At 41.6% G+C, this 528,553-nt stretch overlaps 12 protein-coding genes, 22 long non-coding RNA genes, 1 other non-coding gene and 1 pseudogene across 41 annotated transcripts in view; 16 read left to right on the forward strand and 20 right to left on the reverse strand.

The window, feature by feature from the left end:
* Positions 1–3,907: 3,907 nt before the first annotated feature.
* On the reverse strand, positions 3,908–5,684 carry LOC109195612 (uncharacterized). The gene is made up of 2 exons (XR_002057165.2): positions 5,396–5,684; positions 3,908–5,032 (listed from the first exon to the last, which is right to left on the reverse strand). It is a non-coding gene; the product is annotated as an uncharacterized LOC109195612 (long non-coding RNA).
* Positions 5,685–11,309: 5,625 nt separating this feature from the next.
* LOC109195609 (uncharacterized) lies at positions 11,310–13,249 on the reverse strand. The gene is made up of 3 exons (XR_002057161.2): positions 12,655–13,249; positions 11,987–12,367; positions 11,310–11,434 (listed from the first exon to the last, which is right to left on the reverse strand). It is a non-coding gene; the product is annotated as an uncharacterized LOC109195609 (long non-coding RNA).
* A 27,932-nt stretch (positions 13,250–41,181) lies between these two features.
* LOC112844472 (uncharacterized) lies at positions 41,182–42,391 on the reverse strand. Its single transcript, XR_003217201.1, has 2 exons — positions 41,851–42,391; positions 41,182–41,487 (listed from the first exon to the last, which is right to left on the reverse strand). It is a non-coding gene; the product is annotated as an uncharacterized LOC112844472 (long non-coding RNA).
* Positions 42,392–60,085: 17,694 nt separating this feature from the next.
* Positions 60,086–61,923, forward strand: LOC102079314 (nuclear factor 7, ovary). The gene is made up of 2 exons (XM_019347813.2): positions 60,086–60,308; positions 60,410–61,923. Exon 2 carries the CDS (start codon positions 60,427–60,429, stop codon positions 61,825–61,827), a length of 1,401 nt encoding a protein of 466 aa, XP_019203358.1. The 5' UTR covers positions 60,086–60,308; positions 60,410–60,426; the 3' UTR covers positions 61,828–61,923.
* Positions 61,924–72,004: 10,081 nt separating this feature from the next.
* Positions 72,005–447,006, forward strand: LOC109195581 (uncharacterized). The gene is made up of 7 exons (XM_019347822.2): positions 72,005–72,242; positions 73,615–73,965; positions 76,664–76,988; positions 147,755–147,763; positions 287,197–287,294; positions 444,265–444,591; positions 446,417–447,006. Exons 1-7 carry the CDS (start codon positions 72,206–72,208, stop codon positions 446,593–446,595), a joined length of 1,326 nt encoding a protein of 441 aa, XP_019203367.1. The 5' UTR covers positions 72,005–72,205; the 3' UTR covers positions 446,596–447,006.
* LOC100697125 (uncharacterized) lies at positions 96,943–98,245 on the reverse strand. Its single transcript, XR_003217193.1, has 2 exons — positions 97,954–98,245; positions 96,943–97,590 (listed from the first exon to the last, which is right to left on the reverse strand). It is a non-coding gene; the product is annotated as an uncharacterized LOC100697125 (long non-coding RNA).
* On the reverse strand, positions 124,887–130,116 carry LOC112844457 (uncharacterized). Its single transcript, XR_003217182.1, has 2 exons — positions 129,584–130,116; positions 124,887–126,015 (listed from the first exon to the last, which is right to left on the reverse strand). It is a non-coding gene; the product is annotated as an uncharacterized LOC112844457 (long non-coding RNA).
* LOC109195570 (uncharacterized) lies at positions 131,059–149,415 on the reverse strand. 2 transcript variants are annotated; one of them, XR_003217180.1, is made up of 4 exons: positions 149,355–149,415; positions 148,144–148,255; positions 147,236–147,393; positions 131,059–131,189 (listed from the first exon to the last, which is right to left on the reverse strand). It is a non-coding gene; the product is annotated as an uncharacterized LOC109195570 (transcript). The 2 variants fall into 2 exon arrangements; XR_003217181.1 differs by lacking the exon at positions 149,355–149,415 and adding an exon at positions 148,341–148,751.
* Positions 139,476–144,557, forward strand: LOC112844458 (uncharacterized). Its single transcript, XR_003217184.1, has 2 exons — positions 139,476–140,119; positions 143,928–144,557. It is a non-coding gene; the product is annotated as an uncharacterized LOC112844458 (long non-coding RNA).
* LOC112844470 (uncharacterized) lies at positions 149,678–150,499 on the forward strand. Its single transcript, XR_003217199.1, has 2 exons — positions 149,678–150,055; positions 150,196–150,499. It is a non-coding gene; the product is annotated as an uncharacterized LOC112844470 (long non-coding RNA).
* LOC109195578 (nuclear factor 7, brain-like) lies at positions 150,851–152,649 on the forward strand. The gene is made up of 2 exons (XM_019347821.2): positions 150,851–151,043; positions 151,145–152,649. Exon 2 carries the CDS (start codon positions 151,162–151,164, stop codon positions 152,551–152,553), a length of 1,392 nt encoding a protein of 463 aa, XP_019203366.1. The 5' UTR covers positions 150,851–151,043; positions 151,145–151,161; the 3' UTR covers positions 152,554–152,649.
* On the reverse strand, positions 178,205–179,318 carry LOC112844462 (uncharacterized). Its single transcript, XR_003217189.1, has 2 exons — positions 179,270–179,318; positions 178,205–178,907 (listed from the first exon to the last, which is right to left on the reverse strand). It is a non-coding gene; the product is annotated as an uncharacterized LOC112844462 (long non-coding RNA).
* Positions 181,285–194,499, reverse strand: LOC112844469 (uncharacterized). The gene is made up of 3 exons (XR_003217198.1): positions 194,402–194,499; positions 182,533–182,644; positions 181,285–181,577 (listed from the first exon to the last, which is right to left on the reverse strand). It is a non-coding gene; the product is annotated as an uncharacterized LOC112844469 (long non-coding RNA).
* Positions 184,155–188,512, reverse strand: LOC109194315 (uncharacterized). Its single transcript, XM_013276408.3, has 8 exons — positions 188,256–188,512; positions 187,075–187,199; positions 186,442–186,798; positions 186,133–186,352; positions 185,590–185,813; positions 185,267–185,414; positions 185,055–185,164; positions 184,155–184,824 (listed from the first exon to the last, which is right to left on the reverse strand). Exons 1-8 carry the CDS (start codon positions 188,293–188,295, stop codon positions 184,516–184,518), a joined length of 1,533 nt encoding a protein of 510 aa, XP_013131862.2. The 5' UTR covers positions 188,296–188,512; the 3' UTR covers positions 184,155–184,515.
* On the forward strand, positions 186,283–193,347 carry LOC109195546 (uncharacterized). 2 transcript variants are annotated; one of them, XM_025904163.1, is made up of 5 exons: positions 186,283–186,368; positions 188,865–188,894; positions 189,779–190,151; positions 190,244–190,324; positions 190,873–193,347. In XM_025904163.1, the coding sequence occupies exons 2-5, from the start codon at positions 188,875–188,877 to the stop codon at positions 193,018–193,020; spliced, it is 2,622 nt and encodes an 873-aa protein (XP_025759948.1). In that variant the 5' UTR covers positions 186,283–186,368; positions 188,865–188,874; the 3' UTR covers positions 193,021–193,347. The 2 variants fall into 2 exon arrangements, with proteins under 2 accessions (XP_025759948.1, XP_019203281.1); XM_019347736.2 differs by lacking the exon at positions 186,283–186,368 and having other exon boundaries at positions 188,596–188,894.
* On the reverse strand, positions 205,597–219,251 carry LOC109195580 (gastrula zinc finger protein XlCGF57.1-like; annotated as a pseudogene).
* LOC112844452 (zinc finger protein 708-like) lies at positions 237,617–239,133 on the reverse strand. The gene is given in 2 exon segments (XM_025904170.1): positions 237,617–237,819; positions 237,821–239,133. Coding segments are annotated over 2 exon segments (1,257 nt in total). The 5' UTR covers positions 239,012–239,133; the 3' UTR covers positions 237,617–237,753.
* LOC109195602 (uncharacterized) lies at positions 274,511–276,022 on the reverse strand. The gene is made up of 2 exons (XR_002057152.2): positions 275,977–276,022; positions 274,511–275,122 (listed from the first exon to the last, which is right to left on the reverse strand). It is a non-coding gene; the product is annotated as an uncharacterized LOC109195602 (long non-coding RNA).
* On the forward strand, positions 283,501–287,066 carry LOC112844453 (V-set domain-containing T-cell activation inhibitor 1-like). The gene is made up of 4 exons (XM_025904176.1): positions 283,501–283,701; positions 284,018–284,058; positions 286,124–286,474; positions 286,783–287,066. The coding sequence occupies exons 2-4, from the start codon at positions 284,028–284,030 to the stop codon at positions 287,007–287,009; spliced, it is 609 nt and encodes a 202-aa protein (XP_025759961.1). The 5' UTR covers positions 283,501–283,701; positions 284,018–284,027; the 3' UTR covers positions 287,010–287,066.
* Positions 294,861–296,682, reverse strand: LOC109195615 (uncharacterized). The gene is made up of 2 exons (XR_002057169.2): positions 296,352–296,682; positions 294,861–295,988 (listed from the first exon to the last, which is right to left on the reverse strand). It is a non-coding gene; the product is annotated as an uncharacterized LOC109195615 (long non-coding RNA).
* On the forward strand, positions 312,644–321,210 carry LOC106097592 (retrovirus-related Pol polyprotein from transposon 412). 3 transcript variants are annotated; one of them, XM_025904162.1, is made up of 2 exons: positions 312,644–313,031; positions 313,256–321,210. In XM_025904162.1, the coding sequence occupies exon 2, from the start codon at positions 316,260–316,262 to the stop codon at positions 319,998–320,000; it is 3,741 nt and encodes a 1,246-aa protein (XP_025759947.1). In that variant the 5' UTR covers positions 312,644–313,031; positions 313,256–316,259; the 3' UTR covers positions 320,001–321,210. The 3 variants fall into 3 exon arrangements, with proteins under 3 accessions (XP_025759947.1, XP_019203270.1, XP_019203271.1); XM_019347725.2 differs by having other exon boundaries at positions 313,274–321,210; XM_019347726.2 differs by having other exon boundaries at positions 313,277–321,210.
* LOC112844471 (uncharacterized) lies at positions 327,616–328,144 on the forward strand. Its single transcript, XR_003217200.1, has 2 exons — positions 327,616–327,700; positions 327,841–328,144. It is a non-coding gene; the product is annotated as an uncharacterized LOC112844471 (long non-coding RNA).
* On the forward strand, positions 336,423–340,246 carry LOC109195613 (uncharacterized). Its single transcript, XR_002057167.2, has 6 exons — positions 336,423–336,563; positions 336,660–336,703; positions 336,845–336,874; positions 338,253–338,297; positions 339,903–339,947; positions 340,124–340,246. It is a non-coding gene; the product is annotated as an uncharacterized LOC109195613 (long non-coding RNA).
* LOC109195606 (uncharacterized) lies at positions 337,019–337,854 on the reverse strand. The gene is made up of 3 exons (XR_002057156.2): positions 337,759–337,854; positions 337,598–337,687; positions 337,019–337,519 (listed from the first exon to the last, which is right to left on the reverse strand). It is a non-coding gene; the product is annotated as an uncharacterized LOC109195606 (long non-coding RNA).
* LOC109195614 (uncharacterized) lies at positions 340,256–341,140 on the forward strand. 2 transcript variants are annotated; one of them, XR_003217186.1, is made up of 3 exons: positions 340,256–340,390; positions 340,576–340,647; positions 341,001–341,140. It is a non-coding gene; the product is annotated as an uncharacterized LOC109195614 (long non-coding RNA). The 2 variants fall into 2 exon arrangements; XR_002057168.2 differs by having other exon boundaries at positions 340,267–340,390; positions 340,573–340,647.
* Positions 341,907–344,048, forward strand: LOC109195577 (nuclear factor 7, ovary-like). Its single transcript, XM_019347820.2, has 2 exons — positions 341,907–342,442; positions 342,544–344,048. Exon 2 carries the CDS (start codon positions 342,561–342,563, stop codon positions 343,950–343,952), a length of 1,392 nt encoding a protein of 463 aa, XP_019203365.1. The 5' UTR covers positions 341,907–342,442; positions 342,544–342,560; the 3' UTR covers positions 343,953–344,048.
* LOC109195601 (uncharacterized) lies at positions 344,090–347,103 on the forward strand. Its single transcript, XR_002057151.2, has 3 exons — positions 344,090–346,098; positions 346,174–346,262; positions 346,342–347,103. It is a non-coding gene; the product is annotated as an uncharacterized LOC109195601 (long non-coding RNA).
* On the forward strand, positions 380,690–382,701 carry LOC112844461 (uncharacterized). Its single transcript, XR_003217188.1, has 2 exons — positions 380,690–380,742; positions 382,491–382,701. It is a non-coding gene; the product is annotated as an uncharacterized LOC112844461 (long non-coding RNA).
* LOC109195618 (uncharacterized) lies at positions 383,355–384,659 on the forward strand. The gene is made up of 2 exons (XR_002057172.2): positions 383,355–383,592; positions 383,956–384,659. It is a non-coding gene; the product is annotated as an uncharacterized LOC109195618 (long non-coding RNA).
* Positions 427,822–438,938, reverse strand: LOC109195586 (gastrula zinc finger protein XlCGF8.2DB). Of its 2 annotated transcripts, none has more exons than XM_025904173.1 (3): positions 438,893–438,938; positions 428,756–429,941; positions 427,822–428,389 (listed from the first exon to the last, which is right to left on the reverse strand). In XM_025904173.1, exon 2 carries the CDS (start codon positions 429,813–429,815, stop codon positions 428,757–428,759), a length of 1,059 nt encoding a protein of 352 aa, XP_025759958.1. In that variant the 5' UTR covers positions 429,816–429,941; positions 438,893–438,938; the 3' UTR covers positions 427,822–428,389; position 428,756. The 2 variants fall into 2 exon arrangements, with proteins under 2 accessions (XP_025759958.1, XP_019203381.1); XM_019347836.2 differs by having other exon boundaries at positions 427,822–428,392.
* Positions 439,027–441,234, reverse strand: LOC112844460 (uncharacterized). Its single transcript, XR_003217187.1, has 2 exons — positions 441,055–441,234; positions 439,027–440,330 (listed from the first exon to the last, which is right to left on the reverse strand). It is a non-coding gene; the product is annotated as an uncharacterized LOC112844460 (long non-coding RNA).
* Positions 447,007–456,785: 9,779 nt separating the features above from the next.
* On the reverse strand, positions 456,786–458,271 carry LOC109195598 (uncharacterized). Its single transcript, XR_002057147.2, has 2 exons — positions 457,999–458,271; positions 456,786–457,641 (listed from the first exon to the last, which is right to left on the reverse strand). It is a non-coding gene; the product is annotated as an uncharacterized LOC109195598 (long non-coding RNA).
* A 531-nt stretch (positions 458,272–458,802) lies between these two features.
* LOC109195610 (uncharacterized) lies at positions 458,803–462,015 on the reverse strand. Its single transcript, XR_002057162.2, has 3 exons — positions 461,581–462,015; positions 460,255–460,626; positions 458,803–459,017 (listed from the first exon to the last, which is right to left on the reverse strand). It is a non-coding gene; the product is annotated as an uncharacterized LOC109195610 (long non-coding RNA).
* A 22,786-nt stretch (positions 462,016–484,801) lies between these two features.
* LOC109195434 (gastrula zinc finger protein XlCGF57.1-like) lies at positions 484,802–496,262 on the reverse strand. The gene is made up of 4 exons (XM_025904183.1): positions 496,222–496,262; positions 495,689–495,731; positions 485,886–487,155; positions 484,802–485,520 (listed from the first exon to the last, which is right to left on the reverse strand). The coding sequence occupies exons 1-3, from the start codon at positions 496,260–496,262 to the stop codon at positions 485,887–485,889; spliced, it is 1,353 nt and encodes a 450-aa protein (XP_025759968.1). The 3' UTR covers positions 484,802–485,520; position 485,886.
* A 16,833-nt stretch (positions 496,263–513,095) lies between these two features.
* On the forward strand, positions 513,096–525,340 carry LOC109195604 (uncharacterized). Its single transcript, XR_003217183.1, has 3 exons — positions 513,096–513,423; positions 513,489–515,605; positions 524,302–525,340. It is a non-coding gene; the product is annotated as an uncharacterized LOC109195604 (long non-coding RNA).
* A 1,559-nt stretch (positions 525,341–526,899) lies between these two features.
* Positions 526,900–528,553, reverse strand: part of LOC109195617 (gastrula zinc finger protein XlCGF8.2DB-like) — a 2,479-nt gene continuing 825 nt past the window's right edge. The window contains exons 2-3 of the mRNA XM_025904171.1: positions 527,512–528,503; positions 526,900–527,148 (exon numbers count right to left, since the gene is read on the reverse strand). Of these exons, the coding sequence (XP_025759956.1) occupies positions 527,513–528,503 (991 nt within the window). The 3' untranslated portion in view covers positions 526,900–527,148; position 527,512. The remainder of the gene's footprint in view (positions 527,149–527,511; positions 528,504–528,553) is intronic.

The raw sequence follows: 528,553 nt of genomic DNA on the forward strand, positions 1-528,553 counted from the left end.
TCCCTTGCTTGCTTGTTACACATAAGTCTGCCGTTGTTTACAGCGCTGATGGCCACTGTTTTTTTTCCTTTTTCATACTTCTGACATGAAAGTCTCATTTCTGCCGTTCAGTACTGAACAAATTTAAGCTTTTTAAAATTATGCAAAGCTGCAAAAAGCTTAGCTGTGTCTCTAATCAAACCTTTCTAACTTTGCTCTGCTTCACGTCAGCAGCATCAGGTCATGTTCATGTGTTCATTAATGGTTTTCTTTCATTTTTGTTCTACTGTACAATATTTTTAAGGTTATATGCTATAAAATCCCAGGCAAGGAAAATCTGCTTCAAGTTTTTCTGTGTTTTATCCTCAGTTACTTTGACACAAAGCCATCTGCAGTGATGCTTACAACTCTGATCAAGTCTCATAATTGTCAGCTTTCTTTTTATAGACATGAAAATATGGATATGTACTTATACGTGATCAGAATCATAATATTTCTGGCTGTTTGAGGCAAAATTTCTCCGATTCAAATCGAATCATGGATTGAATTGATGGATTCAGTGACGATACCCAGCCCTACTATGAAGTGTTCAGCAGTCTGATGGCCTGATGGAAAAATCTATCTCTCAGTCTGCTTGTTCAGGACTGAATGCTGCAGAACCTCCTGCCTGATGCACGTTGTTTGAACAGCTTATGGCTGGGGTGACTGGTGTTGGGTCTAAACTCAGACCCCGCTGTATCCAGGACTTATTCCTGCGAAAGAAAAACAGCGTTCGATCGATTACTTGCGCAAGGAGGCCTCATCTGTGTTCACACACACACTATGTGCGTGCGTGTGTGTGTGTGCGACCTCGTGCTGGGCAGGAAGCTTACATCAAAAAGACCTTCACAAGGATGTTGCCCGTAATAAAAGACTACAGCCCCCCCACCCAGAACCTCGAGAATCTTGGGAGGGGGACAGTGAAATTCCTTTTGTAGAGATGGTAAGCATAAAAATGACAAACATTTCACAATTCACTCTAACATTCCCTCTTGTTTTGTGATTTTTATGCTCCAAATTATTCCTGTGTAGTATATTCTTAGCCATGCGTGCTTTCCTTGATTAGATAAAGGTTACTCTGACTCACTGCTCCACCTTGTGGCTGAAATTGCTATTACATAGAAGTGCAGCTAAGTACAAGGTCCAACTTCAATTTCTTTTTTTTAATTTGTTCGTCTTTTGATAATTAAACTCTAATTACTTATGTCTGTAGTTGTAGATGGTTGGTGGTTATTAAACACAAGAAGTACTGCACTGACTTGAACATCCTGTCAGTCTTTTAAATATAAGATTACATTTTGCTCCTCTATAAGTTGTGATATAAAGTTGCAGAAATCTCTGTTATATTCAAGGATTACTAACAAATACTACTATTTCCCCCGTGAACAAAAAGATTAAATGTCACTGGGATAAAACTTTAGAGTACTAAGATTCCTCACATCATGTTCACCAGGGAGGACAAAGGATAACTGTTTGCTGAGATGAGCACTATATGCAGTCCGCCTTTGTTTTTGCATCTTTGTTCACTTTGAAATAGTTCCACACGGCTCACTTGTCTCGCCTTCTCCCAGCTCCGAGCTGCAGCCGGAGCCTGGGGGCGGGCACTCGGCACCTGTGATTAACCCCTTACATGCCGCTCAAACATAGACAGGTCTCAGACTTTTAACGAGTACGAGTACTTTAGAAAATGTGGTATCGAGGCCGATACCAGATACCGGTATCGATATCGGTGCATCCAAGGTGGTGACGTCAACAAAAAACACATTTCCTGTTTGTATACATTTTTTACAAATAAGATATTATGGGAGAAGGAGGGAGGAGTGTGCATAACACAGGATGAATGGACTCAAATATGGAAAGAACAATGGAAATGCACTCCCTCACAAAGATGGAGGGAATTTGGATGGAAAATTTTGATTAGGTTCTTTATCACCTCTTACCAAAAGATTTATTATGATGGGAATCCCCCGTATGCTGGAGAAAATATGGACACAGGTGACTACACCTCTGATATTTGCAGGCAGAATTTTAAAGCTTGGGTGAAATGGGGTCTATGTAGTTCTTAAGCATGCATGCAAATGTTCATTAGTCAGCTGTGAGCGAGTCTTTCCCATTCATCTTTAAATGCCAGATTTTCACTTCAGAAAGCACACAGCCCCACTCCACTGTTGGCCAACGCCCTCAACGACTTTTACTGCCGGTTTGATGAGACATCAAGCAGCTTTCACAACTCAATAGAGAATTCCCCAACAATAGAGACACTTTGGTCACTTATGGTTTTTTGTTTCTTATAGAGCGCTTTTCTACTCTCCCGGAGTACTCAGTGCGCTCTATACAACACGCCACACTCACCCAGTCACACCCATTCTCACAAGCAATACCTCTATACTGAGTGCTTTCTAACTCCACTCACACACATTCATGCTCCGATGGATGCATCGGAGAGCAACTTGGGGTTAGTATCTTGCCCAAGGATACTTGGCATGCAGACTGGAGGAGCCTGGGATCGAACCTCCAACCTTGCGATCAGTAGGTGACCTGCTCTACCTCCTGAGCTACAGCCACCCCATCCCCCCACCTTCCCCACTCCCCCCACAACAGATGCTATGAAAGACTTCACCCACAGGAGCAACCTCCTCACTTCAAACCTATGAGGATTTCACACAACCTTCTCCCACTACAACCCTTCATATTGATGAAGCAGATGTGAGGAAGCACTTTAACCCTTTAGAAATACTAAAGAACCAATTCAATTCAATTCAATTGTATCTATATAGCGCCAAATCACAAGAAAAGTAGCCTCAAGGCGCTTTATATTGTACAGTAGATACAGAGAAAAACCCAACAATCATATGACCCCCTATGAGCAAGCACTTGGCGACAGTGAGAAGGAAAAACTCCCTTTTAACAGGAAGAAACCTCCGGCAGAACCAGGCTCAGGGAGGGGCGGGGCCATCTGCTGCGACTGGTTGGGATGAGCGAAGGAAGACAGGATAAAGACATGCAGTGGAAGAGAGACAGAGATTAATAACAGATATGATTCGATGCAGAGAGGTCTATTAACACATAGTGAGTGAGAAAGGTGACTGGAAAGGAAAAACTCCTCGTGTGTCATAGTGGTCTGATCAGACAATATATTTACCCTTCTGTGCCATTTCATGTTTAGGTCAGTTATGTTTGTTTAGGTCAGTTATATTTCTTTGTGCAGTCATTTGGTTTGTTAAGTTTGCAGTTCTTTGCCTGAGTTCAGTTTTGTTTCTTTGACATTTTTTATGAGCTTAACATTAATTACTTTTGTAAATATAATATTTGGGTTAAATGAATGAAAACTCTGTTTTTCTAATAATTCTTGTGACTCCTTCTGCTTTTTCAACTTGGTTCATCACACAGCCCTAAATATTTGTTTAATGTCCTGGTCAAATATTACTCCAAGGTGTTACTGGAGGCCAAGGTAATGCCATCCAGAGCAAGTATCTGGTTAGATACCATATTTCTAGGTATTTTAGGGCCAAGTATAATCAGCAGCATACAGTTAGTTGTCACCCAGGTCTTTATATCAAGCTCTGCTGTGTTCAAGCTATTAATTGGCGCAGGAGAGCCAAAACACACATCAAACATTAAAGTTCAGTTATGCCAGCTTTAACCTTGGGATGCCTCAGCTTCTCTTTTATATCCCCCACACTCAACTCTCTGCATCAGGAAGCTCCTGCCACTGGTCACCCTGGGAGTTTCGTCCTTCTACACCCTAACAGTTAGCAGATAACGTAGTGAAGCATCGCCAAGCAGTTTTCACAAGGTCATGCTGATACAAAATTTGACTCTGACTTTAAACACTGGTCACTTCAGGTGTTGCTCTGATATACAGGAAATGACATCACGGCTCAAACTCTTTGTCAGTAAACCATTTCTTTATTTAACATATAAAATTTTGGTTTAATTGTTGCAGGATTTCATTACACAAACAAGCTGAAATAAACCTGCAGAACACATGGATCAATGCATTCAATAAAAATATAACAGGAAACAGATTTCTTAATCAAACTGCTGGAACAAAGCGAACCACTCAACACAAACACTACAGTAGAACAGTTTAGAAAGCTTAAAATGTACGAGAGGCACATTTTCATTCAGAGCTGCCTCATCAGATCTTTACAGAAGACTCCACCTGAACTCTGTGGAGCCTGATCTCAAGGGTTTAAGTCTGACGCTGAAACCAGAAGAGGATCTTTCTGTCTCTGCAGATTCACTGTGATCCAGAGATGGCAATGATTTCAGTCCTGCATCACGCTGATGTTTGCACAGAGAAGATAATTTAGTAAATGTTTTTGAACATTGGTAACAGTAAACTTCATAATCATTATGCAAATTTTTACTCTGTGAATGGTACTCATGGCCATTGACCAGTGGTTGTTGATCAATGCTCATAAGAATTTGCATATTAATGATGAAGAAATTGACCTCACAGCCCATTGTTCATTCACTGGGCCGGTTTCAGTTGTTATCCAAATGTACCGTTTACAAGATTAACGTAAAAGCAGGAATCAAGACGTAACAGTTTATTTGTAACATGGAATCGTTTCTGAGTGGAGTATGAACTGAGATTACTCAAACTCTTTCACAGATGAAGTTCTCTTTCATGTGTCTGCGTTCATGCTTAGTATGATCACGATTGTGAAAAGGTTTTGTCACAGTGTCTGCACTTGTATGGTTTCTCTCATGTGTGGACTCGTTTATGCCTTTCAAGCTGACGTGCACTGATGAAGGATGACCCACACTGATCGCAGACATGCTTTTTAACGCCACTGTGAAGGAGTTCATATTGTTTGAAGTCCTTTGAAGTGGTGAAGCCTCTCCCGCATTCTTTACAGTAGTTCATTTTGTCTCCAGTGTGTCTACGTTGATGTATTTTCAGAGTCCTTCAATGACTTAAAGTTTTTCCAGAAAGGTCACAACAAAAGTCTTTCCCACAGCGATGACAGGGTTGAGAACTTGATCCATCTGTGTCGCTCTGCTTCTAAACAAAAACACAAAGACAGTGTAAGTCAGTCCTTCAACATTTTTATCCTGAACGTCACCTGAAATAAAGAGCATCTCTGCCAAAGTCCAATTACATTTTACTGTTTACATTATCACACTCAGCTCAATTTAATGTGCTATAAAGATTATAAGAGTAAAAACATTAAAGTAATACTAGTTTAATGCTACAATAACAATAACACAATTCTCAAACACTATCCCTAAAAACCTGTGATTAGTGTCTGAATAATCATTCAGAGCTGCCTTTCCATGCACTCGAATTGCTAACATGCTAACACACTTTGATGAGCAGAGTTGTTTCAAACAGTCGGGCTGACAAGATAAAAATATAAATACATACCTCACAGTAACTGCACTTGTAGAGTCTTTCTGGTGTGGATCTGTTGGTGTGCTCTCAGGTAACGTTGAGATTTAAAAGTCTTCTCACACAGGTCACATTTATAAGGTCGTTCTTCAGTTTGGGAAACATGTGACGTCGTAACTCTGTGTTTGTGGTAAACTGTTTACCACACTGATCACAGCTGTACACATCATGTCCGGTGTGAATGCGTAGGTGTGTATTTCGGCTCCCTATCCGGCTGAAAGTTTTTCCACAAATGTCACAGCTGTACGCCTTAATTCCAGAGTGGGTAACTAGATGACTCTGTAAGCTGGTACTGTGAGTAAAAGCTCTGCCACACTGATCACAGGTGTACGCTTTAACTCCACTGTGGATGAGTTGATGTGATTTTAAGTGTGAAATGCGCGTAAAAGACTTTCCACACTCGTCACAGCTGAATGGTCTCTCTCCAGTGTGGATTAGTTGGTGTCTTTTTAAGCTTCCAGACTCGGTGAAAGACTTTCCACAGTCTCCACAGCTGAACGGTCTCTCTCCAGTGTGGATGAGTTTGTGTGTTTTTAAGCTTCCACAGTGGGTAAAAGACTTTCCACATTCGTCACAGCTGAATGGTCTCTCTCCAGTGTGGATTAGTTGGTGTGTTTTTAAGCTTCCACAGTGGGTAAAAGACTTTCCACAGTCTCCACAGCTGAACAGTCTCTCTCCAGTGTGGATGAGTTGGTGTGTTTTTAAGTTTCCAGAGAGGGTAAAAGACTTTCCACAGTCTCCACAGCTGAACGGTCTCTCTCCGGTGTGGATGAGTTGGTGTGTTTTTAAGTGTCCAAACTGCGTAAAAGACTTTCCACACTCGTCACAGCTGAACGGTCTCTCTCCAGTGTGGATTAGTTGGTGTGTTTTTAAGCTTCCAGACCTGGTAAAAGACTTTCCACAGTCTCCACAGCTGAACGGTCTCTCTCCGGTGTGGATGACCTGATGCATTTTTAGGGAAGCTTTCACAGTGAAATCTTTCCCAAACTCGTCACGGTTGTATTTTTTTCTTCCACTTCTTTCTTGAACAAAATTGTCGGCCTCCTGAGAGCGCGGACTTCTTGGTCCTGCAGTGACAGAGATACAAACAGAGGCAGTGATTTGTGGGAAATACATTATTCTAACCGGCCTTTTATTAATGGTATTTTGTGAGCTTTTATTAAATAAGTATTTATACTTATTTTCATACACACATTGCAAATGTGCTCATGAGAGTTGGCATTCAGTCTTTTGAGGATCAATGCAAACACGCTTACAGACACAGATAAATATTAGACTTGTTTCTAGGGCAAAGATTAGAGACATTTGGCTCTGCCTGTACGCCTGCTCAGTGAGATTAGCACAGAATGTACTCTGGATGTTTCAGAGACGTGTACGAGGAGAAAAAACAGCAGGAAACACAGAGTGTGAGACGGTGAGGACGGTTTTTAAGTGTTATAGAAATCAAGTAACTGACGCATATCATGATATCTGCTTACGTATTGTGAGGCTGGACTTTAATATACAAAAGTATTGTGATGTGTGCTTCCTAGTTGAGATCTCTGTAAGTGACGCTGCAGTAACTGCACCATCATATATATATGTATGTATGTATGTATGTATGTATGTATGTATGTATGTATGTATGTATGTATGTATGTGTAGCCGGTCTGGCCTTAAACTCTGAGGGCCGCTAGCTCTCTGCGTTGTGTTGTGCGAATGACCAGAGGAGTCAGCTCTCACTTTGCCAGCTGGGCGGATTTATTCTCTCTGAACTGTCTGTTTAAAATAAAAATAGAACAGTACAGCGACTTCACTTTACTGGACTTCTGCATAAACACCTCTCCTCAGCGGGACCTCTAGGCGACTGAGGTGCAACATCACAACAAATCCAATTAACAAATAATACTGCTAAAATGTATTTATAATCATATGTAACAAATGAAAATGCACTGCATCGTGACCATATAGTGACAATTACCTCAACAACAAAATTATAGTTTAGGGAGACTTCATTTACCAGTGGCAATTTTACTTTTTTTTTTTTTGTTACATATATCTAACAGTAAGTTGAAACAGTGAACATGAATCACAAACAAAAGATATAACCAGTACACATGACACAAAAATAAAAGAGGGAGCTCACATACCTGTTTATAATAAAAATAAAACAGTACAGCGACTTCACTTTACTGGACTTCTGCATGAACACCTTTAAGGGAGAGAGAAGGATAGCGGACCACATGAGAAGTCACCTGCATGCTTATATGCTCTCATCTGAAAATGGCTAACTAGCATGTTACAATAAAGTGCTGTACTCGACAGAGAAACAATAATTCACACTGAAACATCTAACAGAACTGTGAGACAAAATGTACAAAGGGAGCAAGCAGTGTTTGAATTACTTTTAGTTACTTTAACTGTGTTTATTCACTCTGTAACTGAGAACACTAGCGTACGCTCACCTCTCCTCAGCGGGACCTCTAGGCGACTGAGGAAAATAGCGCGCAGCTACAGGAAGTGACTTCGTGGGAAGTCAAAGGTCACACAAACAAAATAAAAGCTCCCAAAATATAAATACAGAAAATAAACTGTCAAGAGATTTATTCTAAAACACTTCTTCAGTTGAGAATCAGGGAGGAGAAACACACTGCAGTTAGTTACTTGCAAGCAAGGGCAGCAACAGAACTCGCACAGAGGTGCGGGCTCTGAGACTCGCGCCGTGCCATTGCCCTGTTCTTTATTTATACATCAGTGGGTGTTTGTTCTTTACATTGGAATTTGGATGTTTAGGGGTGTGTGTGTGTGTGTGTGTGTGTGTGTGTGTGTGTGTGTGTGTGTGTGTGTGTGTGTGTGTGTGTGTGTCCATAACCGACTTCCTAACCTGCTGGCCTGGAAGTCCAGCAGTTCATCTAAACAAAATGCACTTAAGAGTAAAACATATGGAACTCCAAAGTGTTCAAAATTAAATAAATAAATAGGTCATAATGAAATAAATATCTATGTGAATAAATAAGACACAGATATGTAATGTGAGAATGATATTGTGAAATAATGGAACACATTTTGAAAAAATTGCTCATTATTGTGGAATAAATTGCATTCTGCTATATAAATTTACTTATTATTGTGAAATATTATTTCATGGTCATTATTTTTCACAATAACAGAGATTATTGCTGAGGCATTTTATTTATTTCCAGCCGTTTTTATTCCAAAATGTCCTTTTTTCAAAGTCAGTCTTTATTTCAAAATCCCGTTTTTCCCGATCGTCTATTTATTTCATAATGCGACTTTTCAGCAGAATGACTTTGTCTGTCAATCAAGAGAGACAGGGCGGAGCCAGTTGTGTGATTGGTTGCTCCTTTACTCAGACACAAGTAATAGCACATGAAGTGTCGATTTAGGTTTAATGGTGCAATGCGTCTCCTATGCAGCCGGCGGGAGTATGCAGCTCAAAATAAAGTTAAGGCACCGACAAATGCAAAACACTGGGCGCGAATAACGTTACAGGTTTATCAGTTCTTGTGAAGGACATGGCTGCAGGAGACAAGTCCGTTTCTGAGTTACTCAGAGAACTTGCTAACCGCTTAGATTGTACGTCTTCACCTCAGTTTGAGAGAGTATTGCAGCAGTGTACTGGAGATGAAGCGGTCCCTGGTCCAAGTTCTCATCAACCGCACAGTGTTAACGTTAGCAAATGCTAAAGCTATCACAGCTAGCTCCACTCCACGAAACGCTGTTCAGGGTAAGTAACGATATGTTATTACTGCTCAGTTAGTCTGTCTCCCAAAAATTAGCTTTTTAATCAGTTCAGTCACATATTTTTTTAATACTGTTTTTATCATAGCAAAGAATTCCATAAATTAGGGTAAGAGAAAATAATTGTCTTCTGGGTTAATGTCTGTATTACTATTTACATTGTTGTAGGTAATAGTTATTCATGACTGTTTTAAAGTGGCTTATCTTCTCTGCTAATATGGAAGACAAGTAATCTATGTGAAAGAAAAGAAAGCAATTTTAGTTCAACGTAGTGATTTTGTAAGTGGGTATAATTTGAAAATGCTTTTACTAGTACGGTGGATGTTCTTTAAATATTTAACATTTAAAGTGTGTGTCACTTTACGGAAGCCAACTTCAGTTTTGGTTTGGTCTCACCGTTGTAGTTCATAACACGAACAAGTCGTCAAGTCAAGCAGCTGAGGAAAGGGCTTAAGGAGACAATGGTACGGCCGCTTCTGACAGAAAGATCAGACGACATTCCTCTTTTCTTACCAAGGGAATCAGAGACTGCTCCCTGTTGTGAGGTAAGGTCAGGTCACATCTTTTAACATCTGAATAGTAAAGGTATTTGGTTAATTTATGAAGGATGCACATTAATTGTTGACACAAAACACCAATATACTATTTTGTATGCTTGGGTTAGTTGAACAGCTGGGTTACATTTAATAAAAATACACCTAATGTTGCTGATGCTCTTAAGACTACAAGATAAGTAAAGCTATAAAATGACTGTGGCCTGCCACAGAAGATGAAGATGAGGAAGAAGAGGAATGCTCTTGAGGATAAATGCAGAGTGGCAGGCTACCTTCGGTCCTTCATTGAAAATGGTAAGTCTGCTGCGATAGGTATTTTGCTATTGGTTTTCTCTGATTATACTTTGGTAAATTACATACAGTCCAGTGATCTTGGGTCATTAACAAAGTACACTATAGTATAATTTTGTTTTGTTATTTGCTCCATCCTGCCTCCATGCAATACATAAAAAAACAGAGTGGTGGCATTATCAGTTGCACTATAATTGTATGTAGACTACTTTTAGCTTTGTTAACATAAAAATATCTATAACAGCTACAACAGCAATTTCAGTGGGGCAAAAATGTTTGGTGCCCTGTATGTAAGTGGTCATCTTTTATGGTATTTCTCCATAAAAGATTCAAAATAATGAATATAGGATGTCATTATAGTTTAAAACAATCTTCTGTTGCAGCATCTTGTGCACAACGAAAAGCCCTCATCAAGTTTTGGACAGGATGGGAAGTCTTGCCGAGAGAAATGACTGTGGAAGTGGTCAACAGCAGTCTTCCACCTGTTTTGAAGTACTACGTCTTCCTGCACACTACTGTACCTATGAGTCATTTGTAATGGACATTCAGGTGTGTCTCAACTCTACTGACTCAGATTTTGGTCTGGTTTAGGATTGATTCTATAACCACATGGTAAGATTAGACCATTTCTTCTTTCTTGCATCACATTACTGTATTCAGTGTTCAAAGAAATGGACAATCTAGTGAGTTCTAGTTCCTTTTAATACACTTGACAGTGAAAAATGCACAGTACAGGTGAGCATTTATGGCTTTTTTTAATATAAACTGACAGAGTTCAGATATCAAAATCAGTTGTTCACTGTATATTATAAATTACACAGTATGTTTTGTTTATACTCGCTACTGGTACAAAACAATTTTGTAGAAAAAATTATTTGAATTAAGATGTTACACTACTGTACTGTCTGCATTGTATTAAATCTGCTCAGAGTTGACATGTACTGTACATCCAACCAAGAAATGAATATCATTAAAGTGACAGCTGTATAAAACAAATCCTGCTTTATAGCCACTCACTGTTTTTTTTTTTTTTAATGAAATTGGTTATGCTGTTTTGAGTCAGTATTAGCTACAAAGCCATAGATGTAGAAATTAAAAAAAAAAATCCTCCTGACATGGAAACTGATTAAATGTGATAGTGTCTTTCTACAAGTGATTTTGAAGTATGGTTATGCAAGAAATATGGTGTGAACATATTGCACCTGTTTACTTTGAAGAGTTAAGGTGTGTTATCAAACATAAGTTTGAGTGACTGAACAGTTTCACAGTAGGCATCCAAAGCTTGACTGAGTGAAACGTTGTTGTTTGGTAGCACAGCAGGGTCTCGTTCATTCAGTGCACGTGGGAGCTGAATCTCAGGAATGGTGATCTCATTTGATGGGCGGTGATTATGTGGTCCTGTCCAGTCCACACCATAATCCTCATCAACCTGAAAGAGCATGCACATGTGTTAAATCTAAACTGAAGAAGTGTTTCCTGCAGCTGTTCCTAGATGGACTTATTGAGTCTGCCAGGGCCTATGTGAGTTTCTTAGGCATTGGCTACACTTGTGTCCAGTTTTACTAAACAGGTGGCGTGTGAGAGGCCCAAGGAGAAAGGAGAGGTTCCTGACGCGAAGGCGCTGTGGCTGAAGGTCATTAAACGCAAGTGGAAGGAGCCCCGGTGGACCGGCCCATACGAGGTGACGGCCCGGTGCACAAGGGAGAGGATTTATTCTGCCCCTTACTACCAACTAATTATTCATTCACCCATTCTAGGTCAGGATTGGTTCTCTTCAGGTATAACAAATTTAACTTTGTTTAAAGTATTGCCATCTATACCTGACAGATGGGATAAAAGGAGAGAATGGCTTGGGAGACATTTCCACTTACAGGAAAAAAAATTTTGGTACACCAACTTGCACAGTAGAAATAAACTCATCTCCACTACAGATAGCAGAGTTTTACATACAAGAACAAATATGGATCAAATAGTCATGTACCTGTGACAAATCTTGTCCCTCCTTTCTGTGCAGCAACCAGAGGTGCAGGGGTGAATGGTTGTTTGCTTTTCTGAGTCCGTGCTGATTCCATGCTTCCTGGAATGACTGAAGATGATGTTGAATGTGATGCAAAAAGCATCTGTGCAGAGCAAACAAGTGAATTTTTTCACCAGGGTTGAGCAGTCCTTGAATCTCCAGCTGGGTGAAGATGTTTTCATATACATCCCTCCACAGGCGCTCAATGCTGATTTCCATCTATATGCCAAAGGTGATTTGCTGCTGGTACACTGTACTGAAAACGCCTTGCAGTCTTAATAGATAACCGTTGCATCTTGACCCCTTCTGGATTGACTCGTCTCATTGAATCCATCAGTCGAAATCCTGATTAACAAACAGATCATGTCTTAGGACTAACAACTACAAAAAGACTGTATTGTAAACACTAATGCATATGGGACAGATCATCATTGTGTCAGGTAAGTATCCAGGTGCTGTACAGATTTAGTGAGGAGAGAGAATTGTTTACAAACAGGAACATAACTGCATAACAGTGATGAGAACATGCTAGTCATTTTTGATGGAAACATTAAAATATCAGATCAAGGCCACACTGACATGCTTTCCAAGCTGGAAACTGGTGTTTGGATATTTTAACAATATCAGCTTACTTTGAATGTATATGCCTCTGGATCGTAGATGTCCCATCATCATTCTGCAGTCGGCATTTGGGTGATGACGCTGAATGTCCAGCACTTTTGAATCCAAATCCACATCTCCAATAGAAGAATTCCTATCAGATTTTCTGCACATAAAACATTTTTTTCATATAACAGCAAATCTCAACAAAGTTTTCCAATTAATACTGAAAGAACCAAGGATGTAAATGTATTCTTGTTTTAGCTTTACTGAAGACACCAGAGAAAGTATGATATTTAAAACGCTGCTGAAATAGACAAACCCATTTCAATAAACTCGCTATTTAACATCAACTTTGTTATGCGTTATCAGAGAACAATCAACTGCAAACAGCAATGAAACATTCAACTATGTACTATTTAAAGCACTAATGACCCTGTTGTCTAACAAGATGTGGTAAGTAAGTAGACTGTGGAAAGCTGCTGGGTCTACTCTCCGTATAAAAGGTTCCTACAGGTTCCACTGCCCCCAGTCTCTGAGTTAACACACTCTAACAGCTAACACTACGCCGGCTAAACGTGTCTCAACGCCGAGATGGCGCCGATAGCTTTAGCCGTAGCTGCCCCACTTGGTTTAGACAGTAAAAAAAAAAAAACTAAGCGATAATATTTCATTGTCAAACGTCATAATCAAGGTCAACATCTAAACAATGCTGTGTACAGAATCACACAGGTGTTCAATTAGCATAAACTTACCTTCCGCCGTCATTTTCCTCCTAATTGTGCTCGAAGACACAGAAAACATATCGGCAATTACCCCGATGGTTATCCCGGACAGCACTAAAGTCCTGAGTGCTGCAGCCGAGATTTCAAGACGTGGACGACCAATATTTGAAGACTGTTCTTCCTCGGCGTATTCCAAACGAACACGGTGCTGAATTGATCTTAAACCTTCGACAATGTTGTCATCGATGCAAACATCTTCAAGAGCAATTATCATCCCAAGCATTTCAGAAACGTCATCTAAACGACTCAAAACAGTATCTACTGGTAAATGATCCCTCTCTATCTGATTTGCTGAAATGAGCAGAACTGACTGAAGTTCACACCAATCCGCCATCCTCCGTGACTTTTGACCTAGCACGCTGTTGCTAGCTGTAGCAGCCGTCCGCCGAGCAGGTATCCAGGAAAACTAGTTGATGGTAAACGATAAGCCAATAGGCGCAAAGGTCCAACCCACTTACATTGATTGACAGACAAAGTCATTCTGCTGAAAAGTCGCATTATGACATAAATAGACGATCGGGAAAAACGGGATTTTGAAATAAAGACTGACTTTGAAAAAAGGACATTTTGGAATAAAAACGGCTGGAAATAAATAAAATGCCTCAGGAATAATCTCTGTTATTGTGAAAAATAATGACCATGAAATAATATTTCACAATAATAAGTAAATTTATATAGCAGAATACAATATATTTCACAATAATGAGCATTTTTTTCAAAATGTGTTCCATTATTTCACAATATCATTCTCACATTACATATCTGTGTCTTATTTATTCACATAGTTATTTATTTCATCATGACCTATTTATTTATTTAATTTTGAACACTTTGGAGTTCCATAAAAACAGACATAGATACGTTTTATCCTGCCATAAAACAGTAAAAGAAGGTACGACCTCTCCCATGCTCCCAGGATGTGGGTGTGAAAACCAGAACACTCTGGAATCACACAAGCTTCCTAGGATGAGACATTCTTCCAGGATACTATTGTTAAGATTCAATATTGGAGAAAGGAGTACGGAGGGCTCTCAAACAAATAACAACTCTGGTCCACGAGGTATGATCAAAGCGAAGATTTATTGGTTACATGCATGGAGTTCAACACTGAGCAGATTCAGCATTGAACTCCTGACAATACTCAGAACAAAGGCTTTATAGGGGTGAAATGGTACAGCCCCCCTTTCCTGTTGCCAGGCAGATTCAGTAAAACATATGTCAATCCAAAACCACAACCATTCAGTTAACTTTTGACACAGTTGTGGTTACAGCAAAAACACATCTCAACTTCTAACCTACTACAATGATTCTACTCCTATGCTCGTGTATGGGTGTATGTGTGAGTGTGTGTGTGTGCTCTGTGTATGGTGTCATGACCCCTTCTGCACCTCACACCCACAGAAGGCCCGCACGTACACAGCTGAAACGATATGTGTAATTTCTAGACTAAATGTCACACTCAAATGATGCTTCTAAAAATATGAACTAGACTACTTAACTCTTAAAACTTAACTCTAAAGAATATAGGTAATAAAGAATAATCAAATAACTGAAAAATATGACATGTAAGCAGGTGTGTTGCAATTCCTTTCAGAGCTCCGTCATCCTCACCATGTATTGGCTGATCATAACGTCTGCCAAGAGTTCCTGACCTTTCACTTGACCAGGAGCCACAGCTCTTTTAATAAGCACAAATGCAATCATGTATAAAGAGATTAAAATCCTTTTCCTTACGAATGGGTCTTTCCCAGACTGCCAATATGTTTGCTCATCTAAATGCACTATCCCTACTTGGAGATTATGTGATTAATACCATGGTAATATGAACAATAGCAGTAAAATAATTTCTTTAATTCTACACTATCAACTACATACTTCTAAACACAAATGATTACATGCAGCATTCTACCATAAGTAAACCTATATAATTAAAAGATAATACTGACATTATAGTTAACATTCTATTAACATAAACATATACAAACAAACACATATACATAACCAATACTGACAAAGCAAAGTAACACTGTTTTGCAATCCCTCGTTTTGCAGTGTTGAAGGGAGCCATATCTTTGGTCAGGTGATAAGTGATAGCCTCAGTAATTTCTTTGTGCCTGCCGGAGTTCGACGGGTATGGGGAAGCGCTGTATAAGGTTCCCGTTATTGATGTTTGGGTGGTTGACCAGGACGGATTTTCTTCTGTCACTTTCTCATCATCTCTCACGTGCTCTCCGTTGGTTTTTCCCTGCCATTTTTAGCAGCCAGGTGGCTTCTGTATCACGTGGTATAAGGCTCCGCCCTTGTCATTTGTTGAGCAGGAAGAGTGAGCGCTTGTTTTCGTGCAGATTATGTCCCGGATCAAAATGCGGTACAATCGTCGTCGTCTTTTTTTTTTTTCTTCTTTTTTTTAAAATTGTTGTCATTTGGAAATGAGATCGCGATTTTCTAACGATTAATCGTGCAGCCCTACTTACAGTGATCACGCGGTTGCTGTAGCAGAAGCCTACATTCAACGGCTGCAGCCCTCCTGCTGCCAGCTGTACACATCAACACCAAAAACAACAAAAGCACAAGCAGCGCACAGGTTTTAAGCCGGCGAGGCATCATTGTAGAGGCAGTGAAGGTGAGCCCATCTCACCTGCAGCGGCATCGCAGACCACGAGCCACCACAATAATAAAACATTTTTTATTTAATTATAAATAAATTCTTTCTCCTAATTATGTCCTGGGTTTTAACTAATTAATAATACCAAAGGAAACATCACAAAAAACACTTAAGGTCATGAAAATTAATTGCGATTTAGTAATTCACTGAGGCATCCACCCTATTTATTGAAAAGTATCGTATCTGTATTGGTATCGGATCGATACTGGCCCGAATTTACTTGGTATCGGATCGATACCAAAATATGCAGTATCGCCCACCACTACCATCAAGCGGTGCGGCTTCGTAGCTGAGCAAAGTCGTACTGAAACATTTGACAGATTTTTGAGCACCGTGTACATAAAATTGTTTCGAGGTCAGTAAACACAACCAGAGTTACATAAAGCACGCGGGATTATAAGGGGCGCTGTCGATTTTCAGAAAAATCAAAGGATTGATTTGAAGTGCGCAGTATTTTCCAAAAACCCGGTAATAACGACGGCCCGCTAGCATGCTCTACCAAAAATAGTGCTTTGTTGTGTATCTGACGGACGAAAGCCAAACCAGTTCCACACCACTGAAGTTGCAGCATTTTTACAAACCAATTCTGGTTCATCCGTTTCATTTAACGACCCGCCATGTGCGTATGTAAACATATGCACTGCGCATGCGCGTTTTACCCATATTCTATCGCAATATTTCATTTTCCTATCGTTGCCTAAAATTACAGGTATTACCGTGATCGGTATGATACAGCCCAGCCCTACACGTGTCAATATTTATGTCTCCAGATTGTTTGTATAGTGAGCAGGGGCGGAGCGGGGGGGTGGCTTACTGGGCTTAAGCCCGGGTTGTTTTTCCAGAAGCCCGGAGTCTTTTGGAGTGCAATTTTTTCATAGTTAGATGCCTGGCTGCCAACTGTATAAAACAAAAAACTACACACAATATTCGAAGCACATAGTGCACACTTTGGGAATTTACGACTGTGCGTAAATCCCCCCTAATATTGGTATGATCCGAGCTCAGGCACTAAGCGACTGAGCGAGAGGGCGGGGCAGCTGCTGCCTGTGAGTGCGCTGTTGGGGAAACGGAGCCAGGCAGACAGAGGAGAACTGAAGTCTGACCAGGTACCAAAGCAAATCATTCATACTGTACAAATAATGTAAATATGACGGTGTATCACGAAAGACTGATATCAAACTGATCACTTGACCCATATTACGTTACTTGCTCTTCAAGTGAATCAACAAATGGCGAAATGAAAAGCCGAACAACAACAATGCTGTTTCTTTAGAGAGTCTTAGCTTACATGTGTGTTTATTTCATATTTTCAGTTGTTACCCTTCACGGCTAAATAAATCGGTTTCAGTAATGTACTGATATGCAAGAATGGACATAAGGAGCTTCTTTCAAAGAAAAAACTCTGGTAGATGTTATTTTATATATTATGCTTAGTATGTTGTTCAGTATATTTCTATGCAAAACAAGAGGAATTTCAATACACAGCAGTATATTCACAGTTTAAACCAGATATTTACATACACTTTATGAAAAACACAAGAACATTTTTTTTACTGTACAACATCAATTTAGAGTAAACTTGTTTTGTTTTGGATAAATAAATATTGAAATATCTTTTGAATTAGTTAAATGACAGAATAAAGAGAGACAGAGTTGTTTATTTTTTATCCCTTTCATCAAATGTAGGAGTACATGTACACTAAGTTTATTGTTAATTAATAAGAAAACTCCAGACGATTCCATTCTGAGCTGAAGAAGCTTCTGATTGGTTAGTAGAGTCCATGTGAGTAAATTGGTGGCACACCTGTGGATGCATATAAGGCAAAACACAGAGCCTGTTTGTTTGACATGGGGAAAATCAAGAGATGTCAACCAAAACACCAGGAAAAGAATTGTGGAGCTCCTTAAGTGTGGCTCAATTTTGAATACAATTTGGTGCCATTTACAATTAAGAAATACAAATAGTTTCTCTCTTTACTCTTAAAGTTAACAAATATGTTTTTTTTATATTTATCAATCTAAAAAAAATAAACATTTAGTCTGATTTGATGTTACACTTAAAAACGTGTTTGTGTTTTTATCTGAAGAGAATGTAAATATCTGGTTTCCACTGTATATTTGATGATTGTCAGCACAAAGAGGGAGAGAGAGGAACAGAGAGGGAGATGGAGAATGAGGACAGAACAGAGATGGAACAAGAGAAGGTGAGACACACATGTTAGTCAAATGGTTGTTTAACAAAAGTATCACCGTATCATAGGTACTCATGTATCTCGTACCTAGTGTTTCTTTTTAGGTTTGTTATTTTTCAAGTTATACATTTATTAAGTTATGCAGTGTTGGTTGCACAACAAGGCTAAATAATTATATAAACTTTTCTGAATCTAAATAGTGGACTTTGGTAGAATTAAAAAATAAGTGTAGTGCAGGTCTATGATGATTTTTAGTGCTACAATCATCTAGTTCTGATTCTGGTTCTGTCTTGGTTTAGTCCTAAGTAGTCCTGATTTTGAACTGTTGTAGTCCTGTTTTAATTCTGGATCAAAAACTAGTTTAAGGTGTCCTGCATATGTGATATATATTTTTCCCTATATGAAGTCATTCTTCTTTGAACAAAACTCAAAACAGAGCCAATTAATCTTTCAGTCATTTCTAGCCCCCCCCCCCCCCCCCTCAAAAAAAAAAAAAAAAAAAAAGAATTCCACATGCATACTACCCGTTAGGGCTAAGCCCCGGGTGTTTCAAATGTCTGGCTCCACCTCTGATAGTGAGCCATTAAGACTGTACTCTTGGTACAGTTTTTATTTTTGCTGCTTTTGTCTTACACTGTCAAATAAACACAGATTTGCAGCGTTTGTATGTGTGTGCAAAAGCAAATGTGCCAGGCCTCAAAGACAATGGGTGGTTTGCACAACAAAAGCAGGATGTGAATCGAGCATATGACCTGTACAAATCTCAGCAGGGGTGATTAACACCTCGGGACTTGCACCAGAAAATAAAAAAGTCAGTAATTCTAGTAGGTGTTGGTTTCAAGGGATTTCTGCAAATGTGCGCAGGGTTAGTAAATCTAGTGTTGAAGTTAGCTCGGTGCTTACCTTTAGATGAGCCCACAAACCGAGAGAAACTCTGTGATGAAGCTGGAACTCTTTCCAAACAGGAAACAGGTCAGGGAGCAGAGACCCACGTGGTTCACGCTGATCTCAGCTACGATCCAGGAGACAAGGGTGTGCAGATCGATGCAGATATCGATCCAAGCGTTGGTAGTGGTATATGATCGATACTTTAGTTTGTTTCTCTCCTGGAGGTTCACTATTTACTGGCTGTGGATGAAAAAGCAGCTCTGTCTGTGTGAACACCTCTTCTTATGCGGCAGACGCACTTTGCTCCGCCCCCTTCTTCCTGCCCTGCTGGGATTTGTTACTGTGCCGTCACGTGACTCAGATGCGCTCAGAAGACGCGTTTGGACTGCAGAGAGAGAGAAAGAGGAGCAACATGTGGAGATATTTTATGACTGTAAATGAAAATGCTGGAGAACAGCTGGAAGGCTGTCAAGCCACAGGGGACCACAACAAGCTGTAGAGTTCAGCTTATTTTTCACACCTCAGTTAAATGCTTTGACTGAAGTCTCACTGCACACACTCAAACTTAGTGTTTGTGTACACCTTGGTCATTATAACCTGACACTGATCAGTGCTGCTCTGACGACCACACTCACATCCATGTAATCATTTAACTGGGATGATCTGGATTTACTGCACAATGCTGAATGTGTCCTTACAGTACAGGGAATAACTCTCTCTGTGTTCCTGTAGAGAAACTCTGGGTTTGTGTGCTGACGAGCATCACTCACAGTATGATACAAAGGCTCACTCATACCTTTCCACACATGTGACAAATTCAAAAAGATGCTGAAACCTTTAGAACATCATAAACTACACATTGTTGTACTCTTTTAGGATGGAACAGCTTTCAGATTTATTTACTCTTAAAGGATAAAAGATGTTTTTAAGAATTTTGCATTCAAGAGGAGAATGTTTAAATAAGTCATGTAAATGAGAATTTCAAAGTTGGTGGCTGCAGTATATACAAATTGGTGTATCTCAAAAATAAAACTATGAAGACACTCAAAATTAATTTGGAAACTGTTTTATGAAACTTTTTTACATTTACAATTTTCAGGGATGAACCTCTGAAATTACTTTAACTAGAAATTTGTGTAAAAATACCACTATTGCAATTTATGTAGTTACTGATGACTTAATGCATACATATGATTAAAATTTGGGATATAATGGTTGTATTGATGTATAGCAACTTAAAATACTCCCAGAAATGGCACTTGTTAAAATCTCCCAATTCTTTTAATCTTTGGGCTGAAGGAAGGACAATGCTCTGTGTATAAATGCTCAATCAACAATACTTTATTTTCATACAATTCAACACTTAAGAGCATAAGAACCATCATGATGGGGAGACCTGCCTGCAGAGGGTCACAGCAAGTCTCAAAATGGTGACGGGTTACTCAGCCTCTTATAGCCTCTAGTGGCCCCCACCCAGTCATAAAAGCCTAAACATTCACATTCTTTCTCTCTTACGGCGCCTAACTTATGACCTCGGCTCCCTGTCTTTCTGCTCTCTGTAAAGGTGGGGGTATGGAATGTGGTCCGTCTCTCCTATCCTAGACACAAGGTCTCCTGCACACAACATTTCTTTTTATGATTCAGCAGTAAAACATGTCAAGAAACAGTGTAACACATTCACAGCAGATCAAGGGTACAGAGTGATGCACACTTATCTAATGAACTACAAAATGATGATGTTCTTTTAACCCAAAAGTATAATGGGAACTAGACTACGTACACAGCACACAATCTAAACTAAAGGATAATATATGTCCTACAGCTGTTAACATAATTCAACTACCTTGACTACAGGCATAAAATAACATATGTTTTACTAATAATCTCACAATTGCCCCTTTGATCTCTTTTCTCAAAGAGATCACTTACAACATACACTCCAGGGTCGCAAGGTCCACGTTCTTCTTGGTCCTGAGGCCCTCTGTCCCCCTTTAACGGGTCGACCATATGTAGGATGACCTCTGTGATTAGCAGTTCAGATGCAAGAAAAACTATGATTACAACAACAAAATACAGATGACACTCCCATTACTCCCCAATTCTCCCACAGCTTTATTTTGGTGCTCCAGTTTCCCACCCCCATTTTGGTGCCACCTTATACCTTTCAAATGTACTTAGACTAGAACCTCTGACTAAGGAGCTTTTAACCTTTATTTTATTGCTGCAGCTACCAGTATCTTCCAGTCGGGTGATTCTCAGCTTCTTTCTTCGACCTCCGGGGTTAGACCACCCTTTAGTCGTTGCACAGATCAGGGGATTACTCTGCCCCAATTTCAAACAAAGATCTGCGTATTTTGGGGTCACCGCTGTGTCCCCCTTTTTGCCAAGAACCTCTCGAACCCCGTTGGTCTGGTGTTCCTAGATTTTCGCCAACCCCTTCCTGGTTATTGCTGTATTTATGGGATCCATCTTCTCAAGGAGCCCAAACGCCATGACACTTGACCCCAGTTGCTGTCTCGGCAGTCCCTACGTCTGTCTCTGCTGTGAAAAATCCTCATATCTCCGTGACTTCGTCTGGTGTCTGTTCCTTTGTCTGTAAGAGACAGAAAACCAAAACACCTCTCTCCCTAGCCTTGATAATCTAATGTTGTTATCCGTTGTTCTTCTAGTGATTCAAATTTGGTTTAAAATATCATGCTCAGGACTCTCTGACCATAAGCTTATGTTTTACCATACCTAAATTATTAAACACACAAATAAAGTCATAAAATGTTCATAAAACCATTGTTTGATGTTCAGACTCAAAAAAAGAGAAAAGGTTAGTAACATCATATCTCTATTTTGAATGTGACAAGTCTACCATTCCCCTGTTATTCATAAATATTGTTAAAGTTTTGGTGATTTTTCTCTATAAAATGTAATTAACTTTTTACAGTGGCCTGCTATGGTTAATAGTAACATATTCCAGTCATAAGTGATCTCAAAAGTTTTCCCCACTGTAGCATTTGGCATTCCCAATAATATAAAATGATACCTTAATCAAAACACAGCTAACAAAGCACAGTTTTCTTAATGCAAACATCAGTAACTCAAAATTAGCAACCAAAGGGTTAAATCTGCAGCCCTACACTCTCACGTGAAGTTACCGTCTCCTCCTCCAGTCTCTCTTATCCTCCTGCTCCTGCAAAAACAAAACAAAACAAAGCAAAGCATCCACCCTCTCTTGCCGGCTGGGTGAATTGTTTTTTGGCATTTACTAATCCTAACGTCTGTGCAGTCTTTATCTCAGTATCAAGTCCATCCATCACAGTCCAGTCACATGCATTCATTCACACACATTCATATTGGATGTTGCTGATAATGGAGTCTCATGCGCGACCTATTCGAGCATCCATCACCAGCAAGATGACGTCATCATTTTAAAAGGAAAACAATTCCTTGTTTTTTGGACTGGATTGACTCGCTGCAATCCTTTTAGACTCAGGACTTACCACGCAATCAGTGTCCCATATAAGTGAATTTCTCCCAAGCCAATTACAATCATGGAGAAGCACACTCTGCGACTGTTTACAGTAATAATATTTTATAGCGCTTTAAATTTCAATCTTTCAGGCCTGGTTTAAAGAGCTGATTGTTAAATCATGAACTCACCAAATATCACCACCGGTGGATCACACCTCTCAGATGTTCTTATCTCAGTGCACTGTAACGAAAACGAAGACAGACATAACCAACAAAATACTAATAAAATAACACAAACTAGGGCCCATTGCAGACATGTCCAAGCATAAAACCATCTCTCTCTCTCTTAGAGAAAGAACACAAGCCAAAGCTCACTGATAAAATCAAGCTAGCGCTAAGCAAAACCCAAAAATCAACCAGAAACTCACAGGAAAGTTTTACTTCCTGCCGGGACAACATTGTGTAGGAATGAGAACCTCAGGTACCACAGCACCTTTGTTCCTCCTTGAATTAAATCTCAATCACAGAAAATGCCGTACTCCGACCTAAAACTTACACTATTAATTCATCATTTTCACTCTGTGCCACTGTTCCTCACCAGGCTGTGTGAAGCACAATAAACAATTCAGTCAAGGCCTTGAGCCATAAACAGACATCACGCACAGACATTGTTTTCATAACCAAACCGTTTTAGACCTTATTCCTTAACTCTACATAAATGCTCTTTGGGTGACATAAAACACATTCTAAGTAATCAATGGCTCCTCATAAAAATTATATATTTGGATGTTTGTGTGCAGCATTTTGCATATCAGCATAAGCAAAGCATTCTTCATTGCATCCGCATGTGTGTGTGTGTGGATCACTTCTCAGTGAATTAAATCAGCATTTCGATTTGTGTGTGTGTGTGTGTGTGTGTGTGTGTGTGTGTGTGTGTATCACTTCTCAATGAATCAGCATTTCGATGTGTGTGTGTGTGTCATTTCTCACTCAATCAACGAGTGCACATCTGTTCATGTGTGTGTTTCTCTTCATTCTGAGTCAGTGTATGTAGACGTGTGTGTTTGTGTGTGTGTTCATCACTTTCCTGTTCTGATGTCTTGGGTAAACCACAGCCTGAAGCGTGCCCTGGGGTCCTGCCCTCCTCCTTTTCAGTCCGCTTGCCACCATTGCTGCTGCTGTTCTAAGTTCAGTCCGTCCTGGTTCTGACCCCAATTGGGGCAGTCCTTTCTCCAGTCCATGCTCACCGTAGGTGAAACCTGCATCTTCTTCTGTGTTTTTGTCCATTCTGAGGTGCCTTCTGACCTCAGTTGCTCCTTCGGTCTCGGTCACGCCCTTTTTGCTGCTGTGTTGGTCCATCACTGTCCTGCACAGTGTGAATGCAGAGTTATCAAGGTCAGCATTCTTTTGTTCGGCCTTACTTTTCATTCGGGCTTGGCGGGCGTCTCGTCACAGCTCTGTCAGCTGAAGCTGTCGGAGAATTTTCCCCCGTGTAGTGAAACGGGCCTTAGGTTTAGTGCTCTCCGTCTCTGCTGCATGAGATCGCATTCCTGCAGCACTGCTGACATTTTCAGGTTGTTGTTGTGGGTCCAGCTGTTGCAGCATTTGGTCAGGGTCACGTAGAGGGGAGAGCAGGAGTCCAGGTCAGCCTCGGCTTCCAGGGCCGGCAAAGCAGCCTGTAATTAAACATAAAGAGAAAAAACAAAAAAACAAAACAAACCAAAAACAAACAGAAGTGTACGAACAGGAAAATGATGTTGTGTTGGCTGTGTTACAAAGAGAGGGGAGAAACACCGGGCCAGGCCCTGTGTCAGCCTTCTCTCCCCCTTTTTTTTAATTTTTTTCTCTTCCTCACGATATAATCAACTCATAACCCACCAAGTTGACAGGACAACATGCACATGTTCAAAGTCTGAAGATCATGTTTGAACTCACAAAAGAGAATTTTCTTTCTGTCAGTAATCACTTGTGTTGTTCAGAAAACATCTCACAATTTGACTCTTAACCACTAAATTTGTTATTTCATCACTAGTTGGTCATACCAGTCTCTTTATTTTCTCTTTCCTTGAAGTTAAATTGTTGTCCTGCAACCCAGAGGGTTTATTTGTTAGTAATGGATAAACTTTATCATTAAAAAACAACAGGTGTATGTTAATTTTTGCTGCTTTAACCTTGCTGGAAAATCTTCACGTGTTCATGAGTGTAAGCTGTTTCTTCATTGCGTGAGTGTGCATTTGTAGGCAGGTTAATTTTAACTTTTTCTCAAACTAGGCGTTACCTTAAAAGGAGCCTTTCTCTCACATTTCTCTGCTTGTGTGTGTTTTTGTTTCACCTTTTGTTGTGATGCTCCGGACGCCTTCCCAACCTCCACAAGTCCGTTGGCCCCAAAATTCAACCCAATTTTATGTGCTCTTAAAACCTCCATTTCTCCTCTAATTCTCTCCTCGCTGCTGTCTTTTCCACAGCTGCTGATTCTTGCTGGGTGTGGTTCCCACTACTATAATTTTGCTTCGGCCGCTGTGCTTGTGGGGGGCAGTTGGTCCAGGTCCGTAGCTTCCTGTATTAACACACTAAGAGATTTATTTAATATCATTGTCATCACTGTTAAACAGATAAGCAGGCAACACGCCCACCTTGACAGCGTAAACTGCACGCCAGTCTCCCAACACACTCCTCTCTCTGCTTCTCAATAATTCTCCACTACACACCTCTTACTCTCTCTTTTTTCTTTAATTTTTTATTACACCACAGAGTAATACACCCAATTATGCCCGTCTATCTCTATGTGGCTCCAAATTGCCCTCTTTGTTTAATTTCACACTCGTCAGGGGACAGGCACACAACAATTTCAACCACTGAAGCGAGGACTTCAACCTTTCTTATCTTTCACCTATGATAGAACTCAACCTTAGATGTCAAAGCATTTTCTTGTTCTATTCCAGAATAAATGTAAACCCGTGATTACACAGCGGTTTCAGTGTTATTCTGTTATCGTTTGAGGGCCCTCAGCTCTCAGGTGATAAGCCTGGACCTCCAGACGCCGCTGGTCCGTACGCCGCGTCCAACGTACGGTGGGGGAGCCAACCCCAGGGCAAAATTAATTTCCACAGGTACACTAGGCGTCAACCTTTGATCTTAAAGCATTTTCTTCGCACTAATGTCCTCCTATTCACACATCAACCATCACTGTCACTGTGTTCATACTTCACACACAGAAACACACACAGAGCGCGTCTCACCAACAGAAACACACACACACAGCGCGTTTCACCAGCAGTAAGACACACAGAGAGCGCCTTTCACCAGCGGAAACATGCACAGAAACCTCTGAGCTCAATTTTAGAACTAGTTCTAGTTCTAGCCAGGTACCCCTTTCACTGCACTTATGGCCGCATCACCGGAGCATCATAAACCAGAGATTATGACCGCAATCCTGGCGCACAACCGCACAATAAATCAGCGTCTGCTTTACCTTTTTTTCATACTAATTTTATGGCCGCATCCCTCGAGGCACAACCGCACCATAAACCACCTTCAAACCTCTATCCAATGTGCTGAAACCAGCTACCACTCATACTGCACTTATGGCCGCATCATAAACCAAAACCTACGGCCGCGTTACTGACGCTCAACCGCACAGTAAGCCAGCATCTGCTTTACCTTAATTTTATACTAATTTTATGGCCGCATCAACGGGGTCTCAACTGCACCATAAACCAGCTTCAAACCTCTATTCAATGTACTGAACTTATGGCCGCATCTCCGATTCTAATATCTTATTGCTACAGAAGCCAGTCTTAGACAAAGTTAAATGTGGAAGGTAGTTAGTTGTTAGTATCTTGCGCCGAAAACCAGACACCGACAAATTTAATGTGAAAATTCGTGCAACTCAGCGAACAGATTAATTTGGAAAGCCCAATATGCACATTTGGTATTTATAATACAACATAATACAATAATACAACTCAAAATGGTGACGGGTCACTTAGCCTTTTATAGCCTCTAGTAGCCCCCACCTAGTCGTAAAAGCCTAAACATTCACATTCTTTCTCTCTCCCGGCGCCTAAGTTATGACCTCGGCTCCTTGTTTTTCTGCTCTCTGTAAAGGTGGGGGTATGGAATGTGGTCCGTCTCTCCTTTCCTAGACACAAGGTCTCCTGCACACAACATTCTCTTCATGTTTCAACAGTATGAAATGTCAAGAAACAGTGTAACACATTCAACAGTGTCGAGTAATACAGGTCAATCCAATAGATCTAATGATTTTCACACTCTTTTAAGTCAGAAGTATAATGCAAACTAAAACTACATACAGAGCACACAATCTAGACTAAAGGATATTATATGATCTACAGCAGTACTTACTTTTGACAGTTCACTCTTCAGCAGCTCCCGTCTGCCGTTTTTTGCCGTCGTCGCGTGGCGGTGACGTATTCGCACTTGAAATGCGTACTTCAAGCGTGCATACCCTGAATTGGGACACAGCCACACATTCACACAGTGGTGATGGCAAGCTACATTGTAGCCACAGCCACCCTGGGGCGCACTGACAGAGGCGAGGCTGCCGGACACTGGCGCCGCCGGGCCCTCTGACCACCACCAGTAGTCAACGGGTGAAGTGTCTTGCCCAAGAACACAATGACCGAGACTGTCCGAGTCGGGGCTTGAACCGGCAACCTTCCGATTACAAGGCGAACTCCCAACTCTTGAGCCACGATCGCCCCCGTATAAGCAGAAATCATATCGATCCAGAGGCACACTTATCAATTCAAGTAGACACAAACCTCAAGCTTATCAAATTTATTATCATGTAATTTATTAACCAACTGGATGAAAGATCAACCAAACATATTTGCAGAAAGTAACAAGGAATGAATATTGGGTAACAGTACTGAACATGTGTGAGTGTGTTTGGATGTTAGTGTGCACGTGTGTGGGAGTTTTCTGTGAAAACAAACTTGTGGCTGTGGGTGCTGTCTGTTGATTGAATGTGAAATGCTTTGTATTAACCTCCTAAGACCCGAACTCTTCCACGACATGCATTTTTAATTTCTCTTTGATATTTGGGCATATTGGGGACTGACGAATGCAAAAACAAAGAATTTCCAGATTTTTTTGTATACCTTATTTTTTTTTTAAGAAAAATGAGAGCCACAAATGAGGATATTCATTTGAAATTTTGATAGAACAGTAGCAGTATAATGTCCTCGTAAGTGGATATCAGCCCCATGTAGAGCAAAATTGAGTATTTTGGTCAAAATAACCAAAAATCTGATGTCCACATATGTGGACGGCAGGTCCTAGGAGGTTAAAGCACTCACAGGTCACAATTTGTTTTGCTGTGCACTGGCAGCTGACGTCCCTGTATGTCAGTTCTCCTTGGGAAATGAGAACTGCCTGATGTGTCCTCAGTGGATGGAACTGATGGCCCATCTTTAGCCATCTCCTGAACTGCTTTCTCAACTGCTTCAAACAACTTGATTGCCATTTCTGCCTTTTCAGAGTAAAAGAGACTTTATTAATCCCAGAGGGAATCTGAGTTGTCATAGCAGCTAATATACAACAAACATCAAGCACTCATATAAAATTGTGCCACACAGTAAACAGTTCTGCAGCATCTGAAATTTCCCGTTGCTGACAAGACAGTTGGTGCTATTTCTGTGCTGTCCTCTTGAGGGTTCATCCCACACCATCCAGTGGACCCTTCTGTGGCTCGCCGTTTCATGTCCCAGCAGTGAATACTAGTTTGAACAGTTCAGTAGAAAACATAAAACAATTCCCTCTCTGTCTCTATTGAAAGCATCACTGCAAAAGTGGATTGTGAATGTTCCCTCTGCATGTAATTGAGCACTGGTGACAAGTGCTGCCAGATTGCTGGTGGGCCCTTAAGTCTTGATGGGGACACTGTGCAGAAGGACGTTGGATGGGAGGATGTATGTATATAAAGCACATCTGTGTGCTGGTGTGATGTTCTGAAGTGGACTGCTTGTATCTCTGTGCTATATTTTCAGAGCTCATTTTCAGAGGTCAACATGAATCAAGTCTTCATGTGCTTTCAAGCCTCGTCTCTTTTTTGATTGTTACTTTGGATGTTTTGCCACTGGGGTCATTCTTGTGCTCCTAATCCACTACTGCCTGCTGGAGATAAGTCACTTGACTCTCTGCATTGTACTGGATGGAGACTGGGAAGAGAGATCCTTGCACTCAGAACATTCTCCGTACATGCAGTTTGTTTTCTGTGTGATGGCTTTCACAAGATCATCCAGATCGACAGTCATCACTTTCAAGTGGTGAAGCTTCTGCACAACAACCCAGATTTTCATGCATTTTGCACATATATGTGTCCCAATAAGTCTCGAGGGGTAACAAGGTGCAGTTCAGTTTCTTTTCTTTCCTTGATATTATGGTGTGTCTTTCTCCACCTTTGCATTGACTTCATATCAGTATTTATTTATATCATGAAACTGAACATAAATCTCAACAACTCGAGTAATTTCAACTGTACAACTTAAAAATCAGGTAAATAGAGTAAAATCCACAAATATTCACATTAATAAATCATTTAATCCATTGACTCTACTCACTCCTGTAACTGGTACTCAGTCTACTCTTTATATGAGTAACAGGACTGAAAGTAATAGCAGTGAGTTTTTAGCATACAGTTTGCAATATAGCCACATGGTATCCTTGCTAGTATGAGGACAGTGAGCGCAATCTAATGATTTTCCCCAACATTTTATTTTTAAAATAATCAAATAACAACTCAGATATAATTAAGGTATATCTTAAGGCTGTATGTTGATATTCAGCCATAGTTAAAATATCAAATAAATGAGAAAACGTACTTTTGGTCTTTGCATGGCTTTTAAAAGATTCACCTTATGCAACTTCCTGTTGTGCATGTGACTTCTGCAATGTTCCACATTTTTTACACGGGATAATATGTTAGGGTAACAGGACTGGGTGAAAATGCACACTGTGAACCCGCGGTTTGATTCACACAGAGCGACTGTGTTTGTGAAAGTATGAGGGCTGGTGTGACAAAACCCACGACCCGACACTACGTGACATTACTAATGTGTGGGGGCGGAGCCAAGTTGCCATAAAGCGCGCGTTACATTCCAGTACTTTATTTTAGGAGAGTTCCCAACTGAGGGAGGCACGTGACCCTGTGTTGCAGGTTAACTGTTAGATTTGTTTGCAGACTCCACTCTGTGTGTTCATCGTGTGTGGATCCGCAGATTGGTCGTTTTCACGAGCGGTCTTCTCAGTCTGTCAGCGTGTCTGCGGTTTGACATGATTAATGACCTCGGCAAAAAGAAAGTCTCCAGCTCTGTAAATCCACACACTATCAATATTATCTTTAGACGGCAGAAAACACAGTCTGAGGGGGCTGTAGTGACGTGCTAAGAAACTAACTCAACTAATTAGAAACTAACTAATTAGAAATACACTTAATCAGCAGTGGTGATGTTTTATATTCCCCATAAGATCTGGGGACCTTGGAAAGGTGTAACGAAGGGCCAGAGAGGAGAGTGGCTGTTAGTGAATCATCCAGCAGGTCGGTGTTGAAGTGTTGAGTTTTAGATGAATCTGATTTTGTCTTTCAGATCAGGGAAGGAATACAGAAGTCAGGAGGTGGAAAAAAGCAAAAAGGCAAAATCCAAGCAGAGTTCAGTTAAAAGCTGTGGGGCACAAAGATTACAGGGCAGCAAACAGAGGCTTTGAGACATGTTGTAGACAAAGGTGGGTTGATTGCACACGGGCCTGTTATGTTGTAAACTGTTGGGCTGGGAAAAGGAGAGACTTGTGGTTAAATCACACCTTAATATTGCATAAAAGAGTGATGATCACATCATGTGAACATCTCAAATAAAACCTAATACAGGTACTGTTTCATGTCCACTTTAAACACAGTGACTGCAGGTCCTCCTACATGTGGTATGACTGTAGTTTATTGGCACGTTGTCAGTGCAGATATTTTCACTGCTGCTTATTCTCTGGCTTATGCTAGTTTTGCCCCACTCAGGAAATAAGGGACTAGTTTTTGAGGATTGATTCATAACTCCAGGAGAGAAACAAAGACTTCAATGATGCTGTTCTAGGCTGTCAGTGCTGTGACAGGTCTATGGGAGAGTGCAGCCTGTCCACCCATTTTAAATTTCATTTCAAGTCAATTTTATTTATATATCAAATCACAACAGCAGTCACCTCAAGGCGCTTTATATTGTACAGTAGATCGTACAATAATAGATACAGAGAAAAACCCAACAATCATATGACCCCCTATGAGCAAGCACTTTGGCAACAGTGGGAAGGAAAAACTCCCTTTTAGCAGGAAGAAACCTCCGTCAGAACCAGGCTCAGGGAGGGGCGGGGCCATCTGCTGCGACCAGTTGGGGTGAGAGAAGGAAAACAGGATAAAGACATGTTGTGGAAGAGAGACAGAGATTAATAACAGATATGATTCGATGCAGAGAGGTCTGTTAACACATAGTGAGTGAGAAAGGTGACTGGAAAGGAAAAACTCAATGCATCATGGGAATCCCCGGCAGCCTACGTCTATTGCAGCATAACTAAGGGAGGATTCAGGGTCACCTGGTCCAGCCCTAACTATATGCTTTAGCAAAAAGGAAAGTTTTAAGCCTAATCTTGAAAGTAGAGATAGTGTCTGTCTCCTGAATCCAAACTGGAAGCTGGTTCCACAGAAGAGGGGCCTGAAAACTGAAGGCTTTCCCTCCCATTCTACTTTTAAATACTCTAGGAACAACAAGTAGGCCTGCAGAGCGAGAGCGAAGTGCTCTAATAGGGTGATATGGCACTACAAGGTCATTAAGATAAGATGGGGCCTGATTATTTAAGACCTTGTATGTGAGGAGCAGGATTTTGAATTCAATTCTGGATTTAACAGGAAGCCAATGAAGGGAAGCCAAAACAGGAGAAATATGCTCTCTCTTTCTAGTCCCTGTCAGTACTCTTGCTGCAGCATTTTGGATTAACTGAAGACTTTTCAGGGAGTTTTTAGGACATCCTGATAATAATGAATTACAGTAGTCCAGCCTGGAAGTAATAAATGCATGAACTAGTTTTTCAGCATCACTCTAAGACAGGATATTTCTAATTTTAGAGATGTTGCGCAAATGGAAGAAAGCAGTCTTACATATTTGTTTAATATGTGCGTTGAAGGACATGTCCTGGTCAAAAATGACTCCAAGGTTCCTCACAGCATTACTGGAGGCCAAGGTAAAGTAATGTTATCAGGGTGTTTTGTTCGGCTCCAGCCTTGAGATCACAGCTGGCGCCGAAGTGGTAGCCGCATGAAGTGATGGCGGTTTTCACTTTAGTGCAAACAACTCGTGTGAATTTCAAAGATGTTCTAGCATTCCCGTTGGACAGCTGTTAGCCCCTCCACGATGTCATCCATCCATACCGAGATGTTATCCAGTGTGCTCATAGAGCATGAGTGTTCACGACAGCCGTGAGCCTCTCTGAGATGTTGTCAGATGTTGTCGGTCTCAGTACTCACAGCAGCCACAAGCTTCTCCAAGATGTCATCCGTGCTGGGTAGAATGAACCCATTCTGAGAAGCCACAGCTCGCTCCATTGTTCCAATCAACATAGTGGGCAGCCTTGTGGGGGTTTGAACAGCCGTTTCCGCTTTCTTTATTCTTCGATAAGCCAGGGCTAAGCCAGTGCCGATCAGCAAGAACCCTGTAATCATGGTTCCGAAAAGGTGTCTTCAGTGTCTTACAGTCAGGCTCACCCGAGCCCAGGCTTCTCATTGAGAAGAGGGTGTCAATTGCATTCAGGGGCCAGTTGATCAAATCCATAATTCGTCTTTTAGGTTTTAGAGAACAGACTGTGAGAGAGTGTTCCAGGGAAAAAGTGAGAAAATACACGAGACTAGACAAGGACACAAGACGCTAAGCAGGGAAGATAAGGGAAGGGGGAGGAGAAAAGTGTGACTGCCTTCACCAAGAGAAAAAAAATAAAATAAAATTTGGAAGCTTTCACTTAAATAAATGAGGGGAAAGTCATACCTTAATGTTCAGTGGTGACGACAACATAAAAACTGTTTGTGTTAAATCAATATTTAAAACTGATTAAAAAAACCAAACAAAAAAAAAAAAGCTTAAATCTTATGGATGTATCTAAAATTTTATTGTGATAATGTCATGAAACGCTGTGTGGCAGGCAGGAGATGGGGACTCAAGGTGCAGGACTCACAGACTCAAGGGATGAACTTAAACCACAGCTTTATTTGCTGGTAACAGAAAACGAGCATACAAAGTAAACTAAACTAAACTGGGGAATAACACACTAAACTTACAGGGAGACACCAGGAGATCCACACAGCATGAGGGACGACGCGACACTGGCTGTGTCCCAATTCAGGGTATGCACGCTTGAAGTACGCACACTACGCACGGTGCGTACTACAAGTACGGGAAGTGCGGAAGTGAGAGGCTTGTGAAATGGGACGGTCTACCCCTTGTCGCGCTGTTCAGGTTGCCTAGCAACCATGATACTAACTGCGAGAAACGTGTCATACAGCTTTGTGTGACAGAAATGAAGGAGAAAAAAATGTTCTGGTGTTCATTCATTTTTGTCATGACATCACTTTGATTAGTTGAGACCACAGGACTGTAAAACATGATTGTTGGGCTTCATTCCTGTACTGAACAGTCATTTCAAGATTAGTTAGTAAATAACAATTAGCTAACGTTGTTCATCTGACTAAAGTCATCTCACTGTGGTACTGTAAATATAATATGGCCAATATTATATGTATTGTCAGATTATTATGGTATACACACACGTATATATATTTTACAGGATATATTACAGCAGTGAGCTTGAACTCTGGGTCAAAGATTAAAGTTGCAGTTATTTTTATTTCCTATCACCTTAAATCTTCACTCAAAGACAAGTATCTTTGACAGTGTATATATAGATGTATTATACATAATAGACAAATATTGTTCATTTAATATGTTGGCATTACTAAATTTGGCTCAATGCTTACATATATGTGTAAAAAGGAAAATGTACGAGCTGTGATAACTGTTTCTGATAGAATGAAGATCAGACTGATATATGAAATATTCCTTTATTGGGTGAGAAAAACAGACCATGTCATAACTGCTTTAAGTCATACAGAATAGATATCAGAGCCTTAAACAGGCTGACTTCTGCTAAATGGGTCAAACTGGGCAGAAAGTATACAAACACATAACATCCTTATAGAATATGATGTAACACTATAGATCAACTTACCTCAGAATATATAAAGCATATAAACAATTACAGCAATATGGTGCAACAAACACAGCAGTGCTACTAATCCAAAATACTCAAAGCTTCATAGAACTGAAACAAACATTTATTTTTAGCTCCATTCTGCTGCTGATACATACTTTAGGTTTCTGAATATTAAACTTGTTGCTGCCTTTCATAGTGTGTAACTTGAAGGCCCTGAGTACTTTCTCCCACACTGAAAACACTGGGATGATAACATTATTTGAACATTACCTAATAAGACTGATTCAGAACAGACAATTAGTTATGTTAAACTTTCCTAGCAGTCCTTCACAAACAGGGAACAGTCTGTCTATTCTCTCCATCTGTCAGCTGCTGCTGGCTCTTTCTCCTCCTCTTCCTCACACACTGCTGAGTTTGTCCTGGTGGATCATCAGGGGTGCAAAGCCTCACAGATGATGTGCAGCAGTGGGTCCCTCAGTCTGTCCTCACTCTGGACACTTGCAGTTGTCACACATGGAAATCAAATGTGTGATAAGCTGCAGGATTCAAACACAAGTGTAACTTATAAATACATGTTCATACTTTTATTCCACAATCAGAGAGAAAGAAACAGAGAGAGAGTGCAGGACAGACAGACAGGTGACAGTCTCAGGTGTACACACTGCTACAAAACAGCACAAGAGAAGGAGGATTTAGTGTTCACTCTTCGGCCGCTCCCTTCTGCCGTATTTTGCAGCAAAATTATCCACACCCACCGCTGCGCTACGAATTGTGGGATATATGAGACCACGAAGCGCGCACCGGACCACGCTTGATATTTGGGGAAATCGACGGCGCATTTGGAGTATGCATTTGAAGTACACTTTGAATTGGGACAGCCGTCGTCGCGTGGCGGTGAAGTATTCGCACTTGAAATGCGTACTTCAAGCGTGCATACCCTGAATTGGGACACAGCCACTGACTCAAAGAAACACAGGGTTTAAATACACTGGGAAGTAACGAGGGGAATGAGACACAGAAGGAGGGCACAGCTGGGAGAAATCAGGACTGACGAGACAGCAAAGCAGGACACATAAACATAAGACACGGACCTTCAAAGTAAAACAGGAAGTATGACACAGAGACGCAAACTTGACACGGTGGAGACAGCAACTAAGAAACAGAGACATAACCAGTAAGGCAAAGGACTCTACGAACCAAAAGACAGAGGGAAACTCAACATGCAGACACAGACTTACAGAGGGGACACAGAGAGACATGAAGGGCAAGGGCTCAAAACTAGAAACCATAGAATTCACACAAGTACAATAATACAAAAATCAAAGAACTAAACACGGTGGGTCAGGAGACCCAGGGCCCTGACAGATAATGAGGAAACATGACCACCAACACACAGTATTCCCCTGCAGGTTTATATTCAGCTTTCTTGGAATGCCATGTCTCCTCATTATCTAACGTGTCAGTTTAAAGGGACTCAACTCTGCCTGTGTCAGCATTTCTTTCAGCTCTTCTTTCACAAATTCCTCCATCAGTGAATCAGCTCTCACACACATAAAGTTTCACAGGTTAGAGAAAATGATCCAAATACTGTCATAAAACAACACTGACATGAAGGGCTCATCAATCAGGTACATGAATGAAATTCAACATATAGATAATATAGGAAGAAAACCCAGTTAGATACTTTTCACCTTAAGGTTGTTCAGTGTTTAAACAGCTGGAGCTGAAACATGAACTAAATGTTAAATAAAACTAAAATAAGTACAAAACACTGTGAACATCCTTTGATTCATTAGAACTACGACTGACCGTCACTTACAAATGAAACAGATGATGAAAGCTTATTTTTTCTTACAGTCTATATGTGAATGAAGTTTGATTAATGGTCATCATCATAAAGTTCACAGAGCTCTGAGAGATGCACGGATTGTTTCCATGGCAACCAAAGGTGACGTCACTTCCAAAGGTTCCAAAAGTGAAAAGCAGAATAAACACCAACTATTTAATGCACCACACATCACAGCTAGCTACATCCAACTTTTTCATCCAGACTAAAAAAGTACACACAGATAAAAAACTAAATACAACAACAAAAACAACATGACAGAAATATTAAATGAACGAAGAAAAATTGAAAAATATTACAAAATTAGCTACATTTACAATTCATAATGTCAGGATATCACACATACTTACTAGTGTCTTAAAGAAATATCCACACGCCACAACCAAGAGGGGGGTCGTACCCCGTACATATGGATTATATTATGCTGTGTAGAGATAGTCTCGATATGCTAGAGAACTTTAATATTTAATGTGCTAAACGAGGCCTGGTAAGTCTGACATGCAGCTCTATGGTTTGTTGCACCTTCTTTGAGGATTGCATGGTCTGAATTTGGGGAAAGTGGCAGCCGTCATTTCTTGTGAATAATTTCTCACTGTAAGTAACTAATGTGTATTTATATAGTGCTTTTGTTTTTCTGCCACTGTAAATAAGAATGCGCTCTTTCCTTGATTAGATAAAGGTTACTCTGACTCACTGCTCCACCTTGTGGCTGAAATTGCTATTACATAGAAGTGCAGCTAAGCCCCAGGTCCAACTTCAATTTTTATTTTAATTTGTTCGTCTTTTGATAATTAAACTCTAATTACTTATGTCTGTAGTTGTAGATGGTTGGTGGTTATTAAACACAAGAAGTACTGCACTGACTTGAACATCCTGTCAGTGTTTTAAATATAAGATTACATTTTGCTGCTCTATAAGTTGTAATATAAAGTTGCAGAAATCTCTGTTATATTCAAGGATTACTAACAAATACTACTATTTCCCCGGTGAACAAAAAGATTAAAATGTAACTGGGATAACACTTTAGAGTACTAAGATTCCTCACATCATGTTCACCAGGGAGGACAAAGGATAATTGTTTGCTGAGCTGAGCACTATATGCAGTCCGCCTTTGTTTTCGCGTCTCCGTTCACTTTGAAATAGTTCCACATGGCTCACTTGTTTCACCTGGCCTTCTCCCAGCTCCGAGCTGCAGCCGGGGCCTGGGGGCGGGCACTTGGCGCCTGTGATTAACCCCTTACATGCCGCTCAAACATAGACAGGTCTCAGACCGTGGTATTGGTCCCCGGTATCGGGGGACTTTTAACGAGTACTTTAGAAAATGTGGTATCGAGGCCGATACCAGATACCGGTATCGATATCGGTGCATCCCTAGTGGTGACGTCAACAAAAAACACATTTCCTGTTTGTATACATTTTTTACAAATAAGATATTATGGGAGAAGGAGGGAGGAGTGTGCATAACACAGGATGAATGGACTCAAATATGGAAAGAACAATGGAAATGCACTAGCTCATAAAGATGGAGGGAATTTGGATGGAAAACTTTGATTAGGTTCTTTATCACCTCTTACCAAAAGATTTATTATGATGGGAATCCCCCGTATGCTGGAGAAAATATGGACACAGATGACTACACCTCTGATATTTGCAGGCAAAATTTTAAACCTTGGGTGAAATGGGGTCAATGCAGTTCTTAAGCATGCATGCAAATGTTCATTAGTCAGCTGTGAGCGAGTCTTTCCCATTCATCTTTAAATGCCAGATTTTCACTTCAGGAAGCACACAGCCCCACTCCACTGTTGGCCAACGCCCTCAACGACTTTTACTGCCGGTTTGATGAGACATCAAGCAGCTTTCACAACTCAATAGAGAATTCCCCAACAATAGAGACACTTTGGTCACTCATGGTAATGGTAAATGGACTGATTCTTATATAGCGCTTTTCTACTCTCCCGGAGTACTCAAAGCGCTCTATACAACACGCCACATTCACCCAGTCACACCCATTCTCACAAGCAATACCTCTATACTGAGTGCTTTCTAACTACACTCACACACATTCATACTCCGATGGATGCATCAGAGAGCAACTTGGGGTTAGTATCTTGCCCAAGGATACTTGGCATGCAGACTGGAGGAGCCTGGGATCGAACCTCCAACCTTCTGATCAGTAGGTGACCTGCTCTACCTCCTGAGCTACAGCCACCCCCAGCTACAGCCACCCCCAGCTACAGCCACCCCATCCCCCCACCTTCCCCACTCCCCCCACAACAGAGCAATTAATGCTATGAAAGACTTCACCCACAGGAGCAACCTCCTCACTTCACACCTATGAGGATTTCACACCACCTTCTCCCACTACAACCCTTCATATTCATGAAGCAGATGTGAGGACGCAGTTTAACCCTTTAGAAATACTAAGAACCAATTCAATTCAATTCAATTCAATTCAATTGTATCTATATGGTGCCAAATCACAAGAAAAGTAGCCTCAAGGCGCTTTATATTGTACAGTAGATACAGAGAAAATCCCAACAATCATATGACCCCCTATGAGGAAGCACTTTGGCAACAGTGGGAAGGAAAAACTCCCTTTTAACAGGAAGAAACCTCCGGCAGAACCAGGCTCAGGGAGGGGCGGGGCCATCTGCTGCGACCGGTTGGGGTGAGAGAAGGAAAACAGGATAAAGACATGCTGTGGAAGAGAGACAGAGATTAATAACAGATATGATTCAATGCAGAGAGGTCTGTTAACACATAGTGAGTGAGAAAGGTGACTGGAAAGGAAAAACTCCTCGTGTGTCATAGTGGTCTGTAGGGATGGGTATCGAAAACCAGTTCTTGTTGAGAACCGGTTCCCACTGTTTCAATTCCTTGGAATCGTTTGCCATTTTTGCAAACAATTCCCTTATCGATTTCAGTCGCCCTGAATGACGTCACCACGTTGCGGCACGTCGGAGCGTACCTGGCAGGAAACACGGCGCCTAAGCGGCTCAAACGCTCAAAAGTTTGTTTATACTTTACCAGAACGGATGACAACAGGGCAACTTGCAATACTTGCAAAGTAGATATTTCATTTAAAGGAGGAAACACTACGAATATGCAAAAGCATTTGCTCACAAAACACGCGATAACCTTAAATGAATGTTGTGTTTTTAATTCTGCTCCGGACTCGTGAATCTCAACCCAGCAGCAGCGGTAACGTTTGCACGTCCTCTCCCGTTAATGCGGCAGGTAAATAATCAACTAACAGTGCATATTATGTTGGCGCGATCTGCTTTATTACAAAACCTGCCATTACTGTGCATTTAGGTGACCGTGATGAGAGAGACAGACAGAGTCTGGCTGGCGCTCGCTGGCAGTTGTCGCTGCAGTCCACCGGTAGCGTCTCTTTTCAGGCCCGAATGTCACCGAGCAGTGACTAAGTTTGTGGTCAAAGCCTTGCAGCCATTTTCCACAGCAGATGGTAAGTGAATGTGTTTAATTGTAGGCAGGGACATTACTGGATATTCTTGTGTAATTGCTACAGAATAATTTATGTTATACTTTGTTATTGCTACAGAAGAATATTTATTTTATTATTTTACATTTACAATTTTCCCCGGGGACCCTGTGACACCCCATTGAAGAGCCATAGACTGGATCTCTTAAGATCTCACTGTTGGGTTTATAAGGCCATGTTACTCCTAAATTTCTATCTTGTTCAAAGAGAAGATATAAAACAAAATTCTAAGCTAATCGACCTTAGTGTTCTCCTTTTTAAAAATAAGAATCGATAAGAGAATCGATAAAGAATCGAATCGTTAAACAGAATCGAAAATGGAATCGGAATCGTTAAAATCTTATCAATACCCATCCCTAGTGGTCTGATCAGACAATATATTTACCCTTCTGTGCCATTTCATGTTTAGGTCAGTTATGTTTGTTTAGGTCAGTTATATTTCTTTGTGCAGTCATTTGGTTTGTTAAGTTTGCAGTTCTTTGCCTGAGTTCAGTTTTGTTTCTTTGACATTTTTTATGAGCTTAACATTAATTACTTTTATAAATATAATATTTGGATTAAATGAATGAAAACTTTGTTTTTCTAATAATTCCTGTGACTCCTGCTTTTTCAACTTGGTTCATCACACAGCCCTAAATATTTGTTTAATGTCCTGGTCAAATATTACTCCAAGGTGTTACTGGAGGCCAAGGTAATGCCATCCAGAGCAAGTATCTGGTTAGATACCATATTTCTAGGTATTTTTGGGCCAAGTATAATCAGCAGCATAAAGTTAGTTGTCACCCAGGTCTTTATATCAAGCTCTGCTGTGTTCAAGCTATTAATTACTGCGCGCAGGAGAGCCAAAACACACATCAAACATTAGAGTTCAGTTATGCCAGCTTTAACCTTGGGATGCCTCAGCTTCTCTTTTATATCCCCCACACTCAACTCTCTGCATCAGGAAGCTCCTGCCACTGGTCACCCTGGGAGTTTCGTCCTTCTACACCCTAACAGTTAGCAGATAACGCAGTGAAGCATCGCCAAGCAGTTTTCACAAGGTCATGCTGACACAAAATTTGACTCTGACTTTAAACACTGGTCACTTCAGGTGTTGCTCTGATATACAGGAAATGACATCACGGCTCAAACTCTTTGTCAGTAAACCATTTCTTTATTTAACGTATAAAATTTTGGTTTAATTGTTGCAGGATTTCATTACACAAACAAGCTGGAAAAAAACTGCAGAACACATGGATCAATGGATTCAATAAAAATATAACAGGAAACAGATTTCTTAATCAAACTGCTGGAACAAAGCGAACCACTCAACACAAACACTACAGTAGAACAGTTTAGAAAGCTTAAAATGTAACAAGAGGCACATTTTCATTCATAGCTGCCTCATCAGATCTTTACAGAAGACTCCACCTGAACTCTGTGGAGCCTGATCTCAAGGGTTTAAGTCTGACCCTGAAACCAGAAGAGGATCTTTCTGTCTCTGCAGATTCACTGTGATCCAGAGATGGCAATGATTTCAGTCCTGCATCACGCTGATGTTTGCACAGAGAAGATAATTTAGTAAATGTTTTTGAACATTGGTAACAGTAAACTTCATAATCATTATGCAAATTGTTACTCTGTGAATGGTACTCATGGCCATTGACCAGTGGTTGTTGAGCAATGCTCATAAGAATTTGCATATTAATGATGAAGAAATTGACCTCACAGCCCATTGTTCATTCATTGGCCGGTTTCAGTCGTTATGCAAATGTACTGTTTACAAGATTAACGTAAAAGCAGGAATCAAGACGGAACAGTTTATTTGTAACATGGAATCGTTTGTGAGTGGAGTATGAACTGAGATTACTCAAACTCTTTCACAGATGAAGTTCTCTTTCATGTGTCTGCGTTCATGCTTAGTATGATCACATGATTGTGAAAAGGTTTTGTCACAGTGTCTGCACTTGTATGGTTTCTCTCATGTGTGGACTCGTTTATGCTTTTCAAGCTGACGTGCACTGATGAAGGATGACCCACACTGATCGCAGACATGCTTTTTAACGCCACTGTGAAGGAGTTCATATTGTTTGAAGTCCTTTGAAGTGGTGAAGCCTCTCCCACATTCTTTACAGTAGTTCATTTTGTCTCCAGTGTGTCTACGTTGATGTATTTTCAGAGTCCTTCAATGACTTAAAGTTTTTCCACAAAGGTCACAACAAAAGTCTTTCCCACAGCGATGACAGGGTTGAGAACTTGATCCATCTGTGTGGCTCTGCTTCTAAACAAAAACACAAAGACAGTGTAAGTCAGTCCTTCAACATTTTTATCCTGAACGTCACCTGAAATAAAGAGCATCTCTGCCAAAGTCCAATTACATTTTACTGTTCACATTATCACACTCAGCTCAATTTAATGTGCTATAAAAACGATAAGAGTAAAAACATTAAAGTAATACTAGTTTAATGCTACAATAACAATAACACAATTCTCAAACACTATCCCTAAAAACCTGTGATTAGAGTCTGAATAATCAGTCAGAGCTGCCTTTCCATGCAGTAGAATTGCTAACATGCTAACACACTTTGATGAGCAGAGTTGTTTCAAACAGTCGGGCTGACAAGATAAAAATATAAATACATACCTCACAGTAACTGCACTTGTGGAGTCTTTCTGGTGTGGATCTGTTGGTGTGCTTTCAGGTAACGTGGAGATTTAAAAGTCTTCTCACACAGGTCACATTTATAAGGTCGTTCCTCAGTGTGGGTAAACATGTGATGTCGCAACTCTGTGTTTGTAGTAAACTGTTTACCACACTGATCACAGCTGTACACATCATGTCTGGTGTGAATGCGTAGGTGTGTATTTCGGCTCCCTATCCGGCTGAAAGTTTTTCCACAAATGTCACAGCTGTACGCCTTAATTCCAGAGTGGGTAACTAGATGACTCTGTAAGCTGTGACTGTGAGTAAAAGCTCTGCCACACTGATCACAGGTGTACGCTTTAACTCCACTGTGGAGGAGTTTGTGTCTTTTTAAGTTTGAAATGTGCGTAAATGACTTTCCACACTCGTCACAGCTGAACGGTCTCTCTCCAGTGTGGATGAGTTGGTGTGCTTTTAAGTTTCCAGACTGCGTAAAAGACTTTCCACAGTCTCCACAGCTGAACAGTCTCTCTCCAGTGTGGATGAGTTGGTGTCTTTTTAATGTTCGAGACTGGGTAAAAGACTTTCCACAGTCATCACAGCTGAACGGTCTCTCTCCAGTGTGGATTAGTTGGTGTGTTTTTAAGCTTCCAGAGTGGGTAAAAGACTTTCCACACTCGTCACAGCTGAACGGTCTCTCTCCAGTGTGGATTAGTTGGTGTGCTTTTAAGTTTCCAGACTGCGTAAAAGACTTTCCACAGTCTCCACAGCTGAACGGTCTCTCTCTGGTGTGGATTAGTTGGTGTGTTTTTAAGTTTTCAGACTTGGTAAAAGACTTTCCACAGTCTCCACAGCTGAACGGTCTCTCTCTGGTGTGGATTAGTTGGTGTGTTTTTAAGTTTCCAGAGTGGGCAAAAGACTTTCCACACTCATCACAGCTGAACAGTCTCTCTCCAGTGTGGATGAGTTGGTGTCTTTTTAAGCTTCCAGAGTGGGTAAAAGACTTTCCACACTCATCACAGCTGAACGGTCTCTCTCCACTGTGGATGAGTTTGTGTGTTTTTAATTTTCCAGACTCGGCAAAAGACTTTCCACACTCATCACAGCTGAACGGTCTCTCTCCACTGTGGATGAGTTTGTGTGATTTTAAGTTTGAAATGTGCGTAAAAGACTTTCCACACTCGTCACAGCTGAACGGTCTCTCTCCACTGTGGATGAGTTTGTGTGTTTTTAAGTGTCCAGACTGCGTAAAAGACTTTCCACAGTCTCCACAGCTGAACGGTCTCTCTCCAGTGTGGATGAGTTTGTGTGTTTTTAAGTGTCCAGACTCGGTAAAAGACATTCCACAGTCTCCACAGCTGAACGGTCTCTCTCCAGTGTGGATTAGTTGGTGTGTTTTTAAGTGTCCAGACCTGGTAAAAGACTTTCCACACTCGTCACAGCTGAACGGTCTCTCTCCACTGTGGATTAGTTGGTGTGTTTTTAAGCTTCCAGACCTGGTAAAAGACTTTCCACAGTCTCCACAGCTGAATGGTCTCTCTCTGGTGTGGATGACCTGATGCATTTTTAGGGAAGCTTTCACAGTAAAATCTTTCCCAAACTCGGCACGGTTGTATTTTTTTCTTCCACTTCTTTCTTCAACAAAATTGGCGGCCTCCTGAGAGCGCTGACTTCTCGATCCACGTTGGTCCTGCAGTGACAGAGATGCAAACAGAGGCAGTGATTTGTGGGAAATACATTATTCTAACCAGCCTTTTATTAGTGGTATTTTGTGAGCTTTTATTAAATAAGTATTTATACTTATTTTCATACACACATTGCAAATGTGCTCATGAGAGTTGGCATTCAGTCTTTTGAGGGTCAATGCAAACACGCTTACAGACACAGATAAATATTAGACTTGTTTCTAGGGCAAAGATTAGAGACATTTGGCTGTGCCTGTACGCCTGCTCAGTGAGATTAGCACAGAATGTACTCTGGATGTTTCAGAGACGTGTACGAGGAGAAAAAAACAGCAGGAAACACAGAGTGTGAGACGATGAGGACGGTTTTTAAGTGTTATAGAAGTCAAGTAACTGACGGATATTATGATATCTGCTTACGTATTGTGAGGCTGGACTTTAATATACAAAAGTTGAGATCTCTGTGAGTGACGCTGCAGAGATATATATATATATATATATATATATATATATATATATATATATATATATATATATATATATATATATATATATATATACACAGGCAGCTGGGCAGACGGCCAGCATGCCGCCCTCAGGCGTGGCAGGACCCCCACGAACCCCGACCTTCGTCTCCAGCTCTGCAGGTCCCGCTGGCGCGCCAGCCTCCGGCTCACCCCGAGCCGCGCGCTGTCCACCCTTACAGTTAGGGCTGCACGATTTTGCATAAAATGAGAATGACGGTGCAATCATCATAGTGTGTTCTTTTTTCTTTTTTTTTTTAAAATCGTTGTCATTTGGAAATGAAATCGCGATTTTCTAACGATTAATCGTGCAGCCCTATTTACAGTGATCACGCGGTTGCTGTAACAGTAGCCTACATTCAACGGCTGCAGCCCTCCTGCTGCCAGCTGTACACATCAACACCAAAAACAACAAAAGCACAAGCAGCGCACAGGTTTTAAGCCAGCGAGGCATCATTGTAGAGGCAGTGAAGGTGAGTCCATCTCACCTGCAGCGGCATCGCAGACCACGAGCCGCCACAATAATAAAACATTTTTTATTTAATTATAAATAAATTCTTTCTCCTAATTATGTCCTGGGTAACTAATTAATAATACCAAAGGAAACATCACAAAAAACACTTAAGGTCATGAAAATTAATTGCGATTTAGTAATTCACTGAGGCATCCACCCTATTTATTGAAAAGTATCGTATCGGTATTGGTATCGGCGATACTGGCCCGAATTTACTTGGTATCCGATCGATACCAAAATATGCAGTATCGCACACCACTACCATCAAGCGGTGCGACTTCGTAGCTGAGCAAAGTCGTACTGAAACATTTGACAGATTTTCGAGCACCGTGTACATAAAATTGTTTCGAGGTCAGTAAACACAACCAGAGTTACATAAGGCAAGCGGGATTATAAGGAGCACTGACGATTTTCAGAAAAATCAAAGGATTGATTTTAAGTGCGCAGGATTTTCCAAAAACACGGTAATAACGACGGCCCGCTAGCATGCTCTACCAAAAATAGTGCTTTGTTATGTATCTGACGGACGAAAGTCAAACTAGTTCCACACCACTGAAGTTGCAGCATTTCTACAAACCAATTCTGGTTCATCCGTTTCATTTAACGACCCACTTTCTCTTCTCGCCGCCATGTGCTTATGTAAACATATGCACTGAGCATGCGCGTTTTACCCATATTCTATCGCAATATTTCATTTTCCTATCGTTGCCCAAAATTACACCGGTATTACCGTGAACGGTATGATATAGCCCAGCCCTACACGTGTCAATATTTATGTCTCCAGATTGTTTGTATAGTGAGCCATTAAGACTGTACTGTTGGTACAGTTTTTATTTTTGCTGCTTTTGTCTTACACGGTCAAATAAACACAGATTTGCAGCGTTTGTATGTGTGTGCAAAAGCAAATGTGCCAGGCCTCAAAGACAATGGGTGGTTTGCACAACAAAAGCAGGATGTGAATCGAGCATATGACCTGTACAAATCTCAGCAGGGGTGATTAACACCTCGGGACTTGCACCAGAAAATAAAAAAGTCAGTAATTCTAGTAGGTGTTGGTTTAAAGGGATTTCTGCAAATTTGCGCAGGGTTAGTAAATCTAGTGTTAAAGTTAGCTCGGTACTTACCTTTAGATGAGCCCACAAACCGAGAGAAACTCCGTGATGAAGCTGGAACTCTTTCCAAACACAGGAAACAGGTCAGGCAGCAGAGACCCACGTGGTTCACGCTGATCTCAGCTACGATCCAGGAGACAAGGGTGTGCAGATCGATGCAGATATCGATCCAAACGTTGGTAGTGGTATATGATCGATACTTTAGTTTGTTTCTCTCCTGGAGGTTCACTATTTACTCGCTGTGGATGAAAAAGCAGCTCTGTCTGTGTGAGCACCTCTTCTTATGCGGCAGACGCACTTTGCTCCGCCCCCTTCTTTCTGCCCTGCTGGGATTTGTTACTGTGCCGTCACGTGACTCAGATGCGCTCAGAAGACGCATTTGGACTGCAGAGAGAGAGAAAGAGGAGCAACATGTGGAGATATTTTATGACTGTAAATGAAAATGCTGGAGAACAGCTGGAAGGCTGTCAAGCCACAGGGGACCACAACAAGCTGTAGAGTTCAGCTTATTTTTTCACACCTCAGTTAAATGCTTTGACTGAAGTCTCACTGCACACACTCAAACTTAGTGTTTGTGTACACCTTGGTCATTATAACCTGACACTGATCAGTGCTTCTCTGACGACCACACTCACATCCATGTAATCATTTAACTGGGATGATCTGGATTTACTGCACAATGCTGAATGTGTCCTTACAGTACAGGGAATAACTCTCTCTGTGTTCCTGTAGAGAAACTCTGGGTTTGTGTGCTGACGAGCATCACTCACAGTATGATACAAAGGCTCACTCATACCTTTCCACACATGTGACAAATTCAAAAAGATGCTGAAACCTTTAGAACATCACAAACTACACATTGTTGTACTCTTTTAGGATGGAACAGCTTTCAGATTTATTTACTCTTAAAGGATAAAAGATGTTTTTAAGCATTTTGCATTCAAGAGGAGAATGTTTAAATAAGTCATGTAAAGGAGAATTTCAAAGTTGGTGGCTGCAGTATATACAAATTGGTGTATCTCAAAAATAAAACTATGAAGACACTCAAAATTAATTTGGAAACTGTTTTATGCAACTTTTTTTACATTTACAATTTTGAGGGATGAACCTCTGAAATTACTTTAACTAGAAATTTGTGTAAAAATACCACTATTGCAATTTATGTAGTTACTGATGACTTAATGCATACATATTATGGGCAGAAATCTGTGCCATCAGAAACTGAATTTGAATAAGTTAAATTTGAATTTGAATTGCTCAGATTGAATCTGAATTGTAACTCGAATAAATCCTTTTGAAAACTGAATTTGAATTAGTCTAATTTGAAATTGAATTTATGGTTTGAAAATGATCATCACTAAATTGAAAATGAATTTTATATATTGAAAATGAATTCATTTACTTTGAAACTGCATTTTATCCTTTAAAAATTCAGCTCTCGAATAATTTCAGTTTCACTCTCACCATTCAGTTTCAGTGCTACAATTCAGTTTTTTGGAACTTACATCCGGTTCCGGTTCAAGAGTAAACGAGCGCAGATTAATAGAACTACGTTTTACTAGCGGACCGAAAGTGTTACTGACGGGAATCTACAGCGTCTTGAGCTGAATTAAGACTTAAGAAGTCATTCGTCATGTCGAATGACCAGCGGATAAACTCTCAGGTTGGTAATAAATGTATTACATGTATAAGAACAAGCGTCATGTTAACAAATGATATCCGTACAGTAACCTTTATGCTTATTGTAGCTGTTAGCTAAAAACGCTAATTTAGCCTAGTTTGCCCTGGATTTAGCTTTGACAAACAAATATGATCGACTGTTTCTAGTAGAATTCCAAAGTTGTCATCTTGGACCCTGTCAGAGCCCTGTATGCTTGCAGAGACCCCTACAGTAGGGAAACATGCAAAACGGTGTCCAAACCTTTGTATTTTAGCTTTATTTATGTCTTACACAGCATCCCAACTCTTTAGCTAACTTAATAACTAGCTAAAGTGAATAGTTAGTCTAATTCATTAGTGCAGCATTACTGGATCACCTCCGTTTGAAGTGATATAATATGATATACAACTATCACTGAAACAGCAAACTTTGTAAATAAACAACACTTCTCATTCTCTAAACGTTTTGCCACAGCTGTAGATTACACTATCAGTGCTTTATCACTCTTGACAATAATTACATTTCTAAATTCTCTTTGTGCATTTACAGGTAAAGAATATCTAATCTAGGCAGCACGGTGGTTAGCACTGTTGCCGCACAGCAAGAAGGTCCTGAGTTCAATTCCAACATCAGACCGGGGTCTTTCTGTGTGGAGTTTGCATGTTCTCCCCGTGTTTGCGTGGGTTCCCTCCGGGTACTCGGGCTTCCTCCCACTGTTCAAAGACATGCAGCTTGTGGGGATAGGTTAATTGGATAATCCAAATTGTCACTAGGTGTGAATGAATGTGAGTGTAAATGGTTGTCTGTCTCTGTGTGTTGGCCCTGTGACAGACTGGCGACCTGTCCAGGGTGTACCCCGCCTCTCGCCCTATGACAACTGGGATAGGCTCCAGCGACCCTGAAAAGGATAAGCAGATGGATGGATGGAGAATATCTAATATTTTATCTAAATGACTGCTTTGTCTTTGAAAAGGTGAAGAGCCTGAGGCCGGTGACAGTCCAGTTCTACTCCAAGTACATCCTTACGGTGGCTCACAGGACAAGGCTACATTCCTGTCCTGCCAGAAGAGAAGAGAAACTTCAGAGTCTTCATGCAGTTCAACCACACCTGTCATATTCCATATGACAGGGGTCTGAAACTCCAGTCCTCGAGGGCCGGTGTCATGCAACTTTTCCATGTGTTCCTGGTGCAACACACCTGAATACAATTAGTAGGTCATTAGCAAGAGTATAGAACTTGACTGCATGCTGAGGTGGCAACCCCTAACCCTACCTACTCAAGTAAATTTATGTATTTGGAAACATATACTTCTAAAATACTTTTATTGCACCATGTTCATTCACTCATGAGCTGCTGTAACGTGAATCAAATGGCTGAATTGCCAACTCAGCATGCATTCAAGTTCTATACTCTTGCTAATGACCTACTAGGTGTGTTGCAACAGGGACACATGGAAAAGTTGCAGGACAGCGGCCCTCGAGGACTGGAGTTTGAGACCCCTGCCGTATGGTGTTCATGCAGTTTTCTACCCCACAGTTACAGCATGTCTGACTGCCTGTTCAGCATATGCAAAAATATATGAGTTTAAGCATGTGATGACAAAGGCCTTCCATTATGGTGTTTGTCATCACATGTCACAGACATCTGGATGATAATTTAGAATAAACAAAAAACTTGTTACTTCATCTTTTATCTTTATTATTATTATTATTATTGTTTTTATTTTACATTTTTCATTGTTAGGCATTAGGTTTATTTATAGTAGTCCTTTCCAACTTCTTTCCCTCTTCCATGTTACTGTGTCAGCATCTGTTTGGGGTTGGGAGTGGAACAGAAAGTAAGGAAATCCAAAGTGCCATTAAAACCAGCAGAGGTTCTTATATTTCAGAAGAAGGGATTAATTCAAAAGAAATGACCTCAATGCCATATTTTATTTAGGAACCCTAGAGAGCACTTTGCAAAATAACACATTCTTATAATTTCACCCTCAGATGAGCCAAGCTACGACTGTCAGGGAAGGTGATGTAGGTACAGAGCATGTGAGAGTGGTTAAGTTGATGTCTCTTGTCTAGATGAAGGCACAAGAGGGATCAATGGCACGGCGTAGAGATTCAGTATCTTCAGTCTTCAGTGGACACTCCATTTCTGGCACAAAACACCTGTAAAAGATGGTCGATTTAGGAGGTGACCCGACAACTTCAGCCTGTCAAACATAGCAATGGAGCAGTATGTTTAAAAAAAAAACACCTAATTAAGCATGCACTCAGTACCCTAAGAATTATTATGATAGTTAAACACAGTGATAGTCACATATCATATCACTTCAAACGGAGGTGATCCAGTAATGCTGCACTAATGAATTAGACTAACTATTCACTTTAGCTAAAGTTATTAAGTTAGCTAAAGAGTTGGGATGCTGTGTAAGACATAAATAAAGCTAAAATACAAAGGTTTGGACACTGTTTTGCATGTTTCCCTACTGTAGGGGTCTCTGCAAGCATACAGGGCTCTGACAGGGTCCAAGATGACAACTTTGGAATTCTACTAGAAACAGTCGATCATATTTGTTTGTCAAAGCTAAATCCAGGGCAAACTAGGCTAAATTAGCGTTTTTAGCTAACAGCTACAATAAGCATAAAAGTTACTGTACGGATATCATTTGTTAACATGACGCTTGTTCTTATACATGTAATACATTTATTACCAACCTGAGAGTTTATCCGCTGGTCATTCGACATGACGAATGACTTCTGAAGTCTTAATTCAGCTCAAGACGCTGTAGATTCCGTCAGTAACACTTTCAGTCCGCTAGTAAAACGTAGTTCTATTAATCTGCGCTAGTTTACTCTTGAACCGGAACCGGATGTAAGTTCCAAAAAACTGAATTTTGGAACTGAAATTGAATTGTAGCACTGAAATTGAATGGTGAAAGTGAAACTGAAATTATTGGAGAGCTGAATTTTTAAAGGATAAAATGCAGTTTCAAAGCAAATGAATTCATTTTCAATATATAAAATTCAATTTCAATTTAGTGATGATCATTTTCAGACCATAAATTCAATTTCAAATTAGACTAATTCAAATTCAGTTTTCAAAAGGATTTATTCGAGTTACAATTCAGATTCAATCTGAGCAATTCAAATTCAAATTTAACTTATTCAATTTCAGTTTCTGATGGCACAGATTTCTGCCCATAACATATGATTAAAATTTGGGATATAATGGTTGTATTGATGTATAGCAACTTAAAATACTCCCAGAAATGGCACTACAACATGTAAAAATATAAAGATAAGCTCAGGCGGACTGGGTTCTTTAGTAGGTCTAAAGGGTCAAACTGCGTCCTCACATCTGCTTCATGAATATGAAGGGTTGTAGTGGGAGAAGGTGATGTGAAATCCTCATAGCTGTGGAGTGAGGAGGGGGCTCCTGTGGGTGAAGTCTTTGATGGTGGTGATGGCTCTGTGCTGGTGGGAGTGGGGAGGTGGGGGGATGATGGACCAAAGTATCTCTATTGTTGGGGAAGGTGGAGGTGTCAAGGCTGCTTGATGTCTCATCAAACCAGCAGTAAAAGTCGTTGAGGGTGTTGGCCAACAGCAGGTCGTCAGTGGAGTGGGGCTGTGTGCTTATATCCTTACTCTCATTTCCCTTAGCGTATCTGTAACATGCAAGTTCTGTCGGTGCTGTGCTACTGGAAACTGAATTTCCATCACACTATATGTTGTGATGATCTCAGTTCAGTCATGGTGTGTTCTGCAATCCTGCTGAATTGTGTTCCAGTCCCATCGACTGTGTATGAGCGTACAAACAGGCGTGTGGCGGGGATGAATCGGAATGTCTTGAGCCTCAGCATCACAAAACCAGGATGACCATAAATGTTTCTTGTCCTGTTGGATGATGATAAGACTGTGACATGGGATGCCACCTTTGGTCTTGTGATGAAGCAAAGCTCAGGAAGAAGTGTGATTAAATGGTAGCCACATGTGTGCTGCTGAGAAGGATGTACAGGTGTACCTGCTGCCAAATCCAAGCCTCCTCAGGTTAGTTGTAGTTGCAGAACGCTATAGGACTGAGACAGCTGAGGCATCAAATGTTTGATTAAATGGATGAAAAAGGCATTTCTTCCATATAATTATCACTTTTTAAAATCTTTAGCAACTTCAAGTTTGTCAGTGTGCTGAGGTCACAGAAACAAGAAAAGAAGTTTGACACTTCAGAGCACATGTGTCAAACTCAAGGCCTGCGGGCCACATCTGGCCCGGCGGACATTTATATCTGGCCCGCGAGATCATTTTATATAGATTTATTATTATTGTTATGCATGGCCCGGCAATATGAGGCGGTAATAACACACAAACTACAGATCCCATAATGCAGCGCTGCAGCCTCCTTGCTGAACGCTAGGCTAACTGGGAACATTCCTGTGTCAATCAAGTCCAACGTGTGTTAGCTAGCACTAGTGATGGTGAGATGAAGCCTCATGATGAACTGAAGCTTTCCACCCAATTGGTCGACTCATGGTTCGAAGCATTGTGATGATTCATTTGCTCTACTGCGCCATCAAGTGGACAATTCAAGTGGCTCTGTGATTATAATGATGTGTAAACCTCTAAACTGAATAAATAAATTGTTTTCATGGTTATTTATCCCGAATATTGCCTCAGTATGAGTGATACAAAAGTGAAGGTGGAAACTATCAGGACAGAGTTTTGGTATGATTGTGTAACTGTTAGCCTCAGACAGTCAGTCAATAGAATAATTCAGATCATCGATCAGTATATTTGCATATTTTTATAACTATAAAAAGAAAGCTGACACTTTCGAGACTTTATCTAATGTGTAAGCATCACAGCAGATGCCTTTGTGTCAACATAGCTGAGGCTAAAACAGAAAAACGATTTTATAAAAATATTCAGCAGTAGATCAAATACGAAAGAAAACCATTAATCAACAAATGAACATTACCTGATGCTGCTGAATTGAAGCAGAGCAAATTACAGAGGTTTTATTAGAGACACACCTTAGCGTTTTGCAACTTTGCATAATGTTAAAAAGTTTAAATTTGTTTTGTAGCCTATTGAACGGCAGAAATTAGGTTTTCTTTTCAGAAGTATGTAAAAGGGAAAAAACAGCGGCTGACAGCGCTGTAAACAACGGTAGTCTTTTGCGTAACAAACAAGCGATTGTTTGTTACGCAAAAACTTAAGGAAGGAGGTACATACAAAAGGCTGCTTTTTGTTGATGGGAGCAGTGCAGAAGACGTAGCGTGACCTCAGGTTAAGCGGTATGTGCTGAATCATGACCGCCAGAAACTTAAAGTCGTCAATGTTGCAGACAAAATACAAACCATCCACATGAGAGAGGCTGACAAATATGTCAACAAGGTTGGATAGCGTTGCATCGGGCAGATGGTAAGCAAACATCTCTATCTGCTCTGCAGTTGGATGGAGTCCTGCAGTCTCTATAGGATCGACAGAGTGACTGAGTATTTCTTTGAGGACGGGGAGATCGTCTCTGTGCATGGTTGTAACTTCTCCCTCTTTAATAAAGTTGATTTTAGAGTGTTTATGGATAAATAGAGTTATTGTTGTATTATGTATTGATTACACCATAGAGTTTATGTTGCCAGTAAAGAGTAGTAGAGGTTTAAATATAATTATGTTCATCTTACCTACCTACTGAATGGAATAGTCCAGAGGAGAAATTGTTTGGTTTAGTGGACTATTTAAACAGAAGAATTCAGGTGTTTGAGAGGAAAGGTTCAGGTCAGTGTAGCTGTGTGCAGTTTGACCTTAATTTCTGTTGATTTAAGTTCAGTTATGTTTATTTGAACGGAGTTAATTTGGAGTTGAGTTTCTTATTTGTTTCTTTGTAAGTATTGTTTGGGTCACACAATGGTGAATAAATCACGTGCTACACTGGACAGCATCAGTCTCCTGCACTTCTTTGACCGCTTAAGTCAAGTCCTACCACAAGGCGCCACCATGCGGCAATGAACTGCATTACAACACGCCACTGCTGAGTAAGTGTATTTGTAATGTTTTATCATCGTAAGTTTAATCAATAAACAAGTTCAGGGCGCTGAGAGTTTAGTTTGGAGATAAGAGCTGTTTGAGCAGTGCAGCTCCCTCAGACAATACATATGCCAGTGAAAGTAAAAACCAGTTAACCTGGAAGACAGGACACTGCTGTTCCCGTGAAACCGAAAGTAAACAGTATAGCTGGTGTTACTCCCTCCACTGTGTTTTATCCACGGCTCCAAATATGAGATATAAATCCCCAAATATTAAGACAACAATGAGAAGTATTTGGATTTAACGGGTTGCTGTTTCTTGCAGGAGATTGAAGATGCTGCTGTTGCTCCTGCTCCTCACGAGCGGTAAGAAACTCTTACTATGTTATATACTATATGTAAACAATGTTTATCTTGCACTCAGACCGAAGTTTGATCATTATCGCACAGGTAGATACACGCAGTGTGTGAAATTACCGATGTAATGATGGCTTTAATGTAGGAGAGCGAGTCCTGTCTCATTCACGTATGGTGGGGGGGCATGTCCTGATTTAACACAGCCTGAGGATCACTGGAGAGACCCCAAACTTCCTCAGTTGTCAGAGATGATATTTGTGTGTATGTGTGTGTATGTGTGTGTGTGTGTGTGTCTGACTTGTGTCTCCTCTGCAGGGAGAGTTCAGGTCCAGGATCAAACAGGGGACATCAGGAACAGAAGCAGCTCCATTGATCCGACTCCTCTGATGGCTGATCAATCAGTTTGATCTGTGTGTTCTTTGATTATTGATCAGTGATGTCAGAGTGGAGTCAGTGTGATGTTGTTGTTGTGTGTTTGAGACTTTTAGTGTCCATGAAGGTCTCTGCTGCCGTAGATCCTCTGAACTGTGACAGAGGTCTCACTCTGGAGGAAACTCTCAGCACTTTCCAGCAGCTCCTCCATCATGGAGGACGTTCCCTCACTGTAACAGGTGGAGGAGAGAGGAGAGGAAGCACAGGTGGATCCTCTGAGGAAGAGGAGCGTTCCTACAAACCACATGATCACATGACCAGAATGGTATAAGTACAAAGTCAGATTAATGGGTTTGCAGGTGTCCTTAAAGTCAGAGTTCTCAGATACAGGAAACTGTTATTTTTTTATGTCACCATGGTTGCAGAATGAAACAGAACATTTATGTCATTTTTTTGTTTTGTTTACATGTTTGAAGTAAAGCAATAAATCAATAACACATCATTGTAGTATTAAAGGATCTCTCCACATGTTTCTCTTTAAAGGTCAGTCTCACACAAAGCAGACCAGTGATTTTACTTTACCTCCATGTGACGTGTTGTTTGTATGTCTTTTGACTTCATACTGGTCATACTGGGTCTTGTGCCATTTTTGAGTTTTGGATTTTTATTTATTCATTTCTGCTTTTGTTTAGTTTTATAATGTTATTTTGTAATGTTGTTCTTTGTTTCTATTATATTGAGTTCATTAGTTTGAATGGGGATTTGGTGATTCCCCACTGCAACAATTCGTAGATTTAAGTAACATCAGCCTTTCTCAATGGATAATGGCTCTCTTACAGCAAATATGTTTCAGTGTTAATAGTATAAGTTAAATATCTGAATGGGATGCAGACCTGATGTGGCCTGAATCTGTCATCTTCAACTCTTCTGCATCCTGCTGTGCAGGTGGAATCTGGTACAGACCCGGTTTGCTGATCAGTTCTGGGTTTGGTGTTTCTGCTATCTGGGTAGATCCACTCAGACCGATATAGATGAAATATTATAAATAAAAACAATGTGAGGATCAGGCTTTGCATTTTAGACACTGTACCTTTTAGACAGCTGTTCAAAAACAAACACAGTTAAAGGTTTCAAAGTTATTCATGCCAGAGATCAGAGTAATACTCAGAGTTTGATCTCTGGTACAGACAGCTGGCTGTTCCTGTGTGTGAGTGTATTTGTATTTATTTATTCTGTTTTATTTGTCCTAGTTTATTTCCTCGCATCCATCTTTCCCCCTTGCTTGCTTCCTCTCCTCAGGCCTGTGTGTGCCTTCATAGTAAACATGAAGATGTCTGCACTGCGCCACGCTGGTTTGCAGAAAATAATGAAAATAAAAGAAGCAAACAACTGCACTTACTGTGATTTTCATCCAGTTATCTGATACAAATTATAAACGGTGAATCTGCAACAAATCTATTATGGATGACATGTATATAAAGTTATAAAACGCAGCATGTTTTTACCAATAAAATTCTATGTTTCAGATCAATTTCAGTCGAATTGTCATGGTTATAAATCTTTCTACTTTTTTGCATTTTCAAATGCAGGACATAAATAACCCTACAATAACTCTGACAGTCACTACGCTGTTTAATAATAATTCAGATCTGTTTATTACTACAATCCTGAAAGACTGCTTTACAGACTGATGTGCACACATGTTCAGAAAGAGACACACTGGATGAGTCTGTGGACACGCGACACTTCCTTTAGTCACTCCAGCTTAGCTGTTTTATATTTGTATTTGACATTTTGGGACATTTATAATCTTTAATGTGCTGCTTTCTCCTTCAGTCACAGTGTGGCTGTGAAACAACGCTTGAGTGGATATGAACAAAACTGTTATCAAATACACTGTATTCTATTTCACACACACACACACACACACACACACACACACACACACACACACACACACACACAAGAACAGCTGAGCAAACACCTGTCTGGCACATTGGGGGCTGCCTCTGCACACACAGCAGTGCGGACGGTCTCTTCTGGCCTCTCCGCGGTGGATTTAACGGGACGTTCGGCCGGTTTTCTGCGTGTTTACAGGAGGATGAAGCAGTTTCTGCTGTTCCTGCTCCTCATGAACACACTGACTCTGAGCGCTGTTTGAACGCATATTGTGAATCCGCGGTTTGATTCGCACAGAGCGACTGTGTTTGTGAAAGTGTTAGGGCGGGTGTGAGAAAGCCCACGACCGACACTACATGACATTACTAACGTGTGGGGGCGGAGCCAAGTTGCCATAAAGCGCGTGGTGCGTTCCAGTACTTTATTTTAGGAGAGTTCCCAACTGAGGGAGGCACGTGACCCTGTGCTGCAGGTTAACTGTTAGATTTGTTTACAGACTCCACTCTGTGTGTTCATCGTGTGTGGATCCACAGATTGGTCGTTTTCACGAGCGGTCTTCTCAGTCTGTCAGCGTGTCTGCGGTTTGACATGATTAATGACCTCGGCAAAAAGAAAGTCTCCAGCTCTGTAAATCCACACACTATCAATATTATCTTTAGACGGCAGAAAACACAGTCTGAGGGGGCTGTAGTGACGTGCTAAGAAACTAACTCAACTAATTAGAAACTAATTAGAAATACACTTAATCAGCAGTGGTGATGTTTTATATTCCCCATAAGATCTGGGGACCTTGGAAAGGTGTAACGAAGGGCCAGAGAAGAGAGTGGCTGTTAGTGAATCATCCAGCAGGTCGGTGTTGAAGTGTTGAGTTTTAGATGAATCTGATTTTGTCTTTCAGATCAGGGAAGGAATACAGAAGTCAGGAGGTGGAAAAAAGCAAAAAGGCAAAATCCAAGCAGAGTTCAGTTAAAAACTGTGGGGCACAAAGATTACAGGGCAGCAAACAGAGGCTTTGAGACATGTTGTAGACAAAGGTGGGTTGATTGCACACGGGCCTGTTATGTTGTAAACTGTTGGGCTGGGAAAAGGAGAGACTTGTGGTTAAATCACACCTTAATATTGCATAAAAGAGTGATGATCGCATCATGTGAACATCTCAAATAAAACCTAATACAGGTCCTGTTTCATGTCCACTTTAAACACAGTGACTGCAGGTCCTCCTACATGTGGTATGACTGTAGTTTATTGGCACGTTGTCAGTGCAGATATTTTCACTGCTGCTTATTCTCTGGCTTATGCTAGTTTTGCCCCACTCAGGAAATAAGGGACTAGTTTTTGAGGATTGATTCATAACTCCGGGAGAGAAACAAAGACTTCAATGATGCTGTTCTAGGCTGTCAGTGCTGTGACAGGTCTATGGGAGAGTGCAGCCTGTCCACCCATTTTAAATTTCATTTCAATTCAATTCAATTTTATTTATATATCAAATCACAACAGCAGTCACCTCAAGGCGCTTTATATTGTACAGTAGATCGTACAATAATAGATACAGAGAAAAACCCAACAATCATATGACCCCCTATGAGCAAGCACTTTGGCAACAGTGGGAAGGAAAAACTCCCTTTTAACAGGAAGAAACCTCCGGCAGAACCAGGCTCAGGGAGGGGCGGGGCCATCTGCTGCGACCGGTTGGGGTGAGAGAAGGAAAACAGGATAAAGACATGCTGTGGAAGAGAGACAGAGATTAATAACAGATATGATTCAATGCAGAGAGGTCTATTAACACATAGTGAGTGAGAAAGGTGACTGGAAAGGAAAAACTCAATGCATCATGGGAATCTCACTGAGGTCTAGCAGGACAAGCACAGAGATGAGTCCACTGTCAGAGGCCATAAGAAGATCATTTGTAACCTTCACTAAAGCTGTTTCTGTGCTGTGATGAGCTCTGAAACCTGACTGAAACTCTTCAAATAAGCCATTCCTCTGCAGATGATCTGTTAGCTGTTTGACAACTACTCTTTCAAGGATTTTTGATATGAAAGGAAGGTTGGAGATTGGCCTATAATTAGCTAAGACAGCTGGGTCTAGAGATGGCTTTTTAAGTAAAGGTTTAACTACAGCCAGCTTGAAGGCCTGTGGTACATAGCCGATTATTAGAGATAGGTTGATCATATTTAAGATCGAAGCATTAATTAATGGCAGGACTTCTTTGAGCAGTTTTGTAGGAATGGGGTCTAAAAGACACGTTGATGGTTTGGAGGAATTAATTATTGAAGTTAACTCAGAAAGATCAATTGGAGAAAAAGAGTCTAACTTAACATCAATGGTACTAAAAGTAGCTGTAGATAATATTACATCTGTGGGATGATTATTGGTAATTTTTTCTGTGATGATTAAAATTTTATTTGTGAAGAAGTTCATGAAGTCATTGCTAGTTAATGTTAAAGGGATTGTTGGCTCAGTAGAGCTCTGACTTTTTGTCAGCCTGGCTACAGTGCTGAAGAGAAACCTGGGGTTGTTCTTATTTTCTTCAATCAGTGACGAATAGTAAGATGTTCTGGCTTTTGTCCTGTTTACCAGCCTGGACACATCATGTCGTTCTCACCTCCAGGTTATACAAAATGCTGCAGCCAGACGACTAACATGTTCTAACAAGCGAGCTCACATTACTGCTATTTAATCTTCTTTATATTGGCTCCCAATAAATTTCAGGATTTGTTTCAAAATTCTTGTTTTAACACACAGAACACTAAATGATCACGTCCTAGATTATTTATCTCAACTTCTTACAAAATATATGCTGCTCGTTGTCTCCGTTCACGGACTCATGATGTGTTAGTTGTTCCCTGTACACGACTAAAGACTAAGTGTGACAGAGCCTTTCAGTCTGTGGCACCAAGGCTGTGGAACAGTCTGCCTCCACAACTACGTTTAGTCCACTCTGTGGATTCTTTAAAAAAGCTGTTCAAATGTTTCTGTTTTACAGGCTTTCTAATGACAAACATTTTATTGAATTATTATTTATTTATTTTAAAACTACCTGTTTATTTTACTGTCTTATTGAATCTTTATTTCCACTTAATGTTCATGTTTATTTGAGCCTTTTGTGTGAAGCGCTTTGTGACCGCTGTGAAAAGAGCTTAATAAATAAACTTTAATTACTCATCTCTGAAAATCAATCAATCAATAATCAATCAGTGAGTTTGTGCGTTTGAGTTTGTGTTTCAAAGATGGAGGCCACGCTGCTCTCAGAGGACTGTGTGTGGTTGTGGTAAACGTGTGAGCTGCTGCTGCTTCTTCCTCACATGTTTGATATGTTTCATATTTCCAGCTGATGCTGATCACACTAACCTTAACATCACAGACCATCCTTTGGTTCTTCTTCTGTTCCTCTTAAACTTCCTGTGTGGTGCCTTTCAAATTAAAAGCCCTCCCTGACTGTAAAGACTGGACTGTGCTGCAGCTGGTGGAAACAGTGTGTAGGTGTGTTGTGTTTGATGGAGGACTGAAGGGTGTGTCCAGCTGAGCTCTCTGTGTGCTCATAACTCAGTGTCATGCAGTGACTTTTACACAACCAGATCAGATGAACCAACTCACACTAAAACATGCATTTTGCTGCACTCTTTACACTTATTTCTTTTCTTTCTGCTCTTTTATATATTTTGTAAAACCACAAAAAATATTTTATATCAGCAGCAATTTTTCTCAAACTGCTGCATCACAGCTTTCATGCTCTGACCTGCATGTGAAATGAGATAAAAGCTCTTTATTAGTAACTTTTACAACTTCTGGCAGGTTAATGTCTGAACTTTGGAGTGAAACACAACCTTAGTTACAAGAAATAACACCACTGTCTGTAACAAAGTGAATCCACCTTAACACCACCTGTGTGTGTGTGACTGCATTACACTCCCACTGCTGGGAACCTGAACAAGAACCAGAACAAAGTCTAAAATAGAAGCTGACAAACAGCTGCACCACCGAGTGACACTTTATTTTATAAACTTCATAAAAGGTTTCATGTTGTGACCTGTGGAGGTGAAAAGACAAAAAAACTGTTTTACAGTTTTTGAGCTACAGGCAGGATTGAAACACACCTTAGTTAAAAGTCAAACAGCAACATTTGTCTCCTCCCCTCACGTCACTCAAATGCGACAAACCAGGAAACAGGAAGTTCTTCGTCCTCAGTAAAGAGAGACGCACAGACGATCAGACTGAGTTCAGACCAAACTAGCAGCTTCCTCTGAGTGAGTCCAGCTACAGGAGAGAAAAGTGGAAACTCCAACACTGCTGCTTCAAGCTGCTGACGCTCCACACACTGAATGTGAGTTTGAGCAAAAACACGACTCAAAGGAAGTTTCAGTGAAGGTCGTAGAGGAGGGAGGGGAGCCAGGACTGACTGTACTTCCTGTCTGCTGTTTTCAGCTTCACTCACAGACTCAATGGCTTCCAGATCAGAGGAGGATCTCTGCTGTCCGGTCTGTCAGGAGGTCTTCAGAGATCCTGTTCTTCTGTCATGTAGCCACAGCTTCTGTAAAGACTGTCTGAAGAGATGGTGGAGAGAGAGACCAACACACGAGTGTCCAGTTTGTAAGAGAAGATCTTCAAAGGATGATCCACCTTTAAATCTGGCTTTAAAGAACCTGTGTGAGTCGTTCTTACAGGAGAGAGATCAGAGAGCTTCAGAGACTCTCTGCAGTCTGCACTCTGAGAAACTCAAACTCTTCTGTCTGGACCATCAGCAGCCAGTGTGTGTCGTCTGCAGAGACTCAGAAAAACACACCAATCACAGATTCAGACCCATCGATGAAGCTGCACAACAACACAAGAAGGAACTTCAGGAAACTCTGGAGCCCTTAAAGAAGAAGTTAAAGGTTTGTGAAGAAGTTCAAGTGAAGTTTGATCAAACAGCAGAACACATTAAGATCCAGGCCCGACACACAGAGAGGCAGATTAAGGAGCAGTTTAAGAAGCTTCACCAGTTTCTAGCAGAGGAAGAGGAGGCCAGGCTGGCTGCACTGAGGGAGGAAGAGGAGCAGAAGAGTGGGATGATGAAGGAGAAGATGGAGGCTCTGAGCAGAGAGATAGCAGCTCTTTCAGACACAGTCAGAGCCACAGAGGAGGAGCTGAGAGCTGAAGACGTCTCATTCCTGCACAACTACAAGGCTGCAGTGGAAAGAGTCCAGCGCTGCCCCCTGCTGGATGATCCACAGCTGCCCTCAGGAGCTCTGATAGACCAGGCCAAACACCTGGGCAACCTGACCTTCAACATCTGGAACAACATGAAGGACATGGTCTCCTACACTCCTCTCATTCTGGACCCAAACACTGCTCATCCAAAACTCATCCTGTCTGAAGATCTGACCAGTGTGAGTTATGGAGGAGAGAGGCAGCAGCTTCCTGATAATCCAGAGAGGATTGATCGTTACTTCTCTGTCCTGGGCTCTGAGGGCTTTAACTCAGGGACTCACAGCTGGGATGTTGATGTTGGAGACAGTACATATTTCGACTGCTGGGAACTGGGTGTGTTTGCAGAGTCTGTGCAGAGGAAGGGAATCATGCTGTCTGAATTATGGAGAATAAGTTTCTCTCAAGGTAAATACTCAGCATGGTCGCCATCAGCTCCTCTCACTGCTCTCTCAGTCCAGAAGAAGCTCCAGAGGATCAGAGTGAATCTGGACTGGAACAGAGGAAAGCTGTCGTTCTCTGATCCTGATACTAACACACACATACACACCTTCACACACACTTTCACTCACAGGATGTTTCCATACATTAACACTTATGGTAAAGTGAAGGTGTGTCCGTTGAAGGTGTCAGTGTCAGTGGAGCAGATGAGTTGAGGATGATGATATTTCTAATGTTGTTTCCTGTCAGTGAATTGAAGCTGTTAAACTGCAGCTGTCCTCCTGCTGCCTCGTTGTTCCAAAGCTCTTTGTTTCTCTTTTAGTTCTCACTGTTTCTTTCTGTTTCTGCTGTCCACCTTTTCACATGGAAAATCATTTCACTGTTTCTCACTGAATGACTCCCCAAACTAGATTTGAAATTCTATCAAGTTTCTAATCATTACAAGTGATTCATGTTTCTATTTGATGTGTGTAAATGGAGATGATTTAGTTTGCTGGGATATGGACTGACATGTGTTGAATGGGAGGAGCAGTTTGTTGTTGTCTTCTTGTCTGTTTATGACAACAATAAATATATTGTTGAAACAATGATTCATGTTTAACTCCATATATGAAATGTTTCTGATCTTTGAATTCTGTTTGATTAAAGACTTTCTTCATGACACAAATGAGATTTCAGTGTATTAATAGAACTAAATAAGCTCAGAGTTGAAAGGCTGGAGTATTATGTACGTGCTTCACTGTCAGTATCTTCAGGGGGATTCAAAGGGAAACATCAAACTGCTGTAATGAGATAAACTAGTTGGGCTGAACACACCTATCTGTAGTTTGTCTCCATCCAGGATCATCAGAATATAATGAACATGTGTGAAGAACCAAAAAATGCTGCTCCCCTCTCAGCATGATGAGCTCCAGCCTTTGTTAACAGGACAACAGGAAACATGAGACAACTTTCAGAGACAGTAACCAACTGTGGCCACAAGATGGCAGCAGCTGATCTGAGATCCTTTATTGGACACAACGACTCTGTGACGTCATCAGAGAGACGGCCTTCACTTTGATAGATCTGATGTCATGTCTGCACTGCGATGATGAAAGCTGATAAACACATTGTTATTGATCCATGAAATCACCTCTGTCCTCTCAAGTGTAGCTGTTTACAGAGCTAAAGAAGTCCTTCATCATCAAAACAGAAAAACATGTATTTTCTGTATTAAGTGACGTCATCCTCACTCTAACCTCTTACATACATTCTGTTCAGTTTTCCTGCTGTAAGAAATAAACTGTGTGCAAATATAAATGCAGGGAAACATCCATTAATCACAGGTGAGCCGTTTGTTTCTGACTCACATTAAATGAGGCTTCAGGTGTAAATACCTCAGAAGTGTTTCTGAGTTCAGTAGAACCAGAGCCAGTCAACCATCATGGCATCCACAGAACTACACAATGCAACAGAAAGGCCTTCATCATCTGCTGAAGCACCTCTGAACCACGACGCTCTCCCTGCATCTAAAAGCTGTTAGTCAGGATGAGATGCTGCTGTGATCGCTCACAGTTTACCTGTGAGATCTTTGTAAATATTGTCTTTGTTTCTGAAGGAAACACCTTTAGTCTGTTTTTATTTGGAGTGCAGATCTGGGCGTCCATCACTTTAACCTGCACACGTTTAGTTATTGAGTGTAGTTGATGTTTGGGAGCATTTTATAAGTGACAGTTCATGAACGGTGCAGGAACAGAGGACGCCTGACCATCCTACCTGTGTCAGTAAGAAAACTTTCATCACAACTTCACAACTTAACACAACTGAAACCTGAATTCTGTGTTGCATAGTTTACTAACAGTGTGTGCTAACACTGAAGTTAGCAGTTTGTTTCCTCAGAGCTGCTGGGACAAACCACAGTGAGCGGCTACAGAGTTTTTGTCACGGCTGGGGAGCAGTCGTGTGGAGTATTGAAAAAAAAGGATCCAAAATGCAGGTACTGGCTGGGGTGCGAGTGAGTGTTTATTTACAGCGGTGATAAGGTGACAAAAAACAGGAAGAGCAGAGCGGGGAGTAAACAAACCTAAACTGGGAAAAACTAAAGAACAAAACTTAAACCAGACACTCACAGGAGGAGGAGCAAAATGCACAAAGAGAGATGGCAGAGAGACGCAGAATGAATACCGGGTAACACAGACTCATGCAGACTGACATGGAATTAAACAGACGACACGACAGAGAGCACAGGAAAGCACAGGGCTTAAATACACAGGGAGTAATCAGGGAATGGGCCACAGGAGGGAGATACAGCTGGGAGAAATTAGGCTAACGAGACAGGGGAGTGGTAAAACTGCACACACTGACATGAGACATGAACTTTCAGAATAAAACAGGAAACTAACAGACAGAACCAGACAGGACACTGAACTTGACAGGCGGACTTATAAGTAGACACAATAACACCATGGACAGACAGAGGGAACACAGAGAAGTGGGAGCAGGCAGGCAAAGAACAGAAACCTAACAAATGGCAAAATCACAACAGAATACATACTCGGAATGAACAAAAGCATAAGGAAACACAAAACACTGAGTCCTCAGACTCAGGACCACGACAGTTTTAGTTAAGGTGGTTCTAATATGTGACCTGTTGAATTATTTACAGGGATTTATTTTTCATTTAAAGCATCATTTGTGAAGTTTTTATGAAGTTTAGTTCTTTTATGTTCTTTGTGTAACGTTTAGATTTTCTTCTCTTGTGTTTTAACTCTTCAGGTTTCCTGTAACAGAGATGTAAACCACCGTTTTCTGATGGTGCTGCACTGTGACATAAACACTGTCACTATCATTAAATAATTAATTAAATGTGTCAATAATTACTTAATTACATGTGTCATAACTATTTAATTAATTAATTAATTCCTATTTTAATTAATTATTGCCACATTTAATGAATTATTTAGTGGTGTATTTAACTAATTCATTATGGCACTCCTGGTGTTCCATACTTTTTTGTAATTCCTCGAGAAGGTAAAAGCCCCGCAGATGTACCAGTCATGCAAGTTCTCGCCTATTTTCTGAAGTAGCCAGCAACAGCGGACCCTTAGGCCTATCTTGGCCAGTTACACCGGAGCTCCCCAACTATGTGCCCCACCCTCATTGTTTTAAACTTGCACAGCGAGGTGATGCCCTGCAGGTGTATCGCCCCCCAGATTTATCGGCACCCCATCTACTGTTTTGGAAGCACCCGGTCCTATATGAAGCGTTCCTCGCCATTTCGCGTCAGGACCAGCACCGGTGCAGACCATTTTCTACCCACACAGAGCGTTTCTGACCAGCCGGCGTTGCTTATGCATAAGAGAAAAGCAACAATACAACGCGGTTCTCTGCTCCAAGACATCCGCGGTCCTTTCACACAGTAAGGATGTGTGTTATAGCCAGCGCTTCATAAATGTCTGTCTGGCAGCGCAGATTATTCAAACTGTTTTTAAAACGTGACTCATTTGTTGTCCAAAAAACATTTCATCTAAATTTGCTAAGTTACTGATTTAAAAATATATGTTTTCGAATTTTTAGCTGGATGTCAAACATATGATAGACTAATGAGCATATTTATATAGCAAAATTCACAGTGGTATAACCATGTTAAATAAAAGATGCCCAACTGTGCACCAATGCACTCTAATACAAGCCTTTAAACTGTATGCTGATAAGTGCATGAAGTATACCTTTACCTCTATAGCTGAAAAGAGTCTGCATCCATAATTTGTGGATGTATTGATTTGTTTTTAATGTGGCACTTTTTTTTTCACGAACTGCAGATGATGAAATCCTCTTTATTTGAGAAAGTGTCCCTAAGCTACTGCGGCTCATACTTACTGAGTTCCCTAGGTACTTCTTTACTATGTCAGTAAACGTTTTGAACAAGAAAGGTGTTGTAGATTTAAAGACACATCTTAACTGAAGCAAAGGCAAAAAATTGAATGAATTTTATGTGACTGTTCATATTAAATCCATCAAAGAGTGAAAATCTAAAAGCTGCTGCAATCCTTTGTATTAATGATCTCTCTCCCTCTGTGTGTGTGTGTGTGTGTGTGTGTGCCCGCACGCGTGAGTGCGTGCGTGCGTGTTTGCAGAAGGAGGGTCAAGACAGGAGCTTTTTTTTTTATGCATTTCCAATCAGCTTTTTTTTTTGCAAGAAGTGTAGCTCATCCAATAAATGTATTCTGCTACATCTGCTAATGAGAGAACATGTTTTTCATCATAAAGACTGTGATATGAAGCATTGTTAAAGTGTCACCTCAGTAATGCTGCTGGGAGAAACAAGTGTTGACTCATTTTTTTTTTAAATACATGACTTAAAACACTAAAATCTAATTTCAAATGTTTATTTCAAGTTTAAAGAATATAACAGCTGTTAAGATGATGAGTTTTGCTTCTCACTGTCCATGTTATGTTGTAGTATCCATTATCATGTATGCTACTTTGCTCTGTGGACTGTAAAATGTTTCATTGTATTTATGAAATAAACCAGACTTTCAATGTCTGAATCTTTTACCGTTTTTCTGCTTTTGTTCACCCAAAGTTGACAAACCCACAGACATCCAGAGTTAACTCACTAAAATGTGGAGCAATCTCAGTGTATTTAGCTGCTTTTAAACACAATCAGCTGACTGAGAGAAATGCCTGTTGTCATACACTTTGGTCATTATGAATGTTGAAGGAGATTTGTTTCATAGACACCAGAAGTAATACACCTGCACTCTTTTGCCCCCCCACACCTAACTCCCACACCCCTCACCCCTCCCTTTTCCCCCTGTGCGTCCATGTGAGTGACAGGAGCTCTGAAAGGAATGGCAACACACCTGCTTACATGACAAACGCCTAGAGTGATTTTTATCTTTTATTACTTATATCCTTTAGAGCTAAGATTTAAGTTTTATCATTTATCACTTATATCCTTTGAAGTAAGTTTTAAGTTTCATTTATGTTCAGTTTGAGTAAGTTTCTTTCATGGTTTGAGTATCATCATTTGAGTGTGACATTTAGCCTAGAAATCACACATAGTTCAGCTGTGTATGTGCGCAGGCCTTATGTCTGGCTAAGACGAGAGGTGTGAGGTGAGCTGGGGTGCAGACGAGGTCATGACACATACTTAGCCTACACAGCAGGCACCCACATACACGCACACTCACACACACACCGACACACCATAATAGATCTATTTTGGTAGCTAAGAAGTGAAGATGTGTTTTTGCTGCAATTGCAAATTGTGCCGGCATATTGTCAGATGGTTACAGGAAGTGCACCTGATCTTCGGGGAGATAAGGAGGCGCTCATGGTGCGACACCGGGATGGAGATGAGACGTAATGGTCTTAAAACTATGTTAAAGTTAGCAGGAACATTTTGTGGTTTAGATTGACGTAAGCTGTATTTTGTCTGTTTTTGCAAAAGAGGGGGCTTTGTTGTCTTACCCATATAAAACCTTTGTCTAATTATTGTAAGTTCAGTTCGATTGCTGACTTTGCCCAGCTTCGGACTCCACGCGTGTAATCAATAAATCTTTGCTTTGATCACATCTTCTGGACCAGAGTTGTTATTTGCTGGTGTGCCCTCCGTACTCCTTTTCTCCAACTTTTGAACCTTGACAGCGTCCATGTGAGTGCACGTACGCGTGCGTGATGCCCTGTAGTAGGTACTTTTGCTCGTGCACGTGAGTTCAGGGGTCATATGAGTTCACATGTGTTTAATAGTGTTTTATTTAATGAAACCATTATGTGTTTTAATTAAACTGTTTTTAAAGGATTGTATAGGTCTCAGCACTCTGTTATTTAGACATAGATGATTTAATTTAGCTAGTTTAGGGGTATTTTACTTTTAGTTTAACTAGTAGTTAGGAGCATTTTGCTTTTCTTTAGTGCTTCGAACAGTCACAGGAGCAAATAGTTTTAAACAGAGCAAAACAAACAACAGGTATTCCTTTAGTAATAAACTTTTCTTGTGATACTTCTAACACTACATATTCTTAACTAGCCACACTAACACTGTATCGACTAACTATCTAGTAGCCACACTCTGCAACAGTAAGACTTGATGACTGTGCTGAGGTTTGGGGCAATAATTACAAATGTTCGCTATCATCAATCTTTATATTACAAAAAAGGGCCATAAGGATAATCCATAAAACTGGTTACAGAGATCATACAAATCCACTGTTCTTAAAATCAAAAATTCTAAAATTCACAGATCTGGTTCATTTTCTTACTGCACAAATTATATATAAAGCAATAAATAACCTGCTTCCTGACAATATTCTAAAAATGTTTTCTAAAAGGGAATGGGGATACAATTTGAGGGGGGAATTAAATTTAAAACATCCTCGTATCCGTACAACATCAAAAAGTTTTTGCATCTCTGTGTGTGGAGTGAAGCTGTGGAACAGACTAAGTAAAGATATGAAGCAATGTCCGAGCATGGCGCAGTTTAAAAAGCGGTTTAAGGATATGGTTTTTTACAGGGTACAGGGAAGAGGTAGAGATTTGATAGGGTGTTCTTGTCTAATATTTTCATGTGTGTGCGGGTGCACGGGTATATTGGTATGGGTATATATATATATTTGTAGGTTGTGTATCCTTGAGGTGTTAATGGGGTTATTGAAAATGTGTATATGTGCGTATGTGTATATACGTATGTATGGATAGATAGAAACATATATGTATATATTAAAAAAAAAAAAAAAAAAATACACATGACATATAATGTAATTGCAAGGAGGTATTTCTGTAGTCTATTGATACTAGATAGTGGAAAAGGGGTGGGATTAAATAAGCTTATGCTTCTTCCTGCTCCTTTTTGAACATGAAAGTTATTTGGAGTTGTGGTTGCTCGTTTTCCTTTTGTATTGCTTTGTTCATTTGTCTCTTTTAATTCTATTTTGTTGTACTTTTTCAACATGTTCAAAATAAAGATTCAGTCAATCAATCAATCAATGATTAGACAGAGGGGTTACAGGTAGGGCCCCAACAGGCAGCAAAACAAGTCATAAAACAATAAAAGAGGCCTCCTTATCAAGAGCATCCCAGCACCCACACATCCCAACTGTAGTTCCAGAGTTTCCACCTTTTTCTTTACAAACTGCTCCTTTATCTGACAATTACACCTCCTACTGACTAACCGAACCTCCATAGTTTTTCCACCTTTTTCTTCACAACCTGCTCTTTATCTCTGCATCTCAGAGGCCAACTGAAACCAAATCCACCTATATAAAAACACCCCATCAGACACGCAGTATTTCCCTCAGCACTTCACAACTGCTGCAAGGTATATCGTTTTAACTTTTTATTTTTCCCAGACACAGCGGTGTGAGGTAGTTAGGGCCATGTAGAAAACATTGTTTGTTGGAACAAATCAGCAGAGAGGTAGAAACATCGCTGTTCATGAGAGTTTAATTTAATCAATCCTCATTTTACGGATCTAAGTGGCTCCTCATCACTAGCCAATTCACCATTTTATTTAAATATCTGAATTTTCGGAATGATGATCCAAGCGGGACACAGACGCTGTATGTTGATAAGTTCATGAAGCGTACCTCTACCTCTACAGCTGAAAACAGTTTGTATCCAAACTTTGAGGATCTGCTGAATTGTTTTAATGACACTTTTTGACCAACTGCAGATGAAGAATTCCTCTTTATTGGAGAAACTGTCCCTAAGCTTCTGTTGCTCATACTTACAGAGTTCCCTAGTTACCTCCTTACTATGTCAGTAAACTATTTGAACAATAAAAGGTGTGGTAGATTTAAAGAAGCATCCTAATTGAAGCAAAGGCAAAAAATTGAATTAATTTTATGTGACTGTTCATATTAAAGCCAACAACAAGTGAAAATCCAAAAGCTGCTGCAATCCTTTGTATTAATGATCTCTCTCTCTCTCTCTGTGTGTGTGTGTGTGTGTCTGACTGTCTTGTGTCTCCTCTGCAGGGAGAGTTCAGGTCCAGGATCAAACAGGGGACATCAGGAACAGAAGCAGCTCCATTGATCCGACTCCTCTGATGGCTGATCAATCAGTTTGATCTGTGTGTTCTTTGATTATTGATCAGTGATGTCAGAGTGGAGTCAGTGTGATGTTGTTGTTGTGTGTTTGAGACTTTTAGTGTCCATGAAGGTCTCTGCTGCCGTAGATCCTCTGAACTGTGACAGAGGTCTTACTCTGAAGGAAACTCTCAGCACTTTCCAGCAGCTCCTCCATCATGGAGGACGTTCCCTCACTGTAACAGGTGGAGGAGAGAGGAGAGGAAGCACAGGTGGATCCTCTGAGGAAGAGGAGCGTTCCTACAAACCACATGATCACATGACCAGAGAGGCGTGGCCTTCAGTGGTCGTAATAAAGGAACAGTCCACATGTTCCACTTTGAAGGCTCATCTCCAACAAAGCAGACCTGTGATCACTTTAACTCAGTATGATGGATTGTTTGTATTTGTCTTTGTTTCTCTGGCTTTTCTTGTGTGTCTGTGTGTCTTTGTTGGATAGAGTCATGTGACCTGCCCAGGGACTACACATGGAAATGAGCAGTTTAGCTCAAATCTGGCAGGTTTCCATCTTCTATCGTTTTATATTGATTTTTATTGATATGAGCCGTCCTGTTAAATAAGTGAAAATAAAAACAGCTTTTAATCTGATCCAGTTTTGTTCTTCTTTAGTGTTTACATCTCTAAACACTCACAGCTTTTCATTATCCCTTTTTTTTAGGAACTTTATTGAAGAAACAGTGAGTATACAACATACAAACATATGAAGTATACAAGAGAACAGAACATGAACACACAAAATTAGGGTTAAAAAATGATTATATAAATACAATAACTCACACACATGTATTGTTTTGAGAGCTTTTTTGTTGGTGGAGTCTGATATTGATTTTATGTACAATTCCAAATCCTTAAGAAAATGACAGAAATGTTTTTAAAGTGTTTTATTAGTAAACTTCTGGATAAAAATTTAGCTAAAAGTATTAACAAATTTATTATGAATAACATCATTCTTCTTGGGGAACTTAAAGAAACAAAATAAAACATTTTCCCATCTTACAGAAAACTCCCTTAAAATATGGACAATAACAAACCAGCAAAATTCCTTTCAGAATCTCTGTGTAGAAGAACAGTACCAAAAAAGATGCTTCTCATCATCCTGTTTCACTGAATAAAACAGGTGTGATGTCACTTCCTTTGGGTGGAGTCAGCTGCTGGTCACCTCGAAACATAAACACACACACCTCAAATCGCAGCTTGTTTTTTTCTTTACAAAGAAACCGTCTCTTTCATTTTACAGTTGCAGGTTTTTTTTAAATAGAGCTAATCTCAACATTGTCATCACACATTCAGCTCTTTATTACTGTTATTTAAAGCAAGACTGAAACGTACATAAATGCTTCAGACCATTTGGCTTTAATTTGGAGTTCATCACTTCCTGTTTTTCCTCTGCTGGATTCTTTGCTCTGAACTCAGAGATAACAGCATTCACAACTCCTTTACTCCATTTTTTATGTCTTTATTTGAACTTTACTGATGTGTTTCATCTTGACTGTATTTTTATTTTCCACTGTATAATGAAAACAGAATTGTACAAACAAAGAATCTAATCACAGACTCTTTGTACATCATTTCTACATTTTTGCATCCACAGAGTTTGAACAAAACAGATTTGAAAGTGTTGAAAATGTATTATTTCAGTCTGTTATTGTGATTAATAATCTTCATAACTTATTTTCAGATGTAGTCTGAACCAGTTTCAGTTTGTGTAAAATAGATGGATCTTTATGAATGGACCTCAGAGCCGCTCTCAGTGTCTGATGTGGACTGCACACAAAGTTTCAGGTTACATGGACAGTTGAGCTGAGTCCTGTATTCATCCTCGTCCTCTGCTTCTGTTATTATTCATCCGGTCTGGCTGCAGACCTTAGGTTTAGTACTGCAAAGGATAAACATCCTAAAGGTCGAAGTTCGGTTCATTTTATTGATAAAGAGATAAGAGTGTGTTTTACAAGAGAATGTGACATGTCATAAAAGTTAGTGGCAGCAGCTGAAATCACAGTGTTAGTGCTATAAAACACTCTTATACAGTAAAAAAATAATAATAATTGAACGTATTTCTTTTGTGTTATCATGAGTGATAGTATTTATTGTATGTATGTGTTGTATGGACTCTAACTGTAAACTCAGTGAAGGGAAAATATTTTAGCTCAAACACCAAAATTCATAAAGTGTAAAGTTAAGTTTTTCCTCCACACGATTCAGATTTTATTGCTGGTTTCATCATAAAGTTGGATCTGACTTCAGTGTAAATGACCTTTGTCTGATGTGTCTTATTTCATGAGCCTGTTTCTCCTGCTTTTCCTCAATTTCCTCACAGTCTGCCCTGATCTGATCGAGGTTGAAGTTTCTGTTGGAATGATCTGGACTTGGAGCAACAGACCTCCTCCCTCACTGAAGTGTGAAACTTTGTGTGGTTTAGCCGAGCAGTGTGAGAGTGTCAGTAGATGATCAGCAGAGGAAAGTGAAGCTGCTGTGAGCTGATGTCCTGAAGGGCTTTTAAAGAGTCTCTGAGTTTGACAGGAACATGAAGATGTTTGTGGTGTTTGTGATCCTCCTGCACGGTAAGTACACCTCCCTCTCTCTGCTCTCATCATCATCTCTCTCTCTTTAATGTGTTGAAGTGCAGCAGGAGGAGATTTCCATCAAACACTGGATTCTGATTCAGATCAAACTAACAATCCAAAGCAGCAACTTTCAAATCACTGGATTCTTCTTGGTGGCTTTCAGATGAGCTCATGTTACAACTGGTTTTCCAGTCAAAGCACACAGATCAGAATACACAGCACTTGGACTCTCTCACACTCTCACACTCTTGTTGTTAGGTGTGTTTCATTCAGCCTGAACTGTATATTTAAACTGTTCAGATTTGTCACATATTAGCCTGCGATATAACCATGTCTAATCATCCCTGTAAAAAGAACTGTTGGCCCATTCTCCTGTACAACATTGCTTCAGTTCATTGAGGTTTTGTCATTTCTGCAAAGCTCTCTCGCAGTTCCACCGCAGCATTTCAGTTGGGTTAAGGTCTGGACTTTGACTGACCCATTGCAAAATCTTGATTCTTTTCTCCTTCAGAGATTCAGACGCTGGTGCGCTTCCCTCCAAAGGACATTGTTCCAGAAGTCATGTGACCTGTCCTGCCATGTTTAGAAAAGAAGCTTTGTCCTCGCACACCCTCGTAGACTTCTGGAAACTGTGTTTATTTGTAAGACAATTTAAGTGTCAGTTGTTTGATTTGCTTGTGTTTGTATTTGTGCCAGGACCACCTGTAAATTTCACTAATAATGTATTGTGCATGAATTGCACATCAGCTTTAAGGGTTTCTGTACAGCAGCTGTTACAGTTGAACTGTTTGATCATTACTTTTGACCTTTTCAGCTGTTTAATTATACATTTCTGATTCAACAGGATACTTATTTTTGTATTTTTTTCCCTTGCACGGTTGTCACAGCTCAGTGTGAACGTTGAACGTCGCTTCACTCAGACATTTACATCAAAAACTGTTTGAACAAACCAGGAGAGAGAGAAACAGAATCTTTTCATACTGAATGTTTATTCTCTGCTCAACAGTTTGTGGATCAGGAGAAGCAGGATTAGGATCTTCCTAGATTAGTTTTCATGAACCCTTAAAAAAAGATGACTGCTGTAGAAAGTCCTGTTCATTTTTATGGTTGGTCATATGCTGCCATCGTTACACCAACACTGCATGAAAAGTCTGGACCCTTTCAAAGGTCCCTCAGAGAATGCAGCACTTTCTGTTTAAAATAATGGTCAGAGAGTCATTTCTGTGATTTCACTCTGATTACATTTAGATTTCATGGATAGACTGAGCGTAGAAGTTGCAGATAAGGTGACCTGCATTCCAGCACGTGGATGCTGAGACAAACTCAAAGCAGGCTGTTAATTTGTCTTTCTGCTTGTGTGTCCTTACAGTTTCCCAGCATGCCCTGGCTGTGGTGGTGGAGGTGTATGAGGAGGCAAAGTCTGTTCTGCTACCCTGTCAGTACTCTGGTATTATTCCTGAGAACAATCCCACAGTGATGTGGAGTCGCAGTGATCTCAGTCCCACATCTGTCCACCTGCGACGAGAAGAAGGTGATGATCTCAAAAAGCAGAACCTCCGCTACAGCGGGCGCACATCAATGAGGCCTGATGCTCTGGAGACTTCAGACTTCAGCCTCACTCTGACAAACCCAGAACTGACTGACAGCGGCGTCTACACCTGCTCCATCAGTGATGGGAAAGAAGAAACAGGACAGAGAAATGTACAGCTAAAGGTCAAAGGTCAGCAATTAACTGCAACTGATTATTTAAAAAACAATTGCTTACCATATTTATGAGAAAATAAAGGGATTTAATACAGTTATTATTAAAAAAAAGAATTTCACACTGTACTGAATGAATGAGCTTTTCTGGTTTAAGTTATTTTTCACTCATTAAAAGGTATAAAATATCAACTGCACAAAAATATACCACTATAATGCATCAAGTTACTTTCTCATATTATTTGTGGTTTGGACACTGAATTGATTTAGACTTTGCTTTGTTTTGGTGGGGTTGTTGTTTTTGGTTGTTATTGTTTCTTTTTCAAACCCCTGATAATAACCTACACTCCTAGAGGGAGCTAAAAGCATTTACGTTGCACACCGTGCATCCATCCTTGGAAAGCACAGCTGGTTGGTTATTATCATGGTTATGGTCTGTTTATACTGTTGGTGAACTGCTTTCCATCAAACACCAGGGTTTGGTACTGGAAGACCTCCAACTGAACCAAAATACATATGCTTTTATTAACTCTGAATAATTATCGGCAGATTTAACCACAAAAACAGGGGGCAAAAATATTTTGTGTATGAACTGTCATTTCTTCTTTTCACCTCGAGATGGTCCAGGACTCCCAGGCTCAGGCGACCGAGGACCCTCAGGATCGGGTGTAGACAGATCGATACCCTCATTTGGTCATGCTGTCTCCTCTGACAAGCAGGGCTTGCAGGCAGAGACTTGGGCAGGGCAAGACCAAATAAAAGTTTTTGTGTTGACCAGGGCAAAAGCTGACACCAGGGACCCCGCATCAGCAGACAAAATCTGTTACTAGCTGGGACCTAGATGCACCTGATTCCCAGGTTACACAGGTTTCTCAGGGATCTCTGATTGCTCCCTCTGGGGCTACGCAGGGCTCATATCATGTTTCTGTTCCTCACCCTGAGCACCTGCTGATGTTAGCACAGGCAGGGCCCTACCTGTAGCCTTAGGCTGGCTATCAAAGAAGCTGGTGAATTGGTGCAGGGGTGGGGAAGGAGACAGAGGGCAGCCTGGCTATTGGTCTGGTGAGAGGGTGGCTGGCCACAGGTTAAGCCAGCCCACCCTCTTTACCAGAGAATAAAGTGGAGATGGGGCACAGTTGTAAGGATGTGGAGCCAGAGATGACAGGTGAGGTGTGTCTAGATGGTGGGTGGAAGCTGGGATTACAGTCTCTGGAGCTGGGTTTCCATAATAATCCCGTCATGGCAGAAAGTTTCACATATAAAACAATGATGCACACTTCAAACTTCAGACCTGAAGTTTTTCAGAAATCTTGAAAAATATTTTTGTGGCCCCCACATGTTCACCCCTATGGAAAAATTCTGGAGCTTCCCCTGTCCTTAGCGCCTGCCTCTAAGATCTGTTACAAACAAACTGCATGTTATATAATTGGCTCTCAAACCTGGTCAGCAATTCATCAAAATATCAAAATAATTCCAAATAACTTCAGTACCAGTAAAGTTAAATGGTACTAGTCTTACAGAGTAAGCTGGTGAGTAACATATTTCCAAGAAGTACAGTAACCTAAGCAGAAAGTTAGCGGCCATCCAGGTCTTTATGTCTTTTAGACATTCCTGCAGTTTTTCTAATTGGTGTGTGTTACCTGGCTTCATAGAGTTGGGTGTCATCTGCATAGCAGTGAAAATGTATGCTATGTCTTCTGATGAAACTGTCTAAGGGAAGCATGTATTAACAGAATTGGTCCTAGCACTGAACCCTGTGAAACTTTGCATGAACAAATTAGAGACTATTAGATATGATTCAAATATGATTAATAAATGGTAGGAGGTCCTTGAGCACTCTTGCAGAAATTGGGTCTTAAGACACATTGATGGTTTTGAGGAAGTAATTACTGAAGTTAACTCAGAAAGATATATTGGAGGAAAAGAGTCTAAATAAATATCTCCCCCTGACTCTAGTTCTTCTGATCTGGAGGAGCTTAGTGCCTTGTTCAGCTCCTTCTTCCAAACCATCTTGGAGTGTCGCAGAGCTGAATGGAGGTGGAAAAAGGACACGCTGCAGGGGTCGCTTCAAATCTTGTAAAATTGTTGGCGTCTTTATTAGAATACTGTTTAAGAGAACACCTATCAAACATTATTGCATGCAACTGTCATAACCCATGCCTGATGTTCAAAACTATATACTCTGTTTCTAATGCCTCACAGTTTGTCTGTTTCAAAACCTCCCCTGATATGTGTAATGCAGTTTCGATTGATGAGGTTGCCACCACAAAGGCTCCCAGTTGATCTTGTGTTTTTCCCCCAACTGCCTCAGCCAGTTGTTCAGCTGTTTTGAACCAGTTTAAGCAAGTGACTCTGGCATTCATACAGGATGTGGTTCATCAAATTAAGCCCTCAGGTTTCCCTCAAGATGCTGCTGCTCCTTGATTTTAATAAACAGGTTTTTCCTAGCATAGGTCTGTTACTGTTGGCCATCATGAATAGCAGTTTGTCTTTTGGTGTGGTTCCTGCAAACTTTAAACATTCATCAGTGCAACCTTTATTTAAGAAACCTGATATTGATCAAATTATGTTTGCTAATTTTATGCCTGTCACTAAGCTGCCTGTCCTTTCAACATTTGTAGAAACAATTGTTTGTACTCATTTGAAGTCTTATTTGGAAAAGCATGATAGCCTGGATGTTTTGCAATTCAGATAGTTTTGTTTTATTGTCCACTCAGACCAGCAGGTGGAGATAAGAGTGGAGGAAGGCTCAGACTCTGTCATCCTGCCCTGCCAAACAAGACCTGACTTACCTGGTGACACCTCAGTGGAGTGGGCTCGCTCTGATCGAGAACTAATGATGGTCCATGTGTATCCAAACAGAAGTGAGAACCTTAAGAAACAGGACGACCTTTACTGTGGTCGCACAAAGATGAATGAAGACCTGCTGAGAACTGGAGACCTCAGTCTGACCCTGAAATACCCCACACAGAGAGACAGTGGAGGATACATCTGCACCATCTACAGGGACAAAAACATCCTGAGACAGAAAGTAGTGCTGCAGGTCAAAGGTCAATGATGCATAAATAAGTCAAAGGCCTTAGGTGTAGATGCAGGTCAGAGATCAAAGGTTATGTTGTTATTTTTTTTCTTATGTTTCTCAACAGAACCATTTCCATCTTGGGCCACAGCTCTCATGGTTCTCCTGGTTCTTCTTATTTTTGGAGGTCTTTTATTTAATTTCCGATACTATTTTAAGTCAGGTGAGTGTCTCCTACTACACTACCCATAATGCCGATGGTTAGCAGGTGTCCTTGGTGGCTCCTTGACTGTGGCTCACACAAACTTGTTCCAGAAGCTGAAAGAGTTGAGAGTTACATGAGACACATGAGATCTTCATGGTCTCTGTGCTGATGTGTGTGAGACATGGCCGACTGTGGAGGCTCAGTCTGTCTGTTCTTCTGCTCTTCATCCAACATGTCTGCAGCACTTTACAGGACGCTGCAGACTAGTTACCAAAGAACGAGTCAGGAACACATCAGGAACAAACTGAGACACAATCTGACTGAGACTAGAAGACAAGGAGGGGACAGGGAGGTCATGTGACCATCACAGCTGCTGCTCATGTCTGTACAGTTAATGTTGTGCTTTGTTGTTTTCTCAGTTTATAAGGTGGAGGTGGAATCATGGGTGGAGTCTGTCCAGCTGCCCTGCAAAACTTTAGTTAACTTCCTCAAAGACCCTAAAGTGGAGTGGAAGGACAGAATGAACAGGAAAGTCCATGTTTACCAGAACGATTCTGAGCACCATGATGAACAGGACCAGATTTACAACAACCGAACAAAAATGAAGAGAAACTTACTGAAACCTGGAGACTTCAGTCTGACTCTAAAGTACCCCACAGATGGAGACACAAATACCTACACCTGCACTGTCTACAGCAAGAAGGGAAAGGAATCTATTAAGAAAGAAGTGGAGCTAAGAGTCAGAGGTAAGAGGTCAAAGGTCATTGTGTACAGGTTTTTTCTTTTTCTTTTTTTCATATGATATCCAATTGTGATAGTTGAGTTCAAGGAATGGAGATGTATGGTATATACCTTACCTTACTTGCTTCAACCCAAAATCTCAATTTGAATCAGTCAAATGAGGCAGATAGTGTTTATTGTGTAAATAGATGGGTTTAGAATTTAGCAACAATTTTCTGTAAGTTAAGCTCTGCTTCTAAAAGAAATATTTTCATAAAATACTGACAGATGATCATTTGCCACACATTATTTCAGGGTTTAACAGTCTTGGTCCTAAATCCTTGTACTGGATAACTGGTGACCAAACAACCTTTTTCTATCTGTGCTGGGCAGGCTGAAGGACAAGTGAGTGACGTGTGAAAGAGGTGACTGACATGGGTTAGTGACACGGGGGTTCATAATGTTCACAATGGTATTTTATTAGTTGTTGGTTTAACCATGGATGAGGCGATGGCTGTTATTTTCTTTTCAATCACGTTACATGTTCATTGCTGGATTTATGGAAAAACATCAACTAATACTGCATGTCCATAATTATTAAAATGGATATAAATAAAGAATACTTACACTATAATGTTATTTAGAAGTGTAATGCAAAAAAATGGATTTTTATGCTTATTATGAATTTTACTGGAATACAAATACAAATACTTTCCCCCCTCAACAGATACAAATACTGGCTGCTTTGCACATCGCTACTCAGTATATACCGTGTGAGTAGAGCACTTGTTTGCCCTCCTGAGTCACTTGACTGTTTGCCAGAATTGCTTTGAGGCAAACCAGAAGTCTTTTTCAATTGCCTCACTGAGCTCTTCCCTAGGGATGGGTATCGTTTAGGTTTTATCCGATACCAGTACCAAACCGGTACTTTTGAAACGGTCCCGGTGCTTAAACGGTGCTCGAACCGGTGCTTAAAGAATGGGGAACACAAACTTTGTCCAAAAACCTCTCATGTTTAGCTGTTTTTTTGTAAAAAGATAACAATGTTAGCCTTTTCTGCAGCTATAGGGCATATATGGTCTCACTCTTGGCTGGAAGCAGTGCTTAAACAATGAAAAAAACACAAACTTTGTCCAAAAATCTCACATGTTTAGCTGTTTCCCACTTTTTCGTTGGTCATTTTAGCCTTTTTGGCCAGGGTGAAGGGAGCATCTGCCATCAAACAAGAAGACAGCAGCATGTAACTACGACGGTGTTTGCTAGTTCACCTTACATGCATTAATGTAATAACGTGGTTAGCCTACTCAACGTAAATTACACACAAACAACATTAAGCTACTCACACAGGGAAGAGCAGCTGCTGCTGACATCATCATCCGTCATCATTTCTGCTACACTTGCAGGGCTAGGGGCCAGGACTCTGCCCTTCGGGATTTTGGGGGATGTTGCTAACTCCGGGTCCGATAACAGTACGGTGCATTTCTTGGCTATAAAAAAAAACGCTATGCGTCACCAGGTGTTTCATCAGATTCGAGGTGTTACCTCCTTTGACAGTATCACAGTATCAGCTTAAAGCACTTGTTGCAGGCTGCTGAGTTTGCATCTTTTGCTGCGAAGTACAGCCAGACTTTTGACCGCTTCGCCTCGGGCATTTTTAATCTGTAGCTCTGCTCTAAAAGAATGTACGTACCTGTGCCCGCCTACTATCCTCGGAAACGTAAAATGATTGGCTAGAATCTGAAGTGTATGACATCTCAGGAAAATAAAGCACCGAAATGTGCGTTGCTTTTTGGTCTGGTTACTACCGTTTATGTCAGAACCGAACAGAATAATGGCACCGGATACCCCATCTCTACTCTTCCCACACCTGAGTTTTTACCTCAGCCACAAGAGGCCACATTAAGCTTGGCCTGCCAGTACCTATTAACTGCCTCCCTATGCTAACCAAGGACTCCTGATAGGACTCCTAATCATGGACTCATTCTAATCACTAATCATGGCTGCACAGGAACAAGCTCTGAGCACAAGATCGATAGAAGCGAGGGGTCTATCACACCAGGCAAGACCCCAGGTGCAGGCTGTGTAAAGATCTCCCAGAGACAATACAGCACATAACAGCAGGGTGTAAGATGCTAACAGGGAGGGCTTACATGGGACGCCATAACCAAGCTGCCGGCATAGTGTACAGGAACATCTGTGCAAAGTATGGCCCGAAATCCCAAGGTCAAAATGGGAGACTCCCCATATGGTGGTTGAGAATGAAGCTTAGATTCGGTGGGACTTGTAGATAAACATGAGCAAACTGGTGATGGCTAACCAACTGGACATAATAGTGGTGGACAAGCAGAGCAAGACGGCCGTAGTGACAGACATAGTTATATCGAGAGGCAGCAACATCAGGAAGAAGGAACACGAGAAGCTGGACTCCTCCTTTAGCTGGATCCTTGTCAGACGATTTCAGTGGTCCTTCTAGACCACGGAGAAGGAGAGGGAGAAGAGGAGGTATTCAAGTAAAGCTCAGGATGTATTGGCGGCGTGGTTTGGCTGGTAAGCGACGTCGAGCGTGCGTTGTCTCCGGTGTCCAGAAAAGCTCCATGGAGGGGGACTTGTTTTCCACGGCCTGTTTGGATACGCTGGGCCCGGCTCTTTGAGACCTTGCCACCTTAGGAGCGTTTATCCAGACTCTTCTGCGGGCTGGCTTTTTCTTCCCTCGGTGAGTGGATTCTACGAGCGTGACGGCTCGAACCCTGTGTATTTACGACCCTTAACTCGAGCCTCTGCAAATAATGAGGCTTCTAGCTCACTGAATATGGCGCTTTTTAACGCTCGATCTCTCTCTAATAAATCATTCTTGTTGAATGATGTTATATTATCTAAAAAACTCGATTTCTTATTCCTGACTGAGACCTGGCAGCGGGATGTAGACTATTCGTCACTTATTGAACTCTGCCCGGATGGCTATACTTATTACCCAGCCTCGGTTGTCTGGTCGGGGTGGTGGGCTTGCCGTGGCTTTCCAGGATCGTTTCTCCTGCCGCTCCGTGAAAACTGGACTTTTTCGCTCGTTTGAGCTGCAGATGCTTAAAATCGGTAATAAGGATCCTTTCTACTGTGCTGTGGTGTATCGTCCACCTGGATATAACAGGTTATTTTTATCGGAGCTCAGCGACTTCTTATCCGCTACTATGAAGCTGTCTAGGGTGCTTATAGTTGGGGACTTTATCATACATGTTGATGATGACTCCGACCCTTTCGCCAGAGACTTTATGAGCATTATAGATTCTTTTCATTTGACTCAGCATGTGTCCGGTCCTACACACAGCAAAGGTCACACTCTGGACCTTGTTTTTTCTTTCGGTTTGAATATTGATTTTATTTGCTCTGAGGACATTTTTATTTCTGATCACTATGTTATTGTTTTTAACTTGTCTTTTAATGAGCCTTTATCCCCTGTCAGACGGATGGTTAGCTCTCGCATCTTAAACTCCTCCTGTTAAGAGATGTATTCTAAAACACTTCTTCAGTTGAGAATCAGAGAGGAGAAACACACACTGCAGTTAGTTACTTGCAAGCAAGGGCAGCCACAGAACTCGCACAGGAGTGCGGGCTCTGAAACTCGCGTCGTGTCACCGCCCTGGTCTTTATTTATACATCAGTGGGTGTTTGTTCTTTACATTGGAATGTGGATGTTTAGGTGTGTGTATGTGTGTGTATGTGAACCCATAAAATGACTTCCTAAACCTGCTGGCCTGGAAGTCCAGCAGTTCATCTAAACAAAATGCACTTAGAGTAAAACAGATATAGCTACGTTAATCCTACCATAAAACAATAAGACAAGGTATGTCCTTTCCCATGCTCCCAGGATGTGGGTGTGGATATCAGAACACTCTGGAATGCACACAACGTTGTTACAGACTTCCTAGGATGGGACATTCTTTCAATATGCCAACAACTATATACTTCTAAACACAAATGATTACATGCAGCATTCTACCATATGCAAACTTATATTATTAAAAGGTTATACTGACATTATATTTGACATTCTATTAACACCTCCACAGTGGAGAAATTTGTGGATGCTTTTAACTTACAGCTATCTCCTGATTTCTCAACCAGTCTTTTTAATAATTATTGACTTTCTATTTTAGATGAAATCTGTCAGTTTAAGACGAGGAGTGTTTCTGCCTCTAAATCTCCTCCTTGGCTAAATGACAGTATTCGTTGTCTTAAACGTGATTGTCGCAAAGCGGAGCGCAGGTGGAGGAAAACTCATCTAAATGTTCACCTCCTCTATCTTAAGGACCTTTTAGCTTCTTTTAATAATGCGATCAGAGATGCGAGGGCTGCCCATTTCTCACACTTGGTTACAAAGAGCAAAGGCAATCCTAAGGTGCTATTCAACACCATTAGTGACATTGTTACTCCTGCTCTGCCTGCGGCCCCTATTTTTTCTAACGAGGACTGTGAAAATTTTCTCTCTTTTCTGCTGGCAAAAATTCATAACGTGAGAATGAGTTTTACATACTCAGCACCTGTTATCTCAATCTCTACCCCATCCCGGCCCATTGTCTTGGATACTTTCTCTCCGGTTTCACTACCTGAGCTAGTGAAATTAGTGAATTCAGTAAAAGCATCTTCCTGTTCACTTGACATTATACCTGCATCATTATTCAAAAATGTCTTCCAGTCTATTGGCCCATGTGTGCTCACCTTAATCAACTCTTCACTGGCATCTGGTATAGTTCCGGTTTATTTTAAAAACGCTGCTATTCTCCCACTTTTAAAAAAACCTCAACTAGACCCCTCTCTTTGGAGCAGCTACAGACCGATCTCTAAATTTATGTCCATTTTTATTTTTCAATACCGAACTATCATAAAACACATAATTACATATAGAAATAATAATCTTTTTCTATTTCTTTTTTATAGCATACACAAAACATAAATGAGATAAATACCTATATACATGAATACCCCCCGCTCTCTCCCAATAATGAAAAGATAAATATTTTACAGAGAAAATGAATTACCCCCCCCCAAAAAAGAGGAAAAAAAAAAAAAAAACCCAACATAAAATAAGGTCTTAACATTAATCAATATTAATATAAATCTTAACCAACAATAGTAACAATATTTGTGTTAGTGATTACTTGCTCTTCGTCGAAACCAATTAATAATGCTGGGATATCTTTTTAAATAGAGTATTTTTATAAGGTAAAACAACCACTGCCAGGAATAGCAGAAAAATTTGTACATCGTCCTATGGTGGATTACAGAGAGATATCTCGTGCTGGTACCTTTTCTAAGTATTTAAGTAATGGTTTCCAGTAAGTAAAAAATCTATCAGATGAGCCTCTGATGGAGAATTTTATCTTCTCCAATTTTAAGAGTCCTAAGATATCCTGTAGCCAGACTTTAATTAATGGTGGGTGAGATGATTTCCACAACAACAAAATTCTTTTTCTAGCAATGAGAGAAGCAAAGGCAATAATGTTATTTTGAATAGCTGTAGTTTGAAGGTTGTTTGGTGGTTTGCCGAATATAGCAATATGTGGAGTCGGAGTCAATTTTATACTCAATATATCCGAGATTATTTTGAAGAATTGATGCCAAAATTCAGATAGCCTAGGGCACGCCCAGAACATATGGGTAAGATTGCAAGGTATTTGTGAGCATCTGTTACACTTATCATCAAATTTATCTGGGTATAATTTTGACAGTTTTTCTTTACTGTAGTGTAATCTGTGGAAAACTTTAAATTGTATTAATGAAAGTCTGGCACAGCTAGAAGATGAGTTAATGGCCCTTACCGCTCCCTTCCAGAACAACTCAGAAAAACTTATATGAAGTTCTGACTCCCATTTCATCTTGGTCCTGTATAAAAGAGATTCACTAGGTGAAAAAGTTAGTTTATAAAGGTAAGAAATATGACCCTTTACCAAAGTTTTGGCTCTGAGAACCAAATCTATTCCACTGGAAGTTGGGATTTGTGGGAATAAGGTTGAACATTTCTTTGCAAAGTTTCGCAACTGGAAGTACCGAAACAAATCTAGACCGATCTCTAAATTACCGTTAATTGCTAAGCTTCTAGAAAAGGTTGTGGCTAAGCAACTTATGGCAGCTCTAGATAAACATGACATTTACGATAAGTTTCAGTCCGGTTTTCGTCAATTTCATTCCACGGAGACAGCTCTTCTTAGGGTCTCAAGTGATATCTTGATGGATAATGATGCAGGAAAATGTTCTGTTCTACTCATGTTGGACCTCACATCAGCTTTCGACACAGTTGACCATCACATCCTCATTGAAAGGCTGAAAAAATGGGTTGGTGTATCTGGAACTGCATTAGAGTGGTTCTCCTCTTATCTCCATCACCGATCCTTTTCTGTGGCAGTCTCCGATTTTAGGTCATCCTCTACCTCCCTTACTTATGGTGTCCCTCAAGGGTCAGTTTTGGGGCCTTTATTGTTTTTAATCTATCTTCTCCCCCTCCAGCATATAATGGGCTCTTTTAAGGATATTTCTTATCATTGTTATGCTGATGATATTCAGTTGTACATTTCTTTTATGCCCGAGGATTTATCTAAGCTTCAGCATCTGAATGATTGCTTAGATTTGATCAAACGTTGGATGGCTGCAAATTTCCTCCAACTCAACGAGGGGAAAACCGAAGTCCTCGTATGCGCCCCTGATAGATTTCTATCGCAGATAGTGAAAGCCCTTGGTCCTCTCTCACTCTATGTTAAATCCTCTGTCAGGAATTTAGGTGTCACCTTTGACTCCAGTTTCACATTGGATGGGCATGTGAAATCTCTGGTTCGGTCTTGTTTTTATCATTTAAGAAATGTGGCTAGGCTAAGCCCGATTTTATCTCGATCTGAACTGGAGATTGCTATACATGCATTTATCTCGTCACGCTTGGATTATTGTAATTCGCTGTTTATGTGTCTTAGCAAAGGTTCTCTGGATCGTCTGCAGGTTGTGCAAAACGCTGCAGCTAGGCTTTTGACAAAATCCTCCAAGTACTCACATGTGACACCGTTGTTATCTCAGTTACACTGGCTTCCTGTTAAATTTAGAGTCGATTTTAAGATCCTGGTCTTGACCTACAGAGCTGTGCACGGACTGGCACCTGCCTACATCTTTGATCTGCTACAGCCCGATGTCCCTACCAGGTCTTTGAGGTCATCTGATCTGGGCTTACTTGTTATAAAAAATACTAAGAGGAGGACTAAGGGTGATAGAGCTTTTGCCACTGTGGCCCCTAGACTGTGGAACTCTCTCCCCCAGGCATTAAGAACTGTCGACTCAGTAGCTGTTTTTAAAAAACAACTCAAAACTCACCTTTTTAAAACTGCTTTTGGTTAACTTTTTGCCTCTTTTGTTTAGTCTTTTTAAATCTTTTTATGACTTGTAATTTTATGTGCAGCACTTTGTGATTCTGTCTTGAAAGGTGCTATATAAATAAAAATTTATTTATTTATTTATTTAAATACCAAGGGCTGAGAGAAGAGCCTGAGAAAACAGAAGTTATTGAACTGACTTCTTTTTAAGACATTAGCTGGTCTGCAACAGGTTATGTTCAAAGCTTGAGGGTAAAATTAGTTGTCACAATGTTGAAGTGTCTTCATAGGATACCCCTCAGGTACCAAGTTCAGAGTTTCCTCCAGTGAGCGTCTTGCTTCTGTGACAATAACACGGAGCTAAGATACAGTCAGCTGTGCTGCTGATTGGACACCAAAGACGACACTGTCTTTGTTCAGTGGACATATTTCAGAATGGAATCAGTCAAACATGTTTTGACTGGAAACATTTCACTTCATCCAGTCAAAGAAAATGTTCTCAGGGTTGCTGCTGCTGTCTGTACAGCTCATGTTGTGCTTTGTTTTCCTCTCAGTTCCCCAGGTGGAGGTGGATTCAGGAGTGGAATTGTCCAGCTGCCCTACAAAAGTTCCTCAAAGACACTAAAGTGGTGTGGAGGGACAGTTCAGACAGGAAGGTTCATGTGTGTCAGAACATCTCTGAGCCTGAAGATCAGGACCCTGTTTACAGACACCGAACGGAAATGAATGAAAACTTCCTGCAAACCGGAGACCTCAGTCTGAACCTGAAACCCCCACAGATGGAGATAACAACACCTACACCTGCACCGTCTACAGCAAGGAGGGAAAAACCCTGATAAAGAAACAAGTGGAGCTGAAAGTCAAAGGTCAGAACATGATTAGTTTTCACCTGTATTTCATGTGATACCCAGTTGTGACCTCTTTTACACTAAATCCTGTCCAAACAGCCTCTAAAGTTCCTCAGTGAGCTGGAAACAGTGAAACTTACTGAAAAAGAGCATCACACTGATTCTGATATGAATCTGCTGAATGAGGCAGAAAACACTTGAATCGATCTGAATAATAGTAACTGAAAATGAAATGCAGGGAGGTGTATAAACACTCGCTTCATGGGACACCCCTCAGCTCTGTGTCAGAGTGGACTCAAATGTTTTCAGTGCAAATATTTCACTTCATCCGGTCAAAGAAAATGTGCTCAGTGTTCATGCTGCTGTTTTTACAGCGCACATTGTGCTTTGTTTCCCTCTCAGTCCCCATTGTGGAGGTGGAGCAGTCGGGGGTGGAGTCTGTCCAACTCCCCCTCCAAATTAAAGTTAACCGGCCTAACGACTCGAAAGTGGAGTTGGTGGACAGTTCATACAGGATGCTCTACGTGTATCGGAACAACTCTGACCAACCTGAAGAACAGGACCGCCGATACAGAAACCGAACAGAGATGAATGAAGACCTGCTGATAACTGGAGACCTCAGTCTGACCCTGTGTGTGTGTGTGTGTGTGTGTGTGTGTGTGTGTTTGTGTAATCCAAGTTTCATGGGATCTGCTTGAACTTCATTTTCATATTATATAAAGCAGTGGTTCCCTGGTGGTGAGTAGGAATGGGTATTATTTAGGTTTTATCCGATACCAGTACCAAACCGGTACTTTTGAAATGGTGCTTAAAGAATGGAGAACACAAACTTTTTCAAAAACCTCTCATGTTGGCTGTTTTTGTTTTTGTTTTTGTTTTTTGTTGTTGTAAAAAGATAACAATGTTAGCCTTTTCTGCTGCTACAGGATGTGAGTGAAGTTGCCCCCCCCCACTCCCACCTTCTTCAAATTCAACAAAAGTGGTATCAAACGTTTGTGCTGCAAAAAATTTCGTTTGTGCTGCTATCATTTTAAAGATATTAATAAAAATTTCTAGAGGTTATCAGAGGTCAACCAGCCCCCCCACATTAATTAAATCAAACAAAATTGGTGTCAATCAACTGTGCTACGTTTGTGCTGCTAAAATTGTCGTTTGTGCTGCTTCTGTTTTAAAGATATTAATGAAAAGGTAAAGGTCAAAAGCACTCAGACAGAAACTGGTTCACCCAAAAGACAAAACTCCTAAACACAAACTGAACAACGTGGTGTATGCTGTACAGTGCAGCGAGGAATGCCCAGACCTCTACATCGGAGAAACCAAACAGCCACTTCACAAGCGCATGGCACAACATAGAAGAGCCACCTCCACGGGACAAGACTCAGCAGTTCATCGGCATCTAAAGGACAAAGGTCACTCTTTTGAGGATTCCAACGTTCATATTTTGGACAGAGAGGACAGATGGTTTGAAAGAGGAGGGAAAGAAGCCATCTATGTCCACTGTGAGCGACCATCTTTGAACAGAGGCAGTGGTTTATGACACCAACTGTCTGCCATCTATAATCCAGTTTTGAGATCCCTCCCCAGACGCCTTAACGCCCCCTCACATCCTGGGCCATCTGACCTCAGGAAATCACATGATAGGATGGGGCCACAATGAGCTCACCCGAAACTCTGGCTGATTAGGACCCACACCCGCTTTCACACCTTGGCACATGTGATTAGGTAGAGGATCATCAGGGGGTCCTTTGTCCCTCTTTGGGGGGGGGGCTCCCACTAGGTTTGAATCTGGGACTCTCCACCACTGATCCTTAGAACTGAAGAAGCTTCTCGGATGAGAGGTGAAACGTCTTCAAGCAACTCAAGAAGTCCAGACGCTTTTCTTTCCAAGATCCTTAGTCTACGATGACCTGGATGACTGAGAACCTTCACAGACGTAAAGGTCAAAAGGTCAACCAGCCCCCCCACATTACCCAAATCAAACAAAATTGATGTCAAACGTTTGTGCTGCAAAAAAGTTTGTTTGTGCTGCTATCATTTTAAAGATATTTGCAAAAATTTCTAGAGGTCAACAGAGGTCAGCCAGCCCCCCCACATTAATGGAATCCCAAAAGGAAAAATCCAAAAGGAAATCCCTAAATGTTGATTCTGTTCATCTGGACATTTTCAGTTGGAGAAACGTTTCGTCACTCATCCAAGTGACTTCTTCAGTCTCAGCTGACTGCAGGTTTCCCCAATCTTATAAACAGTACATTTGCATAGTGAAGGAAACCAGCCCACTGAAGGAACAATGTCCTGGGGGTTTAGTTCCATGATTGTTAGTATGCAAATTCTTATGACCATTGATCAATGACAACTAATCAAAGTCTACTGATCAATGGCCATGAGTACCATTCACAGAAAGTGGGGAATGGCTACAATCACAGCATTGTAGGATGGCAAAAGATGTACCCTTGGGCCCCCCTTCTCGACTCAGAGATGGTCAGCATCCTGACAGCCCGATGGACGAAGCTGTCTCTCAGTCTCTCTCTCAGCTAGCTACGTCCAACTTTTTCATCCAGACTAAAAAAGTACACACAGATAAAAAACTAAATACAACAACAAAAACAACATGACAAAAAGATTAAATGTAGGAAGAAAAATTGAAAGATATTACAAAATTAGCTACATTTACAATTCATAATGTCAGGATATCACACATACTTACTAGTGTCTTAAAGAAATATCCACATGCCACAACCAAGAGGGGGGTCGTACCCCATACATATGGATTATATTATGCTGTGTAGAGATAGTCTCGATATGCTAGAGAACTTTAATATTTAATGTGCTAAACGAGGCCTGGTAAGTCTGACATGCAGCTCTATGGTTTGTTGCACCTTCTTTGAGGATTGCATGGTCTGAATTTGGGGAAAGTGGCAGCCGTCATTTCTTGTGAATAATTTCTCACTGTAAGTAACTAATGTGTATTTATATAGTGCTTTTGTTTTTCTGCCACTGTAAATAAGAATGCGCTCTTTCCTTGATTAGATAAAGGTTACTCTGACTCACTGCTCCACCTTGTGGCTGAAATTGCTATTACATAGAAGTGCAGCTAAGCCCCAGGTCCAACTTCAAATTTTTTTATTTAATTTATTTGTCTTTTGATAATTAAACTCTAATTACTTATGTCTGTAGTTGTAGATGGTTGGTGGTTATTAAACACAAGAAGTACTGCACTGACTTGAACATCCTGTCAGTGTTTTAAATATAAGATTACATTTTGCTGCTCTATAAGTTGTAATATAAAGTTGCAGAAATCTCTGTTATATTCAAGGATTACTAACAAATACTACTATTTCCCCGGTGAACAAAAAGATTAAAATGTAACTGGGATAACACTTTAGAGCAGGGGTAGGCAACCTTTCTGATGGCGAGTGCCATTTAAAATTTCCTCAGACGTCAGTGTGCCATATGATTGCATTAGCAATAAATTTAATAACGCTCTATATTAACAGTTACACACTATATAGAACCACTTTATAGAATTATATTTGTTCGCAGATGTTGGCAGCTATCAGCAAATAGTTATCAGCTGTTTTGAAACAAAAAAAGACACTTTTTATCCATAACAGCAAATGGACTGTACAACATACAAAAAATACAAATGCTATTTATGGTCTCCTCACAAGAATGATAAGAAAAATAAACTAAGCCAATATTGCATGTCTGTTAATACAGAGACACACATGTTAATGTGATCTCTGGTCTCCCACTCAGAGACACAGGTCTCTGAGTGTCCAGCATTCAGACGGCTACCTGAGGACACTCATGTGAGAGAAAATCTGCTCACACAGATATGTAGAGCCAAATACTGTCAATAAGGCCTCTGCAATGTTCTGAAGACAGTTAAACTTGTCAGGTAGTGATGTCCAGCAGGTGAAAATGCAAGCTCCATGAACACGCACAGCTGTGGATTCCAGCTGCTTCGATGTCGCATTAACTGGCATTAACTCAGCCAGTTAATGCGAGACAAATCCAGCTGCTCATTAAAGATTTGTGGTTTGATCAGAAAATAAAACATTGGTCCACCTGAAAGTCCCAAAAACGCTTTGTGTCTCGAGTCTACTGATGTATCCGTGTATCTCCGTGGTGCTGATGCTGTGCTGAGCGGACAGCTCCTGAAGCTTTTGAAGTGTCGGAATGTGGAAAGCTAACAACGTCCCTCTTACCAGTAGGCTAAGTTATTTTTAGCCAATTACAAGTTGAATCTGGTACTTGGGGTTGTTAGTTAAGATACCGTCATTAAGAAGAGGCACAACTAATGTGTCTATGCGAGCTGATTTGCGATGTGCGCCACTGGCGCGGCCATTTATTTTTTGATGCACCTTCTCAGATTAATTCACTGCGTGTCGTGCCCAGGGCTGGACTGGGACAAAAAAACAGCCCGGGCATTTTGACTAGAGACCGGCCCACCAGGTATTAAAGCCATAAAGCCTTTGAATGAAAACAAATGCTGTTGTGACAGTGATGTACAGTCTTGTTGGTATATGTATGATTTCTATTCATTTTACATCAGATAAAAACTTTGGTTGTAAGCTTCAGGTAATTATTTAATAACAGCAAGACATAAGAAAGTATTTCTTTGTGCCCCACTTTCCCCGTTAATGCCCTAACTGCCCCCCTGGCAAAACTTTGCTAGACCTGCCCCTGCACAGTTACCAGCTGTCAGCTACATAGAAAAGGATCCTGGTGTTATTCCTTCAACTCATCCATGTGACCTAAAAGGTAAACCTGTTTCTCCATCACCTGTTCAGCTCTGATGATTCAGTAAGGACATCTCCTGGTTTCATCTTCATGTTTCCCTCTCACCAGATAACCAAACCGACATCATGACCAGCAGCTTTACAGCTGTGGCTCCAGCAAACATCAGCTGATACTAGAAATTAATATTAAATAATTCTAACAGCAGCTGATCAAACGTGCTGCTGTTGTTTAGTGCGACATCCGGCAGTTTCCTCTTTCTGGCGCAAAGTGGGCGATAAACAAACAAGAGAGAAAAGCCGATCAGCTGATCATTGATCAGTTTCATGATTAACGTAGCAACAGGAGAGGGAGGGGGAGAGAATGAGACAAGAAGAGGCAGCTGTGCAGCAAAGACAAAGAATAACTCCAGCTTTTTGTCTTTTTCATTGTAGCTGAAGTCCGGGACAAACTGCGTTCCCTCTCAGCTCAACACGAAACGCGTAATAATTTCTCTGAATGCGGGAGGATTCAGTCTTTTTACAGGACGGTTGGCAACTCTACTAACTAACCTTATGAATAAAATAAAGTTCAACATCAGAACCATCATAGCACCCACCCAGCTGTATAGAAACTCTGTCATGCTAGCTAGTACGCAGTACGAGTTATTGTTACTGACTGTAAAAAGTCAGCACAACGAAAATAAACTCCACCTAAACTTGGTTTATATCTGACCCAGATAGACTGCAGGTCATAACTTCTTACCTGAAGTTCAGTTCACCTGACGCTCGGACCGGCGGCCGCCTCCACCACTTGTTAATTTTACTGAATCTGTGGAAGCTCCGCGATGCCACCACCAAACAACTGAGTTATTTTTACACACCGGCCAGCATCTGGCCAATCCACCACCTTTCATTGTTTATACCGTTACCGTCACGCGTGCCTAGGGTTGCCGACCCCTGCTTTAGAGTACTAAGATTCCTCACATCATGTTCACCAGGGAGGACAAAGGATAACTGTTTGCTGAGCTGAGCACTATATGCAGTCCGCCTTTCTTTTCGCGTCTTTGTTCACTTTGAAATAGTTCCACACGGCTCACTTGTTTCGCCTTCTCCCAGCTCCGAGCTGCAGCCGGGGCCTGGGGGCGGGCACTCGGCGCCTGTGATTAACCCCTTACATGCCGCTCAAACATAGACAGGTCTCAGACGGTCCCCGGTATCGGGGAACTTTTAACGAGTACGAGTACTTTAGAAAATGTGGTATCGAGGCCGATACCAGATACCGGTATCGATATCGGTGCATCCCTAGTGGTGACGTCAACAAAAAACACATTTCCTGTTTGTATACATTTTTTACAAATAAGATATTATGGGAGAAGGAGGGAGGAGTGTGCATAACACAGGATGAATGGACTCAAATATGGAAAGAACAATGGAAATGCACTACCTCACAAAGATGGAGGGAATTTGGATGGAAAATTTTGATTAGGTTCTTTATCACCTCTTACCAAAAGATTTATTATGATGGGAATCCCCCGTATGCTAGAGAAAATATGGACACAGATGACTACACCTCTGATATTTGCTGGCAGAATATTAAACCTTGGGTGAAATGGGGTCAATGCAGTTCTTAAGCATGCATGCAAATGTTCATTAGTCAGCTGTGAGCGAGTCTTTCCCATTCATCTTTAAATGCCAGATTTTCACTTCAGGAAGCACACAGCCCCACTCCACTGTTGGCCAACGCCCTCAACGACTTTTACTGCCGGTTTGATGAGACATCAAGCAGCTTTCACAACTCAATAGAGAATTCCCCAACAATAGAGACACTTTGGTCAAGCAGATGTGAGGAAGCCGTTTAACCCTTTAGAATTACTAAAGAACCAATTCAATTCAATTCAATAGGGCTTTGGAGCATGATGTCACGGGGGTTGGCGTGGAAAGGATTTTGGCCTGATCCGCCATGTTGGGGGTCTAAGCACAAGGGACGAAGGAGCGAAAGCACAGCCATGGTTCGTACTTGCTGTGTGGTCGGCTGCAATGTTCGATCTTACAGTCGGCACGGGAATAAGCTTGGGTTGTCTTTTTATGCTTTCCCAACCTGGAAGCAACATCAAGGAGCTCAGGTATCGGATGTTACGTCTAGCCTGGATAGCCGCTGTGAGACGAGCTGATATCCAGCTCTCTTCCATCTCCTAATATCTCTTGGTGCTCCAGACAGTTTCATTCCGGTAAGTTCTAAATATGTTCATATCACTCTTTATAGCCTATTAGTTTTATTTTCGATGCGCTCTGAGCTTATAGCAAATTAGAACAAACATCCTGAGTGATTTTGCAAAACCACCTTCTATTTATAGAGTTGCTAATTATTTGGCATTATTGCAGCAAACCAGCCTATGAAATGGATGAAACACATCACGACTGGGTTCCAGCGCTACACAAGGGACCTGCTTCAAACATACCACCATGCCAATCAGATTACTTCTTCCATGTGAGGGTGAAGAGGTGACCCTTCTGGATAAGATGGTGAAGGTTTGCTGCGTTTGGTGAACAGTGTGGTAGTAAAACCAGGGAAAATGAAACTTGCTCCTGTTAAATATTCTTAAGTCTTTTGCTGTATAAATAGTGGAAATTTATTCTTTCAAAAGATACAGTAAATAATGTTAGTAGTGTGTGATATCATGTAAGCACTGTCATGATTTTATGTAAACATTTTGTCATTTATAAACTATAAATGACATGGATTCTACATTGTAACTGATGTGATGTTCTATATAGTGGTTTTAATAAAAAAAAAAAAGAAGCAAAAATTAGTTTGTTTCTTTATTCAATTTTTGAACAGTGGTACTCAGTCAGTACATATTCAGTAAATGCAAATTATTTACATGGCAGTGCACTTCAGGCATAAATCTAGACCCCTATATAAAACATTATGGCATTATAGCAGTGATCAAGAGCCTTTTTTGGGGCAGATGAGGAGAAGTATATCTTATGGCCAACCTCTGACTGTATCTTGGTCAAATGTATTTTTAGTGACACAAGATACAAATATGGAAGCAAGATGTATAATTAGAATTATTTATAATAAATATGAATAAATCAGTGCAATTTCTTTAACCATAAAGAATAACTAAATCCTTCAGGACAATGTCTCATCAATGCACTGAACTCACTATGTTATCCACCTAACAGCCTCCACATGTTCTCACTGTAATTTCCCCTCATGAATGAATTTATGCTGCACTAATCTGAATGTTTGCAGGGAAATCAAACGCATTTCACACGCAGTACTCGAGCTGACTTACCTTTGTTTGAATGACGACTTGTACGCGCTGATTCCACAGACAAGATTTGAAAATATGTCAGGCTACGTCAATAGCGGTTGGTCTACAGGGTTTCTACTCCACGGCTAGGGCTGCTCAATTAATTGAATTTTAATCACCGTTACGATCTGGGCTTTCAACGATCATTAAAAATGACTGAGCCGATTATTAGCCCCGCCCTCGTGCTTTACTGTCGCGCTGCTCCGTGTGGCAAATCGAGCGCACCTCTCTGCATTTCGAACACGTGTCACAACAATTAAGAGCAGCGGTCCCCAACCTTTTTTGCGCCACTGACCGGTTTATGCCCGACAATATTTTCATGGACCGGCCTTTAAGGTGTTGCGGATAAATACAACAAAATAAAACTAGTACCGGTACCGAAAAAAAGAAGATTTATTCATAACACACGTGAAAAGACCAAGGGAAACAGAGTAAACGATAAAAACGATAACAAAATAACGCTGAAAACCGACAAAAACCCTGAAAAGTATCCATTTCACACCTGAGCCTCAACTCTCGCGGTCCGGTACCAAATGACTCACGAACCGGTACTGGTTCGAGGCCCGGGGGTTGGGGACCGAGGGAAGCTCGGAAAGCTAAGCAGAAGTTATTTGGAGAGGAGAGTGACTGCTGTTGGTTGAAAAGAGAGGTAAAAAAAAACTTCAGTGGTGTGGAAACATTATTGGTTCGCGGAGTCAGACGTGGATCAAGTAGACATAGTGTGTAAACTTTGCTAGAGTGTCGTAGCTGCACCACAGAGCAACACTGCAAAGTTCACTAAACATAGATGTTTACATTTTTCATTTATTTTTTATATTGCAAACATTTGCACTGTTATCAGTATTTGCACACTATTTTATATTATTTTTTGACAATCTCTAAAGCCATTATTCAATACATTGTTATTGTTAAATAAATATCGTCAAATAATCGAGATCTCAATTTCAGTGAAAATAATCGTGATTATCATTTTTGGCATAATCGAGCAGCCCTATCCACAGCCGTATTTTATACGGGTCCACATTTCCAATGCACGCTATTTTCTGCAAGTACCGCTGCTTCGCTTCTGGACGCAATCGGTTTCTATACAGTCCATTCTCTTTTGAGCTGCTTTTAAGCATCTTGTAATCGTCGTTCTAACACAGTGTCTGTTTTGATTCGTAGACCCCGAACATGGCACCGCACTAGCACAATGCATTGCGGCGTGACGTCAACTCCAAAGCCCTATTGTATCTATATAGCGCCAAATCACAAGAAAAGTAGCCTCAAGGTGCTTTATATTGTACAGTAGATACAGAGAAAAGCCCAACAATCATATGACCCCCTATGAGCAAGCACTTTGGCGACAGTTCGAAGGAAAAACTCCCTTTTAACAGGAAGAAACCTCCGGGAGAACCAGGCTCAGGGAGGGGCAGGGCCATCTGCTGCGACCGGTTGGGGTGAGAGAAGGAAAACAGGATGAAAGACATGCTGTGGAAGAGAGACAGAGATTAATAACAGATACGATTCAATGCAGAGAGGTCTATTAACACATAGTGAGTGAGAAAGGTGACTGGAAAGGAAAAACTCCTCGTGTGTCATAGTGGTCTGATCAGACAATATATTTACCCTTCTGTGCCATTTCATGTTTAGGTCAGTTATATTTCTTTGTGCAGTCATTTGGTTTGTTAAGTTTGCAGTTCTTTGCCTGAGTTCAGTTTTGTTTCTTTGACATTTTTTATGAGCTTAACATTAATTACTTTTGTAAATATAATATTTGGGTTAAATGAATGAAAACTTTGTTTTTCTAATAATTCTTGTGACTCCTTCTGCTTTTTCAACTTGGTTCATCACACAGCCCTAAATATTTGTTTAATGTCCTGGTCAAATATTACTCCAAGGTGTTACTGGAGGCCAAGGTAATGCCATCCAGAGCAAGTATCTGGTTAGATACCATATTTCTAGGTATTTTAGGGCCAAGTATAATCAGCAGCATAAAGTTAGTTGTCACCCAGGTCTTTATATCAAGCTCTGCTGTGTTCAAGCTATTAATTACTGCGCGCAGGAGAGCCAAAACACACATCAAACATTAAAGTGCAGTTATGCCAGCTTTAACCTTGGGATGCCTCAGCTTCTCTTTTATATCCCCCACACTCAACTCTCTGCATCAGGAAGCTCCTGCCACTGGTCACCCTGGGAGTTTCGTCCTTCTACACCCTAACAGTTAGCAGATAACATAGTGAAGCATCGCCAAGCAGTTTTTACAAGGTCATGCTGACACAACATTTGACTCTGACTTTAAACACTGGTCACTTCAGGTGTTGCTCTGATATACAGGAAATGACATCACGGCTCAAACTCTTTGTCAGTAAACCATTTCTTTATTTAACATATAAAATTTTGGTTTAATTGTTGCAGGATTTCATTACACAAACAAGCTGAAAAAAAAACTGCAGAACACATGGATCAATGCATTCGATAAAAATATAACAGGAAACAGATTTCTTAATCAAACTGCTGGAACAAAGCGAACCACTCAACACGAACACTACAGTAGAACAGTTTAGAAAGCTTAAAACGCAATAAGAGGCACATTTTCATTCATAGCTCATCAGATCTTTACAGAAGACTCCACCTGAACTCTGTGGAGCCTGATCTCAAGGGTTTAAGTCTGATCCTGAAACCAGAAGAGGATCTTTCTGTCTCTGCAGATTCACTGTGATCCAGAGATGGCAATGATTTCAGTCCTGCATCACGCTGATGTTTGCACAGAGAAGATAATTTGGTAAATGTTTTTGAACATTGGTAACAGTAAACTTCATAATCATTATGCAAATATTTACTCTGTGAATGGTACTCATGGCCATTGACCAGTGGTTGTTGATCAATGCTCATAAGAATTTGCATATTAATGATGAAGAAATTGACCTCACAGCCCATTGTTCATTCATTGGGCCGGTTTCAGTCGTTATCCAAATGTACTGTTTACAAGATTAAAGTAAAAGCAGGAATCAAGACGTAACAGTTTATTTGTAACATGGAATCGTTTCTGAGTGGAGTATGAACTGAGATTACTCAAACTCTTTCACAGATGAAGTTCTCTTTCATGTGTCTGCGTTCATGCTTAGTACGATCACATGATTGTGAAAAGGTTTTGTCACAGTGTCTGCACTTGTATGGTTTCTCTCATGTGTGGACTCGTTTACGCTTTTCAAGCTGACGTGCACTGATGAAGGATGACCCACACTGATCGCAGACATGCTTTTTAACGCCACTGTGAAGGAGTTCATATTGTTTGAAGTCCTTTGAAGTGGTGAAGCCTCTCCCGCATTCTTTACAGTAGTTCATTTTGTCTCCAGTGTGTCTACGTTGATGTATTTTCAGAGTCCTTCAATGACCTAAAGTTTTTCCACAAAGGTCACAACAAAAGTCTTTCCCACAGCGATGACAGGGTTGAGAACTTGATCCATCTGTGTCGCTCTGCTTCTAAACAAAAACACAAAGACAGTGTAAGTCAGTCCTTCAACATTTTTATCCTGAACGTCACCTGAAATAAAGAGCGTCTCTGCCAAAGTCCAATTACATTTTACTGTTTACATTATCACACTCAGCTCAATTTAATGTGCTATAAAAACGATAAGAGTAAAAACATTAAAGTAATACTAGTTTAATGCTACAATAACAATAACACAATTCTCAAACACTATCCCTAAAAACCTGTGATTAGAGTCTGAATAATCAGTCAGAGCTGCCTTTCCATGCAGTAGAATTGCTAACATGCTAACACACTTTGATGAGTAGAGTTGTTTCAAACAGTCGGGCTGACAAGATAAAAATATAAATACATACCTCACAGTAACTGCACTTGTAGAGTCTTTCTGGTGTGGATCTGTTGGTGTGCTTTCAGGTAATGTGGAGATTTAAAAGTCTTCTCACACAGGTCACATTTATAAGGTCGTTCCTCAGTGTGGGTAAACATGTGACGTCGTAACTCTGTGTTTGTAGTAAACTGTTTACCACACTGATCACAGCTGTACACATCATGTCTGGTGTGAATGCGTAGGTGTGTATTTCGGCTCCCTATCCGGCTGAAAGTTTTTCCACAAATGTCACAGCTGTACGCCTTAATTCCAGAGTGGGTAACTAGATGACTCTGTAAGCTGGTACTGTGAGTAAAAGCTCTGCCACACTGATCACAGGTGTACGCTTTAACTCCACTGTGGATGAGTTGATGTGATTTTAAGTGTGAAATGTGCGTAAAAGACTTTCCACACTCGTCACAGCTGAACGGTCTCTCTCCAGTGTAGATGAGTTTGTGTGTTTTTAAGTTTCCAGACTGCGTAAAAGACTTTCCACACTCGTCACAACTGAACGGTCTCTCTCCAGTGTGGATTAGTTGGTGTGTTTTTAAGTGTCCAGAGTGGGTAAAAGACTCTCCACAGTCTCCACAGCTGAATGGTCTCTCTCCACTGTGGATGAGTTGGTGTCTTTTTAAGTGTCCAGACCTGGTAAAAGACTTTCCACACTCGTCACAGCTCAAAGGTCTCTCTCCACTGTGGGTGAGTTGGTGTCTTTTTAAGCTTTCAGACCTGGTGAAAGACTTTCCACAGTCTCCACAGCTGAACGGTCTCTCTCCACTGTGGATCAGTTGGTGTGTTTTTAAGTGTCCAGACTGGGTAAAAGACTTTCCACACTCTCCACAGCTGAACAGTCTCTCTCCAGTGTGGATGAGTTGGTGTGTTTTTAAGCTTCCAGACGTGGTAAAAGACTCTCCACACTCGCCACAGCTGAACGGTCTCTCTCCAGTGTGAAGAAGTTGGTGTGTTTTTAAGCTTCCAGACCTGGTAAAAGACTTTCCACACTCGTCACAGCTGAACGGTCTCTCTCCAGTGTGGATTAGTTGGTGTGTTTTTAAGCTTCCAGACCTGGTAAAAGACTCTCCACAGTCTCCACAGCTGAATGGTCTCTCTCCAGTGTGGATGACCTGATGCATTTTTAGGGAAGCTTTCACAGTGAAATCTTTCCCAAACTCGTGACGGTTGTATTTTTTTCTTCCACTTGTTCTTCTTCAACAAAATTGTCGGCCTCCTGAGAGCGCTGACTTCTCGATCCACGTTGGTCCTGTAGTGACAGAAATACAAACAGAGGCAGTGATTTGTGGGAAATACATTATTCTAACCCGCCTTTTAATAGTGGTATTTTGTGAGCTTTTATTAAATAAGTATTTATACTTATTTTTATACACACATTGCAAATGTGGTCATGAGAGTTGGCATTCAGTCTTTTGAGTGTCAATGCAAACTCGCCTACGGACACAGATAAATATTAGACTTGTTTCTAGGGCAAAGATTAGAGACATTTGGCTGTGCCTGTACGCCTGCTTTTCCAAAAACACGGTAATAATGACGGCCCGCTAGCATGACCTACTAACGACCCACTTTCTCTTCTCGCCGCCATGTGCTTATGTAAACATATGCACTGCGCATACGTGTTTTACCCATATTCTATCGCAATATTTCATTTTCCTATTGTTGCCTAAAAAATTACACCCGTATTACCGTGAATGGTATGATATAGCCCAGCCCTACACGTGTCAATATTCATGTCTCCAGACTGTGGCGTGTCCAGCGTGCCACCCCGAAGCCAAAACAATAAAATCCAATGAAATATCAAATTTACGATTATGTTTTCACAGTGAAGCTCAGATATCCGCGTGTAAGTGAATGCAGCATCGGCTTCTGCGCTATGAGCATAGAGAAAAGAAAGGTAGGAGAGCATGCATGAAAGACAGCATCACAGAAAACAGTTTTTCGGCAAAAGAGTAACAGTTTAACATAGCTGGACTGGCCATCGAGCATGGCGGAGCTTCCTCGGCGGCTAGTAGGTGGATGAGGGAAGGGTAGGCAGGAGGAGGAGAGAACCGAGGCGGCCGCCGGTCCGAGCGTCAGGTGAACTGAACTTCAGGTAAGAAGTTATGACCTGCGGTCTATCTGGGTCAGATATAAACCAAGTTTAGGTGGAGTTTATTTTCGTTGTGCTGACTTTTTACAGTCAGTTACAATAACTCGTACTGCGTACTAGCTAGCATGACGGAGTTTCTATACAGCTGGGTGGGTGCTATGATGTAACTGATGTTGAACTTTATTTTATTCATAAGGTTAGTTTGTAGAGTTGCCAACGGCTCCTTAAAAAATGGAATGGTCCCTCATTCAGAGAAAATATTACAGGTTTTGTATTGAGCTGAGAAGAGACGCAGTTTGTCCCGAACTTAAGTTAGAATGAAAAAGACACAAAGCTGGAGTTATTCTGTGTCTTTGCTGCACAGCTGCCTCTTCTTCTCTCATTCTCTCTCCTCCCTTTCCTGTTGCTACTTCAATCATGAAACTGATCAATGATCAGCTGATCAGCTTTTCTCTCGTGTTTGTTTATCGCCCACTTTGCGCCAGAAAGAGGAAACCAGCGGATGTCGCGCTAAACAACAGCAGCACGTTTAAGCTTGATCAGCTGTTGTTAGAATTTATTTAATATTAATTTCTAGTATCAGCTGATGTTTGCTGGAGCCACAGCTGTAAAAGCTGCTGGTCATGATATCGGTTTGGATATGTGGTGAGAGGGAAACATGAAGATGAAACCAGGAGATGTCCTTACTGAATCATCAGAGCTGAACTGGTGATGGAGAAACAGGTTTACCTTTTAGGTGACATGGATGAGTTGAAGGGAAGTTACGAACTGTTTCTGAGAAACAAATAACACCAGGATCCTTTTCTATGTAGCTGACAGCTGGTAACTGTGCAGGGGCGGATCTAGCAAAGTTATGCCAGGGGGCCAGGTAGGGCATTAACAGGGAAAGGGGGGCACAAAGAAATACTTTTCTTACTTATTCTCATTTAAAATATCTAGCTTTTATTAAATAATTATCTGAATCTTGCAAACAGTTTTTATCTGACGTAAAATTGATAGAAATCATACATATACCAACAAGACAGTGTACATCACTGTCACTACAGCGTTTCTTTTCATTCAAAGGCTTTATGGCTTTAATACCTGGTGGGCTGGTCTGTAGTCAAAATGCCCAATTTGTTTTCTCCCAGTCCAGCCCTGCAGGCTAATACTGGCAGTGTCACCATGCCAGCTGACTGTATTTCATCATCAGCCATTGTTGTTCTTTATACATCAATATTACCAAAGTTTACCAAAAGGCAGCATAGAAAGTATTTACTTGCTTTCAAGTTTCATTCAAACGTTAGTCTGTTCATTTGTTTCCCCACTTTTTCCCTGTTTCAAAATCAAACATCAGTTTGTAAGAAGATTATCTTGTTTTTTTAATAGGCAGATAAAGTTTTGCATTGGCTAATTTGCCAATTGTATGTTAAAAAATGTTTGTATTTTAATATTCAAAAATGTTTTGGCCAAAACATATGTGCCCCATATGTCAGTAAAAAATACTATGCAAATATTGCTGTCCTTGAATGCTGGATAAACACTGACGAAGCACTGATTGTATCTCTTGTACTTCATGAACGCAGTATCTAAAAACTTTGCACCGTAGTGGTTAAAACCTCATTCTAATAAGAGTCAAAAGCAAATTCAGTTATTAGGTTTACAGGGTTATTGAATGATGGTTAACTGTTGGTAGAACTTTTTTTTAACATTATCTGCCAGTTACATCTGCCACCCTTCTCCAAATCAGTGCCCCTACCTGGCCCCCCCAACAAAAATTTTCTAGACACGCCACTGTCTCCAGATTGTTAGTGAGCCATTAAGACTGTACTCTTGGTACAGTTTTTATTTTTGCTGCTTTTGTCTTACACTGTCAAACAAACACAGATTTGCAGCGTTTGTATGTGTGTGCAAAAGCAAATGTGCCAGGCCTCAAAGACAATGGGTGGTTTGCACAACAAAAGCAGGATGTGAATCGAGCATAAGATAAGATAAGATAAGATAAGATAACCTTTATTAGTCCCACACGTGGGAAATTTGTTTTGTCACAGCAGGAAGTGGACAGTGCAAAAGTTATGAAGGACAATTAGAATAAAATAAAAAAGAATAAATACAGTACACAACTGTACAGAATAGAATAAAAATAGAATAATATATACAGTAGAATAAATAGAGTAAAATATACAATAGGATAAAAATAGAATACAAATGTTATATACAACAGAGTGAAAAATACAACGGTTGCCAGAAAGATTATTGCACATTGTGTTATTGCACATTTGTGGATGTGTGTGATTGATCAGTTAAATGCTTTATTGTAGAGTCTGACAGCAGTGGGGAGGAAAGACCTGCGAAATCTCTCCGTCCCACACCGTGGGTGCCGCAGTCTCCCACTGAAGGAGCTGCTCAGTGCTGTCACAGTCTCATGCATGGGGTGGGAGATGTTGTCCAACAGGGATGACAGCTTAGCCACAATTCTCCTGTCACTCACCACCTCCACTGGGTCCAGAGGGCATCCTAGAACAGAGCTGGCCCTGCGGATCAGCCTGTTCAGTCTCTTCCTGTCCCCAGCAGTGATGCTGCCTCCCCAGCAGACCACACCATAAAAGATGGCTGAGGCCACCACAGAGTCATAGAAGGTCTTCAGGAGTGGGCCCTCCACTCCAAACGACCTGAGTCTCCGCAGCAGGTACAGCCTGCTCTGCCCTTTCCTGTAGAGGGCGTCTGAGTTATGAGTCCAGTCCAGTTTGTTGTTCAGATGAACACCAAGGTACCTGTAGCTGTCCACAGTCTCAATGTCCATACCTTGGATGTTCAGTGGTTGCAGTGGAGGATGTTTGTGCCTGCGGAAGTCTACCACCAGCTCCTTGGTTTTACTGGCATTGATCTGGAGGTAGTTCAGCTGGCACCAGTCCACAAAGTCCTGAGTCAGTCCTCTGTACTCCTTGTCATCCCCATCAATGATGAGGCCGACTATTGCAGAGTCATCAGAGAACTTCTGCAGGAAGCACTGGGTGGAGTTGTGGGAGAAGTCTGCAGTGTAGATGGTGAAGAGGAACGGAGCCAGAACCGTTCCCTGTGGGGCCCCCGTACTGCAGACGACCCTGTCCGACACACAGCCCTGAGTCCTCACATACTGCGGTCGGTCGGTGAGGTAGTCCAAAATCCAGGTAGTGAGGTGATGGTCCACTCCTGAGTTCTCCAGCTTGTCCTTCAGAACCGACGGAAGAATGGTGTTAAAGGCACTGGAGAAATCAAAGAACATGATTCTCACAGTGCTCCCAGCGGTCTCCAGGTGAGCGAGGGAACGGTGCATGAGGTGAATGACGGCATCATCCGCTCCAATGCCAGGCTGGTAGGCAAACTGAAGTGGGTCCAGTGATGAGCTCACAAGGCGCCGAAGCTGAGCCAGGACCAGCCGCTCCAGGGTCTTCATCAGGTGGGATGTCAGAGCCACCGGCCTGTAGCTGTTGAGGTCCTTGGGGCGTGAAGTCTTTGGCACTGGAACAACACAGGAGGTTTTCCAGAGCTGTGGGACTCTTCCCAGCCTCAGGCTCAGGTTGAAGAGGTGCTCCATCACACCACACAGTTGGTCCGCGCAGGACCTGACGACCCTCGAGCTGATGCCATCTGGACCCGCTGCCTTCTTGCCATTAATCCTCCTCAGTTCCCTCCTAACCTGGGTGGATGAGAGAGACAGGCTGGAGCCTTGTGTTGGTTGTGTATTGGATGCTGTTGTTGGGGGTGGGGAGGAGTGAGCAGGGTGAATAGAGGAGGTGTGAAGTGTCTGAGGTGTCAGAGGTGGAACAGCAGCAGTGGGGGAGGGTGAGTCTGCAGCCGATGTTGGAGACTGCCTCATGGCTGAATCAAATCTGTTGAAGAAATGATTCAGTTCATTTGCCCACCTTACATCCCTCCCAGGCAGAGAGTTCTGATGTTTGTGGCCTGAGATGGTTCTGAGGCCTCTCCAGACTTCACCGACGTTATTTTGCTGAAGCTGGTTCTCCATCTTCTGCCTGTAGCTGTCCTTCCCATTCCTTATCAGTCCCCTCAGCTCTCTCTGCACCCTTTTCAACTCCTCTTTGTCTTTGGATTTGAAGGCCCTCCTCTTCTGCTTGAGGACGGCTTTAATTTCTGGGGTAATCCAAGGTTTGTTATTGGAGAAACACCGTACAGTCCTGGTAGGTACGGTGTTATCCACACAGAAATTAATATAGTCCGTAATGCATGTAGTAAGGCTGTCGATGTCCTCTCCGTGGTCGTCACAGATCACCTCCCACACAGTCGACTCAAAACAATCCTTAAGAGCCTCCTCGCTCTCCTGCGACCATCTCTGCACTGTGCGGGTGACTGGTGGCTCCCTGCGCACTAAGGGCTCATACACAGGGACAAGGTGCACCAGGTTGTGATCAGATCTGCCCAGGGGAGGGAGAGGTGCTGAACTGTATGCCTCTTCAGCATTGGCATACAGTAAGTCCAGTGTTTTATTGTGTCTGGTTGGGCAGGTCACATACTGGGTGAAGGTGGGCAGTGTGGAGTCCAGTGAGGCATGATTGAAGTCCCCTGATATTATGAGGAGGGCTCTCGGAGATTGTGTTTGCAGTCTGCTGACCACTGAGTGGAGAGTGTCACAGGCTGCATCCGCGTTGGCCGAGGGGGGACGTACGCTGTTATCGCGATAACATGCGAGAATTCCCGGGGCAGGTAGTATGGACGCATGCTAACAGCTAACAGCTCAATGTCTCTGCTGCAGAGTTGTTCTTTCACAGTGATGTGCCCAGGGTTACACCATCTGTCATTCACAAACACTGCCAGTCCCCCTCCTTTCCTCTTACCGCTCTCTCTCGTCCTGTCCGCTCGCAGCAGCTGGAATCCCGGTAGTGTCACACTCGTGTCCGGAGTTAGCGGTGTTAGCCACGACTCCGTTAGCATCATGATGCTACATTGCCGGTACTCCCTCTGTGACCAGGTTAGCGACGTTAGCTCATCCATTTTATTGGGCAAAGATCTGACATTTCCAATAATTACAGAAGGAAGAGATGGTCGATAACGTCTCCTTCTCGGGCGACGGCGCTCCTTCCCAGCACGACACCCCCGTCTTTTCCTCCTCAGCTCGCTGGGAATGTCGGGTCTGTCCGCCGGCAGTACTGCAGCGGGACGCAGCGCTAACAGCTGATCCTTACTGTAAACAAAGGATCCCTGCTCTGGGTCCCCAGACACGGGTGAAAAAAGTAGAAAAAAACTAAGAAAAACGACCAGAACTAGCACAAAACGGTAGTGCATGGTTGCAGAGTCTAATTACTAATACGTTAGTTATAGAAAAATTATGAGAAGAAAAGATAAGAAAGAAAGAAACTCAGAATGAGCAGAGCTGCTGTAACAGGCTGCCGCACACGGGGGGCGCCGGAAGAGACCCATATGACCTGTATAAATCTCAGCAGGGGTGATTAACACCTCGGGACTTGCACCAGAAAATAAAAAAGTCAGTAATTCTAGTAGGTGTTGGTTTCAAGTGATTTCTGCAAATTTGCACAGGGTTAGTAAATCTAGTGTTGAAGTTAGCTCGGTGCTTACCTTTAGATGAGCCCACAAACCGAGAGAAACTCCGTGATGAAGCTGGAACTCTTTCCAAACAGGAAACAGGTCAGGGAGCAGAGACCCACGTGGTTCACGCTGATCTCAGCTACGATCCAGGAGACAAGGGTGTGCAGATCGATGCAGATATCGATCCAAACGTTGGTAGTGGTATATGATCGATACTTTAGTTTGTTTCTCTCCTGGAGGTTCACTATTTACTCGCTGTGGATGAAAAAGCAGCTCTGTCTGTGTGAACACCTCTTCTTATGCGGCAGACGCACTTTGCTCCGCCCCCTTCTTCCTGCCCTGCTGGGATTTGTTCCTGTGCCGTCACGTGACTCAGATGCGCTCAGAAGACGCATTTGGACTGCAGAGAGAGAGAAAGAGGAGCAACATGTGGAGATATTTTATGACTGTAAATGAAAATGCTGGAGAACAGCTGGAAGGCTGTCAAGCCACAGGGGACCACAACAAGCTGTAGAGTTCAGCTTATTTTTCACACCTCAGTTAAATGCTTTGACTGAAGTCTCACTGCACACACTCAAACTTAGTGTTTGTGTACACCTTGGTCATTATAACCCGACACTGATCAGTGCTGCTCTGACGACCACACTCACATCCATGTAATCATTTAACTGGGATGATCTGGATTTACTGCACAATGCTGAATGTGTCCTTACAGTACAGGGAATAACTCTCTCTGTGTTCCTGTAGAGAAACTCTGGGTTTGTGTGCTGACGAGCATCACTCACAGTATGATACAAAGGCTCACTCATACCTTTCCACACATGTGACAAATTCAAAAAGATGCTGAAACCTTTAGAACATCATAAACTACACATTGTTGTACTCTTTTAGGATGGAACAGCTTTCAGATTTATTTACTCTTAAAGGATAAAAGATGTTTTTAAGAATTTTGCATTCAAGAGGAGAATGTTTAAATAAGTCATGTAAATGAGAATTTCAAAGTTGGTGGCTGCAGTATATACAAATTGGTGTATCTCAAAAATAAAACTATGAAGACACTCAAAATTAATTTGGAAACTGTTTTATGCAACTTTTTTACATTTATAATTTTCAGGGATGAACCTCTGAAATTACTTTAACTAGAAATTTGTGTAAAAATACCACTATTGCAATTTATGTAGTTGCTGATGACTTAATGCATACATATGATTAAAATTTGGGATATAATGGTTGTATTGATGTATAGCAACTTAAAATACTCCCAGAAATGGCACTACAACATGTAAAAATATAAAGATAAGCTCAGGCGGACTGGGTTCTTTAGTAGGTCTAAAGGGTCAAACTGCGTCCTCACATCATGAATATGAAGGGTTGTAGTGGGAGAAGGTGGTGTGAAATCCTCATAGCTGTGGAGTGAGGAGGGGGCTCCTGTGGGTGAAGTCTTTGATGGTGGTGATGGCTCTGTGCTGGTGGGAGTGGGAGGTGGGGGGATGATGGACCAAAGTGTCTCTATTGTTGGGGAAGGTGGAGGTGTCAAGGCTGCTTGATGTCTGATCAAACCAGCAGTAAGAGTCGTTGAGGGTGTTGGCCAACAGCAGGTCGTCAGTGGAGTGGGGCTGTGTGCTTATATCCTTACTCTCATTTCCCTTAGCGCATCTGTAACATGCAACTTCTGTCGGTGCTGTGCTACTGGAAACTGAATTTCCATCACACTATATGTTGTGATGATCTCAGTTCAGTCATGGTGTGTTCTGCAATCCTGCTGAATTGTGTTCCAGTCCCATCGACTGTGTATGAGCGTACAAACAGGCGTATGGCGGGGATGAATCGGAATGTCTTGAGCCTCAGCATCACATCATCACAGTGGGTGTCACAGTAATACTCTGGCAATTCAGAGTCTGGCGAGTCTGAGAGGTCCCATGCTTGCATGTCTCCCTCTGAAAAATGAGAACAATAACAAGATAGTAGTAGCCCCTGTCTCACTCTTAGTTCAACATTCCGAAATCCCGAATAAAATAATCTCATCAACCCGGGAAAGAAACCCCAGTAGATGCGTAAAAACTAGTTCAATTAAAACTAGTGGTTTGATTAAATGAAACGCTTGTGAACAAGCTGACATTACCCATTCAGAAGAAATTCCCACTTGTGCCGTTTTTAAAATAAAATGCCTGCATCGCTGCAAGCTGAGATATTGTCAGAATTATAAAATTAGTGTGATTAAAACACTATTACCAACACTTTTGACTAGATGTAAATAAGAAGCATCCCCTCTTTGTTAAGGTGCACTGTGAAGCAAAACGGCTTCCACTCCGCCCGCAAAACAAAGAATTGCTTTTAAGAACACGTATGTCTGCATAACTGATGTTGAGATACACCAAAGTGATAAAAATAGTTTGGGACTCTGACCAGCAACATCCAGCAAGACCCAGACAGCGTTTTCTATCTCCCAGCTGGAGTTTTTTGTTTGTCTGTGACTGCAGAGTCAGATCTTTGTTGAGCCTCACACTTGCAGAGGTGAGTCAGTTTGCAGAGATCCCTCCCACCCTGGCTTTCATGTGCTAAATTTCTTATGTGAAACAGTAATATTTCACTGACTGCTGCTTATACCACAGGTTAATACACTCTACTGATCCCTGATGGGAGAATCATCACCTCTGCCAGCAAAGAAGCCTGGTGGATGTTTGTTTACAGTCTGATGATGCGACATCATGCTCTGCATCTTCAAAGTTTGTGTCTTGATCATCATTCATACACAGTTATGTAAAGTATGCTCATATCTAGTAGAGCAGGGCAATATGGCCCAAAATATTTATCACGATATATATTTCAAAATATATATCGGTTACCGAGGGAGAGTTTCTGAAAAGCTGCATGATGAAGGTGTGCGACGTCTTGTGTCCAGACAAAACGCAGATTTTGGCAAATGTGAGCCTGAAAAGAAACGTATGTCAAAGTGTAACCGCCATGAAACTGCCCTGGGACAAAATTGTTGGGCTTACAAGAAATCGAACGTCAGTGTTGTGTGGTGAAAAAAAGTGGACTTGTTGGCAGGATGCAAGTACAGATGCAGGAAATGAGTTAGGGGGCAATTTAACCCCCCCGCCCAAAATGGAAACATGTCATGATTTCTGTAAGGAGTAAATATTTAAACAAGACATTCTTCAGGTGAAATAAAGACACTCAAGACAGTTTAGATGGTAACAACGTGCACACGTTGGGTGAGCGCTGCTGTCTCAGGCTCACCACCAGCGTATGTGGCAGTTCTTTATTTATAGCGTTTCAGAGTGTGTGTGTGTGTGAAGTTTATGATCTCTCTGTGTGTGTGTGTGTGTGTGTGTGTGAAGTTTATGATCTCTCTGTGTGTGTGTGTGTGAAGTTTATGATCTCTCTGTGTGTGTGTGTGTGTAGTTTATGATCTCTCTGTGTGTGTGTGTGTGTAGTTTATGATCTCTCTGTGTGTGTGTGTGTGTAGTTTATGATCTCTCTGTGTGTGTGTGTGTGTAGTTTATGATCTCTCTGTGTGTGTGTGTGTGTAGTTTATGATCTCTCTGTGTGTGTGTGTGTGTAGTTTATGATCTCTCTGTGTGTGTGTGTGTGTGTGTGTGTGTAGTTTATGATCTCTCTGTGTGTGTGTGTGTGTGTGTGTGTGTGTGTAGTTTATGATCTCTCTGTGTGTGTGTGTGTGTGTGTGTGTGTGTGTGTGTGTGTGTGTGTGTGTGTGTGTAGTTTATGATCTCTCTGGGTGTGTGTGTGTGTGTGTGTGTGTAGTTTATGATCTCTCTGGGTGTGTGTGTGTGTGTGTGTGTGTGTGTGTGTAGTTTATGATCTCTCTGGGTGTGTGTGTGTGTGTGTGTGTGTGTGTGTGTGTGTGTGTGTGTGTGTGTGTGTGTGTGTGTGTGTGTGTGTGTGTGTGTGTGTGTGTGTGATTCTGAAGAATGGGCCCCTCTTTGTATTTGGGAGTGTATAGATAAGAACGTCCTGCTCTCCCCTTCCTGGGAGTGAAACGGCTCGTAGAGAACCAGGTGCAGAGGAAATATACTGGGTGAATCATATCTGAGAACACTATGCTTTTGTCTTTCATTTAAGCTTCACTTCAGCGAAACAGTAAAACCATAAAATACGATTAAATGGAAAGAATAAATGGGTAAACAACTATTAACACTAAAATTAAAGATAAACTTTCAATAACGTACAAATGGCAGTGGGAATAATACTTGAAACATTTGAAAATCTCTTAACATATCCCTCCTGTTGTTAATTTGTTTTTACACATTTTAACTTTTATCAGCATACAGTCTCTGGACAGTGCATTTTTAACTGTTGCTTCATTATTAACAGGAGTGTCTTTTTTCTTTCAGTTACAGGTTGTTTCTTCATCTTCGTCGTCGGTGTTTGAGTCAGTGTCGGCGTGCTCCAGCAGTGTCATAATTTCTTTTTGGCCGACAGGGTCCGGTGTAATAGCTGTGGCTATCAGTCTGTTGATCATGGATCTTATGCAGGGAATACAACAGCCACATAGGGTCAATATGGCTGCAAAAACAGCTATTGACACTAGGATTGATGACACTAGGCTGCGGTACTTTCCAAACATGTCCATCCAGCTGTCCCACATGGAAGTGTCCACTCCAGAATGTTCTTTCATTCAGGGTCTTCAGTCTTTCCAGGGCTCTGGTCAGACTGCCGTCAGCTGCAGTGTTGTTAGGTATGAAGGTGCAGCATTGTTCTCCACTTCTTTGTTTCTCGTTGCGCTGCGCGTTCTTCTGGGCATAGGCTGCAGCTTAAAAATGGTTCCCCTTTCAGGACACGTCACATTTGGAGCCTGCCGGTAAATCCTCGGGCAGTGTGGGTCACATGGGTTGCTGGTGCAGGCCGTGTTCATGCCTACCAGGGCCAGTGATAAGAATACTTTGAACACGAGCATGGAACACATCGTTGTGACAGTGGTCAGTTGGCATCCTCTTGTCCAGCATCGACGTCGTCTGTGCGGTTTCTCACCCTCAGGGGCATCCTGGTTTGCATTTAGTATTTCCATCTCCATCAGGTCTCCCTCTGTGAGCGTTTCTCCTCTTCTCGACCGTGGACACACCCTTGGCCTCCAATGAGTAGACACCCAGCAAGAGGAGCGAGTGTCTCAGTGTTGCCACTGATAGCCCTTCTCCCCACCGAGTGAACACCAGAGGTTAGAGCGGTCTGCAGTCTAGACTTTACTGCTCACTTTTCTATTCGGGAGATTGTGGTTCTTGGATTGGTTCAACCCTTTTTCAACCTGCAAGAAACTGGAAGAGAATCACTCGGCAGTTGATTGTTCAAAACTATTTCTCTGTTTTCCAGCAACTTTGTCATCCACTCTGCTAGAGTTGTTTCTCTTATTGACTTGTTTGAAATTTAATGTATAGAAGTGTCTTTAACTAGTGTTTTTAACTAATTAGACTCCCTCCTGTTGACGCATGAACAACTTCATGTGTCACAAGAGCTACTGTTTTTGTATAAAGACTTCGGTTGTAACGGTTTCCCATCACAGATGATCAGATCATCCTGTAGAATTGCTCCGCACCTCAACCATTTCTTTCGCTCTAGTAATGGCACAAATGTGTGGTTCATTTCTCAAGATATCCAGTGGAATTTGCATAGAGGTGTTGTCACCATAAGTGCGTCTACTGTTTGTACTGCTACTGATTTTGCTGCTTGGTCTGCAAAATTGTCGCCCTCTGTCATGCCATATTTTCAAAATGGCGTACTGCAGATCAAATTCATCATTGATAAGTCAAACCAACGAAAAGACAAAACTAGAAGTCAAAAAAAATAAAATATTCTTTCGTTAACAGAAATAAAAATAAAAACAAAAGTAAAACTATCTAAAACTGCAATGAGTGGTCACAAAATTAACTGATTTTGTAGCAAAAATGTGTTTAGTTTTAAAATCTTAAGTCAAAACTAAAGAAAAATAAAACTAATGAAAATTGCAAAACTATTAAAACAGTTAGAGTAAACATATTGGCTGTCTCTGTGTCTCTCTGTCTGTCTGCGTCTTGACACAGTCAGCTCCTTTGTATGGGCATGTAGTTCCTGTTACACGTTTTCCTGTTACAGACACATTTCCCGTTTCTCCAGAGTAATCGAACTCTTTGTTGAATTTAACTGTTCTCATCTAGTCTGCACTTCCACCTAAATGTAAGTAGAAAGGTTATATCCAAGTTACTGAATGCTATTTTTATAGATGCAGTAAGGAGAACAGAGCACATTCCACAGGAGCTTCACTCCCATCTCTGGTGGAGGCAGAAAAATAGGGAGCCAAGGTCATAACTCAGGCTCATTAAGAGTCAGAAAGAATGTGAATGCTTAGTCTTGTGGCTATCGCGCATTGTATATAGCTTCTTTTCTTTGTTTAGTAGCTTTCTGCCTTCACCTAAGGGTGTACCCTAAGTATGTGACTCAGGTCTCCATAATCGGAGTTTATTTAAAGATAAATAAGATGATCCATTCATTGCTCGCAGATCATGCACTAGACGTATGTTGCAGTATTTAGCTTTCTTCAACACTTAAACAAAATATCACTTCTTATCCATTACCATTCTCTCGTATTAAAAAAACAAACAAAAACAAACTAAGTTTAACTTTTCTGCTTTGTCACTTAAAACAAAGCATCGCTCTCAACCCAGCTCTCAGCTGGCTCCGAAATTATCATCATCAAGCATGAAGTTGCATGAAGAGAGCTGTTTCAGAAGTCACAGCATGGGGCACTTTGATGATTAAAGTGTGTCCTAAAACAATGTCAGCTGACCTTTTACTGCCTCTGCTGCAGCTACACCGGCCTGCACACAACAGAGTCTAATTTGCAGAAGTAAAATGCAAGCAGACGTTGTTTTTCTCCAAATGCCTGTGTTAAAACAGCTTTCATGCAACCTGCACTTCCATCTACATGCAAGTAGAAAGGCTATTTCCAAGTTACTGAATGCTTCTTCTTCCTTTTTTCTCTGTAGATACAGCACTACATATTTTCTTAAGGCATTTTGGACAATTTCTATTTCGTTTTAAAATAATTCATATATCTCATACATGTTGCATATGTCAAACTTCTAAGTTGGGAAAAACTTTGCATTGCTTACAGCTCGTAGCTCACAGCTCTAAAACTAGGCATCAGTAAATCATGTGCCTAATCATTTCGTGTCACTGTGATCCTCAAGTATGATCACAGATTTGTTTTTCAAACCAACAAAACAAACAAACAAAAACAAGTTGCTGATGGCATGAACGCTTTACACACATGAGACAGGATGCAAAAAGCTGCTGTTAAAAACAGATCAGGGGTGTGAGGGTGAAAACTGGGTTCACAGACAGCTGCATGTTCGAGCTTTAATATCATGCAGCTTCTGCTCTGAAAAACAAAAGAAATTAATACAAAATAAAAGTGTGTATCTTGCTCATTAGCTTGGTAGTATAGGTTTGCTCTTCATCTTAACAAAATCTCATCTAGGATGACAGGTTTACAAGCGGGTCAAGTGTCCCTATGCACTTAATTAGTTTACATATTTTCTTCATCTCATATGTCATTATACTGAATTTGAGCAAACCTCAAGCTTGATGCAGATTACTTTTAACAATTATCCACCTCACATCACAACTGACTGAGGTGCCTCTTCATATTTAATATTATTTCATTATTAATGTTATTATCTTTTTATATAACAGCAATAGTATATTACAATATTTTATTTGTGTCCACCAAGGGCTGAGGGTGAGCTACAGTCTCACCCTTTCCCAAGCTGGAGACATTTTCCTTGGCTGAACAATGACACAGCCTTAATATGCCGTATGCATCTCTCTATTTCATTTAATATGTGTTTGTGTGAGTTATCTGGTTTCATGCATTCTATCCATTCTAGGCACGGTCGTCCTGCCAACTATATTTCATTGTTAATACCAGTTTACAGGTTGTTATCCTTCTATTATCAATTTAAATACATTAGATAGGCTCTATTTTAATTTAACCTTTTGTTTATTCCACTTCATTCCTCTTTCCATGCTTTAAAATATTACAACTCTTGTGTATGTTTTGATTTCTTTTTAGCTTCCTTTTCAGTATTTATTTCTGCTTGGAGGGTTTCTTATAATTTAGTTAATGCATTTTCCCTCCCACGTGGGACATTTAGGTTTTTTTAGGATTTCTCCATCTGTTTGCGCTTATTTGTCCTGCACCGGGGCATTTCTTTTCTAACCATAGTTCATCTGCAGTCAATTCAGGCTTTGCGGGTTTATTTCCCATTTTTTGGGCTTAGAGTTATCAATAATATTTTATTGTAAATTGCTTATAATTTATTTTGATTTATTGTATTTGGAAACACCTTGTTTTGCTTTTATGTATTAATACTGCCAACATACACTCTGTGTGACCTTCGCTGATATTAGAGTCGGGGGAGGTTATTAAGGCAGCCTTCTACCCTGGTCTAGACCCAGGGCGGCCTTAATTTTATGCGTTGAAGCGCAACCTTTGACCCCTTCTCACCAGTACATCGGTCAACACAGGAAACAGTAAGAGTGGTGCAGAAACCTGTTGTTTTTACTCAAAAGGTCACTCACTCCTCAACAACACATAAACTTCATACGCGGTACTATAATCCTATTTTAATTGACACGTTCTTTATTTTCATTCACTCGTAAGAGTGAGATCCCTTTATTTTCATTCACTCGTGAGAGTGAGATCCCTTTATTTTCATTCACTCGTGAGAGTGAGATCCCTGACTTCCAACCTTTTAAACTGCGGAGTGACCCCACACAGGACCGTCAAACTCCGTCTTACAGGCGAGCCCTTTCACTCATAAGAGTGAGATCCCTGACCTCCAGTCCTTAAAGGACGAGTCTTTTAAGAACCGTGTCAATCTAAAAACCGATTTTAGCCGCAATGTGTTGTTGAGTGTTTATATTCACCTGCTTCGGATGAAAATGCCGGTCAGAGAGAATCCTCCTCCCTCCCTGGGATCGTGGACCTCTTGCTAAAAACGCTGGCCAACGGCGAATTCACGTAGTTGGTCTTTACTGTTTCACTAGAAACAGGCTGTCGCGACAGACTTTGCAGCGTGGGTTCACGAATCCAGGAAACGACGAGGTCACTCTGTTGGCTCGAAGGACCAAATAAATGTAAGGAGTAAATATTTAAACAAGACATTCTTCAGGTGAAATAAAGACACTCAAGACAGTTTAGATGGTAACAACGTGCGCACGCTGGGTGAGCGCTGCTGTCTCAGGCTCACAACCAGCGTATGTGGCAGTTCTTTATTTATAGCGTTTCAGAGTATGTGTGTGTGTGTAGTTTATGATCTCAGAGTGAGTGTGTGTGTGTGTGTGTGTGTGTGTGTGTGTGTGTGTGTGTGTGTGTGTGTGTGTGTGTGTGTGTGTGTGTGTGTGTGTGTGTGTGTGTGTGTGTGTGATTCTGAAGAATGGGCCCCTCTTTGTATTTGGGAGTGTATAGATAAGAACGTCCTGCTCTCCCCTTCCTGGGAGTGAAACGGCTCGTAGAGAACCAGGTACAGAGGAAATATACTGGGTAAATCATATTTGAGAACACTATGCTTTTGTCTTTCATTTAAGCTTCACTTCAGCAAAACAGTAAAACCATAAAATACGATTAAATGGAAAGAATAAATGGGTAAACAACTATTAACACTAAAATTAAAGATAAACTTTCAATAACGTACAAATGGCAGTGGGAATAATACTTGAAACATTTGAAAATCTCTTAACAATTTCATGTTAACTTGCTCTACTGGTTCATCTTCTTTTCCTCTTCCCAGCTACACATCATTCTGCCTCTTTATCGTTTCTGTTCTCCATTTAGACCGAGATAACGTCAGACTGTATATGATTGTGGTGTCGCGAAAATGAGATAACCGGGGACGGTTACTAAAGTAGTGACAACGCCACCTGGGGGAGGGCGCTACAACCCCAGGAAAGATTTCTCTAGCCAATGAGAAGATTGCACTGGCTACCAAAGCCCACAGACTCGTTATTTAAAGGCAGAGGTGAGACAAAGAAAGTTTATAATTCAAAAGTTTATTTAGAGGAACTATTAAAACATAACTAAAAGATTAAAAAGGCACCTAGGGTAGCAGGGGTAAGAGAGTAAAATAATTAAAACACTTTATTACCGAACAATGATTAAAACGACATACTCCCTACCACAATGCTACACTAAAACAAGCACAATATGTTAAAAGAGGCAACTAGATAAAATGGTGGAGACCGGCCACTTGAGGAGGCAACCTACAGGGAGGAGTGCCCAAGGGTGCCACCAATTACTCACCCGTGTGATTTCACAGCAAACCTCACTCACACTAAACTCTAAATGGTGCAATCTGCCTATGCCCGGTGTGTACACTCGCATGCATCAGGGAGGGGATTCCACCTCACGTGCCTAGCCTCTAAACAAGCGGCCGCACCTCCACTAAAGCAATAAAAGAAAAGATAAAACGTTAAACAATCAATAAAAGATCTACATAAAACCACATCCCAAATCACTATACGTTATAAAAGTAGTGCATAACAAACAAAACAGCATCTGGCAAGACAGCAGCAGTCTAATGCACACCTGCAACAAGAGAGGGAAACAGTAGTCAGAGTCCACCCTACTATGCCACAGTATGATAAACAAAAGTCGCACTTACCACTCTCTAAGGGCAACTGAGTAGCTTTCCTTAAGAGATATGTGGAGCTCAACTGCCTAGTGCTGCAGCCACCTTAGATTGCCAAGACCGCCAAATGCCTTCTCTCAGTAGTGAAGCGCAGCTGTTTCTTATAGCCAGGTAATTGTCGGCTGAAAGGTGTGGATGTCAGTGGTGCGTTTAGGGACATCATGTAACATCCTAACCCAAAATCTACTTCACTACATTATGTATATATATATTATGTATTATGTATGTACTGTATATTATTATGTATATCAAAAAGCCCTGAAGAACATCACACCAGGTATCCTGCAGTGTGGAAAACTTGTTTTCTGACGATGTTTGCTACCCTACAATCCGTCCTGCTCTGTAGTAAAATCAGTGATATTTGACCGTCCTGTTGCTCCCATTGAAATGTATACAGCCTATTTAAAATCTAAAACTTATAATTGTCCATAGCTACTTTTGTTACCACTGTCCTGTTTGAAATGGATACTAACTAGGTAACTGACTGAATGCCCATTAACCTTATAACTCCTGGTGTCCGTGTGTGTGTGTGTGTGTGTTTGTGTGTGTTTGTGTGTGTGTGTACAGAGAGAGTCAGGTTCATAATGGATGTTAGGAAGTTGATTTTTTTTTTTCTAAAGGAGCCACATTCAGGTAAAAGTGTAAAAGTGTAAAATCAAATGATCCGTCAATCAAGAATAATGTTGGATCAGTGTTTCAATATTTATATCTTTTATTAGATGTTCATGTGGTTTGGTTATTTGCCTTTTGGTTGAAAGTAGACTGAGACAGGACTTTGTTAGTGATCTTAATAATATTTTTTTCATATTAATGTCATTTTTCATCTAATTGAATACAATTTATTTGTGTATGATTGTCAGTCCAAAGAGGGAGAGAGGAAAGAGGGTAACGTGGGGAGAAAGTTAAAGGTCAGGAAGAACCAGGTAAGAAAACAGAAGGGGAATAGTGACAGGCAACAGAAACTGTTAAACTGACAAAGAGAAAAAAAATGATTTTACTCGTACAGTCTGGAAGTTTTTCTCTCCCTGTGTTAAAGCTGCTTTACAGAATCTGCAAAACAAACTGGGTTGAAACATTTTTGACGCTCAACATTCCAACATAACATTATCATTGATCAATTAATAATCAATGGTAATGGGGAGATTAAAATTAATAATATATATACGTATGTGGTTCAGCCACAACTCTACTAAAACCTCAGCCAGTAATAGGTCGGCCAACTTTTGGACCGTCCAGTTGTGTGTATGACTGCCGCAGTACCTACATCGCATTTGCTCACTATCAGAAAGCCAAACGGAGCCCTGGTGGAGTGATAAGATAAGATAAGATAAGATAAGATAAGATAAGATAAAACTTTATTAATCCCTCGGGTGGGTTCCTCTGGGAAATTCGGTTTCCAAAAGCACAGCATCGACAGAAATTACAGAGCGTGAGCAGAATATTATATATACACACATATAAATACAGAGACATATATAAATAAATTATACGAAGGGGATAAATAGAATAAATAGGAATAAAAAATAAAAATAAAATACAAGTGAAAATACAAGCGAATTGCACATTTCAAGTATTGAAGTCAGGAGTGAGGAGCTGTGAAGAGAAGCAGATGCTCTGTTTATATTCTAAAAATGTTTTAAGCTTGTTTCAAAGATTCTGTACTGCAGCTTTAAATGTTTTCTAAATGCACACATACACTTATCAGTGTTTCTCAAACTTTTTACAGTGTGAGAAAATGTCAAGCTCTCAAGTACCACGATGAAAGCATGAAACTCATAAATCTGACAACACAAAATTAGTCTTATTGAATTAGTAAAATTAGTGTCTGCAATAAAGATTTTTTCATACATTGTATACATTCTACCACAGGCAAAGGTGCCTCCATTTTTATAGTTTTTATTCATATTTTGTAATAATTTATTCTGTTTTGGGATCATTTTTTAATGTATTTGTATTATATTATACATTCACATTAAAAGTGAATCTCTGTCCATAAATTGCACTCAGTTTACTTTTTACTCACTATGAGCATCATACATCATTTTCCCCAGTAATTAAGGTTAGCATATGTATTTTTTTATTCCAATCCATTCTTCTTTTGCAGCATTTAAATAACCTTTATTAGATTTGATGGTTTTGTTACAGACTTTTCAAAAAAGTGTTTTGTTTTTCTTTCATACATGTGGGATTAAATTTGTGTTAAATGAAGTGATGGCGGTTTTCACTTTAGTGCAAACAGCTCATGTGACTTTCAAAGATGTTCTAGCATTCCTGTTGGACAGCTGTTAGCCTCTCCACGATGTCATCCATCCATACCGAGATGTTATCCAGTGTGCTCATAGAGCATGAGTGTTCACAACAGCCGTGAGCCTCTCTGAGATGTTGTCAGATGTTGTCGGTCTCAGTACTCACAGCAGCCACAAGCTTCTCCAAGATGTCATCCGTGCTGCGTAGAATGAACCCATTCTGAGAAGCCACAGCTCGCTCCATTGTTCCAATCAACATAGCGGGCAGCCTTGTGGGGATTTGAACAGCCGTTTCCGCTTTCTTTATTCTTTAATAAGCCAGGGCTAAGCCAGTGCCGATCAGCAAGAAGCCTGTAATCATGGTTCCGAAAAGGTGTCTTCAATGTCTTACAGTCAGGCTCACCCGAGCCCAGGCTTCTCATTGAGAAGAGGGTGTCAATTGCATTCAGGGGCCAGTTGATCAAATCCATAATTCGTCTTTTAGGTTTTAGAGAACAGACTGTGAGAGAGTGTTCCAGGGAAAAAGTGAGAAAATACACGAGACTAGACAAGGACACAAGATGCTAAGCAGGGAAGATAAGGGAAGGGGGAGGAGAAAAGTGTGACTGCCTTCGCCAAGAGAAAAAAAAAAACCATTTGGAAGCTTTCACTTAAATAAATGAGGGAAAAGTCATACCTTAATGTTCAGTGGTGACGACAACATAAAAACTGTTTTTATTAAATCAATATTTAAAACTGATTAAAAAAAAACAAACCAAAAAAAGCTTAAATCTTATGGATGTATCTAAAATTCTATTGTGATAATGAGGAAACATGACCACCAACACACAGTATTCCCCTGCAGGTTTATATTCAGCTTTCTTGGAATGCCATGTCTCCTCATTATCTAACGTGTCAGTTTAAAGGGACTCAACTCTGCCTGTGTCAGCATTTCTTTCAGCTCTTCTTTCACAAATTCCTCCATCAGTGAATCAGCTCTCACACACATAAAGTTTCACAGGTTAGAGAAAATGATCCAAATACTGTCATAAAACAACACTGACATGAAGGGCTCATCAATCAGGTACATGAATGAAATTCAACATAGATAATATAGGAAGAAAACCCAGTTAGATACTTTTCACCTTAAGGTTGTTCAGTGTTTAAACAGCTGGAGCTGAAACATGAACTAAATGTTAAATAAAACTAAAATAAGTACAAAACACTGTGAACATCCTTTGATTCATTAGAACTACGACTGACTGTCACTTACAAATGAAACAGATGATGAAAGCTTATTTTTTCTTATAGTCTATATGTGAATGAAGTTTGATTAATGGTCATCATCATAAAGTTCACAGAGCTCTGAGAGATGCGCGGATTGTTTCCATGGCAACCAAAGGTGACGTCACTTCCAAAAGTCCCAAAAGTGAAAAGTAGAATAAACACCAACTATTTAATGCACCACACATCACAGCTAGCTACATCCAACTTTTTCATCCAGATTAAAAAAGTACACACAGATAAAAAACTAAATACAACAACAAAAACAACATGACAGAAATATTAAATGAAGGAAGAAAAATTGAAAAATATTACAAAATTAACTACAAACCAGATTCCAAAAAAGTTGGGACACTAAACAAATTGTGAATAAAAACTGAATGCAATGATGTGGAGATGGCAAATTTCAATATTCCATTCAGAATAGAACGTAGGTGACAGATCAAAAGTTTAATCCGAGAAAATGTATAATTTTAAAGGAAAAATATGTTGATTCAAAATTTCACCGTGTCAACAAATCCCCAAAAAGTTGGGACAAGTAGCAATAAGAGGCTGGAAAAAGTAAATTTGTGCATAACGAAGAGCTGGAAGACCCATTAACACCAATTAGGTTAATTGGCAACATGATTGGGTATAAAAAGAGCTTCTCAGAGTGGCAGTGTCTCTCAGAAGCCAAGATGGGTAGAGTATCACCAATTTCCACAATGTTGCGCAGAAAGATAGTGGAGCAATATCAGAAAGGTGTTACCCAGCGAAAAATTGCAAAGACTTTGCAGTTATCATCATCAACTGTGCATAACATCATCCGAAGATTCAGAGAATCTGGAACAATCTCTGTGCATAAGGGTCAAGGGTGTAAACCCATACTGGACGCCCGTGATCTCCGGGCCCTTAAACGACACTGCACCACAAACAGGAATGCTACTGTAAAGGAAATCACAGAATGGGCTCAGGGCTACTTCCAGAAACCATTGTCAGTGAACACAATCCACCGTGCCATCGGCCGTTGCCAGCTGAAACTCTACAGTGCAAAGAAGAAGCCATTTCTAAGCAAGATCCACAAGCTCAGGCGTTTTCACTGGGCCAGGGATCATGTCAAATGGAGTGTGGCAAAATGGAAGACTGTTCTGTGGTCAGACGAGTCACAATTCAAAGTTCTTTTTGGAAATGTGGGACGCTATGTCATCCGGACCAAAGAGGAAAAAGACAACACAAGTTGTTATCAACGCTCAGTTCAGAAGCCTGCGTCTCTGATGGTATGGGGTTGCATGAGTGTGTGTGGCATTTGCAGCTTGCATGTCTGGAAAGGCACCATCAATGCAGAAAAATATATTCAGGTTCTAGAACAACATATGCTCCCATCCAGACGTCATCTCTTCCAGGGAAGACCCTGCATTTTCCAACAAGATAATGCCAGACCACATTCTGCATCAATCACAACATCATGGCTGCGTAGGAGAAGGACCTGGGTACTGAAATGGCCAGTCTGCAGTCCAGATCTTTCCCCTATAGAGAACATTTGGCGCATCATGAAGAGGAAGGTGCGACAAAGAAGGCCCAAGACGATTGAACAGTTAGAGGCCTGTATTAGACACGAATGGGAGAGCATTCCTATTGTTAAACTTGAGAAACTGGACTCCTCGGTCCCCAGACGTCTGTTGAGTGTTGTAAGAAGAAGAGGAGATGCCACACAGTGGTGAAAATGGCCTTGTCCCAACTTTTTGGGGATTTGTTGACACCATGACATTTTGAATCACCATATTTTTCCCTTCAGATGATAAATTTTCTCAGTTTCAACTTTTGTTTTGTGATTTATGTTCTATTCTGAATAAAATGTTGACATTTGCCATCTCCACATCATTTTATTCAGTTTTTATTCACAATTTGTTTAGTGTCCCAACTTTTTAGGAATCCGGTTTGTACATTTACAATTCATAATGTCAGGATATCGCACATACTTACTAGTGTCTTAAAGAAATATCCACACGCCACAACCAAGAGGGGGGTCGTACCCCGTACATATGGATTATATTATGCTGTGTAAAGATAATCTCGATATGCTAGAGAACTTTAATATTTAATGTGCTAAACAAGGCCTGGTAAGTCTGACATGCATCTCTATGGTTTGTTGCACCTTCTTTGAGGATTGCATGGTCTGAATTTGGGGAAAGTGGCAGCCGTCATTTCTTGTGAATAATTTCTCACTGTAAGTAACTAATGTGTATTTATATAGTGCTTTTGTTTTTCTGTCACTGTAAATAAGAATGCACTCTTTCCTTGATTAGATAAAGGTTACTCTGACTCACTGCTCCACCTTGTGGCTGAAATTGCTATTACATAGAAGTGCAGCTAAGCCCCAGGTCCAACTTCAATTTTTTTTTTAATTTGTTCGTCTTTTGATAATTAAACTCTAATTACTTATGTCTGTAGTTGTAGATGGTTGGTGGTTATTAAACACAAGAAGTACTGCACTGACTTGAAGATCCTGTCAGTGTTTAAAATATAAGATTACATTTTGCTGCTCTATAAGTTGTAATATAAAGTTGCAGAAATCTCTGTTATATTCAAGGATTACTAACAAATACTACTATTTCCCTGGTGAACAAAAAGATTAAAATGTAACTGGGATAACACTTTAGAGTACTAAGATTCCTCACATCATGTTCACCAGGGAGGACAAAGGATAACTGTTTGCTGAGCTGAGCACTATATGCAGTCCGCCTTTGTTTTCACGTCTTCGTTTACTTTGAAATAGTTCCACACGGCTCACTTGTCTCGCCTTCTCCCAGCTCCGAGCTGCAGCCGGGGCCTGGGGGCGGGCACTCGGCGCCTGTGATTAACCCCTTACATGGCGCTCAAACATAGACAGGTCTCAGACCGTGGTATCGGTCCCCGGTATCGGGGGACTTTTAACGAGTATTTTAGAAAATGTGGTATCGATGCCGATACCTGATACCGGTATCGATATCGGTGCATCCCTAGTGGTGACGTCAACAAAAAACACATTTCCTGTTTGTATACATTTTTTACAAATAAGATATTATGGGAGAAGGAGGGAGGAGTGTGCATAACACAGGATGAATGGACTCAAATATGGAAAGAACAATGGAAATGCACTACCTCACAAAGATGGAGGGAATTTGGATGGAAAATTTTGATTAGGTTCTTTATCACCTCTTACCAAAAGATTTATTATGATGGGAATCCCCCGTATGCTGGAGAAAATATGGACACAGATGACTACACCTCTGATATTTGCAGGCAGAATTTTAAAGCTTGGGTGAAATGGGGTCAATGCAGTTCTTAAGCATGCATGCAAATATTCATTAGTCAGCTGTGAGCGAGTCTTTCCCATTCATCTTTAAATGCCAGATTTTTACTACAGGAAGCACACAGCCCCACTCCACTGTTGGCCAACGCCCTCAACGACTTTTACTGCCGGTTTGATGAGACATCAAGCAGCTTTCACAACTCAATAGAGAATTCCCCAACAATAGAGACACTTTGGTCACTCATGGTAATGGTAAATGGTCTGATTCTTATATAGTGCTTTTCTACTCTCCCGGAGTATCAAAGCACTCTATACAACACGCCACATTCACCCAGTCACACCCATTCTCACAAGCAATACCTCTATACTGAGTGCTTTCTAACTACACTCACACACATTCATACTCTGATGGATGCATCGGAGAGCAACTTGGGGTTAGTATCTTGCCCAAGGATACTTGGCATGCAGACTGGAGGAGCCTGGGATCGAACCTCCAACCTTGCGATCAGTAGGTGACCTGCTCTACCTCCTGAGCTACAGCAACCCCATCCCCCCACCTTCCCCACTCCCCCCACAACAGATGCTATGAAAGACTTCACCCACAGGAGCAACCTCCTCACTTCAAACCTATGAGGATTTCACACCACCTTCTCCCACTACAACCCTTCATATTGAAGATGAAGCAGATGTGAGGAAGCAGTTTAACCCTTTAGAGATACTAAAGAACAAATTCAATTCAATTCAATTGTATCTATATAGCGCCAAATCACAAGAAAAATAGCCTCAAGGTGCTTTATATTGTACAGTAGATACAGAGAAAAACCCAATAATCATATGACCCCCTATGAGCAAGCACTTTGGCGACAGTGAGAAGGAAAAACTCCCTTTTAACAGGAAGAAACCTCCGGCAGAACCAGGCTCAGGGAGGGGCGGGGCCATCTGCTGCGACCGGTTGGGGTGAGAGAAGGAAAACAGGATAAAGACATGCTGTGGAAGAGAGACAGAGGTTAATAACAGATATGATTCAAACACATGGTGAGTGAGAAAGGCGACTGGAAAGGAAAAACTCCTTGTGTGTCATAGTGGTCTGATCAGACAATATATTTACCCTTCTGTGCCATTTCATGTTTAGGTCAGTTATGTTTGTTTAGGTCAGTTATATTTCTTTGTGCACTCATTTGGTTTGTTAAGTTTGCAGTTCTTTGCCTGAGTTCAGTTTTGTTTCTTTGACATTTTTTATGAGCTTAACATTAATTACTTTTGTAAATATAATATTTGGGTTAAATGAATGAAAACTTTGTTTTTCTAATAATTCTTGTGACTCCTTCTGCTTTTTCAACTTGGTTCATCACACAGCCCTAAATATTTGTTTAATGTCCTGGTCAAATATTACTCCAAGGTGTTACTGGAGGCCAAGGTAATGCCATCCAGAGCAAGTATCTGGTTAGATACCATATTTCTAGGTATTTTAGGGCCAAGTATAATCAGCAGCATAAAGTTAGTTGTCACCCAGGTCTTTATATCAAGCTCTGCTGTGTTCAAGCTATTAATTGCTGTGTGCAGGAGAGCCAAAACACACATCAAACATTAGAGTTCAGTTATGCCAGCTTTAACCTTGGGATGCCTCAGCTTCTCTTTTATATCCCCCACACTCAACTCTCTGCATCAGGAAGCTCCTGCCACTGGTCACCCTGGGAGTTTCGTCCTTCTACACCCTAACAGTTAGCAGATAACGTAGTGAAGCATCGCTGACACAAAATTTGACTGACTTTAAACACTGGTCACTTCAGGTGTTGCTCTGATATACAGGAAATGACATCACGGCTCAAACTCTTTGTCAGTAAACCATTTCTTTATTTAACATATAAAATTTTGGTTTAATTGTTGCAGGATTTCATTACACAAACAAGCTGAAAAAAAACCTGCAGAACACATGGATCAATGCATTCAATAAAAATATAACAGGAAACAGATTTCTTAATCAAACTGCTGGAACAAAGCGAACCGCTCAACACAAACACTACAGTAGAACAGTTTAGAAAGCTTACAATGTAACAAGAGGCACATTTTCATTCATAGCTGCCTCATCAGATCTTTACAGAAGACTCCACCTGAACTCTGTGGAGCCTGATCTCAAGGGTTTAAGTCTGACCCTGAAACCAGAAGAGGATCTTTCTGTCTCTGCAGATTCACTGTGATCCAGAGATGGCAATGATTTCAGTCCTGCATCACGCTGATGTTTGCACAGAGAAGATAATTTAGTAAATGTTTTTGAACACTGGTAATAGTAAACTTCATAATCATTATGCAAATTGTTACTCTGTGAATGGTACTCATGGCCATTGACCAGTGGTTGTTGATCAATGCTCATAAGAATTTGCATATTAATGATGAAGAAATTGACCTCACAGCCCATTGTTCATTCATTGGGCCGGTTTCAGTCGTTATGCAAATGTACTGTTTACAAGATTAACGTAAAAGCAGGAATCAAGACGTAACAGTTTATTTGTAACATGGAATCGTTTCTGAGTGGAGTATGAACTGAGATTACTCAAACTCTTTCACAGATGAAGTTCTCTTTCATGTGTCTGCGTTCATGCTTAGTATGATCACATGATTGTGAAAAGGTTTTGTCACAGTGTCTGCACTTGTATGGTTTCGCTCATGTGTGGACTCGTTTATGCTTTTCAAGCTGACGTGCACTGATGAAGGATGACCCACACTGATCGCAGACATGCTTTTTAACGCCACTGTGAAGGAGTTCATATTGTTTGAAGTCCTTTGAAGTGGTGAAGCCTCTCCCGCATTCTTTACAGTAGTTCATTTTGTCTCCAGTGTGTCTACGTTGATGTATTTTCAGAGTCCTTCAATGACTTAAAGTCTTTCCACAAAGGTCACAACAAAAGTCTTTCCCACAGCGATGACAGGGTTGAGAACTTGATCCATCTGTGTCGCTCTGCTTCTAAACAAAAACACAAAGACAGTGTAAGTCAGTCCTTAACATTTTTATCCTGAACATCACCTGAAATAAAGAGCATCTCTGCCAAAGTCCAATTACATTTTACTGTTTACATTATCACACTCAGCTCAATTTAATGTGCTATAAAAACGATAAGAGTAAAACCATTAAAGTAATACTAGTTTAATGCTACAATAACAATAACACAATTCTCAAACACTATCCCTAAAAACCTGTGATTAGAGTCTGAGTAATCTTTCAGAATAGAATAGCCTTTATTGTCATTGTACAGGGTACAACGAAATTGGAGTGCCACTCCCTTGGTGCAAAATGCAATAATAAATATAATAAATAAAAAATAGTAAGATATAAAAGGTACAATAAAACAAACATAAGTACTCAAACAAAAGTAAGTATGATATTTACAGGATAGCAGCATTAATATAATGACAGTATGACAGTATGAATAGCAGCATAATATAATGACAGTGACAGTATGGTATGGCTAAGCAGGTTCAATTGTTTTTGTGCTTATTTGCAATGGTGATAGCTCTGGGAAAGAAGCTATCCCTGAATCTGTTTGTTCTGGTTTTATGTGACCTGTACCGTCTGCCTGACGGTAATAGTTCAAACAGTTGATTGCTGGGGTGAGAATGGTCCTTGATGATATTGCCAGCTCTGCTGAGGTACCGAGAGTTTGCAATGACCTCCAGGCTGTGCAGAGAGCAGCCAGTGATCTTCTGGGCTGTGTTGATGACCCTCTGCAGTGCTTTCCTGTCTGCAGCTGAGCACCCTGCATACCATGTTGTTATGCCGTACGTTAGGATGCTCTCTATGGTGGCTCTGTAGAATGTCACCAGCAGCCTCTCCTCCAGGTTGTTCCTCCTGAGCACTCTCAGAAAGTGGAGACGCTGCTGGGCCTTTTTTACCACCGCCGTGGTATTTGCAGTCCAGGAGAGATCATCAGAGATCTGCACGCCCAGAAACCTCATGGAGTGTACCCTCTCCACACAGTTCCCGTGAATGTAAAGTGGGGCCGGGTCTGCTCTTCCCTTCCTAAAGTCCAAGATGAGTTCTTTAGTTTTTGTGGTGTTCAGTTGGAGGTTGTTAACTGAACACCACTCAGTCAGTCTGTTGACCTCATCTCTGTAGTCCGACTCATCCCCCCTTGAGATGAGTCCAACCACAGTGGTGTCATCCGCAAACTTTATGATGGTGTTTGAGAGATGGGTAGGGGAGCAGTCGGATGTGTAGAGCGTAAACAGGAGGGGACTCAGAACACATCCTTGTGGAGACCCGGTGCTGAGTGTGATGGTGCTGGACAGGTGGGGGCCGAGTCTGACAGACTGAGGTCTGTTTGTCAGGAAGTCCTTGATCCAGAGGCAGATGGGGGTGGAGAGTCCCAGGTGAGACAGTTTCTGGACCAGGATCTCCGGGATGATATGATTGAATGCTGAGCTGAAGTCCAGAAAGAGCATTCTTACATAGCTTCCTCTGTGCTCCAGGTGACTCAGCGCAGTGTGGAGCGCTATGGTGATAGCGTCCTCGGTGGATCGATTAGTCCTGTAGGCAAATTGGTGGGGGTCCAAAGTGGGAGGCAGACTGGCCCTGATGTGCTGACAGATCAGTCTCTCAAAGCACTTCATCACTACAGGCGTAAGTGCAACAGGCCTGTAGTCATTTGGGCTGTCCACAGCTGTCTTCTTGGCGATGGGGATGATGGTGGAGGTTTTGAGGCAGGGCGGGACGGTGTTTAATGACAAGGAAAGGTTGAAGATTTTAGTGAAGACTCTGGTCAGTTCGTCAGCACATGCTCTGAGAACCTTTCCATGTATTCCATCAGGACCTGCCGCCTTCCTGGGATTCACTGACCTTAGAACACACCTCACTTGATGTTCCCTAAGTGTTAGTGTGCCGGTGCTGGGGGCGGGTGGAAGTGGTGTGACAGCTGAGGGCCTGGTCGTCTCAAAGCGGGCGAAGAAACGATTTAGATCCTCAGCCAGCGAGGCATCAGTCCTAGCTGTTGCCTGGTTATTGCTTCTGTAGTTGGTAATGTGATTGATCCCCTGCCACATTTTTCTGGGGTCGTTGTCAGCAAAGTGATCTTCAATCCTCCTTCTATAGGCAGCCTTAGCTTTCCTGATGCCTCTACTCAGGTCTGCCCTGGCCGCCCTGTACGCAGCCCTGTTCCCTGACTTGAAGGCAGTGTTGCGGCTTTTTAGGAGGGATTGCACTTCGCTGTTCATCCAGGGTTTTTGGTTTGGAAACACCCTGACCCTTTTGTTGACGGTGACATTATCAACACAGTTCCTGATGTAGGAGAGTACAGTGTCCGTGTACTCCTGGAGGTTGTGGCTGGAGAATAAATCCCATACAGTAGATGAGAAGCAGTCCTGCAGTTGAGAGAGGGCTCCTTCAGGACAGGTTTTTATTGTCTTTGTCTGGGGCTTTGTTTTTCTCAGCAGGGGAGTGTAGGTGGGGGTGAGGGACATGCAGAGGTGGTCAGATCCAGCCAGGTGGGGGAGGGGTGTCGCTCTGAAAGCATGCCTGATGTTTGAATAGACACGGTCCAAAGTGTGTTCACCTCTCGTAGCAAAGTCCACAAACTGGACAAATTTAGGAAGCACAGTCTTTAGGCACGCTTTGTTAAAGTCGCCGGCGACAATAAAAACCCCATCGGGGTGGGCAAGCTGTTGTTTGTTGATGGTGTTAAGCAAGAGGCTGAGAGCCGTGCCAACGTTAGCATCCGGCGGTATGTAAACAGCTATCACAATCACTACAGTAAACTCCCTCGGGATATAAAAAGGTCTGCACGAGACTGCCAGAACTTCCAAATCAGGAGAACAGTGTGTGTGAATGATCCTGCTGTTACAACACCACTCGTTATGCACGTAAACACATAGCCCCCCTCCTCTGCTTTTACCTGAGTTGCTGGTTCTGTCGTGCCTGTGTAGTGTGCGGCCTGCTAACTCGACTGCAGCGTCGGGAATCAGCGGGTGAAGCCACGACTCCGTAATAAGAGTAATGCTGCAGTTGCGTGCAAAGCTCGTGGTGGCTATCTGTAGCTCCAATTCGTCCAATTTGTGGGTGATGGATCTGGCGTTCGATACGAAAAGGCTCGGAAGTGCTGGCCGGTGTGGTTGTTTGCGTAGCCTAGCATCTGAGCCCGACCGGCATCCCCTCTTCTGCTTTCTCTCCCTCCGTCGCCTCCTACGCTTGCTGGGCGGGCAGACCATCCACGGTGACCCTGGCGGTCTCGCTATCTCTTCCAGGATGTTGTGTGTTCGCTGATAATCGCCAGAAACAGACAAACTATATTTGAAACCTAGGTCAATTAGGTTCTGGCGACTGTAAGAGATGGCGGCGTTGCAAACATTTAAAAATACACACAGTAAAAGTAAAAACGAGCACCAAACTGGAGAGCTAAGAGCCGCTGCACCCGTGCGCGCCGCCATCTTTTTCCTTCAGAGCTGCCTTTCCATGCAGTAGAATTGCTAACATGCTAACACACTTTGATGAGCAGAGTTGTTTCAAACAGTCGGGCTGACAAGATAAAAATATAAATACATACCTCACAGTAACTGCACTTGTAGAGTCTTTCTGGTGTGGATCTGTTGGTGTCGTCTCAGGTAACGTGGAGATTTAAAAGTCTTCTCACACAGGTCACATTTATAAGGTCGTTCCTCAGTGTGGGTAAACATGTGATGTCGTAACTCTGTGTTTGTGGTAAACTGTTTACCACACTGATCACAGCTGTACACATCATGTCTGGTGTGAATGCGTAGGTGTGTATTTCGGCTCCCTATCTGGCTGAAAGTTTTTCCACAGACGTCACAGCTGTACGCCTTAATTCCAGAGTGGGTAACTAGATGACTCTGTAAGCTGTAACTGTGAGTAAAAGCTCTGCCACACTGATCACAGGTGTACGCTTTAACTCCACTGTGGATGAGTTGATGTGATTTTAAGTTTGAAATGTGCGTAAAAGACTTTCCACACTCGTCACAGCTGAACGGTCTCTCTCCACTGTGGATGAGTTGGTGTGTTTTTAAGCTTCCAGAGTGGATAAAAGATTTTCCACACTCATCACAGCTGAACGGTCTCTCTCCACTGTGGATGAGTTGGTGTGTTTTTAAGCTTCCAGAGTGGATAAAAGACTTTCCACACTCGTCACAGCTGAACGGTCTCTCTCCAGTGTGGATGAGTTTGTGTGTTTTTAATGTTCCAGACTGGGTAAAAGACTTTCCACAGTCTCCACAGCTGAACGGTCTCTTTCCACTGTGGATGAGTTGGTGTGTTTTTAAGCTTCCAGACTGGGTAAAAGACTTTCCACACTCGTCACAGCTGAACGGTCTCTCTCCAGTGTGGATTAGTTGGTGTTTTTTTAAGCTTCCAGACTCATTAAAAGACTCTCCACAGTCTCCACAGCTGAACGGTCTCTCTCCAGTGTGGATGAGTTTGTGTATTTTTAAGTGTCCAGACTGCGTAAAACACTTTCCACACTCGTCACAGCTGAACGGTCTCCCTCCAGTGTGGATGAGTTTGTGTGTTTTTAATGTTCCAGACTGCGTAAAAGACTCTCCACAGTCTCCACAGCTGAATGGTCTCTCTCCAGTGTGGATTAGTTGGTGTGTTTTTAAGTGTCCAGACCTGGTAAAAGACTTTCCACAGTCTCCACAACTGAATGGTCTCTCTCCACTGTGGATGAGTTGGTGTATTTTTAAGCTTCCAGACTCAGTAAAAGACTTTCCACACTCGTCACAGCTGAACGGTCTCTCTCCAGTGTGGATGAGTTGGTGTATTTTTAAGCTTCCAGAGTGGATAAAAGACTTTCCACACTCATCACAGCTGAATGGTCTCTTTCCACTGTGGATGAGTTGGTGTGTTTTTAAGCTTCCAGACTGGGTAAAAGACTTTCCACACTCATCACAGCTGAACGGTCTCTCTCCAGTGTGGATTAGTTGGTGTCTTTTTAAGTGTCCAGACCTGGTAAAAGACTTTCCACAGTCTCCACAGCTGAACGGTCTCTCTCCGGTGTGGATGACCTGATGCATTTTTAGGGAAGCTTTCACAGTAAAATCTTTCCCAAACTCGTCACGGTTGTATTTTTTTCTTCCACTTCTTTCTTCAACAAAATTGTCGGCCTCCTGAGAGCGCTGACTTCTCGATCCACGTTGGTCCTGCAGTGACAGAGATACAAACAGAGGCAGTGATTTGTGGGAAATACATTATTCTAACCGGCCTTTTATTAGTGGTATTTTGTGAGCTTTTATTAAATAAGTATTTATACTTATTTTCATACACACATTGCAAATGTGCTCATGAGAGTTGGCATTCAGTCTTTTGAGTGTCAATGCAAACTTGCTTACAGACACAGATAAATATTAGTCTTGTTTCTAGGGCAAAGATTAGAGACATTTTGCTGTGCCTGTACGCCTGCTCAGTGAGATTAGCACAGAATGTACTCTGGATGTTTCATAGACATGTACGAGGAGAAAAAACAGCAGGAAACACACAGAGTGTGAGACGGTGAGGACGGTTTTTAAGTGTTATAGAAGTCAAGAAACTGACGCATATTATGATATCTGCTTACGTATTGTGAGGCTGGACTTTAATATACAAAAGTAGTGTGATGTGTGCTTCCTAGTTGAGATCTCTGTAAGTGACGCTGCAGTAACTGCACCGTCATATATGTATGTATGTATGTGACAGTGTGAAATGCAGTCGTATACACATACATATATACACTAGGGCTGCCACAAACGATTATTTTGATAGTCGACTAGTCACCGATTATTTTTGTGATTAGTCGACTAATCAGATCATGCATCCATTGGACGTAAAACGTACAGCTTATTGCACCAGCATGCATCTGCTCTTAACTATCATTAGCTTACAGCTTTAAGTGTTTAAGGTATGTGCTAACTAAAAATAAAGACAAGATGATAGTTTATTAAATTTTAATGAAATCTGCAGATTGTTTCGGTGGAGTTTAATAAACTCAGCCGTCTGCTCCTTGCTATCTAAAATATAACAGGACACCGAAGTATGTTCTCAAGCATCTCACACTTCTGATAATCAGTTGTTTGCTTGACGTTTATTCAGCTGTGTAAAACTATAACTTTGATCTCAGCCAAACCGATTACCCAGGAACAAATAAAATACTAAAAAAAGCCAAACAATAACATTTTTCAGTTATCTAAGTGACTTATACATCATGTTTAACCTGAGTAGTGAAAGACGGCGGTGGGTTTGAAAACGATTTGCCCGGAGTCTGGTGTTCTCACCGGCTCTAGTGAGCCTAGAACCCCGGCTAGCTATCGAGCTGGTGGGTAACAGACATCTCTGAAAACGTCTGAGCGCTTTTGAAAATATGTGGTGTCTTGATAAACTGAGCAGATATTTGAAGTTTACACAGCTACATTCTCGCCTGAAAAAAACTTGTTAGACGTTTATTTTGTGACCCAGAAAGAATAATAAGAGTAATATTAAAACTAACTAGCTGCCGCCATTGCTGGAAACTGAGCTAGGCCGCGCTATGAATTCTGGGACACAGCTTCTTCTTCTTTTGCCTTTAACGGCAGCTGGCATCCTTGTACATGAAGTGCTGCCATCTTCTGTTTCAGTCCGTTATTACACTCTCAAATCCTACTTATTCCTGCGTCTTTTGTGATCTTACAAAGCTTCAAACGACGCGTCGACTATTAAATTAGTCGTCGACGATTTTGATAGTCGACGTAATCGTGACTAGTCGACTAATCGTGGCAGCCCTAATATACACACCACTGAAGTTGCAGCTGTTAGGGTTCAATGTTGAGAGAGGAATCCATAAATAACCACAGATCCGGTCCAGTGTGCAATTAGACGACATTTTAATGAACACATGTGTGAGTCCAACAACCCAATCAGTATTGAACTGCTTTACCATATTCAAACAACGGTTTTATAGGGTTAAGATAGTACAGCCCCCTTTTCTGTTGCTAGGCAGATTTAAACAAAGCATACGTCACTCCAAAAACCACAATGACTCTTAACATAGTCTAAAACAGAACATCTTCTTCGGGTCAACGGCAGGTGCTTCCTGTCAGCCCGCCTTCGCTGTCGCTTATCTCCTGGGACATCTGGTGCACTTCCTGTAACAGACTACCACGTACGCCTCGACTTTGCAGTTATAAACTCTTACCTAAATGAGTCTATCTGTGTGTGCACGTGCGGGGGCGCGTGCGTGCTGTGTACTGCGTACGTGTCGTGACCTCTCCTGCACCCTAGCTCACCTCACACCTCTGTCATAGCCAGACCTAAGGCCTGAGCTTATACACAGCTGAACTATGAGTGACTTTTGGCCTAAATGTCACACTCAAATGATGATACTCAAACCATGAAACTCAAACCATGAAGGAAACTTACTTAAACTGAACATAAATGAACCTTAAAACTTACTTAAAAGGATATAAGTGCTGAATGATACAAACTTAACTCTTAGCTCTAAAGGATATGAGGATATAAGGATATAACTCCAGGCATATGTCATGTAAGCAGTTGTGTTGCAATTCCTTTCAGAGCTCCTGTTCTCCTCACCTTGTATTGGCTGATCATAACGCCTGCCAAGAGTTTCTGACCTTCACTTGACCAGGAGCCACAGCTCTTTAATAAGCTCAAATGCAATCATGTATAAAAGATTAAAATCATTTTCATAACACAGGTTTTCCTTCTCAGATCTGCCAATATGTTTGCTCCTCCTAATATAGTAATCAACGATACATGCATAATAACACCCTGCTCTTAACTTGCAGTTAAACTCTGGTTTCAGTTTCACTTCTGCAAAAGCATGCAACTTCAAAAGCCTATAACTTCCTGTCAGCCTGCAACTCAGTCTCTCACCCACTGAAGACTTCAGTATAAGAATATAAAAACACCCAAAAGCCCCAAAACTATAGACCCAACTCAACAATCTGAAGTGAAAATAAAATAATAAATCAAAATGACAAAACATAATACTTCCTCCTCCACACTTCCTCTCTTGACCTCTGGATAACATCCAGAGGTCACCAAAACAAATAAAAGCATGACCGAAACTAATAATTCACGGAGTAGATCCTAGTCTAAGACTAGATTCACCTTAACTGTGATGGATAAAAACCTTCTCCCTACTATGCTCTAACTTACTCTGTTCCTCAAGTGCTCTCTTTATTCAAACTTGATTCAACCTAATATTACACAAAACATGAACCTAATTGCGTATTCGTATTCGTAACATTACTCAGCCTTTGTAAAATTCTCAAAGCACTGCTTGCACGTCTCTGCAGGCTTCCTGTTGGTTCCTTATCTGATTATCAGCATCCTATGCACATAACTGTCGCTGCTGCTGCAGGTGCCTCTCATCTAAAGTCCCCTATTAAAAGCTGAACTCTAACTGTATTTTAAAAACTCACATTTCCTGTGTTTAACCTGTTTTAATATATCATTTTATTTCATTTTGCTGCTCTTAATGTAATGATTCATTCTAATTTATACTTTATCAGACTTAACCAAAATATATAAGCTTTCTCCCTTTGCTTCTGTTTTAAACAAAAACTTAGTCACTTCAACAGGCATTTGTTATTCTGTAACTGCATTTTATATAAGAGGACTAATTTAGAGCTGCATGTGTTATCTCAATATTTTACATGTCACACAGTTTAGTTACAACCGAAACTCCTATTCAGTTCCTCTTTTCTGTCACTTGTTATTGGGCCAACTCAAATTCAGTTAGAAGCTAAAGGAATTTCAGGCCTTTGGCCTCAAAACACTTCTAACATCCTCATCAAAAGCTCTCCTCTACCCTAGAAATAAATCTATTTACTATCTGTTTCTAAAGCCTACATTATAACAGCTTATCCTAAAAATCAAAAAGAAAAAATCTTCACAACAAGAAAATCTTCCCTATTTTCCCCAAAGCATATCCTTTATTCCCACAGTTTCCCTTTAAGTTTGGTGTACAACATCTTATTAACACCAGCAATTTATCTTCTAAACCTAATTCAGTTCATTTTAATCCTTTCTTTAGAATTAACAATCTCTGCCCCAGTTTTACCATATTTAAATTATCAAACAACCCCAATCGTTATAAAATCATACTAAAACCCATTTCAAATTAAACAAATTAAATCTTAAACCCCTCTCTTTTTTGACACATCTCATGTGGCAAAAAACTCAAAATGCTCCACCCAAGCTTAACAAATTAAAAGGGAAAAAAGGTTAGTCATATCATATCATTTCTCAGAACACTTCCGCCATCCTCCTCTCCGGTATTTTGCTCCAGCCCTGAAAACCTGTGTTTAAGGAGCAAAATTAATTTAATCATCCTGTCAAATCTTCTCAAACTCCTGCTCCATCGAACTCTGGATCCTTGGAATTTCCTGAAAACAAAACCTGTACTTTACATTTCATACTCTCCCTCTATGACCCAGTCTATGTCATAACAAAAAATAAACTTAAACAGAACAGTTATTAATCATGTGTTACCTCAGTTAATGGTAACTTGAATTTCATCAAACAATGTTTCCCTTTTAGCCTTTAGCATTCTCCCAACAATATAATGTAATCCCATAATCTAACCCCAGTAAAAAAGAAATTTTCTCAAAGCAAACATCAGCATCCCAAAATCAGCATCCCCAGATTTAAGTCTCCCACTTGTCCTGCTTATGGCAAAAGCAAAACAAAGCATCCCCTTTCTTTTCCTCACCTGGTAAATTTGTCCACATTTATTCATCCCCACCTTAGTCCAGTCACTCACATTCACTCACATGCATTCACACATGATATTTTTTGCTGATCTGCAGCCTTCTGCGCACGTCATCAGATGCTCCACATCAGCAAAATGAGCTCAATCATTCGTTTTATTTCGTTTTCCTTTTTAGGAAAATCGTTCTCTATACTTTTGACTGGATTGACTCGCTGCAATCCTTTTTTAGACAGAGACTTGCCGCCAATCAGTCTCTGATTGTAATCAGTTATAATCTGTAAAGCCCACCTGATCTTCGTACTTGGTAATTTTGTCAGCGCCGTCAGTTCACTCTCTTCCAGGCCTGCTTAGAACAAAAATGAAAAAAGAGAGCTGATTATTAGCTCATCAAAGTACAAAACAAAATCACCTGACAGGTTTTTCCTGAGTGCACTTACTACAAAATTTCTCCGGGCCCCTCTCAGACATATCCATGTCTTAATCAAACTCCCTCTCTTGAAATAAAACAACAGCCTCCAAAATCAGAAACAATCTCAAAGTTCACCCATTCAACACACCGAAAACCTCGTCAAAAGATCAAAGACCGTTTGCACAATGTCTCCCTTCCTCACTTTACCATGTTTCCATTCAGCATAAAATATAAACCGATTTCAACAACGTATCATCCCTAAATTATAAATTTCCTGTCCAAATCTGCGCCTCTGAACAGACCTGACCACCGTAATCAATTATCGTGTTACTTTACCCTTATATATTTCGCCAAATAATCTTCAACAGCCACCGCTCTCTCTTGAACTGAAAGCCTCCGAGACACAGACACAGGAAGTGTCTTTGTCACTCACTCACTCCAGCTAATTTGCATAGACTCACAGCTCAACAGCCAACTTGACAAGAGAAATACATGTTTAAACCTTATCACATTATTGAATTATTTTCATTTTCTTTCTATACTAATCACCTACTTTTATCAATCAGTACGAGAGCACTCCTAAGGCACTCTTTTAAAACTGCTTTAATACTTTTCTTGTGTTTTTTCCATCTTTTTTAAATCTTTCCATCAATTTTATTAACCATTCACACCATTCTCTCACTCATACAAGCAGCAAGCAGATCTTCATTGCATATGCTTATGTTCTTAGCCAGGTTTATTCAATGTCTCTATGCATTAAACTTCATGAGCTTGTCTTTGTAGAGTTAATGCATTTTCTGTTTGTGTGTGTTATTTATGCATCTATGGCTTCGCAGTCTTTCAAACTCCTTCCCAATTCTCCAGTTAAGCAGTCAGTTTTTTCTTTCCCCGAATTACTAACCCTCTATTTTAATTTCCCACCTTAAATAAAGCACTCCTGGTCTTGAGCCAGGTGTTAGGGCTTGCTTTTCAGGTTCCTGGACACATCATGCTGTGAACAATTCAACCAGAAACTTGCCTTAACTTATCCATTGATGTTAACCTCTAACTTTCTTCCGACTGCTGGATCTGGAGAGTTGGTCCGGGTCTGCTTTTGCTCCTGAAAATAACAAACTAAGACATTTTCATTATTATCACGAGTGGTCAAACGACCCACTTTTCTCTTTCTCTGGTCAGAAATATCAATTATGTCATGTATGTCAGCGTGTTCTTCCTTGCGTTAGGCGGTCATGTTAATACAGTGTAAGCTGCTTCTTCCTTGAATTAATTCATTGAGTTCTTCGTTGCATTTCTATGTATTCATGTTAATGTTCACTACGTGTAAGCTGTTTCTTCATTGCATCCTATATATTCATATTTAATTTATACATTTCTCCACTGAGCTTTAGATTCAAACTATCTCACTTCTGATTCATTTCAAAAATAATCTCACATGTAACAATTTGTATGTGTGTTTTCTATTCATTAAGGTAATGACAATTATTTTCTTTCATTATTCTTACCTTTTCTAATGTTTACCTCTTTGTTATGCTGTGGTGGACATCCCTAAACAATTCATGAGTTCAGGCTTCAATTTTCAATCCAATTATATCCTATATTCTCGCAGTCAAACTCGTCCAGCTTCATCTCTCACTGGTCCTCTCTGCACAATGTCTTGTTCGGGCTTCAAAGCTCCAACAAACACAGTCTGTTTCTTCTCTGTTTTGATCTTTCCGTATTCTTCTTCGAAGTTAAGTTCCCGTCGGGCTTCTCAGTCTTCTCCTCCAAAATTACTTCAAGCATGGCAAATATGACACTCAATGTCCAGTGCTCTTCCACAATTCTTTATCCCACTGTTCAACTGCCCAGCCTGTATTTTCACAGTACATGTTGCATTAGTCTTACATGCTGCTGCTGGTCATCAGTCGTCATCAGTGTTAATGGATCAGGGGCACTGTCGTTTGCCTGCTGTATTCAAGTCCACGATGTTCTGTCGGTCTTCATCAGGCGATTGACTGGCCTTTAAGCTTCTTCTCAGGGTCAAGGACAAAGTGAGAGATCAAGCTGCACAATTTCGAGCCAAAGCCTGGCTTATTTTCTCCCAATTCTATTAATCTATTGTTCTACTAAGGTTCAATGTTGAGAGAAGTCCACCTGTATTGGCACACTAAAGCATATAATTAGTATCATATTCATTTCTTCTTCTTAACGGCTTCATTTGCTTCATGTGCCTAGAAGTAACTCATCTGTCTCTCTGTGTTCTTTCTTTACACACTCAGTTCCTTTTATGGGCATGCAAAGTTGGTGGTTTTGGCATTGGTGGGGATGGGTGTTTCAACCACCGAACCCCACCCTGTTTCTTTTTTTTTCCTTTTCGTCTTTGCTTCTTGATAAAAAAAAGGAGAAATATACTTGCCTACATATGCTATTCTACATGCTATCAAACCATTTAAAATTACAATTCATAGTTTTATATGTGAATTATATAGTGTTAAATTACTATTAAACAAATGACTAAGTATTTTAGACTTTAGTTTATTTCAGCCATATTCCATATAAATCAGGTATCATACAAAAATAAAAATAGCTTCAAATACAGTCAAGACAATAAATAAATATGACTTTAAGGACTTAAATGTGGGATGGAGCGATTTCGCAGGTCTTTCCTCCCCACTGCTGTCAGACTCCACAACAAAGACTTTTGCAGCTGATCAAACACACAATGTGCAATAAGATGTTGTAAGTGGTATTTTTACTCAGTTGTATATAACATTTGTATTCTATTTTTATTCTAATGTATATTTTATTCTACTATTTTATTCTATTCTGTACAGTTGTGTACAGTATATTATTCTTATTGTACTCTAATTTTTGCTATATAACTTTGCACTGTCCCCTTTCTGCTGTGACAAAACGAAAGGTGATCTTATCTTATCTTGACATGATTACTTCAGTTATAGTACACCAACTTCTCTTATACATTAGCACTAAGGGAACACTAAATGAACTGGTGGTTTTTGTCCATAAAACACATCTAAGATGACCACAAAATTATTATTCTGTGCTTGATGTGCCTCACCTTTGGCCCTGGCTTTTCCCCTCTGACTGCACTAGGACATATTGCCTCTTGATAAAAAAAACACATTGATTCGTGCCATTTAAAAAGTGAGACATGTCAATTCAGATTCTTTGTCAAATCTACACTAATCAATCAATTTACATCAGCAGCCTAACAATTGTAGTGCAAACTGCACTACAAGGTGGAATATTTGCAAAATGATGACTACCTCATGATATTTTGTCTCAAAAATTAACCCGATGAATATGTCAGTGCCACTAGGATGAAATTATTGTGTCACCAACATTTTAACGTATAATTTTAACAGCCTCTTTAAACTAATATCCTGGCTTGTTCGAGGCTGCTGTTTTTTCTGACAGTTTCAATCAAAATTAGAAATGCTACTCTGAGCAGAGGTGGGTAGTAACGAGCTACATTTACTCCGTTACATTTACTTGAGTAAGTTTTTGAAAAAAATTTACTTTTTAAGTACCTTTTTTGCACGATACTTTTTACTTTTACTTGAGTACATTTATAAAGAAGAAACGGTACTTTTACTCCGCTACATTTGCAAAATTCGACTCGTTACTTTAAAAAAAATTAGTTTAACACATTAGATAACGTGCCGTCAGTGGAGTTTCCGGTAACTTTTTTTTACCAATGAGACGTGGCCATACAGTCACATGACCAGTTTGAACCCGTGGCGGGCAGAGCGGCCCAAGCTTTTCACAGTAGCGGACACACGGAAAGAAGAAATATGATGGCAGAGTCTACGCTAGAGCTGAAGAGGATGAACACCTTTGGCCTCATATACAAAGAATGTTTCGCTTAAAAGCAGCACAAAAGAACAGCTATGTCTGCAGTGTCGGTGTCTTCAGTGAGAGCCAAAACAAACCAACTTCTCAGCGTTAAACAAATCAGCTCGTAACCTGATGAAACGGTAAGTTTTCTCTAAATATCTTTTTAGCTGTGGTTAGCTGGATGTCAGTCTTATTTTACAGCAGCTGTGTCGAGCTCGAGCTGCGAGTCATATTTCCGGCGCTACGTTGTAGTGAGATACGTTTGTGGGTGTTTTGTGCAGCTTCAGCTGTCTTTTTAACTGCTCGCTGGTTAGCTAGCGTGAGCTATAAGCTAACAGCTAGCCTGGTTAATGACGCTAGAGTTCCACGCACATGCAAACAGCTCGTCTCTACTGCTTTAACTGTTAAACAGAAGGCAATACTGCGGCTGACAGGGTTTATTATGTGAAACAGCAGCTTGTTTAGTTTAAACAGTCTGCATTAAGCTGGGCAAACACTGTGCGAGTTTTTTCAGTCGCGTTATTCCGCTCCTGCTCAAACTGTACAATTAAATCGCAGAGGTTAGAAGTTCATAGGTCACGATGCAGGTCTCACACTATACGGCCTGATGCTCTGATGCGGCCTGAGTGCTCAAACTGTGCGCCCATAACATGAAGCTTATCATACAAAATCTGTCCCTCGCTCTCCCTCTCTCTCTTTCACTCACACAGACACACACACCATCAACTTTGCTAAATTACTAATGAAAAACATTGACTAGGCAGCTGTGATTGAGCAGCAATGTCCATCCAACTCTTTTCATGGTTGTTGTAGTCGTGATAATTTTGTGAGGCCACATTGAAAAGCCTCGGATACAGAAGCATAGAGCTGCCACCAGGGCAAAAGAAAAATAGAGCTATGTCACGTTATAACATGAAAAGTATGTTTTTCTAACAATATACTGTTCATGTTTGAACAATATAATATCACGTTATTACAATATACATAATTATCACGTTCATAGAATATAAATATTATATTGTTCAAACGTGAAAGGTATATTGTTAGAACAATAAACTGTTTACGTTATAACGTGATATACTGTAGCTCTATTTTTCTTTTGCCTGGGTGTATGAGGGGCCGTACAAGCCAAAATTCATTCTTTCACTCTCACACACATACATTCTTCTCTCACACACATATTTTCACTCTCACATACATATATTTTCATTCTTTCACTCTCACACACATACATTCTTCTTTCACATACATATATTTTCACTCTCACACACATACATTTTCACTCTCACACACATACATTTTCATTTATGCATTCCTACATTTTGCTCTCATTTACATGCATTCAATATGCATTTAATCTCACAAATAATATATGTATGTAAGCAGAGAATGCATACATGTCAGAAGAAAATATATGTATGTGAATGAAAGAGTATAGTGGAAACGGAAGGAGTTTAATGGAAACGGAAGGCTGGGTGTCTGTACCGCTGTGATTGGCTGAGAAGCACGCGCGGGTCACTTTCAAGTGTCTGACAGTATGGAGGGGGGAGAAGAAACTCGAGTTCTTCAGCAAGCTATCGGGGTGTTAAGAAATATTTTATCATCTCCTGAAACGGTCACATCGTTGTCCTCGTCACTTGATCGAGATGGGACGGGCTCAACTTTTTTTTTTACGTGCGCTCAGAATAGTGGCACAAAAATAACGCCATAGTTACCCACCAGCTGACCGGGTGGTCACTCGGGTTAAACATAATATATAAAGCTCAACTGACAAAAAATCACCGACTACACCACCAGGTATTATAGGAAAAACCATAAAGCCTTTGAACTAAAACAAACGCTGTTGTGACAGTGATGTACACTGTCTTGTTGGTATATATGCATGATTTGTATCACCTTCGTGTTTCCAAACCGATACCATGAGCAGCAGTTTTTACAGCTCTGGCTCCAGCAAACATCAGCTGATACTAGAAATTAATTTTAAATAAATTCTAACAGCTTATCAAGCTTGAACGTGCTGCTGTTGTTTAGCGCGACATCCGCTGGTTTCCTCCTTCTGGCGCAAAGTGGGAGATAAACAAACAAGAAAGACGATCAGCTGATCATTGATCGGTTTCATGATTGAAGTAGCAACAGGAGAGAGAGGGAGGGAGGGGGAGAGAATGAGGGGAGAAGAGGCAGCTGTGCAACGTAAAGACAGAATAACTCCAGCTTTGTCTTTTTTCATTCTAGCTGAAGTACGGGACTAATCGCGTTGTTTTTCCTCTCAATACGGATGTATTGTAATTGGTCCAGCCCAGAGTTGATCATGACCAATTGGCTAATCCACCACCTTTCATTGTTTATACCATTACAAAAACAAACAAACATAAGAATGAAAAATCACCATCTGTTATATTGTGGTTTTGTGGCACAATATAACAGCGTACACAAAGAGTTGAGCGCGCACGGGCAGAAATGTTGAGAGCGTGAGCGCAAATACAAAAACTGAGCGAGAGGGGCTGCTATTGTGTGTGTGTATGGATAATAGCAAACACTGAAATACATTTTTTGCACGCGGCAATGAATTTTGTTCGCTCAAATTCAGCTTTTCTTCGCTCAAAATAAATTTCTCCTCTCCGAAAATGTTAGAGCACTTATGGAAATATGTGATGTCTTGATGAATCAAGCAGATATTTGAAGTTTACACAGCACCATTCTCGCATGAAAATATCTTAAAAGTTTATTTTGTGACCTATGGCGTTATTTTTGTGCCACAAAACCAGCCAATCACAGACTTGGATGCAAAAATATCTGATTGGCTGTTCTGGTCTCCAATCAGCTCGAAATGACGAAATGCAATATCCCAGAATCCATTTCGTCCAAAACTCAAACGAGGCAGTGGCAGAGAAGCACAGAGTGGCGGAGTTTGAAATACTCTTTCTGGGTTACTGTGGCGTTATTTTTGTGCCACTATTCTGAGCGCACGTAAAAAAAAAAGTTGAGCCCGTCCCATCTCGATCAAGTGACGAGGACAACGATGTGACCGTTTCAGGAGATGATAAAATATTTCTTAACACCCCGATAGCTTGCTGAAGAACTCGAGTTTCTTCTCCCCCCTCCATGCTGTCAGACACTTGAAAATGACCCACGCGTGCTTCTCAGCCAATCACAGCGGTACAGACACCCAGCCTTCCGTTTCCATTAAACTCCTTCCGTTTCCACTATACTCTTTCATTCACATACATATATTTTCTTCTGACATGTATGCATTCTCTGCTTACATACATATATTATTTGTGAGATTAAATGCATATTGAATGCATGTAAATGAGAGCAAAATGTAGGAATGCATAAATGAAAATGTATGTATGTGAGAGTGAAAATATATGTGTGTGAGAGAAGAATGTATGTGTGTGAGAGTGAAAATATATGTGTGTGAGAGAAGAATGTATGTGTGTGAGAGTGAAAGAATGAATTTTGGCTTGTACGGCCCCTCATATGGGTGGCAGCTCTACGCTTACGTACTCACTCGTACTTGGATGAGCTTGCCTCATCCTACAAGTTGTGCCTCCATCTCTTGTTTCCAGACCACACGCTGCACTGCCGTGCCGCTCCACCTTTTCTTTCGTTTCTGTGTTTGTGCTGCAGTGTGAGAGGCGACAGGATTTCAAACTGGTTTGATTATCATGCGACCATACGATTGATGATTGGGAGCTGGTCGTGAGGTGTTAACTGCTTTTCGTTACCCCATGTATACTACACGATACACACACGATTAAGGCAAAACACGGCCGATCCCCAAAACGGTTGCACGACTGAAAAGTAGTCTCAAAATGGGCCAAAAATCGCACAGTGTATGGGCAGCTTTTGGAGGCTAGCTTCAAACAAACATCTGCAGCTTGGCAGTGTATACAGCACTATGATGACCAGACCTAATTCTTTTGAAAACCTTACATCTTTCCACAGGTCTCCACTTCATCAGACATCACCTAGACCCAGAGCTGGGTGAGGCCAGCACAAACAGCGGCCTATTCGATGAAGATGATGGATCCATGGGGTCAGGAAAGCCAGTAGCAGAGGAACTGGAGAGATACCTTTCATGTCCATTCACTGGAGGTGTGGAGCTATTGCATGGCTTTCCTCACATCAAGAAGCTGTCGATCAAAGTCAATACAGCTCTTCCTGCATCCGTGAGAGACTTTTTAGTCATGCAGGACTCCTGTTCACTGCCAAACGGTCACAGCTTCACAGCAAGAACCTTGAGAGCCAACTGCTGCTGAAGCTGAAGCACCATTTCACTGACTGAAGAAACAATTTATGGTAAAGTGAGCCATACACATATGTACATCCACATAGTGGAAATTTGTATTTGTCTTTTATAATTAGTTTTACTCTGATTTCAGTGTTCATTTGTGAGTGTAGTTTTTACATTTTTACATATTACATTGTGTTAATCCACTGTCTATACTTCAGGGTATTTTAGTATACAAAATAAGTTTTGTTTGAATGTCTATTCTTGTGGAATTTTAGCACAGATGTTTTGTTTTTTTTTTTATTCCTGCTGTCCGCCTTGGGAATAAACTTTTCCTGATTATACCTGTTGCATCTCTGTGTCATTTGTTTCTGATTTACTAGGTTTTGCTTGAATAAGCTTTACGTTGTGAAAAACTGAAATCTTGAAATTAGAATTGTTGTGCCTTATTTTGTGGATCTTTTTACATATATTCCTTTTGAAAATACTAAAATTTGTATATTTATTTATTTTTGATTGTCTGATAGCATTTATTTATAAAATAAATCTGACATTTCAAACCGTTACTCGCTACTTACTCGGTACTTGAGTAGCCTTTTCACCAAGTACTTTTTTACTCTTACTCGAGTAACTTTTTTGATGACTACTTTTTACTTTTACTTGAGTAATAATTTTTTTAAGTAATGATACTCTTGAGTACAATTTTTGGATACTCGACCCACCTCTGACTCTGAGACTTGGAGAACTAATAGAGCTGCCTGTTGTGCAGTTAGTTTCCAAAACACGTTATTCATGGTTGCATACAATTTTAGACTGATGTGGGCCAAAGCCTAGCATAGCTTGTAACGTTATTATGACGCACACATTTTATGAGTGAGCTTGGCTTTAAGTGACTTACAGGTTTATTTGAAAAATACTTTCTTATATGCAGGTTCTTCCTCTTTGCTACCGTCCTCTCAGCGCAGGTTTGCCGCTGCTGAAACTAAACAGAGCTCCCTGAAAGGCTCAGCCAATCACATTGGCCATATTTGTCACATGAGGTCAGACTCCAGTACAGAACGTAATTTAACTCTTTCTGCACCGTTGGGTGACTGAGACGCTGACGGATCTTTTTTTTTTTCTTTCTATCTTTTTTTTTTTTTTTTTTTTTTTACAAGAAGCGATCAAATTATTGGTGGGGACAAATGAATAATCGCTGGATATAGAGATTGACAGACCACGTGACTTTCGCGCATTGCATGCCGGTATCCCGTGGCAAAATAATCAAAGCACCGCATCAAATGCAAGCATTTGCAGCACCGCAAAACGTGCATTTGCCGGTTTCAATGCCTTCTTGCTTTTTCTTTGACCCCAAAAAGGGGAATGTACAAAACGAAGGAGAACAATGCCAGACCGTACAAAGACAGAGTCGACGAAAAGGCAAAGAAAAGATACGAGGAAAAAATCAAAGGAGTGAAGGGGTTAGACCCTTACGAGCACACAGAGTGGACAAAAAACGTTAGCGTCCTGCCCACTTTCACCACGCTCAGATTTATAATTATACGGTTCTTGGAGTGAGTGCATACACTCATGAAGTTTAGTAGCCCAGGTACAGTTTACTGACGGATGGGTGCAGGACCTTGAAATGCACCGTGTAGAACGAAAGACCATCGTACATATCTTAAGTTTACCAGTCTCACAAATCGTCTTCATAAATACACATTCGTTAACCGTTTATTAATATGACTTTTGAGCTGAACAGTAATTCATTAGTGGAAATAATTTCTGGTACGCATCACAGAAATGTAGCAGTGACAATAATATTGTATGATGTAACCATACTGGGCTATTAGTGATACAAAAAAACTGTTTTATCCTGTGAATAAAAGTATATGTTTTTGTCAGTGTACCATGGTAATAACAGAAGCGAAACTCAATATTCTGTCTGGACAATTCACTATTTATTCAAAGCTGAATATTTACTGTCCAGGCCATCCGTTGCCTCTTCGTGACTTCGGAGACATGGCTTGGACAATTTCTCTTCCACGCTGGAATCTGATAAAAACCATTTGCTTTACCCGTCGTCTTCACGCGGCTGTCGTTTGCCCGGCTTGTGCAGTTAATAATACAACAGCTTCTTGGCATTTTTTGTTTCTTTTTATCGCTGTGTAACTGATTTCAATTGAAAGCCTGCTTGCGCTATTACCTCTTGCCACGGATACCCACAATGCTTTGCGGTTTTACCCCTCAATGACGTCACATTTTAAATCTCTAATAGGGCTTTGGAGTTGACGTCACTGGAGGTGGGCCACGCCCCCTTTCCGCCATGACAGTAGGCTAGACACAGGATACAGCTTCAGCTATGGTTCGTACGTGTTGTGTTATCAGTTGCAACGTTTGATCACACGATCGTGAAGGCAAGAAGCTGGATAATGGGCTCTCTTTTCATCGTTTTTCAACCTGGAGGCAACGTGAGGGATGCCATGTATCCGATATTACTAAACAAAGACGTCAGGCTTGCATTGCAGCGGTGAGACGAGCGGATCGAGTTCTGTGCAATACCCAGCTTTTTGTTGGTTTGGTCTCCGCATTTTCTTTCCGGTGAGTTCTAAATTAATTCATATCACTATTAAAATGCTTTTAGTGTTATTTTCAATGTGCTGAGGTCATAGATAATGAGATAAAACATGCCAATGTGTGATGCTGCAGAACCACGTCATGTCATCATGTCAACTGAGTAGCTTATGATTTAGCATTATTGCAGGCAAACCAGCATATGAAATGGATGTAACAAATCCAGACTGGGCACCAACACTGCTCATGGGCCTCTAAAAACATACTAAATTGCTCTCATTGTACACTAATCCGCACATAACTTCCAGATGAATCACACACCTGTCATGTGCACTAATTTTATCTTACAGGCTTTTATTATGCAGCTGCAGAGTGAATGAATGAATAATGAATTCAACTAGACACTCAAAAGACGTCCTTAAACGCTCTTTAAGTGGCAGAACAAATGAACAAACAGTTAATCGCTTACTTGAGATGAAATCTGCTCAGCTACTTTGAAAACAGCTTCTAACTGGTTCCTCCTTTAACAGGATGACTGCTCAGGGGTAAGGCCACGATGCAGTCCAGCAACCTTTATGGTTCTGCTTTGATTCACCAGGAACTATTAGGGAAACCTTTCAGCGCCTCCTGTGAAAGACACAGGGATAAACACAAACATTTATTAACATGTTCCACAGTCTTCCAGTTCGATTTTATTATCCTGTGGACAACAACGTACAGAGATGCAGGTTTATGTTAACTTTTGTAAGGTTTCTTTACTGAACACATCCAGCTGCAGCTCCACTGTGATCCTGAACTGGATAAGCACTTAAGAAAATGTGTCAATAAATGGACAAACATCAGCTTACTATATTTATCCAAACAGACGGGACCAATAATGCTTCACTGAGTTAGAGACTTTAACAGTCTCTTCTATGTAAGAATGTCTCGTGCTGACAGACCTGCAAACTTGACAACAAAGGTTTTTCAGACTACATGTACCTGTCCTCTATGTCAGCTCACACATTTACATTCATGTCACACTTATTTCTCCTTACCCATTTTTATCATTATTACTTACATTTTGATTGGATACCTTGAGTTTGTAAATGATCAGATTACATAATTGGGATACAATTCAATATAATTCATGTATCCAATTCAAGGTCGTGGGAGGATGAAGCCTATCCCAGCTGATACAGGACAAAGACAGGCTGCCAGCTATCGCAGGGCAAAGACAATACGTGTAACAGAAAATCCACTTAAATGTTTGATATTCTTAATAATAATCATAATTATGACTATTATTTGAAATATTATTTAAAGGTTTCTTTATAAATACATTTCGATTTTTTTATAACCCCTAGAATATAAACCTGAGCCGTTTCAGATTCTGACCTCTGACCTCAGTGACCAGGCTGTGTCCTCACTGCAGCTCCCTCTTGGAAGTACGTCTGCTTCTTGTCTTCCCCCAGTGATGACCGCCTGCCCTTAATATCATGTACTGTACCTGAGGAACAAAAAAGGACAAACACTTGCCTTCATTTAAGAAGTACATTCATACAGAGATAATCTATGGAAACACACTAGTTCACCCTTTGGGAGGAATCAGTTCCTGTGAAACATTTCTGTAAATGAACATCATGTGGAGAATGAAATGAGTTCTTCAGGTGACTCAGCAGATCCACACTGACAAATGAAACTTCTGTGGAAGAAGAATCAGGATTTTTTTTATTTCCAATCCAGTTAAACTATTAAGGATTAAGCAACAGTGCTCATCTTTGCTCTTCTGAAATCTGTGTTAAACAACAACAAACATAAATTAGTAACAAAAATACAGCTGAGTAGAGGCTTTACAAATCACCAGCAGCCATAAATTAATTAATTAATAAATAAATGTAAATTTTAATCGTCAAATGTTTCTGAGCCGTCTTCAACCTGCTTTTAACACAGAAAAGTCCCACAGTCAATGCAGCCTGACTCAATCTGATTCCAGATGTTCAACACACACAGAGACACAGAGGGAGTCTGGCAGTCTTTGCATGATGTCCACGTCACTGTAAGCTTCTAGCTGACTCTCAGGTGTGACAGGTGTGCCAGCAGGAAAGAGTAATAATAACCTGCATCCTGAGGTTTGTCATGCAGGATTAAAGGAGCCAGGCTTTGTTCACACAGCTAGGATTGTATTTACACTGACCCTGGGTCAGTATAAGTATCATACAGTTTAAACTAAGCACTGAAACTTGCACATATTTATTACAGATGCATTGAAGCTAATCGTGATATTTACTGTCAATCTGTGGCTGCGATTAATCACTTTACTGGAAACTTTATTAACTAGTAACTTCATCAGTCATGACAGAAGCTAATATTTCTGTCCCAACATCCTTTAAACAGTAACAGCTTTACTACAATATAAGCTAACGTTTACACCGTAACTTTAAGCTAGCACCATAAAGACGGTAAAACACGTAATAATATCTACAAATGCATCTTAAAGCTGTTATATTAGCACTCGGTGTATTACTAACATAACCACATTAACATTATTGACACTCGCTGACTTTTAATAGTCATTTTATAAATGCCGTCCGTTTAAATGGTCTTACCTGTAACACTGCTGTATCCACCGGATCCCAGCCAGAGTGGATTCTGGAGTCTTCCACGCTCCTGTCAGTGATCCTCCATCTGGATGGATGATAACAACCTTCTGAACAATCTAGCAGGTGGATGGCCCACATCTATGGGACTGATTTCTGCTAATAACGCCCATTGTATGGACTGATAACAGCCGAAGCGGATGAATAAAGTCACCCGGTCGCTAGCTGTGCCATTACCCAGCATACACCTCTCCCTCCATAAATGCAATAAACGATACAAAAGTAATGGCCTATAATTAATTTATCTGCTGTATCTGCTGTTTCTCAGGTAGTTGTTTACATTATGTAATATATTGTGTTCAGTACACGTCACTACAATGTGATTTTGGAAATGTATAAATATACGAACAACAGGCTCTTCCGCGGAAATCTCTTGTCGTCAATAAGCAACGATTAGGGATCAGTATAGTATTCAATAGGAGGACCCTGCACGTCGATAAGTGAAGCAGAGGGAGCCTGACCATGCGTCACACATTTGACGAGTTGGGAGTGAGAACGTGTTGGCTGATCACACTAACCTTAACATCACAGACCATCCTTTGGTTCTTCTTCTGTTCCTCTGAAACTTCCTGTGTGGTGCCTTTCAAATTAAAAGCCCTCCCTGACTGTAAAGACTGGACTGTGCTGCAGCTGGTGGAAACAGTGTGTAGGTGTGTTGTGTTTGATGGAGGACTGAAGTGTGTGTCCAGCTGAGCTCTCTGTGTGCTCATATATACAGATGCTGATAAACACATGTTTGTATTTGGACCCTGTTACTGATCAGGACCTGCTGTGTGTTTCCTGTCCACAGGTCTACAAAGAGTCGCACTTCCTGCTGTGGTTCAGATGTTCAGCGTGTTGCTTTGTTTCTCACATGTTGGCTCCACGGTCTCTGCTGCTGTGGGCTGATGTCATGCAGCAATACAGCTGCTGAACATCTGGCCTTGTTTTGCTCCATCAGCAGATATTTGACTTTTAGATCACATGATATTTGCATGCAACCTTCAAACACGTGTGGAGAATTCATTATTTCTTTGAGAGATTTTTTAGTAAATAACAGAAAAAAGAAAGTAAGAGAAAAGCAAAACTTTAATTCTATAAAAGAGTAAAAATTCCACACACATGTAACTCACCACTGTGTGAACATCACAGGGGAGAAATCGTTTCTCTGAGTCAGAGATGAGTGTCAGTAACACAAAAGTCAAACTCAGTGTCATGCAGTGACTTTTACACAACCAGATCAGATGAACCAACTCACACTAAAACATGCATTTTGCTGCACTATTTACACTTATTTCTTTTCTTTCTGCTCTTTTATATATTTTGTAAAACCACAAAAAATATTTTATATCAGCAGCAATTTTTCTCAAACTGCTGCATCACAGCTTTCATGCTCTGACCTGCATGTGAAATGAGATATGCTGTCATACTCACTCATTTATAACAGGAAGTGGAAAGAAGCTCGATCTCTCACGTCACTCAAATGCGACAAACCAGGAAACAGGAAGTTCTTCGTCCTCAGTAAAGAGAGACGCACAGACGATCAGACTGAGTTCAGACCAAACTAGCAGCTTCCTCTAAGTGAGTCCAGCTGCACTAGAGAAAAATGGAAAACTCCAACACTGCTGCTTCAAGCTGCTGACGCTCCACACACTGAATGTGAGTTTGAGCAAAAACACGACTCAAAGGAAGTTTCAGTGAAGGTCGTAGAGGAGGGAGGGGAGCCAGGACTGACTGTACTGCCTGTCTGCTGTTTTCAGCTTCACTCACAGACTCAATGGCTTCCAGATCAGAGGAGGATCTCTGCTGTCCGGTCTGTCAGGAGGTCTTCAGAGATCCTGTTATTCTGTCATGTAGCCACAGCTTCTGCAAAGACTGTCTGAAGAGATGGTGGAGAGAGAGACCAACACACGAGTGTCCAGTTTGTAAGAGAAGATCTTCAAGGAATGAACCACCTTTAAACCGAGCTTTAAAGAACCTGTGTGAGTCGTTCTTACAGGAGAGAGATCAGAGAGCTTCAGAGGCTCTCTGCAGTCTGCACTCTGAGAAACTCAAACTCTTCTGTCTGGACCATCAGCAGCCAGTGTGTCTCGTCTGCTGTGCCTCAGAAAAACACACCAATCACAGATTCAGACCCATCGATGAAGCTGCACGACAACACAAGAAGGAACTTCAGGAAACTCTGGAGCCCTTAAAGAAGAAGTTAAAGGTTTGTGAAGAAGTTCAAGTGAAGTTTGATCAAACAGCAGAACACATTAAGGTCCAGGCCCGACACACAGAGAGGCAGATTAAGGAGCAGTTTAAGAAGCTTCACCAGTTTCTAGCAGAGGAAGAGGAGGCCAGGATGGCTGCACTGAGGGAGGAAGAGGAGCAGAAGAGTGGGATGATGAAGGAGAAGATGGAGGCTCTGAGCAGAGAGATAGCACCTCTTTCAGACACAGTCAGAGCCACAGAGGAGGAGCTGAGAGCTGAAGACGTCTCATTCCTGCACAACTACAAGGCTGCAGTGGAAAGAGTCCAGCGCTGCCCCCTGCTGGATGATCCACAGCTGCCCTCAGGAGCTCTGATAGACCAGGCCAAACACCTGGGCAACCTGACCTTCAACATCTGGAACAACATGAAGGACATGGTCTCCTACACTCCTCTCATCCTGGACCCAAATACTGCTCATCCAAAACTCATCCTGTCTGAAGATCTGACCAGTGTGAGACGAGGAGGAGAGAGGCAGCAGCTTCCTGATAATCCAGAGAGATTTGATTATTATAAATCTGTCCTGGGCTCTGAGGGCTTTAACTCAGGGACTCACAGCTGGGATGTCGAGATTGAAGAGAGTACATGTTGGAGACTGGGTATGTTTGTAGAGTCTTTGCAGAGGAAGGGATACAAACTGTCTGGATTTTGGACTATAGGGTTAGAGAAAGGTAAATATTTAGCATGGTCACCATCAGCTCCTCTCACTGATCTCTCAGTAGAGAAGAAGCTCCAGAGGATCAGAGTGAATCTGGACTGGAACAGAGGAAAGCTGTCGTTCTCTGATCCTGATACTAACACACACATACACACCTTCACACACACTTTCACTCACAGGATGTTTCCATACATTCGCAGTAATGGTAAAGCAAAGGTGTGTCCGTTGAAGGTGTCAGTGTCAGTGGAGCAGATGAGTTGAGGATGATGATGTTTCTAATGTTGTTTCCTGTCAGTGAATTGAAGCTGTTAAACTGCAGCTGTCCTCCTGCTGCCTCGTTGTTCCAAAGCTCTTTGTTTCTCTTTTAGTTCTCACTGTTTCTTTCTGTTTCTGCTGTCCACCTTTTCACATGGAAAATCATTTCACTGTTTCTCACTGAATGACTCCCCAAACTAGATTTGAAATTCTATCAAGTTTCTAATCATTACAAGTGATTCATGTTTCTATTTGATGTGTGTAAATGGAGATGATTTAGTTTGCTGGGATATGGACTGACATGTGTTGAATGGGAGGAGCAGTTTGTTGTTGTCTTCTTGTCTGTTTATGACAACAATAAATATATTGTTGAAACAATGATTCATGTTTAACTCCATATATGAAATGTTTCTGATCTTTGAATTCTGTTTGATTAAAGACTTTCTTCATGACACAAATGAGATTTCAGTGTATTAATAGAACTAAATAAGCTCAGAGTTGAAAGGCTGCAGTATTATGTACGTGCTTCACTGTCAGTATCTTCAGGGGGATTCAAAGGGAAACATCAAACTGCTGTAATGAGATAAACTAGTTGGGCTGAACACACTTATCTGTAGTTTGTCTCCATCCAGGATCATCAGAATATAATGAACATGTGTGAAGAGCCAAAAAATGCTGCTCCCCTCTCAGCATGATGAGCTCCAGCCTTTGTTAACAGGACAACAGGAAACATGAGACAACTTTCAGAGACAGTAACCAACTGTGGCCACAAGATGGCAGCAGCTGATCTGAGATCCTTTATTGGACAGAACGACTCTGTGACGTCATCAGAGAGACGGCCTTCACTTTGATAGATCTGACGTCATGTCTGCACTGCGATGATGAAAGCTGATAAACACATTGTTATTGATCCATGAAATCACCTCTGTCCTCTCAAGTGTAGCTGTTTACAGAGCTAAAGAAGTCCTTCATCATCAAAACAGAAAAACCTGGATTTTCTGTATTAAGTGACGTCATCCTCACTCTAACCTCTTACATACATTCTGTTCAGTTTTCCTGCTGTAAGAAATAAACTGTGTGGAAATATAAATGCAGGGAAACATCCATTAAGCACAGGTGAGCCGTTTGTTTCTGATTCACATTAAATGAGGCTTCAGGTGTAAATACCTCAGAAGTGTTTCTGAGTTCAGTAGAACCAGACCCAGTCAACCATCATGGCATCCACAGCACTACACAATGCAACAGAAAGGCCTTCATCATCTGCTGAAGCACCTCTGAACCACGACGGTCTCCCTGCATCTAAAAGCTGTTAGTCAGGATGGGATGCTGCTGTGATCGCTCACAGTTTACCTGTGAGATCTTTGTAAATATTGTCTTTGTTTCTGAAGGAAACACCTTTAGTCTGTTTTTATTTGGAGTGCAGATCTGGGCGTCCATCACTTTAACCTGCACACGTTTAGTTATTGAGTGTAGTTGATGTTTGGCAGCATTTTATAAGTGACAGTTCATGAACGGTGCAGGAACAGAGGACGCCTGACCATCCTACCTGTGTCAGTAAGAAAACTTTCATCACAACTTCACAACTTAACACAACTGAAACCTGAATTCTGTGTTGCATAGTTTACTAACAGTGTGTGCTAACACTGAAGTTAGCAGTTTGTTTCCTAAGAGCTGCTGGGACAAACCACAGTGAGCGGCTACAGAGTTTTAGTTAAGGTGGTTCTAATATGTGACCTGTTGAATTATTTACAGGGATTTATTTTTCATTTAAAGCATCATTTGTGAAGTTTTTATGAAGTTTAGTTCTTTTATGTTCTTTGTGTAACGTTTAGATTTTCTTCTCTTGTGTTTTAACTCTTCAGGTTTCCTGTAACAGAGATGTAAACCACCGTTTTCTGATGGTGCTGCACTGTGACATAAACACTGCCACTTTATTAGGTACACCTTGCTGACTGCAGGTTATAACCCCTGCTGGAAACATCCCCACAGATTCTGATCCTTATTGCCATGACAGCACCACACAGCTGCTCCAGATGCTGCAGGATGCTGGTCAGGGCTCTAAAAGTGAAACTTTTATTTATAAAAGTTTCACTTTTAGGACGATTATAATGATAAGTGGGCTAACTACTTTTTACATACAGGTCAGTGACGTATCCGGCTAAAGTAGTTAAGGTGTCGGACTAAATAGGATAGCTGTAATTGGGTCTATGCGAAATATTGGCATCAGTGTGTATTTAGGCTGTGTTTTGTGTTGTTGGGCTTGTTTTGTTTTTTTTTGTTTTTTTTTTTGATGGAAATACACATTGATTATCAATTTGTTGTGTTGTTGTAACTGGGAATATCCATCCTGTTATCTTCTTCTTTTGTTCTTTTTTTTTTAAATTAAAATCTAATAAAGTTTGGGTCATAAAAAAATAAAAACAGAAATGATGCTACTTGTATTCCATCATTTTAACATTGAGTCAAACCCACAACATGTATCTGACTTGAGTTTCTCTTTGTGTTTCCTCAGTTTCCCAGCATGCTCTGGCTGTGGTGGTGGAGGTGAATGAGGGGGAAAGGTCTGTCCTGCTGCTCTGTCTGTACTCAAGTTTTATACCTGACAACTCCACAGTGATGTGGACTCGCAGTGATATCGATCCCAAATTTGTACATCAACGAGGAGGAGGAGACGATGTTAGAGGACAAAACCAGCGTTACAGCAGGTGCACATCAATGAATCGCCATTTAAATCAACTGTATTGATTCAAGGAAACATCTAAAACCTGCAGGACACCGGCCACCGAGGCCTGGAGTTGGACACCCCTGTCCAAAGACAAAGTCAGTACTACAGACAAGGGTCAGAGGTCAAATAAAAAAAAAACAATCTTAAATTGTTGTGAAAGACTTTATGAAGTCAGCAGCTTTTTAGACCTAACCTCAGTGGAAACAACAAAACATGAACAGCAAAGCAGCTCCTACTGTTACAACCTTTGGAGTACATGAGGTCCCTTTCTCTATGGTCCTTCAGCTGCTGTGCAGAGATGTGGGCTCAGCCACACTTATATGAATATATTTACATAATATATTCATCACTAACTGATGTTTTAAACATTGGGAGATCTTTTTAAAGTGTGTCAGAATCAATGTTTTATGCTAATCAGAGATTTTAACGATCTGATCATGAAAACATTCATTATAATATTTCAGTAGTTTGTAATTGTAGCATCCTTTTATAAAATAATCCATTCAATTTGCATTAAAAATAAAAGGAGCGAAAAATATTATTATTGTATATGATCACTGGTTACCAGAGTCAGAGGTCATGGATGTAGATGTAGTCATTCAGGTCCAGTTACCATCAGAATGACTGCAGCATCTTATACACTTTATGTTGTGGTTTCTTGTCCTCTCAGACCAGCAGGTGGAGGTGAAGGTGGAGGAAGGCTCAGAGTCTGTCATCCTGCCCTGCAAAACAACACCTGACCTGCCTGAAGACACCACAGTGGAGTGGACTCGCTCTGACCTCAGACTCATCACAGTCCATGAGTTTTCTAACAGAAATGATGAGCTTATAACTCAGGACGACCTTTACACAGACCGAACAGAGATGAACAAAGACCTGCTGAGAACTGGAGACCTCAGTCTGACCCTGAAACAGCCCACAGAGAGAGACACAGGAGGATACATCTGCACCATCTACAGGGACAAAGATATCCTGAGACAGAAAGTAGCGCTGCAGGTCAAAGGTCAGTGTAATAAATGCAGGTCAGAGGTCAATGTTGTAAACAGAGGTCAGAGATCAGAAGCCATATTTTTTGTTTTTCCACAGAACCATTTCCATCTTGGGCAAAAACTCTGCTGGTTCTCATGATTCTTCTTGTGGTTTCTGGAGGTCTTTTATGTCATTTCTGGCACTGTTTCATGTCAGGTGAGTCTCTCCTACTACACTACCCATAATACCACTGGTTAGCAGGAGTCATCTGGTGGCTCGTTGACTGTTCAGAGCAGACACATGAGATCTTCATGGTCTCTGTGCTGATGTGTGTGAGACATGGGCGACTGTGGAGGCTCAGTCTGTCTGTTCTTCTGCTCTTCATCCAACATGTCTGCAGCACTTTACAGGACGCTGCAGACTAGTTACCAAAGAACGAGTCAGGAACACATCAGGAACAAACTGAGACACAATCTGACTGAGACTAGAAGACAAGGAGGGGACAGGGAGGTCATGTGACCATCACAGCTGCTGCTGATGTCTGTACAGTTTATATTCTTTTATGATTTGTTGTCCTCAGATTACCAAAAGGTGGAGGTGGATTCAGGGGTGGAGTCTGTCCAGCTGCCCTGCAAAACTGTAGTTAACTTCCTCAAAGACCCTAAAGTGGAGTGGACGGACAGAATGAACAGGAAAGTCCATGTTTACCAGAACGATTCTGAGCACCATGATGAACAGGACCAGATTTACAACAACCGAACAAAAATGAAGAGAAACTTACTGAAACCTGGAGACTTCAGTCTGACTCTAAAGTACCCCACAGATGGAGACACAAATACCTACACCTGCACTGTCTACAGCAAGAAGGGAAAGGAATCTATTAAGAAAGAAGTGGAACTAAGAGTCAGAGGTAAGAGGTCAAAGGTCATTGTGTACAGGTTTTTTCTTTTTCTTTTTTTCATATGATATCCAATTGTGATAGTTGAGTTCGAGGAATGGAGATGTATGGTATATACCTTACCTTACTTGCTTCAACCCAAAATCTCAATATGAATCAGTCAAATGAGGCAGATAGTGTTTATTGTGTAAATAGATGGGTTTATTGCTCAATTTTAGAAGTTAGCAACAATTTTCTGTAAGTTAAGCTCTGCTTCTAAAAGAAATATTTTCATAAAATACTGACAGATGATCATTTGCCACACATTATTTCAGGGTTTAACAGTCTTGGTCCTAAATCCTTGTACTGGATAACTGGTGACCAAACAACCTTTTTCTATCTGTGCTGGGCAGGCTGAAGGACGAGTGAGTGAGGTGTGAAAGAGGTGACTGACATGGGTTAGTGACACGGGGGTTCATAATGTTCACAATGGTATTTTATTAGTTGTTGGTTTAACCATGGATGAGGCGATGGCTGTTATTTTCTTTTCAATCACGTTACATGTTCATTGCTGGATTTATGGAAAAACATCAACTAATACTGCATGTCCATAATTATTAAAATGGATATAAATAAAGAATACTTACACTATAATGTTATTTAGAAGTGTAATGCAAAAAAATGGATTTTTACGCCTATTATGAATTTTACTGGAATACAAATACAAATACTTTCCCCCCTCAACAGATACAAATACTGGCTGCTTTGCACATCGCTACTCAGTATATACCGTGTGAGTAGAGCACTTGTTTGCCCTCCTGAGTCACTTGACTGTTTGCCAGAATTGCTTTTAGGCAGAGCAGAAGTCTTTTTCAATTGCCTCACTGAGCTCTTCCCTAGGGATGGGTATCGTTTAGGTTTTATCCCATACCAGTACCAAACCGGTACTTTTGAAACGGTCCCGGTGCTTAAACGGTGCTCGAACCGGTGCTTAAAGAATGGGGAACACAAACTTTGTCCAAAAACCTCTCATGTTTAGCTGTTTTTTTATAAAAAGATAACAATGTTAGCCTTTTCTGCAGCTATAGGGCATATATGGTCTCACTCTTGGCTGGAAGCAGTGCTTAAACAATGGAAAAAACACAAACTTTGTCCAAAAACCTCTCATGTTTAACTGTTTTCCACTTTTTCTTTGGTCATTTTAGCCTTTTTGGCCAGGGTGAAGGGAGTATCTGCCATCAAACAAGAAGACAGCCGCATGTAACTACGACGGTGTTTGCTAGTTCACCTTACATGCATTAATGTAATAACGTGGTTAGCCTACTCAACGTAAATTACACACGAACAACATTAAGCTACTCACGCAGAGAAGAACGGCTGCTGCTGCCATCATCATCCGTCATCATTTCTGCTACGCTGGCAGGGCTAGGGGCCAGGACTCTCCTCTTCAGGTTTTTGGGGGATGTTGCTAACTCCGGGTCCGATAACAGGCACCACACCCGTAGTAGGTACGGTGCATTCCTTGGCTTTAAAAAAAAACCCGCTATGCGTCGCCAGGTGTTTCATCAGATTTGAGGTGTTACCTCCTTTGACAGTATCACAGTATCAGCTTAAAGCACTTGTTGCAGGCTGCTGAGTTTGCATCTTTTGCTGTGAAGTACAGCCAGACTTTTGACCGCTTCGCCTTGGGCATTTTTAATCTGTAGCTCTGCTCTAAAAGAACGTACGTACCTGGGCCCGCCTACTATCCTCGGAAACATAAAATGATTGGCTAGAATCTGAAGTGTATGACATCTCAGGAAAATAAAGCACCGAAATGTGCGCTGCTTTTCGGTCTGGTTACTACCGTTTATGTCAGAACCGAACAGAATAATGGCACCGGATACCAGTACTCATCCCTACTCTTCCCACACCTGAGTTTTTACCTCAGCCACAAGAGGCCACATTAAGCTTGGCCTGCCAGTACCTATTAACTGCTTCCCTATGCTAACCAAGGACTCCTGATAGGACTCCTAATCATGGACTCATTCTAATCACTAATCATGGCAGCACAGGAACAAGCTCTGAGCACAAGATCGATAGAAGCGAGGGGTCTATCACACCAGGCAAGACCCCAGGTGCAGGCTGTGTAAAGATCTCCCAGAGACAATCCAGCACATAACAGCAGGGTGTAAGATGCTAACAGGGAGGGCATACATGGGACGCCATAACCAAGCTGCCGGCATAGTGTACAGGAACATCTGTGCAAAGTATGGCCTGAAATCCCAAGGTCAAAATGAGAGACTCCCCATATGGTGGTTGAGAATGAAGCTTAGATTCGCTGGGACTTGTAGATAAACATGAGCAAACTGGTGATGGCTAACCAACTGGACATAATAGTGGTGGACAAGCAGAGCAAGACGGCCGTAGTGACAGACATAGTCATATCGAGAGGCAGCAACATCAGGAAGAAGGAACACGAGAAGCTGGACAAATACCAAGGGCTGAGAGAAGAGCCTGAGAAAACAGAAGTTATTGAACTGACTTCTTTTTAAGACATTAGCTGGTCTGCAACAGGTTATGTTCAAAGCTTGAGGGTAAAATTAGTTGTCACAATGTTGAAGTGTCTTCATAGGATACCCCTCAGGTACCAAGTTCAGAGTTTCCTCCAGTGACCGTCTTGCTTCTGTGACAATAACACGAAGCTAAGACACAGTCAGCTGTGCTGCTGATTGGACACCAAAGACGACACTGTCTTTGTTCAGTGAACATATTTCAGACTGGAATCAGTCAAACATGTTTTGACTGCAAACATTTCACTTCATCTAGTCAAAAAAATGTTCTCAGAGTTGCTGCTGCTGTCTGAACAGCTCATGTTGTGCTTTGTTTTCCTCCCAGTTCCTCAGGTGGAGGTGGATTCAGGAGTGGAGTCTGTCTGGCTGCCCTACAAAACTTTAGTTAACTTCCTCAAAGACACTAAAGTGGTGTGGAGGGACAGTTCAGACAGGAAGGTTCATGTGTGTCAGAACATCTCTGAGCCTGAAGATCAGGGGTCCGTTCTTCGTACCTCGCTTACTACATCCAAGATCAAATCATCGCGCTAACCTTGAGCTCGCTAATCCGGTTCTCCGAACACACCTGTTGTTGACGATTAGTACAGCTGGATGAAGTAATGTGAGATCACTGGGTGGCTGAAAAGGGGCTACGCATCGATAGTAGAAACATTGATCGGCAACCCTGTGATTGGTCGGCGAAAATGTCGAAGGAGCGCGCTCAGTATTTTTCGGCAGCAGAGCAAGAACTCTTGATTGAGGGATTTCAGGAGTTTCAGAGTTTAATTAAAACGCAGGGGAACACTGCAAAGGCTGCAAAAGCAAGGAGAGAGGGCTGGCAGAAAGTTGCTGACAAATTAAACTCGTAAGTGATCCATGATATTACATTATATCATGTGATATTATTTTATTCCACATTATATTATATTACATCATATCCTCTTTCACATTAGAGCCACAACAGGACCCACTAGAACATGGGAAAAAGTAAAAGTGAAATATAAGAATATTCCACAGAATGGTAATATTTATCACTTATATTGCTTTTAGTCTATGACAAGAGACCCTGGAATAATCTGTTTGTTTGTTTATAACAGCAACCAAGAAAAGGGCAGAGCAAATAAAGACAGGTGGTGGTCCTGCACCCCCTCGTCACACCCCTTTTTGTACTGTGACATTTATTGACATTGTGGGTTTTTTGTGTGTAGTTTGACATAACACTCCATCACTTTTACCTGTTCCCATGCAAGGGGTGACTGAAGCATGCACAGTAAGTCGGGAGTAAGTATATACAGTACAGTAAGTATATATATATATATATATAGAGAGAGAGAGAGAGAGAGAGAGAGCGAGAGAGAGAGAGAGTAAATAATACCCTCACGGGAGAATCGATATCTCTCTATGAGCACACCGTCGCGCCGAGCTAAAGGATCCTGTCTATCCCGCAATATACGCTAAATTCTGTAAACTCTCCTTATCAATCTTGCACCTTCCTTGCTCGCGTACAAACGGACAGGACATGGCTGCGACAGACTTCCCAAATCCACCTTCGCTTTTTTAGCCGTGGTCTGTCATCTTGATTGCACGTAGTAATTTACTATTACTACTCTAAAATATGAATTACATCTGACATCTACTACATGTAATAGAATGATTAATGGTACATTTCCCTTTTTTTCGGAAATGACCTGTATGTATCTGTATGAAATCAATAAAAGAATCAAATGCTGCATTATCTTTAGTTACATTGGTAATATTTATTTATGGTAAAACAGTGGCGAAATATCGCTCTTGCTTTCATATAACTGCAGCGGACATACCTGAGTGGCCGCGATCTAATCCTGTTTACATAAAGTAAACCTGCAGGTTTACGCTTACGGATCTGTTGCTATGACAGCAAGTCCCAGATGAGCTTCGGAGAACCGAACGATCCAAGATCACGCGAAATCGTCAACATTCAAATCCGGCTAACTTACTTAGCGAGGTACGAAGAACGGGCCCCTGGTTTCATCTTCATGTTTCCCTCTCACCAGATAACCAAACCGATATCATGACCAGCAGCTTTACAGCTGTGGCTCCAGCAAACATCAGCTGATACTAGAAATTAATATTAAATAAATTCTAACAACAGCTGATCAAGCTTAAACGTGCTGCTGTTGTTTAACGCGACATCCGCTGGTTTCCTCTTTCTGGCGCAAAGTGGGCGATAAACAAACAAGAGAGAAAAGCCGATCAGCTGATCATTGATCAGTTTCATGATTGAAGTAGAAACAGGAGAGGAGAGAATGAGAGAAGAGGCAGCTGTGCAGCTTCAGCTTTGTGTCTTTTTCATTGTAGCTGAAGTCCGGGACAAACTGTGTTCCTTTTCACCTCAGTACGAAACGCGAAATATTTTCTCTGAATACCAGACGATTCTGTTTTTTAGGGGACGGTTGGAAACTCTAATAATTAACCTTATGAACAAAATAAAGTTCAACATCAGTAACATAGCACCCACCCAGCTGTATAGAAACTCCGTCATGCTAGCTAGCACGCAGTACGAAAATGTCAGCATACCGAAAATAAACTCCACCTAAACTTGGTTTATATCTGACCCAGACAGACTGCAGGTCATAACTTCTTACCTGAAGTTCAGTTCACCTGACACGCGGACCGGCGGCCGCTTCGGGTCTCTCCTCTTGCCTCCCTTTTCCTTCATCCACCTGCTGGCCTCCACCACTTGCTAATGTTATTGAATCTGTGGAAGCTCCGCGATATCCACCACACGAAGTAACGAGTAACGAGCCTATCTAAATCCTAGTAACGAGTAACGCGTTCCTGCTTTTGGCATAATAACTAGTTACCGTGCTCGTTACCACAATAATAACGTAGTTACTGTAACGCGTTACTTAATAACGCGTTAGTCCCAACACTGGTTATAAACAAACAAACAGATTATTTCAGGGTCTCTTTTCAAGAGACTAAAAGCAATATAAGTGATAAATATTACCATTCTGTAGAATATTCTTATATTTCACTTTTACTTGTTCCCATGTTCTAGTGGGTCCTGTTGTGGCTCTAATGTGAAAGAGGATATAATGTAATATAATATAATAAATTACTTACGAGTTTAATTTGTCAGCAACTTTCTGCCAGCCCTCTCTCCTTGCTTTTGCAGCCTTTGCAGTGTTCCCATGCGTTTTAATTAAACTCTGAAACTCCTGATATCCCTCAATCAAGAGTTCTTGGTCTGCTGCCGTAAAATACTGAGCGCGCTCCTTCGACATCTTCGCCGACCAATCACAGGGTTGCGGATCAATGTTTCTACTATCGATGCGTAGCCCCTTTTAAGCCACCCAGTGATCTCAGATTACTTCATCCAGCTATACTAATCGTCAACAACAGGTGTGTTCGGAGAACCGGATTAGCGAGCTCAAAGTTAGCGCGATGATTTGATCTTGGATGTGTCATTTGATCTTGGATGTAGTAAGCGAGGTACGAAGAACGGGCCCCAGGAGATGTCCTTACTGAATCATCAGAGCTGAACAGGTGATGGAGAAACAGGTTTACCTTTTAGGTGACATGAATGAGTTGAAGGGAAGTTATGAACTGTTTCTGAGAGACAAATAACACCAGGATCCTTTTCTACGTAGCTGACAGCTGGTAACTGTGCAGGGGCGGGTCTAGCAAAGTGTTGCCAGGGGGCCAGGTAGGGCATTAACAGGGAAAGGGGGGCACAAAGAAATACTTTTCTTTATTATTCTCATTTAAAATGTCTCGCTTTTAAAAAAATAATTATCTGAGTCTTACAACAAACGATTGATAGATTGATACATATATACCATCAGAACAGTGTACATCACTGTCACAACAGTGTTTGTTTTCATTCAAAGGCTTTATGATTTTTCCTATAATGGTGGGCCGGTCTCTAGGCAAAATGCCCGGGATGATTTTTTTGTCCCAGTCCAGCTCTGTATGCAGCTCATCTGCAGTCTGGTGTTACCTACATCTTCCTATTCAGAAGGCAGAATTTCCAAGTTCTGAGTACAATCAAAAGCAACACGACTGCAGTTTTTGTGTTGGATGTAAAAAGCAGGCTAGAATCATGGCGGCAGTCAATGACGGTCCAGGCGTGGGATTTCTCTCGTGGAAATGTGCACATTATTTTTCCTTTCTATTGGTAGGTGGCACAGTGCACTTGTGGCAAGTAAGCAAGCTAGAAGACTGGCAGTCTGGCTGGGTATCCAGTTACAGAAGCAACACATTAACAAGAGAATTCTGAGTAAAACCAAAGTTACTTTCCCTAGTAACTAGTTACTTTGAAAGTAACGAGTAACTTGAAGTAACTGAGTTACTTTTTTAGAGAAGTAACTAGTAATGTAACTAAGTTACTAATTTAAAGTAACTTACCCAACACTGTTTATAACAGCAACCAAGAAAAGGGCAGAGCAAATAAAGACAGGTGGTGGTCCTGCACCCCCTCGTCACACCCCGGCTTTTCGTACTGGGACATTTATTGACATTGTGGGTTTTTTTGTGTGTAGTTTTACATAACACTCCATCATTTTTACCTGTTCCCATGCAAGGGGTGACTGAAGCATGCACAGTAAGTTGGGAGATATATATATATATATATATATATATATATATATATGTATATCAGAGAGAGAGAGAGAGAGATGGTTAAGTAAATAATACCCTCACGGGAGAATCGATATCTCTCTATGAGCACACTGTCGCGCTGAGCTAAAGGATCCTGTCTATCCCGCAATATACGCTGAATTCTGAAAACTCTCCTACAAACGGACAGGACATGGCTGCGACAGACTTCCCAAATCCACCTTCGCTTTTATAGCCGTGGTCTCTCATCTTGATTACACGAAGTAATTTACTATTTGTGATGGCATGCCACACATGGTAAGTTCCACATCTCACCACCAGTTAATTCACCTTAATTTAATTTACAGTCACTACTTTAAAATATTCTACTTATTGTTCAATATTGTTTCTTTATTAAATGTATTTAGTTTTCCATCACACCTTCCAATGTTTATATGGCGTGCACACATATTAACCTTGCAAGGTCAAAGTTCTGTTTTATGTTATATTAATACATCTTTCTGTGTTTGAGTTACCTGGGGTTTGGCTTCTCCTCCTGTCTGGCAAAAGGTGTGGCAAAGGGCTGGGAGAGCTGAAGTACCACTGACAGCCTAATTGGATAGAACCACATGCTTCATTGCCTGGGGGGTGTTTCATGTTTGTTTAATTGTTTTGTATTAGTTGGTTATATGGCAGCCATTTTGTTTTCCCCCGTGTGTGTCATTTGGTTTAGCTAAACCAGTATTTAAGTTCCCCCCGTGTGTCATTTCAGCAGGTCAGTTTACCTTATGTTTGTTTGAGGTTTTGTTAATTATTATCTTGAGTTTAGTCTATTGAGTTGACCTCTTTTATTGGTCTGCCTGTTTAAGTTTTGGCTTTGTTAAATATATTTTCATATTTTTGGGTCAATAAAACCTAGTGATGGGTAGATGAGGCCTCGTGAAGCGTTTCAGCACATTCCCCAAACTGTATCGATACTGTGTCGACACAGTTTTGCTGTTTTGCTCCATACTGACACCTGCTGGACCTTAAATATCATTGCAGGCAACTTACTTGAGACTCCCAACAGACACGGATTCAATGACCTAGTCATACTTGTATACACTGTAAGGTATTGCACTTTCCATGGAATCATTTTATATCTTTTACATTGCAAATATTGTAGACATCTTTAAATATATTGTGAATGACCTTAAGCGAAAATTAAAATGAAAGTATTGTGAGTGTAATATTACCCATTTAAATGTAATAGTTTATTATAAATTTCTATTCAGAAAAATACGTTTATCTAATGTTTTTGCATTCAGTCTATTGCGTTGTTTTTTTTTACACCATTTCCCCAGCTTTGGAAAAAACACGCTCACAGGCACAGATGAAGCTGGGGTACAAAAACTGTAAAGCCAGGTGAAAAAGATTCTGATAAGATGTCTTCCTATTCCCCCAGTACGTTAAAGAATTCTCTGATCTTGGAATGTTTCTCTCCGACACTCTCCACAATAGTAAGGGGTTGGCAGTCCTTTATAATAAAATTCAGGACTGCCTGGTCCAGAACAATCTTCCTAGATGCTTGATTTCAAAATAATAAAACACATATTAATAAAAAAAATGTTGATAAAGCTGTTCAGTGTCAATATAGGCCGACCTGTGTTCATTCTCGGTGTGTTTGTCTCCTCATTTTCATGTTTGGCTCCTGAATGCCTAAACACTGAGGAGGTGCTTTTGTTTGTGTAAGAAGGTCCGCAGAACAGATGCGACATTTAACCTGCATAAAATGAAATAAATAATTTACACTGCAAGTCACATTGCTGTTTTTCCTATTCTTATAGATTACACTGAAAGAAAGAAAAACAAACAGTTACCTTATTTGCAGTTTAAAGATCAAAATGATCCCACACAGCAGAAACATTTATTTTTCTTTGGGGCTCCATTTTGTTATGGATGGATATATATATATATATATTGGCATGCAGAGGAATCTCAACAAAGAAGCTCAGAGAGAGATTGCAGTTCTACCCCAAACTGATAAGTAGGTAGGGGGAGCTGTTTATTAAACACTTCCCTGTACCACACTGTGCTTCAGAGGGTCAATAACCACAAGCCTGAACTCACTCATGGTACTACATTCTTTCATCAAATAACTGTCATTGAAATCACTACAGCATAAACACAACATTCAATGCAACAGCCAAAAGCAACGTAAACATAAACAAGAACATGAAAACAGCAGCACATGTCCCAAGGCATGATGGGAGAGAACCAGCCACTCCCCCAACACGCCACAATATATTTACCTTTGTGAGAGTAATTTTGTGTTTTTCCGTTGGCAGATGCGGATGCGGTACCTTTTAAACACAGTTTGGCGAGTTGGCAATGAGCGATACAGCAGCTGTATCGATCACGTGACTTTTTCTTAAAGCGACGCACGCACCGATACAGGCATCGCTCTGTGAGCTTGGTACATGTGTCGGTGCGTCAGTGTTGCTGGACCCATCACTAATAAAACCCCTTTTTTGAATTAAACCACCTGTGTCCTTTATGCTTTACTGCTTGGTCCCTGACAATTGGTGGCAGCAGTGGGATCATCCAGTATTGGACACAGGTCTTCTTTTTTTTTTCCTTTCTTCTGTTTTCCCCATGAGGAAGAAGAATGCATCGTGGTGGTAAGAATGAAAAGAAAAAGGGATCTGCTCAGCAAACCTGCGAAGAGGAGGAAAATGGAGCATCGGGAGTCACTGAAGTTGTGGAGAGAGTGGAAAAGGAGCCTACTTTGTCTGATCTAGTCAATATGCTACATGCTCACATAGGACAACAGGACGTCCGGGATGCAAAACAGAGTGAGTTAAATGCACGACAAGAACAGCGATTTAAAGCCCTTCAACATCAATTTAGACTTCTGAAGTCAGAAATCCACGTCAGACCATCACCATCAGATTCTGCAGAAGCTCGCGCTGAATCATTAGAGTCTGATATTCATCCTTCTTCCTCTGCTCAGCAGGCCCAGGCTGAACCAGTTATGACTAATTCCAATCCAGCCATTTTACCAGCATTTCAGTTTCCCCTACAAATAGAGGGCAGATTGGAAAGATTAACTGAAGCTGATGATATTGAACATTTCCTGATCACATTTGAACGTATGGCTGCAGCTTATCGATGGCAGAAATCAGATTGGGTTTTTCGTTTGATACCCTTGCTTACTGGTAAAGCTAGAGGTGCCTACGTTCACATGGACATTGATGATTCATTAGACTATGATAAAGTGAAATCAGCTATTCTGTCAAAATATGACATTAACCCTGAAACATATAGGCAACGATTCAGATCCCTGGATGTTCAACCAGATGAAAGCCCTCGTGAGCTATATGCGAGACTAAAGGAGCTTTATGGAAAATGGATCCAGCCAAAGGGTAAAACTATTCATGACACTGGTGAAACTATAATCTTGGAGCTTCAGGTTTGGATCAGAGAACACAACCCTGGTTCAGCAATGGAAGCGGCTCGGTTAGCTGACGTTTTTGTTGCTGCCAGAAAGAAGGGGCAAGCTTGGAGCCATAATGCATGGAAGGCGTCGAGGGACACCCGGAAGATACCTCAGCAAAACCATCTGGATTCAGCAAATACAAGCACCAGTAAGACCCCTCAGTCTATCACTAGACCACCAAAGGCCTCCAGTAAGAAGATCATTTGTTATCTTTGTGGATTAGAGGGCCATACGAAACCTATGTGCCCAAGAAATTCTGCTAAAATGGTGCAGATGTGCTTTGCCCCCCATTCCAATGTTGATCCTGAGCAGGAGAGTGACAAATCCATCAAAATGAGTCAGATTGAAGTGAATGGGGTTCTACTCAATGCCCTTCTTGACTCTGGCAGTTCTCGGTCTCTTATTCACTCAGATTTTGCACCACCTAATATTGTTCGCACCAGTGATACAATTCCAATCTGTTGTGTCCATGGAGATGAAAAAAGATACCCGACAGTAGTGATGGGTCCTGCAAAACTGACGCACCGACACATGTATCAAGCTCACCTAGCGATGCCTGTGTCGGTGCGTGCGTCACTTTAAGAAAAAGTCACGTGATCGATACAGCTGCTGTATCGCTCATTGTCAACGCGCCAAACTGTGTTTAAAAGGTACCGCATCCGTATCTGCCAACGGAATGAGTCGCCACCAAAAATTCCCCCACAAAATTACTCTGGCAAAGAAAAAAAATTACACATCTCTCCATAACAAAATGGAGCCCGAAAGAAAAAGAAACGTTTCTGCTGTGTGGGATCATTTTGATCTTTTAACTGCAAATAAGGTAATAGTTTGCTTCACTGTAATCTATCAGAATAGGAAAAACAGCAATTTGACTTGAAGTGTAAATTATTTATTTCATTTTATGCAGGATAAATGTTGCATCTGTTCTGCGGAGCTTTCTTACAAACAAAAGCAAATCCTCAGTGTTACAGTCCTGAATTTTATTATAAAGGACTGCCAACCCCTTAGTATTGTGGAGCGTGTCAGAGAGAAAAATTCCAAGATCAGAGGATCCTTTAACGTACTGGGGGAATAGGAAGACATTTTATCCGAACCTTTTCCACCTGGCTTAACAGTTTGTGTACCCCAGCTTCATCTGTGCCTGTGAGTTTTCCAAAGCTGGGGAAAAGGTGTAAAAAACAAACAAACAAACAAAACGCAATAGACTGAATGCAAAAAGATTGGATAAACTTATTTCTCTGAATAGAAATTTATAATAAACTCTGAGTCGAATGGGTAATATTACATTCACAATACTTTCTTTTTAATTTTCACTTAATGTCATTCACACTATATTTTAAAGATGTAAATGGCCTGTATTTGTATAGCACTTTAGTAGTCCCTAAGGACCCCAAAGCGCTTTACACATCCAGTCATCCACCCATTCACACACTGGTGATGTCTACAATATTTGCAATATAAAAGATATAAAATGATTCCATTGAAAGTACAATACCTTACAGTGTATAAGTATGACTAGGTCATTGAATTGTTGTGAAATGTTGTGAGTCTCAAGTAAGTTGCCAGCAATGATATTTAAGGTCCAGCAGGTGTCAGTATGGAGCAAAACAGCAAAACTGTGTCGAAACAGTGCCGATACAGTTTGGGGAATGTGCTGAAACGCTTCACGAGGCCTCATCTACCCATCACTACCCGACAGCTGACATCTACATTAAAGTTCAGGACCAGATGTATCTGCTGAATGTGGGTGTTGTGAACAGTTTGCCTTACTCTGCTGTGTTAGGGCGTGACCTTCCTGTGCTTTTTGATTTGTTGGAGTCTGAGCAGACTGAGGAGTGTAATGTAGCCGTTACCAGAGCTCAGGCTAAGAAAGTGAGTACCCACTCTGAGACCCTGAGTGCCCTGCCTTTTTTAATGAGGAGTTTGAAACAACTGTGGTGAAGCCAAGGAAGACCCGCAGACAAAGAAGGCAGGAGAAATTCAAATTTTCACCTGTGGAGACACTAACAGACGCTGAGCCAACATCGTCACCCTTAGGGTTTAATATTCCAATTGAAATTGCTGAACTCCAAAAAACTGATCAATCTTTAATATCTCTTTTCCAGAAGGCCAAAGAAAAGGAACCTGGAGTGGAACAGGTTCTCAACAGTGAGTACATCTTGCAAAATGACATTCTCTATCGTCAGCAGGGGTTGGTGCTGCAACTGGTGGCTCCCCAGAAGGTGAAAAACGCCATTCTCACCTTGGGGCATTCTGTTCCCTGGGCTGGCCACCTTGGTAAACACAAGACCACAGCTCGCATCAAACATAATTTCTACTGGCCCGGTCTTAGCAAAGATGTGGCTCAGTTTTGTAAAAGTTGCCCACAGTGTCAGATAACATCTGTTAAAATCCCCCATAGAGCTCCACTCCAACCTCTCCCTGTCATCGGCACTCCTTTTGAGCGTCTTGGAATGGATATTGTAGGGCCTGTTGAGAGGAGCAAAGCAGGAAATCGTTACATGCTTGTTGTAACAGATTATGCCACAAAATATCCTGAGGTGTTCCCTTTAAAATCTATAAAGGCCAAGCCCATTGCATTTTGTTTAGTGCAGTTCTTTGCAAGAGTTGGGTTTCCACGAGAAATACTAACTGATCAAGGCACTAACTTCATGTCCACTTTGTTAAAACAAGTTTATCAGTTGTTGGGTATCCAGAGCCTGAGAACTTCACCATACCACCCTCAAACTGATGGGCTGACAGAACGCTTTAACCAGACATTGAAACAGATGCTCAGAAAGTTTGTCAACGACAGTGGTAACGATTGGGATCAATGGCTGCCATATCTACTGTTTGCTTATAGAGAAGTCCCCCAAGCCTCCACAGGTTTCTCCCCTTTTGAGCTGTTGTATGGTTATGAGGTTCGTGGCCCTCTAACTCTGTTAAAGGAGATCTGGGAGGGAGACAAGGCAGAGGAGAGACCCAAGAACATTTTGTCTTATGTCATTCAGATGAGAGAACGGTTGGAGAAAATGAGCGAACTTGCTCAATCACATATGGTGGAGGCCCAGCAGCAGCAGAAGTCTTGGTATGATAGATCTGCTCGTCAGCGTTCGTTTGAGCCAGGACAAAAGGTGCTCGTGCTCCTCCCCAGTGACAATAACAAATTGTTGGCAAAGTGGCAGGGGCCATTTGAAGTTATGAGGAAACTGGGACCCACCACATATGAGGTGTCCACCCCAGGGCAGTTGCGCTCCAGCAAGGTCTTGCATATAAACCTTCTGAAGGAGTGGGTGGAGCGTATTGAACACAAGGCGGATGCAGTGCTCATACGGCGAGTGCCTGAAGAAGATGAAGCAGATGAGCAATATCTACCACCTGCTGGCTCTCTAGATTATGATCTCAGCCATCTCCCAGAGGACAAGCAGCAGCAGGTGAGAGAAATGTGTAAATCAGCAGTCTTTCAAGAGAATCCAGGGAGAACTGACATTGTCGAACATGATATTGTGGTACGAGAAGGTGCCTCTGTGAGACGATTAAGTTACAGGATCCCAGAACGTCTGCTGCCTTCATTGAAGAAGGAAATCGATTTGATGCTATCCCTAGGGATCATTGAAAGATCTAAGAGCGAGTGGTGCAACCCTGTGGTCTTGGTACCCAAAAAGGATGAGAGTATGAGGTTCTGTATTGATTTCAGGTACCTGAACTCCATATCCATGTTTGACTCCTACCCGACACCAAGAATTGATGATCTACTTGAACGTCTGGGAAAAGCAAGGTACCTGACCACAATAGATTTGTGTAAGGGTTACTGGCAGGTCCCACTTACTCAACGGTCCAGAGAGTTCACAGCATTCAGAACACCATGGGGGCTTTTCCAATTCACAGTTTTGCCATTTGGATTACATGGAGCTCCAGCCACTTTCCAACGGCTAATGGATCAAGTATAACATGACTGCTCTGACTTTGCTGCTGCTTACTTGGATGATATTGTTATCCACAGCAACACCTGGGAGGAGCATGTGGAACACCTGCGAACTGTTCTGGAACACCTGCACTCAGCTGGGTTCACGGTGAATCCGTCAAAGTGTGTTTTCGCTGCTGCTGAGACAGAATACCTGGGCCATGTCATCGGCAAGGGGGTTATCAGGCCACAGGTCAGCAAAATCGAGGCCATGGAATCATCCCCCCTGCCCCAAACAAGGAAGCAGCTGAGATCCTTTTTGGGCATGGCAGGTTTCTACCGTCGTTTCATCCCTCAGTTCTCCAACAGAGCAGCTCTGCTCACAGACCTGACGGGATCACACTCCCCCAATTACATCCAGTGGACAGAGGAGGCAGTGGCAGCATTTCATGACATCCAACAGTCACTAAGTAAGCAACCGGTTTTGTACAGTCCCAACTTTGATGAACCGTTCATATTACAGACGGATGCTTCAGATCGGGGCCTGGGAGCTGTTCTCCTTCAGGGAACCATGGAAGGCCGCCATCCAGTGGCATACATCAGCCGGAAACTGTTTCCACGGGAAGTTCAGTATTCCACAGTAGAGAAGGAGACCTTAGCGATCAAGTGGGCCCTGGACTCCTTCCGCTACTATCTACTGGGAAGAGACTTCACTTTGGAAACTGATCATAAAGCACTCCAGTGGCTTGAGCAGATGAAGGACACAAATGGGCGAATAACCCGCTGGTACCTGGCCTTACAGCCGTTCCGATTCACTGTCCACCATGTACCAGGCAAGGAGAACCTTACTGCTGACTATCTCTCTCGCTGTTCCAGCGAGAGCTCTGAAGAGGGGAGGTGTGTGATGGCATGCCACACATGGTAAGTTCCACACCTCACCACCAGTTAATTCACCTTAATTTAATTTACAGTCACTACTTTAAAATATTCTACTTATTGTTCAATATTGTTTCTTTATTAAATGTATTTAGTTTTCCATCACACCTTCCAATGTTTATATGGCGTGCACACATATTAACCTTGCAAGGTCAAAGTTCTGTTTTATGTTATATTAATACATCTTTCTTTCTCCGAGTTACCTGGGGTTTGGCTTCTCCTCCTGTCTGGCAAAAGGTGTGGCAAAGGGCTGGGAGAGCTGAAGTACCACTGACAGCCTAATTGGATAGAACCACATGCTTCATTGCCTGGGGGGTGTTTCATGTTTGTTTAATTGTTTTGTATTAGTTGGTTATATGGCAGCCATTTTGTTTTCCCCCGTGTGTGTCATTTGGTTGAGCTAAACCAGTATTTAAGTTCCCCCCGTGTGTCATTTCAGCAGGTCAGTTTACCTTATGTTTGTTTGAGGTTTTGTTAATTATTATCTTGAGTTTAGTCTATTGAGTTGACCTCTTTTATTGGTCTGCCTGTTTAAGTTTTGGCTTTGTTAAATATATTTTCATATTTTTGAATCAATAAACCCCTTTTTTTTAATTAAACCACCTGTGTCCTTTATGCTTTACTGCTTGGTCCCTGACACTATTACTACTCTAAAATATGAATTACATCTGAAATAATCAAATACATGAAATAGAATGAATAATAGTACATTTCCCTTTTTTAGGAAATGACCTGTATGTATCTATATGAAATCAATAAATGAATCAAATACTGCATTATCTTTAGTTACATTGATAATATTTATTTATGGAAAAACAGTGGAGAAATGTCGCTGTTGCTTTCTTATAAATGAAGCGGACATACCTGAGTGGCCGCGATCTAATCCTGTTTACGTAAAGTAAACCTGCTCCCAAGCAGGTTTACGCTTATGGATCTGTTGCTATGACAGCAAGTCCCGGATGAGCTTCGGAGAACCGAACGATCCAAGATCACGCGAAATCGTCAACAATCAAATCCAGCTAACTTACTTAGCGAGGTACGAAGAATGGACCCCAGGACCCTGTTTACAGAGACCGAACGAAGATGAATGAAAACTTCCTGCAAACCGGAGACCTCAGTCTGAACCTGAAATACCCCACAGATGGAGATAACAACACCTACACCTGCACCGTCTACAGCAAGGAGGGAAAAACCCTGATGAAGAAACAAGTGGAGCTGAAAGTCAAAGGTCAGAACATAATTAGTTTTCACCTGTATTTCATGTGATACCCAGTTGTGACCTTTTTTACACTAAATCCTGTCCATGCAGCCTCTAAACCAGCAGAGTTCCTCAGTGAGCTGGAAACAGTGAAACTTACTGAAAAATAGCATCACACTGATTCTGATATGAATCAGCTGAATGAGGCAGAATACACTTGAATCGATCTGAATAATAGTAACTGACAATTAAATGCAGGGAGGTGTATAAACACTCGCTTCATAGGACACCCCTCAGCTCTGTGTCAGAGTGGACTCAAATGTTTTCAGTGCAAATATTTCACTTCATCCGGTCAAAGAAAATGTGCTCAGTGTTCGTGCTGCTGTTTTTACAGCGCACATTGTGCTTTGTTTCCCTCTCAGTCCCCATTGTGGAGGTGGAGCAGTCGGGGGTGGAGTCTGTCCAACTCCCCCTCCAAATTAAAGTTAACCGGCTGAACGACTCGAAAGTGGAGTGGGTGGACAGTTCATACAGGATGCTCTACGTGTACCGGAACAACTCTGACCAACCTGAAGAACAGGACCGCCGATACAGAAACCGAACAGAGATGAATGAAGACCTGCTGATAACTGGAGACCTCAGTCTGACTCTGAAACACCCCACAGACTGGGACAGAGGGCCCTACACCTGCACCGTCTACAGCGGGGAGGGAAACATCCTGATGAGGAAACAAGTGGACCTGAAAGTTGCAGGTCAGTGCTGCAGTGTGCGTGTGTGTGTGTGTGTGTGTGTGTGTGTGTGTAATCCAAGTTTCATGGGATCTGCTTGAACTTCATTTTCATATTATATAAAGCAGTGGTTCCCTGGTGGTGAGTAGGGATGGGTATCATTTAGGTTTTATCTGATACCAGTACCAAACTGGTACTTTTGAAACGGTGCCGGTGGTTAAATGGTGCTTAAAGAATGGAGAACACAAACTTTTTCAAAAACCTCTCATGTTAGCTGTTTTTTTTTTTGTTTTTTTTGTAAAAAGATAACAATGTTAGCCTTTTCTGCTGCTACAGGATGTGAGTGAAGTTGCACCAACCCCCCCCCCCACCTTCTTCAAATCCAACAAAAGTGGTATCAAACGTTTGTGCTACGTTTATGCTGCAAAAATTTTGTTTGTGTCGCTATCATTTTAAAGATATCAATAGAAATTTCTAGAGGTCATCAGAGGTCAACCAGCCCCCCCACATTAATGGAATCCCAAAAGGAAAAATCCAAAAGGAAATCCCAAAAGGTTGATTCTGTTCATCTGGACATTTTCAGTTGGAGAAACGTTTCGTCACTCATCCAAGTGACTTCTTCAGTCTCAGCTGACTGCAGGTTTCCCCAAACCTTATAAACACAACATTTGCATAGTGAAGGAAACCAGCCCACTGAAGGAACAATGTGCTGTGAGGTCAGTTCCATGATTGTTAGTATGCAAATTCTTATGACCATTGATCAATGACAACTAATCAAAGTCTACTGATCAATGGCCATGAGTACCATTCACAGAAAGTGGGGAATGGCTACAATCACAGCATTGTAGGATGGCAAAAGACGTACCCTTGGGCCCCCCTTCTCGATTCAGAGATGGTCAGCATCCTGACAGCCCGATGGACGAAGCTGTCTCTCAGTCTCTCTCTCAGCTAGCTACATCCAACTTTTTCATCCAGACTAAAAAAGAACACACAGATAAAAAACTAAATACAACAACAAAAACAACATGACATAAATATTAAATGAAGGAAGAAAAATTGAAAAATATTACAGTCTGACATGCAGCTCTATGGTTTGTTGCACCTTCTTTGAGGATTGCATGGTCTGAATTTGGGGAAAGTGGCAGCCGTCATTTCTTGTGAATAATTTCTCACTGTAAGTAACTAATGTGTATTTATATAGTGCTTTTGTTTTTCTGCCACTGTAAATAAGAATGCGCTCTTTCCTTGATTAGATAAAGGTTACTCTGACTCACTGCTCCACCTTGTGGCTGAAATTGCTATTACATAGAAGTGCAGCTAAGCCCCAGGTCCAACTTCAATTTTTTTTTTAAATTTGTTCGTCTTTTGATAATTAAACTCTAATTACTTATGTCTGTAGTTGTAGATGGTTGGTGGTTATTAAACACAAGAAGTACTGCACTGACTTGAACATCCTGTCAGTCTTTTAAATATAAGATTACATTTTGCTGCTCTATAAGTTGTGATATAAAGTTGCAGAAATCTCTGTTATATTCAAGGATTACTAACAAATACTACTATTTCCCTGGTGAACAAAAAGATTAAAATGTAACTGGGATAAAACTTTAGAGTACTAAGATTCCTCACATCATGTTCACCAGGGAGGACAAAGGATAACTGTTTGCTGAGCTGAGGCCTATATGCAGTCCACCTTTGTTTTTGCATCTTCGTTCACTTTGAAATAGTTCCACACGGCTCACTTGTCTCGCCTTCTTCCAGCTCCGAGCTGCAGCTGGGGCCTGGGGGCGGGCACTCGGCGCCTGTGATTAACCCCTTACATGCCGCTCAAACATAGACAGGTCTCAGACCGTGGTATTGGTCCCCAGTATCGGGGAACTTTTAACGAGAACTTTAGAAAATGTGGTATCGAGGCCGATACCAGATACCGGTATGGATATCGGTGCATCCCTAGTGGTGACGTCAACAAAAAACACATTTCCTGTTTGCATACATTTTTTACAAATAAGATATTATGGGAGAAGGAGGGAGGAGTGTGCATAACACAGGATGAATGGACTCAAATATGGAAAGAACAATGGAAATGCACTACCTCACAAAGATGGAGGGAATTTGGATGGAAAATTTTGATTAGGTTCTTTATCACCTCTTACCAAAAGATTTATTATGATGGGAATCCCCCGTATGCTGGAGAAAATATGGACACAGATGACTACACCTCTGATATTTGCAGGCAGAATTTTAAACCTTGGGTGAAATGGGGTCAATGCAGTTCTTAAGCATGCATGCAAATGTTCATTAGTCAGCTGTGAGCGAGTCTTTCCCATTCATCTTTAAATGCCAGATTTTCACTTCAGGAAGCACACAGCCCCACTCCACTGTTGGCCAACGCCCTCAACGACTTTTACTGCCGGTTTGATGAGACATCAAGCAGCTTTCACAACTCAATAGAGAATTCCCCAACAATAGAGACACTTTGGTCACTCATGGTAATGGTAAATGGACTGATTCTTATATAGCGCTTTTCTACTCTCCCGGAGTATCAAAGCGCTCTATACAACACACAAACTCCTCCTCAGACAATATATTTACCCTTCTGTGCCATTTCATGTTTAGGTCAGTTATGTTTGTTTAGGTCAGTTATATTTCTTTGTGCAGTCATTTGGTTTGTTAAGTTTGCAGTTCTTTGCCTGAGTTCAGTTTTGTTTCTTTGACATTTTTTATGAGCTTAACATTAATTACTTTTGTAAATATAATATTTGGGTTAAATGAATGAAAACTTTGTTTTTCTAATAATTCTTGTGACTGCTTTTTCAACTTGGTTCATCACACAGCCCTAAATATTTGTTTAATGTCCTGGTCAAATATTACTCCAAGGTGTTACTGGAGGCCAAGGTAATGCCATCCAGAGCAAGTATCTGGTTAGATACCATATTTCTAGGTATTTAAGGGCCAAGTATAATCAGCAGCATAAAGTTAGTTGTCACCCAGGTCTTTATATCAAGCTCTGCTGTGTTCAAGCTATTAATTACTGCACGCAGGAGAGCCAAAACACACATCAAACATTCAGTTATGCCAGCTTTAACCTTGGGATGCCTCAGCTTCTCTTTTATATCCCCCACACTCAACTCTCTGCATCAGGAAGCTCCTGCCACTGGTCACCCTGGGAGTTTCGTCCTTCTACACCCTAACAGTTAGCAGATAACGTAGTGAAGCATCGCCAAGCAGTTTTCACAAGGTCATGCTGACACAAAATTTGACTCTGACTTTAAACATTGGTCACTTCAGGTGTTGCTCTGATATACAGGAAATGACATCACGGCTCAAACTCTCTGTCAGTAAACCATTTCTTTATTTAACATATAAAATTTTGGTATAATTGTTGCAGGATTTCATTACACAAACAAGCTGAAAAAAAAAACTGCAGAACACATGGATCAATGCATTCAATAAAAATATAACAGGAAACAGATTTCTTAATCAAACTGCTGGAACAAAGCGAACCACTCAACACAAACACTACAGTAGAGCAGTTTAGAAAGCTTAAAATGTAACAAGAGGCACATTTTCATTCATAGCTGCCTCATCAGATCTTTACAGAAGACTCCACCTGAACTCTGTGGAGCCTGATCTCAAGGGTTTAAGTCTGACCCTGAAACCAGAAGAGGATCTTTCTGTCTCTGCAGATTCACTGTGATCCAGAGATGGCAATGATTTCAGTCCTGCATCACGCTGATGTTTGCACAGAGAAGATAACTTAGTAAATGTTTTTGAACATTGGTAACAGTAAACTTCATAATCATTATGCAAATTTTTACTCTGTGAATGGTACTCATGGCCATTGACCAGTGGTTGTTGATCAATGCTCATAAGAATTTGCATATTAATGATGAAGAAATTGACCTCAAGCCCATTGTTCATTCATTGGGCCGGTTTCAGTGGTTATGCAAATGTACTGTTTACAAGATTAACGTAAAAGCAGGAATCAAGACGTAACAGTTTATTTGTAACATGGAATCGTTTCTGAGTGGAGTATGAACTGAGATTACTCAAAATCTTTCACAGATGAAGTTCTCTTTCATGTGTCTGCGTTCATGCTTAGTATGATCACATGATTGTGAAAAGGTTTTGTGACAGTGTCTGCACTTGTATGGTTTCTCTCATGTGTGGACTCGTTTATGCTTTTCAAGCTGACGTGCACTGATGAAGGATGACCCACACTGATCGCAGACATGCTTTTTAACGCCACTGTGAAGGAGTTCATATTGTTTGAAGTCCTTTGAAGTGGTGAAGCCTCTCCCGCATTCTTTACAGTAGTTCATTTTGTCTCCAGTGTGTCTACGTTGATGTATTTTCAGAGTCCTTCAATGACTTAAAGTTTTTCCACAAAGGTCACAACAAAAGTCTTTCCCACAGCGATGATAGGGTTGAGAACTTGATCCATCTGTGTCGCTCTGCTTCTAAACAAAAACACAAAGACAGTGTAAGTCAGTCCTTCAACATTTTTATCCTGAACGTCACCTGAAATAAAGAGCATCTCTGCCAAAGTCCAAGTACATTTTACTGTTTACATTATCACACTCAGCTCAATTTAATGTGCTATAAAAACGACAAGAGTAAAAACATTAAAGTAATACTAGTTTAATGCTACAATAACAATAACACAATTCTCAAACACTATCCCTAAAACCTGTGATTAGAGTCTGAATAATCATTCAGAGCTGCCTTTCCATGCAGTAGAATTGCTAACATGCTAACACAATTTGATGAGCAGAGTTGTTTCAAACAGTCGGGCTGACAAGATAAAAATATAAATACATACCTCACAGTAACTGCACTTGTAGAGTCTTTCTGGTGTGGATCTGTTGGTGCGTTTTCAGGTAATGTGGAGATTTAAAAGACTTCTCACACAGGTCACATTTATAAGGTCGTTCCTCAGTGTGGGTAAACATGTGACGTCGTAACTGTGTGTTTGTGGTAAACTGTTTACCACACTGATCACAGCTGTACACATCATGTCTGGTGTGAATGCGTAGGTGAATGTTTCGGCTCCCTATCAGGCTGAAAGTTTTTCCACAAATGTCACAGCTGTACGCCTTAATTCCAGAGTGGGTAACTAGATGATTCTGTAAGCTGTAACTGTGAGTAAAAGCTCTGCCACACTGATCACAGGTGTACGCTTTAACTCCACTGTGGATGAGTTGATGTGATTTTAAGTGTGAAATGCGCGTAAAAGACTTTCCGCACTCGTCACAGCTGAACGGTCTCTCTCCAGTGTGGATGAGTTTGTGTGTTTTTAAGCTTCCAGACTGCGTAAAAGACCTTCCACACTCGTCACAGCTGAATGGTCTCTCTCCACTGTGGATGAGTTTGTGTGTTTTTAAGCTTCCAGTGTCGGTAAAAGACTTTCCACAGTCTCCACAGCTGAATGGTCTCTCTCCACTGTGGATGAGTTTGTGTGTTTTTAAGCTTCCAGAGTGGGCAAAAGACTTTCCACACTCGTCACAGGTGAATGGTCTCTCTCCAGTGTGGATTAGTTGGTGTCTTTTTAAGTTTCCAAAGAGGGTAAAAGACTTTCCACAGTCTCCACAGCTGAACGGTCTCTCTCCACTGTGGATGAGTTGGTGTGTTTTTAAGTTTCCAGAGTGGGTAAAAGACGTTCCACACTCGTCACAGCTGAACGGTCTCTCTCCAGTGTGGATGAGTTGGTGTGTTTTTAAGCTTCCAGAGTCGGTAAAAGACTTTCCACACTCGTCACAGCTGAACGGTCTCTCTCCAGTGTGGATGAGTTGGTGTCTTTTTAAGCTTCCAGAGTGGGTAAAAGACTTTCCACACTCATCACAGCTGAACGGTCTCTCTCCACTGTGGATGAGTTTGTGTGTTTTTAATCTTCCAGACTGGGTAAAGGACTTTCCACAGTCTCCACAGCTGAACAGTCTCTCTCCACTGTGGATGAGTTTGTGTGTTTTTAAGTTTCCAGACGTGGTAAAAGACTTTCCACAGTCTCTACAGCTGAACGGTCTCTCTCCACTGTGGATGAGTTTGTGTGTTTTTAAGCTTCCAGACTGCGTAAAAGACTTTCCACACTCGTCACAGCTGAATGGTCTCTCTCCAGTGTGGATGAGTTTGTGTGTTTTTAAGCTTCCAGACTCGGTAAAAGACTTTCCACAGTCTCCACAGCTGAACGGTCTCTCTCCGGTGTGGATGACCTGATGCATTTTTAGGGAAGCTTTCACAGTAAAATCTTTCCCAAACTCGTCACGGTTGTATTTTTTTCTTCCACTTCTTTCTTCAACGAAATTGTCGGCCTCCTGAGAGCGCTGACTTCTCGATCCACGTTGGTCCTGCAGTGACATAAATACAAACAGAGGCAGTGATTTGTGGGAAATACATTACACGGGTCAGTATTTATGTCTCCAGATTGTTTGTATAGTGAGCCATTAAGACTGTACTCTTGGTACAGTTTTTATTTTTGCTGCTTTTGTCTTACACTGTCAAACAAACACAGATTTGCAGCGTTTGTATGTGTGTGCAAAAGCAAATGTGCCAGGCCTCAAAGACAATGGGTGGTTTGCACAACAAAAGGAGGATGTGAATCGAGCATATGACCTGTACAAATCTCAGCAGGGGTGATTAACACCTCGAAACTTGCACCAGAAAATAAAAAAGTCAGTAATTCTAGTAGGTGTTGGGTTCAAGGGATTTCTGCAAATTTGCGCAGGGTTAGTAAATCTAGTGTTGAAGTTAGCTCGGTGCTTACCTTTAGATGAGCCCACAAACCGAGAGAAACTCCGTGATGAAGCTGGAACTCTTTCCAAACAGGAAACAGGTCAGGGAGCAGAGACCCACGTGGTTCACGCTGATCTCAGCTACGATCCAGGAGACAAGGGTGTGCAGATCGATGCAGATATCGATCCAAACGTTGGTAGTGGTATATGATCAATACTTTAGTTTGTTTCTCTCCTGGAGGTTCACTATTTACTCGCTGTGGATGAAAAAGCAGCTCTGTCTGTGTGAACACCTCTTCTTATGCGGCAGACGCACTTTGCTCCGCCCCCTTCTTCCTGCCCTGCTGGGATTTGTTACTGTGCCGTCACGTGACTCAGATGCGCTCAGAAGACGCATTTGGACTGCAGAGAGAGAGAAAGTGGAGCAACATGTGGAGATATTTTATGACTGTAAATGAAAATGCTGGAGAACAGCTGGAAGGCTGTCAAGCCACAGGGGACCACAACAAGCTGTAGAGTTCAGCTTATTTTTCACACCTCAGTTAAATGCTTTGACTGAAGTCTCACTGCACACACTCAAACTTAGTGTTTGTGTACACCTTGGTCATTATAACCTGACACTGATCAGTGCTGCTCTGACGACCACACTCACATCCATGTAATCATTTAACTGGGATGATCTGGATTTACTGCACAATGCTGAATGTGTCCTTACAGTACAGGGAATAACTCTCTCTGTGTTCCTGTAGAGAAACTCTGGGTTTGTGTGCTGACGAGCATCACTCACAGTATGATACAAAGGCTCACTCATACCTTTCCACACATGTGACAAATTCAAAAAGATGCTGAAACCTTTAGAACATCATAAACTACACATTGTTGTACTCTTTTAGGATGGAACAGCTTTCAGATTTATTTACTCTTAAAGGATAAAAGATGTTTTTAAGAATTTTGCATTCAAGAGGAGAATGTTTAAATAAGTCATGTAAATGAGAATTTCAAAGTTGGTGGCTGCAGTATATACAAATTGGTGTATCTCAAAAATAAAACTATGAAGACACTCAAAATTAATTTGGAAACTGTTTTATGCAACTTTTTTTACATTTACAATTTTGAGGGATGAACCTCTGAAATTACTTTAACTAGAAATTTGTGTAAAAATACCACTATTGCAATTTATGTAGTTACTGATGACTTGATGCATACATATGATTAAAATTTGGGATATAATGGTTGTATTGATGTATAGCAACTTAAAATACTCCCAGAAATGGCACTACAACATGTAAAAATATAAAGATAAGCTCAGGCGGACTGGGTTCTTTAGTAGGTCTAAAGGGTTAACCTGCGTCCTCACATCATGAATATGAAGGGTTGTAGTGGGAGAAGGTGGTGTGAAATCCTCATAGCTGTGGAGTGAGGAGGGGGCTCCTGTGGGTGAAGTCTTTGATGGTGGTGATGGCTCTGTGCTGGTGGGAGTGGGGAGGTGGGGGGATGATTGACCAAAGTGTCTCTATTGTTGGGGAAGGTGGAGGTGTCAAGGCTGCTTGATGTCTCATTAAACCAGCAGTAAGAGTCGTTGAGGGTGTTGGCCAACAGCAGGTCGTCAGTGGAGTGGGGCTGTGTGCTTATATCCTTACTCTCATTTCCCTTAGCGTATCTGTAACATGCAACTTCTGTCGGTGCTGTGCTACTGGAAACTGAATTTCCATCACACTATATGTTGTGATGGTCTCAGTTCAGTCATGGTGTGTTCTGCAATCCTGCTGAATTGTGTTCCAGTCCCATCGACTGTGTATGAGCGTACAAACAGGCGTATGGCGGGGATGAATCGGAATGTCTTGAGCCTCAGCATCACATCATCATAGTGGGTGTCACAGTAATACTCGGGCAATTCGGAGTCTGGCGAGTCTGAGAGGTCCCATGCTTGCATGTCTCCCTCTGAAAAATGAGAACAATAACAAGATGTTATAGTTTGTTGCATAGATACTCACACACACACATCTAACCTACCATTTGGTTTATTTAGTTGTCAGACGGCCTTATGATTTTAGGTTTGCACAGGGTAGAATGCATGCCAGTCTTCGGACAAGTCGCAAAATCATCAAAAACAAGGCGTTTTCTAATACCCTCGTACGCAGTGTTGAGCCTATCCCTCTTGATGGTGTCGTCAATCTGGCTAAACAGACGCAGCGTAGCTCTCCAGTCGCACCACTGTATAAAAAATATGTCCTTAAACCATGTAGTGCGCTCTTCTATGTTATTCTATAGTCTATGAATGTTATTTGTGACCATCTGTTGTGTTAAAACTAGTAGCCCCTGTCTCACTCTTAGTTCAACATTCCGAAATCCTGATTTTTTAAATAAAATGATCTCATCAACCTGTGAAAGAAACCCCAGTAGATGCGTAAAAACTACACTGCAAAAACAGCTATACTTGAAACAAGCCAAATATTCTTAAATCTGACAAAATTTTCTTGTTTTGAGCAAAAAAATCTGCCAATGGGGTAAGCAAAAGTTGCTTGACTAGAATTCTTAAAACTAGCAAATTAACCTAACTGCCATATGCCTTTTAACTAGACAAAATTGTCTAAAATGTATGCTTAATTCAAGAAAATGTGACTTATTATAAGTAAAAGACACTTTGATATTTAGAAAATCTGTACCTAAAATGAGTATTATGCTTTCTTGAACAAGCTGTTTTCAAGAATTATTTGCTTACATTAAGATTCTACACCTTAATTTAGATTTTTCACATAAAAAAAACACCTTACTATAGGACAAATTTTCTTAAAACTGAATTGTTTCTTTCTTGATTGAGCTAACTATAAGAATTATGTTTCGAGTCTGAGAACAATAATCAGCCAAAATTCCTGAGAATAAGACACCATCTCTTCAAAAAGCTACTAAAAATAAGGGAATTTATCTTAAATTAAGACAGCAAAAGCACTCTTAGTTTTTGCGCTTTATTGACACTGCAATGGGTCAGTAACTCACTGAGGTCTGTTCCAGGAGAATCATGTCTAAAATTATACATTTCAGCAGGGTACTGTGTAACATGGCCAATACAAGAAGTGCATATTCCAGATACTCTTAACATGAATAATAACAGTATAACATGGCTGGTATCAAAAATAAATTTTGCTGAAGCTTAAAACAATCACTATTGCAAATCCTATATTACATAACATTTTAGAAGAACAAGTTTAACGACCACACAAACAAACATGTGTTTTACATTTGAACAACTTTTCTAGAGAAAAGAAAAAAAGAAAAACAATCTCACTGACTAACACTGAGTCTGATAAACAAGGCAGATGGAGTCTGTCATCTGAGAGACTCACTCAATGAATGACTTCCACTCACCAAGAGCCTTCCTGTAAGAGGGGGTTGAATCTCGGTCATGGATGGAGTCTTTGAGTATTTCAGTTTGCAAGACAGACAGCAGTGTGGAAATGCACTTTGGATATGTGAGGTGGAGGGCATAGTAATATGCCATCAGATAGAGCAGTCCCTCATTAAGATCCTTCCGGTCAAAAGTGCTCACCGGTGTGGTTCCAACAGCTATCATGCAGTTGCCTTCAGAGACAAGCAGAACTGGACAAGCCAGGGGTCGCTGACGCAGGTAGCCTTCAGGGTCTTCTGAAGTCTACATGACAGAAAAAAAGAGGATTAGAACAAGACCGTAAGAAACACAATTTTTGAGTTGCATCACAGTTTAAAATAGATAACTTTTTTGTAGGTTTTCTTAACATCAACATGTTATGGGGATCTGAACTTTAAGAATATTTGACTGACTCCACAGTAAAATATATAAAATGAAAACATGAGTAACTGCAAAATTCAACAATATATACACATAGACTATTGCAGCCTTACCTTTAGGAGATGGAAAAAAGCCTCACTACAGATGCCCAGCTTCTTAGGTGGTACTGTGCTGGAAGGGAAAAGCATGGGAAGGGCTCTGAACACAGCTGCTGCATGTTCCACTGGTTTGAAAAAAGAAAAATAAGACAGGGCAACACCATTAAGCATTGCAAATAATGTAATCTGCAAAGCATAAATGTAGACACAAGATACTGTAGCATTACCTCCATCCAAAGTTTTTGGCGGCTTCATAACTTTCTTCATGACACCATAAAACTGCACCTTCGAGTAGAAGATTTCCCATCTATCCTTCATCTCAGAAATGTATTTCAAGTTGGATGGTTGAATAATTCTCCGCAGCTCATCAAGGACCTGAAAAATACAGACAGAAACCCAACTGAGATAGATCTGTCTAGCTCTGTATCTGGTCTTGACAATAAGTGATAACAATTTAAACATGAGGGTCAGTATTTAAGAAATTTGAAAATCATATCAAAATGTCCCCAAAGGAATAACAGGATGGCTAAAAGAAATAAGTGCTGCTTACATGATCCAGTTCTCTGAAACAAGGATACGCCTCTAGTATCTTCACTGCTCTGTCTTGCTCCTTTATAGCATCAGAGTTAATGAATTGTCTTCTAGACTCAAACTCCAGGTTCAGCAGTTGGGTAACAGCAGCTTTGTTCGGTTTTTTGGTCTTGTACATTTCTTGAAGTGTCTTGTAGTGTCTTGCCTGGGTTTTGTGGCTGTCAAAGAAGTCAGCTGAACCAGCTAAACACACAGAGCAGAGGTGTGTAAATCATTTATTGCCACAGTAAGGCTTTATATATCTGTTATTGGTGCAAAACAATAAAACAAAAATAACAAAATATATCTGTAGATTAGATCAACAAAAGAACTAACCACCTATCTTATAATTGTTCATTCATCCTGTCAAGCTGTCACTATTAAATGGAACGCAAAGATTCCAAGAAAAACAGTGAAGTAGTTGCGTTCCATTGTTAGCAGAATTTTTAAGAAAAAAAAAAGTATCGTCCAAACCACATTTACACTCAGGGTGTAATAAGAGGGTGCATTATATTATACTTACATTCTTCATCACTGCCATCCTGGTGGTGCACTGGGGTGCCCATCGATCTAACTGGTGATTTATCTAGAATAAGAGTTGATGCACTGGACTCCCCACTGCTGTCACTTTTTGCAATGCTTTCATTCCCATCCTTTCTTGGCTTCTTCGCAGGTGGTTTTTTGCCCTTCCTTGGACTTTTGACATTGGAGAGTCTCTTCATTAGCTTTTTAGCAACATGCTCCTAACAGATACAAACGGTAAAAAATTAAAAGATGATAAGATACATCACTCATGATTAACACAGAGTGGTACTGAGCAAATGCTACTTACCCACTCACCACACGTTTCTTTAAGCATTGGGTAGTACTCCATTAATCGCTTTGCCATGGCATCAACCTCATGTTTTCTGGGGTATCTGGAGTCCTCAGCTGCTCTTGCTATGGAAATCATGTTTGTCATGGTGTTTCTTACGAGTCGACAAAAGAGTTCCTTTGACAAAGGTTCAGCACACTCTGTCCCCAGCCGCTTCTTTTCAAAGTAGGAACGTCGAGCTTGCTCAAGTTCACTGTCTGTGAAGACTATGTACTCTGGATTGGACATAGTCACAAACTTAGAAGTGCTGGGTTCCTCTCTGGAGAAGTCACCATCTCCAGTAGTTGTTAGCGTTTTTTCAGCAGCAGTCTTGTTCTAAAATACAGTGTACATAGGGCTAATTTCACATAAAATTGCACAAGAACTTTAGGTCTCTAAACATGAAAGAAAGTACAACAAAATATCAGTAAAGTGTTGAACAATAAAAAATATGTATATTTAATAAATGTGTAGGCCACTTGATTTAAACCAAAACTAAAAGAAGATTCTACTGTCTATCTGTTAAGTGAGTATTGGTGGAATTACTTGAAACTGCATAAAACAAGCTGGTGTGCTCACAGTTTTGTCACACAGCGATAGGACTGAACTTACTTCTTCACATTTGTGCACTGCAAGCCATAGAGCCCGACGCCTGAGGAAATGTTCAGGACCAGGAAACAGATCTTTGATGTCATCTCGTGACAGTGATGAGAGCAGGTCTTCTCCAACATTTGCTTCTGCAATAGGAGTTTCCAATTATCACTACATTGCATTATCCTCATGTGCAAGCCAGCTGACAGCTTTGCTTGGGTAACACACAGGATACACAAGAAACATAATTTAATATTTACCATTTAAAAACAATACTCTATTCCATTATATTCCCTCCTGACTGCTCCACAGGTTCTAAATTACCTTCCTCCCATTGACTGGAAAAAGTATTATATTTCTGATACATCAATTATATAAGTGTATACATATAAATGTCTCTTTTTTTAACTTCCTGTGCTAAAGTATATAAAGAAATAACTTTACTAATGGAAATTTGAAACTCCCACAATTTCTGTAAAACTGGCATTAAATTATGGCACTTTGCACACTTGTTGAATAAATTCACAGACGTATGTCCACACCTACCCGGGTATTTTTGAAAAAGCTGATTTTTGTATGCGTTTGCACCTTTCGTCCACACGTAAACTGCGTTTTCGGTCACTGAAAATGGAAATTTCTAAAAACGCCTGCCAGGGTGGATATTTTCAAAAACGGAGAAAGGTGCGCGCCTTTTTTGACGTCACACTGTGCACCGCGTTATTGTTTCGGTGAAATGAATTTCTACAATACTGTTACTGTTAATTGTACTCTCTGCAGTGTTTAAATGCTTACATATACACACACAGTTACTGTCCCTCCACACATACATAGGACTGGGTTCTGCTTCTATGCCCCATCTTTGTTTACTATTTTCCACTGAGGGTTCTAGACTTCTGATTGGCCAACATTTCTACACGGTTGGGAATATATCGCCCCCTGTTGCTTTGGCATGTTCTTGGCAGCGTTTTCCTTCATTTCCGCATTTACTTGTGGACGGGATTATTTTTTTAAACGAAAACGGAAAATCTCAGTTTTCAAAAATACCCATGTATGTAGTGTAATAGCACTAGCATATTTAAATATGCTAATGCAACTAAGCTAACCGCACAAGCTAAGCTAACAACCGAGTATAGCCTGCCATGCTAGCGACTTAACATGCAACATAGAACACAAAACATATAAAAAACAAAACAGTCACATACCTTTCAGGGTGGCAATTGTTATTTCGTCCAGTTTCTCCATAGCGTGCCTTAATTTCTTCACACTGTACCACTGTATCCCGGACCCAAAAATATTACTAATCCTGCAATCCAAATTTGAGGCGCGAAGCTAGAGGCGCGAAGCTGGACTGTACCAACTCAGGAGTATGGGGCTGTGTACAGAAATGGTTTAGTTCGCTCTTTTACATCTATAAAATTCTATATATTTAAAGATTTGACTATTTGGTTAGATTATATTCAGTAAATACTGACATGTCGGTAGTATTACTTACTACAGCTGTTATAAGGCAGTGAATTAGGATAGCCATTCGTACCCCTTAATGGAATAATCCTGGTCATCTTGGCATTATGGGAAAAACGGTTCACAGATCAGTGAAACAAAATGATTTGGCGCTGTGTTATCTGCTTCGTTTTTGTGGGTCTGACCCTCAAATCCTTACTGAGTCATATTAATTCTGCACATAGCCATAGTCCAGATTTCCGTGTAGTTTGTGGCATAGATGGATGTGTCAAAGAATATCGTGTTTACAATTCATTTTGGTATCACATTCGTCGAACACACTCTGACCACCTTGGCAATGGACGATGCAGTGGATCGACTATGACACAAAAATCTGTAAGGTGAGACTGACTATATACTTTGATATCTTTGTAAAAAATCATATAAAGTATTCATGTTAGATTCCTACTTGTTTTTACAGCTTAACAGTAGATATGTTAATGCTAATTCCTTATGATCCTGAACAATGCTATCTATTTATAACGACTTTCTGAGTCTTTAATTTCTCCTAATAGAGAAAACAGCATTTTTTATTTTTTTTTAAACTTTTGTTTTAAATAAACCGATGGGCATGGTCCAGAGTCTCCTTGGTTGTTTGTGTTTATTAATATTCATTGTTTCAGTTAGTGTCCTGGTTATTTGTTAATTATTTCCAGTGTTTAGGTGTTCTCCGTGCCTCCCTTGTCTTGAGTCAAGTGTCCCTGGTTTGATGTTCATGTTTATTCCTGTTTTACTTTGATAGTCCCATGCCCTGCATCAGTGTATTCTGTTGCCCTTCCCCCTGGTCTCTTCTCATCTGATTAGTGTCAGCTGTGTTTCGTACCTGTCTGCCAATTCCTCGTTTCCCTGTGTGTGTGTATATTTAGTGTGTGCTTCCCTCTGTTCTTTGTCGGATCGTCTGCATTTTCTCCTCTGTCATCTGTGTTCCCCCCCTCAGGTTTTCACGTCTCATGCTCCTTGCTCCAGATTGTAAGGTTTTTGCAACATTTTCCAAGTTTAGCTATCCAGGTTTAGGTTTTTGAGGATTTTTAAAGCTTTTAAACGACAGTTAAGCTGCCAAATATCAGTCAGCATTAAATTAGTAACAATTTATTAAACTCAGTCTGAAAACATACATATTTTAGCGTAAATTATCAAATGCAGAATAGAATTATTTAGAAATTATCAGTGTAGCTTGTAATTAATATCTTTAACTAGTCAATTAATCAATTAATCTCAATTGCAGTTCTAGAAGGGAACCCTCATCAGCGGTGAACAGAGGTCTGAGTAACATGTGGGCCTACAGGACTGATCCAGTGGTCGAAAACCAGCCAACAAGCCAGCCAACAATGGATGTGGCTGTAGACACCAGATTGAACTCAGGAGAAGATGCAGTGATTGAGCAAAACGCAATACAGCATGATCCGGACAGTGTGTGCCCGGAACATTTTGGCACTTTTGACAGTAATATGACATTGTACTCTGGCTTCGATGATGGCGCCCATATCTCGCAAAGGCCCCTTGTTCCATCCCAGACCAACAATGATACCTCGACTCCAAACATTTCAGCAGCTTGTCCAAGCGGGTTCGCAGATGGAGTAGCATCATGCCAATCTATGGTGAGTCTATCACTACTGAACAATAACAACTTCTTTTGATAAAACATTTTACCAGTTTATTACACTCCTATATTTATTTCTCTTTTCTGAAGGATGACTCCTGCCACGATGTTCTTACCAGACAAGCAACAGCTCTTGTATTGACTGCAAGAGAGAAACATCGGCTTTCACAGGTTTCTGCTCATACAAAATTAGAATGATTATTTTAACATGTGGCTCTATTTTTTTCATCATTTATTATTAACAATTTTCCCTGTAACAGCCTTTAATTCATTATGATTATCCTAATAGTAACTATGGAAAACCGAGCATCACTTGTATGTGCCTCCAACTTTCCAGTTTACCTAAGGCAGTCATAGTCTCCAGCCATCCATCCATTTGCCTCCGCCTATCCTTTTCAGGGTTGCTCCCATCCCAAGCCTTCCTCCACCACCTAACTCTTAGTCTCAGTTTAAAAAGGAAAATTGTAATCTTAATTAAACTAAAAATTTGAGTTTTGCAAGAAATCCGAGAAGGAATTTAAAGATTGTTTGGGGTTTTTTTCAGTTTCAGTGAGGAAAAAAATCTATAAGAAACAGTCAAATAATTCTATGCAGTTTTTTGGTTCCAGAGCTACGTACGTTATTAGTCCTTACATTATAAGTTGTCTATTCGCTAAAAATAAATCTCTTTTAATAGCAAACAACTAAGATGTCGTTTGTTCTTTCTGTCTGTTTTTCAGAGTGGTGTGAATGATGTCGTTGCAGCATTACAACAGTATCAGGCATCGTTGGTCAATAATCTGAGAAGTCAGGTAGAAAAGGTTTTCCAGCAGCATCATGGAAGTGGACTTGAAAAAGATGTTTTGGCAGTGTTCGACCAGATTGAGGATCCATTTGCCTCTGTTTCAACAACATACAGGCAGGATGGTGTGATAAAGAGAAATTTCAATTTTGTGGAATCCGAGGAGGTTTGTGTTGGGTATACTGCTGTCATGGTAAAAAAAGGGAAAAAAAGATTCCTCAGTACTGTGCCCAAATGTTTTCATTATGTTCCGCTTGTCAGAAGTTTGGAGCAGTTATTCTCCCATCCAAGAGTTTTGGCATTGATAGATGAGCAGAAAAATTACAGAAATGATTATTTATACGATATCATAGATGGAGAACTCATGAAGTCTCACCGTTTATTTTCTGCACACCCTTCTGCCTTACAGATTATACTTTACTCAGATGAAATTGAAATTTGTAACCCACTTGGGTCTCATGCCTCCAAAAATAAGTTGGTAATGTTCTATTATACTTTGGGAAACATTAATCCTAAATATCGATCAAAACTAGCTGCCATTCGTCTACTTGCCATTGCAAAAAAGAGTGCGCTTTCTGAATGTGGTGTAGATGGAATCTTGCAAAGGCTGCATGAGGACTTAGTGAAGCTATTTAATGGAGTTAAAATTCAAACTGGAAATGGTGAACGTGAAATATTTGGAGCATTAGTTTCATTATGTGGAGACACTTTGGCGCAACATGAGCTTTGCGGGTTTAAAGAGGGTGTTGGGTTTGCTCATAGTAAATGCAGGCAGTGTGAATGTTCATTTGAGGACATGCAAATTTATTTTGATGAGGATAACTTTGAGGAACGGACATTTGAACGACATGTCCAGCAATGTAGCGAAATTGAGAAGGCCAACACAGAGTATCTAAGAAGCAGCTTAAAAACAACATATGGAATAAACAGAAGAAGCAAACTTATTAATTTCCCAGCATTCAACTTGATCCAACAAACACCCCAAGACATGATGCATGTAATTTTTGAAGGGATTGCTCCATTAGAAATAAAGTGTGTGTTGAAACACTTAGTGCTTATGGGAGAGCTAGACTTAGATCTCTTCAATGCTGCATTGACTGGTTTCCCATACTCTCCAGTTGATATTAGAGATAAACCAAGTGTTATTACCTACAGTACATTAGCTTCCAGTGACAATAAGTTGAAGCAGTCCTCGGGGCAAATGATTGTGCTTTTGAAAATTTTGCCATTTCTGATTGATGCAGCCAAAGGTACTGAACACTACGCATTCATTCTTGAACTCATTGAGATAGTTCAGATTTTACTTGCTCCTGTCATCAGTCTGCAGACAATTAACAAGTTGAAAATCCTCATTGAACAGCACTTGAAGCACATGAAACCCCTTTTCCCAGATAACAACATCACACCAAAACAACATTATTTGATTCACACACCAAGCCAAATTAAACGTTTGGGACCAATGGTCCGTCATATGTGCATGAGATTTGAATCGAAACATTGCTTTTTCAAACAATGGGCATCAAAAATAAATTTTAAAAATGTTTGCAAATCTTTAATAAAGCATAATCAAATGTATGAATGTTGTCAGAATGTGGATAGTTTTGATCACCCCATTTTTTCCAATGAATGCACATTAGGACCAACCTCAGAAGTAAGCAACATGTCATACTTAAAAGAAAAAATGAGGGCCTTCCTTGGAAATGATGAAGTAAACCATGCAGTGACTGTTAAATGGCTTAATCTAAATGGTAACAAATACATAAGGGATAGGTCATTAATTGTTTGTGCTGTTTGTTCTAGTGATTTACCTATATTTGGGCTTGTGAAAAATATCTATGTGATCAATTCATCATTGTACTGTTTTGAATTCCAGCAGCACAATACCATTTGTTATGACAGAGATTACATGTCATATAAGATAGAGATTCCAAACATGGCACAAGCAACGGAACTGATATCTGCTGATAATCTTATAGATTTCACTCCATATTACAGTTTCACACACAAAGATATGACATATGCAGTCGTGAAATATTACCTGTGTGATGTAATTGGACTACACATGAGTTCAACAGATGTTTTATAAAAGGTACACTGCTTTACATGCATGAACTGTATTATCAGGTTATTGCTTTGGACAGTTTTGTTGTTGAGTTTTCTATCAAATCTGACAGTTGAATGTGATTGTAGCATTGCCATAGTGAAGATATGTGTACTGATACTTGTCTGATGCTGATCTATTAATCTGTTTGACCTGGCCTAAAGTGAATGAGTTATGTTGTTTCTGTTTTTCAAATGGGCCTGTATTTCATGTTTATCATTGGCTTTTAGTTCCAGCTTTTGTGCATGTTGTGTCAAACTTGACAGCAGTTTTATTACACTTTAGTGTCAATAAATACATTTCTTAAACTGAGCAGCTGTTTAAGTGGCCTTACTCTTGAAATGAGAAAAATAATCTTGTTTTTATTCTGGAATTCAACCGAACCGTTTTCATACCTTGTAACTGGTAAATAAAGCTCAAGATGAGCTGAAATATCCTTTTAAGGAAAAGTTAGACATATTTTCCTAGAATAAGATTTATTTTCTTGTGCAAAACTTGCTTGTTAAGAATATATTTTCTTTTTAGACAAAAAATAAGAAAAAATGTCCATAAACAAGGGTTTTTTTACTTTCTTGAAAATCATTTTTTGCAGTGTAGTTAAATTAAAACTAGTGGTTTGATTAAATGAAACACTTGTGAACAAGCTGACATTACCCATTCAGAAGAAATTCCCACTTGTGCCGTTTTTAAAATAAAATGCATGCATCGCTGCAAGCTGAGATATTGTCAGAATTATAAATTTAGTGTGATTAAAACACTATTACCAACACTTTTGACTAGATGTAAATAAAAAGCATCCCCTCTTTGTTAAGGTGCACTGTGAAGCAAAACGGCTTCCACTCCGCCCGCAAAACAAAGAATTGCTTTTAAGAACACGTATGTCTGCATAACTGAATGTTGAGATACACCAAAGTGATAAAAATAGTTTGGGACTCTGACCAGCAACATCCAGCAAGACCCAGACAGCGTTTTCTATCTCCCAGCTGGAGTTTTTTGTTTGTCTGTGACTGCAGAGTCAGATCTTTGTTGAGCCTCACACTTGCAGAGGTAAGTCAGTTTGCAGAGATCCCTCCCACCCTGGCTTTCATGTGCTAGATTTCTTATCTGAAACAGTAATATTTCACTGACTGCTGCTTATACCACAGGTTAATACACTCTACTGATCCCTGATGGGAGAATCATCAAGAAGCCTGGTGGATGTTTGTTTACAGTCTGATGATGCGACATCATGCTCTGCATCTTCAAAGTTTGTCTCTTGATCATCATTCATACACAGTTATGTAAAGTATGCTCATATCTAGTAGAGCAGGGCAATATGGCCCAAAATATTTATCACGATATATATTTGAAAATATATATCGGTTACCGAGGGAGAGTTTCTGAAAAGCTGCATGATGAAGGTGTGCGACGTCTTGTGTCCAGACAAAACGCAGATTTTGGCAAATGTGAGCCTGAGGAGAAACGAATGTCAAAGTGTAACCGCCATGAAACTGCCCTGGGACAAACTTGTTGGGCTTACAAGAAATCGAACATCAGTGTTGTGTGGTGAAAAAAGTGGACTTGTTGGCAGGATGCAAGTACAGGTGCAGGAAATGAGTTAGGGGGCGATTTTAGCCCATTTTGGGGGTGCTTCAGCCCCAAAATGAATCAAAGTGCCCCCAAAGATTTCTTACTTTTTTGACAATACTTGCTGTTTGTGTGACACACTAGTAAAAAAATAAAAAGCATTCAGTACTTGGTTGAGACGTAACATTTTAACAACAAAAGTATAGACCCCCCCCTCCCAAAATGCATGAAATTGCAGCTCGCCTCTCCCTGCTGGAGCGATGGTGGTTGAGACGCAGCGGAGCTGAGGTGGAAGTGCCTGGCATAAAACAGGACATATTAGCTGCATTTAACCTTCAGTTACTCTTTATATAGTTGGTAGGAGTCAGACCATGTTTGTTTTTAGCTGAAAAACATTACACCAGGTAACCTGCAGTGTGGAAAACTTGTTTTCCGACGATGTTTGCTACCCTACAATCCGTCCTGCTCTGTAGTAAAATCAGTGATATTTGACTGTCCTGTTGCTCCCATTGAAATGTATACAGCCTACTTAAAATCTAAAACTTATAATTGTCCGTAGCTACTTTTGTTACCACTGTCCTGTTTGAAATGGATACTAACTAGCTAACTGACTGAATGCCTATTAACCTTATAACTCCTGGTGTGTGTGTGTGTGTGTGTGTGTGTGTGTGTGCGTGTGTGTGTGTGTGTGTGTGTGTGTGTGTGTACAGAGAGACAGTCAGGTTCATAATGGATGTTAGGAAGTTCATGTTTTTTTTTAAAAAAAGAGCCACATTCAGGTAAAACTAAAATCAAATGATCCATCAATCAAAAATAATGTTGGATCAGTGTTTCAATATTTATATCTTTTATTAGATGTTCATGTGGTTTGGTTATTTGCCTTTTGGTTGAAAGTACACTGAGAGAGGACTTTTCGTTAGTGATCTTAATAATATTTTTTTCATATTAATGTCATTTTTAATCTAATTGAATACAATCTATTTGTGTATGATTGTCAGTCCAAAGAGGGAGAGAGGAAAGAGGGGAACGTGGGGAGAAAGTTAAAGGTCAGGAAGAACCAGGTAAGAAAACAGAAGGGGAATAGTGACAGGCAAAACAGAAACTATGAAACTGACAAAGAGAAAAAAAATGATTTTACTCACGCAATCTGGAAGTTTTTCTCTCCCTGTGTTAAAGCTGCTTTACAGGATCTGCAAAACAAACTGGGTTGAAACATTTTTGATGCTCAACATTCCAACATAACATTATCATTGATCAATTAATAATCAATGATAATGGGGAGATTAAAATTAATAATATATATGTATGTGGTTCAGCCACAACTCTACTAAAACCTCAGCCAGTAATAGGTAGGCCAACTTTTGGGCCGTCCAGTTGTCTGTATGACTGCCGCAGTACGTACATCACATTTGCTCACTATCAGAAAGAGCCAAACGGAGCGTGGAGTGATAAGATAAGATAAGATAAAATAAAATAAAACTTTATTAATCCCTCAGGTGGGTTCCTCTGGGAAATTCGGTTTCGAAAAGCACAGCACTGACAGAAATTACAGAGCGTGAGCAGAATATTATATATACACACATATAAATACAGAGACATATATAAATAAATTATACGAAGGGGATAAATAGAATAAATAGGAATAAAAAATAAAAATAAAATACAAGTGAAAATACAAGCGAATTGCACATTTCAAGTATTGAAGTCAGGAGTGAGAGTGAGGAGCTGTGAAGAGAAGCAGATGCTCTGTTTATATTCTAAAAATGTTTTAAGCTTGTTTCAAAGATTCTGTACAGCAGCTTTAAATGTTTTCTAAAAGCACACATACACGTATCAGTGTTTCTCAAACTTTTTACAGTGTGAGAAAATGTCAAGCTCTCAAGTACCACGATGAAAGCATGAAACTCATAAATCTGACAACACAAAATTAGTCTTATTGAATTAGTAAAATTAGTGTCTGCAGTAAAGATTTTTTCATACATTGTATACATTCTACCACAGGCAAAGGTGCCTCCATTTTTATAGTTTTTATTCATATTTTGTAATATTTATTCTGTTTTGGCATATTTCTTATATATCTGTATCATATTATACATTCACATTAAAAGTGAATCTCTGTCCATAAATTGCACTCAGTTTACTTTTTACTCACTATGAGCATCATTCATTATCAGTGTTGGGTAAGTTACTTTAAATTAGTAACTTAGTTACATTACTAGTTACTTCTCTAAAAAAGTAACTCAGTTACTTCAAGTTACTCGTTACTTTCAAAGTAACTAGTTACTAGGGAAAGTAACTTTGGTTTTACTCAGAATTCTCTTGTTAATGTGTTGCTTCCGTAACTGGATACCCAGCAAGATTGCCAGTCTTCTAGCTTGCTTACTTGCCACAAGTGCACTGTGCCACCTACCAACAGAAAGGAAAAAATAATGTGCACATTTCCACGAGAGAAATCCCACGCCTGGACCGTCGTTGACCGCCGCCATGATTCCAGCCTGCTTTTTTACATCCAACACAAAAACTGCAGTCGTGGTGCTTTTGATTGTACTCAGAACTTGGAAATTCTGCCTTCTGAATAGGAAGATGTAGGTAACACCAGACTGCAGATGAGCTGCATACAGAGCTGGACTGGGACAAAAAAATCGTCCCGGGCATTTTGACTAGAGACCGGCCCACCATTATAGGAAAAATCATAAAGCCTTTGAATGAAAATAAACACTGTTGTGACAGTGATGTACACTGTTCTGATGGTATATATGTATCAATCTATCAATCGTTTGTTGTAAGACTCAGATAATTATTTTTTTTAAAAACGAGACATTTTAAATGAGAATAATAAAGAAAACTATTTCCTTGTCCCCCCCTTTCCCTGTTAATGCCCTACCTGGCCCCCTGGCATCACTTTGCTAGATCCGCCCCTGCACAGTTACCAGCTGTCAGCTACGTAGAAAAGGATCCTGGTGTTATTTGTGCTCAGAAACAGTTCATAACTTCCCTTCAACTCATTCATGTCACCTAAAAGATAAACCTGTTTCTACATCACCTGTTCAACTCTGATGATTCAGTAAGGACATCTCCTGGTTTCATCTGCATGTTTCCCTCTCACCAGATAACCAAACCGATATCATGACCAGCAGCTTTACAGCTGTGGCTCCAGCAAACATCAGCTGATACTAGAAATTAATATTAAATAAATTCTAACAACAGCTGATCAAGCTTAAACGTGCTGCTGTTGTTTAACGCGACATCCGCTGGTTTCCTCTTTCTGGCGCAAAGTGGGCGATAAATAAACAAGAGAGAAAAGCCGATCAGCTGATCATTGATCAGTTTCGTGATTGAAGTAGAAACAGGAGAGGAGAGAAGAAGAGGCAGCTGTGCAGCTTCAGCTTTGTGTCTTTTTCATTGTAGCTGAAGTCCGGGACAAACTGTTCCTTTTCACCTCAGTACGAAACGCGTAATATTTTCTCTGAATACCAGACGATTCTGTTTTTTACGGGACGGTTGGCAACTCTAATAATTAACCGTATGAACCAAATAAAGTTCAACATCAGTAACATAGCACCCACCCAGCTGTATAGAAACTCCGTCATGCTAGCTAGCACGCAGTACGAAAATGTCAGCATACCGAAAATAAACTCCACCTAAACTTGGTTTATATCTGACTCAGACAGACTGCAGGTCATAACTTCTTACCTGAAGTTCAGTTCACCTGACACGCGGACCGGCGGCCGCTTCGGGTCTCTCCTCTTGCCTCCCTTTTCCTTCATCCACCTGCTGGCTTCCACCACTTGCTAATGTTATTGAATCTGTGGAAGCTCCGCGATATCCACCACACGAAGTAACGAGTAACGAGCCTATCTAAATCCCAGTAACGAGTAACGCGTTCCTGGTTTTGGCATAATAACTAGTTACCGTGCTCGTTACCACAATAATAACGTAGTTACTGTAACGCGTTACTTAATAACGCGTTAGTCCCAACACTGTTCATTATCCTCCCGCAGTAATTAAGGTTAGCATATGTATTTTTTTATTCCAATCCATTCTTCTTTTGCAGCATTTAAATAACCTTTATCAGATTTGATGGTTTTGTTACAAACTTTTCAAAAAAGTGTTTTGTTTTTCCTTCACACATGTGGAATTAAATTTGTGTTAAAATGTACAAAACACTGATGTCATGTTTTGTGATGAGGACCCAGGCACAGAGAGACTTGATGAATTTAAGAATCTTATGATTTAATAAAGAAATTGGTAAAATTTTGATGACTGATAACAGAGACGAAGACAACAGAGGACGAGGACAGGGAGGAACAGGGGTTTAAATGCACCAAGGAGACAGTCATAGAGAACTCAGGACAACTGGAGACATTTAAGGATGCAGGGACTGACAGAGCCAGGGAAGAAGTCTCATCGTGATGTGTAATGTTTATCTTGCCTGGCTGGGCAGCTGTCTGGGTGCCAATGAAGGGAAGCCAAAACAGGAGAAACACGCTCTCTCTTTCTAGTCCCTGTCAGGACTCTTGCTGCAGCATTTTGGATCAGCTGAAGGCTTTTCAGTGAGTTTTTAGGACATCCTGATAATAATGAATTACAGTAGTCCAGCCTGGAAGTAATAAATGCATCCTTCACTGCGCACATTAACGCCGTGGATAAAAACATCAAGTTCACCAGGGAAGACACAAAGGACAACTGTTTGGCTTTCCTGGACTGCGCCGTGCACATTGAAGAGAATGGCAACCTCAACATTGAAGTTTACCGGAAGCCCACACACACGGACCAGTACCTCCTCTTTGACTCCCATCACCCTCTGGAACATAAACTTGGAGTAATTAGGACCCTACACCACCGGGCAGAACATGTTCCCTCTAAGCCTGAAGGAAAAAAGAAGGAACACACACATGTAAAGGAAGCACTTAAAACATGTGGTTATCCTAACTGGGCGTTCATAAAGTCAGCAAAGATGCACAGAAAAGACGATCAGACACCAGCGAGGGAGGATAAGAAGGACAGACGCAACAACATTGTCATCCCCTATGTAGCCGGTGTATCAGAGAAACTCAGGAGAGTTTTCTCCAAACACGACATCCCAGTGTACTTCAGACCCAGCAACACACTCAGACACAAACTGGTTCACCCGAAAGACAAAACTCCTAAACACAAACTGAGCAACGTGGTGTATGCTGTACAGTGCAGCGAGGAATGCCCAGACCTCTACATCGGAGAGACCAAACAGCCACTTCACAAGCGCATGGCACAACATAGAAGAGCCACCTCCACGGGACAAGACTCAGCAGTCCACCTGCATCTAAAGGATAAAGGTCACTCCTTCGAGGATGCCAACGTTCACATTTTGGACAGAGAGGACAGATGGTTTGAAAGAGGAGTGAAAGAGGCCATCTATGTCCACTGTGAGCGACCATCTTTGAACAGAGGCGGTGGTTTACGACACCAACTGTCTGCCATCTATAATCCAGTTTTGAGTTCCCTCCCCAGACGCCTTAACGCCCACTCACATCCTGGGCCATCTGACCTCAGGAAATCACATGATAGGGTGGGGCCAGGTTTCACAATGAGCTCACCCGAAACTCTGGCTGATTAGGACCCACACCCGCTTTCACACCTTGGCTCATGTGATTAGGTAGAGGATCATCAGGGGGTCCTTTGTCCCTCTTTGGGGGGGAAACTCCCACTAGGTTTAAATCTGGGACTCTCCACCACTGATTCTTAGAACTGAAGAAGCTTCTCGGATGAGAGGTGAAACGTCTTCAAGCAACTCAAGAAGTCCAGACGCTTTTCTTTCCAAGCTCCTTAATCTACGATGACCTGGATGACTGAGAACCTTCACAGACAAATGCATGAACTAGTTTTTCAGCGTCACTCTGAGACAGGATATTTCTAATTTTAGAGATGTTGCACAAATGGAAGAAAGCAGTCTTACATGTTTGTTTAATATGTGCGTTGAAGGAAATATCCTGGTCAAAAATGACTCCAAGGTTCCTCACAGTGTTACTGGAGGCCAAGGTAAGGTAATGTTATCAGGGTGTTTTGTTCAGCTCCAGCCTTGAGATCACAGCTGGCGCCGAAGTGGTAGCCGCATGAAGTGATGGCGGTTTTCACTTTAGTGCAAACAACTCATGTGAATTTCAAAGATGTTCTAGCATTCCTGTTGCACAGCTGTTAGCCTCTCCACGATGTCATCCATCCATACCGAGATGTTTCCAGTGTGCTCATAGAGCATGAGTGTTCACGACAGCCATGAGCCTCTCTGAGATGTTGTCAGATGTTGTCAGTCTCAGTATTCACAGCAGCCACAAGCTTCTCCAAGATGTCATCCGTGCTGCGTAGAATGAATCCATTCTGAGAAGCCACAGCTCGCTCCATTGTTCCAATCAACATAGTGGGCAGCCTTGTGGGGATTTGAACAGCCGTTTCTGCTTTCTTTATTCTTCGATAAACCAGGGCTAAGCCAGTGCCAATCAGCAAGAACCCTGTAATCATGGTTCCAAAAAGGTGTCTTCAATGTCTTACAGTCAGGCTCACCCGAGTCCAGGCTTCTCATTGAGAAGAGGGTGTCAATTGCATTCAGGGGCCAGTTGATCAAATCCATAATTCGTCTTTTAGGTTTTAGAGAACAGACTGTGAGAGAGTGTTCCAGGGAAAAAGTGAGAAAATACACGAGACTAGACAAGGATACAAGACGCTAAGCAGGGAAGATAAGGGAAGGGGGAGGAGGAAAGTGTGACTGCCTTCGCCAAGAGAAAAAAAAAATAAATACAATTTGGAAGCTTTCACTTAAATAAATGAGGGGAAAGTCATACCTTAATGTTCAGTGGTGACGACAACATAAAAACTGTTTGTGTTAAATCAATATTTAAAACTGATTAAAACAAACAAACAAAAAAAAGCTTAAATCTTATGGATGTATCTAAAATTTTATTGTGATAATGAGGAAACATGACTACCAACACACAGTATTCCCCTGCAGGTTTATATTCAGCTTTCTTGGAATGCCATGTCTCCTCATTATCTAACGTGTCAGTTTAAAGGGACTCAACTCTGCCTGTGTCAGCATTTCTTTCAGCTCTTCTTTCACAAATTCCTCCATCAGTGAATCACTTTTTTTTTTTTTAACCTGTCCCGTTAGGTTCTTTTGCCATCAGAATTATTGTCTAAAGGCGAAGAAAGATGCCCAACGGATTTACTTTACCAAATTGACCATCCCAGCCTTGCCGTAATGGTCCATTTGATTCACCTTTTATTGTTTATTTTATTTTCACTTGCTGAATACGGGACAGACTTGACTGGGGGAAAGAAAGGAGAGAAAGAAAGAGGGAAAGAAAAACAGCTGAGAAGAGGGACGGGGAAAAAAGGGCAAAAAACAAAAACCAACAGAATAAGCAGACAAAAAATACATATATCGATCACCTGGATCACCTGTTGAGAAAGAAAAAAGAAAGCAAGCAGAAGAAAACGAGAGTAATAGAATAAACAACATCACAATGATATATGGGAATATGACAGTAAATACTACATATTAAACATTATTGTGCAGCACGTAAGATCGACAGCGCACAGTGTGCTTTGAAGTAGGAGCCAAAAAGGGTGTAGTTTGTGTGTGTGATCACTCGTGTGTACACCTGTGAGCATGAACGCGCTTGTTTTTAAAAGGGTCCTTCATGTAATGATCTGCTAGAGGGTGTGGGGGGCCACTGCCCCGACCTCCAGGGCATGAAGCAGGTATGGAGGAGATAAAACAACACTGACATGAAGGGCTCATCAATCAGGTACATGAATGAAATTCAACATATAGATAATATAGGAAGAAAACCCAGTTAGATACTTTTCACCTTAAGGTTGTTCAGTGTTTAAACAGCTGGAGCTGAAACATGAACTAAATGTTAAATAAAACTAAAATAAGTACAAAACACTGTGAACATCCTTTGATTCATTAGAACTACGACTGACCGTCACTTACAAATGAAACAGATGATGAAAGCTTATTTTTTCTTATAGTCTATATGTGAATGAAGTTTGATTAATGGTCATCATCATAAAGTTCACAGAGCTCTGAGAGATGCACGGATTGTTTCCATGGCAACCAAAGGTGACGTCACTTCCAAAGGTTCCAAAAGTGAAAAGTAGAATAAACACCAACTATTTAATGCACCACACATCACAGCTAGCTACATCCAACTTTTTCATCCAGACTAAAAAAGTACACACAGATAAAAAACTAAATACAACAACAAAAACAACATGACAGAAATATTAAATGAAGGAAGAAAAATTGAAAAATATTACAAAATTAGCTACATTTACAATTCATAATGTCAGGATATCACACATACTTACTAGTGTCTTAAAGAAATATCCACACGCCACAACCAAGAGGGGGGTCGTACCCCGTACATATGGATTATATTATGCTGTGTAGAGATAGTCTCGATATGCTAGAGAACTTTAATATTTAATGTGCTAAACAAGGCCTGGTAAGTCTGACATGCAGCTCTATGGTTTGTTGCACCTTCTTTGAGGATTGCATGGTCTGAATTTGGGGAAAGTGGCAGCCGTCATTTCTTGTGAATAATTTCTCACTGTAAGTAACTAATGTGTATTTATATAGTGCTTTTGTTTTTCTGCCACTGTAAATAAGAATGCGTTCTTTCCTTGATTAGATAAAGGTTACTCTGACTCACTGCTCCACCTTGTGGCTGAAATTGCTATTACATAGAAGTGCAGCTAAGCCCCAGGTCCAACTTCAATTGTTTTTTTTAATTTGTTCGTCTTTTGATAATTAAACTCTAATTACTTATGTCTGTAGTTGTAGATGGTTGGTGGTTATTAAACACAAGAAGTACTGCACTGACTTGAACATCCTGTCAGTGTTTTAAATATAAGATTACATTTTGCTGCTCTATAAGTTGTAATATAAAGTTGCAGAAATCTCTGTTATATTCAAGGATTACTAACAAATACTACTATATCCCCGGTGAACAAAAAGATTAAAATGTAACTGGGATAACACTTTAGAGTACTAAGATTCCTCACATCGTGTTCACCAGGGAGGACAAAGGATAACTGTTTGCTGAGCTGAGCACTATATGCAGTCCGCCTTTGTTTTCGCGTCTCCGTTCACTTTGAAATAGTTCCACACGGCTCACTTGTTTCGCCTCCTCCCAGCTCCGAGCTGCAGCCGGGGCCTGGGGGCGGGCACTCGGCGCCTGTGATTAACCCCTTACATGCCGCTCAAACATAGACAGGTCTCAGACCGTGGTATCGGTCCCCGGTATCGGGGAACTTTTAACGAGTACGAGTACTTTAGAAAATGTGGTATCGAGGCCGATACCAGATACCGGTATTGATATCGGTGCATCCCTAGTGGTGACGTCAACAAAAAACACATTTCCTGTTTGTATACATTTTTTACAAATAAGATATTATGGGAGAAGGAGGGAGGAGTGTGCATAACACAGGATGAATGGACTCAAATATGGAAAGAACAATGGAAATGCACTACCTCACAAAGATGGAGGGAATTTGGATGGAAAATTTTGATTAGGTTCTTTATCACCTCTTACCAAAAGATTTATTATGATGGGAATCCCCCGTATGCTGGAGAAAATATGGACACAGATGACTACACCTCTGATATTTGCAGGCAGAATTTTAAAGCTTGGGTGAAATGGGGTCAATGCAGTTCTTAAGCATGCATGCAAATGTTCATTAGTCAGCTGTGAGCGAGTCTTTCCCATTCATCTTTAAATGCCAGCTTTTCACTTCAGGAAGCACACAGCCTCACTCCACTGTTGGCCAACGCCCTCAACGACGTTTACTGCCGGTTTGATGAGACATCAAGCAGCTTTCACAACTCAATAGAGAATTCCTCAACAATAGAGGCACTTTGGTCACTCATGGTAATGGTAAATGGACTAATTCTTATATAGTACTTTTCTACTCTCCCGGAGTACTCAAAGCACTCTATACAACATACAAACTCCTCGTGTGTCATAGTGGTCTGATCAGACAATATATTTACCCTTCTGTGCCATTTCATGTTTAGGTCAGTTATGTTTGTTTAGGTCAGTTATATTTCTTTGTGCAGTCATTTGGTTTGTTAAGTTTGCAGTTCTTTGCCTGAGTTCAGTTTTGTTTCTTTGACATTTTTTATGAGCTTAACATTAATTACTTTTATAAATATAATATTTGGGTTAAATGAATGAAACCTCTGTTTTTCTAATAATTCTTGTGACTCCTTCTGCTTTTTCAACTTTGTTCATCACACAGCCCTAAATATTTGTTTAATGTCCTGGTCAAATATTACTCCAAGGTGTTACTGGAGGCCAAGGTAATGCCATCCAGAGCAAGTATCTGGTTAGATACCATATTTCTAGGTATTTTAGGGCCAAGTATAATCAGCAGTATAAAGTTAGTTGTCACCCAGGTCTTTATATCAAGCTCTGCTGTGTTCAAGCTATTAATTACTGCGCGCAGGAGAGCCAAAACACACATCAAACATTCAGTTATGCCAGCTTTAACCTTGGGATGCCTCAGCTTCTCTTTTATATCCCCCACACTCAACTCTCTGCATCAGGAAGCTCCTGCCACTGGTCACCCTGGGAGTTTCGTCCTTCTACACCCTAACAGTTAGCAGATAACGTAGTGAAGCATCGCTGACACAAAATTTGACTGACTTTAAACACTGGTCACTTCAGGTGTTGCTCTGATATACAGGAAATGACATCACGGCTCAAACTCTTTGTCAGTAAACCATTTCTTTATTTAACATATAAAATTTTGGTATAATTGTTGCAGGATTTCATTACACAAACAAGCTGAAAAAAAAACTGCAGAACACATGGATCAATGCATTCAATAAAAATATAACAGGAAACAGATTTCTTAATCAAACTGCTGGAACAAAGCGAACCACTCAACACAAACACTACAGTAGAACAGTTTAGAAAGCTTAAAATGTAACAAGAGGCACATTTTCATTCATAGCTGCCTCATCAGATCTTTACAGAAGACTCCACCTGAACTCTGTGGAGCCTGATCTCAAGGGTTTAAGTCTGACCCTGAAACCAGAAGAGGATCTTTCTGTCTCTGCAGATTCACTGTGATCCAGAGATGGCAATGATTTCAGTCCTGCATCACGCTGATGTTTGCACAGAGAAGATAATTTAGTAAATGTTTTTGAACATTGGTAACAGTAAACTTCATAATCATTATGCAAATTTTTACTCTGTGAATGGTACTCATGGCCATTGACCAGAGGTTGTTGATCAATGCTCATAAGAATTTGCATATTAATGATGAAGAAATTGACCTCACAGCCCATTGTTCATTCATTGAGCCGGTTTCAGTCGTTATGCAAATGTACTGTTTACAAGATTAACGTAAAAGCGGGAATCAAGACGTAACAGTTTATTTGTAACATGCAATCGTTTCTGAGTGGAGTATGAACTGAGATTACTCAAACTCTTTCACAAATAAGATAAGATAACCTTTATTAGTTATAAACCTTTATTAGTTTGTTATCTAATTACTAATACGTTACTTATAAAAAATTACGAGAAGAAAAAGATAAGAAAGAAAGAAACTCAGAACGAGCAGAGCTGCTGTAACAGGCTGCCGCACATGGGGGGCGCCGTGATGAAGTTCTCTTTCATGTGTCTGCGTTCATGCTTAGTATGATCACATGATTGTGAAAAGGTTTTGTGACAGTGTCTGCACTTGTATGGTTTCTCTCATGTGTGGACTCGTTTATGCTTTTCAAGCTGACGTGCACTGATGAAGGATGACCCACACTGATCGCAGACATGCTTTTTAACGCCACTGTGAAGGAGTTCATATTGTTTGAAGTCCTTTGAAGTGGTGAAGCCTCTCCCGCATTCTTTACAGTAGTTCATTTTGTCTCCAGTGTGTCTACGTTGATGTATTTTCAGAGTCCTTCAATGACTTAAAGTTTTTCCACAAAGGTCACAACAAAAGTCTTTCCCACAGCGATGACAGGGTTGAGAACTTGATCCATCTGTGTCGCTCTGCTTCTAAACAAAAACACAAAGACAGTGTAAGTCAGTCCTTAACATTTTTATCCTGAACGTCACCTGAAATAAAGAGCATCTCTGCCAAAGTCCAATTACATTTAACTGTTTACATTATCACACTCAGCTCAATTTAATGTGCTATAAAAACGATAAGAGTAAAAACATTAAAGTAATACTAGTTTAATGCTACAATAACAATAAGACAATTCTCAAACACTATCCCTAAAAACCTGTGATTAGAGTCTGAATAATCATTCAGAGCTGCCTTTCCATGCAGTAGAATTGCTAACATGCTAACACACTTTGATGAGCAGAGTTGTTTCAAACAGTCGGGCTGACAAGATAAAAATATAAATACATACCTCACAGTAACTGCACTTGTAGAGTCTTTCTGGTGTGGATCTGTTGGTGTGCTTTCAGGTAACGTGGAAGTTTAAAAATCTTCTCACACAGGTCACATTTATAAGGTCGTTCCTCAGTGTGGGTAAACATGTGACGTCGTAACTGTTTGTTTGTGGTAAACTGTTTACCACACTGATCACAGCTGTACGCCTTAATTCCAGAGTGGGTAACTAGATGACTCTGTAAGCTGTTACTGTGAGTAAAAGCTCTGCAACACTGATCACAGGTGTACGCTTTAACTCCACTGTGGATGAGTTGATGTGATTTTAAGTGTGAAATGTGCGTAAAAGACTTTCCACACTCGTCACAGCTGAATGGTCTCTCTCCAGTGTGGATGAGTTGGTGTCTTTTTAAGCTTCCAGACTCAGTAAAAGACTTTCCACAGTCTCCACAGCTGAACGGTCTCTCTCCAGTGTGAATGAGTTGGTGTGTTTTTAAGTTTCCAGAGTGGGTAAAAGACTTTCCACACTTGTCACAGCTGAACGGTCTCTCTCCAGTGTGGATGAGTTGGTGTGTTTTTAAGTTTCCAGAGAGGGTAAAAGACTTTCCACAGTCTCCACAGCTGAACGGTCTCTCTCCAGTGTGGATGAGTTGGTGTGTTTTTAAGCTTCCAGAGTGGGTAAAAGACTTTCCACAGTCTCCACAGCTGAACGGTCTCTCTCCAGTGTGGATGAGTTGGTGTGTTTTTAATCTTCCAGAGTGGGTAAAAGACTTTCCACACTTATCACAGCTGAACGGTCTCTCTCCACTGTGGATGAGTTTGTGTGTTTTTAAGTGTGAAATGTGCGTAAAAGACTTTCCACACTCGTCACAGCTGAACGGTCTCTCTCCACTGTGGATCAGTTGGTGTGTTTTTAAGTTTCCAGAGTGGGTAAAAGACTTTCCACACTCATCACAGCTGAAGGGTCTCTCTCCAGTGTGGATTAGTTGGTGTGTTTTTAAGCTTCCAGACTCGGTAAAAGACTTCCCGCAGTCTCCACAGCTGAACGGTCTCTCTCCAGTGTGGATTAGTTGGTGTCTTTTTAAGCTTCCAGACTGGGTAAAAGACTTTCCACACTCGTCACAGCTGAATGGTCTCTCTCCAGTGTGGATTAGTTGGTGTGTTTTTAAGTGTCCAGACCTGGTAAAAGACTTTCCACAGTCTCCACAGCTGAATGGTCTCTCTCCGGTGTGGATGACCTGATGCATTTTTTGGGAAGCTTTCACAGTAAAATCTTTCCCAAACTCGTCACGGTTGTATTTTTTTCTTCCACTTCTTTCTTCAACAAAATTGTCGGCCTCCTGAGAGCGCTGACTTCTCGATCCACGTTGGTCCTGCAGTGACAGAGATACAAACAAAGGCAGTGATTTGTGGGGAATACATTATTCTAACCGGCCTTTTATTAGTGGTATTTTGTGAGCTTTTATTAAATAAGTATTTATACTTATTTTCATACACACATTGCAAATGTGCTCATGAGAGTTGGCATTCAGTCTTTTGAGTGTCAATGCAAACACGCTTACAGACACAGATAAATATTAGACTTGTTTCTAGGGCAAAGATTAGAGACATTTGGCTGTGCCTGTACGCCTGCTCAGTGAGATTAGCACAGAATGTACTCTGGATGTTTCAGAGATGTGTACGAGGAGAAAAAACAGCAAATAAAAGGATCGGGACAGTGTGAAATGCAGTCGTGAAACAAACTGAACCTTCAAACTCCCTCCATTAACACTAGTTTTAAACCCGAGGCTGGTAGTGATGTGAAGTTCACAAGTTTCCTCTAAGAGTCGATTCTTTGTAGTGAACGAGAAAAACTGGCTTCTGTCACAAGAAGTTAAATAACCTCCCCTACCCCACCCATATATATATATAAAAAAAAAAAAAAACACCCAGCACGCCCCTGCGGGCGGTTTATCCTTCAAGCTCGGGTCCTCTACCAGAGGCCTGGGAGCTTGAGGGTCCTGCGCAGTATCTTAGCTGTTCCCAGGACTGCGCTCTTCTGGACAGAGATCTCCGATGTTGTTCCCGGGATCTGCTGGAGCCACTCGCCTAGCTTGGGAGTCACCGCACCTAGTGCTCCGATTACCACGGGGACCACCGTTACCTTCACCCTCCACATCCTCTCGAGCTCTTCTCTGAGCCCTTGGTATTTCTCCAGCTTCTCGTGTTCCTTCTTCCTGATATTGCTGTCATTCGGAACCGCTACATCGATCACTACAGCCGTCTTCTTCTGTTTGTCTACCACCACTATGTCCGGTTGGTTAGCCACCACCATTTTGTCCGTCTGCATCTGGAAGTCCCACAGGATCTTAGCTCGGTCATTCTCCATCACCCTTGGGGGCATCTCCCATTTTGACCTCGGGACTTCCAGGTTATACTCGGCACAGATGTTCCTGTACACTATGCCGGCCACTTGGTTATGGCGTTCCATGTATGCCTTGCCTGCTAGCATCTTGCACCCTGCTGTTATGTGCTGGATTGTCTCTGGGGCATCTTTACACAGCCTGCACCTGGGGTCTTGCCTGGTGTGATAGACCCCAGCCTCTATGGATCTTGTACTCAGAGCTTGTTCTTGTGCTGCCATGATTAGTGCCTCTGTGCTGTCTTTCAGTCCAGCTTTGTCCAGCCACTGGTAGGATTTCTGGATATCAGCCACCTCCTCTATCTGCCGGTGGTACATACCGTGCAGGGGCCTGTCCTTCCATGATGGTTCCTCGCCTTCCTCCTCTTTCTTGGGTTTCTGCTGCCTGAGGTATTCACTGAGCACGCTGTCAGTTGGGGCCATCTTCGTGATGTATTCGTGGATGTTTCTTGTCTCATCCTGGACTGTGGTGCTGACACTCACCAGTCCCCGGCCCCCTTCCTTCCGCTTAGCGTACAGCCTCAGGGTGCTGGACTTGGGGTGAAACCCTCCATGCATGGTAAGGAGCTTTCTTGTCTTTATGTCAGTGGCTTCTATCTCCTCCTTTGGCCAGCCTATTACCCCAGCAGGGTACCTGATCACGGGCAGGGCGTAGGTGTTGATGGCCCGGATCTTGTTCTTACCGTTCAGCTGACTCCTCAGGACTTGCCTGACCCTCTGCAGGTACTTGGTGGTTGCAGCTTTCCTAGCGGCCTCTTCATGGTTCCCATTCGCTTGCGGGATCCCCAGGTACTTGTAACTGTCCTCTATGTCTGCAATGTTGCCTTCTGGTAGTTCAATCCCCTCAGTTCTGACTACCTTCCCTCTCTTTGTTACCATCCGACTACACTTCTCCAGTCCAAATGACATTCCAATGTCATTGCTGTATATCCTGGTAGTGTGTATCAGTGAATCGATGTCTCGTTCACTCTTGGCATACAGCTTGATGTCATCCATGTACAGGAGGTGGCTGACAACCGCTCCGTTCCGTAGTCGGTATCCGTAGCCAGTCTTGTTAATGATCTCACTGAGGGGGTTCAGGCCTATGCAGAACAGCAGTGGGGACAGAGCATCTCCTTGGTAGATCCCGCACTTGATGGTGACTTGTGCTATGGGCTTGGAGTTGGCCTCTAGTGTTGTGTGCCACATCCTCATTGAGTTCCTGATGAAGCCTCTTAGGGTCCTGTTGATCTTGTACAATTCTAGGCATTCCAGTATCCAGCTGTGGGGCATTGAGTCATAGGCCTTCTTGTAATCAATCCAGGCTGTGCACAGGTTGGTCAGTCTGGTCTTGCAGTCTCGGCTGACTGTTCTGTCTACCAGTAGCTGGTGTTTTGCGCCTCTGGTATTCTTGCCAATCCCTTTCTGTGCCCCGCTCATGTATTGACCCATGTGCCTGTTCATCTTAGCCGATATGATGCCTGACAGGAGCTTCCATGTAGTACTGAGGCAGGTTATTGGTCGGTAGTTGGATGGGACCGGTCCCTTCTTGGGATCCTTGGGGATCAGGACCGTCCGACCTTCGGTTAGCCACTCCGGGTGTCTCTCGTTAACTAGCAGCTGGTTCATTTGTGCTGCCAGACGCTCGTGGAGTACAGTCAGCTTCTTCAGCCAGTAGGCGTGAACCATGTCGGGGCCTGGTGCTGTCCAATTCTTCATACTGGAGACCCTTTCTTGGATGTGGAGTACAGGTTACTGGACCCTGTTCAGGAAGGTTGCTATGGTCTGCCCTCAGATCCACTAGCCACTGAGCATTGCCGTTATGGGTTGTGTCTTTCTCCCATATGCTCTTCCAGTATTGCTCCGTCTGTTCTGTTATTATTGTTCCCTTGCCACTGAGAGTACACCTTTGCTGGTTCTGTGGAGAACAGCTGGTTTAGTCTCCTGCCTTCTATCTCTCTGGTGTACCTCCTCAAGCGGCTGGCCAAGGCTGTGAGTCTTTGCTTGGCAGTTTCCAAGGCCTCAGGTATGGACAGCTTGCTGTATTTACTTGCGTAGTAGCATTCCAACAACGCCCTGTTTTCATCTCTTGCCCACCGATGCCTTCTTGTTCCAGTAGCCCACTTGTCGTCAGGGTGCCCTGGTTCCTCAACACCTGACGCGGACCTTGTTGATCCGGGCGACGTCCGAGCCGGCATGCCTTCATATTTATCTGTCTCGCTCATGTCTGCGGTAGGCTCACATAGCATAGGGGGTCTAGCCTTAGGACCCTTACTGGATACAGACGCCCAGGCATATATATATGTGTATGTATATATATATATATATATATATATATATAATATATATATATATATATATATATATATATATATATATATATATATATATATATATATATATATATAGAGAGAGAGAGAGAGAGATAGATATAGATATATACACACACACACACACACACACACACACACATATATATACACACACACACACACACACACACATACATATATATTAGGGCTGCACAATTTTGCATAAAATGAGAATCACGATTTTTTTGCTTAGAATTGAGATCACGATTCTCTCACGATTTTCTTTTCCAATATAAATATTTATTGCACTTATTAACTGCTAGGGCTGCACGATTAATCGTTAGAAAATCGCGATCTCGTTTCATACTTATGTGCGATCAAATGACCTCGATTTAAAAAAAAAAAAAAAAAAAAAAAAGATGACGACGATTGTACCGCATTTTGATCCGAGACATAATCTGCATGAAAACAAGCGCTCACTCTTCCTGCTCAACAAATGACAAGGGCAGAGCCTTATACCACATGATACAGAAGCTGTGCCGTGATGCTTAAATTGGCAGGGAAAAAACAACGAAGATGTCAGGGATGACGATAAAGTGACAGGAGAATAAGCCATCCTGGTCAACCACCCAAACATCAATAACGGGAACCTTATACAGCGCTTCCCTATCGGGTTGTTCAGTCTGACGTCACTGGCCGTGTCTGGGCCTAAACTCCGCTGCAGGTCCATATATCAAACGATCACTGTGGCATTACTGAGAGTTAAAACACTGTCTAAAGTCTTTCATCTTTAATAAAATGATCAGTGTTCTGCTCTATCAGGTGTAACAATTGAGTTTAACATCCAGGCATCCATGAAAATGGAATTTATGACATTTAACGGTGTTAGAAGTTAGCAGGAAGTTAGTTCGCTAGCTTCTATCTAAATACAATATAGCATGTCCTGACTGCGGGGTTTTGGAAACAAATTCAAACGTACAGCTCTGCTATCACTTCCAACATAAATGAAGACAGAAAACTAAACAGCAGTGACGTTTGTAGGGTTACTGAAGTTTGGCTAGCTGGTATATAATGATGTGCTACGTGACCGCTAGCGACATAGCTATGTTAGCATAATATAAACAAGCTAACTTTTTTTCCGCTTGATAAAAGTTAACGTGAGTGTTCTCGGTGGTCAGGAACAAATGTAATCGCATGGCAGGATGCTGTAAAAGGACTAAACTTCAGCCAGGAGAACAAGTGAGATAATCCATCCACAATACGAGGTTAGTCATTCATATACTGCTGCATGGGCTGTGCTGTAGTTACATCGTAAGGTTTTAAAAACTGAGCTTAAATAAATGATTAGCGGTAATAAAAGCCGAGGGAGGTCAACAGTGATCACTGACTGTTGTATGAGCTTTTTGAGATTAAATAGAAGAAAATACAAAACATTAAACATGTTAACAACACAAAAGCCATATTAAACGCAGACTACTTTAGGCCCGGAAGTAGGATTCGTCACGTCATCACTGAACAACCGGATACAAGTCGAACTCCCGCAGGCACAAAGAAATTACGGAGGCTATTACTCATCACCTGACTAAAGATATATCAACACTGTGCAAAACGAGGGATTTAGGAAAATGATCAACACCCTAGACCAGGGGTCTGCAACCTTTTACACCCAAAGAGCCATTTGGACCCGGTTTCCACGCAAAAGAAAACACTGGGAGCCGCAAATACTTTTTGACATCTAAAATGAAGATAACACTGTATATATTGTTTTTTACCTTTGTGCTTTGTGTGAACAACTAAAGTAAGTAAGTAAAGTTTATTTATTAAGCGCTTTTCACAGACAGGCAGTCACAAAGCGCTGTACACAAATATTAAAATAAACAATACAATCAATAGACATTATACACAATGTAAAAGATCAAATGTAAATAATGTAAAGAATATAAAATGCATAGATCAACAAAAGGCTTGTTTGAACAGAAAGGTTTTTAACTGCTTTTTAAAAGAATCCACAGAGCAAGTAAGGTGTGTTGCTTATGAAATCCATGAAGTGCTACAGAGAAAATTAAATTTTATTTATGCAATTAACGCATTTTGAACTCTTAAAGAAATATAACTAAAGGAAAGACACCCAGCTGAACTAAAATGATCCATGTAGCAAAGAGCTCAAATTTAAATAAACTCTTTGCCACCAAGAAGTTCAGGCAATTTTGTTGGATGAAGCAACAACTGCCGCGATAGACCGAGTTCGATGGCGTTCTCTTGTCGCCCGATGCGCCGATCGGCGCAGGAGGATCTAAGTCTAAGTAAGTGTACCAAACAAAAACTGTTGTGAGCGGCCACCCTCACAACAGTTTTTTTTTTTTCCAATTAAAAAGTAATTGAAAAAAAAGCACTATGCCGCTAAAAAAATAGATATTTGCAAAATTCTGCCTAAATATGTATTTTACCTGGTTAATGTGTGTGGCGGGGCGTGGTCTGCAGTGCTGCTGCATGGGAATCGGACGCACCTGAGGGGCACCCGCAATCACGCCTCGCCGCCTTAAAGTCTGTGCTCTCTCTGCTGTTGTTGGTATATGTCGGGCTGTGAGCTGAAAAGCTACAGACGGCTGTATGCCTACAGCAACCCTGTGTGAAAAGTGGTCAATAAAGAGATGCTGAAAAGCGTGTCCATGTAAACATCGTCGGGTCTGTTTACAATGAGACTTCTGGTCCCAAACCTCGGCGCACAGCATCTGCAAATCGGGGCTTTCATCTTTACGCAGGACTGTAAGCTGTCATCTGTGAGGCGTGAGCGGTGTTTGTTTTTAACATAGTTCACGGTGGAGAACAGCTGCCGACATAATGTGGATCCGAAGATCCATAATTGGCCTGCATGGGGTCGAAAGTCTCGATAAATGCACGGCGTTTCAGCGGGTATACCGGCTTCCGCAAGTGTGACGCTTATTGTGAGCGATGAAATAATAAAATATAATTGTATTTTTATATTTCAAAATCACAATAATCTTACAATTTAGAACTACAAGTTAAAAAAGCACTAACATAAATAAAATACATTTCAGCTAAATACTTCTAATTTATTTTCCCAAACCACCCGGAGCCGCGGTATAAGGACAAAAGAGCCGCATGCGGCTCCGGAGCCGCGGGTTGCCGACCCCTGCCCTAGACAAACGCTACACAGTGCCGTCCCACAACTATTTTTCTATTGTTGCACTACCTGCTCTATACACGCAGTGTCGAGCATCGGTGGAGAATTTCAAGCAGTACAATATTTTGCGGCAACCTCAAAATGTGAGGCATTTATTGTTTTTATGTTTATTTATTGTTTTTATGTTCAGTTTCAACTGTTACGAAGTTGATGTGCAGTTAATAAGTGCAATAAATATTTATATTGGAAAAGAAAATCGTGAGAGAATCGTGATCTCAAGTCTAAGCAAAAAAAACGTGATTCTCATTTTATGCAAAATTGTGCAGCCCTAATATATATATCCCGACTGGAAAAATCGCTAGCCCTGGGACGTCAGGCTAGCGATTTTGCGAGCCCTGGAAAAGAAACAGGGCAGGGTTCAGTGGTTGAATCATCCGTCCCCACCAATGCCAAAACCAAATCTACGCCCTTGGTTCCTCCACCTCCAAAGAAATGTCAGATGGGGTCCGAACCACAAAAGAAGCACGTATTCTAGGAAAAGTGGTTGCAGGAGGTGAGCTGGCTTCAAACAAATGATGAACGCACAGAGATTTGGTGCAGAATGTGCCGTGAAAATCCCACTCTAGCGGACAAAAACAGTGCCTTTTGTATGGACGCAAACGCGCGTTGCAACTTCTTATCTGGTGCGCGTCTTTTATTTTGACAGCGAATGCGCACATGCAGACCACTTATGTGCACTCCTGTAAATAACATAATGTTCTGCCGGGTGTGTTGTTGGTTTCCCTCGATTTCTCAGTCGACAAGTGCCTTTGTTACTGGGACCAGTAATTTTAAGAAAGGCCCCCATTAGAACCCATGAGAAATGCAAGAAATGGATTATTGCTCAGTCTGCAAATAACATACTAAAAATCAACCCGAAAAATCTGTTTAGAGCAGCCTACTATGTTGCAAAGAGTGAACTACCACTGGCAAAATTTAGCAGTCTTTGCAAACTTCAAAAAGCAAATGGCCTAGATCTTGGTTCCACTTGCCTCTTACCTGTGATGTCAGTGGAAATTTCAAATTCAGGATCTGACACAGACTGATTCCTGTTGTACAGTTCTTAAAGTTCATAGAAATTTCTGTTCAATTACAACCAAGTATTTGAGTTGATGATTGTAATTTTTATACAATATTGTAATTTGTGTTTCAACAATTTTTTGATTAATGTTTTGTTTCCGTTACAATATCATACATTAAAGTATAATATTGTAACGGAAACAAAACAGGAAACAAAACATAAAAAAATTGCTCCCTTTTTTATTCGGGCTACTTAAATTTATTTTGGGCTACCAAAAACTGAAGAGTCCCTGCCCGAAGGGCTACCAGGGATTTTGAAATTTTGCGAGCCCTGTTTTCTTTTTCCTTTTTGTCTTTGCTTCTTGATAAAAGGGGACAAATATACTTGCCTACATATGCTATTCTACATGCTTCAAATCAAATCAAATCAAATCAAATCACCTTTATTGTCACATCACATGTGCAGGTACACTGGTACAGTACATGCGAGTGAAATTCTTGTGTGCAAGCTTCACAAGCAACAGAGTTGTGCAAAATACAATAACGTGCAACAAGCAAAATATAAAAATGGTTAATCTAAAAGTAATAAATATATGTACCATATATAAAGGTATATACATTACTGAATGTGTGTACTAAATATGTTTTTCTACGTGTGTGTGTGTGTGTGTGTGTGTGTGAGTGTGTATATACATGTTTTACAAATGAAATAGAGTAAACAATAAAATAAGATATATAAAATATAAAATATACAGAGGTAGGTATGTGCAAAACAGTGGCATTAATGTACAGTATGGAGTGCATAATGTTGAATGCTTTTAAACCATTTAAAATTACAGTTCAATATCCAGCGATTCAATAATCGATGATCTCGATTATTTGATGATATTTATTTAACAATAACAATGTATTAAATAATGGCTTTAAAGATTGTCAAAAATAGTATAAAATAGTGTGCAAATACTGAGAACAGTGCAAATGTTTGCAATATAAAGAATAAAATGTAAACATCTATGTTTAGTGAACTTTGCCATGTTGTTTCCATGTTTCCACACCACTGAAGAGTTTTTTTTTTTACCTCTCTTTTCAACCAACGGCAGTCACTCTCCTCTCCAAATAACTTCTGCTTAGCTTTCCGGGCTTCCCTCTGTTAGCTCCTCTTAATTGTTGTGCCGCGTGTTCGTAACGCAGAGAGGTGCGCTCGATTTGCCACACGGAGCAGCACGAGAGTAAAGCACGAGGGAGGTGCTAATAATCGGCTCAGTCATTTTTAATGATCGTTGAAAGCCCAGATCGTAATTTAGATTAAAATTCGATTAATTGAGCAGCCCTAGTCACATATTGACAGTGGTTCACCGATGCCAATGACATATTTACCCAGCTACATTTCCGAAAGAATGCAAAAGCATTGACATATATTTTTCCTTCCTATGATAGCCCGACGGGCAGGGCAGGGATAGATTCTGGTAGCTCGACTGGAAAAATCGCTAGCCCCGGGACGTCGGGCTAGCGATTTTGTGAACCCTGTGTTGGGTTCAAGGGCGTCGATTTGGCATGGACGGAGGGGACATGTCCCCACCAATATCCAGCGATTATTGAATTGTCCCCACCAATAATTTGATCACTTCTTGTAAAAAAAAAAAAAAAAAAAACCCGATAGAAAGAAAAAAAAGATCTGTCAGCGTCTCAGTCACCCAGCGGTGCAGAAAGAGTTAAATTACGTTCTCTACTGGAGTCCGACCTCATGTGACAAATATGGCCAATGTGATTGGCTGTGCCTTTCAACGCGCTCTGTTTGGTTTCAGCAGCGGCAAACCTGCGTTGCGAGGAGGAGAGGAGGACGGTAGCAAAGAGGAAGAACGTGCATATAAGAAAGTATTTTTCAAAGAAACCTGTAAGTCAATTAAAGCCAAGTTCACTCATGAAATGTGTCCGTCATAATAACGTTACAGGCTATGCTAGGCTTTTGCCCACATCAGTCTAAAATTGTGTTTAACCATGAATTACGGCTTTTGGACACTAACTGCACAACAAGCAGCACTATTAGTTCTCCCAGTCTCAGAGCAACATTTCTAATTTTGATTGAAACTGTCAGAAAAAACGGCAGCCTCGAGCAAGCCAGGATATTAGTTTAAAGAGGCTGTTAAAATTATACGTTAAAATGTTGGTGACACAATAATTTCATCCTAGTGGCACTGACATATTCATAGGGTTAATTTTTGAGACAAAATATCATGAGGTAGTCATGATTTTGCAAATATTCCACCTTGTAGTGCAGTTTGCACTACAATTGTTTGGCTGCTGATGTAAATTGATTGATTAGTGTAGATTTGACAAAGAATCTGAATTGACATGTCTCACTTTTTAAATGGCACGAATCAATGTGTTATTTTATCAAGAGGCATATGTCCTAGTGCAGTCAGAGGGGAAAAGCCAGGGCCAAAGGTGAGGCACATCAAGCACAGAATAATAATTTTGTGGTCATCTTAGATGAGTTTTATGGACAAAAACCACCAGTTCATTTAGTGTTCCCTTAGTGCTAATGTATAAGAGAAGTTGATGTACTATAACTGAAGTAATCGTGTTAAGATAAGATAAGATTACCTTTCGTTTTGTCACAGCAGAAAGGGGACAGTGCAAAGTTATATAGCAAAAATTAGAATACAATAAGAATAATATACTGTACACAACTGTACAGAATAGAATAAAATAGTAGAATAAAATAGAATAAAATATACATTAGGATAAAAATAGAATACAAATGTTATATACAGCTGAGTAAAAATACCACTTACAACATCTTATTGCACGTGTGTGTGTTTGATCAGCTGCAAAAGTCTTTGTTGTGGAGTCTGACAGCAGTGGGGAGGAAAGACCTGCGAAATCGCTCCATCCCACATTTAAGTCCTTAAAGTCATATTCTTTTATTGTCTTGACTGTATTTGAAGCTATTTTTATTTTTGTATGATACCTGATTTATATGGAATATGGCTGAAGTAAACTAAAGTCTAAAATACTTAGTCAGTCATTTGTTTAATAGTAATTTAACATTATATAATTCACATATAAAACTATGAATTGTAATTTTAAATGGTTTAATAGCATGTAGAATAGCATATGTAGGCAAGTATATTTCTTCTTTTTTATCAAGAAGCAAAGACGAAAAGGAAAAAAAAAAAGGAACAGGGCGGGGTTCGGTGGTTGAAACACCCGTCCCCACCAATGCCAAAACCAAGTCTACGCCCTTGGTTGGGTTCAAGGGATTTCTGCAAATGTGCGCAGGGTTAGTAAATCTAGTGTTGAAGTTAGCTCGGTGCTTACCTTTAGATGAGCCCACAAACCGAGAGAAACTCCGTGATGAAGCTGGAACTCTTTCCAAACACAGGAAACAGGTCAGGGAGCAGAGACCCACGTGGTTCACGCTGATCTCAGCTACGATCCAGGAGACAAGGGTGTGCAGATCGATGCAGATATCGATCCAAACGTTGGTAGTGGTATATGATCGATACTTTAGTTTGTTTCTCTCCTGGAGGTTCACTATTTACTCGCTGTGGATGAAACAGCAGCTTTGTCTGTGTGAACACCTCTTCTTATGCGGCAGACGCACTTTGCTCCGCCCCCTTCTTCCTGCCCTGCTGGGATTTGTTACTGTGCCGTCACGTGACTCAGATGCGCTCAGAAGACGCATTTGGACTGCAGAGAGAGAGAAAGAGGAGCAACATGTGGAGATATTTTATGACTGTAAATGAAAATGCTGGAGAACAGCTGGAAGGCTGTCAAGCCACAGGGGACCACAACAAGCTGTAGAGTTCAGCTTATTTTTCACTCCTCAGTTAAATGCTTTGACTGAAGTCTCACTGCACACACTCAAACTTAGTGTTTGTGAACACCTTGGTCATTATAACCTGACACTGATCAGTGCTGCTCTGACGACCACACTCACATCCATGTAATCATTTAACTGGGATGATCTGGATTTACTGCACAATGCTGAATGTGTCCTTACAGTACAGGGAATAACTCTCTCTGTGTTCCTGTAGAGAAACTCTGGGTTTGTGTGCTGACGAGCATCACTCACAGTATGATACAAAGGCTCACTCATACCTTTCCACACATGTGACAAATTCAAAAAGATGCTGAAACCTTTAGAACATCATAAACTACACATTGTTGTACTCTTTTAGGATGGAACAGCTTTCAGATTTATTTACTCTTAAAGGATAAAAGATGTTTTTAAGAATTTTGCATTCAAGAGGAGAATGTTTAAATAAGTCATGTAAATGAGAATTTCAAAGTTGGTGGCTGCAGTATATACAAATTGGTGTATCTCAAAAATAAAACTATGAAGACACTCAAAATTAATTTGGAAACTGTTTTATGCAACTTTTTTACATTTGCAATTTTGAGGGATGAACCTCTGAAATTACTTTAACTAGAAATTTGTGTAAAAATACCACTATTGCAATTTATGTAGTTACTGATGACTTAGTGCATACATATGATTAAAATTTGGGATATAATGGTTGTATTGATGTATAGCAACTTAAAATACTCCCAGAAATGGCACTTGTTAAAATCTCCCAATTCTTTTAATCTTTGGGCTGAAGGAAGGACAATACTTGGTGTATAAATGCTCAATCAACAATACTTTATTTCCATACAATTCAACACTTAACAGCATAAGAACCATCATGATGGGGAGACCTGCCTGCAGAGGGTCACAGCAAGTCTCAAAATGGTGACGGGTTACTCAGCTTCTTATAGCCTCTAGTAGCCCCCACCCAGTCATAAAAAGCCTAAACATTCACATTCTTTCTCTCACACGGCGCCTAAGTTATGACCTCGGCTCCCTGTCTTTCTGCTCTCTGTAAAGGTGGGGGTATGGAATGTGGTCCGTCTCTCCTATCCTAGACACAAGGTCTCCTGCACACAACATTTCTTTTTATGATTCAGGAGTAAAACATGTCAAGAAGACAGTGTAACACATTCACAGCAGATCAAGGGTACAGAGTGATGCACACTTATCTAATGAACTACAAAATGATTATGTTCTTTTAACCCAAAAGTATAATGGGAACTAGACTACGTACACAGCACACAATCTAGATTAAAGGATATTATATGATCTACAGCTGTTAACATAATTCAACTACCTTGACTACAGGCATAAAATAACATATGTTTTACTAATAATCTCACAATTCCCCCTTTGATGTCTTTTCTCAAAGAGATCACTTACAACATACACTCCAGGGTCGCAAGGTCCACGTTCTCCTTGGTCCTGAGGCCCTCTGTCCCCCTTTAACGGGTCGACCATATATAGGATGACCTCTGTGATTAGCAGTTCAGATGCAAGTAAAACTATGATTACAACAACAAAATACAGATGACACTCCCATTACTCCCCAATTCTCCCACAGCTTTATTTTGGTGCTCCAGTTTCCCACCCCCATTTTGGTGCCACCTTATACCTTTCAAATGTACTCAGACTAGAACCTCTGTCTAAGTATGGAACGCCAGGACTGCCATAATGAAATAATTAAATACACCATTAAATAATTAATTAAATGTGGCAATAATTAATTAATTATTTGAATTAATTAATTAAATAAATAGTTATGACACATGTAATTAATTAATTATTGACACATTTAATTAATTATTTATGTATTTCACATTTTAATTAATTATTGGCACATTTAATTAATTATTTAATGATATATTTATTTATTTCATTTTGGCAGTCCTGGCGCCTGGCTCTCCTCATGAATTAATTTTATCTGTCAGCCTCACCCATCAAACTCACGGGGCGGGGTTAAAGCTGCCCATGCAGCTTCTCTAACATTTGATTGGTTGCCGTGCAATGTAAGTCAAAACTGGTCGATCCTAGATAATCGATTGCTTCTGTAGACTTGAGGCAGCCAGGTATCCCAGAATGCATTTCAAATCACAGGCAGCAATGGTGGTGGTGTAGTTTTAAAATACCCCGTTTTTCTGTCACCAACTACACGCAAATGTCGCGCCGTAATCTTCACATGTCTGGTCAGGTTGTCAACATAGAACATGTTTGCAAAAGTGCTCAGATGTTTTCAGAGATTTCACTGCTCTGCTAACAGTCAGCTGACAGAGTGCACCGAGGGGGTTACGTCAACTGGTTTGTTTACATATTCCACATGTTGCATTCGCAGATTCTCATTTTCACTGAACGATCGTCTCTGGTCTTGTGTCTCTGTGCTTCTGTAACATAAAGAACGAGCTGACATGTTTCTCAGGACACCAGCGATCAGCTCAGCAGGCCCTCAGTTTACCTGCATGCGTCCTCCTCCTCACCTGTCAGCTGTTTAACACCTGCTGCTAATTAAAGAAACACCCCCACGTTACCTGGTGATAGTCACAGTTTAACTGGGCAGCCGGTGCTTGATATAACGCAATGTCAGCGTATTTTTCTGCACAAGATAAGTAAATGTAGTATTTTTCCCGAGCGCAGAGCTGCTGGAGCTTGTTTCCTTACAGAGCACTATAGGCGAACCCACTTTATCAGCGGCTGATGTCCAATCACCGCACACAGCTTTGAAACCTCACCTGAGTTTTTGCTCTCAGTGGTTAAATGCTGGACTTAATTCACTCAGGTTTTGTCTGTCGGGTCACGTTTACTTCGCTGTTTTATTTACAACTGAGCAAATCGGTTTGGCTCAAATTAAAGTTATGTTTCATGACTGCAGAGTTTTACAGACGTTTAATGGTTCACTGGCACATGTGTTAGACTGAACTATTCGCTTTTCTTTATCTGGTGTGTTTTGGATTTAACAGTGAATTTTGAGATTAAACTGACTTTTAAAATGTTTTTATACAAAGAGGAAAGAGAAGGCGCATTTCCACCGAGAGGAGCAGAGTTTGCAACAGCATGTTCATTATGAAGACTGCAACCTGGACAGAAATATTATATCATCTGTTTTTAATAGTTATTCAACTGTATTCTAAGCACCAGCTATCTGCTAGAATTTTTAGAGTTTACTTAACTAAAAATAAATGAGGTTAACATATAATTTGTGTGATTTCTCTTTCTCTCTCTTTTTTTTTTTTTTTGCTTTTTCGGTCATGTTATGTTTAACTGTCAAAGGCTTGTTACAAACTATGAAACACATCGTGAAGACTTCTGGATGTTAGAAGAAAACTAATACTGCTCATGAATGAGACTAAAGGCAGGAAGGTGTCCTTTAAAACTAAACATGTTAATAGGACCTCCCTATTTAAATCATACTTTATGATATAGCACGTGTATTTCAGTAATAGCCTACTGATTTCAGCAGCTCACATGGGCGTTATCTGTGATACTTCTTAACTATAATTCATCCAAGTTAACTTCAGTTAACCATTCAGACGGTTCTTTTGCAATAAAAAACATAAACACCCATGCTGCCTAATGTTTACATTATAGCTGCTTATGCAGTAACCATGGTAACCACGGACTCTGAGCGGCTGGATCGACGGAGGTCAGACAAAAATTTTACATGTGTGATCTTAAAACAGGACACAGCCACTATACGTGCTGGCCTCATATCAAATGTGAACGCAGACTGAGTCTGTTTGATGTTTGCTTTATATCTAATCTTCCTCTCAAACATTTAAACAGCAGCGAGTCTGCAGCTGAGGGAACACAAATTCAAATTGTCGGAACAGGTTCGATCGTGGATTCATTTGGTAATTTATTAAATGTATAACTGTTATTCTAATCTGCTGCTGAGTCTCTTACACTGATGAAAATGCAGATAAAACAGATCACGAACACCTGTTCAACCAATCACTTTCATTCCACTTTGATCTGCGACAAACTGACGGTTCATCTCTGTTACAGTGTTGTGTTAGACTGCTATATTTTTGTGTTCTTTATGCTGTAGATTTCCACGTCTCTGGAATAGTTGGCAGTAATAAGGATGCTTTTCTGTAAAATCATATTGATATGACCCGTGACATATTCGTAGATGACAGTTAGATAGTCAGCTGGGAAACTCTGGGTTAACTCAGAGATCTGAAGATATCGTGGATATGCTGACCTCGCTCCGTGGTGTACAGGTCACCCTCATGATTAATATTCACGATAAAAATATTAGCCGAACATCATGAAGTCTGTATGTGTTTCATAGTGTCGAACAACCTTTGTATAGTTAAAGCCAGCAGTTACTACATGACGGAAACACCAACGTTATCTCTTTTATGCGTTTATACGCAGGTCATGCAGATTACTGAACAAAAACCCAAAGATCAGCTGTTAATCGAATTTATTTGCTCTCTCTCCTCCTTAAACATGTTTTTAATGTTAGTTATAATTCAGAATTTGCGACTGAAACATGTAGGACACATAAGAACATCAGGAAATAAAATCCTGATAAACATAACCTCAGTAAAAGAAGTCGGTGTCAGTGGGGGTTATTACAGCTGTGTACCGAGGCCTGCGCTTTGTCGGTGGTAACAACAGCTCGATTGCTTGCGAGGCGAGTGGGTCTATCCCACGCTTTGCCGTGAGACTGGGCAGACATCTTCGAAATCATCGAAGCACTTTTGCAAAGAGGCTGTATCTTGACAAATCGGCCACACATATGAAGATTAAACCACTACATTCTCGGCTAAAAAAATATTAAAACGGTATTTGGTGACACACAAACAGGGTTTTTCAAAGTTCAGTTCTGCCGGTTGTTGGGTGCTAAAAACAATGGCCACCAGGCCAAAGCAATGGTTTTGAGTCGATCAGCGTTAACCCCGCCCCCTGAGTTTGATGGGTGAAGCTGACAGATAAAATTATTTCATGGTGAGAGCCAGGCGCCAGGACTGCCAAAATGAAATAAATAAATATATCATTAAATAATTAATTAAATGTGTCAATAATTAATTAATTAAATGTGTCATAACTATTTATTTAATTAATTAATTCCAATTTTCATTAATTATTGCCACATTTAATTAATTATTTAATGGTGTATTTAATTATTTCATTATGGCAGTCCTGGCGTTCCATATCTAAGGAGCTTTTAACCTTTATTTTATTGCTGCAGCTACCAGTATCTTCCAGTCGGGTGATTCTCAGCTTCTTTCTTCGACCTCTGGGGTTAGACCACCCTTTAGTCGTTGCACAGATCAGGGGATTATTCTGCCCCGATTTCAAAGAAAGATCTGTGTATTTTGGAGTCACCGCCGTGTCCCCCTTTTTGCCAAGAGCCTCTCGAACCCCGTTGGTCTGGTGTTCCTAGATTTTCGCCAACCCCTTCCTGGTTATTGCTGTATTTATGGGATCCATCTTCTCGAGGAGCCCAAACGCCATGACACTTGACCCCAGTTGCTGTCTCGGCAGTCCCTACGTCTGTCTCTGCTGTGAAAAATCCTCATATCTCCGTGTCCTCGTCTGGTGTCTGTTCCTTTCTCTGGAAGAGACAGAAAACCAAAACACCTCTCTCCCTAGCCTTGATAATCTAATGTTGTTATCCGTTGTTCTTCTAGTGATTCAAATTTGGTTTAAAATATCATGCTCAGGACTCTCTGACCAAGGAACTTATTCTAATCATAATCTATGTGTGTGTAAAAGAAATCCAAAATTAATGAACCATTTCTATGTCTAACATACCATAAGCTTAAGTTTTACCATACCTAAATTATTAAACACACAAATAAAGTCATAAAATGTTCATAAAACCATTGTTTGATGTTCAGACTCAACTTCCCCCTTTTTGACACACTCCCATGTGTCAATTCATCGGAGCTAGAAAATTAAAAGGAAAGGTTAGTGACATCATATCTCTATTTTGAATGTGACAAGTCTACCATTCCCCTGTTATTCATAAATATTGTTAAAGTTTTGGTGATTTTCCTCTATAAAATGTAATTAACTTTTTACAGTGGCCTGCTATGGTTAATAGTAACATATTCCAGTCATAAGTGATCTCAAAAGTTTTCTCCACTGTAGCATTTGGCATTCCCAATAATATAACATGATACCTTGATCAAAACACATCTAATAAAGCACAGTTTTCTTAATGCAAACATCAGTAACTCAAAATTAGCAACCAAAGGGTTAAATCTGCAGCCCTACACTTTCATGTGAAGTTACTGTCTCCTCCTCCAGCCTCTCTTATCCTCCTGCTCCTGCAAAAACAAAACAAAACAAAGCGAAGCATCCACCCTTCTCTTGCCGGCTGAGTGAATTGTTTGTCGGCATTTACTAATCCTAACGTCCGTGCAGTCTTTGTCTCAGTATAGTCAGTCCATCACAGTCCAGTCACATGCATTCATTCACTCACATTCATACTGAATATTGCTGATAATGGAGTCTCACGCGCGACCTATTCAAGCATCCATCACCAGCAAGATGACGTCATCATTTTAAAGGAAAACAATTCCTTGTTTTTTGGACTGGATTGACTCGCTGCAATCCTTTTAGACTCAGGACTTACCACGCAATCAGTGTCCCATATAAGTGAATTTCTCCCAAGCCAATTACAATCATGGAGAAGCACACTCTGCGACTGTTCACAGTAATAATATTTTATAGCGCTTTAAATTTCAATCTTTCAGGCCTGGTTTAAAGAGCTGATTGTTAAATCATGAACTCACAAAATATCACCACCAGTGGATCACACCTCTCAGATGTTCTTATCTCAGTGCACTGTAACAAAAACAAAGACAGACATAACCAACGAAATACTAATAAAATAACTCATACTAGGGCCCATTGCAGACATGTCCAAGCATAAAACCATCTCTCTCTCTCTTAGAGAAAGAACACAAGCCAAAGCTCACTGATAAAATCAAGCTAGCGCTAAGCAAAACCCAAAAATCAACCAGAAATTCACAGGAAAGTTTTGCTTCCTGCCGGGACAATATTGTGTAGGAATGAGAACCTCAGGTACCGCAGCACCTTTGTTCCTCCTTGAATTAAATCTCAATCACAGAAAATGTGGTACTCTGACCTAAAACTTACACTATTAATTCATCATTTTCACTCTGTGCCTCTGTTGCTCACCAGGCTGTGTGAAGCACAGCAAAGAATTCAGTCAAGGCCTTGAGCCATAAACAGACATCACGCACAGACATTGTTTTCATAACCAAACTGTTTTAGACCTTATTCCTTAACTCTACATAAATGCTCTTTGGGTGACATAAAACACATTCTAAGTAATCAATGGCTCCTCATAAAAATTATATATTTGGATGTTTGTGTGCAGCGTTTTGCATATCAGCATAAGCAAAGCATTCTTCATTGCATCAGCATGTGTGTGTGTGTCACTCTTCATTGCACAAGCGTGTGCATGTGTATGTGTGTGGATCACTTCTCAATGAATCAGCATTTCGATGTGTGTGTGTGTGTGTGTGTGTGTCATTTCTCACTGAATCAATAAGTGTATATGTGTTCATGTGTGTGTTTCTCTTCATTCTGAGTCAGTGTATGTAGACGTGTGTGTTTGTGTGTGTGTTCATCACTTTCCTGTTCTGGTGTTCTGGGTAAACCACAGCCTGAAGCGTGCCCTGGGGTCCTGCCCTCCTCCTTTTCAGTCCGCTTGCCACCATTACTGCTGCTGTTCAAAGTTCAGTCCGTCCTGGTTCTGACCCCAATTGGGGCAGTCCTTTCTCCAGTCCATGCTCACTGCAGGTGAAACCTGCATCTTCTTCTGTGTTTTTGTCCATTCTGAGGTGCCTTCTGACCTCAGTTGCTCCTTCGGTCTCGGTCACGCCCTTTTCGCTGCCGTGTTGGTCCATCACTGTCCTGCACAGTGTGAATGCAGAGTTATCAAGATCAGCATTCTTTTGTTTGGCCTTACTTTTCATTCGGGCTTGGCGGGCGTCTCGTCACAGCTCTGTCAGCTGAAGCTGTCGGAGAATTTTCCCCCGTGTAGTGAAACGGGCCTTAGGTTTAGTGCTCTCCGTCTCTGCTGCATGAGATCGCATTCCTGCAGCACTGTTGACATTTTTCAGGTTGTTGTTGTGGGTCCAGCCGTTGCAGCATTTGGTCAGGGTCACGTAGAGGGGAGAGCAGGAGTCCAGGTCAGCCTCGGCTTCCAGGGCCGGCAAAGCAGCCTGTAATTAAACATAAAGAGAAAAAACAAAAAAACAAAACAAAACAAAAACAAACAGAAGTGTACAAACAGGAAAATGATGTTGTGTTGGCTGTGTTACAACGAGAGGGGAGAAACACCGGGCCAGGCCCTGTGTCAGCCTTCTCTCCCCCTTTTTTTTTTTTTTCTCTTCCTCATGATATAATCAACTCATAACCCACCAAGTTGACAGGACAACATGCACATGTTCAAAGTCTTAAGATCATGTTTGAACTCACAAAAGAGAATTTTCTTTCCATCAGTAATCACTTGTGTTGTTCAGAAAACATCTCACAGTTTGACTCTTAACCACTAAATTTGTTATTTCATCACTAGTTGGTCATACCAGTCTCTTTATTTTCTCTTTCCTTGAAGTTAAATTGTTGTCCTGCAACCCAGAGGGTTTATTTGTTAGTAATGGATAAACTTTATCATTAAAAAACAACAGGTGTATGTTAATTTTTGCTGCTTTAACCTTGCTGGAAAATCTTCAGGTGTTCATGAGTGTAAGCTGTTTCTTCATTGCGTGTGTGTGCATTTGTAGGCAGGCAGGTCATTTTTTAACTTTTTCTCAAACTAGGCGTTACCTTAAAAGGAGCCTTTCTCTCACATTTCTCTGCTTGTGTGTGTTTTTGTTTCACCTTTTGTTGTGATGCTCCGGACGCCTTCCCAACCTCCACAAGTCCGTTGGCCCCAAACTTCAACCCAATTTCATGTGCTCTTAAAACCTCCATTTCTCCTCTAATTCTCTCCTCGCTGCTGTCTGTTTCACAGCTGCTGATTCGTGCTGGGTGTGGTTCCCATTACTATAATTTTGCTTCGGCCGCTGTGCTTGTGGGGGCAGTTGGTCCAGGTCCGTAGCTTCCTGTATTAACACACTAAGAGATTTATTTAATATCATTTTCATCACTGTTAAACAGATAAGCAGGCAACACGCCCACCTTGACAGCGCAAACTGCACGCCAGTCTCCCAACACACTCCTCTCTCTGCTTCTCAATAATTCTCCACTACACACCTCTTACTCTCTCTCTTTTTTCTTTAATTTTTTATTACACCACAGAGTAATACACCCAATTATGCCCGTCTATCTCTATGTGGCTCCAAATTCCCTCTTTATTTAATTTCACACTCGTCAGGGGACAGGCACACAACAATTTCAACCACTGAAGCGAGGACTTCAACCTTTCTTATCTTTCACCTATGATAGAACTCAACCTTAGATGTCAAAGCATTTTCTTGTTCTATTCCAGAATAAATGTGAACCCGTGATTACACAGCGGTTTCAGTGTTATTCTGTTATCGTTTGAGGGCCCTCAGCTCTCAGGTGATAAGCCTGGACCTCCAGACGCCGCTGGTCCGTACGCCGTGTCCAACGTACGGTGGGGGAGCCAACCCCAGGGCAAAATTAATTTCCACAGGTACACTAGGCGTCAACCTTTGATCTTAAAGCATTTTCTTCGCACTAATGTCCTCCTATTCACACATCAACCGTCACTGTCACTGTGTTCATGCTTCACACACAGAAACACACCCAGAGCGCGTTTCACCAGCAGTAAGACACACAGAGAGCGCCTTTCACCAGCGGAAACATGCACAGAAACCTCTGAGCTCAATTTAGAACTATTTCTAAAGCACAACCGCACCGTAAGCCAGATACCCCTTTCACTGCACTTATGGCCGCATCACCGGAGCATCATAAACCAGACATTATGACCGCAATCCTGGCGCACAACCGGACCGTAAATCAGCGTCTGCTTTACCTTTTTTTCATACTAATTTTATGGCCGCATCCCTTGAGGCACAACCGCACCATAAACCAGCTTCAAACCTCTATTCAATGTGCTGAAACCAGGTACCACTCATACTGCACTTATGGCCGCATCACCAGAACACGGCTGCATCATAAACCAAAACCTACGGCCGCGTTACTGGCGCTCAACCGCACCGTAAGCCAGCATCTGCTTTACCTTAAGTTTATACTAATTTTATGGCCGCATCAACCGCACCATAAACCAGCTTCAAACCTCTATTCAATGTGCTGAACTTACGGCCGCATCTCCGAAAGAGATTCTAATATCTTATTGCTACAGAAGCCAGTCTTAGACAAAGTTAAATGTGGAAGGTAACGTGGGCTGCAACTAGACTCAACGTAGTATATTATTAGTATCTTGCTAGAAGCAGTTCATCTGACACACTGGAATTCAGCCTCAACTTATGTTGTTAGTATCTTGCGCCGAAAACCAGACATCGACAAATTTAATGTGAAAATTCGTGCAACTCAGCGAACAGATTAATTTGGAAAGCCCAATATGCACATTTGGCATTTTTAATACAACATAATACAATAATACAACTCAAAATGGTGACGGGTCACTTAGTCTTTTATAGCCTCTAGTAGCCCCCACCTAGTCGTAAAAGCCTAAACATTCACATTCTTTCTCTCTCCCGGCACCTAAGTTATGACCTCGGCTCCTTGTTTTTCTGCTCTCTGTAAAGGTGGGGGTATGGAATGTGCTCTGTCTCTCCTTTCCTAGACACAAGGTCTCCTGCACACAACATTCTCTTCATGTTTCAACAGTATGAAATGTCAAGAAACAGTGTAACACATTCAACAGTGTCGAGTAATACAGGTCAATCCAATAGATCTAATGATTTTCACACTCTTTTAGGTCAGAAGTATAATGCAAACTAAAACTACATACAGAGCACACAATCTAGACTAAAGGATATTATATGATCTACAGCAGTTAACATAATTCAACTACTTTAACTACAGATACTCTTGAGCCACGATCGCCCCATATAAGCAGAAATCATATCGATCCAGAGGCACACTTATTAATTCAAGTAGACACAAACCTCAAGCTTATCAAATTTATTATCATGTAATTTATTAACCAACTGGATGAAAGATCAACCAAACATATTTGCAGACAGTAACAAGGAATGAATATTGGGTAACAGTACTGAACATGTCCTGAGTGTGTTTGGATGTTAGTGTGCACGTGTGTGGGAGTTTTCTGTGAAAACAAACTTGTGTGACCTTTTTGCCACAGTTTCTGTGGCTGTGGGTGCTGTCTGTTGATTGAATGTTAAATGCTTTGTATTAACCTCCTAAGACCCGAACTCTTCCACGACATGCATTTTTAATTTCTCTTTGATATTTGGGCATATTGGGGCCTGACGAATGCAAAAACAAAGAATTTCCAGATTTTTTTGTATACCTTTTTTTGTTTTTTTGAAGAAAAATGAGAGCCACAAATGAGGATATTCATTTGAAATTTTGACAGAACAGTAGCAGTATAATGTCCTCGTAAGTGGATATCAGCCCCATGTAGAGCAAAATTGAGTATTTTGGTCAAAATAACCAAAAATGTGATGTCCACATGTGGACGGCAGGTCCTAGGAGGTTAAAGCACTCACAGGTCAGAATTTGTTTTGCTGTGCACTGGCAGCTGACGTCCCTGTATGTCAGTTCTTGGGAAATGAGACCTGCCTGATGTGTCCTCAGTGGATGGAACTGATGGCCCATCTTTAACCATCTCCTGAACTGCTTTCTCAACTGCTTCAAACAACTTGATTGCCATTTCTGCCTTTTCAGAATCAAAGAGACTTTATTAATCCCAGAGGGAATCTGAGTTGTCATAGCAGCTAATATACAACAAACATCAAGCACTCATATAAAATTGAGCCACACAGTAAACAGATCTGCAGCATCTGAAATTTCCCGTTGCTGACAAGACAGTTGGTGCTATTTCTGTGCTGTCCTCTTGAGGGTTCATCCCACACCATCCAGTGGACCCTTCTGTGGCTCGCCGTTTCATGTCCCAGCAGTGAATACTAGTTTGAACAGTTCAGTAGAAAACATAAAACAATTCCCTCTCTGTCTCTATTGAAAGCATCACTGCAAAAGTGGATTGTGAATGTGCCCTCTGCATGTAATTGAGCACTGGTGACAAGTGCTGCCAGATTGCTGGTGGGCCCTTAAGTCTTGATGGGGACACTGTGCAGAAGGACGTTGGATGGGAGGATGTATGTATATAAAGCACATCTGTGTGCTGGTGTGATGTTCTGAAGTGGACTGCTTGTATCTCTGTGCTATATTTTCAGAGCTCATTTTCAGAGGTCAACATGAATCAAGTCTTCATGTGCTTTCAAGCCTCGTCTCTTTTTTGATTGTTACTTTGGATGTTTTGCCACTGGGGTCATTCTTGTGCTCCTAATCCACTACTGCCTGCTGGAGATAAGTCACTTGGCTCTCTGCATTGTACTGGATGGAGACTGGGAAGAGAGATCCTTGCACTCAGAACATTCTCCGTACATGCAGTTTGTTTTCTGTGTGATGGCTTTCACAAGATCATCCAGATCGACAGTCATCACTTTCAAGTGGTGAAGCTTCTGCACAACAACCCAGATTCTCATGCATTTTGCACATATATGTGTCCCAATAAGTCTCGAGGGGTAACAAGGTGCAGTTCAGTTTCTTTTCTTTCCTTGATATTATGCTGTGTCTTTCTCCACCTTTGCATTGACTTCATATCAGTATTTATTTATATCACGAAACTGAACATAAATCTCAACAATTCAAGTAATTTCAACTGTACAACTTAAAAATCAGGTAAACAGAGTAAAATCAACAAATATTCTCATTAATAAATCATTTAATCCATTGACTCTACTCACTCCTGTAACTGGTACTCAGTCTACTCCTTATATGTGTAACAGGACTGAAAGTAATAGGAGTGAGTTTTTAGCATACAGTTTGCAATATAGCCACATGGCATCCTTGCTAGTATGAGGACAGTGAGCACAATCTAATGATTTTCCCCAACATTTGATTTTTAAAATAATCAAATAACAACTAAGCTATAATTAAGGTAATGGGGCTGTATGTTGATATTCAGCCATAGTTAAAATATCAAATAAATGAGAAAACGTACTTTTGGTCTTTGCATGGCTTTTAAAAGATTCACCTTATGCAACTTCCTGTTGTGCATGTGACTTCTGCAATGTTCCACATTTTTTACACGGGATAATATGTTAGGGTAACAGGACTGGGTGAAAACCCAGGGACATGACTAAAGTGTATATTTAACAAAATTATTATAGGTTTCTATGGAAATATTCAAGATTCAAGACTCAAAGATTTATGCAATGCATAGAGCGGAAATGCAGTCACCACAAAATGCACAAAACCTCAACATTTCTTTAGGATTGTATTCAATATGTTTCATTTTAAGATGTAATGAGGACAGGTGACAAATACTGTTTTTTTTCAGTATTCAAGGCAGTTCTTATATTATTCCTTCACAACATATATCTTAAATTTTCAATCAGATCAATATGTGTGACATTTTGCTTAATAAGAAAATGTGTTTTACAGTTAATCTTCATCAGAATTTATAAATATAATTTCCAGGGGATGAAAATGGCACCCATTCGGTGGAATGACTCATTTAACATTTCAAAGTTTGGCACATTTAATTTAACGGGACGTTCAGCCGGTTTTCTGCGTGTTTACAGGAGGATGACGCTGTTTCTGCTGTTCCTGCTCCTCATGAACACACTGACTCTGAGCGCTGTTTGAATGCACACTGTGAACCTGCGGTTTGATTCACACAGAGCGACTGTGTTTGTGAAAGTATGAGGGCTGGTGTGACAAAACCCACGACCGACACTACGTGACATTACTAACGTGTGGGGGCGGAGCCAAGTTGCCATAAAGCGCGCGGTGCGTTCCAGTACTTTATTTTAGGAGAGTTCCCAACTGAGGGAGGCACGTGACCCTGTGTTGCAGGTTAACAGTTAGATTTGTTTACAGACTCCACTCTGTGTGTTCATCGTGTGTGGATCCGCAGATTGGTCGTTTTCACGAGCGGTCTTCTCAGTCTGTCAGCGTGTCTGCGGTTTGACATGATTAATGACCTCGGCAAAAAGAAAGTCTCCAGCTCTGTAAATCCACACACTATCAATATTATCTTTAGACGGCAGAAAACACAGTCTGAGGGGGCTGTAGTGACGTGCTAAGAAACTAACTCAACTAATTATAAACTAACTAATTAGAAATACACTTAATAGGCAGTGGTGATGTTTTATATTCCCCATAAGATCTGGGGACCTTGGAAAGGTGTAACGAAGGGCCAGAGAAGAGAGTGGCTGTTAGTGAATCATCCAGCAGGTCGGTGTTGAAGTGTTGAGTTTTAGATGAATCTGATTTTGTCTTTCAGATCAGGGAAGGAATACAGAAGTCAGGAGGTGGAAAAAAAGCAAAAAGGCAAAATCCAAGCAGAGTTCAGTTAAAAGCTGTGGGGCACAAAGATTACAGGGCAGCAAACAGAGGCTTTGAGACATGTTGTAGACAAAGGTGGGTTGATTGCACACGGGCCTGTTATGTTGTAAACTGTTGGGCTGGGAAAAGGAGAGACTTGTGGTTAAATCACACCTTAATATTGCATAAAACAGTGATGATCACATCATGTGAACATCTCAAATAAAACCTAATACAGGTACTGTTTCATGTCCACTTTAAACACAGTGACTGCAGGTCCTCCTACATGTGGTATGACTGTAGTTTATTGGCACGTTGTCAGTGCAGATATTTTCACTGCTGCTTATTCTCTGGCTTATGCTAGTTTTGCCCCACTCAGGAAATAAGGGACTAGTTTTTGAGGATTGATTCATAACTCCGGGAGAGAAACAAAGACTTCAATGATGCTGTTCTAGGCTGTCAGTGCTGTGACAGGTCTATGGGAGAGTGCAGCCTGTCCACCCATTTTAAATTTCATTTCAATTCAATTTTATTTATATATCAAATCACAACAGCAGTCACCTCAAGGCGCTTTATATTGTACAGTAGATACAGAGAAAAGCCCAACATGAGCAAGCACTTTGGCGACAGTTCGAAGGAAAAACTCCCTTTTAACAGGAAGAAACCTCCGGCAGAACCAGGCTCAGGGAGGGGCGGGGCCATCTGCTGCAACCGGTTGGGGTGAGAGAAGGAAAACAGGATAAAGACATGCAGTGGAAGAGAGACAGAGATTAATAACAGATATGATTCGATGCAGAGAGGTCTGTTAACACATAGTGAGTGAGAAAGGTGACTGGAAAGGAAAAACTCCTCGTGTGTCATAGTGGTCTGATCAGACAATATATTTACCCTTCTGTGCCATTTCATGTTTAGGTCAGTTATGTTTGTTTAGGTCAGTTATATTTCTTTGTGCAGTCATTTGGTTTGTTAAGTTTGCAGTTCTTTGCCTGAGTTCAGTTTTGTTTCGTTGACATTTTTTATGAGCTTAACATTAATTACTTTTATAAATATAATGTTTGGGTTAAATGAATGAAAACTTTGTTTTTCTAATAATTCTTGTGACTCCTTCTGCTTTTTCAACTTGGTTCATCACACAGCCCTAAATATTTGTTTAATGTCCTGGTCAAATATTACTCCAAGGTGTTACTGGAGGCCAAGGTAATGCCATCCAGAGCAAGTATCTGGTTAGATACCATATTTCTAGGTATTTTAGGGCCAAGTATAATCAGCAGCATAAAGTTAGTTGTCACCCAGGTCTTTATATCAAGCTCTGCTGTGTTCAAGCTATTAATTACTGCGCGCAGGAGAGCCAAAACACACATCAAACATTAAAGTTCAGTTATGCCAGCTTTAACCTTGGGATGCCTCAGCTTCTCTTTTATATCCCCCACACTCAACTCTCTGCATCAGGAAGCTCCTGCCACTGGTCACCCTGGGAGTTTCGTCCTTCTACACCCTAACAGTTAGCAGATAACGTAGTGAAGCATCGCCAAGCAGTTTTCACAAGGTCATGCTGACACAACATTTGACTCTGACTTTAAACACTGGTCACTTCAGGTGTTGCTCTGATATACAGGAAATGACATCACGGCTCAAACTCTTTGTCAGTAAACCATTTCTTTATTTAACAAATAAAATTTTGGTTTAATTGCTGCAGGATTTCATTACACAAACAAGCTGAAAAAAAACCTGCAGAACACATGGATCAATGCATTCAATAAAAATATAACAGGAAACAGATTTCTTAATCAAACTGCTGGAACAAAGCGAACCACTCAACACAAACACTACAGTAGAACAGTTTAGAAAGCTTAAAATGTAACAAGAGGCACATTTTCATTCATAGCTGCCTCATCAGATCTTTACAGAAGACTCCACCTGAACTCTGTGGAGCCTGATCTCAAGGGTTTAAGTCTGACCCTGAAACCAGAAGAGGATCTTTCTGTCTCTGCAGATTCACTGTGATCCAGAGATGGCAATGATTTCAGTCCTGCATCACGCTGATGTTTGCACAGAGAAGATAATTTAGTAAATGTTTTTGAACATTGGTAACAGTAAACTTCATAATCATTATGCAAAGTTTTACTCTGTGAATGGTACTCATGGCCATTGACCAGTGGTTGTTGATCAATGCTCATAAGAATTTGCATATTAATGATGAAGAAATTGACCTCACAGCCCATTGTTCATTCATTGGGCCGGTTTCAGTCGTTATGCAAATGTACTGGTTACAAGATTAAAGTAAAAGCGGGAATCAAGACGTAACAGTTTATTTGTAACATGGAATCGTTTCTGAGTGGAGTATGAACTGAGATTACTCAAACTCTTTCACAGATGAAGTTCTCTTTCATGTGTCTGCGTTCATGCTTAGTATGATCACATGATTGTGAAAAGGTTTTGTCACAGTGTCTGCACTTGTATGGTTTCTCTCATGTGTGGACTCGTTTATGCTTTTCAAGCTGACGTGCACTGATGAAGGATGACCCACACTGATCGCAGACATGCTTTTTAACGCCACTGTGAAGGAGTTCATATTGTTTGAAGTCCTTCGAAGTGGTGAAGCCTCTCCCGCATTCTTTACAGTAGTTCATTTTGTCTCCAGTGTGTCTACGTTGATGTATTTTCAGAGTCCTTCAATGACTTAAAGTCTTTCCACAAAGGTCACAACAAAAGTCTTTCCCACAGCGATGACAGGGTTGAGAACTTGATCCATCTGTGTCGCTCTGCTTCTAAACAAAAACACAAAGACAGTGTAAGTCAGTCCTTAACATTTTTATCCTGAACGTCACCTGAAATAAAGAGCGTCTCTGCCAAAGTCCAATTACATTTAACTGTTTACATTATCACACTCAGCTCAATTTAATGTGCTATAAAAACGATAAGAGTAAAAACATTAAAGTGATACTAGTTTAATGCTACAATAACAATAACACAATTCTCAAACACTATCCCTAAAAACCTGTGATTAGAGTCTGAATAATCATTCAGAGCTGCCTTTCCATGCAGTAGAATTGCTAACATGCTAACACACTTTGATGAGCAGAGTTGTTTCAAACAGTCGGGCTGACAAGATAAAAATATAAATACATACCTCACAGTAACTGCACTTGTAGAGTCTTTCTGGTGTGGATCTGTTGGTGTGCTTTCAGGTAATGTGGAGATTTAAAAGACTTCTCACACAGGTCACATTTATAAGGTCGTTCCTCAGTGTGGGTAAACATGTGACGTCGTAACTCTGTGTTTGTAGTAAACTGTTTACCACACTGATCACAGCTGTACACATCATGTCTGGTGTGAATGCGTAGGTGTGTATTTCGGTTCCCTATCCGGCTGAAAGTTTTTCCACAAATGTCACAGCTGTACGCCTTAATTCCAGAGTGGGTAACTAGATGATTCTGTAAGCTGTAACTGTGAGTAAAAGCTCTGCCACACTGATCACAGGTGTACGCTTTAACTCCACTGTGGATGAGTTGATGTGATTTTAAGTGTGAAATGCTCGTAAAAGACTTTCCACAGTCTCCACAGCTGAACGGTCTCTCTCCAGTGTGGATTAGTTGGTGTCTTTTTAAGCTTCCAGACTCGGTAAAAGACTTTCCACAGTCTCCACAGCTGAACGGTCTCTCTCCAGTGTGGATGAGTTTGTGTGTTTTTAAGCTTCCAGAGTGGGCAAAAGACTTTCCACACTCGTCACAGCTGAACGGTCTCTCTCCAGTGTGGATGCGTTTGTGTGTTTTTAAGCTTCCAGACTCGGTAAAAGACTTTCCACAGTCTCCACAGCTGAACGGTCTCTCTCCAGTGTGGATGAGTTTGTGTGTTTTTAAGCTTCCAGAGTGGATAAAAGACTTTCCACACTCGTCACAGCTGAACGGTCTCTCTCCACTGTGGATGAGTTGATGTGATTTTAAGTGTGAAATGCGCGTAAAAGACTTTCCACAGTCTCCACAGCTGAACGGTCTCTCTCCAGTGTGGATTAGTTGGTGTCTTTTTAAGCTTCCAGACTCGGTAAAAGACTTTCCACAGTCTCCACAGCTGAACGGTCTCTCTCCAGTGTGGATGAGTTTGTGTGTTTTTAAGCTTCCAGAGTGGATAAAAGACTTTCCACACTCGTCACAGCTGAACGGTCTCTCTCCACTGTGGATGAGTTTGTGTGTTTTTAACTTTCCAGACCTGGTAAAAGACTTTCCACACTCGTCACAGCTGAACGGTCTCTCTCCACTGTGGATGAGTTTGTGTGTTTTTAACTTTCCAGACCTGGTAAAAGACTTTCCACACTCGTCACAGCTGAACGGTCTCTCTCCACTGTGGATGAGTTTGTGTGTTTTTAACTTTCCAGACCTGGTAAAAGACTTTCCACACTCGTCACAGCTGAACGGTCTCTCTCCACTGTGGATGAGTTTGTGTGTTTTTAAGTTTCCAGACCTGGTAAAAGACTTTCCACACTCGTCACAGCTGAACGGCCTCTCTCCACTGTGGATCAGTTGGTGTGTTTTTAAGTGTCCAGACGTGGTAAAAGACTTTCCACAGTCTCCACAGCTGAACGGTCTCTCTCCACTGTGGATCAGTTGGTGTGTTTTTAAGTGTCCAGACCTGGTAAAAGACTCTCCACAGTCTCCACAGCTGAACGGTCTCTCTCCACTGTGGATCAGTTGGTGTCTTTTTAAGCTTGCAGACCTGGTAAAAGACTCTCCACAGTCTCCACAGCTGAATGGTCTCTCTCCGGTGTGGATAACTTGATGCATTTTTAGGGAAGCTTTCACAGTAAAATCTTTCCCAAACTCGTCACGGTTGTATTTTTTTCTTCCACTTCTTTCTTCAACAAAATTGTCGGCCTCCTGAGAGCGCTGACTTCTCGATCCACGTTGGTCCTGCAGTGACAGAGATACAAACAAAGGCAGTGATTTGTGGGAAATACATTATTCTAACCGGCCTTTTATTAGTGGTATTTTGTGAGCTTTTATTAAATAAGTATTTATACTTATTTTCATACACACATTGCAAATGTGCTCATGAGAGTTGGCATTCAGTCCTTTGAGGATCAATGCAAACACGCTTACAGACACAGATAAATATTAGACTTGTTTCTAGGGCAAAGATTAGAGACATTTAATAATAAAAATAATGCATTGGATTTATATAGCGCTTTTCAAGGCACCCAAAGCGCTTTACAATGACATTATTCATTCACGCTCACATTCACACACTGGTGGCGGCAAGCTACGGTTGTAGCCACCGCTGCCCTGGGGCAGACTGACAGAAGCGAGGCTGCCATATCGCGCCATCGGCCCCTCTGGCCAACACCAGTAGGCGGTATAGGCGGTAGGGTAAAGTGTCTTGCCCAAGGACACAACGACCAGGACAGAGAGGCCGGGGATCGAACCGGCGACCTTCCGGTTACAGGTGCCCTTCCCAACCCCCTGAGCCACGGCCGTCCCGTTTGGCTGTGCCTGTACGCCTGCTCAGTGAGATGAGCACAGAATGTACTCTGGATGTTTCAGAGACGTGGACGAGGAGAAAAAACAGCAGGAAACACATAGAGTGTGAGACGGTGAGGACGGTTTTTAAGTGTTATAGCAGTCAAGTAACTGACGCATATTATGATATCTGCTTACGTATTGTGAGGCTGGACTGTAATATACAAAAGTTGAGATCTCTGTGAGTGACGCTGCAGATATACACACACATACATATATATATACACAGTGGCTTGCAAAAGTATTCGGCCCCCTTGAACTTTTCCACATTTTGTCACATTACAGCCACAAACATGAATCAATTTTATTGGAATTCCAGGTGAAAGACCGATACAAAGTGGTGTACACATGAGAGGTGGAACGGAAATCATACATGATTCCAAACATTTTTTACAAATAAATAACTGAAAAGTGGGGTGTGCGTAATTATTCAGCCCCCTGAGTCAATACTTTGCAGAACCACCTTTTGCTGCAATTCCAGCTGCCAGTCTTTTAGGGTATGTCTCTACCAGCTTTGCACATCTAGAGACTGAAATCCTTGCCCATGCTTCTTTGCAAAACAGCTCCAGCTCAGTCAGATTAGATGGACAGCATTTGTGAACAGCAGTTTTCAGATCTTGCCACAGATTCTCGATTGGATTTAGATCTGGACTTTGACTGGGCCATTCTAACACATGGATATGTTTTGTTTTTAACCATTCCATTGTTGCCCTGGCTTTAGGTTTAGGGTCGTTGTCCTGCTGGAAGGTGAACCTCCGCCCCAGTCTCAAGTCTTTTGCAGACTCCAAGAGGTTTTCTTCCAAGAGTGCCCTGTATTTGGCTCTATCCATCTTCCCATCAACTCTGACCAGCTTCCCTGTCCCTGCTGAAGAGAAGCACCCCCAGAGCATGATGCTGCCACCACCATATTTGACAGTGGGGACGGTGTGTTCAGAGTGATGTGCAGTGTTAGTTTTCTGCCACACATAGCGTTTTGCATTTTGACCAAAAAGTTCCATTTTGGTCTCATCTGACCAGAGCACCTTCTTCCACATGTTTGCTGTGTCCCCCACATGGCTTGTGGCAAACTGCAAACGGGACTTCTTATGGTTTTCTGTTAACAATGGCTTTCTTCTTGCCACTCTTCCATAAAGGCCAACTTTGTGCAGTGCACGACTAATAGTTGTCCTATGGACAGATTCCCCCACCTGAGCTGTAGATCTCTGCAGCTCGTCCAGAGTCACCATGGGCCTCTTGGCTGCATTTCTGATCAGCGCTCTCCTTGTTCGGCCTGTGAGTTTAGGTGGACGGCCTTGTCTTGGTAGGTTTACAGTTGTGCCATACTCCTTCCATTTCTGAATGTTCGCTTGAACAGTGCTCCGTGGGATGTTCAAGGCTTGGGAAATCTTTTTGTAGCCTAAGCCTGCTTTAAATTTCTCAATAACTTTATCCCTGACCTGTCTGGTGTGTTCTTTGGACTTCATGGTGTTGTTGCTCCCAACATTCTCTTAGGCAACCTCTGAGGCCGTCACAGAGCAGTTGTGGAGCTGTTTTGCAAAGAAGAATGGGCAAGGATTTCAGTCTGTAGATGTGCAAAGCTGGTAGAGACATACCCTAAAAGACTGGCAGCTGGAATTGCAGCAAAAGGTGGTTCTACAAAGTATTGACTCAGGGGGCTGAATAATTATGCACACCCCACTTTTTAGTTATTTATTTGTTAAAAATGTTTGGAATCATGTATGATTTTCGTTCCACTTCTCACATGTACACCACTTTGTATTGGTCTTTCACCTGGAATTCCAATAAAATTGATTCATTTTTGTGGCTGTAATGTGACAAAATGTGGAAAAGTTCAAGGCGGGCGAATACTTTCGCAAGCCACTGTATATATATACACACACACACACACACATATATATATATATATATATATATATATATATATATATATATATATATATACACACACACACATACATACACACAGGCAGCTGGGCAGACGGCCAGCATGCCGCCCTCAGGCATGGCAGGACCCCCACACACCCCGACCTTCGTGTCCAGCTCTGCAGGTCCCGCTGGCGCGCCAGCCTCCGGCTCACCCCGAGCCGCGTGCTGTCCACCCTTACAGTTAGGGCTACACGATTTTGCATAAAATGAGAATCACGTTTTTTTGCTTAGAATTGAGATCACGATTCTCTCACGATTTTCTTTTCCAATATAAATATTTATAGCACTTATTAACTACACATCAACTTCGTAACAGTTGAGACTGAACATAAAAACAATAAATGCCTCACATTTTGTCGTTGCCGCAAAATGTTGTACTGCTTGAAATTCCGTCTCCACCGTTGCTCGACACTACGTGTATAGAGCAGGTAGTGCAACAATAGAAAAATAGTTGCGGGACGGCACTGTGTAGCATCTGTCTAGGGTGTTGATCATTTTCCTAAATCCCTCGTTTTGCACAGTGTTGATGGGAGCCATATCTTTGGTCAGGTGATAAGTAATACCCTCCGTTCGACGGGTATGGGGAAGCGCTGTATAAGGTTCCCGTTATTGATGTTTGGGTGGATATTTTCCAGTCACTTTCTCGTCATCCCTGAGGTGCTCTCCGTTGGTTTTTCCCTGCCAATATTAGCAGCCAGCGTCTGTATCACGTGGTATAAGGCTACGCCCTTGTCATTTGTTGAGCAGGAAGAGTGAGCGCTTGTTTTCATGCAGATTAAGTCCCGGATCAAAATGCGGTGCAATCGTCATCGTCTTTTCTTTTTTTTTTTTTTAAATCGTTGTCATTTGGAAATGAGATCGCGATTTCCTAACGATTAATCGTGCAGCCCTACTTACAGTGATCACGCGGTTGCTGTAACAGTAGCCTACATTCAACGGCTGCAGCCCTCCTGCTGCCAGCTGTACACATCAACACCAAAAACAACAAAAGCACAAGCAGCACAGGTTTTAAGCCAGCGAGGCATCATTGTAGAGGCAGTGAAGGTGAGCCCATCTCACCTGCAGCGGCATCGCAGACCAGGAGCCACCACAATAATAAAACATTCTTTATTTAATTATAAATAAATTCTTTCTCCTAATTATGTCCTGGGTTTTAACTAATTAATAACACCAAAGGAAACATCACAAAAAACACTTAAGGTCATGAAAATTAATTGCGATTTAGTAATTCACTGAGGCATCCACCCTATTTATTGAAAAGTATCGTATCTGTATTGGTATCGGATCGATACTGGCCCGAATTTACTTGGTATCGGATCGATACCAAAATATGCAGTATCGCCCACCACTACCATCAAGCGGTGCGGCTTCGTAGCTGAGCAAAGTCGTACTGAAACATTTGACAGATTTTTGAGCACCGTGTACATAAAATTGTTTCGAGGTCAGTAAACACAACCAGAGTTACATAAAGCACGCGGGATTATAAGGGGCGCTGTCGATTTTCAGAAAAATCAAAGGATTGATTTGAAGTGCGCAGTATTTTCCAAAAACACGGTAATAACGACGGCCCGCTAGCATGCTCTACCAAAAACAGTGCTTTGTTGTGCATCTGACGGAGGAAAGCCAAACTAGTTCCACACCACTGAAGTTGCAGCATTTCTACAAACCAGTTCTGGTTCATCCGTTTCATTTAACGACCCACTTTCTCTTCTCGCCGCCATGTGCTTATGTAAACATATGCACTGCGCATGCGCGTTTTACCCATATTCTATCGCAATATTTCATTTTCCTATCGTTGCCTAAAATTACACCAGTATTACCGTGATCGGTATGATACAGCCCAGCCCTACACGGGTCAATATTTATGTCTCCAGATTGTTTGTATAGTGAGCCATTAAGACTGTACTCTTGGTACAGTTTTTATTTTTGCTCCTTTTGTCTTACACTGTCAAACAAACACAGATTTGCAGCGTTTGTATGTGTGTGCAAAAGCAAATGTGCCAGGCCTCAAAGACAATGGGTGGTTTGCACAACAAAAGCAGGATGTGAATCGAGCATATGACCTGTACAAATCTCAGCAGGGGTGATTAACACCTCGGGACTTGCACCAGAAAATAAAAAAGTCAGTAATTCTAGTAGGTGTTGGGTTCAAGGGATTTCTGCAAATGTGCGCAGGGTTAGTAAATCTAGTGTTGAAGTTAGCTCGGTGCTTACCTTTAGATGAGCCCACAAACCGAGAGAAACTCCGTGATGAAGCTGGAACTCTTTCCAAACAGGAAACAGGTCAGGGAGCAGAGACCCACGTGGTTCACGCTGATCTCAGCTACGATCCAGGAGACAAGGGTGTGCAGATCGATGCAGATATCGATCCAAACGTTGGTAGTGGTATATGATCGATACTTTAGTTTGTTTCTCTCCTGGAGGTTCACTATTTACTCGCTGTGGATGAAACAGCAGCTCTGTCCGTGTGAACACCTCTTCTTATGCGGCAGATGCACTTTGCTCCGCCCCCTTCTTCCTGCCCTGCTGGGATTTGTTACTGTGCCGTCACGTGACTCAGATGCGCTCAGAAGACACATTTAGACTGCAGAGAGAGAGAAAGAGGAGCAACATGTGGAGATATTTTATGAATGTAAATGAAAATGCTGGAGAACAGCTGGAAGGCTGTCAAGCCACAGGGGACCACAACAAGCTGTAGAGTTCATCTTATTTTTCACACCTCAGTTAAATGCTTTGACTGAAGTCTCACTGCACACACTCAAACTTAGTGTTTGTGTACACCTTGGTCATTATAACCTGACGCTGATCAGTGCTGCTCTGACGACCACACTCACATCCATGTAATCATTTATCTGGGATGATCTGGATTTACTGCACAATGCTGAATGTGTCCTTACAGTGCAGGGAATAACTCTCTCTGTGTTCCTGTAGAGAAACTCTGGGTTTGTGTGCTGACGAGCATCACTCACAGTATGATACAAAGGCTCACTCATACCTTTCCACACATGTGACAAATTCAAAAAGATGCTGAAACCTTTAGAACATCATAAACTACACATTGTTGTACTCTTTTAGGATGGAACAGCTTTCAGATTTATTTACTCTTAAAGCATAAAAGATGTTTTTAAGAATTTTGCATTCAAGAGGAGAATGTTTAAATAAGTCATGTAAATGAGAATTTCAAAGTTGGTGGCTGCAGTATATACAAATTGGTGTATCTCAAAAATAAAACTATGAAGACACTCAAAATTAATTTGGAAACTGTTTTATGCAACTTTTTTACATTTACAATTTTGAGGGATGAACCTCTGAAATTACTTTAACTAGAAATTTGTGTAAAAATACCACTATTGCAATTTATGTAGTTACTGATGACTTAGTGCATACATATGATTAAAATTTGGGATATAATGGTTGTATTGATGTATAGCAACTTAAAATACTCCCAGAAATGGCACTACAACATGTAAAAATATAAAGATAAGCTCAGGCGGACTGGGTTCTTTAGTAGGTCTAAAGGATCAAACTGCATCCTCACATCTGCTTCATGAATATGAAGGGTTGTAGTGGGAGAAGGTGGTGTGAAATCCTCATAGCTGTGGAGTGAGGAGGGGGCTCCTGTGGGTGAAGCCTTTGATGGTGGTGATGGCTCTGTGCTGGTGGGAGTGGGGAGGTGGGGGGATGATGGACCAAAGTGTCTCTATTGTTGGGGAAGGTGGAGGTGTCAAGGCTGCTTGATGTCTGATCAAACCAGCAGTAAAAGTCGTTGAGGGTGTTGGCCAACAGCAGGTCGTCAGTGGAGTGGGGCTGTGTGCTTATATCCTTACTCTCATTTCCCTTAGCGTATCTGTAACATGCAACTTCTGTCGGTGCTGTGCTACTGGAAACTGAATTTCCATCACACTATATGTTGTGATGATCTCAGTTCAGTCATGGTGTGTTCTGCAATCCTGCTGAATTGTGTTCCAGTCCCATCGACTGTGTATGAGCGCACAAACAGGCGTGTGGCGGGGATGAATCGGAATGTCTTGAGCCTCAGCATCACAAAACCAGGATGACCATAAATGTTTCTTGTCCTGTTGGATGATGATAAGACTGTGACATGGGATGCCACCTTTGGTCTTGTGATGAAGCAAAGCTCAGGAAGAAGTGTGATTAAATGGTACCCACATGTGTGCTGCTGAGAAGGATGTAGAGGTGTACCTGCTGCCAAATCCAAGCCTCCTCAGGTTAGTTGTAGTTGCAGAACGCTGTAGGACTGAGACAGCTGAGGCATCAAATGTTTGATTAAACGGATGAAAAAGGCATTTCTTCCATATAATTATCACTTTTTAAAATCTTTAGCAACTTCAAGTTTGTCAGTGTGCTGAGGTCACAGAAACAAGAAAAGAAGTTTGACACTTCAGAGCACATGTGTCAAACTCAAGGCCTGCGGGCCACATCTGGCCCGGCGGACATTTATATCTGGCCCGCGAAATCATTTTATATAGATTTATTATTATTGTTATGCATGGCCCAGCAATATGAGGCAATAATAACACACAAACTACAGATCCCATAATGCAGCGCTGCAGCCTCCTTGCTGAACGCTAGGCTAACTGGGAACATTCCCGCGTCAATCAAGTCCAACGTGTGTTAGCTAGCACCTCACAATGGCAAAGAGAAAAGTTGATTCTGAAAACAGAGCCTTTCAGCACCGGTGGGAGACTGATTGTTTACAAACATTGCTGGTAAACCCGTGTGTCTTATTAGTGGAGCTAATGTGGCTGTAATTAAAGAATTTAATTTAAGACAAAACTATGAGACAAAACGTCAGGATAAGCTGAAAACCTGAATGCAGAGCAGAAACTACAGAAAGTAGAAGAGCTAAAGAAGAATCTGACATTTCAGCAGACTTTTGTCACCAGAGCAAAATCACAAAGTGAAGCTGTTGTCATTTACTTTCTCCCACACTGAAAACACTGGAATGATAACATTATTTGAACATTACCTAATAAGACTGATTCAGGACAGACAATTAGTTATGTTAAACTTTTCTAGCAGTCCTTCACAAACAGGGAACAGTCTGTCTATTCTCTCCATCTGTCAGCTGCTGCTGGCTCTTCCTCCTCCTCTTCCTCACACACTGCTGAGTTTGTCCTGGTGGATCATCAGGGGTGCAAAGCCTCACAGATGATGTGCAGCAGTGGGTCCCTCAGTCTGTCCTCACTCTGGACACTTGCAGTCGTCACACATGGAAATCAAATGTGTGATAAGCTGCAGGATTCAAACACAAGTGTAACTTATAAATACATGTTCATACTTTTATTCCACAATCAGAGAGAAAGAAACAGAGAGAGAGTGCAGGACAGACAGACAGGTGACAGTCTCAGGTGTACACACTGCTACAAAACAGCACAAGAGAAGGAGGATTTAGTGTTTGTGTTATTACGAGTGCTAAACAAGAAGCAGGTGCAATATGTTCACACCCTATTTCTTTCATAACTATCCTTCAAAATCACTTGTAGAAAGACACTATCACATTTAATCAGTTTCTATGTCAGGAGGATTTTTTTTTATGTTTCTACATCTATGGCTTTGTAGCTAATACTGACTCAAAACAGCATAACCAATTTCATTTTCAACAAAACAAAACTGAGTGGCTATAAAACAGGATTTGTTTTACACGGCTGTCACTTTAATGATGTTCATTTCTTGGATGTGCAGTACATATCAACTCTGAGTAAATTTAATAAAATGCACACAGAACAGTAGTGTAACATCTTAATGCAAATAATTTTTCCTACAAAATTTTTTTGTACCAGTAGCGAATATAAACTAAACATACTGTGTAATTTATAATGTACAGTGAACAACTGGTTTTTTTCTGAACTTTTTGTCAGTTTATTTATTTATTTTTTTTAAAAAAAGCCATAAATGCTCACCTGTACTATTTTTTTTATCTTATCTTACCAAGTGGTTATGGAATCAATCCTAAACCAGACCAAAACTTGAGTCAGTAGAGTTGAGACACACCTCAATGTCCATCAGAAATGACTCATAGGTACAGTAGTGTGCAGGAAGACGTAGAACTTCAAAACAGGTGGAAGACCACAGTCATTTCTCTTGGAAAGACTTCTCATCCTGTCCAAAACTTGCTGCAATGGAATATTGTTTTGAGCTATAATGACATCCTATGTTCATTATTTTGAATCTTTTATGGAGAAATACCATAAAAGATGAACAATTACATAAAGAGCACAAGACATTTTTGCCCCACTCAAATTGCTGTTGTAGCTGTTATAGATATTTTTATGGTAACAAAGCTAAAAGTAGTTACATACAATTATAATACAACTGAAAATGCCACCACTCTGTTTTTTTTATGTGTTGCATGGAGGAAGTATGGAGTGTAGAATTATAGGGATTATTTTATATAACCATCATCTTTGTCATTGCATTAATTATCATTTCATCCAAGCATTTATTGAAGTTGCTGGCATTATGTTATAATTTATATTATAGGGGTTATCCTAATCAAATATTAACATGTTTATTACAGGTGCAGTTATAACTACTTTAAAATGATTGAGTTAAATATATATGTATCATAACTCATATGCTGAGTATATTGTTACAGTAAAATAGTAGCTGAGCAAAGGCCTGAATGTATTCAGCTTCTTGTGGTATTTGAGTTTGCTTAGTTACAGGTGACGGAAGGATGTCCAGTCCATGGTGACCTCAAAGGCCTTAGGTCATCACCATATTCGGAAGAGTATGCCACAAGGAGGAACCTCTATGTTGCATTTAATTCTTAAAATACATGAATGTTCTGTACATGCAAATTATGTGCTTGTAAACGCAAGAAGGGGCGTTACAATACCCTGATGTTATAAAAGCAATCTAGAGTGTATTTTGGGCAGAGATGTACAACTGCTTTGCAGTTTGCACCTCTCCACGCTGCGTGCATTCATTAAAATCAATTGTTTGAACGGCCTTTTCTGGACTATCATTGTTTTACTCTCGTCCTCAATTTCGAACCCGTAACATTTGGTGCATTGGCCGAGGTTGAGGGAGAAAAGGTGGAGGTTGAGACTGAGAGGGTCCAAGGTGCTCAAACAGGCAGACACGAGTCAGTGGTCGAAGTGAGTGGACATAAGCCGGCTTATTCAAAGGTAAGGCACTACCTGTTGAATTATTTCCAAACAGTGCTGAATTGGTTCTGACAAAATTGAAAGTCTACTCACTGAAAATTACTGGTAAAGGTCTGTTTTGGTTTTGGTGAAAATCTCATGAGAAGTTGAAGTTGAAGTAATGATAAGAAAAAGAGTAAAAGTGAGTTAGAGTCTCACTAAAGGTACCGGGTTAAAGTCCCAAAGGAATAAGAATAAAGAGAATTTAGAATAATAGGTAATTGGTGAAGTTTGTGACATTAAAGTCTCAATTGAATATAAAGCCGGGCTTGGACACCGATATGGTGGGTTTATGATTTTTTGGTGTCTTCAAAAGTAATTAAATTGTATAGAACGGAACTGTGGACAGTTCTAAGAAGTGCATTTCTCGGAGGTGACGCTCCAAATTTCCTGAGGACGCTCGGGATCTTCCTTGGATAGGGATAGTTCGATTGGCAATCGTGGACAACTGAGGACGGTCCAAAATAGGCCACTGACTGGGTCAGTTTACCGTCCGGGACGGTGGTTTGCACTTTTTTGGTCAGTAGAAACCGGGTTTCGGGCGTCTAATTTTTAACTTAAAACTTCGGGGAAGCCTGGGATGTGAAATGTCCCCAAAACAGAGCTTTTCGGCAGGGGTTGAGTTGGTTGACGCTTTTAAATTGTGTAGGGTCTTAGATATTTGACCACGGCCCGGGGCCGAGACTGGTTAAATTGATCACAAAAAACTCAGGGAGTTTGTCCCTTGGAGGGTTAATTTAAAAATTGTCTAAATTGTGTAGGTTTTGGAATGAGAGGCCTAAAATCTGTGCAGTTGTAATCATAGGACGTCTGTGTAAATATATTAAGAGACTTGTCCGAGTCTGTGAGTCAGGCTGGTATTATTTTTAGATTGTGTGTGTGTGTGTGAGAATGCAAATAAGGCAGCTGAGAGGTCCATAGAGTATGAGGAAGTTTATAGAGACTGCTAGACATTGCTGATGCATGTACTTAAGATGCTGGTTTTGTTTATTACAATATGTAAGTAAAGTTTTATTTCTTGCCATGACTGTATGACTTTTTGCGGGGTTTTGAGATAGGATACATAAACTGTTGATACTTAAGACCGTTACCTGGGTTCTGAGAACTGAAATTGAATTTGAGATAATTTAATTAATAAAGATGTCTGTAAGCGATGTGTGTTTTGGGGTGTCGAAGTAAGATGTTTTAGGATTTTTAGATGGGTTTTGTTTCAGTTTGAGATAATATATACAGTTACATTTTCTGTGTGTGTGTTGTTGAGTGACAACATGCGCAGTTTAAATTGGGCGCTGTTCCTTCCTCTTTTTAGTTTCAAAACACAAAGGCTGTTAGATTAAAAATTACTGTGAGTAACGGTTTGACTTTTGACTAGGGAAATATGATGCTTACTTTTGGGTCTATGAAGATATCATAACATTTTGGTGGAGATGCCAGGGTAAAAATAGTGAGCTCAGACAAGGGAGTCTGAGAAAAAACACCGTGAGATGAGTAAGGTGTTTAACTGACTCAGGATTTCAGAGAATCGAGTCAGCGGCGATCTTGAGTTTTAATGGTAAGTTGATTGTAAGAGAAAAATCATTGTTTACCATGTTGAAGTAATTCTGATGATATTACTAGAGGTGTTGTGACACAAGTGAAGAACAAGTTGTAAATGGGGACTCACAATTATGTTGATATGGATAAAGGACAGAAACAGTTTCTGAATTTTGAGGAGAATTTTGAAGCACTGAGGTTGAATTTTCTGTGTGCTTGGTGCCCTGTGTGGACCTATGTTAGAGTTATAAGTCCAAAGGTTAAAGCAAAAGCGCAAAGTTATGCAGTAGAAATCAGAAAACACTGGAATGCCATAAAATAAAATAGAACAGAATGATGTATACAATAGAATAAAATAAGAATACCAAGATTATATAAAACTCTTTCTCTTGTAAGAGGACAGATGCAGTTACTGAGGGTTGTCTACTTCCCCTTCCTGATTGTAAACAAGCATGTTTGATAGAGATCTGCGCGCTTGATAAAACTCCCTCTAAAACTCCCTGTAAGACTGTTAGGAAAGCGTGTATGGGGTGATTATAAGTGTATGAATGTTGTACTGGATTTTAATGATTCTGTGTGAGTTGTACAAAGTAATATAAGTAATAATAAGTCTGGGTAGGTACAATAGGACAATGAGTGAAAAAGTGGAAGTCTGAGAGAAAAGGCAGTGTGTGTGAGACGATTATGAAAGGATTGTGTGAATGAAGTAAAAAAAAAAAAAACAACAAAAAACTGACAAATGCAAAAATTAGTATACTGAAAAGTGTGTGAGAAGAGGGTGTATTGTTTTTAGACCAAGACTTAGTAAAACTAAAGAGGGTTTGTAGACTGTAAATATGAAAAACAAGTGTTTGATTAATCTGTAGAAACAGGAAAGAGAAATAGGAAATACTGTGCTGCTGTGTGAGTGATTGATGATGTCAGGGGAGCACCCAGAGAAATAGGCAGACGAGTTAAATTCTAAGAAGATGAAGCGAATGCATGTTTTAAGTAAAGTAATAAAGTAATAAAATTATATTAATTACAGGTTTTAGAAAAGGGACAGACTGAGAGAAATAAATACATGAACTAATAATTACATTAATGAATTGAAAATGCACGTACACTAACTGTTACATGTGAAATTATTGTTGGAAAGTTTAATACACACATGAAATAAAGAAAGCAGTTTACACTCCTTTAATTTCCAGAACCAGTGTGTCCCCTAGACCTGATAACACCCTTGCCCAGTTGGCCCCCGTCTAAGGCAGCATGGAAGGCTGGACAGCCCATGACGGGTAAGATCCCACCTCGAAACCCTGGGACAACCTAAGGCAAGGCGCAGTCACGATTGCTTGAACCTAAGTCCCGGAGTGACCTTGGAGTCACTGGAGGAGACGGGACTTCAAGGGTACAGCCGCTGGGCACAGGCGAAGGGGAAATGCCACTAACAATGACCAGTGATGAGCCAGAGAGAGAAAACACACCTTGTCAAAAGGAGTTTGAAACACTGCAAAAGAAACATTTACAAGATCACAAGGATCACAAAGAAACATTGATAAAATTACACATACAAACAGAAAATGCACTAACCTTATAAAGATAAGCTCATGAAGATTAATGCGATTAAAACCTGGCTAAGAATACAAACATATGTAATTAAATAAGGTTGCTAATTTCAGGAGTGTTAAAATGGTGTGGATGTTGAATAAAATACACTTGGATAAAGTAACGTTGAGGAAAAACTCAAAAGAAGTTAGATGACAAGGAAATCAGTTATACGAAAAAGCGATTAAAGTAGTTTAAAAAGAGTGACTTAGCAGTGCTTTTGCACTGAGTGATCAAAACAAGTGATTAGTATAGAAAGAAAATGAAAATAATTGAATAATGGCATGGGCTTTAAAAAGTATTTCTCTTGCCAAGTTAAATTGTTGAGATATGGCTGAGTATGCAAAAAGTTCGAAAACTCGTGTGAATGTGGACAGAGGAGCTTGCTGTGTGTGTGATTGAGGCCTTAAAGGAGGGGTAGATTGTTCAGAGGTGCAAATTTGATTAAGAGGTTTATAAATTAGTGTTGACACATTGTTATAAGGTGTTAGGCTGAATCTGAGTATGGTAAAGTGCTTAATGGGGGTTATGGTTGTGTACGAAACGGTGTAGCTTTTGGCGAGGTTTGTAGTGTGTTGAATGGGTGAAATTTAAGATTGTTGAAGATTTTTGAGGTTGTTGTTTTATTTTTAAAGAGGGAGTTTTAATAAACATGGACATGTTTAAGGGGGGTTTGTAACAGTGCACTTATAAAGAAAAACCTGTCAGGTGATTTTGTTTTGTACTTTGATGAGCTAATACTCAGCTCTCTTTTTTCTCATTTTTGTTCTAAGCAGGCCTGCAAAAGAGTGGATAACAGCGCTGAAAATTCTCGGTGACCTTCTCCAGATTACAATAGGCAGAGGAGAAGGCTAACTCTCTGTCTAAAAGGATTGCCGCGAGCCAATCCAGTCCAAAAAGCAGAAAGAACTATTTTCTTAAAAACAAAGTAAAACAAATAAATGAGTTGATGTTGCTGAGAGTGAAGACTGAATATTTGCGAGATAGTCTCCACTGTCAGCAATACCTGATGGTAATGCATGTGAGTGAATGTGTGTAAATGGATGGTGACTGGACGGACGAGGCAGACCATAGGTTGGACCGACTGGACACTGACAAAAGACTGGACTAAGGTTGGACACATGACTGATAATTGTTCTGTTTTAACTTTTGTTTTATAACACAGGTTGGATCATAAGTGGATAAACTGAGTATAAAAGGTGATGTTCTGGTTAACACAGGCTTTTGTTTATAGGACGTTTCAAGGATGCAGGCTGTGGATGGAGCCAAGAAAGGATTTGACATGATGATTAATTTGATTCCTTAAACACAGGTTTAAGCTCCGGAGCATTTATACATAATATGATAGGACTAAACTTTTCTTTTAATTGCCTAACCTGAGTGAAGGACTTTGAGTTTGTAACACATGAGATGTGTCACAAAAAGGGGGGTGTTAATATATGCGATTAGCTACATGAAATGTGCTCTTTTAGGGTTACTAAGCAAATGTCTACGTAACCTTTGCCTAATAACCTTTGTGATGATAAACTTGTTTACCGACTTGCTTTCTTGTAGAACATACAGACTTAGAAAAGGGGAACCTCAGCTCTGAGTTCTGAGAATAACTCTGGTATTTTTGTAAGTAGACAGGAAACACGTCGAGACCGCCGTATAGGGCAAATGTGTTAGAGCTTGTAATTAAATGTGGGCTTGAAAAGAGGAAGCAAATTTGGTACAGGACGTGCTTGAGATGATCAGATGAGAGAAGGGGAAGGTCAGGAATAGTTTAAACTAAGATTGAGAAATTAAATTGGGTGAAAGGGGGGTGTAGCAAGTAGATTCAGGGCAGCTCACAGCCTGGCGTAAACGCAAGGTGCCGTCACACAGCTTAAGTTATTTGTTTGATTTATTTTATGACAAAATAATAAGGAAACATTGAAAACATACAACCCGTTGAGGAGACAGATAGGGTTGGGGAATTGAAAGGGTTGGTTTGCTTAGCATAATAAGATAAGATAAGATAAGATAAGATGGCCTTTATTAGTCCCACAGGTGGGAAATTTGTTTTGTTACAGCAAAAGTGCAAAGTTATGTAGCAGAAATTAGAAAACACTGGAATGCAATAAAATACAATAAAATAAAATAAAATACTATATACAATAGAATAAAATAGAATAGAATAATATATACAATAGAATAAAATAGAAATACAAATACTATATACAACTGAGTAGGAAAATACAAAAACACAACTTCGTCAGAAGAAGAATTGCACGTATAGCAGTCTTATTGCACATGTGTGGGTTTGTGTGTTTGATCAGCTGCAAAAGTCTTTATTGTAGAGTCTGACAGCAGTGGGGAGGAAAGACCTGCGAAATCTCTCCGTCCCACACCGTGGGTGCCGCAGTCTCCCACTGAAGGAGCTGCTCAGTGCTGTCAGAGTCTCCTGCATGGGGTGGGAGATGTTGTCCAACAGGGATGACAGCTTAGCCACCATTCTCCTGTCACTCACCACCTCCACTGGGTCCAGAGGGCATCCTAGAACAGAGCTGGCCCTTCGGATCAGCCTGTTCAGTCTCTTCCTGTCCCCAGCAGAGATGCTGCCCCCCCAGCAGACCACACCATAAAAGATGGCTGAGGCCACCACAGAGTCATAGAAGGTCTTCAGGAGTGGGCCCTCCACTCCAAACGACCTGAGTCTCCGAAGCAGGTACAGCCTGCTCTGCCCTTTCCTGTAGAGGGCGTCTGAGTTATGAGTCCAGTCCAGTTTGTTGTTCAGATGAACACCAAGGTACCTGTAGCTGTCCACAGCCTCGATGTCCATACCTTGGATGTTCAGTGGTTGCAGTGGAGGATGTTTGTGCCTGCGGAAGTCTACCACCAGCTCCTTGGTTTTACTGGCGTTGATCTGGAGGTAGTTCAGCTGGCACCAGTCCACAAAGTCCTGAGTCAGTCCTCTGTACTCCTTGTCGTCCCCATCAGTGATCAGGCCGACTATTGCAGAGTCATCAGAGAACTTCTGCAGGAAGCACTGGGTGGAGTTGTGGGAGAAGTCTGCAGTGTAGATGGTGAAGAGGAACGGAGCCAGAACCGTTCCCTGTGGGGCCCCCGTACTGCAGACGACCCTGTCCGACACACAGCCCTGAGTCCTCACATACTGTGGTCGGTCGGTGAGGTAGTCCAAAATCCAGGTAGTGAGGTGATGGTCCACTCCAGAGTTCTCCAGCTTGTCCTTCAGAACCGAGGGAAGAATGGTGTTGAAGGCACTGGAGAAATCAAAGAACATGATTCTCACAGTGCTCCCAGCGGTCTCCAGGTGAGCGAGGGAACGATGTAGGAGGTGAATGATGGCATCATCCGCTCCAATGCCAGGCTGATAGGCAAACTGAAGTGGGTCCAGTGATGAGCTCACAAGGCGCCGAAGCTGAGCCAGGACCAGCCGCTCCAGGGTCTTCATCAGGTGGGATGTCAGAGCCACCGGCCTGTAGCTGTTGAGGTCCTTGGGGCGTGAAGTCTTTGGCACTGGAACAACACAGGAGGTTTTCCAGAGCTGTGGGACTCTTCCCAGCCTCAGGCTCAGGTTGAAGAGGTGCTCCATCACACCACACAGTTGGTCCGCGCAGGACCTGACGACCCTCGAGCTGATGCCATCTGGACCCGCTGCCTTCTTGGCTTTAATCCTCCTCAGTTCCCTCCTAACCTGGGTGGTTGAGAGAGACAGGCTGGAGCCTTGTGTTGAGTGTGTATTGGATGCTGTTGTTGGGGGTGGGGAGGAGTGAGCAGGGTGAATAGAGGAGGTGTGAAGTGTCTGAGGTGTCAGAGGTGGAACAGCAGCAGTGGGGGTGGGTGAGTCTGCAGCCGATGTTGGAGACTGCCTCATGGCTGAATCAAATCTGTTGAAGAAATGATTCAGTTCATTTGCCCACCTCACATCCCTCCCAGGCAGAGAGTTCTGATGTTTGTGGCCTGAGATGGTTCTGAGGCCTCTCCAGACTTCACCAACATTGTTTTGCTGAAGCTGGTTCTCCATCTTCTGCCTGTAGCTGTCCTTCCCATTCCTTATCAGTCCCCTAAGCTCTCTCTGCACCCTTTTCAACTCCTCTTTGTCTCTGGATTTGAAGGCCCTCCTCTTCTGCTTGAGGACAGCTTTATAATGCACTACAAAGTATACAAAGTTTATATAACATGATGCAAACACACGAATCAGAGACACGTAATGAGAAAACTGATTAGAATGTTCCTTACAACTACATGTTTATTGTATGCAATGATATTAACTATGGCTGTGTTGTTTATTGTCTATATTTTGCAGGGCACTCCGAACCACTTGTCTGAACACGGAGGCCAGTCCAGCACTTCCTGAGACTGTAGTTGCTAAAACAGGATCGGTAAAAAAGACAAAAGCGCGAGGGGTCAGGTAAAGGTGATGAGAGTCTCAGCAGGAATAAGGGCATAGGGTTGAATTATGGTAAAGGGTCTACCAGCTCATTCACATTTGATTTGTGTGACGTCATTAAGTGTACAGGAGCTAGTAGTAGCTGGAGAGCGTATGATGTACGGGTCTGCAATCACCCCATGATATGCTTAGGGTAAATTTAGTTGATGAAAAGTCTAAGCCGCTCGCAGAAAGCTTAATCACCATTCTGACTGATCAGATGGTAACTTCGGGAACAGTAGCTCAAAAGGAACAGGAACCAAAAGGGAGAGTACTTCTGACAACAGATTACTTTAGACTGAAGCTTAAAGAGTTGATAAAGCGCGCCACGGGTTTCAAGGACAGTAACCTCTGGCTTGATTGGGTGGCTCAAGATGTTAGAGAACAACATGTATCTGACGGTGTTGCCTGTGCTTCAGCTAGGCCACGGTTGTTTACAGAGCCCGCACCATTGCATTAGAGGATGAGTGGGGCTATGATTGTATGTTACAGTTAACTAGAAGTGGAGTGACTACTGGCAACTGTACTTTGTTGTCCAGACTTTTCCCTGCCATTTCAAAGCAGACAGCAGTGGGACCATTTATGCTAAAATAAGATAATTACATGTTTCAAGTTTTCTACAGATAATGAAAAGTACAAGGTGGGAGAGATCGACCCAACTAGGTGTGCTGTCACACTCACAGGACGAACCACCAACAATGTAAGCGACCCTACCACGGTAATTGGAACATGGGCAAGAAGTGGGCTCTACTAATACTGTGGGGAAGATATTCGTGTTCCTATGGGAAGCGTAGGGACATGTGCGATGGTGCGATTGGGAGCTCCGATCATGCTTATTGGAAACCAGGTAAAGGCTATTCCACAACATAACACGTGAACTTTAGCTGCCATACGTAAGAGATACATTTTGGCCAAAAGAGGGACCCAGACTACCCATGCATATGATCCTCGTTTGAACTCGCCGACCTGGATAGACTCCATAGGAGTGCCCAGGGGAGTTCCTAATGAGTGCAAGCTGGTAAGTCAGGTAGTTGCAGGATTGGAGAGTATATTTCTTTGGGTAACGCCTAAGAAAAATGTTGGCCGCATTATGTTCATTACAACCTGCTGAGACTCTCTAACCAAACCAGGGACGCCATGATGGGGTTCGCAGAACAATTTGGTCCGAGTTCACTGACGGGAGAGCAAAATCGAATTATCTAAAACTATGCATGAGCACTCAGGTATCGAAAATCTGCTGGCGTCCTGGATGACATCTGTGTTTGGACAATGGAAAGGTGTGGCTAAGTAAACTTGGCAAGTGTCAGTGATGTTTTATGATTGCATTAAGAACATGTTTTACAGCATTGTTTACCAGTAATATTGTTTACAGGGTTCATAGTGCATTGAATAGGTTTGTCATCACATTCATTCTATTCACAGGTTTAGTTCATTTTATACACATTGCATAACTGTGCTAGTTTAGAGTTGATGTTCTATCCAAGAGGGTTTTAAGCTTCACTGGTGAGAGTGTCCAGGTGATACATGTTGAGGGAAGATGAGAACATAGTAGGTTAATTGCATGCATGCTTACAATACACATAAATCTAGTAGCAGGCCTGAGCGAAGGCCCAAGTGTCTTCTACTTCTTATTTGAGACCTGCGCCAATTCAGTTTACTTAGTGATTGATGACGAGGGTCCATTCCACTAGATTTCCACTAGAGAGGGACCCAGGAAAGGAGCAGAGACCACTTAAGCATGAAGTGTTTTCAAGTGGGAGCTGGCGTTTTATTACTGGACCACCTAGATGACGTGAGGTTATTGTCTGGTTTGCTGAGTCAGGGGGCGCCAAGAGAGGGTCAGAGCGAAGGTAGTGGACCTGGGAATGGTGTAGTGACGTCTTTGGAAGACGTCAAAAGGGGGAATTGTAGAATTATAGGGATTATTTTATATAACCATCATCTTTGTCATTGCATTAATTATCATTTCATCCAAGCATTTATTGAAGTTGCTGGCATTATGTTATAATTTATATTATAGGGGTTATCCTAATCAAATATTAACATGTTTATTACAGGTGCAGTTATAACTACTTTAAAATGATTGAGTTAAATATATATGTATCATAACTCATATGCTGAGTATATTGTTACAGTAAAATAGTAGCTGAGCAAAGGCCTGAATGTATTCAGCTTCTTGTGGTATTTGAGTTTGCTTAGTTACAGGTGACGGAAGGATGTCCAGTCCATGGTGACCTCAAAGGCCTTAGGTCATCACCATATTCGGAAGAGTATGCCACAAGGAGGAACCTCTATGTTGCATTTAATTCTTAAAATACATGAATGTTCTGTACATGCAAATTATGTGCTTGTAAACGCAAGAAGGGGCGTTACAATACCCTGATGTTATAAAAGCAATCTAGAGTGTATTTTGGGCAGAGATGTACAACTGCTTTGCAGTTTGCACCTCTCCACGCTGCGTGCATTCATTAAAATCAATTGTTTGAACGGCCTTTTCTGGACTATCATTGTTTTACTCTCGTCCTCAATTTCGAACCCGTAACATTTGGAGCAAATAACAAAACAAAATTATACTATAGTGTACTTTGTTAGTAAACTGAGATCACTGGACTGTATGTAATTTACCAAAGTATAATCAGAGTAAACCAATAGCAAAATACGTATAGCAGCAGATTTACTATTTTCAATGAAGGACCGAAGGTAACCTGCCACTCTTCATCTTCTGTGGCAGGTCACACTATCCTTTCTAGAATAGATTGCATAAAATAGTTCACGTTGGTTAATTTTTTCTCTTAAATGCTACAAGATAAAATAAGCTTAACTTGTCATTTTTATAGCTTTACTTATCTTGTAGTCTTAAGAGCGTCAGCAACATTAGGTGTATTTTTATTAAATGTAACCCAGCTGTTCGCATACAAAATAGTATATTGATATTATAATAATAATAATGCATTGGATTTATATAGCGCTTTTCAAGGCACCCAAAGCGCTTTACAATGACATTATTCATTCACGCTCACATTCACACACTGGTGGAGGCAAGCTACTGTTGTAGCCACAGCTGCCCTGGGCAGACTGACAGAAGCGAGGCTGCCATATCGCGCCATCAGCCCCTCTGGCCAACACCAGTAGGCGGTAGGGTAAAGTGTCTTGCCCAAGGACACAACGACCAGGACAGAGAGGCCGGGGATCGAACCGGCGGCCTTCCGGTTACAGGTGCCCTTCCCAACCCCCTGAGCCACGGTCGCCCCTAATATACCTTTATTAGTCCCACAAGGGGAAATTTCATAAGGCTGCCGACCAATTGCACGCAATGGCGGCGCCATCTTACCCTCCGACCATACATAGATTACACAAAACATCACATGGGGAAGACAGGTCAGAGAGGTATAACAATGGAAAATGCATCACATGAGGAAAGATAAGGAGAAAAAATAACTCCCCCCAGACTGAGCTCCAACAGGGAGATCAGTTTGAGAACAGAAAAAAACACCTCAGCACATAGCACATGAAAAAACTCTTAATACACCAAAGAAACACATGACAAGCAACAAGGGTGGGTAAAGGGTGAGAGACAGCCGATTTAGACAGTACATCCGGGCCTGCAGCCTATGCGCTGGTCTCCATGATCCACCGTCAGCATCGGAAGGGAATACGCGTCGAAGGCGTTTGGAAAGAGAGGGGGGATGAGTGTGTGCATATCAGTGTATATGTATGTGTGTGCGTGTCCAGAGTTCAGCTGAGACAGTGTCCTTCGCCCTGCTAGGCTAAGTAAACAGTCTCCCAGCCAACCCAGGTGGCCTTGCATGGAATGGGAAGAACAGTCACAACACAGTCGTTATCAGGGTATTTTTGTTCAGCTCCAGTCTTGCGACCGCAGCTGGCACCAAGAGGGTATCTGCATGAAGTGATGGTGCTTTTTACTTTAGTGCGAACAACTCATATGATTTTCAAAGCTGTTCTACAGTCCAACACTGGTCTCTCAACCTCCCGTTGGAGAGCCGCGAGCTTCGCCATACTTGCGTTCTGTGATGTTGTCATTCTTGTGCTCAAGGAGCCGATTCTGAGAACTCACAACAGTGTGCCTCCCCGAGATGTCTTCCAATTTGCGCTCAGAGATGTTATTCCGAGCTAGCCCTTCCGAGATGTAATCCAGTTTGCACTCAGAGATCTTATTCTGAGTATTCACAGCAGCCGTAAGCTTCTCCAAGGTATTATCCGTGCTGCACTCAATGAGCCCATTTTGAGAAACTCACGTCTCTTCCCATCGTTTCAATCCCAGCGGGCAGCCTTGTGGAGGTTTGAACAGCTGGTTCCGCTTCCTTTAATCTTCGATAAGTCAGGGCCAAGCCAGCTCCGATCAGCCAGAACCCTGTTATCATGGTTCCGAATAGGTAGATATCTTCAGCACTCAGGCTCACCCAAGCCCAAACTTCTCGTTGAGAAAGGGGTGTCAATTGCATTCAGGGACCAGTTGATCCAATCCATAATTCCTCTTTTAGGTTTTAGAGAACAGACTGTGAGAGAGTGTTCCAGGGAAAAGTAATACAAAAAAAACCACGAGACTAGACAAGGACACAAGAGGCTAAGCAGGGAAGATAAGGGAGAGGAGGAGAGGAGAAAAGTGCGACCGCCTTCGTCAAGAGCAAGAGCAGATATATTGATGTTTTGTGTCAACAATTAATGTGCATCCTTCATAAATTAACCAAATACCTTTACTGTTCAGATGTTATAAAATGTGACCTGACCTTACAACAGGGAGCAGTCTCTGATTCTCTTGGTAAGAAAAGAGGAATGATGTCTGATCTTTCTGTCAGAAGCGGCCATACCATAGTCTCCTTAAGCCCTTTCCTCAGCTGCTTGACTTGACGGCTTGTTCGTGTTATGACCTACAACGGTGAGACCAAACCAAAACTGAAGTTGGAGTCCGTAAATTGAGACACACTTTAAATGTTAAATACTTAAAGAACATCCACTGTACTGGTAAAAGCATTTTAAATGGCCTCCAAAGAGATTTTTTTAAATTGTATATGAAAAATGTACTTATTCACATCCGAAGGTTTGATGTGCTTTTCAAAATGTAAATTTATTGGGGAGAGTGAGTCTGTACTCACAGCGTGGAATAGCAGACATTCATACAGCCACTTTCTATTGGTTTGTGTGACACCTGGCAGGTCCCAAGCCAGGGCTAGCTCAAGAACATTTCTTTGTTCCACTTCTGTTAATTCAGTAGTGCCATCAAGCTAGGACAGAGAAAAAAAAAGTTAGTAGTCAGTAGTAGGTACTGATGGCTATCCAAGCATGTCTCTAAATTCAATATTTAGTGAAATAGTAGTTCTTTAAAATAATGGTACAAAAATGCAAACCAGCTGAATAGTGCTGTGGATGTCAATATCATGGCAATCCTCAATCTGAACCGTAGCTGTTTCAGGTGAGCCACCAAAAAGGACATGGATGATTGCAGGACTTATACCAGACACACACGGTCCACCATGAATGAATGAATGTCCCATTATTCTTCCTAAGATCAAACATAATAAATTCACTTAGCCTAACATTGCACGGGGGTAAAAACAAACAGTTTTGTAACTGTATTCAATCTATTTTTCATCTTTATGGTTACAGTTAGGATAATGTAACACAAGTAATGCTGTTTCCTTTAGTGCTGCACATGTATTATTTTAAATTACTCCTCCTCTTATTTCTGTACATGACTTTCTTACCTGCCACCAAAAACATGTCCCTCTCAAGCAAGGTCTGAGAAGTGGATGGAGTCAAGTGTTCTGGCTCACCGTCAAACAGTCTTGTAAGATCTGTGTTCCCTGAAAAGAGTACAGCTAGGTTATGGTGAGTATGAGAAATCCAGGCAGTAATTTTAACACAATTAACTCATTTACATAACAAACACATTTTCTTTACACACATGCTGTGATAAAAATATTTTGACAGTTCTGCAATTGCATTTGTCAACATGTGAGCAGCAGAAACAAATTGTAAACACAAAATGACATCTCCTTCTAAACCTTTTCTAACAATTGCTTACATACACATTCAGAACCATTATTACTCATATGCAGTCATGTTTCTAACCAGCTGACAGCTAAAGTGATTTGACACATAGTTGAGTTTAGCTAGCCATTTGAACTAGTTTATTAATACATGCAAATAACATATTCTGACCGTAGTCATTACTCACGTCTTCCAAATCAATACTTTTCTGCCTTATATAGATCAAAGCTTGTCCAATTCCACTCAATGGACTGCGGAGATATCGCACTGTATATCCAGTGTCTGGGATTGGGATTGTGCACAGGTTACGACTTCGTGTTGTACCCGAGATTCTCAGCAGTTCAAACCCTCCTGTGTCTTTTAGCTGAGGGAAGGTATCCTCAATCTTTGCCTTGACCACTTCTGGGTCATCATCCCTTCCTGTAAAACACATTACTTACTGTACATTACTACAAAAATGGTACATATAAGAGTAAAAAAGTAGTTAAACTAAATCTTGAAATATTAACAAATGACATGTAGCATCACCTTGGAATGAAATCCGTTTCTCTCCAAGTCCAGCTGCTGCTAGGTCAAATTTGACTGCTTTAGCTGGCACTGTGTCTGACATATGGTCATGTAAACAGAAGAAGGTGTGTGTGTGTAAATGGAGCGGCAGATTGCGGGGTCAGAGATGAAAGTGGTGCTGAGGAAGGCCTCACTCTGTAAGGGGCAAACAGTCTTGTGACTTCAGCTTTAAAAAGGGAAAAACAATATTTAAAAAAATTCTAAAAGCTTAGATTAATTGCTATTTAATTTGCAAGCATTTTACCCGCTTACAAAATCACTACATTGAACTAAACTTGCTTTCTTTTCGTTCACATAGATTACTTGACTTCTGTATTAGCAGAGAAGATAAGACACTTTAAAACGTCATGATTAACTATTACCTACAACAATGTAAATAGTGATACAGACATTAACCCAGAAGACGATTATCTTCTCTTACCTAATTTATTGATTTCTTTGCTATGATAAAAACAGTATAAAATATGTGATTGAACTGATTAAAAAGCTAATTTTGGCAGACAGACTAACCAAGCAGTAATAACATATCGTTACTTACCCTGAACAGCGTTTTGTGGAGTGGAGCTAGCTGTGATAGCATTTGCTAACGTTAAAACTGTGCTGTTTTGATGAGAACTTGGACCAGGGACCGCTTCATCTCAGTACGCTGCTGCAACACTCTCTCAGACTGAGGTGAAGACATACAATCTAAGCGGTTAGCAACATCTCTGAGTAACTCAGAAACGGACTTGTCTCCTGCAGCCATGCCCTTCACAAGCATTGATACACCTGTAACGTTCTTCGCGCCCAGTGTTTTACACTTGTCGGTGCCTTAACTTTATTTCGAGCTGCACACTGCCGCCGTCTGCGTAGGAGACGCACTGCACCATTACACCTAAATCGACACTTCACGTGCTATTACTTATGTCTGAGGAAAGGAGCAACCAATCACACAACTGGCTCCCTCCTGTCTTTCTTGATTGACAGACAAAGTCATTCTGCTGAAAAGTCGCATTATGAAATAAATAGGCCATTGGGAAAAAACGCGATTTTGAAATAAAGACTGACTTTGAAAAAAGGACATTTTGGATTGAAAACGACTGGAAATAAATAAAATGCCTCAGGAATAATCTCTGTTACTGTGAAAAATAATGACCATGAAATAATATTTCACAATAATAAGTAAATTTATGTAGCAGAATGCAATATATTTCACAATAACAAGCTTTTTTTCAAAATGTGTTCCATTATTTCACAATATCATTCTCACATTACATATCTGTGTCTTATTTATTCACATAGTTATTTATTTCATCATGTCCTATTTATTTATTTATTTAATTTTGAACACTTTGGAGTTCCATAAAATCCAAGCAGAGTTCAGTTAAAAGCTGTGGGGCACAAAGATTACAGGGCAGCAAACAGAGGCTTTGAGACATGTTGTAGACAAAGGTGGGTTGATTGCACACGGGCCTGTTATGTTGTAAACTGTTGGGCTGGGAAAAGGAGAGACTTGTGGTTAAATCACACCTTAATATTGCATAAAACAGTGATGATCACATCATGTGAACATCTCAAATAAAACCTAATACAGGTACTGTTTCATGTCCACTTTAAACACAGTGACTGCAGGTCCTCCTACATGTGGTATGACTGTAGTTTATTGGCACGTTGTCAGTGCAGATATTCTCACTGCTGCTTATTCTCTGGCTTATGCTAGTTTTGCCCCACTCAGGAAATAAGGGACTAGTTTTTGAGGATTGATTCATAACTCCGGGAGAGAAACAAAGACTTCAATGATGCTGTTCTAGGCTGTCAGTGCTGTGACAGGTCTATGGGAGAGTGCAGCCTGTCCACCCATTTTAAATTTCATTTCAATTCAATTCAATTTTATTTATTTATCAAATCACAACAGCAGTCACCTCAAGGCGCTTTATATTGTACAGTAGATCGTACAATAATAGACCATAACCAACTCAATTTATCTTAGCTTATGTACTTGCTACACAAAGTTTTTTTTTTTTTATTTACTCAGTGACAGGTGTGATTGAAAACGTAGCGAACTACAATACTTTTTAAAAAATATACTTAAGTAAAAGTAAAATTACAGACTTGAAAAATGACTTTAAAAAGTACAAATACACAAAAAAAACTACTCAATTACAGTAACGCAAGTAAATGTAATTCGTTACTTTCCACCTCTGTCCAGCTGATGCTGATCACACTAACCTTAACATCACAGACCATCCTTTGGTTCTTCTTCTGTTCCTCTTACACTTCCTGTGTGGTGCCTTTCAAATTAAAAGCCCTCCCTGACTGTAAAGACTGGACTGTGCTGCAGCTGGTGGAAACAGTGTGTAGGTGTGTTGTGTTTGATGGAGGACTGAAGTGTGTGTCCAGCTGAGCTCTCTGTGTGCTCGGAAATTGGCGGGTCATTCCCCTCATCCCCAGACTCTGTTCCTTCTCGGAAGACGTGTCAGTGGGATTAAGGAGGTCCTCGAAGTATTCCTTCCACCGTCTGACAATTTTCTCAGTCGACGTCAGTAGCGCTCCGCCAGCACTATACACAGTGCAGGTAGAGCACCGCTTTCACCTCCTGAGACGCCTGACGGTTTGCCAGAATCTCTTCGAGGCAGTCCGAAAGTCTTTTTCCATGGCCTCTCCGAACTCCTCCCACACCTGAGTTTTTGCTTCAGCCACTGCCCGAGCCGCATTCCGCTTGGCCTGTCGATACCTGTCGGCTGCCTCCGGAGTCCCACAGGCTAACCAAGCCCGATAGGACTTCTTCAGCTTGGTGGCTCCCTTCACCTCTGGTGTCCACCATTTGGTTCGGGGATTACCACCACGGCAGGCACCAACCACCTTGCGGCCGCAGCTCAATGCAGCAGCTTCGGCGATGGAAACGCTGAACATGGTCCATTCGGACTCAATGTCCCCAGTCTCCCTCGGAATGCTGTTGAAGCTCTGCCGGAGGTGTGAGTTGAAGATCTCTCAGACTGGGGCCTCTGCTAGACGTTCCCAGCACACCCTCACTACGCGTTTAGGTGCACCGGGTCTGTCCAGCGTCCTCCCCCGCCACCTGATCCAACTCACCACCAGGTGGTGATCAGTTGACAGCTCAGCCCCTCTCTTTACCCGATTGTCCAGAACATATGGTCGCAGGTCTGGTGATACGATTACAAAATCGATCATCGACCTGCGGCCTAGAGCGTCCTGGTGCCACGTGCACTTATGGACACTCTTATGTTCGAACAAGGTGTTCGTTATGGCCAAACTGTGATTTGCACAGAAGTCCAATAACAAAACACCGCTCGGATTCAGATCAGGGAGGCCGTTCCTCCCAATCACGCCCCTCCAGGTCTCGCTGTTGTTACCCACGTGAGCATTGAAGTCTCCCAGCAGGACAACAGAGTCTCCCGGTGGGGCACCTTCCAGCACCCCCCCGAGGGACTCTAAGAAGGCTGGGTACTCTGAACTGCCACTCGGCGCATAAGCGCAGATGACAGTCAGGACCCTTTCCCTGACCCTAAGGCGCAGGGAGCAAACACTCTCATCCACCGGGAAAAACCCCAACGTACCGGCAGCAAGCCGAGGGGATATTAGAATACCCACCCCAGCCCGCCGCCTCTCACCAGGGGCAACTCCAGACTGAGACAGAGTCCAGCCCCTCTCTAGGAGACTGGTTCCAGAGCCCAAGCCATGCGTAGAGGTGAGCCCGACTATATCTAGCCGGTACCTCTCAACCTCACGCACTAACTCAGGCTCCTTCCCCACCAGAGAGGTGACATTCCATGTCCCTATTGCCAGTCTTGGCAGCCGGGGATCAGTCCGCCAGGGCCTCTGCTCCTGGCCGCCGCCCAGCACACAATGCACCCGACCCCTATGGCGCCTCCTGCGGGTGGTGGGCCTGCGGGAGGATGGGCCCATGTCTCCTCTTCGGGCTGTGCCCGGCCGGGCCCCATGGACTAAGGCCCGGCCACCAGACTCTCGCCCTCGGGCACCCTCCCCGGGCCTGGCTCCAGGGCGGGGCCCCGGTAACCCTATCCCGGCAGGGTAAACTGTTCCCTCGATGTTTTCTTCATTATTGTCTTCTGAATCGCTCTTTGTCTGGTCCCTCACCCAGGACCAATTTGCCATGGGAGACCCTACCAGGGGGCAAAAGCCCCCAGACAACATAGCCCCTGGGATCCCTGGGACACACAAACCCCTCCACCACGATAAGGTAGCGATTCACGGAGAGGTCCATCCAGGATCATCAGAATATAATGAACATGTGTGACGAGCCAAAAAATGCTGCTCCCCTCTCAGCATGATGAGCTCCAGCCTTTGTTAACAGGACAACAGGAAACATGAGACAACTTTCAGAGACAGTAACCAACTGTGGCCACAAGATGGCAGCAGCTGATCTGAGATCCTTTATTGGACAGAACGACTCTGCTCTGTGACGTCATCAGAGAGACGGCCTTCACTTTGATAGATCTGACGTCATGTCTGCACTGCGATGATGAAAGCTGATAAACACATTGTTATTGATCCATGAAATCACCTCTGTCCTCTCAAGTGTAGCTGTTTACAGAGCTAAAGAAGTCCTTCATCATCAAAACAGACAAACATGGATTTTCTGTATTAAGTGACGTCATCCTCACTCTAACCTCTTACATACATTCTGTTCAGTTTTCCTGCTGTAAGAAATAAACTGTGTGCAAATATAAATGCAGGGAAACATCCATTAATCACAGGTGAGCCGTTTGTTTCTGACTCACATTAAATGAGGCTTCAGGTGTAAATACCTCAGAAGTGTTTCTGAGTTCAGTAGAACCAGACCCAGTCAACCATCATGGCCTCCACAGCACTACACAATGCAACAGAAAGGCCTTCATCATCTGCTGAAGCACCTCTGAACCACGACGCTCTCCCTGCATCTAAAAGCTGTTAGTCAGGATGAGATGCTGCTGTGATCGCTCACAGTTTACCTGTGAGATCTTTGTAAATATTGTCTTTGTTTCTGAAGGAAACACCTTTAGTCTGTTTTTATTTGGAGTGCAGATCTGGGCGTCCATCACTTTAACCTGCACACGTTTAGTTATTGAGTGTAGTTGATGTTTGGCAGCATTTTATAAGTGACAGTTCATGAACGGTGCAGGAACAGAGGACGCCTGACCATCCTACCTGTGTCAGTAAGAAAACTTTCATCACAACTTCACAACTTAACACAACTGAAACCTGAATTCTGTGTTGCATAGTTTACTAACAGTGTGACAGCAACAGGTCTGTGCTAGACAGACCTGTTGCTGTCCACATGTTTTTCATATTGTTTTTATTTTCATCTAAAAGTTTACTGTAGTAATTTCTTTTGCTGCTTCTTATAATTATTATCAGTTTATTCTTTTACTTCTTGTAGGTTTGTTCAGCTTCTATTGTTCTTTTCTTTAAAACATCTTGAATATAGATGTTCAACACGTTCTCACTCCTAACTCGTCAAATGTGCGACGCATGGTCAGGCTCCCTCTGCTTCACTTATTGACGCGCCGGGTACCCCCTCGCATCGACAATTGACGTGCAGGGTCCTCTTAGGCTGCGTTCACACTGCAGGTCTTAATGCTCCCATTTTTTGATCAAATACGATTTTTTTGTCTGACAGCAAACGCGCTCTAGTGTGAACGCTCAAAGCGCCCGCATGCTCAAAAGAAGACGTCACACACAACGCGCTCTGTTTAGACCCAGACCAAACAGTATTGTTTGACTGATGGCCGTTAATATAGAGACTCGTTTCGGACTTTACATTTCCCAATTTTGCTTTAAGTTAAAAAGTTATTTTGTTATTTACATTTGGCCTAATAATGATCCTTATTGCTTCAAAGGATAGTTGCAGATTTCTGTCAGAATCTGCAGATTATACAGTACAAATAAAATGTTCACGTTTCTCCAACGTTGTCTTCCCAACAGTTTCACTGGATGGCCAGGAAGCATTCATGATGTCTCCTCAGGCGCTTCTCCGGCGCTGATAATTGGCGTCTGTCTTGTGTCAGTGATGTAAAAGACGGATTTAATGCCACATGACCATCAAACAGCAGTCGCTTTCTAAAATATCAGATATGTATCGGATTCAGTATCACATACGAAAGTGACCCAGATCGGATTTGAAAATATCGGATTTGTGCCGTTCACACTGTCACACCATGATCGGATATGGGTCACATAGGGTCAGAAAAGTCAGACTGATGCGCTTTCGCCTGCAGTGTGAACGCAGACCGATTGAACTGTTGAATACTATAGAGATCCCTAAATGTTGTTTACTGATGACAAGAGATTGCTGTGGAAGAGTCTGTTGTCTGTATATTTCTATATTTCCAAAATGACACAGTAGTGACCAGAGGTGGGTAGTAACGAGTTACATTTACTCCGTTACATTTACTTGAGTACTTTTTGAACAAGTGCCAAGGTCGGTCTCCTCAGCAGAATTACTTTCCCTTCGTCAGAGCAGCGCTGGGCTCTTTAAATCACAGACAAACAGGATCCCACATTCTTGATTTTTAGTTCACAAACACTTGTTGTAATGACTAACTACTCCTGACATTTTGGAGATGTTAGCTCTTTATACAGTAAAGTTACAGCGGGATACAAATAATATCAGGCTGATCCTGCCACGATTTGTTCCCCTGATCAAATCATGGACAAACAGGATCCCACAGCTGTTTATGTTTTTGAACCCATTTTGCACAGAGAGGCATTTTTTAAAATGTATTGATAGCAATGTTGGATATTATTACACAGGAAAAAACAACTACAGTAAAATAATCACACGTGACGCCTCTGCCTTTGTAAATGGAGGGACAGTAACTGCGTGTAAAACCTGCAGACAGTCAGATGAACAGTATTTTGTCTCTATCTGCCATTCTGCACTTCATCTCATGTAAACAATAACGTGGCGCACAGCGTGACGTGAAAAAAGCACATACCTTTGACGTTGCGTGACGAACTCTGTATTCCTCGTCCACACGTAAACGCAAAAAATTAGTTTTAAAAATCTCAGTTTTTGGTGAATCGAAACGCCGTTTACGTGTGGACGAAACAGCTGCGTTTTCACAAATACCCGTGTAGGTGTGGACGCAGCATAAAAGAGTTAGTAGTTTATTTTATTACTACCTGCAGATTACTTGTATTTGCTTAATTGTTTACTAAATGTTTGAGGTGTGAAATAAACCGCAATGGAGCAAAACATGGGTGTGTGTGGTTGGAGGGTGTGTTTGTGCGCACAAGGGGGGTGGGCAAATTTTTCTTGTAAAACAAAGGGGACCCAGCAAAAAAAGTTTGGGAACCACTGGTTTAAACGATGTTAGCACAGAAATATTAGCTTCTGTCATGACTGATGAAGTTACTAGTTAATAAAGTTTGCAGTAAAGTGATTAATCGCAGCCACAGATTGACTGTAAATATCTCGATTAGCTTCAATGCATCTGTAATAAATATGTGCAAGTTTCAGTGCTTCGTTTAAACTGTATGATACTTATACTGACCAGGGTCAGTGTAAATACAATCCTAGCTGTGTGAACAAAGCCTGGCTCCTTTAATCCTGCAGGACAAACCTCAGGATGCAGGTTATTAGAAGCTTACAGTGACGTGGACATCATGCATCATGCAAAGACTGCCAGACTCTGTAATACTGTAAATGATCAGTGACTCAGGTTAACACTAAACTTTAAACAGTCCCTCTGTGTCTCTGTGTGTGCTGAACATTTAGGATTGAGTCAGGCTGCATCAGCTGAAGCTGTTATTTGTATATATCAGTATTTTTTTAATTCAGGTGTGGGGAGTAGTAATAAGGGGGCATTAGTCCAAGATGGCGGCCAACCAAACCGGTTTGACCAGTTTCGTGCGTGTGCGCATGCGCGTTCAGGTGTGGAAACACACAGGGCGTCAGAGGGGTTATATGAGTTTATGTGTTTTTAACTGGGTTTTAATTTAAACAAACCATAGGGTTTTTAATTAAACTATTTTTATCACTTCGGTGTATCTCAACATTCAGTTATGCAGACATTTGTGTTCTTAAAAGCAATTCTTTGTTTTGCGGGCGGAGTGGAAGCCGTTTTGGTTCACAGTGCACCTTAACAAAGAGGGGATGCTTTTTATTTACATCTAGTCAAAAGTGTTGGTAATAGTGTTTTAATCACACTAATTTTATAATTCTGACAATATCTCAGCTTGCAGCGATGCATGCATTTTATTTTAAAAACGGCACAAGTGGGAATTTCTTCTGAATGGGTAATGTCAGCTTGTTCACAAGCGTTTCATTTAATCAAACCACTAGTTTTAATTTAACGAGTTTTTACGCATCTACTGGGGTTTCTTTCACGGGTTGATGAGATTATTTTATTTAAAAATCGGGATTTTGGAATGTTGAACCAGGGGCGGAGAGGGGGGTTTGAAAGAGGAGTGAAAGAGGCCATCTATGTCCACTGTGAGCGACCATCTTTGAACAGAGGCGGTGGTTTACGACACCAACTGTCTGCCATCTATAATCCAGTTTTGAGTTCCCTCCCCAGACGCCTTAACGCCCACTCACATCCTGGGCCATCTGACCTCAGGAATTCACATGACAAGGTGGGGCCAGGTTTCACAATGAGCTCACCCGAAACCCTGGCTGATTAGGTCCCACACCCGCTTTCACACCTTGGCGCATGTGATTAGAGGATCACCAGGGGGTCCTTTGTCCCTCCTTGGGGGGATACTCCAAGTTTAAATCTGGGACTCTCGGCCATTTGACCTTAGAACTGAAGAAGCTTCTCGGATGAGAGGTGAAACGTCTTCAAGCAACTTAAAGAAGTCCAGACGCTTTTCTTTGCAAACTCCTTTGACTAAAGAACCAATTCAATTCAATTCAATTCAATTGTATCTATATGGCGCCAAATCACAAGAAAAGTAGCCTCAAGGCGCTTTATATTGTACAGTAGATACAGAGAAACCCCAACAATCATATGACTCCCTATGAGCAAGCACTTTGGCGACAGTTCGAAGGAAAAACTCCCTTTTAACAGGAAGAAACCTCCGGCAGAACCAGGCTCAGGGAGGGGCGGGGCCATCTGCTGCGACCGGTTGGGGTGAAAGAAGAAAAACAGGATAAAGACATGCTGTGGAAGAGAGACAGAGATTAATAACAGATATGATTCAAACACATGGTGAGTGAGAAAGGTGACTGGAAAGGAAAACTCCTCGTGTGTCATAGTGGTCTGATCAGACAATATATTTACCCTTCTGTGCCATTTCATGTTTAGGTCAGTTATGTTTGTTTAGGTCAGTTATATTTCTTTGTGCAGTCATTTGGTTTGTTAAGTTTGCAGTTCTTTGCCTGAGTTCAGTTTTGTTTCTTTGACATTTTTTATGAGCTTAACATTAATTACTTTTGTAAATATAATATTTGGGTTAAATGAATGAAAACTTTGTTTTTCTAATAATTCTTGTGACTCCTTCTGCTTTTTCAACTTGGTTCATCACACAGCCCTAAATATTTGTTTAATGTCCTGGTCAAATATTACTCCAAGGTGTTACTGGAGGCCAAGGTAATGCCATCCAGAGCAAGTATCTGGTTAGATACCATATTTCTAGGTATTTAAGGGCCAAGTATAATCAGCAGCATACAGTTATTTGTCACCCAGGTCTTTATATCAAGCTCTGCTGTGTTCAAGCTATTAATTACTGCGCGCAGGAGAGCCAAAACACACATCAAACATTAAAGTTCAGTTATGCCAGCTTTAACCTTGGGATGCCTCAGCTTCTCTTTTATATCCCCCACACTCAACTCTCTGCATCAGGAAGCTCCTGCCAATGGTCACCCTGGGAGTTTCGTCCTTCTACACCCTAACAGTTAGCAGATAACGTAGTGAAGCATCGCCAAGCAGTTTTCACAAGGTCATGCTGACACAAAATTTGACTGACTTTAAACACTGGTCACTTCAGGTGTTGCTCTGATATACAGGAAATGACATCACGGCTCAAACTCTTTGTCAGTAAACCATTTCTTTATTTAACATATAAAATTTTGGTTTAATTGTTGCAGGATTTCATTACACAAACAAGCTGGAAAAAAACCTGCAGAACACATGGATCAATGCATTCAATAAAAATATAACAGGAAACAGATTTCTTAATCAAACTGCTGGAACAAAGTGATCCACTCAACACAAACACTACAGTAGAACAGTTTAGAAAGCTTACAATGTAACAAGAGGCACATTTTCATTCATAGCTGCCTCATCAGATCTTTACAGAAGACTCCACCTGAACTCTGTGGAGCCTGATCTCAAGGCTTTAAGTCTGACCCTGAAACCAGAAGAGGATCTTTCTGTCTCTGCAGATTCACTGTGATCCAGAGATGGCAATGATTTCAGTCCTGCATCACGCTGATGTTTGCTGAGGGGTCTGAAAAATGCTTTTGCCATGATGTAATCTGTAATTTCCACAAAGTATGCTGATCAGTGTAATTTTCAATGATTGAACTGTAGTAGAGACGAGCAAACATATTGGTAGATCTGAGAAGAGAGAACTTTTGTTATGAAAATGATTTTAATCTTTTACACATGATTGCATTTGAGCTTATTAAAGAGCTGTGGCTCCTGGTCAAGTGAAGGTCAGAAACTCTTGGCAGGCGTTAAGGATCAGCCAATACACGGTGAGGAGGACAGGAGCTCTGAAAGGAATGGCAACACACCTGCTTACATACGCCTGGAGTGATTTTTTATCTTTTATTACTTATATTCTTTAGAGTTAAGATTTAAGTTTTTATCATTTATACCTTATATCTTTTGAGTAAGTTTTAAGTTTCAGTTCAGTTTGAGTAAGTTTCCTTCATGGTTCGAGTGTGACATTTACCCTAGAAATCACACAGAGTTCAGCTGTGTAGGTGCACAGGCCTGATGTCTGGCTAAGACGAGCAGTGTGAGGAGCAGAGGTGCAGACGGGGTCATGACACATACATAGCCTACACAGCAGGCACCCACACATACACACACACTCACATACACACACACACACACACCATAACAGATCTATTTTGGTAGGTAAGAAGTGAAGATGTGTTTTGCTGCAAATGCAAATTATGCCGGCAGATTGTCAGATGCTTACAGGAAGTATACCTGATCTACGGGAAGATAAGGAAGCGTACGTGGGGCGACACCGGGAGGGAGATGAGACGTGATGTTCTGTAAACTATGTTAAAGTTAGCAGGAACATTTTGTGGTTTAAGTGATGTAAGCTGTACTTTGTCTATTTTTGCAAAAGAGGGGGGCTTTGTTATTGTACCCATATAAAACCTTTGTCTAATCATCGTGAGTTCAGTTCGATTGCTGACTTTGCCCAGCTTCGGACTCCACGCGTGTTATCAATAAATCTTTGTTTTGATCACATCTTCCGGACCAGAGTTGTTATTTGCTTGTGAGCCCTCCGTACTCCTTTTCTCCAACTTTTGAACCTTAACATTGCACAGAGAAGATAATTTAGTAAATGTTTTGAACATTGGTAACAGTAAACTTCATAATCATTATGCAAATTTTTACTCTGTGAATGGTACTCATGTCCATTGACCAGTGGTTGTTGATCAATGCTCATAAGAATTTGCATATTAATGATGAAGAAATTGACCTCACAGCCCATTGTTCATTCATTGGGCCGGTTTCAGTCGTTATGCAAATGTACTGTTTACAAGATTAACGTAAAAGCAGGAATCAAGATGTAACAGTTTATTTGTAACATGGAATCGTTTCTGAGTGGAGTATGAACTGAGATTACTCAAACTCTTTCACAGATGAAGTTCTCTTTCATGTGTCTGCGTTCATGCTTAGTATGATCACATGATTGTGAAAAGGTTTTGTCACAGTGTCTGCACTTGTATGGTTTCTCTCATGTGTGGACTCGTTTATGCTTTTCAAGCTGACGTGCACTGATGAAGGATGACCCACACTGATCGCAGACATGCTTTTTAACGCCACTGTGAAGGAGTTCATATTGTTTGAAGTCCTTTGAAGTGGTGAAGCCTCTCCCGCATTCTTTACAGTAGTTCATTTTGTCTCCAGTGTGTCTACGTTGATGTATTTTCAGAGTCCTTCAATGACTTAAAGTTTTTCCACAAAGGTCACAACAAAAGTCTTTCCCACAGCGATGACAGGGTTGAGAACTTGATCCATCTGTGTCGCTCTGCTTCTAAACAAAAACACAAAGACAGTGTAAGTCAGTCCTTCAACATTTTTATCCTGAACGTCACCTGAAATAAAGAGCATCTCTGTTAATAGACCTCTCTGCATCGAATCATATCTGTTATTAATTTCTGTCTCTCTTCCACAGCATGTCTTTCATCCTGTTTTCCTTCTTCACCCCAACCGGTCGCAGCAGATGGCCGCCCCTCCCTGAGCCTGGTTCTGCCGGAGGTTTCTTCCTGTTAAAAGGGAGTTTTTCCTTCGAACTGTCGCCAAAGTGCTTGCTCATAGGGGGTCATATGATATGATTGTTGGGGTTTTCTCTGTATTTATTATTGTGCGATCTATTGTACAATATAAAGCGCCTTGAGGCGACTTTTGTTGTGATTTGGCGCTATATAAATAAAATTGAATTGAATTGAATTGAATCTGCCAAAGTCCAATTACATTTTACTGTTTACATTATCACACTCAGCTCAATTTAATGTGCTATAAAAAGGATAAGAGTAAAAACATTAAAGTAATACTAGTTTAATGCTACAATAACAGTAAAATGGTAAATGGTAAATGGCCTGTATTTATATAGCGCTTTACATATCCAGACATCCACCCATTCACACACACAATTCACACACTGGTGATGGCAAGCTACATAGTAGCCACAGCCACCCTGGGGCGCACTGACAGAGGCGAGGCCCCCCACAATTCTCAAACACTATCCCTAAAAACCTGTGATTAGAGTCTGAATAATCAGTCAGAGCTGCCTTTCCATGCAGTAGAATTGCTAACATGCTAACACACTTTGATGAGCAGAGATGTTTCAAACAGTCGGGCTGACAAGATAAAAATATAAATACATACCTCACAGTAACTGCACTTGTAGAGTCTTTCTGGTGTGGATCTGTTGGTGTCGTCTCAGGTAACGTGGAGATTTAAAAGTCTTCTCACAAAGGTCACATTTATAAGGTCGTTCCTCAGTGTGGGTAAACATGTGACGTCGTAACTCTGTGTTTGTAGTAAACTGTTTACCACACTGATCACAGCTGTACACATCATGTCCGGTGTGAATGCGTAGGTGTGTATTTCGGCTCCCTATCCGGCTGAAAGTTTTTCCACAGACGTCACAGCTGTACGCCTTAATTCCAGAGTGGGTAACTAGATGACTCTGTAAGCTGTTACTGTGAGTAAAAGCTCTGCCACACTGATCACAGGTGTACGCTTTAACTCCACTGTGGAGGAGTTTGTGTGTTTTTAAGTGTGAAATGTGCGTAAAAGACTTTCCACACTCGTCACAGCTGAATGGTCTCTCTCCACTGTGGATGAGTTGGTGTGCTTTTAAGTTTCCAGACGTGGTAAAAGACTTTCCACAGTCTCCACAGCTGAACGGTCTCTCTCCAGTGTGGATGAGTTGGTGTGATTTTAATGTTCGAGAGTGGGTAAAAGACTTTCCACAGTCTCCACAGCTGAACGGTCTCTCTCCAGTGTGGATTGGTTGGTGTCTTTTTAAGCTTCCAGAGTGGGTAAAAGACTTTCCACACTCGTCACAGCTGAATGGTCTCTCTCCAGTGTGGATCAGTTGGTGTGTTTTTAAGTATCCAGACTGCGTAAAAGACTTTCCACAGTCTCCACAGCTGAACGGTCTCTCTCCAGTGTGGATTAGTTGGTGTGTTTTTAAGTTTCCAGAGAGGGTAAAAGACTTTCCACAGTCTCCACAGCTGAACGGTCTCTCTCCAGTGTGGATGAGTTTGTGTGTTTTTAAGTTTCCAGAGTGGGTAAAAGACTTTCCACACTCGTCACAGCTGAACGGTCTCTCTCCAGTGTGGATGAGTTGGTGTCTTTTTAAGCTTCCAGAGTGGGTAAAAGACTTTCCACACTCGTCACAGCTGAACGGTCTCTCTCCACTGTGGATGAGTTTGTGTGTTTTTAATGTTCCAGACTCGGTAAAAGACTTTCCACAGTCTCTACAGCTGAACGGTCTCTCTCCAGTGTGGATGAGTTTGTGATTTTTTAAGTGTCCAGACGTGGTAAAAGACTTTCCACAGTCTCCACAGCTGAACGGTCTCTCTCCACTGTGGATGAGTTTGTGTGTTTTTAAGTGTCCAGCCTGCGTAAAAGAATTTCCACACTCGTCACAGCTGAACGGTCTCTCTCCAGTGTGGATTAGTTGGTGTGTTTTTAAGCTTCCAGACCTGGTAAAAGACTCTCCACAGTTTCCACAGCTGAACGGTCTCTCTCCGGTGTGGATGACCTGATGCATTTTTAGGGAAGCTTTCACAGTAAAATCTTTCCCAAACTCGTCACGGTTGTATTTTTTTCTTCCACTTCTTTCGTCAACAAAATTGTCGGCCTCCTGAGAGCGCGGACTTCTCGATCCACGTTGGTCCTGCAGTGACAGAGATACAAACAGAGGCAGTGATTTGTGGGAAATACATTATTCTAACCGGCCTTTTATTAGTGGTATTTTGTGAGCTTTTATTAAATAAGTATTTATACTTATTTTCATACACACATTGCAAATGTGCTCATGAGAGTTGGCATTCAGTCTTTTGAGGGTCAATGCAAACACGTTTACAGACACAGATAAATATTAGACTTGTTTCTAGGGCAAAGATTAGAGACATTTGGCTGTGCCTGTACGCCTGCTCAGTGAGATTAGCACAGAATGTACTCTGGATGTTTCAGAGACGTGTACGAGGAGAAAAAACAGCAGGAAACACAGAGTGTGAGACGGTGAGGACGGTTTTTAAGTGTTATAGAAGTCAAGTAACTGACGCATATTATGATATCTGCTTACGTATTGTGAGGCTGGACTTGAATATACAAAAGTAGTGTGATGTGTGCTTCCTAGTTGAGATCTCTGTAAGTGAGTGATGCTGCAGACCTCTCCTGCGTACATGTAATCAATAAATCATTGTTTGACTGGACTTCTCTCGAGTGTTGGTTGTTTTTTCTCGAACTCAAATAAAAGGATCGGGACAGGGTGAAATGCAGTCGTGAAACAAACTGAACATTCAAACTCCCTCCATTAACACTAGTTTTAAACCCGAGGCTGGTAGTGATGTGAAGTTCACAAGTTTGCTCTAAGAGTCGATTCTTTGTAGTGAATGAGGTTATTTAGCTTCTTTTGTCACAAGAAGCTAAATAACCTCCCCTACCCCACCCGCTTCTATCTATCTATATACACATACATATATACACATATATATGTGACGCCCACAAGTGTATGGTCACAATTATAATTTTTTTGTGAATTGTTTTTGATGTAAATGACCTGATTTTATGGTGGTATTGCACTTTTCATTTAGAGTTATGGACAATGTAATTGCGTGGCATTGCCACAAGGGGGAGATAGCGCTGAGTGCGATAGGCTGTTGCAACGCTTCTGTGCCTCAGACGAGGAAGAGCCTGCAGACCGAACGCAACTCATGTCTCCTGTCTTTGCTTTTCTGTTAAAAAAACAGTTTCAAAACAGTCCCATCGAAGGCCTGTAACACATACATATATATATATAAGGGCTGCCACAAACGATTATTTTGATAGTCGACTAGTCACCGATTATTTTCGCGATTAGTCGACTAATCAGATCATGCAGCCACGTACAACATACAGCTTATTGCACCAGCATGCATCTGCTCTTAAATAACTATCATTAGCTTACAGCTTTGAGTGTTTAAGGTATGTGCTAACTAAAATTAAAGACAAGATGATAGTTTATTAAATTTTAATGACATTTGTAGTTTGTTTGGTGGAGTTTAAAAAACTCAGCCGTCTGCTCCTTGCTATCTAAAATATAACAGGACACCGGAGTATATTCTCAAGCATCTCACACTTCTGATAATCAGTTGTCTGTTTGACGTTTATTCAGCTGTGTAAAAACTATAACTTTAATCTCAGCCAACCCGATTTACTCAGGAGCAAATAAAATACTAAAAAAAGCCGAACAATATCATTTTTAAGTTATCTAAGTGACTAATATATCATGTTTAACCTGAGTAGCGAAAGACGGCGGTGGGTTTGAAAACTATTTCCCGGGAGTCCGGTGTTCTTAGCGGCTCTAGTGAGCCGTCAGCCCCAGCTAGCTATCGAGCTGGTGGGTAACAGACGTCTCCGAAAACGTCGGACCACTTTTGAAAATATGTGATGTCTTGATAAACTGAGCAGATATTTGAGGTTTACACAGCTACATTCTCGCCTGAAAATATGTTAAACGTTTATTTTGTGACCCAGAAAGAATAATAAGAGTGATATTAAAACTAACTAGCTGCCACCATTGTTGACAACTGAGCTTGGCCGCGCTATGAATTCTGGGACACAGCTTCTTCTTCTTCGGGGTTTAACGGCAGCTGGCATCCTTGTACATGCAGTGCTGCCATCTTCTGTTTCAGTCCGTTATTACACTCTTAAATCCTACTACTTATTCCTGCGTCTTTTGGGATCTTACAAAGCTTCAAACGACGCGTCGACTATTAAATTAGTCGTCGACGATTTTAATAGTCGACGTAATCGTGACTAGTCGACTAATCGTGGCAGCCCTAATATATATACATACTAATTATGTCCTGGGTTTTAACTAATTAATAATACCAAAGGAAACATCACAAAAAACACTTAAGGTCATGAAAATTAATTGCGATTTAGTAATTCACCGAGGCATCCACCTTATTTATTGAAAAGTATCGGTATTGGTATCGGCGATACTGGCCCGAATTTACTTGGTATCGGATCGATACCAAAATATGCAGTATCGCACACCACTACCATCAAGCGGTGCGGCTTCATAGCTGAGCAAAGTCGTACTGAAACATTTGACAGATTTTCGAGCACCGTGTACATAAAATCGTTTCGAGGTCAGTAAACACAACCAGAGTTACATAAGGCACGCGGGATTATAAGGGGCGCTGTTGATTTTCAGAAAAATCAAAGGATTGATTTTAAGTGCGCAGTATTTTCCAAAAACACGGTAATAACGACGGCCCGCTAGCATGCTCTACCAAAAATAGTGCTTTGTTGTGTATCTGACGGACGAAAGTCAAACTAGTTCCACACCACTGAAGTTGCAGCATTTTTACAAACCAGTTCTGGTTCATCCGTTTCATTTAACGGCCCGCCATGTGCTTATGTAAACATATGCACTGCGCATGCGTGTTTTACCCATATTCTATCCAATATTTCATTTTCCTATCGTTGCCCAAAATTACACCGGTATTACCGTGAACGGTATGATATAGCCCAGCCCTACACGTGTCAGTATTTATGTCTCCAGATTGTTTGTATAGTGAGCCATTAAGACTGTACTCTTGGTACAGTTTTTATTTTTGCTGCTTTTGTCTTACACTGTCAAACAAACACAGATTTGCAGCGTTTGTATGTGTGTGCCAAAGCAAATGTGCCAGGCCTCAAAGACAATGGGTGGTTTGCACAACAAAAGGAGGATGTGAATCGAGTATATGACCTGTACAAATCTCAGCAGGGGTGATTAACACCTCGGGACTTGCACCAGAAAATAAAAAAGTCAGCAATTCTAGTAGGTGTTGGTTTCAAGGGATTTCTGCAAATTTGCGCAGGGTTAGTAAATCTAGTGTTGAAGTTAGCTCGGTGCTTACCTTTAGATGAGCCCACAAACCGAGAGAAACTCCGTGATGAAGCTGGAACTCTTTCCAAACACAGGAAACAGGTCAGGGAGCAGAGACCCACGTGGTTCACACTGATCTCAGCTACGATCCAGGAGACAAGGGTGTGCAGATCGATGCAGATATCGATCCAAACGTTGGTAGTGGTATATGATCGATACTTTAGTTTGTTTCTCTCCTGGAGGTTCACTATTTACTCGCTGTGGATGAAAAAGCAGCTCTGTCTGTGTGAACACCTCTTCTTATGCGGCAGACGCACTTTGCTCCGCCCCCTTCTTCCTGCCCTGCTGGGATTTGTTACTGTGCCGTCACGTGACTCAGATGCGCTCAGAAGACGCATTTGGACTGCAGAGAGAGAGAAAGAGGAGCAACATGTGGAGATATTTTATGACTGTAAATGAAAATGCTGGAGAACAGCTGCAAGGCTGTCAAGCCACAGGGGACCACAACAAGCTGTAGAGTTCAGCTTATTTTTCACACCTCAGTTAAATGCTTTGACTGAAGTCTCACTGCACACACTCAAACTTAGTGTTTGTGTACACCTTGGTCATTATAACCTGACACTGATCAGTGCTGCTCTGACGACCACACTCACATCCATGTAATCATTTAACTGGGATGATCTGGATTTACTGCACAATGCTGAATGTGTCCTTACAGTACAGGGAATAACTCTCTCTGTGTTCCTGTAGAGAAACTCTGGGTTTGTGTGCTGACGAGCATCACTCACAGTATGATACAAAGGCTCACTCATACCTTTCCACACATGTGACAAATTCAAAAAGATGCTGAAACCTTTAGAACATCATAAACTACACATTGTTGTACTCTTTTAGGATGGAACAGCTTTCAGATTTATTTACTCTTAAAGGATAAAAGATGTTTTTAAGAATTTTGCATTCAAGAGGAGAATGTTTAAATAAGTCATGTAAATGAGAATTTCAAAGTTGGTGGCTGCAGTATATACAAATTGGTGTATCTCAAAAATAAAACTATGAAGACACTCAAAATTAATTTGGAAACTGTTTTATGCAACTTTTTTACATTTACAATTTTGAGGGATGAACCTCTGAAATTACTTTAGAAATTTGTGTAAAAATACCACTATTGGAATTTATGTAGTTACTGATGACTTAATGCATACATATGATTAAAATTAGGGATATAATGGTTGTATTGATGTATAGCAACTTAAAATACTCCCAGAAATGGCACTACAACATGTAAAAATATAAAGATAAGCTCAGGCGGACTGGGTTCTTTAGTAGGTCTAAAGGGTTAAACTGCGTCCTCACATCATGAATATGAAGGGTTGTAGTGGGAGAAGGTGGTGTGAAATCCTCATAGCTGTGGAGTGAGGAGGGGGCTCCTGTGGGTGAAGTCTTTGATGGTGGTGATGGCTCTGTGCTGGTGGGAGTGGGGAGGTGGGGGATGATGGACCAAAGTGTCTCTATTGTTGGGGAAGGTGGAGGTGTCAAGGCTGCTTGATGGCTCATCAAACCAGCAGTAAAAGTCGTTGAGGGTGTTGGCCAACAGCAGGTCGTCAGTGGAGTGGGGCTGTGTGCTTATATCCTTACTCTCATTTCCCTTAGCGTATCTGTAACATGCAACTTCTGTCGGTGCTGTGCTACTGGAAACTGAATTTCCATCACACTATATGTTGTGATGATCTCAGTTCAGTCATGGTGTGTTCTGCAATCCTGCTGAATTGTGTTCCAGTCCCATCGACTGTGTATGAGCGTACAAACAGGCGTGTGGCGGGGATGAATCGGAATGTCTTGAGCCTCAGCATCACAAAACCAGGATGACCATAAATGTTTCTTGTCCTGTTGGATGATGATAAGACTGTGACATGGGATGCCACCTTTGGTCTAGTGATGAAGCAAAGCTCAGGAAGAAGTGTGATTAAATGGTACCCACATGTGTGCTGCTGAGAAGGATGTACAGGTGTACCTGCTGCCAAATCCAAGCCTCCTCAGGTTAGTTGTAGTTGCAGAACGCTATAGGACTGAGACAGCTGAGGCATCAAATGTTTGATTAAATGGATGAAAAAGGCGTTTCTTCCATATAATTATCACTTCTTAAAATCTTTAGCAACTTCAAGTTTGTCAGTGTGCTGAGGTCACAGAAACAAGAAAAGAAGTTTGATACTTCAGAGCACATGTGTCAAACTCAAGGCCTGCGGGCCACATCTGGCCCGGAGGACATTTATATCTGACCCGCGAGATCATTTTATATAGATTTATTATTATTGTTATGCATGGCCCGGCAATATGAGGCAATAATAACACACAAACTACAGATCCCATAATGCAGCGCTGCAGCCTCCTTACTGAACGCTAGGCTAACTGGGAACATTCCCGCGTCAATCAAGTCCAACGTGTGTTAGCTGGCACCTCACAATGGCAAAGAGAAAAGTTGATTCTGAAAACAGAGCCTTTCAGCACCGGTGGGAGACTGATTGTTTACAAACATTGCTGGTAAACCCGTGTGTCTTATTAGTGGAGCTAATGTGGCTGTAATTAAAGAATTTAATTTAAGACAAAACTATGAGACAAAACGTCAGGATAAGCTGAAAAACCTGAATGCAGAGCAGAAACTACAGAAAGTAGAAGAGCTAAAGAAGAATCTGAATTTTCAGCAGACTTTTGTCACCAGAGCAAAATCACAAAGTGAAGCTGTTGTGAAAGCAAGTTTTATTGTAGCAGAGGAGAAAGCCAAATCTGCCCGGCCATTTACCGAGGGAGAGTTTCTGAAAAGCTGCATGATGAAGGTGTGCGACGTCTTGTGTCCAGAATTTAAATATCAAAAATAAAAGTGCCAGCTCTACCACACACGAGAGCACACTAGTCCGCGTACACAACGAAGAAGAATAAAAAAAGAGGGTGACCTGCAGTCATGACACAACAGGCGCCACCATGCGGCGATGAACTGCATTACAACACGCCACTGCTGAGTAAGTGTATTTGTAATGTTTTATCATCGTAAGTTTAATCAATAAACAAGTTCAGGGCGCTGAGAGTTTAGTTTGGAGATAAGAGCTGTTTGAGCAGTGCAGCTCCCTCAGACAATACATATGCCAGTGAAAGTAAAAACCAGTTAACCTGGAAGACAGGACACTGCTGTTCCCGTGAAACCGAAAGTAAACAGTATAGCTGGTGTTTCTCCCTCCACTGTGTTTTATTCACGGCTCCAAATATGAAATATAAATCCCCAAATATTAAGACAACAATGAGAAGTATTTGGATTTAACGGGTTGCTGTTTCTTGCAGGAGATTGAAGATGCTGCTGTTGCTCCTGCTCCTCACGAGCGGTAAGAAACTCTTACTATGTTATATACTATATGTAAACAATGTTTATCTTGCACTCAGACCGAAGTTTGATCATTATCGCACAGGTAGATACACGCAGTGTGTGAAATTACCGATGTAATGATGGCTTTAATGTAGGAGAGCGAGGGGTGGTGTGAGAAAGTCTGGAGCGACTTTGTGTTGAAAGTTTGAGCTTTGAGAGGCTAACTAGCCGTGCTAAGCTAGCTCGGTGACAGGTCATGGCTGCAGATAAAAGGCTTTATTGACAGGTGCGATAATCCTTTATATCACAACAACATCATTCTCAGACAGGTGACAGGAACATGCATTGAAGTGGCCACCTATATCTGCTATTGTTGCCAAAGTGTGTCAATGTTAACTGAAGCTGCGAGTCCCAGTTCTGCCCTGGTCCTCCTCCATTAGGACATGCCTAGAAAAAGCTCCGTTTGGAGGCATCCTTGTAAGATGCATGAACCAGCTCAGCTGGCATCTTTTGATACGGCAGGACTCTAAGCCTAAATCATAATATAAGATGAGTAACAGTATGGTGGAGATTAGGTAAGGCTGCACTTTTTGCAGCGATCTTTAGAAAACTATTTTTGTATCAGTAATATGTTTTCTTTTTGTCTGTTAATAATCATGTTGAACTGCACATGATTATTTGCAGCTAGCAGGTTGTTAATGCTATCCACCAAGTCTAAAAACAGCATGTTAATACTTGGAGATCCTGAAGGCTGCTCCAAAAATGATGACATTATATTTTAAATATTTGTTCAATTCAAATGATCTTTTCCTCTCAAAGAAATCTACTACATGTGTAATTTTTGTGTCACGTGTAATTTCCATTGCAAACATTAATCACAGTTAAATTAAGAGGGGATGGCAATAAAAACTCCAGTGATACCATCAAGTACACTGCAATTTCAGTTGTGGAACGATCGCACTGCGTTCTCCGGGAGTCCGGACTCCCGTGTGAAGTCTGGACAAGTGACGACTGGAGTACGGACTCGCATACATGAGTACTGAGAAACAGCCTGACAGTCTGCAGTCTATGAACTAACATCAACTAACTCCAACTAACAATGTTAGCTCTGTAGCAAGCAGCCTTAATGAATAGTAATAGAAATCACACAGCAATAGTACATCAAAGATACTGAAGTTTTGGCCGTCCCATTCTTCTTATGAAGTGGTGTCGGAGTTTCCAAGTGAGGAATGATTTCCTGCCCGTGCACTGCTGGCTCTGGGTTCATTGTGTAACTGACATCACCAGCAGGACGCTTGCATTAGAGCCTTTATTATGTGTTTTGTTTTGGTTTCTGGTAATCAGAATCAGAGAAACTTTATTAAACCCTGATGGAATTTGAGTAAAAAAACCAAAAATAAATAAAGTGGGCCATGAGTCATGCTCGAAACAGCGATATGCATGCAACATGTGATATATGTGTACATGCTCATCCAACTGAGCTAAACCTGCGCCCGAACTTGTTTAATCACCAACATTGGAGAAGGCATAGAGTGGGGACAACCTAAGTAGCCTATAATATATAAAACAGGAAAAGACCGCCGTGCATTTATTTCAACAAAGTAACTGTAATCTGATTACCACCTATGTAAACGTTAACTGTAACGGAATAGAGTTTCTCATATTGTGTATTTTAAATATGTCAGTACATGTATTCCATTACTCCCCAACACTGACTACATCTCTGCATGTTGGAACGTTTTTAGTTGATCATTTAAAGCTATTTCTGCTCCTAGTGGTCCATTTGTGCAGCTGGGACCTAACCCAAACGTTTCCTTAGGAGTGTTTTGGGAGAATGTGTTCATCCATTCAGGACAGAAAAGGACACTTGGATAATCTGTGCTGAGGAGCATTAAACTGTTCTTGATACATCGAGAGCTCCTTCAGACACAGCAGCCTTTTCACTCTATTTAAATATGTAAAGATTAAAATGTTGTCATTTCTTTGTAAAATGTTCCCTAAAGATAATGTTACTTGTAATCTATTATTTCAACACTAAATCAAACCCAAACATTCCTTTGATTTCTGTTGTTGTGTCTTCACAGTTTCCCAGCATGCTCTGGCTGTGGTGGTGGAGGTATATGAGGGGGAGACTTCTGTCCTCTTGCACTATGTTTACAAAGGTTCGATACCTGAGGACAATCCCACAGTGATGTGGACTCGCAGTGACCTCAATCCCAAATCTGTCCACCTACAAGGAAAAGGAGGAGACGATCTTAAAGGGCAAAACCAGCGCTACAGTGGGCGCACATCAATGAGTCGTTATGCATTAAACACAAAAGACTTCAGCCTCACTCTGAGGAAACCCAAACTGACTGACAGCGGTATTTACACCTGCTCCATCAGTGCTGGAGGAGAAGAACAGAGACTGAGTGACATCCAGCTGCAGGTCAAAGGTCAAACCTGCTGCATGAAAGAGTAAAAGTCAGTACAGTAGATGAAGCTCAAATAGTCTCAAAAGCAACAAGAAAGCCAAGTTTTTCTGAATAGTTCTGAAAGTCTTGATTAACCTAACAGAAAGATTTCCAATGGACTGAACCTTAAAATGAAACAACAAACATGAGCAGGAAAGTAAACTAAAATAAGATCTTACTGATACAGCCTCTGTGGTATATGGCATTGCATTCTTTTAGGTGTGCAGAGTTGTCTTCTCTTCTCAGGGAGACAAATGTCAGTAGACTTTTTTGGTTTCTTGTCCTTTCAGATCATCACGTGGAGGTGAAGGTGGAGGAAGGCTCAGAGTCTGTCACCCTGCACTGCAAAACAACACCTGACCTGCCTGAGAACACCAGAGTGGAGTGGACTCGCTCTGACCATGAACTCTTGATAGTTCAGGAGTATTCAAACAAAGGTGGCAAACTTATGAAACAGGACAAGTTTTACAGAGACCGAACAGAAATGAATGAAGACCTGCTGAAAACTTCAGCCTGACCCTGAAACAGCCCACAGAGAGAGACACAGGAGGATACATCTGCACCATCTACAGGGACAAAGACATCCTGAGACAGAAAGTAGTGCTGCACTATGTCAGAGGTCAGAGCTGGTGGACAGTGGCTCAGATTAACTTCAGAATTCAAAGGTCATAATTTATTTATGCATTTATTTTTTGTTTCTCCACAGAAAAACTTCCACTTTGGGCCACAGCTGTCGTAGTTCTTCTTGTTCTTGTGTTTTTTGGGGGTCTCATATATAGTTTTCAACACTATTTCATGTCAGGTGAGTCTCTTGTATGGAACGCCAGGACTGCCATAATGAATTAAATACACCATTAAATAATTAATTAAATGTGGCAACAATTAATTAAAATTGGAATTAATTAGTTAAATAAATAGTTATGACACATGTAATTAAATTATTGACACATTTAATTAAATATTTAATGATATATTTATTTCATTTTGGCAGTCCTGGCTCTCATCATGAATTAATTTTATCTGTCAGACTCACCCATCAAACTCAGGGGGCTTGTGACCTGCTGATAAAAGATGAACGACAGTCAGAAATATACTGAAACTCTAACAAAGGCAGAGGTTAAGAGTAATTCAGGCTTTTCCTTGCATGTTATGTAGCTGATACCTGCTGTCTTGTGTGGTCTCCTGGTTGTCTGGGCTGTTGTCAGCTGCATGAGTGTTACTGCCTGCTACACAGATTTCCTCAGACGGACGTGATCTGACATCACATCTGTTAGTCTGACGTCTGTCCACAGTCGAAGACTCTATGACTGAAGCAAAAATGTCTTTAAACGCCGCCAGAGAGCGTTTGACAGTCTTAGGAGTGATCAGTGACTTTGCTGTCAGAGGCACTGGAGCTCCTCCTAGAGGTTTTAATGAAACTGCCGTGTTGCCATTTTTGGGAAGAGCGAGTCTGGGAGATTTGCTCTGTTTAGACTGTTTCTTCCTTTCTTTTTTAGGTTCAGGCCTCTTGAAGCTGCTGAGGCTTTGAGGACATGTTCTCCAAATCTTCAGCTACGTTGTTGACATGCCACCATCCGCCCAGGGCTCTCCTTCTCCATTTTGCTGAATCTGCTTCCGTGAGCCGCTCCTTAAGTCGACTTTGCGACACGGGCACTTTTGGTGTGACTGATAGTTTTCCAATAGGATCGTGCTGATATCAGTCTGACTCTGAAAAACCCCACACAGGGAAACATTGGGAGAGACACATGTTACGTCTGGAGAAAGGGAGACATGATCAGATCGAAAACAGTGATGTTAAAAGTAACAGTTTCTCAGGTGCCATTGTCTAGATATTGAACTTTGGTTTTATTATATTAATTTCCTCTTTATGATAGAATGAACTTTAATGTCCCCTTGTTTAACCTTCACCCAGGAGTACCCGAAGCTAGCGTGCAGCTAGCAGGCTGCACTCTGCTGGGACAGGACAAAGGACAAAGGCATTATGTTGTTGTTTTCTGAATCTTTGGTTTTTATTTAGCCTTTTCTCTATTTTGTTCAATGAGTCTTAGCTGCACACTGCCTTTGAAACACATGTTCAACAAGAAGCCACAGAAACCTTTATCACATTAAAGTCTCATTGTTTCTGTACCGATTTTCATGTATTCTCATGTGTTTGGCTCCCAGAGTGTCGATTCCTCCTTCTGTCTCATCTTCCTCTGTTCTCTGTTACCTGGTCTTTCAGAGTACTGTTAGGGTGATATTCTGCCAAGTGTGAAGTTGATGAGCTTCACAGTTACAACAGGTTAACATTTCTGAATAACATGATGAAAGTACAAGCATGAACATTTTAAACATGTTTTTATATTTATTTATATTTCAACAATATGTTTGAATGTTTTAATCCAGCAGTTTAAGGTCGGGCTCAGACTAAAGTCTGTGCTAAGACGACACCATTGCAAAATGTTCGTTTTGTTTTTCAGAGGTGGGCTTTCTGCATCATTACCCTGTTGCATAATCTGAATGAGCTAAAGGGCATGAACTGATAGCTTCATATTCTCCTTCAGGATTATCAGATAGGGAGCAGAATTCATGTTCATCAAGTGAGACAAATTGTCCAGAAGCAGCAAAGCAGCCCAGACCATCACACTACAACCGCCATGTTTGACTGTTGGTGTGATGTTCTTCTTATGAAATGCTGTTATTTTCAGTGCAGATGTAAGGGGACTAAGACTTTCCAGAAAGATGAGCCTTTTGTCTCGCCAGTGCACAATTATTTTCCCAGAAGACTTGGGGATCATTGAGATCATTTTGGCAAATGTGAGATGAGCCTTCGTGATCCTTTTGGTCAGCAGCAGTTCTCGTCTTGGGATTCTCCCGGTGTTTGAGGATGAAGCAGGGTTCCTACAACTTCAGCAAAGTTAGATTTAAGACTTTTTTTGTCACTCAATATTTAACAATAACAAAAAAAACTTAAATTAAGAGTTAAATTGATTAAGAGTTATAGACTAAACAGGGGTTAGAGGTCAACATGTTGAAATTTGCGTGTGATCAGTGATGAGGGGTTTCTGTATTACCCCTGACATGCTATTTATTTTACAGTCAGCAGACTTCAAGTCTGAAAGACTTTCTTCAAAACATACAACATGCCTCATACACACTTACACTGCTGCTTTTATCCATGATGATTCTGGCTCACAGACAGGAAAAGAGAAAATCATGTCTTTGAATGTTTGAGACATTTTAATAACAATTAGTCTTATTCTGAATTTTTATGGATCTGATCTGAAGTCTGAGGTGTTTCTTTGGATGATGTTAAAGACGGAGTACTGTCTCCTCGGTAACCTGGACCTCTGAAGGTTTGATAGTTTTTTTCTTACTAACATTAAAAAATGAAGAAACCCGAAGGTTTAATTTAGCGATTCAGAGTCAGTATTTTGAAATCTTAAAATGTAAATTATGAACCTGCAAATCACCAAAATCGGTTCACTTCTATTACATCATCTCTGGTCAGGTCCTGTCAGGTTACAGCTAAAAATCTAATACAAGACCTGGTCTGAATCAAAATCAGTACCTTCCTCCTGATTTATGTGCTTATTTATGTATATATGTATGTATTTATGTATTCTAGTCTTTCCCCCTGTCCTCTGCCCTTCTGCCCTCTCCTCCAGGCTGTCCTCAGGCCTGTAAGATGCTGCTGTCATGTTGTCGGTCAGGTTCTTTCTGAAAGAAGCAAACATGAAGATCAGAACTAAACACACAGACAACACACTGGTGAAACTGGAGCTAAAGAAAGACCAAGAATTCAAAATAATGAAACATTGAAAACTCACAGCAAACAGAACTTGGAGTAATCCAGTAAGACTGGAACTCTACATGCTGAGATAGCAAACAAATCAAGAACTAAAACACAGATCACAAAGTAGAAATCAACATTATCAATAAAGACAGAAATCAGAGATTCAACTATATCACGAGGCTTCAGATGCACTTTTAGAATATTGTTGAAGAAAAAAATGCTTACAATTATTTGAAGTATTACTATACTTGTGCTGTTTTCTTCATCCTGCAAAGCTGTTCATGTTCAACATGACTGATGAACAGATCCACACAGTCATTCAGTTTGTTTGGAGGAAGCAGCTCATCTGAGGTCATGTGATTATCAGCAGGTTTCAGTGGAGCTGATTTAACTCTTTGGTCCAACAGAGCAGCTCAGACAGAACTGTAGAGATGAGCTGTGTTGATCCTGAGGACTTAGTGATGTGTAGAAATAATGAAACCTTGATGTGTGACAGTTTCTGAGGCTCCAGGTTGAAGATGTGTTTTAAATCCGGTGCTTTGTTGAGTCATATTGTCCTACAAAGAAACCGATCCTGACAGAAGACAGGATCTGTGATCAGAACTCCTTGAACTCTCTAATGTTTCATTTTAGGTCCACAAACACTTTCAGCAGTAAGTAGATCCACACTGACAGGAGACATGACTGTGAAGCAGCACCATCAGACTCTGATCGTCTCCAACATCTTTAAAAACTGCTTTGACTTTTTAGATCTCTGTCCTGTTACCTCCTGCTGTGGTCTGCTTCTCTCATTCAGCTTTCTCTATAACTCTGCTGCAAACTGCTGCTGCTGCCATCTGTTTAGCTCACGGTGTGTTTGTGTCCTCTCAGTCTGTCAGGTGGAGGTGGAGGAGGGGCGGAGTCTGTCCAGCTGCCCTTCAAAACCACAGAAAACCTGCCTGAAGATGTTAGAGTGAAGTGGAGGGACAGATACAACAGGAAGCTTCACGTGTATCAGAACGGCTGGAGGCCTGAAGAACAGCACCAGGTTTACAGAGACCGAACGAAGATGGATGAAGACCTGCTGAAAACTGGAGACCTCAGTCTGACCCTGAAACAGCCCACAGTGAGTGACAGTGGGAGATACAACTGTGTAGTTGACAGCAGGAATATCTACAGATACAAAACGGTGCTGCTTAAAGTCAAAGGTTTGTTTATTTGTTTGTTTCTATCTGACTGTCTTGTGATTTGAGTTTGACTTGTTAGAATGATTTTGTTGGATTATGTTTCAACAGCAAGCAAACTAAATCTAGTTTCAACCAGTCTGGGCATCAACAAGTGGGAAAATGAGATTTATGAAACTGACTTAGTAGCCTTGATACTGTTTTATTGGTGATACTTTAACGCAACGTTTCCATAAATTTAATTTGCCACTACTCTCACTTCTAAACTCATCATCATACACAGACACTAATAACTGGAGCTCCAGGTACCACAATTTACATTAGCAACAGCTTAATCTTTAAGTACCTTCTATCCATTTCTTCCTCTTAACCGGGGCAGCAGCCTAAGCAAAGAAGCCCAGTCCTCCCTCTCCCTCCCCAGCCACCTCTTCCAGCTTGACTGGGGAGCACCAAGACGTTCCCCGGGGCCTCCTTCCAGTGGATATATGCCCAAAACACCTCACCCAGGTTAAAGCTCATTTCCACCACTCGTATCTGCAGTCTTGTTCTTTCAGTCACTATCCAAAGCTCACGACCACAGGTGAGTGTAGGGACATAAACTGACCGGTTATTTGAGAGCTTCACTTACATTCAGCCACATTCCAGTGTGAGTCAGTGATGCTCTTTGATTCTGACAGTCTGGAACAATGAGGCTGTACATTTTCTTCTCACATGTAATTCTGATGTGAATAAAATATCACTTCAGTGATTCAGTTTTTAGAGGCGCTTTGACTAGAAATGAAACTTCATTGTCTGACTGTCTTGTGTCTCCTCTGCAGGGAGAGTTCAGGTCCAGGATCAAACAGGGGACATCAGGAACAGAAGCAGCTCCATTGATCCGACTCCTCTGATGGCTGATCAATCAGTTTGATCTGTGTGTTCTTTGATTATTGATCAGTGATGTCAGAGTGGAGTCAGTGTGATGTTGTTGTTGTGTGTTTGAGACTTTTAGTGTCCATGAAGGTCTCTGCTGCCGTAGATCCTCTGAACTGTGACAGAGGTCTCACTCTGGAGGAAACTCTCAGCACTTTCCAGCAGCTCCTCCATCATGGAGGACGTTCCCTCACTGTAACAGGTGGAGGAGAGAGGAGAGGAAGCACAGGTGGATCCTCTGAGGAAGAGGAGCATTCGTACAAACCACATGATCACATGACCAGAATGGTATAGCTACAAAGTCAGATTCCTCACATCATGTTCACCAGGGAGGACAAAGGATAACTGTTTGCTGAGCTGAGCACTATATGCAGTCCGCTGTGGTGGCAGATTTCTTTTCTCATGTATTAATCACATATTTAATCATATAACATTAGTTATAGTTATATCACTTTCTCACTTTACTATAGTAAGAGCACTCCTGTTACTAGTTTACATGCATGTGTAATGTTAACACAGTGAGGCCGTTGTAATGGGAGACATTATACAGATAGTGAGACTCCTGCTTATCAGGGATGTAAATCCTTAGGTGAAGGCTTAGCAGAAAACAAGGTCATAATTCTCTCTGTAAGGGAGAAGGTATAGCCCCCCGTGAGAGGGGCCAACATGTGAGAGTTTGAGGAATGTTCTTTGTCTGTGTCTCTGTATATAAGATGTAAGGGCGGTGGCCACAATTCAGAGATGATCCTGGTGTTTCACTGGGATACTCTCTCCACATTGCAATGTGTTCATTAAACCCACTTCAAATCAAGCTCACTGGGTGTGTTGCAGGTTATTGTTAAAATTTCCACAACACCGCCTTTGTTTTTGCGTCTTCGTTTACTTTGAAATAGTTCCACACGGCTCACTTGTTTCGCCTCGCCTTCTCCCAGCTCCGGCCTGGGGGTGGGCACTCGGCGCCTGTGATTAACCCCTTACATGCCTCTCAAACAGACAGGTCTCAGACCGTGGTTTCGGTCCCCAGTGTCGGTGGACTTGAGTACGAGTACTTTAGAAAATGTGGTATCGAGGCCGATACCAGATACCGGTATCGATATCGGTGCATCCCTAGTGGTGACGTCAACAAAAAACACATTTCCTGTTTGCATACATTTTTTACAAATAAGATATTATGGGAGAAGGAGGGAGGAGTGTGCATAACACAGGATGAATGGACTCAAATATGGAAAGAACAATGGAAATGCACTACCTCACAAAGATGGAGGGAATTTGGATGGAAAATTTTGATTAGGTTCTTTATCACCTCTTACCAAAAGATTTATTATGATGGGAATCCCCCGTATGCTGGAGAAAATATGGACACAGATGACTACACCTCTGATATTTGCAGGCAGAATTTTAAACCTTGGATGAAATGGGGTCAATGCAGTTCTTAAGCATGCATGCAAATGTTCATTAGTCAGCTGTGAGCGAGTCTTTCCCATTCATCTTTAAATGCCAGATTTTCACTTCAGGAAGCACACAGCCCCACTCCACTGTTGGCCAACGCCCTCAACGACTTTTACTGCCGGTTTGATGAGACATCAAGCAGCTTTCACAACTCAATAGAGAATTCCCCAACAATAGAGACACTTTGGTCACTCATGGTAATGGTAAATGGACTAATTCTTATATAGTACTTTTCTACTCTCCCGGAGTACTCAAAGCACTCTATACAACATACAAACTCCTCGTGTGTCATAGTGGTCTGATCAGACAATATATTTACCCTTCTGTGCCATTTCATGTTTAGGTCAGTTATGTTTGTTTAGGTCAGTTATATTTCTTTGTGCAGTCATTTGGTTTGTTAAGTTTGCAGTTCTTTGCCTGAGTTCAGTTTTGTTTCTTTGACATTTTTATGAGCTTAACATTAATTACTTTTATAAATATAATATTTGGGTTAAATGAATGAAAACTCTGTTTTTCTAATAATTCTTGTGACTCCTTCTGCTTTTTCAACTTGGTTCATCACACAGCCCTAAATATTTGTTTAATGTCCTGGTCAAATATTACTCCAAGGTGTTACTGGAAGCCAAGGTAATGCCATCCAGAGCAAGTATCTGGTTAGATACCATATTTCTAGGTATTTTAGGGCCAAGTATAATCAGCAGCATAAAATTAGTTGTCACCCAGGTCTTTATATCAAGCTCTGCTGTGTTCAAGCTATTAATTACTGCGCGCAGGAGAGCCAAAACACACATCAAACATTAAAGTTCAGTTATGCCAGCTTTAACCTTGGGATGCCTCAGCTTCTCTTTTATATCCCCCACACTCAACTCTCTGCATCAGGAAGCTCCTGCCACTGGTCACCCTGGGAGTTTCGTCCTTCTACACCCTAACAGTTAGCAGATAACGTAGTGAAGCATCGCCAAGCAGTTTTTACAAGGTCATGCTGACACAACATTTGACTCTGACTTTAAACACTGGTCACTTCAGGTGTTGCTCTGATATACAGGAAATGACATCATGGCTCAAACTCTTTGTCAGTAAACCATTTCTTTATTTAACATATAAAATTTTGGTTTAATTGTTGCAGGATTTCATTACACAAACAAGCTGAAAAAAACCTGCAGAACACATGGATCAATGCATTCAATAAAAATATAACAGGAAACAGATTTCTTAATCAAACTGCTGGAACAAAGCGAACCACTCAACACAAACACTACAGTAGAACAGTTTAGAAAGCTTAAAATGTAACAAGAGGCACATTTTCATTCATAGCTGCCTCATCAGATCTTTACAGAAGACTCCACCTGAACTCTGTGGAGCCTGATCTCAAGGGTTTAAGTCAGACCCTGAAACCAGAAGAGGACCTTTCTGTCTCTGCAGATTCACTGTGATCCAGAGATGGCAATGATTTCAGTCCTGCATCACGCTGATGTTTGCACAGAGAAGATAACTTAGTAAATGTTTTTGAACATCGGTAACAGTAAACTTCATAATCATTATGCAAATATTTACTCTGCGAATGGTACTCATGGCCATTGACCAGTGGTTGTTGATCAATGCTCATAAGAATTTGCATATTAATGATGAAGAAATTGACCTCACAGCCCATTGTTCATTCATTGGGCCGGTTTCAGTCGTTATGCAAATGTACTTTTTACAAGATTAACGTAAAAGTAGGAATCAAGACGTAACAGTTTATTTGTAACATGGAATCGTTTCTGAGTGGAGTATGAACTGAGATTACTCAAACTCTTTCACAGATGAAGTTCTCTTTCATGTGTCTGCGTTCATGCTTAGTATGATCACATGATTGTGAAAAGGTTTTGTCACAGTGTCTGCACTTGTATGGTTTCTCTCATGTGTGGACTCGCTTATGCTTTTCAAGCTGACATGCACTGATGAAGGATGACCCACACTGATCGCAGACATGCTTTTTAACGCCACTGTGAAGGAGTTCATATTGTTTGAAGTCCTTTGAAGTGGTGAAGCCTCTCCCGCATTCTTTACAGTAGTTCATTTTGTCTCCAGTGTGTCTACGTTGATGTATTTTCAGAGTCCTTCAATGACTTAAAGTCTTTCCACAAAGGTCACAACAAAAGTCTTTCCCACAGCGATGACAGGGTTGAGAACTTGATCCATCTGTGTCGCTCTGCTTCTAAACAAAAACACAAAGACAGTGTAAGTCAGTCCTTCAACATTTTTATCCTGAACGTCACCTGAAATAAAGAGCGTCTCTGCCAAAGTCCAATTACATTTTACTGTTTACATTATCACACTCAGCTCAATTTAATGTGCTATAAAAACAATAAGAGTAAAAACATTAAAGTAATACTAGTTTAATGCTACAATAACAATAACACAATTCTCAAACAGTATCCCTAAAAACCTGTGATTAGAGTCTGAATAATCAGTCAGAGCTGCCTTTCCATGCAGTAGAATTGCTAACATGCTAACACACTTTGATGAGCAGAGTTGTTTCAAACAGTCAGGCTGACAAGATAAAAATATAAATACATACCTCACAGTAACTGCACTTGTAGAGTCTTTCTGGTGTGGATCTGTTGGTGTGCTTTCAGGCAACGTGGAGATTTAAAAGTCTTCTCACACAGGTCACATTTATAAGGTCGTTCCTCAGTGTGGGCAAACATGTGATGTCGTAACTCTGCGTTTGTAGTAAACTGTTTACCACACTGATCACAGCTGTACACATCATGTCTGGTGTGAATGCGTAGGTGAATGTTTCGGCTCCCTATCCGGCTGAAAGTTTTTCCACAAATGTCACAGCTGTACGCCTTAATTCCAGAGTGGGTAACTAGATGACTCTGTAAGCTGTGATTGTGAGTAAAAGCTCTGCCACACTGATCACAGCTGTACGCTTTAACTCCACTGTGGATGAGTTGGTGTGTTTTTAAGCTTCCAGACTGCGTAAAAGACTTTCCACAGTCTCCACAGCTGAACGGTCTCTCTCCAGTGTGGATTAGTTGGTGTCTTTTTAAGCTTCCAGAATTGGTAAAAGACTTTCCACAGTCTCCACAGCTGAACGGTCTCTCTCCACTGTGGACGAGTTGGTGTGTTTTTAAGTTTCCAGACCTGGTAAAAGACTTTCCACAGTCTCCACAACTGAACGGTCTCTCTCCACTGTGGACGAGTTGGTGTGATTTTAAGTTTCCAGACGTGGTAAAAGACTTTCCACACTCATCACAGCTGAACGGTCTCTCTCCAGTGTGGATTAGTTGGTGTCTTTTTAAGTATCCAAACCTGGTAAAAGACTTTCCACAGTCTCCACAGCTGAATGGTCTCTCTCCGGTGTGGATGACCTGATGCATTTTTAGGGAAGCTTTCACAGTAAAATCTTTCCCAAACTCGTCACGGTTGTATTTTTTTCTTCCACTTCTTTCTTCAACAAAATTGTCGGCCTCCTGAGAGCGCTGACTTCTCGATCGACGTTGGTCCTGCAGTGACAGAGATACAAACAGAGGCAGTGATTTGTGGGACATACATTATTCTAACCGGCCTTCTATTAGTGGTATTGTATATGTGAGCTTTTATTAAATAAGTATTTATACTTATTTTCATACACACATTGCAAATGTGCTCATGAGAGTTGGCATTCAGTCTTCAATGCAAACACGCTTACAGACACAGATAAATATTAGACTTGTTTCTAGGGCAAAGATTAGAGACATTTGGCTGTGCCTGTACGCAGAGACGTGTACGAGGAGAAAAACCAGCAGGAAACACAGAGTGTGAGACGGTGAGGACGGCTTTTAAGTGTTATAGGAGTCAAGTCACTGACGCATATTATGATATCTGCTGAAGTATTGTGAGGCTGGACTTTAATATACAAAAGTTGAGATCTCTGTGAGTGACGCTGCAGATATATATATATATATATATATGTATATGTATATGTAGAGAGAGAGAGAGAGAGATATGTATATATATAGAGATATATCTATCTATAGATAGATATATCTATATATATCTATATGTATATATATATATATATATCTATATCTATATATATATATATATATATATATAATTTTATTATAAAATTATATAATTATATTATAAATAAATTCTTTCTCCTAATTATGTCCTGGGTTTTAACTAATTAATAACACCAAAGGAAACATCACAAAAAACACTTAAGGTCATGAAAATTAATTGCGATTCAGTAATTCACTGAGGCATCCACCCTATTTATTGAAAAGTATCGTATCTGTATTGGTATCATATCTGATACCAAAATATGCAGTATCGCACACCACTACCATCAAGCGGTGCGGCTTCGTAGCTGAGCAAAGTCGTACTGAAACATTTGACAGATTTTCGAGCACCGTGTACATAAAATCGTTTCGAAGTCAGTAAACACAACCAGAGTTACATAAAGCACGCGGGATTATAAGGAGCACTATCGATTTTCAGAAAAATCAAAGGATTGATTTTAAGTGCGCAGTATTTTCCAAAAACACGGTAATAACGACGGCCCGCTAGCATGCGCTACCAAAAATAGTGCTTTGTTGTGTATCTGACGGACGAAAGTCAAACCAGTTCCACACCACTGAAGTTGCAGCATTTTTACAAACCAGTTCAGGTTCATCCGTTTCATTTAACGGCCCGCCATGTGCTTATGTAAACATATGCACTGCGCATGCGCGTTTTACCCATATTCTATCCAATATTTCATTTTCCTATCGTTGCCTAAAATTACACCGGTATTACCGTGATCGGTATGATACAGCCCAGCCCTACACGTGTCAGTATTTATGTCTCCAGATTGTTTGTATAGTGAGCCATTAAGACTGTACTCTTGGTACAGTTTTTATTTTTGCTGCTTTTGTCTTACACTGTCAAACAAACACAGATTTGCAGCGTTTGTATGTGTGTGCAAAAGCAAATGTGCCAGGCCTCAAAGACAATGGGTGGTTTGCACAACAAAAGCAGGATGTGAATCGAGCATATGACCTGTACAAATCTCAGCAGGGGTGATTAACACCTCGGGACTTGCACCAGAAAATAAAAAAGTCAGTAATTCTAGTAGGTGTTGGGTTCAAGGGATTTCTGCAAATGTGCGCAGGGTTAGTAAATCTAGTGTTGAAGTTAGCTCGGTGCTTACCTTTAGATGAGCCCACAAACCGAGAGAAACTCCGTGATGAAGCTGGAACTTTTTCCAAACACAGGAAACAGGTCAGGGAGCAGAGACCCACGTGGTTCACGCTGATCTCAGCTACAATCCAGGAGACAAGGGTTCGCAGATCGATGCAGATATCGATCCAAACGTTGGTAGTGGTATATGATCGATACTTTAGTTTGTTTCTCTCCTGGAGGTTCACTATTTACTCGCTGTGGATGAAAAAGCAGCTCTGTCTGTGTGAACACCTCTTCTTATGCGGCAGACGCACTTTGCTCCGCCCCCTTCTTCCTGCCCTGCTGGGATTTGTTACTGTGCCGTCACGTGACTCAGATGCGCTCAGAAGAGCATTTGGACTGCAGAGAGAGAGAAAGAGGAGCAACATGTGGAGATATTTTATGACTGTAAATGAAAATGCTGGAGAACAGCTGGAAGGCTGTCAAGCCACAGGGGACCACAACAAGCTGTAGAGTTCAGCTTATTTTTCACACCTCAGTTAAATGCTTTGACTGAAGTCTCACTGCACACACTCAAACTTAGTGTTTGTGTACACCTTGGTCATTATAACCTGACACTGATCAGTGCTGCTCTGACGACCACACTCACATCCATGTAATCATTTAACTGGGATGATCTGGATTTACTGCACAATGCTGAATGTGTCCTTACAGTACAGGGAATAACTCTCTCTGTGTTCCTGTAGAGAAACTCTGGGTTTGTGTGCTGACGAGCATCACTCACAGTATGATACAAAGGCTCACTCATACCTTTCCACACATGGGACAAATTCAAAAAGATGCTGAAACCTTTAGAACATCATAAACTACACATTGTTGTACTCTTTTAGGATGGAACAGCTTTCAGATTTATTTACTCTTAAAGGATAAAAGATGTTTTTAAGAATTTTGCATTCAAGAGGAGAATATTTAAATAAGTCATGTAAATGAGAATTTCAAAGTTGGTGGCTGCAGTATATACAAATTGGTGTATCTCAAAAATAAAATTATGAAGACACTCAAAATTAATTTGGAAACTGTTTTATGCAACTTTTGTACATTTACAATTTTGAGGGATGAACCTCTGAAATTACTTTAACTAGAAATTTGTGTAAAAATACCACTATTGCAATTTATGTAGTTACTGATGACTTGATGCATACATATGATTAAAATTTGGGATATAATGGTTGTATTGATGTATAGCAACTTAAAATACTCCCAGAAATGGCACTACAACATGTAAAAATATAAAGATAAGCTCAGGCGGACTGGGTTCTTTAGTAGGTCTAAAGGGTTAACCTGCGTCCTCACATCATGAATATGAAGGGTTGTAGTGGGAGAAGGTGGTGTGAAATCCTCATAGCTGTGGAGTGAGGAGGGGGCTCCTGTGGGTGAAGTCTTTGATGGTGGTGATGGCTCTGTGCTGGTGGGAGTGGGGAGGTGGGGGGATGATGGACCAAAGTGTCTCTATTGTTGGGGAAGGTGGAGGTGTCAAGGCTGCTTGATGTCTCATCAAACCAGCAGTAAGAGTCGTTGAGGGTGTTGGCCAACAGCAGGTCGTCAGTGGAGTGGGGCTGTGTGCTTATATCCTTACTCTCATTTCCCTTAGCGCATCTGTAACATGCAAGTTCTGTCGGTGCTGTGCTACAGGAAACTGAATTTCCATCACACTATATGTTGTGATGATCTCAGTTCAGTCATGGTGTGTTCTGCAATCCTGCTGAATTGTGTTCCAGTCCCATCGACTGTGTATGAGCGTACAAACAAGCGTGTGGCGGGGATGAATCGGAATGTCTTGAGCCTCAGCATCACATCATCATAGTGGGTGTCAAAGTAATACTCGGGCAATTCGGAGTCTGGCGAGTCTGAGAGGTCCCATGCTTGCATGTCTCCCTCTGAAAAATGAGAACAATAACAAGATAGTAGTAGCCCCTGTCTCACTCTTAGTTCAACATTCCGAAATCCCGAATAAAATAATCTCATCAACCCGTGAAAGAAACCCCAGTAGATGCGTAAAAACTAGTTAAATTAAAACTAGTGGTTTGATTAAATGAAACGCTTGTGAACAAGCTGACATTACCCATTCAGAAGAAATTCCCACTTGTGCCGTTTTTAAAATAAAATGCATGCATCGCTGCAAGCTGAGATATTGTCAGAATTTTAAAATTAGTGTGATTAAAACACTATTACCAACACTTTTGACTAGATGTAAATAAAAAGCATCCCCTCTTTGTTAAGATGCACTGTGAAGCAAAACAGCTTCCACTCCGCCCGCAAAACAAAGAATTGCTTTTAAGAACACGTATGTCTGCATAACTGAATGTTGAGATACACCAAAGTGATGAAAATAGTTTGGGACTCTGACCAGCAACATCCAGCAAGACCCAGACAGCGTTTTCTATCTCCCAGCTGGAGTTTTTTGTTTGTCTGTGACTGCAGAGTCAGATCTTTGTTGAGCCTCACACTTGCAGAGGTGAGTCAGTTTGCAGAGATCCCTCCCACCCTGGCTTTCATGTGCTAGATTTCTTATGTGAAACAGTAATATTTCACTGACTGCTGCTTATACCACAGGTTAATACACTCTACTGATCCCTGATGGGAGAATCATCACCTCTGCCAGCAAAGAAGCCTGGTGGATGTTTGTTTACAGTCTGATGATGCGACATCATGCTCTGCATCTTCAAAGTTTGTCTCTTGATCATCATTCATACACAGTTATGTAAAGTATGCTCATATCTAGCAGAGCAGGGCAATATGGCCCAAAATATTTATCACGATATATATTTGAAAATTTGCGATAACGATATAAATGACACTCGACAAAATACTTTACAACTCCACAACTTTATTAGAGTAAAAACCCATCAATGTATTTTCACTTAAACAAGCAGCTGTTTTTTATGTGCATTAAAGTTATATAAAACTGTAACAGTGCAAATGCAAACTCCTCATTGACAGTTTAACCAAAAGGCATTTCCAGTGGAAATTGGCCGACATATCCTCAGCATAACCATGTATAATATCCACAAAACTTAAAATGAGGTTAAACACACACAATGCAGTAATATTACGTTGAAGCACCGTATCACTGCGAGGCTCCCGACTACGGTAGCCGTAATGCTCCAACAGTCCATCAAGCAGTGCGGCTGCATAGCTCAGCAAAGTCATACTAAAACATTTGTGACAGATTTTTGAGCGCCGTGTGCCACCTAAAATCTGTTCGGAAAGGCAGGTTATCCATATTTGGTATTTTCATTTTTTTTAAATCATTGCCTAACATTATAACGGTATGATATGTCCCAGCCCTAGTATAACTGGGCCAACCTGGTAGTCTTCATTTATGGAGGCTGTTTGAGTCTGAATGTTGGATGTTGTGTATCTCATGTTCTCTGGGTTTGTTGTCCTCAGTCTCTTTGCAGGATCAGAAAACTTTCACGGTTCTGGGTCAGTTTGATAAAGTATTTTGAGTTGTTATGTTTTGGTGTGTTTTTGCATTATGGATTGTTTTCTTATTTTCTTGTAGTGCTTGTGCTGATGACGATGTTGATGATGAAGATAATGATTAGAGTTCCACGTTTCTGTTCATTCATGTTTCAGGATTTGTGTCTCATGTTCAGCATTGAGTTTCATGTGTTATATTCTGCCTCTCAGTGTCAAGTCTGCGTCTTTGTGTGATGGTTTCTTGTTTCCTGTTTTATTGTGAAGGTCTGTGTCTCATGTGAGTGTGTTCAGTTTACCTCCCCAGTTCATGTTGAACTGCACATGATTATTTGCAGCTAGCAGGTTGTTAATGCTATCCACCAAGTCTAAAAAGAGCATGTTAATACTTGGAGATCCTGAAGGCTGCTCCAAAAATGATGACATTATATTTTACATATTTGTTCAATTCAAACGATCTTTTCCTCTCAAAAAAATCTACTACATGTGTTATTTTTATGTCATGTGTAATTTCCATTGCAAACATTAATCACAGTTAAATTAAGAGGGAATGGCAATAAAAACTCCAGTGATACCATAAAGTACACTGCAATTTCAGTTGTGGGATGATCGCACTGCGTTCTCCGGGAGTCCGGACTCCTGTGTGATAGGTTAGGTTCGTAGCTTAAACCTATTCGCTGGAACGTTAAAGGCAATGTGATTACACAGCAAGCAAGACACGAAGTAGGCAAAGTCCTTTGGGTTACTCATGCATGAGGGAGGCCTGCCTGGAGCCAAGTGTCGTTCCACCTACTTGACCTCCGTCAGACTCTCAGCCAGGTTCCCCATAGCACTCCTTTTATTGCGGTTACTTGAATATGCATAGGGTCATTAACATGTGATGTATACATACACACAAAGAGTACCTTGCCTGTGGTTTTGTAAGTGCGTGTGTGTGTGTGTGTGTGTGTGTGTGTGTGTGTGTGTGTGTGTGAGAGTGTGTGTGTGAGAGCTGCTGACCAAAAGGGTCATAAAGCAGGAACAACATCCTAGGTCATAAAGAGGGTAACCTCCCCACACCCAATCTATGGATCACCCTAGATAACACAGTGAAGCCATACAAAGGACAGGAAGTTTTACCACATCAAACAGACCTTCACAAGGATGTTGCCTGTGATAAAACACTACAGCCCCCCACTCAGAACCTCGAGAATCTGGGGAGGGGAGAACAAAAGAATTCCTTTCAACACACAGTTAAAGTACAAATGGTAAGAATAAAAATGACAAACATTTAACAATTCACTCTAACATTTGTGAACTTACAAAGTCTGGACAAGTGACGACTGGAGTACGGACTCGCATACATGAGTACTGAGAAACAGCCTGACAGTCTGCAGTCTATGAACTAACATCAACTAACTCCAACTAACAATGTTAGCTCTGTAGCAAGCAGCCTTAATGAATAGTAATAGGAATCACACAGCAATAGTACATCAAAGATACTGAAGTTTTGGCCGTCCCATTCTTCTTATGAAGTGGTGTCGGAGTTTCCAAGTGAGGAATGATTTCCTGCCCGTGCACTGCTGGCTCTGGGTTCATTGTGTAACTGACACCACCAGCAGGATGCTTGCATTAGAGCCTTTATTATGTGTTTGGTTTTGGTTTCTGGTAATCAGAATCAGAGAAACTTTATTAAACCCTGATGGAATTTGAGTAAAAAAAACAAAAATAAATAAAGTGGGCCATGAGTCATGCTCGAAACAGCGATATGCATGCAACATGTGATATATGTGTACATGCTCATCCAACTGAGCTAAACCTGCGCCCGAACTTGATTAATCGCCAACATTGGAGAAGGCATAGAGTGGGGACAACCTAAGTAGCCTATAATATATAAAACAGGAAAAGACCGCCGTGCATTTATTTCAACAAAGTAACTGTATTCTGATTACCACCTATGTAAACGTTAACTGTAACGGAATAGAGTTTCTCATATTGTGTATTTTAAATATGTCAGTACATGTATTCCATTACTCCCAACACTGACTACATCTCTGCATGTTGGAACATTTTTAGTTGATCATTTAAAGCTATTTCTGCTCCTAGTGGTCCATTTTTGCAGCTGGGACCTAACCCAAATGTTTCCTTAGGAGTGTTTTGGGAGAATGTGTTCATCCATTCAGGACAGAAAAGGACACTTGGATAATCTGTGCTGAGGAGCTTTAAACTGTTCTTGATACATCGAGAGCTCCTTCAGACACAGCAGCCTTTTCACTCTATTTAAATATGTAAAGATTAAAATGTTGTCATTTCTTTGTAAAATGTTCCCTAAAGATAATGTTACTTGTAATCTATTATTTCAACACTAAATCAAACCCAAACATTCCTTTGATTTCTGTTTTTGTGTCTTCACAGTTTCCCAGCATGCTCTGGCTGTGGTGGTGGAGGTATATGAGGGGGAGACTTCTGTCCTCTTGCACTATGTTTACAAAGGTTCGATACCTGAGGACAATCCCACAGTGATGTGGACTCGCAGTGACCTCAATCCCAAATCTGTCCACCTACAAGGAAAAGGAGGAGACGATCTTAAAGGGCAAAACCAGCGCTACAGTGGGCGCACATCAATGAGTCGTTATGCATTAAACACAAAAGACTTCAGCCTCACTCTGAGGAAACCCAAACTGACTGACAGCGGTATTTACACCTGCTCCATCAGTGCTGGAGGAGGATAACAGAGACTGAGTGACATCCAGCTGCAGGTCAAAGGTCAGACCTGCTGCATGAAAGAGTAAAAGTCAGTACAGTAGATGAAGCTCAAATAGTCCTAAAAGCAACAAGAAAGCCAAGTTTTTTCTGAGTAGTTCTGAAAGTCTTTGTAGGAGCCATGAGTTGCTCTTTTTTGACTGTGTTGGTTTAAATGGACTCACTGTATTGGTGCACGGGTGTGGGGCGTGTCTCATGGGTGTGGTAGATGATAAATGTGGTTGCACTCACCTGTTCACCGCACCTGATGTTGATGAGCAGAAAGGTAGGGTGAGCATGAGGCAAAACCTTCTGTTGAGCGCAGCTTGAATGCTTTTGATAGATTTTGACTGTAACTTGATGGTTTTTGTATATTTGTGCACTAATTGATGCCATAGGCCAAGTTGTAATTTGGCATAGTAATTAGTGCAGCCATTGTGAGTTGCAGTTATTTGTTTGTGCAGTCTGTGCGTTTGTTTAATAGTTGATCCCATGTGCTGATTTGTATATTGGACAGTTGCATGTGGAATAAAAGGAGCAAATGTTACAGAAGTGTATTTTATGCGTTTATTGTTGCGCGTCATCTGTGTCCTCATGTTCAGCCTGCCGCAGCCTTTGGTTGGAGGAGCAGCCACAGTCTTGATTAACCTAACAGAAAGATTTCCAATGGACCGAACCTTAAAATGAAACAACAAACATGAGCAGGAAAGTAAACTAAAATAAGCTCTTACTGATACAGCCTCTGTGGTATATGGCATTGCATTCTTTTAGGTGTGCAGAGTTGTCTTCTCTGCTCAGGGAGACAAATGTCAGTAGACTTTTTACATATTGTCCATGATGAAAAACTCAAGATTTCTTTTAAAACACTGAAACATTCATTATGATCCCTCAATTGTCTGTAGCTGTAGCAGCAGTTCATAAATTCCAGTTTAGTTACCACTCAAAGCAAAGAGTCACATTAGTGAAGTCAGAGGTCAGAAATGCAGAAACTTGTCATTTGCCATGAGTGCGACTGCTATTGGTCCAATATTTGATATTGTGGTTTCTTGTCCTTTCAGATCATCACGTGGAGGTGAAGGTGGAGGAAGGCTCAGAGTCTGTCACCCTGCACTGCAAAACAACACCTGACCTGCCTGAGAACACCAGAGTGGAGTGGACTCGCTCTGACCATGAACTCTTGGTAGTTCAGGAGTATTCAAACAAAGGTGGCAAACTTATGAAACAGGACAAGTTTTACAGAGACCGAACAGAAATGAATGAAGACCTGCTGATAAAAGATGAACGACAGTCAGAAATATACTGAAACTCTAACAAAGGCAGAGGTTAAGAGTAATTCAGGCTTTTCCTTGCATGTTATGTAGCTGATACCTGCTGTCTTGTGTGGTCTCCTGGTTGTCTGGGCTGTTGTCAGCTGCATGAGTGTTACTGCCTGCTACACAGATTTCCTCAGACGGACGTGATCTGACATCACATCTGTTAGTCTGACGTCTGTCCACAGTCGAAGACTCTATGACTGAAGCAAAAATGTCTTTAAATGCCGCCAGACAGCGTTTGACAGTCTTAGGAGTGATCAGTGACTTTGCTGTCAAAGGAGGCACTGGAGCTCCTCCTAGAGGTTTTAATGAAACTGCCGTGTTGCCATTTTTGGGAAGAGCGAGTCTGGGAGATTTGCTCTGTTTAGACTGTTTCTTCCTTTCTTTTTTAGGTTCAGGCCTCTTGGGATGAAGCTGCTGAGGCTTTGAGGACATGTTCTCCAACTCTTCAGCTACGTTGTTGACATGCCACCATCCGCCCAGGGCTCTCCTTCTCCATTTGGCTGAATCTGCTTCCGTGAGCCGCTCCTTAAGTCGACTTTGCGACACGGGCACTTTTGGTGTGACTGATAGTTTTCCAATAGGATCGTGCTGATATCAGTCTGACTCTGAAAAACCCCACACAGGGAAACATTGGGAGAGACACATGTTACGTCTGGAGAAAGGGAGACATGATCAGATCGAAAACAGTGATGTTAAAAGTAACAGTTTCTTTTTCTTTTCTCTATTTTTTTTTTTCAGTGAGTCTTAGCTGCACACTGCCTTTGAAACACATGTTCAACAAGAAGCCACAGAAACCTTTATCACATTAAAGTCTCATTGTTTCTGTACAGATTTTCATGTATTCTCATTTGTTTGGCTCCCAGAGTGTCGATTCCTCCTCCTGTCTCATCTTCCTCTGTTCTCTGTTACCTGGTCTTTCAGAGTACTGTTAGGGTGATATTCTGCCAAGTGTGACGTTGATGAGCTTCACAGTTACAACAGGTTAACATGTCTGAATAACATGATGAAAGTACAAGCATGAACATTTTAAACATGTTTTTTATATTTATTTATATTTCAACAATATGTTTTAATGTTTTAATCCAGCAGTTTAAGGTCGGGCTCAGACTAAAGTCTGTGCTAAGACGACACCATTGCAAAATGTTCATGTTGTTTTTCAGAGGTGGGCTTTCTGCATCATTACCCTGTTGCATAATCTGAGTGAGCTAAAGGGCATGAACTGATAGCTTCATATTCTCCTTCAGGATTATCAGACAGGGAGCAGAATTCATGTTCATCAAGTGAGACAAATTGTCCAGAAGCAGCAAAGCAGCCCAGACCATCACACTACAACCGCCATGTTTGACTGTTGGTATGATGTTCTTTTTATGAAATGCTGTTATTTTCAGTGCAGATGTAAGGGGACTAAGACTTTCCAGAAAGATGAGCCTTTTGTCTCGCCAGTGCACAGATTATTTTCCCAGAAGACTTGGGGATCATTGAGATCATTTTGGATATGTGAGATGAGCCTTCGTGATCCTTTTGGTCAGCAGCAGTTCTCGTCTTGGGATTCTCCCGGTGTTTGAGGATGGAAGCAGGGTTCCTACAACTTCAGCAAAGTTAGATTTAAGACTTTTTTTGTCACTCAGTATTTAACAATAACAAAATAAAACTTTAAATTCATTGAGAGTTAAATTGATTAAGAGTTATAGACTAAACAGGGGTTAGAGGTCAACATGTTGAAATTTACGTGTGATCAGTGATGAGGGTTTCTGTATTACCCCTGACATGCTATTTATTTTACAGTCAGCAGACTTCACCAAGTCTGAAAGACTTTCTTCAAAACATACAACATGCCTCATACACACTTACACTGCTGCTTTTATCCATGATAATTCTAGCTCACAGACAGGAAAACAGAAAATCATGTCTTTGAATGTGTGAGACATTTTAATAACAATTAGTCTTATTCTGAATTTTTATGGATCTGATCTGAAGTCTGAGGTGTTTCTTTGGATGATGTTAAAGACGGAGTACTGTCTCCTCGGTAACCTGGACCTCTGAAGGTTTAGGTTTTTCTTACTAACATTAAAAACTGAAGAAAACCGAAGTTTTAATTTAACGATTCAGAGTCAGTATTTTGAAATCTTAAAATGTAAATTATGAACCTGCAAATCACCAAAATCGGTTCACTTCTATTACATCATCTCTGGTCAGGTCCTGTCAGGTTACAGGTAAAAATCTAATACAAGACCTGGTCTGAATCAAAATCAGTACCTTCCTCCTGATTTATGTGTTTATTTATGTATATATGTATGTATTTATGTATTCTAGTCTTTCCCCTGTCCTCTGCCCTTCTACCCTCTCCTCAGGCCTGTAAGATGCTGCTGTCATGTTGTCGGTCAGGTTCTTTCTGAAAGAAGCAAACATGAAGATCAGAACTAAACACACAGACAACACACTGGTGAAACTGGAGCTAAAGAAAGACCAAAAATTCAAAATAATGAAACATTGAAAACTCACAGCAAACAGAACTTGGAGTAATCCAGTAAGACTGGAACTCTACATGCTGAGATAGCAAACAAATCAAGAACTAAAACACAGATCACAAAGTAGAAATCAACATTATCAATAAAGACAGAAATCAGAGATTCAACTATATCACGAGGCTTCAGATGCACTTTTAGAATATTGTTGAAGAAAAAGATGCTCACAATTATTTGAAGTATTACTATACTTGTGCCGTTTTCTTCATCCTGCAAAGCTGTTCATGTTCAACATGACTGATGAACAGATCCACACAGTCATTCAGTTTGTTTGGAGGAAGCAGCTCATCTGAGGTCATGTGATTATCAGCAGGTTTCAGTGGAGCTGATTTAACTCTTTGGTCCAACAGAGCAGCTCAAACAGAACTGTAGAGATGAGCTGTGTTGATCCTGAGGACTTAGTGATGTGTAGAAATAATGAAACCTTGATGTGTGACAGTTTCTGAGGCTCCAGGTTGAAGATGTGTTTTAAATCCGGTGCTTTGTTGAGTCATATTGTCCTACAAAGACACCGATCCTGACAGAAGACAGGATCTGTGATCAGAACTCCTTGAACTCTCTAATGTTTCATTTTAGGTCCACAAACACTTTCAGCAGTAAGTAGATCCACACTGACAGGAGACATGACTGTGAAGCAGCACCATCAGACTCTGATCGTCTCCAACATCTTTAAAAACTGCTTTGACTTTTTAGATCTCTGTCCTGTTACCTCCTGCTGTGGTCTGCTTCTCTCCTTCAGCTTTCTCTGTAACTCTGCTGCAAACTGCTGCTGCCATCTGTTTAGCTCACGGTGTGTTTGTGTCCTCTCAGTCTGTCAGGTGGAGGAGGGGGCGGAGTCTGTCCAGCTGCCAAAACCACAGAAAACCTGCCTGAAGATGTTAGAGTGAAGTGGAGGGACAGATACAACAGGAAGCTTCACGTGTATCAGAACGGCTGGAGGCCTGAAGAACAGCACCAGGTTTACAGAGACCGAACGAAGATGGATGAAGACCTGCTGAAAACTGGAGACCTCAGTCTGACCCTGAAACAGCCCACAGTGAGTGACAGTAAGATACAACTGTGTAGTTGACAGCAGGAATATCTACAGATACAAAACGGTGCTGCTGGAGTCAAAGGTTTGTTTATTTCTTTCTATCTGACTGTCTTGTGATTTGAGTTTGACTTGTTAGAATGATTATGTTGGATTATGTTTCAACAGCAAGCAAACTAAATCTAGTTTCAACCAGTCTGGGCATCAACAAGTGGGAAAATGAGATTTATGAAACTGACTTAGTAGCCTTGATACCGTTTTATTGGTGATACTTTAACGCAACATTTCCTCTTCCAGCTTGACTGGGGAGCACCAAGACGTTCCCCGGGGCCTCCTTCCGGTGGATATATGCCCAAAACACCTCACCCAGGTTAAAGCTCATTTCCACCACTCGTATCTGCAGTCTTGTTCTTTCAGTCACTACCAAAGCTCACGACCACAGGTGAGTGTAGGGACATAAACTGACCGGTTATTTGAGAGCTTCACTTACATTCAGCTACATTCCAGTGTGAGTCAGTGATGCTCTTTGATTCTGACAGTCTGGAACAATGAGGTTGTACATTTTCTTCTCACATGTAATTCTGATGTGAATAAAATATAATTTCAGTTATTCAGTTTTCTGAGGTGCTTTGACTAGAAATGAAACTTCATTGTCTGACTGTCTTGCGTCTCCTCTGCAGGCAGAGTTCAGGTCCAGGATCAAACGGGACATCAGGAACAGAAGCAGCTCCATTGATCCGACTCCTCTGATGGCTGATCAATCAGTTTGATCTGTGTGTTCTTTGATTATTGATCAGTGATGTCAGAGTGGAGTCAGTGTGATGTTGTTGTTGTGTGTTTGAGACTTTTAGTGTCCATGAAGGTCTCTGCTGCCGTAGATCCTCTGAACTGTGACAGAGGTCTCACTCTGGAGGAAACTCTCAGCACTTTCCAGCAGCTCCTCCATCATGGAGGACGTTCCCTCACTGTAACAGGTGGAGGAGAGAGGAGAGGAAGCACAGGTGGATCCTCTGAGGAAGAGGAGTGTTCCTACAAACCACATGATCACATGACCAGAATGGTATAGCTACAAAGTCAGATTAATGGGTTTGGAGGTGTCCTTAAAGTCAGAGTTCTCAGAAACAGAAAACTGTCACTCTTTTTACCTGTTATGTCACCGTGGCAACTGAATGAAACAATGTCAGTTTTTTAATTGTTTATTTTCCATTTTATTTACATGTCTGAAGTAAAACAATCTGTCAATCAATAACCATCATTGTAATTTTAATCTCTCCACGTTTCCATTTAAAGGTCAGTCTCACACAAAGCAGACCAGTGATTTTACTTTACTTCCATATGATGTGTTGTTTGTATGTCTTTTGACTTCGTACTGGTCATACTGGGTCTTGTACCATTTTTGAGTTTTGCTTTTGTATTTATTTAATTTTGTCCCAGTTTCTAGTCTTGGTAGCTGGGGATCAGTCTGCCAGGGCCTCCACTCTGGCAACCGCTTGGCACACATTGCACCTGACACTACGGCGCATCCTGCAGATGGTGGGCCTGCAGGAGGACGGGCCCATGTCCCTTTTTTGGGCCTGTGCCCGGCGGTGCCCCATGGACTATGGCGCCATAGGGGTCAGATTTGGAGGACCATTGGCTCAGATCTGAGGGTCCTCCAAATCTGAGGCCATGGTCCTCAGCCTGAAAACGGTGGAGTGCTCACTCCGGGTCGGGGACGAGTTCCTGCCTCAAGTGAAGGAGTTTAAGCATCTCAGGGTCTTCTTTACGAGTAACGGGAGAAGGTAGATCAACAACGGATTGGTGCCGCGGCTGCAGTGCAGTGATGCGTTACTGGTCCGTTGTGGTGAAGATAGAGCTGAGTTTAAAAGCGAAGCTCGTGATTTATCCGGCGATCTACGTTCCTACCCTCACCTATGGTCACCAGCTTTGCGTAGTGACCAAAAGAATGAGATTGCGGATACAAGCGCTGGAAATGGGCTCCCTCTGAAGGGGGACTGGCCTCTCCCTTAGAGATACAGTAAGAAGGATGCCCTCTTGGTGCCTCCTGGCTGAGGTGGCAGACCCAGGACACGCTGGAGAGATTATATCTCTCGGCTGGCCTGGCAACGCCTGGTGTTCCCCTGGACAAGCTGGAGGAGGCTGCTGGGGAGAGGGAGGTGTGGGCTTCTCTGCTTGGGCTGCTGCCCCCGCGACCCGGCCCTGTATAAGAGGAAGAAGATGGATGGATTAATTTATTTTTCTGCTTTGGTTAAGTTTTTCTTTTGTTTGTTTTTATAATGTCATTTTTGCAATGTTGAGCTTCATCTTGCATTGTATAAAGTTCTTCTTTAGTTTGTATGGAGCTTTGGTCCTTCCCCAGTACAACAATTGGTAGATTTAAGTAACATCAGCCTTCACCAATGGCTCTCTGACAGCAAATATGTTTTACTGTTAATAGTAAGAGTTAGATATCTGGATCAGTTGCAGGCCTGGTCTGGCCTGAATCTGTCATCCTTGTGTCTTCTGGATTCATCCTGCTGTGCAAGTGGAATCCAATAAAGACCCTGTTTGCTGTTCCATTACAGTACCCTATCATACTTTTGGGTTCGTTGTTGCTGCTATCTGGGCAGATGCACTGAGATATATATATATATATGTAGCCCTGGCTATATAAGTAGCTCATTTATTTAAATAGTTCATTTATATTGATAGTTAAATGCAAATGTTCACTGTGTTCAATATTGTGTATACAAATGCCTGCAAGGTATGTGATGTGTGTGAGTTCAATGCACAACCTTTGTATTTGTATTTTGAGGTTTATGTCATTGTTTTTGATTTGGTATTGATATGTACTACAGCTCCAGTGAACCCTGAAGTAGTCTCAGGTAGAGGGGGTGGGAGCAAGTGGGGGGCCGTGAGCACTCTGCAGGAAGCGAGAGAGACGAGAGCTGAACAGTGTCGAGTGAACGCAGAGTTCATAGAAGGCCGACGGACGTATTTTCGGGTTGACTGATAGTTAGCTGGAGTGAAAATCGGTTGTACCCTACTGTGAGGTAAATGCCAATTTTGTCTTACACTTGTGCCTTATGTTATTGTGTAAAACCGCTAACCGCGATTAGCTACGCGACTAGCACAACTGCTAACACAGCCGCTAGCACAGCTGCTAACATAGCCGCTAGCGTAGCCTAGCATATTCGTTAAGCTCTTGTCCTGCTCTGTTTTTATTTATGAAGCTAATGCTAAGATTGAATGTTCTTGCTTGTGAATTGGCATTTAGCGGGGTTGTGTGATTCAGTAGGAGGAGACGGACGTCTTGCTGGCGTGTCAGAGAGGTCCCTTCTGCTGGTGGGCTGAAGTTATGTGTTCACGTGAGAGCACGTGGCGAGGACGACTGTGAGTGCTGCTGCCGTGGCCTGCTGGTAGCCTTGACCCAGTTTCCCCTGCTATCCCCTTGAACTGCCTGGAGGTGTGAGTACTGTTTGCACGTGCTTTTTATTTTACTGCTTGGCAACAAGTGAAGCGACCATATTGTTTTAGGTCCCAACGCACCCAAGCCACGACTCAGGCCTGCAACGAGGGGTTTGCTAGCAGAAAGACTGTAGCACTTGAGGTCTGTGTGTGTCGGTGAGAGTGTGTGTGGGCCCACAATATTGTTTGATTATTTTGTTTCTGTTAAAGTAGATACATCACATTGTTTAACAAACTTTATTAATTTTACTTATTTTCTTCTGTGTTGTTAATTAATCATTTACTAAAGTGGAGTTAACTTTACAATTTATTAGTCCTTTATTTATTCAGGTAAAAATCTCATTGAGATTTAAAATCTCATTTCCAAGAGAGACCTGGCATCATATAATTGACTTGCTTGTGTGTGATTTATTTCTATACAGTGTAGTTTTATTGCATATTTTGTACCATAAGCATTAAAAAGGGAGTATCAATAGGAAAGTAACAATAGGAACCCAGGGCCCCTCTCAATAGAACGTGGGACGGGTGTTACACAATTCTGGAGGCACCGCTGGGATACTCCCGTGCTTAACTTTTCTAGTTTGTTCTTTAAAGGAGTATTTTGTTTACAGATTTGCACCGCTTAGCACACCAGCATTAGGATTTGTATGATGACTACTCGAAAAGAGTCTCAAATTACACCTGAGCTTAGTAGCTGGTGCAGTAAAGCAGGTATAGACCCAAACCGGGCTTTTGTACTGCATGATGTTCCTACTGACTTTGACTTATCAGACATTGAAGAGACTGCTCAGTCAGTGAAAGTTTTTGGAAGAGTAAAAGTGAGAGATAGGCTAACAGACACCCAGACAGGCAATAACCTTGTGCTGTGTGAATGCCGTCAAGATATTCAGCCAGACCGCATACCACCGCATGTGCAGCCATTGAACGGAGGTCCTGTCTGGAAGATTTCCCTCCTCACTGAATCTGTGAGGTCAGCTGATGACTTCTCAGCCAAGCTTAAGAAACTAATGGTAGAAGAAGGTAAAACAATTGATGATGTTAGTGCCTTGCTGTCTACTGAAACCCCACAGGAAAACTCCCCTGAATCCATCATTCGGGCAGTCGGAGACCTGTTAGCGAAAACTATGCGACCTACCAGTGAGAATACTGCATCTCGACGTCTGCGGATATTCTCTGGCCAGTCTCCTACTCCGGCAGGTGAAGAGAGCCTTGATAGCTGGGTTGAGCAGGCTCGCCTGATAATTGAAGAGTGTGACTGCTCTGAGAGAGAGAAGCGAAGGAGAATAGTTGAGAGCCTAAAGGGACCGGCGTTGGAGATCATCCAAGCTGTACGGCGAGATAACCCTGATGCTAGCCCGGAGAGCTATGTAGAGGCTCTAGAAAGTGCATTTGGATCCCTGGAGTCAGGTGAAGACTTGTACCTCACCTTCAGGAGCCTGGGTCAACAGCGAGGAGAAAAGCTGTCAGACTTCCTGAGAAGATTGGAACGCTCTCTGACCAAAGTAGTGCAGAGAGGGGGTCTCCCTAGCCATCGAGTCGACCGTGCACGTATTGACCAGCTTATACGGGGTGCGACTGAGTCAGAGATAATGTTACTGCAGCTAAGACTCAGAGAAAGGAAGGAGGAGCCACCTACTTTCCTGAAGCTGCTCAGTGAGATTCGAGAAGAAGAAGACCATGCAAGAGTGAGGCATGAGTCAAACACCACAGTGAGACAAGTGAAAGTTGGCGAAGAGACAAAAGCCAAATCGACAGAGGTTCAAGAGCTCAAAGCCGAGATCAAAGAGTTACGCTCTGAGCTTAAAGAGTTAACAAGCAAGCGCTCAGATTCCGAGCTAATGTCTAAGCAAACCAAGAAAGTTGCTGAGGCTGGGGCGGAGAAAGAAGTCCAGCAGTTAAAGCAGCAAGTTCAACAGTTACAACACCAGCTGACTGTTATGGCTGTGTCACAGGGTTCAACCCAAACGGACTCGACAAAGAGAGATGAGAGAGCCAGACGAAGCAAGGTAAACAGACCACATGCTGCAAAAGATTCAGACAGTTACTTCTGTTACCGGTGTGGGGAGAATGGCCATATTGCCACCCGCTGCATGGCTCCTGAAAACACTGCCAAAGTAATCCAGAGGCTACTCGCAGCCCTTCGTAGGAGCAAAGAGGAAAAAGGGGCTACAGGTGGCGCTTCTGAGCCCACACAGGTCGGTTCCATCAGGAAAAGTTCCGTACACACATCATCACATTGTGGACTCCCAGATGGATTGGTTGGCCCATCCATGATGACCGATGTGACCATAGAAGGACAACCATGTAGAGCTCTCCTTGACAGCGGCTCTCAAGTCACCATTATATTTGAGAGCTGATATTCCCGTTTCATCCCCAATGTGCCCATTCTTCCTTTACAAGATCTCGCCATATGGGGACTGAGTGATTCCAACTACCCATACAAGGGGTATGTGGCTGTTGAGGTGGGTTTTTCCCCCAACTCAAAGGAAGCTGTAGAGACAGTCACTGTCTTGGCCTTGGTGTGTCCAGATCCAAAGAGCCCAGACCCTGTTCCTGTCATCATTGGTACTAACTCCCAGAAACTGCATTCTCTGCTGAGAAATTGTGAAGAGGTAGGAGGAAAAGATGAGGTTCACTCACTGAGGATAAATACCCTCTCCCCAGAACAGCCCTCATCGCTAAGCACCCAACAAACAGGTGTGGTGGGTCACGTGAAGTGGCAAGGCCCCGGGCCTATCACTATCCCTCCTTGTGCAGTACAGTATGCAGTTTGCAAGGTGGAACAACAGCAGCCATTAGACAAAAGTATTCTAATGGTGGAGGTGGGCGAATCCACAAACCTCCCAGCTGGAGTGTTGGTTCCACCTGTGGTACTACCATCTTCTGAGATGGACACTAACAGTTTCACACTTCTGCTAAGAAATGAGTCCCAAAGAGAGACTATTGTCCCCACTGGTACAGTGCTAGCTCAGGTGTACTTGGTGGACACCGTCACTGAGTTAACAAAGACCTCCGCCCAAAAAAGGTCTATTGACCCTGAGCTGTTTGACTTTGGAGATTCTCCTATCCCTGAAGAGTGGAAAGCCAGGTTAGCAGCAAAGTTATCAAAGAGAGCGGATGTTTTTTCCCTGGAGGAGTGGGATGTCGGCCTAGCCAAAGGTGTCGCTCACCACATAAGGCTGAGAGACCCTCGACCATTCAGGGAGAGATCCCGCAGAATCGCACCCGCTGACATTGAGGATGTCCGACGCCATCTACAAGAACTGCTGGCAGCCGGAATAATCAAAGAGTCACGAAGTCCGTATGCTTCCCCGATTGTCATAGTCAGGAAGAAGAATGGCAAGGTGCGGATGTGTATTGATTATCGTCTACTGAACTCCAGAACCATCCCAGACCAGTACACTATGCCACGCATAGATGATGCGCTGGATTGTCTGACAGGAAGCAAGTGGTTTTCTGTACTGGACCTGAGAAGTGGATATTACCAAGTGGAGATGTCCGAGGCTGATAAAGAGAAAACGGCTTTTATCTGTCCTCTTGGGTTTTTCCAGTTTGAGAGGATGCCTCAAGGTATCACTGGCGCGCCTGCAACCTTCCAAAGGTTAATGGAGAAAGCTGTTGGAGACATGAACCTCATTCAAGTCCTTGTGTATCTGGATGACCTTATTGTGTTTGGCCGGACACTGGAGGAGCACGAGGAACGGCTACTTAAAGTCCTGGACCGGCTGGAGGAATGTGGTCTCAAAGTCTCCATTGACAAGTGCCAATTTTGCCAACCACAGGTGAAGTTCTTGGGACACATTGTCTCTGCCTCTGGAGTTGCCACTGATCCTGAGAAAGTGAGTGCCGTGACCCACTGGAAGAAACCCACTGATCTAAAATCCCTGAGATCTTTTCTCGGATTTTGTGGATACTACCGGCGGTTCATTGAGAACTACTCCGCCATAGTCCGCCTGTTGACAGAACTGACTAAGGGATATCCTCCTGCACATGGTAGCAAAAAGGGTGTTGCTAAAGTAAAGCAAAATAGCTACTTTCGAGTTGCCGAGCCTTTTGGTGATCGGTGGACCCCAGCTTGTGATGATGCCTTTCAGAGCATTGTTTACAAGCTCACACATGCTCCAGTCTTGGCATTTGCTGATCCAGCCAAACCATACATTTTACATGTTGATGCAAGTTTGGACGGGCTAGGAGCAGTCTTGAACCAAGAGTACCCAGAAGGACTCCGCCCAGTAGCGTTTGCCAGCCGCAAATTGAGTCATGCAGAACGGAACTACCCAGTTCACCAACTGGAGTTTTTGGCTCTGAAATGGGCAGTAGTGGAGAAGTTCCATGACTACTTGTATGGTGCCAAGTTCACGGTGAGAACTGATAATAACCCACTCACCTACGTCCTGACCACTGCCAGGTTGAATGCGACAGGTCATCGGTGGCTAGCAGCACTCTCCACCTATGATTTCAGCATTCAATATAAGCCCGGCCGTGAAAATGTGGATGCCGACTCACTCTCCAGGAGTCCGCAAGACACAGCAGATGGATGGGTGGATATCCCACCCTCTGGGGTAAAAGCTTTGTGTCGTCGGATCACTACAGATGGTGTCTGCCAACACACCACCAGATTTGTCGACCAGCTTGGTGCTTCGCCAGACGCCATTCCAGCTTTATATGCAAACTTCACCCAGATAGAAGTGGGCCTGCTGCAACAGCTAAGCCTAAAAGAACTGTCAGAAGCCCAAGACTCTGATCCAGTTATAGGTGTGGTGAAACCTCAAGTTGAGAGAAACCATAGTGTTTCAGCTTCTACGCATGCAAACCCAGATGTTGTGTTGCTGATGCGAGAAAGATCCAAGTTAAAGGTTAAGCGTGGCCTTCTCTACAGAGTCACCACAAGACCCTCTGGTCGAGAAGTAAGTCAGATTGTCTTGCCTGCTAAGTATCGGCCAATGGTACTAAAATCAGTGCATGATGATGCTGGTCACCTGGGCACAGAACGAACTACAGAGCTCATTAAAGACCGGTTTTACTGGCCCAGAGTGGCATCTGAAGTTGCAACATACATACAGAACTGTGGAAGGTGTGTAGCTAGGAAGTCCATCCCACAGAAAGCTGCCCCTTTACAGCACATCACCAGTAATGGCCCTCTAGACCTGGTCTGCATAGACTTTCTTTCTATTGAGCCAGACTCTAAAGGCATAGCTAATGTGCTGGTTGTCACTGATCATTACACCAGGTATGCTCAAGCATTTCCCACAAAAGATCAGAAAGCACTGACTGTCGCCAAAGTACTTTTTGAAAAGTTCTTTGTGCATTATGGATTGCCTGCTCGCATTCACTCAGACCAGGGTAGAGATTTTGAGAGCAAGCTCATTAAGGAGCTATTGACCCTGTTGGGCATTCGTAAGTCCCGAACGTCACCCTACCACCCTCAGGGCGACCCGCAGCCCGAGCGTTTCAACCGTACTTTGCTGGCAATGTTGGGCACCCTTGATCCAGCTAAAAAGCCAAAGTGGAGCCAGCATATAAGCCAGCTAGTACATGCTTACAACACCACTAGAAATGATGCCACAGGATACTCGCCCTACTTCCTCATGTTTGGAAGAGAGGCGCGACTACCCATTGACCTGTGTTTTGGTGTGGGGTCAGATGAAGAAAATGACTTAAAGCACCACCAGTATGTGGCTAACATGAGAAAAGAACTTCAAAAAGCTTACCAGCTAGCCGCTGATGCAGCTTCCAGAAATAATGAACGAAACAAGAGACTGTATGATGCGAGAGTTCGGAATCAGACACTTGAGGAAGGTGATCGGGTACTGGTTCGGAATCTCGGCCTCACAGGAAAGCACAAACTACAAGACAGATGGAACTCACTACCTTACATAGTGATCTCCAAGTTACCCAATCTCCCTGTGTATCGTGTAAAACCAGAGAGAGGAACTGGTATTGTGAGGACCGTGCATAGGGATCACCTGCTGCCCATTGGTTACATGGTCAGGATGTCTGCTCCATCAGAAAAGACAGCGCGACCAAAGAGACCAAGGACCAGGGCACAGCAAGTAAGGTGTGAAAATGAAAATCGGACACGCGATTTGGAGCATCTGAGTGAAGATGATTGGTCTTCAGAGTCTGAAGAACAGTGTGTCTACTATGAACCTCCTTTAGCCTTTCGTGACAGTGTTGAACCTCAAAGTGAGGGGGTTGCGCAAAAGGAGGTTGTGAGCCTTCCTGACCAGATGGAAAATGATCATCCCAGTGTTCATAAATTGTCTGAGGTGGAGGAACAGGGGGAACAAATCCCAGTAGCAGTAGATCAGACGGAGGAAAGTTCACAGCAACACCAAGACTCTGTGGTGGCTGAAGAGCTGGAGGAGAGAGATGGTCCCACACCTAGTGTCTCAGTTGGAGGTGCTGACTCACCCTATGACCTCAAAACAAAAAGGAGAGTGAGACCTGTAGTACGCCTCAGTTATGATGAACCTGGAAGGCCCACTGACAGACCTGTGACTATTAGTTACCGAGGTATGGTAATTCAGATTTGCTACGACCCTGACTCCTAAATGTTAATGCACTAGCCAGTACTCCTTAGTGAGGTTTTAACTGGCCTAATGAAAGTAGGTCTGATGGGGACATTCAGACATTCAGAAGGGGGAGGGTGTAGCCCTGGCTATATAAGTAGCTCATTTATTTAAATAGTTCATTTATATTGATAGTTAAATGCAAATGTTCACTGTGTTCAATATTGTGTATACAAATGCCTGCAAGGTATGTGATGTGTGTGAGTTCAATGCACAACCTTTGTATTTGTATTTTGAGGTTTATGTCATTGTTTTTGATTTGGTATTGATATGTACTACAGCTCCAGTGAACCCTGAAGTAGTCTCAGGTAGAGGGGGTGGGAGCAAGTGGGGGGCCGTGAGCACTCTGCAGGAAGCGAGAGAGACGAGAGCTGAACAGTGTCGAGTGAACGCAGAGTTCATAGAAGGCCGACGGACGTATTTTCGGGTTGACTGATAGTTAGCTGGAGTGAAAATCGGTTGTACCCTACTGTGAGGTAAATGCCAATTTTGTCTTACACTTGTGCCTTATGTTATTGTGTAAAACCGCTAACCGCGATTAGCTACGCGACTAGCACAACTGCTAACACAGCCGCTAGCACAGCTGCTAACATAGCCGCTAGCGTAGCCTAGCATATTCGTTAAGCTCTTGTCCTGCTCTGTTTTTATTTATGAAGCTAATGCTAAGATTGAATGTTCTTGCTTGTGAATTGGCATTTAGCGGGGTTGTGTGATTCAGTAGGAGACGGACGTCTTGCTGGCGTGTCAGAGAGGTCCCTTCTGCTGGTGGGCTGAAGTTATGTGTTCACGTGAGAGCACGTGGTGAGGACGACTGTGAGTGCTGCTGCCGTGGCCTGCTGGTAGCCTTGACCCAGTTTCCCCTGCTATCCCCTTGAACTGCCTGGAGGTGTGAGTACTGTTTGCACGTGCTTTTTATTTTACTGCTTGGCAACAAGTGAAGCGACCATATTGTTTTAGGTCCCAGCGCACCCGAGCCACAACTCAGGCCTGCAACGAGGGGTTTGCTAGCAGAAAGACTGTAGCACTTGAGGTCTGTGTGTGTCGGTGAGAGTGTGTGTGGGCCCACAATATTGTTTGATTATTTTTGTTTCTGTTAAAGTAGATACATTACATTGTTTAACAAACTTTATTAATTTTACTTATTTTCTTCTGTGTCGTTAATTAATCATTTACTAAAGTGGAGTTAACTTTATAATTGACTTGCTTGTGTGTGATTTATTTCTATACAGTGTAGTTTTATTGCATATTTTGTACCATAAGCATTAAAAAGGGAATATCAATAGGAAAGTAACAACAGGAACCCAGGGCCCCTCTCAATAGAACGTGGGACGGGTGTTACATATGATATAGATGAAATATTATTAGTATAAAACAATGTGAGGATCAGGCTTTGCATTATAGACACTGTACATTTTAGACTCCTGATTTAGAAACAAACAAAAAACAAAACATAAAAAAAACAGTTCAAGGTTTCAAACTTAATCATGTCAGAGATCAGGGCAATAGAGTTTGATCTTTGGTACAGACAGCTGGCTGTTCCTGTGTGTGAGTGTATTTGTATTTATTTATTCTGTTTTATTTGTCCTAATTTATTTCCTGACATCCTTCCTACCCCCTTGCTTGCTTCCTCTCCATTGGCTGTCCCCAGGTCTGTGTGTGTTTTCATAGTAAACATGAAGATGTCTGTACTGTGCCACGCTGGTTTGAAGAAAAGAATGAAAAAAAAAATGCAAAAAACTGCACTTACTGTGAATTTCATCCAGTTATGTGTTCCCTATTCTTAACAGTTAATCTGCAACAAATCTGTTATGTATAACATGTAAAGTCTGATAATTATAAATGAGGGATATAAAGTTTCCACAGTCACTGAATCTAAGCAAATGAACAAATCAGGAATCCAACAGTGCACAGGGATAATAAAAGACACAGGGAAATGTCAGAGGAAAGAGACAAATGATCTGGCAAGGACAAAGACTAACTTCAGACACAAAAAACAGCTAAAAAACACCTCTAATAAGGTTAGCTTGATTAGCAATAATAAGCACAGGGATATGAAGTTCCTGACCTCTTACTACTGCTCATTCTGGTTTTCCTGCCATGTTATCTGATTATTGTGAAAATATTTGTAATTCTTTTGCCGGTGGCATCAGCAGTATAAGATCAGAGTTCAAACCTGGAACTATCACCTTTCCAAGTCTCTCAGTCAATCCTGTTATCTGATTTTGATTTGGTTTCCATCTCCAGGACATAGTTTCTCATATGCACACTTCCTTCTGCCCAAAGCATACTGTTCCTCCAAATTTCTTTTTGAGGATCTCTCACAGATGTCTCACTCCTCTATTATCAATCGGTCTCTATCATCCGAGCGCATGCTGTATTACTTTACAACATCCATCGCTAACCTTAAAATATTTCTTGATGGGGACACTGTGCAGAAGGACGTTGGATGGGAGGATGTATGTATATAAAGCACATCTGTGTGCTGGTGTGATGTTCTGAAGTGGACTGCTTGTATCTCTGTGCTATATTTTCAGAGCTCATTTTCAGAGGTCAACACGAATCAAGTCTTCATGTGCTTTCAAGCCTCGTCTCTTTTTTGATTGTTACTCTGGATGTTTTGCCACTGGGGTCATTCTTGTGCTCCTAACCCACTACTGCCTGCTGGAGATAAGTCACTTGACTCTCTGCATTGTACTGGATGGAGACTGGGAAGAGAGATCCTTGCACTCAGAACATTCTCCGTACATGCAGTTTGTTTTCTGTGTGATGGCTTTCACAAGATCATCCAGATCGACAGTGATCACTTTCAAGTGGTGAAGCTTCTGCACAACAACCCAGATTCTCATGCATTTTGCACATATATGTGTCCCAATAAGTCTCGAGGGGTAACAAGGTGCAGTTCAGTTTCTTTTCTTTCCTTGATATTATGGTGTGTCTTTCTCCACCTTTGCATTGACTTCATATCAGTATTTATTTATATCACGAAACTGAACATAAATCTCAACAACTCGAGTAATTTCAACTGTACAACTTAAAAATCAGGTAAATAGAGTAAAATCAACAAATATTCACATTAATAAATCATTTAATCCATTTACTCTACTCACTCCTGTAACTGGTACTCAGTCTACTCTTTATATGAGTAACAGGACTGAAAGTAATAGCAGTGAGTTTTTAGCATACAGTTTGCAATATAGCCACATGGCATCCTTGCTAGTATGAGGACAGTGAGCACAATCTAATGATTTTCCCCAACATTGTATTTTTAAAATAATCAAATAACAACTAAGATATAATTAAGGTAATGGGGCTGTATGTTGATATTCATCCATAGTTAAAATATCAAATAAATGAGAAAACGTACTTTTGGTCTTTGCATGGCTTTTAAAAGATTCACCTTATGCAACTTCCTGTCGTGCATGTGACTTCTGCAATGTTCCACATTTTTTACACGGGATAATATGTTAGGGTAACAGGACTGGGTGAAAATGCACATTGTGAACCCGCGGTTTGATTCACACAGAGCGACTGTGTTTGTGAAAATATGAGGGCTGGTGTGAGAAAGCCCACGACCCGACACTACGTGACATTACTAACGTGTGGGGGCGGAGCCAGGTTGCCATAAAGCGCGCGGTGCGTTCCAGTACTTTATTTTAGGAGAGTTCCCAACTGAGGGAGGCACGTGACCCTGTGTTGCAGGTTAACTGTTAGATTTGTTTACAGACTCCACTCTGTGTGTTCATCGTGTGTGGATCCGCAGATTGGTCGTTTTCACGAGCGGTCTTCTCAGTCTGTCAGCGTGTCTGCGGTTTGACATGATTAATGACCTCGGCAAAAAGAAAGTCTCCAGCTCTGTAAATCCACACACTATCAATATTATCTTTAGACGGCAGAAAACACAGTCTGAGGGGGCTGTAGTGACGTGCTAAGAAACTAACTCAACTAATTAGGAACTAACTAATTAGAAATACACTTAATCAGCAGTGGTGTTGTTTTATATTCCCCATAAGATCTGGGGACCTTGGAAAGGTGTAACGAAGGGCCAGAGAAGAGAGTGGCTGTTAGTGAATCATCCAGCAGGTCGGTGTTGAAGTGTTGAGTTTTAGATGAATCTGATTTTGTCTTTCAGATCAGGGAAGGAATACAGAAGTCAGGAGGTGGAAAAAAGCAAAAAGGCAAAATCCAAGCAGAGTTCAGTTAAAAGCTGTGGGGCACAAAGATTACAGGGCAGCAAACAGAGGCTTTGAGACATGTTGTAGACAAAGGTGGGTTGATTGCACACGGGCCTGTTATGTTGTAAACTGTTGGGCTGGGAAAAGGAGAGACTTGTGGTTAAATCACACCTTAATATTGCATAAAAGAGTGATGATCACATCATGTGAACATCTCAAATAAAACCTAATACAGGTACTGTTTCATGTCCACTCTAAACACAGTGACTGCAGGTCCTCCTACATGTGGTATGACTGTAGTTTATTGGCACGTTGTCAGTGCAGATATTTTCACTGCTGCTTATTCTCTGGCTTATGCTAGTTTTGCCCCACTCAGAGAGAAACAAAGACTTCAATGATGCTGTTCTAGGCTGTCAGTGCTGTGACAGGTCTATGGGAGAGTGCAGCCTGTCCACCCATTTTAAATTTCATTTCATTTCAATTTTATTTATATATCAAATAAAAACAGCAGTCACCTCAGGGTGCTTTATATTGTACAGTAGATCGCACAATAATAGATACAGAGAAAAACCCAACAATCATATGACCCCCTATGAGCAAGCACTTTCGCGACAGTTCAAAGGAAAAACTCCCTTTTAACAGGAAGAAACCTCCGGCAGAACCAGGCTCAGGGAGGGGTGGGGCCATCTGCTGCGACCGGTTGGGGTGAAAGAAGGAAAACAGGATGAAAGACATGCTGTGGAAGAGAGACGGAGATTAATAACAGATATGATTCAATGCAGAGAGGTCTATTAACACATAGTGAGTGAGAAAGGTTACTGGAAAGGAAAAACTCAATGCATCATGGGAATCTCACTAAGGTCTAGCAGGACAAGCACAGAGATGAGTCCACTGTCAGAGGCCATAAGAAGATCATTTCTAACCTTCACTAAAGCTGTTTCTGTGCTGTGATGAGCTCTGAAACCTGACTGAAACTCTTCAAATAAGCCATTCCTCTGCAGATGATCTGTTAGCTGTTTGACAACTACTCTTTCAAGAATTTTTGATATGAAAGGAAGGTTGGAGATTGGCCTATAATTAGCTAAGACAGCTGGGTCTAGAGATGCTTTTTAAGAAAAAGTTTAACTACAGCCAGCTTGAAGGCCTGTGGTACATAGCCAATTATTAGAGGTTGATCATATTTAAGATTGAAGAATGAATTAATGGCAGGACTTCTTTGAGCAGTTTTGTAGGAATGGGGTCTAAAAGACACGTTGATGGTTTGGAGGAAGTAATTATTAAAGTTAACTCAGAAAGATCAATTGGAGAAAAAGAGTCTAACTTAACATCAATGGTACTAAAAGTAGCTGTAGATAATATTACATCTGTGGGATGATTATTGGTAATTTTTTCTCTAATGATAAAAATTTTATTTGTGAAGAAGTTCATGAAGTCATTACTAGTTAACGTTAAAGGGATTGTTGGCTCAGTAGAGCTCTGACTTTTTGTCAGCCTGGCTACAGTGCTGAAGAGAAACCTGGGGTTGTTCTTATTTTCTTCAATCAGTGACGAATAGTAAGATGTTCTGGCTTTGCGGAGCGCTTTCTTATAAAGCAGCAAACTATTTCTCCAGGCTAAATGATGATCCTCTAAATTTGTGACACGCCATTTCCTCTCCAGCTTACGAGTTATCTGCTTTAGGCTACGTGTTTGAGAATTATACCACGGAGTCAGGTACTTCTGATTTGAGGCCTTAGTTTTCACAGGAGCTACAGTATCCAGAGTCGTACGTAGTGAGGAGGTAAAATTATTAACAAGATAATCGACCTCTGTTGGAGTAGCGTTCAGATAGCTGCCCTGCTCTATGTTGGTACAGGGCATTGAAGATGATAACAGTGGGTGGATTATATTCTTAAACTTAGTTACAGCACTTTCAGAAAGACATCTACTTTGATAAAGTCTACTCTCCATTGCTGTGTAATCAATTATTGTAAATGTTGATAGATGATAACAAGTAAGACTGGTTTCTGAGTTTTACAGCTGGGGTGGACGAGGCTAAGCATCAGGCTTTCAAATGAATTAAAAGTCTGTCTTGGTCTTTCATTGATTAATAGGCTGGTGTGAAAAATTGCTGCCACACCGCCCCCTCGGATGGCATTATTCAGTCTTTTAATAACATTTCTTATCATTTCTATGCCATTGACATTCAGCCTCATCAGATCAATAGGCTATCCACCCTAGTCCACTGCTTAAATCAGGGGACTGATTCACTCTGTAGCAAATACTTTGTCTTAAACACCAACAAGACTGAGACCGTGATCACAGCTCCTCATGAACTACAAATATAAATTGGTTCTTGCTTCTTTTTGATCAACTTTAAGTCCAACATTCAAAATCTTGGTGGAATATTTGATTCTTCTCTGGGCTTCAACTCACATATAAAATCTGTCTCGTTCCTGTTTCTTTCATTTAAGGAACATTTCTAACTGTGACATATCGTTAGCTTCATAGCATAATTGCCTAAGTCACTTTGACCAGACAATGACTTAGGCACTTATGCTATGAAGCTAACGATATGGTCTCCTCGGCTGAACTGGAAAAAACTGTTCATACATTTGTGTCATCGTGTTTAGATTATTGTAATGTCCTGTTTACCAGCCTGGACACATCATGTCGTTCTCACCTCCAAGTTATACAAAATGCTGCAGCCAGACGACTAACATGTTCTAACAAGCGAGCTCACATTACTGCTATTTAATCTTCTTTATATTGGCTCCCAATAAATTTCAGGATTTGTTTCAAAATTCTTGTTTTAACACACAGAACACTAAATGATCACGTCCTAGATTATTTATCTCAACTTCTTACAAAATATATGCTGCTCGTTGTCTCCGTTGACGGACTCATGATGTGTTAGTTGTTACCTGTACACGACTAAAGACTAAGTGTGACAGAGCCTTTCAGTCTGTGGCACCAAGGCTGTGGAACAGTCTGCCTCCACAACTACGTTTAGTCCACTCTGTGGATTCTTTAAAAAAGCTGTTCAAATGTTTCTGTTTTACAGGCTTTCTAATGACAAACATTTTATTGAATTATTATTTATTTATTTTAAAACCACCTGTTTATTTTACTGTCTTATTGAATCTTTTTTTTCCACTTAATGTTCATGTATATTTGAGCCTTTTGTGCTTAATAAATAAACTTTCATTACTTATCTCTGAAAATCAATCAATCAATAATCAAACAGTGAGTTTGTGCGTTTGAGTTTGTGTGTTTCAAAGATGGAGGCCACGCTGCTCTCAGAGGACTGTGTGTGGTTGTGGTAAACGTGTGAGCTGCTGCTGCTTCTTCCTCACATGTTTGACATGTTTCATATTTCCAGCTGATGCTGATCACACTAACCTTAACATCACAGACCATCCTTTGGTTCTTCTGTTCCTCTGAAACTTCCTGTGTGGTCCCTTTCACATTAAAAGCCCTCCCTGACTGTAAAGACTGGACTGTGCTGCAGCTGGTGGAAACAGTGTGTAGGTGTGTTGTGTTTGATGGAGGACTGAAGTGTGTGTCCAGCTGAGCTCTCTGTGTGCTCATATATACAGATGCTGATAAACACATGTTTGTATTTGGACCCTGTTACTGATCAGGACCTGCTGTGTGTTTCCTGTCCACAGGTCTACAAAGAGTCGCACTTCCTGCTGTGGTTCAGATGTTCAGCGTGTTGCTTTGTTTCTCACATGTTGGCTCCACGGTCTCTGCTGCTGTGGGCTGATGTCATGCAGCAATACAGCTGCTGAACATCTGGCCTTGTTTTGCTCCATCAGCAGATATTTGACTTTTAGATCACATGATATTTGCATGCAACCTTCAAACACGTGTGGAGAATTCATTATTTCTTTGAGAGATTTTTTAGTAAATAACAGAAAAAAGAAAGTAAGAGAAAAGCAAAACTTTAATTCTATAAAAGAGTAAAAATTCCACACACATGTAACTCACCACTGTGTGAACATCACAGGGGAGAAATCGTTTCTCTGAGTCAGAGATGAGTGTCAGTAACACAAAAGTCAAACTCAGTGTCATGCAGTGACTTTTACACAACCAGATCAGATGAACCAACTCACACTAAAACATGCAGTTTGCTGCACTCTTTACACTTATTTCTTTTCTATCTGCTCTTTTATATATTTTGTAAAACCAAAAAACATATTTTATATCACAGCAATTTTTCTCAAACTGCTGCATCACAGCTTTCATGCTCTGACCTGCATATGAAATGAGATAAAAGCTCTTTATTAGTAACTTCCCATACGGTAAAAAAATACATTTTTCCCGGCCAAAATATATTTACAATATATGGTAAATATATTTTGTATTTGTGATGCTCCAAAAAAATATATTTTTGAAATTGAAAATATATTTCTTTCTAACCAAAATACATTTCAAAATATATTTGTGTTCAAGAAAATACATTTCCAACCTTACAGTAGAATGTATATCAAAGTATCCCTTATTTAAAATGTATTTAGTGCAATAATAATAACAATAATAAAAGTAACAACATCTGCATCTAATCACATCTACAAAAACAGTTGGATTCAAACAAAACAGAGTCAAAGGTCTAGCAAGAATTAGGTTATTTATTCATTTGCTTACAGTATTTCACACAATATTAGCATTCACTTGACTTTGAAATTATTTATCAGTGATACAGTACACAAAATACAACAACTGCTATGTACACTTTAGTTTTTGACATTATATACAATATAGTACTTAAAGAAACAGTCCACTTTTTTTGGAAATAAGCTCATTCTCGATCTCCCTCAGAAATAAAAAAAAAAAAAGAGTTTGACCATTAAGTCTTTGGTCATTTTTCAATGCAATGCTCACGGTCCCTTCGGATTCAATGATGTATGCTAAGCTATGTTAAAAGTGTTATCACCATACAAATCAACTGTATGGATTCCAAAATGGTCAGACTCAACGTATTAACTCTGAGGGAGTGTTCCTTTAATGATGCAATATATAGCACTTAATGACTTAATGTAATGTATATCTGACGTTTTACCATTTAATGTTTAATTATGTATGTTTTTTTTTTTAATGAACTGGTTCAAAATCACTTCAGAAAAATACCACATGGCACTGAAGAAAATCATGTTTTCTCATGTTTAACCTTATTTAAGGAATTCACACTGATTAATGCTTCTAAAAATGTAATTAACTTTTAGTTTTTCAGTGTGAATGATCAGACATTTGCATTTGATCTCTGCAGCAAGAATACCTGTCAGATGCCCAAGACCTTTTGATACTGGTTCAAAATAACTTGGATTTGAGGCACAGAGACTATGCTTTGCTCGTTCATAGAATCTTCCAATGGCATAACACGTCTCTCCACTTTCATTTTGACATAATACAAATCGTTTAATGTTAAAGAAATTTTGATCATCATCATTCAACATAACAGTGAATGAATTACGTTTGAGTACACGACTGTAATCTTCTGAGTGAAACACCTCGCCATTTGTAATGATTCGTTGAAAGTACTGTACTCTGCTCCTTTGTACCCCAAAACGACTCAGTGCCATATAGTCATCCCTCCTAATTAATCGCACTTTAGAAAGATTAAGTGCAGTGATACCATGTGTGCGAGTTACATGTTTTAACTGTTTAGGTCTTGTTAGAGATTCAAATATCTCCTTGCATTCATTTGAGGCATCTTTCAGTAAAGTCTGGCCATAAAATGGTAAGGCCTTCTGTAGCCAGAACATTTTTACAATCTGTAGCGCAACCCCTTGAGTGCTTTTGATCATGTCTAGTAGTTTAGCATTGTAAGACTCAAACACAAAGGCGGAATGAGCCCACAAAGGCCCCCAGTTAACTACACTTCTTGGTAAATGGAGGCAAAGATGGACATTATAAGACAGATTAGCTTCCCCATAGAATACCTCCATGTCTTTCACAAAATCTGTTAGAAGTGCCTCAGACTCAGTAATCTGCTCTCTGGTTATATTTTCGCCCAACAGAAGGGATACTCCCTTGACTAGTTTAGACCAGTGATTCAGTAGTGGTTCTGGCAATTGTGAGATTATTCTGTTATCATATGTTACCTTATATCTGTAATCAAAGTAGTTGAATTATGATACTGCTGTAGATCATATTATACCCCTTAATATAGAGTGTGTGATCAGTATGTAGTTTTAGTTTGCATTATACTTCTGACTTAAAAGAGTGTGAAAATCATTAGATCTATTTGATTGACCTGTATTATTTGACACTGTTGAATGTGTTACACTGTTTCTTGACATTTCATATTGCTGAATCATGAAGAGAATGTTGTGTGCAGGAGACCTTGTGTCTAGAATAGAAGAAACAGACCACATTCCATACCCCCACCTTTACGGAGAGCAGAAAAACAAGGAGCTGAGGTCATAACTTAGGCGCCGTAAGAGAGAAAACATGTGAATGTTTAGGCTTTTACGACTAGGTGGGGGCCACTAGGGGCTATAAAAGGCTGAGTAACCCGTCACCATTTTGAGACTTGCTGTGACCCTCTGCAGGCAGGTCTCCCCATCATGATGGTTCTTATGCTCTTAAGTGTTGAATTATATGGAAATAAAGTATTGTTGATTGAGCATTTATACACCGAGTATTGTCCTTCCTTCAGCCCAAAGATTAAAAGAACTGGGAGATTTTAACACAATACACCTTTTAGTACAGGTAAGCTATAATAAAAGAGCCACATATACCACTCATGGGCTTTCCAAAATTTCCTCAATGTGACAGACCTTGGCACACGAGGTACATTACATGGCGGTTTAATCTTTAAAAGCATTTCATCTAACAGTTTTGTAGACCTACCTATATACCAGTGCTTTTCATGGTTTTCACTGTTTAACCACAGCCCTGTTACACTTCTTGCAACACCCAGAAGTACTGAATGCATGTAGTCTGGGACAGACCCTTCGATAATATCAAAACTGGGAAGTCTACACAACATACTTGGCCCTTTAACACCCATACCAGCTTTACCAGACTGTAGCGCAGCTTCTACAAATTCATTAGTTTGTTCCTGATTGCGGAGCTGAATGTCCTTCTGAAAAGGATATACACGAGTGAATCCTCTGCCTTTTTCAACTACCTTTCCTTCATGAAGGCAGTAGGAGCATCCATATTCACCATTAAACTGTTTAAAATTCTGGATCAGAGGTCTGGCAACTGAGTCACTCATTAGAATTAGAGGGATTACTTTTGTATTGACAGAAACACCTTTGTCATTTTCCCATGTGAAACCACTGTCCTGTAGGTCCACACACTCATCAATGAAAGGTTTTAAGAAACTTCTCATGTGAGGCTTCTCATCCCCGAACCATAGTCCACAAAGGAGTACATTATCCTGTCTTGTTTTCAATGGCAATTCATTAATGGTGCATAAAAGGGGCCAAATACTACAAGGGGACTTTTTAAAAACTGGGACACCATCACAGCTAAATGTTAAGCTGAGGGTTTGAAGGGCCGTTTCTGAACCACTTAAAGCTTTCTGATACAAAAAACCATCACAAATGTCACTGAGAGAAGTAGATGTTTCTGTTTGCCTTCCTATTAATTCATCTGTAATTCCTGGCATTTTCAAGAGATTTTTGATTTGATCTTCCAAGGAGAGGTATATGAAAAAGTTATTGGTAAACCTACTTCTGTCACGGTCCTGGGTCGGTGACCCAGTGTTTTGAGTTTCTTGTCTCTGAGTTTTGTATTATGGTCTCAGTTCCCTTTGTTCCCCAGTTTATTCTTTAGTGTCTTAGTTTGGCTCTCTTGTATTCTCTTTAGTTCTCTGAGTATTTAATAGCTCCCCTCTGTGTCTTTGTTGTTGTTCTGTGTTCTTAGTTGCTCTGTCTCCCCTAGTCTAGTTTGCGTCTGTGCTACTTCCTGTTTTAGTTTGAAGGTCCATGTCTCTTGTGAGTGTATTCTACTTTGCTCCCTCGTCTCGTCAGTTCTGATTTCTCCCAGCTGTGCTCCCCTTCTGTGTCTCATTCCCCTCGTTACTACCCTGTGTATATTAGCCCTGTGTTTGCCCTTGCTCAGTGTCGCGTCGTACCCTCAACTAGCTGTGTGTGTTCTGTTTCCAGTGTTCCTTGTGTTTAGTCATCTGCTCAGGTTCAGTTTTGTTTTCCAGTGTTTCAGACCTTAGTTCCTCTGTTTCGTCTTTTGTTGTCTTTTTGGTGAGTTTAGTTAATTCAAGGTTTTGTCCCAGCAATAAAGCTGCGCTTTAAGTTTGAACTCCCTGTGTCTGAGTCCTGCATTTTGGATCCACCTCTCCTGCCTGCCTGCCACACAGCCAACCATGACAACTTGCTTTGTCATAGGTGATGTTGCATTGAACACAATGAACTTGGTCCAGCTCAGCTGACATTATATTATTACACTGCTCACACACATAACAGATTTTCATGATGTCTTTTGTATCATCAAAAGCTTTGAAAAATGAATATTTTGTCCTGCACGCTGAATCACTGCCACCAACAACATTAAGGATTTTCATGATATCTTCAAGACAGTCATTGGTCAAACTGTGTTTGAGCTTAAGTGCCAGAAGTAGTAGTTGATTTTGCTCTTTAGTTTGACCTGAATCCACTGGGACCTCTATCTGAACAGGACCTGCAGTGCACTCTTCATCATTAGTCATCAGCAGAGTTCTGTCTTCTGGAAGGGTGTCTGGGATTTCCTTGAAAAGAGAAGAGAGAGAGTGAGAATTATGGGTCCTGTAAACATCACATTACAAATCTTCAGTGTAAGAGCATCAGCCTAGTGGACTCATAGACGCATTTATGTCTATATTGGTGAGATATAGACATTATATCTCACCTATATATATATATATATATATATATATATATATATATATATATATATACTGTATTTATGCATCTCTTTTTTTAACATTACAGCAGACATTTGAAATTGGTATTATTCACTAATTGTGCACTATTTGACATGTCCATTCAGTCTTGCCAAAATGTAAGTGTGCTTTGGCTGTCCAAGATTAACTCTCAAAATGAATGCTTAGTGCTTTCTTTCATGATAAATTCTGTAAGAATATATGATTGCAGTAGAAAGTAGAAATTACTGTAAAAATAATAATTAGAACAATGATTACTTGTTTTATTTTTTCTATCAATGCACTAATTCATGAATATTCTTTAAAAAATAATGTCTAGAAATTTAATGATCTTTTTGATTTCATTTCTTGACTTGAAAATTCAACTAACTATGGTGTACTTATTTCAACAAATCTATAGTCCAATATTCATGATAAATCCAATTTAGATTTATGCATTAAAAGTGTTTTCATTGCAGTTAACCCAAAATGTTTGTATTCCAATACTAACCTTAAAAAGAGACCAATAAGATCATTTATTAATAGTAATATTAATCAATCATTTATTATTTGGTATAACTGAAGTAATTAAATGCTAAGGGATATGATAAAATGGATGATAAGATAAAAAGGAAAAAGGAATAAAACTTTATTTTGGTAATCATCACCCTCAAGTTGTTCTAAACCTGTTTCTTTGTTCTGTTGAACACAAAAGAAGATATTTTCAAGAATGCTGGTAACCAGTTTCTTGTCCCTACTGACTTCCATAGTATTGTTATTTCATACTATGTCCATACTATGTCAAGATGGACCAGCAACTGTTTGATTATCAACATTATTTTATGTTAAAAAGAAATTCATAAAGGTTTAGAACAACTTATATATATATGAATTTACAAAAATGCAAATTGAACCACCAATTATATCATAAGGCATACCTTTTGACATTCCTTGATAACATTCTGAAGTTCTTCTTCTGCAACCTTAATTCTGAAAAAGAAATAGAAAGAAAATAGAAATTGCTTATTGCTATATTTGAACTCTAAGTGAACTGCTATTAAAACGATAAAGATGTGATCACTTATAAAGATGTTTATTGATCAGTAATAAGCAGATTAGACATAGCCTCGCTGTTTAAAACTCCAGATCATTCATTTGGGAGCCAGAGTACATTTATCGTACCTTATGCTATGGTAATTTATAAAGATTGTCATTTTTTCCTTAATATTTTCATTGTGGTTATTAATTACATTATATAAAAATTACTTAGAATGATGTTGTTTTAAGCAACTGCATGTCCTATTTTTACAAGAACATAAGCTGAAAACACTAATTGTAAATCCTTCAATGCTATTCTGGAGTATTAAACCCCAAATGTCTATTACACATTGGCTTTGTTTATTCTTGATAAAAAACAAACAAACATCTTAAGCATGCAGTGGACGATTATTTGCCACTTTGAACGATTACATAATTGTGGCATCCTTAGTGATTGCCACTAGATTAATTGATTGTGCGGCCCTATGGCATTCGTTAATGTTAAAGAGTGAGGGATATTACATTACCAACACACCTTTCTTTTTGTGCCCATCTCCGTGGATCAGTTAGATAACGTTTATACGAAATCCTTTCAGGAGGCTCGCTCATTTTGACTTACATGTGACCTATTGATGAAATTAAAATTACATTGAAGAAAACATCGAGGATTGTAAAACAGAAACTGCAACATATAAAATAAATGTAGCATGTTACTGTGAAATATATGCTTACCGAGCAGTTTTCCAGGGAGTTCGCAAAATTGCAGCATTTGCTTCCGAGAGGGTCTGCACGCGCAATGCACACCTTAAGAAAAACTTTAAAAACTTAAACGTAAAGTCCTAAAAACATCAGTCTTTGTACGTCACAGGATTAATCGAAAAAAGGTAAACACTTAAAACAATATAGTATGTTTTTTTTTCTATGAAATCTATGCTCACCAGAGATTATTCCAAAAATGCAGCGTATTCGTTCTAGATCTGTAGGTTAATGCGCGGAGCAGAGTATGCGCATGCGGGTTGCCATTGTGCTTTTTATAAATTAAGATAAAATAAAAAGTAATACGTAAAAAGTAAATATTTAAATATTCCCAAACAACAACACAACAACGCGCAAAAAAATCTGTTTGTTAGTTGTTGTCGTTTCTTTTTATCCTTTTTTTTTTTTTTTTTTTTAAATATAACCGACCTCTGAGGCGCAATTTCTGACAGTGAGTGGAATGGCCGCGATACAGACGGGAAGACACAAGCGGATAATGTTCGCGTTAATTAAGTGGTCGGAAGATGGAAAGTTCTCAATTCTGCCAACTGAACACATTCGGGATTTTGATGAGGAGGAATACTTGGACGGTTTGGAGGAAAAGGATGTTTATTTGGTGGAGTGGCGACAAGGCGCCAAGGAGCCAAAAGGCGGGTGGCCGGTCTATGAAGCCTCCATCATCAAGCTAGCAGGTGCCTTTTCTCCAATATAATATTACTTTATTGTCGCTTATTTGTTAATCAAAATATCTAACTTAATCAATTTTATTATGATGTACTTTAGCCTTTTTTTTTTTATTATTATTCTGCCTCCTCAGAAAGGGAAAAAACCTTGCAAACAAAACTTAAGGAAATTGAGGAACAACTACCCAAGCCAGAGGTGCTTAAGAGAAAAAGTAAACCTTCTATGAAACTCCTTGAGCTAAGAAAAAGGTGAGTGTTTTGCCACAGGTACACACACACACATATATACTAATATATATATATATATGTATACCTGTTTTGCATATATATACAGTATATATATATGCATGTGTAACCCCCCCCCCAACAGCCCTTTTGAATATCTTTGTAATTCTCAGGTCTCAAGGTTGGCAAGTATGGTTAGAACAGACTTTTCCCCGCAGCACGTTGTGTAATAAACAACTTATGTTGTTTATTACATACAACTTATGTAACATTTCATGCATCGGTTAAAACACTCGACTCCAGGTACACGACGCCCAGCTGGAAACACTTCACGCAAGTCGAGTTGCCCGAGATTCACATAATTTACATAAAATGTTAAATTTTTGTGATTTATGTCGTTATCAGGACGATAGATGTCTTATGTCGGGATATGAGATTTTGGTCACATCGCACAGCCCTAGTTGAAGGTGTCTAAATAAATTGTGACTTGACTGTATACATACACACACACATATGTGCTTATTGTTTATCTTTTTGAGAATAAGAATTTATTAGTTAAACAATTTGTTATTCAAAATTTTTCCAACATTTTGCCACAACTGCTCTGAGATCATTCCTTCATACAGAATCACTAAGGTGGCTTTTAAAGAGAGAGTTTTTTGTTTCATTTTTTAGGCATACCCAACAGACCAACAAAACGATCTAAAGTTATGGAATGAAAAGAAAATTGAACATCTACAGCGTGTCATTAATCAGTTGAGAGAAGAGAACTCGAATCTAAAAAGAGAGAACGAGAGGCTGAAAAATGAAATACTTGAAAGTAAGTACTGTACTATTGCATGTGTTATGTGTGTGTTTACACTTGTTATATACAAAGACTATCAAAACCTATTCACATTTAATTTGACTTTCACAGAAATCCCACCTCTCCTTCAGGCTACAGAACATTTACTTACCAAGGTTAGAAACAAAGCACAGTTATGCTTCATTAATAATCACTAATTACAATGTTCCAAATTTCCTTGCCTTTTTAATAATTTTAAGGCCTTCTGGAGGTTCTTTTGGTTGTTTAGCATTAATGTTTGTGCCTATTTATTTCAGCCCATGACAATGAATGCAGATCTTCCTGACGTAAGTGAAATCTAATCAATTTGTTTGTCATTATTGTGACCCGTGGTAGGTACCTATTTAAAATAGGACAGAGCCGTAGGCGCACAGTCAGTTAAAAAGAATTTAATTTTTAATACAAAATAAAAGTAACAATGTAACAGCGGTACTTAAAAACAATTAAAAACTTTACCTTGTTTAAAAATGATAAAACTGTACGATTGCCCGTGAGACAGGACAAGCGCTGCGGGGAACTGTGTAGGAACAAATCAACACAGCACACAGGTTAAAAAGGGACGGCAACTCACACATAACCCCCAAATGGGCAAAACACTATAGAAAAAGTCAAGTCTTCAGTGCCGTCTTCACTCAGACCCACCGCTGTGCATGCAAAAGCGGCGAGACAAAAAAAGGATTTGTTTTCCACACAGCGCCTTCACCGTTTGAGACAATATCTCTCTCTCTATATATATATATAAAAAAGAGGTTAAAATACTAAAAGAATCAATATCTGTGGTGCCTACTGATACAGAAAAATAAAACAAGAAACAAACAATCGACAGCCACAGCAGTCAGTCTGTCGCATTTAAAACAGTTTAAAATTCAGTGACGTGTCGGGTCCTTTGCCCGCAGCCAGAAATCCACTTGGCAAAGCAGCAGCTCGGTACTCTGTGAATAAAAGGCAGGAGATCACTTATGCTGGACAATAAAACACAGGAATATTCCTCAACTTAATTGTTTTGTTACCTGTCCACAAGTTCGTGTCACACCCTAATAACTGTGGGTCAGTGGCGATGAAGTCCACTGTACCGTTCTCACGGGAGCAATGTTTCCCACCTACAAGGGTGCACATAACTATAAACCTCTGCCAAAGCCAGAGCTCAAATGGTACATTTTTGTGTACCTACCGTTCTAACAGAAGTTTAGGGGAGGACCCATATCAGACTTTCATAGACAGAAGTTACAAACACCAACTTGCCCAACTTGGACTGAGCACTTGCAGCTTCAGGTTCGCAGAGAAAATGCCCAATTGCCCACACCTGCGCTTATCAAAGGAGCAAAGACCAGCTCCGCCCACCAGGGGCGGTTCCCAGACTCAGGTCGCACCTGTCACATTCTCATTAATTTTGTTGCTTTGTTGTTTTTGTGCAGTTTACAATCATATAAACCTAACAAGCATCAGTCAGCAGTGTGCGTAACCTAAACAGATTCTTGCTTTATTCACATAATATGTAGTTATATGTACTTGTACATTGTACCTAGGGTTGCAGCCACTTGGCACCGCCCCATTGTTGTGACAGCTCTGATTGTACTTGTACACTGCATCGGAACAGGGAACAGTCTGCCACATTAATGTATTTTTAAGCGAGTTGTTTCTAACACATCAGTTTTTCTCTTACAGATGTCAAAGTCTCAACCTGATGCTGCCCTCCCTCATTCTCCTAAAGTAAGTATTAGTTGTTGTGGTTTTTTACGCAGTGTCTGTGTCACGTGATATTATGTCACATGTTAAGCATAACTATTGAAATAATAACTGTTTTATAACAGATTTCCCAAACACTAGCTATGTTTGTCGTCATTCACACCAGTACTACTAGTTATACATTGCTTAATAAGATTGTGTTTTTCAGCACGATATGTTGTTTTTCACAGTAAAAAAGGGAAAAATTTGTAGATGGAAAAATCTCCATAAAAGTTCTTTGTGCATTTTGTTTTCTATTTGTTAGAAAATTTACTATTTATTCAAGTTTTTTAAGGTATCTAATATTTTCATACCTAATATCCATGATCTAAATATTTTAAGAAATAGTAGTTTGTTTGTCAATTGAAAGTGTGTAGATCTTGCATTATTATGGTGTTATTTTATGATTATACACTCAAAGGCATTACATGGTCTTAAAATGACAATGACATTACTTGTCGCAATTGTTTATGGGGCAATATACCGACCAACAAAAAGTAGTTATTGTTGTCACAAAACAGAAGGTTTTATGATTGATAAATACAAAAAATGAATACATTTCATTTCTCTGACATTCATCTGATATTCAGTTACAATTCACACCACAGCTACCTGTACATGCAAAGTACTATACTGTAAATTTGAGACTGAAGAAGTCACTTGGATGAGTGACGAAACGTTTCTCCCACAAAACGCTACGTAAAGATGAACAGATTCAACTTTTGGAGATATACTGTAAATTATTTTGCACAAATACCTGTACTATTAATAACACATTTACTATATTACTTTTAGCCTGTGGATTTAAATGCAGATATCCTTAATGTACGTTGTTATATCATGTTATTTTTATTGTTATTTATTTTATTTTACATTCAAATATCTCAAGCTTCTTAGTTAAATAAGCTTGATTGCTAGTACATAAAGAATAGTTCACCTGTAGTCGGAAGGTTGCCGGTCTCGGTCGTTGTGTACCTTGCACTTCACCTACTACTGGTGGTGGTCAGAGGGCCCGGTGGCGCCAGTGTCCGGCAGCCTCACCTCTGCCAGTGCGTCCCATGGCGGCTGTGGCTACAATATAGCTTGCCATCACCAGTGTGTGAATGGGTTGATGACTGAATGTGTAAGCGCTTTGGGACATTTTTGCAGGATGTATATGGTGAATTTATATGCATAGATACAGTCGTAGTGCTTGACACATGCACAGAGCAGTAGATTGACTAGGAGGGAAATAATTTCAATCGGGATGTTGATTGCTGGTGTCAGTATATATATTTTAGAGCAATGTTTTGTTTTTCACCCAAAATGAACTCTATTGCTTCAGAAGAGATTTTTTACCCTACTGGATTCTTATATATTGTTTTGTTTTTTGCTTGTTTGTTTGTTGTTTTTTTCTCCAGAACATGTATGCTGTACCTATTTACTTGAATTGTATAGATATATTTACGTCATCAAAATATGTCACATGACTTAGAAGAAGGTTTAGATAGTTGTGCAACATTGTCACATTCTGATATTTATTCAGTGATTTTATGGCGGTCAATGCTATGTGTCTTTGTTTTTTTAATCTTTAAATATTATCCTTTATAGGTGCCCAACTCTTCATGCAAAGCTTCTACATCTGGTGATGCTAAAGTAAGTATTTTGCTTCTGCTTTGTGCCACCGAGAAATGTAAATCTTTCTCATTAAAGTGTAAAGACTCAATCATCTAAGTTATTCTGAGTTCTTCCTTCTTTCCTTTATTTAACCAGTTACACTCTGTCTGTAACAACATTGTTGACTTCGTATGTATGTATTTTTTTATTTAAAGGGTACCAGTGATGCTGAATATGTAAGTAATTTTTGCTGAGAATTTCGGTAGGTGCATACTCAAATGTGTTTTTTAAAAACAATTTATATTGAAACACTCTTTTTATGTGATTGCAACCACAGGTGGCGATAGCACATGCTACAGGAGTAAAAATTCTTAAACATCAGTGGGCTGCTGCTCTTCAGGCCCAAACACCCACTTCAATGGTGCGTGTTCTTCTGACGGCTGCCTTCCCACTGGAGGTTTTGATCCAGAGCAATTTAAAAGGTAAACAGCTTTGAAATTTAGTTCCAATGGTTAGCTAACAGTATTTTAAAAAGCCTACTTCTCTGTCACCAGTTTCTTTACCAAACAGCATAATGTTGTAGTTCAAATGTTTAGATGAACAAAGATCAGATTTTTGGAAATCTAAAACTAGTCAGACACTCAAATGTTCATGCTTTTTATAGGAGGACACAGCAAAACAGACATCGGCGCAGAGCGAAGAACTGCCCTTGATAAAGAAACCATGACAGCCATATATAGTAAGTGAAGACTGTGTATCTAAAATTGCATACTGCACAAGTAACTCACTTTGCAACAATAAAAATTGCACAAAGAGGTGATGATGCATTGAAGTAGTGTGACTCAGACGAAGAAGGTCAACAGATTGAATGCTGGAGAGTAAGGATAGATGACCAAAAGGGGTTAGTATTACTGTAATGTGAACTGGATAGAATTTCCATCGGGGAAAAAAAAAGGTAAAATTATGTGTAAAATATATCTGTATCTCTATAAACGGAAATATCTGTTTCCTAAATGAAGCTAGCTAATTTAAATCACGTTTTTATTTTAACTGTGATAAAAGTACTACAACTGTGACTTTTGTTTGTTACAGTGGCAGTCAGGAAGAGGTTCCCCAATGTATCCAGAGGGGCTTTGGGGATTGCAGTCAATTCAAAGCTAGGGGAACTCAGACTGTTGGAGAAGAAAAAAGTTACATCTTAAGTATGTATTATGTTCACATACACCCCCCACACACACACATATATGTGTATATATATATATATATATGTGTATATATATATATATATATCTATATGTATATATATATATATATATACATGTATATATATATATATATGTGTGTGTATATATATATGTGTATATATATAGATATATAGATATATAGATATATGTGTGTGTGTGTATTCCTCTGCTTGTTATTGATCAGTAAATATCTTTGAGTAATCACATCTTTATTGTGTTAATAGCAGTTCACATCAAATTCACAGTATCGTTATTTATAAGTGTTTGTTGCAGTTGCATTTTGTATAGCAAAATGTATATGTGTGTATATATATATATGTGTGTGTGTATATATATATATATATATAGATATAGATATGTATTTTTTTTATTATTTTACAATTTTTAATAATGTTATGAGAATAAAGTTGTATAATGTATGTTCCTAGCTTGATTTATATGCTATGTTTGTTTTAGATATCAAATAAAGATTTTCAGTTGTTACATGTGAATGTGTTTTCTTCGACTGAAATATATGAGGGGTAAAATATATTTTTGAAAGATTTTTAATTAATTTTCAATTGTATTTTAAAATATATTTTGAAATATATTTCAAAATAAAAAAAAATATATTGTACAATATATTTTGAAATATATTTCAAAATATACAAAAAATGGCCAAAAAATATATGTGCTAAAATATATTTCAAAATATAAAAATATATTTTAAAATATATTTTAAAATATATTTTTTACCGTATGGGTTTTACAACTTCTGGCAGGTTAATGTCTGAACTTTGGAGTGAAACACACCCTTAGTTACAAGAAATAACACCACTGTCTGTAACAAAGTGAATCCACCTTAACACCACCTGTGTGTGTGTGACTGCATTACACTCCCACTGCTGGGAACCTGAACAAGAACCAGAACAAAGTCTAAAATAGAAGCTGACAAACAGCTGCACCACCGAGTGACACTTTATTTTATAAACTTCACAACAGGTTTCATGTTGTGACCTGTGGAGGTGAAAAGACAAAAAACTGTTTTACAGTTTTTGAGCTACAGGCAGGATTGAAACACATCTTAGTTAAAAGTCAAACAGCAACATTTGTCTCCTCCCCTCACGTCACTCAAATGTGGCAAACCAGGAAACAGGAAGTTCTTCGTCCTCAGTAAAGAGAGACGGACAGACGATCAGACTGAGTTCAGACCAAACTAGCAGCTTCCTCTGAGTGAGTCCAGCTACAGGAGAGAAAAGTGGAAAACTCCAACACTGCTGCTTCAAGCTGCTGACGCTCCACACACTGAATGTGAGTTTGAGCAAAAACACGACTCAAAGGAAGTTTCAGTGAAGGTAGTAGAGGAGGGAGGGGAGCCAGGACTGACTGTACTTCCTGTCTGCTGTTTTCAGCTTCACTCACAGACTCAATGGCTTCCAGATCAGAGGAGGATCTCTGCTGTCCGGTCTGTCAGGAGGTCTTCAGAGATCCTGTTATTCTGTCATGTAGCCACAGCTTCTGTAAAGACTGTCTGAAGAGATGGTGGAGAGAGAGACCAACACACGAGTGTCCAGTTTGTAAGAGAAGATCTTCAAAGAATGAACCACCTTTAAACCGAGCTTTGAAGAACCTGTGTGAGTCGTTCTTACAGGAGAGAGATCAGAGAGCTTCAGAGGCTCTCTGCAGTCTGCACTCTGAGAAACTCAAACTCTTCTGTCTGGACCATCAGCAGCCAGTGTGTGTTGTCTGCAGAGACTCAGAAAAACACACCAATCACAGATTCAGACCCATCAATGAAGCTGCACAACAACACAAGAAGGAACTTCAGGAAACTCTGGAGCCCTTAAAGAAGAAGTTAAAGGTTTGTGAAGAAGTTCAAGTGAAGTTTGATCAAACAGCAGAACACATTAAGGTCCAGGCCCGACACACAGAGAGGCAGATTAAGGAGCAGTTTAAGAAGCTTCACCAGTTTCTAGCAGAGGAAGAGGAGGCCAGGCTGGCTGCACTGAGGGAGGAAGAGGAGCAGAAGAGTGGGATGATGAAGGAGAAGATGGAGGCTCTGAGCAGAGAGATAGCAGCTCTTTCAGACACAGTCAGAGCCACAGAGGAGGAGCTGAGAGCTGAAGACGTCTCATTCCTGCACAACTACAAGGCTGCAGTGGAAAGAGTCCAGCGCTGCCCCCTGCTGGATGATCCACAGCTGCCCTCAGGAGCTCTGATAGACCAGGCCAAACACCTGGGCAACCTGACCTACAACATCTGGAACAACATGAAGGACATGGTCTCCTACACTCCTCTCATTCTGGACCCAAACACTGCAAGTCCAAACCTCATCCTGTCTGAAGATCTGACCAGTGTGAGACGAGGAGGAGAGAGGCAGCAGCTTCCTGATAATCCAGAGAGGTTTGACAGTTACATCTCTGTCCTGGGCTCTGAGGGCTTTAACTCAGGGACTCACAGCTGGGATGTTGAAGTTGGAGACAGTACATGGTGGTTCCTGGGTGTGTTAGCAGGGTCTGTGCAGAGGAAGGGAGACAAACTGTCTGGATTATGGAGAATATGGTTTGATGGAAGTAAATACTCAGCACGTTCACCATCAGCTCCATTCACTGCTCTCTCAGTAAAGAAGAAGTTCCAGAGGATCAGAGTGAATCTGGACTGGAACAGAGGAAAGCTGTCGTTCTCTGATCCTGATACTAACACACACATACACACCTTCACACACACTTTCACTCACAGGATGTTTCCATATATTAACACTGTTGGTAAAGTGAAGGTGTGTCCGTTGAAGGTGTCAGTGTCAGTGGAGCAGATGAGTTGAGGATGATGATGTTTCTAATGTTGTTTCCTGTCAGTGAATTGAAGCTGTTAAACTGCAGCTGTCCTCCTGCTGCCTCGTTGTTCCAAAGCTCTTTGTTTCTCTTTTAGTTCTCACTGTTTCTTTCTGTTTCTGCTGTCCACCTTTTCACATGGAAAATCATTTCACTGTTTCTCACTGAATGACTCCCCAAACTAGATTTGAAATTCTATCAAGTTTCTAATCATTACAAGTGATTCATGTTTCTATTTGATGTGTGTAAATGGAGATGATTTAGTTTGCTGGGATATTCAGAACAGAAAGATACAGTTGGAAGATGAATGATTGCGGGGTTTTTTATGATGCGTAGTAAACTACCCCCTCTTCTTCTTCTCTGTGTTGATGTTGTTTGTGTGTGTGCGTGCGCGTGCGCGTGTGTGAATGTATTAGAAGTCAAAGTATACATTAGCCATACTTACAAAAACATTTTTAATTTCATTTAGAACTGAGATTCTAAGTTGTAAGCAGAAATCTTATGCTCAGCCAGAAGCGTGTTTCCCCACTTTCACAATGCTGAGGTGACAAATCCACGATCCAACAGATGGTTTGTGACACGTGGGCGAGAAGGGCAAGCCACCCCTTACTTACACAACCTCACACACTATAGATTTTTAAAGTTCTTGTGTACAACGGTTTAGCTACAGATACAACTTCTACTTTTAACAAAGATCACTCCGTCTGCATATTTGTTAAGAAATAAAGCGTCTTTACTGGGATATTTATTGTCAAACTATGCGATTTTCCAAATGTGTGTGGAGTAAAATGTTGTGACCAAGAATCATTCAGGATTAACAACACAAACTGTTTTGATAGCAGAAACAGTCTGCCCTATAGTTCCCATACTTTACCGCTAGTTTTACAAACACATTCTTCTTCATATCTGTTTAATTGTTCTTTTATGAAACTGGTTTTCAATAGTACAACCAACGTCTAACTTTTCCTTGCTCCCCAGTATAAATGCAAGAATTTTGCAGACTTTATTGAAACTGTCACAATTTAACACTCAGTACCATAAATAGAGTTGATCCATATGGACACTGTTTCATACATCAACAGCTCTGAAAATCACTTTTAAAGTAATGTAGAACATGATCTCTCTCACTCTCAGTGTCTCTAAAAACCCAGCAAACTGACAATCACCTCTAAACAAGGGGGGTTAGTTTATAGGTTTTTTGCTTGTTTGTTTTGTTTTTTGATCAGGCGCAACACCATGTAATGCATGGATGTTAGACTCTTTCACCAGACCATGCTGCTAGCCCAACCACCAGGCTCAGGGTCTCTGAGCTCTAACCCTCTAATGTGCCTCTGAGCCTCGTGTGCCTTTTCACCACCAGACTAAGTTTGTAGTCTCACCTGCTAATATTATTTTATTATAGCACAATATTCAGCTTGGTTACTACTTTGACTTTCTTACTTTGAGCACATTTCTGAGCCCATACATTATCAAACTTTTACTTGAGTATCTCTGACACTAGCAGCTATACTTCTACTTAAGTAAAAAATGCCTGCATTCTCTCCCAGTGTACCCTTGTCTCACAACAGGGTGGTTCCCAAAGTACGACTCAATAAACAGAGACTGTAAAACCAGAACAGAAAGATAAAGTTGGAAGATCAAAGATTAAGGTTTGTGTTTTTAGAGCACGAAGTAAACTGTCCCCTTGTCTTCTAGGCCTTGGCGTGCGTACCTTAGAAGTCAGATTATACATTAGTCATACTTCCAAAAACATTTTGAATTTCATTTATAACTGAGATGTCAAGCTGATATCAGACATCTTATGCTCACCAGGAGCATGTATCCCCAACTTCAAAACCTTAAGGTGTCAAATTCACAAACCCGATGTAGCCGGAGGGGCTACTCGCTTTTTCTTTCTCTCTCGCCCCCACTTGCGCTACTGCTTTCTCTCTCTCCCTCCTGTGCTTGCTCCCGCTGCGCGCTTACGTCAACTAGGAGCACACCTGTATATTGATTACAGGGCGGCGTTCACCTGTATAAAGAGAAGCCGGGTTCTTTCGTTGGATTATTTCCTCCCGAGCTTCTGGTGCGATACAGCGGTAGACGCTGGCTTGCTGGTTAAATTACTGAGGCGATCAGGTCGTGTGATTGCTACAGGTAGGTCTCCTCTTCGATTTCTGATCTCTCCCTGACGTCGGCAATTAGTAGTTATATTTCTGCGGCCCGCTACAGTGCGGCTGTTTTTCTTTCCTTTGCTCCAGCCGTGGTGAGGAGACGCGTGAGTGCATCCGCCGTGCAGTACAGCGCCTCCAAGTTCTGGGGTAAGCAGCTTATTTTATAGCTGCTAGTTTTGTAAATTAAAGAAGACTAAGGTTAGTTTTGCCTTTTTCTTATTTGTAGGGTTTGATTGCTGCCGTGCCCTCTCGGGGACCAACCGCCTGCTTTGGCTACGTAGAGAGTCGGGCACCTGCCCTGCTGCTGTCTTGTTTTGTTGATTTTGTTATATTACGGTCAATCTGTCGGCGGCCCAGTTTTCCCCTGTAGCTTGCCTTTCCACGCCCTTTTGGACTATTGTTCGCTCCAGCTTTTGTGGCTGGCCGGGGCGATTGTCGGCCGTATACTGGGCCGGTTATACGAACTGGTACTGCCTTTCCCCTTTCTCCCAGCTGTGGGAAGTTGTGTGAGACCGAGCAGACCAAGGATAATCGGACCCAGCACCAGCTTTGGGCTGGTTCGCCGAGTGAAAGTATTTTTAATCAGTGCTCTGTGGTGTCTAACTGGGTGTGTTGTATCACCGACTTTTGTTTTCCTTTAATTGTTTCTTTCTTTTGTTTTCTAGGTTGAGAGCTTGTTTATGTCCCATGTTTTTATCCTTTTTAATGTGTTTATCTCGTGCTTTTATTTCAGCGAACTGAGGATTTACCAGCGGCCGTGGGACCTCAGGTGGTGCGTCGTTTTCCACACTACTATTGTTGTACAGCACCAGGTGAATAGACTATAGTAGGTTTTTTTTTTTGTGTGTGGTTCTTTTGGTCCACCGCTGCTGGTAAGTCCCAGTTGTATTTATTTGTATTGTAATTTGGGACACCGTTTTAGATATTCAGTGCGCTGTTGTTTTGTTTTTCATTTTACATTAATAAATAAAATTGTGTTTATATTTGAGTTGGCCTCAGTGTGCATCCCTGAACCTGTGCGAGCGTTGTTTTAATTACATTTTATTTTTTCATATTTCCTGAGGGCTAGAATTTCCCCCCAGGTGGTGTTGTCATTTTTATCATTTCTTTTAGAACCCCGCCGACCACTTGGTCACACCAACATGGGCTCATTCAACACAGGGGCCAGAAGTGCATGTCACCCTTTACTGGCACACTGTACATAAGTTCAATACAGGGCAACGCGGCTAACAGCCTTGGAAACGCTTTACATGAAATAAAACTTTTTAGAAAACCCTTTACAAGAATAAATGTGATGATCTGTTTTACCTGAATCAAATGTATTAGTTTGTTTACTTGAAATAAAACTTATTTTGGAAACCCTGTACATGAAGTAAAAAGTATCATGTTGTAAGTTCTGGCATTAATATTTCCAGCTGATAAGGACATGTATTGCATTTCAAACGCTTCATATCCTACCAGCGCTTTAAGATCATCCCACTTCCAGATCACGACCCACCTTCTGTTATTTTAAAACAAGACCGCCGTCTCATTCCTCCAAAACCTTTCTTAGCTCAAAACAGCGAGAAGGATGGAGTCTGCACCCCTGCGTCACACTGAGGAGGAGGACAGCTCCTCGGACGAGGGCTCATTAGTACCTGACATGCCCGGTTACTATCGCCCCTTGGAGAAGCAGCAGCAGCAAGCCATCGAGCTTGACGGTCGGGCATCTTCTTTATTTTATCGATACCATGAAAACAGGTGTGTATCATCTAGTCAACCTAGCAATCAACAAGTACCTCACTGACGAATGCAACGGCTGTAAGTTTGATCACCCCAGCCAGAGACAGCAAGAGTGTCTGCAAATCTCGGAGGATGACTTTTACGCTGAAAATTATTACAGCATCAGAAAAAGACTCCTCACCCCTCGCTTCATTCCATCCATTCAATGTCTGCTGATTGCCCGCAACATCAAAATGGACGACGTCAATGTCCGCATGGTGGCAGAGACTCTCTTGCACGAATTGAAATCAGTAAGGAAAGTCTTTGACGCCATCGCCAAGGCATACCACAATCTGGTGGGGTTGGACGTGGTGAAAATCGGACAGCTACGCTTGGTCACAGAGTGTTACAAAGGAGGCTGATAATGTTTTCTCTGAAACACTGATTCTTTCCAAAAAAACAAAAACGCATTGTACCGTATCTTTCAAACAGCTACCCTGCTTTTTTTTTTTCCAAAGATGTATCCAGATTTTTCTTTCTTAAAATGTTTAACCTGCATTTTACCACATTTTTAAAAGCATGTATCCTTTTTCAAACATGTATCCTACATTTAGCGCATTTTTAAAACATGTATCCTGACATGGCCACCCTTCCAAGGCCCTGACAAATTACCCGAATCACTATGGGATAAGGATGGGGACTTACCCTGTGTACCCACGTAAACGGTGATGAATTGTGAAGTTACAATTCTTTTCTGTAAACAAAAAGCATTTTTATTTTGTATATAAATAAATGTTGATGTTGGGCGACGGGATTGTGTGCTTCAATTTTACTTATAATGTGCCAAATCACTACAACAGGCGGCTCAAGGCGATGCCGTCCAGAGTAAGGATCTTGTTAGACAGTGTTTCTAAGATTTTCAAGTCCCATTACAATAACCTCAGTTTTATCTGAACTTAGAAGCAGAAAATTAAAGCTCATTATGTATCTAAAACATCCCAACCGTTTAACCAATAAAAGTGGGTATCATCTGCATAGCAGTGAAAATGTATGCTATGCCTTCCAAAGCATGTATAATGTCAATAGAACTGGTATTAGCACAGAAGCCCTTGAAGCTTCATAATTAACCTCAATGTGTGCGAAGAAGACTCTCCGTTTAATAATAGCTGTAATAAAATGTTATGGTCAGCGGTATCAAATGCTGCATTTTGGTCTAGCAGGAAAGATTTCAACATTTCAATATGAATGAAGGCTGAAAAACTCATTCGATTAATTTCTGATGACGGTTTCTGTGGTCTTCAAGTTTGTAACACCAAACATATTAAAGGATGATTTAAGGCTGTTTTGGGCTTAAGGTTCACAGGAACAATTTAATTAGACAGCCGTTTACTATTTTTCTTTATTTTCTTGCTTTCATCACTGACATGTTCATTATGATAACTATATCAGATGAGAAAATAAATAAAAATAGTAAACAACGTTAAAGGATCCTCTGATCTTGGAATGTTTCTCTCCGACACTCTCCACAATACTAAGGGGTTGGCAGTCCTTTAGAATAAAATTCAGGACTGCCTGGTCCAGAGCAGTCTTCCTAGATGCTTGATTTCAAAATAAAACACATATTAATTTAAAAAAATGATGATAAAGCTTTTCAGTATCAATATAGGCCGACTGTTCATTCTCAGTGTGTTTGTCTCCTCATTTTCATGTTTGGCTCTGTAATGCCTAAACACTGAGGAGGTGCTTTTGTTTGTGTGAGAAAGCTCCGCAGAACAGATGTGACATTTAACCTGCATAAAATGAAATAAATAATTTACACTGCAAGTCGCATTGCTGTTTTTCCTGTTCTGATAGATTACACCGAAACAAAGACAGACACACAGTTACCTTATTTGCAGTTAAAAGATCAAAATGATCCCACACAGCAGAAACACTTCTCTTTCTTTCAGGCTCCATTTTCTTATGGAGAGAGATGTATATTTATTTTTTATTTTTTTATCTTTGCGAGAGTGATTTTCCTTTTTTTGAGGCGACTCAGCCCATTGACAGATACGGATGCATTACCTTTTAAACACAGTTTGGCGCGTTGGCAATGAGCGATACAGCAGCTGTATCGCTCACATGGCTTTTTCTTAAAGCACTGATGCAGGTTTTGCTCTGTGAGCTTGATACATGCGCCGGTCGGTGTTGCTGGACCCATCACTACTTTAAGGTGTTTGGTGCCACGCTCCACCTTCAGGTTTAAAGCTAGTGTTGATGGAGGGAGTTTGAAGATTCAGTTTGTTCCACGACTTCATTTCACTCACTGCCTGTGTTTGTATGTCTGTCACTGCAGGACCAACATGGACCAAGAAGTCAGCGCTCTCATGAGGCTGACAAACCTCACAGAGGAAAGAGAGAGAACAAATACAGCTGTGACGAGTGTGGGATGGGTTTTCTGCTAAGTCTTATCTAAAACGTCATCAGGTCATCCACACTGGAGAGAAACCCTTTAGCTGTGACTTGTGTGGAAAGTCTTTTTCCAGGAAGAGTGGCCTAAAAGCACACCAACTCATCCACAGTGGAGTTAAAGTGTACAGCTGTGATCAGTGTGGCAGAGCTTTTACTCAGCGTAGCCACTTACAGAGTCATCTAGTTACCCACTCTGGAATTAAAGCGTACAGCTGTGACATCTGTGGAAAAACTTTCAGCCTGAAACAGAGCCGAAATACACACAAGTCAAGTCAAGTCAAGTCAAGTTTATTTATAAAGCACATTTAAAAACAACCAAGGCTGACCAAAGTGCTGTACAATAAAATACAAATATAAAATACTATAAAACACAGGTACATAAAATACCTCACTGATAAAACAATAAATTAAAAACAATAGGTTAAACCTTGCTGAAAGCCAATGAAAAGAGGTGAGTTTTAAGAGCAGTTTTAAAAGTCCCTAGGCTTGTGGAGAATCTAATGTGGGGGGGGTAAACTGTTCCACAGTCTGGGTGCAGCCACAGCAAAAGCCCTCTCTCCCCTAGTCTTTAATCTGTACCTGGGAACATCTAAAAGCATCAAGTCTGCTGACCTCAAAGATCTGCTGGGGCAGTAAATGCTAAGAAGCTCTGCCAGGTAAGGAGGTGCAGTACCGTTAAGAACCTTAAAAACCAGCAGTAAAATTTTAAAATCAATCCTAAAAGCAACTGGGAGCCAGTGGAGAGAGCAGAGGACCGGAGTGATGTGGTCTCTCTTTTTGGAACCGGTCAGCAGGCGAGCAGCAGCGTTCTGCACCAGTTGGAGGCGATGCAGACAGGAACGATCTAAACCAGCATAAAGGGAGTTACAGTAGTCCAGCCGTGAAGTAATAAAAGCATGGACCACCCTTTCTAGATCGTTCCTGCACAGGTAGGACTTGACTTTAGCTAAAATCCGTAGGTGATAAAAAGATCCCTTGACTACGGAGCTGATTTGTTTATCAAATTTAAAAGCACTGTCAAAAATAACACCGAGGCTCTTAATGGAGGAAGTACATTCAGAAGTTAGGGGTCCCATAAAATCAAAGGAAGGGTTGGGGTCTTTAGGAAGCCCAAACACAATGACTTCAGTTTTACTTTCATTTAGATGTAGAAAGTTAAGAGCCATCCAAGTCTTAACGTCAGACAGACAGGAGAATAACGGCTGCAGAGAGTCCTTACAGTCTAACCTCAGGGTTAGACTCAGTCTAAGGACACCTACACATTCACATGGGACATGATGTGCACTGCTGTGATCAGTGTGGCAAACAGTTTACAACAGATGCACAGTTAAAAATCCACATTTACCCACTCTGAGGAGAGACCTTATAAATGTGACCTGTGTGAGAAGACTTTTAAATCTCCACGTTGCCTGAAAGCACACCAACAGATCCACACCAGAAAGACTCTACAAGTGCAGTTACTGTGAGGTATTGTGGAATTAAAAGAAACTGTTTTACTGCTACAATATATCTTATAGCATTAGCATTGCATTAATAACATCACATATAGCTTCAAGATAGTAGGGAGACATTTAACACACTGACACCATATTAACCTTTATTACAGGTGCAGTTATAACCATTTCTTATGTTGTTATATCTTTATACACAATGCATATTTGTGCTTGTTTCGAGTTGATGTTCCATCCAAAAGGTTTTAAGCTTCACTGGTGAGAGTGTCCAGGTGATACATGTTGGAGGGAGATGAGAACATAGTAGGGTAATTGCATACATGCTTACAACACACATATATATCACATATAACCTAGACACAGATCTGAGTAGAGGCCTGAATGTATTTAGCAAACCTGTAGCACTAGACTCTGCTTAACAACAGGTGACAAGGAGAAGAAGACCAGCCCATGGCGACCCAGAGGCCAAAGACCATCGCCTTATTTGCCAGGAAGAGGAACTTCTGTGTTTGCATGTATTTCTTAGAATAGATTATTGTCTGTACAAGTTGCAAATAATGTTCTTAGGAAGCAAATTATGTGCTTGTAAACGCATGAGGGGGCGTCATAATACCCTGACAGTATAAAAGCATTTTGAAATGTATTTTGGGTGAAGATCCTTGCTGATGTGTGCAGTAATCATCTTCCCACGCGTGTGCAAATAAATCATTGTTTTGACCATCCTTCTGGACTGTCTTGGTTTTTTACTCTTCACTCAATTGTGGACCCGTAACATTTGGTGCATTGGCCCGGGGTTGAGTTGAGGACGGATTTGTTGGCGGTGTGGACGTCCGAAGGGGTCACGCAGACAGATCCGGCGGTCGTACTGAGTGGACAAAGGGCAGCCCATCTAAAAGGTAGGCACCACCTGTTGAATTATTCCAAAGTGTGCCGAATTGGATTTTGAAATTAATGTCTACTCATTAGATTGCTGGTAAATGTTTGTGTCGTAATGGTTTGAAAATTTGCAAAGTCGGATATAATCTGTCGAGAATAATATTGTTCTGATAATAATAACGGATACGTGACAAATGACTTAAGAGAATTTAGAAAAATAGGTAATTGGTAATTTTAATTGGTGAAACGGTTGGACCGGCTTCGGTCATATACTTAATGTAGAGTTGTGATGGTTGTTTTAAATTAAGGTAAATTTCTGTAGAACGGCAGTTAGACTGCTAAGAAGTGCATTGTTCGGAGGTGACGCTCCACATTTCTTAGGGACGCTTAAGATTTTCCGTTGGACGGGATAGTTCGATTAGCAATCGTGGACAACTGGGGACGGTCCAAAATAGCTAGTGGTTGGACCACTTTACCGTTTGGAATGGTGTTTGCACTTTTTTGGGTAGTAAAGCTTGGAGCTTGGGCGTTGGACGCTTTTAAATTGTGTTAGAGTTTTTAGAAATTAGACCAGAGACAGGTTGGACCTGATACTGGGTAATTGACAATAAAAAACTTGGAGTTTGTCCCTTGGAGGGTTAATTTAAATCTGTCGAAATTGTTGAGGTTGTGCGATGTCTGGCCTGATAATTGTTGTTATTGTAATTACAAGACGTCACTGTATTATAATGTAAAAAGTTTTTATACCTAGAAAGTCTGTGTGAGAGACGAAGTTGCAGAGGACATGTTATTTTAAAGTCGTATGTCTGTGTGTGTGTGTGAAAGTGACCCAGTTGTGAATTTCTTAGGTTACCATTGACTTTGAGTGTGACTTCCTGTTTTCAATTTAAAGTGCGACATTCGTGTGTATTGATCCAGTACTTAAACCATGAATGAAACAGGATGTCATTTTCATTTAAAACATTGAGAGAATAGAGAAGATCAGTTCAACACGGTCCCATTTAAAATACATATAACCAATGGATGGTCCTGACATCCCTTTGTCCGACTTGGAGGGTAATGTGACTGACGCATTTGTGGCAGTTAGTTTAAGACCAGTACCTGAAGGGATTGCAATAGAGATTTTTATTTCCTGTGAAACGGTGGATGTTCCTTATGAATATCGCACGAGTATGTTGATAACAGAAGAACAACTGGCTGATTTTTTGATTGATACCATGTATATTGTACAAGGTCTAATTCATCTGGTTTATAGATCTTATGAGCCTAATTATGAGAACTGAATTGCAGGGTGACTCGTATGTTGTTATCGCAGTAATATCTTGTTGTTTAAAAGCTTTAATGGTGTGGTCTCTTTGTGTGTTTATAAGTGGTCATTTTGTGCATTTGTAGTATTTGAAATTTTGAAATTTGCTGGTGTTTTCAGAATACCCCCAGTGGGTGCGGTCACTTCCCTTTTTTCTCGGGGCCTTTCTTGAAGGCCTCATACGCACTTGCAATTAGAGATCTAGTTCCTCTTTTACTGTGGACAATATGTTTAACTGTTTTTTATTAATTTCTATAACTGCACATATGGTTGAAGTGGCTGCTTTTGAGTTACAGTTTGAAATGCTGAATATTCATGTACACCTTGTTATTATCTGTTGACTTTAAACATTAAACCATTTATCTGTTGAGTTACGGATAACTTGAGACTTTACACAGAGACAGCAGGGTGCGGTCCTACCCCATAGGGAAGTAAAGGGACATGTTTAATTATTTCTCGTGGAGCGCTGAGCTAACCCGAGAAGGCCAGGGAAGTCACTTTGAATTATACATTTATGGTGAAATACTTAATTTTTGTTTTGGCATTTTATTTGTGTGTGACATAACTGAGGGACATGTGGAGCCGTTAATTACCTGGTGCGTAGGTGTCTGGCCATGACGCCTTGATAGGCATGGAATGACTGTGTGAGATTATACTTCTGGCTCTGTGTTTTACAATGAAATAAATGATGTTTATGTTTGCAATTAATATGTGATTTTTGGTTGGGTTTGCTATGTGATATATGAATACTGAAGGCTTTTGAATACTTTTATACATTGAGAAAACTCATAATAAGTAATACCTTGTTTTCACTTACATGTGTTCTTTTTGCCTGTTGGTTTGGGTGAAACTGTGATATTTGTCGTACTGTCGGTTAAATACTTGAAATAATTTTGCTAAGATTCCTGTTAGTATTCAGACTTTACAAATGGTCTTTATATTTATGTGAATATAGTCAATACCATATCCACTGTGAGTTTGCTGTGGGCAATATTGCGAGATTGTGTAAGGACTGTTGTTGGTCGGTAACTGGACTGCTTTTCTTGAATTTTGCTATTGACACTGTCCAGTTGTATAGAATCATGCTCATTTCCGGTTCCTGGAGGATAAGAATTGTGCCCTTAGGGGAGGATCGGCTTATGGTTACTTGTGTCGTGCGAGGTGAAACGGTGGAAGAACCTCATGAGTTTTCCATTGCTGTTGACCTTACAGAATCAGAGTTAGATGACTGGTTGAGCAGGAGCCTGGATCTGTTTGTCATGATAGCCGACTTGTGCGAGGGTGCTGGTACTACTGACTGGGCACCTACAGAGGACAGCCTTGGAGAAGGCCCATGATGAGTGTTTTTATGTGATGTTGCCTTGTTTTCTATGTGATCTTTGTTGTGCTTAGACGTCTCTGACCAAGAACTGAGCTGCACGTTGAAACGGTTGACTGCAATCACACACACTTGGGTTGCGATTCTGTCTTTTCTTATTACTGTAGATACGATTTTTACAGGGGAAGGCCTGGCTTCTCGCTTGCAGTTAAAATAATGTGGATTTGTGTTTACTTGGTTCCTGTGACAATAAGTACATTTGAGACACTTGATTTTGAGTTCGAAATTGTGGCTATAGACTGTTATGTTGTGATATTTTATTAAATAGGCTTAGTAGAAGTGTTGCTGGGTGCCAGGGGAGCTTGGCCCTGGTTCCTCTTTTCTCACTGGTGCGTGGTGTGCAGCTGGCCTGCTTTCTGAGAAAGCACAGTGAGGCCTTTCAGAAATTTAAAGGGGTTGGAAATAGCATGAAACGCATGAACAAACACACCACAGCATATTGAGGGTTTTTGGGGGAGTTTTCAGCTGCCATTTCCATTTTCTCTTGCACAGTAAGTTTGGGGTGTTGTCCAGGGGTTGGCTGTGACGACTGCTGAAATAAAAACTGAATTGTGAGTCCTGAGTTCACCGTTGTGTGTGTGTCACCAAGCAGGAAAAAGAGGAAGTGACTGTTTGAGCAGTGAGACGGCCTCTGTGACTGAACAGGGAAGCGTCCGGGGGTAACTCGGAGGGAGGAGTCGACAGCAGCCATTTTGAAGAGGTGAGTGCTGTCTTGCAGGGGGAGACACAAAATGGCGGACAGCTCGGCCAGCGGGCAGAGGCGTTACAAACCACTGAAGGATCAGGTGGAACAGTTGAAAAAGGCCATACGGATGGCCTGCCCGGGTACATCTAAAGAAGCAGAAAAGGAATGTCAAGCCATGGAAGCTGAGGTATGCAAACTTTTTCAATCCCAACAGAAAGGGCCAGATGATAGGGTGCCCCTGGACCTTGTGCTTAAAACTGAAGGGGAAAGGTGTGAAACAAAATTGAAGAGTTTACAGGAGGAATGTGGAGGCCGTTCAGTAAACAGGAAAACAAAAAAGGAAATGAAGGCCCTGAAGGCAATGCATGGAAATTGCTGTAAGTGGATGATGATGAGCAATGCAGTGCCATCCTGGATGAAGGAGCAATTGGAAAAGACGGAATCTGGAAAGGAGGTGGATGAGAAGATAAAGGGAACAGAGGATATGGTGAGTATAATGAAAACTTTGCGTCAGTTGCAGGAAGACAACAAAAAGATGGAGGATCAGATGACAAAACTCACCTCAAAGGAGGAAGAAGCAAACAGACACCACACACCAAAAATATATCCGTGGATCCCACAACTGCCCAGTGCCCCGCCTCAGGCTCTTGGAGTTGAAGCCCCGCCACCCTACGTGATGCCTATGATGACCTTTGAGGGGGGACGAGTGCGTGGCCCAGATGGACAAACTGGCATTGTGCTTGGGGGAATCGCAGATGTTAAATACACAGGCACAATCACAACCACCCAACCAGGAGAGACAATGACAGGGGGACAACCAACCCCAGAGGAAGCAGGGACACTGATAGCCTCAGCTGCAGGTGGGGTCTCGACCTCGCCACACGATGACGTGACCATGCAGGACTCAGGAAAGGCTGGGAGCCACGGAGAGCCTCACAGCGAGGCTCCACTCACACCTCCACATGAGGATATGGGATCACCAGACGACGTGGTCAGGAGGCCATCATTTGTTGATTTGCCAACCCCAAAAAGAGAAGGACAGCTCCAGACAGGTAAGTCACTTCCTGTGAGGAAAGACCGTTGGGAAGGAGAAGTACATGGGTTCATGCATGAGGACAGAGACGCCATACTAGCGGTCTTGGACACACTGACCTCGGTGAAGCAGAAAGCCCTGAGAAAGCTCGCTGAGGGAGAAATCACAGCCCGTAGGAGTTCATCAGAAGAAGAGGACCCAGAACAGGAAGACATCATAGAAGGCGCTTCCTCTGACCCAGGCACCAGTATCAAACTGCGTAACAGGAGAGTGAGCAGAGATTCAGGCACAAGAAGGACATCCAGTGGCAGAGGACAACGCCAATCCGTGTTTGACGTCCCAAGGGGCTTGGAAAAACCCAAGAGGGGCAAGGGAGTGAAGTTCAGGGATGAAGCCACAACCGCAAGTTTGAGTTTGCCACTGATAATGGGCCCCAAACACGAACCAATCTATCGCGCATACAAGGTAAGAGACCTGGACGCATTGGTCAAACAACTACCACCCATAACAGAAGGGGGAGCAAAATGGCTGAGGAAACTGAACATGTTGACAGAAGGAGACGAGATTGCCATTGGAGACTTCCGCGGGATCGCTGGGAGATGTATGCTTGGGTGTGGCCTGGCTGACGTGGAAGAAATCGCCGGAACGACCCATCACGCCAACGACGTGCCATATCGTGACGTGCAGAGTGACCTAGCGGACGCAGTTCGTGAGAAGTACCCGACCCCAAACACTGGAGCCATTCCTAAAATAATTTGGGATCCACAACACACACCTAGTGAGTTTTTAGCAAGAGCAAAGGAGCAGTGGATGTCAGAAACGGGAATACACCCCGGAAGGGAAGGAGAAAGTCGGGCGTGGTTCCGTGCTGCGGTCCTTGCAGGGCTGCCCAAGCAAGTGAGAACTGATCTGGAAAAGAATCCAGACTTTGCTGTTGCAGACTCCACCCAATGGGAGCGGCATGTCACGCACAGATTGATGCTGGAACAGGATGACGTGAACAAACAGAGGAAGGAGTTGGAGGAAGCGCAGGCGTTGTTGTTAAAACTACAGCTGGCAGAGGCAAAGACTAAAGTGAGCGACAAAAAGAAAGAGGTTAAGGAAGCCACAAAGAAAATAATGGTGGTGAAGCCCCAGCCTGATCCCGTGCCTGAATGGCCAGATTTGGATCCCAACGTCTACCCTGATGACCGCTGGCCCGTAAATGCACCAAGGCAGCGGCAACCCGCGGGGAATTGGGGAGCTGGTAGACAGTATAGAGGGCGTGGTGGATCCGCACGGGGAGGACAAAGGGCTCGTGGTACGGGGAATCCCAGCAACACGCCATGGAATGTCTGTCTGAGATGTGGAGCAGAAGGACATTGGGCGCGAGACTGCCCCGAACCGCCCATGAACTATCGAGGGCGAGGCTGCCAAACCCAGGCACGCGGAGCTCCCAGAGGAAGAGGTGCATACAGAGGAGGGCATCAAGCCCCAAACCCAAGTGCAGCGCCAGTCGCTCAGTATCCAGTGGCTGACTGGAACTGGGAGGAGGAGCAATACTGACGGGGCCCTGAAAAACCCGACAGCGTGGGGATGGCAGATCCCATGCTGTCAATGACCGTGGAAGGAACACCATTGACCTTCCTGGTGGACACTGGAGCAACTTACTCAACACTGAGAACCACACCAAACAGTGCAACACTCTCCAGCCACACTGTGACAGTGGTTGGTTTTTCCGGGGTCCCGATGACTCTGCCACTAACTGATCCAGCCCTGACAAAGCTGGGAAAACAAACTTTGAAGCACCAATATGTGGTGTCACCACAAGTGCCTGTAAATCTCATGGGCAGGGATCTGCTCGTGAAGCTGGGAGCCACTATCATGTGTTCTGCAGATGGACTTACTGTCAGTCTTCCAGGAGGAAAAGAGTTCCCGTGCCTGGGGACATTTTCAAAGAACCAATATCTGCTCCAAGACTCTGAACAAGCTACAGCCGACATATACTGGGGAAGGCTAGTAGAAGACGGCATTCTCAGACAATATCAGCTGTGGAAACCCTGGATAATGAGCCTGGCCGTCTACACCCCGCCGCGTGATCCATACCACGTCACTCTTTTTTATGATAGGGACGACGATGACACGTACCGAGAAAGCTTTCAATCTGACCTTGAAGGTCAAATTTGGAACGTGCGTAGCCACAACATCTATGTTGGCCCGGAAGGAGTAGCAGCGGCTGTGAAATTGACGGACGAACAACTGCCTTGGTACGAGATGGGATCAGATTCAGCTCCTCATGTCACATTGGCGGTCCACGTAGGTCATCAGGCTAGAGAAATGGGACCGATGGTCAAGCGGGCGCTGGATAACGCTTGGTGGCAAAGTACTCAGATTCCAAATGTATGGTATGCGCCAAAATGCAAAACGTACCGAATCACCTGTCTGTCTACTGATGCAGTGGTTCTGGAACATCAGGAAATCTCAAGAACACACGGCAGGGAAAGAACTGACCATCCTGATGCAGTCGCCGCGCTTTCACAACTACCTGACACTCTGTGGTCTACGGGGCCCACTGACGTCGGCCTCGCTACCTGTTCACCTGTCCTGTTTCAGCTGAAGTCTGAGGCGCCAATTAATAGACCACAATACAGACACAAACCAGAGGCTGAGGAAGGAATTGCAGAAACCATTGAAGGGCTGCTGGAAGTAGGTGTGCTTGAGCCTTCACAGTCGTTTTGGAACACACCTATTTTGCCAGTGGAAAAACACGGGACAGGAAAGTACAGGATGGCACATGACCTCAGGGCAATTAATGCCATACTGCGCACTGACACTGTGCCTGTGCCAAACCCATACACGGCGTTAACCGCCATTTCATGGGACCAAAAGTGGTTTACATGTATTGATCTTGCTAATGCTTTCTTTTGTCTCCCTCTACATGAGTCACTTAGGGACATTTTTTCATTCACATACAGAGGCCAGAAATACAGATACACACGCCTGCCACAAGGTTTCGCACTGTCCCCAGGCATTTTCAATCAGGTGCTGAAAGATGCATTGTCACCATGCCACCTGCCTGAAGGTTGTACATTAATTCAGTATGTTGATGACCTTCTCATTGCAGCCCCTTCAGCATCAGCCTGTACAGCAGCCTCGCTCGTGGTTCTGAACCGGTTGGCAGAATGTGGGTTCAAAGTAAGTAAAGAAAAACTGCAGTTGGTCCGACCGGAAGTAACATTTCTGGGCCGAGTCGTCGCACACAGGTCAGTGGGTTTGATGAACACACACAGAGACCAGATTCTGACACACCCACAACCAAGAACTGTGAAAGAGCTCCTTTCCTTCCTGGGTTTGACAGGGTACAGCAGACAGTTCATTCCTAACTATGCAGGCAAAACGGCCCCTTTAAGGGACCTGATAAAAAAGGTGGGCGTTCGAAACCTTAAGGCTGAATTGCCCTGGACGCCACCCACAGAGACAGCATTCATTTCACTGAAGCAGGATCTGTCAAGAGCCACAGACCTTGCTACACCTAACTATGACGAACCATTTTACCTCGATGTTTCTGAAACACATGGGATTGTAAATGGGGTGTTGTTTCAGAAAAAAGGAGGAGGCAGAGATGTGCTTATGTATGTCAGCATAAGACTAAATCCAACAGAGGCCAGGCATCCCACATGCACACAACACGCAGCTGGGGTAGCAAAAATCATCCAGAAAACAGCACATGTAGTGAGAGAACATCCACTTAAAGTGCTCACCACACACAGTGTAGTAGCCTACGTGAACTCACAAGCCTTCACCATGACACCACTGACACAGCAGAGGTTGAGCAAAGTCCTAGACGCTCCAAACTTGACATTCACACATGAGGGAATTAACATGGCAGACTTGATGGGGTCAGGGGAACCACACGACTGTGCCAAAAAAGCTGAAGCTGAAGAGAAAGTCAGAGAAGACCTGAAAGCGGAGCCCATTCCCGGAGCCGAGGACTGGTTCACAGACGGCTGCTGTCACCGGGATGAAGAAGGACTGAAAGCAGGCTACGCTGTGGTTTGCAGAAGAGGAAACCAGTATGAAGTAAAAGAAGCTGGAAGAATTGAGGGTCAACAGTCAGCACAGAGAGCTGAAGTAATAGCCCTGACTCGAGCCCTCAGACTGGCTAAGGACATGAGGGTGAACATTTACACTGATTCAGCTTATGCTTTTGGGGCAGCTCACGTGGAACTTGCCCAATGGAAGAGAGCAGGTTTCAGAACGGCAACCAATGCCCCAATAAGCCATAAGAAGGAAATGGAGGAACTGGAAGAAGCTCTGAATGACCCAGACGAGGTGAGTATCATAAAATGCAAAGCACACTCTCAAGAAAAAACAATGGTGGGCAAAGGGAACCAGAAAGCAGATGAAGCTGCAAAAGAAGCTGCTGGCTACAAAGGACGAAGGCAGATGGTGGCAGTTATCGCTGAAGAAGAGTCAAACACGGACGTGTTGGAAGAAACCAGAAAAGCCCAGGAAGAGGCCACCCCAGAGGAAAAGGAGGTGTGGCAGGCCCGAGGAGCCCGGAAAGAAGGAGATCTATGGAGAGGACCCCACGGGCGACCGGTTCTGACAGCTAAACTGGCTGAAAAGAAGGTAAGGGAAGCGCATGGGCTTGGTCATGTAGGAGTGACACAGATGGAGAGAAACTTGTGTCACTGGTGGCACCCTCACTTGAGAGACATGATAAAAGAAAAAGCCAGAACGTGTCTGATTTGTGGGGCACACAATCCAAAACCAGCGGTGAAGCCAGAACCAGGTAAGTTTCTCATGCCAGAGAGACCGGGAGAAGAGATTGTGATTGATTTCACCGACATGGTAGATCCAGGTCCGGGAGGGACCAGGTATTTGTTGGTATGTGTGGATGCTCTGACCGGCTGGCCAGAGGCATGGGCGACAAAGAGAGAGGATGCAAAAAGTGTGATTAAATGTCTGATTAACCACTACATTCCAAGGCATGGATTTCCTAAGAGAATTAGATCAGATAACGGCACCCATTTTAGAAATCAGGATTTAGCAGAGGTGGAGAGAATGTTGGGGGTTCAGCATAAGTTTGGGACAGTGTATCATCCACAGTCCCAGGGGAAAGTAGAAAGAATGAATCTAAATTTGAAGAACAAGTTAGCTAAGATCTGCGCGCAGACAGGGTTGAACTGGGTTGCGGCCCTGCCAATTGCTTTGATGACCATAAGATGCTCTGTTAACCAATCAACAGGTTTCACGCCCTACGAGCTGCTGACAGGGAGGCAGTTTCCGGCGCCCTGGACAGTGGTCCCGGAGGAGCAGCCCAGAAGAAGTAACAGGTCCCATGCTGAATATTTTAATGAGTTGAAAGCTCTTGTGTCCAGTTTCACAACACAGGTCACCTCTGGAGGACCCACAGCAGAAAAGGAGGTCCCAGATGCAAAAGCAGTGTGGCTGAAAGTCATCAAGAGGAAGTGGAAGGAACCGCGCTGGACCGGTCCGTACGAGGTGACGGCCAGGACGAGCACAGCGGTTCGGCTGAAAGGGAAAGGCGACACCTGGTTCCATTGGACGCAGTGCGCTGCAGCAGACGAGAGCTTGGTGGAGAAGAACTCAGCTTCACCAGACACGGGTGGTGAAAATCAGAGGCAGAATAAATCCTCTCACCTGTGCAACGGGCCGACCAGTAGTCCACCTGGAAGGCCGAAGCAAGAAGAACAGCCCAGGAGGAGATCGCCACGTCAACACAAAGGAGTGGTAACAAATTAAGGAGAAAGAAAGGCGCACTATTTTATGCTAAAAGTACAAATTTCACACAATACAATGCACCCACACGAATCAGAGACACGTAATGGGACACGTGAAGAGAAGAAATTGGTAAAAATGCTTCTCACAACCACATGCTTGCTAGGTCAGATAGTGTTAGTTCTGGCCGTGTGTTTTCTTGTGTATTTTTTGCAGACCGCCCTGGGGAACCTGTCCGAGCACGGCGGCCAGTCCAGCCCACCACCAACTGAGAAACTGGATACGGAGATGTGGCCATTGAAAAGACCAAAGCGTGAGGTCTCGGGTAAGAGGGATGGGTGTCTCAGCGCATTTAATGGCATAGAACTGGACTACGTTAAAGGGTCCACAAGCTCATACACGTTTGATTTGTGTGGAGTGATTAATTGTAAAGGAGCAAACAGCAGCTGGAGGGGATATGATGTGTGGGTTTGTAGTCATCCTGATATTTGTACCCGGGGAGGGAACCCTCACTCCACCCGGGGAATCCGCCCTGTTCTGGCGTCATACACGGCAGGGCAGTGGTGCATTCCTGGGTGGGGCAATGTGGTAGCTTGGACAGGAGTAGGGTGGCAGCCACACATCCCTGAAGGATTGAAAGGAATAGCAATTCAGAGGGACTTCTCTGCTTCCCAGAACCCTATCACTCTTTCTCTGGGACCTTGGAACTCTCTGCCCAGGTCAGGTAGTCCGGGAGGCGTGTTCTACCTGGTGATAGGGGTAGATGTGTCAGGGACAGACCCGACAGGGGTGATCAGAGTGAATCTAGTCAACCCAAAGCCCAAACCGGTCATAAAAACTCCTGTCACAAATAGTACAGGGAATTGGGGAAACGAGTCGTTAACTGTTGCACGTGAAGAGCAAAAGAGACGAGTCCTGATGGTGGATTACACTAGGCTGAAGCCACAGGATTTGATTGAACGCGCCACTGGTTTCAGTGACAGTAACCTGTGGCTGGACTGGGTGGCTCAAAATGCTAAAGAACAACAGGTATCTAACTGTGTTGCTTGTGCTTCAGCTAGGCCGCGGTTGTTTACAGAACCCGCACCACTGTATCCAGAGGACAAGTGGGGCTATGACTGCATGCTGCGACTGACAAGGGAGGCGGTGAGCACTGGCAACTGTACAATCTTGTCCAGTCTTTTTCCACCTATAGACAAGCAGACACAGGTAGGACCATTCATAAGTAAAAAAGATAACTACACGTGCTTTAATTTTTCTACAAATAGGATGAGATACAATCTGGGAGAGATCGATCCTAGTTGGTGCTCCGTGACACTCACAGGGAGGACCACTAACAATAGGACTGACCCCAGCACCTTAATTGGAAATTGGGCCAGAAGTGGGTTATATTATTATTGTGGGCAGAAAACTCTGTTGGTTCGTGTTCCAATGGGAAGTGTCGGGACATGCGCTATGGTGAGATTGGGAGCTCCACTGATTCTAATAGGAAACAAAGTAAAAGCCATACCACAAAGAAATACACGCACATTGGCAGCTAGACGCAAGAGACACATTCTGAGGAAGAGAGGGACCCAGGGGACTCATGCATACGACCCCAGAATGGACTCACCCACCTGGATTGACTCAATAGGAGTGCCCAGGGGAGTCCCAAATGAGTATAAATTAGTGGATCAAATAGCCGCTGGTTTTGAAAACTTGCCAATAATCTCTGCTCTTTTCCCAGTGACCCCAAACAAGAATGTGGATAGAATAAACTATGTTCATTATAATGTGCTGAGACTCTCAAACCTAACCAGGGACGCCATGGAGGGATTAGTGGAGCAACTGGGCCCGACCTCACTGATGGGGGTCCAAAATCGTATGGCCCTGGACATGTTGTTGGCAGAAAGAGGAGGGGTCTGTGCCATGTTCGGCGATCAGTGCTGCACCTTCATCCCCAACAACACTGCCCCAGATGGCTCAGTAACCCGAGCACTGGAGGGCCTTAGAACCCTGTCCAGGACCATGCATGAAGACTCAGGGATTGAGAATCCCCTTGAGGGCTGGATGACATCCGTGTTCGGGCAGTGGAAGGGGTTTGTGATTTCTGCAATGCTTTCTATTGCTGTCTTTCTAGGGATTTTGGTCACCTGTGGGTGCTGCCTCATTCCTTGTGTCAGAAGATTGTTGGAAAAGGTAATCGCGAGGGCAGTGGACCCTGGGGAAGTGACCCCGGTGTCCATGATGCCATTGATAGAAGCAGTTGAGGAGACCGAGGAGTGATACAGCACCCGGTATGGTGACCTCTTGTGGTCAAGAGGTCAAAAGGAGGAATTGTGGAATTAAAAGAAACTGTTTTACTGCTACAATATATCTTATAGCATTAGCATTGCATTAATAACATCACATATAGCTTCAAGATAGTAGGGAGACATTTAACACACTGACACCATATTAACCTTTATTACAGGTGCAGTTATAACCATTTCTTATGTTGTTATATCTTTATACACAATGCATATTTGTGCTTGTTTCGAGTTGATGTTCCATCCAAAAGGTTTTAAGCTTCACTGGTGAGAGTGTCCAGGTGATACATGTTGGAGGGAGATGAGAACATAGTAGGGTAATTGCATACATGCTTACAACACACATATATATCACATATAACCTAGACACAGATCTGAGTAGAGGCCTGAATGTATTTAGCAAACCTGTAGCACTAGACTCTGCTTAACAACAGGTGACAAGGAGAAGAAGACCAGCCCATGGCGACCCAGAGGCCAAAGACCATCGCCTTATTTGCCAGGAAGAGGAACTTCTGTGTTTGCATGTATTTCTTAGAATAGATTATTGTCTGTACAAGTTGCAAATAATGTTCTTAGGAAGCAAATTATGTGCTTGTAAACGCATGAGGGGGCGTCATAATACCCTGACAGTATAAAAGCATTTTGAAATGTATTTTGGGTGAAGATCCTTGCTGATGTGTGCAGTAATCATCTTCCCACGCGTGTGCAAATAAATCATTGTTTTGACCATCCTTCTGGACTGTCTTGGTTTTTTACTCTTCACTCAATTGTGGACCCGTAACAGTATGTATTTATATTTTTATCTTGTCATTTTTCTCATCAAATTGTGTTAGCATGACAACAATTCTACTGCATTGAAAAGCAGTTCTGGGTGATTATTCCAATTTTCATTTCAGGTGTGATTTTTGTTTACACGATCATAAAAAACTAAAAGTGCTAAAAAAAAACCTTGTTGTTATTTAATTTTCAGGCAGTTTCGTGGTATTTCATGGTATTGTTATTAGTTCAGCATAAATGGCCTTTTGTTTACAGCGGCCCATTCCTCTGTCAGGTGTACATGAAATAAAATATAACACAAATGAAAATAAGTACAAAACCATTCAGTAATCTTCTCTTATGGTTAACAAAGTTGTAGCATTATGTAATGGTATTGTAGTATTTTAGCAGTAGTATCATTGCTTCCCTATAGCTTTAGTACTTTTAGACATTAGTGTTAAAATACTCATTTAATAATACAACTACATTGTTATGGTGGTAGTGTTTTTTCTGTCCCAGTCAGTTGAGTTTTTACTGAAGGAGTAAAATGTAATTGGATGTCTGCAGAGATGCTCTTTATTTCAGGATGAAAATGTTGAAGGACTGACTTACACTGTGTTTGTGTCTTTGTTTAGAAGCAGAGCGACACAGATGGATCCAGTTCTCAACCCTGTCATCACTGTGATGGTGGGAAAGAGTTTCGTTGTGACCTTTGTGGAAAAACTTTCAGTCATCAAAGGACTCTGAAAATACATCAACATAGACACACTGGAGACAAAATGAACTACTGCAAAGAATGTGGGAGAGGCTTCACCACAACAAGTCTCTTAAAAAAACATGAACTTATTCACAGTGGCGTTAAAACACACCTCTGTGATCAGTGTGGGTCATCCTTCATATCTGCATTTGAGCTTAAAGTGCATAGACGAGTCCACACAGGAGAGAAACCATACAAGTGCAGACACTGTGACAAAAGCTTCTCACATTCAGGTAGTAGTAACTATCATGAACGTACACACATGGAAGGAAACTACAGCTGTGACCAGTGTGACAACAGCTTCACTTCGTTATCTTCTCTGTGCAAACATCAGCGTGATCATTCAGGACTGAAATCACTCCCATCTCTGGATCTCTGTGAATCTGCAGAGACAGAAAGATCCTCTTCTGGTTTCAGGGTCAGACTTCATCCCTTGAGATCAGGCTCCACGGAGTTCAGGTGGAATCTCCTGTAAACATCTGATGAGGCAGCTATGAATGAAAATGTGCCTCTTGTTACATTTTAAGCTTTCTAAACTGTTCTACTGTAGTGTTTGTGTTGAGTGGTTCACTTTGTTCCAGCAGTTGGATGAAGAAATCTCTTTCCTGTTATCATGTTTTTATTGAATGCATTTTGATCCACGTTTTCTGCAGAGGTTTATTTTTTCAGGTTGTTTTTATGAAATCCTGCAACAGTTAAATACAATTTTTAAATTTTAAATAAAGAAATAATTTAATGACAGAGAGTTTGAGCCATGATGTCATTTCCTGTATTTCAGAGCAAAAACTGAAGTTACGAATGGAAACATCTTCACAGTCAGAGTCAAATTAACTGTTTTCAGTGACACAGATTGAGGTTTATCAGAGGACGAGACTTGGCTGTTCTCACAGGGTTCCTGCAGCTTATTGCAAACTCTGACCTAAAATTCATGAAAAATAAGATCTTTATTTTTTTTTAATATTTGATCAAACTTTCTGTAGCTATTAAAACATCTAATTTTGTGTTTATCAGCGTTTCCATAGTTGGCACTGCCTCTCTTCAGAAGTTGTTGATGTATATATTGACATGACAGCATCACACATTTGCTGCAGATTTTTCAGCTGGACATCCATGATGTGAATCTATATAGAAACTGAACATTTAACACTTTTCTGAAAACCCTCTCTCTGATCAAACTGACCTGGATGACCTCAAACTTTCTGCTGCTAATTGTACCTGGCTCTAAAATGCATAGAAATATGGTATCCAACCAGATACTTGCTGCAGATGGCATTACCTTTGCCTCCAGTAACACTGTGAGAATCCTGGAGTCATTTTTGACCAGGACATTAAACAAATATGTAGAGCTGCTCATTTGTGCAACATCTCTAAAATTAGAAATATTCTGACTCAGAGTGACACTGAAAAATTAGTTCATGCATTTGTTGGATCTGGGCTGGACTACTATAATTCATTGTTGAGGAGTAGTAGGTGAGGGTTAGCTCATTAGGTTTAGCAGCTAAGAAGATGTTGTATCGGTCAGTAATAATAAACAAATAAACAAAGAATTCTGGACGATTCTAGCACCAGTTGTTTACAGAATGTTGCAGGAAATCAAAGAAAACTACCATCAAATATGAACTCTGCAAATATCAGTCTCTTACTAAAACCAGGCAAAGACCCTGTATTTGCCTCAAGCTATCGTCCAATATCCCTTATTAATGTAGACCTTAAAATAATCTGCAAAGCTCTCTCAAAGAGATTAGAGAAAATGACCCCCCTTTTAATTCATCCTGACCAAACTGGTTTAATAAAAGGTAGGCACTCATCAACACATACACGTAGATTACTTAATTTAACAGACTACTCATGCAGTAAAAACATTGAAACCATAATATTGTCTCTTGATGCAGAAAAAGCATTTGACAGAGTTAACTGGAAATTTCTATTTGCAACTTTACACAAATTTGGTTTTGGAACCTCTTTCATAAACTGGTTAAAAATATTATATAATTCCCCAACAGCTTGTGTCAGAACAAATGACCAGACATCCTCCAGCTTCTGTCTCCTGAGGGGCACCAGGCAGGGATGCCCACTCTCCCCTTCACTGTTTGCAATTTTTATTGAGCCACTAGCAGCAGCAATTAGACAGGCTACAATTAAGAGCATAAAATGTAAGAATGTAGAACATAAAATCAGCCTTTATGCGGATGATGTGTTACTTTTTCTCCAAAACTCACAAACCAATATCTCTGAGGTGATTGCATTGATAAATTCTTTCTCAAGAGTCTCAGATTATTCAATTAACTGGTCAAAATCTACAGTTCTTCCGATTAATTGCTCCTTCCATAATTCTTCTCCTACACCACTGCAATCTGGAAATATAAAATATTTAGGTATTAATGTCTCTCCTAAGCTTTCAGAATTAACTAAATTAAACCACATCCCGCTTTTAAAGACAGTAGAAAGCGATCTGGCTAGATGGAAATCTTTACCCATATCACTCATGGGAAGGGTCGCCGCTATAAAAATGATGGTCTTGCCAAAAATAAACTATTTGTTTTCAGTGATCCCAAATAAGCCATCACAAGATTGGTTCAGATCTCTAGACTCATGTATTTCTAAATTCCTTTGGAAAGACAAACCCCCACGTATCAGCTTAAAAACATTACAAAGGACCAAGGATAAAGGAGGATTAGATCTGCCTAACTTTAATCACTATTTTTTAGCCAACAGGCTCCAATTCATCTCTAGATGGTTTAAACACAGCTTCTTAGATGAGCCCTGGCTAGATGTAGAACAGGCACTATGTAATAATCTAGAAATTTCAGACCCACTATTTATCAGCTCAAACATCAAAAGACATGAATGCTTTAAAAGCATCAACATCAGCTCTTCTCTGACAGCATGGTGGGAGTTTCTAAAAATGACAGAGTCCTCATTAATCCCATGCAAACGTACACCTATCTGGAATAACCCTGACATATTACAAAATCCCCCTTTCCCTCTCTCTGTCTGTAGTCCCAGCCTGCTTCAAAATGGCCACCATCGTCCCTGTACCCAAATCCTCCACCATCTCCTCATTGAATGACTGGCGACCTGTAGCCCTGACCCCCATCGTGAGCAAATGCTTCAAGAAGCTGGTCAGGGACTTCATCTGCTCTGCACTACCCAACTCACTGGACCCTCTACAATTTGCATACCGCCACAACAGGTCCACTGATGATGCCATAGCCCTGACACTACTAGAGATGGACCGATCCGATATTACGTATCGGTATCGGTCCGATACTGACCTAAATTACTGGATCGGATATCGGCGAAAAATAAAAAATGTAATCCGATCCATTAAATATCAAAAAAAGCATCTCACAAAACTTGCGACACGGCGTAACTCGGCTCATAACTGTAGCACGTTGCAGCAGTGTGCGTCACGTGATAGAGCGGCTGTGTGTATTTGTAGCCTCGCTACCAAACCAGCATTTCATCTCCGAGGAAGTTATCCCAGAGAGAAGTAAAGCAAGTGTGTAAGTTCATCTCTGAATGTTTGTAAAGCGTTCCCATGTTAAGCTTAACAACCGATATATGGAGCGACTGCCTCTCTCTCTCTCCCTCACCTTCCTGCTGCTACTTCAATCGTGAAACTGCTTAACGATCAGCTGATCGGCTTTTCTGTCGCGAGTCCGTCTCTCTTCTTTGTTTATGGCCCACTTTGCACCAGAAAGAGGAAACCAGCGGCTGAACAACAGCAGCACGTTTAAGCTTGATAAGCTGTTGTTAGAATTTATTTAATATTACTTTCTACACCAGGATCCTTTTCTACGTAGCTGACGGCTGGTAACTGTGCAGGGGCGGATCTAGCAAAGTTTAGCCAGGGGGGCCGATAGGGAATGAACAGGGAAAAGGGGGCACAGAGACATACTTTTCTTTCTTATTCTCATTTAAAATATGTAGCTTTTAATAAATAATTATCTGAATCTTACACCCAAAGTTTTAATCTGATGTAAAATGTATAGAAGTCCATTACTGTATATAGTAACTCTTAAGTCTATATACCCTAGTAAGCTATAGTACTTTTTCCTTTGGGAAGGTACCATCTGTGAGTTCTGCAATTCTGTTGAAGAAAGATGTTGAATCTATTTAATTATTCTTGAAAAATAATTTGTTTCTGTGCATTTTTTTCACCCTGCATCAAATTAAAGTTGATTACATCGATTAAGCATCATGAGGTGGAGGGTGGGTGGTTCCCTATTTTTTTTTTTTTTTTTGCTGGGAGTTTGCAACCCTATTAGTTAGGTTGCTTAATATTTCTGCTAAGTACTCTTTAAAATACCAGAATAGGGAGGATGGAGCAGGTTTAAGTTAGGTTTTAAGTTAGGTAAGGTTTATTAGATTGATCAGTGTTGCTGAACTATGAAATATTTTGGGTGCAGTGTATTTTTTACACACAGGTATAACAGAATAGCTTTAGTGTTGTTGTTTATTTAAACTTGAGTATGAACTTATACAAAATGCAGCAAGATATTAAAAAAAACAGTTTTATTGATTAAAAAACACAATATCGGATTCATATCGGTATCGGCAGATATCCAAATTTATGATATCGGTATCGGTATCGGACATAAAAAAGTGGTATCGTGCCATCTCTAGACACTACATACTGCCCTGTCACACCTGGAGAAGAGAGACACGTATGTGAGAATGCTGTTTGTAGATTACAGTTCAGCATTCAACACCATCGTTCCCTCGAAGCTGGACAGGAAACTGCAGGATCTAGGACTGAGCAGCTCCCTCTGCAGCTGGATCCTTAACTTCCTGTCTGACAGACGCCAAGTGGTCAGACTGGGCAGCATCACCTCATCCCCCATCACACTGAACACTGGTGCTCCACAGGGGTGTTGTTAAGGTTCAAAAATTGGAGATAAGGAGTACGGAGGGCTCACAAGCAAAATAACAACTCTGGTCCAGAGGATGTGATCAAAGCGAAGATTTATTGATTACACACGCGTGGAGTCCGAAGCTGGGCAAAGTCAGCACTCGAACTGAACTTACAACAATTAGACAAGGTTTTATAGGAGTAGGACAACAAAGCATACGTCACTCCAAAACCACAATGACTTTTAACATAGAACATCATCTTCGCGTCGAAGGCAGATGGTTCCTGTCTCCATCCTGCCCAGGCTTATCTTCCTGGAACATCAGGCCCACGTTCTGCACAAAATGTCACTCACACAGGCACAACTTTGCAGTTATAAACTCTTACCTAAATGAGTCTATCTGTGTGTGTGTGCACATGCGGGGGCGCGTGCATGCTGTGTACTGTGTACGTGTCATGACCTCTCCTGCACCCCAGCTTCACCTCACACCTCTGTCATAGCCAGACATAAGGCCTGAGCTCATACAGCTAAACTATGAGTGACTTTTGGGCTAAATGTCACACTCGAATGATGATACTCAAACCATGAAGGAAACTTACTTAAACTGAAGATAAATGAACCTTAAAACTTACTTAAAAGGATATAAGTGATAAATGACACAAACTTAACTCTTATAAGGATATAAGGATATAACTCCAGGCATATGTCATGTAAGCAGGTGTGTTGCAATTCCTTTCAGAGCTCCTGTTCTCCTCACCTTGTATTGGCTGATCATAACGCCCGCCAAGAGTTTCTAACCTTCACTTGACCAGGAGCCACAGCTCTTCAATAAGCTCAAATGCAATCATGTATAAAAGATTAAAATCATTTCATAACACAGGTTTTCCTTCTCAGATCTGCCAATATGTTTGCTCCTCCTAATATAGTCTAAAAGCAACCCCAAGCAACACAATTTGAATTTTCCCCTATCAGTGATCCCTCTAACTAAGTGTGTGTGTTAATCAACGATACATGCATAATAACACCCTGCTCTTAACTTGCAGTTAAACTCTGGTTTCAGTTTCACTTCTGCAGAAGCCTGCAACTTCAAAAGCCTATAACTTCCTGTCTCATTTTGAAGTTACTCTACGTGGGGCCTTTTCTTTCACCATGCAGTCTGCATACAAACATTTAAGATTATAAATTCAACTCAACAGCTTAAAGCGGTTCTTCTTGGACCTGCAATAAAGACTAATATAATACCAATATATTCGAACATCTAAATGCATCTGTGAAAGCAACATTACCCTCAATCATGAAATGGTAATGATGATTATAAAAGTAGCAGCAAATAATAGCAGCAAAATATTTCTATTCTCAATAGTGTGTACTGAGCCCTCTCCTGTACTCTACACCTACGACTGCACGGCCACTAGCAACTCCAACATCATTGTGAAGTTTGCGGACGACACTACAGTGGTGGGTCTTATCACCAACGGTGATGAGACGGCCTACAGGGAGGAGGTCAGTGCCCTGACCCACTGGTGTCAAGACAACCATCTCACCCTCAACGTCGCAAAGACAAAGGAGTTGATAGTGGACTTCCAGAGGTGCAGAGAAGTACACACCCCCATCACCATCAACGGCGCTGCTGTGGAGAGAGTGAGCAGCTTCCGCTTCCTTGGTGTACATCTGGCTGAGGATCTTACGTGGTCAGTACACACAAACAAAACAGTGAAGAAGGCGCAGCAGCGCCTCTTCTTTCTCAGGAGACTGAAAAGATTCGGCATGAGCCCCCGCATCCTCAGGACCTTCTATCGCTGTGCCATTGAGAGCATCCTCACTGGATGCATCACCACCTGGTATGGCAACAGCACCGCTTACAACCGCAAAGCTCTCCAGAGAGTAGTAGTTATATATTTATTTTATTTTTACTCTATTTAATTTGTAAAATATGTATACATACACACACACACATATATACACACGTAGACATACATATTTAGTATACACATTCAGTAATATGCATACACTCTTATATTGTACATATATTTATTCATATAATTCTCAGATTTAGCCATTCTTATATTTGCTTGTTCTTATGTTATTGTACTTTGCACACCTCTGTTGCTTGTGAAGCTCGCACACAAGAATTTCACTCACACGTACTGTACCAGTGTACCTGCACATGTGATGTGACAATAAAAGTGATTTGATTTGATTTGATTAATTTTCCAGAATGGAGTTGTAAAGGAATTAAATACTTAGAACATATATTAGAGGTAACAGAATTTATTCCATTTGACAGACTAGTTACACAATATGGGATCAACAAGAAAAGATTTTTAGAATATCAACAAATTAAATCCATAGTAAAAAAGAAATTTTACCTCAGTCAAGCTGAATTACAACCACCACCAAGTGTGGTACACTTTCTTACTCTTAAATTGCCCTGCCCCCAAATTATTATCTAAAATATACAGAACACTTTCTAAAATAGATGAATCAATATTCCTTCCTATTGCAAAGTGGGAAGCAGATTTATCAGTAAGCTTAGACCAAAACTTCTGGTCTCAGATTTGCTTAAAAACCTTTAAATTGATTAAAGATCCCAGTCTGCAATTAATACAATACAAATTACTACATAGAGTGCACTATACAGGTCATCAGATGTTCAAGATGGGCTTTACATCTTCCAACAACTGCTCACACTGTCAAGGCAATACACCAGACAATTACATCCACGCTCTTTGGTTCTGTCCACCAGTGCAGAAGTTTTGGCGTGAGATATGTGAAGACTTATCAAAGTGTCTGAAATGTAACATTCCAACTTCCCCTTTAGTGTGCTTGCTGAGCAACTTGGCTGATGTAACCACAGAAATGAACATGGCCCACATTGTTTTTACAGCCCTATGCATTGCCAAGAAAACGGTCCTCCTTAACTGGAAAAATAAAAATAATCTTAATTCTAATCAATATAAAAACCATCTAATAGATCACATTAGTCTTGATACAGCCTCTGCCACCACATTTGATCAATCCCTTTGGGCTCCTTTGATCGGCTTCTTTACCTAGTGGGGGTGGGGGGTCATGGTTTGGTCCTGCCTTCGCTATTGTGGTTGATGTGGAGGTTGGGATGGGCTTAGGGCGCCAGGAGAACCCCTAGAGACGTTATCCCTGGAGGGCTCAACCCGGGGGTTGTGGTCATAACCTGGTTAGTGGCTCTGGTCGCTCTTAGAGGGTGTTCTCCTCATGGCTGCGTGCAGTGGGGCTGGGGGATGGTCTGTACTGGCGGACGTAGGTTACTGGCCTGGTAGCCTGGCTGCCCCTGAGTGGATCCGGGGAAGGCGTGGGGGCTTGGGGCTCGGGGTGCTTCGTCTCCGTGATGGGGCTCTGGCTGGGCCTTGGGGGCTTCGGTCCTCGTCGGTGTGTCGCCGAGGTTGTGGGCGGGTGAGTGCACGGCGGCTCAGCCCTGGCGCAGGGGGCCTCTGGTGCATCGGCCTAACTGGGGGGCTCTTCAACTGGCAGGGAGGTTGTTCCATCCTTGCAGAAGTCCACTCTGCAGGTGGGGGAGAGACATAAGAGAGGTGGAGAATAAACCTAACCTGGGTGTCTTTTGTCTTGTGTAGTCTGGAGATGATTGAATGTTGGGGTGGGTATAGTTTCCTCTGCGGTGGGGTAAGGTGGGCTTCCCCAGGTCCTGTGGGGCTTGGCAGTGCTGCAGCCGTAGGCCCCGGTCTGGATGGGCCTGGGCTCCCTTGCCTTGGTGGGTACCAGAGGACGGGGGTGCCTACTGGGGTCAGCGGGGGAGCTGGCCCTAAGGAGAGGCATCTTGCCCCTCCCTTTTCTTCCTCCCCATCCCCAGCTGCCTCCCTCTTCCCGCTCCACCACACCCACCCACACAGCTAGGGCCTTGGGGTGCGGGTGTGTCACCAGGGTGCAGGGGAGGCACCCCCCCCCGTCCCCTTCTGGCCACCTGTGCCTCAATTTTATTCCACAACTTAGACATCCACATTATTCACACTCTCATAACACACACACATATATATAGGGCCTTGAGGGTGACCACGTTAACGGCATCCAGAGGACGGTCTGTGTATTCAACCCTACCTCTGGCGCCGGTGCCCACCTCTCAATTTTAAATCCATGTGGACATTGAGGGTTCTCGGGAGGGGCCGTGCTAACACCTGCTGCTCTCTGGCAGCAGCACCATGCCCTCCCTTCTTTTAAATGCACTTTAGAACAACACGCAGCAACACTACACATGAGCGGGAGGAGGGAGGTATGGGGTCTTCACACACCCCCGTACTCTACTAGCCATCGGGGCGGGGGGCTGGGAAGAGGTGTTGGCTGTCCGATTGGCCTCCCTGCTGCTGCGGAGCCTGGGGCGGTCTGCTTGCCTCCACCCTGGGGGAAAGGGTCACATCTCTTGGGTCTGGATGCCGTTTCCCCCTCTGGGGACGAGGGTACCTGGACCCGGGGTATAGAGTATGTTTGGGGAGTATGATTGTGTGTACATGTCGATTTATGTCTTTCCCTACGTTGGGTGAGTGCTGAGTGTTTGTATATGTGTGCATGAGGGTGGGAAAGCATGTTTGTGTCTGTGTGTGCCTGTTTGTCTGTGTCTATATGTCAGGTCGGGTCTTAGACTCCACCTCCCTGGGAACTCCCAGGCCCTCCAAGTGTGGAGGCGTATCTCCCCTCACCACACTCCCTGCTGGTAACTGATGCCCTCAGGGGTTGGTGCATTGGTGGTTCTTGGTGTCCGGGGCTGGGCGCTCAGGTATGCACCAGCTCACTCCCGGTGGCTACTTGGCGGGGCCTGGTGCCTGTCGCTCGGTCAGGCCTCTTCCGGGGCAAAGGGGGCCCTCGGGCCTCCGGCCTCGGGGCCTGCGACTCGGTTCACTCTGGCACAGCTGGCTGCTGGCAGAGCCGGCGGGCACGCCGGTGCAGCCCCCTCTGGCTTCTGCTCCATGGCTACTGGGTGACCCCCTCGTCTGGGGATCTCCTCAGCCCTTCCCAGGAGGGTGGCACGGATGCCCCTCCAGTGGTACTCCTTGGGCTCTCGCACTCTGGGGGCTCTGGATGTCTGGAGCCTGGATCTCCTCCATGCCTGCTTCATGCCCTGGGGGACGGGGCTATGGCCCTCCACACCCTCTAGCAGACCGTTACATGGGGAAACCTTTTGTATACAAGCGCGCTGATCCACACAGGTGTGCACACGGGTGTTCACTGTTCGTAGACATAAACTACACCTTTCTTAGCTGCTACTTCAAAGCACATTGTGCGCTGTCTGTCCTGCGTGCTGCACAACAACATTCAATATTTAGTATTTATTGCTGTTCACACTTAGCTAGATTAACGTGATGGTGTTGTGTTTAGTATGTTGCTTTGTTTTTTTGTTTTTTTGCTTGTTTTCTCTTCTTTTTCTCTCAACAGGTGATCCAGGAGATTTTTTTTCTCTTTGTCTTTGTAAGTGCCCTTTCTCACTGTCCCTTTTCCCTTCTGTTTTTCTTTTCCTTCCTCTCTTTCTTTCTCCCTTTCCTATCCCCCAGTCATGTCTGTCCCATCTGTAACAACTGAAAATGAAATAAATAATAACAACAAAGTTTGATCAAATGGACCAATACAGCAATGCCATGATGATCCATTTGGCAAAATAAATCCATTTGGTATCCTTGTTGGTCTTCAGACAACAATTCTGACGGCTAAAGAACCAAATGGGACAGACAAAAAAAAAAAAAAGTAATAATAAACAAATTGCCATGAGACCAAATATATACACAGAGAAGCAGCTCAACTTATATAAACTGATAATATCTGCGGAATTAAACCCACACATCCATCTAAATATATCCATGACCTAATATATGATAACTCAAGTTAAGCACAGTGGCAATGCAGTACTATAAGCAGAATAATTTATTCTAACTCTGCCCCCTTTTGTTTTACAAGAAAAATGTTACATCCACACCTTTTTGAAAACGCAGCTGTTTCTATGCGTTTGAGCCTTTCGTCCACGTGTAAACAGCGTTTCAAGTCACCGAAAACGGAGATTTTTTAAAGCTCCTTTTTTGCGTTTATGTCTGCACCGGGAATACAGAGTTCAACACGCAACGTCAAAGGTGTGTGCCTTTTTTCAAGTCACGCTGTGCACCACGTTATTGTTTACATGAGATGAATTGCAGATAGAGACAAAATACTGTTAATCTGACTATCTGCAGGTTTTACACGCTTACACACACACACGCAGTTACTGTCCCTCCATTTAGAAATGCAGAGGCGTCACGGTGTGATTATTTTATGTGTAGTTGTTTTTTTTCCTGTGTAATAATATTTAACATTGCTATCAATACATTTTTCAAAAATTCCTCTCTGTGCAAAATGGGTTCAACAACATAAACAGCTGTAGGATCCTGTTTGTAAGGGATTTGAACCGGGGGAACAAATCGTGGGAGAAACAGCCTGGTATTATCCCACTGTAACATTACTGTATAAAGAGCTAACATCTCAAAAATGTCAGGAGTAATTAGTCTTAATAAGAAGTGTTTGTGAACTAAAAATCAAGTATGTGGGATACTGCTTCTCTTTAATTTGGAAGGGAAAAATTCTGCAGGGAGACCTACCTCGGCACTTGTGCAGGTGAAACCAAAGGGAAGATTTGCTTCACCATATTTTGTAGTCTTTGGTTTAGAACGAAGTTGGTTTGGAAACATATTCAGCGATGCTTCATCTCCTGCTTTGCGTTTGTGTGGGCGCCCCGTCAAAAACCTGTACATTATGCTAGCAGTGTCCAAGTGTTTTTTTGTTTTTTTTCCTTTTCGCCCCCCCCCCCGCAATGGCTCTGAACTAACCATTGACACGGAACTTTGGCGCCATCATGTGGCCAAATACAATTACTGCATAATGGCTAGTGATGTGTGACACCACTGTTTTCCTTTCCGATCCAATACCAAGTAAAATTCAGGGTGGTATCGGCGATACTGATCCGATACCGATACTATTTTTTTACTGTATGTTTTATTGTATCTCAAATTATAGCTTCATAATGATTACAGGACGTCAGATTACTTGTTCTTATCACTTAATAATGCAGAATTATCATATAGAAATAAAAAAATGGAAGTTTTTAGTTTAGTGCGCTATTTGAACACGGTGCCTGGCTGCTACATGGTTTAAGGACATGTTTTTTATACATTGGTGCGACTGGAGAGCTATGCTGCGTCTGTTTAGCCAGATTGACGACACCATCAAGAGGGATAGGCTCAACACTGCGTACGAGTGTATTAGAAAACGCCTTGTTTTTGATGATTTTGCAACTTGTCCAAAGACTGGCATGCATTCTACCCTGTGCAAACCTAAAATCATAAGGCCGTCTGACAACTAAATAAACCAAATGGTAGGTTAAATGTGTGTGTGAGTATCTATGCAACAAAATATAACATCTTGTTATTGTTCTCATTTTTCAGAGGGAGACATGCAAGCATGGGACCTCTCAGACTCGCCAGACTCCGAATTGCCCGAGAATTACTTTGACACCCACTATGATGATGTGATGCTGAGGCTCAAGACATTCCGAATTCATCCCCGCCATACGCCTGTTTGTACGCTCATACATAGTCGATGGGACTGGAACACAATTCAGCAGGATTGCAGAACACACCATGACTGAACTGAGATCATCACAACATATAGTGTGATGGAAATTCAGTTTCCAGTAGCACAGCACCGACAGAAGTTGCATGTTACAGATATGCTAAGGGCAATGAGAGTAAGGATATAAGCACACAGCCCCACTCCACTGACGACCTGCTGTTGGCCAACACCCTCAACAACTTTTACTGCTGGTTTGATGAGACATCAAGCAGCCTTGACACCTCCACCTTCCCCAACAATAGAGACACTTTGGTCCATCATCCCTCCACCTCCCCACTCCCACCAGCACAGAGCCATCACCACCATCAAAGACTTCACCCACAGGAGCCCCCTCCTCACTCCACAGCTATGAGGATTTCACACCACCTTCTCCCACTACAACCCTTCATATTCATGAAGCAGATGTGAGGACGCAGTTTGACCCTTTAGACCTACTAAAGAACCCAGTCCGCCTGAGCTTATCTTTATATTTTTACATGTTGTAGTGCCATTTCTGGGAGTATTTTAAGTTGCTGTACATCAATACAACCATTATATCCCAAATTGTAATCATATGTATGCATCAAGTCATCAGTAACTACATAAATTGCAATAGTGTTATTTTTACACAAATTTCTAGTTAAAGTAATTTCAGAGGTTCATCCCTCAAAATTGTAAATGTAAAAAAGTTGCATAAAACAGTTTCCAAATTAATTTTGAGTGTCTTCATAGTTTTATTTTTGAGATACACCAATTTGTATATACTGCAGCCACCAACTTTGAAATTCTCATTTACACGACTTATTTAAACATTCTCCTCTTGAATGCAAAATTCTTAAAAACATCTTTTATCCTTTAAGAGTAAATAAATCTGAAAGCTGTTCCATCCTAAAAGAGTACAACAATGTGTAGTTTATGATGTTCTAAAGGTTTCAGCATCTTTTTGAATTTGTCACATGTGTGGAAAGGTATGAGTGAGCCTTTGTATCATACTGTGAGTGATGCTCGTCAGCACACAAACCCAGAGTTTCTCTACAGGAACACAGAGAGAGTTATTCCCTGTACTGTAAGGACACATTCAGCATTGTGCAGTAAATCCAGATCATCCCAGTTAAATGATTACATGGATGTGAGTGTGGTCGACACAGCAGCACTGATCAGTGTCAGGTTATAATGACCAAGGTGTACACAAACACTAAGTTTGAGTGTGTGCAGTGAGACTTCAGTCAAAGCATTTAACTGAGGTGTGAAAAATAAGCTGAACTCTACAGCTTGTTGTGGTCCCCTGTGGCTTGACAGCCTTCCAGCTGTTCTCCAGCATTTTCATTTACAGTCATAAAATATCTCCACATGTTGCTCCCCTTTCTCTCTCTCTGCAGTCCAAATGCGTCTTCTGAGCGCATCTGAGTCACGTGACGGCACAGTAACAAATCCCAGCAGGGCAGGAAGAAGGGGGCGGAGCAAAGTGCGTCTGCCGCATAAGAAGAAGTGTTCACACAGACAGAGCTGCTGTTTCATCCACAGCGAGTAAATAGTGAACCTCCAGGAGAGAAACAAACTAAAGTATCGATCATATACCACTACCAACGATTGGATCGATATCTGCATCGATCTGCACACCCTTGTCTCCTGGATCGTAGCTGAGATCAGCGTGAACCACGTGGGTCTCTGCTCCCTGACCTGTTTCCTGTGTTTGGAAAGAGTTCCAGCTTCATCACGGAGTTTCTCTCGGTTTATGGGCTCATCTAAAGGTAAGCACCGAGCTAACTTTAACTCTAGATTTACTAACCCTGCGCAAATTTGCAGAAATCCCTTGAAACCAACACCTACTAGAATTACTGACTTTTTTATTTTCTGATGCAAGTCCCGAGGTGTTAATCACCCCCAGTATCGGTTTTAGATACTGGCGACACGGGCGGTTGCCCGGGGCGGCATCGTGGTGGGGGCGGCATCACGGGCATCGGCAAAAAAAAAAAAAAAAAAAATTGCTTGTACTCATGCTGCCCCGACATCAGCCAGCGCATATTGGGAATGGCATAGGCACCGATCGGTTTTCTATCGCCCATCTGCAGGGAGTAAGGGCACTGAGATTTACTAACCCTGCGCACATTTGCAGAAATCCCTTGAAACCAACACCTACTAGAATTACTGACTTTTTTATTTTCTGGTGCAAGTCCTGAGGTGTTAATCACCCCTGCTGAGATTTGTACAGGTCATATGCTCGATTCACATCCTGCTTTTGTTGTGCAAACCACCCATTGTCTTTGAGGCCTGGCACATTTGCTTTTGCACAGACATACAAACGCTGCAAATCTGTGTTTGTTTGACAGTGTAAGACAAAAGCAGCAAAAATAAAAACTGTACCAGGAGTACAGTCTTAATGGCTCACTATACAAACAATCTGGAGACATAAATATTGACACGTGTATTGAAAAATATTGATGTATATATTAGGGCTGCCACGATTAGGCAACTAGTCACGATTACGTCAACAATCAAAATCGTCAACGACTAATTTAATTGTCGACCCGTCGTTTGAAGCTTTGTAAGATCCCAAAAAGACGCAGGAATAAGCAGTAGGTTTTAAATCTATCTATCTATCTATCTATCTATCTATCTATCTATCTATCTATCTATCTATCTATCTATCTATCTATCTGTGTGTATATATATATGTGTATATATATATATATATATATCTATATATATATATAGAAGCGGGTGGGGTAGGGGAGGTTATTTAACTTCTTGTGACAGAAGCCAGTTTTTCTCCTTCACTACAAAGAATCGACTCTTAGAGCAAACTTGTTCATGAACTTCACATCACTACCAGCCTCGGGTTTAAAACTAGTGTTACTGGAGGGAGTTTGAAGGTTCAGTTTGTTTCACGACTGCATTTCACACTGTCCCGATCCTTTTATTTGAGTTCGAGAAAAAACAACCAACACTCCAGAGAAGTTCAGTCAAACAATGATCTATTGATTACATGTACGTGGGAGAGGTCTGCAGCGTCACTCACTTACAGAGATCTCAACTTGGAAGCACACATCACACTACTTTTGTATATTAAAGTCCAGCCTCACAATACGTAAGCAGATATCATAATATGCATCAGTTACTTGACTTCTATAACACTTAAAAAACGTCCTCACCATCTCACACTCTGTGTTTCCTGCTGTTTATTCTCCTCGTACACGTCTCTGAAACATCCAGAGTACATTCTGTGCTAATCTCACTGAGCAGGCGTACAGGCACAGCCAAATGTCTCTAATCTTTGCCCTAGAAACAAGTCTAATATTTATCTGTGTCTGTAAGCGTGTTTGCATTGACCCTCAAAAGACTGAATGCCAACTCTCATGAGCACATTTGCAATGTGTGTATGAAAATAAGTATAAATACTTATTTAATAAAAGCTCACAAAATACCACTAATAAAAGGCCGGTTAGAATAATGTATTTCCCACAAATCACTGCCTCTGTTTGTATCTCTGTCACTGCAGGACCAACGTGGATCGAGAAGTCAGCGCTCTCAGGAGGCCGACAATTTTGTTGAAGAAAGAAGTGGAAGAAAAAAATACAACCGTGACGAGTTTGGGAAAGATTTTACTGTGAAAGCTTCCCTAAAAATGCATCAGGTCATCCACACCGGAGAGAGACCGTTCAGCTGTGGAGACTGTGGAAAGTCTTTTACCACGTCTGGAAACTTAAAAACACACCAACTAATCCACACTGGAGAGAGACCGTTCAGCTGTGACGACTGTGGAAAGTCTTTTACCCACTCTCGAAGCTTAAAAACACACCAACTAATCCACACTGGAGAGAGACCGTTCAGCTCTGGAGACTGTGGAAGGTTTTTTACCAGGTCTGGAAACTTAAAAACACACCAACTAATCCACACTGGAGAGAGACCGTTCAGCTGTGGAGAGTGTGGAAAGTCTTTTACCCACTCTCGAAGCTTAAAAACACACCAACTAATCCACACTGGAGAGAGACCGTTCAGCTGTGACGAGTGTGGAAAGTCTTTTACCCACTCTCGAAGCTTAAAAACACACCACCTAATCCACACTGGAGAGAGACCGTTCAGCTGTGGAGACTGTGGAAAGTCTTTTACCGAGTCTGGAAGCTTAAAAACACACCAACTAATCCACAGTGGAGAGAGACCGTTCAGCTGTGGAGACTGTGGAAAGTCTTTTACCACGTCTGGAAACTTAAAAGCACACCAACTCATCCACAGTGGAGTTAAAGCGTACACCTGTGATCAGTGTGGCAGAGCTTTTACTCACAGTAAGAGCTTACAGAGTCATCTAGTTACCCACTCTGGAATTAAGGCGTACAGCTGTGACGTCTGTGGAAAAACTTTCAGCCGGATAGGGAGCCGAAATACACACCTACGCATTCACACCAGCCATGATGTGTACAGCTGTGATCAGTGTGGTAAACAGTTTACTACAAACACAGAGTTACGACGTCACATGTTTACCCACACTGAGGAACGACCTTATAAATGTGACCTGTGTGAGAAGACTTTTAAATCTCCACGTTACCTGAAAGCACACCAACAGATCCACACCAGAAAGACTCTACAAGTGCAGTTACTGTGAGGTATGTATTTATATTTTTATCTTGTCAGCCCGACTGTTTGAAACAACTCTGCTCATCAAATTGTGTTAGCATGTTAGCAATTCTACTGCATGGAAAGGCAGCTCTGAATGATTATTCAGACTCTAATCACAGGTTTTTAGGGATAGTGTTTGAGAATTGTGTTATTGTTATTGTAACATTGAACTAGTATTACTTTAATGTTTTTACTCTTATCGTTTTTATAGCACATTAAATTGAGCTGAGTGTGATAATGTAAACAGTAAAATGTAATTGGACTTTGGCAGAGATGCTCTTTATTTCAGGTGACGTTCAGGATAAAAATGTTGAAGGACTGACTTACACTGTCTTTGTGTTTTTGTTTAGAAGCAGAGCGACACAGATGGATCAAGTTCTCAACCCTGTCATCGCTGTGGGAAAGACTTTTGTTGTGACCTTTGTGGAAAAACTTTAAGTCATTGAAGGACTCTGAAAATACATCAACGTAGACACACTGGAGACAAAATGAACTACTGTAAAGAATGCGGGAGAGGCTTCACCACTTCAAAGGACTTCAAACAATATGAACTCCTTCACAGTGGCGTTAAAAAGCATGTCTGCGATCAGTGTGGGTCATCCTTCATCAGTGCACGTCAGCTTGAAAAGCATAAACGAGTCCACACATGAGAGAAACCATACAAGTGCAGACACTGTCACAAAACCTTTTCACAGTCATGTGATCATACTAAGCATGAACGCAGACACATGAAAGAGAACTTCATCTGTGAAAGAGTTTGAGTAATCTCAGTTCATACTCCACTCAGAAACGATTCCATGTTACAAATAAACTGTTACGTCTTGATTCCTGCTTTTACGTTAATCTTGTAAATAGTACATTTGCATAACGACTGAAACCGGCCCAATGAATGAACAATGGGCTTGAGGTCAATTTCTTCATCATTAATATGCAAATTCTTATGAGCATTGATCAACAACCACTGGTCAATGGCCATGAGTACCATTCACAGAGTAAAAATTTGCATAATGATTATGAAGTTTACTGTTACCAATGTTCAAAAACATTTACTAAATTATCTTCTCTGTGCAAACATCAGCGTGATGCAGGACTGAAATCATTGCCATCTCTGGATCACAGTGAATCTGCAGAGATAGAAAGATCCTCTTCTGGTTTCAGGGTCAGACTTAAACCCTTGAGATCAGGCTCCACAGAGTTCAGGTGGAGTCTTCTGTAAAGATCTGATGAGGCAGCTATGAATGAAAATGTGCCTCTTGTTACATTTTAAGCTTTCTAAACTGTTCTACTGTAGTGTTTGTGTTGAGTGGTTCGCTTTGTTCCAGCAGTTTGATTAAGAAATCTGTTTCCTGTTATATTTTTATTGAATCCATTGATCCATGTGTTCTGCAGGTTTTTTTTCAGCTTGTTTGTGTAATGAAATCCTGCAACAATTAAACCAAAATTTTATATGTTAAATAAAGAAATGGTTTACTGACAAAGAGTTTGAGCCGTGATGTCATTTCCTGTATATCAGCGCAACACCTGAAGTGACCAGTGTTTAAAATCAGAGTCAAATTTTGTGTCAGCATGACCTTGTGAAAACTGCTTGGCGATGCTTCACTACGTTATCTGCTAACTGTTAGGGTGTAGAAGGACGAAACTCCCAGGGTGACCAGTGGCAGGAGCTTCCTGATGCAGAGAGTTGAGTGTGGGGGATATAAAAGAGAAGCTGAGGCATCCCAAGGTTAAAGCTGGCATAACTGAACTTTAATGTTTGATGTGTGTTTTGGCTCTCCTGCACACAGTAATTAATAGCTTGAACACAGCAGAGCTTGATATAAAGACCTGGGTGACAACTAACTGTATGCTGCTGATTATACTTGGCCCTAAAATACCTAGAAATATGGTATCTAACCAGATACTTGCTCTGGATGGCATTACCTTGGCCTCCAGTAACACCTTGGAGCAATATTTGACCAGGACATTAAACAAATATTTAGGGCTGTGTGATGAACAGTGTTGGGTAAGTTACTTTAAATTAGTAACTTAGTTACATTACTAGTTACTTCTCTAAAAAAGTAACTCAGTTACTTCAAGTTACTCGTTACTTTCAGAGTAACTAGTTACTAGGGAAAGTAACTTTGGTTTTACTCAGAATTCTCTTGTTAATGTGTTGCTTCTGTAACTGGATACCCAGCAAGATTGCCAGTCTTCTAGCTTGCTTACTTGCCACAAGTGCACTGTGCCACCTACCAATAGAAAGGAAAAAATAATGTGCACATTTCCACGAGAGAAATCCCACGCCTGGACCGTCGTTGACCGCCGCCATGATTCTAGCCTGCTTTTTACATCCAACACAAAAACTGCAGTCGTGGTGCTTTTGATTGTACTCAGAACTCGGAAATTCTGCCTTCTGAATAGGAAGATGTAGGTAACACCAGACTGCAGATGAGCTGCATACAGGGCTGGACTGGGACAAAAACAATCGTCCCGGCATTTTGACTAGAGACCAGCCCACCATTATAGGAAAAATCATAAAGCCTTTGAATGAAAATAAACACTGTTGTGACAGTGGTGTACACTGTTCTGATGGTATATATGTATCAATCTATCAATCGTTTGTTGTAAGACTCAGATAATTATTTTTTTTAAAGCGAGACATTTTAAATGAGAATAATAAAGAAAAGTATTTCCTTGTGCCCCCCTTTCCCTGTTAATGCCCTACCTGGCCCCCTGGCAACACTTTCCTAGACCCGCCCCTGCACAGTTACCAGCTGTCAGCTACTCAGAAAAGGATCCTGGTGTTATTTGTCTCTCAGAAACAGTTCATAACTTCCCTTCAACTCATCCATGTCACCTAAAAGGTAAACCTGTTTCTCCATCACCTGTTCAGCTCTGATGATTCAGTAAGGACATCTCCTGGTTTCATCTGCATGTTTCCCTCTCACCAGATAACCAAACTGATATCATGACCAGCAGCTTTACAGCTGTGGCTCCAGCAAACATCAGCTGATACTAGAAATTAATATTAAATAAATTCTAACAACAGCTGATCAAGCTTAAACGTGCTGCTGTTGTTTAACGCGACATCCGCTGGTTTCCTCTTTCTGGCGCAAAGTGGGCGATAAATAAACAAGAGAGAAAAGCCGATCAGCTGATCATTGATCAGTTTCGTGATTGAAGCAGAAACAGGAGAGAATGAGAGAAGAAGAGGCAGCTGTGCAGCTTCAGCTTTGTGTCTTTTTCATTGTAGCTGAAGTCCGGGACAAACTGTGTTCCTTTTCACCTCAGTACGAAACGCGTAATATTTTCTCTGAATACCAGATGATTCTGTTTTTTACGGGACGGTTGGCAACTCTAATAATTAACCGTATGAACAAAATAAAGTTCAACATCAGTAACATAGCACCCACCCAGCTGTATACAGTAGAAACTCCGTCATGCTAGCTAGCACGCAGTACGAAAATGTCAGCATACCGAAAATAAACTCCACCTAAACTTGGTTTATATCTGACCCAGATAGACTGCAGGTCATAACTTCTTACCTGAAGTTCAGTTCACCTGACACGCGGACCGGCGGCCGCTTCGGGTCTCTCCTCTTGCCTCCCTTTTCCTTCATCCACCTGCTGGCTTCCACCACTTGCTAATGTTATTGAATCTGTGGAAGCTCCGCGATATCCACCACACGAAGTAACGAGTAACGAGTCTATCTAAATCCCAGTAACGAGTAACGCGTTCCTGGTTTTGGCATAATAACTAGTTACCGTGCTCGTTACCACAATAATAACGTAGTTACTGTAACGCGTTACTTAATAACGCGTTAGTCCCAACACTGGTGATGAACCAAGTTGAAAAAGCAGAAGGAGTCACAAGAATTATTAGAAAAACAAAGTTTTCATTCATTTAACCCAAATATTATATTTATAAAAGTAATTAATGTTAAGCTCATAAAAAATGTCAAAGAAACAAAACTGAACTCAGGCAAAGAACTGCAAACTTAACAAACCAAATGACTGCACAAAGAAATATAACTGACCTAAACAAACATAACTGACCTAAACATGAAATGGCACAGAAGGGTAAATATATTGTCTGATCAGACCACTATGACACACGAGGAGTTTTTCCTTTCCAGTCACCTTTCTCACTCACTATGTGTTAACAGACCTCTCTGCATCGAATCATATCTGTTATTAATCTCTGTCTCTCTTCCACAGCATGTCTTTATTCTGTTTTCCTTCTCCCACCCCAACCGGTCGCAGCAGATGGCCCCGCCCCTCCCTGAGCCTGGTTCTGCCGGAGGTTTCTTCCTGTTGAAAGGGAGTTTTTCCTTCGAACTGTCGCCAAAGTGCTTGCTCATAGGGGGTCATATGATTGTTGGGGTTTCTCTGTATCTACTGTACAATATAAAGCGCCTTGAGGCTACTTTTCTTGTGATTTGGTGCTATATAGATACAATTGAATTGAATTGAATTTGTTCTTTAGTATCTCTAAAGGGTTAAACTGCTTCCTCACATCTGCTTCATGAATATGAAGGGTTGTAGTGGGAGAAGGTGATGTGAAATCCTCATAGGTGTGAAGTGAGGAGGTTGCTCCTGTGGGTGAAGTCTTTCATAGCATTAATTGCTCTGTTGTGGGGGGATGGGGTGGCTGTAACTCAGGAAGTAGAGCAGGTCACCTACTGATCGGAAGGTTGGAGGTTCGATCCCCGGCTCCTCCAGTCTGCATGCCAAGTATCCTTGGGCAAGATACTAACCCCAAGTTGCTCTCCGATGCATCCATCGGAGTATGAATGTGTGTGAGTGTAGTTAGAAAGCACCCAGTATAGAGATATTGCTTGTGAGAATGGGTGTGACTGGGTGAATGTGGCGTGTTGCTTTGATACTCCGGGAGAGTAGAAAAGCGCTATATAAGAATCAGTCCATTTACCATGAGTGACCAAAGTGTCTCTATTGTTGGGGAATTCTCTATTGAGTTGTGAAAGCTGCTTGATGTCTCATCAAACCGGCAGTAAAAGTCGTTGAGGGCGTTGGCCAACAGTGGAGTGGGGCTGTGTGCTTCCTGAAGTGAAAATCTGGCATTTAAAGATGAATGGGAAAGACTCGCTCACAGCTGACTAATGAACATTTGCATGCATGCTTAAGAACTGCATTGACCCCATTTCACCCAAGCTTTAAAATTCTGCCTGCAAATATCAGAGGTGTAGTCATCTGTGTCCATATTTTCTCCAGCATACGGGGGATTCCCATCATAATAAATCTTTTGGTAAGAGGTGATAAAGAACCTAATCAAAGTTTTCCATCCAAATTCCCTCCATCTTTGTGAGGTAGTGCATTTCCATTGTTCTTTTCATATTTGAGTCCATTCATCCTGTGTTATGCACACTCCTCCCTCCTTCTCCCATAATATCTTATTTGTAAAAAATGTATACAAACAGGAAATGTGTTTTTTGTTGACTTCACCACTAGGGATGCACCGATATCGATACCGGTATCTGGTATCGGCCTCGATACCACATTTTCTAAAGTACTCGTTAAAAGTCCCCCGATACCGGGGACCGATACCACGGTCTGAGACCTGTCTATGTTTGAGTGGCATGTAAGGGGTCAATCACAGGCGCCGAGTGCCCGCCCCCAGGCCCTGGCTGCAGCTCGGAGCTGGGAGAAGGCGAGACAAGTGAGCCGTGTGGAACTATTTCAAAGTGAACGAAGACGCAAAAACAAAGGCGGACTGCATATAGTGCTCAGCTCAGCAAACAGTTATCCTTTGTCCTCCCTGGTGAACATGATGTGAGGAATCTTAGTACTCTAAAGTGTTATCCCAGTTACATTTTAATCTTTTTGTTCACCGGGGAAATATATTTGTTAGTAATCCTTGAATATAACAGAGATTTCTGCAACTTTATATTACAACTTATAGAGCAGCAAAATGTAATCTTATATTTAAAAGACTGACAGGATGTTCAAGTCAGTGCAGTACTTCTTGTGTTTAATAACCACCAACCATCTACAACTACAGACATAAGTATTTAGAGTTTAATTATCAAAAGACGAACAAATTTTAAAAAAAAGTAGAAGTTGGACCTGGGGCTTAGCTGCACTTCTATGTAATAGCAATTTCAGCCACAAGGTGGAGCAGTGAGTCAGAGTAACTTTTATCTAATCAAGGAAAGAGCGCATTCTTATTTACAGTGGCAGAAAAACAAAAGCACTATATAAGTACACATTAGTTACTTACAGTGAGAAATTATTCACAAGAAATGACGGCTGCCACTTTCCCCAAATTCAGACCATGCAATCCTCAAAGAAGGTGCAACAAACCATAGAGCTGCACGTCAGACTTACCAGGCCTCGTTTAGCACATTAAATATTAAAGTTCTCTAGCATATCGAGACTATCTCCACACAGCATAATATAATCCATATGTACGGGGTACGACCCCCCTCTTGGTTGTGGCGTGTGGATATTTCTTTAAGACACTAGTAAGTATGTGTGATATCCTGACATTATGAATTGTAAATGTAGCTAATTTTGTAATATTTTTCAATTTTTCTTCCTTCATTTAATATTTCTGTCATGTTGTTTTTGTTGTTGTATTTAGTTTTTTATCTGTGTGTACTTTTTTAGTCTGGATGAAAAAGTTGGATGTAGCTAGCTGTGATGTGTGGTGCATTAAATAGTTGGTGTTTATTCTGCTTTTCACTTTTGGAACCTTTGGAAGTGACGTCACCTTTGGTTGCCATGGAAACAATCCGTGCATCTCTCAGAGCTCTGTGAACTTTATGATGATGACCATTAATCAAACTTCATTCACATATAGACTATAAGAAAAAATAAGCTTTCATCATCTGTTTCATTTGTAAGTGACGGTCAGTCGTAGTTCTAATGAATCAAAGGATGTTCACAGTGTTTTGTACTTATTTTAGTTTTATTTAACATTTAGTTCATGTTTCAGCTCCAGCTGTTTAAACACTGAACAACCTTAAGGTGAAAAGTATCTAACTGGGTTTTCTTCCTATATTATCTATATGTTGAATTTCATTCATGTACCTGATTGATGAGCCCTTCATGTCAGTGTTGTTTTATGACAGTATTTGGATCATTTTCTCTAACCTGTGAAACTTTATGTGTGTGAGAGCTGATTCACTGATGGAGGAATTTGTGAAAGAAGAGCTGAAAGAAATGCTGACACAGGCAGAGTTGAGTCCCTTTAAACTGACATGTTAGATAATGAGGAGACACGGCATTCCAAGAAAGCTGAATATAAACCTGCAGGGGAATACTGTGTGTTGGTAGTCATGTTTCCTCATTATCACAATAAAATTTTAGATACATCCATAAGATTTAAGCTTTTTTTTTGTTTGTTTGTTTTTTTAATCAGTTTTAAATATTGATTTAACAGAAGCAGATTTTATGTTGTCGTCACCACCGAACATTAAGGTATGACTTTCCCCTCATTTATTTAAGTGAAAGCTTCCAAATTTTATTCATTTTTTTTCTCTTGGTGAAGGCAGTCACACTTTTCTCCTCCCCCTTCCCTTATCTTCCCTGCTTAGCATCTTGTGTCCTTGTCTAGTCTCGTGTATTTTCTCACTTTTTCCCTGGAACACTCTCTCACAGTCTGTTCTCTAAAACCTAAAAGACGAATTATGGATTTGATCAACTGGCCCCTGAATGCAATTGACACCCTCTTCTCAATGAGAAGCCTGGGCTCGGGTGAGCCTGACTGTAAGACATTGAAGACACCTTTTCGGAACCATGATTACAGGCTTCTTGCTGATCGGCACTGGCTTAGCCCTGGCTTATCGAAGAATAAAGAAAGCGGAAACGGCTGTTCAAATCCCCACAAGGCTGCCCGCTATGTTGATTGGAACAATGGAGCGAGCTGTGGCTTCTCAGAATGGATTCATTCTACGCAGCACGGATGACATCTTGGAGAAGCTTGTGGCTGCTGTGAGTACTGAGACCGACAACATCTGACAACATCTCAGAGAGGCTCACGGCTGTCGTGAACACTCATGCTCTATGAGCACACTGGATAACATCTCGGTATGGATGGATGACATCGTGGAGGGGCTAACAGCTGTCCAACGGGAATGCTAGAACATCTTTGAAATTCACACGAGTTGTTTGCACTAAAGTGAAAACCGCCATCACTTCATGCGGCTACCACTTCGGCGCCAGCTGTGATCTCAAGGCTGGAGCCGAACAAAACACCCTGATAACGGACTGTGCATAGACTGTTTCTTCCTATCCTACCAAGGCCACCTGGGTTGGCTGTAAGACTGTTTACTTGGCCTGGCAGGGCCAAGGACACTCTATCAGCTAAACTCAGGACACAGACACACACGTACACTGATACACACTCATCCCCCCTCCCTTTCCAAACGCCTTCGATGCTTGTTCCCTCCCAGTGCAGATGGCGGGTCGACTGGACCAGCGCAGACATGCTGCAGGACCGGATGTGCTGTCAACACCGGCTCTCTCTTACCCTTACCCACCCCTGTTGCTTGTCTTGTGTTTCTATGGTGTATTGACAGTCATGTGCTTTTTGTGCTGGGGTGGGTTTTTTTCTGTTCTCAAACTGTTCTCCCATTAGGAGCTCAGTCTGAGTGGAGCTTTTTTCCTCCTCCTCTCACCTTATGTTATGTATTTTTTTTTGTTTTTTCCTATCCTATCCTGTAAATTTTGGTCAGAAGGTTCCTTTGTAAGTGCGCATGCGCTATTAGCGTGCTGCCTGCTGTAACCCATAATTTCCTTCGGGATTAATAAAGTATTGTGATTCTGATGATTAGGGTTGGAATTTGTTCCAAAATGTGTGTTGAGGTCACGGGCATTATTTTTTGCATATGTATAAATCATCATTTGAAGCTTGTTGCCCGAAGCACATCGAAACTCCAGAACACGTAAAAACTCAGAAGCACGTACAAAACACAACAGAAGTGCTCCAGGATGCTAGGGGCAGTGTTGAGCTTTTGTTACCTAGTGACTACACAGGCCAGGAAGTACCAACGACCGGATTTGGTGTGTGGTAGTAACAGGTAAATGAACTTTTTTTTATGCTTTAAATTGTGTAATTTAAGTGATCTAGGTAGCTCTGTTTCGGAAGTTCAGTTAACGCTAGAAATGTGTTTTTGAGTTTGTACGAGCTTTGTCTCTAGGGGCCACAGCATATATTTATATATAAACATATATAAATAAAACAAGTTTTTTTACATTAGTAATTTCTTTTGTGCATAATTGTATATTGTTGTTAATAGTAAATTAAAGCAACAAAACAAGAGCCGGCTCTTTTTAGTGAGCTGAGCCGAAAGAGCTGGTTCTCTAAAAAGAGCTGGAAATCCCATCACTAAGGCTTACGTGCGGAGTAAAGTGGAAAAAAAAGTGCAAGAAAGGAAAAAAAAGAAAAAGAAAAAACACGGCTCCCAATAAGAGCCGTTTCGTTCGCGACCGACACATCACTGAAGGTGAATGGATGGATTTGTTTTACCCATGTGTGGCTGATGAAATCACAAATTCACTCTCACAACAGTTTTTGTCTTCATTTACAGGCTTTATGGCTTTTCCTATTATGCCTGGTGGGCCGGTCACAACTCAAAATGCCCGGTCCAATTTTTTTTGTCCCAGTCCAGCCCTGTTTGTTCCTCTAATTGTTAGGGTTCAATGCAGGGGACTCAAACGCGGGACTCCTGAATCAGCTGAAGACAAGGATTTATTTACAGAGGTCACCAAGGTGTATATACAGAGAGTGCGGGGTAGTGCTATTTACAGAAATGTGAGGGACCGGCTCCAGGGAAATCCAAGGGGGGGAAACAGTCGTTCTCCAACTCTCCACATACCGACGGCTGTCCTCTTCTTTCACACTTGACACAGATTCACACGAGAGGGGTCCAGGGGGTCTGTAGATAGGAGACAGGAATGAGAACGATATTCACAGAAAACACTTGACTTATCTTGCGCTGAAGTTCGACTTTCACTAACGCGTGGCAGACAACGATCCAGCAAAGACCAGCAGTCCTCTCCTGGCTTAAATGCTGTTCACCTTGATGGGCGTCAGGTGTGTTGATCTCCGTGGGCATGGGCCGAGGGCGTGAACCCGCAATGAGTTCCGCCCCGGCAACAGAGAGGAGGAGAGAGAGAGAGAGAGCACGAGAGAGAGAGAAAGACAGAAGAGGTCGATCAGCGTCTCGCCGATCCCTCAGGCCGTGACACTAATAGAAAGTCAATGTGCAGATGTTGTTTCCTGCAGTGACTGCTGTTCTTCAGCCTGTAGAAACCATCCTGCAGCTGCTGGAACAAGTCAATCTTGCAGTGTGGAGCCTAACAAAGATCTGTTTTGTGTCCCAGCTGATCAGCAGGAGGAGAAGACTCTGAATGAGGAGCAGAGGAAGATTTCCAGCCATCTGGACTAAGCTGAATCACTACAGAGGAAACAATGAGCTCGACACAAACGGTGAGGAAAATATGGCTGTTTTACTGAAAATGTTAAATGATATTTAAGAACGCAATGTTACCAGAAATGTCAAAATACTGATACTACAAAAAGATTCTATATTCTATAATCTATATTTTCCTTCAATCAACCAAGCTTATTGTTGACCAGAGTAGTGGTGATTTTTGCCTTATATATCAAACTGCATTTGATTTGTTATCATTGAATAATATTAATTAGAAAATCATAGAAATATATAATAGAACAAAAAACATGTGAAAGCATAGACCTGGTAAATGTTAATGACCATTCTTAGTGTCTTAACATGATATCATGAAAATTTGTTTACGAGCTCCAGAGATGGACATGATTTTACAATATTTGAATCTAGTGATGGACCGAAACCCAGATACAGTATTGTATCAGAGTCTCGCTGCGTGCTGCCAAACTGGCATTTAATCTCAGAGCAAGCTATCCCACAGAATTACAAGCAAGTGTGTAAGTTCATCTCTGAGTGTTTGTAAAGCATTCCCACTTTAAGCTTAACAGCTGATATCTGGGGCTCGGACGTCTGTCCATCATCTGACTGTACAATGGATAGACTCAAGCTTTACTTTGTAAAAAGCAGTGTTGCAGACTAAACAGTTTTGTGGTTCAAAAACTATGAAAACACTTTTCATATTTGTGTTAAGTTTTGTATAGAAATTACAAATATCAATCTCAGGTTAAAAGTGATAGAAACAACAAGTATAAAACGGTCGATTCTACAATTGCTTTTGTTTTTTAAGTTGTTGAATATAAACCTTATTTTGTGCTTCATTTATTTGTCAGACCCACAGACTTTTTGACATTTGCATCAAATTGCATTTTTGAATTACTTTTATTATAGTAGTGTAATATTACTTAAATACTAGTCCTGCATAAAGCTGCTGACTTTCAGGATGGATGTTCGATACTGGTGAAAGCTAAACGGTGCTAAAAGTTTAAATGGAAAAGATCAGTACTGCTGAACTGAGCCATATTTTGGGTGCAGTGTATTTCCTGCATACAAGTACAACAGAATAGCTTCAGTGTTTTGTTTTGTTTTTAAATTTGGGTATGAACCTATACAAGAGGCACCAAGATATTAAAAACTGTTTTATTGATTAGAAAATAGAGTGTATCTCATTCATATCGGTATCAGCAGATATCAAAATTTAAGATATCGGTATGATTAAAAAAGTGGTGTCATCAAAGTCAAAGTCAAAGTCAACTTTATTTGTCAATTCTGCCACATGTACAGGACATACAGAGAATAGAAATTTCGTTACTCTCAAACCCAAATGAACATTTAAATATAAGAGAGTGATTAAAAATGCAAGTAAAATAATTAAGTAAAAATTTAAATAAATACAGTACAATTTTACATATAACAAAAAAAAAAGCTATACAATATACAATATTCAGGTAAGGGTAAATGACATTGGGTGTAAACCAGGCAAGGTAGTGCAAATAGGCAAATAGTGCAAATGGAGATTTGGTAATGTACGGTAGGAGATAGTGTAACAACAAAGTCTTATGAGGTAATGGCAGTCCAATGCTCCACAAAGTGACTAATAACTGGTGCAGGCCAGTGAGTGAGTCAGAGAGTGTGTGTGTGTGTGTGTCAGAGTTCAGTGAGACCGTGGAGGAGAGAGGGGAGAGGGGGCAGAATCGGGAGGGAGTTAAGCTTCCTGACAGCCTGATGGATGAAGCTGTCCTTCAGTCTGCTGGTCCTGGCCTGGAGACTCCGCAGTCTCCTCCCTGACGGCAGCAGCTTGAAGAAGCTTTGCATTGGGTGCGTGGGATCAGCCGCTATGCAAAGGGCTTTTTTAGTGAGACGGGTGCTGTAAATGTCCTGGAGGGAGGGGAATCATTATGAATATTATTATGAATATTTGAATCATTATGAAGTTTTCTTTGTTTTTTGACTACACCTGGTTGGATGTGTAATGTGCTGCTACCACCACAGTGGGTGGAATTTCAACATGTTTAGCAACTCCAAAGATTCAACTTCTAGTGATAGGTCCAGTTGTTTTCCCGTGCTGAGGGAGCTGTTTTACCTCAACTTCCTCAGCACGATGGTGCAATGATTAGCACTGTTACCTCACAGCTAGAAGGTTCTGAGTTTCACCTGCCCAGGGGTCTTTCTTTTTTCTTTTTTTTAACATTTATATACAAGTTCAAAGTTAGTCAGTCCAAATCAAAAGTTCAGGAGACATGCTAGTAGGGCTGCCACGATTAGTCGACCAGTCACGATTACATCAAATATCAAAATCGTTGCCGACTAATCTAATAGTCGACGTGTCGTTTGAAGCTTTGCAAGATCCCAAAAGATGAAAGAATAAGTAGTAGGATTTAAAAGTGTAATAACGGACTGAAACAGAAGATGGCAGCACTGCATGTACAAGGATGCCAGCTGCCGTTAAACTCCCGAAGAAGAAGCTGTGTCCCAGAAATCATAGCGCGGCCCATGCGGCCCTACTCAGTTTCCAACAATGGCGGCAGCTAGTTAGTTTTAATATTACTCTTATTATTCTTTCTGGGTCACAAAATAAACGTTTAACATATTTTCAGGCGAGAATGCATCTGTGTAAATTCAAATATCTGCTCAGTTTATCAAGACACATCATATTTTGTAAAGCGCTCCGACGTTTTCGGAGACGTCTGTTACCCATCACCTCGATAGCTAGCCGGGGTTCAAGGCTCACTAGAGCCGGTGAGAACACCGGACTCCCGGCAAATCGTTTTCAAACCCACCGCCGTCTTTCAATACTCAGGTTAAACATGATATATAAGTCACTTAGAAAACTTAAAAATGTTATTGTTTGGCTTTTTTCAGTATTTTATTTGTTCCTGAGTAAATCGGTTTGGCTGAGATTAAAGTTATAGTTTTTACACAGCTGAATAAACGCTACCTTATCGTGGAGGAGGGGTTTGTGTGTCCCAGGTATCCCAGGGGCTATGTTGTCTGGGGGATTTTGCCCTCTGTTAGGGTCTCCCATGGCAAAATGGTCCTGGGTGAGGGACCAGACAAAGATCGATTCAGAAGACCCTTATGAGAAAAACATCGAGGGAACAGTTTACCCTGCCCGGGATAAGGTTACCGGGGCCCCGCCCTGGAGCCAGGCCCAGGGAGGGTTCCCGAAGGTGAGCGTCTGGTGGCCGGGCCTTAGTGTCATGGTCCTGGGTCGGTGACCCATTGTTTTGGGTTGTGTACTTTTACTTTTGATAGTTTTTGTATTATGACTGTTGTTTTGGGTTTCCTACGGTTTAGTTGTGTTCCCTCTGTTTGGTGTCGTCCCTGCTTGTGTATCCCCTTAGTGTAGTAGGTCTCTGTGTTTAGTCCGCGTCTCTGAGTCTGTGTCATTACGTGTATGTGTTTCCTGTTTTACTTTGAAGGTCTCTGTCTTATGTCAGTGTGTTCTGTTTACGTTTCCCCTGCCTCGTCAGCTGTTATGTCTCCCAGGTGTGTTTCCCTCCTGTTTCCCATCCCCTGATTACTGGTGTGTGTATTTATAGTGTGTGTTCACCCGTCCTCGTGGCTGGTTCGTCGGTGTTATTCCCCTCCATCATTCTGTGTATTTTTTCTCCGTCTTCCTCGACATTCACCCTGCAAGGTACTCTCATTCGTGTTCTGGTTTTGTTGTGTAAGTTTTAGTTTTCCCAATTTAGAGTGTTTTCAGTTCTGTTTCTCGCCACCCTTTTGATAGGTTTGTAGCTTGAACCTATTCGCTGGAACGTTGAAGACAATGTAATTACACAGCAAAAGCATTGAACACCAAGTAGGCAAAGTTCGTACTCATGCATGAGGGAGACCGGACCGGAGCCAGATGTCGTTCCGCCCACTTGGCCTCCGTCGGACTCTCAGTCAGGTTCCCCATAGCACTCCTTTTATTGTGGTTACATGAATATGCATAGGTTCATTAACATATGACCTCTTATATAGGTATACATGTGAACACAGAATACCTTGTGTGTGTATGTGTGTATCTGTGTCCGTTACTAATTCACATGGCCTTCCTCGGCACCCCATGACAGTACAAACCAGCCACCATGGACCCAGCAGTCTGCAACCCTTCTGAGGAGCTAAAGGATGACATTATTTTCACTGTGGAGAATCTTCTCAGCCTGTGGCTGGAACACCCCCCGGAAGAGCTTCGCTGCGCAGTGGAAAGTCGGCTACAACGGCTCTTTTCCGGCCTGCCATGGCTATTGGAATCGCTTTCCCCGACCATGCAGGCCTTTCTCCACCACACACCACACCTTCTCTCAGCCACTACTACCTCGCTGCCCGCCCCATCGTATGTTTTTTTGCCCAGCCCGTTGGAGCCGTCTGCGGGGAAGAAACGACGATCACGCTGCCGGCGCGCCACCCCACAGCCGGACGTTCGGACTTCTAAATCCCCGGCTGTGGTGAGTGAGGACTCTTTTTCTGTGTTGGACTGTGGAACTGTTTTTTTCTGGGGCTATGTTTTGTGTGGCAGATAGTAATGTTAACAGCTTATTATCTGCTCTGCAGCCACCTTCAGCTCAGTTAGCTACCCAGCAGCCATCTTCAGCTCAGTTAGCTGCCCAGCAGCCACCCTCAGTTCAGTCTCCAGTGCCTCCAGGGTCACCTGTAGTTCACGCTGCAGTGCCTCCAGTGTCACCCGTAGCTCAGACTCCTGTGTCGCCGCTAACCGTAGCTCAGGCACAAGTGTCACCGCTACCCATAACTCTGGCTCCACTGTCACCACTAGCTCCGTCACTTATTCTGTCACCAGTCTCACTCATTCACTCCATGCAGGGAGAAAATCCAAGTTCCAATCATGGAGTTTCTCGCGGTTTAGCTGCTTCAGGCACAGTTATGCACTCCAGGGCATCCCCAGAAGCTAGGTTTCAGTCCCCAGCTGTTTCTGGACTCCTGAAGGCTAAGCAGCCCTCAGAGAACTACTCCGGGTCAGCGCTGTCTGGGCAGAGCCAGTGCTCAGCACAGCACCCATTGTCTTCACGTCTGCCAGAGGACTTCATGCCTGCTGGCTTTGTGATAGTCTCCGCTGGAGGGTCCGAGTTCCCTCTGTTTGGTGTCGTCCCTGCTTGTGTATCCCCTTTGTGTAGTAGGTCTCTGTGTTTAGTCCGCGTCTCTGAGTCTGTGTCATTACGTGTATGTGTTTCCTGTTTTACTTTGAAGGTCTCTGTCTTATGTCAGTGTGTTCTGTTTACGTTTCCCCTGCCTCGTCAGCTGTTATGTCTCCCAGGTGTGTTTCCCTCCTGTTTCCCATCCCCTGATTACTGGTGTGTGTATTTATAGTGTGTGTTCACCCGTCCTCGTGGCTGGTTCGTCGGTGTTATTCTCGGTCTTCCTGTGTCTCTCCGTCTCTCTGTGTATTCCCAGTTCCTCTCTGCATCTTCGTTTCTGGTTTGTTTTGTTAGTTTTGCCCAGTTTAGGTTTTCCAGTTTCATGTTCACCTGCCATTTCTGTTCGTATCATCTCTTGTTCAATAAATACTCACCTGCACCAGAGCTGCCACATTTTGGCTCCTATCTTCAACTCAACACGTCTGCCACACCGGATGTGACACCATGTCCATGGGGCACAGCCGGGCACAACCCGAAAAGGGTACATGGGCCCATTCTCCCGCAGGCCCACCACCTGCAGGAGGTGCTACAGGGGTCGGGTGCATTGTGTGCCGGGCAGTGGCCAGGAGCGGAGGCCCTGGCGGACTGATCCCCGGCTTCCAAGACTGGCAATTGGGGCATGGAATGTCACCTCTCTGGTGGGGAAGGAGCCTGAGTTAGTGCATGAGGTTGAGAGGTACCGGCTAGATATAGTCGGGCTCACCTCTACGCATGGCTTGGGCTATGGAACCAGTCTCCTGGAGAGGGGCTGGACTCTGTCTCAGTCTGGAGTTGCCCCTGGTGAGAGGCGGAGAGCTGGGGTGGGTATTCTAATATCCCCTCAGCTTGCTGCCGGTACATTGGGGTTCTTCCCGGTGGATGAGAGGGTTTGTTCTCTGCGCCTTAGGGTCGGGGAACGGGTCCTGACTGTCATCTGCGCTTATGCGCCAAGTGGCAGTTCAGAGTATCCAGCCTTCTTAGAGTCCCTGGGTGGGGTGCTGGAAGGTGCTCCACCTGGAGACTCTGTTGTTCTACTGGGAGACTTCAATGCTCATGTGGGTAATGACAGTGAGACCTGGAGGGGCGTGATTGGGAGGAACGGCCTGTTATTGGACTTCTGTGCAAATCACAGTTTGGCCATAACGAACACCTTGTTCGAACATAAGAGTGTCCATAAGTGCACGTGGCACCAGTACGCTCAGGTCGATGATGGATTTTGTAATCGTATCACCAGACCTGCGACCATATGTTCTGGACACTCGGGTAAAGAGAGGGGCTGAGCTGTCAACTGATCACCACCTGGTGGTGAGTTGGATTAGGTGGCGAGGGAGGATGCTGGACAGACCCGGTGCACCTAAACGTATAGTGAGGATGTGTTGGGAACGTCTAGCAGAGGCCCCAGTCCGCAAGATCTTCAACGCACACCTCCGGCAGAGCTTCAACAGCATTCAGAGGGAGACTGGGGACATTGAGTCTGAATGGACCATGTTCAGCATCTCCATTGCTGAAGCTGCTGCATTGAGCTGCGGCCGCAAGGTGGTTGGTGCCTGTCGTGGTGGTAATCCCCGAACCAAATAGTGGACACCAGAGGTGAAGGGAGCCACCAGGCTGAAGAAGGAGTCCTATTGGGCTTGGTTAGCCTGTGGGACTCCGGAAGCAGCTGACAGATATCGACAGGCCAAGCGGAATGCGGCTCGGGCAGTGGCTGAAGCAAAAACTCAGGTGTGGGAGCAGTTTGGAGAAGCCATGGAAAAAGACTTTCAGACTGCCTCGAAGAGATTCTGGCAAACAGTCAGGCTTCTCAGGAGGGGAAAGCGGTGCTCTACCTGCACTGTGTATAGTGCTGGTGGAGCGCTGCTGACTTCAACTGGAAAATTGTCAGGCGGTGGAAGGGATACTTCGAGGACATCCTTAATCCCACTGACACGTCTTCAGTGTGTGTGAATGGGTGGATGACAGGTTCCCTTGGTTTGAACTTGGTTTGCATAGCCTGCAATAAGTCAGACTCGTTTCCGGTGGGTGATGGGCTCCGCCAGGGCTGCCCTTTGTCACCGATTCTGTTCATAATTTTTATGGACAGGATTTCTAGGTGCAGCCAAGTAGCGGAAGGCTTTCACTTCGGTGGCCTCAGAATGTCATCTCTGCTTTTTGCGGATGATGTGGTTCTGTTGGCTCCATCGGGTGATGGCCTCCAGCTTGCACTGGAATAGTTCGCAGCCGAGTGTGAAGTAGCAGGAATGAGGATCAGCACCTCCAAATCTGAGGCCATGGTTCTCAGCCTGAAAAGGGTGGAGTGCCCACTCCAGGTCGGGGATGAGTTCCTGCCCCAAGTGGAGGAGTTCAAGTATCTCGGGGTCTTGTTCGCGAGTGATGGGAGAAGGGAGCCGGAGATCGACAGATGGATTGGTGCTGCAGCTGCAGTGATGCGGACGCTGCACTGGTCTGTCAGGGTGAAGATGGAGCTGAGTGTAAAAGCGAAGCTCTCAATTTACCGGTTGATCTACGGCCTTACCCTCACCTATGGCCACGAGCTGTGGGTAGTGACCGAAAGAACGAGATCGCGGATACAAGCGGTGGAAATGAGCTTCCTCCAAAGGGTGGCTGGCCTCTCCCTTAGAGATAGGGTGAGAAGTTCAGCCATCCGGAAGGGGCTCAGAGTAGAGCCGCTGCTCCTCCACATTGAAAGGAGCCAGCTGAGGTGGTTCGGGCATCTGAAAAGGATGCCTCCTGGGTGAGGTGTTCCGGGCATGTCCCACCGGAAGGAGCACCCGGGGCAGACCCAGGACACGCTGGAGAGATTAAATCTCTCGGCTGGCCTGGGAATGCCTTGGTTTTCCCCCGGATAAGTTGGAGGAGGTGGCTGGGGAGAGAGAGGTCTGGGCTTCTCTGCTTGGGCTGCTGCCCCCGCGACCCAGCCCAGGATAAAGCGGATGAAGATGGATGGATGGATGGATGAATAAACGTCAAGCAGACAACTGATTATCAGAAGTGTGAGATGCTCGAGAATATACTCCGGTGTCCTGTTATATTTTAGATAGCAAGGAGCAGATGGCTGAGTTTATTAAACTTCATCAAAACAATCTGCAAATTTCATTTAAATTCAATGAACTATCATCTTGTCTTTATTTTTAGTTAGCACATACCTTAAACACTTACGGTGTGTTCACACCGAACGCGATAGAGGCAGACAGAGCGTCAGGTTTACATGTAAAGTCAGTGGGAAAAGCGCGATGACACGCGATTGCGGGTCCCGCGAAAATTCGGAAGCAGATTTGCCTCGCGAAAACGCGTGAAACGGGCATCAGTGTACCGCGTCTGGCGCGTTTTGGCTCGCGAATAAAACCACGCGCGTCAGTTTTTGTGTTGCATTTTGTGCATACGCGCGTTTCGCCTCTACCACTTGAGTTGGAAAAATCTGAACTCCAGTGTCAAATCGCGCCGCGACAACCAATCAGGAGCCTGGTGATGTGGCTGTGACCTAGGTCAAAGGGGCAGATCCAGCCAAAGCCCTTCATTCTTCAATGGAGGGAAGGCTAATCAACGCTGTATCAAACAACCCGGAGCTGTACGACACCAGCTGCTTTCTGTACCAAGACAGGAATAAAAAGGACCGAGCTTGGAGGAAGATACTGTATGTGAAGAGATCGGGCAACCTGGTGAGTTCATTCATTTCTCTTTTGAAATTTTTCACTGACCCGAGGAAGCCGCACAAAAGCTAGCAAGCCACCGCTATTTTCCTACTGATGTACAAATACCGTTCTGCTTTTATGCATGTTGTCATATAGGAATACATTTTGTTTATTAATAAACAGCACACAGTGGTCCCGCTCATCCGTCACTGCCTCGCTTTTTCGCTGTTTTTTATTTTTTTTGCACAGTACAGCATTGCATTCTGCAGCCTGATTGACAAATCTCCTCCGTGCTGTGTCTCCTGCGCTTGTCAAATTTATCATGTTTTGTTTTTATAACCATCACGTCCAATAGATAAAACAGCACAAAAACACCCATAACTATGACCCTCATTCGGGAATAGACACCTGCACCGCGAGGGAAAAAGGCGCACGAAAGTGGCAGGCAGATGAAGACAAAATGCAGCATAATAATACTTTTACGTTTTGCAATCTACAAAGGTTTGCACTTTGAGAATCAACTTGTGAGAACTGTGACTAATGTTCATGTGTGTGGGGAAAAAAGTGTATAAAGTGCGTGGCGAGGGGCTAGTTATTCTGACAACCCCTGCTGCAATAAATGAGGGACCACTGTATATACTTTCGCTATGATTATTGTATTCAACCTGTTAACATTTAATATTGTCTTGATAGAACCAACTGATTCTGCGGCAGAGCATCCCCTGTTGCTTCTCCTGGCTCCCCAGTCCCTGAGCTCCTGCTGCTGCGCCCACAGGTATGCAATTGTAGCATCAGATGTACAGCAGCACTGATAGCTTTTTACTCCGTGGGATTCCCTTGTGATCACCTTTACTAAATATCTACAACTAATCTGATTATATCCTGGTTTTTTTTTTTTCAAATATCACAAAAAAGGATTTAAAAAAAATTTGTTTTCAGTGATTCGAAACGCCGTTTACGTGTGGACGAAACAGCTGCGTTTTCAAAAATACCCGTGTAGGTGCGGACGCAGCATAAAAGAGTCAGTAGTTTATTTTCTTACTACCTGCAGATTACTTGTATTTGCTTAATTGTTTATTAAATGTTTGAGGTGTGAAATAAACCGCGATGGAGCAAAACATAGGTGTGTGTGGTTGGAGGATGTGTTTGTGCGCACGAGGGGGGCGGGCAAATTTTTCTTGTAAAACAAAGGGGACCCAGCAAAAAAAGTTTGGGAACCACTGGTTTAAACGATGTTAGCACAGAAATATTAGCTTCTGTCATGACTGATGAAGTTACTAGTTAATAAAGTTTCCAGTAAAGTGATTAATCGCAGCCACAGATTGACAGTAAATATCCCGATTAGCTTCAATGCATCTGTAATAAATATGTGCAAGTTTCAGTGCTTCGTTTAAACTGTATGATACTTATACTGACCCAGGGTCAGTGTAAAATACAATCCTAGCTGTGTGAACAAAGCCTGGCTCCTTTAATCCTGCAGGACAAACCTCAGGATGCAGGTTATTATGACTCTTTCCTGCTGGCACACCTGTCACACCTGAGAGTCAGCTAGAAACTTACAGTGACGTGGACATCATGCAAAGACTGCCAGACTCTGTAATACTGTAAATGATCAGTGACTCAGGTTAACACTAAACTTTAAACAGTCCCTCTGTGTCTCTGTGTGTGCTGAACATTTAGGATTGAGTCAGGCTGCATCAGCTGAATCTGTTATTTGTAAATATCAGTATTTTTTTATTCAGGTGTGGGGAAAATACGTAAGACTGCAGTGAAGCGATGTACCAGATGAATCCCTGGCCAAAGGTATCGTACTTAAATCAGACTACTGATCCAGCCACATCAGCCTTTTGTGAGGTCTGTTTAAAGTAGACTTAAAATGAACTCCAGGTTCCTGAGAGGTGGACTGTGAGCACAGGAACACATGTTCATACATACAGCTGCAGCAAGCTTACATTAATTTTAAATCGATTTGTTACTCTGATGTCTGTCTCTCTGTTAGTCCTCTGACAGACTGGTACCTGTCCAGGTGTGCTCTACCTGTGACTACTGGGACAGGCTCTAGCTCCTGTAATAGACATTTTCTATTATTCTCATTTAAAGTATTTAAGTGCTTATGCATATGCTTAGTTGTGACACTGTTATAGACTGTTCAGTGAAAGTTTCTAAAACTAGATGAACTTACTTCAGCGTCAGCAGTTTGAGAAAACAACTCCCTTTACAGGTGCTGATAAGGCCAAGGGCACAAAACAGCTTAACCATTGATCCGTTAGGTTTCATAGTGAGACGCGTGAAGTGTGGTAGGATCAGTTTGTAACTTCCTCCCTCTTCCTTAGAATGCACAAAGGAGTAGGAGCACGACTTCTGTGGCAGAGCTGACATGACTGAACTGTGATGTTTGATGTGTGTTGGCTCTCCTGCACGCAGTAATAAATAGCTTGATCACAGCTCTTTCTGTGTTGCAGACTTTATTTACCCTCCCACTGTGAACATGAATTGAATATTCAGAAGACATTTGTTTAAATACTTCTAGAAATCTGAGCTGTTGTGTCCTTGGATTGTGTGGTAATAATATTAGAGCTGGCAATCTTTCCTACTGAATCTCTACTCTGAGTCATGTTACCTGAGATTAATTCTATGTTTACCTGACAGCCTGGACACATGTGCTGTGTGAAGGAAGTAAATGAAATCAGATCTTAACTGCTTACATTTAAGGAGCCTGGTCATATTTAATTGTAATATGAACCAATGATTTTCTGATTGCTGATTCTAAGAGAGTCTTTGTGGAAATCCTGTTTGGCTTTTTGTCATTTTAATTCTCTTTTCTGTTTTCCAGGACAGTTCTCCACAGTCGCTGTCCACATGGGTCAGTGGGACCAAGCAGCACTGTGCTAATGTGGGACTCTGACCAGCAACATCCAGCAAGACTCAGGCAGCGTTTTCTATCTCCCAGCTGGAGTTTTTTGTTTGTCTGTGACTGCAGAGTCAGATCTTTGTTGAGCTTCACACTTGCAGAGGTAAGTCAGTTTGTAGAGATCCCTCCCACCCTGGCTTTTATGTGCTAGATTTCTTATGTGAAACAGTAATATTTCACTGACTGCTGCTTATACCACAGGTTAATACACTCTACTGATCCCTGATGGGAGAATCATCACCTCTGCCAGCAAAGAAGCCTGGTGGATGTTTGTTTACAGTCTGATGATGCGACATCATGCTCTGCATCTTCAAAGTTTGTGTCAATGGAAAATTGTACTTAGTAGTCAGTATAAGCTTTTAATGATATAAGTTTACATGTGACAGATTACTGCATGATGACCTTTTCCTTGCTTAGAACTGATTGTTCTTTATAAAACGTGTTCTGATATTTTTATCTGAATCTTCCCACAGCGATAGTAAGAAGCTGAACAAGCAGCTCTGACCTCGCACACACACACACACACACACACACATACACACATACACACATGCTCACGTATCAACATTCCACTGAACAAATGTTTTCATTTTTCTTGTGTATAAATAAAGACAAGTGCAAGAACAGAGCGCGCTCTTCACAGGGCCCCACTCTGATGTGAGCGCTCTGTGAAAACAAGTCAAATCTGCAGCGTGTGTGTCTTCACTCTCTGACTCTCAGCTGAAGAAGTGTCTTTTAGAATAAATCTTGACAGGATATGATGTGAAGTTATATATTTTGTTCATATTGTGAATGCTCCTGCATAACAATGGGAGGTGTACTAACTTTGTCTTATTTAAAGGTTGCATGAAAATAGCAGTTCAGGGCAGAACTAGGCTAGCTTGCCTCTCTGTGGTGAATACACAGTAAAGAACACAGTGTTGGACTGGTGCACAGCGACTGAGGTGTTCATCGTCAGAGTTGGGTTACATCAAGCGTTCCAGAGATTTAAGTTGGTGCTGAAGGATGTTACACACTGTGTTATTTTACTAATCAGAACTTGCCATGTAGCCTATATACACACCAAATGTGTTACATTTTTGCAAAAAGTCCTCAAAAACTGCACAGTGAAGAAAAAGTGACGTTGGCATGGAGAACATTATAGTTTGATGCAGGAGTAGAAGCTGTATCACGCATTCATACATATGAAACGATGTCAGTGAGACAGTTTGAACTCTTGTTAGCAGCTGGGAGCAGATCTGAGGAAGCAGAGGAACCAGAGCAGCGTCTGACTGTGTCTGAATAGGGAAGGTAAAATCAGGAAAGGCATAAAATCTCTGCAAAATCAAACATGCGGATCATAAACGTACTGAATCAGTCAGGACCCAGGTTTATGATGATGGCCTCTGGTGCTGTTGACCAACAGGGTGTTAATGGAAACTGAACAAAGGAAGAGACGAGGAAAGCTGTTCAGAGGCAGCAAGAAAGAAGGAAGGACAGGACTGTGGAGGTGAGAGTAGAGACTTTAAACACAAGGACTAAGGCTGGTAAAGGAAGTGCACTCGCTGCAAAGTTAGAAAGACAAGACTGAGACGGTGTGGACATGTGCACGGGAGGGACAGTGGATACACTGGACAAAGGATGTTAAAGATTGATCTTACAGGCAGGCAGAAAAGAGAGACCACAGGGAAAACTAACCATGCCATTAATCTGGCCTCATGATTCTGAACTTGAGCTGCATTAAATTCTCCTCTCATTTAGTCCCATTCATTTCATTGGTGTGTTAAATCCTGTATTTCCATCCTAAAGTTTAGTCCTTTGTTTGGTTCAGAAGTATCGTTTTCCTCTCAGGTCTAAAGTTGAACCATCTGAACTTCTGAATTCAGTCCCAGAGTTTGTTCTTTTTCAATCAAGAAAGAAAGTGTGTGAAGGTAGAGCCACGGGTTAAACGGTCGAAGAGATAAAGAAGGTAGACAGGAGTGATGGGACGTTAAAAGCCAGGCTTTCACGCGACTGAGCTTCCTTTCATTCTCTTGAAAGGAGAAGAAAATCCCAGGCCTCATGTCACCAAGTGCTCACTCAGGGCGAGAGCTCCATTCACTCCTATCAGCAGAGAGAGAGAGGAGGCAACACTGCTGTAAACTGATTTCAGTATCTCAATAAAAACCTGCTCTCTGCTTTCAGGAAGGAAATAAAACAGGAGTTCTATAATAAAACAGTGACATCATCCTCTCTGTAACCTGACACTCACACACTGCACCGCCAGAAAGAAAATAATCTGTAAAAAGAAAAGTTTAAAAAACACATCCATTAAATACAGGTGATCTACTTTACTGTTTTCATGGCAAATTAGTTTTTTTCTTTTCCCATTTTTATTCCCACTGAAGCTTCTGCTGTGAATTTATCATAAACAACAGAAGTAATGAAGGTTCACAGACTCAGTAAAACATCATGCCAGTGTTACAGGATAAAACATCCACAGCAGCGTGATTTTTAATTCATTAAAAACAACCTAATGCTATGTCAGCCTCTAGCTTTGCTTGACAAACCTGATAACATGAACTCCCTGAAAACCTAAAGTGACCCAAACACATGGTTATTACAGGGAACGCTGCAGTCTTTCCTCTCTGTGTTACTGTTTCACAGAATATCATCATCAAGATGTGGTGATAGCCAAATTGTCCAGCAGGTGTCACTGTGGAGACGGTTTCAGGTCGTTTCGAAGCCTTGATACACTTCTGCCAGCACTACTCCACAGCTCTCTCTCTGCAGGGAAACAACACCAGGGCTGCTGCACAGAGGAGATGACAAATGAGTAATCCCTGAGGCAACAACAGGAAAGACACTTACAGATGGGAGCTGGTTCACTAGCACAGTTAGAGGAGGAGGGTGGAGATCCTGGACCCTGGATCCAGCAGGCCTGAGTAAAGAAACAAACACAAAAACACTACATATTCATACTGAGAGAGAAATGGCAGTGACACAGCAGGCCTGGAGGACCATGACACACACGTACAGGCGAAGGATTGTCGGCTGTTTCTTTGTATGTCACCTTGCATGGAGGAAAAATACCTCACCTTTGCCCTAGAGGTCTTTGCTTTTGTGAAGACCTAAAGAGAACTGCCTATTGTGAACTGGTGGGAGGTTGTAAAAGGAAAGGGGTTCAGGTCCACTGTTGTCAGCAGTGAGGCAGCCTCACTCTGACAGCTGAACCTCAAATCACTGTCTCTGCTCTCAGCTGATCAAGACCTTTCCCGATTCTCTTCTGTGATTGGCTGAGCTTCAGGCCTTCCCTCAGTGCATGTTTCAGTGTCAGGGGTGAAGGTGGAGCTTTGTGTGTGTCAGGGTGAGGCCGCAGCAGCCGCCTCCAACCAGAGCACTCAGGTGTGAAACTATGAGGAAACTGAACGTCTTCCTCTTTCCTCAGAAGTGATCCGTGCGCATCTGGACTTGTTTCCACAGATGTGCTTTAACAAAGTGTGAAGCTGAACTCTGAGCTGTGACAGTGTGAGCAGTGTGAGAGTGTCAGTAGATGATCAGCAGAGGAAAGTGAGAGCTGCTGTGAGCTGATGTCCTGAAGGGCTTTTAAAGAGTCTCTGAGTTTGACAGGAACATGAAGATGTTTGTGGTGTTTGTGATCCTCCTGCACGGTAAGTACACCTTCCTCTCTCTGCTCTCATCATCATCTCTCTCTCTTTAATGTGTTGAAGTGCAGCAGGAGGAGATTTCCATCAAACACTGGATTCTGATTCAGATCAAACTAACAATCCAAAGCAGCAACTTTCAAATCACTGGATTCTTCTTGGTGGCTTTCAGATGAGCTCATGTTACAATCAGCTGCTGTGTGTGTGTGTGTTTGCTTCCTGTGTTTGTTGTACTGTCCTATGAATAAATCAGATTCCTGGAAATGTCCAAACTGTTAGTTTGTTTTGCTTAAGTTTGTATTTGTTCTACGACTGCTGTGTGTTGTTGTGTAGCTCTGTGCCTCCCATCGTCTTGGACATTAATATTCTCATGAGTGAATCAGAAAGTCCAGTAAACTGTGATTATTATTTTATTTTTTTACAATAGTTTCAATACAATTAAAGTATCAGGTGTTTATTTTGTGTAGGTTTGTACTTGTACTGCAATGCTACAACAGTGTATTTCAAGCATTTGTAAACAACTTAATGTGTTCATCACTTTAGCATTTCCAGCTGTTTAATCTTAGATCTGTAGTTTATAATAATATCTCTTAGTTTGATATTAAATGAGTCTTAGAGTACTGCACAGATGTGTGATGAGGTCACACTTTAAGAGTTCGTTCTGTAATTTCTTTGACCACCAGTGACTCTGATTGAATCTGTTTTTTCATGGAGAGACTAACTGTAAAAGTTGTCTCTTTCATGCCTGCAGATAAATGTCAGTACGGTGTTAAACTGAAGGCAAGCAGTTAATTTGTGTTTCTGTTTGTGTGTTCATCTCAGTTTCCCAGCATGCCCTGGCTCTGGTGGTGGAGGTGAATGAGGGGGAAGACTATGTCCTGCTGCCCTGTCAGTACTCCGGTATCATACCTGAGACAAATCCCACTGTGACGTGGACTCACAACGATCTTGATCTGAAATCTATTCACCAACGAGGAGAAGGAAGAGATGATCTTACAGGACAAAACCAGCGTTACAGCAGACGCACATCAATGAGGTCTGACGCTCTGGACACTGGAGACTTCAGCCTCACTCTGAGAAAACCAACAAAGACTGACAGCAGCAACTACAGCTGCTCCATCAGCAATGGAAGAGAGGAACAGAGAGTCATAGACATCCAGCTGAAGGTCAAAGGTTAGCAGAAAAACTCCGACAAATGTTGTAATTACTGGTCATAAGTCAGTTCTGTACACAAATGTCAGAGGTTAACTGAAGAAAAGTATTTCCTAAATTATTATGTATGACAGCAGCAACTACACCTGCACCCTCAGTTATAGAAGCCATGGAGTAGAACGTAGACTGACAGACATAGAGCTGGAGGTCAAAGGTCAGCAACTAACCCTGATTGATTTGTTTAAAAAAGTGCCTACTCACATTAACATTCCAGTTATTTAGCATGCAAAAAAATTGAAAAATGTCAAATGAGTGATTTTGTATTATTTTTTGCAGTGAATGAACATGTAAAAGTATCTGTGCACCACTCCATGAGGCTCAGCACACTATCAACTGATAATGGCCACAAAGGGATATTTATATACTTTAGTAATTCTACTGGAAGGATAGAGTCAGAGGAGAGGAATGTAAACACTAGGATAACAGTGTAGTTCACTGTTGTGCTAATGGCTGCTGCTTCTATATGTGATCATTTTTGTTTCTTGTCCTCTCAGACCAGCAGGTGATTGTGAAGGTGGTAGAAGAATCGCAGTCTGCCATCTTGCCCTGCAAAACGACAGCTGACCTCTCACAGGATACCACGGTTGAGTGGACTCGCTCTGATGTAGACTTGATGTTGGTCCATGTGTACTCAAAGACACGTAACACCATCAGGGAACAGGATGGCTTTTACAGAGTCCGAACGATGATGAATGAAGACCCGCTAAGAACTGGAGACCTCAGTCTGACCCTGAAATACCCCACAGATGGAGACAGTGGAGGATACATCTGCACCATCTACAGGGACAAAGACATCCTGAGACAGAAAGTAGTGCTGCAGGTCAAAGGTCAGTGTAGTAAATGCAGGTCAGAGGTCACTGCTACAAGTAAGAGCGTAAGAGTTCAATTTCTTATTTTATTGTTTCTTCTTAGAACGATCTTGGGTCAAAGTTCTCCTGGTTCTTCTTATTTTTGGAGGCCTTTTATATCATTTCCGGCACTATTTCATGTCAGGTGAGTGTCTCCTACTACACTACCCATAATGCCGATGGTTAGCAGGTGTCCTTGGTGGCTCCTTGACTGCGGCTCACACAAACTTGTTCCAGAAGCTGAAAGAGTTGAGAGTTACAAACAGCTGATACAGAGAGCTGAAGAGAAACTTCCAGGTTTGTTCCAGAAGTCAGAAAACCTCCTTCAGACTCAGTCATTGATCAGTGAAACAGCTCCACAACATGACTTTACTAAACAGTGTGTGTGCTTCACTGCATTGATCTGACACAGAGGCTGCATGTGTCCAAGCTGTTCTTCTTCTGTGGTGGTAAACATCAGGCTGACATGGAAACATGTGCTGACAGTAAATGTTCCTCCTTGAGTTGTGCTCAGTCATGTGGTGGAGAGCTTCAGATGTTCAGAGCAGACACATGAGATCTTCATGGTTTCTGTGCTGATGTGTGTGAGACATGGCCGACTGTGGAGGCTCAGTCTGTCTGTTCTTCTGCTCTTCATCCAACATGTCTGCAGCACTTTACAGGACGCTGCAGACTAGTTACCAAAGAACGAGTCAGGAACACATCAGGAACAAACTGAGACACAGTCTCACTGAGACTAGAAGACAAGGAGGGGACAGGGAGGTCATGTGACCATCACAGCTCAATCAATCAATCAATCAATCAATCAATCAATCAATCAATCAATCAATCAATCAGTCCTTTTATTTGTCACATGCAATGTTTACACCTGCAGTCAATGATGGTGGTTTTCCTTTATTGCCAACAACTGCATGTCAATTTCACAGCCGATCTAACAGTCCGTCACTGATCTCTCAATCTCCTGTTTAAGAACTGTGAGCTTCTCAAAGATGTTATCAATTTTGCGCTCAAAGAGCAAAGTCTGAGTCACGAGTACTCACGACAGCCTCGAATTTCTCCAAGTTCTCATCCGTGCTGCGTTCAATGAGCCCATTTTGGGAAGTCACGACTCGTCCCATTTGCTGTTCATATCATCATGTTGTTTTTTGTTGTCCTCTCAGTTTACCAGGTGATGGTGGATTCAGGGGCAGAGTCTGTCCAGCTGCCCTGCAAAACGACAGCTCACTTGCCTCAAGATGCTAAAGTTGAGTGGATGGACAAATACGACAGGAAGGTCCACGTGTATGAGAACGGCTCGGACCAGCCTGAAGAACAGGACCAGGATTACAGAGACCGGACGAAGATGAATGAAGACCTGCTGAAAACTGGAGACCTCAGTCTGACCCTGAAACACCCCACAGACAGAGACAGTGACACCTACACCTGCACCGTCTACAGCAGGGAGGGAAACATCCTGCTGAAGAAACAAGTGGAGCTGGAAGTCAGAGGTCAGTGCTGCAGACACAGGTCAAAGTTAAGTCTTAGTTAAGTCGTAGGTAAAAGTGGTTTTCCACTGATCATAAGAAACATTTGTGGTTTTAAAAAGCAGTTGGAGAATTTATTCTTCTGTAGAGAGGAGTTTTTGAGCAGGGCTGACAGACTGATCAGAAAGAAACATCAGCATTGAAATTCCTTTAGTGTGAAAGCAAACATGTTGGTATTTCATGAAGTCAGCAGAGGAACAGTTTGGATCTGCTGCCTCCAGAGTTTTGTTCTCCTCCTTCATAGTTTGGAGGGAACATTTCTCACCGAGTCTGGCTCACACTTTATGTGGAACACAAATGTTCCTGAAAACTCACACTTACAACAAGAAAGCCATCATCAGTCGAGCTTCACTACCAGAATTGACAACATCAACAGCTAAATAAAGAACAGCGCCTGCTTTGTAATAAATGAATACATGTCTAATTTCTTTCTCCGTCCTAAGCACTGTCGGGTTATGAAAGTAGCCATGTTGATTACAAAATAAATTAACTTCTAACTGGAATTTCAGTGTTTGTAAAAATGTAAATTTCCATAGTTAAGTTATTTTGCTTTGAACTTTTACACTGACTCAGAGGTTTTAGCTAATCCTGCTTCCTGGGACAGAGACCTGCTAACAGGTTGAAGCTGGTTAACCCTTCCTTTCATCTGTTTGCTTGATAAAGCTCCTTCTGTCTGCTTAAGGATCAGAGGGTAAAATGAGAAGTTCTGTGTGACTAAACAAACACCTGCTGAACTTTGACCTCCAGGACAAAACCAGATAGTGGTCCCCCTCTGAGATTTCCATAATTAGCACTTAGACAGTGAGCTCTGATCTGAGCTGCTCTGTGAACACAAATTGGGCTTTGGACTTTTGATGAACCTCCAACACTCAGTGGAACTACAGACGGATGATTCAAACAGGAAGTTTCACACAAAGAAAAATTAGAAAGAGAAAGCTGAATGTCTGTAATGGTGATCTGCATAGATCAGAGAATCATCCAATATTGAATCAGCGAGGATGCATGACTTTGAAATGATCAACGTTATTGATCCCACAGAACAGCTCAGAGATGAGCTGAGTGAAACCTGAGGATTTAATGATGTTGCTATAGAAACGTTGAGATAGAAAAAAAAAAAGTACTGCTTCAGGTCAAAGGTTAGTACATGACTATGCCAGAACTCAGCTTGTGACCATATATAACACATTTGTTATTTTCTTTAATGTTAAAATTTTATGGATCATTTCAGTTAAATCAAAACTATTTCCTTCTGAGAAGCTACAGTTTGAGTTGCCTCGTACACTTCTCAGCCAAAAACTAAACAACGTTCTGCTACTTGGTTGGACGACCAACAAAGAGCAACACTGACACTGTGTTTCTGTCCATCATCAAGACACATTTATTCACACTGTCAACTGTCTAATTAAGCTAATCACATGTTTAGACCAATTAGTGACTCTGAGGTGCCTGTAGGTGTAACTGCTGATTTTGAAATCACATAAATACACTTATATTTTTAAGTGTTTTCATAGTTAATTATTACTATTAATGTATATTAATGTATAAAATTGTCAGCAGATTTTCAAGACTTGTCTTTGTAAAGTACAATTTGAAAAGATAGAACTAACACCACCCAACCCCCACCCACCCAGACTCACCCAGCGATGAGATAGATTCACCAGGGGCAACGGGGAACAACCACCCTGAAGACCTCAGTCTGACGCTGAAACACCCCACAGATGGAGACAACTCCACCTACACCTGCACCGTCTGCAGCAGGGAGGGAAACATCCTCAAGAAACAAGTGGAGCTGAAATTCAGAGGTCAGTGCTGCAGACCTCTGTCTTTGTTTTCTGTTTCCAGGCAGCTAATGAGAAGCTGATTGAAGGTAAACGTGGCTTCCAATTCAAAAGTGCCTCTTTGAGTTTGGAGTCAGAGTGAATCTTATGGAGTCAGTGCAGCATTTCTTTGCTAAACATGCCAGGCGAGTGTTTCCTTTAGGTGGAGAACACAGGACACCGACAGCAGTAGCTCAAAGCTTTGAGGACACACAGAAATATGATAATGAGTGGAAACTCTGGTGGTTTTAAACAGTAGCTGGGGAATTACTTCTTCTGCAGAAACTAATTAGTGGGGAAGAAAGACCATGATTTAGGTCCTTGCAATGTGAAACCAAACACGCTGTTTTCAGGTAGTTAATGTGGAGATCTTCACATTAGACCCAAATCAGTGTGGAGTATTATAACAACAGGATTCCTTGTGCATACTTGTACACGAGTGTTCATATGCGAGTATACCCCCAACACTCCAGGAGGATTGCCAGGATTTATACATCGGGGAAACCAAACAACCTCTGGCACAACACAGAAGAGCTACCTCATCAGGCCAGGACTCTGCAGTCTATTTACACCTACAGGCCAGTGGACACTCTTTCAAGGATGAGGATGTACACATTGATTGATCATTGATCAGTGGTTGCTGATCAATGGTCATACAGTGGCATATTAATGATCAAGGAACTGGCCTCGTAGTCCATTGTTCATTTACAGAGATGGGCAGTAACGCGTAACGCGTTACTGTAATCTGATTACTTTTTTCAAGTAACGAGTAATGTAAGGGATTACTATTGCAAAAACAGTAATTAGATTACCGTTACTTTCACGTAGGAACGCTGCGTTACTCCCTTACTAAAACCGTGATTTTTTGCGAGAATGTCTCATGACAGTGACGTAAGCGAGTGCGACGTTCGTGACAACAGCTGTGTGCAGATCATAATATATCAAGTGCGGGACAGAGTGTAGCATGCAGCGTTCAAAGTGTGGAAGTACTGACCTTATTTTGAGTTTGATTCCATCAAAAGTGACAAAAACATTAGTGTCCGTTGTGCGTGGGAAGAAAACTTCTTTTTACAGCGAAAAAAACCCCTAAACTTCCAAGCAAGCAGCGAGTGTACTATGACGTAATGTGAAACTCACAGAGAAACTCGCGGATTCTTCCACTGACCGCTGCAGCACACCTGCACCAGGGTAAACCTCCGCCTAACCCACTCCTGCTTTACAGGTGAAAATAGAGCAACAGGACCGCTAGTCTTTGATTTTATTTATTTTCTGCTGTGTTTTACTTTCATCTATTTGAAAGAGTGAGTGTAAACACAAAAAAATATTTTATTTTAAATGCTGGAATGTGCAGAAAATAGGTTTAATTGTTAAACAAATTTCTTCCAGTCAGAGAATGTTGCATATAATTAAGTTTTTGCTTGATGCATAATGTTAAAAGATTTAAAGTTTAAAGTTTTAAAAAGAGACGTTTCCATTTGATTACATTTTGTATGATGGATTATGCAGAAAAAGTAGAATTGGGCTGAAAGATCTATCGCTTTGTGGAGGTAAGCATCAACGACACAGAGCTCTCAGTTCTCACTCCTTCTTTATTCGTCTCTCTATATTAACTGCACATATCGCGCCACAAAACCGAGGAACACACTTCCTCAACACTGGGTGTGAGTGGAGCCCTCTAGTGGTCCACCACACATGCCCCCCCGAACACCCAGCAGAACTAGTCCAGGACCCGGGGCTTAAGCAAACGGCCGGAACGGCTGAACCGGGGGGTGGGGAACTGACAGAGGGCAACCCAGCCCGGAAGCGAGGTTGGCACTGGCGGTCAGAAAAAGCTGCAGAAGACTCGGACTCCGTTGATTGTGGGTCGCTCCTGGGGGAAAAAACAGAATCCATCAGCCCGGTGGCAGGTGGGCGGCCGCGGCGAGGGGCCTGGGCCGGGACCACCTGATCCTCATGCATAACATGTGCAGGCTTAAGTCTGTCAACAGAGACAACCTCCTGCCGACCGCCAAAGTCCAAAATGAAATGTTTGTTGCCTGGTTTAAGAACCCTGTATGGCCCGTCATATGGGGGACGCAGCGGAGTCCTATGGGCATCGTGCCTGACGAAAACGAAACGAGCAGAGTCCAACGAACTCGGAACAAAAGTGTCAGGCAGGCAGTGGTGCACAGGACCAGGAACAGGAAATGAGTCTCGTGGGGGGCGAAAAGGCAACAAAGAGGTATCATAACATGGGGGAGGGCTCTCAGGTAAGAATTCCCCGGGGACCCGGAGGGGCTGGCCGAGGACCAGTTCAGCCGGGGAAACCCCGAGGTCTTCTTTAGCCGCGCTACGCAATCCCAGCAAAACCCACGGAAGACGGTCGACCCAGTCGCCACCTGTTAAGGAAGCCCGGAGCGCAGCCTTAAGAGACCGGTGAAACCGTTCACACATCCCGTTAGCTTGCGGGTGGTATGCTGTGGTGCGGTGGACCTTGACCCCCAGGCCGTCAGCCATGGCAGACCAAAGCTCAGAAACAAACTGGGGGCCCCTGTTCGAAGTAATGTCAGCAGGGGGACCGAAACGTGAAACCCACGTCGACAAAAATGCTCTGGCCACCGTCGCCGCTGTCGTGGACGCCAGGGGTACCGCCTCCGGCCACCTGGTGGTGCAGTCCACCACAGTCAAAAGGTGCGTGAAACCCTGTGACTGCGGCAAGGGACCAACCAGGTCCACATGAACGTGATCGAAACGCCTACCGGGGATACGGAAAGGTTCGAGGGGTGCCTGTGTGTGCCAGTGGATTTTCGAGCGTTGGCATGGGATATAAACCGCCGCCCATTCTTTCACCGTCTTGCGAAGGCCCGGCCAAACGAACCTGGCGCTGACCAGCTTGACCGAGGCCCGGACGCCGGGATGAGAGAGGGCATGCACCGAGTCAAAAACACGACGACGCCACGAAAGGGGAACCACCGGGCGGGGGCGGCCGGTGGAAACGTCGCAAAGAAGGTGCGGACCGCCGTCCCACACCGGGGTGTCCTCCAGCACGAGGCCCGTTTTTGCTGACTGAAGGGCCAGGATGTCCGGGTCAGCACGTTGCTCGGCGGCCATGGCAGCGTAGTCGATGCCGACATACACCGGAGAAACCAACACACGTGACAGACAGTCAGCGACGTGATTGGACTTACCAGCCACGTGCTGAATGTCTGTGGTAAACTCTGAAATGGCCGCCAACTGGCGCTGCTGGCGTGTGCTCCATGGGTCAGAGACCTTGGACATCGCAAATGTCAAAGGTTTGTGGTCAACGTACGCAGTAAAGTTGCAACCCTCGAGGAAAAAACGAAAATGTCGTGTGGCGAGGTGCAGGGCCAGCAACTCCCTGTCAAAAACACTGTACTTGCGTTCGGCATCCCGGAGCGTACGACTGAAAAAGGCAAGCGGTTGCCAGAGACCTGAAACCCGCTGTTCCAACACCCCACCCACTGCCACGTCGGATGCGTCGGTGGTCAACGCGATCTCCGCCGATGGAAGCGGGTGTGCCAGCAGGGCGGCGTCAGCCAGCGCAGACTTGGCTGCGGAAAACGCATGGACGCGTTCCGGCAGCCAGTCAACCGGATCTTTGGCTGTTTTACCTTCTAAGGCAGCATAGAGTGGCTGTAGCAGGTGGGCAGCTCTGGGGAGAAAGCGGTTGTAAAAATTTATCATCCCCAAGAACTCCTGCAACGCTTTAACCGACATGGGGCGCGGAAAAGCTGAAACGGCCTGGACTCTGTCGGGCAACGGAACCACACCTTCAGCGGAAATGCGGTGCCCGAGGAAATCCAGAACAGGCAACCCAAACTGGCACTTGGAAGGGTTGATGATCAGGCCGTGCACTGCCAAACGCTGGAAAACCTGGCGCAGATGGGACTCGTGCTGGCTCGCTGAGCAGCTGGCCACCAATATATCGTCCAGATAAACAAAAACGAACGGCAGCCCACGCAAAACCGAGTCCATCAGCCGCTGAAAGGTCTGGGCGGCACCTTTCAGGCCGAACGTCATGCGCAAAAACTCGAACAAGCCGAAGGGGGTAATGACAGCGGTCTTAGGAACGTCTTCGGCGCGCACGGGAACTTGGTGATACCCCCGCACCAAGTCAATTTTAGAAAAAATCGACGTTCCGGCAGGATTGGCAGAAAAATCCTGAATGTGGGGGATGGGGTAACGGTCATTCTCCGTGGCATTATTTAAACGGCGGAAATCTCCGCATGGCCGCCACCGACCGTCTGATTTGGGCACCATGTGAAGCGGAGAGGCCCATGCACTGTTCGAACGCTGTACAATGCCAAGGCGCTCCATGGCTGCAAACTCTTCCCGAGCGACGGACAGTTTCGCGGGGTCGAGGCGGCGCGCGCGCGCGCGAACACCGGGGACCCGACTGTGGGAATATAATGCTCAACCCCATGCTTCGTTACCATGCCAGAGAAATCAGGGACAGACAGCGATGGAAACTCTGAAAGCAAACGCTGAAAAGCATCCCCAGAGGTCACTACATTAGCCCGAATCAGGGGTTCGGCGGCCCGAGTAAAACAGGGTAGCGAAGAAAACGAGAGAGCATCAATTAAACATCTGTTAGCAACATCAACAAGCAGTCCATGAGCGCACAGAAAATCAGCACCTAAAATAGGTACAGAGCTAGCGGCAACAACAAAGTTCCACTGGAAATCCCGGCCATGAAAACAAACAGTCACCAACCTTTCCCCAAACGTTTTGATGGGAGAGCCATTAGCTGCCAGGAGCTGCGGCCCACAGTTCGTTGCTAGTCCGTCGGCAGCGGTAGGGGGAAGGAGGCTCTTCTGGGAGCCGGAGTCCACGAGAAAACGTCTCCCGGAGCGCGAGTCCTCTATGAAGAGCAGCCTTTCTGTATTGCCAGCGGTCGCGGCTGCTACGGCGCGCGGGCGGGTCCGTTTCCCTGGGCCGTGAAAGCGCAAGGCGGCAGGCAGCGACGCGCTCTGTCGCCAAAACGCTGATGGTAGAAACAGATGTTCTTTCCGCGGTGCCTGCGTGTAGCAATCCCTGCCGTCAGCAAGGGGGCGGATGCTCCGGGGGAGGCAGGTGGAGGCGTGGAAGGCGCCGCCGGCGAGTCCGTAGCCAGGGCGTGAACGTTGAAAGTGCGGCTAGCCAGGAGAATGCGATCCGTTTCTTCAGCCAGGGAGCGATAATCCTTCGCGGGCAGAAGCGGGGAGTTTGCGAGGACAGCTCTCACGGCGGCCGGTAGCTGGCGGAGGAAGAGGTGGGCGAAGAGGAATCCCCCGTCATCCGGCCCGAGCAACGATAGCATGTTCTCCATGAGCTCGAGCGCGGTACCGCCACCCAGGCCTGACAGGTTGAGGAGCTTGTCGGCTCGTTCAGCGTCGGAGAGGGCATAGCGCCGAAGAAGCAGCTCTTTAAGGGCGGGGTATTTCCCTTGGGCGGGTGGGTCCCGGAGGAGTGTCATCGCGCGACGGGTGGCCAGCGGGTCGAGCGAGGCCCCGCGAAGGGCGAACTGAGCCTCCACGTGTATGAACCATGACGGGGGGTCATGGAGCCAAAAGTCCGGCAGTTTCAGCGCCACAGCGAACGTAGCTGCAACAGGAGGCGGAGGACCGGCGGCCGCTGATGCCTCCATAGCGGAGTCTGCGTCATCTGCGGCCCGTTGCATGCTCGAGTCAGGGGTCACCAATGTGGAGGTAAGCATCAACGACACAGAGCTCTCAGTTCTCACTCCTTCTTTATTTATTTATATAGTAAATTGTGCAATAATCTTTCTGGCATCGTTGTATTTTTACTCAGTTGTATATAGCATTTGTATTCTATTTTTATCTTATTGTATATTTTATTCTATTTTATTCTACTGTATATAGTATTTTATTTTATTCTATTCTGTACAGTTGTGTACTGTATTTATTCTTATTTTATCTTATTCTAATTTTTCCTTCATAACTTTTGCACTGTCCACTTCCTGCTGTGACAAAACAAATTTCCCACGTGTGGGACTAATAAAGGTTATCTCATCTCATCTCTCATCTTATTCGTCTCTCTATATTAACTGCACATATCGCGCCACAAAACCGAGGAACACACTTCCTCAACACTGGGTGTGAGTGGAGCCCTCTAGTGGTCCACCACAGCTTTATCACCTATTCAGGTTGTAAATCGTGTTTTTAAAAAGTAACTAAGTAACTAAGTAACTAAGTAATTAATTACTTTTGAAAATAAGTAATCAGTAAAGTAACGGGATTACTTTTTCGGGGAAGTAATCAGTAATTAGTAACTGATTACTTTTTTCAAGTAACTTGACCAACACTGTTCATTTAGTGGGCTGGTTTGAGTGTAGGTCTGTGTCAGTGTGTGTGTGTGTGTGTGTGTGTTCCGTGTTCAGCCGAGAGAAAGTGTCCCTTCACCCGGTTAAGCAAAAATCAACAATCTTTGATCCACGCTGGTGGCCTTGAATGAGGGGAGAGAGAGTCACGATGAACAGTCCTATTATCTAAAGGAGAGTTTTGTCAGGGGGTGCCAGGGGGGCCGCATGAGATGAAGATGGTAGTTGTTTTGGTTAGTGCGAACAAACTGCATCCAATTTTACAGTAGTCTATGTCCGTCACTGGTCACCAGGTCTCTCAATTCCCGTTGTTCTTCTTCAAGATGTTATCCATATTGCAAAGCCATGAGCTTCTCCAAGATCCTATCCATATTGTGTTCAATAAACACAGTCTGAGTGCTCACAGCCCTGCCCATCGTCTATCATGTGGGCCAGCCTTGTGGGATTTTGAACAGCTGTAGCTGCTTTTGTTCTTCGATAAGTCAGGTCCAATCAAGCTCCAATCAGCCAGAACTCTGTTATCATGATTCAGAATTGGTAGATGTCGTTCAATGTCCTCCATTCAGAGTGTCGCCAGACAAACGACGCAACCGACCATCAAGTATCTGGCAGCAAACTTCTCTACAGGACAATTAGGCTCTCCCAAGCCCAGGAGGGTGTCAAGACCAGTTGATCAAATCCATAATTCTTCTTTATGTTTTTAGAGAACAAGTCTGGGAGACTCTCTTAGGGTTAGAGAATTAGAGAAGGGTTAGAACCACAGTTTTTTGAATGTGGACTAGCAGTTTAGCTGCTGGTGTAATGTTTAGGAATCAGCTTAATAAAACCAGGGGAAGAGATTGGAAACACTGGAAATGGTGGACTGGAGCCGTCCTCCTGAATTACTTCATTTTATTCATTCTAGAAACTACTCTGCAGGAGGATTAGAGTAAAACCTTTTCATGCTCTATGCAGGCAATGCAGATGCACAGGGACCTTTTAGCCTCCAGACAAAGTAACAAATCCTCTTCACACATTTGTTCAGCATCTCCAACAGCTCAAAAAGTTGCTTTAACTTTCTGTCCTGTTACCTTCTGCTCTGATCTGCTTCTCTTCTTCAGCTTTCAACTCTGAAAACTTGCTGCCGCTGTCTGTACAGCTCATCTTTTGTTTGTTGTCCTCTCAGTCTGTCAGGTGGAGGTGGATGAGGGGGTGGAGTCTTTGGAGCTGCCCTTCAAAACGACAGGAAACCTGCCTAAAGACGTTGTAGTGGTGTGGAGGGACAGTGAAGACAGGAAGGTCCATGTGTATGAGAACGGCTCTGACCAGCCTGAAGAACAGCACCACGATTACAAGGACCGAACAAAGATGGATGAAGACCTGCTGAGAACTGGAGACCTCAGTCTGACCCTGAAACAGCCCATAGAGAGAGACAGTGGAGTGTATAAGTGTATGGTCACCAGCAGCAGTATCATCCAATACAAAATAATCCCGCTGAAAGTCAAAGGTATCTGTCTGTCTCTGTCTTCATGTTCATATTTAAAGATTCTTTAGTTGTCATGTGCAGAGTTATACAAGTACAACACACAGAGAAATGTGTCCTGAGAAGCTGCTCAACTGTGCAACAAAACAAGAAAGAGAACATTATATACAGTGAGTGAATTATATATATTATATAAATAAAATAGCACACGGCAGCACGGTGGCATGGTGGTTAGCACTGTTGCCTCACAGCAAGAAGGTCCTGAGTTCAATTCCACCATCAGGCCGGGGTCTTTCTGTGTGGAGTTTGCATGTTCTCCCCGTGTTTGCGTGGGTTCCCTCCGGGTACTCCGGCTTCCTCCCACCGTCCAAAGACATGCAGTTTGAGGGGATAGGTTAATTGGATAATCCAAATTGTCACTAGGTGTGAATGTGAGCGTGAATGGTTGTCTGTCCCTGTGTGTTGGCCCTGCGACAGACTGGCGACCTGTCCAGGGTGTACCCCGCCTCTTGCCCTGTGACAGCTGGGATAGGCTCCAGCGACCCTGGAAAGGATAAGCGGAAGCGAATGGATGGATGGATATAAATAAAATAAAACAATCTGTAAATTTACGTTTGAATCTCAGAATGTACATTGCATGAGTGTTAAAGTGTCCTGTGCCGTAGTGAAGCCAGAAGGATTGATTGTTAATTAGATTGTTAATTTATTTCAAACATGTAAACAATATACAGGTACATCTAGAAAAGAAAATAAGAGAGAAAGAAAAATACTAGATCAGACAGAATGTGGTAAGAATGAGTCCTGTCTCAGTCACGTATGGTGGGGGGGCGTGTCCTGATTTACCACACAGATGGCCTAAGGATAGAAGCTGCTCTTGAGTTTCTCTGTTTTTGCGCACACAGTGCAGAACCTTCTGCCTGATTGCAGTAATTGGAAAAGTTTTTTGCTGGGATGTGACAGGTCCTTCAATAGCTGGGCTGCTCTAGTCCAGCACCTACTGGTGTAGATGTCCTGTTGGGAGGGGAGAGCAGCCTTGCAGCAGCGTTCTGCTGTACAGATCACTCTCCGAGGAGCTTGTTGGTCCTTAACATAGCTGTTCCCATACAAGGATGCGATGTTCTGTGTGAGGATGCTCTCCACAGCGCCTATATAGTAGGGGTGGGTTTTTATAATTGATTTATCGATTAAAATCGATTCTGGCTTGGATAACGTAAAATCGATTCATTAAAATCCTGAATTGATTTTTTAATATAAATTTATTTTGTTCGAAATGCCAGAATCTCTGGTGAAATCTCACAAAATTTCAACAACCACCAAACAGCTAAGACAGTAAATGAGAGCAGGAACAAAGACGTAAACACACAGCGCGGATCAGAATCAGTGAGATGTCGCCTTTCTCACGGTCGGGGCTGAAAGCCGACAGCTCGCTGATTCTGATCCGTCGGCGGGTCCGCGCTTTGTGTTCACGCCCTTTCTGCGCTGATTCTAAAGCTGTTAGTTTTATCTCTCTCCAAACAATATTGACCGAACCAGCAGCAAAAGAAGATCCAAACTATGCTTCACATAAACAACAACAACTCTGACTTTTACTCTTTTGCTTCCACCACGACGCACAGCTCTCTCTCTCTCTCTACTCCAACAACAGTTTCCCGTCTAAAAATCTGTTTTCGGCATTATTCGCTTGCTTGTTACGCTCAAGTCTACCGTTGTTTACAGCGCTGTCTGCCGCTGTTTTTTTTCCTTTTACATTCTTCCGAAAAGAAAACCTCATTTCTTCTGTTCAATACTGAACAAATTTAAACTTTTTAAAATTATGCAAAATGCAAAATGCTTAGCCGTGTCTCTAATAAAACCGCTGGAACGTCAGAGGTAAAGTTCATATGTTGATTAATGGTTTTCTTTTGTTTTTCGTACTGCAGAATATTTTTATAAAATCCCAGGCCAGGAAAACCACCTTCATGTTTTTCTGTTTTATCTTCAGCTACTTTGACACAAAGGCATCTGCTGTGACGCTCACACCTTTGATAAAGTCTTGCGTGTGCCAGCTTCCTTTTTATTGATACAAATCGAATCGTGGATAGAATAGATTCGGGACCTTGTGAATCAGAATTGAATCGATTCTAGAAATCAGTCACGATACCCAGCCCTACTATATCCGGTTGTTCAGTGATGACGCGACGAATCCTACTTCCGGGCCTAAAGTAGTCTGCGTTTAATATGGGTTTTGTGTTGTTAACATGTTTAATGCTTTGTATTTTCTTCTATTTAATCTCAAAAAGCTCCTAAAAAGAGTCAGTGATCACCGTTGACCTCCCTCGGCTTTTATTACCGCTAATCATTTATTTAAGCTCAGTTTTTAAAACCTTATGATGTAACTACAGCACGGCCCATGCAGCAGTATATGAATGACTACCTCGTATTGTGGATGGATTATCTCAGTTGTTCTCCTGGCTGAAGTTTGGTCCTTTTACAGCATCCTGCCATGTGATTACATTTGTTCCTGACCACCGAGAACCCTCACGTTAACTTTTATCGAGTGGAAAAAAAGTTAGCTTGTTTATATTATGCTAACGTAGCTGTGTCGCTAGCGGTCACGTAGCACATCATTATATACCAGCTAGCCAAACTTCAGTAACCCGACAAACGTCACTGCTGTTTAGTTTTCTGTCTTCATTTATGTTGGAAGTGATAGCAGAGCTGTACGTTTGAATTTGTTTCTAAACCCCCGCAGTCAGGACATGCTATATTGTATTTAGATGGAAGCTAGCGAGCTAACTTCCTGCTAACTTCTAACTTCGTTAAATGTCATAAATTCTGTTTTCATGGATGCCTGGATGTTAAACTCAATTGTTACACCTGGTAGAGCAGAACGCTGATCATTTTATTAAAGATGAAAGACTTTAGACAGTGTTTTAACTCTCAGTAATGCCACAGTGATCATTTGATATATGGACCTGCAGCAGAGTTTAGGCCCAGACACGGCTAGTGACGTCAGACTGAACAACCGGATAGAAAGGCCCAAGGATCACTGGAGAGACCCCAAACTTCCTCAGTTGTCAAAGATGATATTTGTGTTTGTGTGTGTGTGTGTGTGTGTGTGTGTGTCTCTGACTGTCTTGTGTTTCCTCTGCAGGGAGAGTTCAGGTCCAGGATCAAACAGGGGACATCAGGAACAGAAGCAGCTCCATTGATCCGACTCCTCTGATGGCTGATCAATCAGTTTGATCTGTGTTTTCTTTGATTATTGATCAGTGATGTCAGAGTGGAGTCAGTGTGATGTTGTTGTTGTGTGTTTGAGACTTTTAGTGTCCATGAAGGTCTCTGCTGCCGTAGATCCTCTGAACTGTGACAGAGGTCTCACTCTGGAGGAAACTCTCAGCACTTTCCAGCAGCTCCTCCATCATGGAGGACGTTCCCTCACTGCAACAGGTGGAGGAGAGAGGAGAGGAAGCACAGGTGGATCCTCTGAGGAAGAGGAGCGTTCCTGCAAACCACATGATCACATGACCAGAATGGTATAGCTACAAAGTCAGATTAATGGGTTTGCAGGTGTCCTTAAAGTCAGATTCCTCACATCATGTTCACCAGGGAGGACAAAGGATAACTGTTTGCTGAGCTGAGCACTATATGCAGTCCGCCTTTGTTTTCGCGTCTTCGTTCACTTTGAAATAGTTCCACACGGCTCACTTGTTTCACCTTCTCCCAGCTCCGAGCTGCAGCCGGGGCCTGGGGGCGGGCACTCGGCGCATGTGATTAACCCCTTACATGTCGCTCAAACATAGACAGGTCTCAGACCGTGGTATCGGTCCCCAGTGTCGGGGGACTTTTAACGAGTACTTTAGAAAATGTGGTATCGAGGCTGATACCAGATACCGGTATCGATATCGATGCATCCCTAGTGGTGAAGTCAACAAAAAACACATTTCCTGTTTGTATACATTTTTTACAAATAAGATATTATGGGAGAAGGAGGGAGGAGTGTGCATAACACAGGATGAATGGACTCAAATATGGAAAGAACAATGGAAATGCACTACCTCACAAAGATGGAGGGAATTTGGATGGAAAATTTTGATTAGGTTCTTTATCACCTCTTACCAAAAGATTTATTATGATGGGAATCCCCCGTATGCTGGAGAAAATATAGACACAGATGACCTCAAGATGAGCTTAACATTAATTACTTTTATAAATATAATATTTGGGTTAAATGAATGAAAACTTTGTTTTTCTAATAATTCTTGTGACTCCTTCTGCTTTTTCAACTTGGTTCATCACACAGCCCTAAATATCTGTTTAATGTCCTGGTCAAATATTACTCCAAGGTGTTACTGGAGGCCAAGGTAATGCCATCCAGAGCAAGTATCTGGTTAGATACCATATTTCTAGGTATTTTAGGGCCAAGTATAATCAGCAGCATACAGTTAGTTGTCACCCAGGTCTTTATATCAAGCTCTGCTGTGTTCAAGCTATTAATTACTGCGTGCAGGAGAGCCAAAACACACATCAAACATTAAAGTTCAGTTATGCCAGCTTTAACCTTGGGATGCCTCAGCTTCTCTTTTATATCCCCCACACTCAACTCTCTGCATCAGGAAGCTCCTGCCACTGGTCACCCTGGGAGTTTCGTCCTTCTACACCCTAACAGTTAGCAGATAACGTAGTGAAGCATCGCCAAGCAGTTTTCACAAGGTCATGCTGACACAAAATTTGACTCTGACTTTAAACACTGGTCACTTCAAGTGTTGCTCTGATATACAGGAAATGACATCACGGCTCAAACTCTTTGTCAGTAAATCATTTCTTTATTTAACATATAAAATTTTGGTTTAATTGTTGCAGGATTTCATTACACAAACAAGCTGAAAAAAAAACCTGCAGAACACATGGATCAATGCATTCTTTAAAAATATAACAGGAAACAGATTTCTTAATGAAACTGCTGGAACAAAGCGAACCACTCAACACAAACACTACAGTAGAACAGTTTAGAAAGCTTAAAATGTAACAAGAGGCACATTTTCATTCATAGCTGCCTCATCAGATCTTTACAGAAGACTCCACCTGAACTCTGTGGAGCCTGATCTCAAGGGTTTAAGTCTGACCCTGAAACCAGAAGAGGATCTTTCTGTCTCTGCAGATTCACTTTGATCCAGAGATGGCAATGATTTCAGTCCTGCATCACGCTGATGTTTGCACAGAGAAGATAATTTAGTAAATGTTTTTGAACATTGGTAACAGTAAACTTCATAATCATTATGCAAAGTTTTACTCTGTGAATGGCACTCATGGCCATTGACCCGTGGTTGTTGATCAATGCTCATAAGAATTTGCATATTAATGATGAAGAAATTGACCTCACAGCCCATTGTTCATTCATTGGGCTGGTTTCAGTCGTTATGCAAATGTACTGTTTACAAGATTAACGTAAAAGCAGGAATCAAGACGTAACAGTTTATTTGTAACATGGAATCGTTTCTGAGTGGAGTATGAACTGAGATTACTCAAACTCTTTCACAGATGAAGTTCTCTTTCATGTGTCTGCGTTCATGCTTAGTATGATCACATGATTGTGAAAAGGTTTTGTCACAGTGTCTGCACTTGTATGGTTTCTCTCATGTGTGGACTCGTTTATGCTTTTCAAGCTGACATGCACTGATGAAGGATGACCCACACTGTTCGCAGACATGCTTTTTAACGCCACTGTGAAGGAGTTCATATTGTTTGAAGTCCTTTGAAGTGGTGAAGCCTCTCCCGCATTCTTTACAGTAGTTCATTTTGTCTCCAGTGTGTCTACGTTGATGTATTTTCAGAGTCCTTCAATGACTTAAAGTTTTTCCACAAAGGTCACAACAAAAGTCTTTCCCACAGCGATGACAGGGTTGAGAACTTGATCCATCTGTGTCGCTCTGCTTCTAAACAAAAACACAAAGACAGTGTAAGTCAGTCCTTCAACATTTTTATCCTGAACGTCACCTGAAATAAAGAGCATCTCTGCCAAAGTCCAATTACATTTTACTGTTTACATTATCACACTCAGCTCAATTTAATGTGCTATAAAAACGATAAGAGTAAAAACATTAAAGTAATACTAGTTTAATGCTACAATAACAATAACACAATTCTCAAACACTATCCCTAAAAACCTGTGATTAGAGTCTGAATAATCATTCAGAGCTGCCTTTCCATGCAGTAGAATTGCTAACATGCTAACACACTTTGATGAGCAGAGTTGTTTCAAACAGTCGGGCTGACAAGATAAAAATATAAATACATACCTCACAGTAACTGCACTTGTAGAGTCTTTCTGGTGTGGATCTGTTGGTGTGCTTTCAGGTAATGTGGAGATTTAAAAGTCTTCTCACACAGGTCACATTTATAAGGTCGTTCCTCAGTGTGGGTAAACATGTGACGTCGTAACTCTGTGTTTGTAGTAAACTGTTTACCACACTGATCACAGCTGTACACATCATGTCTGGTGTGAATGCGTAGGTGAATGCTTCGGCTCCCTATCAGGCTGAAAGTTTTTCCACAAATGTCACAGCTGTACGCCTTAATGCCAGAGTGGGTAACTAGATGACTCTGTAAGCTCTTACTGTGAGTAAAAGCTCTGCCACACTGATCACAGGTGTACGCTTTAACTCCACTGTGGATGAGTTTGTGTGTTTTTAAGCTTCCAGACGTGGTAAAAGACTTTCCACAGTCTCCACAGCTGAACGGTCTCTCTCCACTGTGGATTAGTTGGTGTGTTTTTAAGCTTCCAGACTGCGTAAAAGACTTTCCACAGTCTCCACAGCTGAACGGTCTCTCTCCACTGTGGATGAGTTGATGTGATTTTAAGTTTCCAGACTGGGTAAAAGACTTTCCACACTCGTCACAGCTGAACGGTCTCTCTCCACTGTGGATGAGTTGGTGTGTTTTTAAGCTTCCAGAGTGGGTAAAAGACTTTCCACACTCGTCACAGCTGAACGGTCTCTCTCCACTGTGGATGAGTTTGTGTGTTTTTAAGCTTCCAGACGTGGTAAAAGACTTTCCACAGTCTCCACAGCTGAACGGTCTCTCTCCACTGTGGATGAGTTTGTGTGTTTTTAAGCTTCCAGACGTGGTAAAAGACTTTCCACAGTCTCCACAGCTGAACGGTCTCTCTCCGGTGTGGATGAGTTTGTGTGTTTTTAAGTTTCCAGACCTGGTAAAGGACTTTCCACAGTCTCCACAGCTGAACGGTCTCTCTCCGGTGTGGATGAGTTTGTGTGTTTTTAAGTTTCCAGACCTGGTAAAGGACTTTCCACAGTCTCCACAGCTTAACGGTCTCTCTCCGGTGTCGATGACCTGATGCATTTTTAGGGAAGCTTTCACAGTAAAATCTTTCCCAAACTCGTCACGGTTGTATTTTTTTCTTCCACTTCTTTCTTCAACAAAATTGTCGGCCTCCTGAGAGCGCTGACTTCTCGATCCACGTTGGTCCTGCAGTGACAGAGACAAAAACAGAGGCAGTGATTTGTGGGAAATACATTATTCTAACCGGGCTTTTGTTAGTGGTATTTTGTGAGCTTTTATTAAATAAGTATTTATACTTATTTTCTCCGCCCCTTTCGTGAGTGTGGACGCTTCCTCTCTTTGCTCTTCAAAGGCTTTGCTTCTTTTATTGATTTTTATGCTGATTTTTTCCCTTTTTTCTAAATGAGCTTACCTGCGAGAGCTTCTGGACACTTATAGATCATTAGGACTAAAGTGTTCTTAACAGAACAGCAACATTTTTAGTTACCTTATCCTCAGCGCTCCGTGTGTCCTTGGCCTAGACACAGCTGAAGCCTGATTACAGTGTCTGGACACCGAACAGCCTCAATAGCCTGGAAAGGTGCTAACCGCTAGGCTAACTAGCAACAAGATGCCTTCCCTCTCCACAGATGACAACCACAGCCTCCTGCAGAAGATTGCAGTACTGGAGACAAAAATTCATCGCTTAGAAGTAAATGTGGAGGTAAATGGACTGTGTGGAAATGAAACAACCTCGCCGTTGATTCAAAGCAATGGCGATGAGCAAGCTAGTACACAGTTAAGGAGCACAGATAACATGACCAAGAAAGTAGACTCTGTGCATTATAATAAATCCTCAAGCAATAATCCCCCCTTGGACTGTCTTGGTGCAAAACCAAGACATAAATCATGTCTCCTGGAAGGGGGAGGACGTATCACAGGCAGAGCACAGCGAGCTGAAATCTCTGAAACCGACTGGCCTTCACTTCCTACGAGACAGAGAAGCTCTTCTACCCCTGTATACGGGAGGAAACAGGACTGGACAACCGTGAATAGGAAGGTTAACAACAAACCTCCAAAACAACTGAATGTGAAACTGCAGAACAGATTTGCTCCACTATCAAAGGACCCTGGATCTTGTTGGGAAGGAAGTATTATTTTTTGTTATTTTTATTATTTCCATCTATTATTTTATTTTTATTAATTCTATTTTTATTATTTTGTCATTACTGTTGCATCATAATCATATAGCAAGCCTTTGCATTGACACATTTATTGAAGTATTGATACTGCATTCATAGGTTTAAATATACAGTATTAGCCTTTAGTACAGGTCTAGTAAGAATCACTTTAAATTGCTGAGCTGCAGGGACAGGAAATATACTCTGTGCCAAAAGGAGACAGGAAACACTTCTGCAAGGCTTGCAGAAGTAAAACTGAAAGCAGAGTCTGAGTGCAAGTTGTTTTGTCATTTTGTTATGCATTTATATCTCTGATTAAGCTTTGATTAAGTTTTAAGTAGTGGTATTAGATTGAAACATTTGTTTTATACATTTTACATAGAAGTTAAGATCATCACAACACAGGATGGCCTCAGCCTGGTTGCCTAGGCCGAGGTCAACTAAGGTGCAGAGAGCATATGCACACTCTGTGCACGCACAGGCAGACATACACACACATACACACACACATACGGTTAGGGTGTAGGTGAAAGTTGAGCATGCTTCCTGTGACTGATGAAGAAACAGAGGAGCTGAGCTGGCTTACGGGAAACCACCGGGGAGAAGATGGAAGCCGGTGTCCTTTTACTTTTGTCACAAGTTGTCAAATAGAACATTTGTGGTTTTGAAACTGATGTATGTGATGACGCAATGAGGGGGCGTCACTAAATATACTCTGATGCATATAAAACTGTATTTTGAAGTCTGGGCGAAGAGATTTTGATGCTGTTTGTATACAGTGTCCATCTCCCACGCTGCGTGTGCTTCATTAAAAATCATTCGTTGACTCCAACTGACTGGGTCAGTGTGTTATTCCGATCTCCCACATCTCTCTCGTCCTCAAAATGAACCTTAACAATCTATATCGGACAACCATCCACCTAAAAGTAGCGAAGTAAAGTCTGAAAATCTGTTGAAAAGTAAAAGGCCACAGGGAAAGCTAAAGGCTAGGCCTGAAACTCTGATTGTGGGTGACTCTGCCGTAAAGGATGTACAAAGGATGTGCGGTAAGAACACTAAAGTCCTCTGCTTTCCTAAGGATATGGTCAACAACCTGAAGGAGAGAATTCTTCAGATTGCAGATGAATATCCAACTGTGACAAACATTGTTCTGCATACAGGGTCAAACGATGTGTCCAAACAACAGTCGGAGGCTCTGAAACGGGACTTTACTGGATTATTACATACTGTAAACTCTCTGAATGCAGCTGTATTCATCAGTGGACCTGTACCGCCCGTCAGAGGAGGAGACGAGAGATTCAGCAGGTTGTTTGCACTGAATAAATGGCTCATATCAGCATGTACTGACCACTCAGTGCATTTTATCAACAACTTTAATATTTTTTGGGAACGCAGGCATCTGTTTAAAGCAAACGGATTTAATTTTAACAAGTCAGGGGTGAAACTGTTCACCTCCAACTTGTTTTATTCCATACGTCATCCATCTGTGCTTGGTGCCAAGGCTGAGATAAACGAGGAGTTATCTCATAAAGAGGAACAAACAGTACTCCAAGAACAGACAAAGCCCAGCAGAAACCTTGAGGAGGAGCTCCATCTGCCTCCACCCGGGAAGAGCCTCAGAAAGGAGAGATGTCTGAGGCAAGAAGAGGGGTCCCTATTTGCCTCCAACTCTCTCAACAACACCAACGACCAGGACCAGGGACCACGACCTTCCCCAGTCCCCGGAACCCCTGACAGGCCATCACCCTCCTCCCCCTCCCTTTCTCCCTCATCCCCACACCTGAAATTCACTGAGGAGATGATGGAGCGGGTCAATGCTGGGCTCAGATCTACCCCCGGCCCAATCCCTTTTTGTCCCCCATAAACCCCCACCAGAGAAGCCAAAGGTTCGCCATCGAGCCCCGCCCTCAACAGAGCAATCGAAGTTACATTGCGCAGCCTCTCCCCCCTTAGTTCCTCCTTACCACCTTCATGCTCTGTCTCTGCAGTCTGATGTGTGATGTGTGGAGGGTCCAGGCTGTGAGGATTATGGCAGTGGTGACTTTTCCCAGGAGAAGCTGGGACCCTGTTTATTAGAAGGTTTTAAAATTTCAGTACTTTTAGGTGACAGAAGGAGACATGTGGCCTGGTCAAAACACAGAGAGCTGCACTCTAAAAGATCTTTAAGTATAGTAAACATACCTTGTGTGCCACAGACTGCTCCCAAACACAAGGGGGCAAATAATACCTCTAAAACACTTAAGTTGGCTTTATTAAACGTTAGAGCTTTAGCTGGGAAAACATATTTAATTAATGATTTAATCACTGAGCACAACCTTGATTTTATGTTTTTAACTGAAACTTGGATGGACCAAAGTAACAGTGGAGCTGTTCTCATCGAGACGACCCCTCCTAACTACATCTTGATGCATTCTCAATCATCCAGGAAAGTAAATCTCCAAAAGTTGAATCTGTTCATCTGGACGTAGCGTTTTGTGGGAGAAACGTTTCGTCACTCATCCAAGTGACTTCTTCAGTCTCAGCTGACTACAGGTTTCCCCAAACCTTATAAACAGTACATTTGCATAATGACTGAAACCAGCCCACTGAAGGAACAATGGGCTGTGAGGTCAGTTCCTTAATCATAATTATGCAAATTCCATGACCATTGATTAGGGCTGCACGATTAATCGTTAGAAAATCACGATCTCGATTCATACTTATGTGCGATCTCATTTCCAAATGACAACGATTTTTTTTTAAAAAAGAAGAAAAAAAAAGACGACGACGATTGTACCGCATTTTGATCCGGGACGTAATGTGCATGAAAACAAGCGCTCACTCTTCCTGCTCAACAAATGACAAGGGCGGAGCCTTATACCACGTGATACAGAAGCTGTGCCGTGATGCTCAAATTGGCAGGAAAAAAACAACGGAGAACACGTCAGGGATGACGAGAAAGTGACAGGAGAAAATCCGTCCCGGTCAACCACCCAAACGGGAACCTTATACAGCGCTTCCCTATACCCGTCGAACTTCCGCAGGCACAAAGAAATTACGGAGGCTATTACTTATCACCTGACCAAAGATATACCAACACTGTGCAAAACGAGGGATTTAGGAAAATGATCAACACCCTAGATAAACGCTACACAGTGCCGTCCCGCAACTATTTTTCTATTGTTGCACTACCTGCTCGGAATTTCAAGCAGTACAACCACAAAATGTGAGGCATTTATTGTTTTATGTTTATTTATTGTTTTTATGTTCAGTTTCAACTGTTACGAAGTTGATGTGCAGTTAATAAGTGCAATAAATATTTATATTGGAAAAGAAAATCATGAGAGAATCGTGATCTCAATTCTAAGCAAAAAAATCGTGATTCTCATTTTATGCAAAATCGTGCAGCCATACCATTGATCAACAATCACTGACCAAAACCCACTGATCAAAGAACACTGATCAATGGCCATGAGTACCATTCACAGAGAGTTGGGGAATGGCTGCAATCACAGCATTGTAAGATGGCGAAAGATGTACCCTTAGGCCCCCTCCTCGATTCAGAGATGGTCTTTCCCTTTTCACGTAAATGGCCTCCTTGACTCCGCGCTCAAACCAGGAGCACAAACTGGGTGTCATCAGGACGCTACAACACAGAGCGAACACCGGCTACATAGGGGATGACAACGTTGTTGCGTCTGTCTTTCTTATCCTCCCTCGCTGGTGTCTGATCTTCTTTTCTGTGACTCTTTGCTGACTTTATGAACACCCAGTTAGGATAACCACATGTTTTGAGTGCTTCCTTTACGTGTGTGTGTTCCTTCTTTTTTCCCTCAGGCTTAGAGAAAACATGTTCTGCCCGGTGGTGTAGGGTCCTGATTACTCCAAGTTTGTGTTCCAGAGGGTGATGGGAGTCAAAGAGGAGGTACTGGTCCGTGTGTGGGCTTCCGGTAAACTTCAATGTTGAGGTTGCCGTTCTCTTCAATGTGCACGGCGCAGTCCAGGAAAGGCAGACAGACTGTCTGCCACCAGCGAGGGAGGATAAGAAAGACAGACGCAACAACATTGTCATCCCCTATGTAGCCGGTGTATCAGAGAAACTCAGGAGAGTTTTCTCCAAGCACGACATCCCAGTGTACTTCAGACCCAGCAACACACTCAGACACAAACTGGTTCACCCGAAAGACAAAACTCCAAAACACAGACTGAACAACGTGGTGTATGCTGTACAGTGCAGCGAGGAATGCCCAGACCTCTACATTGGAGAGACCAAACAGCCACTTCACAAGCGCATGGCACAACATAGAAGAGCCACCTCCACAGGACAAGACTCAGCAGTCCATCTGCATCTTAAGGATAAAGGTCACTCTTTCGAGGATGCCAATGTTCACATATTGGACAGAGAGGACAGATGGTTTGAAAGAGGAGTGAAAGAGGCCATCTATGTCCACTGTGAGCGACCATCTTTGAACAGAGGCGGTGGTTTACGACACCAACTGTCTGCCATCTATAATCCAGTTTTGAGATCCCTCCCCAGACGCCTTAACGCCCACTCACATCCTGGGCCATCTGACCTCAGGAAATCACATGATAGGGTGGGGCCAGGTTTCACAATGAGCTCACCCGAAACCCGGGCTGATTAGGTCCCATACCCGCTTTCACACCTTGGTTCATGTGATTAGAGGATCACCAGGGGGTCCTTTGTCCCTCTTTGGGGGGATACTCCCACTGGGTTTAAATCTGGGACTCTCGGCCATTTGACCTTAGAACTGAAGAAGCTTCTCGGATGAGAGGTGAAACGTCTTCAAGCAACTTAAAGAAGTCCAGACGCTTTTCTTTGCAAACTCCTTTGACAACATATCAATCTGTCAATCCTTTCCGTGTCCGGGCCGGGTGAGGTTTCCCGTGTTGAGTCAAATTAAGCCGCAGGCTCCACTCCTCTGGCTCACCCCGAGCCGCGTGCTGTCCACCCTTACAGTGATCACACGGTTGCTGTAACAGTAGCCTACAATCAACGGCTGCAGCCCTCCTGCTGCCAGCTGTACACATCAACACCAAAAACAACAACAGCACAAGCAGCGCACAGGTTTTAAGCTGGTGAGGCATCATTGTAGATGCAGTGAAGGTGAGTCCATCTCACCTGCAGCAGCACCACGAGCCGCCACAATAATAAGACCTTTTTTATTTAATTATAAATAAATTCTTTCTCCTAATTATGTCCTGGGTTTTAGCTAATTAATAATACCAAAGGAAACATCACAAAAAACACTTAAGGTCATGAAAATTAATTGCGATTTAGTAATTCACTGAGGCATCCACCTTATTTATTTAAAAGTATCGTATCGGTATTGGTATCGGCGATACTGGCCCGAATTTACTTGGTATCGGATCGATACCAAAATATGCAGTATTGCACACCACTACCATCAAGCGGTGCAACTTCGTAGCTGAGCAAAGTCGTACTGAAACATTTGACAGATTTTCGAGCACCGTGTACATAAAATTGTTTCGAGGTCAGTAAACACAACCAGAGTTACATAAGGTACATAAGGGGCACTGTCGAACAAAGGATTGATTTTAGGTGTGCAGTATTTTATGCCCGCTAGCATGCTCTACCAAAAATAGGCTTTGTTGTGTATCTGACAGACGAAAGTCAAACTAGTTCCACACCACTGAAGTTGCAGCATTTTTACAAACCAGTTCTGGTTCATCCGTTTCATTTAACGACCCACTTTCTCTTCTCGCCGCCATGTGCTTATGTAAACATATGCACTGCGCATGCGCGTTTTACCCATATTCTATCCAATATTTCATTTCCTATCATTGCCCAAAATTACACCGGTATTACCGTGAACGGTATGATATAGCCCAGCCCTACACGTGTCAATATTTATGTCTCCAGATTGTTTGTATAGTGAGCTGTTAAGAGATTTTGGGGTTTTTATTATGTTATGCTTAAAAGTACGTTTCATTATCTAAATGTGTTTGCTCTTTTCAGTATTCAGCTTAAACTCTGTGCACACTTTGTGCAGACTCCTAAATGGGGAAGTTACACTCTGTACTCAGAGTCTGCACGCAGCAGCTATTTTATCTCTTCCTGTATCACTTCCTGTATGTGCTTTCAATAAAAGACTACTTCTTTATGCTGCAGGCGAGAGTCTCTCTGAGTCTCCCCGTGTACACGTAAAACCTGTCTCTGAGCGTTTTATTCCGACCTGGGTTGCAATTCAGGAAAACTCCTGACATGAGCCATTAAGACTGTACTCTTGGTACAGTTTTTATTTTGCTGCTTTGTCTTACACTGTCAAATAAACACAGATTTGCAGCGTTTGTATGTGTGTGCAAAAGCAAATGTGCCAGGCCTCAAAGACAATGGGTGGTTTGCACAACAAAAGCAGGATGTGAATCGAGCATATGACCTGTACAAATCTCAGCAGGGTGATCAGTGGCGGTCCTAGCCTGTTTGGCGCCCGGGCGAACACTCCCTCTGGCCTCCCCCCCCCCCACACACACACATAAAACATATTAAGGATTATACATTAACATAAAACTGTTGTCGGAACCATACTGAATTTCGCCAGAGAAACACACACACACACACACACACACACACATATGAAGAGAGAGAGAGAGAGAGTATGGATTGTATGCAAACGGCTACCAAACAGCCATCATAATTCATCATACAATGAGAACAGGACAAATCAACAATTGACAATGATTAATTACTATTAAAGTCTGTAACATAATGTCTTGTTTGGAATTTAGTCTGTTACTGTTACTATTTTTACCATTTCTTATTGGAGCAACTGTAACCCACATTATTTCCTTAGGGATTAATAAAGTATGATTCTGATTGTTTCAGGATGACCTGCCATTATCCAATCACACATCTGCTTATGTGTATCTTTTGCTCGTTTCTCCTCCTCTTCTTTTCTCTTTTTTCTAAACTAAGCACCTGATGGCTTTGAACTTTTCTTGTCCATCTTCCATTTTGCACTCCATCCTCCAACCCGAGGATCACCACAACATAACCTAACAGACCTACACCTTAGTTCACAGATTCACTTTGTCTAAGGTGTATTTTTGGGATTTCACACAACCCAGGATTCAAATCATGAATACATAATGGGCTTGGATTTACATTATTATGAATGAAATGTGCTCTATTTGGAAGCAGCCGGCCCCCTCTCCCCTTTCGACGCGTTGTGTGTGAGACTTTAAATCATCAAACTGTAAATTATAAATATTAAATTGTCATTGATCCCTTTACCCCGAGTCCTAAAGTGTATATTTATTTTCTTACTCTTCTTACAGTTATTATTTGTTTACTTGCACTGCTGTAACTGGAGCCCCGTCGTCTCGTCTCTCTATATACTGGACTGTATATAGCGGAGATGACAATAAAGTTTACTTTGACTTCAGCAGCGAGTAGGCGCACCGAGGGCTCTCGCGCTCACTTTTCGCGTATTGAATTTCGAAAAAACACCGGTGCAAATTATAAGTCTGTATCATGATGTCTGGTGTTTTCGTGTTTGTTGGTTTGTTTTTATTTTGTTTTATTTTGCGAGTTGATTATATGCTGCTCCAGCCAGCCAGAGAATCCCCGCCGCCCCGCCCTCTCCTCCCTGTGCCGCAAGCAGCAGGTGCACCTCGCAAACGGAGGGCGCCCTTACTCCCAGCAAATGGGCGATAGAAAACCGATCGGTGCCTATGCCATTCCCAATATGCGCTGGCATGACGTCTGGGCAGCATGAGTACAAGCAATTTTTTTTTTTTTTTTTGCCGATGCCCGTGATGCCGCCCCCACCACGATGCCGCCCCGGGCAACCGCCCGTGTCGCCCGTATCTAAAACCGCTACTGGGGGTGATTAACACCTCGGGACTTGCACCAGAAAATAAAAAAGTCAGTAATTCTAGTAGGTGTTGGGTTCAAGGGATTTCTGCAAATGTGCGCAGGGTTAGTAAATCTAGTGTTGAAGTTAGATCGGTGCTTACCTTTAGATGAGCCCACAAACCGAGAGAAACTCCGTGATGAAGCTGGAACTCTTTCCAAACACAGGAAACAGGTCAGGCACCAGAGACCCACGTGGTTCACGCTGATCTCAGCTACGATCCAGGAGACAAGGGTGTGCAGATCGATGCAGATATCGATCCAAACGTTGGTAGTGGTATATGATCGATACTTTAGTTTGTTTCTCTCCTGGAGGTTCACTATTTACTCGCTGTGGATGAAACAGCAGCTCTGTCTGTGTGAACACCTCTTCTTATGCGGCAGACGCACTTTGCTCCGCCCCCTTCTTCCTGCCCTGCTGGGATTTGTTACTGTGCCGTCACGTGACTCAGATGCGCTCAGAAGACGCATTTGGACTGCAGAGAGAGAGAAAGAGGAGCAACATGTGGAGATATTTTATGACTGTAAATGAAAATGCTGGAGAACAGCTGGAAGGCTGTCAAGCCACAGGGGACCACAACAAGCTGTAGAGTTCAGCTTATTTTTCACACCTCAGTTAAATGCTTTGACTGAAGTCTCACTGCACACACTCAAACTTAGTGTTTGTGTACACCTTGGTCATTATAACCTGACACTGATCAGTGCTGCTCTGACGACCACACTCACATCCATGTAATCATTTAACTGGGATGATCTGGATTTACTGCACAATGCTGAATGTGTCCTTACAGTACAGGGAATAACTCTCTCTGTGTTCCTGTAGAGAAACTCTGGGTTTGTGTGCTGACGAGCATCACTCACAGTATGATACAAAGGCTCACTCATACCTTTCCACACATGTGACAAATTCAAAAAGATGCTGAAACCTTTAGAACATCATAAACTACACATTGTTGTACTCTTTTAGGATGGAACAGCTTTCAGATTTATTTACTCTTAAAGCATAAAAGATGTTTTTAAGAATTTTGCATTCAAGAGGAGAATGTTTAAATAAGTCATGTAAATGAGAATTTCAAAGTTGGTGGCTGCAGTATATACAAATTGGTGTATCTCAAAAATAAAACTATGAAGACACTCAAAATTAATTTGGAAACTGTTTTATGCAACTTTTTTACATTTACAATTTTCAGGGATGAACCTCTGAAATTACTTTAACTAGAAATTTGTGTAAAAATACCACTATTGCAATTTATTTAGTTACTGATGACTTAATGCATACATATGATTAAAATTTGGGATATAATGGTTGTATTGATGTATAGCAACTTAAAATACTCCCAGAAATGGCACTACAACATGTAAAAATATAAAGATAAGCTCAGGCGGACTGGGTTCTTTAGTAGGTCTAAAGGGTCAAACTGCGTCCTCACATCATGAATATGAAGGGTTGTAGTGGGAGAAGGTGGTGTGAAATCCTCATAGCTGTGGAGTGAGGAGGGGGCTCCTGTGGGTGAAGTCTTTGATGGTGGTGATGGCTCTGTGCTGGTGGGAGTGGGGAGGTGGGGGGATCAAATGTTTGATTAAACGGATGAAAAAGGCGTTTCTTCCATATAATTATCACTTTTTAAAATCTTTAGCAACTTCAAGTTTGTCAGTGTGCTGAGGTCACAGAAACGAGAAAAGAAGTTTGACACTTCAGAGCACATGTGTCAGACTCACACATCTGGCCCGGCAGACATTTATATCTGGCCCGCGAGATCATTTTATATAGATTTATTATTATTGTTATGCATGGCCCGGCAATATGAGGTAATAATAACACACAAACTACAGATCCCATAATGCAGCGCTGCAGCCTCCTTACTGAACGCTAGGCTAACTGGGAACATTCCCGCGTCAATCAAGTCCAACGTGTGTTAGCTAGCACCTCACAATGGCAAAGAGAAAAGTTGATTCTGAAAACAGAGCCTTTCAGCACCGGTGGGAGACTGATTGTTTACAAACATTGCTGGTAAACCCGTGTGTCTTATTAGTGGAGCTAATGTGGCTGTAATTAAAGAATTTAATTTAAGACAAAACTATGAGACAAAACGTCAGGTTTGTCTGAAAAACCTGAATGCAGAGCAGAAACTACAGAAAGTAGAAGAGCTAAAGAAGAATCTGACATTTCAGCAGACTTTTGTCACCAGAGCAAAATCACAAAGTGAAGCTGTTGTGAAAGTTTTATTGTAGCAGAGGAGAAAGCCAAATCAGCCCGGACATTTACCGAAGGAGAGTTTCTGAAAAGCTGCATGATGAAGGTGTGCGACGTCTTGTGTCCAGAATTTAAATATCAAAAATAAAAGTGCCAGCTCTACCACACACGAGAGCACACTAGTCCGCGTACACAACGAAGAAGAATAAAAAAGAGGGTGACCTGCAGTCATGACACAACAGGAGCCACCATGCAGCGATGAACTGCATTACAACACGCCACTGCTGAGTAAGTGTATTTGTAATGTTTTATCATCGTCAGTTTGATCAATAAACAAGTTCAGGGCGCTGAGAGTTTAGTTTGGAGATAAGAGCTGTTTGAGCAGTGCAGCTCCCTCAGACAATACATATGCCAGTGAAAGTAAAAACCAGTTAACCTGGAAGACAGGACACTGCTGTTCACGTGAAACCGAAAGTAAACAGTGTAGCTGGTGTTTCTCCCTCCACTGTGTTTTATCCACGGCTCCAAATATGAGATATAAATCCCCAAATATTAAGACAACAATGAGAAGTATTTGGATTTAACGGGTTGCTGTTTCTTGCAGGAGATTGAAGATGCTGCTGTTGCTCCTGCTCCTCACGAGTGGTAAGAAACTCTTACTATGTTATATACTATATGTAAACAATGTTTATCTTGCACTCAGACCGAAGTTTGATCATTATCGCACAGGTAGATACACGCAGTGTGTGAAATTACCGATGTAATGATGGCTTTAATGTAGGAGAGCGAGGGGTGGTGTGAGAAAGTCTGGAGCGACTTTGTGTTGAAAGTTTGAGCTTTGAGAGGCTAACTAGCCGTGCTAAGCTAGCTCGGTGACAGGTCATGGCTGCAGATAAAAGGCTTTATTGACAGGTGCGATAATCCTTTATATCACAACATCATTCTCAGACAGGTGACAGGAACATGCAATGAAGTGGCCGCCTATATCTGCTATTGTTGCCAAAGTGTGTCAATGTTAACTGAAGCTGCGAGTCCCAGTTCTGCCCTGGTCCTCCCCCATTAGGACATGCCTAGAAAAAGCTCCGTTTGGAGGCATCCTTGTAAGATGCATGAACCAGCTCAGCTGGCATCTTTTGATACGGCAGGACTCTAAGCCTAAATCATAATATAAGATGAGTAACAGTATGGTGGACATTAGGTAAGGCTGCACTTTTTGCAGCGATCTTGTTTAGAAAACTATTTTTGTATGAGTAATATGTTTTCTTTTTGTCTGTTAATAATCTTGTTGAACTGCACATGATTATTTGCAGCTAGCAGGTTGTTAATGCTATCCACCAAGTCTAAAAACAGCATGTTAATACTTGGAGATCCTGAAGGCTGCTCCAAAAATGATGACAGGTGCTTTTGTTTGTGTAAGAAAGCTCCGCAGAACAGATGCGACACTTAACCTGCATAAAATGAAATAAATAATTTACACTGCAAGTCACATTGCTGTTTTTCCTATTCTGATAGATTACACTGAAACAAAGACAGACAAACTATTACCTTATTTGCAGTTAAAAGATCAAAATGATCCCACACAGCAGAAACATTTATTTTTCTTTCGGGCTCCATTTTGTAACGGAGAGATGTGTGTTTGTATTTGTTGTAGAAAGATATGTATTTTTTTTTTTTATCTTTGCGAGAGTACTTTTGTGTGTTTTTTGGTGGTGACTCATTCCGTTAACAAATGCGGATGCGATACCTTTTAAACACAGTTTGGCGCGTTGGCAATAAGCGATACAGCAGCTGTATCGATCACGTGACTTTTTCTTAAAGCGACGCACGCACCGATACAGGTTTCGCTCTGTGAGCTTGATACAAGCGTCGGTGCGTCAGTGTTGCTGGACCCATCACTAGTTTTTTGTATATTTGTGCACTAATTGATGCCATAGGCCAAGTTGTAATTTGGCATAGTAATTAGTGCAGCCATTGTGAGTTGCAGTTATTTGTCTGTGCAGTCTGTGCGTTTGTTTAATAGTTGATCCCATGTGCTGATTTGTATATTGGACAGTTGCATGTGGAATAAAAGGAGCAAATGTTACAGAAGTGTATTTTATGCGTTTATTGTTGCGCGTCATCTGTGTCCTCATGTTCAGCCTGCCGCAGCCTTTGGTTGGAGGAGCTGCAACAGTCTTGATTAACCTAACAGAAAGATTTCCAATGGACCGAACCTTAAAATGAAACAACAAACATGAGCAGGAAAGTAAACTAAAATAAGATCTTACTGATACAGCCTCTGTGGTATATGGCATTGCATTCTTTTAGGTGTGCAGAGTTGTCTTCTCTTCTCAGGGAGACAAATGTCAGTAGACTTTTTACATATTGTCCATGATGGAAACTCAAGATTTCTTTTAAAACACTGAAACATTCATTATGATCCCTCAATTGTCTGTAGCTGTAGCACCAGTTCATAAATTCCAGTTTAGTTACCACTCAAAGCAAAGAGTAGTGAGCCACATTAGTGAAGTCAGAGGTCAGAAATGCAGAAACTTGTCATTTGCCATGAGTGTGACTGCTATTGGTCCAATATTTGATATTGTGGTTTCTTGTCCTTTCAGATCATCAGGTGGAGGTGAAGGTGGAGGAAGGCTCAGAGTCTGTCACCCTGCCCTGCAAAACAACACCTGACCTGCCTGAGAACACCAGAGTGGAGCGGACTCGCTCTGACCATGAACTCTTGATAGTTCAGGAGTATTCAAACAAAGGTGGCAAACTTATGAAACAGGACAAGTTTTACAGAGACCGAACAGAAATGAATGAAGACCTGCTGAAAACTTCAGTCTGACCCTGAAACAGCCCACAGAGAGACACAGGAGGATACATCTGCACCATCTACAGGGACAAAGACATCCTGAGACAGAAAGTAGTGCTGCACTATGTCAGAGGTCAGAGCTGGTGGACAGTGGCTCAGATTAACTTCAGAATTCAAAGGTCATAATTTATTTATGCATTTATTTTTTGTTTCTCCACAGAAAAACTTCCACTTTGGGCCACAGCTGTCGTAGTTCTTCTTGTTCTTGTGTTTTTTGGGGGTCTCACATATAGATTTCAACACTATTTCATGTCAGGTGAGTCTCTCGTGCCAGACACACTAGTGGTTAACAAGTGTCCCCTGGTGGCTCCTTAAGTGTCACTCAAAGGTCCAGAAGTTGAAAGAATTGCTGTCCTTCAGCTTTCTTTAAAACTCTGAAAACTTGCTGCTGCTGTTTGTACAGTTCATGTTGTTTGTTGTCCTGTCAGACTGTCAGGTGCAGGTGGAGTCAGGGGTGGAGTCTGTAAAGCTGCCTTTCAAAACCAAAGCAAAAAATATACCTGAAGATGCTAAAGTGGAATGGAAGGACAGATACAACAACAAAGTCCATGTGCACCAGAATGGTTGTGATAGGATTGAAGACCAAAGCCCAGCATACAGGAAGCGAACAGAGATGAACCTGCTAGAAACTGGAGACCTCAGTCTGACCCTGAAATACCCCACAAACAAGGACAGAGGCACCTACACCTGCACCGTCTACAACAAGGAGGGAGGAAAATTCCAGATAGACAAACAGGTGGAGCTTAAAGTCAGAGGTCAGTGTGCACTTAGTTTTTACTTGTATTTCATATAATATTAACTTGATTCACTGATGATGATGGGAAAAATGTTGTGCTTCTGCAATATTCTTTATATTGAGACCAAGTCGTGCCATCAAAGTGCCTTTGTTCACTTTGACTCTGTCCCCAAAAGTAATCAGTTAAATGAGGCACATTGTGTCTGTGCCAGATCTTTTGGCTGAATGAATATACTGAGGCTATACACATTCATTAATTACCTGGATTATATTACTTTGTCTTCATTTGGCTGCTCATTTTAAAGGTTGCCACAAGTTATCCTCCTACATCTCCCCCTCTTCCAGCATCCACCCCTAACAGCCTTGCTGCTCTCCTTCTGTCACAAATCACCTTTGATGTTGATCTCCACCCAATCCACCCCGCCTGCATTCTCCTTTATCACCTCCCTTTGCATTGTCCATTCCTTTCAAGGGTTGACTCCAGGTAGTTAAACTCATCTACTTTCACTACTTCTGCTACTTCCATGTTCACCTTCCCACCTGTCTGCCTCTCATGCATGCACTTGTATTCTGCTATGCTTCTACTGAAGGTGCACATCACCCTTGTTTGTGAAAATCAGTTCTCTCTAAAGTGAGAGGATACTTGTTAAACAACAGGATGTGTTAGAAAGTCTGATCACAAAGGTCCACTGCCCTCTTTTCTTTCCACTCTTAATCGTTCTCATACCTGCCCTCACTTCCTCCTTACTAATCCTCTGAAATAATGAAGCACTGTTTCCTTTATCTGTGCTTCTCACTCTTTCATTTTCCTCATTCATCAGCCTCTCAAACTACTTCCATCTCCTCAACACACTTTCTTCACTCGCTGGTACATTTTCATCTTTATCTCTAATCATCTTAACCCAGTGGTTCCAAACCTTTTTTTGCTAACCCCCCTTTGTTTTACAAGAAAATCCATTGCAGTTTATTTCACACATGAAACCTTTGTAAACATTTGAACAAATAAAATTCAACATCAATAAATTGCAGGTTCAATAAAATAAACTCTTTTAAATGACAGAAAAACAAACCATCTTCATAGTGTGATTCTTTTAGGTCCTCCGTGTAAAATGGAGTGAAAAACATAAACAACTCTGTTAAGAGATTTCTTAGGATTTTGGGATTTTTATTATGTTATGCTTAAAAGTACGTTTCATTATCGAAATGTGTTTGCTCTTTTCAGTATTCAGCTTAAACTCTGCAACTCTGTGCAGACTCCTAAATGGGGAAGTTACACAGGAAGCCTGCAGTTCTATTTTCTCTCTTCCTGTATGTGCTCTCTGAATAAAGACTCTTCCTTTTTACTGCAGCGGGGCGAGTCTCTCTGAGTCTCACCCGTGTACACGTAAACCTGTCTGAGCGTTTTATTCCGACCTGAGTTGCAATACAGGAAAACTCCTGACAAACTCCCTCAATGGAAAAATCAGAAATTAAAGGTTTGTTGTGTAAAAATAACACATTTAATCCTGACATCGTTTTAGTGGCTGGTGTGAGCTGCTTGTTGCTGCAGATCTTCTCAAACCTGGGTGGAGTTTTAAAACCGCCACTCTGAGTTCATTTTCAATGTCCAGCTTTGAACTGTAGTTTTTTTTATATTGATTGAAGCCCCAGCAGAAAAGACTACCTCACATAAGTAGGATGTGATAAAAGAAGTAAGGCCAGCCTCTCTTACCTAGCAGTGGGTAAATTTTCTCCACTCCAATCCAAAATGCAGAAAGGGTCTGCTGCAATTTACCTCCAACTGATGAGGAAGAAAAAGCTTCTGTTGCCTGTTCAGCTCATGTTGTGCTTGGTTGTCCTCTCAGTCCCCCAGGTGGAGGTGGATTCAGGGGTGGAGTCTGTCCAGCTGCCTTTCAAAATCAGAGTTCGTCTGATTAAAAAACTCCCTAAAGTGGAGTGGACGGAGAACAAGAAGAAGGTCCATGTGTATAAGAATGGCTCTGACCAGCCTGAAGAACAGCACCAGGATTACAGAGATGAATGAAGACCTGCTGAAATCTGGAGACCTCAGTCTGACCCTGAAATATCCCACAGACGAGACACAAACACCTACACCTGCACCGTCTACAGCAGGGAGGGAAACATCCTGCTGAAGAAACAAGTGGAGCTTAAAGTCAGAGGTCAGAGCATACATAGTTTTGCCTTGGATTTGATATTTGATATCATATTCATTTTTGACCTTTTTAAACAAATCTTTTTTCTCCAGCCTGATTTTTTTTTTTTTTAAATATTTTTAACTAGAAATGCAGCAATGAGAATTATTGCAATACAACAACTAAAAATAATGGGTCAGTTACTGATGATACTAAAAACATTTTATCTGACCGTTTTGGAAAGGCATATTAAAGCCATATAAAGTGATGGCTGTTGACTAACCTTTTGCTTCGCTGCACCCAGATTTTCAACCGCATCAATTAAGACCACATTTTTACATTTGCACTTTTTCAGGGGGAAATTGCCATACAGACAATATTGATTTGTAAATGATTAACTAACAATCTTGACAACACAAAGTTCTTTATTTGAAGCAGATTTCTACAAGAAAGTTAAGTTACTGAAAAAGTGCTTAAAGTGCTTTGGCAATCTTTGGCAATATTGTAGACAATGTTAAACTTAATCATCGTCTGATGACCTTTTTTGCTGCTGCCTGCAGCTTAAAGGCAGTGGGGAGAGGGGACACTTGGGCAGTGCATTTATCACAGCATACAATGTGTTTTCTGGATCCACTGTGTATCAGTATTGCCGGCCATGGTCTTTCCACACTCACCATAGTAAATGCAGTGCATCATGTTGCCAGCTTTATAACAGATAACAGCCTTAAAAATCTTCTGCAGAAGAACCAAGACTGAAGAAAACCATGAATGAACATCTGAACATTACCTGATGCTGCTGAAGTGAAGCAGAGGAATGTTACAGAGGTTTGATTAGAGACACAGCTAAGAATTTTGCAATTTGGCATAATTTTAAAAAGTTTTAATTTCATTAATAATAAACATTTTTGGGGAAAAGAAGAAAAACAGCGCTGAACCCAATGGTAGACTGGTGCGTAATAAGAAGAAAGATTGTGCAGAAAACAGAGATTTGAGATGGGAAACTGTTCTTGAAGTACATTTGGGTCAAAGAGGGACAAAACCTGCAGCTCAGAATCAGTGAGATGTCGACTTTCAGCCCCGACGGCACGAACACACCGAGAAAGCCAACATCTCAGCGCTCTGTGTTTGTCTTTGTGTGGAATCTGTTTACCTGCTCTCATTTACTGTTGTAGCTATTTGGTGGTTCCTGAAATAGTTTGTGAGCTCCTGGAGTTTCTGGCAAAATTAATTTATATTGAAAGATGAATTCAGGATTTAATGAATTAATGTTGCTTTATTCAAGCTAAAATCATTTTAAATCAGTTATTGAAACCCAGCCTACTGCTCACCTCTGTCTATGCACCTGCATTTTCAAACATAAACACGTAGGCCGACAGGACTATCAGAGGTCCCACCCCTGACTACCTTTGGTTGGTGTAGACCACGATATGGTAGATAGACCATGATATACGCGAAAGGCTGGTGCGACCTACGATTTTCTTTTAGTCGGTTTAGGGTTGGTTTAGGGTCCGGATGGCTTGAGGATAGAAGCTCTTCTTGAGTCTCTCTGTCCTTGCCCGGATGATGCGGAACCTTCTACCAGATTGTAGAAGTTGGAACAGTTTGTTGCCAGGATGGGACGGGTCTGGGAGGTTTGCCTCTATTACTGCTGTTCTTGCTGATCTGCACTGCGCCCATTAAATACTGTATCCAATTTAAAATACTGCTGCTTACTTTTTAAATTATCAACAACACAGCGCCGAGCTACCTTATCGAATTCCTTAGATTGTCCTTGTTAGAGCACTAAGATCATCTACTCGGGTAATCTTGGTGCAGCCGAGATCTTGGCTGAAATCTAGAGGTGACCGTGCGTTTGCCTTGGCTGCACCTGATTTGTAGACTTATTCTGTTTCTCTTTTATACATTTCTTTTATGCTTTTGTGCTTTTACCATGTTTTTATTTGATGTGCATTTCATTGCTATTTCTGTGTATTAGTGACATCGACCTGTTAGCATATTTTGTACTTTGTTTTGGTCTTGCAATATTTATGTTCTATTTTCTGCTTTTTTTTGTTAAGCACTTTGGTATACTGTTGTTTTTTAACTGTGCTCTATAAATAAAGTTGTATTGTAACAAATGTAATTTTAAAGTGTTTTGAGACACTTCATCTTCTGTCTATGACAGTCTAACACAGCCCTCTGTCCCTGAGAGGTCTCCAGTCCTCCCCATCACCTTCATGGTAGACCACACCACATGCAGCAGATTAGATTTTGCCTGCCATACCACAATGATATGCCGTACCTTACTATGCTGTCCAGTGCAGCCTGGTAGTACAAAACCATTACTTTCGGATCAACTCCAAACCGCAGCACCAATCCGTCTGTCGATCTCCGGCTCCCTTCTCCCATCACTCGCGAACAAGACCCCGAGATACTTAAACTCCTCCACTTGGGGCAGGAACTCATCCCCGACCCGGAGTGGGCACTCCACCCTTTTCCGGCTGAGAACCATGGCCTCAGATTTGGAGGTGCTGATCCTCATTCCCGCTGCTTCACACTCGGCTACGAACCGCTCCAGTGCGAGCTGGAGGCCTTCACCTGATGAAGCCAACAGAACCACATCATCCGCAAAAAGCAGAGATGAGATTCTGAGGCCACCGAAGTGAAGGCCCTCCGCCACTTGGCTGCGCCTAGAAATCCTGTCCATAAAAATTATGAACAGAACCGGTGACAAAGGGCAGCCCTGGCGGAGCCCATCACCCACCGGAAACGAGTGCGACTTATTGCCGGCAATGCGAACCAAACTCTTGCAACGGTTGTATAGGGATCGAATGGCCCATAGCAGTGGGCCAGACACCCCATACTCCCGCAACACCTCCCACAGGACACCTCGAGGGACACAGTCGAATGCCTTCTCCAAGTCCACAAAACACATGTAGACTGGTTGGGCAAACTCCCATGCACCCTCAAGTATCCTTGAGAGGATAAAGAGCTGGTCCAGTGTTCCGCGACCAGGACGAAAACCGCATTGTTCCTCCTGTATCCGAGGTTCAACTAACGGACGAACTCTCCTTTCCAGCACCCTGGCATAGACTTTCCCAGGGAGGCTGAGGAGTGTGATCCCCCTGTAGTTGGAACACACCCTCCGGTCTCCCTTCTTAAAGATGGGGACCACCACCCCGGTCTGCCAGTCCAGGGGTACTGCCCCTGATCTCCACGCAACATTGTAGAGGCGTGTCAACCAGGACAGCCCTACAACATCCAGAGCCTTCAGCAACTCGGGGCGGACCTCATCAACACCAGGGGCTCTGCCACCAAGGAGTTGTTTAACTGTTTTTCTTTTATTTTTATAATGTCATTTTTGCAATGTTGAGCTTCATTTTGTATTGTATAAAGTTCTTCTTTAGTTTGTATGGAGCTTTGGTCCTTCCCCAGTACAACAATTGGTAGATTTAAGTAACATCAGCCTTCACCAATGGCTCTCTGACAGCAAATATGTTTTACTGTTAATAGTAAGAGTTAGATATCTGGATCAGTTGCAGGCCTGGTCTGGCCTGAATCTGTCATCCTTGTGTCTTCTGGATTCATCCTGCTGTGCAAGTGGAATCCAATAAAGACCCTGTTTGCTGTTCCATTACAGTACCCTATCATACTTTTGGGCTCGGTGTTGCTGCTATCTGGGCAGATGCACTGAGATATATATATCTATGATATAGATGAAATATTATTAGTATAAAACAATGTGAGGATCAGGCTTTGCATTTTAGACACTGTACATTTTAGACTCCTGATTTAGAAACAAACAAAAAACAAAAGATAAAAACACAGTTAAAGGTTTCAAACTTAATCATGTCAGAGATCAGGGCAATAGAGTTTGATCTTTGGTACAGACAACTGGCTGTTCCTGTGTGTGAGTGTATTTGTATTTATTTATTCTGTTTTATTTGTCCTAATTTATTTCCTAACATCCTTCCTACCCCCTTGCCTGCTTCCTCTCCATTGGCTGTCCCCAGGTCTGTGTGTGTTTTCATAGTAAACATGAAGATGTCTGTACTGTGCCACGCTGGTTTGAAGAAAAGAATGAAAAAAAAATGCAAACAACTGCACTTACTGTGAATTTCATCCAGTTATATGTTCCCTATTCTTAACAGTTAATCTGCAATAAATATGTTATTTATACAATGTAAAGTCTGATAATTATAAATGAGGGATATAAAGTTTCCACAGTCACTGAATCTAAGCAAATGAACAAATCAGGAATCCAACAGTGCACAGGGATAATAAAAGACACAAGGAAATGACAGAGGACAGAGACAAATGACCTGGCAAGGACAAAGACTAACTTCAGCTTTCAACTTTTATTTCTTTTATAGGGGTCATTGCACCGAATGGGTGCCATCTCCAACATGAAATAATATTTTTTTATATAGTTTTTAAAACTTAACGGAGTACGGGTTATGATCCGAGCTGCAGAATTTTGAAGAAGTTGGAGTTTATGAAGGGACCTTTTAGGGAGACCAAATAGGAGGGAATTACAGTAATCAATACGGGATGTAATAAGACTATGAACAAGGATGGCAGCAGCATGAGGGGTAAGGAAGGGACGGAGTCGGTTAATATTACGTAAATGGAAGTAAGCAGACCGGGTTATGTAATTAATGTGAGACTGGAATGAAAGAGTATTATCAAGCATTGTACTGGATGGAGACTGGGAAGAGAGATCCTTGCACTCAGAACATTCTCCGTACATGCAGTTTGTTTTCTGTGTGATGGCTTTCACAAGATCATCCAGATCGACAGTCATCACTTTCAAGTGGTGAAGCTTCTGCACAACAACCCAGATTCTCATGCATTTTGCACATATATGTGTCCCAATAAGTCTCGAGGGGTAACAAGGTGCAGTTCAGTTTCTTTTCTTTCCTTGATATTATGCTGTGTCTTTCTCCACCTTTGCATTGACTTCATATCAGTATTTATTTATATCACGAAACTGAACATAAATCTCAACAACTCGAGTAATTTCAACTGTACAACTTAAAAATCAGGTAAATAGAGTAAAATCAACAAATATTCACATTAATAAATCATTTAATCCATTGACTCTACTCACTCCTGTAACTGGTACTCAGTCTACTCTTTATATGAGTAACAGGACTGAAAGTAATAGGAGTGAGTTTTTAGCATACAGTTTGCAATATAGCCACATGGCATCCTTGCTAGTATGAGGACAGTGAGCACAATCTAATGATTTTCCCCAACATTTGATTTTTAAAATAATCAAATAACAACTCAGATATAATTAAGGTAATGGGGCTGTATGTTGATATTCAGCCATAGTTAAAATATCAAATAAATGAGAAAACGTACTTTTGGTCTTTGCATGGCTTTTAAAAGATTCACCTTATGCAACTTCCTGTTGTGCATGTGACTTCTGCAATGTTCCACATTTTTTACACGGGATAATATGTTAGGGTAACAGGACTGGGTGAAAACCCAGGGACATGACTAAAGTGTATATTTAACAAAATTATTATAGGTTTCTATGGAAATATTCAAGATTCAAGACTCAAAGATTTATGCAATGCATAGAGCGGAAATGCAGTCACCACAAAATGCACAAAACCCCAACATTTCTTTAGGATTGTATTCAATATGTTTCATTTTAAGATGTAATGAGGACAGGTGACAAATACTGTTTTTTTTCAGTATTCAAGGCAGTTCTTATATTATTCCTTCACAACATATATCTTAAATTTTCAATCAGATCAATATGTGTGACATTTTGCTTAATAAGAAAATGTGTTTTACAGTTAACCTTCATCAGAATTTATAAATATAATTTCCAGGGGATGAAAATGGCACCCATTCGGTGGAATGACTCATTTAACATTTCAAAGTTTGGCACATTTAATTTAATGGGACGTTCGTCCGGTTTTCTGCGTGTTTACAGGAGGATGACGCTGTTTCTGCTGTTCCTGCTCCTCATGAACACACTGACTCTGAGCGCTGTTTGAATGCACACTGTGAACCCGCGGTTTGATTCACACAGAGCGACTGTGTTTGTGAAAGTATGAGGGCTGGTGTGACAAAACCCACGACCGACACTACGTGACACTACTAACGTGTGGGGGCGGAGCCAAGTTGCCATAAAGCGCGTGGTGCGTTCCAGTACTTTATTTTAGGAGAGTTCCCAACTGAGGGAGGCACGTGACCCTGTGTTGCAGGTTAACTGTTAGATTTGTTTACAGACTCCACTCTGTGTGTTCATCGTGTGTGGATCCGCAGATTGGTCGTTTTCACGAGCGGTCTTCTCAGTCTGTCAGCGTGTCTGCGGTTTGACATGATTAATGACCTCAGCAAAAAGAAAGTCTCCAGCTCTGTAAATCCACACACTATCAATATTATCTTTAGACGGCAGAAAACACAGTCTGAGGGGGCTGTAGTGACGTGCTAAGAAACTAACTCAACTAATTAGAAACTAACTAATTAGAAATACACTTAATCAGCAGTGGTGATGTTTTATATTCCCCATAAGATCTGGGGACCTTGGAAAGGTGTAACGAAGGGCCAGAGAAGAGAGTGGCTGTTAGTGAATCATCCAGCAGGTCGGTGTTGAAGTGTTGAGTTTTAGATGAATCTGATTTTGTCTTTCAGATCAGGGAAGGAATACAGAAGTCAGGAGGTGGAAAAAAAGCAAAAAGGCAAAATCCAAGCAGAGTTCAGTTAAAAGCTGTGGGGCACAAAGATTACAGGGCAGCAAACAGAGGCTTTGAGACATGTTGTAGACAAAGGTGGGTTGATTGCACACGGGCCTGTTATGTTGTAAACTGTTGGGCTGGGAAAAGGAGAGACTTGTGGTTAAATCACACCTTAATATTGCATAAAAGAGTGATGATCGCATCATGTGAACATCTCAAATAAAACCTAATACAGGTCCTGTTTCATGTCCACTTTAAACACAGTGACTGCAGGTCCTCCTACATGTGGTATGACTGTAGTTTATTGGCACGTTGTCAGTGCAGATATTTTCACTGCTGCTTATTCTCTGGCTTATGCTAGTTTTGCCCCACTCAGGAAATAAGGGACTAGTTTTTGAGGATTGATTCATAACTCTGGGAGAGAAACAAAGACTTCAATGATGCTGTTCTAGGCTGTCAGTGCTGTGACAGGTCTATGGGAGAGTGCAGCCTGTCCACCCATTTTAAATTTCATTTCAATTCAATTCAATTTTATTTATATAGCGCCAAATCACAACAGCAGTCACCTCAAGGCACTTTATATTGTACAGTAGATCGTACAATAATAGATACAGAGAAAAACCCAACAATCATATGACCCCCTATGAGCAAGCACTTTGGCGACAGTGGGAAGGAAAAACTCCCTTTTAACAGGAAGAAACCTCCAGCAGAACCAGGCTCAGGGAGGGGCGGGGCCATCTGCTGCGACCGGTTGGGGTGAGAGAAGGAAAACAGGATAAAGACATGCTGTGGAAGAGAGACAGAGATTAATAACAGATATGATTCAATGCAGAGAGGTCTGTTAACACATAGTGAGTGAGAAAGGTGACTGGAAAGGAAAAACTCCTCGTGTGTCATAGTGGTCTGATCAGACAATATATTTACCCTTCTGTGCCATTTCATGTTTAGGTCAGTTATGTTTGTTTAGGTCAGTTATATTTCTTTGTGCACTCATTTGGTTTGTTAAGTTTGCAGTTCTTTGCCTGAGTTCAGTTTTGTTTCTTTGACATTTTCTATGAGCTTAACATTAATTACTTTTGTAAATATAATATTTGGGTTAAATGAATGAAAACTCTGATTTTCTAATAATTCTTGTGACTCCTTCTGCTTTTTCAACTTGGTTCATCACACAGCCATAAATATTTGTTTAATGTCCTGGTCAAATATTACTCCAAGGTGTTACTGGAGGCCAAGGTAATGCCATCCAGAGCAAGTATCTGGTTAGATACCATATTTCTAGGTATTTTAGGGCCAAGTATAATGAGCAGCATACAGTTAGTTGTCACCCAGGTCTTTATATCAAGCTCTGCTGTGTTCAAGCTATTAATTACTGCGCGCAGGAGAGCCAAAACACACATCAAACATTAAAGTTCAGTTATGCCAGCTTTAACCTTGGGATGCCTCAGCTTCTCTTTTATATCCCCCACACTCAACTCTCTGCATCAGGAAGCTCCTGCCACTGGTCACCCTGGGAGTTTCGTCCTTCTACACCCTAACAGTTAGCAGATAACATAGTGAAGCATCGCCAAGCAGTTTTCACAAGGTCATGCTGACACAAAATTTGACTCTGACTTTAAACACTGGTCACTTCAGGTGTTGCTCTGATATACAGGAAATGACAGCACGGCTCAAACTCTTTGTCAGTAAACCATTTCTTTATTTAACATATAAAATTTTGGTTTAATTGTTGCAGGATTTCATTACACAAACAAGCTGGAAAAAAACTGCAGAACACATGGATCAATGCATTCAATAAAAATATAACAGGAAACAGATTTCTTAATCAAACTGCTGGAACAAAGCGAACCACTCAACACAAACACTACAGTAGAACAGTTTAGAAAGCTTAAAATGTAACAAGAGGCACATTTTCATTCATAGGTGCCTCATCAGATCTTTACAGAAGACTCCACCTGAACTCTGTGGAGCCTGATCTCAAGGGTTTAAGTCTGACCCTGAAACCAGAAGAGGATCTTTCTGTCTCTGCAGATTCACTGTGATCCAGAGATGGCAATGATTTCAGTCCTGCATCACGCTGATGTTTGCACAGAGAAGATAATTTAGTAAATGTTTTTGATAGGGATGCAACGATACCAATTTTTTCAAACCGATCCGATACCGATACTTGGATCTGAGTACTTGCCGATACCGAGTACAAAAACCGATACTTCTACCACACACAAGTTAAACTTAACCAGCAGTAAAGAAACGACCCCAGACAACTCTTTAACACAAACGAAACGTTTACTGAACGTAAGGGCAGAGACAAATACTGTACAACACATCCCTTTTTTAAACTCAAATGATATTCCAATTCCTTAACCAAATGAAATACACTGTATAAATGACATAATTCCCTTTCAAATTATATTAAACAACCCAACTTATATTATCACCTTTTGGTAAGTGACTCACTAATATACACTCCAAAACACGTTATATAAATCCACTTAACACACAATATTCACACATGGGCCCCACACACACTCACATACACACTTGTTGCAGGCCTGTTTGCTGCTCACGCAGGACGATGGAGAAAAATCCTCTTCTCCCCAGTAAGAGCACAAAATTCTGACTTACAGTTCCGTTGCCCGGTAGATCGCCGTTCACCAGTCCCACACTAAATCCACTCCCTGCGGACCCGATGCTGTCTCTGCTACAGCACGTTAGCCAGTCACTGTCCAGCTCTCCGACAGTCCATAGCGGCTGCTTCCTTGGCGAAGCCAAGCAGTCCGGGCTAGCCTTTAGCCTCGGCGGTCGTAGCTGGAAACACAGTTTTCCACGGTGGTGCGACCATTGAAACAAAAAGTCACTTCACCCACACTCTGTTGTGAAGCTCTCACACGGTCAGCTTTCTAGTCACACACTCTTTTGTGCTGGTTAACCTCAGTAAAACTAGCCGAGTCTCTCACTTTGGTTCAGCTAACCTTGTGCATCTCTCCATGCCGTTCTCTTCTCCTCCTCCATTGCAACAGATACACAGGTCCCGTTTTATGCTACCTTCACGGGCCTCCAGAAAATTAGAACTCTGAAAAATATTTTAACTCCCTTCAGAGTTACATACCATAAAATAATACTTTTATGATTAACATAACAGTTTGATTGGTCTAATTACCTGTATTTACCTTGTGACATATTACAGGGCAAATTACATTTAGGGTAGAGTTACATCACATAACATCAACTGTGAACACCTTATGTTACCGTGGCGTTTAAGTCCATGGGAATTATGAGTATTCCCATCCGGGCTACATTAGTATCGGTTCATGGTATCGGTTAACTTTTACGAGTACGAGTACGCACACATTTTACAGTATCGGCCCCGATACCCGATACCAGTATCGGTATCGGTGCATCCCTAGTTTTTGAACATTGGTAACAGTAAACTTCATAATCATTATGCAAATTTTTACTCTGTGAATGGTACTCATGGCCATTGACCAGTGGTTGTTGATCAATGCTCATAAGAATTTGCATATTAATGATGAAGAAATTGACCTCACAGCCCATTGTTCATTCATTGGGCCGGTTTCAGTCGTTATGCAAATGTACTGTTTACAAGATTAACGTAAAAGCAGGAATCAAGACGTAACAGTTTATTTGTAACATGGAATCGTTTCTGAGTGGAGTATGAACTGAGATTACTCAAACTCTTTCACAGATAAGATAACATAACCTTTACTAGTCCCACACGTGGGAAATTTGTTATCTAATTACTAATACGTTAGTTATAAAAAATTACGAGAAGAAAAAGATAAGAAAGAAAGAAACTCAGAACGAGCAGAGCTGCTGTAACAGGCTGCCGCACATGGGGGGCGCCGTGATGAAGTTCTCTTTCATGTGTCTGCGTTCATGCTCAGTACGATCACATGATTGTGAAAAGGTTTTGTCACAGTGTCTGCACTTGTATGGTTTCTCTCATGTGTGGACTCGTTTATGCTTTTCAAGCTGACGTGCACTGATGAAGGATGACCCACACTGATCGCAGACATGCTTTTTAACGCCACTGTGAAGGAGTTCATATTGTTTGAAGTCCTTTGAAGTGGTGAAGCCTCTCCCGCATTCTTTACAGTAGTTCATTTTGTCTCCAGTGTGTCTACGTTGATGTATTTTCAGAGTCCTTCAATGACCTAAAGTTTTTCCACAAAGGTCACAACAAAAGTCTTTCCCACAGCGATGACAGGGTTGAGAACTTGATCCATCTGTGTCGCTCTGCTTCTAAACAAAAACACAAAGACAGTGTAAGTCAGTCCTTCAACATTTTTATCCTGAACGTCACCTGAAATAAAGAGCATCTCTGCCAAAGTCCAATTACATTTTACTGTTTACATTATCACACTCAGCTCAATTTAATGTGCTATAAAAACGATAAGAGTAAAAACATTAAAGTAATACTAGTTTAATGCCACAATAACACAATTCTCAAACACTATCCCTAAAAACCTGTGATTAGAGTCTGAATAATCATTCAGAGCTGCCTTTCCATGCAGTAGAATTGCTAACATGCTAACACACTTTGATGAGCAGAGTTGTTTCAAACAGTCGGGCTGACAAGATAAAAATATAAATACATACCTCACAGTAACTGCACTTGTAGAGTCTTTCTGGTGTGGATCTGTTGGTGTGCTTTCAGGTAACGTGGAGATTTAAAAGTCTTCTCACACAGGTCACATTTATAAGGTCGTTCCTCAGTGTGGGTAAACATGTGACGTCGTAACTCTGTGTTTGTAGTAAACTGTTTACCACACTGATCACAGCTGTACACATCATGTCTGGTGTGAATGCGTAGGTGTGTATTTCAGCTCCCTATCAGGCTGAAAGTTTTTCCACAAATGTCACAGCTGTATGCCTTAATTCCAGAGTGGGTAACTAGATGACTCTGTAAGCTGTAACTGTGAGTAAAAGCTCTGCCACACTGATCACAGGTGTACGCTTTAACTCCACTGTGGAGGAGTTGGTGTGATTTTAAGTGTCCAGACGTGGTAAAAGACTTTCCACAGTCTCCACAGCTGAACGGTCTCTCTCCAGTGTGGATGAGTTGGTGTCTTTTTAAGTTTCCAGACGTGGTAAAAGACTTTCCACACTCGTCACAGCTGTACGGTCTCTCTCCAGTGTGGATTAATTGGTGTTCTTTTAAGCTTCCAGAGTGGATAAAAGACTTTCCACAGTCTCCACAGCTGAACGGTCTCTCTCCAGTGTGGATGAGTTTGTGTTTTTTTTAAGCTTCCAGACTCAGTAAAAGACTTTCCACACTCGTCACAGCTGAACGGTCTCTCTCCACTGTGGATGAGTTTGTGTGTTTTTAAATTTCCAGACTGCGTAAAAGACTTTCCACACTCGTCACAGCTGAACGGTCTCTCTCCAGTGTGGATTAGTTGGTGTCTTTTTAAGCTTCCAGACCTGGTAAAAGACTTTCCACAGTCTCCACAGCTGAATGGTCTCTCTCCGGTGTGGATGACCTGATGCATTTTTAGGGAAGCTTTCACAGTAAAATCTTTCCCAAACTCGTCACGGTTGTATTTTTTTCTTCCACTTCTTTCTTCAACAAAATTGTCGGCCTCCTGAGAGCGCTGACTTCTCGATCCACGTTGGTCCTGCAGTGACAGAGATACAAACAGAGGCAGTGATTTGTGGGAAATACATTATTCTAACCGGCCTTCTATTAGTGGTATTTTGTGAGCTTTTATTAAATAAGTATTTATACTCATTTTCATACACACATTGCAAATGTGCTCATGAGAGTTGGCATTCAGTCTTTTGAGTGTCAATGCAAACACGCTTACAGACACAGATAAATATTAGACTTGTTTCTAGGGCAAAGATTAGAGACATTTGGCTGTGCCTGTACGCCTGCTCAGTGAGATTAGCACAGAATGTACTCTGGATGTTTCAGAGACGTGTACGAGGAGAAAAAACAGCAGGAAACACAGAGTGTGAGACGCTGAGGACGTTTTTTAAGTGTTATAGAAGTCAAGTAACTGAAGCATATTATGATATCTGCTTACGTATTGTGAGGCTGGACTTTAAAAATGGTAAATGGCCTGCATTTGTATAGCGCTTTACTCAGTCCCTAAGGACCCCAAAGCGCTTTACACTACATTCAGTCATTCACCCATTCACGCACACATTCACACACTGGCAATGGCAAGCTACATTGTAGCCACACCTGCCCTGGGGTGCACTGACAGAGTCGAGGCTGCCGGACACTGGGCCCTCCGACCGCCACCAGTAGGCAAACATGGGGTTAGTATCTTGCCCAAGGATATTTGGTATGCAGCCAGGAGGAAGCCTGTGATCGAACCACCGACCTTCTGATTAGTGGCTGACCTGCTCTGCCACCTGAGCTACAGCCACCCACAATATTAATATACAAAAGTAGTGTGATGTGTGCTCCCTAGTTGAGATCTCTGTAAGTGAGTGATGCTGCAGACGTCTCCCGCGTACATGTAATCAATAAATCATTGTTTGACTGGACTTCTCTGGAGTGTTGGTTGTTTCTTCTCGAACTCAAATAAAAGGATCGGGACAGTGTGAAATGCAGCCGTGCTGCTTTTGTCTTACACTGTCAAACAAACACAGATTTGCAGCGTTTGTATGTGTGTGCAAAAGCAAATGTGCCAGGCCTCAAAGACAATGGGTGGTTTGCACAACAAAAGCAGGATGTGAATCGAGCATATGACCTGTACAAATCTCAGCAGGGGTGATTAACACCTCGGGACTTGCACCAGAAAATAAAAAAGTCAGTAATTCTAGTAGGTGTTGGGTTCAAGGGATTTCTGCAAATTTGCGCAGGGTTAGTAAATCTAGTGTTGAAGTTAGCTCGGTGCTTACCTTTAGATGAGCCCACAAACCGAGAGAAACTCCGTGATGAAGCTGGAACTCTTTCCAAACACAGGAAACAGGTCAGGGAGCAGAGACCCACGTGGTTCACGCTGATCTCAGCTACGATCCAGGAGACAAGGGTGTGCAGATCGATGCAGATATCGATCCAAACGTTGGTAGTGGTATATGATCGATACTTTAGTTTGTTTCTCTCCTGGAGGTTCACTATTTACTCGCTGTGGATGAAAAAGCAGCTCTGTCTGTGTGAACACCTCTTCTTATGCGGCAGACGCACTTTGCTCCGCCCCCTTCTTCCTGCCCTGCTGGGATTTGTTACTGTGCCGTCACGTGACTCAGATGCGCTCAGAAGACGCATTTGGACTGCAGAGAGAGAGAAAGAGGAGCAACATGTGGAGATATTTTATGACTGTAAATGAAAATGCTGGAGAACAGCTGGAAGGCTGTCAAGCCACAGGGGACCACAACAAGCTGTAGAGTTCAGCTTATTTTTCACACCTCAGTTAAATGCTTTGACTGAAGTCTCACTGCACACACTCAAAGTTAGTGTTTGTGTACACCTTGGTCATTATAACCTGACACTGATCAGTGCTGCTCTGACGACCACACTCACATCCATGTAATCATTTAACTGGGATGATCTGGATTTACTGCACAATGCTGAGTGTGTCCTTACAGTACAGGGAATAACTCTCTCTGTGTTCCTGTAGAGAAACTCTGGGTTTGTGTGCTGACGAGCATCACTCACAGTATGATACAAAGGCTCACTCATACCTTTCCACACATGTGACAAATTCAAAAAGATGCTGAAACCTTTACAACATCATAAACTACACATTGTTGTACTCTTTTAGGATGGAACAGCTTTCAGATTTATTTACTCTTAAAGGATAAAAGATGTTTTTAAGAATTTTGCATTCAAGAGGAGAATGTTTAAATAAGTCATGTAGATGAGAATTTCAAAGTTGGTGGCTGCAGTATATACAAATTGGTGTATCTCAAAAATAAAACTATGAAGACACTCAAAATTAATTTGGAAACTGTTTTATGCAACTTTTTTACATTTACAATTTTCAGGGATGAACCTCTGAAATTACTTTAACTAGAAATTTGTGTAAAAATACCACTATTGCAATTTATGTAGTTACTGATGACTTAGTGCATACATATGATTAAAATTTGGGATATAATGGTTGTATTGATGTATAGCAACTTAAAATACTCCCAGAAATGGCACTACAACATGTAAAAATATAAAGATAAGCTCAGGCGGACTGGGTTCTTTAGTAGGTCTAAAGGGTCAAACTGCGTCCTCACATCTGCTTCATGAATATGAAGGGTTGTAGTGGGAGAAGGTGGTGTGAAATCCTCATAGCTGTGGAGTGAGGAGGAGGTTCCTGTGGGTGAAGTCTTTGATGGTGGTGATGGCTCTGTGCTGGTGGGAGTGGGGAGGTGGGGGGATGATGGACCAAAGTGTCTCTATTGTTGGGGAAGGTGGAGGTGTCAAGGCTGCTTGATGTCTCATCAAACCAGCAGTAAGAGTCGTTGAGGGTGTTGGCCAACAGCAGGTCGTCAGTGGAGTGGGGCTGTGTGCTTATATCCTTACTCTCATTTCCCTTAGTGTATCTGTAACATGCAACTTCTGTCGGTGCTGTGCTACTGGAAACTGAATTTCCATCACACTATATGTTGTGATGATCTCAGTTCAGTCATGGTGTGTTCTGCAATCCTGCTGAATTGTGTTCCAGTCCCATCGACTGTAGTAGTAATATACCTGTAGCTTTTTTGCCCCCCCCCCCCCCCCCCCCCCCACCGCATCCCCCTCCGCGTCCATGTGTGCGCGCGAACGGACTTTGCGCGTGAACGGACTTGTGAGTTCAGAGGTCATATGTGTTTACATGTGTTTAATAGCGTTTTATTTAATGAAACCATTATGTGTTTTAATTAAACTCTTTTTTAAAGGATTGTATAGGTCTCAGAGTTCTGTTATTTAGACATAGATGATTTAATTTAACTAGTTTTAGGGGTATTTTTCTTTTTCTTTAGGGCTCTGAAACACACACAGGGGTGTAATAGTTTCAAACAGAATACCACAAACAGCAGGCATTCCTTTAGAAATAAACAGGGATTCTTAATTCTGCAACAGCTAGACAGAGGGGGGTTACAGTTAGACCCCCTACAGGCAGCAGAAGAGGTCATCCTTATCAAGAGCATCTCAATTGTACTGCCATAGTTTTCAATACAAATAGTCTCCTTTATCTTATGTCAGAGGTCCATCGGAGCCACCATACCTTTTATCATGCCATTACACTTTCTACTGACCATCCTCCAAACAGGCATCACCTTTTTGTTTACACCTTTATCTCTGCATCTCAGAGGCCAGCTGAAACAAACCCCACCTATATAAAAACACCCCATCAGACACACAGTATTTTCCTCAGCACTTCACAACTGCCGCAAGGTATATCGTTTTAACTTTTTATTTTTTCGGATCCCAGACACAGCGGTGCGAGGTAGTTAGCACACAGTTTGGATATGTAGAAAACATCGTTTGTTTGTTTGGAACACATCAGCAGAGAGGTAGAATTCATAGCTGTTCATAAGAGTTTAATTTAATCAAACCTCATTTTACGGATCTAAGTGGCTCCTCATCACTAGCCAATTCACCATTTTATTTAAATATCTGAATTTTCGGAATGATGATCCAAGCGGGACACAGAGGCTGTTAGTTTAATGCACCAGAATGCAAATATAAATAAAAGTCTGACTATCCTGACAGCCTAGCTGCAGCGACACCTTTCTTTCACACGGATGCCTGGATGTGCGTTGGAGCCGACTTTGCTACCCGCACACGGCGTTTCTGACCTACGGGCGCTGCTTATACAACAGAGAAAAGCAACAATACAGCGTGTTTCTCTGCTCCAAGACATCGGGGGGCCTTTCACACGGTAAGCATGTCTGTTATACCCAGCGCATAAATGTCTGTATGTCTGTATGTCAGGGCTGATTATTCAAACCCTGTTTAAAATGTGACACATATGTTGTCCGAAAACAAATCCTCTAAAATTGCAAAGTTACTGATTTAAAAATATATTTTCGAATTTTTAGTTGCATGACAAACATACGATAGACTCTTGAGTGTATTTATTTATATAGCTACATTCACAATGGTACAACCATGCTAAATAAAAGATGCCCAAGCACCAAAGCACTCTAGCAAGCCTCTAAACTGTATGTTTGATAAGTGCATAAAGTGTACCTCTACCTCTACAGCTGAAAACAGTTTGTATCCGCACTCTGAGGGCCTACTGAATTGTTTTTAATATTGCGCTTTTTCACGAACTGCAGATGATGAATTTCTCTTTATTGGACATAATGTCCTTAAGCTATTGTTGCTCATACTTACAGAGTTCCCTAGCTACTTCTTTACTATGTCAGTAAACTTTTCGAAAAGGAAGGTGTTGTAGATTTTAAGAAACATCCTAATTGAAGCAAAGGCAAAAAATTGGAATGATTTTTATGTGACTGTTCATATTAAAGCCAACAACAAGTGAAAATCCAAAACCGACTCCGATGCTTTGTATTAATGATCTCCCCCTCTCTCTCTCTCTGTGTGTGTGTGTGTGTGTGTGAGTGTGCGTGTGTGTGTGTGTGTGTGTGTGAGTGAGCGTGCCCTCACAGAAGGAAGGTCACAGCAGGAGCTTTTTCAAACGCGTTTCCAATCACTTTTACAAGAAGTGTGGCTCATACAATGGTATTATTGTATTATTTGCGATACTTTATAAATATGAAACTCTAAAGATTTTGAGTTCATGCAAATTGTGAAACAAGAATCTAAATATTTTGTGTCACAATGATTTCTATAAAAGCATGTTGTTTATGGGCATAATGTAACAAATCTTTTGTGCGCCCTGTTAATGATCACTGGTAATTGAAGAGAAAGCTTGAACCCTGGCTCTGGACATTTTCATGACAAGTGACAGCGCAGACATCTACTAATGAGAGAACATTTTTTATCATCATAAACACTGTGATATGAAGCATCGTTAAAGTGTCACTTCAGTAATGTTGACTCATGTTTTTAATAGATGACTTTAAAACACTAAACTCTAATTTCTGTGGTTTGTTTTAAGCTTACAGAATATAACATGTGGTAAGACGACGAGTTTTACTTCTCACTGTCCGTGTTATGTGTATCTATTTATCATGTATGCTACTTTGCTCAGTGGACTGTAAAATGTTTCATTGTGTTCATGAAATAAACCAGACTTTCACCGTCTGAATCTTTTACTGTTTTTTCTGCTTTTGTTCACTCCAAGTTTGACAAACCTACAGACATCCAGAGTTAACTTGCTAACAATGTGGAGCAGTCTCAGTGTATTTAGCTGCTTTTTCCCTAAACACAACCAACTGAGAGAAACGCTTGTAGTCCTCACTTTGGTCATTTTGAACGTTGAAGGAGATTTGTTCCATAGACACCTTATACTAGTGTTCTATTTAAATTCAGATTCCTTTTATAGTTTGCAGTTTCTTTACTAACACATTTGTAGATAAGTTTATTGCTGAACCACACAGCTAGCAGGCTCACTCACTCACTCTCTAGGTTTTGAAGTTTTGTGTGTAATGGTTTAGTCTATCAAACCTTACCTTTTTCTCCCCCAGCATCACAACAGTATGACTCCCAAAGTACGGATCAGTAAACAACCAATGATTCTAAAGCCAGAACAGAAAGATACAGTTGGAAGATGCATGATTGCATTTTTATGACGCATAGTAAAACTACCCCCTCTTCTTCTTCTCTGTGTTGTTGTTGTTCTCGTGTGTGTGTGTGTGTGTGTGTGTGTGTGTGTGTGTGTGTGTGTGTGTGTGTGCCTTAGAAGTCAAATAATACATTAGCCACACTTAAAAAAACAAAAAACATCTGAATTTCATTTAGAACTGAGATTCTAAGTTGTAAGTAGAAATCTTATGCTCAGCTACAAACATGTTTCCCCACTTTCACAATGCTGAGGTGTCAAATCCACAACCCCCAACAGATGCTTTGTTACACGCGGGTGTGAAGGGCAAGCTTTACTTACACAGCCTCACACACAGTAGATTTTTTAAGTTTTTGGGGACAATGGTTTAGCCACAGATGTAACTTCTACTTTTGATAAAGATCACTCCACCTGTTTATTTCTTAAGAAATTAAGCATCTTTATTAAGCTCTCATTTATACATGTCTACACAATAATAGACACCGTGTGCTCTGTGACATTATAGTCTTCTACTTCAGCGTTCATTGGTTTGCATTTTAAACTCCCAGCCTTTCAGGTTGTTATGAACGACTTATATTTCTAACATTTTGTGATATAAAAGTGAACCATGTGTTTTTTTTTTTAATTTTCTGTGTGACGGAATGACTTAAGACAAGAGTTATTTAAACAATTCTAAATGAAAGTGTGATGGCCATAGTACTTTATGTGGGCCAAATATGTTAAGGATAATGTTTATCAATGTAAAATTGCAAAGAACCTTTGGATAGATTATAACATTTTGTAAACAGTTACCTCAGATCCTGTACTGTCAGATCTGTGTATGTAAGGTAAAACTTTCCACAGTACTTCCACTTAAGTAACTAAACACATAAAGTCACCCTTACCAATAATCCACTGCTCCTTGAAAAAGTAGCACAATCAGACAACTGACTCAGCAATGATAAGTAGAGCTATCCGAGGATGAGACTCAAGCGGATGAAAATTAAAAGTTTTGGTTTTTGTGGCTCGGAAAATTAAAGAAAGTATGTTTAATAATTCAACAAGACCCACACCTTCAACACATGTACATTCAAACTCTGGAACAGGCTCAACATTGCTGCTTGTTCAATAGTTTTTATCCGTTCGAAAAAGTCATTTTACGGCTTTAATGTTTCCAGCTGATAAAGAGAATGAGTGCATTTCATCAAATGGGCGTCCAAAGGCTTTAAACATCCGATTTGTCTGTAAAGACAGTATCAAACTACAGAGCATTGTTTTTACTAAAATTCAACATTTTCAGATGAAAATTTGGCTGCTTTTTTCACTGTAACACTCCCCTCATTGCCATTTTTAGGATATTCTCGGTGATCCCATTTTTATCATATTTATGCTTTGGGACTGAGGGTATCTAATACGTACGTCGTCACAGTGTATTGTACTACCAACTGTGAGGGCTCTGCTTTTGCTTTGAGCAGACTGTTTTTATTTTGTCTCGTGAGTGTGTGTTTTTCAAACGAGATCCTCCTCCTCAGTTTGATTTTGTTACCACAAACTTTGTGTAAAGTTCACAACAGAGGTAAAGAGATTTAAACACCCCAGTTTAAGGAGGCATGCAGGGGTTGGACCAGCTGCGCAAGGCAGGTGAAACAGAGAGTGTCAGGGGAGATGTGCAACAGAAGCAGAGGGAACATTTTACAAGATGATAAATGGCACATTTAGGTGATTAAGGATTTGTTGACAAGATTAAAAGACACGGCCGTCAGAGTTCAACAACATTACAGTTTGATTAAATAAAAAGTTTTAAACTACACAAGGTTCATTTTCTCCTCTGATAGTAATCATATTAAACATGTCAAGAAAGAAAGAGTACAAAGAAAAATAGTAAATGTGTGTCTAATTCAACTCTTCCTGTGAACCTTATATGGTGAACCTTATATGGTGTTGGCCAGAGGGGCCGATGGTGCGATATGGCAGCCTCGCCTCTGTCAGCCTGCCCCAGGGCGGCTGTGGCTACAACAGTAGCTTGCCTCCACCACTGTGTGAATGTGAGAGTGAATGAATAGTGGCATTGTAAAGCAATTTGGGTGCCTTGAAAAGCGCTATATGAAATCCATTATTATTATTATATCATCCCTTAATATGTTCGGTGTTACAAACTTGAAGAAGCACAGAAAAGATCATCAGACATTAATCAGTTTTCAGCCTTCATTCATATTGAAAAGTTGGAAATCTTCCCTGCTAGACCGAAGTGTAGCGTTTAACACCGTTGACCATAACATTTTATTACAGCTATTATTAAATGGAGAGGCCTCTTCACACACTGAGGTTAATTATGTAGCTCCACAGGCTTCTGTGCAAAGACCAGTTCTGTTTACATTATACATGCTTTAGAAGACATAGCGTACATTTTCACTGCTATGCATATGATACCCACTTTTATTGGTTAAACTGTCGGGATGTCTTAGACACATAGTGAGCTTTAATTTTCTGCTTCTAAGTTCAGATAAAACTGAGGTTATTGTAATGGGTCGTAAAAATCTTAGAAACACTGTGGCTAACAAGATCCTTACTCTGGACGGCATTGAGCCGCCTGTTGTAGTCATTTGGCACATTATAAGTAAAATTGAAGCACACAATCCCGTCGCACAACATCAACATTTATTTATATACAAAAATAAAAATGCTTTTTTTACAGAAAAGAATTGTAACTTCATATTTTATCAACGATTACGTGGGTACATGTTTTAAAAATGCACTAAATGTAGGATACATTGTTTGGTAAAATGCAGGTTATACGTTTTAAGAAAGAAAAATCAGTCTTTCAGAGAAAAATTAGCAGGCTCCTTTGTAACACTCTTCGACCAAACGTAGCTGTCTGATTTTCACCATGTCCAACCCCACCAGATTGGTGTATGCCTCGGCTATGGCGTCAAAGACTTTCCTTTCCGATTTCAGTTCGTGCAAGAGAGTTTCCGCCACCATGCGGACTTTGACGTCGTCCATTTTGATGTTGCGAGCAAACAGAAGCCGTTGAATAGATGGAATGAAACGTGGGGTGAGGAGCCTTTTTCTGATGCTGTGATAATTTTCAGCGTAAAAGTCATCCTCCAAGACTTGCACACACTCGTGTTGTCTCTGGCGGGGTTGATCGGACTTACAGCCGTTGCATTCGTCAGTGAGGTACCTGTTGATTACTAGGTTGACTAGATGATACACTGCGGTTTTCACGGTATCGATGAAAAAAGAAGATGCCCAACCGTCAAGCTCATCGGCTTGCTGCTGCTGCTTCTCCAAGGGGCGATAGTAACCGGGCGTGTCGGGTACTATTGTGCCCTCGGCCGCAGAACTTTCCTCCTCCTCAGTGTGGCGCAGGGCTGTAGAGGCCATACTTCTGGTTTTTGAGCTAAAAAAAGGTTTGAAGGAATGGGACGGCGGTGTTCTTTTTAAAATAACAGGAGGGGGCGTGATCTGGAAGGGGGTTGATCTTAAAGGGTGCGGGTAGGAGTGGCAACAATTTTCATAAACCGTAGAGTTGGCCACTGTGTCTCTCTAGCAGATGCAACTTTGGAAAAGAGCGGTAATTCTCATCTGTTGGGCTTGAAATTCTCCATGAAAATGGCATCTTCCAGCCCTTCTGCTCAATCAACCATCAAAGTGGCTGAACCTGGTACATACTTGGTACTTGGTACTATCAGGGATGCTGGGCAATCTTTACTCTCTGAAGAGCCATCCACCAACCCTGCATTTGAAGATTGGTGTGAAGACGCACCGTGTTCACCAGTGTCAGAGTGGAGCCCACCCCCCTCACCACCGCAACTGTGGACTATGGACACTGACAACGAGGAAGATTTTTTGTATTTCGGCGACTCTCCCGACATTGATGAGGTAGACTGGGCATGGCCACCCTTCCAAGGTCCTGAGAGATTACCGGAACCGCTATGGGATAATGATGAGGACTTACCCTATGTACCCACGTAATCGTTGATAAAATATGAAGTTACAATTCTTTTCTGTAAAAAAAGCATTTTTATTTTTGTATATAAATAAATGTTGATGTTGTGCGACGGGATTGTGTGCTTCAATTTTACTTATAATGTGCCAAATGACTACAACAGGCGGCTCAATGCCGTCCAGAGTAAGGATCTTGTTAGCCACAGTGTTTCTAAGATTTTTACGACCCATTACAATAACCTCAGTTTTATCTGAACTTAGAAGCAGAAAATTAAAGCTCACTATGTGTCTAAGACATCCCGACAGTTTAACCAATAAAAGTGGGTATCATATGCATAGCAGTGAAAATGTACGCTATGTCTTCTAAAGCATGTATAATGTAAACAGAACTGGTCTTTGCACAGAAGCCTGTGGAGCTTCATAATTAACCTCAGTGTGTGAAGAGGCCTCTCCATTTAATAATAGCTGTAATAAAATGTTATGGTCAACGGTGTTAAACGCTACACTTCGGTCTAGCAGGGAAGATTTCCAACTTTTCAATATGAATGAAGGCTGAAAACTGATTAATGTCTGATGATCTTTTCTGTGCTTCTTCAAGTTTGTAACACCGAACATATTAAGGGATGATATAATAATAATAATGGATTTCATATAGCGCTTTTCAAGGCACCCAAATTGCTTTACAATGCCACTATTCATTCACTCTCACATTCACACAGTGGTGGAGGCAAGCTACTGTTGTAGCCACAGCCGCCCTGGGGCAGGCTGACAGAGGCGAGGCTGCCATATCGCGCCATCGGCCCCTCTGGCCATCACCATATAAGGTTCACCATATAAGGTTCACAGGAAGAGTTGAATTAGACACACATTTACTATTTTTCTTTGTACTCTTTCTTTCTTGACATGTTTAATATGATTACTATCAGAGGAGAAAATGAACCTTGTGTAGTTTAAAACTTTTTATTTAATCAAACTGTAATGTTGTTGAACTCTGACGGACGTGTCTTTTAATCTTGTCAACAAATCCTTAATCACCTAAATGTGCCATTTATCATCTTGTAAAATGTTCCCTCTGCTTCTGTTGCACATCTCCCCTGACACTCTCTGTTTCACCTGCCTTGCGCAGCTGGTCCAACCCCTGCCTCCTTAAACTGGGGTGTTTAAATCTCTTTACCTCTGTTGTGAACTTCACACAAAGTTTGTGGTAACAAAATCAAACTGAGGAGGAGGATCTCGTTTGAAAAACACACACTCACGAGACAAAATAAAAACAGTCTGCTCAAAGCAAAAGCAGAGCCCTCACAGTTGGTAGTACAATACACTGTGACGACGTACGTATTAGATACCCTCAGTCCCAAAGCATAAATATGATAAAAATGGGATCACCGAGAATATCCTAAAAATGGCAATGAGGGGAGTGTTACAGTGAAAAAAGCAGCCAAATTTTCATCTGAAAATGTTGAATTTTAGTAAAAACAATGCTCTGTAGTTTGATACTGTCTTTACAGACAAATCGGATGTTTAAAGCCTTTGGACGCCCATTTGATGAAATGCACTCATTCTCTTTATCAGCTGGAAACATTAAAGCCGTAAAATGACTTTTTCGAACGGATAAAAACTATTGAACAAGCAGCAATGTTGAGCCTGTTCCAGAGTTTGAATGTACATGTGTTGAAGGTGTGGGTCTTGTTGAATTATTAAACATACTTTCTTTAATTTTCCGAGCCACAAAAACCAAAACTTTTAATTTTCATCGCTTGAGTCTCATCCTCGGATAGCTCTACTTATCATTGCTGAGTCAGTTGTCTGATTGTGCTACTTTTTCAAGGAGCAGTGGATTATTGGTAAGGGTGACTTTATGTGTTTAGTTACTTAAGTGGAAGTACTGTGGAAAGTTTTACCTTACATACACAGATCTGACAGTACAGGATCTGAGGTAACTGTTTACAAAATGTTATAATCTATCCAAAGGTTCTTTGCAATTTTACATTGATAAACATTATCCTTAACATATTTGGCCCACATAAAGTACTATGGCCATCACACTGTCATTTAGAATTGTTTAAATAACTCTTGTCTTAAGTCATTCCGTCACACAGAAAATTAAAAAAAAAAACACATGGTTCACTTTTATATCACAAAATGTTAGAAATATAAGTCGTTCATAACAACCTGAAAGGCTGGGAGTTTAAAATGCAAACCAATGAACGCTGAAGTAGAAGACTATAATGTCACAGAGCACACGGTGTCTATTATTGTGTAGACATGTATAAATGAGAGCTTAATAAAGATGCTTAATTTCTTAAGAAATAAACAGGTGGAGTGATCTTTATCAAAAGTAGAAGTTACATCTGTGGCTAAACCATTGTCCCCAAAAACTTAAAAAATCTACTGTGTGTGAGGCTGTGTAAGTAAAGCTTGCCCTTCACACCCGCGTGTAACAAAGCATCTGTTGGGGGTTGTGGATTTGACACCTCAGCATTGTGAAAGTGGGGAAACATGTTTGTAGCTGAGCATAAGATTTCTGCTTACAACTTAGAATCTCAGTTCTAAATGAAATTCAGATGTTTTTTTAAGTGTGGCTAATGTATTATTTGACTTCTAAGACACACACACACACACACACACACACACACACACACACACACACACGAGAACAACAACAACACAGAGAAGAAGAAGAGGGGGTAGTTTTACTATGCGTCATAAAAATGCAATCATGCATCTTCCAACTGTATCTTTCTGTTCTGGCTTTAGAATCATTGGTTGTTTACTGATCCGTACTTTGGGAGTCATACTGTTGTGATGCTGGGAGAAAAAGGTAAGGTTTGATAGACTAAACCATCACACACAAAACTTCAAAACCTAGAGAGTGAGTGAGACTGCTAGCTGTGTGGTTCAGCAATAAACTTATCTACAAATGTGTTAGTAAAGAAACTGCAAACTATAAAAGGAATCTGAATTTAAATAGAACACTAGTATAAGGTGTCTATGGAACAAATCTCCTTCAACGTTCAAAATGACCAAAGTGAGGACTACAAGCGTTTCTCTCAGTTGGTTGTGTTTAGGGAAAAAGCAGCTAAATACACTGAGACTGCTCCACATTGTTAGTGAGTTAACTCTGGATGTCTGTGGGTTTGTCAAACTTGGAGTGAACAAAAGCAGAAAAACAGTAAAAGATTCAGACGGTGAAAGTCTGGTTTATTTCATGAACACAATGAAACATTTTACAGTCCACAGAGCAAAGTAGCATACATGATAAATAGATACACATAACACGGACAGTGAGAAGTAAAACTCGTCGTCTTACCACATGTTATATTCTGTAAACTTAAACCACAGAAATTAGAGTTTAGTGTTTTAAAGTCATCTATTAAAAACATGAGTCAACATTACTGAAGTGACACTTTAACGATGCTTCATATCACAGTGTTTATGATGATAAAAAATGTTCTCTCATTAGTAGATGTCTGCGCTGTCACTTGTCATGAAAATGTCCAGAGCCAGGGTTCAAGCTTTCTCTTCAATCACCATTGATCATTAACAGGGCGCACAAAAGATTTGTTACATTATGCCCATAAACAACATGCTTTTATAGAAATCATTGTGACACAAAATATTTAGATTCTTGTTTCACAATTTGCATGAACTCAAAATCTTTAGAGTTTCATATTTATAAAGTATCGCAAATAATACAATAATACCATTGTATGAGCTACACTTCTTGTAAAAGTGATTGGAAACGCGTTTGAAAAAGCTCCTGCTGTGACCTTCCTTCTGTGAGGGCACCCACCACACACACACACACACACACACGCACACTCACACACACACACACGCACACTCACACACACACACACACACACAGAGAGAGAGAGAGGGGGAGATCATTAATACAAAGCATCGGAGTCGGTTTTGGATTTTCACTTGTTGTTGGCTTTAATATGAACAGTCACATAAAAATCATTCCAATTTTTTGCCTTTGCTTCAATTAGGATGTTTCTTAAAATCTACAACACCTTCCTTTTCGAAAAGTTTACTGACATAGTAAAGAAGTAGCTAGGGAACTCTGTAAGTATGAGCAACAATAGCTTAAGGACATTATGTCCAATAAAGAGAAATTCATCATCTGCAGTTCGTGAAAAAGCGCAATATTAAAAACAATTCAGTAGGCCCTCAGAGTGCGGATACAAACTGTTTCCAGCTGTAGAGGTAGAGGTACACTTTATGCACTTATCAAACATACAGTTTAGAGGCTTGCTAGAGTGCTTTGGTGCTTGGGCATCTTTTATTTAGCATGGTTGTACCATTGTGAATGTAGCTATATAAATAAATACGCTCAAGAGTCTATCGTATGTTTGTCATGCAACTAAAAATTCGAAAATATATTTTTAAATCAGTAACTTTGCAATTTTAGAGGATTTGTTTTCGGACAACATATGTGTCACATTTTAAACAGGGTTTGAATAATCAGCCCTGACATACAGACATACAGACATTTATGCGCTGGGTATAACAGACATGCTTACCGTGTGAAAGGCCCGCCGATGTCTTGGAGCAGAGAAACACGCTGTATTGTTGCTTTTCTCTGTTGTATAAGCAGCGCCCGTAGGTCAGAAACGCTGTGTGCGGGTAGCAAAGTCGGCTCCAACGCACATCCAGGCATCCGTGTGAAAGAAAGGTGTCGCTGCAGCTAGGCTGTCAGGATAGTCAGACTTTTATTTATATTTGCATTCTGGTGCATTAAACTAACAGCCTCTGTGTCCCGCTTGGATCATCATTCCGAAAATTCAGATATTTAAATAAAATGGTGAATTGGCTAGTGATGAGGAGCCACTTAGATCCGTAAAATGAGGTTTGATTAAATTAAACTCTTATGAACAGCTATGAATTCTACCTCTCTGCTGATGTGTTCCAAACAAACAAACGATGTTTTCTACATGTCCAAACTGTGTGCTAACTACCTCGCACCGCTGTGTCTGGGATCCGAAAAAATAAAAAGTTAAAACGATATACCTTGCGGCAGTTGTGAAGTGCTGAGGAAAATACTGTGTGTCTGATGGGGTGTTTTTATATAGGTGGGGTTTGTTTCAGCTGGCCTCTGAGATGCAGAGATAAAGGTGTAAACAAAAAGGTGATGCCTGTTTGGAGGATGGTCAGTAGAAAGTGTAATGGCATGATAAAAGGTATGGTGGACGCGGAGGGGATGCGGTGGGGGTGTGGGGGTAGGGGGGGGGGGGCAAAAAAAGCTACAGGTATATTACTACTGACTGTGTATGAGCGTACAAACAAGCGTGTGGCGGGGATGAATCGGAATGTCTTGAGCCTCAGCATCACATCATCACAGTGGGTGTCACAGTAATACTCGGGCAATTCGGACTCTGGCGAGTCTGAGAGGTCCCATGCTTGCATGTCTCCCTCTGAAAAATGAGAACAATAACAAGATAGTAGTAGCCCCTGTCTCACTCTTAGTTCAACATTCCGAAATCCCGAATAAAATAATCTCATCAACCCGTGAAAGAAACCCCAGTAGATGCGTAAAAACTAGTTAAATTAAAACTAGTGGTTTGATTAAATGAAACGCTTGTGATCAAGCTGACATTACCCATTCAGAAGAAATTCCCACTTGTGCCATTTTTAAAATAAAATGCATGAATCGCTGCAAGCTGACATATTGTCAGAATTATAAAATTAGTGTGATTAAAACACTATTACCAACACTTTTGACTAGATGTAAATAAAAAGCATCCCCTCTTTGTTAAGGTGCACTGTGAAGCAAAACGGCTTCCACTCTGCCCGCAAAACAAAGAATTGCTTTTAAGAACACGTATGTCTGCATAACTGATGTTGAGATACACCAAAGTGATAAAAATAGTTTGGGACTCTGACCAGCAACATCCAGTAAGACCCAGACATCGTTTTCTATCTCCCAGCTGGAGTTTTTTGTTTGTCTGTGACTGCAGAGTCAGATCTTTGTTGAGCTTCACAGTTGCAGAGGTGAGTCAGTTTGCAGAGATCCCTCCCACCCTGGCTTTCATGTGCTAGATTTCTTATGTGAAACAGTAATATTTCACTGACTGCTGCTTATACCACAGGTTAATACACTCTACTGATCCCTGATGGGAGAATCATCAAGAAGCCTGGTGGATGTTTGTTTACAGTCTGATGATGCGACATCATGCTCTGCATCTTCAAAGTTTGTCTCTTGATCATCATTCATACACAGTTATGTAAAGTATGCTCATATCTAGTAGAGCAGGGCAATATGGCCCAAAATATTTATCACGATATATATTTGAAAATATATATCGGTTACCGAGGGAGAGTTTCTGAAAAGCTGCATGATGCAGGTGTGCGACGTCTTGTGTCCAGACAAAACGCAGATTTTGGCAAATGTGAGCCTGAGGAGAAACGAATGTCAAAGTGTAACCACCATGAAACTGCCCTGGGACAAACTTGTTGGGCTTACAAGAAATCGAACGTCAGTGTTGTGTGGTGAAAAAAGTGGACTTGTTGGCAGGATGCAAGTACAGATGCAGGAAATGAGTTAGGGGGCGATTTAACCCCCCCGCCCAAAATGGAAACATGTCATGATTTCATGTTAACTTGCTCTACTGGTTTATCTTCTTTTCCTCTTCCCAGCTACACATCATTCTGCCTCTTTATCGTTTCTGTTCTCCATTTAGACCGAGATAACGTCAGACTGTATATTATGTATATATATATATTATGTATTATGTATGTACTGTATATTATTATGTATATCAAAAAGCCCCGAAGAACATCACACCAGGTAACCTGCAGTGTGGAAAACTTGTTTTCCGACGATGTTTGCTACCCTACAATCCGTCCTGCTCTGTAGTAAAATCAGTGATATTTGACCGTCCGGTTGCTCCCATTGAAATGTATACAGCCTATTTAAAATCTAAAACTTATAATTGTCCGTAGCTACTTTTGTTACCACTGTCCTGTTTAAAATGGATACTAACTAGGTAACTGACTGAATGCCCATTAACCTCATAACTCCTGGTGTGTGTGTGTGTGTGTGTGTGTGTGTGTACAGAGAGACAGTCAGGTTCATAATGGATGTTAGGAACTTGATCTTTTTTTTTTGTTAAAAAGAGCCACATTCAGGTAAAAGTGTAAAATCAAATGATCCGTCAATCAAAAATAATGTTGGATCAGTGTTTCAATATTTATATCTTTTATTAGATGTACATGTGGTTTGGTTATTTGCCTTTTGGTTGAAAGTACACTGAGACAGGACTTTGTTAGTGATCTTAATATTTTTTTCATATTAATGTCATTTTTCATCTAATTGAATACAATTTATTTGTGTATGATTGTCAGTCCAAAGAGGGAGAGAGGAAAGAGGGGAACGTGGGGAGAAAGTTAAAGGTCAGGAAGAACCAGGTAAGAAAACAGAAGGGGAACAGTGACAGGCAACAGAAACTGTTAAACTGACAAAGAGAAAAAAAAATGATTTTACTCGTACAATCTGGAAGTTTTTCTCTCCCTGTGTTAAAGCTGCTTTACAGGATCTGCAAAACAAACTGGGTTGAAACATTTTTGATGCTCAACATTCCAATATAACATTATCATTGACCAATTAATAACCAATGGTAATGGGGAGATTAAAATTAATAATATTTATGTATGTGGTTCAGCCACAACTCTACTAAAACCTCAGCCAGTAATAGGTAGGCCAACTTTTGGACCGTCCAGTTGTCTGTATGACTGCCGCAGTACGTACATCACATTTGCTCACTATCAGAAAGAGCCAAACGGAGCCCTGGTGGAGTGATAAGATAAAATAAGATAAGATAAGATAAAACTTTATTAATCCCTCGGGTGGGTTCCTGTGGGAAATTCGGTTTCCAAAAGCACAGCACTGACAGAAATTACAGAGCGTGAGCAGACTATTATATATACACACATAAAAATACAGAGACATATATAAATAAATTATACAAAGGGGATAAATAGAATAAATAAGAACAAAAAATAAAAATAAAATACAAGTGAAAATACAAGTGAATTGCACATTTCAAGTATTGAAGTCAGGAGTGAGAGTGAGGAGCTGTGAAGAGAAGCAGATGCTCTGTTTATATTCTAAAAATGTTTTAAGCTTGTTTCAAAGATTCAGTACTGCAGCTTTAAATGTTTTCTAAATGCACACATACACTTATCAGTGTTTCTCAAACTTTTTACAGTGTGAGAAAATGTCAAGCTCTCAAGTACCACGATGAAAGCATGAAACTCATAAATCTGACAACACAAAATTAGTCTTATTGAATGAGTAAAATTAGTGTCTGCAGTAAAGATTTTTTCATACATTGTATACATTCTACCACAGGCAAAGGTGCCTCCATTTTTATAGTTTTTATTCATATTTTGTAATATTTATTCTGTTTTGGCATATTTCTTATATATCTGTATCATATTATACATTCACATTAAAAGTCAATCTCTGTCCATAAATTGCACTCAGTTTACTTTTTACTCACTATGAGCATCATTCATTATCCTCCCCCAGTAATTAAGGTTAGCATATGTATTTTTTTATTCCAATCCATTCTTCTTTTGCAGCATTTAAATAACCTTTATCAGATTTGATGGTTTTGTTACAAACTTTTCAAAAAAGTGTTTTGTTTTTCTTTCACACATGTGGGATTAAATTTGTGTTAAATGAAGTGATGGCGCTTTTCACCTTAGGGCAAACAACTCATGTGAATTTCAAAGATGTTCTAGCATTCCCGTTGGACAGCTGTTAGCCTCTCCACGATGTCATCCATCCATACCGAGATGTTATCCAGTGTGCTCATAGAGCATGAGTGTTCAGGACAGCCGTGAGCCTCTCTGAGATGTTGTCAGATGTTGTCGGTCTCAGTACTCACAGCAGCCACAAGCTTCTCCAAGATGTCATCTGTGCTGCGTAGGATGAACCCATTCTGAGAAGCCACAGCTCGCTCCATTGTTCCAATCAACATAGCGATAAGCCAGGGCTAAGCCAGGGATCAGCAAGAACCCTGTAATCATGGTTCCGAAAAGGTGTCTTCAATGTCTTACAGTCAGGCTCACCCGAGCCCAGGCTTCTCATTGAGAAGAGGGTGTCAATTGCATTCAGGGGCCAGTTGATCAAATCCATAATTCATCTTTTAGGTTTTAGAGAACAGACTGTGAGAGAGTGTTCCAGGGAAAAAGTGAGAAGATACACGAGACTAGACAAGGACACAAGACGCTAAGCAGGGAAGATAAGGGAAGGGGGAGGAGAAAAGTGTGACTGCCTTCACCAAGAGAAAAAAATAAATAAATAAAATTTGGAAGCTTTCACTTAAATAAATGAGGGGAAAGTCATACCTTAATGTTCAGTGGTGACGACAACATAAAAACTGTTTGTGTTAAATCAATATTTAAAACTGATTAAAAAAAACAAACAAAAAAAAGCTTAAATCTTATGGATGTATCTAAAATTTTATTGTGATAATGAGGAAACATGACTACCAACACACAGTATTCCCCTGCAGGTTTATATTCAGCTTTCTTGGAATGCCATGTCTCCTCATTATCTAACGTGTCAGTTTAAAGGGACTCAACTCTGCCTGTGTCAGCATTTCTTTCAGCTCTTCTTTCACAAATTCCTCCATCAGTGAATCAGCTCTCACACACATAAAGTGTCAACAAATCCCAAAAAAGTTGGGACAAGTAGCAATAAGAGGCTGGAAAAAGTAAATTTGTGCATAACGAAGAGCTGGAAGACCAATTAACACTAATTAGGTTAATTGGCAACATGATTGGGTATAAAAAGAGCTTCTCAGAGTTGCAGTGTCTCTCAGAAGCCAAGATGGGTAGAGGATCACCAATTCCCACAATGTTGCGCAGAAAGATAGTGGAGCAATATCAGAAAGGTGTTACCCAGCGAAAAATTGCAAAGACTTTGCAGTTATCGTCATCAACTGTGCATAACATCATCCGAAGATTCAGAGAATCTGGAACATCTCTGTGTATAAGGGTCAAGGGTGTAAACCCATACTGGACGCCCGTGATCTCCGGGCCCTTAAACGACACTGCACCACAAACAGGAATGCTACTGTAAAGGAAATCACAGAATGGGCTCAGGAATACTTCCAGAAACCATTGTCAGTGAACACAATCCACCGTGCCATCCGCCGTTGCCAGCTGAAACTCTACAGTGCAAAGAAGAAGCCATTTCTAAGCAAGATCCACAAGCTCAGGTGTTTTCACTGGGCCAGGGATCATGTCAAATAGAGTGTGCCAAAATGGAAGACTGTTCTGTGGTCAGACGAGTCACGATTCAAAGTTCTTTTTGGAAATGTGGGACGCCATGTCATCTGGACCAAAGAGGAAAAGGACAACACAAGTTGTTATCAATGCTCAGTTCAGAAGCCTGCGGCTCTGATGGTATGGGGTTGCATGAGTGTGTGTGGCATGGGCAGCTTGCATGTCTGGAAAGGCACCATCAGTGCAGAAAAATATATTCAGGTTCTAGAACAACATATGCTCCCATCCAGACGTCATCTCTTCCAGGGAAGACCCTGCATTTTTCAACAAGATAATGCCAGACCACATTCTGCATCAATCACAACATCATGGCTGCGTAGGAGAAGGACCTGGGTACTGAAATGGCCAGTCTGCAGTCCAGATCTTTCCCCTATAGAGAACATTTGGCACAACATGAAGAGGAAGGTGCGACAAAGAAGGCCCAAGACGATTGAACAGTTAGAGGCCTGTATTAGACACGAATGGGAGAGCATTCCTATTGCTAAACTTGAGAAACTGGACTACTCGGTCCCCAGACGTCTGTTGAGTGTTGTAAGAAGAAGGGGAGATGCCACACAGTGGTGAAAATGGCCTTGTCCCAACTTTCTTGGGATTTGTTGACACCGTGACATTTTGAATCACCATATTTTTCCCTTCAGATGATAAATTTTCTCAGTTTCAACTTTTGTTTTGTGATTTATGTTCTATTCTGAATAAAATGTTGACATTTGCCATCTCCACATCATTTTATTCAGTTTTTATTCACAATTTGTTTAGTGTCCCAACTTTTTAGGAATCCGGTTTGTACATTTACAATTCATAATGTCAGGATATCACACATACTTACTAGTGTCTTAAAGAAATATCCACACGCCACAACCAAGAGGGGGGTCGTACCCCATACATATGGAATATATTATGCTGTGTAGAGATAGTCTCGATATGCTAGAGAACTTTAATATTTAATGTGCTAAACGAGGCCTGGTAAGTCTGACATGCATCTCTATGGTTTGTTGCACCTTCTTTGAGGATTGCATGGTCTCAATTTGGAGAAAGTGATAGCCGTCATTTCTTGTGAATAATTTCTCACTGTAAGTAACTAATGTGTATTTATATAGTGCTTTTGTTTTTCTGCCACTGTAAATAAGAATGCGCTCTTTCCTTGATTAGATAAAGGTTACTCTGACTCACTGCTCCACCTTGTGGCTGAAATTGCTATTACTATTACTTCAGTTTGCCTACCAGCCTGGCATTGGAGCGGATGATGCTGTTGGAGGAAATCTCCCAAATAGAAGGCTGCCAAAGTAAAACAGAGACACAGTGAGACAATATAATCAATCACATGTACATGGGGTGAGCGTCTCAAGAGACAGTCACCCAGTACTCTTCTTTATTGCAGGTTATATAGGCATGTAGGTTACACAGCAGACGGAGGCAGTCTCCGCCTGTTCTCAGAATATAGATTGCTTAACTGACAAATGCATATCTTACTAAACATTCTGTCCGTACTATACTAAACGTCTGCTTAAGTGGCATTTTCCGTTCTTCTTTACACAGGAACTTGTCTTCACAGGCATTTGATAAGCATAGGCAAGGCTTCATGTTTATCAGGGTGAATCGTCATTCAGAGTTTACACAATCACAAGCAAAGCATATTTGAATAATAAACAAAATCTTTTCACAGATGCCATCATTCATCTCCTACATCGTTCCCTCGCTCACCTGGAGACCGCTGGGAGCACTGTGAGAATCACGTTCTTTGATTTCTCCAGTGCCTTTAACACTATTCTTCCCTCGGTTCTGAAGGACAAGCTGGAGAACTCTGGAGTGGACCATCACCTCACTACCTGGATTTTGGACTACCTCACTGACCGACCACAGTATGTGAGGACTCAGGGCTGTGTGTCGGACAGGGTCGTCTGCAGTACGGGGGCCCCACAGGGAACGGTTCTGGCTCCGTTCCTCTTCACCATCTACACTGCAGACTTCTCCCACAACTCCACCCAGTGCTTCCTGCAGAAGTTCTCTGATGACTCTGCAATAGTCGGCCTCATCACTGATGGGGACGACAAGGAGTACAGAGGACTGACTCAGGACTTTGTGGACTGGTGCCAGCTGAACTACCTCCAGATCAATGCCAGTAAAACCAAGGAGCTGGTGGTAGACTTCCGCAGGCACAAGCATCCTCCACTGCAACCACTGAACATCCAACGTATGGACATCGAGGCTGTGGACAGCTACAGGTACCTTGGTGTTCATCTGAACAACAAACTGGACTGGACTCATAACTCAGACGCCCTCTACAGGAAAGGGCAGAGCAGGCTGTACCTGCTGCGGAGACTCAGGTCGTTTGGAGTGGAGGGCCGACTCCTGAAGACCTTCTATGAGTCTGTGGTGGCCTCAGCCATTTTTTATGGTGTGGTCTGCTGGGGAGGCAGCATCTCTGCTGGGGACAGGAAGAGATTGAACAGGCTGATCCGAAGGGCCAGCTCTGTTCTGGGAGGCCCTCTGGACCCAGTGGAGGTGGTGAGTGACAGGAGAATGGTGGCTAAGCTGTCATCCCTGATGGACAACATCTCCCACCCCATGCATGAGACTGTGAAGGCACTGAGCAGCTCCTTCAGTGGGAGACTGCGGCACCCACGGTGTGGGACGGAGAGATTTCGCAGGTCTTTCCTCCCCACTGCTGTCAGACTCTACAATAAAGACTTTTGCAGCTGATCAAACACACAAACCCACACATGTGCAATAAGACTGCTATATGTGCAATTCTTCTTCTGACGAAGTTGTGTTTTTGTATTTTCCTACTCAGTTGTATATAGTATTTGTATTTCTATTTTATTCTATTGTATATAGTATTTTATTTTATTTTATTTTATTGCATTCCAGCGTTTTCTAATTTCTGCTACATAACTTCGCACTTTTGCTGTAACAAAACAAATTTCCCACCTGTGGGACTAATAAAGGCCATCTTATCTTATCTTATCTTATCTTACATAGAAGTGCAGCTAAGCCCCAGGTCCAACTTCAATTTTTTTTATTTAATTTGTTCGTCTTTTGATAATTAAACTCTAATTACTTATGTCTGTAGTTGTAGATGGTTGGTGGTTATTAAACACAAGAAGTACTGCACTGACTTGAACATCCTGTCAGTGTTTTAAATATAAGATTATATTCAAATGTTCATTAGTCAGCTGTGAGCGAGTCTTTCCCATTCATCTTTAAATGCCAGATTTTCACTTCAGGAAGCACACAGCCCCACTCCACTGTTGGCCAATGCCCTCAACGGTTTGATGAGACATCAAGCAGCTTTCACAACTCAATAGAGACTTCTCCAACAATAGAGTAATGGTAAAGGGACTGATTCTTATATAGCGCTTTTCTACTCTCCCGGAGTACTCAAAGCACTTGTATACAACACACCACATTCACCCACTCACACCCATTCTCACAAGCAATACCTCTATAGCAATACCTCTATACTGAGTGCTTTCTAACTACACTCACACACACATTCATACTCTGATGGATGCATCGGAGAGCAACTTGGGGTTAGTATCTTGCCCAAGGACACTTGGCATGCAGACTGGAGGGATCGAACCTCCAACCTTGCGATCAGTAGGTGACCTGCTCTACCTCCTGAGCTACAGCAACCCCCAGCTACAGCCACCCCACCCCCACCTTCCCCACTCCCCCCACAACAAAGCAATTAATGCTATGAAAGACTTCACCCACAGGAGCAACCTCCTTACTTCACACCTATGAGGATTTCACACCGCCTTCTCCCACCACAACCCTTCATATTCATGAAGCAGATGTGAGGGAGCAGTTTAACCCTTTAGAAATACTAAAGAACCAATTCAATTCAATTCAATTGCATCTATATAGAGACAAATCACAAGAAAAGTAGCCTCAAGGCACTTTATATTGTACAGTAGATACAGAGAAAAGCCCAACAATCATATGAGCCCCTATGAGCAAGCACTTTGGCGACAGTGGGAAGGAAAAACTCCCTTTTAACAGGAAGAAACCTCCGGCAGAGCCAGGCTCAGGGAGGGGCGGGGCCATCTACTGTGACCGGTTGGGGTGAGAGAAGGAAAACAGAATAAAGACATGCAGTGGAAGAGAGACAGAGATTAATAACAGATATGATTCAATGCAGAGAGGTCTATTAACACATAGTGAGTGAGAAAGGTGACTGGAAAGGAAAAACTCCTCGTGTGTCGTAGTGGTCTGATCAGACAATATATTTACCCTTCTGTGCCATTTCATGTTTAGGTCAGTTATGTTTGTTTAGGTCAGTTATATTTCTTTGTGCACTCATTTGGTTTGTTAAGTTTGCAGTTCTTTGCCTGAGTTCAGTTTTGTTTCTTTGACATTTTTTATGAGCTTAACATTAATTACTTTTGTAAATATAATATTTGGGTTAAATGAATGAAAACTTTGTTTTTCTAATAATTCTTGTGACTCCTTCTGCTTTTTCAACTTGGTTCATCACACAGCCCTAAATATTTGTTTAATGTCCTGGTCAAATATTACTCCAAGGTGTTACTGGAGGCCAAGGTAATGCCATCCAGAGCAAGTATCTGGTTAGATACCATATTTCTAGGTATTTTAGGGCCAAGTATAATCAGCAGCATAAAGTTAGTTGTCACCCAGGTCTTTATATCAAGCTCTGCTGTGTTTAAGCTATTAATTACTGCGCGCAGGAGAGCCAAAACACACATCAAACATTAAAGTTCAGTTATGCCAGCTTTAACCTTGGGATGCCTCAGCTTCTCTTTTATATCCCCCACACTCAACTCTCTGCATCAGGAAGCTCCTGCCACTGGTCACCCTGGGAGTTTCGTCCTTCTACACCCTAAAAGTTAGCAGATAACGTAGTGAAGCATCGCCAAGCAGTTTTCACAAGGTCATGCTGACACAAAATTTGACTCTGACTTTAAACACTGGTCACTTCAGGTGTTGCTCTGATATACAGGAAATGACAACACGGCTCAAACTGTTTGTCAGTAAACCATTTCTTTATTTAACATATAAAATTTTGGTTTAATTGTTGCAGGATTTCATTACACAAACAAGCTGAAAAAAAACTGCAGAACACATGGATCAATGCATTCAATAAAAATATAACAGGAAACAGATTTCTTAATCAAACTGCTGGAACAAAGCGAACCACTCAACACAAACACTACAGTAGAACAGTTTAGAAAGCTTAAAATGTAACAAGAGGCACATTTTCATTCATAGCTGCCTCATCAGATCTTTACAGAAGACTCCACCTGAACTCTGTGGAGCCGGATCTCAAGGGTTTAAGTCTGACCCTGAAACCAGAAGAGGATCTTTCTGTCTCTGCAGATTCACTGTGATCCAGAGATGGCAATGATTTCAGTCCTGCATCACGCTGATGTTTGCACAGAGAAGATAATTTAGTAAATGTTTTTGAACATTGGTAACAGTAAACGTCATAATCATTATGCAAATTTTTACTCTGCGAATGGTACTCATGGCCATTGACCAGTGGTTGTTGATCAATGCTCATAAGAATTTGCATATTAATGATGAAGAAATTGACCTCACAGCCCATTGTTCATTCATTGGGCCGGTTTCAGTCGTTATGGAAATGTACTGTTTACAAGATTAACGTAAAAGCAGGAATCAAGACGTAACAGTTTATTTGTAACATGGAATCGTTTCTGAGTGGAGTATGAACTGAGATTACTCAAACTCTTTCACAGATAAGATAACCTTTATTAGTCCCACACGTGGGAAATTTGTTATCTAATTACTAATACGTTAGTTATAAAAAATTACAAGAAGAAAAAGATAAGAAAGAAAGAAACTCAGAACGAGCAGAGCTGCTGTAACAGGCTGCCGCACACGGGGGCGCCGTGATGAAGTTCTCTTTCATGTGTCTGCGTTCATGCTTAGTATGATCACATGATTGTGAAAAGGTTTTGTCACAGTGTCTGCACTTGTATGGTTTCTCTCATGTGTGGACTCGTTTATGCTTTTCAAGCTGACGTGCACTGATGAAGGATGACCCACACTGATCGCAGACATGCTTTTTAACGCCACTGTGAAGGAGTTCATATTGTTTGAAGTCCTTTGAAGTGGTGAAGCCTCTCCCGCATTCTTTACAGTAGTTCATTTTGTCTCCAGTGTGTCTACGTTGATGTATTTTCAGAGTCCTTCAATGAATTAAAGTTTTTCCACAAAGGTCACAACAAAAGTCTTTCCCACAGCGATGACAGGGTTGAGAACTTGATCCATCTGTGTCGCTCTGCTTCTAAACAAAAACACAAAGACAGTGTAAGTCAGTCCTTAACATTTTTATCCTGAACGTCACCTGAAATAAAGAGCATCTCTGCCAAAGTCCAATTACATTTTACTGTTTACATTATCACACTCAGCTCAATTTAATGTGCTATAAAAACGACAAGAGTAAAAACATTAAAGTAATACTAGTTTAATGCTACAATAACAATAACACAATTCTCAAACACTATCCCTAAAAACCTGTGATTAGAGTCTGAATAATCATTCAGAGCTGCGAGTAGAATTGCTAACATGCTAACACAATTTGATGAGCTTGAGTTGAACATGAGTTGTTTCAAACAGTCGGGCTGACAAGATAAAAATATAAATACATACCTCACAGTAACTGCACTTGTAGAGTCTTTCTGGTGTGGATCTGTTGGTGTCGTCTCAGGTAACGTGGAGATTTAAAAGTCTTCTCACACAGGTCACATTTATAAGGTCGTTCCTCAGTGTGGGTAAACATGTGACGTCGTAACTCTGTGTTTGTGGTAAACTGTTTACCACACTGATCACAGCTGTACACATCATGTCTGGTGTGAATGCGTAGGTGAATATTTCGGCTCCCTATCAGGCTGAAAGTTTTTCCACAAATGTCACAGCTGTACGCCTTAATTCCAGAGTGGGTAACTAGATGACTCTGTAAGCTGTAACTGTGAGTAAAAGCTCTGCCACACTGATCACAGGTGTACGCTTTAACTCCACTGTGGATGAGTTGATGTGATTTTAAGTGTGAAATGCTCGTAAAAGACTTTCCACACTCGTCACAGCTGAACGGTCTCTCTCCAGTGTGGATTAGTTGGTGTCTTTTTAAGCTTCCAGACTCGGTAAAAGACTTTCCACAGTCTCCACAGCTGAACGGTCTCTCTCCAGTGTGGATGAGTTTGTGTGTTTTTAAGCTTCCAGGGTGGGCAAAAGACTTTCCACACTCGTCACAGCTGAACGGTCTCTCTCCACTGTGGATTAGTTGGTGTGTTTTTAAGTGTCCAGACGTGGTAAAAGACTTTCCACAGTCTCCACAGCTGAACGGTCTCTTTCCACTGTGGATCAGTTGGTGTGGTTTTAAGTGTCCAGACGTGGTAAAAGACTTTCCACAGTCTCCACAGCTGAACGGTCTCTCTCCAGTGTGGATTAGTTGGTGTCTTTTTAAGCTTCCAGACTCGGTAAAAGACTTTCCACACTCATCACAGCTGAACGGTCTCTCTCCACTGTGGATCAATTGGTGTCTTTTTAAGTGTCCAGACTGCGTAAAAGACTTTCCACAGTCTCCACAGCTGAACGGTCTCTCTCCAGTGTGGATGAGTTTGTGTGTTTTTAAGTTTCCAGACTCGGTAAAAGACTTTCCACAGTCTCCACAGCTGAACGGTCTCTCTCCAGTGTGGATGAGTTGGTGTGTTTTTAAGTGTCCAGACTGCGTAAAAGACTTTCCACACTCGTCACAGCTGAACGGTCTCTCTCCTGTGTGGATGACCTGATGCATTTTTAGGGAAGCTTTCACAGTGAAATCTTTCCCAAACTCGCCACGGTTGTATTTTTTTCTTCCACTTCTTTCTTCAACAAAATTGTCGGCCTCCTGAGAGCGCTGACTTCTCGATCCACGTTGGTCCTGCAGTGACAGAGATACAAACAGAGGCAGTGATTTGTGGGAAATACATTATTCTAACCGGCCTTTTATTAGTGGTATGTTGTGAGCTTTTATTAAATAAGTATTTATACTTATTTTCATACACACAATGCAAATGTGCTCATGAGAGTTGGCATTCAGTCTTTTGAGGGTCAATGCAAACTCGCTTACAGACAGAGATACATATTAGACTTGTTTCTAGGGCAAAGATTAGAGACATTTGGCTGTGCCTGTACGCCTGCTCAGTGAGATTAGCACAGAATGTACTCTGGATGTTTCAGAGACGTGTACGAGGAGAAAAAACAGCAGGAAACACATCGAGTGTGAGACGATGAGGACGGTTTTTAAGTGTTATTCTTCTGCCCTCAGCCGAATGTCCCTATCCAGCTTATGCAGAGAGCTAAACATTAACTGGCTTCAGTAAACACTCAGGAAACCGTGTGGCATTCTTCAGAGCTTTACTGATCCATATTTTTCATTTGTAAAACTGTAATAACAGAAACAGAATACAGCATATTCACTCTCCATAAAAATACACAAAGATTACATTAAATACTGTTGACTTATGCAAACAGTCACTACACAATCTCAGTATCAACACTGCACCCGCGTAGCATTTCAAGAGATACAGCTAACGGCACATGCTGGTATGTTTCATGCTGGCAGGCTAAACAAAGGGCTAACAGCTAGCTTATGCTAGTAATGTAACAGACTTGCTAAACACACAACAAACTCATTACTTTGCTGAACAAGGTACTAATAAGTGAGAACAATCAATCGTTTTGCCACACTTACAGATTATGCCTTTTCAAGAGCGCCAGATGCAGGAATTTACAGAGACACAGAGAAATGGACCTTCCCTGTCGAGCGCTGGGAGAAAATCACTGCTTGCGCTCAAACATGGCGCTACCCTGTAAACCCACTAGATGGCAGGCTTTGACCAGACAAGATCAGGAATAAACATATTTTTCTGACATGTTACTACAATTAATTACAGAACGGATGATTATGACCTGCTATATAACAAACTTATAAAAGCATATCTTAGAAATAACAGGAGGGACAGAATAGTTATAGAAGTAAAAAAACTGACGCATATTATGACATCTGCTTACGTATTGTGAGGCTGGACTTTAATATACAAAAGTATTGTGATGTGTGCTTCCTAGGTGAGATCTCTGTAAGTGACGCTGCAGTAACTGCACCGTCATATATGTATGTATGTGTGTGTGTGTGTGTATGTATATATATGTAGCCGGTCTGGCCTTAAACTATGAGTGCCGCTAGCTCTCTGCGTTGTGTTGTGCGAATGACCAGAGGAGTCAGCTCTCACTGTGCCAGCTGGGCGGATTTATTCTCTCTGAACTGTCTGTTGAAAATAAAAATAGAACAGTACAGCGACTTCACTTTACTGGACTTCTGCATGAACACCTCTCCTCAGCGGGACCTCTAGGCAACTGAGGTGCAACATCACAACAAATCCAATTAACAAATAATACTGCTAAAATGTATTTATAATCATATGTAACAAATGAAAATGCACTTCATCGTGACCATATAGTGACAATTACCTCAACAACAAAATTATAGTTTAGGGAGACTTCATTTACCAGTGGCAATTTTACATATTTTTTTTTGTTACATATATATCTAACAGTAAGTTGAAACAGTGAACATGAATCACAAACAAAAGATATAACCAGTACACATGACACAAAAATAAAAGAGGGAGCTCACATACCTGTTTATAATAAAAATAAAACAGTACAGCGACTTCACTTTACTGGACTTCTCCATGTACACCTTTAAGGGAGAGAGAAGGATAGCGGACCACATGAGAAGCCACCTGCATGCTTATATGCTCTCATCTGAAAATGGCTAACTAGCATGATACAATAAAGTGCTGTACTCGACAGAGAAACAATAATTCACACTGAAACATCTAACAGAACTGTGAGACAAAATGTACAAAGGGAACAAGCAGTGTTTGAATTACTTTTAGTTACTTTAACTGTGTTTATTCACTCTGTAACTGAGAACACTAGCGTACGCTCACCTCTCCTCAGCGGGACCTCTAGGCGACTGAGGAAAATAGCGCGCAGCTACAGGAAGTGACTTCGTGGGAAGTCAAAGGTCACACAAACAAAATAAAAGCTCCCAAAATATAAATACAGAAAATAAACATATATAAATAAACACATATACATAACCAATACTGACAAAGCAAAATAACACCGCAGGATGGATCTTTGGTGAAATATAAATTATTTTTTAATACACCCGTTACATCCACCCCTCCTAGATTTCACCAAAATCCAGAACAGTCAGGTGAACAATCTAACTGGAACACAGGGACAAATCTACAGAATTTATGGCTCCTAGGCATGGGTTTAAACCTCCGAGCTATAAGCTCTAGTCTCAGCTGTATAAGCCACCTACCAGATAGGTTCAGAAAGAGCATGAGGGTGATCAGGCCTCATCCTTTCTTACGGTGCGTTCACACCGGACGCGAAAGAGGCGAGCAAAAACGCCCTGAATGCCCCTAATGTGACGCGTGCACATTCGCACCTCAACACCTGTCGCCTCAAAATTGCATCTTACCACGCGCGTGAAATGTGGGAGGAAGTTGTGCCAGATGTGTTGTGCTGCAGATGTCCTCTGAATAAACACAATATCTTGTTAGCGGAAAGGTATTTGTACATCAGTTGGAAAATATCGGGACAGTAGGCGGGCTTGCTAGCTTTTGCACGGTTCCATCGGGTCAGTCTGGAAATTAAAAAGCAGAATGAATGAACTTACCAGGTTGCCCAATCTCCTCACTAATGTGCCTCCAAGCTAGGTCCGTTTTATTCCTGTCTCGGTAGAAGTAGCAACTAGCATCATTTAGCTCTGGATGATTAGCCACGGCACTGATGAGCTTTCCCTCCATACTGAGTGACTGGATCTGCCCCTTTGACCTAGTTACAGCCACGTCACCAGGCTCCTGATTGGTTGTCGGGGCGTGATTTGACACCGGAGTTCATATTTTCCGACTCGAGCGTGTGCACAAAATGCAACACACAATCTGACACGCGTGGTTTTCTTTCGCGAGTCACACGCGCCCCACGCGGTACACTGACGCGCGTTTCACGGGTTTTGGCGTTTTCCCGACGCAAATCTGCCTTCGCACTTTCGCCGGATGCACAATCGCGTGTCATCGTGCTCTTTCCATTGACTTTACATGTGAACCTGACGCTCTGGCCGCCTCTTTTGCGTTCGGTGTGTGCGCACCGTTAGATCAGTGTGATGCCATTTACACCACACACATTCCCAGCCGTCCACACACATCAATTACCTTAAAACATATTATGTATCTAATTGTGCCATAATGACACTGTCCCTTAGAACCAAAAAAAACCGAAAGATCTCTAAACACCTGGGTTCACTTAAAACAGCGTAAGAAGAGACTGAGACCTTCTGCTAACTGAATTCGCCAAACGCTTAAAGCCAAAAGGCTTTTGAACCATGGACTCAATGAGTCGATCAACTCTTTTACTAACTCGGCCGGCTCGCGTCATGACAACATTGTCCGGGCCTGCCCGTGGCTGTTCTTGGGGACCCACATCATGACACACATCCGTTGGAGACATCTGTGCATCGGCAACATGCACTGGGGCTACTGGTAGGGGCTCGGTGTGTGCATCACAATCTGTGCCTGATGGATGCGAGTGGGTGAGTGCAGTTTCTGAAAGTGTATCTAACACAGACGGAGAGTCTAAGTCAGGTTCTGCTACCAAACTGTCCAAGTCTGTGTCTCTGTCTGGGCAGTCCTCTCCTACCAGGGAACACTGGGTTAAATCCCCTGCAAACACCTCTGGAGCTTGCTGACTTGACTTATCCAATCTCGAGAGTCCCTCACTCAAGGTCTCCTGACTCTCATCATCATCCGAGTTGATCCAAGCACTGGTCCTGTCCTCTGCAGTCTCCTCATCCAAGGAGTCTAACTGGTCTGATGCACATGACCCTTCCTCTGATCCAGTGTCACCCAGTTCAGCTGTCACTACTGGCAGGAAGCTGATATTCAAAACCAGGATGTGATGTACCACCTTTATGTTGCCACTGTCATCTTCCAACTTGTATGTGTGAGTCTGCAAATTTCTGTCTCTGACTGTGTACACTGTTGCGTCCCACTTGTCAGCAAGTTTCTTCTTTCCTCTCTCGCCCTTATTTGCAATGAGTACCTTGTCTCCTATGTTCAAATGAGTGCCCTTTACTTTCTGTTATATCCTTTTGCCTGTTTGTCTTGTTCCTTGATGGCATGAGTCTGGGCAATCCTAGCTGCCTCATGAAGGCAAAACCCGTGGTCTCATGTACAGTTGCATTATATGCAAATGTCAGATTCTGTATTTGTTGAGGCCACTTGTTCTTTTTTCTGAGGGGCAAGGACCTAAGCATGTTGCCAAGTGTCCTATTAAACCTCTCAGTCCCTCCATTTCCCATGGGATGGTATGCCGTAGTATGGGATTTGGAGACCCCCGAGAACTTGAGCAGTTCTGCCAAGAGCTCACTTTCAAAATTTGGTCCCTGATCGCAGTGAATCCGCTCAGGAAACCCATACACACAGAAAACATGGTCCCATAGTTTCTTAGCCACCTGCTTTGCAGTCTGGTTTGTGCAAGGGAAGGCATGGGCTAGCTTAGTGAAATGATCTGTAAGGACAAGAACATCTACTGAGCGCTGCTTACTATCCTCTGCACTCCAAAAATCCAAACACACCAACTCCATAGGAGCGGAGGTTCTGATGCTCTCAAGTGGGGCTCGAGCAGAGGGTTCTGGTGTTTTGGCCAGGATGCATCTTTGACAGCATTTGACATACTCCTTTATATCAGACTCCATCTTCGGCCAAAAGAACCGTTGTCTTGCCAGATATAAAGTCTTCGCTTGCCCCTGATGTCCTGCAATATCATGGACACCGTTCAATGCCTTTGCTCTGAGACTTTCAGGCAAAACAAACTGATGTCTCCTTTGTTTACTCAGGGGGTCCTTTGTGATCCGATAGAGAACTCCATTTTGGATCCTAAGCCTCTCCCACTGTTTAAATAACACCATGGCTTTCGCATCAAATCCTGGCCTTTCACGCCTGGAAGGTCGCCGTCTCCATATGACAAATGGTAAGATCCTTGAAATACTGGGATCAGGTTCCTGGCTATGCTGGAGTTCCTCTAGTGTGGACACAGGAAATGACTCCTGTCCTGGCAACACTAGGTCCTGAACTGACTGGAACAGTTTCACAGCCCTTGTTTCAGCAGCCAGATCCCACTCACTGTGACAATCCAAGATTGCCTTAACATCCATAGCATCACATCGCTCAGGATCTTACTGGCAAAAGCAATTGGATGGGCTTTCTGCTGTCCGGCTGGTATTTGTGACAATACAGCACCGAGCCCATCTAATGAAGCATCAATGGACAATATGAAAGGCAAAGAAAAGTCTGGATGTGTAAGGACTACAAAATTCAACAGCTTCTCTTTCAGATTAGACAGAGCTGCATCACATTCATCTGTCCAGTCAGAGGGCCTCAGTTTTCTGTAGCATTGATGCCTGTTTTAACTCTCCCTCTCCTCTTTTGTCCAGCAGTGAGGGCAAACAAGGGCTTCGCCATATTGGAGCAGCTAGGGATGAAATGCTGAGAGTAGAAAATCGCAAAAGAAAACACTGGGAGTCGCAAATACTTATTAACATCTAAAATTAAGATAACACTGTACATATTGTTTTTTTACCTTTATGCTTTGTGTGAACAACTAAGGTGTGTTGCCTAAATCCATGAAGTGCTACAGAGAAAATTACAATTTTTTATGTAATCAACACATTTTGAACTCTTAATGCAATGTAACAAAAGCAAAGACACCCAGCTGAACTAAAATGATCCACGTAGCAAACAAAAACTGTTGTGAGCCGCCACCCGTATATCGCCTTTGGGCTTTTAGAGCCTTAAAAATTAATTGGTAAAAAAGCACTATGCTACTGAAAAATTAAAAATAGATATTTGCAAAATTCTGCCTAAACATGTATTTTACCTGGTTAATGCGTGCCGCGGGGCGTGGTCTGCAGCGCCGCTGCAAGGGAGGCGAACGCACCTGAGCGGGACCCGCAATTTACGTCTGTGCTATCTATGCTGTTGTGTTGGTGTGTGTCCTGCTGTGTGCTGCAAAGCTACATTCGGCTGTATGCGTACAGCAACCGTGTGTGCTAATCGGGGCTGTACGAAGTCATCTTTACGCAGGACTGTAAGCAGTCATCTGTGAGGCGTGAGCGGTTTGTCTTTAAAACCCTTTGACTGCCTCACCAAGAAAAATACAATGAAAGAATTATTTGTCCATATTTTCTAATACTTTAGGTCAATAATGATCACAATCAAACAAACAAATGTATATGCTCAACCAAATGGTTGAGCAGGCAGTCAAAGGGTTAACAGAGTTCACGGTGGAGCTGCTACCATAATGTGGATCCAAAGATCCATAATTGGCCTAACTGGGGCTGAAAGTCTCAATAAATGCACGTCAATTCGGCGGGTATACCGGCTTCCGCGAGGGTGACGCTTATTTTGAGCGATGAAAAAATAATAGAATATAATTTTTTATATTATATTTTTATATTTCAATATCACAATGATCTTCCAATTTAGAACTACAAGTTAATAAGAACTAACATAAATAAAATACACTTCAGCTAAATACTTCTAATTTATTTTCCCAAACCATTGGAGCCAGAATATAAGGACTATATAAGGCCGCAGGTTGCAGACCCCTGGTCTAGGGCATTGATCATTTTCCTAAATCCCTCGTTTTGCAGTGTTGAAGGGAGCCATATCTTTGGTCAGGTGATAAGTGATAGCCTCAGTAATTTCTTTGTGCCTGCCAGAGTTCGACGGGTATGGGAAGCGCTGTATAAGGTTCCCGTTATTGATGTTTGGGTGGTTGACCAGGACGGATTTTCTCCTGTCACTTTCTCATCATCTCTCACGTGCTCTCCGTTGTTTTTTCCCTGCCATTTTTAGCAGCCAGGTAGCGTCTGTATCACGTGGTATAAGGCTCTGGCCTTGTCATTTGTTGAGCAGGAAGAGTGAGTGCTTGTTTTCATGCAGATTATGTCCCGGATCAAAATGCAGTACAATCGTCATCGTCTTTTTTTTTTCTTCTTTTTTTTTAAAAACTCGTAGTCATTTGGAAATGAGATCACGATTTTCTAATGAGTAATCATGCAGCCCTACTTACAGTGATCACGCGGTTGCTGTAACAGTAGCCTACATTCAACGGCTGCAGCCCTCCTGCTGCCAGCTGTACACATCAACACCAAAAACAACAAAAGCACAAGCAGCGCACAGGTTTTAAGCCAGCGAGGCATCATTGTAGAGGCAGTGAAGGTGAGTCCATCTCACCTGCAGCGGCATCGCAGACCACGAGCCACCACAATAATAAAACATTTTTTATTTAATTATAAATAAATTCTTTCTCGTAATTATGTCCTGGGTTTTAACTAATTAATAACACCAAAGGAAACATCACAAAAAACACTTAAGGTCATGAAAATTAATTGCGATTTAGTAATTCACTGAGGCATCCACCCTATTTATTGAAAAGTATCGTATCTGTATTGGTATCGGATCGATACCAAAATATGCACTATCGCACACCACTACCATCAAGCGGTGCGGCTTCGTAGCTGAGCGAAGTCGTACTGAAACATTTGACAGATTTTCGAGCACCGTGTACATAAAATCGTTCCGAGGTCAGTAAACACAACCAGAGTTACATAAAGCACGCAGGATTATAAGGGGCGCTGTCGATTTTCAGGAAAATCAAAGGATTGATTTTAAGACGCAGTATTTTCCAAAAACACGGTAATAACGACGGCCCGCTAGCATGCTCTACCAAAAATAGTGCTTTGTTGTGTATCTGACGGACGAAAGTCAAACCAGTTCCACACCACTGAAGTTGCAGCATTTTTACAAACCAGTTCTGGTTCAGCCGTTTCATTTAACGGCCCGCCATGTGCGTATGTAAACATATGCACTGCGCATGCGCGTTTTACCCATATTCTATCGCAATATTTCATTTTCCTATCGTTGCCTAAAATTACACCGGTATTACTGTGAACGGTATGATATAGCCCAGCCCTACAAGTGCCAATATTTATGTCTCCAGATTGTTTGTATAGTGAGCCATTAAGACTGTACTCTTGGTACAGTTTTTATTTTTGCTGCTTTTGTCTTACACTGTCAAACAAACACAGATTTGCAGCGTTTGTATGTAAGCAAATGTGCCAGGCCTCAAAGACAATGGCTGGTTTGCACAACAAAAGCAGGATGTGAATCGAGCATATGACCTGTACAAATCTCAGCAGGGGTGATTAACACCTCGGGACTTGCACCAGAAAATAAAAAAGTCAGTAATTCTAGTAGGTGTTGGTCTCAAGGGATTTCTGCAAATGTGCGCAGGGTTAGTAAATCTAGTGTTGAAGTTAGCTCGGTGCTTACCTTTAGATGAGCCCACAAACCGAGAGAAACTCCGTGATGAAGCTGGAACTCTTTCCAAACAGGAAACAGGTCAGGGAGCAGAGACCCACGTGGTTCACGCTGATCTCAGCTACGATCCAGGAGACAAGGGTGTGCAGATCGATGCAGATATCGATCCAAACGTTGGTAGTGGTATATGATCGATACTTTAGTTTGTTTCTCTCCTGGAGGTTCACTATTTACTCGCTGTGGATGAAAAAGCAGCTCTGTCTGTGTGAACACCTCTTCTTATGCGGCAGACGCACTTTGCTCCGCCCCCTTCTTCCTGCCCTGCTGGGATTTGTTACTGTGCCGTCACGTGACTCAGATGCGCTCAGAAGAGCATTTGGACTGCAGAGAGAGAGAAAGAGGAGCAACATGTGGAGATATTTTATGACTGTAAATGAAAATGCTGGAGAACAGCTGGAAGGCTGTCAAGCCACAGGGACCACAACAAGCTGTAGAGTTCAGCTTATTTTTCACACCTCAGTTAAATGCTTTGACTGAAGTCTCACTGCACACACTCAAACTTAGTGTTTGTGGACACCTTGGTCATTATAACCTGACACTGATCAGTGCTGCTCTGACGACCACACTCACATCCATGTAATCATTTAACTGGGATGATCTGGATTTACTGCACAATGCTGAATGTGTCCTTACAGTACAGGGAATAACTCTCTCTGTGTTCCTGTAGAGAAACTCTGGGTTTGTGTGCTGACGAGCATCACTCACAGTATGATACAAAGGCTCACTCATACCTTTCCACACATGTGACAAATTCAAACAGATGCTGAAACCTTTAGAACATCATAAACTACACATTGTTGTACTCTTTTAGGATGGAACAGCTTTCAGATTTATTTACTCTTAAAGGATAAAAGATGTTTTTAAGAATTTTGCATTCAAGAGGAGAATGTTTAAATAAGTCATGTAAATGAGAATTTCAAAGTTGGTGGCTGCAGTATATACAAATTGGTGTATCTCAAAAATAAAACTATGAAGACACTCAAAATTAATTTGGAAACTGTTTTATGCAACTTTTTTTACATTTACAATTTTCAGGGATGAACCTCTGAAATTACTTTAACTAGAAATTTGTGTAAAAATACCACTATTGCAATTTATTTAGTTACTGATGACTTAATGCATACATATGATTAAAATTTGGGACATAATGGTTGTATTGATGTATAGCAACTTAAAATACTCCCAGAAATGGCACTACAACATGTAAAAATATAAAGATAAGCTCAGGTGGACTGGGTTCTTTAGTAGGTCTAAAGGGTCAAACTGCGTCCTCACATCATGAATATGAAGGGTTGTAGTGGAAGAAGGTGGTGTGAAATCCTCATAGCTGTGGAGTGAGGAGGGGGCTCCTGTGGGTGAAGTCTTTGATGGTGGTGATGGCTCTGTGCTGGTGGGAGTGGGGAGGTGTCTCTATTGTTGGGGAAGGTGGAGGTGTCAAGGCTGCTTGATGTCTCATCAAACCAGCAGTAAAAGTCATTGAGGGTGTTGGCCAACAGCAGGTCGTCAGTGGAGTGGGGCTGTGTGCTTATATCCTTACTCTCATTTCCCTTAGCGTATCTGTAACATGCAACTTCTCTCGGTGCTGTGCTACTGGAAACTGAATTTCCATCACACTATATGTTGTGATGATCTCAGTTCAGTCATGGTGTGTTCTGCAATCCTGCTGAATTGTGTTCCAGTCCCATCGACTGTGTATGAGCGTACAAACAGGCGTGTGGCGGGGATGAATCGGAATGTCTTGAGCCTCAGCATCACAAAACCAGGATGACCATAAATGTTTCTTGTCCTGTTGGATGATGATAAGACTGTGACATGGGATGCCACGTTTGGTCTTGTGATGAAGCAAAGCTCAGGAAGAAGTGTGATTAAATGGTAGCCACATGTGTGCTGCTGAGAAGGATGTACAGGTGTACCTGCTGCCAAATCCAAGCCTCCTCAGGTTAGTTGTAGCTGCAGCCACCCTGGGGCACACTGACAGGTGGGGGCGAGGCTGCCGGACACTGGCGCCACCTCTGACCACCACCAGTAGTCAACGGGTGAAGTGTCTTGCCCAAGAACACAACGACCGAGACTGTCCAAGCCGGGGCTCGAACCGGCAACCTTTCGATTACAAGGCGAACTCCCAACTCTTGAGCCATGATCGCCCCATATAAGCAGAAATCATATCGATCCAGAGGCACACTTATTAATCCAAGTAGACACAAACCTCAAGCTTATCAAATTTATTATCATGTAATTTATTAACCAACTGGATGAAAGATCAACCAAACATATTTGCAGAAAGTAACAAGGAATGAATATTGGGTAACAGTACTGAACATGTCCTGAGTGTGTTTGGATGTTAGTGTGCACGTGTGTGGGAGTTTTCTGTGAAAACAAACTTGTGTGACCTTTTTGCCACAGTTTCTGTGGCTGTGGGTGCTGTCTGTTGATTGAATGTGAAATGCTTTGTATTAACCTCCTAAGACCCGAACTCTTCCACGACATGCATTTTTAATTTCTCTTTGATATTTGGGCATATTGGGGCCTGACGAACGCAAAAACAAAGAATTTCCAGATTTTTTTGTATACCTTATTTTTTTTTAAGAAAAATGAGAGCCACAAATGAGGATATTCATTTGAAATTTTGATAGAACAGTAGCAGTATAATGTCCTTGTAAGTGGATATCAGCCCCATGTAGAGCAAAATTGAGTATTTTGGTCAAAATAACCAAAAATGTGATTCCACATATGTGGACGGCAGGTCCTAGGAGGTTAAAGCACTCACAGGTCACAATTTGTTTTGCTGTGCACTGGCAGCTGACGTCCCTGTATGTCAGTTCTCCTTGGGAAATGAGAACTGCCTGATGTATCCTCAGTGGATGGAACTGATGGCCCATCTTTAGCCATCTCCTGAACTGCTTTCTCAACTGCTTCAAACAACTTGATTGCCATTTCTGCCTTTTCAGAATCAAAGAGACTTTATTAATCCCAGAGGGAATCTGAGTTGTCATAGCAGCTAATATACAACAAACATCAAGCACTCATATAAAATTGTGCCACACAGTAAACAGTTCTGCAGCATCTGAAATTTCCAGTTGCTGACAAGACAGTTGGTGCTATTTCTGTGCTGTCCTCTTGAGGGTTCATCCCACACCATCCAGTGGACCCTTCTGTGGCTCGCCGTTTCATGTCCCAGCAGTGAATACTAGTTTGAACAGTTCAGTAGAAAACATAAAACAATTCCCTCTCTGTCTCTATTGAAAGCATCACTGCAAAAGTGGATTGTGAGTGTGCCCTCTGCATGTAATTGAGCACTGGTGACAAGTGCTGCCAGATTGCTGGTGGGCCCTTAAGTCTTGATGGGGACACTGTGCAGAAGGACGTTGGATGGGAGGATGTATGTATATAAAGCACATCTGTGTGCTGGTGTGATGTTCTGAAGTGGACTGCTTGTATCTCTGTGCTATATTTTCAGAGCTCATTTTCAGAGGTCAACATGAATCAAGTCTTCATGTGCTTTCAAGCCTCGTCTCTTTTTTGATTGTTACTTTGGATGTTTTGCCACTGGGGTCATTCTTGTGCTCCTAATCCACTACTGCCTGCTGGAGATAAGTCACTTGACTCTCTGCATTGTACTGGATGGAGACTGGGAAGAGAGATCCTTGCACTCAGAACATTCTCCGTACATGCAGTTTGTTTTCTGTGTGATGGCTTTCACAAGATCATCCAGATCGACAGTCATCACTTTCAAGTGGTGAAGCTTCTGCACAACAACCCAGATTCTCATGCATTTTGCACATATATGTGTCCCAATAAGTCTCGAGGGGTAACAAGGTGCAGTTCAGTTTCTTTTCTTTCCTTGATATTATGGTGTGTCTTTCTCCACCTTTGCATTGACTTCATATCAGTATTTATTTATATCACGAAACTGAACATAAATTTCAACAACTCAAGTAATTTCAACTGTACAACTTAAAAATCAGGTAAATAGAGTAAAATCAACAAATATTCTCATTAATAAATCATTTAATCCATTGACTCTACTCACTCCTGTAACTGGTACTCAGTCTACTCTTTATATGAGTAACAGGACTGAAAGTAATAGCAGTGAGTTTTTAGCATACAGTTTGCAATATAGCCACATGGCATCCTTGCTAGTATGAGGACAGTGAGCACAATCTAATGATTTTCCCCAACATTTGATTTTTAAAATAATCAAATAACAACTAAGCTATAATTAAGGTAATGGGGCTGTATGTTGATATTCAGCCATAGTTAAAATATCAAATAAATGAGAAAACGTACTTTTGGTCTTTGCATGGCTTTTAAAAGATTCACCTTATGCAACTTCCTGTTGTGCATGTGACTTCTGCAATGTTCCACATTTTTTACACGGGATAATATGTTAGGGTAACAGGACTGGGTGAAAACCCAGGGACATGACTAAAGTGTATATTTAACAAAATTATTATAGGTTTCTATGGAAATATTCAAGATTCAAGACTCAAAGATTTATGCAATGCATAGAGCGGAAATGCAGTCACCACAAAATGCAAAAAACCCAACATTTCTTTAGGATTGTATTCAATATGTTTCATTTTAAGATGTAATGAGGACAGGTGACAAATACTGGTTTTTTTCAGTATTCAAGGCAGTTCTTATATTATTCCTTCACAACATATATCTTAAATTTTCAATCAGATCAATATGTGTGACATTTTGCTTAATAAGAAAATGTGTTTTACAGTTAATCTTCATCAGAATTTATAAATATAATTTCCAGGGGATGAAAATGGCGCCCATTCGGTGGAATGACTCATTTAACATTTCAAAGTTTGGCACATTTAATTTAACGGGACGTTCAGCCGGTTTTCTGCGTGTTTACAGGAGGATGACGCTGTTTCTGCTGTTCCTGCTCCTCATGAACACTCTGACTCTGAGCGCTGTTTGAATGCACACTGTGAACCTGCGGTTTGATTCACACAGAGCGACTGTGTTTGTGAAAGTATGAGGGCTGGTGTGACAAAACCACGACCCGACACTACGTGACATTACTAACGTGTGGGGGCGGAGCCAAGTTGCCATAAAGCGCGCGGTGCGTTCCAGTACTTTATTTTAGGAGAGTTCCCAACTGAGGGAGGCACGTGACCCTGTGTTGCAGGTTAACTGTTAGATTTGTTTACAGACTCCACTCTGTGTGTTCATCGTGTGTGGATCCGCAGATTGGTCGTTTTCACGAGCGGTCTTCTCAGTCTGTCAGCGTGTCTGCGGTTTGACATGATTAACACTAGAATTACTGAGCCTTTTTTCCCTGGTGCAAGTCCCTACTACTAGATTTACTGGCCTGCGCAGATTTGCGTAAATTCCCCCCGACCTTAACACCTCTTGGCACCCCGCTGAGATTTTCACAGGTCGTCAGCTCCATTGTTCTCCTGCTTTTGTTGTGCAAACACACCCTCCCCCAACCCCTAACCATGAGAGATTCAAGTTTTTCCTTCCCTGCAAGGCTGCTTTCCTTCCTTACCTGCCTGCATGCCTGTCCATAAACATATATACACAGAGTTGTACATATATTTATATAGCCACACCTTATATAATATGCATAAAGTCTAGTTATACACACAGACACATCTATATCATATATACACACACATATATATATATATATATATATATATATATATATATATATATATATATATATATATATATATATATATATATGTATATAATATGTATATAATATGTATATATATATATGTATATAATATGTATATATATATAAATATATATAATATGTATATGTATATATATATATATATATATATATATATATATATATATAATATGTATATATATATATATATATATATATGTAATATGTGTGTGTGTGTGTATATATATATATATATATATATACATATATATATATATAATATGTGTGTATATATATATATATATATATTATGTGTATATATATATATAATATGTGTATATGTATATATATATATAAAATGTTTGTATAGTGCACTTTCTATACCTTGCTCTGTCCACTTTTTTGCAATGACAATGCAGATTTTCCACTTGTGGGACAAATAAATGCAGATTTGCTGTGTGTGTGTGTGTGTGTGTGTGTGTGTGTGTGTGTGTGTGTGTGTGTGTGTGTGTGTGTGCGCAACATTGGCATTTGTTTACTCAGATCCAAGGCAGGCCAAACCTCTGTGTTACAACCTACATACAAAAGACGGACATTCACAATATATGGGTACACAAGTCTGTTTTATTTCAAAGTGTTTCAAACTTTACAGGGTTTGCAGACCCAGTGTCCATCATCCCTGCATTTGGCACAGGTGAATTTCTTACATGTTGCACAGGTAAATCTGCTGCGATTCCTGTTGCAGCTCTCTTGCACCTGGCACTGCGTTGTCTTTACAGTCCCTGGCACAGCAGCTGCAGCAGCCTGCCTCTGTGCTAAGATTTCCTTGTGCTGCATGAATCGGCAACGAAGTTGCTAAGCTAGAAGATGCAGAAACAATCTTCTTTTGCCTGTCCACCCTGTACATGCCTTGTACAAAATGTAGGCATTCACTGCCGCCAGGTCCAGCATATTGTAGAAAACCGCTACTGGCCACCTGCGTGTTGCTGATCTTACAGAATACATCCGTGCCATTTGGTCCAACACGTCTACACCACACTGTAAAAGCAGAGCGAGAGAGTCATGAGTATATGTTTTTTTCTATAGGCCTGTATAGCACACATCAGAAAACATTGTAGCACTGGTGTAAAATTGTACACACATTCACATACCTTCATGTGGTTGTAGTCTGTGATCGTGTTGGGTTTCCTCTTTCTGCCGTCACCGATCGTCACGTCTTGGTGCATGGAACTTAGAACACACACAGTCTTGTTTTTTTTAGGTGCATAAATTGTCAAGGACACACTGCCACTTCTAAGCACTGAAGTGGAGAATACCTCTCGCTTTGCAGTATCTTTTGCAAGTTGAGGAAGTTCACGTCGGACTTTATTCACCGTGCCCAGTAATGTTGTTTTGCGCTGCAGCAGTCTGTGCAACAGTGACAGTGAAGTAAAGAAATTGTCCGTTGTGATATTTCTTCCATCATCCAAAAACGGCTCCATCAGTTTCATGACCACGTTCTCTGCCAGCCTCTCTCCCTTCTGACGACTGGGGTCCTTTCCCAAGTAAGGAGATGCACTGCAGACATATTTGGTGTCCAAATCCGTGGCCATCCAGAACTTGATCCCAAATTTGTCTGGCTTGGTTGCAATATACTGGGTGAATGGACAACGAACCTTGGTAGGGAACAGCTGTTCATCTATGGTCATGTGTTCCCCTGGAGTGAAACTTTTAGCACAGTTCTCGTTGAAGCGTGTCCAGATGTCGGAGATCGCTGCAAATTTGTCTGTTTTCACCCGTTCTGCCCGCGTGTCCCTGTCATCAAATCGAAGGTGTTGCATAATTGAAATGAATCTATCTAGGGGCATTGTCTCTTTGATTAGTGGCACCAGAAAACTTTCTGACCAGCAATCCACAATGGCACCAACAGGACACATGATTGCTCTTACAAACAGGATTGAAATGAATGCCATAAGTTCATGAACTTAAAGCATAAAGTACATATATGTGTATGTGTGTGTATGTATATATATATATATATATACACACACACACACACACACACACACACACACGTAGATAGATAGATATGTGTGTGTGTGTGTGTGTGTATACATACACCGATATTTTTGAATACACGTGTCCATATTTATGTTTCCAGATTGTTTGTATAGTGCACTTTCTATACTGTGCTCTGTCCACTTTTTTGCAATGACAATGCAGATTTTCCACTTGTGGGACAAATAAATGCAGATTTGCTGTGTGTGTGTGTGTGTGTGTGTGTGTGTGTGCAACATTGGCATTTGTTTACTTAGATCCAAGGCAGGCCAAACCTCTGTGTTACAACCTACATACAAAAGACAGACATTCACAATATATGGGTACACAAGTCTGTTTTATTTCAAAGTCTTTCAAACTTTGAAACGAACCTTGGTAGGGAACAGCTGTTCCCTACCAAGCATTTCTTGCAGCTGGCAACAACGGTCGTGCATTCAGTATAGTTGTGACTTCCGCAAAAAATGTGGTCAAAATCTCATGAGTAAGTTGAAGCATTTCTATCAGGCATTTCTGAAAGTTGTAACACAGAGGTTTGGCCTGCCTTGGATCTGAGCAACTCTGAGTGAGCAAATGCAAATGTGCCAGGCCTCAAGGACAATGGGTGGTTTGCACAACAAAAGCTGTAGGAGAAACAAGCTGACGACCTGTGAAAATCTCAGCAGGGGTGCTTAACACCTCGGGACTTGCACCAGAAAATAAAAAAGCCAGTAATTCTAGGGGGTATTGGGTTTAGGGAAGTTACGCAAATTTGCGCAGGATAGTAAACTTAGTGTTAATGACCTCGGCAAAAAGAAAGTCTCCAGCTCTGTAAATCCACACACTATCAATATTATCTTTAGACGGCAGAAAACACAGTCTGAGGGGGCTGTAGTGACGTGCTAAGAAACTAACTCAACTAATTAGAAACTAACTAATTAGAAATACACTTAATCAGCAGTGGTGATGTTTTATATTCCCCATAAGATCTGGGGACCTTGGAAAGGTGTAACGAAGGGCCAGAGAAGAGAGTGGCTGTTAGTGAATCATCCAGCAGGTCGGTGTTGAAGTGTTGAGTTTTAGATGAATCTGATTTTGTCTTTCAGATCAGGGAAGGAATACAGAAGTCAGGAGGTGGGAAAAAAGCAAAAAGGCAAAATCCAAGCAGAGTTCAGTTAAAAGCTGTGGGGCACAAAGATTACAGGGCAGCAAACAGAGGCTTTGAGACATGTTGTAGACAAAGGTGGGTTGATTGCACACGGGCCTGTTATGTTGTAAACTGTTGGGCTGGGAAAAGGAGAGACTTGTGGTTAAATCACACCTTAATATTGCATAAAAGAGTGATGATCACATCATGTGAACATCTCAAATAAAACCTAATACAGGTACTGTTTCATGTCCACTTTAAACACAGTGACTGCAGGTCCTCCTACATGTGGTATGACTGTAGTTTATTGGCACGTTGTCAGTGCAGATATTTTCACTGCTGCTTATTCTCTGGCTTATGCTAGTTTTGCCCCACTCAGGAAATAAGGGACTAGTTTTTGAGGATTGATTCATAACTCCGGGAGAGAAACAAAGACTTCAATGATGCTGTTCTAGGCTGTCAGTGCTGTGACAGGTCTATGGGAGAGTGCAGCCTGTCCACCCATTTTAAATTTCATTTCAATTCAATTCAATTTTATTTATATATCAAATCACAACAGCAGTCACCTCAAGGCGCTTTATATTGTACAGTAGATCGTACAATAATAGATACAGAGAAAAACCCAACAATCATATGAGCCCCTATGAGCAAGCACTTTGGCGACAGTAGGAAGGAAAAACTCCCTTTTAACAGGAAGAAACCTCCAGCAGAACCAGGCTCAGGGAGGGGCGGGGCCATCTGCTGTGACCGGTTGGGGTGAGAGAAGGAAAACAGGATAAAGACATGCTGTGGAAGAGAGACAGAGATTAATAACAGATATGATTCAATGCAGAGAGGTCTGTTAACACATAGTGAGTGAGAAAGGTGACTGGAAAGGAAAAACTCCTCGTGTGTCATAGTGGTCTGATCAGACAATATATTTACCCTTCTGTGCCATTTCATGTTTAGCTCAGTTATGTTTGTTTAGGTCAGTTATATTTCTTTGTGCAGTCATTTGGTTTGTTAAGTTTGCAGTTCTTTGCCTGAGTTCAGTTTTGTTTCTTTGACATTTTTTATGAGCTTAACATTGATTACTTTTATAAATATAATATTTGGGTTAAATGAATGAAAACTTTGTTTTTCTAATAATTCTTGTGACTCCTTCTGCTTTTTCAACTTGGTTCATCACACAGCCCTAAATATTTGTTTAATGTCCTGGTCAAATATTACTCCAAGGTGTGTAGGAATGTTTAGCTTATTTTAGAGTTTAGACATGTGTTAAGATAGAATGTAGAATTATTGTAGAGACACTGACACTGCCCTCAATATAATAAAGGCCTGATTGTGTCGTGAGCTTAGAAGTAGATTTGTAACTGGATAACTGTGGTCTGGAGGGGAGATGGTATTTATGGCCCCTAGGAAGAGACATACCCACAGTGCTTAACTGATATACTCCCACACCTATATCCACACTCACTCACGTGCACGCACATACCAGGTATGCACACACAGTCACTCACGAGCACTCACATAGACACGCGGGTACGCGCACACACAGTCATTCACGTGCTCGTGCACATAGACACAGACACAGACTTTGCAGCACACATGGGGATTTATGATGGGGTCGCCTCTATAAAGCTGGGTGGAACTAACAAAGGGGTGAAGATTGTTTCAGAGGGACACCGGCCTCGTCTTCCCTTCTAGAAGTGCATGCTTAAATGAAGATGAATAAAGATGAATAAAGATTTTGTAAAAATAACTACTGAAGTTCCGGTGCCGTTTCTGGATCCCTCGACGAATGAAGAACCGGGGCAAAACTGATTTCGCAACAGTTTTGGTGCCGAAACCCTGGGATTCGCTCGAGTCCCAGAGAGGATGAATTGGCAGAGCTGAGATCGTGAAACGAGGCGAACAGAGAGCTAGCTCACATGATTAAAAGGTAAGCACGACCTGTTTATTTTCGAACCGTGCATATTGTTTAAAGTCTAAATTATCTGTTCGCCAAGTTGAGCGTATCTCAGTGTAATTTCACTCAGTAGTTAAAAGAAACGGTGTTTGATCCGTTTTAGTGGCGGTGTGTGATCCGTCTTAGTATTAGGAAAAAGTGGCGGTGTGTGATCCGTCCTCCGTGCGTTAAAGCAGGACACCTGTGTTACTATTAGTTAGAAAGCGGGGCTGGAAGGCCTCGTCGCCAGCTTAGGGCTGTGTGTGTTCCGGGCTTGGTTGCCCCACCTATTCTCGGACGCGGGGATAGGACCTGTGGGACAGGAGATCCAGGGTGGTTACCTAGGGGACCGGGGACGCCTTAAATAACTAAAGCTAGGTGTTGGATCCTAGTCGCGGTTGATAACCTGCATGAGAGTGGGGGCAAGTTGCTTCGTTAGTGAAAGCACGACGGCTTGGCTCACCCCACTGACTGCAGCGTTCAGTGGCGGTCCTAGCCTGTTTGGCGCCCCGGGCGAACACTCCCTCTGCCCCCCCCGCCCCCCCCCCCCACACACACACACACACACACACATAAAACATATTAAGGATTATACATTAACATAAAACTGTTGTCGGAACCATACTGAATTTCGCCAGAGAAACACACACACACACACATATGAAGAGAGAGAGAGAGAGTATGGATTGTATGCAAACGGCTACCAAACAGCCATCATAATTCATCATACAATGAGAACAGGACAAATCAACAATTGACAATGATTAATTACTATTAAAGTCTGTAACATAATGTCTTGTTTGGAATTTAGTCTGTTACTGTTACTATTTTTACCATTTCTTATTGGAGCAACTGTAATCCACATTATTTCCTTAGGGATTAATAAAGTATGATTCTGATTGTTTCAGGATGACCTGCCATTATCCAATCACACATCTGCTTATGTGTATCTTTTGCTCGTTTCTCCTCCTCTTCTTTTCTCTTTTTTCTAAACTAAGCACCTGATGGCTTTGAACTTTTCTTGTCCATCTTCCATTTTGCACTCCATCCTCCAACCCGAGGATCACCACAACATAACCTAACAGACCTACACCTTAGTTCACAGATTCACTTTGTCTAAGGTGTATTTCTGGGATTTCACACAACCCAGGATTCAAATCATGAATACATAATGGGCTTGGATTTACATTATTATGAATGAAATGTGCTCTATTTGGAAGCAGCCGGCCCCCCTCCCCTTTCGACGCGTTGTGTGTGAGACTTTAAATCATCAAACTGTAAATTATAAATTTTAAATTGTCATTGATCCCTTTACCCCGAGTCCTAAAGTGTATATTTATTTTCTTACTCTTCTTATAGTTATTATTTGTTTACTTGCACTGCTGTAACTGGAGCCCCGTCGTCTCGTCTCTCTATATACTCGACTGTATGTAGCGGAGATGACAATAAAGTTTACTTTGACTTCAGCAGCGAGCAGGCGCACCGAGGGCTCTCGCGCTCACTTTTCGCGTATTGAATTTCGAAAAAACACCGGTGCAAATTATAAGTCTGTATCATGATGTCTGGTGTTTTCGTGTTTGTTGGTTTGTTTTTATTTTGTTTTATTTTGCGAGTTGATTAGATGCTGCTCCAGCCAGCCAGAGAATCCCTCGCCGCCCCGCCCTCTCCTCCCTGTGCCGCAAGCAGCAGGTGCACCTCGCAAACGGAGGGCGCCCTTACTCCCAGCAAATGGGCGATAGAAAACCGATCGGTGCCTATGCCATTCCCAATATGCGCTGGCTGATGTCGGGGCAGCATGAGTACAAGCAATTTTTTTTTTTTTTTTGCCGATGCCCGTGATGCCGCCCCCCACCACGATGCCGCCCCGGGCAACCGCCCGTGTCGCCCGTATCTAAAACCGCTACTGGCAGCGTTAGTAAATTGCGTTGTGTGTGTGGAAAGCGCCGTTAGAGTCGGCGTCTCGTTTGAAGTACGGGAGTCAATTAAAGTAACAAAAATAATTTGGGTCTAAAAGTGTGTGTTTGTGGTGTGCAGAAATCGCGGCAGGAGGCCGTGTCGCGAATTGTTGCAAACTGTGAAGTCAATTGGGGGGTTTAATTTGGTTTTATTTTTTATGGGGAAGAGAAACTGCGGTATCCAGTCCGTGGCGCAGTTTGAATAATTCGTGAGGCAAATGTGGCGCGATCGGAAGATCATGAGCCTAATTGTCCTAGTTAGCTTGAGGTGTACAAGAGCGGACGGCACCCGCTCTTTGTGCTGATCAGGGCGTTGTCCTGTGTCAGCAGAGAAGGTGTCTCGCAGAAAGTTTGAATGGGACTGCGAGAAGCATGAGGTGTGTGTGAGCCAGCCTCGAGGGGCGGGGTCACAGGTGGAACAAAGGAGGAGTAAAATGTGTGTGTGTGAGTGAGAGAGAAAGAAAGGTGGGGGCGAGTGACCAGCCTGTGTGTGTGTGTGAATTCCTTGATGACAAAAGAGGGAGAAAAAGTAGATTTGTTGATTTTCTGTGAAATAATGATAGTTAAGAAATCAAAGTGATCAAATAGGAGAAAATGAACTAAAGTAACTAAAGAAAAACTAAACAGTGGATTAGCGTTAAAGTAATGATAAATAAATTGATAAAATTAACAGTGACATTTAAAGGTGACCAAGTACTCAAGGATGAATGGAGAATTTGTTTGCTGATTGTATGAGAGCTGTTGGGGTGAAAGAAAAATGAGGTTGGAGGAGTGAGTTAACAGGTTAATGTGTGCGTGTGAAACAATGGGGTAAAAGAAAAGAGAAAAAAGAGAAAGAAAATAATGAAAACAAAGAAAAATAAAAAGTGTGGAAGTGTGAATGGGAAATTGTCTCCAATTGGGTGAAGCAGTGACACTACAGGTCATCTTCTTCCCCTGCTGAAAGAAAGAAAACATAATTTGGAGTATTGTGGGTGAAAATAATTAACAACAACATCAAGAAGTTTTTTGTGTTTGTGGTTAAGAACAAATAAAATTTCATTGTTGGGGTTTAAAGTCAGTAGAGTTCAAAACAAAATAAGCGGAGATGTGTTGCTTTAGGAGTGATGAAAACATATCCAGTCACAGTGAATAATGAAAGTCTCTCAGTCTGTCGATTACAGGTGGGGAACGGACCTGGATCAATTCTCAACGGGCGGCAGTCGGAAGAAAGTTATAGGTTGAGATCATTAGAAATAAAAAAAGAAACACCCAGCCAGAATTTTTGGCTGAATTGTTTTGCAGCTTCCCGTCCTCATCCTGAAAAAGCAAGCTCCAAGGAAGCTAATCTCTCCCTGAAGACACAGAGTGCACTACCAGAAGCATGAGGATGAACATCAACAGTGGACAGCAGTCTGAGAGACAATACCAGAGTCCTGAGCAGAGAGGTCCAGCAGCACTTTGGGCAAACGGCATCAGAAAGAGAAGATCCATCATCTTGATTGGATGAATGGAGATGCGTTTCCAGCAAGCTGCAACTTCACTGTGTGTGAAGGACCTTTGAGAAGATTGTTGGAGTTTGACACTTGCTGTGTTTGGAGCAAGATGGCAATGGAAGAGACCGTGGGAGCAAACATGGGACAAAACTGAAGAGAACTGACTGTCATTGGACTGCAAAGTGGGAGAGAAGAATGGAGAGAGAGGAGCAGGTGAGGACAGAGGAAGGCTGTTTTAGTGTGGGGAATCAAATTGGGTTAAGGAATCTGGGGAGACAAACGACTGCCTTGAAGTGGAGGATTGACAAAGTGTCCAGACCACCACAAAAGGGGGAGGAAGACAAGCACTGAGGTATGCAAGAGTACTGTTAGAGAAAATGGAAAGGCAACACCACACATGCACATGATATGCACTACAGAGAATACAAAATCATACATAAAGTGTTACACATCAAAAGAGGATATTTGTAGAAGGGGTTAATAACACACAGCGTGGTTGCCAATGGTAACCTGCAAGCATTTGGGGTTTAGCTGTGCCTGACTATGACAGAGATTTTCATTTAGATGTTTCTGAAACAAAATTTGGAGTGAACAGAGTTTTGTTTCAGAAAAAAGGGGGAAGGTACATAAAAGGACACACAGAAATAGAAAATGTATTAACCCGACTAACACACACACACGCAATGAAGCTCATTAGGATCAAACACAATTTTAAGTAGGCAATACTGTTACTATCATCCTGTCTGGTTTATTGAGTGGGTTGAGAAGTGATACATAGACGACTGAATTAGTATTATTTTGGGGAACAGGATAACAGGGATGAACAGAATCCTGCAGCCAGAGTTTAAATGAATAAAACTAGCAGATCTTTTGTTTTTTGTTTTGTTTTGTTTTGTTTTTGTTTCTGATGTATGGGGAAGGCTGTACCATGGCACCAAGTTTTAGATTTGGTGTGTTTTCACCCATTAGAAAAATAATATTCTGGGATGAGTCCTAAGACCAGGCTTCTGTATTTTTATTTAATTTTGTTTTTCAGTTTTATCTGTTATTTTTATTTTTATTTTGTTTTTTGGACAGTGCACTGGGAGTTTTGTTTGATAGTTTTGTTTGACAGTTTTATTTGTTATTTTTCATTTTATTTTTTGTTTTTGAACAGTGCACTGATTTCTGTTTGTGAATTTCTTTTCTTTAAGCAGATCTGCACGACGGGAATTAAAAGCGTTATACGACACGTCGAGAAAACCGTTGCGAGTGAGTTTCTCCAAAAATTACAATGGGCTCTGGAGAAAGCCGCTGATTTGGGACAATTGGAAAATGAGAGTCCCTGCCCAAAAAGGATTCAGCGAGATAATCCGATCTAAAGTTCTTTTTTTTGAAATGACGTCATTTTGCTGTGGGTGGAAATGAAAATGCGATGATAATTTCCACTATCAGCAAAGAAAAAATGAATGAATGAATGAATGAGTGAGAGAAAAAAAAACTGACTGACTGGTAAAAGCTGACAATAGCTGATAAGACTTGACCACTACTCAAGGTTAACCTCCACCTAGACAGGACAAAAGGGTGGATGAATTTATGTGTGTTTCTTTTACAGGAGTAGGAAGATGACAGCAGCATCCTAGGTTGTGTGATGATTTAACCTTTTAAATGCCACTTTCTGTGTTTGTCAATCTATCAGGGGTGTGTTATTCATGGGCTTGTGCGCAGCGTTAACATTTACATTTCTTTTCTACAGCAGAGAGTTAATCATGTGTTTGATTATGTGAGTTACAGCAGGACACACTAATGGTTAATGTTCTTTCTACTACAGGATTACTGGGTTTATGAGTGAAGGGAACTGTGTTTACAGGCTATATGTTGATTATGCTATTACACTGTGTTCTTGGGAAAATGTTGACTATTACAGGGGAGAAGTGAAAATAGTGTGAGAAACATCCTGTGTTGAAATCAGTGTCATTCCTTTTACAGCAGGCTTAACTTTATGACCTCTTACAGCATCTCTGGAACCTGTCGACCTGCGCCTGACCACCAAGATTGTCCATCTGTGCTGTTAATGTTTGTTTTCCTAAGAGTGCATGTAGAGGATTCAGCAGAAAACAGACAAGTGACATGAGAAAACAAATAAGAGATGCAGTGTTTATGGAATAGTTTAATATGGGGCTCATTAGCTGGCCACTATTGAGCTCATAGTGATAAAAATGAGTGGAGTGATAAACTTAAGGAAAGTCACCGATTACATTGTGGACTAAATTGGGATGATTCATGATTTGGGACAAATTATGGCAATAATAGTGATCTGATGATTTGAGAAAACCTGCACATGATACTTGCCTTTTATGCTGAATACTTTATTATTCTTATGATCTATAGTCGGTTGAAAATGTGAAGTTTGATTTAACAGACGTTGTCTTCCAGGATACAGGCTCCAGGTGGAGCTGGGAGTTAGACAAGCTAAACATTTATTTGCTGACTGATGTTTTTACACAGGGTTACAGGTTGGAGTATGGCTGCTCCAAGTGGGAAACCCTGGAGATTGTTTTAGGGAGACTGTGCAACATTCTATGTCTCATTGGGAAGTTGACACATGGTGAAAGCCATGTGGGGAGAGGAGTGTTATTTTTAAATCTGTAGATGTCGTGAGGTGCCATGAAGAGAAGGAGTGACTGAGGAGATCGTCTACAAGATGGGAGCTGAGGCCAGGAGAGAGTTTTCAGGAGGATCAGAGATCACCTTCAGCACAGCAGACCTCGCGCAGGAGATCGTCATGAGGAGACTCTGCACAGCAAAATTTTAAATAAAATGAAAGAGTGTCGACGTTGACATTGAGGAAGACAACTAAGGTGTACGACGTGCTCTGCCTTAAAATCTTCAGCAGCGTTGGAACGTGAGAATCGAGGGATGGAGAGAGCGTGCCAAGCTCCAAAAGTGACAGCGCAGAGGAAGTCCAGCGATGGAATTGTGATTTTTTTTGTGAACAGCACAAATGATTTGATGCTCTGCAGAGAAGCCTTCTGTGTGGGAAAAGATGTAAACAGACAAGCCTTTTATCTAAATTTATATCATGTCAACTTCTCTAGGCTGGTGAGGGGGAATTTGAGAGAAACAGTAGTGTTAGGTGTGATAATTGTTGTTATTGTAACTGTGATTTTTCTCATAAGTGAATTGCCCAGAGACAGACCCGAATCCATTCCGGCGACGTTAAAGGGTCCACTACCTCGTATACATTCGACCTTTGTGCTGTCATTAAATGTAAAGGTTTAAACAGTTCATGGCGGGGATATGATGTCTGGGTAGGTTATAATCCAATGGTAGATATAGAGTGTAATAATCAGAAGCTTGTGTGGCAGGATGAATGTTATCCCTCAGTCCAACCCACTTTCAGCCTGGCGCATTAGGGGGCGCTAGTATAAATAGTGGCCATTCGAGTGTCCCTGGATCGCTTGCCTGTGACCTCCTTTTTGGTCACCTGACTTCCTGTTGGTGTTGCTGAGATTAGTTGCGGGTTACTTTTTTGAAGCCTCCATCGCAGCTGGTAGGTGTTTACTCATTGTAGTGTATATATTACTTTGCTTGGTGGTAAACAGCTATTGTTTGTAGGTCGTAGCTGTAGAAGCCTCCTCTGAGCCATTCTGCTTACGTTTTATGACACGGCTTACTTGGTACGTAATCAACTTCTGTTACGCTCTCTGCCTTCTGTTGTTCTTTTATAGTAATTATTTATTATGCTTTGCAGGAAGTGTGGGCCTTAGTTTTGCGCCAAGCTACGCAAACTGAAGGGCTGCTGCTTTGCTTTGCTGTGCTTTTACCGTCTGTTCCCGTTGCGAGATTTCTTTTCCTGCTGCTGCCAGCTTTTACTGTGGACGTCGGCGTGGACAGCGGCCATATGCCCGCCGGTTATGGGAGTCAGCTGGCGTGCATATTGATTGACCGTTAACTTGTAGTCGTGCAGACGGCAAGTTGGAGCAATACGGTGATTCCGTTTGCTCCAGATTTTAGAGTTTTATCCAGATTGTATGTTGTTTTACTGTTGTTTGTTTTGTAGTTTGGATTTTTGTTACGCCACTGGTGGGAGGCCCTTTTTCTAGCTGTAGATCACCAGTGTGGTCCTGCAGTTGGGTTATCCCCCAGCGCTACACATTAGTTTGTTGTGATATATTAAAATTTTCTTTGTTTCTTTTATTCAGATGCGGAGCGCCGACGTGGAGGAGACTAGGGTGCCTTGGTGGTGGGATCCTTTGCGTGTACACACCTGCCTTGTTTAGTTTATTAGTGTGTGTGTGTGTGTGTGTGTGTGTGTGTGTGTGTGTGTGTGATAGTGTGCTGCACTTGTGTCTTGGTGTGTTTTCTTTTTTAGTTTGTGTGTGGCATCCCTGCCCCTCCACTGGTAAGCCTCAGCTCTGAATACCTTTTTAAGCATATTTGTATATGAATATTTATGATTGTGCTTTTATATGGTGTTTTAAATAATTATTAATAAATTGTTAATTTGTTTATCATTGAACCTCGTCTCTGTACTGAGTATAGCGAACCTAAGTGCCTTTTTGGTGATTTACTGTTACTTCCAGTATTCTCTGGGTGAAATTCCCAGGGTGGCGTTGTCTTTTTAAAACTGTGAAGAGTATTTACTTTATTTCCACCTCGTGCTGCCACACTTGGCTACCCCTATCACGCTTATTGGAAGGGCCCGTGTGAGTACTGGTCTACCATAGTGGAGTATTCTGGCACGTGGCGCCCGTACAAGGACACCACGTGGCAGAAGCTTGGGTTTCAGCGGGACTTCTCAGCTGGGCAGAACCCGTTGACCCTCTCACTGAATGGTTGGCGTGACACTGTGTGGCCCGCTCGATCCATGGTGTACTTATTCATAGGAGTAGACGTCTTAGGGAAGGACCCATACGGTCTGGTTAAAATTAACTTTAGAGATTCTGCACCTGATGTGGCTGAAATAATTAACACCTCCCCCACCATTGTCACTTTCAGAATAGGGCTCACAAATACTTGAGGTAGATTATACAAGACTCAAAGCTAAACAGCTCATTTCAATGGCCACTGGCTATCGTGAGAGCAATTTATGGCTAGACTGGCTCATCCAAAATGCTAGGGAACAGAATGTTTCAGATTGTGTGGCGTGCGCACCTGCCCGCCCACGTCTTTTCACAGAACCAGCTCCTTTATATCCCGAAGACCAGTGGGGATTTGAGTGCATGCTCAGACTTACCAGAGAAGCGGCTTCTGAAGGTAATTGTACTATGTTAGCAAGTTTGTCTCCACCAATAGGTAATGATACTGTGCTTGGTCTTTTCACACTGAGAAGAGCCAACTACACGTGTTTCGACTCTACGGTGTTTTTCCCTGACAAACATGAGCATGAGGCCGGGGAGATTAATGCTGATTGGTGCACTGTTACGTACCTGGTCAGAGGAAAGCTGTCAAGAGACACCGGCACTGAAATAGGCCTGTGGGCACGTGCTGGTTCGTATTATTATTGTGGTGGGTACAGATTGTATGTTAGAATTCCTAGTGGGACTTTTGGTCTCTGTGCCATGGTACGTATAGGTGCACCTCTCGTTTTAGTAGGAGAAAAGGGGATGCGGCTGGCTAAGCCCGGCACCGCTCAACTGACAGCCACGTGCAGACGTCATGTGTTGGCTAAACAGTCATCAGGATCGTTTGACCTTACAATAGGATCACCAACATATATAGATGCTATTGGGGTTTGTGGAATTACAGGGATTATTTTACATAACCATCATCTTATCATTGCATTAATTATCATTTCATCGAAGTGTTTATTGAAGCTGCTGGCATTATGTTATAATTTATATTATAGGGGTTATCATAATCAAATATTAACATTTTATTACAGGTGCAGTTATAACTACTTTAAAATGATTGAGTTAAATATATATATATCATAACTCATATGCTGAGTATATTGGTATAGTAAAAAAGTAGCTGAGCAAAGGCCTGAATGTATTCAGCTTCTTGTTGCATTTGAGTTTGCTTAGTTACAGGTGACGGAAGGATGTCCAGCCCATGGTGACCTCAAAGGCCTTAGATCATCACCATATTCTTAAGAGTATGCCACAAGGAGGAACCTCTGTGTTTGCAGTTAATTCTTAAAATACATGAATGTTCTGTACATGCAAATTATGTGCTTGTAAACGCAAGAAGGGGCGTTACAATACCCTGATGTTATAAAAGCAATCTAGAGTGTATTTTGGGTAGAGATGTACAACTGTTTTGCAGTTTGCACCTCTCCACGCTGCGTGCATTCATTAAAATCAATTGTTTGAACGGCCTTTTCTGGACTATCATTGTTTTACTCTCATCCTCAATTTCGGACCCGTAACATTTGGTGCATTGGCCGGTTGAGGGAGAAAAGTTGGAGAATGAGACTGAGAGGGTCCAAGGTGCTCAAACAGGCAGACACGAGTCAGTGGTCGAAGTGAGTGGACATAAGCCGGCTTATTCAAAGGTAAGGCACTACCTGTTGAATTATTTCCAAACAGTGCTGAATTGGTTCTGACAAAATTGAAAGTCTACTCACTGAAAATTACTGGTGAAAGTCTGTTTTGATTTTGGTGAAAATCTCATGAGAATTGAAGTTGAAGTAATGATAATGTAAGGTTAAGTGACAGTACTGATTAAAGGAAATGCAGTTGGACTGCTAAGGAAAGAGAATTTAAAGTAGTTGGACTACTGAATTTAGGATATAGGTCATTTGAAATCTGTATATGGTCATACAGTTATAATTGAATAGAAAGCTGGGCTTGGACATCAATAAAGTTGGTTTGGTGGTTTCATAGGATGTCTTTAAAAAACATAATTAAATTAATGTAGAACGGAACTGTGGGATGTTCCAGGAAGTGCATTTCTCGGAGGTGACGCTCCAAATTTCTTGAGGACGCTCAGGATTTTCCGTTGGACGGGATAGTCCGATTGGCGATCGTGGAGTACTTGGGAAACTCCAAAATAGCTAGTGGTTGGACCACTTTACCGTTTGGAACGGTTCATGCACTTTTTTGGGCAGTAAAGCTTGGAGCTTGGGCGTTGGACGCTTTTAAATTTACTTAGGATATTTAGGGATTAGAGCAGATACAGTTTGGAACTGAGACTGTCATTGATTATCAAAAACTTGGAGTTTGTCCCTTGGAGGGTTAATTCAAATTTTGTCTAAATTATGTAGGTTGTGCAATTTAAGGCCTTGTAAATATTATTTAATTTATCAGACGTCTCTGTGTTATAATTTCTATGTTTGTATATAGGCTCTGTCTGCCACGGGCACTGCAGCAGGCTGGTTATTTTGAGAGTGTGTCTGTATTTATGTAAATTAGATGCCTGCGACTTATTTAGACTGACATTTCCTGTTTACTAATGAGTAACTAATGACTGACTGCAGAGACTGGGTTAAGGACGACTTATATTGGTGTTTTAAGGGAAGAATTGTTTTTATTTCTACTTTGTTGGCATTACGGTTGTTAATTATGATGACTACTTTATGATACATGTAGAATTGGAGTATGGGTTTTGCTTTACACGTCCTTGAACGACGTAATACTTGTTGAGAGTAATAGGACTCATGTTTTATTGACTCTTTGTAATCACACAGTGTTTTTTGACCAACATTTTATAACAGTTTGTGTAAATACACATGTTGGATTCAGGGTATTGTGTAATGATTGTGTGACTGATGCTACAAAACTGACCTAAAGAATGGTGATGTGTGTGGAGAAGCGGGGTGTGAGACGATGAGAGGTTTCAGTTTTCTTTTTCTTTTTTCTTTTGACTTGCTCTTTCTGATTATGAAAGGCATGTCCAAAATACTCGTATGAAAGCGTATTTTGTGTGATTTTAACTGTGTGAATGCTGTCAGTATTTGATTTGAGTGACTGGGTGATTTGTCTGAGTAAGTGAAAAGGGGAAGTCTGAGAGAGAGAAAGGCAGTGCGTGTGAGACGATTTATGGCGTCTGAAAGAGGTTAGAGCATTTAAAAGGTGTGTATGGAATAAAGGAGTGTGAAATATATTTCTTGTGTGATGAAAAGTAGGATGTGCTAAAGTTTGAAAGTGTTTTTAATTCAAGAAAACAAAAAAACAAAGGAGTTAGATTAGTTTGAGGAACAGGAAATATTGCTCTATGTACCGGGGCTGCAGCGACAGGAAATAGTGAACAGGAACTGTGCATGCCCATATATGGGAACTGAGTGTGTACAGAAAGAACACAGAGAGAGAGATTTAACTCTAGGCACATGAAGCAAATGAAGCCTTTAAGAAAAAATGAATATAATACTAATTATATGGTTTAGTGTGTCAATACAGGTGGGCGTCTTTCAACTTTGCAACCTTGAGTTCAGCAGCAGAAAAGTAGATTAAAAGAATTGGGAGAATAAGCCAGTTTTTGGCTCGAAATTGTGCAGCTGGATCTCTCACTTTGTCCCTGAAGCGGAGAAGAAGTTCAAAGGACAGTTAATCGCCTGATGAAGACCGATAGAACATCGTGGACTTGAATACAGCAGGCAAACGGCAGTGCCACTGATCCAGTAACACTGATGACGACTGACGACCAGCAGCAGCATGTAAGAGTAATGTAACATGTACTGTGAAAATACAGGCTGGGCAGTTGAACAGTGGGATAAAGAATTGTGGAAGAGCACTGGACATTGAGTGATATTTTGCCATGCTGGGACTTAATCTGAAAGAAAGACTGTAAAGAAACAGAGAAGAAGACAACAGCTGAGTTGAGACTGTGTTTGCGGGAGCTTTGAAGCCCGAACAGGACATTGTGCAGAGAGGACCAGTGAGAGATGAAGCTGGACGAGTTTGACTGCGAGAATATAGGATATAATTGGATTGAAAATTGAAACCTGAACTCATGAATTGTTTAGGGATGTCCACCACAGCATAACAAAGAGGTAAACATTAGAAAAGGTAAGAATAATGAAAGAAATAATTGTTATTACCTTAATGAATAGAAAACACACATACAAATTGTTACATGTGAGATTATTTTTGAAATGAATCAGAAGTGAGATAGTTTGAATCTAAAGCTCAGTGGTGAAATGCATAAATTAAATATGAATATATAGGATGCAATGAAGAAACAGCTTACACGTAGTGTACATTAACATGAATACATAGAAATGCAATGAGAAACTCAATGAATTAATTTAATGAAGAAGCAGTTTACACCCAATTAACATAAAATGCAGGGAAGAACACGCTTACATGCCTGGCATAATTGGTGTTTCTGACCAGAGACAGAGAAATGGGTTATTTAACCACTGGTGATAATAATGAAAATGTCTTAGTTTTGTTATTTTCAGGAGTAAAGCAGACTTGGACCGGCTCTCCACAGCAGCAGTCGGAAGAAAGTTAGAGGTTAACACCTATGGATAAGTTAAGGCAAGTTTCTGGTTGAATTGTTCACAGCATGATGTGTCCAGGAACCTGAAAAGCAAGCCCCAGCTCCTGGCTGAAGACCAGGAGGGCGGTAATTTAAGGTGGGAAATCAAAATGTGGGTTAGTAACTCGGGGAAAAAGAAAACTGACTGCTTAACTGGAGAGTTGGGAAGAAGTCTGGGAGACTGTGAAGTCATAGATGCAAAATAACATATACCCATACACACACAAACAGAAAATACATTAACCTTATAAAGACAAGCTCCTGAAGCTTAATGAACAGATATTGATTAAAAACCTGGCTAAGAACATAAGCATATGCAATGAAGATCGGCTTGCTGCTTGTATGAGTGAGAGAATGGTGTGAATGGTTCATAAAATAGATGGAAAAACAAAAGAAAAGTGTCTATAAGAGTGACTCAGGAGTGCTCTTGCACTGAGTGATCAAAACAAGTGATTAGTATAGAAAGAAAATGAAAATAATTCAATAATGTGATAAAGTTTAAACATGTATTTCTTTTGCCAAGTTAAATTGTTGAGATATGGCTGAGTATGCAAAAGTTTGAGAGCTCGTGTGAATGTGGACAGAGGAGCTTGCTGTGTGTGTGTGATTGAGGCCTTAAAGGAGGGGTAGATTGTTCAGAGGTGCAAATTTGATTAGGAGGTTTATAAATTAGTGTTGACACATTGTTGTAAGATCTTAGGCTGAATCTGAGTATGGTAAAGTGCCTAACCGGGGTTATTGTTGTGTACGAAACGGTGCAGCTTTTGGCGAGGTTTTCAGTGTGTCGAACGGGTGAAATTTCAGATTGTTGAAGATTTTTGAGGTTGTTGTTTTATTTTTAATAGAGGGAGTTTTGATAAACATGGACATGTCTATAAGGGCCCATAGTTTCTATAACAGTGCACTTAGAAAAAACCTGTCAGGTGATTTTGTTTTGTGTTTTGATGAGCTAATAATCAGCTCTCTTTTTTCTCATTTTTGTTGTAAGCAGGCCTGCAAAAGAGTGGATAACAGCGCTGACAAAGTAAAAGGATTGCCGCGAGCCAATCCAGTCTAAAAGCAGAAAGAACTATTTTCTTAAAAACAAAGTAAAACAAATAAATGAGTTGATGTTGCTGAGAGTGAAGACTGAATATTTGCGAGATAGTCTCCACTGTCAGCAATACCTGATGGTAATGCGTGTGAGTGAATGTGTGTAAATGGATGGTGACTGGACGGACCAGGCAGACCATAGGTTGGACCGACTGGACACTGACAAAAGACTGGACTAAGGTTGGACACATGACTGATAATTGTTCTGTTTTAACTTTTCTGTTATAACACAGGTTGGATCATAAGTGGAAAACTGAGTATAAAAGGTGATGTTCTGGTTAACACACAGGTTTTTGTTTCTAGGACGTTTCAAGGATGCAGGCTGTGGATGGAGCCAAGAAAAGATTTGACATGATGATTAATTTGATTTCATTCCTTAAATACAGGTTTGAAGCTCCGGAGCATTTATACATAATATGATAGGACTAAACTTTTCTTTTAATTCCCTAACCCGAGTGAAGGATTTTGAGTTTGTAACACATGAGATGTGTCACAAAAAGGGGGGTGTTAATATATGCGATTAGCTACATGAAAGGTGCTCTTTCAGGGTTACTAAGCAAATGTCTACGTGACCTTTCTGAGTTCTGAGAATAACTCTGTTAAGTTGACAGGAAACACGTCGAGACAGCAATATAGGGCAAATATGTTTGAGCTGGTAATTAAATGTGGGGCTTGAAAAGAGGAAGCAAATTTGGTACAGGACGTACTTGAGATGATCAGACGAGAGAAAGGAGAAGAACAGAGCACAAATACACCGAGTTGTTTATATTACAAAGAAGATCAAAAGCTTGTTAGACACAGGTTATAATGGAAGCATAAAAGGGATGAGAGGAACTTTACATAACATAGAAATCCTGCAACAATTCGTAAATTGCCCAAACACAGTGTTCAGACCGGATATGCGCTACCCGTTAAAGGGGGCGAAGAAATCAGGCCTAAGTTTGAAAAATGAAATGGGTTAACTCGATAGAGGATGTTTCCAAAGGTAGAGAAAATAATGTAGGACCTTTTACCAGGAGAAAGCTAACTGTATCTTTTACACTTTACAGTGTGCATTGAGGGAAGTCAGGAATAGTTTAAATTAGGATTGAAAAAAATTAAACTAGGTGAAAAGGGGGTGTAGCAAGTAGATTTAGGGCAGCTCACAGCCTGGCGTAAACGCAAGGTGCTGTCACACAGCTTAAGTTATTTGGTTGATTTATTTTATGACAAAATAATAACAAATGAAGAACAATACAGAATCCAAATCTGAACCAAAGAACAAAATAGTGAAATGTGGATTATTGGGTTTTTCTCTGTATATATGAAGTATTTGTAATGTGTATCTGCTAATGAAGGCTTGTAGAGGCCAGTTTATACTCACAAACAAGTGCTCAGCCAGACTGAAAAACAGGAAGCTTTAGTGCACAAGGCATATTAATAAATATAGACACAAAAAGAGGAACTCCCCATATAAACAACGTTCAAAAATGTGTGAAGTATAAAGTACCGAAATAACACTATATAAGTCACAGTTGATGATTCTAATGTTAAAGAGCTCTTGCAACTGGCGTCTGAGCTGTGCAGAGGTCTCTCTTAAGACAGGTACTTATGTAGGTTAGCATGAGGTTGAGTTAATTTTATACACAATGCATAACTGTGCTTGTTTAGAGTTGATGTTCTATCCAAGAGGGTTTTAAGCTTCACTGGTGAGAGTGTCCAGGTGATACATGTTGAGGGATGATGAGAACATAGCAGGTGAATTGCATGCACGCTTACAAACACACATGATTTATATATAGGCCAGGCCAAAGGCCTGGACTTGAGGTAGCTTTCAACTTTACAGCTCCTATCTTGCAGGAATGGCGGGGAGTGTAATGAATGAATGCAAAACATGCTTACAGACACAATCATAACAGGGGTTTATTTTACAGGGTAAAGGTGGACCACAGGTTGCTTTGTTTCTGCTTAGCAACTACTGAGGTAAATGGTGTTAAAGATAAATATGCAATAAGTGAACAGGAAATGTGTGAGGGTGAGCCGGGTGAAACAAAATGTTGTAGATAATGGAAACTTGTCTAACGGGCATTAACAGTAACCTTGGCATGTTATGTATATGCTTGAGGCCAAAAGAGGCGTAAATCCAGATAGAAAATTTTGAAGTGCGCTCTTTAGCGGAGATTTAGGCTGACATGGGGATGGTGTGCATTTTACTTGGGTTGTGTTTAATAAGACTAAAAGCGTTGCTCACACACATAAAGAGTATTGAGATTGAATAAAGTTAATATAATGGATAGAGCCCAGAACAGGATAATATATAAGTGAAATCAAATGCAATGTGTGATTTCACTTTTATTGGGAAAATAATTAGCCAAGAAATGTGTATTGAACGCTCCACATACTTTGAAACTGCGCAACTCTGAGTGGGCAATGTAATGAAGCAACTGTTACATATTTGCATTAAACTAGCCAACATAGACTCACCACCACATGATGTTGCCCTGCAGCGGGGGCAGAAAATCATTTGCAAACCAGGGATCTTATGTTGATTATCATATTCTTACTTATGTACACACACACACACAGAAGGGAAAAATTTCAAAACAAAACAAAAAACAACTTCGCTTAACCTGTCAAGCACAGGAGCAAAATAAAAATGTCTTTGGGCTCTGTTAAAATTTCTTTAGTAAAAGTGTAAAAGGCCAAACCTAGGAGGTTGGGCAACCCGGAAAGTCCCTCCAGTATCAGGAGTTAATAGTCAGGAAACATTCTTCACTTTAACGCCTTTTTTTTCTGAAAAACCACTGACTCATAGATGCAGACAGACATACAAGTGCACATACATCCAGATGTGCATTTAGACATTAAAAGTGTAGAGGCATGTACACACAGATTGGCAAACCGGTACAGAGTCTAGCTGAAGAGCTTAACAAAGCAGACGTGGCAGTAGGGTTTATCATTTTGCCTGATATGATATTGGGAACCAATTTTGAATAATGACAGGAACCTGAGATGAACACAGTAGGTTAGTAAGGTGTAGCAGAGAAAGGTTGTTTGTTTTCTATCCCTTACAGGAGAAGATTTCCACTAGAGAAGGACCCAGAAAAGGAGCAGAGACCACTTAAGCATGAAGTGTTTTCAAGTGGGAGCTGGTGTTTTATTGCTGGACCACCTAGAGGACATGAGGTTGTTGTCGGATTTGCTGAGTCAGGGGGCGGCTAGAGAGGGTCAGAGCGAAGGTAGTGGACCTGGGAATAGTGTAGTGACGTCTCTGGAAGAGACGTCAAAAGGGGGAATTGTGGAATTACAGGGATTATTTTACATAACCATCATCTTATCATTGCATTAATTATCATTTCATCGAAGTGTTTATTGAAGCTGCTGGCATTATGTTATAATTTATATTATAGGGGTTATCATAATCAAATATTAACATTTTATTACAGGTGCAGTTATAACTACTTTAAAATGATTGAGTTAAATATATATATATATATCATAACTCATATGCTGAGTATATTGGTATAGTAAAAAAGTAGCTGAGCAAAGGCCTGAATGTATTCAGCTTCTTGTTGCATTTGAGTTTGCCTAGTTACAGGTGACGGAAGGATGTCCAGCCCATGGTGACCTCAAAGGCCTTAGATCATCACCATATTCTTAAGAGTATGCCACAAGGAGGAACCTCTATGTTGCATTTAATTCTTAAAATACATGAATGTTCTGTACATGCAAATTATGTGCTTGTAAACGCAAGAAGGGGCGTTACAATACCCTGATGTTATAAAAGCAATCTAGAGTGTATTTTGGGTAGAGATGTACAACTGTTTTGCAGTTTGCACCTCTCCACGCTGCGTGCATTAAAATCAATTGTTTGAACGGCCTTTTCTGGACTATCATTGTTTTACTCTCATCCTCAATTTCGGACCCGTAACAGGTTCCTAGGAGTGTGCCTAAATGAATTTAAGGTAGCAGACCAAATTGCTGAAGGATTTGAAAAGCTTCCCATAATTTCTGCATTCTTTCCAGTAACTCCAAATAAGAATGTGGATTGTATCAATTATGTGCACTATAATGTAATGAGACTGGCGAACTTTACCAGGGACGCGGTTGAAGGGCCTGCTGATCAGTTGGGTCCAACATCTTTAATGGCAGTACAAATCGGATGGCGTTAGATATGTTGTTGGGAGAAAAAGGGGGCGTTTGCGCGATGTTTGGGGATATGTATTGTACTTTTATTTTAAATAACACAGCTCCAGGCAGCTCTGTGACCCGAACTCTGGAAGGCCTAAAGACGTTGTCCACCACGATGTATGAGCATTCGGGAGTGGATAACCTGTTGGAAGCGTGGATGACCTCTGTCTTTGGGCAATGGAAAGGTTTCATTATGTTAATTATGGTTTCTTTGTCTGTTTTTACTGCAGTATTAGCGACGTGTGGGTGTCGTTGTGTGCCTTGTATCAGAGCCTTGTTCGTAAGACTCATCAATCGTGCTGTGGGAGAATCTGATACAAAGGCAGACACCATGTTGCCACTTTTGGGAAATGGGGAGTCACAGTATGAAAACATTATGGTGAAAGATTTAGTGTAGTTTTATCTGCCATGGGGCAGATAAAAAGGTGGATTTGTAGGAATGTTTAGCTTATTTTAGAGTTTAGACATGTGTTAAGATAGAATGTAGAATTATTGTAGAGACACTGACACTGCCCTCAATATAATAAAGGCCTGATTGTGTCGTGAGCTTAGAAGTAGATTTGTAACTGGATAACTGTGGTCTGGAGGGGAGATGGTATTTATGGCCCCTAGGAAGAGACATACCCACAGTGCTTAACTGATATACTCCCACACCTATATCCACACTCACTCACGTGCACGCACATACCAGGTATGCACACACAGTCACTCACGAGCACTCACATAGACACGCGGGTACGCGCACACACAGTCATTCACGTGCTCGTGCACATAGACACAGACACAGACTTTGCAGCACACATGGGGATTTATGATGGGGTCGCCTCTATAAAGCTGGGTGGAACTAACAAAGGGGTGAAGATTGTTTCAGAGGGACACCGGCCTCGTCTTCCCTTCTAGAAGTGCATGCTTAAATGAAGATGAATAAAGATGAATAAAGATTTTGTAAAAATAACTACTGAAGTTCCGGTGCCGTTTCTGGATCCCTCGACTAATGAAGAACCAGGGCAAAACTGATTTCGCAACAGGTGTTACTAGAGGCCAAGGTAATGCCATCCAGAGCAAGTATCTGGTTAGATACCATATTTCTAGGTATTTTAGGGCCAAGTATAATCAGCAGCATAAAGTTAGTTGTCACCCAGGTCTTTATATCAAGCTCTGCTGTGTTTAAGCTATTGATTACTGCGCGCAGGAGAGCCAAAACACACATCAAACATTAAAGTTCAGTTATGCCAGCTTTAACCTTGGGATGCTTCAGCTTCTCTTTTATATCCCCCACACTCAACTCTCTGCATCAGGAAGCTCCTGCCACTGGTCACCCTGGGAGTTTCGTCCTTCTACACCCTAACAGTTAGCAGATAACGTAGTGAAGCATCGTTGACACAAAAATTTGACTGACTTTAAACACTGGTCACTTCAGGTGTTGCTCTGATATACAGGAAATGACATCACGGCTCAAACTCTTTGTCAGTAAACCATTTCTTCATTTAACGTATAAAATTTTGGTTTAATTGTTGCAGGATTTCATTACACAAACAAACTGAAAAAAACCTGCAGAACACATGGATCAATGCATTCAATAAAAATATAACAGGAAACAGATTTCTTAATTAAACTGCTGGAACAAAGCGAACCACTCAACACAAACACTACAGTAGAACAGTTTAGAAAGCTTAAAATGTAACAAGAGGCACATTTTCATTCATAGCTGCCTCATCAGATCTTTACAGAAGACTCCACCTGAACTCTGTGGAGCCGGATCTCAAGGGTTTAAGTCTGACCCTGAAACCAGAAGAGGATCTTTCTGTCTCTGCAGATTCACTGTGATCCAGAGATGGCAATGATTTCAGTCCTGCATCACGCTGATGTTTGCACAGAGAAGATAATTTAGTAAATGTTTTTGAACATTGGTAACAGTAAACTTCATAATCATTATGCAAATTTTTACTCTGTGAATGGTACTCATGGCCATTGACCAGTGGTTGTTGATCAATGCTCATAAGAATTTGCATATTAATGATGAAGAAATTGACCTCACAGCCCATTGTTCATTCATTGGCCGGTTTCAGTCGTTATGCAAATGTACCGTTTACAAGATTAACGTAAAAGCAGGAATCAAGACGTAACAGTTTATTTGTAACATGGAATCGTTTCTGAGTGGAGTATGAACTGAGATTACTCAAACTCTTTCACAGATGAAGTTCTCTTTCATGTGTCTGCGTTCATGCTTAGTATGATCACATGACTGTGAAAAGGTTTTGTCACAGTGTCTGCACTTGTATGGTTTCTCTCATGTGTGGACTCGTTTATGCTTTTCAAGCTGACGTGCACTGATGAAGGATGACCCACACTGATCGCAGACATGCTTTTTAACGCCACTGTGAAGGAGTTCATATTGTTTGAAGTCCTTTGAAGTGGTGAAGCCTCTCCCGCATTCTTTACAGTAGTTCATTTTGTCTCCAGTGTGTCTACGTTGATGTATTTTCAGAGTCCTTCAATGACTTAAAGTTTTTCCACAAAGGTCACAACAAAAGTCTTTCCCACAGCGATGACAGGGTTGAGAACTTGATCCATCTGTGTCGCTCTGCTTCTAAACAAAAACACAAAGACAGTGTAAGTCAGTCCTTCAACATTTTTATCCTGAACGTCACCTGAAATAAAGAGCGTCTCTGCCAAAGTCCAATTACATTTTACTGTTTACATTATCACACTCAGCTCAATTTAATGTGCTATAAAAACGATAAGAGTAAAAACATTAAAGTAATACTAGTTTAATGCTACAATAACAATAACACAATTCTCAAACACTATCCCTAAAAGCCTGTGATTAGAGTCTGAATAATCATTCAGAGCTGCCTTTCCATGCAGTAGAATTGCCAACATGCTAACACACTTTGATGAGCAGAGTTGTTTCAAACAGTCGGGCTGACAAGATAAAAATATAAATACATACCTCACAGTAACTGCACTTGTAGAGTCTTTCTGGTGTGGATCTGTTGGTGTGCTTTCAGGTAACGTGGAGATTTAAAAGTCTTCTCACACAGGTCACATTTATAAGGTCGTTCCTCAGTGTGGGTAAACATGTGACGTCGTAACTCTGTGTTTGTAGTAAACTGTTTACTACACTGATCACAGCTGTACACATCATGTCTGGTGTGAATGCGTAGGTGTGTATTTCGGCTCCCTATCCGGCTGAAAGTTTTTCCACAAATGTCACAGCTGTACGCCTTAATGCCAGAGTGGGTAACTAGATGACTCTGTAAGCTGTAACTGTGAGTAAAAGCTCTGCCACACTGATCACAGGTGTACGCTTTAACTCCACTGTGGATGAGTTGATGTGATTTTAAGTGTGAAATGCGCGTAAAAGACTTTCCACAGTCTCCACAGCTGAACGGTCTCTCTCCAGTGTGGATTAGTTGGTGTCTTTTTAAGCTTCCAGACTTGGTAAAAGACTTTCCACAGTCTCCACAGCTGAACGGTCTCTCTCCAGTGTGGATGAGTTTGTGTGTTTTTAAGCTTCCAGAGTGGGCAAAAGACTTTCCACACTCGTCACAGCTGAACGGTCTCTCTCCACTGTGGATGCGTTTGTGTGTTTTTAAGCTTCCAGACTCGGTAAAAGACATTCCACACTCGTCACAGCTGAACGGTCTCTCTCCACTGTGGATGAGTTTGTGTGTTTTTAACTTTCCAGACCTGGTAAAAGACTTTCCACACTCGTCACAGCTGAACGGTCTCTCTCCACTGTGGATGAGTTTGTGCGTTTTTAACTTTCCAGACCTGGTAAAAGACTTTCCACACTCGTCACAGCTGAACGGTCTCTCTCCACTGTGGATGAGTTTGTGTGTTTTTAACTTTCCAGACCTGGTAAAAGACTTTCCACACTCGTCACAGCTGAACGGTCTCTCTCCACTGTGGATGAGTTTGTGTGTTTTTAACTTTCCAGACCTGGTAAAAGACTTTCCACACTCGTCACAGCTGAACGGTCTCTCTCCACT

This window comes from Oreochromis niloticus, unplaced genomic scaffold (genome assembly GCF_001858045.2).
Source record: "Oreochromis niloticus isolate F11D_XX unplaced genomic scaffold, O_niloticus_UMD_NMBU tig00000235_pilon, whole genome shotgun sequence".
In the NCBI taxonomy this organism is placed as follows: domain Eukaryota; kingdom Metazoa; phylum Chordata; class Actinopteri; order Cichliformes; family Cichlidae; genus Oreochromis; species Oreochromis niloticus.

Excerpts from the sequence above, each read along its gene's own strand:
- LOC102079314 (XM_019347813.2), top strand. The coding sequence starts at position 60,427 with ATGGCTTCCAGATCAGAGGAGGATCTCTGCTGTCCGGTCTGTCAGGAG.
- LOC109195581 (XM_019347822.2), top strand. The coding sequence starts at position 72,206 with ATGAAGATGTTTGTGGTGTTTGTGATCCTCCTGCACG. Across the intron at positions 73,966-76,663 it reads TGTACAGCTAAAGGTCAAAG|ACCAGCAGGTGGAGATAAGA; the intron begins GTCAGCAATTAA and ends TTGTCCACTCAG. Across the intron at positions 287,295-444,264 it reads TCAACACTATTTCATGTCAG|ACTGTCAGGTGCAGGTGGAG; the intron begins GTGAGTCTCTTG and ends TTGTCCTGTCAG.
- LOC109195578 (XM_019347821.2), top strand. The coding sequence starts at position 151,162 with ATGGCTTCCAGATCAGAGGAGGATCTCTGCTGTCCGGTCTGTCAGGAG.
- LOC109194315 (XM_013276408.3), bottom strand. The coding sequence starts at position 188,295 with ATGGAGAAACTGGACGAAATAACAATTGCCACCCTGAAAG. Across the intron at positions 186,353-186,441 it reads AAGAAACGTGTGGTGAGTGG|GAGCATGTTGCTAAAAAGCT; the intron begins GTAAGTAGCATT and ends TGTATCTGTTAG. Across the intron at positions 184,825-185,054 it reads CTTTTTTCCATCTCCTAAAG|ACTTCAGAAGACCCTGAAGG; the intron begins GTAAGGCTGCAA and ends TCTGTCATGTAG.
- LOC109195546 (XM_019347736.2), top strand. The coding sequence starts at position 188,656 with ATGATTTGGCGCTGTGTTATCTGCTTCGTTTTTGTGGGTCTGACCCTC. Across the intron at positions 188,895-189,778 it reads ATGACACAAAAATCTGTAAG|TTCTAGAAGGGAACCCTCAT; the intron begins GTGAGACTGACT and ends TCTCAATTGCAG. Across the intron at positions 190,152-190,243 it reads TAGCATCATGCCAATCTATG|GATGACTCCTGCCACGATGT; the intron begins GTGAGTCTATCA and ends TCTTTTCTGAAG.
- LOC112844453 (XM_025904176.1), top strand. The coding sequence starts at position 284,028 with ATGCTGCTGTTGCTCCTGCTCCTCACGAGCG. Across the intron at positions 284,059-286,123 it reads GCTCCTGCTCCTCACGAGCG|TTTCCCAGCATGCTCTGGCT; the intron begins GTAAGAAACTCT and ends GTGTCTTCACAG. Across the intron at positions 286,475-286,782 it reads CATCCAGCTGCAGGTCAAAG|ATCATCACGTGGAGGTGAAG; the intron begins GTCAAACCTGCT and ends TTGTCCTTTCAG.
- LOC106097592 (XM_025904162.1), top strand. The coding sequence starts at position 316,260 with ATGGTGGAGGTGGGCGAATCCACAAACCTCCCAGCTGGAGTGTTGGTT.
- LOC109195577 (XM_019347820.2), top strand. The coding sequence starts at position 342,561 with ATGGCTTCCAGATCAGAGGAGGATCTCTGCTGTCCGGTCTGTCAGGAG.
- LOC109195586 (XM_025904173.1), bottom strand. The coding sequence starts at position 429,815 with ATGCATCAGGTCATCGACACCGGAGAGAGACCGTTAAGCTGTGGAGAC.
- LOC109195434 (XM_025904183.1), bottom strand. The coding sequence starts at position 496,262 with ATGACCAAGGTGTCCACAAACACTAAGTTTGAGTGTGTGCA. Across the intron at positions 495,732-496,221 it reads ACTAAGTTTGAGTGTGTGCA|GCTTCATCACGGAGTTTCTC; the intron begins GTGAGACTTCAG and ends GAAAGAGTTCCA. Across the intron at positions 487,156-495,688 it reads GTTTGTGGGCTCATCTAAAG|GACCAACGTGGATCGAGAAG; the intron begins GTAAGCACCGAG and ends CTGTCACTGCAG.